The 576,716-nt window shown below is 37.8% G+C and overlaps 4 protein-coding genes across 16 annotated transcripts; 2 read left to right on the forward strand and 2 right to left on the reverse strand.

Annotated features, from left to right (window-relative positions):
• Window positions 1-1,046: 1,046 nt before the first annotated feature.
• LOC120531361 (vascular endothelial zinc finger 1-like) lies at window positions 1,047-62,981 on the reverse strand. Of its 2 annotated transcripts, XM_039756688.1 has the most exons (6): window positions 62,655-62,981; window positions 10,100-10,818; window positions 5,877-5,946; window positions 5,270-5,435; window positions 3,423-3,464; window positions 1,047-2,033 (listed from the first exon to the last, which is right to left on the reverse strand). In XM_039756688.1, the coding sequence occupies exons 1-6, from the start codon at window positions 62,685-62,687 to the stop codon at window positions 1,660-1,662; spliced, it is 1,404 nt and encodes a 467-aa protein (XP_039612622.1). In that variant the 5' UTR covers window positions 62,688-62,981; the 3' UTR covers window positions 1,047-1,659. The 2 variants fall into 2 exon arrangements, with proteins under 2 accessions (XP_039612622.1, XP_039612623.1); XM_039756689.1 differs by lacking the exon at window positions 3,423-3,464.
• A 60,735-nt stretch (window positions 62,982-123,716) lies between these two features.
• Window positions 123,717-124,775, forward strand: LOC120530580 (gap junction delta-2 protein). The gene has a single exon (XM_039755002.1). The coding sequence runs from the start codon at window positions 123,717-123,719 to the stop codon at window positions 124,773-124,775; it is 1,059 nt and encodes a 352-aa protein (XP_039610936.1).
• A 16,025-nt stretch (window positions 124,776-140,800) lies between these two features.
• LOC120531362 (unconventional myosin-XVIIIa-like) lies at window positions 140,801-436,311 on the forward strand. 12 transcript variants are annotated; one of them, XM_039756690.1, is made up of 49 exons: window positions 225,456-225,655; window positions 227,586-227,803; window positions 242,531-242,581; window positions 248,270-249,115; window positions 255,940-256,038; window positions 258,615-258,677; window positions 262,109-262,147; window positions 266,455-266,520; window positions 269,003-269,090; window positions 270,228-270,334; window positions 277,143-277,319; window positions 281,695-281,905; window positions 287,681-287,823; window positions 294,425-294,525; window positions 295,927-295,990; window positions 296,652-296,796; window positions 304,664-304,675; window positions 305,589-305,762; window positions 319,368-319,458; window positions 319,773-319,965; window positions 323,779-323,865; window positions 324,677-324,818; window positions 327,748-327,907; window positions 328,725-328,911; window positions 329,286-329,511; window positions 329,617-329,726; window positions 337,958-338,023; window positions 340,303-340,431; window positions 358,841-358,984; window positions 359,771-359,860; window positions 359,987-360,106; window positions 362,813-362,924; window positions 363,146-363,273; window positions 363,673-363,827; window positions 365,722-365,845; window positions 366,999-367,199; window positions 367,796-367,906; window positions 368,676-368,780; window positions 368,969-369,115; window positions 372,049-372,162; window positions 392,853-392,969; window positions 398,431-398,514; window positions 407,471-407,608; window positions 408,710-408,895; window positions 410,338-410,477; window positions 412,719-412,763; window positions 424,574-424,696; window positions 425,093-426,574; window positions 435,107-435,196. In XM_039756690.1, exons 2-48 carry the CDS (start codon window positions 227,765-227,767, stop codon window positions 426,564-426,566), a joined length of 7,674 nt encoding a protein of 2,557 aa, XP_039612624.1. In that variant the 5' UTR covers window positions 225,456-225,655; window positions 227,586-227,764; the 3' UTR covers window positions 426,567-426,574; window positions 435,107-435,196. The 12 variants fall into 12 exon arrangements, with proteins under 12 accessions (XP_039612630.1, XP_039612631.1, XP_039612632.1 ...); XM_039756691.1 differs by having other exon boundaries at window positions 262,112-262,147; XM_039756693.1 differs by having other exon boundaries at window positions 255,958-256,038.
• Window positions 436,312-460,784: 24,473 nt separating this feature from the next.
• pipox (pipecolic acid oxidase) lies at window positions 460,785-510,236 on the reverse strand. Its single transcript, XM_039756703.1, has 8 exons — window positions 509,930-510,236; window positions 494,910-495,058; window positions 488,572-488,770; window positions 487,510-487,692; window positions 474,804-474,956; window positions 471,292-471,441; window positions 466,408-466,483; window positions 460,785-463,552 (listed from the first exon to the last, which is right to left on the reverse strand). Exons 1-8 carry the CDS (start codon window positions 510,035-510,037, stop codon window positions 463,446-463,448), a joined length of 1,125 nt encoding a protein of 374 aa, XP_039612637.1. The 5' UTR covers window positions 510,038-510,236; the 3' UTR covers window positions 460,785-463,445.
• Window positions 510,237-576,716: the final 66,480 nt, after the last annotated feature.

Raw genomic sequence — 576,716 nt, forward strand, 5'->3', positions numbered from 1 at the left:
GAAAAAAAAAAATAAGAGTAAACAAGTTACAACATTAGCGTAAATCTTAGTCTTTCTCTCTTTTTCCCCTATGATGGAGTGTTGTAGTGTTTTTAAAGACAAAAAAATTAAACATTTCTCTGTGCAAATGGGCATTTTTTGGGGATGGGCTGTACCAGATTTAACTTGAGTGATAAATGACCTCAATAACTGTCAAAAGGCAACAGCAATAGGAACCTTGGAGGAACTTGCTGAAAAATATGTTGGTTTGAGAAGAAACAGTAAAATATGAACAGAATGGTTTTCAGATTTCAGGAATTTCATGCATTTACAAACCTTTTGTGAAGTGCATGAAGGTCTTTTACACACTGGTTTAGTCTTAAGTCTTTTGACGGTGCAGCCACATGTAATGACAAAAGTCACATTTGATTTTTTTTTTGGTAAATGGACGGTGGCCTTTAAACACAGTTCTTGGATCGCACCTCAGTGAAAGGTGTGTTTTTAGTTTAGTTCAACCATGTATATGGTCTAATATATATTTACAAAGTAATGTTAAAATCTGAGATAATATTACAAAGTTAGACATGAACTCTAACAATTCAGAATTATTGGACTTTCTCTGCAAACTTCCTGAGTGCATGGTCACCCTATAAATTCTACTCCCCCATTTCTCCGATATCCCGTCCAAAACAAAAACAGGGTATAAACAAAAACAAAACATAAAATGTTACACTGCATGCTAGCATAACATTGCTGTGGCCATCAGGATCACTCGCTTAAGTCAGTTATCCCCGCCGAGACACTCGATGGCACTTTGAACTCTGCGCCACCAACCTGCCAAATGGCAGACTAGTGTACAATCTGATGTTTACTGTTAATACTGTTTTAAAATTAATAATGGGGTATGAAGCCAGAGCAGGTTTTCTTCTTCTTTCATTTGAAACATTGTAAGAGGAATGAAATTTGCCTCATATCTGAGTGAAAGAAAACAACTCCAATGCAGAAACATATCTCAGCATTCATCGTAAGAAAGCCATTTTACTGTATAGCCATGCGTCTTTAAAAAAAAAAAAAAAAAAACCTACTGTTTAAGAAATACACAAAAAAGTTGTTGTACTTGTGGTGACATGATTGGCAGGTTTCAAACAAACTTATCCAATCTAAAAGTATGATACTGCTTCCGTACCTCATAAAAATAAAAAGAGCAGCACATCCCTGCTTTGACTTATACATTTCAGATAAAATAAATCTTTGCCCTCCCACCAAAAGTCTTTTTTTCCTTTCCAATCCCTTTGTCATAAAAAAAAAACTTTTAAAACAATATTAAATACTGATTTGCAGGCTAAAAAACAGACTGATGCACTGTGTCATAAAGTCCTTTGCACTTCCCTGTGCATTTACTTTTTATTTCACTCACCACACTCCATTTTGCAAAGTCTGCAACACAGACGAGCAAGATGCACAAGTTCATCTTGGAAGCAATGCATCCTTACGAATATGTTTTGTAACATACAGTTTATTCGGGAAATAACAACTCTGCATTTTGGATGTGTGATGCTTCGGAAAGCTCTAATACTACATCCGACCATCTCCTCCTCTTTTATTCCCCGTAGCCATACTACAGCCAAGCAGAGGGAGAGATTCTCACCATGCCTTCTCCATTCTCGTGCCAGAAGAGCTTTACCAAGGCGGTGAAGATGGCAGCACCTGGGACAGGAAAGGCATGCTCTCCATTGGCCTCATTGCAATATTTAAAGGGCCTGTGATATTCATAGCAGTGGAGATTGGCATTGGTGTAGTTATGGCCACAGGGTGTGCAATATTCATGGGTGCTGTTGCTGGAATATTGACAGAGGTGATATTGACAGGTGCAGTTATTGTCACCGGATGTGGGATGTTGACTGGAGAAGTTATGTTCACTGTATTGGTTGTAATATTCATCTGTGCTGCGATGGTAACAGGACTGCTGATGTTGCCACGATTCATAGTAGTGGTGACCGGTGCTGAAGCTGTTACAGGAGTGGCTGATGCAGAGTTACACACCTCACTAGTGTCTATAGAAGAAACAAAAAAAAATCAAAAAGAATATTAGACAGTGGACCCTGATCAAGCTGATGTGGCATCAACCACTCTAGTACTAGAAAGCAATATAAAATGCTCAAATCAATCTAAAGTCTGCAACCATTACTGTGGCCAAAAGCAATGTTTAACATAAAGGCAAACAAATCATAAACATTTTCTCCTTCAACTTTTAATAAGTTATTCAACTACTTTAACATGAGGAGAACACACAATATTTACAAAGTGCTCAGGTTGCGACTCAAACCCAGGAGTCAGGAGCTGTGAGGTGGCAGTGCTAACCACTGTGCTGTCCTAAATTTTGAAAAAGATGGGCCAAAATCCTAAAACACAGCTGGCAGATAAGTAAAGCCTTAAATTTAAAACTGACAAAATAAACAAATAACAATACAATATACAATGAATTAATATACTTCAGATGTTGTACTGTTTAAACATCATTTAGCCTTGTATGCAAAGTAAATTGTCTGTCTGTGTACATGTCTCACATAACTGGTTTTAAATAAGCACTTACAGTGTCTATAAAAAAGTATTCATCCCTTTGAAAGTTTTCATTGTTTATTGTTATACAACACTGATTGAAAGTGGATCGAATTTGGCTTTTTTGATACCGATCAGCAGAAAATTAATCTTCAATGACAAAGTGAAAACAGTTCTTTGCCAAGTGGTCTAAATAACAATTTGTGAAAACTTCCAAAGGGTGAATATTTTGTGCAGACAGTGTATAATACAATGAAGAGATGATTGCATGTTGTTTATTCATCTTAAGTAATAATGTCCAATTTAAGATAAACAAAGTTCCTTGCAAATTACAAAACAGCTCAAATATGTCTATTCAGTAAGCAAACAATCAGCTGTACTACACTTTTTATTTATTAGTGAATAGTCATGAGGTTTTGGGCTTTGTTCTAACTTTAACTAAAGAGGTCTGTTTACTCAGGACACACCTTTTTACAGAGTGGCTCAACAAATAAGCCAAAAAGCCAAAAATGCTTGTAACTAATCACCATCAAAATCTTCTCCTGATACATGCCTTTGAAAGACTGCTATCTGGTGCTATTCAGCATATCATGTGAAAAGAATATTTAATAATCCATATCAGCATGGCTACAGTATACTAGCTTACTCCAGCTTTCACCACCTGCCATGTGTCTTTCAAAACGCATTATCTTATGGTATCCATCACCTATAATAAGAATGATGCCTGTTCAAAGCAAACAGAAGCAGACAAATCACAGAAGAAATGAAAAATCTCCTCATCTGAAACTCAGAGTCGGACAAAATCAAAATCAAAGGCTGCAAATCCATTCTAGTGTTTGGCCTCATATGAGCCATAAGACTTTCATATTAAGGTGATTTATTACCTTTGCTTTCACCCACTGAGTTCCATATCCAGTCACCTAAGCCTATTCAGAAATAGATATACAGTATTATGAAAGACTATTCAGAACAGACAGCAGCACATTGTCAGACGGCAGCCAGAGACTCCCTGTTCTGTGCCACCACTGCATTTCACATGAAAAATAAAAAAGATGTAGTTAGGACAGGACATGACCTGAAACAGAAGTTTATTACTATGATGGCCTATTACTACATGTATTACATCTTCGCTGCATTACAAATTAAAAAAAAACTAAAAAACAAAACAAAAACAGTGAAGATGACAGAGTATCCCATGAGAATGTTTACTTTAGTCACTAGTTAAAATATTCATACCCTTTCAAAATGACTTACAACTATAGACAAACATTGTAACTACTCAATAAATAATTCTGTCAAATTATCTAATAATCTTTTGTCCTTTAGTTTCAGACAATGACTTTCCATATCCTCTGAGAATAGGACATACCTTTTAGTTTGGGAGCATGCTTTGCTCCCATGTCATTGGGCAGATTCTATTGTAGCTAATGTATAGTAGTTTATATAATGTTGTGATGAGTATTGCACACTAAAATTTTAGTAGCTCTTTCAAATTGCTGCTGTACAATTTGATACATTTTTGTTTATGATGGTGCCAGAAAGTGACAACATGTTGTATGTTTACAAGACAAAAAAGAAAGAAATTGACTGCACTTTGTACATACAACAATACTACGAGTGCTAACAGTCGGTCAACAGGTATGCTGCTGACTCAACTGAGCTACAGTTCTTCTATTATCTCTCAAATTCAGAAAAGAGAAAAACAAGCTGAATAATGGTGTATCATTTGTGCAAACTGATTAAAATCAACTGACTTTAAATCTAAATTTTCACACAGAATACATACAATATACAGTTAAAACCAACTGTGTAAGTGAAAACTTCTAGCTTTCTGCATTACAAGTAAAGGTTTATTTTTAGAGCTACTAATCAAAATTAGTCCTGTGGAAACTTAATGTTAATGTACAAGGATAAAGAGTAATGCTATGACATGTAATTTGTCATATTGTTTATGTGTGTGAAATGCACAGCAAATAGCTTTATATAAATGAAAGTACCATTACTGAAGAAAAAACAAATTTTGCCGTGTGACCATAGCAAACTTTGGACAAGCTGCTTGAGCATATTTTGGAGTTCAACAAGCTTAAAAGCACTATGTCTGATAACTGATACAAAACTGTAACAAAAAGTAAAGGCTATAGCAAGTTAACTCCTCCCTCATTTCACTAGTTTTTATAAAAACACTCCATAATTACCTACTATAGTTTGCAGCACTAAATATTCTTAAAATCTTTACATTTTAAGTTGGATTAATTTTATAACAGTAGACAAAAAGTCATTTTTTAAAGCAATACAAGGCAGCTAAGACAAAAGCATCCTGTGCAGAAGGCTATTATCCTTCACAAACTATTTATCTGATCTGAGGAAATGGAGAACAAACCATTTATCTTACAGAAAAGCTGTTGTTTCCAGCTGCAAGATGTTATGTCAAAAGTACAAAAGAGTATTGCAAAATAACATTTTAAATGTGGTAAATAAAAGTAAGTACAATTCTTGCAGCTTAAGCTGTAGAGTAAAAATGCCTGCAAATGTGATGCTGGCTGTTAGTCTGGTGTTTATAAACTTTTGATAAGCTGCCAGACATAATGTGTCCTTTTTTAATCATATTGCCACCTACAAAATTGCTATTAGCAGGAGCCATATATGATTTTATACTAAACTGCCTTTTTATCTAAATAGAATTGTGCATACACATCTTCTATAATCAAGTATTACACTGCACAATATGTACCTTTGTTACATGGAGCTGTGAAGTTGCTCTGACCGTGCGTTTTCAAATGGCTGGTGATGTAGGCTGCACTGAGCATCTTCCCACAGATAGTGCACGTGACCTTTCCTTCGTGCCGGATCATGTGTGAACGAAGCCTGTCTTTGGTAGCAAAAGCAGCAGTGCAAGCCTGAGGAGTGGAGCAGAACACAGTTCATTTAAAGCCAAATGTATTTAAATCCCTCTCTGGATTAAAAGAAAAAATTACCTAAAAAAAAAAAAAACTACTATTTTTAAAAATGCAAATAAATTCACCAATTTGGCATTAAAATAACTAAATGTTGACAAATCATGAAGAATAAATACACAGTGTTTATATATAGATAAAAAGTAAACATAAAGGCTTTTACTGACAATATTACTACCTGATTAACTGTTAGGACAACACACACTTACTATAGCAAAATCACTAAGAAGCAGCACCCCTACTCAAATCCCAGGGTTTCATTTTTTTCTGGGACAATAATAGCTTTTATTATAACAGAAGATGTTTTGAGACATACATAAAAGCAGTTATATTTTGCTGAAGTACAGAAAAATGTTATTTTCTACAAAATACATATGCATTTACCGTTACTTGGCATTTGAAGGGTCTTTCTGTAGAATGAACATGCTTCACATGACAGCTTAAATGGTCCGGTCTGAAATATAAACAAAGAAAAAAAAATGCATAAAACAAAAATCCCCTTATAGAGCAAGTCAGTGTGGTATAAGGCAGCTTGCAGAATTTGGCAGAGAGGCATGGTGTCTTTAGGTGTTCCTCACCTACTCCTGTAATAGTAGTTTCATTGCAAACTAATTTACATGCATGCACCTCTGGCTGAGCCAAACTGTAGTAGCCTTTAAACCTACTGTTCTCAAGCCATCAAACAAGCATTCTTCTTATCTTTTATGACATGATGCATGTGTAACATTGCTGGATACAACCAACAGTCTGAAAGACCAACACAGGCTGAATACTCAAAAAAAAAAAAAAATCAGTAACATTCATATGTAACAAAACATTAGAGAAGGCAAAGTGCTGAGAGCTTAACACTTAGCCTGTAATCACAAAAACTTTACAAACATTATTGAAAGCATCCAGTGTTCTTGAAGATAACATTAGCATTCTTTCAAAACATTTATCAATGTGCTTACATAATAAAATGTGTCTCATCATTCAAAATTAACTTTTTTATGAAAACAAGCCGTTAAATATAAGTACAATCCTGTATTCTAAAAACTAATATTACTTCACAGATGAATGTTCATGATGGAAGATTCCCTTAAACATACGTACGTTTTACACAACGTAGATATCTGTGGTATTTTTATTTTACAGCACTAAAACTAAAAGTGATCTTAAGAAGAAATGTAATCGGCTTTTCACATAAGTATTAATGTGTTGTGGAGGCTTGAAGTTTACACAAATGAGGCCACATGTGCCTTACAACTGGGCTCCACTAGTGAAGTATTAATGAAGTTGCCATATTTCCTGGTTTAAAAAGCACAGTTAAGAGATCAGTATTCAGTCTAAACATCTAAAGTGCTGTTGTGAAAGGAAATAAAACAGCATTCCAAAAAAGTTAAGAGATAAAATACTACAAATGCATAAATTAGGAAAAGGTTACAAAATAATAACCAAGTGCTTAGAAATCCCAGTGGGTACTGTTGGGTCAATTATCAGAAAGTGGAAACTAAATTAAGCAACCCAGACACTGCTGAGTTAAGTTAATCGCTTAAAATCTACACAAACAAGAAGATGGTTTGTGAGACAGGCTAACAATGACTTTGAAAGGAGTACAATGTTCAGTAGCTGAGACTGGAGTAAAACAGCACATATTCAACCATATCAGTAGCTAAGCATAACACTGGCCTATATGGCAGGGTGGAACAGAAGAAGCCATCACTCAAAAAGAACCACTGGAGTTAGCCAATAAGGTGTGAAGAGTAACCCAGCTGCAAAAAGGGGAAGACAAGACTGAGACTTCTGGCAAACAGACATGTGGTACAAGGTAACACTATCCACATTTCTAAAACCACCATTGCTACAATGAAATAGGTCAGTGGTAGCATTGAGTGTCTGGAGCTGGTATCCATTAACAGAAAAATATAAGGAAATACTGAAAGAGAATTAGTTTTAGTCTGCTAAAACAAGTGAAAGGCGGGCAAAAGTTAATCTTCAGCAAGACAAGAATTCCAAACAAAGAGCCAAAGTAATCAATACAATCCAGAATCTGTGGCACTGTTGGAAAACTGCTGAGAGTAAGCCTCCTCTAAATAACTTAAAACAACCTGGAGCAAATCTGATGGGAAACAAGGGTAAACATCACTATCTAAAAGTCTGTAAATAGAAGATATACTTACCCTAAAAGACTTAAAGGTGCTATTGCTGTAAAAGATGACTCTACAAAATTACACTGTGGGTGAGTAAATCGTTCTGCAAAGAGCAAATTTCCTTTTTTTTCTAGCATATTAACTACTTTTGAGTGTTAAGTTTGAAATTAAAAAAAATCCACAGAAAACAAAATTACAGTGCACGATATGCTGTTCAGAAAAAGTATGGAACTGAATAATTTACAAGTGTCTGAATAATTTACAAGATAATAGCTGTAGACTAACAATTGAATAACTATATTCTAGAACAGATTTGACTTATAATAGTAATAATGAAAATAAGAGCGTTTCAAATATCCAGTGGAGCTAAGTGCATTTATTAAAATCATGATATTCAAATTTCTTTTGCAATACATTTTTTCAAGTCAATATAATTAATTTAAATTAGATCCCAGTTCTAGAGGGTTAAAGCAACTGACTGTTTTTGTTAATTATTGTCCAATTTTAATCCTTAAATAAAACCTTGTTTAAGACATTACTTTATTTTAAATAATTTGACTTGTTATTTTCTTTGATTTTCTAGTTCAAAGATGCTTTGGTATTGGGATCCTGGGAATATTTTAAATTTATTTTCTACAGTTTAAGGCAGATCACTTAAATTTTCCTACTAAGTACTATTTTACCTAAAGCACTTACAATTTAATTGAATTGTGAATTAAACAGTATCAGAACAACAATATTGATCATCTCGCGTTTCATTACTAGAAAATAAAAATCATTTTGGGAAATCATGCCTTTAAGGATTAATATAATCCGGTAATCTAAAAACTCTTTTAAACAAGAAATTTCATGATAGGAGTTACTTTCACACATAACTGATAAATATGAACTACAACCAAGGAAAGCTTCTTTCCACAGGTGAAAATTATTCAATTTTGCAGTTCAGACTGAGCAAATGTAGGGCTTGTTTATTCCACCTTCATGGGACCTCACATGGTAGGTCATCCTGTCTTTTCACTTAAAGCGTTGTTGGCAGATTGGGGACTCAAATGGCTTTTCATCAGAGTGCGACAGTTTCAGTTTAGATGGTAGACATCACAAAATGCCTTATCACACATTTTGGAGTTTGCTGCAATGAATTACTGAAACTACTATGGCTATCCTCGACCATGTTTGTCCATCTGTGTTTTACAAAATATTGTTCCATTTAAGCATAGCTGAACGTCATTTATGAAAAACTCTTGCATGACAAAAATAAAATGAAACGGTACGGTTGGCATGTTTACAGCAAATGTATATTTCCAGTAACTTTATTTAGGTTTGCCCAAGTTTTTGATTGACCTGGTAACACATTGTTAATCCTCAGGTTGAACTGATTTGCAACAATATCATAAATACATTTTCTTCATTTTAAGGCAGATCGTATAGAAAAATATATCATAAAACTATATATTTTAATATAATGAAAGGATAAGTTAAAACAAATTAATCAAAAAATAATTCCAAAATTCTGAAGTGCTTTTTCCATATTTAGTTAAGTTTCTTGCCAAAATGTGTCACATTTTGCCAGAATGTTGCTTTTAGGATGCTCAGGTAACACCAAGGCACTTGCTTTTGTTTAAACATCTAGTGCAGGTGCCCTTTTAAAGTGTTCAAAAAAGACCAACTGAAAACCACAACACTGAGGTGGGTAAAGGAGTTTTGCTACCACATTCACAACATTAGTAACATTTTATTAATTTTGCTGCTCTAAAACACCAGTAAAACTTTCTTTACTTGCAAAATGAATTACATCTTTCACAAATATTATACGGATCTAATGCCATGGCTTGCTATCAGCATTACACATATCTCACGGAGAACGCCAGAGACATATAAACCTTATCTAACTTTAGAACTAGCTCTTTTTTTAAGCATTTAACTGCTTCAACATCATAGGCATTTTAAAAGGAATGGGGAACCAAACTGTAGCAAATGTGTTTATTTATTCTCCTCTCTTGTCTAATTTGAATAAGCCCTGTATATTGAAATTAATCAAATATAAGCCATTTATTATTTGAATTCAGTACTTTTTCCCTATGGTTACAACTGCTTAGTGATCTGACACAGAATCTTTGCCTCCTCTCTACCTGTGTGGAGACTGCACATCCATAAACGTTTTTGTGTGGGTGTTAGTTGTAAGAGCAACTTTGCAAAGGAGCATATGCCTTTGTATGCCATGTCATGGTTGCACTGCATCAAGGTTTCAATTTTAGCTTGCACTCAGTGCTGCAAAAACAGGCTTTGGCATCCTGGAAGCTGTAACAGGAAAAAGCAAATTCTGATAAACAGAGTTTTCTACACCTCCTGTATTACAAAACACACTACATAAAATTTCAAAGTAAACCCTGTTCTCCTACTGCTTGAATAACTATATAACTAAATAACAGGAGTGCTCTTATGAGACTGAATATGAGGAGAAATAAGAAGAAAAATTACCGTGAAAAACCTTTTCCACAGACTGAGCAAATGTAGGGCTTGTTTATTCCACCTTCATGGGACCTCACGTGATAGGTCATCCGGTCTTTTCGCTTAAAGCGCTGTTGGCAGATAGGGCACTCAAATGGCTTTTCATCAGAGTGCGACAGCTTGTGTCGGTTTAGATGGTAGACATCACGAAATGCCTTACCACACATTTCACATCCATGGTTTTTCTTCACTGGCTTTGGTGGTTTTTTGGGGGCAGGCGGCTGTGTGTTGGGGAGAACACTGGCTGACATAATGCTGGCACCTGTAGAAACTGAGGTTGTGGCAGTAGTCAGAATGCCTGCTATCGTGGAGACATAGGAAGGTGTGCTGCTGTTCTCTCGTGAGACTGTAGAAAGTAGTGGCACCATAGTGGGGGCTGTCTGGGCGGTCTTCTTTGGTCGTGACACCATCTTGACTCCTGTGTGGCAGGATTCATGCCGCCGCAAATGGTAGCTGTCCCTGAAAGCCTTGCTGCAGTACCCACAGACAAAGGTTGTTTTGGTTTTCTGCTCCTTTTTGATAGTGCCCACAGGTGGGGCATTGTCTTTCATCAGTTCAGGCGCAACTGGTTTCTGCTCCAAGGGAATAGGAAGAACAGGCTTCTGGTCTGTCTGATCTGAAGAAGAATTCAGTAGAGGAAGCAGACTATTCTGTGCCACCTGGTGCTGGTGATGTAATGCTTCATTTGTCTAAGGAAAATTAAAACAAATAAGTATAAAATTCAATTGACAATTCTCTACACAAACCACTTTTTCTTCTATAAAACACAGCCTTGAAACCAATGTAAAATGCATTTACTAGTCTTACTACCAAATCACTTAATTGAAGTCCTAGGTGCATCAAAATGCATTTAAAGACTGTCATACTTCATTACTCAGAAAAAGTAAGGAAGAAAAGAACACGGTCTAGACACAAGTAAATACATAATTTGTAAAAGGGTAACGGTAGTTTTTACAAAGGCAAAGTTTATCCATCCAAATAACCACCCATCATCCTCTTTCTAACTAACTTACCCATTTCAGCGTCACAGCTACTGCCTATCAAGGCAGCAAAGCAGAAACAAACCCTGAATTGGTCAACAAGCCATTACAGGGCACACTCACGGGCAGACCCACACTCACTCAAACAGGATCAATTTTGAGTTGTCAGTAAAATTAACATGCAGTTTTTTGGAATGTGAGAAGAAGGCAGGAACACCTAATGAAAAAACCCAGTTAGACAAACTGGGCAGGTAAAAAACAATATATAATTGAGGTGGGAATGTAATAAATGTTAAACTATGTATAAGGTGCTTCTCTACCTGATATAACATCTTACTGCTTCTGGTTGAATAAAGAAGCACTGAAATGGTAGGTCTTAAGTTGGTTTTTGCACTGAAACTATCTTTAGCTCCAGCATGCTGTTAAGGCCCATGCCCCCCAAACTCCTAACAAAGGATGGCTCTTTCTTCTTCCCTGTGCTGCTATCATAGATTACAGCTTTCAGTGGTCCACTGTAACCAGGATGTATACTTAACATAATCAGGTAAGATATAATGAGAATGAATGTTGAAGTAGTAAGTAATGTAAATCATGTGTGCACATTTAGGGTTAGAATAATTAAAGTCTTCAGAGGGTAGGGACAGGACTGGGTATGGCTTCAGCACCTAAGAGTGGGTTTGAGAACCATTTTTCAAGGCCACTGAAAGCTCGGCTTAAATTCAAAAACTAAGTAGTAGAGTCTGAAGGAGTGTTTCTTACAATCCATTCATCCATAAATACTTTACTGAATGTTCTTAATCTAACTTAAGGCACACCAATGTCAAATGGGGGTGTCAGTTCACTTTGGTCTTAAAAATCCCATAAACAAATTAATAAAGAATAAACTTTAGACTGTTACCATTTTCTTATTTTTTTGTTCTGAAAATCCTAAAAAGTACTACAGATATCCATTGTATAGAGACATTAGTTTTCACTTAAAGCTATGCTTACTTTCACAGTAAACTTAGCCTGTCTATTCACTTGTGGACTTGGAAAAAAAACTGTCCAAAATAGTTTAAGTTTTAGATTATCATTTGCTTTGGAATTCCTAAAAACTGTCCTGTTAGTAAAAAAGTAGCACTAATTAAAATAGAAAAGGAGTGCAATTAAGCAGTTATGAAAGGGTAGCATAACACACAGTATAATAAATAGTAAAATTCCAAAGACCGCCTACAGCAAATACCAAAACATATGTAAGCTACCATATAACACAGACTTCGCAAAAATTAGCACTGCTACTTTACAGCTACAGAGAACAGAGTTTGAATCCTGGCCTAGTCATTGGCCATGTAGAGTTCAGCCATCTTCAGTTTCCTCTTACAAACTGAGTGTAAAAATCAAGTTTACAATATTTGCACTAAGATTTGTATGTATGTAGTCTGTTTAGAAATTATTTTTATACACGGGGTGGCATGGCAGCAGAGTACCACTTCTATTTCACACAAAAAGATGACTAAGTTGAAATCCCACTGTGGTCACCATCTGTTAAGATTTTGCATTATCTCCCCATTTCTCATTAATTTTTCTCCAGGTACACCAATCAAGCTAGTTATGTTGATCAACAAGTGGGTGTCGTGTGACCAAATTCAAGACTGATTCCTGCCTGGCAGTCAAAGCTATCAGAACAGACCTCTGTGCCCCACAGTCCTAAATTATATTAAGCAGGTCCACTAATGGAAGGATACTTTACTTGAGGTGTTGCTATCTTTTTTTTTTTTTTAATGGCCGAATCTGAAAGCCAATATCTTTTATAAAAATATGTCAAATCTGTTTGCAAATTTTACGACACTACTTTTAATTAGTGTTATTTCTGCATTTCAACAACAACAAAAAAAAAAGTTTTTATCCATTTTATTAATAGTTAAATTGCAAATGGCAAACTTTATAAAATACCAGTAACGGCTCACTGCATGATAACATGCAGTAAATACACTTGACTTGAGCATTCCTAGTTTTCGTACTCTCTCTGTACATTTAGCATTCATTTGCTCAGGGGTTGATGCACTTACTGCTTCCTGATCAGCTCTTCTTTTCTCCACCCTAGCGGCCCACTGCTTCTCTTCTTTCGTCGGCATCTTTTCATGTTAAAACTGATTAAGTCAGTGTTTGTGTTGCAATTACTTAGTATGTTTTCCTTAATTTTTCACTTAAGTCTTCAATCTGCCTCAAGAATGATTTAAGATATCAAGAGGTAGGGGAAGTGACAGCAGAAGTGGTAGGGAATGAGAACACCCTTCTGCCTGCTGTTGAGAGCTGATTCTACAATAAAATAAAATAAAAATAAAAAAAGGAATAACCTTGGAGGTCAATCACCAACCCAAAAGTGGACAGTAGACATCACATAGTATACGTGTGTACCAAATTTCAGGTCAATAGGTCAAACAGTTTGTGAGCTACAGGTGATTTAAAATCCTGGACAGACAAACGAACAGCCACGGTAGCATATTATATACTGTATAAAGAATTTAGGGTTAAGTGGCTGTTAGACACATTTTTAAATTTCCACTGTATTCACAGTGATTTCATGCTTCTATACATTAATTTTCTCAACTATGTGGATTTATTTTTTTTTAAAACCAAATTTTCCTCTTATTGCAGTCTCTTATGGCCACAGCAAATGTTTCCTTCAGGGTGTGAAATGCCATTATTTTGTACAGAAATAAACATGTGGTGATGTAACAGAAACCCAGCTGGATACTTATTACAGCACACTGTGTTTATTGGTGATCTGCTACTCTACAATATAGGAGCAATTTAAAGCAAAAAACTACTTAAATTAAACTTCATTAAAACCCCATTAAACTAGATATAGGATTTTGTGAGTAGGAAGTTCCCCATTACAATTCAAGTTTTAAAATGTAAATGCTATCAATTAGTAGCAAGGGGAAATACATAGCAATCTATGCAAACCATCCACTTATTCTTTCATGTTAGTAAATACATAGCAACCTCTCAGATATCACAACAAAATGAATAAGTAAAATGAATGGCTAGTTTAAAAGTAAATGAAACATTTGAAGGAGAAAAGAAAAAAAAAAAAAAAACTAAAACCAGTGTTAAATTACACAACTTCTAGTCAGAGGAGATGTCAGACTTGAAAACTGCAGTAGATCTAGTTGTGTGAGGATATCAGATTAAACAAGCACATATCACCGAGGATGACTAAACTACAAGACAATATGATGGCTTTCCAGCTTAGCTTCACATTTCCAAAATATCGCAAACTTGTTTCTTCTTTGATAGGCAATAGGGAGCTGCCCGATTGTGTCAGTGCTGTAAACAATGCTTTCCAGCCACGCCTAGTTCAGGCAGGGGAGTATCGCTTCTTTTAACAAGGTCTAAAGCATGCTCTTCCCCAGTTTACTGGCTGATACATGGTATGCATTATACTTTTAGGTGAACTCTCATTGGTCATCAGGTTGTGCTAGACTGAGTTGCTGAGGATGTCACTGTAGCACACCACAACTGTCCCTGACTTGCTAAGAATATGTAAATAAAGTTGGCAAATGAAATTTGCTGGAAAAAATCAAGTAGTGTGACAGGGCCTTAAAAAGGAATTGACAAAATACAAATTTTCTTTATTTAAAAGTTTAAACCAGTAAATCCCAACACAGGATGCTTTATAGCCAGCCACTGATAATACAAAATCAGCACTTTGGCTCACAAGCTACCATAAATTGTTGGACTCAGATACATTAACAGTCATTCTTCATGTTTTCTTCTTGTTCAGTTGAGACAGACAATGAATAATGGCTTATATACATTCACAGTTTATTGGAAAACAAGTGCATATATCTAATTTGTCATTGAATTCAGTAAACAGCCAACTAAAAATGAAAAATTTACATCAATTCAGATTTACAAACTCTCAGTGTAAAAAAAAAAAAAAAAAACTATTTCTAGATTGAGTGATTAATTTGCACTCTAAAAGGAAATAAATGTAAAAAATATAAAAACTTTAACCTAAATACATTTTTGATAGATTATTATAAGGCAGAGTGATTTTTTTCCCCCCTAAGAAATCATTTAATTTGATTTAATGATTTAAAACAAAATTCAAACATAAAAAAACATTTTTTTTTTTAAATGGTAGACCCAAACAACTTTTTTTTTATATAAATCGACTGGTCATGTGTGTACAGTCAAAACATATTGTAACAATCTGGTCAAAAACAGGGACAGGGAATGAAAAGGCAGAGCTGTCCATCATACTTCTTGCCTAGCAATGGTGACTAACTATGATGGGGAGTAGAATGAGCAGGCTGTCTGTAAAGGATGGTTGGAAAGATTAAGAGAGCACACTTGGATGAAGAAACTCCTTTACTGGAAGATCATGCCGGAGACCATTTGTTATAGTAGAAAAGAAAAGTCACCTGTGGTAAAGGTGTGTCCTAGGTATAGTTAAATGCAGTCAGGGCTGCAAAAAAAAATAAATAAATAAGAAAAAGCTGTACAGAAAACTACAGAACATTTTAAGTGAATTTCCCCCTGTGATTAATGATGTTTATCTAAAGGTCTCTGTAAATGATGTTAAAGGAATGTGTAAAGCACAGGGAAGAATAATGAAGGCTGCAAACAAACACAAAAAAAGTTTCCTTATTTTGCACCTTTTGTCATTTACAACAAAAATACAAAAATCTTTGTATTTCAACGAAGGATACAGTTGTACTTTCAGTTTTCACAATGAGGACAACTTTCTCTGTGTTAAAATAGTTAAATCATAAACTGTCCATTAACATAAAAAAATTAAGATTGTATTTTTTGCCATATCTTCCAGACCTATAATATTATAGTGCCATCTACTTTAATAGTGGGTTATAGCAAGTCAAATCAGTGAAGGTCTGATGTGTACAAAGTTCAATGTCATACTGTCATCCTCAGATATTGTATATAATTTAAATATTTATAGCAACTGAAATGGTTAAATCACAAATTACCTATATCAGGTAATTTTAAGTTTTTGTAGGGTTTCCTGGTCTGATGTGTACATAGTTTAATGTCTTACTGTCATCCTGAGGTACTGATATTGTATCATTTAAATATTTACAGCAACTAAAATGTTTAATTCACAAAATATTTGTATTGGGCAATGCAAGTTTATGCAGTTTTTTCTGGTAAGTATTTTAGTTAAATCAGAGACACAAATATACAGCTTCCTACTGCTTCTCATTCCAAGCATTCCACTTAAAGCTGGCCATGAGAAAAATAGCTCAAGCGTAATTCAATGTGTACTATTGTCAAATTCTGGCAATGCACCTTATTTACAGTCATGGTGAGGCAGATGCTGAAAGCAACTTGATTAGAAAATCAGATAGCATTACGGGAATTCATGGCATGAATAACACTTCCTTTTTACAAGCATTCTGTCACCATTAAAATTGTCATCGGAACCACATATTGGTGGAAGTTTTAAACCTGAAGCACAAGTTTAGAGGGCTTAAATGCATACAGTATTGCTGCTCCAGTTTTAGGCCAATAAACAATCTTTATTTTCATACCAGTAACAGCAAACTGCACAATAATGTGCAGTGAATACATTTGATTTGAGCATTCATAGTTTTCATCCTTTTTTTCTGTACATTTAGCATGGAGGTTGATGTCCTTGCTGCTTCCTGTGTGGCTCTTCTTTTCTCCACCCTAGCGGCCCGCTGCTTCTCTTCTTTCATCAGCATCTTTTCTTGTTAAAACTGATTAAGTTAGTTTTTATGTTGCAATTACTTAGTACATTTTTCTTAATTTTTCACTTAAGCACCACAATCTGCCTCAAGAATGATTAAAGATATGAAGAAGAGGTAGGGGAAGTGACCGCGAAGGTGGTAGGGAATGAGAACAATGCACGCACGCACCGCATGGCCACCCGGCCGCACGCTGCCGAGAGTTGATTCTACAATAAAAATAAAAAGGGTAATAAAAATCATCACCCAGAAAATAGATAGCAGACGTCACATAGTATATGTGTACCAAATTTCAGGTCAATAGGTGAAATGGTTTGTGAGCTACAGGTGATTTAAAATCCTGGACAGACAAACGAACAGCCACGGTAGCGTATTATATAAGAAGATAGTTCCTTTCCTTATTTTTTATTTTTTTATTTTTTTCTCCAGCCGTCTGGAGTTTTTTTGTTTTTTCTGTCCCCCCTGGCCATTGAACCTTACTCTTATTCGATATTAATGTTGATTTTTTTGTTTTATAATTGTGTTTTTCATTTTTCTATTCTTTAATATGTAAAGCACTTTGAGCTACTGTTTGTATGAAAATGTGCTATATAAATAAATGTTGTTGTTGTTGTCAATGTGCTTTATATAAGAAAAGAGTTGCAGTAAAATGGTTTGCATGTCCTTTGAACAATTTGAGCACAGGCAGGTTAAGGGACTGCTTAGGGTCACACGGTGAGTCAGAGACAGGGGATTTCTAACATCTTAACTATAAGACCACATTACCAACACCCAGAACTAACTCCCAATGGTCTTAATCTTTCCCCTTAGCTAAATGGTTTTAATTTAAATATATCAATATATGCCTACTAATAAAGTGATTGCCAGTTTGATTTTTTACATTGTGAATCTTTTTGAATGCATGCTCTCCACACACACAAAAAAGTTTGTAACCTGTGCTCTAAGTTGGTCTATCCTAAAAATACCCATCACGTCAAAGAAATCCACAGTCATTTTTGCATGATATGGATAAAAGCAGACAAACGGTTATAGCTTTATCTACATGTGCAAAATGATTTATGTTCAAATGTGCAAAATTAAATTAATTAATGCACATATCTGTACAATGTAAAATTTGTTTTTTTTTTAATGAGACTAACAAACTGATGCAAACATTTACAAGCTGAAAACCAAAGATAATGAATTACTAAATCACAGGTTAACTAAATAGCATGGACTGAAATTAAAATACAACAATACTTTTTATTTGGATTGCTCAGAGAACCCTTCTAAATTAACAGATGACAAGAGATATGACTATTAAATACTATATACTGTAGATGAGTAACTTATCCAACATAAAATAAGAGTAAATCTCCATGTAAAATGTCTACCTACTATAAAGGTAGGATGGATTTTATGAGTTTTCTTAATAGTAAACTAGACATTACACAGTCAATGAGAAAGAAAAAAAACTCACTATATTATATTTCCTAGTGCACATCATCTTTGTAATTTTAACTTAAGAACAGAGCAGGAAATTCCACCGACTGCTAAAATTAAATCAAACACCTGACATTTAAATCTATTCCCCAAACTCATTAATTAAAAAAATCAGAATTATAGTACTGATTTTCAATGAAGGAATGTTCCCGATGCCTTAAAGTGTAAATAACATTTACCTAAATATACTAGTTTACTATACTTTTCTCTCTATAGTCTTTGAAAATTTAGAAAACTTGCAGGTACTTTTCTTTGCATTTCTTTGTAAATGAAAAACTTAAGAAAAATGGCTTCCTATGCAGTATTCTTTAAGCTCACCTGCATTATTTTTCAGTGTGAGTTGTGAATGACCAGATGTGCATTATGAGACTGTTAGTAAACTAATAACGGCAAGAATGGAGGTATAACTTCACGGTTAAGTTGTCTGTAAATGCTCTGTGGCAAGTTGTATATATGGGAGAATTTAATTTGTAATACAGTGAATGTTTTTGCAATTTATTTCCTTAGGTAATCAAGACTGATACTTTACTTTTTAAAAACTGAGCTTGTTGATCAATGTAGAAGTTTCTTATCATTGTATCGGATTCACTGTCATCAAAAGAACACCAATGTGAACCACTGCAGTATGCATCCTACTTCTGCCAATTCTGTGTGTGTGTGTACACTGTGTGCACAATTATTAGGCAAGTGAGTATTTTGACCATATCATCATTTTTAATGCGTATATTCCAACTCCAAGCTGTATTAACTTGAATGCTTATTGGATTTAAGCACGTCAGGTGATGTGTATTTGTGTAATGAGGGAGGGTGTGGCCTAAGGAGATCAACACCCTATATCAAGGTGTGCAGAATTATTAGGCAGCTAGTTTTCCTCAGGCAAAATGGGCCAAAAAAAGAGATTTAACTGACTCTGAAAAGTCAAAAATTGTAAAAAGTCTTTCAGAGGGATGCAGCACTTTTGGAATTGCTAAGATATTGGTGTGTGATCACAGAACCATCAAACATTTTGTTGCAAATAGTCAACAGGGTCGCAAGAAACGTGTTGAGAACAAAAGACGCAAATCAGCTGCCAAAGATTTGAGAAGAATCAAACGTGAAGCTACCAGGAACGCATTATCCTCCAGTACTTTCATATTCCAGAGCTGCAACCTACCTGGAGTGCCCAGAAGTACAAGGTGTTCAGTGCTCAAAGACATGGCCAAGGTAAGGAGGGCTGAAACCCAACCACCACTGAACAAGAAACATAAGTTGAAACGTCAAAACTGGGCCAAGAAATATCTGAAGACAGATTTTTTTCAAAGGTTTGATGGACCGATGAGATGAGAGTGACTCTTGATGGACCAGATGGATGGACCTGTGGATCAGTAATGGGCACAGAGCTCCACTCCAACGTGGAGGTGGGGTACTGGTATGAGCTGGTATTTTTAAAGATGAGCTAGTTGGACCTTTTGCATTGAAGATGAACTCAAAATCAACTCCCAAACCTACTGCTAGTTTTTCGAAGACACTTTCTTCAAACAGTGATACAGGAAAAAGACCATGATTTTTATGCAGGCCAATGCTCCATCACTTGCATCGAAGTTCTCCACTGCGTGGCCAGCCAGTAAAGGCCTTAAAGATGAAGGAATAATGACATGGCCCCCCTTCCTCATCTGACCTAAACCCTATCGAGAACTTGTGGGCACTTCTTAAACGCTAGATTTACGGGGGAGAAAAAAATACACCTCTCTGAAGAGTGTCTGGGAGGCTGTAGTCACTGCTCCACAAAAAGCTGATCGTCAACAGATCAAGAAACTGACAGACTCCATGAATGGAAAGGCTTATGACTGTTATTGGAAAGAAGGGTGGCTATATTGGTCATTGATTGATTGATTTATTTTTTTTGAAATGTCAGAGATGTTTATTTGTAAATTTTGAGGTGTTTGTTTATTATTCTCACTATAACAGATGAAAATAAACAAGTGAGATGGGAAAATTTTCATTTTTCCTTTAGTTGCATAATAAATTTGCACACTAATAGTTGCCTAATAATTGTGCGCACATATGTATTCCCCTGATGATGTTCACACTCACATTTCCGTTGTGAAACATTCAGGTTTCAGGTTTATTAACATTTTGGATTGACTGATAGCACTGTGTTTGTTCCATATTAAAATTAATCCTCAAAAATACAACTTGCCTAATAATTGTGCACACAGTGTATATACAATATCATAATGAAATCACAATATCATATAGAAACACATATGCATCCAAATGGCCAATGACAAAAGCATCTTAGAAAATCTTTAATGGAAGAACCCTAAATAAACAGAAAAATAAATTGCATAAACAATATACCTCAAATTCACTCTGTAAAATGTCCAGTTATGCATTTTATTTTCTATGTACTTTCAGATCACAAAATTCAGGAACAAAGCTATTTTCTTTGTTGATTTTTTGAGAAGCCTGTGGCCATCATATATTATTTTGCATGGGCCAATCTGTCAATCAGCGCCATGTACACATATAGTCTGAGCACTCACGTTGTGACAAGTCAGTTGGACCAAACATGTTCATACAGTCCGAGCACATATATGACTAGCAACTCTCGTGCATTGTGAGTAATCCCACTGCTCAAGATTTCTAAAAAACGAAAAATACAGTACCAGTACAGTTTTAATCCAGCTATTTGCTACAGATATTTTAAAACAAAGTCATCTGGTGGCATTGAGGCTACTGTTCACACTGTGAATCTTTGTGGGGTTGTGTTTGAGGATGGAAAAAGGAGATGAATGTTATTTACTGTACAGTTTTTACTAAACATATTTATAAAACTCAAAATTATCAGATTTGCTATTTTTCTGGACAGTTTCATCAAAGTTCCTATATGGGCTTAGGATTCAGTAACAAATGCTTACCACTGAAATGTTCAGTTTTTCAAACAAAAGAAGAAACATTAATGCACTGTGTGGTGACTATTAGGGATCCCAGACTCAATTACACCAAGTACAGTCCTGGATTCAATATGACTTTTTTTATTAAACAAAGTATGTTTTACAGGTCTCACAAGCACCAATCTTTCCTTTCCTGTCTTCTGCTCTCCATGCACTCTTGGGAGGCAGTCTTCCCCTGTCAGGTAAGAGTATGTAGTTTATTCATGCTAAGAAAATCAGACAACCACTGCCTCTGTCAAAACAGTTTGTAACATATTATATTTTATAAGAAATAACTATAACATATTTACTTTTTTGGTAAGTAATGAGTAATATAACTGAGTCTGCTGGCACGGCATGCTTCAATAATGCAATGACATGGCTATGAACTACCTTTTATGCAGTGGTATGCCAGTGAGACAGGGCAGATAGGTGGCAGTGTTAACTGTCTATATAAATGAGAACCGCCAGCAGGAGCAATGAGAGAATGGAGAATGAGCAGCCGGCATGACTGAATGGGCGAAGGAATGGGGGTTCCGGATAAGGATAAGAAATGGAGAGCGGAGGTGAACATGAAGTAGGAGCATGGTAACTTTGTTGAGTATCATTTCACCAGAAAGTTGCTAAAACTGAGAAACAGCAAGGATAAGCTGTGTCTTCTGGATCAGAGAAATGGCTTAGAGAAATTCTGTGAGAGAGTGGATGAGGAATGAGACTCTGTTTCATCTTTTGTGCAGTAACTCACCTTCTAACAGGAACTAGCAGCAGCTACTGCAGTTCACTGGAGGCGTTCCCCATGGCCACAACAGTGGGGAAGACTGTACATAGTTCAATACACTATTTCTTTAGAATATGTTCTGACCAACACTACCCTTGCTCTTTCCATCCTTTTTAACCTTCCACTCTAATAAAACTGTTCTGTTCTTTTCTTGTCTCGTGCTTCTTTCCTCTATCCATGAAGAAGTCACAACAATACTTTGAGTGTGATCAAAGTACCCTTACTCAAACCAAGCGTCTACTTCAACAGTTTGAACTTTATGTAAAGTATACCTGTACTTATACTTGTTCCATGTTAGTTCCAAAATTGTTTATTAAGAATCATTTACGAATTGAGTCTCTAGTATCTTTGCAGTGTTTATAAACTTTTCCAATTTCTGTGAACTTTCCATTACCCAATATACAGAATGAAAAAGTTTGGGTCAGCAGCAGTGTGCGATGAGCTGGGGATTATCTTGTGCTTATCTGGTTCTTGGTGCATATGTATTTATGGTAACAAGACAGACATCCTCATGAGCAGGTTTATTGGACTTAGTACACTCGGTAATGTCACAAAAAGAAATTCCACACGCATCAGACACACTGTTACGAACATGAAAATGTTGTTATATGTCATTTAAAAAATATGGTAACCATATTTTAGATTTATATTAGGACTGAAGTATAGCATGATACAGAATCAAATATACTCACCTCAACGCCATAGAAAAAGACAAGTGGTGCATTGAAATATTAATGTTGTGTAATGTATGAAACAGAAAAATATTGACATACCAACTTTTAACCAGTAATCTTCAATAGTGTCTAAAGTGGAAACATACAAGTGCCAGTACTGTTGGCTTCTTGGTCCTCCTACCGATGCATTGAAATTTTACATGATTTCATAATCAAGTGCTTGGGTCCCGACTGGAGTTTTGATAACTATGATATATGTACATTAGATAAGAGAGCTTGGAAGTTGGGGGGGTCCCCTTCAAGGTCACAGTGGGAGATGCTAGTATGTCATGGCAATAAATAGAATACAGCTGGTACACCCTACCATTGCATAACAGCCTACTTCAAGCCATGGGTTCTCACTGTTAAAACTTTGTATGAAGTGTGAAAATATGCACACAAAAAAAAAACAGTAAAATGCATTCCCCAAAAAAAAAAAAAAAAAACATTTATAAAATCTGGTGTGAATCTTATTTGTCCTTGTAAATGTGCATACTTGAATGCACCTCCAACATCGCCTTGAAACATCCACATATGAAGCATCTTAATCAACTTCAAACATATGCAACATAATGTTGTAGAACTCATTGGCCTTATAGGAGCCTTCCTTTTGTTGCATCAATCCACCACCACCTGCATTCAAGAGTACCTGGCTATGATCTACAACTGAGAGTGCAGGATCATGCATAGCATTACAGTCCCTCTCCTCTGCGTTCTAGAGGGTCAGTCTGAGCAGATAGCCGCAATTACCTGCCACCTGCAATGTGAATAGTACAGGCCATATATAAGACTCAGGGGTTCCGCCAGTTACCTCTCCAATAAGCCAGCCACAGCATAAAGTACAATCACATCTGTCAAAGCTACTTTGTCTCAAAATAAATGAATCACAGGTTGAGCCAGGCCAATAAGCCGCAATGCTCGTCAGTCTCATCTTGGCATCATAGATGACTTGTATATTAATGGAATGTCACCGCAGCTTCATTTTTGCTAGAAGCCTTTATTGCAATAGGAGTGCAGCAAATCGCTCCTATTACATTAGGAGAACCAGAAAATGCCGCAAATTGCTTTCTGTGTTGGCAAAAACAGTTTATGTTTAATGTATGTGCACCCACAATATAAGAAAACTAGATGTTGCGCGTCACCAGTCGGTTAAAGACAGCCGGGCTAAAGTATTCCAGCTCTGTTGGCCAATTCCCTGAGAAGAGACAGCAGATAGTGCAGCACTGTCCCTCTTAAAAGGGAAATAAGACAGTCTGTACATCATATTCATCACATTTGTGATGTAATATGCTTGTCATGTCAACGCATTCATAACAACAGCTTGGTAACTTGTATTATTATGTGTGTAAACTGTCATTTAGCGGGTCTGGCTCTATTTCTTTGCTTGATAAAGGGTGTTGTCATTTCCCAGTTTCTTCAGAATGTAGCATATGCTTGGGTCAGAGTTATAGTTATATAGTATAGTACCATCGGTTACAGCATGTAAGTAAATATCAACTTTCCACTCAATTCAAATCCAACCTTCCCCCACCTCCCTATAGGTGTGGAATAATATATGTATATTAAGTAAAAAAAACACTTGTTTACTTTAATAAACATTAAAAAGATAAAGTCATGAAGAAATGTCACTTCCTGTGAATGTATCCGACACGGCTGATGGAGCAGAAGAGCCCTTCTGCAAAGAAACCTATTACAAAGAGTAAAGCATTTAAAATACACATATCTATTTTACACCTAAAAACAAAACTGTCAGTCTGTTTCCTTAATACCAGCCAATATCTCACTGTGCTATTGTAGGATTGCGTGCTTAAATTTCAGTAACAGGTCCAAGAGAAAATAGTTTTAAAAGTTCAATTAATATCTTGAAGGATAACTGGCATCAAACATTTACAGTACTGTAACTCTATCCGACAAAAATGATTTTATCAACAAGCTAAAGAAAAAGATTATTCTTTGAATCTGTTAAAACTTTAGCAGTGTGAAAAATGCTCAAAGATCTAGAGATTAACTAGAACTAGATAGCATGAAGATACACATCCCAAGGGTAATACATATTATCACAGAGAGAACTTCGAATAAGGCCAAATTGAAAGAGATAGATGAAAAAGGATATAGATGGCAATAACTATATAAAAATAATGATGAGATATATGCTATTATACTTTAATTGCCGTAAATGCCAATAAAATAAGGTTTAAGGATTTTTATTCAGTCATGTTTACAAATTGTGCCTTTTGTTTTGTGTATCTAGTTGGAAAAAACAAAAAAGCACATCGAGAGTACAGGTTAAAATCTCACTAAAATCAAAAACAGTCATATCATGAAGTATGGAGATGTTCTTCAGTGCAATCAAAATATTAGTGAACTAAACATCTATTTTTGTAAAGGATAACCCACCAGGGAGCAGTCAAGCAGTGGCAGTTCTCAGGGATCAAATTTTGATATGTGTAATATGATCATTTCATGTGACTTAAAAGATCCCTGTTAAGGAGCTGCTGGCCAAGAAAGCAAGAGCTCAACACAAACTGCAAGATGTGGTCATGAAACAAGCACTGTAACAGAGTACGAATTTGACCTCTTGAGACTCTTGTTAACGAATATTAGTAGGCTAGTTAAACAGTTTATCCTTATCAACCACCAAATTCTCCTTCTTGCACTCCTACTGTCAGCATTACATATAATTCCATTTCAGAAATTAAAAAGCAATACCTTTTTTTAAAGTATTATTTTAAATTGATGTTTGTATATCTGATAAGAAATCTGACAAATGAGAGGAGACCATTCAGTCCATCAAGCTCACTTGTTTAAGTTAATAGCTAAACTGTGGTGATATCTCATCTAGATACTTCTTAAAGGGTGTCAAGTGCTTTCTGGATTCAGTCCTAAATGCATATCCCTTTAATTTCCACTGCTGTCCTTGAGTACATTATTCACCCTTAGGTTGAAAGAATTGCACTGGATCTGCTTTATCATTGCCTTTGAAAATCCGAAGACCTGGATTAGGTCCCCACGTAGTCTCCTCTACTTGTGACTAAATAGGGTTTAACTATCCGAGTCTGTCAGAATAGGACTTCTTTAGGTCCTGGGATGCAATTGGTTGCTCTTGTCTGAATAGCTTCAAGTGCTGCCAAGTCTGTCTTGTAGAATGATGACTGAATTGCACACACTACTCCAGATGCTCAGACCGTATAACGCACAGTGAGCAGCATAATGTCCCTTAATTTATATTCAACAATTTTTATGATATTTAACATAATATTTCATTTTCTTTTTTAATAGCTTCTGCACATTGCTTAGATGAAGAAAATGTGTGAAAATCCTACATCCTTTTCAGAGGTTGCTTCCTTTAGGTCAATGTTTCACATCTTGTATTTTCAATTTGGCACCTTTCCCCAAGTCTACCACATGTTTCTTACTTCAGACATATTAAACTGCAATTATTTAGAAATATTTACATTACTTTTGCTAATTCAAAATAAAGTGTGGTACTTGAACAAATCCATCAGTGAATAATTTTAAAATTATCAAATATTAAGCAAATGCTGAAAAGGTACAACTAGTGGCTCAAGTATTTTATTTCAGCCATCAATCTGCTGCTGTCTGAATTCAATGAACACCAGTTAATAGTGTAATTGTTTTAGAAATGACACCTGTGTGTTTTTTTCAGTTCATTCACATATAGAGCCCTTAAATGAAGGAAAAATAAAAAGTTGCTTAGACAATTTGTAAATACAAAGCTGCAACAGAAAAGTACATTATTTAATATTTACACACATAAGCATATGTATCTACATACATATGAGGTAAAATGAACTACAAACTACAGCAACAGAAAATTCAGCTAATAAAACGTATGGCTGTTTGATAACAGCAGAGAGGATAACAAAAAATTACAGATTATATTCTTTGTGAATATTAAAAAAATCTGACAGATCTAGGGTCTATGGAAGTTAGGAGTTCTGCTTACAACTTTAAGGGCAACTTACAATATCAAGTACTACATACTGGAATCTAAAACTGTGCTATATAATGATGTTTACTGTTGTGTCTATCTTCACTTAACAAATTAATAAATCACTATTAAAGCAGACTATAAGATAATTCAACCATAAGACAAATCACAGAAAAGATTGTGGATGTGAAAGTTTTATAGGAGTAACTCTGAATAAAACATTTAACAAATTTATATAGAAACTAAGAAGAAAGCAGATTTCAGACAAAATAGAATGATCAGCGAAAGTATGGGTGCAGAGGAGGACAAAGTATTATTTTAGCAGAGAAAACAAAAATCTCAGGAATACAGTAAGTGCTGGAGACAATGTTAATAAGGAGGCAAAACAAACACTAACTTTCAAACATGGCTAGTAACTACAGGTGTGTAGCATTTAGTAAAAGAAAACAGTGAGGGGGCATTTAAATGATTACATTTTTTCCAACTGCCAATAAATCTCAAAATAATATTTATGTGGTTTTGTTAGGTTTACGAATATAATATTATAGTGATGTGTGAAGACAGAAACAGTCTCGTGTATTTTATTCAAAGGGAAGCTGTCACATCAGTACAGTACACATAAACACAGCAAGCAAGCCGTGTTACTGTCAGCTGTCCTGCACTCTCAACATATGTCAGATTAAAGGAACAGATGGCATCCTTCATCAAGCAGGTTCATTCTGGAGGGGAGACGACAAAAAGTGAGCACATAGCCAGGTCAGCGGTCAGTTTTAAGTTTCCCACATCAACAATCAGGAGACAGACACGTTACACGTTGAGCCTGCAAACTTGCAGTTGAACTCGGAGTGGACAACCAATTCTTGCCTGTTGCAGCACACAGCACAGTTGTGGGGTTATATATAATGTTTTAATGGGCAACTAAAAATGCCCAACTTCTTACTAAACATTGAAAATTAAAAAAAGCACAGCATTCTGCCTGACCCTTGAATCCCATGTTATATCTACAGTCAAAACCATTTTACCATTTACAAAACATAGGCTGTTTCCGACCCTGATGCATTTAATTCTGAAATACCATCATGAACGCTGTTTTCAGTGCTATGAATGTTCTTCCTATACGAAGTATCAACAGGTTACTGAACTTTCAGGATGTTTGCAGGCAGTCTATTAAACAAACACCAAATGCTACAAGGACATTACCTCTCTCAGTTTATCTACATTTGCTTCCTGCCAAATACCAAAGAATTATCACAACTCAGCTTTAGGTAGACTTTATTATCCCAGAGGGAAATTTGTTTTGAGACTTAATAAACCTTACCATATTAACTTAGAATACAGATAAGGACCATTCACACTATATTGCAAATCCAAAATATATAAACCTTGGAAAACACTTAGCTTTATGGCTCCTATCATCTAGAACTTTCTTCCTGGGCTTATCTGCAAGCATCTGTCTTTCTTGACAGTTGCATTAAATCTTGATGACTCATTGATCTTTTTGACATTTTAATTGCTGCTTCTTCTTTTACAAGGTTTATATCCTGTTGTCCACAATTATAGCACTGTCACTACAGCACCATAAACTAATGATGCATTGATGAACCAGCCAGGGATATGTTTCAGCTAGTTTTTTGCTCTTCAAACGCAATCAACAATAAGACTTATAATTAGCTGATATTTTGCCTAATTCAGGAGACAAATAATTAAAGCGTCTAGCATGTTCAAGTTCCTGCTCTTTGCAAGCAGTGCTGGGTACATATAAGGGAGTGGAACATTGTGGGAAGAAAGTTTCAGTTTCGTTTTGACAGCTGACCCGAATAATGCAGTTTACTAAATTCAAATGCATTTGAACAAGCTATCTTCTATTTACTTCTATTCTCAGTGGAATCAGCCATTAGAACGGAAATGTTCTATCAGAAATATTTTAACATACCTAGCCGATTTGGACACATTACAGTTGTGGCCAAAAGTTTTGAGAATGACACAAGCATTGGTTTTCACAAAGTTTGCTGCTTCAGTGTTTTTAGATCTTTTTGTCAGATGTTTCTATTGTATACTGAAGTATATTTACAAGCATTTCATAAGTTTCAAATGTTTTCATTGACAATTACATTAAGTTTATGCAAAGAGTCAATAATTACAGTGTTGGCCTTTCTTTTTCAAGACCTCTGCAATTCGCCCTGGCATTCTGTAAATCAACCTCTGGGCTGAGAACTTGCGGTCAATCCTCAAGAAGTTGGTGGACAAACAAAAACCAACTAATTCTGACAAACTCCAAGCACTAAGTATGCAAGAATTGGCTGCCATCAGTCAGGATTTGGCCCAGAAGTTGATTGACAGCATGAAGTACAATGAAGTTCATTAACTTATATAATATTATACATACAAATAATGTAGTGTAAAGTGAACAGGAATCTGAATGAAGAAAACTTAAAATTTCTTCTGATACTAAACACACTGTGTCAAGTGAAATAAGCAAGCAGCATAGATTGATTGTAACAGGGGTGGCTTAATGCCTCTGTGCATACCGACCTTTACAGATCTATTGAGGTGTGTATGTGTTTGTGTGTTCACTTCTTTCTTTTCATCATCCATCATGTGTACTGGTAGGGCAAACAGCCAGAGTGTGTGAGTGCAAGCTTCAGTGTGTGTACATACATGTATATTGAAATTAATTATCTGAGAAACTACTCATGCAAAGATTTTGCAAAATCAATAAGGTCTGGTCCTTTGACTAAACAAAAACAAAAAAAAATCCTGGTTAAATTAAACAAATTCTATGGTAGTTAGTGCTGGACTTAGGTCAAATTGTACTTGAAGAATATGGGGAAACATACATGATCAAACTGGACCAAAAACAATAAGCCTATAACAAGACAAACACAATGTAAGTTGTTTAAAAATACTAGTCAGTTTTTTGGGATGTTATCATTGTACATAGGTTTCTACATACACAGACATCCACACATTGATATACATACAGACACTATGCTAAAGTGAACTTTTCTCAACATTTTGAGCATCAAAATCAGAATCCACCACCAAACATGCATTTACATGGGAGTAAAAGTTTGTTATATATGGATTTCATACCTTATTAGAAGATGGTTTCCACTTGAAAACATTTTCTGACTAGTGTAACTTTAAACACGGTTCATTTGGATAATCATCTTCTTTTGGCTGCTCCAGTTAGGAGTTGCCACAGCAGATATAGAGTGAACAAAAAATTAAATGAACAATTTAAAATATTTAATTTTAAACTAAACACACAATTTCCTCTGAGCACACTGACCTTTACAGATCTCTCTTGGTGTGTTTATATTTCTTTGTCTTTTATCACCCAGTGCGTGCTCTGACAGGGCGAACAAACTGTCAACTATCTTCAGTGATAAATTTCTTTAATAGTGCATGTGTGCGCGTATGTGCCTTTCATGAGTGGGTATATGTATATTTAAATAATGTATCTTGAAAACTACTCATTGTGAAAATTTTGCAACTCAATGGGCCTGGTCATATAACTAATCAATCCTGGCTAAATTTTAAAAAATTCTAACACGTTTACCACCAGACACCGAATAAACAATTTTTAAAGAATATGGAGATAAGTACTGGACTAAAAACAATAAGCCTAGAGCCTGTAACAAGGCAAACATGATACTATTTGTTTGAAAAAGATTGTTCAATTGTTTCTAAAGTTATCATTGTGCATAGGTTTCCACAGACACATATAGACAACTTAATAATCTTTTCTTGATGTTTTGAACATTACAGAATCAGAATCTAAAGTTGACTTTATGGCAAATTTTTGACCCCACCACCCAACTTTCCTTTGCAATGACAGTGGGGACAGCTTACATTTATGCACAGAATGCTATCGATAATAACCAATATACATATATTTTACAAAGCATGACACATCTTTGTACTATATTACTGATGGTATGTGAGGCATGTGCCAGCAAGTGCTCACTTGCTCTTTATTTTAAAGTAAGGACTTCTGTCTTACACAACACATTAAATTGGCCATAACTGTTAGATTCAAAATAAGGTAGTCAAACTGGGTGTGAAAGAAGATGTTGTTTTCTTTAAGCTTGCAGTTCAAAAAGGAAAAAGCATGATTTTGTAAACAGCTGGAAGTGAATTTAGGAAACAGAACACCTTAACTTTGAACAACAGCATGGTTGGCAGTAATCCCACCTCGGAGATCCAGTATCTTGGATTCAAATTCCCCATATTTCTGTCAGCTTTCCTCCAGGCCTAAGGTTTTCCTCCCACATTCCCAAACACAGCAATTAGGGTTGATTAATGGAGAAATTCAAATTTAGCCATGTGCCAGTCTGACTGTGGGTGTTTGCGTAAGTTTGCTCTGTAATGGATTATATGTGATTGTTGCAAAAATGTTTCAATGTAATAATAAATCCATCCATCCATCCATCCATCTTCTAACCCGCTGAATCCGAACACAGGGTCACGGGGGTCTGCTGGAGCCAATCCCAGCCAACACAGGGCACAAGGCAGGAACCAATCCTGGGTAGGGTGCCAACCCACTGCAGGACACACACACAAACACACCCACACACCAAGCACACACTAGGGACAATTTAGAATCACCAATCCACCTAACCAGCATGTCTTTGGACTGAGGGAGGAAACCGGAGCGCCCGGAGGAAACCCACGCAGACACGGGGAGAACATGCAAACTCCACGCAGGGAGAACCCAGGAAGCGAACCCGGGTCTCCTAACTGCGAGGCAGCAGCGCTACCACTGCGCCACCGTGCCGCCCATGTAATAATAAATGCAGAAAAAATAATTTTTTATGAATGCTACCTTGAAAGCCCCGTTAGGGAATCATGGTGACAAAAAGCTAAGCCCTACTAGATTACAGACCCCAAAGTTCTGAGCTGGTCCCAGTCTAAGGACTGAATGTGTTATCCTTGCATTGTGGGGGTTCTCCTTTCACAGCCCAAATATATGTGTGTTACATTAATTGAACTGGTCCCATGTGAGTGCAAGAGGATGTCCAGAAGTAGAATTGAGCCCCATGGGTAACTGCTTTGCATTTAATGTTAAAAGATAACAATAATTAAATGGTTTTGAGATAAAGGCACTGATAACATTTGGAACTATATAGGTTTGTCAATTTACTTCTTCTTTCATAACATTTGTGTACATTGAAAAAAATAAATCTTATGCCTTAAAATTGAAGAAATTATGATACAGGGTCAAAGAATACTGAAAGCTTTTAATTTTTTTGTGTTTTGTTTAATACTAATGGCATTAATACTAATATGGCACGTGCACAATGGTAGCGCTGCTGCCTCTTAGCAAGGAGACCAGGGTTAGGTCCTTCCTGTATGGAGTGGACTAGGTGGACTGCCATTACTAAATTGGCGCTGGGGTATGCGTTCACCCTGTGATGGACTAGTGCCTTCTCCAGGGATTATTCCTCCCTTGCACTTTATGGTTGCTTTAATATGCTCTAGCACCCCAAAGCTTAGAAAATGGTACGGTACCATTACTACATTTCTTAATTCCAACAAAATTCCAGAAATAATATCAAGTACTACATAAAATTTTCTATCATTTCTTAAGTTTATATTTAGGAGGAACAATACATTAATGACTGAAAAATACCATTCCTGTGGATCTAAACATATGATGCTGTAAAGTTGCATTAATTTTTTACTACTAGTTAAATAAAAATCTAAAAAATTGTTTAATCCTAATAACATTTTAAAAACAATGCAATATGTCATACTAAATTTAATTTCTGACTCTTTTTTTTTTTTTTAACTATATTGGGCGGAGTAGTGGTCCTGAGGATAGGGATCTGCGCTAGCAACCGGAAGGTTGGCAGTTTGAATCCCATAAATACAAGACACGACTCTACACCTTTGGGCCCTAGAGTAAGGCCCTTAACCTGCAGTTGCTTCATCCTTGGTATGATATTAATCTGCATCCAGCCCTGCAAGCAGATCCTCCAACTTGCAGGGAAAACTTGGGGGGTTGTGGCAGAATTTGCACTCTAGCCACTGGGGAAAAAAAAAAAAAAAAGGTGAGGTGTCATCCATTGAATGGCTGTACTTGGGTCCCAACCCAGGCAGTTCGTTGTGTGGTGGGTGAAGCAACATGCTGTATCAGCACGTGTTCACAAGTTCTCTCTCTCTCTCTCGCTAGATTTCATATTTCTACATTTATTTTTGTATGAGTAATATTAAAAATATTTCAAAATGTCTTTCAATTATTTGTTTTTAATTGTATTATTTCTAAACTTCTCATTTTTCCATAATGTATCTCCCAGGCATAGTCAAAATTCACATCTATAAATGTGGCGGTTGAGCTCCTCCCACCCTGGAAAAAAAATAATTATTTGTTTTAATCCTGCCTGCTTCTTTGCAGAAGTCAGAAACTATTCAAACTTTTTTTCCCCATAAACCTTTCTGGCCAGTTTAGTTTGCATAATTTTGAATTTGTGTTTAAAGGAGATTCTACGAGCAACCATTTCTTTAATCAAAACACAAAAATGAAAAGCCACAAGCATGACTGGCATTGAGCACTAGGAGAGTGGTGTGGATCCTACATATCCAACATTCAAGTATTGTGTAAGATAGATGATGTAGTATTCTGAACATACTTTCTGGGTTCTTCCCAAGTCTGTGTGGATTTTCTTTCCACATTATAAAGGTTAGGTGATTTGGCAATTCCAAAAGTGGAGTAAAATAACAGTTGTTGGTATTTCACTGAGAAAAATAAACTTGTGAGTTTGCTTAGCAGTCACGTGTGATACATACTATATGTTGACTTGCTTTGGAATTGCCAGTTTTTTTTTAGTTGCTAAAATTGTGCTGCTAAAATTTAGTTTCATGTATTTTTGCAATTGCAAGATACACTACAGTATTCAATCTGCAGTTTGTAAGAAAAGCATTTGTACATAAACAAGCACTTATATGTTTGCATTCTATGTATTATCTATAAAGATGTTCAGTCATAAGAGAGACTTGAAGTAGCACCTGTTCAAGATGTTGCATTTCAGGTGAAGTGTAATTTTCACAATTTTTTTTATTTGCAAGCATGTGAAAATTTCCAACCATTAATAAAATATTTGCATAACGGGTATCTGCAAAAACAAGGAAATTTTGCATTAGTAATATCTGCAACAATAACTTGTAAAGATGAAATTAAAATCAATGATCAATTAGGCAATATGGTTGAATGTAACTGTTGCAAAGCTGTATGACGCATGTTCTCAGTTTTGCATATTAGGACATCTTACATTTGGGGGTGTGACTGAACATATGTACAGCATCATATTAAATTATTTACAGCTGGTATTTAAAGCATCCAGTGTTACTCAGTGGTGCATACAATTAAGTTCATAAACAGTTTAGAAACCAAGTGCCAGCTTTAACATTAATACCACTGGGAATTGAAGATTGCATCTGTCAAAACCATCACGATGCAATCTTGTTACAGATCAACTGGTTCACACAAATTAAACACGATCAATATAAAATTGCTTTATAGGTTGTTCTGCAATTTAAAGAGATTTAAAATTATGCACTGCAGGATACATGATCTTGCATTTTAAGATGCCATATGAAACAGGATGTCATTGTATTTTAGAACCAAAAAATTTTTCATGTAGGTTCTACAGCCAATCCAACGCATTAAACTTTAATATTTATATTACTTGTGATACTGGCAGCACTACAATGTTTACTATCCATCCACTGTAAAAAATTTTTCTAATGAGATATTTACATGAAATATCCTTCGTTCCCATCTTTATTCTGCACTGTAGTAGACATAAAAATAAATAGTTTTGCCATGTTTAGATATCATCTATGACTGCACTATACATGTAGTAAATCTATTGTATATATGTTTGTTAGACATTTATATATGTATTATATTTTAAACATTTAAAGCTGAATTGTATTACTTTTTTCCCCCAATTAGTATTCTTACTCAGGATGTCACTCTTACATGGTAGAATTTATCAGATAAGCATTGTGCATTAGACACACTTTGTGTGGATCAGCCTATTCATGTTTTTGATTTTGTTTTGTTTTTTTTTCTGTTGTATCAAGGGACAGCCTTCCTACCAGTAGGAGAGACAAGTTTCTTTGTGAAATGCAAGTTGCTTTGTAGAAGTAGGCTAATATGGTTCTTTAGTCTCTAAATACTAGATACCAAGGACGGAGGCACTTGATGGCAAATTTATTCTTCAAGCGTAGATGCATTTTGAATAGTCTGTATGTAAAAACTAATGTGAAGATGCTTTCACACATATACTTATACTTGTATTGCTTTGTTTCAATTTCCAGTTAGCTCAGTTGCATTTCATACTGTCAACTTTCAAGCAAACTAAACATACAAAAATATTTTGTGGCCATGTGATGGACTTCATTCATTGGGTAGAAACATTTTATCCCCAGAAAAAAATATCATGACAGGTTTTTGCGTATCACTGCATTTTCCACAATTATTAACTGAAAGACTACTTGAAAATTATAATCTACTAAGTTTATGCACTAAATGAAACATTTTAATACCCGAATGTACAATAGAAGACAAGCGCTCCTAATGGCCTACACTGATGTGCTTCAGTTAATGACAGTAAAGTTACATGATTTTACATGATTTAAATGTTGAGCATTTACTCTCCTGGAGCCACAATATTAATGTAACCTCAATTTAGTTTATTTTAAATCATGTCTACTGTCTTAACTCTTGTGCATATTTGTTATTAATGCTTATTTCGGAATGCTTTATTAACATTGACTAACAGGTCAATGTTACTGTGCACACTGAGCATAAACCCCATCTGCAAACATGGTGTATTCATGGTGTAAGATTAGGACGTTTGATCAGCGGTTTCACAGATCACAGTTGTTCATTTCTTGCAGCCTCTGTATGTGTTCCGATTGACCCGAACACAAGTAAATTTACACCAATTTTATTTATTTAATTTTTTAAACAACATGGTCAACTGTTATCTAATCGTATACACAAGAGGCTCTGAGATTAAATCAAGTGCTGATCTGATTAAGCAAGTACATGTACAGGTCACTTTATGTGAATTGTGTGATATTTGTACGTGTGTGTGTGTATTTAACATCTTTATTGTTTTTATTACCCCATGTTAATCCTCAATTCATTACGCTGTGAATGAGATCCCCTCAATTACCAAGAGTAGAGGCACAGAGTGACAACCACATCAAACTAAATTTCAAGCATAATGAACAGTATTTCACATAGTTAAATCAGGCCTGTTTTTTGTTGCTTGCAGCTTCTCTTTTAATGCTGCAATCTCACTGCTAGTCTTTCTTTTATACAAATTTGGACACTGCTTGCCCTTGGGAACTACTGAAAGTACTAAAAATTTTCTTTTTTCTTGATTAGGAGGGGTTCATCATATTATTAATTTAGCAAATGATTCTATTAAAGGGTCTTACAAAACACAAAATGAAAACTGCAAAATAATTAACAGGGAATTGATTAATAACCAATACAGAACTAAAATAAGTAGATTACACAAAACTTAGCAGCTATAAATCAAGGAAAGAGAAAGAGAACAGAGGGATAGAAAACCTGAGGAGACCCAAAATATTTCATAAAGGGGCATATCATATCTTTCAGAGTGCTGCAATTCTCACAAATGCATGTACATCCTTGAAGTGGTTGCATGTGAACTATAAGCACTTCATTCTTTCTATGAGTTGCTTTCATCCCCTTCCTATCCAGCCACTGTGTCTGTGAGAAGTACATACATGGCCAAGAGTTGCAACAAAACAACATGACCAAAATAAAAAAGAGAAATACAAACAAAATAAGTTCCTTTAAAAGAAGTAGAGTATGCAGAGTTAAATGGCCTACATTTTGCTTCAAGAGAGCTAAGCATACAAAGCTTAATCAGAAGCACCACATGATCACAGGGTCCAACTTGCTTATGGAAGACAAAATTTGACTGGCCAAAAGCCCAGATCAACTGAACGATTCATTTTCTAAAGATGATCCAGTGATTAAAATCTGTGCAGTTAACATGACAAGAATAGGGGAGGTTACCAAGTCCACTTTTCAGAATGGCTACACTTGAAGAAAGTAGTGGCTTTGCTCCTCAAGTTTAAAGACATACTGCTGCACTTAAAAAACTAAAGAAAAACATTTCAACTAGAAGTCAGTCAATCTAAAAGTAATCTAGAAGAACAACAAATCACTTATAACAGAGCACATGAAAAGGTACAAACTGACTTTAAAACCAAGCTTGATTTCTCCAGAAGACTTGGCTAAAGCTGAAACAAAGCTTATCCACCTCTGTTAACTGCAAGAATTAAAGGCTTTAAAGAAAAATGCTTATGTTAAAAAAAAGAAAAAAAAAGTCAAATATCCAAACTTGACCCAGTCATACAAGATGGAATATTGAAAGCTGGAAGACTCAACAAAGCTGCAAAGCTAGAAGAAGCTAAACATCCTGCGATTCTTCACAAGCATTCACATATTTTTTTCCCTTATATTGCAGCACATCCATAAAGAAATTGGTCATTGGGGGTGCAATTATATGCTTGCACAGCTACGTCAGAAATATTGGATACCTCAAGCAAACTCAACTATCAGAAAAATCATTTCAAAGTGTCCAACATGCAGAAGATACATGCGATGCAGAGCAAAAAATTTCAGATTTGCCGGAAGATCGTTTGGTATCTGACCAACCACCTTTCTCCATTGTTGGAGTTGATTATTTTGGCCCCTTTCAAGTCAAAAGAAGACAAAGTCTGGTCAAGCGGTATGGAATAATTTTCACTTGCCTAACAATCACAGCAGTGCTCATAGAAGACTGCACACAGCTTAGACACCGATTCTTGTATCAATTCCATACATCAATTAATTTGCAGAAAAAGACGAGTTAAAATCATGCGCTCCGATAATGGAGCAAACATTGTTGGAGCTGAAAAAGAGCTACGTGAAACAATTAAAAATCTTGACCGAAAAAAAAAAATAAAATAAAAAAAATCAGCTATTCTATGATGAAGAAAGAAATTAAATGGATCTTCAAACTACCATTGACCTCATCAAGGTGGAGTATGGGAAAGACAAATCAGAAGCATAAGAAAAATTCTAAACTCAATACTTAGCCAGCACACTGGACAGAAATGTGAATAAACTGTGCCTGCTTCAAGAAACAGCCAATGTTTGAAATTTTTAAATGCGTGTTTGCAGTTTATTTGCAGTGATCTGAACACAAAAGTTAAGAGTTAAAGTAAAGTCTGTGGCTCTTGTTGAAATAAAATATAGTAATTGTCTCTGCTTCTGCATAAACAATTACAGGCCAGAAATGTAAGAGGCAATCTTAGAAAGTTAATGCTTTACGTTAAATTCATATTAGTGTTTGCTTAATTTGAACAGAATATAATTTTCTCTCAGAGCTACAGATTATGATATGACCACCACCCACCCCCCCCCGCCAAACCCACCGTAAGTTAATATGAGATAGAACTTTCTTAGCTATGTCTGCAATACAGTGTGTTAATTAGGTCAGTGTGTTTTGGAATAGGCTCTTGGCCTAGCATGGACTGAAAGATCCACTTGCAGTTTGTAATAGGTTTGGGGTATGCATACAGTTTTCTGATCGTTAAGAAGTGGTTCTACTATATTAGAAATTTAAAGAATGAAACAAGATAGACAAGCTTTAAACAGTACTTTTCCTTTCTTTTCTCTATCAATTTTTTCTCTATTTTAGTGTGAACTGTTCTACTTTGCATTTTTGCTAAAGATTTTAAAACCCAAGATATTTTGTCTGTGGAATCATTTCAATGCGTTAAACTATTGCCAGAATCCCATGACGCAAACTAAACCTGCAGAACTTTGGTAATTTTGGGTAAACACTGCTACATTTAAAATCGGTACTATAATGTGAAAAACTGTAAAAACAGCACATTGGTCTCCTTGCAAGTTGTGATTACCTCATACAGTAACTTTTTGCATTTCCACTAAATTTTCATCTAAACTAAAATACATTTAAATGGGCTTGACTTAGGTGGCCGCCTGCTGACAGGATATTCTTTATTTTTGTCACAGGTATGATGTTGTACATATAACGTGCGTCATGTGCATGCACAATATGGGACAGTTGAAGGGCTCTAGTAACTGTAATTCCACTGCCACACCAGGGGTTGGCACTGTGTCTTAACATCTTTTTCTCCCTCTGTAGACCAGATGATTGACAGCTAGAAAACCTCTGACGTCACTTCTGGTGTCTGTCCACTTGGACCTGCCTCTTCCTGCCGAGAGAACTGAAAGTTGGAAGCTATGCCATCTTAGGCACTTCTGTTTGAACTCACATCTGCAAAGACGACTCCACAATAAAGGTGTTTTTTTTTAAATAGCTTTTGCTGAATCCAATTACATGGGCTGGCCATCTTGGCATCCCAACTGTTTATCATTGTCCTGATGTCCTCTCTTTCTTTTCATTTCTTTTCATCCATTTCCTAAACTGCAGGGGTGTTGGAGTTTAACAAAGCAACATTGGGCACAAGGCAGGAACAACACCCAGAACAAGGCACCAGTCCATCATAGGGCAAACACACACGCACACCCACCCCAGGATCATTTGGCAATGCCAATTTACCTAATTTGCATTGTCTTTGGGCTGTGGGAGGAAATCAGAAAACCTGGTGGAAAGCCATGTGAACATGTGGAAGACTTGCAACTACGCAGGGAACACCAGGGGTGTGACCACAGGTCTCCTTGCTGCAAGACAGCAGTTGTTCTACTGCACCATCGTTACGCCCAAAGTAGTAAATCATGGACTCAAGTACTATTATTCAAATAATAAAAACAGTAAATGAATATTTGAGTAGATGCTTGCACATGTCCTTTGTTAATCTTACAGATTAGGAAAAACAGATTTAAACACTTCTGTAATTCGTCTGAAGATATCCTTAGACAGGAATTGTGTAGTAGTTTTAAAGAAATTTTCAAATAGACAGGAAGTGATTTATAAAATACCTGTACATTTTTTTTTTTAAACACATTACAGAAAACATTTAAATATAGTGCTAAATAACATATTTTGAAATTATTTATTTACGGATAACTTTAAACGCTATTAACTGACCTTTAAATGATTTAAAGTAGTATGTAATTAAAATACAGATATCATTTAATGATAATTAGGCTTTCTCTAGGCCCCGAGGTAAACCTTATTAAAATAACGCAGAAGACTTAAAATGCTAACATATTTGAATAAATACTTTGGCCAGTTTTAGGCTATTTTTAGGCTGTTTTCTGTAGTGTGAAAATACTAAACTAACTAACTAAGATAACTTTATTTATATTAGCAAACCCTGCTCTTTTACATTCATAAATTGTTTATAAACTTCCAGAGACTCTCTCGTCCATTTAAGTTTCCCTTTTTTGCTATTTTGGACAAACGGTAATGATTCACATAATTGCCCAGTCAGTTGAAAATGTGGCACTGCATAACCAAAGCAGCTATAAAAAGAGTGACAAAAACTTAATATAGATATTACAAGATAAACCACACAATGCAGGACAATATCACAGAGTGAAAACACGGAAATGAACAAAAAAGTAACTTACACTTTTTGGGTGGATACTATATTTCTAAAATAATCTGCTAAAAATATTCATTACACTCCAGTGAAAGGAAAAACTTTCAGTAGTCTGTCTCTGGAAATGTAAACAGACCTTTGAATCTGTTTTGTTTTTTTAATCACTTAAAATGGTTTTGTTCTTTGAATTTTTATCCTAAACCAAAAAAGCATAATTTACCACAGCATAGTAGCTCATGATCTGCTTTGTTGAGAAATTGTATTATATTTTCTTATACCAATAGTATTACCTCTGATTTGCAGAACAACTTGTTTATAATTTAGCTAATTGTACTTAAGTGTTAGTTTTCCCAAACTAACAAAAGTTTGCAATGATAATGATATATGCCTGTCTGTTGAACATGCATCTTGATAGTCGTCACATGGAAGTCAACTACATTACAGTGGTGCCCGAGGCCTTGGAATGGAAAAGCAGATTGGAAAAAGGATGAATTAACAGATGGACTTTGATGCCTTTAGTATACTATAATATACCAAATATCCACCTATTTTCAACTCAGGTTCTAACTATATTAATAATTTATTTATGTACATTTATAAAAACAATTGAAAACCAGAAGCACTTCACTCAAACCAAAGTTCATAGCGAAAACATTCACGATCCATCCAATAAAACATTTATTCATACAATGGGTGCACCAAAAGTAATGAACAAGTTACATTAATGATTCAATAAACAAATGGGGAAATGTGCTTAGAAATTTTGCCTACTCTGTTAACTTTGTATAAAATAACCTTGATTATCTGTTAAACCCCTCCTTTTAGGTTCATGAAACATGCTTTTTTTTGTTTTAATACACAAGATATGTAGTCTTTTTATTTTAAAATGAAAAATAGACAAATATTTTGTTCAAAAATTGCTATTAATAACAAAAACAATGATAATGAACAGTTCAAATGCATTTGCTGATACAGGCAAAAAGCCATTTAATAAATCTACAAAAGTCACATATTAAATTATTATAATCTGGGGATAATGCTGCCATGAGGTTATATCATCATGTATGCTTATTCACTGTATACATAAACGCTTACAGAGTCACATGCCAGAACTCATTTTATTTGCAGTTAGTTTCTAGATAAGTTACATTACTTAGGCATTACTTTACTTTTTTTTACTTTCCTTACTAGAATTTGTTTAGTCATGTCAGGTAACTGCACACTTTCAAGTAATACAAAATGGATATGTGGCAGAGGTTTGCACAACCAGCTTGACTGCATGTTCCTTACCATATATGCCAGTCAGCCTACTTTTTAAAATCATGAATTGCAAATTATTTTAGCTTTCAGGAACAGATATGATATAGGATGAGTGAGAGAGAAAAATATACAAATTGGTATAACCTCTCTGAAGATAAATTCTCAAAATCTCAATAAAAACGGAACTTTACTGAAACCGTTCTTTTATGAATAAGTGTACCATGTTTTAATTAAATCAGTCTGGTGGGAACTAAGTTGTTTCATGCAGCCAGACAGACAGGCAGGCATGATGATGACATTAGATGCTTTTCACATTTTATACAGTTTTGTTTTGTTTATTTACAGTCACAGCGGCATAACACTACAGATACTTGTTTAACTAACACAGTACTTGTAAGAATAAGAAATAAATGTGTCAAAAAAAAAAAAAATTCCCCAACATTACTGATGAATCAGCGGCACGGTGGCACAATGGTAGGCTGCTGCCTCACAGTAAGGAGACCTGGGTTCACTTCCCAGCTCCTCCCTGCGTCGAGTTTGCATGTTCTCCCTGTGTCTGCATGGGTTTTCTCCAGATGCTCCGGTTTCCTCCCACAGTCCCAGGACACAACTCCATATGGAGTTTGAAGATGGGTGTAATTGTCAGCCTTAGGAATATCCTCCTTCACAAAAAAAAAATATATTCACCAAACATCGCCAAAAAAATTTCCTATCGTTATTTTCTTTTACTTAAGTATTAGAACACATCTGGGGAAGGTGACCCTGGCTTTTTATTTATTCACATGGAACTACTGATTATTGATAATATTGTGAGGCATACCTTGGAAATTCTGTTATGTTTATTTTTTTTGGTAATGCCCTTACATTGGAGATATTGAATCGGTCTGAGGCTGTACCACCTTACTCTTGTTGTGAAAATAAATTGTGTAATATCCATATAGCAATGACAATTATCATATTTTGACTATTAAAAATATACTGTTATGTTATCTCTAATATAACTAACATGTGAATTAACACTGTCGGGTTTGAATAAACCAGAATACCACAGTATATACAGTGGTGTGAAAAACTATTTGCCCCCTTCCTGATTTCTTATTCTTTTGCATGTTTGTCACACAAAATGTTTCTGATCATCAAACACATTTAACCATTAGTCAAATATAACACAAGTAAACACAAAATGCAGTTTTTAAATGATGGTTTTTATTATTTAGGGAGAAAAAAATCCAAACCTGTGTGAAAAAGTAATTGCCCCCTTGTTAAAAAATAACCTAACTGTGGTGTATCACACCCGAGTTCAATTTCTGTAGCCACCCCCAGGCCCGATTACTGCCACACCTGTTTCAATCAAGAAATCACTTAAATAGGAGCTGCCGGACACAGAGAAGTAGACCAAAAGCACCTCAAAAGCTAGACATCATGCCAAGATCCAAAGAAATTCAGGAACAAATGAGAACAGAAGTAATTGAGATCTATCAGTCTGGTAAAGGTTATAAAGCCATTTCTAAAGCTTTGGGACTCCAGCAAACCACAGTGAGAGCCATTATCCACAAATGGCAAAAACATGGAACAGTGGTGAACCTTCCCAGGAGTGGCCGGCCAACCAAAATTACCCCAAGAGCGCAGAGACGACTCATCCGAGAGGTCACAAAGACCCCAGGAAAAAGTCTAAAGAACTGCAGGCCTCACTTGCCTCAATTAAGGTCAGTGTTCACGACTCCACCATAAGAAAGAGACTGGGCAAAAACGGCCTGCATGGCAGATTTCAAGACGCAAACCACTGTTAAGCTAAAAGAACATTAGGGCTCGTCTCAATTTTGCTAAGAAACATCTCAATGATTGCCAAGACTTTTGGGAAAATACCTTGTGGACTGATGAGACAAAAGTTGAACTTTTTGGAAGGCAAATGTCCCGTTACATCTGGCGTAAAATGAAACACAGCATTTCAGAAAAAGAACATCATACCAACAGTAAAATATGGTGGTGGTCGTGTGATGGTCTGGGGTTGTTTTGCTGCTTCAGGACCTGGAAGGCTTGCTGTGATAGATGGAACCATGAATTCTACTGTCTACCAAAAAATCCTGAAGGAGAATGTCTAGCCATCTGTTCGTCAACTCAAGCTGAAGCGATCTTGGGTGCTGCAACAGGACAATGACCCAAAACACACCAGCAAATCCACCTCTGAATGGCTGAAGAAAAACAAAATGAAGACTTTGGAGTGGCCTAGTCAAAGTCCTGACCTGAATCCAATTGAGATGCTATGGCATGACCTTAAAAAGGCGGTTCATGCTAGAAAACCCTCAAATAAAGCTGAATTACAACAATTCTGCAAAGATGAGTGGGCCAAAATTCCTCCAGAGCGCTGTAAAAGACTCATTGCATGTTATCGCAAACGCTTGATTGCAGTTATTGCTGCTAAGGATGGCCCAACCAGTTATTAGGTTCAGGGGGCAATTACTTTTTCACACAGGGCCATGTAGGTTTGGATTTTTTTCTCGCTAAATAATAAAAACCATCATTTAAAAACTGCATTTTGTGTTTACTTGTGTTATATTTGACTAATGGTTAAATGTGTTTGATGATCAGAAACATTTTGTGTGACAAAAATGCAAAAGAATAAAAAATCAGGAAGGGGGCAAATAGTTTTTCACACAACTGTATGCAATTAACAACCTTTCAAAATGTGTGACATTTTAGCATGTAACTGGATACCTACTTCAATCCAGAAAGCAGGAAGTAGAGGTTTGGATGAAGAGAGCAACGTTTCTGCCATTACTGATCAGTTTTGTGAGAACTGCAAAAATGTACACTTCTGAACCAAGCACTGCATCTTCCTAGCTGTTAATACCCACTATATAGCCATGGGATCAACTCATCTCGATGTTTGCAGCTAATTACAAACAGTGATGCTTAGGGTTTAATTGCATTTCTCTCCATTCTCAGCAGCAGCATGACTAGAAGTATGACCTCAGCAGTCAAAAAAAATGTACTTCATAGCCACCACCTTTAACTACTCAACATACAATTACGATTAATTATAAAACTTGCAGCAATTCCACTTTACTCACTATGTTAATACTCCCTTTGAGATGCAACACTCTTATCCCTGTGCTTTTTTAATTCTTGGAAATATTTCCTGTGCTCATCTTTTGTTACAGTATCTAGAGCAATCCTCTTGCATTTTTATTTAACTTAATTTCTTCCCTTCAGTCTCAAAAAGTAGTCATAGGGAACAAGATCTGGTGAATTATGTGGGTGGTGAGGAAACTGCAAAGCAACAGCCACATTGCTTTTGGTAAAAAAAACTGACTGACAACACAGTGAGTGCATGTGTACTGTCACAGTGTAAAATTCGGTATTGCTAGCATCACTGCCTCAACAGTTCATTGTAATGTTGCTTCTTAACAGCTTGTTCATGGGGAAAACCTTTATTACCAAATCCGTCAATGATGAAAAACATGGTAATTTTTGCATTGATGTTCAATATGACGTAAAGTGCTTTTATTGGCATGGAGAAAGAAATTCACAGAAATTATGTGCACGATTGTAGAATATATATATATATATCAAAAATACACACTCAATCAAATCAGCCCGATGCCACTCTCTGGACTGATTAACAAGACTGCAGACATACGATACCTAGCAGCAGAGTCAATAACTACATCCATCTCACGTGCTATTGACCGATTTCTGGAATTTTAGGGTCTTCCCTCAAATATACAGTAATCAAAAAAAATGTTCATATCTGCAATAGCCAATGTTAAATATATAGACTATACAAAGGGGGCATGAGAATTTACTCTCAATGTACTGAACAAATGTACTGACTGTTAACAATGCACTTGTTTTGCAATTTGCTATATAGTTTGCACACTACCCAAGAGTCTTGGATTTCATTCTGTTAAAGAAAATAATGTTCGAAAAATCATACAACTCAGTTGAGTGTTCAATTTAGCAGTCATTGTGAGAACTGAACGAGAATAGTATACCTCAATCACAGGTCTAATTTAGTTTGAAAATAAAGTGAAGGAGAATTGTGCAAATCATTCTTGGGTAGTAATTCAGTTTCCAAACAGAGTATCATCAGTGCGCTGTAAAAAAAAAAAAACCTGAGGGTCTATTTAAACAACATAAAGTTGACAATTGTTACAAATTACAGTAAAAGGTTTATAAGGTTCACTTTTACTGTTGTTAAATTTACTAAATGTATACAAGTGAAATGCATGTATTGGTTTTATAATACACTTATATATCCTACTAGCAAAATACCCGCGCTTCGCAGTGGAGAAGTAGTGTGTTAAAGAAGTTATGAAAAAGAAAAGGAAACATTTTAAAAATAACATAACATGATTGTCAATCTAATTGTTTTGTCACTGTTATGAGTGTTGCTGTCATCAAGGATTTGATTATCATTTCTTTCAATCAGGTTCGTATTTGGAGGATGTGTTGTGTTCAAGTTACATTCAGTGTTTGTCAACCGTTGTAAAGATAACAGGTTTCATTCATCAAAGTGTTCACTACCCAAATCGGTACTCGTAAATCTAAGATGTTTAACAGGCATTCCCGGTATTAAGTTGTGGATTTGCCTGCGAATATTTAGCGGCAGCATGTCTATGAACTTGTGGATTTTTCTGAGAGTATTTGGCGGCAGCTTCACAAAGTTGTTTCCGTCTAGCTGCATCAGAAAATGTACCACAACGTCTGACACGCCTCCTTTTTACTGTTTTCTCACAGCTTGGATTGCTGCTGTCATAACTGGTTTGAGTTTCATGGTTTGTTTCAATTACGTTAGTATTTGCAGGACTTGTGTTGAAGTGACATTCGGCATCTGTCAAGTGATGTAAGCATACAACCAGTTTTATCGATAACTTCGCATCCCGCTTTTGAGAGTTGAAACATTCATAAACATCAAAGTGTCCACTAATCAAATCGTCACGTGTGAATCTAAGATGTTTAAGAGGCATTGGCAATTCTCCCAAGGTGTAAAATATTTGGCCATTTTAATACAGTTGAAAGCGACAACCGAACAATTCAGCGGCAGCCGTCAACTCACATGTAGAAGCATAAGTGAAGGGCTTAAGCATTTCACTCTTATAGTACCCCTGTGTAGTATAATTATTTCCTGTACCATCATCAATCCACACCTTGAACCTGTCCCAGTCATTCAATACATAAGACACAATGTTCCTCTGGATATGTAACACAGAGAATGGAAAAGGCAGGGGGCATCTTCGGGCATGGAAACCACTCGGTAAGTGACAGTTCTTTCATCGATGGTGATCACCTCGATAGACATCTCACCACCCAAATCGCTACTCGTGAATCTAAGATGTTTAACAGGCATTCCCGGTATAAACTTGTGGATTTTCCTGCGAATATTTAGCGGCATCGTGTCTATGAACTTGTGGATTTTTCTGAGAGTATTTGGCGGCAGCGTCATGAAGTTGTTTCCGTCTAGCTACATCAGAAAATGTAGCACGACGTCTGACACGCATCCTTTTTACTGTTTTCTCACAGCTTGGAATTCTGCTGACAGACGGCCTTATATGGGCAGGCAGTCAATTACATGGGAGGCGTGGGGATGGGGGACGCAATATAGGCAGGCACCCAACTATGTGGGAGGCGTGGTGATGGGGGACACAACTCCGCCTCACACGGCGACCGAGCTGCAGGCTATGGACGTATATATGTATGCAAGTAGGATTCTGTTATGACCATTACGTGTAGAATTTCGAAATTAAACCTGCTTAACTTTTGTAAGTAAGCTGTAAGGAATGAGTCTGCCAAATTTCAGCCTTCTACCTACATGGGAAGTTGGAGAATTAGTGATGACTGAGTCAGTCAGTCAGTGAGGGCTTTGCCTTTTATTAGCATAGATTTAAAACAAAATATATCCATTGTCAGTGTGTTGCTACTGCACTGTAATTTCACAATGAAAAAGAGAATTACCAGTGAGTAAATTCTTGTTCACTAGTAATGATTAAGTTTGAACCCGAAACAATCATAAGCTAACAAGAATCATGAGAATTGTGAATTAGACCTTAAGCTCTTGCACATCGACTTTTAAACATTTACCTAGAATCTACCGATAACATCATGCATGGACCTCAGCACTAGTGTTGCACACTACTCAAATGCTTATGTCCATGAATTAAGTTGTACAACTCACAGTTGTTCAAAAAGAATGAATCTCATTAAGGAGTACAATTGAGCTGGAGGAAACACCACTGTTAATACTTCCAAGGATACAGGCTGAACCATGTTTGCTTGAACATACACATGGTATAGAAATGCTTAGCACATGTTGGGAGCATAAGATATTAATAAATATTTATTGCTATTGGTTACTTAAACTGGTGGCTTTAAAAACTAAGTCTGGTGGCACCCTACACGACTGAGTTAGGAAGCATGTTAAACTAAATGAGTACATTTGCCGAACCTTATCACCTTGAGGATGGCAGATTATATAGCAAGGAACCACATGGGATAACAGACTACATGACTCACTCATGACCTCTTAGCACAGTTTGAAATTCCCAAAGTATTGAGAGCTTAATACATTTGAAGTCCAATTAACATGCTGCCTAACAGCAACAGTGGCTGTACAAATGTGTTTCTGGTATAGAGAGTTCAGCACCATTCTTGCCTTCAATCATTTAGTCATGGTACAATAAACATGACATATCATACCCTCTCTTCTGTCTATGCAGTTTAAAACACATACTTTACTTTTTTCCTTTGTAGCCACATTGTATGTACTGTGCTTCCAACTCAGTGCATTTGTTGTCAACACTCACATATACAGAACACCACTACTGTGACTTAAGACCAAATCAAATCAGTTTACATTTTGTTGTGGCAAGTCACTAACCACTGTATCCAAGTTGGATGGGATGACACACTACCTGACTGATAGTCAGGAATACACACTGCAACTCAACATAATTATGTATTATGTAATTATGAGATTATGTAAATGAAAGTTAAAACTGAAAATTACTGAAAAAGTTGTTTAGTCCGACACCGCCTTTACACACATCTTAGTGTGGCACATTTAACACGTGTTAATGTGTAATAGATTTAATTTTATTTAATGAACAATCCATGTTGGCTGCTGAAAATTAAATATAGTGTAATTAAGTTAAATACATGGAAAATATTTATTTTCAGCTGTGGCACAGAGGAATTGAATCATTATGCATATCCAAATCTGTTCCTCGGAGAGTCACAGTCAGGGCAGGTGATGGAACGGTCCTTATGGATGGTGCTGCAATTGTGACTCATTGAGCTGTCTACTTTGAGCACCTGTTTAAAGATGATCCTCTGGCTAGGACTCTGGATATCTCTGGGTCAACAGTTCTTGAGGCTGATCCCCCAATTAGCTGTAAACCACCCAGTCTCACTGAGATTGCACAAGTGGTGAACCAACTGAAGGTAGGGGAGGCTGCAGGGACCGGGTGGTATTCAGGGTGAACTTCTCCAGGCAGGTAGTAAGGCTGTCCTCCTGGCATTGCAAGCAATCTTTGCTGCAATTTGAAAGGCATACAGTATATTATCCCAAATAACTAGAAAACAGGACTCGTCGTTCCTATCTGGAAAGGTGATCACCTGGCTTGTGGTAACTACAGGAGGATAGCACTGCTCTTGGTGCCAGGTAAGGTTCTTGCTAGGGTCATCCTTAATAAAGTCCATGATCACTTGCTCACCTACCAGCAATTGGAGCAGTCTGATTTTACTCCTAAGAAATCAAATCTACTTTTGACCACATTCTGGCACTGATGGTTCTCATGGATCATAAACTCGAGTATCGGCAGAGTTTCTTTGCAGCCTTTGTTGATTTTCATAAACCATTCGATCAAGCTGCCCCGAGGGACATCCTGAGACTTCATGCAATCCCCGCGAAATTGCTAGATATCATGGTCAGCCTGTATACTGGTACTGCGAGTACTGTGCAGAGTGAAGGCAGAACCTTTGCATTTTTCCCAGTTGACTCTGGGGTTTGTCAGGGGTGTGTTCTTGCTACTACACTGTTAAATGCTTGCATGCACTGGGTGTTAGGCAGGGTAGTGGGGTCCTGCAGCTATGGGGCATCTAGGCAGCAACATTCATATCTCTGGTGATTCTTCCTGTAAGTCAATATACTTATTGGGACAGCGTGGGGGCAGGGAAAGGGGTCATCAGGTCTCTGGAAAGGACATCCGGAAAGGGTGTGTGTGGCACTCCTGATATCTTTGCCAAAGTACGAGGTCCAAGTCTATAGAGTCCTGGTGCTTTCCATTTTGCTATATGGCTGTGAGATATGGACACTATCCAATGACCTGAGGCAAAGACTGGACTCCTTCAGTACTGTGTCTCTTCAGAGAATCCTTGGGTGCTGCTGGTTTGACTTTGTGTTGAATGACTGGTTGCTCACAGAGTTCCAAATAAGGCACATTACCTGCATTGTTAGGATGCTTCCGTTACTGCACTACAGCCATGTGGCGTAATTTCCCCGAGCATGATCCCGCTTACTGGATCCTCATTGTTAAGGAGCCAAGTGGCTGAACCAGGCCAAGAGGATTCCAATGTAACAACTGTTTTGGGGGGGTTTGGGACTGGATTGCATGTCTGCCTTGGGGGTTGCCAACCAGGATCCCAAGCTGTTTCGTCCTGTTATGGGTGCAGCAACACGCTGTTACCAGTGCATGCTCCCCAACCTGACCTGAACTATGGCACAACTCAGTATAATGATGTGTCATTTCTTTAAAAATGGCGATCAGACAATTATAAACTGTGGCTAAACTATTACAGCACCACTGGGCCTACATTTTGAATACATCCTACAAATTAAATGTAGAACTTTTTTTGGAATTACAACTTGTCTAATGTGCACATTGACTGTCACTGACTGAGATAACATGACCTAATAAAACTATAAATTTTAATAATTATTATTACACATACAACTTATTCTGACATGCATTCTAATCAAGAAGCATTCACACCAACTGTCATTGGATATTTACTTGTTTCTAAAAAAAAATCCTTTTGCAAAAAAGAAAAAAGTGCTAGTGCTCCAACTAAACACCTGTGAACATAATGCCTCCAAGAACAAAGGCCAAACTGAACAAGTAATTTTTAATCTGTGAGCCCAAGAGCTCAGACAATGCTCTTACTAAACATTTTAGGAAATTACTTATAATGTATTTACTGATGACCTGTAGTTGCTGCTGCTTTCAATTAAAATTGCTTTTACTAAGAGGTAAATTCATCATTTAAACTGAAATATTTGCTTTTAATAAGATATCTTGCTCACAAAAATGATTAAAGTGCCTTGCATGCCAAAGAAATGTTTTCTGTTGATCTAACCATAAATCTTAAGAAAGCAGCAAGTCACCAACAAACCAACGAGATTCGGCATTTTTCCTTCTGCCACTACAACTCACTTTGTAACCCATTTTTTTTATCAACTTATACAGGTACAGGGTTAAAATAAAACACAAGCCCTAAGTACTGGTTAACCCAGGCAGATAATTAAAGTGTAGTCTGTTATGTTTCAGACTCTTTGTTACATATTTAAGTAATTGTAACCTAAAAATTAGAGATCCCGACTAATTCATGGTACAACAGAGATAACAGTGTGATGAAGTCAAAAATTACCTGTAGTATAGACAATATAGGTCCCCAAAGGCTCAAGTGTACCCTGTCAGCCTATGCATGAAAATTACAAACAGGAGAGAAGACTAAACACTCCCATGGTGTGGTCTCTTACTGACCTTAAATTGAATTAATGCCAAGAATGCAGCTACAGTGATCCCTCGCTATATCACGCTTCAACTTTTCACTCTATCGCGATTTTTTTCTCATACACGCTTACGTCACTACGCATGCGCTTTCTGAGAAATTTTATCTAAGCCCTACGATGGCTCCTAAACGTGCTGCTTTTTCTAAGCCTTCTGACAATAAAACTAAGCGCCGGAGGAAGATGCTTACTATCCAGGAGAAGGTGAAACTCTTGGATATGATTAAAGATGGCAATACCCTACAAAAGCCTCCTCACGCATATGAAAAGACAGCACCAGCAACTGCCTATCAAGATGTTCTTCAGCCGCGCACCCAGACACCCACTGCCTACTCCTAGTACTTCTTCACTGAAGACAACAACGCACCTGCTGAAGATACTGCACCACCTCTGAAGACTCTCCTACTGAGGTTGTGCATTCATAGGTTAGTGGTTGTGTGCAATTAAATGTACAGTACAATAATCTACTATATAAAAGCGTTTCCCCGTTTTCCTTCCGTCCCGTGAGTGCAAAGCGTAGTGGTATTCCGCTTATTACAGACTTACTACTTGCGGCTTGAGGTACGAAGCGACGTGATGTGAGCAGAGTTCTGATGCCGTCATCGTTCACTTGCTTTTGTGCGCGATGCGCTGGAAAAATAGACCAAATTATGTCTCTGGAAATAATTAATGTTGAAGGAGTACAAATGCCTCACCGCGTAGTAAATATCAGGGTAGATGGTGCTTGCTTATTCTCATCTATAGCTTATTTAGTGCATGAAACTCCGTCTTTAGCAGTACAGATTCGGGCTGACATTGTACGACTTTGGACAGGCACTTGAGGGGATAAAAAAAAAACCTTAGGTTTTAGGGAGATGTTATGAATGGGCACTTTGATGTTCTCATTCTCTACACTTACATGCCTGATGTACACATGGAGCGCACACAAATTGAGGATAAAAGTCGGTCACCTTAAAAGGCGAGTGTGCCTAGTAATATGATATTTGTATCGTCTAATATGTCTTATTTTCTCTTATTTTGTCTAATATATTGGGTAATACGAGTGTAATGGTGACTAAAGGGTGTTATTTCATGTCTAGAGGGTTCTAATAATGTTAAAAAATGTATTTAGGAGGTCGTAAACAGGTTTTCTATACTCTAACTGTGAAAATATTCGATTTATAAATAAAGAATCCTACTTCGCGAAAATTCATCTATCACGGTAGAGTCTGGAACGGATTAACTGTGATAAACGAGGGTTCACTGTATAGGTTTCCTTTTACTGACACAGAGACAAAATGGTACACAACAGCACCCCCATACCTCTGTAGTGACATCTACTACATACCTCAAAGACAAAGGTCAACACCCTTCTCCAGGTCCACTAATATACACAAATACAGAGTGGTGTTAAAAAGTATTTGCCTTCTTATTGATTTCTTCTACTTCTGCTAATTCATAACATGTTTCTGATCTCCAAAAAAAATTATCTATACTAATAAAAGGCAAAGCCCTCACTCACTCACTCACTCACTCACTCACTCATCACTAATTCTCCAACTTCCCGTGTGGGTGGAAGGCTGAAATTTGGCAGGTTCATTCCTTACAGCTTCCTTACAAAAGTTGGGCAGGTTTTATATCGAAATTCTACGCGTAATGGTCATAACTGGAAGCTGTTTTTCTCCATTTACTGTAATGGAGATGAGCTTGAACGCCGTGGGGAGGAGTTTCGTGTGACATCATCACGCATCCCACGTAATCACGCAGTACATAGAAAACCAGGAAGACCTCGAAAAAGCGCTGAAGAAAACATGCATTATATAATTGAGAAGGCAGCGAAACAATAAGAAGCGAGCGAGTGACATATACAACCATATTGATGAGTTCTGCTACTTCGGAAACAAAGCACGATGTAAACCTACACTTTAAATTAAGTTCATAGACAGGCTGCTGCTGGCGTTTGTAATTTAGTGCCTGCCCATATAAGGCCGTCCGTCAGCGGCAATCCAATAGCAAACTCCACTAAATATTCACGGGTGAAGGACTGTGCTTATGGAGAGGAAGATGAGATGGTCAGGGTGGTGTTTGACACAAACTCAGCGAAACTGCGAGAGAAAGTTTTAAGTGCCAGGACTAAGGTAACATTAAATACAGCCATGGACATAGCGAGATGGCACCAGCACAGCTGGGAACCTTCGATGCATGTACACGGCGGCTCCGTGAACTGGCGCGTGCACAGATAAAAGCAACAGTTCCAAAGAGCTGAACAAAACCGAATTACACAATTGAAAAGGCAGCAAAAATATGAAGGCGTCTGATAAGCATATTCATAAATCCAGCTACTGCGGAAACAAAGCACACGGTGGAAAAAGTCAATGTCCGCTAAAGGAAGACAGTGTAAAAAACCCGTGCATGCAGTGTGTCAGGTCTCAGATAAAGAAGAAGGCGAGCTGTTTATTGATGCAGTAAGAAGCGAATCGATGAATGAAACCTGTCATCTTTACAGCGATTGACAAACACGGAATGTAACTTGAACACAACACATCCTACAAATACGAACCTGATTGAAAGAAATAATGATAATCAAATCCTTGATGACAGCAACACTCAGTAACACTCACAAAACAAATACTGTATATTGACAGTCATGTTACGTTATTTTTAAAATGTTCCCTTTTCTTTTTTAGCTTTTTAACACACTACTTCTCGCTGCGATGCGGGTATATCTATATATATATATATATATATATATATATATATATATATATATATATATATATATATATATGCCGATCTACATACTCGAATAATGGATACTTTATTCACCATCAATGATTGTTTTGGTAAAGCCATACTCAGTGTATTCATTAGATGAGCGGTAAAAAGTAAGAGCGAGGGAGGATGGATGCAGGCTGTAGTCTTGCGTCAACTCTATTTGAATTGCGATCACATTTGAAAAAATATATCTTTTCAAGTTCTATTTAGTCCATATGTGTCAAACTCAAGGGCAGCGGGCCACATCCGGCCGGCGTGTAATTATATCCGCCCCGAGATCATTTTATATACTGTATTATTGTTATTAAAGCCGGGTATATGAAGCGCTGGTAACACAATAAACTACAGATCCCATAATGCAGCGCTTCAGCTGCCTTGCCGAACAAGTTATTGCGAAGCTAGCTCACACGATGCTGAAGAGAAAAGTTGATTCTGAAAATAGAGCCTTTAAAAACCGATGGGAGGCTGAGTATATGTTTACTGAACCCGTGTGTCTCATTTGTGGAGCTAATGTGGCTGTAATTACAGAATTTAATCTAAGGCGGCACTATGAGATAAAACATCAGGGTAACCTGAATGCAATGCAGAAGATACAGAAAGCAGCATAATTAAATAAGAATCTGACACTTCAGCGGACGTTTTAACCCGTGCACAATCACAAAGTGATTTCAAGTGAAGCTGCTTTTATGGGAGACACAAATGCACCAGTGCACCTTGCCCCACTTTCCCTGTTGCCAAGTAATGTTAAACCAAGTCGTCACTACGGTGTTCCCAAATCGCACTTTGCTGATAAACTGGCGCACTGCACTGAGTTTGCGGCGCTTTGGTGACTTTGAAGAACAAAAAAAGTCCGTCTACATGCGGCTCGAACCTTGTGCATGTTTGGTAGCACATATCTGTGTGAGAAGCTCTTCTCAGTGATAAAGACTAACAAAACAGCACACAGGAGTCGCCTCACTGATGAGCACCTGCAATCCATCCTGAGAATCTCCACAACACAGAACCTCACACCAAACAGAAACGAACTTGTGGCCAAAAAAAGATGCCAGGCGTCCAGCTCTAAAATGACATATGAGCAAAGACAACTGAATGATTTGATTTGTTATTGCTGAAAGGAACACATTTTATTTATATTTCCAGGTTTTGTTATGCAGCATGTTCATATTTGAATTTGTATAATTTTGACAGGATATATTTTTATGGAGAGCAAAATCTTTTGGGATATTTAAAATCTAAGTTTATTTTTTATATAAAATTACATAAGAGTAAAGAAATTTGAATGTTTGTTCTTTTAACGTTTACTTTATTTCTAACTTGTATAATTTAGACAGGATATATTTTTATGGAGAGCAAAATATTATAAGTTGTTTAAGGTTTGAGTTGATTTATTCACGAATAATATTCCTGTCTGTTTTACCATTCCTACCAAAGATATTTCTGTCGACTAAATAAAAATTCCTTCTATTTAAAATTTAAATAGAACTTGAACAAATCGATAGTTCATAATATCCACGCAGACTTGCGTAAGGCGGGAGTCATCCGTTTTAACAAATGCAGCGTATTGCACTGATACGAAATAGCTGTGTGTGTATATATGTAGATATGTATGTATATGTATATATGTTTATATATGTGTGTGTGTATGTATGTATATATGTATTTGTGTGTATATATATGTATGTATATATGTATATATGTATAGATATGTATATATATATATGTTTATGTGTGTGTGTGTAAATATATATATATATATATATATATATATATATATATATATATATATATATATATATATATGACAACAACACTCATCACTCACAACAGTGACAAAACAATTACATTGACAATCATGTTACGTTATTTTCAAAATGTTTCCTTTTCTTTTTCATAACTTCTTTAACTCACTACTTCTCCGCTGCGAAGCGCGGGTATTTTGCTAGTTTTAATATAAAAGACAACCCGAGTAATCACAATACACAGTTTTAAAATGATTAAATTTATAGAAGGGGGGAAAAGTTTATAAACACCTATGCCCTTCTAAACTTAATACTTAGTTGTGCCATCTTTAGCAAGTACAACTGCAATCAACGGTTTCTAGTAACAGGTTAGTCTTTGGCATCACTTTGGAAAAATTTTGACCCACTCTTCTTTATAGATTTTTTTTTTTTTTTTTAAAACTCAGCCACACTGGAGGGTTTTCGGATACGAATAGCACATAAGGCCCTGCCACAACATCTCGAGAAGGTTCTAGACAGGACATTGACTAGGCCACTCCAAAACCTTCATTTTGTTTTTGTGTGTGTGTGTGTGTGTGTGTGTTTTTTTTTTTCTTTCAGCTATTCAGAGGTGAACTTGGTTTTGGGTTTTTGTTTGTGTTCTGCTGCTTAACCCCATGTGTGCATCAGCACACCGATAACTGTACATTCTCCTACAGTACTTTCTGCTAGACAGCTGAATTCACGTTTCCCTCAATTATGGCAAGTCGCTCAAGCTTTCAAGCTGCAGAGCATCCCCACACAATGATACTACCACTGCCATGTTTAACTGTGGGCATGATTTTATTGTGAAAAGCTGTGTTAGCTTTAAGCCATATGTAACGAGATCCACATCTTCAAAAAAGTACACCTTTGACTCATCATTCCATATGCTATTAAATGTTTTAAGGATAATCAAAGTGTTTTCTGACAAGTGTTATATGCGCCTTTCAATCCTTCCTGTTCAGCAGTGTTTTGTTTCATTTTTTGCCTTGCAACTCTCCCATGGATACCATATTTGCCCATTGCCTTCCTAAGGGTGTAATGTAGTTCCTTAAATGTTTGCCCTAGTTCTTCTATGACTTCGCAGAAGTGCATTCTTAGGAGTAAAATTGCTAGACTGGCCACTCCTAGGCAGATTTACAACTGTTCGAAGTTTTGTTCATTTGGTGGTGATGGTTCTTACAGTGGTTCGCTGCAGTCCCAGGTTTTTAAAGATTATTTTGTAACCCTTTCCCATATTTCAGTAACTTTCACAAATTTTCAGGAATTTCTTTTGGTACAGGCAAGTGTGTTACTTGTTGAGACCTTTTAGCCAACTTCACATTGGTGAAAAGGTTCAATTAAAGTGATGTTTATTTTCAATAAGGCTGACAGCAATCAAAACAGGGCGTTTATACTCTAACAAGTTTTTTAAATTTGGTTCACTGGATGATAGACTGACTGAAGGGACAATTAATTTTCAATGGATAATACAGGTGATGGTGAACTTTCTTCCCTCAGTGCATCAAAAGATCACTAAAAAAAACTGTGTACTGTGTTTACTCGGGTTGTTTCCTGTATTCATAATTGTTTCTAATCTTCAAACAAATTTTGTATTATGAATAAAAAAAAAAACAAAAACAGAAGGGGTAAATACTTTTTCACAACACTGTAACTTTTAAAAACTCAAACTTATAACCCCTCAAATATTATTGTAAGAAAATAGAGTTGGTGTACTGTTCCATACTTAAGACATAATCCACATTGTCTTAATTTTTTCCTATTAAAATTCATGCTGCGAAAACTTATTTCAGACTGTATTAAAAGAATCACCCTTAACATGTTTAACAGGTTCTTACTATCCAATGCACCATTTGGTCAAACAAAAACATATAAAAGTAACTTGGACCGTAATTTTATGTGCCACTTGCCAGAGCCGTGATGCAAATGTATCTTGAATAAAGAAAACAATGATAATTTGTTTTAAAAGAAAAATGTACCATATTTACAGAAAACTGGTTGGACATCTACTTTCTAATACTATTCTCTTGAAATATGTAAAATTGCGCATGGCTCTGCTTCATACCTGAGTTTGTATTAGTGGGATCCAACCTGACATGGAGTGCTACTGTGTAAAGAAATGCAGGTGCACATTTAGCCAGTGTTAAAGTTCAGTAAACCTCTGTCTATGCTCATTGTAAGATATTATCTTCCAAGAACTATTTTTGGCATACTAAATGCAACTCATATTGGAAAACAGAAGAAACTGAGCACTTTATATGTATGAGCACTGAATCCCAATCATCACAAATCTGTACTGAAAAAGCAAATTACAAAATGGTTGGATGGATACCAGCATGCAGAAATCTACAAATCAGTATGTTTGATTAATGGCGTGAAACAGCCTAACTCTCAACAAAAAGAGTTTGACACTCTTGATCTGGAACCTTTTGTCCAAAAAAAATAAGCGAAATTCCTTTAGTCTAAAGTCATAATCCAGAACTGCCTCCGCATCCCTGTATTGGATAAAGCTGGTTAGAAAATGGATGGTGGGATAAACAAGCTGACACTTATTTCTAAAAATTCTCCCAAACAGATAATTGCCAAAATATGATACTAGAAAAAGAATTAAAAAAAAATAATCTTACATATACATGAAATAAAATGCATCAAAATAAAATGCAATTTGCAAATGTTTTTAATACTGCATTGAAAATCAAACACTTCAGAAACTATGAATATGAAATATACAAATAAGGCCACTTGATGAACCCTCTACTAATAAATAGTCTAATTTAGCTGAGTTTGCCATGCGTTCTAAATAATTCTTAACTATTACTGGATTTAAATTTTACTTGACTTTTATTGAGCCTTTTAACTTCCACACCAAATCAAACTCAGTTTCAATATATTCTTTCAAACAATAATAGTACTCCAAATATGGTATGTGTAACAAAAAGATTACAAGATTAGGAACTAAATAAATTAAAATCCAAGTTAGAGGTACACAAAACAGCAAACTAGAGTAACAGGCTGGCACGATGTCATGTTATGTTTGAGTAGGTATGAGTATGAACTGAAGCAAAAAATCTGCCTTTTATTTTCCCTCAAAAGTCTGTATTTTGAATTTTAAACCTGGTTATGCCTATTATTTTAGAAAATATTTTTTTTTAGAAACATATAACCTAGTATGGCAAGATGATGTCATATAGATAAGGAGGAAACAATCCAAAACAGAAAACAAAAAGAATTTTTTGGTTAAATTGAAAAAAATTCTTCAGTAAAACCTTTGAGGCGACCGAGTTTAACCATGTATAAACAGAAAAAACGAATTCAACACTACCACATCACTGAGAATAAAAAAAGAAACACAGAATCAAGCACTTGGTTTGCCTAATTTAAGCATATATTAAACTTAAGACTTTCAAGAGAAACCAGAATGTTGAAAATTCCAATTGGAAGATACACCAGCACGAAATTCAAACATGGAAAACATGTGCTTTGATTAAGAATAATTAAGGTTTCCACAATGCAGGAACAAATTAAGTGGAGGTGCATTCAAGACAAAATACAGGAAGCATTTCTTCACTTGCAGAACCATGGAAATCTACAACCCCATTTTAAAAAAAAAAACAAAACTGTAAAATGTAAATAAAAACAGAATGCAATGATGTGCAAATCATGCAAAACCTATACTTAACTGAAAAGAGTAAAAAGACACCATGGCAAATGTTGGAAGTGAGAATTTTGAATTTGATGCCAGAAGCCCATTTCAAAAAAGTTAGGACAAGGGCAGGTTTACCACTGTGTTGCATGACCTTTTCTTTAGGCATCACTCTATAAAGTTTGGAAACTGAGAGACCAATTGCTGTTTTGAAATTAAAATGTTTTCCCATTCTTGCCCGATATTGGATTACAGCTGCTCAACAGTTCAGGGTCTCCTTTGTCATATGTTTCACTGAGAGACAGGTCTGGACTATAGGCAGGCCAATTTAGTACCTGGACACTTTTACTACGGAGTCATGCTATTGTAATTTGTAAAGAATATGGTTTGTCTTTGCCTTGCTGAAATAAAAAAGGTCTTCCCTGAAAAAGATTTCTGAATGTCAGAATACGTTGCTCCAAAACCTGTACTGTATATAGCATTCAGCATTAACGGTGACGTTTGTGATGTGAAAGTTACCCGTGCCATGTCCACTAATGCACCCCCCATACCATCACAGATGATGGCTTTTGAACTGTATACTGATAACAAGCTGGAAGGTCCCTCTTGTCTTTAACCCGGAGGACGTGTCATTCAGGATTTCCAAAGATAAATACAAATTTTGATTCATCAGACCAAGGGACAGTTTTCTACTTCGCATCAGGCCATCTTAAATAAGCCATGTTTATATACAGTTTGTTTTTTGCATGGTAGAGTTCTAACTTGCATTTGTGGATGCAGCAATGAACTATGCTCAATGACACTGGGTTTCAGAAGTATTCCTGAGTACATGCAGAGCTTTTCACAGCAGAGTCATGTTGGTTTTTAATGAAGTGCCACATGGAAGCCTAAAGATCACGGCCATCCAATATCTTTCACGGAATAATCAACTTTCTGTTTCAACATCTGATATGTTGTCTTTTTTCTATTTTCTATTAAATATTTATTTAAATAAATTTTAAAAAATCACGTTCTGGTTTTATTCTATATTTTACAGTGTCCCAACTTTTTTGGGAATGAGGTTATACAGCAAACAGCAGTCAAAGCAGATAACTTGTGGTGTGGTCAATGCTGATGACCAAACTGCGCTCTTTAATCGCCTTAACAGGTCTAACTGTTACGTATGTCTTCCTTTATAAGAAAAGTTTCAGGAAATTTTCATGTGTTTAATAATACATTTAAATTAACTTATGATACAGTTTGTTATTTGGGTGCTTTTAACTATATTGCTTTGTGAAAGTTTGCCATGTAAATGAAATCTCTATCCAACCATTAAACACCTGCAGGCAGTGTTGTTTAGTGGTGAACAAACTAAACTCTTAAACAGCTGCCAACTCAATTCCTGCCTCTGGCCCATTGTATGACCCTATGCAAGTTACTTAACTGTCTGAGATGCAATTCTAAAAATACATCAACATATGTACTGTACAATGCATCAACCCTGTAAAAGACATTAGAATTGAGTTCACTACATAGACAGACATTATATAAAAAAACAAAGCTGCTGAACTCAAATAACTTAGAGAAAAGTTACAGGGACAGAAGCCTATCCTGGGTATCCTGGAAAGCAAAGTAATCAAAGTGAGACAGAGGACAAGTGACATATCAACATGCGACAAGTGGTCATCTCCTGCCACTAGCACAAGTAATGGCAAGTACATAAAAAATTGCTGCTTAGAAAAGGTTACATCATTTCAAATGATTTGCTGTCTAGTCTACATTAAATTGCACCTTCTGTCAAATGTGCAAAAAGGGAGTCATATTATAAAGGAATGACACATTTAATATTAGATCTGCAGGACTGGGTCCTATATTGCAGCACAAGTTAAAAGCACACCATGCCTCAGGAATGATCAAAGTAAATCTAATTTCCGTTAACGTCTTTTTAAATCGCTAGGACAATATTAAAGAAGCCTACATTACTGTTATGGCACTTTACATACATCTTTCGAACCACACGCATTAACCTTACTTTAAAATGTGATCATATCATCTCAATTTAGATGTTTTAAGAAAAAATGTATTTTGTTGGATCAAACTGCAATAACGTCGCACAAAGCACAAAACCAGGTGAGTATACGATTAAGAAAAAAGGATCTACATCTTTTAAGTACACATGTAACATTTCATCTTTCAGAAAAAAAATATTGAGATGAAGACTTTGGCAGCGTGCGTAGATGTTCACTAATTTCAAGTTTATATGAACTAAATTCGGTAGGGTTCTCCGAAGAATGGGGACTCGCGGCCTCGGTGGTCAGACACTGAGATGGGGCCGCAGAAGTCCGCACTCACCAGATGTGAATCAGGGGCGGGAGTAAAAGAATAGGCCGGACCGCAAGCAGCAGCCAATCGCACGCAGTTATATCACCAGAAGCCCGCATCTCAAATCAACGGGCCGCTTTCATCCCCCTAGTTCATTAACTAAAGGCTGCGCGTCTTACAAATCACAGCGCCTTAACAAATCTGTGACGGGGCAGCTTAGCTGGGGGGAAAACGGAGCTGTAAGATGAAGCCCAACCGCTACAGTAATCAGAGAGCTAATTATTTTAAAATACAGCACGGGCCTATTCACATTTTTTCACGTCGGGCGACTCCCCTACCACTTCATTTTTTAAATTAATAGTATTAAAAACAGTCGCTTGGAGAACACGTTCTCCATGTACAAATAAATCATTATTTATCTCTACATCGATTCAAAAATAAACAACTGGCTCACAGTACGTTTCCGGCAGCAATCGCTTGCTACTCAAGCTTCAGCTTGCTATCTGGTAGGCGGATGCACTCGCAGGCAAAACCGGGGACTGACAGACGCTTCAGATAAACCCTACCGAAACGAGCCAGGCGGCAAATCGCAACAAGAAAATACCGCTCATCCCAAAGAGGACAGAAACAGTTATCCCCTCCCGTTATTTTGCAGTTTACCTACTGTAGAAAGACACACTTCGCATCGCGACGATGGAGTAAAACGGGTAAATAAATTAGTGGACAGAGAGCGGGCCGGCTGCAGAAAAGACTTCGCTCTGCACAGCTGGAAGCCCCGGGTTTATGCACTATTGTTGTCCCCGGCTACCTCATTTCGCCCCGCCAAACCCGGGAGAGGTGCCTCCAGCCGGTGACCGCCCTGCTCCCCACCTCCGTGGCGGGCCGCCCTCGCCCCGGGCCACGCTCTTTACCTGGAATAAGAACGTGCTCCAGCTCGGCTCCATCGCGACCGCCACTCAGATCAGGGACCCACAGGAACTCGAGCAGCGCCGACAACAAAGCAGCCCAACATGGCAGCCGCTACAACTTCCTGTAACCCGGACTGCACCATTAAGCGGCCCGCGGGGAGAGCAAAACATAGGCGAAGCGTCGCTAATAGTACACCACCGTATCAGCGAATGACACCGTGCCGAACCCCGGGTAAACTTTGTGCAGTGAAATCGAAGCCACTGAGACTGACATTTCTTGGCACACTGGCCGGACACTGTGGACGTTCGGCAAGACGGCAGTTTCCCCTATTTGCCTCGGATCCGGAGGTCCGTAGCTTGGAAGATGGTCGCTAGTCCTCCTCGCGCCGCTGCGCGCCTCTTACTGTGTGGCAGATTTTGGTTTAACGTATTTAGCTTGTTTTCGGGGTCGCCCGGGTCATTTTATATTTTTGGATGCAAACAAATATCAATTCATAAGGCCTTGTTTTGGAATGTGCTGTAATGAATCAATTTAATGATGGATCTTTATATATAAGATTTTTTTTGTTTGTTTTTAGCTTCAGGGGACAAAAATTGTATGTATCACTGAATCGAGATTTTTTTTTTTCTGCAGAAGCAGCATATGTGAAGTGCCTCTTTGATATTATGGAATAATGGCTATCCGGAACATTTTTTTTTTAGCTCAACGTCAAGGCGATTCAGCACCCTAGTGTTTGTTCTGGTATGCCTGGTTCCTTTTGATTCCGGTGAACCCCTTTGGTCAAGGCACAGTCCCTTAGAATCAAATGTGAATTTGTTTTGAAGGGCTAAGGGGGGAATCCAGGACAACAGTTGTCTCTCATTTTATTGACTGACGTTTTAGGTTAGTGCAGATGACCTCAAGACTGACCTCAAAGACCTTTTCTGGTGGTGCATGAATCCCGCCCCCTGCAGAATTCCATGACATTTGCACCCTATCATTCCCCCCCTCGCCCCCCAAGTAGAAAGCCTGCGTAGTGGTTTTTAAGGTTTCAAGAAAACTGAAATTTTCCAGGTGTCTCTGTGAGAAGTCAATGTCCGGTTGCATAACTGGCTAGACCTGCTTCCTCTGTCATGTCCCTTGGCAGATGGCCAGTTTGGCCTCTTTTAAATGGGGTTTAATACGAATATCTTTTTTTTTTTGGTGGGTGTAGTAAATTGCACTATTCCTGACGCCTTTCTCAGTGTTTTCTAAGTTCTCTCTCATCTGGCTTGTCAAGTGTTAAAACACTAAAATCGCTGATCAGACTTCTCATCATCCCCCTCCTTTGACATTTGTATTTTTGCCCTTTTGTCATCCAAACAATTATGCCAGGACAGGGCATAAGCATTCTTTTTGTGTACCATATATTCTTTAACTTGGTACCGCACTTAAAATTATCTGCCCATATATAGTTTGTCAGTCTGTGACATTTTGAGGTAAGACACAAGATTTGTTTAACATATTGCCATTCTTCAGGTGCAGATTTGAATGCACTTATTGCTTACCTGATGACCCAATATGCTCAAGCAGAATGCCTTTCTCAATATAAAGCCTCATTGCTGTTATAGTTGTCCTCCAGAACAGTGGTCTTATTGTCTCCAAAGATATTCCTGTAAGTTAGGCAGTAGCCGAACAATTTGTTTCCAGCTTACCAACTGAAATGTTGACAGTAAAGTTTATGGGGCATTTCAAATCCCTAACGTCATTTCTTAGCACTTCTTCACACCATAGATCAGGTGTGCCCAGCTCCAATCCTGGAGGGTCATAGTGACTACAGGCTTTCATTCTAACCATTTACTTAATTAGTTACAGGTTTTTGCTGCCAATTAACTTCTTTTAATTGAATCGCTGTTTAAGATTCAGACCCTTTAAATCAGAGGTGAGTGACCTCAGTACTGGGTGGGCACAGAGGCAGCAGGTTTTTGTTCCAACTCAATTGCTGCATAATAAGTCGTTTATTGCTGATGATGCACTTATTGCTTAAGTGACATTTTTCTTCTTCACTTTAGTTGTCTTGCTTGTTATTTTAGTCTTAAACAGCTGCATTCACTATTTTTAATTGCTCATTATTAGCAATAAGGTATAAACGACAGTTCTCCATCTTGCTTGTTTCTGTTTACATCTGTGTATTCATCGTGCACTTAATAAAGTACTCACAAGGAAACTGAGAAAGTGAAGAACCTAAAATTTTGATATCATATGAAAGGAAAAAAAAATCGATGATTTAAGAATGACCTGGCATTGCAGTGCTAAAACACTAACAAGCCATGATATTAAATAAGACCTGTTATTGGCAAGAATTGTTTTCCAATTAAGCAACTGGGATGAAACAAAAACCTGCAGCCACTGTGGCCCTCTAGAGCAATAGATGTTGTAAAAAAAAAAAAAAAACATTTGAAAGAGGGGGCAGCTGCTGCCTCACAGTTAGGAGACCTGGGTTCGCTTCCTGGGTCCTCCCTGTGTGGAGTTTGCATGTTCTCCCCATGTCTGCGTGGGTTTCCTCCGACTGTCCAAACACATGCAGGTTAGGTGCATTGGTGATCCTAAATTGTCCCTAGTGTGTGCTTGTTGTGTGTGTGTGTGTGTGTGTGTGTGTGTGTGTGCCCTGTGGTTGGCTAGCGCTCTGCCCAGGTTTGTTCCTGTCTTGCGCTTTGTGCTGGCTCCAGCAGACCCCCGTGACCCTGTGTTAGCATGTAGCGGGCTGGAATATGACTGACTGACATTTGAATGAGCATTTGGAGTAAAGGACACCTTCTAGTACCAGCTCTGTAAATTCAGTAATGACAGCTAGGTTGCTTTGCTTTGATTACACATTACTAAGGAGGGGTGTAATGTACATGTGTGCATGCATGTCCCATCACAGGAGATGTGGTCAGTGTGTGCTGTGCGCAGTGTGCGCAGGAAGGTCCTTTGTGTTTCTGTTTTTCTGGTTTGATTTTGAAGTGAATTATTTCATCTGTTATGTTGCTTTTATTTGTTTTATTGAATAATATGCCATTGCAATGTTCTGCTTTTCAAAAATAAAAATAAAGTGTCTGCATGACTTGATCTGGCTGCTTAACATTTTTACATGAAGGAAAAACTTTATCATGACAAATTGTTTCTAAAGCAATTCCTTTCTAAAGGTTTCTCCTTTTGGGTTTGACTCAATTTTTTATCTTAACTTCAATTATCATAAGGCTGTTTTTGATTTGGTGATGTTTCGATGATTATCCCCACCTGACTTTGATTTTCTCAGTCTTTACCTTTTGTAAGAATCAATAGATTTTTTGGTATGAAGATTCTGTTGGACCCTCACAGACCAAGGGCATAACCCACGTGTGGGTGTGAGTGACTGATTGAATGACAGTAAGAGAGAGAGAGAGATAGATAGATAGAGATGACAAAGCACATAAAGAACAGAACTCAGAAGACCCATTCCACTGCTTAAATCACTGGTCTGGGTGTGCAGCTACCAGCGAGCCTTGGGAAGAAAGTCAAAGATTGTAGTGGTGGTAATAGGGTTGGAAGGTGACCAATGGAGTAGAGAACCTCCAGTAAGCCTCACATAAGTGAACAAGAGAGAATGCATTTCACATTGTAATAAGCTACTAGGTCCAGTGATGATAAAATGCCAGTCAAACAATAGTATAAAAAAATCACACAAAAAGATCTATCAATATATTGTCACATTGTACAACCACCAAAGAACAGTATTAAAATACAATATATCTCATTATCAGTTATTCAAGACAGAAAGCAGAAACACAAATAAATATTCCTAAATTTCCAATTTCTGTTCAATGGGCAAAGTGCTTAATTGTATTGTACATAAGTGATAGTGTGATTCATGGTAAAATACCAAGAGGCACAAATGCATGCACCATTTAAATTGCTTCGCAAAAAATCAGCTAGTGGGCCACTTAATAAGGGCTCTAGCTTTAAGATCCCAAAGTGGAAATGAAGAGCTTAAGATGCACATGTGCCCACATGAGCAAACATATAAAAAAAAAATCAAATATTCGAAAAACAGTTTTTTTTATTCTAAATAAGAAATGACATTAAGCATATCATGAAAAAGAATGATTTGGCTATACAGTAAATGTTTTAACAGTGTGTTGAATTATTTGATAATTTCTCTAGATATTTTCTTTTTTTTTTTTTGGATTCTATTAAAATCAAATAACATTCCATACAAATAAGTCAAGTTTTACAATACTAGTTTAGAAACAAATCAACCCCTACCCATGAGAAAGAGAGCTAGGCCAGCAGATTAAAACTTTAAACTAGTAAAAATAACTAAATAGATACATTAATTAATGAATAAAAATAAATAGAGTAAAAAAAAATAAAAAAAGACGTGAGAGAATCTGCTTCTGCAATTAAAATGCTTATTCTAAAATGGTATTAATAAGATCCTGCCAGGTTTTGAAAAAAATTTGTACAGATCCTCTATGTGCGAATTTGATTTTTTCCAATTTCAGATAATATATACAGTAACACTAGCAAAATACCCACACTTCGCAGCGTAGACGTAGTGTGTTAAAGAAGTTATGAAAAAGAAAAGGAAACATTTTAAAAATAACGTAACATGATTGTCAATGTAATTGTTTTGTGACTGTTATGAGTGTTGCTGTCATCAAGGATTTGATTATCATTATTTCTTTCAATCAGGTTCGTATTTGGAGGATGTGTTGTGTTAAAGGTACATTCCGTGTTTGTCAACCATTGTAAAGATAACAGGTTTTATTCATCGAAGTGTTCACTACCCAAACTGGTAACCTTTTGATTTGCCTACGAATATTTATTGGCAGCGTGTCTATTGGATTGCTGCTGACGGAAGGCCTTTTATGGTCAGGCACTGAATTACGTGAGAGGCGTGGGTATGGGGGACATAATATAGGCAGGCAGCCAACTACGTGGGAGGCATGATGATGGGAGACGCAACTCCGCCTCACACGGCGACCGAGCTGCAGGCTATGGCCGTATATATGTACGTAAGTAGGATTCAGTTATGACCATTACACATAGAATTTTGAAATTAAACCTGCTTAACGTTTGTAAGTAAGCTGTAAGGAATGAGCCTGCCAAATTTCAGCCTTCTACCTACACGGGAAGTTGGTGAATTAGTGATGAGTGAGTGAGAGAGTCAGTCAGTCAGTCAGTGAGGGCTTTGCCTTTTATTAGTATAGATCAGTTATCCAGTGACTTAGAATAGGAGAGTGAGGATTCTTCCAGTTGAGCAAGATATTTTCTTTTTGCAAAACAGCTCCATCTAGGAGATGGGGACAGGGTGCAATGTCACACTTGCCTTGAATGTGGAGATGCCACTGGAAAGAATACTCTGCCTTACTCACTCTTAACAACATCTGAATTTTTATTCCTTCGTTTACGGACATATCGAAGTGACCAGGAAAGATAATCTTATATATATTTTGGTACCTGCAATTTTTGTTTATATGTGTCTGCCAGGTCAAAAGATTACAAGTAAAGAAATGTAATATTTTCTATATTTAATATATATTTAATAAATTGGGTTACGCATAGTCAACATACTCCACAGTGTGTCCACCGTTGGAGTGAAGAATCTAAAAACTTGTTTAGACAGGGAAAGGATAAGACACAGGATTTAGGATAAAAAATGGAAAAAAACAGAAGGCTTAGTTAAGGCTTTGCACTGTAGCATTATGCATTCTTCCTATGTAAAGGCCTCTAGGCAAGTGCTTTTAAGCTGTCTGATTTAGGAGTTGTAAGAAAAAAGACAGGAACAGATATTTCCAGCAGGAAGAGGTGGGTGCAGGTGGACAAACACCAGAAGCGATGTTAATGGTGTTAAGGACGTCAATTTTCCGGTATGCAGAGGGAGGACAAGAAAAGGTGTTAGTACACAGCGCCAACCCCTGGAGTGGCAGGAAATTATCATCACCTGAGCCTTTAAGCTGTCCCTTATGCGCACGTGCATGACAAGAGCTCAATGTCAACATTTAAAAAAGTGTGCACTATTTTTGTGTTCATTAGAAGTACTTATGAATGTTTTGAAATCACTTTTAGTTGTTTTTGTCTCGCACCTCCTGACTTACTGGTACAAGAAAACCCTCGCATATGGCATAACGTTTGACTCCCCACTATTTCTGTAACTCTAGACCACCCATCCATCCATTTTCCAACCCAATGAATCTGAACACAGGGTCACAGGAGTCTGCAGGAGCCAATCCCATCCAACACAGGGCACAAACCAATCCCGGGAAGGGTGCCAACCCACCGCAGGGAACTCTAGACCTCAAAAAAAAAATATATATATATTTTTGGACCTTATTTTGTGCAGGTAATTAAACTCTTATGATAAAGAATAAACCAATAGGTGTCTTTAACAAAAATGTTTAGAAGGACTTTAAGTTTGCATGTCACATCAACTGACCCCAGGGATACATGCCTTAATGGGACATGAGGAGCTAAAGTTATTCATTTTCACAAAACTCAAAAAAAAAAAAATAGGGAACAGTAAATAGGTATGAGGAGTGTTGTTTTATGCTATTTTGAGGTTGCTGATCACAAACATGTAAATATATTTTATATTTGATTTGTTTACTGACGGTCCTAGCCCTGTTAGAGTCACTCCCAGAAGGTTCAAAATTTCAAACATAAGCATGTAGCGTATCATTTTAGGCTATTTCAAAGCCAGTGATTATGAATATGATATTATTTTTTACCAGGAATCTAGCCTTCTAAGGACCTCTATCAGAAGGTTTAAAACAACAAATTTCTGTTGTAATCAAGAATATTTAAACTTACACATTTACGTGTAAATATTTCAAATAACTGACACAACTGTTCTTGTTTATTATGTACTTCTACCTCATGATGTAAATTATTACATTTCTTATGAACACCCTGAATTACGGTGATTTATGCTTATTCAGATTTTTTACATTTTTATTACACTTTTATTCATTTATCCTGTTTGCAATTAAATAATTTTGTGAAGTCCACAGTTGTGATAGTGGTTTGATGTCACAACAGCCATGCTACTGAGGATCAGCTTGTGGATCATTTGGCATCAGCTCTTTAATTTATTTTCTTTTGCACAATTCATATTCTTGCTAGTTTAGTTGTTTCTAAACATTTTGCTTGTAAAACAACTCCACACTTGAATTGTCCTTTCGTTGTGTAATTTGCTCTTTAGTGAAATAGACTCTGTCAATTGTCCTTTTTGGATTACCCACAAGCAGAAACAAGAAAGCCTTTCATACTGATGCCCTCATTCTTACAATAATAAACTTCTGTTTAGAGCATGTCATGAATATGTATTTTATTGTTTCTTAGAACATTATTCATTTTGAATATTATTGTGTTTCACATTTTTACCACCATTTTTTCGTTTCTATGTGGGAGACACAATTTTGTGACTTTCTGTTGTTAGTTATAAACTCTGGTGTCCACGGTCTGGTTTCCACCGTCTGCTTTCCCACATGTACAATATGTGACATCATGGTGCAAAATATAACAAAGCCCTCTCTACCATGTCTAAGTTTCTTTGTGCAAGTCTTTTAAATCTTATTAGAGTCTTCTAAATCTTATTAAAGAGCTAAGATTCTTGTATTTGTTTTTAGATACAATTTTGATTTTGCATTGGGCTTTTGGTACTTTGATTCTGACTCCTAGCTTTGATTTTAGCCCACTTTTGATTTTGATCTCTCTCATCTTCTGTTCATGCTATTTTTATGTCAGCCACTTTATTGTGACAGAATTAAGCATTATATTGAATGACCCTTACCTTTGTTTCATTCTGATATTTTGGTTTGCACTTTTATGTGTTTTTGCATGTGGCTGCTGTTCTGTCTTGTAAGGGATAGTAAAAGAAAAATAAAAAATGACCAAGAGAATCATAGTCTGAGAACGAGCAAAAGGTCAAAACCGTAAGTCAAAACAATTGAACATCAAAAATGGAAAAAGAACCATAAATCATAGTGAAACAAGGGTTTATCTATTGTGGAACATGGCCTGGACACAGACAGACGGACAATGGTTTGTCACCCAGCACACACATATTTATTATATACAATATTTACAAGTTTATAAGTCCGTGCACAAACCCAGTGCCTTCAGCACCAATTCCCCAAAGTCCAGGCCTTACAGTCCAGTGCCTGTCTTCTGGCCGCCTCCACTCCTCTCTCACCAGACTCCCATCTACTTCCACCCAACTCTTGGCTCCGAATGAAGGGAGGCAGCCCCTTTTATAGCAGCCCGGATGGGCTCCAGCTGTTCCCCGACACTCCTCCACAGACACTCCCCTGTGTGGCGGAAGTGCTGGCTGCGCACCCAGAAGCCCTCCAGGTGTCCCCAGTCTTCTTCCCCCCAGCACTTCCTGGTGTGGCGGAAGTGCTGAGGTCCAGGGATCTTCAGGCACCGGGGCGCCCCCTGGCGGTGACCACAGGCCCCTACAGGGTTGAGCTTCCAAGCTCTGTACCCGTGGTCCCCAGTGCAACCAGGGTGGTCGCCTCCTCGTGGTCTGGAGGAGGCGCAAGCCCTCCTCCGGTCCTCCTGGGCGTCCCGGCTGGGTACCACCCCCAGCCATCCGCCACACTATCAAACTTGGATACCCCAGTTCATGGAACTTTAGACTGTCACTCTGAAGACATGTCCAACAAGCAGTGAGCAGTGAATTCCAGGAACTGTTACCAAGAAAATGAAAAATGCAAAAGGCTCTAAAATCTTCTTCTTCTTTCGGCTGCTCTCGATAGGGGTCGCCACAGCGGATCATCTTCTTTCATATGGCTTTGATGTACATTAGAACTGATTCCTGTTTTTGACCCTTGCTTCATTTCTTGATTATTGTGTGTCTCCTGACCTTTTCTTCCTCTGCTCACTTCACTAGAGCAGTGTACATATAGTATTGGTCTGATGGCATAATTAGCCCAATCATAAAATGTGAACAAAAATGCAAAAGTAATTAATTTCCATAAGCTAATAAATTAAGCATAATGTAAATGCAGATTAAAAGCACATAATTATGGTTAAACATGACCAAATTCCAACAACTGGCAATGCAAAATGCTGAAAAACAGTAACAGAAAGAACACCAAACAGCGTAGAAAGAATAAATTAAGGGCTCTTTGCACACTAGCGTTTGGGGTGGGTCACACTGTTCTGCAGCCTCTACAAAAATGACTGCTTCTGAAGTGGATGCGTACTTATAAACATTTGAACCAGCAGTCTGTGACATGTACCAAGATGAGCTGGGCAAGTAAGGACACACACTTAACAGTAATGGTAGGTGCAAAAGTGTTCAGTGCTTTTATTGAAAATCAAATCAAAAACCAAACCATGTTCAAACAGTGCCATGTATTCAAAACATCTTCAATAAATAATCCAATAAAAATTATGGAGGTTAAAAAATACTCTTCTTCTTTGTGCTGCTCCCATTAGGGGTTGCCACAGTGGATCATCGTTTTCCATAAAATACAGAGAGACTATTCTTTTAAAACTCACATAAGCCCAATGTCTCCTTCTAAAATTTGGCATCCCTTCACATTATCCTGTTCAGACTATGCAGAAGGAAGAAACTATCCTGGCTCAGGTCCCCATTGCCAGGCCTTGGGTAACTCTGGAGCACTAAATCAAGCCACATACATCTCCCACTGCCATTTCCTCAGCGCCTGTAGGAGACATTGCATATCGGGTCACTCCTACTCCAAGAAACATGCACAGGAGGAGCCTTTTTCCCAGCCCCAGGCTCCATGCCCTGAGGCTCACTCCCAACCACCTGCCTTTGTTCCCTTAGCATGGCTCTATCTATCCTGTCTCTGTCTTTCTTTTCCTTTTAACCTCCATTTCCTCCTTTCCATTCTCTCTCTGTCCACTGTTTTTTTTACTTTCTGCCCCTTCTGCCGTTCAAGCTCCCCTTATCTCAACTTGTCTAATTGGGTGCAGGTTTGACCTCCAAGGTGCAAATCGGGTACCTGACTGACCATCATATTTTCACACTTCTGCTCAGAAGAAGGCAAGAATTGTGGAGGAATCCCAGGGCAAAAATCTTACTGCTTTCTGCAAAGAAAAGAAGTTGGATATCCGAATGCACTATGAGCAGGCAAAATGGACAAGAGGTGCTCATTTAAGGAAAGCTCTATTGCTAGGCATGAGAAATTGGGGTCAATTGTTCTAAAGGAAATGAAGTCGCAAGAAATTCATAATAGAATTCGGGGTTTGGAGAGTTATGATGATGTTCCAGAAGATGATTACATGACTGTATTTGAATAAATGTAGACTTCTGTTCCAGAATACTAGGGGTTGTGCCCCTGGCTCACTTCACTTGCCCACCCCTCTGGGCACACTGCACGGCAGCCACTTCGCGTCTCGGCCGCACACATTGTGAAGGGGTGGCTGAACACACGCTAAGGAGACATGGTCAGATCAGCAGCTGTCTTACTGCTGTCGTGCTTCGTGTTGATCATTTAAAAGCCAGTGCAGCAACTGTCCTTTTGTCTCACTGCCTTGTCTTGTGGGTCGTTAAAGTGTCTCCAAGAGAATCACATATCGTCACCTTCCAAGCCTTCCAAGATTTTTTTTTTATAATAGAGAAAAATGTAGATTTTTGTTCATGGAAAAACAAGCTATCCCCTGAAAATAAGCCCTAGAGCATCTTGTGAAGGAAAAATTAATATAAGGCCCTGTCTTATTTTCGGGGAAACACAGTACTCAGACTGTATAATGCACATGGGTTTAAGATTTTAAATTAAAGATCCGTCTCTCCCTGTCATTCATTGGTCAAGAGTCCTGTCTTCAATTAAAAAGCTCAACACTGTTTGAACATGATGCCTGTTTGTGTACTGCTCTGATTTTCTAAAATATTTACTTAACAACATTTTAGTACAACATGCATGTGCTTTGCAAATTGTGAACATACATTTAAAAACTGACAAAAGCATTATCCAACATCAGTTATCTGAGTTTTTTTATGGACATTTTTAATATTGTTTGCTGTGGTGCAGCATTGGTTTCCACAGACTCCAGTTCTATTAGAAACTTATTATTTCCATTTTCCAGGAAAACATGAAGTTACTGTAATTTTTTTTCTCAGACATCACTGCAAACAACATAGTGTAAGTTGCCTATAAAAATATATCATTTTTGGTTGGAGTATTTGTTTAATAAGCTATCTGAAATTCCACATTTTCATGTCTACACAATTCCCTATGCAGAAAAATTAATAAAATGGCTGTGATGTGCACATTATTTTATTATCCTTTACCTTCTGTGAGAGACAGTCCTTGTCCTTACCCAGCTGGAATGCCCTCGGGATGGAAAGACCTGGGGAGAAAGTGTGCACAGGGCATTTACTATTTACTCCTCAGGAGCACTAGATGGCAGCTCCCCTGGGTTATAGTGATGCCTCGAATTCCCACAGGGCAGCATGAGGCATGGAGTTTTTTGACTTAGCCCTGTTGAGTTCTGTGAGTGAGGCAGGGACAGGGAAACCCTACTTCATGGGGGTTCTGTCTCAAAAGGAAGTACTTTCAAACCATGTCTATTGAACCAAAACTGCATGTCTTTGGAATGTGCAAGGAAAACAAGGGAAATAAGGTAGCAAATCGACATATGGCTTAACATTCGGGGAATCTAGTTAACGGTTTTGAAAGTTGTAGCATTTTTAATGTTTATTTATTAAAACAATCAAAGAAACACATCACATTTTTGTTTACTAAATATTTTGGTAACAATGAGTCATATTCACATATTTTCTTTGCACAGACACTTTCATAGAAGTAATGATGCAAGCACTACATTAAATTTTGGGACACATAAAATTTGGAAAAACCTCTTTCAATGTAAAGCTGAGACAGTAAATGAGTTGGTAATTAAGGTTACATAGAATGTTTCTCTGTTTTAATGTTTTAAGATAGACTATTTTTTACTTTCACAGTTATGAAGATTATTCAACTTGACTGGTACAACATGCAGGACAAGTAAGTTTGGTTCTTTGATGTCTGCAGAAGCTGCTGTTATGACAGTGAGTTTCCACCCGTGATACTCTGCTGTCAATATACAAGTTCAAAGGTAAATTCGAAAGGGAAAATATTTAGTAGCTGAAGTCACACAGAATGTTTCTCTGTTTTATGCTACAGTAAGCAATTCTGAAAACTTACTGAATCTTTAAAAATGAAAAGTTTTTAGATTTCAAAACTTTGTGCAGCACACTGTATTCCAGCGTTTCTCAACCTTTAAGTATTTGCGATCCAAGTTTTCATAACAGTTTTAATCGTGCCCCCCTAACATTTTTTTGAAAAATAGAAGCATATGTTATTATACCTACTTAACTTTTATCGACATTTATCTAACTCTATATTTATTGTTCTAGTATCAGAATGTAGTTTAAGTTAATTTATTTTGGTTTCAACAGATTTTTTTTTTTTCATATTTTTGATTCTTGTTTTCTTTTTTCACATCTTCGCGCTCCCCTTTTTGTTACTTCGCGCCCCCCTAGAGGGGCCCGCCCCACAGGTTGAGAACCACTGCTGTATTCATCAAAGATTAAACTTTCATGACAAACTTCCTTTCAAAATAAGTGTCCCAGTTTTCCTAAAATAGAGTTTTATTATTGGAAATATGCATTAGACTGGAATATTTGTAATGCAACAATTATACACATTGCTATATCCAAAGCTCAATGAATACAGTAAATCATAGAAAAAGTTAAGATGAATTCATCCTAAAAGCAAATCAATCCACCAGGAGCCGAATTACTTTATGCAGATATTCGGACATGCAGAAATGACAACGACAATAAGTGCTTTTCACATTTTATATGAATGCATCTAAAAACAGGTAATGCGTTCTAGTGGGGAAACATTGTGATTTAGATTCCTAGGCCACCAGTTCATTTTCCACCTCTGACTCACTGAATGATTCATTTAAATCACCTCTTATCTTCTGGCTGCTTCCACTAAGGATTGCCACAGCAGATCATCCATCCATCCATTTTCCAACCTGCTGAATCCAAACACAGGGGTCTGCTGGAGCCAATCCCAGCCAACACAGGAACCAATCCCAGGCAGGGTGCCAACCCACCGCAGGACACACACAAACACACCAAGCACACACTAGGGCCAATTTAGAATTGCCAATCCACCTAACCTGCATGTCTTTGGACTGTGGGAGGAAACCGGAGCAAACCCACACAGAGAACATACAAACTCCACGCAGGGAGGACCTGGGAAGCGAACCCAGGTCTCCTAACTGCGAGGCAGCAGCGCTACCACTGCGCCACCAGCAGATCATCTAATTATAATAAATACTGTATATATAAACAATGTAACAATATCTCTGTATAGTACTAGTTAAGTGCCAATGGATGATATCCATCATGAAAAGTATGTTTTATAATAATAAAATAATAATAATTGATTTAAATAGCGTTTTTCTCGTCACTTCAGCTAACACGAATGTACAGAAGTCCACCTGGATGATGCAACGGCAGACATTTTTACACCGGTGTACTCACCACACATTAGCTGTTAGATGGTGAAGTGGTGAGAGGAATACCCAACTAGAGACAGGAGATGATTAGGGAGCCAGAATGATTTTGCCATGAAGGGCAATTTAGCCTGGACATTGGGATACACTCTACTCTTTATGAAGGATTCCCAAGGATCTTTTATGACCACAGAGAGTTAGGACCTTGGGTTGCATCTCATCTAAAGGATGGCACCTTTTTTCTGCACAGTGTCCTTGTCACTGTACTGCCACATTGGAATCCACTTTCAGACCTCAGGGTAAGTGCCCCCTGCTGGCTTCACCATCACCTCCTTCCAGGAACAACTCAAGCGAGAAGTACTGTATGCACTTGCAGAGCCACAGCACCATACGTCACCGCAGTTTCAGACCCGAAGTTGTAGACCCGGAAGTGACGTTACCATTTCTAGGCAAGAAGTCGAAAACAACGCCTCCTTTTATCAAACACAACAAGTCTCAGTTTTTAGCACGAGCGCAGCATTTTCGAGCACAAACAAAATATGACAGAAAACAGCACGGCATTGTTATTATTATTACTGTTATTCTTATTTATAATTATAAAACTGTACATTTTGCAAAACGTTTTTCAAAACAGTTTGAAAAGTTAACGTTACGTTTACATGTATGTAATCTTTGGCTGGCGAGCTAATTGTTAATGACTGCAACACTGGTTACGGTGGTTTGCCTCGTTAAAAACTGGGGAAATCGACACTTAATGTTGCATTGTCAGCAAAATACGATAAAAATGCATTTTGCCCAAAGTTCAGTCTATGTTCTCGATGAACGGAAAATTCCCAGTACTTTAAGACGATATTTAACTTAAATTAAGATCTTTTAAGTTCAGTTTTATTGTTTGTTATATATTTTATAAATTGTATTCATCCAGCCATCCATCCATTCATTTCCTAACGAATGTTAACGTAGTGTTTATTTAACTTTTAATTATTTTCTTTTTTCAGTGGTGGGCGCGACTTTTTAATGAAAATGAAACAATACTGTAAACATATTCCTGTTCGGTTGAGAAGTGAATATTAAGTCTTTAAATGAGAAAGTAATCTAGGGATAAGCTTCAAAATTCTACACCACTTTATAATAAATTATGTTTTCTTATTTAGCTGGTGAAGTAGTGTCAATGATGTTGCTTTTAAGAAAGCTGAGAAATTAAAATTCTTTGCCCAAATTGAATGTTCAGAATTTGGTGCATTAGTTAACAAGTCTAAATCTTCCTTCATTTTCTTACTACATTTGTGAAAGATCTTTTACTTTCTCTTTAGTAAGCCACATTTAAGTATTATAAATTAGTTTTTAAATCTTGGATATGTACCTACATTATTTATACTGGCTAATAACCTCTTAAGGTAAAAAAGTAAAATCTGTGATCTATCAAATTATAGACCAATTTTCTAATCTTTCTTGTATTTCTAAAATTTAGAGAAAGGTGTAGGTAAGCGGTTCTCTATGTTTTTGCAAATAAAAGTAATCTCCTGTAACATTGTTACCCAGGTACTGCTTTAGTCAAAGTGTACAATGATTTGCACTCCACTGACCAAGGTTGCATTTTTAGGCCCATAGCATTATATCTACAGTAAGTGCCATATTTGATAATGTAGACCATGATATTCATCTGATCAACTACATGAACCATCTCAGTGTTCTAAAATAGAGGTTTACCTAGTAGAAAGTAGATTCCTTGAAATTTTCATTTGTTGAATTCTAACAAAACAGAAGTGCTAGTCATTGTTTCAAAAGCTGTTAAAAATGTCAATCTGAATGTAACATATCTGTAGATGGCACCCCTATCACTCACAATACACTAATTCTAAACTTGGGTATATCTACAGTGAATACACATACTCATTTGATACACATAGTAAACATGTATCTAGAGTAGCCTTCATTTTACTTAAGAAATATTGCAAAACTTAGATTATGTTAGCATATATGCTAAATAACTTATCAGTGCTTTTATTACTTCTACATGGATCACCATAAGGCGTTGTGGCTGATAACAGACTTAATTTAATTCAAAATGCAGTACAACAGCCAGGAAATATGAACAGTATATATCATCTCTGTTTTGCTTTCTTTACATTTTCTTTCTGCAAATTTTGTGTTATTTCGTATTGAATTATTAGGTACTGGTGATCATCTGTATCACTTTGCATAGTTAAGGATCTCAATATTTGAGTTACCTTTTAATTCCTTACAGTCACTCTTACAGGAAGTGGGATATCTTGTTGTCTCTAGAATAAAAAAAGCTCCAGCTGGAAATAAAACAGTAGCTTGTAAAGCACACTATTTTTGGAGCAACCCTCCCAAAGTGGTATGGGATTCCGACAGTCTGTCAGCCTTCAAATCTAGGATAAAAATATATTTGTTTAGTCAGTCCAATAAGTACAATTTACAATGAAACTACATTCCTATTTGTCCTTTGTCTTTTCTTTTTAAACTTGCTATATTATTTTTAATTTGTGTAAAACCAAAACAGACCATTTTTTATTTTGTTCAATAATAATCTGGTACTGACACCAAGATTTTTGTCTCCAGGTTTATGGCCTGGAAATATTTAAAGCTAAATTTGATTGCTTGATTAAAACAGTTATTTAGTATTGTGAGTGATTACTGTAGATACAGAATTTAAACTTGCTAAAGCCATCCTCCTTTTTTGTCATTTTTATAGAAACACATAACTATTCAATTGGGAGAGTCAGTACCACTGCTGACTCAATGAGACAGATGTTGCACCTTGTTCCATTGTCCTTTTTGTAGTGGTAATGTTTTTAAGCTCTTCAAACTGGAAAAATTAAAAAAAAAACATTTGAAGAGTCATTTCAAGAAGGCAGTTCTCCATGAAGGTAAGTTCATTTTTGAGTTTATTTTTAATGGATGTGCAGTACTGGTACATATACTTTTAACTCGGTATTCTACATTATAACAATTTATACTGTTACACATTTAAGGTTTCGCCATCCACAGATGTGGTTTAGACTGCAGGCCATCACAGCATTATCACTGCCCCTACTGCCAGACTACAATATTTAGAAGAAGTGACTTTGAAAATCACAAACAGAATGCTTTTTCAACCACCAAAGAACCACTATAAATAAATTGCAATAAGTAGAGTGTGCACTGTACTGTATGCAAATAGATTAAATATTAATTTGAAATGATTCTTTTGTGTGCTCCACAGTATGCTCTGCACCTTGCCTTGAATGCGCCATTTGACTTCACAGCTGTAAGCTTTCACTTATGTCTCTGATTATTTGTTAATATCTGTTACTAGTTTAAATGTTCTTTGTTTTTACCCTCTGCATGGCAGTGTGATTTACCTGTGATCAGGAGGTGGTGGTGCTTTATTCTATTGGAGAATTTTGCTGTTGGAAGGTATCTCTCTCTCTCTCTCTCTCTCTCTCTCTCTTTCTCTCTCTCTCTCTCTGTGTGGCTAACATGTGAATATTTCTTACAGGACAAAGGCGTTCACTAAAAGGGCACTGGAGAGTGCCCAGAGCAGTGAGGAGGTATATATGTTATATCTAATATTAATTAAAAAAGCATGTTCAAGTATTTGTTTTGTTTAATTCTCTTCGTGGTCTTTATCTAAAGGAACCACTAATAAAAAAGGACCTCCACACTGCAGTAAAATGGTTGCGCCAACATAGACAGTTGTTCAGCGGTGCCGTGTCTGAGCCCCATTTTCTGGAGATGGAGGAGGAGGAGGACCAAAGCCAAGCTCTCCAGGACATCATCGATGCAGTCAAAACTGAAGATTTAATTTTGGCAAAAGAACCCTTTTTATTTATTTTTCAGTTTAGGGATGATATGGAACTTTTCACTCAGGAATGTCGGGATAAAATGAAACTTAAAGTAAACTGCATATATAATTATTCAGTATAATTATTGTCTGTTGCTACATTGATTGTTACTTGTTACTTAATACTAAGATTTTTCTGTTTTCCTTTGATGGTGGGAAGTTTTTGAAAATAAATAATTAAACTGCAAGTCTTTTTTAGGGTCTGCTGCACATTTTGAAATATTGGTATTCATTCTTTTTACTTATGTTAGTATTTCTAAAGCCCATTTAGTGCTATCTAAAGGCTGTTTTAAAATAATTAAAAAAAATATTTAATCACAGAACAAACACAAAAATTAGTAAAAATGTCTCCTTTTGGAAATAATGTAGTGTTTTTTGAGGGTTTCCTTGGAGGACAGAACCTTATTTTGGTACAGCAGTGAAAGATTTGAGGTCTTGGACATTATAAAGATGCTGCTGTGCAATAATGTAATATTGTGGTTTTCTAAGTCACTACACACATTACTGAAGTACACTCAATGATAGTGCTTCAGTCCTTCACAAATACAGTAGTTTACAAACATCATATTTTAATTTCTCTTTGAGAAGCTTGAAAGATAATTGTGGTGAATCTCAATTTATGATTACATTTTTTCTATGTATGTACTATTGAGGGACTTTTTTTTTTAATCAGATGGTCACTTTATTTTAACAAGCAATGTAAATAACCTGTTTACTCTTTACCCTCAGATCACATTCTGTGTGATTATCGAGTAGAACTGAATATTTTCATTTTCTACACAATACTGTAATAACTGTACAGTTCACACAGTGAGACACACAAACACACTTACTATGCATACACACTACAGGTACCGTCATTGGTTCCTCTGTGGATTGGACTGTTGAATCAACACAATGGCTGTATACGCTGGGGTCTTTGGCACATGTCATCCCAGTAGCATGTGATGTGTCACCAGTGGTTTACCCTGCTCCTCAAGATGGCTCTGTTTCCTTCTCCCTGTTCCAGTCTCGGTTCAAGGTTGTCCAGATGACAAAAGTATTTTTTTATGAGATGTTCAATATGTTGAAAATGTTGCCTGTGGCCAGCATCCAGCATAATGTTTTGTCTTAATTCTCCACTCCTCATTTTGTAGCATTAGCGTCCATTATCATTTCTGGCCATGGAATCTCCTATCTCTGTGCAGATCACATTGTGCACCAAGGATGTGTCATTTGTTTAGACAAACGTGAAGGTCTTCACTGGCCTATTCTGTGTGCCCAGCAGTTGAGATGGGAGCTCTGGTTTATTTTTCCTTATTGTGCTAAGCATTGTTACCTTCATCTTGAGGAGCTCCTGTTCCAGTTTGTGTAAAAGAAAAAGTTATTGCATATGGCATTGTGGCCATGCAGCTTATGTCATGTCCAGGGTGACCCTCACGCCTTAATTTCTCACAGGATTTCCTCCATCTGACTTCCCTTTGTTAAAGAAATGACATCATCTGCTCTTCTGTATCTCTGTGCTTCCCCTTGAACAAGTTATTCATAGCTTTGGACTGGGTTATCATTTTTATGCAGATGATGGTTAGATCTGTTTCAATGTTAAAAGTGACACTTCATCACAGCCTTCTCAGCTCACAACTTACCTCAGTGAAATTAAATTAAAATTAAAACCTGAACAGAGCAAAACTCTTTAAAATTAAATTGCAACATAACTGTAGTCCTGCAAAATGGCACTAAAGTGCAACTTAAGAAAACAAGCTCCTCTTCAACCATTCTGGGTGATGATCTCATCAGACGTCCTTTTACTGCAAAGAATCTCGGTGTCACTTTGATTCCTCCTTTTCTTATTTCACCCATGTAAGCCATGTTAAGAAACTTCCACCTGTGTCACCTTTCTTATGTTTGCTCATTCCTGTCTTTTTCTAATGCTGAGAATCTTGTCCCTGCTGTTATCACATCCAGCATTAATTATTGTAAGTCACTGCTGGCAGGTGCCACTTCTAATCATATATCATAGCTCCAGCTGATTCAAAACTCAACTGTAAGAGTCCTGGCACAAACCACCGACAGCGAGCACATCCCAGCCATACTGAGAAAAGCGCTATATAAATGTAATGAATTATTATTATTATTATCCTGCTGCACCTTCACTGCTCCCTGTGTCTTACAGGATTGAATAATAAATTCTGTTATTGACCTGCCCAGTAAGGTCCTCTCATTCTGTGCCCCTCACTAACCTGCACTCTGTAGGTGACAGCAGGGCCTTCAACTGTATATAGCGCCCTGACTGTGGAATGACCTCCCAAAATTAATGACATCAGCTGACTCCATTCATTTGTTTTTAACTCATTTGTTTAAGAAGACATTGAACAGACCTGACATTCTGCCCCTTCTTTCAGTTTACCCCTTCTATTTGTCCAGGTACTCGGGAATTGCATTATCATAAATTATGTTATTTATTCAAAAATTTGTTGTAGTATTTTATATGTTGTATTCCAGTCTGGATTATTGTCTTTTATTCTATTTGAATGTTTTGTATATCCTGTATTTATCTTTATTTAGTGAAGATATTTGTAGTCAATGTTATATAGGTCTTGTTCTTTCTGAATTTTGGGCATAGAAAGGGTGGTATATAAATAAATGAGGGTTATTAATAGTATTTTTTTTTGGTGGCTTATAATAATAAGTGACAAAAACTAGAGCAGTTCTATGTAAGGCAATATATAGCATAATTCGGTGTATAACATGTATTGCCATTTACTTCACATACATGTTTAAAAAATATTAGATTGGATAAAATGTTTATTCTAAATTGGTTTACAACAATATTGCACGCATGCATAGTACATTTTAAAAAATGTAATCACTTTTATTATTACAGTAACGTTTTACTAAAATCTAACGTGGTGAAAACATTGTAATTATATTGTATATTTCGTTTCATGAATGTAAACGAAAAACTATTTTCAAATAACACAAATCTTAACAATTTTAATTTTGTCAATATGTTAAATGGTTCCCACAGACCCGAACACAACATAAATGTTAATAGTGTATTTCACAGAAACAATCCGTATTGTTTAGTTTGATGTATGACACGACGTGATGGCAGAAACCCTCCGAACTTCACAATGATGTGTATCATTTAGTTTGTTGTACTGTTTTCCCTTCTCAGTTTTATCTTTTAATTTCTGAATGGGTCCTTGACCTGACGTTACTTTCCAGGCTTTGCCGAGACCTGCCGAAACCTTCCGAAAGTTATCTTCCAATTCTCCGTCCTCAAACTGCGGTGACGTCAGTTCTGACTTGGAGAAGATTTACTTGCTGAGACTGACCAAAACCTTCCGAAAGTAATGTTACAAAGTCAGTCCTGTAACGTCACTTCCGGGTCTACAACTGCGGGTCTGAAACTGTGATGACATATGGTGCTGTGGCTCTGCAAGTGGATAGTATTGACTCAAGCTTTTCCATGTTGTTCTCCCATCCAAGTACTTCGCCAGGCCTGAACATGGTTAGTTTCAGGTGTATGACCTGCTCTGAAGCGCATGTGGTATATAAAAAATGATTGTTTGCTTAAAGTATTGCAGACACAAAGGGAATATGAAAACTTGGGACTGTATTTAGACGCAAAATCTGGTTCTATGACATGATAATGCTTGAACCAGTGAACCATAAGCTCATGCCAGATTCAATGCAGTTTGGTCCAACACAGTGAAATGCATTGCAGTGCATTGTGCGGTTCAGTGCACATTCAATTTTTGTACAATTCAATTAATTCCTATACAGAATAGCACTGTTGTCTGAAGGCAGATCAAGAGCATTTACACAAATTTAAAAGTACAAAGCAATAACAGAAATATAACTATTTATCAGCACACCTATCTGTTTAAATTATAAGGTGTGCCCCAGGTTTTTACTTCATAAGCAGCTATTTTGTCCATTACATTAAAAATGTGTCTGCTGGAGGATTATATTGTCATGGTGCTTAGGACATTATATTACTCTTAAAAGCTGTAGATATTGATAAACAGCAGCAATCCACATGAAAGGAAACATGAAGACACACAGTAATGAAACAATAAAGGAACTCAGAATGGTCACATAATTGGCCTTGTCTGAAGATGTTCTTTCATCCATCTATTATCTATACTCCTTTCCCCAGATCAGGGTCACGGGGGCAGGAGTTTACCCCACAATTATTAGGCTCAGGGCAGAAATCATCCCATTTTTGAAGTCTACCAAGTGGTAACTAAAAGCAAAGTTTTCTTTATTTTGTTAAAAGGCATTCTAGGTTCTTTAGAACAGTGTTTCTTAAACTTTTTTTCCTTGCATCCCAATCTTGCCCTTCTTGGTGTCTTCAAAACCCAGTCTATGATGACTGTCATATTGGGAAAGGGATCCCCTTGGAAGATCTCTGCCAAAAGTCATTCCCCGCTTGGAGAATATCCTTCGACATTTATAAAGGTAGGGCACTCCTTTGAAAATCTCCACCACTAATGATAGCTCTATAATGTAGATTACTTAAACTGCATGCAGCAACCCATCGCAAGACCCTTTCCCGTTGAATACAACTGTGAGTCACAACTTGTGACCCAAAACATGGTAACCTACGAGCCATAATTTAAGTAACTATGCTTGAGACTACAAGTTCAACAAGTTGTTGAAAGTGCTGCAATAGGATGCTGGCACAATTTAGATAGATAGATAGATAGATAGATAGATAGATAGATAGATAGATAGATAGATAGATAGATAGATAGATAGATAGATAGATAGATAGATAGATAGATAGATAGATAGATAGATAGATAGATAGATAGATACTTTATTAATCCCAAGGGGAAATTCACATACTCCAGCAGCAGCATACTGATAAAAAACAATATTAAATTAAAGAGTGATAAAAATGCAGGTATAACAGACAATAACTTTGAATGATGTTAGCATTTACTCCCCCGGGTGGAATTGAAGAGTCACATAGTATGGGGGAGGAATGATCTCCTCAGTCTGTCAGTGGAGCAAGGCGGTGACAGCAGTCTGTCGCTGAAACTGCCCCTCTGTCTGAAGATGATCTTGTTCAGCGGATGCAGTGGATTCTCCATGATTGACAGAAGCCTGTTCAGTGCCTGTCGCTCTGCCACGGATGTCAAGCTGTCCAGCTCCATGCCTACAATAGAGCCTGCCTTCCTCACCAGTTTGTCCAGGCGTGTGGCGTCCTTCTTTTTTATGCTGCCTCCCCAGCACACCAATGCGTAGAAGAGGGCACTCACCACAACCATCTGATAGAAAATCTGCAGCATCTTATTTCAGATGTTGAAAGATGCCAGCCTTCTAAGGAAGTATAGTTTGCTCTGTCCTCTCTTGTACAGAACATCAGTGTTGGCAGTCCAGTCCAATTTATCATCCAGCTGCACTCCCAGGTACTTATAGGTCTGCGCTCTCTGCACACAGTCACCTCTGATGATCACGGGGTCCATGAGGGGCCTGGGCCTCCTAAAATCCACCACCAGCTCCTTGGTTTTGCTAGTGTTCAGTTGTAGGTAGTTTGAGTCACACCATTTAACAAAGCCCTTAATTAGCTTCCTATACTCCTCCTCCTGCCCACTCCTGATGCAGCCTACGATAGAAGTGTTGTCAGTTTATTTTTGCACGTGATAGGACTCTGAGTTGTATTGGAAGTCCGATGTATATAGGCTGAACAGTACCGGAGAAAGTACAGTCCCCTGCGGCGCTCCTGTGTTGCTGACCAGAATGTCAGACCTGCAGTGTGTCTTGTAATGTCTGCTTATTATCTCACAAAGGCTCAAATGAACTGAGATTTGAGATGTGGGATGGTCACTACATTTAGCTGAATTTACAGCCATATTTCTGGAGTCAAAATGACCAAATGCAGATCATTTCATTACTGTCACAATGGGATGCATGATCACATTCATATTTGTTATGGTACTCAAACAGGGTTCCCTGTCATACATTGAATTTGTTTATTTTGTTTCTTTTTGGTGATTACTTTTTGGTTATTTTTCTATAGTAATGATTTTGCTAAATCCTGTTATTTGTTATTTTCATATAATGTGTTTCGGAATTCTAGCAATTATATTTGAGTCATTTGTTATTTCTGCTAGGCTTTTGTTAGGTGTTTTGTGTTTTTTATCTGACATTTTTGATCAATTGTTTTTTTTTTTGATGCCAGGTATTGTTCTCCTGTTTAGCAGGAATTCTATCTTGTCCCATCATTTTGACCACACTTTTTATCTTCCCCGTATTCTCTTTTATCTTGTTATCATTTTAAAACTTTAAACTTATTCTTTCTTTTATTACAATCATTATATTCTATGTATTTCATGTAAACACTCTCCATACTAGCCTGTATTGTTGGCACCCAGCAGGAGAGCTCAATGGACAATTGAGGTATTTGAGTAATCCTGACCTCCTGTCACCACCCACCAGGAGGTACCTTATTATCTCCATTTTCCAGGAAAACATGAAGTAAATTTTTTTTCTCAGACATCACTACAAACAACATGGTGTAAGTTGCCTATAAAAATATATTATATATATATATATATTTTACCTAGTTTAAGTGTTTTGACTATGACTATACCTTGTTGGTTTTCATATTGAGACTCATTTGGGACAATGGCTGTCATATATCATCAATTAAATGACTGTTATGAATTCCAGTTACAAAATATAACAGAAAAGGTGTAGGCCTCAAAAAACCCACACAAACAGGTGAGACCTACCCTTATTGGAGATCTGGGCTTACTGGATTTGATCCCACCCCAATTTCCTAGCACAAACTCAAAAGTCAGGTTATAGGCCTTGTCGCGGATGGCCAGGGCCCATACCTGGCAGGGATGTTTTTGTAATGGAAGGACAGGGGGAAGAGAATGTGCACAGGGTCTTATCTCCCCCGGATCACTAGATAGCAGCTCCCTGGGTTGCTACAGTGCCATTTATTCCCGCAGGGCTTCATGGGAGTTGGAGTTCGGGACAGCCCTGGAAGGGCTGTGGAGCTCTTCATTATTGGGCTTCCGCCTTAGCTGGAAGTGTTTCTGGACCATGCTGTTAGAACAGCCTTGTTTGAAAATAAATCTTTTATTTATAAAGATTCTACATTGCCCTCTGTTATATTAGCTTGTGTTTTTGACAGGATTTCCCCCTCTAATGGACATTTTTGTAACTGTCCGTGACTTTTGTGCTTTGGGACTTTCAAGATTCATTACAGACTTTAATGAAAATGTATTAATAACTCAAAACAAGAACAAGCACAGTGCAGTTTCTTGCAGGGCAAGAAACAAATAATATAAAATTGGCAAAAGCGGTTTGCATAAAAGGCAATCCAAAGCAGCCAGTCAAAAATACAAATACTAATCCATGAAATCAGCAAAAACCACGAAAAACAGAAAAATCCAAATAATACTGACAATAATGAAGTGAACTCCATAGCTCTGAAACTGTTCTGAATCACTGAACTTAAAATTAGACCTCAAAAATAAAATAAAACCCTAAACCAGACCAGGGCCTTCCCTCTCCTGTCTACTGTAGAATAGGCTTAGGCCTAAACAGGCTCAAAATGGAGAAAAGGCTTTTAATGTTATCCTAAATGTCTCAAATACATCAAAGTATTCTTTAAGGGATAGGGGAAAAATGTAAAAACAAGCACAAAATGGCAAGAATATGAAAAATAAGGTAAATGGATTTGTCTATGGAGGTAATCCAGTGCAAAAAAGTCCAGATATGGTTTGTTTTTATTGTTGAAACATTTTTTGGCTGTGTTTCTGAAATCAAACATTTACTTAAGTGATTTTTTGTGGCTCCTAATTATGATTATCATATATTTTTGTAAAATCCAATTGTGCAAAAAGTTATTATCTAACTTTTTGGATCATTTTGTACTATTGCCGCAATGTTTTTTACCTGTTATCAGGACCACTTTACACGTTGCTAGGGCCATGTCCTCTGGGGTCGTGGCCTTCAGTAACAACACTAAGGGATAAAAGGTCATCTAGGAAATGGCTTCCTTATCTAAGCTTTGGATAAAAAACACTTGTTCTCTTTCTAAAAGTTTTCGATATATTTTTTTCTAGGTTCTGAACTTTATGCCCTGTACTTTTGATCATGTTTTTTGTCTCTCATTTTGACTTTGATGCTTGTGTCTTTGATCTCCCAGTTTTTTTTCCGTTTTCTCCCAGTCAGTTCTCTGACATAACACACTCCTGGGCCTCACGGTGGTTACAATTGCTGTTCACCATCATTTCAAGAATGAATTAAGCTATGTTTTTGAATTTGTATTTGGTGTTTTTTAAATCTTTTTGATCTTTTTATTGCTTTTCTGTTTCCGGATTGTGATTTGGGACTTGTTTGCCTTTTTGGACAGCACCTTTATTCTCTTTTGGGTTTTGATTTGTTATTTCATTGTTCATAAATATTTTTTTAATTTATAAAGAAGTTATCATTTCCTTATTGTGAAGGCATTTTGGAACATGTAAGCTTATTTTTGGACTTTAATCCAGTTCTTCCATTTTTGCTTGAAGCCTCCTGTTGGGAGTTTGCAGTAAGCTGGCCTGTGTGAGTCTCTTCTGGGCTGGCCAGTGAAGGTTCTAGTCAGCTTTGCACTCTTTTGTAGAGGCCTTCCACCCTTTTTCACCATGTTTACGTCGCCTTCACATAATAGTAATCCAATAATCAAAACCATCTTTGAGAGGAAGTTCAATTTTGTTATGTTTTGTACATTCCGCAATGCCATTTTGTTTTTCTATGGGAAATGACTTGTCAGTTCTTAGGTTGCAGGTCATAGTCACTAGACCATGCCCCCGGAAGATGTAGTTAGAGTTCTTGTTTAAGATTATTCACAGCTTTTTCTTTCTTATTTTTAAAATTTTGGTAAGTAACTCTCTACTTTGCATTCTGAAAATGAGTTAAGCCCAGTGATTTGATTTTGGCTGCCCATTTTTGAATTCTGACTTTGGCTTGTGTATAATCTACATTTCATTTCTAATCCACTGCATTTTCTATCATAGGCAGGACAAAGGCTGAGTGGCACGTTGAACTTTAACCACTGCTTACGAGGATTGCCTGAAGATGGTAAAGTTTGAAAAAGCCACCGTTGAAGCTGTATGTGTGCTCCTTCTACTTTGAGAAAAATAATCCAGCAGTATGATACCCCTATTTGAAAGACGCTCACAGCCGTGGTACAGAAAGATCACGTATTCTTACTAGCCTTGCAATTTCCAGTTAACACCAAGCTGCATGGTGGTTACTACTGCTACCAGTCACCTCCAGAGACTTATGTTCGAGTTGTACAGTATGTGTGTGTGGTCTGGTGTTCCTTCCTTGTTATTGTGGCTTGTCTTATTTCACCTCAAAGTAGTAAAGTTCTAAACTTGAGGTTTTGCTGTTTCAGTTAAGTGGATCATAGCCAAAATATTCTCCTGGGAACTGGATGGTTGCAAGGCTCTCAGTTTGTTTAATGTTTAAACCTACTGTATATTGTTGCATTTTGTCAGATCATGACAATGTCAGGGGGCATTGCAGTGATCTGATGTCAATCAAGACAGACCTGGCAGAAGTATCCCATCGTTCAGTTTGTTTGTGACACAAATGATGTGTGAACTTTCATGTCTCATTAGCCAATGACAAAAAGGGATGGGTATTTTTAGCTAGGTAAGTGTTTTGTCTTGGTAGAGTGATATATTACTCTACTTTCCCCTTTTGTATTATTAATATGTAGCCTTTGTCAGAATGCCTCAAATCTCCCAGACTTACCACTGTTTATAAAGTACTGTACCATATAACTTCACCCCACCTTCCCTTCTACATTTATAACCTCAAGCAATTAGGTGTAGTAAAATACAAGCAGGAGTTAAGTTACCATTTAAATAATGTATTATTGATAATATTCATAAATAATAACAATAAGCAAAGTACATTTGAATATTGGCAACCATACAACCTGATAAATGGTGATGTGTAGTTTCAGGCGGCACACAGACTTGTAAGTTACTTAAAATGTCTCTAGTTAAGGTATCATTTTTGGTCAACTTTCTTCAGAACAGGCCGCATGCCTGTCTCAATATGGCTGCCGAGATGTGCTCTTCATTGTGTTGTCCTTTTCAGTTCGTGATGTGAGATGGTCTTTCATCAGTTTGGTAAGAGAGAGAGAGAATGAGTGTGAGGTAAAGCAAGCAAATGTATAGGTTTTCTGTCCAACCCCTACAGTCAATAGGAAGTCATAGCAATTAAAAGCTTCTGATACAAGACATTTCCAAACAGCCATACTTCAGACCAATGGAGGGAGAGAATACCCTCACACCTGCCCCCAAAACCATTTGTTATGGCATAACTTGCCAGCTAGGCAGTCTGGCTTTCCAGTGGGAGATGACTGAGAGTCCTACAGAGAATCACTTGCCAAACTTGTTTTAGCCACTTTCCCAAACCCTGTTGTAAAATTCAATTTCCTGACATAGTCAGTAAACATGAATGCTTCTCACGGATGTAACACTAATATTACATTGCTTTGCCTAAGTTACAAGTAAAGACATACAAAATATTTATCAACTTGTATGCAAAATTTCACACCACAACAGTAAGGTAACATTAGAGAGGCATAACATGCCACCAGAATTTTCATGCCAGAAATGCCACTACACAGTGATTCCAAGAAGTAGGCAGAAGTAGCAATTTAATATGTTAAAGTCCACTGCCTTAGCCACTGTGTCATACTTTTTTGTTGCAAACATTTTTTGAACATTAATGGTCACTTGATTTTGGCAAACATTTATCCTTATATTAATGGCATCACATTTTCAGCATTATTTACATAGTGGCACCCACATTGTTGTTGGTTATGGCACCTGTTTCTCATCATGTGACCATCAGTGCCACAATGCGTGACAACATTGCACCTTTACTGAAAGAGGTATCTGAGCTTGGGATATTTAAAATAGAAATAACTTAATTTCTGAAAATTACACTGGGAAAATACTTTAGTTAGTGATGGTACCTTTATAATTTCATTTTTGACCACAAATTATGTTTTTAATTTTGTACTTTGATGCTAGATTTTCTTCATACCTCTCTGGTTTTTGACCCTTGGCGGAACTCAGACAACTGCTTAGATTTTTTCTTTTAGAAGACTTTCATCTCCTGGTCCCTTCTAAATCAAACTTTTCTCCTCTGGTTCAAAGATACACTGTTATGCTAAACAGTTGTGTCTGTTGCTCTCTAGGAGCAGACTTCCATCTAGGGTTTGCTCCTGCCTTGTGCATGATTCATGCTCTGTCTCCCTCTCAAAGTGTAATACTGAAGAAAAAATGTGTTCAAGAAATGAATGGATGTATTATAACCACAATGTGTGTGTGCGTCTGAACAGAGCAAAGTCTAAGGGAACCCAAGTGTCTACAGAAGTTTCCAAGTGTCTGACACAGTTTAATTATACAAAATGATATATTTCTTACAGTGGAAAGGCACACTCCCCATGGTTATATAAGCACCAGTCTCTTCAGTATCAGTGGCCAAGGAACTGTGAGCTGACAAGCAAATCCTACTGACTGCTTTTGCAGTTTAATCTTGAAAAAACAAAATATTCAAAATGAAATGACTGACAAAAGTGAACATAAAACTGAAACTCTGTATGCCATTCAATACCTTTGGAAATCAAAGTCATTAAAAAATTGTGCCTGGGTGAAGGTGATAGGATAACTACGGTGCGAAAGTCCAGAGTTAGATCTTCTATACAGAACAGGAGGAAAGCAGTCTAAGTGAGGTGTACCAGGTGGCCTTTTGACAATGCAGATTGGGGAAATAACACAATTACAGGGGCACAGCCAACCTCCCGTTTGGGATGGGTCTTTTTTGTTTAAATTATCTTACCATTTTGTAATTTTCAATATATGTTATGTATTTCTTGGCCTTAAGGCTCTCGTGAAAAGGTACAAATAAACTAAGATCTAAGATTGACCTTTTGAAACAGTGGCATTTGTTATTCAATGCATCTCTTTGTCTCATTCTAATTCTTAAAACAGCATCAAATTACTGTTAATTTCAAGGCAAAATTCAGTGATATAACTGAGCTACTAAATGAATAAATATTGTAAAATAACTGTAAAATAGAATATAATATTTGATAACCTGCGGTGGGTTGGCACCCTGCCCAGGATTGGTTCCTGCCTTGTGCCCTGTGTTGGCTGGGATTGGCTCCAGCAGACCCCCGTGACCCTGTATTCGGATTCAGCGGGTTAGGTAATGGATGGATGGATATTTGATAACAAAATGTTTCTAATGAAATGTTACAACACCATTTTATTCGGTTTCAATAATGTACTTTTAATTTGACTTTTACAGGTTGCCTTATTTTTAAAGGCTATTTACATTTCATAGCAGGACTCTTTCAGATGGCACATTTCAAAATAACTTATCATTAGTTTCAAAAGGTCTCTTTTATCCTGGTTTTCGCATCTTATCAATTCATCTTTTACTTGAATTTTTGCAATTTTTTCGAAATGCAATAATTCATTTATATATAACATTGCCCTTTTTCACATGATTATTTATTTCTTAACTACATTTTTATTTATTTCATTTTGGCACAAATGGCGCTCCTTACATTCCTGACAATCCAGATTGCCAGCCTAGTTTAATTCCCCTGACACTAATAGTCGAAAGTTCTTTCTGAATCATGTGAGACACACGGCCAAATTTTCTCAAATGACAAAGTCACAACAGTAGCGAGCTCATGTTATCTAGCAAAATATTGGCAGATGTTAGATAATGGCTTCCTCGACTCTTTGCAACCCATGGAGCTGGCTAATTAGATGACAATTTAGCTACATTAATAATGTATTGTAGAACCCAAAAAGTCAAGATGAAAAGGCTTGAAAAGTCAAGCCTTACCTTCTGCTCTTGATTTTTGGAATAGCTGTTCTATAGTCTGGGACAATTGGTTCCTTTTTTTTTTCTTGCTTCTTTTGCTCCATTTCGAAAAACTACCAGTTGGTTGAAAGGCACCACCATGAATAAAAAAAGCTGATTCATGTAGGATATGCATGTTTTCAGCACGTATTCATAGCGATTTTAATTCAAATCTTTAATTTGTATGTCTTATACTTTTCAATGAAACCTAAAGGGTATTTTACAAACACTACATACTTATTATATTTTATTTTTTGGAATGCTAGCAGTTTTTGGTACGATTCCACACCTTTGGATTAATCTCAGCCTAATTTTTACACACTTGTCTCACTTCATAAGGAAAGATTACTTTGGAACCCAAAACGTTGACCCTGGGCATACCTTCAAGATTTTTTTTATCCTTTTCAGTGGGTTTAAGGACAATGTCACCTGGTCACTCACAGCAAGTGAAACACCAGAACAGACTGAAGGTACGCTAGCTGACAAAAGGACCAGTACTTAAAATGACTTACCTGGGCCATGTGCTTTGGTAAGGTGATGCTGCCTGTAGGTATATAAATGAGACATTTCAGTTTTAGATTTTTAATACATTTTTAGACCTTTCTGAAAACATGTTTTCACTTTGTCATTATGGGTTATTGACTGTAGATTGATGGGCAAAAAATGGCAAAGTTATCAATTTAAAATTAAATCTACAGTGTGCAGAAAGTGAAGGGGCCTGGAATCCACTATATGTCACATTTTAATCAACACAATCAGGAGGAAGTTGAGGGTCTACCTCCCCCTTTTCTCTCCGGTACCAGCAGGAATATTAAAGGAGGCATTGCATCCACATTGGTTACATCAAATGTAATTTATGGATATATGAATACTTTAGAGGGTAAAATAGATAATTTGCTAATTTTCCCTAATTTTGCCTTTAATTTATTTTTTCCAGGTTTTTAATATCTAGCCATGCTGTTTACTTTCTCATTATTGATGGAAGTTTTTAAAACACAATGAAAGTTGCCGTTATTGTAAAATGCAATAAGCATATCTGTCATCCAGTGCACTACTGACTCCATTTTACACCAAACAAAATCAATCCAAACAAGAAAAACCCGTTCCTGGCAGTATTGTCCAGAATAAGAATGACATTTCGTACAAATGAAAATGCGACTGATAACTAGCCAATGATTATGACAGCACCAAAGCTTTGTTGAAGGCATCCACAACTGCAGAGACTGTAAATGCATAACAGAAATCAAGCAGATGAAGACATTTTGTAAGTTATTCCAGGAACCGTAAGAACAATAATAGCTGAAATGAAACTGAAGTTGTGGTAAAAAATGGGCAATATATACAGCATGTGCCAGGAAATTTGAAACTTATGCATGTAGATACCTTGTAGTCCTGATATGGATGGCTGTATTTTTAAGAGTTGAGAATGATATTCCATTCAGAACATTTCCTTTTCATAGAAATCTGATGTCTCCAAAATTACAACTAGTGCAGCTTTTACAAACCATTACAAAATAATGTTATTGCAGTTATTACAGTCAGGCTGTGGTCTTTTTTCTGTATTTTATTTCATCACCTTCTTAAGCTTATTTGCCTTTCTATTCTGCTGTCAGTTAAAAATAATTATAGCGTCATGCTAAATATATACAATTTAAACTTATGAGTTATGGGGATACATTGAAGAAGATGATTATTTTTAGTTTAAACAAATGGAGCTTCAAAATTAATTCTTCAACAAGAACACTAGGAAATGGCTGGAAACTTGTTAAAGGTAAATTTCATGGAGAGTTTTGAAAGTTTCTCATCATTCACAGATCTACAGACATAAAACTTGCTGTCATTTTGTAGAGATTGATTGATTACAATTGGCAAGGTTGCGATGGGCTGGCGTCCTGCCCGGGGTTTGTTTCCTGCCTTGGGCCCTGTGATAGCTGGGATTGGCTCCAGCAGACCCCCATGACCCTGTAGATGGGATATAGCGGGTTGGATAATGGATGGATGGACAATTGGCAAGGCCTTTGGACTAAATGGCCTGTTCCTGTCAAAACTATTCTAATTCTTCTGTGTATGCTTCTAAAATAGTGCTATACAATATTTAGGAATAGATAGATAGATAGATAGATAGATAGATAGATAGATAGATAGATAGATAGATAGATAGATAGATAGATAGATAGATAGATAGATAGATAGATAGATAGATAGATAGATACTTTATTAATCCCAAAGGGAAATTCACACAGTAATCCCTCGCTACTTCACGGTTCACTTTTCGCAGATTCACAACTTTCCCGCGATAAACGAGGGATTACTGTATTCATGCATCCATCCACTTTCAAACTGACGTTACCCTAAGCAGTGTTACGTTACAGCTGGAGCCTATCCCAACAAGCACAGGCTGCTACAGGGCACCAGTCCATTACATGGTCAGTACACTCACACACACACATACACTAGACCAGTTCAGCATCACCAATTCATCTAATCTGTGTGTCTTTGGACAGTGGGAGGAAACTGGAGAATCCAGAGGAAGCTAACACAGATATGTGGAAAGCATGCAATTTTAATGCAAGGATATTTAGAAACAATTAAAGATAAGTATTTGAATATTCATTTTTAAGGATCAATGCCTATTTTTGCAATTTAAAAGCTATTGAATATCTGAAATTCTGCTTATATGAAAACAACAATAATTTATTTCTTGTATACCCCAAAATCACACAAGGAATGCCTCAATGGGTTTTATCAGGCCCTGCTTTTTGACAGCCCACCAGCCTTGATTTTCTAAGAAGACAAGAAAAAACTCCAATGAACGAAATCTTGGGAAGGGCAATTCAGGTAGACCACCCCTGCCCAAAAAGGCAGGTTGGGCATGCAATGGGTGTCAAAAAATACTGTCTATGTATCACTCTATTAGGTGACTCACAATCTTGTTTGTTCCTTCCAGCAAAAAATACAATTTAGAAGAAACAAACCATGGCATACATTTGCTTTGTTTAAGTTTGTTAATTACAATTGACGTGATACATAAGTTTATGTACTTTGAGGTCCAGATGAAATGGTCTCTCTCTCTCTCTCTCTCTCTCTCTGTCTCTTTTTCTGACATGTCTTGATCTCTCATGTTGCTTCCTGTGTCATTTTTGTTTAGGACCCTCAGACAAGCCATATTTATGTTAAATCCATATTTGGGCACTCTAGAACATGTGAATTTCGCCAGAGTGTTATTTGCAGGTAAATTGCTGCATTCTCATTCGACCTTGTTCATCAAATTATTTACTGATAATACGACCAGTTTAGGAGAACTTTGTTTTTCAGCGTCCCATAATGCTTTGCAATGCCAATTCAATATCTCCCGGAGCTGTAACAGCCAATATTGAATGGTACCACACCAGATATTCAATACTGATCATTTGCATTACAAGCTTGCACATCTCTCACTACATTCCTCCTTCTTTGATGTCATGGTGGCACGGTCAAGCAGTGGTTGGCACTATGAAGATCACATAATCATGCTCACAGATAGTATTGCTAGTCTACTGGCTGACACACTGCAGATTTCAACACTAGGAGAAACTCGTGGGTAGCAGAGAAAACTCATCAGACTTCATGGAAATGAAAAATGCTAAGGATGCTGGTGAACTATTACAGCATCAATATTCATGCCTGTTTATTTACATTTTTCCATAAAAACAAATGCTATGAAATGTAAAGCCATAAAGACACATTAATACTGCTTATAGTAGGTGAATTCAATTTAAGGAGCTTAACAGATAAGTAAATTATGCAGGTTCTCAAATTTTATTTTGAAACATACACAGCATAAATAACAAGTTATCTCTGCTTGTCGCCAAATCTGCAGCTCGATCTTTGAGTTCCACATCAATATAAGAGAAGGAGTTGCGTGCCCTATGATTGCATAATAATTAGTGATGTGCAAATACAACACAAACCTTGAAAGAGCATGACACCCCCCCAAACACAGGAGAGTTCATGAAATAATAATAATAATAATAATGAAAGATTTATTACTATTTACAAGATGTTTTTATCTTTTTGATAGAAGAAAAAGTGCAAAGCATCAGCACAGACAGTTTGGAGAGCCTTTAGCACAGCTTCCAAAAACAGAACGAGCCAGTGGCTTCAGTCATGACAGGCCACTTTGAATTTTCTGCCTTTAACTCTTTTAGGGCTGCTTTTTTCTCCCAGGGATGAATATTTTTTTCAATAAACTGATTTTTCTGAAATCAATAGTTCCTCACATAAATCAACACAAAATGTCTGTTGCTGTTTGCAGTTCCTATGTGATGCTGCAGCTGCTGCAATGCAGGGGTGGCAAGTGGCAAGCTGCTGCTGGGCTATTTTCTGAAAAGCACACAAAGCAAAAATTTCTGACATAAATCAACATGAAATGGCCTACACATTTTTTCTGACTGTTGACTACAATTTTTAGGCCACAATAATTGGTCCAGCATAGTTGGCAGGTATTTCTCTAGGCTTCAGGGACAATTTAAAGATGGCTGCACCATTATAATCTAATCAAATCTAGTTCAGTTAGTCCATCCCCTTCAAAGCATTTTGCAGAGTTCAGCAATATTCGCAAACACCTCCTTGATTTCTCTGAAGTCAAGAGGAACCGAACACTGTAGAGTTTGCCCATCACTTTTCAGCACAATACAGCCAAATAAGCACAATGAAGCACAACAATGGCATTTTCTTCTTCTTCTTTTCCTTTCTCTCTCTCTTGGTCTCTCCTCTTCTGCCTCCACTCCTCCTCCAGCAAACCTCATCCCTTTTTCTCCTAACTCTGGCTCCTGGAGCAGTGGCAATGGGCTTCTTTTATCCTGCACCCGGGAGTGGTGGAATGGTCCAGAAGCACTTTCAGGTGAGGCAGAAGTCCAACAAAGTAGGGTTTCAAAGTCCCTGCAGTACCCCTTGGCGGCACCCACAGAACTCAACAGGGCCTTGCCAAACTCCAACTCCCATGAAGGTCTATGGGAATCCAAGGCACAGCTGCAACCCAAGGATGCTGCCATCTAGTGCTCCGGGGAAAATAATGCCCTGTGCAAGCCTTCTCCCCCGGATCTTCCATAACACAGGCATCCCTGCTAGGTAAGAGCTCTGGTTGTCCGCCACAGATGTTACACCTATATGACTGACTAGTTATCTTGGTGATGGATGACTCTACCCAAAAACTTTGATCCTGTAGAACTTTGTGCAATCTCTTACTATCTCCATTCTTTTTACCAATAAGTAATAAAACTTGTCTGATTTTTTTAACTTAAAGCAACATAAATTCCTTAGGTAACAAAACAGATGTGTTAAACTTATAAATTACTGATACAATACAAAAAGAATGTACAAATGTATTTAGGTCATAAATTATAGTCCACAAGAGTGGATCCTTTCAATATGAGTTGCCTTTGTACAGTCTTTAATGTAGTTGCATGTCCAAAGTCTTTTTAATACTTTTTTTTGTAACACACCGATTAAGCCAGAGGTTCTCAATCTTTAACTGCAGCTCTAGTACCTAACAAGCTACACAATGAGAAATTAGCATATTTCATCAAAATTAACACTCAATTTTACACTTTCAAATAAAATATTTACTAAATGTAGTATTAATATTTGTTTAATAATTTTTAATCAAATCAACACAGAAAACACCAATAAACAAAGCACAGAACAATGAGAAACTAGAACACCTTTTTATATTAAGAACAAAACCAACACCCCCAATTTAAAATATCCTCTACAATTTACAACTTTCTAAATGAAACTTGTTAACTTTTTATTCATAACAAATACTTATATTAGTAAGCTGCCTGATGCCATCTAGAATATTAATTCTTAATAGTCAGGAACCAAGTGAAATACAGCATAACAGACTGGTGATTACAGATTACTGTTTGTTAAACATCCCCAAAAACATGACTTTATTCACCAAGCTCCTGTTTTCTAATTGATAAAAACTGAATGAGTCAATGATTGGTTACTGTGCTTAACGACTGGGCTGAAGATGGACAGCTGAGCAACTGCAGTACACATTCGCAAATGTGCACGGTTTGAAATTTTTTGTACCAATGTCATTTGAAATGTTTGCTTGATGCAAAGCATTCATGATGCATTGTAAAATGTTCTAATAAAATGGTTTGACAGGCATACGAGGTGTGGCAGAAAAGTAATGAGACTGGCAACACTGCAAGCGATCTGGCAATGCTGCGCTGTTGTCCTTGATAGAGCACGTGTATCAGTACCCTCCCATAGCACAGTGCGAGTTTCAACTCCTTCCGTTAACTACGTGATTTTTGTGACTGCTATTAGCGAAGTCGTGTTTTGGGTTGTGCGTCACGCAAAATGGAACAGCGGAATTTGGAGCAACGTTGTGCCATTAAACGGCAAGTGTGACATTTGACAAGTTAAAACAGGCCTATGGGGAACATTCTTTATCCCAAGCTCAAGTTTTTCGCTGGCACAAATCATTTTTGGAAGGCAGAAAACATGTTGAAGATGAACACCGTTCAGGGAGGACTTCAACTTCGAAAACCAATGAAAACATCGAACGTGTGAACACTCTTGTGAGATCAGACCGTCGTTTAACATTAAGAATGTTGAGTGAACAATTAAATTTGAACAGATTTACCGTTCATCAAATTTTGACTGAACATTTGCACATGCGAAAGGTCTCTGCCAAAATGGTGCCGAAAAACTGCCCTCTCCATAACAGAATTTTTTACCTCAAAAGGCATTCCTGTGGTTCCCCAGCCCCCTTATTCATCTGACCTCAGTCCGTGTGACTTTTTCCTAAACTGAAAAATGTCCTCAAAGGACGTCATTTCGGGACTTTAGAAAACATCCAAAACAGTGTAACGGACATGCTGAAGACCATACCGGTTGAAGACTTCCAGCGCTGCTACCAACAGTGGGAACAACGTCTCCATCGGTGTGTATCTGCCTAAGGGAACTACTTTGAAGGGGATAACATTGGTGTTTGAAAAAAATAAAAACTTTGGTAAATAAAAAATCAGTCTCATTACTTTTCTGCCACAACTCGTACAGATTGCGTGACGATTTTCCACATTTACATATAATGGTCTGTTAAACATTTGCTAAACATAAACATGTCATGGAATGTGCAAAGCAAATGATTTGGAATTGCATGTCAGTAACATAAAGGAACTATGCAGGCCACATTCTTAGTTTAGCTGGGCGGCTTACGGCCCTTAGGAGGTTGAGTATCCCTTCACTATGACGACCATAGAGTACATTCTATTAACCTTCTTGGAATTAATCCTGAGCATCTGTTAGGTTCAGAATTTTATGTTAAAACAGTCAACCCTGAATGCCTTTTGGGTTAAGATGTTTTGATGCTTAATCCGAATAGCCTGAATAATGTTCCTGAATGTTATTCTGCTGTTATCATGTGAATTAAATAACATCATAATGCAAAAGAACATGATTTTTTCAAAGTGTTCTACCACTCTATAGGAACTCACCAATATTCATGAATGGAGCAGAGCCTTCAACAAGCACACACAATGACATGTAGACAACAAGCTGTAAAGCCAGTTTTAGAACAAACTGAAACCAAACCATTATAATAGTGAAGTGAAAGCGATGACAATTTGAATTGGTTCTCAGACAGACATTGACACAGACAGTGAAACTGGTGCAAACGGCACTGTACAACCAAACCACTGTGATATGGTTGGTGAATTTGGTGAAAATTCACCGTGGTGCAAGTAGGTGTGTGTCAAAGGGACAAAATGATTGCAATCAAGTTGAAAAGCAAGAAAGATGTTAGCCTCCTAAGTACTGTTCAAAATGCAGCAACTGTCAATGTCTGTGTTGGTGAAAATGTGTAAGTCATTAAGCCTTGCACTGTGGTAGTCTACAATAAAACAATGGTCGGTGTCCATTGTGTTAATCAGGTACTCACATTCTACCTTCTCATGCACAAGCGATAGAAAAAATATTATTAAAAGAAATGTATGTAAAGAAACAAGCTCCTGCTGCCCTGATTGTAACATGTGTTTGTTTTAAAACATATCACACAAATGACATATCCATCTTTCACGTGACCACATTAATTTCTAAAAAACATTTTTTTTAATCTGGCTTTCCAGTAATTATATCGTAGTACAGTGTTCTGATTATAAATTTAGCTCCTTGATGCATTAATAAGTACCCAGCATTAATCCATCGCTTTTATGTTTTTTGTCTCCCATCCTGTGTGGTAGGCACCACCCATACAAGCTCAAATTGCTCTATTCTGCAGTCATTTGGGGTACTGGAGGAAATAAGGAGGACTTGGAAACCTGTCCCGTAAGGGGCGGGTCCACCTGCCCAGCACCACTAGGAACGGCCCTCAATCCTTGTTTAAGGGAGGGCCTCCCCACAATTTCTCTCAATTCATTGAACGCACTGGAGTGTAGAGTATTTTGGTGAGTTTCTGTGCTATTGCTTTGCTCCGTCTTGACTTTGATTTCTGGATTCCGTATTGGGACTGTGTTATTTGATATTTTTGAACCTCTGCTCTGTTTCAACCACTTTGAATTCTGTGTTGGGACTTTGCTGTGTCTGCCTTGACTCTTCAGGCATCTCCTTGTGCTCTTCAGAGCTTTTTGCTTGCACAATAGTTTTTGTGAAAATAAATCTGTTATTTTATCAAGATTTGTCTTGGCCCTTTGAGTTTCTAGATGGGGTATTTTGATGGTGGTTTTCCCCTCAAGTCAGCAATTTTGTCTGTCCTGGAACTGTACTTTTGAACCAAGCAACTTCATGACACCTGCAAGACATAATGGGAATTGTAGTCCCATGGGGAAGCCATGTTGAGTCTCATGGGGGCTGCCAGAGGGAGCTATTGGGATTAGTAATCCCTATTGTATAAGACTTCGATCGACCCAGAAGTGCTATGCCCTGGCATAGTAAGTACTCCTGGGTTCAAGATAAAAGGAGCTGCTCTGAGACTTCCAGGCAAGTTGGAGCCGGGAGAGAAGAGAGGCAACAGTCTCCTGGGAGGATTGGAGAAGAAGTAAGAGGGAGAAGAAGAAAAGTTTATAATTGTGGTTGTTTATTTGGATAAAAAAGCCATTTGTAAGGTAATGGTGAATAGTAAACCTTACATTTTCACTGAGGACTTGTGTCTGTGCAATTGTGTTTGGGGTTTGGAACTCTCTGGTGCCTCCTTGTGGTTCACAACTTCTAATACACTATGCATGCATAGAATCAGCATATTCTACAATGATTTACAATCATTTTTAACCTCTACTTTTCCCTGTTTTCTTTCCCATTTTTTTCTGTGGTGGTGATGTGCACCACCAGTGCCACCTGATCAAGGCACATTACTGTACAGCCGCCTGCGATGCTCAAATGAAGACGGGTGCCTCAGCTGTCCACAAGACCCACTGCATCAAATCCTCTGGGACAAAGACTAAAAAACAATGAGGAGTGACTTAAGAATATTTATGTTAGGTAGAAAACCTCTCAGTTTCACTGAATTCTATATAAGTCCCCCTGTCATCTAATCTTATCATTGGCATAGGTGGGTAGTAATGAGTTACATTTACTCCATTACATTTACTTGAGTAACTTTTTCAAAAAAATGTACTTCTAAGAGTAGTTGTATTGCACCATTCTTTTTACTTTTACTTGAGTACATTTGTGAAGAAGAAACGCTACTCTTATTCTGCTACATTAGGCAACCCTCGAATCGTTACTTTTTTTCCATTAGATGCGCTATATTTTTGCCAGTGGATCTACTGCATGACTGTTTCACCAATCAGACGTAGCAACAATAATTACAAGACTCCATTTCACAAATTGGATGTAGCCATGTAGTCACATAACCACACACAAACTGTGGTGGCATAGCGGCACAAACTCCTCACAGACAGCGGACAGGGAAAGAAACAATACGAGTGGAACCTCGGTTTGTGAGCATAATTTGTTCCGGAAACGTGCTCGCAATTTAAAGCACTTGTATATCAAAGTGAATTTCCCCATAAGAAATACTGGAAACTCAGATGATTCGTTCCACAACCCAAAACTATTCATATAAAAATGATTAATACAAAACATAAAGTAAAAATACATAAAACAAATTAACCTGCACTTTACCTTTGAAAAGAATAATGGCTGGTGTGAGTGAGTTTCTAAACTCTTGTGGGATTCCACCCAATGGGACGACATGCGGAAGAGGGTCCCGAAGCAACCGCAGGCACCCAGCCCTGTAGCAGTTCACCATAAAAGCGAATCCAAAAAGATCGCGGTCATGCTATAAGCACCTGCCATTGATGGGTGATACAAGGAACAAGAAACATTATAAATGCACAGGGCACAGTATTACTTGGCCACTAACTTGGCCATGATGCTGCCTAACTGCTGTGTCTGTGTATAGGAGAGTGGCAGATTCCGCTACAATAAATAACCACACTGTTTCTGTTTCAAGCTGAATTAAGATGGTGTCACTAAAGTATTGAGACTCAATTTTGTGTTTTGGGGTGCAAGACGGGGACTTACATGTCACAGCACTCACATGTGGTCACAATGCTGTAGTAAACAGTATACGCTCGTACACATGTTGACTATATGAGTGAGGCACGCTGACTGATGATTGCCCACAATCCCACAGTGGAGAGAGAAGAACCATCAGCTCAGTTGTGATCACATGACGCTTGGCAGACAAAGCTTATACGGACTACTCGTATTGCAAGACCTTGCTCGTTTATCAAGTCAAAATTTATTACAAATTTTATCCCGTCTTGCAAAACACTCGCAAACCAAGTTACTCACAATCCAAGGTTCCACTGTACATGAAAAATGAGAGCCAACTCCTGCTTAGCATCACTTCACTGAGTGAAGAACAAGCACATTTTAACCAAACATGCACAGACACAGACAGTCAAAGTAAAGTGAGACTTCTTGTACGTGCACAAGCTGTCTTGTTCTTATGTTATTTTCTATCAGCTGTGCTATTTGGTGGGCAAGTGCATATGCAGTATTATACTGTCAGTGTACAGTATATCTTGTCACTGTAAGTAGTTTGCACTTTTCAAACATACATGTTACCTGCTGTAGGTATTGGCTTTAAAAGCTTTGTTGTGAAAAACTGAGATTTGGAACTTTGTGTTATTTGTGCATCTTTATTTTGTAAAGATGTTATTTATTTTTACTCATTTTTTATTTTATTATTTGGAAATAGCAGAATTTGCACATTATTTTATATTTTTGTCTGTCTCATGACAACATTTCTAAAAAGTTTTATGATCAAACAGTTACTCAGTACTTGAGTAGTCTTTTCACCAAATACTTCTTTACTCTTACTTGAGTTATTTTTTGGATGACTACTTTTTACTTCTACTTGAGTAATATTATTTTGAAGTAACGGTACTCTTACTTGAGTACAATTTTTGACTACTCTACCCACCTCTGATCATTAGACTCATCTGTAGAGAATTAGAATACTATGCTATATATAAGGACTCTGCATTATCAGTATCTAGAGTATCAATTTTATGTAAGCCCGTACTGATTCATTTGTTCTTATTTTGTCATTATTCCTTTCATCTAATTTAATTTGTTTTCTTTTCCTGCTCCTATTCCTTTAACATCTAGTATAGCACTTTAAGCTACATCTTATATTATGACAATGTGCTGTAGAAATAAATGTTATTGCTGTTGTTACAGGCAAGTTTGACCCTAAGCAATTGAGAGGCTAAATCAGGATCAGGACAGAGAGTTCAAAATCAATCCAAACCAAACAAGCAAATTTGGAGGCGAAAAAGGAAACCCAAATTTAGAAACCAGAAAATACAGTACTTACAGATATTTCATTCAAAGAGGAGATACAAAGAAAAGAACTTGAGTAGAAAGGTGAATATGAGGTTTGAGATGCATTAGCCAGAGATGCGTTTTTTGAAAAGGGAGTGGTGATACAGGGAGATCAGCAGAGATGAGGGAACAGTCATAGATTGTTAAGTCATTGGGAGATTAATTGGAACTTGAGGTACAAAGTTTGTACAGAAGTGTGAAGAGAAGAAGGATAACACTGAAGCAAAGGAATTAAGGAGCATGAGAACATCTGATGTCAGAAGAGAAACAACGCAGTCAAAGACAAAACACAATAGCATAAGTCAAATTCAGGGTTGCAAAGGTAGAAATTAACCCTGGATATGGCAACAGTCCATCTAAACGTCCTCTCATAAATAAGTTCACTCAAACAGGGACAACATAGCCTAATATATGGGAGAAAGAAAATACACAGACATAGAGGGAATGGGCAAACTTCACTCTGACCACGCCTGGATGCAGAGACATTGGTTCCCAGTGAGGTAGCAATGCTAACCATGGTCCTACCGATGAAAAAAAATGTAATACAATTTTAAAGTTTTGATTGAAATGCTTAGTTTGCCAGTGAGACCCTGGATACTAGCTTGAAGTCAAATGAACCGAAATGCCAGAATTTAAATGAAGAACATCTACAAAATGAGAAATAGATTTTTCAAATGCCTCATGAATAATATCTGAGATACATCAGATGCTCTTCTCAAACACAGTAAATCCAGTTCAAGGTTGCAAAGGATTGAACGTTACCCTGGAAGTACTGAGGGCAATGCAAGAAACAACACTGGACAAGATGTCAGTCCACTTCAGGGCCATTTTGAATGTACACACTAGAACATTAGAACATTAGAACATTAGAACAATCTAGACGAGAACAGGCCATTCAGCCCAACAAAGCTCGCCAGTCCTATCCACTTGTTTCCTCCAAGAAAACATCAAGTCGAGTTTTGAAAGTCCCTAACGTCTTACTGTCTACCACACTACTTGGTAGCTTATTCCAAGTGTCTATCGTTCTTTGTGTAAAGAAAAACTTCCTAATGTTTGTGTGAAATTTACCCTTAACAAGTTTCCAACTGTGTCCCCGTGTTCTTGATGAACTCATTTTAAAATACAAGTCTCGATCCACTGTACTGATTCCCTTCATAATTTTAAACACTTCAATCATGTCACCTATTAATCTTCTTTTGCTTAAACTGTAAAGGCTCAGCTCTTTTAATCTTTCCTCATAATTCAACCCCTGTAGACCTGGAATCAGCCTAGTCGCTCTTCTCTGGACCTTTTCTAGTGCTGCTATGTCCTTTTTGTAGCCTGGAGACCAAAACTGCACACAGTACTCAAGATGAGGCCTCACCAGTGCATTATAAAGGTTGACAGCATAACCTCCTTGGACTTGTACTAACATGCACTAATTTGATATTGCCAATCAATTCAATCTTTTATGAAAGTGTGTTTAACATAAATATTCATCAGGTCAGAAAATTAATGTTTTCTTTTTTCAAAGTAACAAAATGTTCTCTTTTGTAACCTGATCTACAATAACCAAGACAGTGAGATACCAGACCATTGTCTATTCAGAGGATATACTGTATAGGCCGCAAAGAGACCAGCAGGAAAGCAACTGGGGTCTCACAGGCACTTGAATATTCAGCTATTATTCATCCACTGTGATAACAGAGGGCTCTCCTGAGCCATTTCTTTGCACCCACAATAATGCAGCAAAAGTCCTAATGAGCAGTTATTCTCTAATAATAAGCCATTTGTGCTCTTCTCTCTAACATGGAATATGTCTTTCACCAACTAACTCTTGAGAATTTTTGAAACATGGGAAAATTGCCTCTTGCATGAAAAACAGACACTGGCATTGTCCTGTTCCCCAAACAGGTCTGGTTCTTGTTTTGTGTGCAAAGTAGTTAAGAAGATCTCCTATTCCTTGGGAGTCTGAAAATGTATTAATCAAGTTCTGTAAGTGGGCTAATGGATAAAAAGCAAAGAGCCCTCCAAAGCAAATGGATCAAGTGATTTTTACATTTTTGGTGTCGCAGTATAAGATGCCAGCAGCCAGAAGAAGTCAACAAATGCTAAAGGTCAGACCTGTAGAAGTATACCTCATTAAGCCAAAAGACTATATTTCATGCAAAGAAGAAGTATAATTAGGGGAGATGGGGGGGTTGCGGTGTTCATGTCCTCTACATTTGTGAAAGATAAGTGTTTGTTCCCTTCACATTTGACAAAGAGTTAAACCATATTAAGAGGACCGTTTTAGAACAAATTGTAATTTGCTTCCAAAAAGGAGAATAAAGAATGCCTATCTAACATCCTCAGTGAAATGTCTCTCAAAACAGGACAAGATAAAAGAAGGTCAGGACAAGATCACAATAAAATAAATCTAAGGGTCTTTTTACTGGCTCCTTCGAGGTATATACTAACCCACTGAGCCAAGTGGGGATGTTACCACTAACACTGTCTGCTCTTCTTCCCCTTTCTCTCTGCAGCACTGAAAAACGACTCAATAAGGGCACCTTATTCTGCCCCTTCCTGTCCTCCGATCACCAGATTCCCAGAAGGAGGTATCATTTGCTAAAAGAATAGATGGAACTTCCTTTAAAAGTGAACCAGAGAAAGGATATCTGCTTTCTATTTTGTGGACTTGAGAACTGGGCAATTTAATGCCATGACAAGCATTATTTTAGTTTACTTGACAATCACATTAAACGGGACGACCCAGTTGGCTACACAGATTTTGACATGCCACTCTGTCATTTCTTCACCTGGTCACAGAGTATACGTCCTTCAAGAATGCAAGCCTATTTTCATTCCAGAATATTACACACATTGCCTCAACCCGTAAAATACATCCATGGAGGTTAAAAGACAATCCCCACCAAAATCAAAACCCACATTGATGCCACTACACTGGATATTTGCAGTGCAAAGTCTCTTGTATCTGTGAAAACTAAGTTTCCCTAATGATGCAAACTAACCCTAACTTGACTTTAAAAACCAGGATATGACAAATGAGAACTGCGCTCTGGTCCATGATTACCATATCCAATCCGTCCCTTTAAACATCAAACATGATAGGCTTTAGAGCTTACTTTTAAACAAAATCCCTCCGAGTCAGAAAGAGTATTGTTGTGAACTTTTCCAGATCATTCTTTTCACTTTGCACCCAACAGCACATAGCAGTTCCGAAAAGGTGGCCTCATTGTACATTGAAATCTTTGTCCGAGTGTACATTGAGAGCCTTTGTTCCCATACAGTACAAAGCATTTCAGATAAACAGAGGCAGCATGTGTGCTCAGTCTGATTTCACGTTTCACTGTCACTGAATTCATACCTAGCCTGAAAAGCTTGTTTGAAATATAGTTATGAGGATTTGCTTTTTGGATTCTTTTCAGATTTGGCTCAGGAAGAACCTCATTTTCCACAGGTGAGCATCTTTGCATGCTGAGTATTCTATTGGCTTTGCTTTATTTTGTGGTCATTTGTTTCTTACGAGATATCAAAATCAGCAGAGATGCTGATCCTTAATTAGAACTACCCATCGTTTTGCTGAAATTTGATTTTGAATACTAATGTCTTGTGCTACTTAGGTGGACTGAGGCACTTTTCAAAATGTGCCTGCTTGTGGGACCTCAAAATTCAGGAATGTACTTAAAATCCAATGCCTGACAAAGTATTTTTTAGTTTGTAAATCTTCTTATGATCACTTCCAACTGCTTTTTTGAATTAGTGAAAAGTTACCTAAACAAATATACTATATATTTATCCTGAATACCCATTTGAACTCTTGATGTACGCATGTCTTCTAAATGCATTGTTGCATCACCCTGAGTGATTAGTTCAGGTAGAATGTGACTATGGCAGGCACTAGAAGCGGAAAGATATGCTTCAATGTTAATGCCCTTAATAGCTGTAATTTGTGAGGAAATTACTAGCATTCTTGTATAAGAAAATAACACTCACTTTTAAAACAATGCAAAGATGCCCACACTAGTGCATGGACCAGGTCTGTACATAAAGTCTGAAGCATTAACTTGTTTACAAAAATGTCTCATAAAATTTTTAGAGCAAATGCTGGGCTGGTTTCCATCACAGGGTACATGCTGATACCAAGCCAGTTTCAGGTTACTCTCTTAACATAGCACACATGCATTTGAGATAAAGGAGGAAGACCAGTGTAACCAGAAAATAAAAACCCTGTAGACAAAGAAAGAATGTGCAAACTCCAAACACACAGTGATCAAGCTGGGATTTGAATCCAGTACTGGAGAGCTAAGTGACAGAAACTCCAGTCACAGTATTTACCAGTTTTGTTTTTTTAAATACTTTTCACAGTCTGTGCTTGAACAAAGAATAAATGACACAAAGAAAGGTTTTTCATTCGTGTTGGATACCAGTTAAGGGACCAGAATTGATTACGTTATTTTAAACTTGTTTTGTATGCATGTACTGTATGTATACGGTATAGGCAGAGTCATGGCTCCGATGTTAAGGATCTACACTGGTATCTGGAAGGTTGCCATTTCAAATCTCATTACTGCCAGAAGGGATTCTAATCCATTAGGCACTTGAGCACGGCCCTTAACTTGAAAATTGCTCCAGGGGTGTTGTACAATGCAAAAAGACAATTTCCCTTCGGGAATTAATAAATTGTACCAAATACCAAATGATGCAATATATTCAAAAATAGATAGCCCTTCTACGCTGAAATTAGTGTCACCTTGTATCTCTTCTCTTTTGAACAAAGATGCCTTAGCCTTAACCTGGTGAAATATGGTCATGAAAGCAATGGCGTGTGATTGTGTTATTTACACCTGTGATGGCTTTGGTAAACTTAGGGAATGCAAAAATTACTAGAGAGATGTGGCTGTAGGACAGGAATTGCTTTTGAGCCAAGGTACAGATGGCAGATATATGAGTTCATCTGAGAATGGCTAGACCAGGATTTTCATTTACATTGCGCAACAGCCATGGGCAATGCACTCCCAGATTATCAAGAACTCATTCAGTAATAATATTTTTTGACATGTTATTATTTTTTTTTGTCTCTATGATCCCATCATGCTACTCTTCTGAAAGGCACTTTCTGAAAGGGCTCCACAGTTTTCAGTATTATTTTCAAGGGATATGCCATTTTCTTATTAACAAGAGCATCCATAACCATTATAGATAGATAGATAGATAGATAGATAGATAGATAGATAGATAGATAGATAGATAGATAGATAGAACTTTATTATTAGATGGGTGATATCATCATGATGCCATTAAAAAGACCCCAGCACACATTGAATAAAGTATAACATATTTAAGAAAATAATGTGCTTTTGTTTGCATTAAATCTTCAAGTCTGGATTTCATTTTGATCTTGAATGTCTCATTTCTTTTAATAATGTGCTCAATCTCGGCAAATCCTCTGACTATTTTTTTGAAATCCCTATTGAAAGACTTTGTTACTGAAAATTAAAGAAATACTCCACTCCAAAAATAATTATTTTGGTGTCTGTTACAAACCCCATGTTAATTGTAGAGATGGCTGAGTAAAATTTTCAATGTTTTCATGGAGAATGGCGTTAACAAAATTCCTGATACAATGGCTTCAGTAACGACCCACACTTAACAACAGCAAACAATATCAAATCGTTGATAAAATAAATTTCATAATTCATGTTAGGTATCCAGTCTACTCTCACAACTGACATTTGAATTAAGCAACACAAGTAATGACTAATGGCATTTTTTGCTGATATTTTGATATTGTTTACTGTTGTTAAAATCAGGTTACTATTAAAGTTGACATATCAGGTATTTTGCTATTTCTGTTCTCCATAAAAACATGAGAATGAAAACTTTTCTTTTTGTCTTTTAGACTTTCAATATTTTTTTAACTTTCACCATGTCAAATGACTATTCACAACACACATACTGTATAAAAAGCAGAATCAACCTTATGAAATAAGTTGTCCAGTTTCAACTGACATAATGGTGAAATTTTAGAGCTGAGCAACTCTAGCATTTAGAGCACGAAGTCTTGGGTGAAGAATTTGCATAAAATAACATTCTCAAAGCTGCTCAATCTATTTTAGGGTAACAGGTGTGCTGGAAGAAAGAAACGGAGCCAGACAGGACACCAGTTCATCTCAGAGCCCACATACACTGGTTTATTTTGGGATTTCTAGTCAACACAACACACATGACTTTGTGGCGTTTCTTCTGTACCTGGAAGAAAATCTGCACAGATGTGCAGAACTGTGTGTGTAGAAATAGTGAAGAAAGTGACAGCTTGAAGAGATTTGCACCATAAATCAGGTGATTTGCTTAGAATTAGTGTAAATACAATAAAATGTGTTCTAAACCGTTATGTTAGCCTTTTACTGCAGTCATTCTGACCTCTGCTTTGCTTCATGTTTATGTCCTTCATCCCCTGGTCCATTTCCCTTGTTCTTGTCGCATGTCAGTTTGTTACACAATCAAGCCAAAAGACATCTCCCTCATCTCTAGTGACTACTTAGACTTCTGGCTGTCTCTTCTTCACAGCAGACTTGTTTCAGTACTGTTAAAATAGGTCAGGGTCAGAGTATATGAAGGAGACACACGTGGAAATTAAACACTGGGGAGCTCAATATGGCAGCTGCTTGCAATGGCATTCGGCTGCTCAATGTTACAATAAAACAGATCTCTGACTTTTATTTCCCCTGTCCCTCCTATCATGTGACTACTATATAATAAGCGTGGGCCAGGATTGAACATAGACAGGAGTTTCCAGGGGCAAATGGTGAGCAAGAAGAGGGGCTAGAGGTGGAGTCTTAGCCAACTCTTCACGTTAGTGAGAAAAAAGGTGAATTTAGTTTAGTTTTCGAGCAAATAGTATAGTAAATACAGTTCTAATGAGAACAAAAGAAAGAAGAAAAGATCAAATGACACAGAGTCCTGAAAAAGTTTAGAAGACAGCATGATGGGTTGCCACCATTCAAACAAAGCTTTGTATTCCTAAACCTCTGATTAATTTTTCAGCATGAAAAGAGGTACTGTCTCATAAAATATTATAAACAACATTATCTGACATAAAATAGGATTCTGCAAATATTCACATCACAACAAAGATATTGTGGCTAAGGGGAATACCATGGCAGAAAAATAAAAATGGAATAAAGACCAGAGACTGAAAACAACCCCAGAAAATCCATGCAAAGAATGGTGAGAGTAGAGGTAAGTAGCAGGGAGAAGAACAGGGAAGGACAAGGATCAGTCAGAAATACTTGACAAAAATCAAAATCTTAAAGTAAATTAAGCAAAAGTCCTAATTGTCATTAAACTAACCTTACTGTACCCAAACTAGAACCAGAAAGGTTTGTCTGGAAAGGTTTTATTTATTAATCCAAAAACTCAGATGTCAAAACAATGTGCATCGCCATCATTTATAAATCACGCTGGATGCTACCATCTTGAAGAATCCACGCCATGGGAACAGGCATAGAGTAATTTTTAAAGTGTGAAAGATTTTTATTCATATTAGTAGTAACAAGATTTTTTAATGAACATTGCCGGCAACTTGTCATCCCATATTTGTCCTGTGATATCAATTCTGACTGCCTATTCCCTCGAATAAAAGATCTTGCTGTTATATTTCAGCCAGGGTTTCTCCTCTGACTGTGGTTCAAAGTTTTGTTTTATGCCTTTTTTTCACTTTTGAATCATTGATATATGTTAATGTTACTTTTGTTTATTATCGGCTTTTGTTTTATGCCTGTGCTATGTCTCATGTGTTTTGTGGATGATCACCCAAGAGAAGCGGCCTCCAGCCCATCACTGCAAGGAGTTGGCCTTAGCCTTACAAAAGGAGGGCAGCCTACAGTTCCTGGCAGATCTTTGGAGGGTGCTGGGGACTGGTGAGTTTCTTGTGTCTTATGAGTAACTTGTACTTTGTGATTATTGGATTGCTCCATTTTGACCTTGCTTCTCAAATCTATATTAGGAGTTTGTTCGTGTGGATTGCCTTGTATTTCATACAACTCCAATTTGCCTTTATATACACCATGGAGCTTACTTTTTGTCCAGCTTTAGCATTTTTGTATTAAAGTTCCTTTAGGGTCCTGTGTGACTAGCTGGAGTTTTTGATAGGGTTTTTTTTTTGCTCTGTGGTTGGCATTTTTGGGAGCTCTTGGGACTCCTAATTATAAAACTTGCATTTGCAACTTTTATACTGCATCCCTGCAGGTTCCTTGGAATCAAAATCCTGTTGCACACCTTTAGAAGAAAACACTAGAGAAAAACTCCAAATCAGCAGCTCTAGCACTAAAAATAAGCCTTCAAAAACAGCAATACACCAGCTGTAAAACAAAGATGAATTCAATATAGAAAAGACCAATTTCCTTGTTTTTTACTCTAAGTCATCTTTTTATGATTTATAAACAAAATGAACCATTTCTAGAAATATGTCTTTATAGAGAATATATTTAAAGGCATTTTCAATAACCTAGTCTTGAATGTTTTATTCCACAAATACTGTAGCTGAGTAAAAACAAACACTTTAAATTAGGGTGAACATGAGAAACCAAGGAGGATTACATTAAAAAGGCTAGTTTTACATGTTTATACTCAAAGAAAACAAAAACACAATTTTGTAGCTGCCAAGAAAATTACAAAATTAAGAAAGAAAAAGTCAGTAATTACTAACATCTTTAATTTTAATTAAGGTTAAGTAGCACATCTGAGTGATACAGACTTTTTTGAGTGGACACACATATGTTGCAATACAACACTAAAAACCAAATGTAACATCTTGAAAAGACCGTGCTGAAACATGCCTTGTCCTACAATTAATCAGATGCCAGGAAAGATAAGCTGGAGGGTGTGTTACCAGGTAACAAGACAAATCTAGTGTTACAATTACTTAATTAATTAAATAAAAGAATTCTCAACAGAACATCCAACTCCAGAGCAAAGAAAAGTTCCTGAGAGAAGACCCAAGTTGTTCATAGAAGGTCCATCCTGCAAAAAATGAAATAGTCTAACGAATGGCTCTGTCTTGAAGATGAAGTTAAAGATAAATAACACATTTTTCCAAGATATGTTGAAATCCCTTTCTTCAGAAAAAAAGGTAAATCCTCTGGAGATAAAACATGTTATTCCAGGATATCCCATATAGCCCAGCATGTCACATTATGGAAATAGCCAAACAGCCACCAAAATGTCACGGCCAGTACAACAGTAACAATGAAATAAACATCCCCGAAAAATAAATTAGTTGCTGATTCCATGATAAAGTTGTTGCTATGAATGAGTTTATCATTACCCTTTATTTCTAAATTAACATTGTGTTTTTAGTCTTTTTCATTTCTATGGGTTTTTACGCACCATGAAAACAAATGTGATAAGGGTTATTTAAATTAGTTAAAATATTTTTGTGTCTTTTTTGCCGTCACTTTCTTCACAGTTGCCATGAGATTTCTAAGGCAATGACCCTGAATTGTACCGCCTGTGACATCATCACCGTGATAGTATAAAAGTCCAGCACATGACATTTTCTAGTCATCCGAGATTGAATATAGACTAGATTTGTGGGCTCTGTTTTATGTTGGTAATATTTAAGACTAACCTCTTGGTTACAAATTTTATGTTTTATATTCTAGAGATGAGCGACTAGGCGGATTCCAGGGCTACAAGGGATTAATTATGAGGAAAGATTAAAAGAGCTGAGGTGTTTCAGTTTAAGAAAAACAAGGTTAAAGAGGAGACATGATTAAAGGTTTTAAAATTATGAAGGGAATTAGTACAGCAGATCAATTTAAAAATGAGTTCAACAAGAACACAGGTGCACAGATGGAAACTTGTTAACGGTAAATTCCACACAAACATTAAGAAGTTTTTCTTTACACGGGGAACCACAGACATATTGAATAAGGTATCAAACAGTGTGGTGGACAATAGGACTTTAGAGATTTTCAAAACTAGACTTGATGTTATTTTGGAAAAATTAAACGGATAAGACTGGCAAGCTTTGTTGGGCTGAATGGCCTGTTCTTATCTAGATTGTTCAAATGTTCTGATCTATTTTCATTAAAATACTGCCTCACCTGTGCAGCACGGTGGCCCAGTGGCAGTTCTTCTGCCTTGCAGTAACGAGACAAGGGTTTGCATCCTAGGTCCTCACTGCATGGAGTTTGCATGTTCTCCATGTGTCTGTATGGGATTCCTCTGGGTGCTCCGGTTTCCTCCCATAGTCTAAAGACATGCTGGTTAAGTGAACTGGTCATACTAAATTGGCTCTGTTGTGTGGTTAGGATGTGTGTGTGTGTGTGTGTGTGTGTGTGTGTTCACCAGGCGATGGTCTTACACCCTGGTGTTCCTTCCTTGCGCTCTACGCTGGCTGAAATGGGCTCCAGAGCCCCCTGTGACCCTGTTCAGGACAAAGCAGGTTAGAAAATGACTGATTACTGTCTCACATTCTGAGTCAGCACTGATATGACCCAAAAAGGAATTTTAAGAATGTGTAAAAAAAGTCATGTAGTTATCTGGTCTTCAAACGTTTGGAAAAACACTAGCTTAGCCTACAGAGTAATGACATACAGTATGAACAATGTACAATTTTAGCTGAATTATAGTATGCATTGCCCAATTTGAGGAGGAATAGTTATTTGCTTTATTTCCAATTAAAATATCCTTTCCCAATTTCCTGTAAGGTCATAAAAATGTGCTTGTAGAATCTAGAAATATTGCCTGCATCTTCATCAGAACTAACTAGAATCTCTTCAGTGATAGATATTAATGGAAAAAAATAAAAATAAACTTTAAATAAAACTCCTAACTTTCATACAGATAAAATAGTGTGTTGCTGGAAGATTAAATGTATGAGATACTGTAGCTGTTCAAAGGACTCATACAGATTGCCTGTATAGAAATATTTAAAGGAATGGCCATATAGTGACTTAATAAGGTAAATAATGAATAGATTAAAAATGGTTGTAATTTACTGTATGGTTGTTATACACAAAGGTAGCTAGCAAGAGCCTAAAAGTGGTAACACATTAGATGACTCAGCCTAGACTTTAGTGCAGAATGGTCATAGTTGGCTAATGTCTTCAGGTCTGTGACTGTCTCTGACTTTGCCTTTGCCTCTTACAACTGACCATGGATCCTGCAGCAGTTTATTATTTCCAGGGACACTGATGACTGAAGTTTTTGATATCTTCTCCCCCACTGTCAACTAGTCATATGTAATCAGCCAAAGGATGTATGGAGTCCACAGTAATTATTGGGGAGTGAGCCAGTCAACCCTGTTTAATTTTACAAACATAAAATTTAGTCTCAATAAGCAAAAATTGAACCAATCCAGCCTTTATCAATAACTTTAAAGCAAAAAAGAAAAAATAGTAGCTTCAGGTAACTCGGCAGCTCCCTTTGCTTGGGCTCTGCAGGTCCAAATGAGACAACAAGAGTGAATTTACAGCCCAAGAGGTAGTACATTGGCTGCTGTGTGGCCCATTCAATCATTGGGCTTTCCCCTTCTAAAGCAGTATAAATTGTTTCCTCGTCCAATAGTTTCCAGCTCAGTTACATAATCAGGTGTTCAGCACCATCAATGCTTTGGCTCATGATGACACCAAGACCTATGACTGAAGCATCAGTCTGGAGAATAAAAGGGAGAGAAAAGTTAGGGGCCATCAAAATAGGTGCTGATATGAGGGCCTGCTTCTTTATCCTCCCATGCCACAGTGTTCAGAAACCATTTTTTTCTTAAATTAATCAAGGATGCAGCTCTTTTCGGAGATGTAGGGGACAAACTGGCAGTAGTACCCAACTAACCCCCAAGAAGGCTTGAACTTAGTCATTTAATTTGCATATGGGGGCAAATAGCATGAACTTTGGAACATTGTGGAGAAACTATCCATCCACCCACCATGTAGTCCAAATATTTGGCCTGATTAAATCTGAAAAGGAATTTTATTGGATTTATCTGAAAACCGGCCTCATACAGCACTAGATGTACAGCTTGACGACGATGTCATCCAGATAAGCGGCACTATTGGTATTGTGGGGTTATAGCACTTTATCCTTGTAAAAAAAAGTATTTTTTATGTAAACAACAGAAAAATAAAATCATGGCAAAAAAGGTAAAATGACTGGCCTAAAAGTAGAACAAGTCCAAATCCATAAAACAAGAGCAAAATCCAAGAATGGAACAATAATCCAAGAACAAAGAAAAATCAATACTCACAAGAAACAAAGCACATTTGAAGCTTCAAAGAACCATTGAGGCATTTGCTTCCAGCCTCAGAATAAAAGGGCCGAGGGCAATCTTCAGCAATTACATCAGGGTGGTCAGACCTCTTGTGGTTTTACATAAAAGAACAGAGAAACACAATACATACTAAATAATAAAATTAGTACTTTATAATAAAGGAAAGAAGACATAGAAAAAGAAAATAAGTATAAATCCTGACTGCAACATAACAAGTTTTCCAAGAGAGGAAACTGAACAGGCCATGATCTAGCCACTACAGAACATTGCTTCAGGTCATGTTACTTTCGGCAGTGCTGAAAACTGGAACATTTGGGTAATTAGTAAAAATGAAACAGCTTCAGTCAGTTCTCTGTTCATGGCAATGGGAAGGCACCAGTGAGGATATTTATATTTTACAACAAATATGCCTGCATTAAACTCATTGCATTGAATAACAAAGTGGTGTAGTGGACTCACTGTTGTTTCATAACTCCAGAGACCTGTAATCAAATTTTGGCCTACTTACTATGTGTGTAGAGAATTGCACATGAGTAGATTTTCTTAGGTTTCTTCCGACATCAAAAAGAGATGCATATTAGTTTAAATATTAGCTATAAATTTACTTGGTGTGGGTGTGTGTGTGCATGTGTCCTTCTGTGATCTTTTGCTTTGACCAGTGTTGCTTTCTGTTTACCTCCAAGTTCTGACAGAATTTGCTACAGATACCCATGCCTTTGTATTGGAATAAGCATGTTCACAAGATAAGGAATGAGCTAAACTCAGCCTACTATGTTTTTCTTGCAATCAAAAGGGAGAGTTCAAACTTTGGCAGCTACCTTAGCAACTCCCCCACCTATCATTGAAGCCCAAACCTCCTGCAGACTCATTGCAAATGTTACCTCACTGGTTGAGATAAAATAGACGTTCTTTATCCCACGCAGCTTTGAAACCAGTTGTCTGTGGTGGAAGTGGTCAGAACAGTTATACCGCAGAGATACCACAGTTATAAAAGAGATAGTTATCAGATTATGCACTGCAAGTTCACTGATGAAGGCTTACGATTTGATGCACACCATTGACAGTGATTGTCAGGAAACTCTGCAAACACCAACTAGAAACACAATGCCATCATATGCAGATGGTAAAATGGATAGGGTTTGCAGTAAGATGCTGTTCTTACACTACCGTTAATACAGCGGAAGTTCATCAGCGCCATCTTCTTAATAAAGTCCATTTTACTTATTATATTATTGGTGGACTATTGATTAGGCATCTAGTCTTTCTCACTGCTGTTTTCATGTGTTTAGACTCCTGTGTTTTGAATTTTCACTTTATGTTTTATTTTGTCTTATGGTATGAGAGCCTTACTTGTGTTTTTCTCTATCTTACCTATTATCTAGAGCTGTTTCTGGAGGGACACAACCTGATTATTCCCTTTGCCAGGCATAGGAATGAGAAATCCAGAGGCTTACTGTGCAGTTTCACACTTCTGAGCCTACCACCTTGTAAAATGGAGTTTAAAAAGTCTGGTTACCAGTTGTAGCTCTGAAGTTACTGTTTTCTTCCCTAACCCTTGTTTAATCTTCAACAAAACTCTTAGGTAGACCTCACACCTCCCCACCTGAACCTGTGAGACCAGTAAATTAAAAATCTGTTGCAAATTAGTGTCTTGTTTATTTAGGAACATAGTAAAATAGAGTACAAGAATTTTGAAGAAGGGTACAGATGAAATTTAACAAGTTATTTCTTATCTATCAACCTTAATAAAAGGAAGTGTGTCAGTGTGTGTGTGTCTGTGTATCTATGGGATTCCTAAAAGTAATGCTCAGGTTTATAATGTACTATTTTTTGGAATGAAAAATGCAGTGCATTTTATTACTAAGGATATTATTAAATTCAATTCCAACAGATGGTGGCCTGTAAACTTAGATTTCAACCTATTTGCCTTTTTCTTTTTTCAGTTTTTGCTAAACTGGCAGTTTACAGCTTATCTTATTACCATTTTAGGTCATTTGTTGTATTTTAACCTATTAAACCTGAGCTTGATGTTCTAAAACATTTGACCAGTAGTGAGCATGAAGCTCAAAGAGCTGGCAAGTTGGCCCCAAGTTAACAAGTCGGAAAAATAAAGAAGTACGAGGCTATAGCATGAAGCTGAAAGAAAGCGACTCCGTCACCAAAGTGAAACTGCTGAGAAAAGACAAACGAGAGAGAAACTTGCTTTGCCACTGATAGACACAGACGATTTCAATAGTTTCTAGGAGCCTGGGCTTTTTACAACACGGGCTTACACAGCTAGTACAGTATATATCTTCTATACATACTGTATAAAAGGCAAAGCCCTCACTGACTCATCACTAATTCTCCCACTGGAAATCTGAAATTTTGCATGCTCATTCCTTGCAGTGTACTTGCAAAAGTTAGGTATGTTTCATGTCCTATTGCAACACCCAAGGGGGGAAACAGGTGTACCCCCTAAACTGTATATATAGATAAGGGAAACCCCCTCCTAACTATTTCTGTGACTTCCAATATACGTAAGAAGCCCAAATTTCCCATGCTCATCCTTTACACTGTACTCATAAACATTAAGTATCAATGCACATCCTTTAAACATTAAGTATCAATGCTCATCCTTTACACTGTATTTACAAACGCTAAGTATGTTTCATTTCGCACCATGCCCTGTAGCGAACTTTTGAAAATAATGTCTTCTTTTTGGCAGTTCTCACCATTATGCCATAAGGAACTTTCGGAACTGACCTCTCCTTTTGGTGGTTTCATTCCTTATTTACGTTAACAGACAATTTATTTCACGGCAGAGACGCACAAGGACCGCCTCAGTCCCCATTCCTTTTTCTGCACAGCCTCTGTCCAAGCACCTCCCACATGGTTGGCTCCCTACCTGTATACATTAATTTCCTCAGCTGTTGGTCGTGCTCACCATTCCCTTCTTCTTTACTCCACCACTTCAAGCCTGTTATTGTTTGCCTTGCTTCACGTCTTCCTGCTGGTGACTCCTGCCTTTTCATTTAGTTTCTTCACACTCTTAATACTCCGCATACTGTACTTTTGATGGTCGGCGCACCAGTTATGTTACTACAAAACTTACAACCACCAAAACTTTGTAACGGCACCAGGCTTCAGATCGGATCTCTGCACAATAACCTCATTGAGGCAACTGTCTTCACTGGAACTGACTCAGGGGAGACTGTATTTATTCCTTGCATCCCTTTCATACCCTCTGACCTCCCATTCCAATTCAAACACCTCCAATTTCACAATGACAGTAAATGAGTCACAAGGCCAGACTCTAAAAAAGGTCCCATTGACTTGATACAAGATTGTTGCTCACATGGCCTACTGTACGTTGCATGCTCAAGAGTAAGCTCAGCAGACAGCTTGGTCATTTTACAGCTTGAGGGCAGAACTGCAAACGTCATTTACAAAGAGATCCTTACATCCTAAAAATGTGCATTTTCATACACAACATTTTCAATCATAAATTAAACTCTTTACAATCATCAGATTCACTCTCAATACTAAAATAAGCCTACGACAATTACATTGACAATCATGTTATTTTTAAAATGTTTTCTTTTCATATCTTCTTTAACACACTACTTGTCCACTGCGAAGTGTGGGTATTTTGCTAGTATATATATATAAAATAAGAACACAAACCAAATCATAAAGGATTGGAGCACTGCAAGATGATTCCCATATTATTAAAAGGCTGATTGGAGAAAAAAAACAAAGAATTTAGCAGTCTTTCATTGTAATGCTATAATGTCTGTCCAAACATGAGGCCAAATAATATCTGAGGTTAATGTGATGATGGAGATGGTTATATGTTTGCCGGAAAATTGTAGGTTCAAATGACGAAGCAGGAAGAGATGTCTTGCTTCTTCACACCTTTGATCTTCAGGTCATCCAGACTAAAGAGGAGCAGAGACATTAAGCGACAGTGGAATTGCCATTATATATATATATATATATATATATATATATATATATATATATATATATATATATATATATATATATATACTGCTCAAAAGAATTAAAGGAACACTTTTAATCAGAGTATAGCATAAAGTCAATGAAACTTATGGGATATTAATCTGGTCAGTTAAGTAGCAGAGAGGGTTGTTAATCAGTTTCAGCTGCTGTGGTGTTAATGAAATTAACAACAGATGCACTAGAGGGGCAACAATGAGATGACCCCCAAAACAGGAATGGTTTAACAGGTGGAGGCCACTGACATTTTTCCCTCCTCATCTTTTCTGACTGTTTCTTCACTAGTTTTGCATTTGGCTACAGTCAGTGTCAGTGTCACTACTGGCAGCATGGATACCTGGACCCTACAGAGGTTGCACAGGTAGTCCAACTTCTCCAGGATGGCACATCAATACGTGTCATTGCCAGAAGGTTTGCTGTGTCTCCCTGCACAGTCTCAAGGGCATGGAGGAGATTCTAGGAGACAAGCAGTTACTCTAGGAGAGCTGGAGAGGGCCATAGAAGGTCCATAACCCATCAGCAGGACCAGTATCTGCTCCTTTGGGCAAGGAGGAACAGGATGAGCACTGCCAGAACACTACAAAATGACCTCCAGCAGGCCACTGGTGTGAATGTCTCTGACCAAACAACCAGAAAGACTTCCTGGGGGTGACCCAAGGGCCCCATGTCCTCTAATGGGCCCTGAGCTCACTGCCCAGCAGCATGCAGCTCGATTGGCATTCGCCATAGAATACCAGAATTGGCAGATGCACCACTGGTGCCCTGTGCTTTTACAGATGAGAGCAGGTTCACCCTGAGCACGTGACAGAAGTGAAAGGGTCTGGAGAAGCCATGGAGAACATTATGCTGCCTGTAACATCATTCAGCAGGAGCAGTTTGGTGGTGGGTTAATGATTGTCTGGGGAGGCATATCCATGGAGGGTCACACAAGCTGCTACAGGCTTGACAAAGGCACCTTGGCTGCCATTAGGTATCAGGATGAAATCCTTGGACCCATTGTCAGACCCTATGCTGGTACAGTGGCTCCTGGTGCACAACAATTCCTGGCCTCATGTGGTGAGAGTATGCAGGCAGTTCCTGGAGGATGAAGGAATTGATACCATTGACTGGCCACCACACTTTCCTGACCTAAATCCAATAGAACACCTCTGGGACATTATGTTTTGGTCCATCCAATGCCACCAGGTTGCACCTCAGACTGTCCAGGAGCTCAGTGATGCCCTGGTCCAGATCTGGGAGGAGATCCCCCACAACACCATCTGTCATCTCATTAGAAGCATGCACCGATATTGTCAGGCATGTATACAAGAACACAGGGGCCATACAAAGTGCTGCGTACAATTTTGAGTTGCTGCAATTAAATTTTGGCAAAATGGACTAGCCTGCCACATAATTTTTTCACTCTGATTTTTGGGGCGTCTTTGAATTCAGGGCTCTGTAGGTTGATCATTTTCATTTCCATCAAACAATGTGGCATCCTTTCGTTCCTAACACATTACCCAGTCTATATCAGTATAGATATCCAGGAGGATTTCTTTTTCCCATTGAGATCTGATGTGTTTTCAAAATGTTCCTTTAATTTTTTTGAGCAGTTTATATATATATATACTGTATATATACAGTTAAAGCAGTAAAAATATGTGTCACATTCCTGACACAGATATTCTGCCCATCTCTTGTGTTTTTTCAGGTGGAATTTATCTATTCAAGAATCCTCCAGTTTTTTATGAGCCAAACTGTAATTGTTGTATAGTATGAGAGAAAATTCATTATCTTCATCCATCCATTGTTATATTTGATCCCTCTCTGGGATACAGAATCTGTCATGGGTACAGCAATAAAAGAAAAGCAGGATCCATCCTTGGACATAACTCATTTATGGCATGTTCTCTCATGAAGAAGGGGTAATGCTACTCAAAGAATTTGAAATATGACAGGAGCTAGGGATATATTACCAATGGTGACTTTTTAAACAATAAGGATAAATATATTAAGCCACCATTGGTTCTCAAATTTTTTTCAGTAATTGAAGCCCCTTTGGGAATGTTCTAATATCAAATCTTCCATCTAGGCAGCGGCAGAATGTATTTGTGTAGGGGGGTATTTCCACATTGTGATTTCTGTGTGAAAGTGCTATATATTTATATAGTTGTACAGAACACAATGCTTGTTTTCAACATAGTTTAAAAGTTGGTGGTGCTGTGGAAGGTGCTGCTGTCTCTTTAATCTAGTCCCGTGGATTTCACAGTCCATGCCAGGCAGTTGTCTGGATGGAGTCTGCACATTCTCCCTGTGTCAGCATTGATTTTTTTTCCAAAGGTTATGTTTTTTTTTTTCTTCTTACACTTCTAAAAAGTTGCAAGTTAGACTAACTAAGTGTTTCTATATTAATCCTGTGCTAGTGTATGAGTCAAATGGGTCCTGCTGCAGACTGGTGCTCTGCCCAGAGTTTGGTTCTTATCTTACACTCAGTGCTGCCAAGTAAGGTTCTAAAACCCTGTAACATTTAATAAGAAGGTTTAAGAATTTGGTATAGTTTAAAACGAAAAACAAATTTGCTGAGAGAAAAATATATCAGATTTCTAAAACTAAGATCTTCAAGGCACATCATTTTTGTAATTTTGTGCAGATGATGTGGAAACAGGTTACTGGCTTAAAGCTACATAATAAAATTAAATATTTACTTTTGATGGATTGTTGACATAAATATTTTGTTTAACATTTATTTTTGATTTTTTTTTTTTACAACCAGGTTAAAAAATGGGTGATTGGTCCATTCTTGGCCGCTTCTTAACTGAGGTGCAGAACCATTCAACTGTAATTGGGAAGATATGGTTAACCATGTTGCTTATTTTCCGAATACTTTTGGTCACATTGGTGGGAGATGCAGTGTACAGTGATGAGCAGTCCAAATTCACCTGCAACACTTTACAGCCTGGCTGCAACAACGTGTGCTATGACGCATTTGCCCCCGTATCCCACCTGCGTTTCTGGGTCTTCCAGATTGTCCTGGTCTCCACACCATCCATCTTCTACATTGTGTATGTCTTGCATAAGATCGCAAAAGATGAGAAAATGGAGATGGAGAAGGCACAAGTTCGTGAGTTGCTTAATCATCCCTCTCTTGTGGTGGAGCCCCATGGGAGTGAGAGCTTCAGCCCTCATTCTACCTGTGAGACTGAATGGAGCTGTGTAGAACAGACTCTGACTGGAGATGAAATTAAGAAGGTCAATAAAGATCCCACAAAGTTGCCCAGTACAGTTTTGTTAATATACATCATCCATGTAGTGTTAAGGTCGCTGATGGAAATTGTTTTTTTAATAGGCCAGTATTATCTGTTTGGGTTTGCAGTGCCCCACTTGTTCCGATGTGAGACCTATCCCTGCCCCACCACTACTGACTGCTTTGTTTCTAGAGCCACTGAGAAAACCATTTTCCTCAACTTCATGTTTGCTGTTAGTTTGGGTTGCTTCATTCTCAATGTAGCAGAGTTACACTACCTGGGATGGATTTATATTTTCCAAATGCTCTGTTCGGCCTGCTCGAAGTGCTTCAAAAATGAGCAAGTAGATCATTACTCACAGGAGAATCCACTTCTTCAACAGGTCAGAGAAACTCTCCTGGAAAAGCTAGACCTGAAGACCTCTTGTGGCCTATCTCCAGAGAAGCCTATCTATGCACTCTCACTGCCTACCACCATCTCCTTTGAGAGTGATTCCACAGCCGAGTGTACCACCAAGAAGAGTCCAGATGAAAAGGAACGGGACAAATCAAAGCTTGTGAATGTGGCCAAGAAAATCAGAAAATCCTGGCTGTAAGACTCCATGTCTTCTTCAATTCCATTTTACCATTTATGTCCTAACATGGATGAAGTAGAATAGTAGCAAAACATGCCTTTAAAATGTGAAAAAATATTGTCTGGGAAACAAGGATAACCCTGTAAAGTGACGGTGACATTTCAGGATACTACATTGGAAATGTGAACATAACTATTGTCTAGGAATCAACAATATCCCTGTAACACAATTATATAATTTTATGACTTTACACCTCAAATGTGAAGGTACTTATTGTATATATTTGATCTAAAAGAATTTTAAGGTATGATGTGTGTCACAATTGTTTAGAATCTCAGACTATTACCTAAATAAATTTTTGTGTCCCAAGATCAATAAGAGCTTGTTAACACCCAATGTCACTTATTTAAAGTTTTCAAGTTACAATATTATAAGTTAATTTCTAGCTATCTAGACAAGCATATAAAGAAACTGCAGATTCCATAATCTTTATCTACTGTACATTTCAGGCATGAAAACAATATAGTTCAGTAATTTTATAATAAATATGAATCACTGAAACCATCACCACCACCTGCTTTAGATAAGCACAAAATGTTGGATTCACTAGTTGAGAATACTAAGTCATAAAAAACAATGTCCTTTCCTACATCTGCTGATATATATGATGTAGATTCCAATAACTGTGATCATTAACCTTAAAAACAAATAGCCTATTTAACATATGAAGTGAAAAGTAACCAAAAACTCACTCATTTAAGCTAACAGTTGTTATTACATAATGAAAGCAGATAATTTATTTATCCCCGCTGACAAGGGGTTGTATGAACCATTCACACCAACCCTTCACCTCCATGTCACAAACTCTTCATTGCTAGTGACCAGATGGAGTCATGAAACACAGCTCTGGAGCTAAGTGAAGATTTTTATCTTCTTTGTTCTGAATTATGTGCAGTTTTTTGAAAAAAAAATCACATTCAGCTATTTATCACCTCACCTTCTCCTAGACCAACATGTTTGTCTGAAAAGACTCTCATGTCATTTGTATTAGATGTTATAAAGCAAATTGGTTAAAAACAGTATGGAGAGTATTGAGCTTGAAAATGTGTTAGCAGAAATGATATAAAGTATTTTAAAATGTTGTCTTTCTCCTTCTTGATTACATGAAATTAAAAACCCCCAATAAGGTAATATTTCTCAGGCACTGCCAGGGCAAATTGTCAACAACGGGATTGCATTCTCAATGTGAACTGCTTACTGCTATGAACTGATTCTGGTCTAGCAGTAAATCTGAGCCTATTCCTTGGCTGCAATATTCTATTTTTATTACGCTCTCTTGACAAATTAAAATCTCCCCCTGAGGGTTGTGGTTTTTCATTCTGGGTATATTTGTTTTCTTGCATGTTTAATTGAATTACATATTTTCTATTTTGCTACACTAAATTCAAAGCCTCCAATATGCCCACTAAGTATTTTTTTTTTACAAAGCATGTATACAACAACCTATTGACCCAAGACTTATAGTAGCTAATTTCTTAAACAGCTAATAATACAAAAAAATATTTTATGTGTTTATTTTATAGAAATGTTTATGGAACAGTTCATGGACTGTTTAGTATATTTAGCACTACTACAGAGACAAAAGATGCATATTGTTATGATGCATTTAGAATACTGTATATCAATGGCAATGTTTATTTATATAACACATTTCAAAAGAACGGGCGGCATGGTGGCACGGTGGGTAGCACTGCTGCCTTGCAGTTAGGAGACCTGGGTTCGCTTCTCGGGTCCTCCCTGCATGGAGTTTGCATGTTCTCCCCATGTCTGCAAGGGTTTCCTCCCACAGTCCAAAGGCATGCAGTTTAGGTGCATTGACGATTCTATATGGTGCCTGGTGCCGTGGGTGTGTGTGCCTTGTAGTGGGCTGGCACCCTGTCCAGGATTTGTTTCCTGCCTTGCACCCTGTTTTGGCTGGGATTGGCTCCAGCAGACCCCCATGACCCTGTAGTTAGGATATAGTGGGTTGGATAATGAATGGATGGATGGATTTCAAAACAACTGTTGTTGAGCCAAAGTGCTGTACAATAAAATGCAAATATAATAAAATACATATATACAATCACACAATAGAACTATCCAGGAAATGCTATGGAATAAAAATTAGTTTTTGAACACAGTCAGAGATGATGATGTCCTTATACTAAGAGGTTCCATAACTTCAGAGCAACATAGGCAAAAGATCAATCACCCCTCAGCTTTAACCTAGTACACGGAGTGGCAAGCAAGAGCTGATCGCCAGATCCATTGGCACAGGTGGGAGTACAGCGTACTAAAAGTTAACTATGTAGGCAGGAGCACGTCCATTAACAGCCTTAAAAACTAATATTAAAATTAAAAAAATCAATGCAATAGCGGATGGGAAGCCAATATGAGGCAGGTGATACTGGTGAAGTGTGCTCACGTTTGTGAGTACCAGTGAGAAACTTAGCAGCAGCATTCTGGACCAGCTGAAGTGGAGAACGGGCTCTATGACAAAGTCTATAATACGAGGAGTTGCAGTAATCAAATCTTGAAGAAATTAAATTTTGAATGACTGTTTCCAAATCACTATGGGATAAAAAAGGTTTAACCCTAGCCAAAGATTGCAACTGATAAAAACTTGTGCGAACAATGGCATTTGCTTCTTCACAAAATGAAAACACTCATCTGTTAAAATCCCCAGGATTTTAATAAAATGTCTACAGTAGACAGAGAAAGAATGAAGCATTGCGTCAATAGTGTTGAGAAAATTAGGAGGCTGAAAGACAACGATATCAGTCTTATCTTCATTCATTGTGAGAAAATTTAAAGCTAGCCAGGTTTTAACATCATCTAAACGGTTCATAAATGATTGATCAGTCCCTTGCTTGAAAGGAAAGTAAATCTGTGTGTCAACAGATGAAATGAAATATTATGCTTCCTAAAAACATAACCCAGCGATAATATGTATAAATTAAAAAGAACAGACCCAAGAATAGACCCTTACAGTAAACCACAGGTAAGAGGGACAGAGCTAAAGACACACTCACCTATACTCACGGAGAACATTCTACCAGACAGATAAGATTTAAACCAATCAAGTGCAACACCCCAAATCCCAACATACTCTTCTAAACTAGAAATAAGAATTTAATGATCTACCGTGTCAAATGTCACAGAGACGTCAAGCAGAAATAAAAGTGTACATTGGCCTGTACCTGTTATAAGGAAAAGGTCATTTAAAACTTTTAAAAGTGCTGTTTTGGTGCTGTGATAAATTTTATAGCCTATTCTTTATAACTTTTAACTTTATAGAATATGACACAGAAATGGCTGGATTATTATTAAATGCCTGTATGAAACATGGCATTACAAATATTAGTTAAGAATTACACATTTTTATGCATGAATGAATACTGTTCAACAGAACAACTGTACACAAAACAGATTATGGTGCAACTTTCAGCAAAGGCTACTTCAAAGCTGTTACTTTCTGTTCTTTTCAGGCCTTAATATTATTAGCAAAACTAAACGTTAGGTGTGTAAGCAACTATTGTTTGTGTGTATGCTCACTACTGAACACGTAAGTGACAAGATTTAACTTCTGAAAAATCCAAATACAACATTTACTGTATATTGAGTGATTGAGGCAACACTGCCAGTAGTCAGGAGTGTTGACAAATGTGGGAAATAATGACATACATTCTGTAAATTCTTTGATTTACAAAATTCATGCAACTGTATATGTTTTTGGTTTAACTACATGTCATCACTTCACTTAGAGATTGGTAGTTAGTAGTCTTCTGTTGGAATATCAAAAGCTGTTAATTATGTGATAGAAGTAAAAAAGCAACTGGGACATAAAACTCATTTTGGGGTGCTATTTCTGCTCAAAGAGCATCTGGGACAAGTGAAGAAGTGAAATGAACACCATCAAAGAAAGGAAAGTAACCCTAGCTGAGAATATAAAAGAGAAAAACTAAGACATGGGGTTGTCCACTAATGTAGGCCCTTATAATAGAGCAAGAACAAGTGCACAATCTAAACACAATGGAACATATCACATAGTTTGAGAGCTAACAAGACCTAAATAAAATTAATTTCTAAGTGAAAGCAGAAGAACACTTATGCAGAAATATTTTAAGCATGCTCCAAGTCTGACAAATAAAAAAAAAAAACTGACTTTCAGTTCAGGCTGTCTAACAAATCCATCATCATCCATGCCATGTCCAGTTGTTGTCCATATGGAGTTTGAATATTCTTCCTCGTAGCCCTGAAGAGGTGATGCTTAGATTGTATGTGAGTGTGAACTGTAATGGACTGGCACCCTTTCAAGGACTGTTTCCTGATTTATGCCTAGTGGTGATAGCATAGTCTCTGACCCAACCTCAATGTTGAATTGAATAAATGCTAAGTTAGAGAGAATGCTAAGTTAGTTAACTTTCTCATTGAATGCACTTCTGTGAGCCAAACATTTCCAGACATTACAAATCTCAGTTAGAGTTCATGAGATAAAATGGAACAAGCCTGCTTATTAAATGTGTAAAGCTTTAGCTTTAAGGCCACAAATCAGTTTTAGTGGATAGCGTGCTTGGAATGAAAACCAAGACATGTTTTGGCTTCGCTGAAGCTTTGTTAAATACCTGCTGTTTATTTTTTGTAAATTCAAAACAGATGAGTAAAGTGCAGTAATCATTGAAAAAAAAAGTTGTCTGTTCCTTCGAAAGTCAAGCCCTGTGTTTTACAAATCTGGCTTTCCCCATCTCAAGTAATTCAAATGATTTTATTAACATTTGTTAATCTAACCCATCCTGTTACATCTGCTATGGAGGTAGCTGGTTGAACATACATCTTATTGTATTCTCTTGGAAAGAAAGAAGTAATATAGGTTATCTATGTGTTTTTGTTACATGTGGAGGAATACAGGAGTGCTGGATGAGGACACAAACTGATGATGATTTTGCCCTTTTAAAGTATTCCAGGACAGAGCATCTATTTCACATGTGAAGGATCTCCAGACAGTACCAGTTGTTTCATATTGTACTCCATACACATTAAGGTATCTAATTCAGAAGCACATCTATGGGACTGGGTGCAATGTCTGCACAGTCCATAAATCAGCTCTGAAGAAAGCATTGGACTGTTTTAGGGGAAACCTCTAACACCTAAAACATAGAATAACATTCACAAACCTGTTTAGTTTTACTGGGGTGCTGGAACATATCTAGGCCAGGGCAACACTGGAAAGGCATCAAGAAAGTCCAACACAGACAGTAACCAAGCACATACTGTGTTCGAACCCATACTGAATCTAAGAAGCAGCAGTGCTAACACCCACTCTCTTATGCAGCTCTTGAAAAATCATGACACTTTTAAAATGCTCTAAGGCAAGAGTTCCCAAAGTGGTCGATTTGAACTTTCTAGGGGTCGATAGTTTCAATAAAAAAATTAGGGGGTTGACGACAGCAAAAATAGACCCCCTTGCTACTGCTATTTGCTTGTAACTTCAAAATATCTATGATTCCAATAGAAGTAAAATAATTTAAAAAAAAAACACTTTTTTGATAAAAACACATTACATACCAAACTTGCGAATGAAAAAGAAAAATGTGTCATTAAAAGTCACACGTAAGAATGCATGAAAATACATGTAGCACAAACATGTCTGTGCATTGTCTTATCGAACGTGCGGACATGAAAAACTGTTGCATGTGACTAGGGGGTCGACGGTTTTAAAAGTTTTTGGTAAAGGGGTCTGATGCCGAAAAAACTTTGGGAACTCTTGCTCTAGGGCATGGGATTAGCTCTGTGGATGCTTTTCACTGTCACAGGAGAAACTATGACCATTCCAAAACATGATAATACAGGACATGACCTGTTTTTTCTAAAGTGAGGTTTATTAATTTTATTTTGTTTGATGAATATTATTGTTTTAAAGTATACTAGAATACTAACTGTAGTGGACGGCTGGGGCCCTTTCCATAGAGCATGTACAGGGCATTACCTCCCCAAGAGCACTAGCTGGCAGTCCCCTTGGGTTGCAGTGGTGAATCGGATTCAAACAGGGCTTGATGGGAGTTGGAGTTCAGCACAGCTCTGTTGGGTTTCATGGGTCCTGCCAAGGGGTGCTGCAGGGAATGCAGAGTCCTACTTTGCTGGGCTTCCACCTCACCCAGAAATGCTTCCAGACCACACTTATAGGTCATTGGAAGTACTTCTGGGTGCTGGATAGAAGAAGCCTGCGCCACTGTTCTGGGAGCCATAGTCGGGAGGAAGGTGACCAAGCTTGCTGGAGAAGGAGTGGAGGTGGAAGATAAAGAAGGACAGAGAGAGAGAGAGAGAGAAAGGGAAGACAAACTGCAGTTGCTATGTGCATTATTGTGTTTATTTGTTCTGTGTTAGCTGTGCAGAAGTGAAACAAAGAAAATAGTTTCCCACAGTAGAATAAAAGCCTGTGTTGTGCTTGTGAGCTTGTGTCTGCATCTGTCTGTGTCAGGTTTGGGGAGCTGAGCGCCTCCTGCAGGCCAAATGGCATTATCAGCCAATAAACTACTTACAGTTTACATATTACATATGCTATCTAAAAGATATCTTCAAAATTCCCTTTATCACCAATGGAAAATAGAAGTAATCAATTGGAAGTACTAAGAAGAGGAAACATTTAATAATTAGGTAAAAAATTGAATTAATAAATAAATCTGGCCAGAGGGATTGCAGCAATTAAGAATGGTCAATTATTCTGATCACTTCAGGAAGATGCTATCTGAAGATGGCATTAGTGGAAAGCTGCCATAAACAAAAAAATGTTCATAGACTGAATTTCATTTTCTGTCACTTTAAATAAGAACAGCATTACTATGGCATAGAAGGTGGGTTAAGCTTCCTCCTATTAAAAAGAATGAGACAGACAGCTAGCACTTCTGTGAAGTATTCATTAGGCATTGACAATCCAACTAGTGTAACCCCAAACAGGGATATCAGGCTTTATCATTTATGTTAGGTAGAATGCCCAGAGGGGACTGGGTGGTATCATGGTCTGGAATCCCTACAGATTTTATTTTTTCTCCAGCCGTCTGGAGTTTTTTTGTGTTTTCTGTCCCCCCTGGCCATTGAACCTTACTCTTATTCGATGTTAATGTTGATTTATTTTTTATAATTATGTCTTTCATTTTTCTATTCTTTAATATGTAAAGCACTTTGAGCTACTGTTTGTATGAAAATGTGCTATATAAATAAATGTTGTTGTTGTTGTTGTTGTTGTTATCATGAAATCAGGGCTGTTTAATAAGTAACTGAAGATTGCTTTTCAGAAAGGTTACTCAGAGTGCATATATAATGAACAGTTTTGATCTGAAATAAAGCCATGTCTGTCACAGGTTAAGCCAGACTGTATTTCATCAATTGTTGAATTCCAATTGTCATCTGAAAAATGATAAAATCCTTTCCCCAGGGCCATCTAAGATTACCTTTTTTATTTCAACATTATATGTATTTTAAATATTCAACAAGGTCCAACACAAAAAGAACCTGAGAATACGTGTGAGAACAATAAATAATAATCACTTTTCTGCCCTCTATGAGCTTGAATAGGTGATGCTATGATGTTTCACATTGTGGAAATATAATAGTATTATATCAGTGAAAATCTTTCCCGTGAAAAATTGTTCATCTTTTTCACAACTTCATTCTTTATTTGCAAAACACAAAACTGTTTACATTTCTTCTTTCAAATCTATGGTCACTGAAAGGGCAGGGTGTGCTTCCTTTGATGCCATTAAATGGAATGTTGCTCATCTGAAAGATGCTTCAAAATGGCCTGTTAAAGTTTAAAACCAAGCACACTCTTTTAAAAGCAATAATAATAATACATTTTATTTATATAGCGAAAGAACGGCAGGGTATACAGTATATAGCATTGTACTAAACCAAAATAAAGAAGAGTAATATACTCAGGTTATTGTCTTCCCATATATGCTAGGTGGCAACATCCCTGGGCCACAATACCCCTGCAGATACCCACAGGGCATCGTGGGACTTGTAGTACTTTGGGTCAACCCTGTTGGGTCCCGTGGGTGCCACTAGGGGGCACCAAAGGGGCTGGAGAACCCTACTTCGTTGGACTTCAACCAGACCCTGTAGTATTCCCAAGCTGTAATAATAGGATAAAAATCTCCCCTTAGCACAAATCCTATTCTATAAAGAATTATATAATTAGACTTTCTATAAGCTTAGTAAAAAAAAATTATAATTCGTCCACAAATATGATATAATTATCTCCATCCTGATAAAGGTTATTTTATAAAGTGTTCCTTATACTAACAGTCATTGAGTTGTGTCTCATTTGCCCACAAGTATTTAGCATTCTTTTTTAGCTTGAATATACAGATTTTCAAAATCTGCTATGCAGCAATCAGTCTGATTGTCTTGGCTCATCATGTTAAGACACTCAACAATATGAGCTACATTAAAAAAACAGAAACTGCTGATAGAAGGGGAAATCTTACCTGTCCAATGGAGTGCTACAATATGGCATGCTAACCATTTTTATATCCAGGAGAGGGCACACTTAGCGTAGGGAAATACAGCATTTACCTACCTTGTTAAAGGTCACTCTTCTCTAGCCCTGCTGATAGCATCTGTGACACAACTATTTTACATATGTCAAGGAAAAAAAGAGTTTCATTGCTGTTGCTGGCAGAATCATGTGCTAATTCTAACCTCTCATGCAAACTTCCTAATATATGAATATATACCTCATTGTTTCTAAAAACAGTTTTAAATACAATGTCATTCCTCCCCTCATTTTTCAAGGGAGATCAATACCAGTCTCAAATACAACCTCTAATTCTTTTGCAAAGATAAATCTGTCTAAGAACACTTAATATCTCTGTTCTGGTGCAACACTCTGAAAATATTGCACAATATTTATTTTCCTCAGCAGACCATTATTCTTGTTTCTATGTTTATGTAGGGCAGTAGTGGGGTACAGTGGTTAACTCTGTTATCTCACAGTTCCACCAATATGGTTTCAATTCTTGACTGGGTCATCATTTGAGTGGAGTTTGCACATCCGGCCTTGTCCATGTGGGTTTTGTCTGAAATACTGGTTTCCTCCCACACCCCTAACATGTGCATATTAGATTAATTTACAGCTTTAAAACTGTCCTGCATATATAGGTGGGGGTCTGTGCTGGAATGTGCCCTGGATTCAACCCAGGGCTAGTTGCTACTATGTGCCCATCCGACCGGCAAAGACTCCAGCTTCTTATAATATTGTAATGGAAAAAATGAGCTCAGAAAATGTATAAAGTTAATAAGTTTAAGGAGGTTACTCTCATTTGTGTGCTATTTACCCTTTAAGTGATTTATTCTCTTATTTTAAGTACTTCTCAAGCCTCTAGATTTATGTCATGTTTTTGATCATTTGCTTTTGTTGTAGAGATGATTTTTTTGTATTGTTTTCTCGAGATTTGTGCATGGTCACTGGGCCTTGATCTATCCATGCCTGCTTATTTTACTACTGTTTAGCCTGATTTGTGCTTACATTGACTAACATTCTTCATCAATTTTTATGAATCCTCTAACTACTTCTCTTACTAAACAGAATTCTTTGTTACAAAATGCCACTGTCACGCTCTGATTTGCATTATTTTGTCTAGCAGTGACTGATTTGCTTGTAATATTTAGCTGATTCATTTATTTTGCTATTTAAAAGTGCATTCAAGGCAGGCATTGGTTAATTTTTACCCCTTTTTAAGCTTATAATTGCAAATCCTGGATTACCAGTTTTGTTATCCAATGCACTCATTTGGGTAGCCCTTCACAATATGTGTTTGCAGCCATCAGTGTTTGTGAACCTGCTTTGAAGTGCTATTGAGTCTGAATATGCGTTCCAAGGGTGAAAATTACCAATAGGGCACAGGATGGAGAAAGGCCATGCATTAGTCCAAAGAGGGAGAATAAATTTCTCACTGGCAATGTAAGTGCAGATTTAGATACTATTGTGGGAATAAGAAAGGTGTTAATGTATAATGATTACTCTGGAAATAATGTTTGTTTTATGAGCACCATAGAAAAAGGCTGAAGCCTGTGGATGCCTTGTGTTTCCCAGCCCATATTTGCTGCACAAGGAATGCTATAGGGAAGATTAACCTGGTGTTCCTATCACCAAAGTAACACTGTGATGATGTTTAAACCCACATAAAATGAGAGGATGAATGAGATGTTTGGGTGCAAAACTAATTGAAGGGGCCAGGGTTCTGAGTGCGGTGGAAAGCAAAAAAGTAAAGCAATTTTGGTGGTACTTGGGAAATGGGTAAGGGGGTACACCTCTCCTGACAACATGTAGGAGGAAACCAGAGTTTATAAAGGAAATATATGAGAATATAAAGTGTGCTGGAATTTCAATCTTCAAACAATGTGAACCCCATCACAAGAGTGAATGTGGTGCCAAAGGACTGTAAGACATCCATTCTAACCAATGCACCACTATGATGATTTGTATCCTACATCACCTAATATTTAACCTTGAATGATTATGCATAATATAAAATGTAACTTTTTTTATGTTGATCTTGTAAAATTCAGTTGTTGAACCTCTGTATGTCCCTTACAACTGACGGTTAATATTTTAAAAATACCAAAAAAAAACCATTTCATATTACCTATTTAGCATAACAAAGCCATTTTAACATTCTTGAGTGAAGACACTGGCAGACGAGAATGTCACAGAATTTGCTTAATATCAAACCTTTCTTCTTTTAACAATGAAAGTGCAATAAATGTTTTGAAACACTTGTGAAATTATTCACTGTTGTTTTTCCAGCTGTTGGGAACTTAGTGACAGATAATTGTTTGCTAAGTCCTCAAAGACCATTTAGTAAAAGGATTTGATCTGTAAAATCTGGTCAATGCTTTTAATTTTATTTAAACAATACAACAAAGAAAAAATAAACAAAAATAATATCATGAATTTCCTCTCTTTTAATCCTTTTTGCTGAGAGAAATGTTTAAAAAATGTGGCAAACTGTTTTGATTTATCGTACCGTCATAGTCATGGTCTATAGCAAGTTGACATCTGTTTAACACATTTCACAAACACATAAACTGGTTGGATCAGACAGAAGCCACTTCTGTTCTTGTAAAGCCTGAAAAAAGTACTAAGCAAAAGCACTAAACTTCTGTTCCATCCACCTGGACCGCTACAAATCACTAATTCAGTACTCAGGCAAGCTAATGGTACTTTCCTCAGGCAACTAGAAATATCTTTATGCCTAATATTATTCTCTATGTATGAAACGTTCATAAACTTTACACCACTATAGACAACTAATACCAGACTGTAATACTGGCTCTGCAGATGAACTAATTGTTTGATGGCAAAAAAAGTATGCTTACATGCTAAGTATTCTGGTTCATTACATAATACAAATCTTTCTCTCTTTCACCACACACTCTGAATTTAGTCCACCTACAGGCTGATTTTGATTTTGCACAGCATGTCACAGAAGCTAGTGGTTTATTTTCTTTGTGTATAGTTCAATTCACCTAATAAAACCACCAACCCTATTATGTTTTAAATGGCTATTTTGTTTCATAGATATCTATGCAACAACAAACTGCTATAGGAACACACTGTACATTATCTATGCTTTTTATGCAAGAGTTTTACAGAGTTAGTAAATAAGTATGTCTGGTACCTCTGTAAGAATCAAATGTTACAAGTGTCAGTTCTATGTGCTAACATCACTTATTCACATTGCATTGCCTAATATAAAGCAAGCTTTGTATGGGTGATTTCTTTAATACACATGTAATGAAGTGAACATCAGCACTGAAATGAAGATAATTCATAACAGTCAGGCAGAAATCAAGAGTATTTATTCAGTTAGCTGGCGCCTCTTCAACATATGACACTAGAAGCAATACCCATTACAATAAGATAATAATAAAAATAAATCATGAAGATGAATGTGGTTCCATGATTTCATTTTTTCTGCTCAATGACTCTTTTCTCACCCACTACAGATTACTGGCCTAATGTCAGATCTTGTCTATCAAGGTTTATTTGGAACGGTAAAAAATCATGATTAAAACATAACTTCATTGTAGAACATTATCACTGGACATTTGTGATATGCCAATCGAATTCTGCCGTGATATCCACCTCCAGCTCTCTTGGCTTATCAACTCTACTCATCAATAGCTCCTGATGACCCTGATTCTATTGATTCACTAACAGAATGTCTGACTTGTATCTCAGAATGGATGAATAGTAATTTTCTCAAGTTAAATAAAGAGAAAACTGAAATCTTAGTCATCCGCAATAATGGATACAATGAGGCTATTAGAAATAAACTGGATACATTAGGATTAAAAGTCAAGACGGAGGTAAAACGCTTAGGGGTGATTGTTGACTGTAATCTGAATTTTAAATCACATATTAATCAGATCATTAGGAAAGCATTTTTTCACTTAAGAAACATAAGTAAAGTTAGACAGCTTATATCACTGAAAGATGCTGAAAAATTAGTTCACACGTTTGTTTTCAGTCGACTAGATTACTGTAACGCACTCCTCTCAGGACTACCCAAAAAAGACATAAATCGTTTGCAACTAGTGCAGAATGCAGCTGCTAGAATCTTAACTAGGAAAAGAACACATTTCTCCAGTTTTAATGTCACTACACTGGTTACCTGTGTCATTCAGAATTGACTTTAAAATTCTGCTTATGGTTTATAAAGCCTTAAATAATCTCGCTCCATCTTATATATCGGAATGTCTGACACCCTATATTCCAAATCGTAACCTCAGATCCTCAAATGAGTGTCTCCTTAGAATTCCAAGAACAAAACTTAAAAGAAGTGGTGAGGCGGCCTTCTGCTACTATGCACCTAAAATCTGGAGTAGCCTGCCAATAGGAATTCGCCAGGCTGATACAGTAGAGCACTTTAAAACACTGCTGAAAACACATTACTTTAACATGGCCTTTTTATAACTTCATTTTAATCTTAATTTAACTTAATCCTGATACTCTATATGTTCAATTTCCTCAAAATAACTATTCATGGTGGCTCTAAAATCGGTACTGACCCCTACTCTCTTTTCTGTTTCTTTTTCCGGTTTCTTTGTGGTGGTGGCCTGCGCCACCACCACCTACTCAAAGCTTCATGATGCTCCAACAATGATGGACAGATTAAAAGGCAGAAGTCTACGTGACCATCATCATCATCAAGCCCTTCCGTGAGAACCCTAAATACAAAGAGGACTGTTTCATTTATGTTAGGTAGAATGCCCAGAGGGGACTGGGCGGTCTCATGGTCTGGAATCCCTACAGATTTTATTTTTTCTCCAGCCGTCTGGAGTTTTTGTTTTTCTGTCCCCCCTGGCCATTGAACCTTACTCTTATTCGATGTTAATGTTGATTTATTTTGTTTTATAATTGTGTCTTTCATTTTTCTATTCTTTAATATGTAAAGCACTTTGAGCTACTGTTTGTATGAAAATGTGCTATATAAATAAATGTTGTTGTTGTTGGCTAGTTAAGGAGATGTCTCTCCTTCTCTTTTCCATGAGTAACTTTATTTTAAAATGAATTTAAAAAATAGTTAAATTCTCTTGGCTCCTGTTTTATCATGTACTCTGCAGATATGGTATGCTGTAGAATGAAAGATTGACTGTAACTGGAAATGGCATACTTTTACTCCAATTTACAAACTCATTTTTACTGATATTTTACAGTGATATTCGTAAACACGCTGATCTGTTCCATGAGGGTGCTGGACTGTGCATATTACAGGAGATAAAACTTGTATAATATCCCTGCTTCTTGTTTTTTTCTGCAATTATGATCTGGCCTAAAATCGTGTGGTATATCATTTAATTTCCCACTATCCCTTTTTGTGATTTTTCCATTTCATGGCTAGTTTCCTTTCTATATTCAATGCTTTGTTACTCTTTCTGTAAAGATTTATGTATTCCTCATATTTTGTCCATTGATCTTGAAATTTAAAATATTTGTCACAATATCTACAGGAATGCTAGAGAGTAAAGGGAGAGAGTTAGCTGATATGATGGCGAGAAGGAAGGTTAATATATTATGTGTTCAAGAGACTAAATGGAAGGGGAGTAAGGCCAGGTGGATCGGAGGTGGATTCAAATAGTTCTATCATGGTGTGGAAGGGAGGAGAAATGGGGTAGGGGTTATTCTGAAGGAACAGTATGTCAAGAGTGTTTTGGAAGTGAAAAGACTGTCAGACAGAGTAATGATTATGAAGCTGGAAATTGGAGATGTGATGATGAATGTTGTTAGTACATATGCCCCGCAAGTTGGATGTGCGATGGATGAGAAAGAAGATTTCTGGAGTGAGTTGGATGAAGTAATGGACAGTGTATCCAAGGGACAGAAAGTGGTTATTGGAGCGGATTTCAATGGACATGTTGGTTAAGGGAACAGAGGAGACGAGGAGGTGATGGGTAGGTATGATGTCAAGGAGAGGAACAAAGAAGGTCAGATGATAGTGGATTTATGGATGTGGTGAGAGAGGACAGGCAGGTGATGGGTGTAACAGAGCAAGATGCAGATGACAGGAAGATAAAGAAAAAGTTCATCCGCTGAGGAAAACCCTAATGGGAGCAGCTGAAAGAAGAAGAGGATTATCCAGATTCTCACTAATATAATTAATCATAATCTTCCTTGCACTCCTCACATTCTTATTTTGCTATACACTTCAGCACTAGCTCTTGACACCCTCCAAATGCAGATATTTTTGCTAGGTAATGCTGCTGCCAAACTTTGCATTTCTTTTTGATGGAAATCCCCAGATAGTCTGTTCATCAGACAGTGGTATGCCTGATTTTATGAGCTGGTTCATTTAGAGCTAACCTTAACTAGGATTAATCCTGCTTCCATGAGTTGTCCTGAAAAGTGGCTTTCAGTGAAAAGCTTTCTGAAAGCAGACACTGAAAACATTTAACGTTTAACCTTCCTCTTACTTTTTTTCCCTTGGACTCCAGGATTGGGTGGAGAGAGATTTTAACCCTACCTGACATAACTTTCTTTCATATGACGGGGCTGTTTTAACAATAAAATAAAAAATAATGTTCATTATCTATTTGTAATGTTATTTACTTGCAATAAAAATTGATCACAAAAACATAATTATAATAAAAATTACATGTACATGCCGCTTTTTTAACCTACTCATAGCACTTTATTTAGACAATTGGGAACCACTTAAACACCATCAGTGTGTAGCAGCCACCTGGGTGATGTGATGGTAGCCATTCTTCTGCCAGTAGGCTCACCACACATAAATTATCAGGTGGAAAAAGGAAGAGAGACATAGTCAGCCAAAAAGGGACAAGGGATAATTAGGAAGCCAGAATGACTAGGCTGTGGTAGGCATTGTAGCCAAGACATTGGGAAACACTCTACTCATTTTCTAAGGTTGCCCAGGCATCTTTTATGACTACATAGTCAGAACATCGGTTGAACATATCATCTGAAATACGGTGATAATATTTTACAACAGACTGTCCCCATCACTACACTGGGTTACACACATAGACAAAAGGGTATGCACCCATTTTTAGCCTCACAAACATTTCTTCCTGCATTAACCCTGTTTTTCCCTAGATGGTCTCCAATTCAAGTACTGGCTGGCCCCAAATTAGCACTACACATCATAGAGACTTGATTAGTCCTATTTCATGAGATGGTGTACACCGGCCTGGTTGTATTGTTAAGTCAAATACTGAATTAGCTCTCTCTTCTCACAGATGCATGACTCGATAGACTATGTGCCGACAACCAAACCAGAAGCGCCCCTCCTCCAGCGAAGTCGCCGGTGTGACAAGATATGTCGCCGCGAACACACACGTTTTCAGGGTAGCGCGCAAGACTTCGCTAGTGTCGGGAGCCAGCACGTTTTTACAATCGCCGGCTTCCATACACGCCGTGCACGTGCCCGAGACAAGAGAGGCACGCACGCGTTTCCAGGGACACAGCGCCGCTCGTTGCTGGATTGACAGGCTTGGGAAGGCGGGTTGTACCGAGGTACGCTGTACTCCACAGCTGCTTTTGCGGCTGCTGCTGCCGCCGTTCTCCGGGTATTGTAACTCTTGTCCCTCCCGACAGGATAGAGCTGCGCATCCCGTCGGCTTTTTCCTGGACTGTCGCGCACACGCATACAGTGACCCACCCGGCTACTCTGAGTCCATCCTCACGGGAACGTAAGTATGCGAAAGGCACTCTAGGGTTCGGGAGGAGGAAGAGGAGGGCCGGGAGGAGCCGCTCTTTGTGCCGAGGGAGTCGGTGATAAGAAAGGCCGGTGCGGGCTGCGGCGCGCTGTAGCATGCAGAGGCTGTGTTTGCGACATTCCTTGTATTTAGAAGGATTCCGGAACCTCTCATATGTAGGTCACTGGGACGGCCCATGCGTTACCTTCTTTACCCGTCTTTGCTGTCGCCCATATTAGTCGAATTCCTTGTCACCAGGCCCGGACACCTGGGCAGGTGAAGGATCCTCTGGCAATTCCCGGCGGCAAAATGACCTGCTGTTTTTCTTAAACAGCGTCCAACTTCAACAAATTATCGTGGGTAGGGCTGCTAGAAAGGGTCGCCGAGACAGGAGTGGCTCAGTTGTTGTTCTGAGGGGAGGCAGAGAGATGACAAGAGCACAGGTCAGGTCAGGTATGGCCTTAAGGCTGTCGGATGAGCAGTTGTGTGACTCATGGATTGTGTTGTGGGTTGATGGGGAAAGATGGGTGGGGTTTGCATGTACATGTGTGACATTTAGTTCTGGGTTTGCGAAGTGGTTCTGTCTGGACTAAATTGTACTGCATTACATAACGTGAAACCAGTTTTTATTTTACTACTAAACGTACTGTGTTGGGTATACTGTATATTAATAATAATTTATTTTTACACTGCCATTACAAATCCATGTATCTTGCATGCAAAATTTGGCAAAGGGCACACAACATAAATCAAACTAAATCAAACATATTTAATGGAATTTAAGTTTATATTGGCCTTATTTGTTCTGGGAATTCTAGAGGAATTGCCAGTGAGGTCCACTACTTTTTCTTATCAGTTGTGTGCTAATATAAGTTTAGTATGTTGTGTAAAAATGGCAATTACAGTGAACAGGTGTTAAACACATTTTTAATTTGGCACAATCCTTACACCTTACATTTTAATACAGAACGTGAAACATTGTATTATAAACATCATAGTAGTAGGGACTTAAGGGTATTGGCTTCTTCTTAGGGCTGTGGCTGTTTATTTTGAGCATACACAATTGATCCGGTGGAGCCAGATGAGCTTCCTGCCTTGTGTTGCTGGTCAACAAGGCACATAATGTACCTTAGTAGCAAAAGTTAAGAAGATTAACACACATAGAAAATCAGTACTAAAGGAGGATTTGTTTTTAGAATTCCCATAATCAAGCTTTAAACCCCCTAAACTAAGAAGAAGCAAGAAGATTGGCAGCAGGGGTACGATATAATACTTTTGTCATTTAAACTCTAAAAAAAAAAATTCTGTTGCAGTTTATCTCTTATTAGTAAAAGTATGTCTCCCAGCTCATTGCTATTCATATATAATTATTGCCTATTACTTTCCCAAATCATGGTTTTAATTTGCATGTATTGATTTTTTTTCCAAGTTTAGGTTTTTATTTTATTTTGCAATATAAGAGTATGGTTTGATTTCTAATGTAACTGTGTCATATTTCTCAGTGCCTTTGGCTGCAATCTTCTTTAAAAAATAGTTATTGAAACAAATGTTTGGAATGTCAGATATTTGACCAGTTATGAGTATTTGTTGGACCTATAACTCATTTTATAGTAATTTCTTTTCTTTGTAAAGCTCAGTCCTGAATAACTTTGCAAAAAATAATTGATTGTCAATACTGTCATTATATGGTGATGTTTGTGGTGTTCTGCTATGATGATATAAAATTGTGAAAAGTAATGTGATGTAAACAAGACATAATTTAGTGATTAAGTTGAATCATATAAATGAATATAAAATAAAACATGTAGTATGTGTAAGTTGAATGCTCAAAGTAATAACAGACACACACTTAAACCAAGTGTTGTTATTTACTTTCCAGCAAAAGTGGTAGCAAAAAGAATAAAAGCCTGAACACCACAACCTAACTTTATGCCACCAGTATGGTCTGGAGGAAATTTGTAATTGTTTTGTGCATATTTTAAATTTATAAAATCTCTTATTTTACAAATTCTATTATGTAAGTTTAACACTCCTTTTGACTATGCACAGTTATTTTTCAAATATAGAGTACAATTAAATACAATCAAATCAATGAATAAATTAAAATAATCATGTTAAAATGGTAGTGAAGGTAGTCTGCTTAGCATTAGCTTAGTAGACACCCCCTGCTGCAACTCCAGGAATTTTGACATTTTCAGTCTTCATCCCTTCTTCTTTGCCTTCTCTGGGCAGGAGTATGCCTGCCATAACAGCAGTACTGGGCAGCACTGCACACACACAGCTGTTCCAGCTGTATGCATTCACTCGTTAACAGTGTAGAGGGTACAGAAAATGTAAACTTTTCTCCAGTGATAGTGATGGATGTTACTGGAGACAAGGAAAAACAATTGCATTTCAATTGAGTTCAATTCAAGTATAATATCTGCAGACAATGTGAATAATTCATTGAAAGTTTTTTCTTTCCCTGAACTAACATAAACCAATGTATTGCTTTTGTCCTGCTGTGTGTAAAGTCTTCCTTCTAGCAGCTGGTAACATTTGTTAATATGATTAGCATTTTTTAATGTAAACAGGCACTGTATAATATTAATCTGTTCATTTTTTGTACTGCATGTTTTTTGAAAGATTTTACTTTTATGGTTATTTTGGTGAGGTTGTGCAGAAATTGCTTGGTCTTTAAAGAATTTTCTCACTTTCATTGCTGATTATTTGAATAATTTAATTTATTATACACAATTCTGAGTAGCTACTATTAGAACAATAGCTACTGTAAGTGCAAGGTTTCCATGCATTGTGAAAAATTGAGCTGCTTGACTGGCCAGTCAGGTCTATAGGCTAAATAAGCAGAAAAGGCTGTTTTATTGTTGATTGCTCACAGAGAAAAAATATCCTTGACACAATATATGCAGCCTCCATATTAAATTAAACAAAGCCAATGTTGTATTTTGATACCAGATACACAGGCATTTACAAAGGATTGCTATCTTTTAACTATACACAGTGACAACAGCTGAATTGTAAGTTATGACCTGCTGTTATTAAAAATTAAATGACATTTGGACTGAGTTGTGAATTGTGTTTACAATGACTTGCATTATGGTTCTTTAACTTGTGATAATGTATATAGGACAGATTGTGTTTCGTATCCCTACCCTCCAAGGACTCACTTTGCCTTTTGTTTATGTTTGCTACCTCCATATTATGTTCACAAGAAATGATTTTGCTAAGGTGAATAAAACAAATTTATTAGTTAACTGAAAATGAAACCACAATCATTTGAGAACATAGTGTGGAGGCAAATGAAGCTTCTCACACATTTTTCACTGTTAGGCTGTTTTCACTTTAAAAGCTTGTATTTTATTGGTATGAAAGTTTCTTTGTACATCTTTATAAATTATATTACTGTTTATTTTCATACTTGAAACATTCAAAAACTGCAAAATCTAAAAATATTTAAAATATATGTATACATTTTTTTCCAGGTCTATTTATCTTTATGTGACCATCTACATGTTGAGGAGAGAGGAGACATTTTTTAACTTCTTAGTTTGTAGTCGGGTACCATTTGATGTGAATATCACATATAATTCGAACAAAAAAGAAGAAATTTAAATTTCATCATGTTCAATCTTATTAAAAAAGACAAAGACAAAGGTGGTGGTCAGAGGGATAAAAAGGAGAAGAGGGAAAAGAAGGAAAGGATGTCTGCTGCTGAGCTGAAGAGCCTGGAGGAGATAAGTTTGAGAAGGGGATTTTTTAACCTTAATCGTAGTTCCAAGAGGGATTCCAAGGCAAAAATTGAGATTTCAAACCCAATTCCAATCAAAGTAGCAAGCAGCTCTGAGCTTAATTTGACTGACATTGATTCCGACAGCTTCAGTAACAGGGGTAGTGTTATATTGGACTCTGGACAGCTTAGCACCGCAAGTTCCAGTGATGACCTTAAGGTGGACCAAGATGTTATCCGAGGCTCAGTGCTTCAGAGAGCAGCCAAATTTGGCTCACTTGCAAAGCAGAATTCCCAGGTGGGTCAAATCATTAAACGGTTTTCCTTTTCTCAGAAAAGCAAAGATGAAAGCCCATCAGAAACCTCTACTCCATCAGAACATAATTCTACAACTCCATCGCCTCAGGTGGAAGTCAAGAATTTTGATGGTCAGTTGAAGCAAAATATCCAAGCTCTGCAAACTCCTTCACCTACTATAAAGTCAAAACAAACCAGAGTGCAGATACCAGAGGTAGTTGACAAAATGTTTCCAGCTGATCTGAAATTGCCAGCTGTTATTACACCTCAGCCACCAGAACCACGTGAATTGGAGCTGCAAAGAAGAAACACTGGGGATTTTGGATTTTCACTGCGTCGGACAACAATGCTGGATAGAGGTCAGGATGGACAAGTTTACCGCAAAGTAGTTCATTTTGCTGAGCCAGGAGCAGGTACAAAAGATCTGGCTTTAGGTTTGGTCCCTGGAGACCGTCTTGTGGAGATTAATGGAAGGAATGTGGAAAATAAGACGCGTGATGAGATTGTGGAGATGATTCGACAATCTGGAGACACTGTCCGCCTGAAGGTTCAACCCATTTTGGAACTCAGTGAATTGAGCTGCTGCTGGCTGAGGAACAGTGAAGGCCTACGTAGAGAGGCCTTTGATGTAAGTATAATTAATTTGTTTTTATTAAATCAGGTGACATTTCTGATTATGAATTTAGTTATTGTTTAGTTATTTATGTTCTTCATTATCAATGTTAATTTCTTTTTTTATGGGTAATGGTACTTCTTGAAAATTGGCTGCTACATTGTGTTGCTTGTCTTAGATAAAGGTATGGTGTTTGTGCAATATGGTTTATTTAGAGGAGTGAATCAAGTAAGATAACATCTAGAATGCAAGTAAAAAAAAAAAACACTTTCATTAAAGTCTCTGTACCATTACTTCAAATCAGGTACTGTGTCTTTTTGCTATAAGTTCAGACTGCTACATGCTCTTATTTCTTCATATAAATTCTCATTGGATTCACCAATTTTTATTATGATTCTTAACAGGTATAATGTCTACTTGGTTTACTATACAATATATAACAGTTTTACAGTGTTTTATAGCTATTGCTGTGCACTGGTCTACTGTTTCTTAATCTGCCACTCTTATTTCATGGCTTTGTGCTTCTGTTGTCTTTTGAAGCAGCTGAATTTTATTTCCAGTATCCTTTAGCTTTAACGAAGCTTGTGTATGTCTAATGTGTTTCATTCATTTCTACATGGCAAAATACTGTAGAATATTAACACTGATAACTGAGTTCATGTTCAAAGTTTTTTTTCCATTTTAGCTTCTGCTTTACAATTATCATTTTCTTTCGTTTTCTCAGCATTGAATAAACTGGGAATCAAATATAAAGCTAGAGAAGATTATTTGAGCACAGTAAATCATATAAAGTATATTATGAATGTAGTTTGCTGACATTTGCAGTTTTTAATTTAACATTCAGCAGTCATAAAAAGTATTAATTGGCTAGTATGGTGCTTTCAGCTCTTCATAATATTTACTAATTCTGAATATAAAAAAAATCATAGCTTTGATGCTGCAGTACTCCCTAAATTACCAGAGCTGAGAATGTTCTGTTAGGAGGTGGTTACCATTCTGTATTATGTCACAGACTTTATCACCTCATCATTTTTGCTGTATGTCTGTTCAGTTGGAATTAAATTAAGAGATGTACACTTTCTTTACATTTTCACAATCTTCTAAATCATATGTTTAGCCTGTGTTTTTAAATTATCATACTGCGTGATAATGTCACCAGTTAGTATGTTATCTACAGTAGAACTTTAAAAGTTAAATGAATCCCTGTGTTGCTATGGCATTAAAATTGTTGTGAATACGGTTTTGCTGTGCATCTGTACCACTTATTGTCTGTTTGTTTGGGATTCCAGTCTGCAATTTATAATCAATTTAGGCCCAATCAGGCTCAGGTAGGTACAAAGTTATTTGAAAGTTTCTAACCATTTGACACACCTTTAACATAACAAATATATCCTAGCGCAGTATTGTTTCTCTTCGGAGAGCTGATTTAAAAAAAAACACCTTTGAAAGATTCATTTTTTGCTTAGTTGATATTTCATTTAGAAACAGTCTTAAAAAATCTTAGCAGGTAGAGATGTATTGCTTGGTAAAGTGCTGATTCAGAAGGTGTCTGCTGTCTGTCTTCTGCTGATTTAATATGAGCGTACCATGTGATATGCTTTATTTTTTTCTTTGCTTGTTGAACCTTGTTTTGGTTTATAGTAGGTTTGTGTTTTATGTTACAATCACAGTGATCTGGTTTTATTTAAAATAAAATAGTTAACATTTTATAGGTAGTATATATTTTTTCAAGTATCAGTATTTTTTGAGTTTAAATATTTAAATTATGGCATTTTCTGCTCATGCAAAAATAATCCATTAATATTCTTAATCTATACCATTCAGGCTTCTTTTAGTTTTATAAAATAGACTGGTGTATTTGTATAATCCATGCTTGATCTGAAGTATGCATCTACTAAGCTAGTTGCTGAAATGTCAATCTGGATAACAAAAATTGAAACAAGAAATCTTGCATGTGTATTGCATGTCTATTTCAGTTTTGAAATTTATAATTGTAAATAAAGCTTTGCTTCAGCTACATTGATACATTATTTTAATCCTATCTGTTACTACTCTGTCTTGCACAAAAATAATTTTCTTATTAAGCTATTGGATTTGCAATATTTAATTAGAGCTCTTTTACCCATCACACAGTTTATAGAAATTGTAACTAAATGCTATTATCATTACAAAACTGTAAAATAAAAAAGGATACACAAAAACTTGCACATGATCTTTATTTAAGGTTTAACAAGTTATAGAAGAACAGGTGACTAGCAATCTTCTGTATGCTTAGAGCCCAAACGTTCTTTACAGGATTAGGCAATACTGTACTACATTTGTTGATCTATGTAAGCTGTTATTCACTTATGTGATCTATGTACTTGTGTTTAATACAGAAGACAACTAAAGCTGCATTGTGTAGATGGTGAGTTGTAGCTGGGGAGATTGGAAAACAAAATATTACGTAATTTAATTACAGCTGTGGAGATGCCCATCCATTTGTATTGTACCAAGACTTGCAGTTCTGGACAGTGAGTAAATGGGCACATCAGAATATGACAATGGGTTGCCCCAGCATAGCATCTCACATTTCTCTTCTCATTATACTAAGCTGAAGGCTCCAATAATTTTAGCTGTTTTGAAGTGTGAACAAGATTAAAAAATATATTATGGTTTTACTCTCTTTTTGAAAGACTTCATTGCATGACTTACTCACTTTAAGTCCGGATGTGATTAATTTCTTGTCTTGAGATGCAGCAAAGATAAAAGTTTATGTACTGTTGTAATTATTTTGAAATAGCCTTTAGCATAGCACTTTTACCTTTTTATAGATAAGGTTTATGTAGTTTGCAGTCCACTGCTTCAAAGGTGGAAAACTGCTTGTTTAATTGTTTTCCTGTTTGTCTGCATTGTCTTGTGCACAACCTCTGCTTAATGTAGGAGAATGTTGTGTACATTTTTTAATTATTAATAGGAAACTGCATGGAGCTGATAAAAGGCAATGCAGACAAGTGGTCTGGGGCCTGGGCATCCTGCTGTTAACTTTTTTCTCATTCATAAACAGATTAATTTTGTCTAACTGCTTTATAAAGCCTGCAGGAGTAAGGCAAGATCATTTACATTTTTTACAATTAAATCAGATTATCCTTAACTGGCTTGGTATTAAAACTCTTATATATGAAATATTTGCAAGCCACCATGTACTGAAATAGATGTTATTCAGAGTTTTATCCATAGCTTCTATTTCCATTTTCTTTAGTAATGCAAAGTGAGTAATTGTTCAATGGGGATTTGAACCTTGGCCTATAATCCCTAAGCAGCTGTTTTATACAGAATCTACAAAAAAGTAGCACACAAATAAGAGGAGCAAGTAGTTAAAGTGCTATATGATAGGCAGGTGTTTAAATGGAATTTGAGCTAGTTTTACTGTAAAAGTGTTTATGATCAGTGTCCTTTAAATGTGCATATGCATGTACTGACAAGAATCTATGTCAGAATATTTCCAAAGGGACTAAAAAAAGAACTAGTTTATGTTAAAAATTTAATTTTCATCCTCCCCCTCTTAACAATGGCACCAAATCTAAGTAACTCAGATTGAACATGTATTCATTTAGGAATGGCAGTTAAACTGGAAGTTATCTTCTTATGAATTCTGCTTACGGTATACAAAATTGTGTTTACCAGAACTCAAGGTTTGTGGTGCAAAATGTTTGGAAGATCACAAATCACTTTGTTATTAAATTTATTGTGCAAATAAAATTGAGTAACAAAAATTGAATTTCATGTTTAAATTTATTATCATTGTTTTAGGTAATGGAAAAAATAAATCTGAGTTCAAATTTCATAATATTATTGCCATGGTATTCAACACACCAATAAATATCCATAAAACTATTATTTGCAACATCTTATTTCAAACAACTCTTTAAAGCTTCTTTTATAACAAGTACTTACAGCTCAATCTTACTAACAAGTGACATACTGTATTTGTCATTTACTGTTGTAAAATGTGTTTTCTTTAGTACCTACCAGAAACATTAGTAGATTGTTAACACTTAATGGAAAATAAACTTTAAAATGTTAGACTCATGCAGAATTGTCCCTATAAAAGATTTGGCTTTAACTACAGTAAATCTGCATCTGTAGCAGTGCAGTTCTGATTAAACTTTCTCTTGCAAATGAAAATTAGCAATCTGACAACTGCCTCTTTTGTGGGGTTCAACCTGATGGCTGTGCCAGAGTTTTGTTTGCTTTATACATTTTAACTTATAAATAAAACTCACGAAAGTAGCCTTCTGCAACATACAGTATTATTAAGTGAAGACAAGAGAGGTAGAGGATATTTTGTGAATGCTCTAGCCAAAGCCCCAAGTCTGCTGTGGTCAGTCTGAATGTGTGAATGGAGTTGAGACTTTTAGGATAAAATCCTGCTTTTATTATTCAATGACCATGATTGGTTATCAAGTCTCTGTATGCACTGCCTCACAGTTTTCTACAGGACTGTGAAAGGTTACAACCTCTTCTGAGAAGGAAAGATGTGATGTTTAAAATGTATTCCTTTTGAAAAGCATTTTGCAGCTGCATAATGGCATCTTGACACTGGTGATTGCTTTAACACATTACTCTGTCTTTTTTCGAATTAGAAAACCATCTATAAGCCAGTGTTCTGTGATCTGCTCTGCAGGAGACATATATCAGTCACCCACAAGGGAAGCAGCTCTATACAATTGTTGTTGGCTTTGAAAGGAGATGGGGGTTTTCAGTGCAGCAGTGCAATCAATAGATCACATATTCCCATTTCTGCCCTAAAAGAATTTGATACAGATTATTACAACCAAAACGGTTATTACTAAATATCACTCCTGGCTAAAACTCATCATCACCTGCACCAGTTAAGTTTGTTGTTTCGGATGAGTTGAAGGCTTTTGTGAATAAAATATCTATGGTATGTTATAATAATTAGTACCTTGTGAGACAAGCCTTTAGCCCTTGTGCTCGTAGCATTGAGTAAACATGGTGGATAGTGTATGTGCAAATGATGATGCAAGTTATTTTCTTAATGAAGAAATACCTTTGGTTAATCTTTTGTTTAACTATATGCTATTTGCTTTGACTGCAAAGAATTGGCATAGTGACAAGATTTCTTCTTAGTCACCAATTTGTCCGTTATACTTTTGTATATTAAACAAAGTACTTCTAATACCTTCTGACAGTACAAAGCTATTAATAATGAGAACACAATGTGGCCAAATTAAAAATTACAGGAAATACAGAATGCCAATATTGATTTACTTATACTGTGCTTCATTTGAATTGGGAGTTTATCTGTCTTATTTTGATTATGACGTCAGATCCAAAATGGTGACATACACAATGAAATCTGAAAACCTTCATCTGTGGACATGTTACTACAGTGTTTGGATGCACAAAATACCACTTAATGTGTTGTTTAGTAGTTTTCTGTATTCTGGAAGAGAAAGTACAAAAAAGGTTTCCCTGAAGGTGTCTGTATTGCTTTTCTGAATGTTTTACTGGAATGCGGTCAAGTCAGGTGTGACATCATTCCCATCGCCAACATCCGGTTTCTGAGGCTAATGGAATGCAGCATTAGTTAAAATGGTGGTGCCCCACTGACAGTGATAACATCATCAACCAGCAAATTTAATGGTAAATTGATTGACCTGACGCTTTTAAACATTGCCTAATCCTAGTTGAAAGGGTGAAAAACTAGATATATACACTATACAACCTGTACCATTCCATTCTCCAAACTCTCCCCCCACATCCCACGTAGTCTAGCAGCAAACTCAAAATGAACAAAAGGTGTAGATGAAGTGGAGGAAAATAATCAAGCACCCCTTGCAACCTACGAGAGAACGGAAATGTCAGTGGGCCCCAAATAATAGTTTTAATTTTTGAAGTGTACCAATTCTCAATGGATTCTAAAGATTCTGCATTAATCCAAGAGCTAGACAGTTCCAAAGGAATTAGAAGGAAGATCTATGGGAGATTTTCATTGTGAGATAATAAATAATTTATCTGCAGCAGTGCCATGGCAAAGCAGTTCACATTGATGAGAAGTGAAAGAAGGCTTTTTAACAGAACAGAAGTTTTTTTTTTATTTTGTTGTCTCATTTTATTTTTTGTTCAGATAGAATCTCCATTGTCTTGAAAAATCCAGTGAACACCACAGATTTAGCACTTGTTAGTTTGGTTTTCACTTTGAGACACTAAATTGCAGCCAGTACATTACATGTAGTGTCATAAGTCTGGTGTGCTTTGAATTTCTGTTTGAAAGATGCACTGCTTAGCAATTGCAGGGCCAAATTTAATCAGTTTTGGTGGGGCCTCCTAGATTTCAGATTTGTTCAGATTAGGTTTAAGCAATATTTGTTATTTTATTAAAAGCAAAGCAATTTTGATATTCTGTTATATTTTGACATAAGTGGTAAAATGGTAAAACAAAATTATACATGCAAAGAAATCTGTCATGCTTTTTAAACTCTTTTAAAATGTCAAAATGTAAGGCTTTTCCCTTCATCACATTTTGTGAGTAACACTGTAAGCTGTTATTTCTGTCTTGGAACATGTTCACTTTAAAATTAGAAAGCTCCTTTACCCTGAGACTCATGTGATTTGTATTGTTTGAAATGTGCAACAGTAATAAAAAAAAAAATGGAAATTTATTTGCTCTCAAATTTAAAGTAAGGAATTCCAGGATGTACAAAAGGCACAGGATTTCCAGAGTATGAAGAAGGATCTACTAGCTTCATAGTCTTGACAAGTTCGTTTTTCTGACTTGACTTGATGTTTTTTAGCACAGTTCCCAAATATCAGTTTTTATAATTTTTTCCTTTGGAATTGTACTAGTGGTCTGATATTATAGATAGTGTCAGTGACAACCATTTATTAATTATTGATGACTTGACCCTGATATTAACGTTTGGGGCTGGGTGGTTAATAATTGCCCCAAATGAGGCAAATTACCTGCATTGTGAGGGAGCGTCAGTTACAGCACTACGGCAGAGGGTGATCCATCTCGTACGATCCTCATTGTTGGGGACCCGAGTGGTTGGACCAGGCCAAGGGGTCGCCCACATAACACCTGGCTGCGGCAGATAGAGGGTCATTTCCGAAACGTGGGACTGGTCTGCCTAGGGGGTTGCCAACCTGGATCCCGAGTTGTTTCATCGTGTGGTGGGTGCGTCAAAGCACTGTACCAGTGCGTGCTCCCCGACTTGTGTTTGTGGATTTCACTTTCACCAAACAACAAATCTTTTAATTCTCGCGGATACGCCTCTTCATTGGGAGGCAACACTACTTTTCCCTGATGGCAACACAAATTTGATGATGTACAAGTCTCCGACTTAAACTTTAAAGCCTTACAATATCTACAAAGTTCTGACATATGACCTATGTCCATATATGCTATTTTGCTGTTCCATCTTTTCACCGAGTAATAATTTCCTTTTATTTGTGCTAATGTGATATTTACCTTCTTTTTTTTTTTTTGATACTTTTGAATTTTACTACTTTCATATTCTTTAACTTGTTCTGCATGTGTATCACGTCAACCTTTTTTTTTTGTTTTTGAGATTTTCAAATTCCACTGCTTTCATAATCTCTAACCTACTCTGCATGTGTATCGCATCAGCGTTTTTTTTGAACGTCTTTATGAAGTCTTTCATTTCTGACCCCGATTGGACCTACGAGGTTTTCAATTCCACTTGGTCTGGGCAATTTTACTTAGTCATTGACGTGCCATCTAGAACATTTAAAATTTTTAAGAACTGGGAGCACATGAAGTTTATCTTCCAAAAGCTTTCCAACAGCTGAGAGGTTAGATGTCCATGATCTTGTTTTCAGTTGTTTGTAAGTAGGGCGTGACGTGCAAAAGTCACCGTCTCATGGGTCTTACTCCCAAAGGTTGTAAAGTCTAGTTTCGCGGATGTCAAAGTATCTTTCTGAGAAGATCACATTTCGATCCAAGATTTTTTTTATTATAATAGAGAGACAATTTGCACAGGTGTCCGTTTCTGTTGATTACTTAACTTTCTGTCTTAAAGCCGAGCTTGGACAAACTGTGTTACTACACCTTCTGAAGTATTACTTGGACAGTATTTCATCATGGAAAGTTGTAAATTCTCGTGATAATGGCAGGAAAACTCCAGTTAACAAATGAAATGAGACAAGGCATTATTACTCTTAGAATTGTAGGCCTTTCATTTAGAGAAATTGTAAAAAAAAAATTTAATTGTCTGTGAGTATGGTGACCTACACAGTCTAAAGGCAGTTGGACTGGCAGATGGGTCCTACACAGACCATGCAAGTTGGCAGCAGTTATTTGTGATGAAAGTGAAATTCTGGCATAAAATCAGGGCTATGGAGTAGGTGTCAGAAGCAACTATTTGGTTATTGGAGTCAGAGTCTGTAAAAATGTTCAGACTAAATGTAAAGTAAAAATCAGTAATTTCAAGCAGTAATGATCATTACATCCTCTAGTAATACCTTGGATATGTTTGTAAATCAATTTAATAATATCCTGATTAAAAAAAGGTATCAATTTCTTATTAAAAACATTAAAATTTCTTGGTGACTCCAAACCTTTGACTGGTACTGTATATTGATGTAAATTACAGGGACATCAGGTAAAAATAAGGTATAATTATAACAATAAAAATAGGATTCTGCTCAGCAGAATCGTAGTTTTGAAAATTTTACTTTGACTTTTAACATATTTTGGTTGTTAAATTACTCCATGTAACTGATGGATGCCTGCCCGATATTTCTCTGTTTGTCCTGTCATATGGTACAAATGTTTGAACTCAAATTGTGTGACGCTGTTTATTTCATTTTTTTTGTATTACAACAATCAGATTCCAGCCACCTTGAGTAACCAGAAGATGTAATACACTATATTGCCAGAAGTATTGTGATACCCCTCCAAATCAATGCATTCAGGTGTTCCAATCACTTCCATGGTCACTGGTGTATAAAATCAAGCAGCTAGGCATGCAGACTTCTACGAAAATTTGTGGTACTGTGGTAGGAGGCCACCTGTGCAGTAAGTCCATTTGTGAAATTTCCTCACTACTAAATATTCCACGGTCAACTGTTAGTGGTATTATAACAAAGTAGAAGCAATTGGGAACAACATCAACTCAGCCACGAAGTGATAGGCCACATAAAATTACAAAGCGGGGACAGAACATGCTGAGGCGCACAGTGTGCAGAAGTCACCAACTTTCTGCAGAGCCAATAGCTACAGACCTCCAAAAGCTCAAGAGCAGCGCGTAGAGAGCTTCATTAAATGGGTTTCCATGGCCGACCAGCTGCATCCAAGACTTGCATCACCAAGTGCAATGCAAAGCGTCAGATGCAGTGGGTGGAAACACACTGCCAGTGGACTCTAGAGCAGTAGAGACGTGTCCTCTGGAGTGAAGAATTATGCTTCTTTGTCTGGCAATCCAATGGACGAGTCTGGGTTTGGCGGTTGCCAGGAGAACGGTACATGTCTGACTGCATTGTGCCAAGTATAAAATTTGGTGGAGGGGAGATTATGGTTTGGGGTTGTTTCTCAGTGGTTGGGCTTGGGCCCTTAGTTTCAGTGAAAGGAACTCTTAATGCTTCAGCATACAAAGCCATTTTGAACAATTTCATGCTTCCAACTTTGTTGGAAAAGTTTGTGGATGGCCCCTTCCTGTTCCAACATGATGGCACACCCGTGCACAAAGCAAGGTCTATAAAGAAATGAATGATCGAGGTTGATGTGGAGGAATTTGACTGGCCTGCACAGAGCCCTGACCTCAACCTGAACATCAGTGACTGACCTCGCAAATGTTCTCCTGGAAAAATGGTCAAAAATTCCCATAAACACACACCTAAACCTTGCGGAAAACCTTACTAGAAGAGTTGAAGATGTTATAGCTGCAAAGGGTGGGCCAACTCTATATTAAAGTCTATGTATTAAGAAAGGGATTTCATTAAAGTTCATGTGTGTGTAAAGGCAGGCGTCCTAATACTTTTGGCAATATAGTGTATGTCTTTAGTGGTCTACAGGAAGTGGAAAAATATTTTAGAGGTGTGCAAACATCAGTGAGCTTTCAGTAACTTCAGAAGTTAGCTTTAGTGATCCATGCTGTGCAGCATCAAATGCAAACATCAGTTGCATTGCAGTCTCATGGGGATTATTGCCAGTTACAACGAAACCCAAAAAAGTAAAATAATTTTGCTGTTCTTTTAGATCATGCTTCCTTGGTTACAAATGAAGAGGCACAATGTTTCAAGCACTTCATCCTCCTACTCGAAAGTATAGTACATAACCCAGGTTTCTGTGTAAGCTAGTTCTCATCTGTTAAAATCTCTTTTCTCTGTCCTTCTGCATTTCATATTACAGTGCATTATATTTGAAGAGGGTCAAGAGTTTAAACAAAAGCATGCATGAATTATGAACATCATTGCTCTATTGAGTGAGTTACAAACTATATGTTTGGAAATGTGACATTATTATTCAAAGTTCTTTATCAGAATAGCAGAATCGTGTTTGTATTTATTATGCATTTTTCATATTACTGGACTGAATTAAACTTAATACATTTATTATTGATTTAAATGATCTTAAAATACATGGCAATGGTTATTTTTGTTTGTAGTTGTTTTAGTTTGCATTGTCTTTTACTTTTATGTTCTGACATAAATATATAAATAAGGAAGGTGAAAGTGTCTGTCATCAATTATTTATCTATATTTATTGCATTTATTAATGTTGAGAATATTATAATCCCGTATATGATTGCAAATTTGTAAAATAATATTTTAATGCAAATCACCATATGTAGTATATTTTATTAAGTACTCTTTCAGAATATATAGTTGTCTTTACTCAAAATGTGACCGCTTTGTAGTTGCTGATGTTTTGTCTGGTATTTTAAATGAATGTGCCACATTAGACTACATAGTGAACAGAATTTATTTAAACTATGTGAGGAATTTTTAAAAAGCCAATGTTCCTGTCAGATATGGCAGCAAACGTTTTTAAGTCTGAAATATTTTATACATCTGTCTTTAATTGTTTCTGCTATTTAAGGAATATGTTCTGTGTTTTTAAAGTGAATGTTACTTTTTCGCAATAATGGACTAAATTTATTTTCCACGAAACGTTTTGTTTTTAAGTAAAACATTGTTTATAATGTATGGAATCTGAAGTTTGAGTCATTACTCAGGAACATTCATGCTTTAGAGTGTAAAGATTTGATAAGCTTTAAGTCTTTTATTTCACTGATAGCCATTTTACCCACTGGGGAAGAAGCTTTTTTTGTGTAAATTTATAAATACTCAATAAACAACACTGGTTTCCTAGGCAAATAAGTGTATGCCACAATTTAAAAAAATAATGCTTAATGTGTCCTCAGACACACTGCATATATAATACATTTTTTTGTACGTCTTCTATTTCTTCATCTCTGTCTGAATTGATTTTTATTTATTTTATTGTTATCTTTGTTATAATTGTACTTTTGTGTACTCTTTTTGAGGTTAGTTGTTCTTTGAACATGTGCCTAATATAGAGCAATTTAGTAAGTCCAGTAAACAAATTGTATATCTGAAGGTGGAAGCCATAGCACAGAGTCATTTAGCAATGCAAACACAAAATGAAGTGAACATAAGCTTGAATCTGAACTGAACAGCAAATGTTGTGGAGTCAAAACAAAGTATAATGCCACAGTTCTGTTGTTCTATAAAAAGATGATCTGTAGTGCAATGGTGCATCATGTTGCATTTAGTAGGGAACAATGAACGTATATGTACTTGGAGGTATTTTCTGTGAAAAGATTAGAATGCTGCATGTCTTGTTGGTAGGGTTAGACTGGTTTCATTTTAAATGCAACATACCAATTGTGACAAAACAAAGATGATATTTGCCCTATGCTGGTAGAGCTTGTTCTTTTTTTTCTGATTATTTTTTTAAATTGCACTGTTCAGTTTAGTTTGTTTCTGGTTACTATATAGAATGGGTAAGAACATAAAAATTTTAATTCAGATATACAGTACAGATGGTGATATCTGTCTGTATACGAGGACCCTGTAGGTCATTGCATGTACTGTAATATGAAAATATAAGCTTTCCCCAAGAACTGAGTTTTTGACAGATACAAGTCAGGTAAGGCATATGAAAATGATTTCAGATGCACCATGAATCCCAAGGGGCATGATTAAATTAATTATCAGGAAATTTAGTATAAATAAAACCACCCAGAATCTGTAAAGAAGTTATCCTCCAAAACACTTCAGCTTGGAAAGAAGAAATTTAGTCAGAAAAGCATTCAAGACCCCTAAAACAGCATGTCACAGATGAGGTCTAGGAAGCTATGAGTTAGTCGATAATAGCTTGGGTATTCATCTGCATACGAGTGTTGAGGAGGAATACATATTTGGAGGAAAAAAGAGTCTGTCTCATCTTGAATTTGCAGAAGAAGCATGTTGGAACCATTGAAAAATGTGGAAAAGAGTACTAAACTTTGATAGGACAGAAATCGGCTCATTTAGTCTTCATGGCGAACATAATGTATTGTAGAAAAAGAGCAGTCAATCAATTGAATCAAAACAGTATATACTGTATATTGTGTAACATTCAGGTTTGTTTAGATACCCTTGAATATTGGGTAAAATGATACAAATTCCTGTTCTTGATGTTGCTTTAAGGCCTTGTTCACATGGGCGAACTTGCTCTGAACGTCCTAGACGTTTATGTTGCATTTTGTGGTGGCGATCGATTGACTTCTACACCGGCGTTCGTTTGTCTCTGTCTAACGCCAGCCTGCAGCCCAAATTGTAGTGTGTGTGTTAACCTGTGGAGGCAGTGTCGGGAACTAATATGAAAGCCCTTGTCATTTTATTTGAGGTGCCTCCTTTCAATATGGACCATTTTGCTATGTTAGATATTAATCTTCTTGTTTTAAAAATACTCGTAATACGGCGACGTAGGGAGAGAAAAAATCGCCGCTGCTACTGGGTTCATCCTCTGACTGCACAACGTCGGGTTAAAGGAAGTTTTTTTGTGCTTTATGAAGAAATGCGAAAATTTCTGCGCAAGTTTTTTAATTACTGTCGGATGTCGGTTACCACTTTTGATTGTCTGCTGCAGCTGGTGCAATGCCACATTGCACGCCGATCAACCAATATGCGACTTGGTGTTAGCCCCGAAGAGAGACTACTTGTCACTTTGAGGTAAGGAAAGTAGTCGAGTGTGTGCTTACACCGGTGTTATGCACTGAAATGCCCCCCCCCGCCATGGATTGCCCCCTACATAATCGTTATCAAATATTATATTAGAACATAAATTAATAGGTTCATGGTTTACAAATTACATGAGACAATAAAATAAAATAAGCAATATGAAAATATATATGTTGTATATGAAAACATAAAAATATTAATATCATGGGATATATCCGGTCCTCCGAAGCGTAAAATAAACGCGCAGAAAACGAACTAGAAGCGTTTCCTTGCGTCGTTGAGTTTTGAACGCCAAGAAAAGCTGCATGCAACGTTTTTTTGATGCCGTATAAACGCGCTGCCGGACAAACGCACGTCACCAAAGCCCGTGTGAACAGTCTCATTGACTCCTACGTGTAGAAAACACTCGGCGCTTGATCCGCGCTCACCGGATGCTACGAACGCAAAAAAACGCTCAATTTTAACGCCCGTGTGAACAAGGCCTAAGTGTGGCATGAATACTGAATGCATTCTTAATCACTCTATGCATAATGGCATAACCACGCATGGGGAGCATCTTGTTCCATTCATTTCTTGAAAAATTAAGTTGGTGATGTTCAAGCCTGTAGCCTGTGGCTACAGTTTTTGTTCCAGCCAACTTGCTCCTGCTGCCAGTTTCCTGCTGCTTATGTGGGAGATGTGGTAGCTTCCTCTCATTCCCCACCTTTTTAAGCCCATCCATACCAGGATTGAGACCAATTGGGGAAACTTGCACCATGTCCAATGAATTTTTGTAAAGGAGAGAGTCTTTAGAGGCAAGTACTCTCTTCCTCACGCCTTCATTGCAGCATATCTCTTTCTCCTGCTCTCTCTTAGGCCCAGTCCACCAACAGTACAGTATTTTTAGTTTTGGTAAACTATTTTTTTGGTCATTCATTCCATGTCAAATCAACTGATTTTTCCAGAACTCCCATGCATTTTGGTCTGAAAAAATACCAGGTGTGCTTATGTTATCCAGGAGACATCCTGTAAAATTATGTTGTTGTAAGAGCAATACTTTGCAAGATACAGCCAATTCTGTGAGGAGAGAAGGGTGTGAAGTTTGGCACACTTTTTTTCCATCAGTTTTATAAAACCATATCTGAAGAACTAAACCACCTAGCAGATCCAAATTTTGAATTGTTACCTTAATAGGTATAGTACGTAACAAAATCAAAATGTTTGGTCCAGATGACACCACTTGGTAAGAGCAGACCTTCAAATATGGGGAAAAAAATAAGTTTTGACCAGCAGACATCTCAAATGTGAAAAAAACATTTTGGGTCTAGTTTTCAGACCAGCTTAATGCACTGTGGGACTGTCCAGACATTTTTAAAACTATTTGTCTTGTCTCCTATGTGGTCCATTATTTCTCAAAAAGTAAGTCTTATTTTTCTTATGTGAATCTTTCATTTTTATTTTTCATTCTAATCATGGGTTAAATTTACCATTTGTCAATAATGATAATCATCAAGGTCTTTATCGCTAACTTGGGTATAGGAATAATGGAAAAAAAATAAATCACCAAAAGGCACATTAAGCATAACATATGAATAACAGCTGCTTGATTTATTATTAAATACAACACTTGTTATAATTAAATGTTAACATTTTGGTATTGCAGCAGCAGGAATGTGACCCATTTCGTTTTTGTTTCAATCGAAGTGCAGAGTGTAGGGCATCTTTGTTTTTGAGATAAAGATGGTATTGCCTCCCACTGACTGTTGCAAGTGCTCTAAGCTATGCTATGACACACTATAATGGCATGCAACAAATATCGTCTGTAGATGGCCAATGGAAAGACAGCGCAGGATGGTTTGAATGCATGAAATGTATCAGGGTGTCTGATAAAACTGGTTTAATAAGAGGGATGCATCTGATCCATCAGGAGTGTGATCGTGAGAGGGCAGGATCTCAGCTGGTGCTTCTGTGGAGAATTTTCAGGCAGCCAATTGACAGTCTTCAGCAGACACTCGGATGACTTTGAGTTTGCCATTTTCTGTAAGGATGTAACATTAGTATTCTCGAGTACCAGGTACTCTTTTGGACATGGAGAATCGTACTCTGTGTACAGCAACATATAATAAGACACAGTCATTTGATATAAAAAAGTTTGACATTTTCGATAACTTACTGATTGAAAACTCAATACAGTATTACCATTATTGACACATGGCACATTCAGCCTTATTGTTAGGTTGGAATATAAACATGAAAGATTTATAAGAAAAGTAATGTTTTTGTTCTGTGAAAGAATGGACAATGTAGAATAAATTTAAAATATTTTTAAAATTATCTGCACGTTCCCACATGATGTTACAGTACTCTGAAAAAGAAATCCAAAATGATTTTTTGGATTTGAGAGGCCTGCTGTTCAAACTCTGATACAGTTACTTTTGGGTTTATTGCTTTTTCATAAAGTCCATATTATTATCTGAATAAAGAAAAAAAAATCAAAAGTCTCTGGTGGTTATAAATATGCATTTCTGAGGCCTAAACATAGCTAATCCAAAAACTCAAATTAAATTTTGGTCAATTTTAAGGGGCTGCTTTGACCATGGAGTGTCATCTAGAACAAATGTTTTAATTTCTTCACATACTATACCAATTATTTACAAGCATGCAAAGTCTGAGTCGTCTTGGTGGTTTAGTTCTTCAGTTGAAATTTGATGAAAAAATGAGGCCATATAAAATCAAGACCCCCTCTCCTTGCTATACTGGCTAGTCTTGCATCAAAAAATATTTTACAGAGTGTCTCCAGACTAACATTGGTACACCTAGTAATTTTTCTGGAATTTATTGCGTGGGCATTGGTTGATTTGACATGAAATGACTCTTTTTCAGAGAGACTTTGAAATTTTCAGATTGATACAGAAGAATTTGTTGTGTAATAAAGAACAATTATTAATTATAAAATAAATATATTTTTTGTGTTTATTAATATTAGTAATGTTTTAGCATCTTTTGTCATTTCTTAAAATATAAGTACTGTATATACTTGTGTTTAGGTTCTCCCTTGGATAAGTAAGGGCTTGCTTTTACTGTATAATTTACAGTATTTTATAATGTCGGTCGTATAAGTCGAATGTGGAAAATTCACGCTATTTCTTGAAAATGCAAAAATCACCTGGGAAAAGTCTAGCCACAGCAAAGAGGCCCAAACAAATTTCTTGTGACAATTTAAGCCTCATAGGAAAACATGCAGTTCTTTTTTGCTTGCTTTTTTTCAACATGAAGCAGTTGTAAACAATATCAAGATTCAGGGTACAAGCTGCTGCAATACTGGACTTTTGAGCTTTTCTGGGTCTTTATGCAAAGTTACCAGACTTGCACACAGCCAATTCTGTTTTTTGTGTTTTTGATTAGATTCCTGAGGTCAGATTAATTGTGAAAGCTCGAATTATAATGTGGTAGAAGGCAGATTAAAGTTGGTCTTTACCTTGTTTCATCTATGAACAAGGGCTGTCAGTTTTTTTTTTTTTTTTTTTTAAAAAGGCACAGCACTTAATCATGGCGCTAGTTAAAATGTATCTTTCTTATACTTTAATACTATCTAGTAAACAATTCCTATTGTTGTCCACTTTTTTCTGGAGGAAATAGGGTGCTGACATTTTTATTTTGGGATTGCTTTTCTGATCTGAGCTTTTGCAAGCCTATATAATTAGCTGTAAAATATCTTGCACTATTTTCTCTGTTAGTGATTGGCACAATAGCTTGAAAAAGAAGGCATATCTTGTGTCAGAAGTGTTTGACCACAATACTTTATGCTTTTCAGAAGGGTCTTCAAGGTACCTGCTCATCTTCCCCATTGAAACGGGGTTGGTAAAATTACTGTCTTTGGATAAAGACACTAAACTAATGAAAGCTACTAAAGAAGCCAGTGGAGGGTTATCGGGGCGGGTTCGTAGGGCTGTTTTATACACAATATAAATTATATTTTTATTATTGTTAAGTTATAATATCGTAATAGAAATTATACAACTTACCATAATGCAGAATCAGTGGGAGCCCTGAGCTTGTTTTCCTGCAACCAGACAATCCCATCTGGGGACGATGGAAGACAGTGACACGCAAAGTGTGTTGCTTATGTTCAGTCTACTCCGTAATCTCGTTTTGGTTGCTGTCACTGCAGAAAATGCTGCCTCACAAAGATAGGATGTTGGAAATGGAAGCAGACTTTTCAGTGCTTTCGTGGCAACTTCAGGATATTCTGCCTTGACTTTAATCCAAAACATATGGAGGTTTGAAGTTGTCTCAAACATACTTTTAAGGCCACCATCATTTACAACCTCAAGCAGTTGATCCTCTTCAAGCACAGACAAAGTTGATTCACCTGGCTTATTCACAAATGAGTCACGGATCCATTCCTTCCCATTTGGGGGTCTTTTGTGGTTGGGAAATATTGCTTAAACTCTATCTTCTCCTGTCTACAAGTTATGCTGATGAGAATTTTTCTCCCCATTTCCTTGCGATAATTCTTTTTTCACCAGACCCACTTTGTGTGTTTATTGCCAAAAAGTTCAATTCTTGTTTCATCTGACCATAGAACACGGTTCCAGTCAAAGTTGTAACGTTTTATAAACTCCAGGTGCTTAGGTTTCTGGACAACTGACAGAAAACACTTCTTTTAGGCATATCTTCCAAATCTTTTGGCATGGAGAAGCCGTCTGATGGTGGTTCTGGATACCCTAGGATTATGCTTTTTCTTGCAGTTCGCCAACAGTGATCCTTGGAGATATTATTGCCTCTCTAACCATCCTTCTCACTGTACGTGGGGGTAAAATAAACTTGGGTCCTCTTCAAAGCAAGTTTGTTGCAGTTCCAGTTGATGACTATTTTTTTTATTATTGCCTAACTGTAGAAATGAGCATTTTCAGGCGAGTAGCTATTTTTTTTATAACCATTCTCTGTTTTATAAAGGGCAACCCACTTCTCCCTCATTTGGATTGAGTGGTCTCTTTTCTTTGCCATGATGTGGTTGGTTAAAACTATTTGGTTCTGTGTCTCCTCACATTTGTATCCCAATTAATAAGGAAGTCATTGATTTCAGCTGGAAAGTTCCTATACACTCCAATTAACTCAACAATGTCCACTTTATATGGGCAACATGCTTCAGTTACACTGTTTCACATTCATTTCCAAGAGTGCCAACAATTGCAGCACGTGTTTTTGCTAAAAAATTATTTTTTTTTGATGAGGGCTTTGTTTTTCTTTGAATTGTTGAATGTTTCTCATTTTTTCAGTGCAGGATGACGGTTCTTCAGCAAAAAGTTATTTGTTTCCTAAACCACCTAATTTTTACAAGGGGTGCCATATATATAAATCTTATATAAAATTGGACTCAGTCAATCAAGTAACATGAAATTGGTGACTGGTATTGGCCTTGTCTTGTTTGTATTTGTGAAAGTTAAAGCTAATTTTCCTCCAGATTGCCACAGTGCAACATTTGTTTTATTCCTTCCCACTGCTTTTGCTTGTGCTGAACTGAGACTGTGAAGCATATGGTTAATAATTTATTTTTTGGGTTTGAATGATAGTATTTCTCTTATTTTAGAATTAATTTATTGTATGTATGTATGTATGTATGTGTATGTATGCATGTGTGTGTGTGTGTGTGTATATATATATATATATATATATATATATATATATATATATATATATATATATATATATATATATATATATATATATATATATATATATATATATATATAAATGGGGTGCAACGATACACAAAATTTACGGTTCGGTTCGGTACTTTGGTGTCACGGTTCGATATTTTTTCGATACAAAAAAATTTTCATGCCTTTTTTAATTTGTAATTTATTAAAATTATATATATTTCTTTTAACTCAAAAATACAGTTTTTAAATTAAATGTTGCTGAAAAAACAAAATAATAAAAAAATAAAAGAGTTTGGAAACGAGTTTATTACAGAGAAAGGTCCCTTTCCAAAATAAAAGCTATGCTATACCCTTCTTCTGGGGTATATTCTCAGGAGCATATTGAACATATCATGTCCCCATAAAATGAACCATTCTCTGATGGACCTCCCCTTACACTCATCTTCTGGAGTGCTAGCACTTAGCTGCATATACAACAAAAACAACTTAAATAAAAATATGTATTGCACAGAAATGCCTTCCTAAATATATTTTGAAACATTTGAAATGTTCTAAAATAAGGTATCAACCACATACAGTTCTGCATTATTTGGGGATCCCTGACTGTATTTTCTATACTTGGTAGAATATAAAACAAACACACCCAATCCCTGACATGAAAACAATTTTAGAACCATTGTTCTATGGTGTACAGAAAACACATGAAAACTTAAATCTGGTAAAGCTATACTTCACATATTTTCTGTTGTGCATACTTAGCACCATGTAAAACCAAAAAACCACCATGTAAAGAATAAAAAATAAATAAAAATAAAAGCTATTCTATACCCTTCTTCTGGGGTATAGTCTCAGCAGCATATTAAACAAATCAGGTACCCATAAAATGAACCACTCTTTAATGGACCTCCCCTAACACATCTTCTGGAGTGCTAGCACTTAGCTGCATATACAACATAAACAACTTAAATAAAAGGTCCACTTAAATACAAACCAAAACATAGTTTACTCAATTTCCATGTTCTTCTTCAGAAAAATTAGGATGTCCACATGTTCTGCTGACAGTACAGATCTGCTTGCTGTGACAATGTCACCTGCTGTGGAAAACGCCCTCTCACTTGGGACAGAGGTTCCAGGTACAACCAAGTAACACTGTGCCAACTTGGAAAGATGAGGGTACAAGCTCTGATGTTTCTTCCACCATCTCAGTGGGTTATCATCTGTGGGAATGCAGTCTGCTAACCTGTACAAGTTAATTTCCTCCTCTGCCACTTCGCTGCAGACCTGGTCCTTGGCTCCTGTGCCATGAACAGTTCTCCAAACAACTCCTTCATGGCCGACTTTTTCTCTGGTGGAGATGCTGATGGTGAATCTGAAGAGTTTGCTGTTTGAGTCTCTGCGGAGGTCGCAGTTTCTGTGGTGCCTGCGGCTTGGTCCTGAGGAAATATAAACAACCAAACCGTTAACAGTAAATCAAGCAGTAGTAAAATAAAATTTGAAAAATGAAAAAAACCCCTACTTGTTCAATGCTCAGGACAAGCTCTGTGGTGAGTGCTCCATAGACTCTCAGCTGAGTGACATCATCCAAGTGTCGCAGGGACTTGAATCGAGGATCTAAAGCTGTGCACTTGTGTAGGTAATTCTGAAGGGCAGGATCAGCGTATCTCTGCTCCAGGTCCTCCCTGATGTTTTTTTTTACATCTCTCACTGCTGGGCTGTCATCATCAGACTGTGCCATAGAGTTCAGGATGTTCATTTTAAGTGGCAGGATCATGGATGCCGTTGGAGATGATGCTTCACACATCATGACTGTCACAGTTTTTAGGGTTTTCATGAGTGTAATGAGATTTTCAGCCAGTGCATGTTCTTCCTGAGTTAGATTCTGAATGTTCTTCAAATGTTCTTCTTCACAGTGTTGTCGGCTATAGCAGCATACACCGCAGCTTGCTGTTCAAGGTATCTTTCCATCATATCATGAGAGGAGTTCCACCTAGTTGGAACATCTTGAATGAGTTTTTTTTCACTAAGCTGCAGCAATTGCTGTTTTTTCTTAAACACATTACATCCTGTTGTGCTTCTGTGAAAGAAGGAGACAATTCTTCTCATCTTTGCCAGGAGATGGGAAACCTTCTGCACTGCCATTCCTTTCTGAGCAGCTATATTAATAGTATGCGCAAAACATCCGATTTGTGGCCCCAGCACAGCAGCTGTGACAGCATTAACTATGTTCTTAGCATTGTCAGTAGTTACAGGTATTGTCACATTTGGTCGCACTAACTTCCAATCTTCCACAGCTTCTGACGTCAGTGGTGTGACTTTCGACCAGGCGTGTCTGCAAAACACAGTTTTTCATCTGCCATTCCGGATCAATGTAATGTGTGGTGACAGTCAGGTAGCTCTGTGTAGCTCTTGACGTCCAGCCGTCTGAGGTCAGAGCAACAGCGGTGCTGCTGACACTGCAGTCTCTAATTTAGCTTTTGTCTCCTTGTACAAAGCAGGAACTGCGGTGTCGGTGAAATAAGTTCGTGAAGGAATACTGTAACGGGGCTCAAGTACTCTCAGCATTTCCTGAAACCCGGTGTTTTCTACAACAGAAAACGGTCCATGTCGACAGCAATAAAAGTTGCAATTGCCCTGTCAATTTCTTTTGCCCTCTTAGAATCATGTGCTAACGGCTGTCTAAATGACTCGGGTAAAGTTTGTAGCATGCGTGCTTGTTGTTGTTTTTGTCTGCTTCCACTTGTCTTTGCACTAGGGTGATGTCGGCGTAAATGCACAGTCATATTTGTTGTGTTCCCACCAATGTAATTAAGCATTGCGTGGCACATCCGACATACTGTTGTAGTTTTGTCCACAACACGCTTACCATCAGGGTCATACTTCACATGAAAGCCAAAATAGTTCCAAACGCCAGATTTCAATGACGGTGGAGGAGGTTCAACTTCGGGTGGCGTTGAGGCAGTTGCCATGCTGCATCGAGCTTAACTTCTGTCTTGCTAGCTTGAGTGAATACATGTGGGCGGCGCTCAGTGGATCTGCGCTCGACAATGCAGCCTAGGCGGAATAGTCGAACGCAGATCCACTGAGCTCTTAACACAGACGGCATCGTCAGAAGAAAAGCTGATCAAATAAATATATAATTTTGTATCGTTCAATACATATGCGTACCGAACCGAAAGCACTGTATTGAACGGTTCAATATCGATACATGTATCGTTGCACCCTTAATATATATAAATATATATATGTACTAGCCATGTGCGCCCAACTACGTTGCGCGTTTTAAAGTTGGCTGTGAAGGGCTCCCTGTTTAAATGCGGCTGCCAGTCGTGAACTGGGCCCTTCGTCGCACAGCATTATTATATTTTATAAGGGAAACAAAATAAAAAAAAAACACCCTTGGATATTGATTTGATAGGAACGGCCCACTCGGAATCACTATCCGAATCGTAATTATGTGGTGGTGCACGAGCATTTCTGTTTCTGTCTGTTCACAGTCCATCTCGTTTTCACGACACTATCGTTTCCTCTCATGATGTCTTCTCAACCTTTCTCCAATCTCGCAGGTCGCTTTGTGCCAATCCAAAGAGTAAGGCAATATACACGGAGCAATGGTTATTAAAGGGGGACACATAGGTATCCAGGCTCTTTAAAGCATAAATAGAGATCACTTCACTGACATGTGAGCATGTACAACTGTGAGACACGCAGCACTCGCCGGCTACAACGTAACAATAATAATTTCCGGAACGTGCTGTTACGTTGTCATTCATTTTACCCACTGTCTTTCTTTCATTCATATGTTACGTAGGCACGTACCTTTTATCTTCGGTAATTTCATTCTCTAACCAGGCCTCAGGAGCTAATCGGCGTAACACTGTCCACCACCCCTTTCGTTATTCTGGCACATTGTTGACATCCGTGAGTAACATCAACGTACTAAACTGGAAGGTGGTCTACGCATGCATGGAATTCGCGGACAAACAAAGATCAAGATCTAAATGAAGATCTCTTTATTTAATTTAAAGCACAACAATTTGTTTAGTTGGAATGTCTGCGTTTTGAGTTGTGACTGGAGTACTACAGTCTTCAGTAGTATAAGCCTGGAGCAGATTCGTAATACAATGCCTATGTTTTAGCTGTCTCTCTACTGCCATCTAGTGCTTCTTCTAATTCATTCGCGGACAAACAAAGATCAAGACCCAAATGAAGATTATATATAGAGTTTATACACTCACCTAAAGGATTATTAGGAACACCATACTAATACGGTGTTTGACCCCCTTTCGCCTTCAGAACTGCCTTAATTCTACGTGGCATTGATTCAACAAGGTGCTGAAAGCATTCTTTAGAAATGTTGGCCCATATTGATAGGATAGAATCTTGCAGTTGATGGAGATTTGTGGGATGCACATCCAGGGCACGAAGCTCCCGTTCCACCACATCCCAAAGATGCTCTATTGGGTTGAGATCTGGTGACTGTGGGGGCCATTTTAGTATAGTGAACTCATTGTCATGTTCAAGAAACCAATTTGAAATGATTCGAGCTTTGTGACATGGTGCATTATCCTGCTGGAAGTAGCCATCAGAAGATGGTGGTCATGAAGGGATGGACATGGTCAGAAACAATGCTCAGGTAACCCGTGGCATTTAAACGATGCCCAATTGGCACTAAGGGGCCTAAAGTGTGCCAAGAAAACATCCCCCACACCATTACACCACCACCACCACCAGCCTGCACAGTGGTAACAAGGCATGAAGGATCCATGTTCTCATTCTGTTTACGCCAAATTCTGACCCTACCATTTGAATGTCTCAACAGAAATCGAGACTAATCAGACCAGGCAACATTTTTCCAGTCTTCAACTGTCCAATTTTGGTGAGCTTGCGCAAATTGTAGCCTCTTTTTCCTATTTGTAGTGGAGATGAGTGGTACCCGGTGGGGTCTTCTGCTGTTGTAGCCCATCCGCCTCAAGGTTGTGCGTGTTGGTGGCTTCACAAATGCTTTGTTGCATACCTCGGTTGTAACGAGTGGTTATTTCAATCAAAGTTGCTCTTCTATCAGCTTGAATCAGTCAGCCCATTCTCCTCTGACCTCTAGCATTAACAAGGCATTTTCGCCCACAGGACTGCCGCATACTGGATGTTTTTCCCTTTTCACACCATTCTTTGTAAACCCTAGAAATTGTTGTGCGTGAAAATCCCAGTAACTGAGCAGATTGTGAAATACTCAGACCGGCCCGTCTGGCACCAACAACCATGCCTCGCTCAAAATTGCTTAAATCACCTTTCTTTCCCATTCTGACATTCGGTTTGGAGTTCAGGACATTGTCTTGACCAGGACCACACCCCTAAATGCATTGAAGCAACTGCCATGTGATTGGTTGATTAGATAATTGCATTAATGAGAAATTGAACAGGTGTTCCTAATAATCCTTTAGGTGAGTGTGTGTGTGTATATATATATATATATATATATATATATATATATATATATATATATATATATATATATATATATATATACTGCTCACAAAATTAAAGGAACACTTTAAAGAAACACATTAGATACATCAGATCTCAATATGAAGTTGGATATCTGTACAAATAACGACAGGGCAATGTCTTAGGAACAAAAGGATGCCAAGTCTTTTAATGGAAATAAAAGTTTTCTGCCTACAGAGGGCTCAATTGTGTAGACACCCTAAAATCAGAGTGAAATGAAGATGTGGCAGGCTAGTCCATTTTTTCAAAAACTTAATTTCTGCTACTCAAAATGCTTTTCAGTATCTTGTGTGGCCAACACGAGCTTGTATGCATGCTTGACAACGTCGGGGCATGCTCCTAATGAGACGATGGATGGTGTCTTGTGGCATTTCCTCCCAGATCTGTATGAGGGCGTCCCTGAGCTGTTGTACAGTCTGAGGAGCAACCTGGCGGCGCCTAATGGACCGAAACATAATGTCCCACAGATGTTCTATTGGGTTTAAGTCAGGGGATCGCGAAGGCCATTCAATTTTTTCAATTCCTTCATCCTCCAGGTACTGCCTGCATACTCTTGCCACATGAGGCCGGGCATTGTCATGCATTAGGAGGAAACCAGGACCTACTGCACCAGCGTAGGGTCTGACAATGGGTCCAAGGATTTCATCCTGATACCTAATGGCAGTCAAGATGCCGTTGTCCAGCCTGTCGAGGTCTGTGAGTCGCTCCATGGATATGCCTCCAAGATCATCACTGACCCACCACCAAACCAGTCATGCTAAACGATGTTACAGGCAGCATAATATTCTCCACGGCTTCTCCTGACCCTTTCACGTCTTTCACATATACTCAGGGTAAACCTGCTCTCATCTGTGAAAAGCACAGGACGCCAGTGGTGGACCTGCCAATTCTGGCATTCTATGGCAAATGCCAATTGAGCTCCCGGTGCTGTGCAGTGAGCACAGGGCGCAGTAGACATTTGGGCCCTCAGGCAACCCTCATGAAGTCTGTTTCTGATTGTTTGGTCAGAGTCATTCACACCAGTGGCCTGCTGGAGGTCATTTTGTAGGGCTCTGGCAGTGCTCATCCTGTTCCTCCTTGCCCAAAGGAGCAGATACTGGTCCTGCTGATGGGTTATGGACCTTCTATGGCCCTCTCCAGCTCTCCTAGAGTAACTGCTTGTCTCCTAGAATCTCCTCCATGCCCTTGAGACTGTGCAGGGAGACACAGCAAACCTTCTGGCAATGACACGTATTGATGTGCCATCCTGGAGAAGTTGGACTACCTGTGCAACCTCTGTAGGGTCCAGGTATCACCTCGTGCTACCAGTAGTGACACTGACTGTAGCCAAATGCAAAACTAGTGAAGAAACAGTCAGAAAAGATGAGGAGGGAAAAATGTCAGTGGCCTCCACCTGTTAAACTATTCCTGTTTTGGGGGTCCATCTCATTGTTGTCCCTCTAGTGCATCTGTTGTTAATTTCATTAACACCACAGCGGCTGAAACTGATTAACAACCCCCTCTGCTACTTAACTGTGACCAGATTAATATCCCATAAATTTCACTGACTTTATGCTATACTCTGATTAAAAAGTGTTCCTGTAATTCTTTTGAGCAGTATATATATCTATACTAATAAAAGGCAAAGCACTCACTGACTCATCACTAATTCTCCAACTTCCCGTGTGGGTGGAAGGCTGAAATTTGGCAGGTTCATTCCTTACAGCTTCCTTACAAAAGTTGGGCAGGTTTTATATCGAAATTCTACGCGTAATGGTCATAACTGGAAGCAGTTTTTCTCCATTTACTGTAATGGAGATGAGCTTCAACGCCGTGGGAGTTTCATGTGACATCATCACGCCTCCCACGTAATCACGCAGTACATAGAAAACCAGGAAGACCTCAAAAAAGCGCTGAAGAAAACATGCATTATATAATTGAGAAGGCAGCGAAACAATAAGAAGCGAGCAAGTGACATATACAACCATATTCATAAGTTCTGCTACTTCGGAAACAAAGCACGATGTAAACCTACACTTTAAATTAAGTTCATAGACAGGCTGCCGCTGGCGTTTGTAATTTAGTGCCTGCCCATATAAGGCCGTCCGTCAGCGGCAATCCAATAGCAAACTGCCACGGGTAAATATTCACGGGTGAAGGACTGTGCTTATGGAGAGGAAGATGAGATGGTCAGGGTGGTGTTTGACACAAACTCAGCGAAACTGCGAGAGAAAGTTTTAAGTGCCAGGACTAAGGTAACATTAAATACAGCCATGGACATAGCACGAGATGGCACCAGCACAGCTGGGAACCTTCGATGCATGTACACCGAGTGGCTCACGTGAACTGGCGAGTGCACAGATAAAAGCAACAGTTCCAAAGAGCGCTGAACAAAACCGAATTACACAATTGAAAAGGCAGCAAAAATATGAAGCGTCTGATACATACAAGCATATTCATAAATCCAGCTACTGTGGAAACAAAGCACACGTGGAAAAGTCAATGTCCGCTAAAGGAAGACAGTGTAAAAAACCCGTGCATGCAGTGTGTCAGGTCTCAGATAAAGAAGAAGACGAGCTGTTTATTGATGCAGTAAGAAACAAATCGATGAATGAAACCTGTCATCTTTACAGCGATTGACAAACACGGAATGTAACTTGAACACAACACATCCTACAAATACAACCTGATTGAAAGAAATAATGATAATCAAATCCTTGATGACAGCAACACTCAGTAACACTCACAAAACAAATACTGTATATTGACAGTCATGTTACGTTATTTTTAAAATGTTCCCTTTTCTTTTCTAGCTTTTTAACACACTACTTCTCGCTGCGATACGCGGGTATATATATATCCCGATCTACATACTCGAATAATGGATACTTTATTCGCCATCAATGATTGTTTTGGTAAAGCCATACTCAGTGTATTCATTAGATGAGCGGTAAAAAGTAAGAGCGAGGGAGGATGACTTATTGAGGCATGCAGGCTGTAGTGCGTCAACTCTATCTGAATTGCGATCACATTTGAAAAATATATCTTTTCAAGTTCTATTTAGTCCATATGTGTCAAACTCAAGGGCCGGGCCACATCCGGCCCGTGTGTAATTATATCCGCCCGAGATCATTTTATATACTGTATTATTGTTATTAAAGCCGGGTATATGAAGCGCTGGTAACACAATAAACTACAGATCCCATAATGCAGCGCTTCAGCTGCCTTGCCGAACACTTACGCGTTAATCAAGTCTACCTTATGATGCTGCAAGTTATTGCGAAGCTAGCTCACACGATGCTGAAGAGAAAAGTTGATTCTGAAAATAGAGCCTTTAAAACCGATGGGAGGCTGAGTATATGTTTACTGAACCCGTGTGTCTCATTTGTGGAGCTAATGTGGCTGGTAATTACAGAATTTAATTTAAGACGGCACTATGAGACAAAACATCAGGGTAACCTGAATGCAATGCAGAAGATACAGAAAGCAGATAATTAAATAAGAATCTGACACTTCAGCGGACGTTTTACCCGTGCACAATCACAAAGTGATTTCAAGTGAAGCTGCTTTTATGGGAGACACAAATGCACCAGTGCACCTTGCCCCACTTTCCCTGTTGCCAAGTAATGTTAAACCAAGTCGTCACTACGGTGTTCCCAAATCGCACTTTGCTGATAAACTGGCGCACTGACTGAGTTTGCACGGCGCTTTGGTGACTTTGAAGAACAAAAAGTCCGTCTACATGCGGCTCGAACCTTGTGCATGTTTGGTAGCACATATCTGTGTGAGAAGCTCTTCTCAGTGATAAAGACTAACAAAACAGCACACAGGAGTCGCCTCACTGATGAGCACCTGCAATCCATCCTGAGAATCTCCACAACACAGAACCTCACACAAACAGAAACGAACTTGTGGCCAAAAAAAGATGCCAGGCGTCCAGCTCTAAAATGACATATGAGCAAAGACAACTGAATGATTTGATTTGTTATTGCTGAAAGGAACACATTTTATTTATATTTCCAGGTTTTGTTATGCAGCATGTTCATATTTGAATTTGTATAATTTTGACAGGATATATTTTTATGGAGAGCAAAATCTTTTGGGATATTTAAAATCTAAGTTTATTTTTATATAAAATTACATAAGAGTAAAGAAATTTGAATGTTTGTTCTTTTAACGTTTACTTTATTTCTAACTTGTATAATTTAGACAGGATATATTTTTATGGAGAGCAAAATATTATAAGTTGTTTAAGGTTTGAGTTGATTTATTCAGAATAATATTCCTGTCTGTTTTACCATTCCTACCAAAGATATTTCTGTCGACTAAATAAAAATTCCTTCTATTTAAAATTTAAATAGAACTTGAACAAATCGATAGTTCATAATATCCACGCAGACTTGCACGTAAGAGCGGGAGTCATCCGTTTTAACAAGCAGCGTATTGCACTGATACGAAATAGCTGTGTGTATATATATGTATATATGTATGTATTTGTGTGTATATATGTGTATGTATGTGTGTGTGTATATGTATGTGTATATATGTAGATATATATATGTGTATATGTATAGATATGTATATATGTATATGTTTGTGTGTGTGTGTAAATATATATATATATATATATATGACAACAACACTCATCACTCACAACAGTGACAAAACAATTACATTGACAATCATGTTACGTTATTTTCAAAATGTTTCCTTTTCTTTTCATTGCTTCTTTAACACACTACTTCTCGCTGCAAAGCGCTGGTATTTTGCTAGTATATATATATATATATATATATATATATATATATATATATATATATATATATACATACATACAGTGGGTACGGAATGTATTCAGACCCCTTCAATTTTTCACTCTGTTATATTGCAGCCATTTGCTAAAATCATTTAAATTATTTTTTTCCTCATTAATGTACACACAGCACCCCATATTGACAGACAAAAAAAAGAATTTTTGAAATTGTTGCAGATTTATTAAAAAGAAAACTGAAATATCACATGGTCCTAAGTATTCAGACCCTTTGCTCAGTATTTAGTAGAAGCACCCTTTGAGCTAATACAGCCATGAGTCTTCTTGGGAAAGATGCAACAAGTTTTTCACACCTGGATTTGGGGATCCTCTGCCATTCCTCCTTGCAGATCCTCTCCAGTTCTGTCAGGTTGGATGGTAAACGCGTTGGTGGACAGCCATTTTAGGTTTCTCCAGAGATGCTCAATTGGGTTTAAGTCAGGGCTCTGGCTGGGCCATTCAAGAACAGTCACAGAGTTGTTGTGAAGCCACTCCTTCATTATTTTAGCTGTGTGCTTAGGGTCATTGTCTTGTTGGAAGGTAAACCTTCGGCCCAGTCTGAGGTCCTTAGCACTCTGGAGAAGGTTTTTGTCCAGGATATCCCTGTACTTGGCCGCATTCATCTTTCCCTCGATTGCAACCAGTCGTCCTGTCCCTGCAGCTGAAAAACACCCCCACAGCATGATGCTGCCACCGCCATGCTTCACTGTGGGGACTGTATTGGACAAGTGATGAGCAGTGCCTGGTTGTCTCCACACATACCGCTTAGAATTAAGGCCAAAAAGTTCTATCTTGGTCTCATCAGACCAGAGAATCTTATTTCTCACCATCTCAGAGTCCTTCAGGTGTCTTTTAGCAAACTCCATGCGGGCTGTCATGTGTCTTGCCTCTCCTTAGTGTGTGGAGACAACCAGGCACTACTCATCACTTGTCCAATACAGTCCCCACAGTTATGTTATGTAGCACATTAAATGCTTTGTGTTAAGTGTTCCCAGAGCCATGTTAATTGTTACGTGCTTCTTAAACTGTCTTCCTCTTGCACTAAGAGGAGGCGCAGCCAGCACACAGAATACATTAATTTCATGATATTCCTGCTCCCTGAACATTTAGAATGCTAAGATAAATACTTGATGTAATTTTCATGATGAAATGCATTAAAGCTTGTTTTAATCATGTGGGGCATGGTGGCGTGGAGGTTGAACTGCTGCCTTGCAGCAATGGGGTCCCGGGTGTTCTCTGCTTTGAATTTGCATGTTTTTCTGGTGGGTTTACTCTGCGTGCTTCAGTTTCCTTTCAGAGTCATGTAGGATGTGGGGTTTTGTTATGCTATATTGACCCTGCTAGTGTATGTATTGCTCGTATTCACCCTGCGATGTGCTGGTGCCCCGTTCAGGATTTCCTTCTGCCTCGCACACAATGTTTGCTGGGATGGGTGCAGCCCTGAATGGATGGCATAATTAAACATGTATAACGAAGATTTTTTTTTTTTTTTAAGTTCTGAACACTCCGTTGTCTAAGTTTATAACTAGTTTTAATTTCACAAAGATGTTTATCATGTGGTGATTGGTTATGTGGAGAAACAAAAAGGAAGGATAGGAACTGGGGGTTTGGTACGTCAGACAGAGACAGCATGTATGCATGCAATAAAGAAAGCCCGCTTGGAAGAACATCCATTGAATTCTGTGTTCATGTCTCCTAACACCAGATCACGAACCCAACATTTACACAATATTTCAGTTAAACCTGTGTGATACCCATTCATACATCCAGTTTTTTGGAGCCTCGTCACACCTGCCATAACGTTCTCTACACTGAACATACACCTGGGGACCCCTTACTGCGAGGGAGCAGCAATACTACCACACTACCGTGCATGTTTAATACATGCTTTAATGCATTTCATACTGAAAATGATATCAAGTATTTATCTTGGCATTCTAAATTTTCAGAGAGCAGGAATATCCTGAAGTGAATGTATTCTGTGCGGCGATTGCTGCCTGCGCCTCCTTGTAGTGTAGAGGAATTCAGTTTAAGAAGCACATAGCGATTAACAACTGGGTCGGGGAACACTTAACACAAAGCATTTAATGTGCTACATTAACTTATGATGGGGTTTGAGAAAATCTTGTAAATTAAACATTGATTTTAGGATGAAGTTTAGTTTATGACATTCTACTTTAATTACAAAATAAACTATGAGAATAAAGTGGAAATGTTGACTTTAATCTCGACATAAGCTTCAAGATTAAAGTGGAAAGTCGAGAATAAAGTCAACATGTCGACTTTATTCTTGACATATAGTTTTGTTTTTTTTTTCTTCCCTGTGTCCGTAATTTTTTTTCTTCACCGTGGCTCTAATATGTTTCCATAGGGCTATACCACAAATAGCATTATAAATGCAAGTTACAGTTTTATTATTTATGTATATAGCTTAGCTTGAAGCAAGGTCCATATTAATGCAATTTGCCTTAATGATGGTTCAGTTGGTAAAGATGTCATCACCAAGTTGCACTTGTTTTATTTTAGCTTATTTTTATTTGGTAAATACTGTGTAGCCCTTTTCCTAAACAGTGACCAGTTTTCACTGCTAATTAACTTTTTCCCCATCACTTTAATAGCCCTGTTAGAAGAGTTCAGCCCTCTGAATTGATTTTCTTTCTTCATTAAATGACAGCCAAGCAGAAATGAGATGTGAAACAAACAGATGACCACCTAAACTGGGGCTTCAAACGCCAACCAATTTCACTCCAATCACTTTCTTAATGAGAAGCCAATTCTTGGTGTTGATTAAACCCTTTATTTAATTTCATGGCTTGTTGCTGTTCTCATTCTGCCACAGCACACGTATCGAAAACTGTTGTTTTTCTGTTTTTTCTAAGAGCACCTTCAAAATGTTTTGGTGACCTGAGAGATCAACCTTACCAAGACCATCACCTCTCTTTAATTTCAGATATTGTTTAATGGGCACAGGGGAGCTGGTCATGTGGTGGCTTGTTTTGTGTCTCATTATTGTTTGGCTGCTAATTAAAGAAAAAGAAACAACTATGGGGCCTGAGTCAAGTCAATTAAAAGAAGTAATCAACAGCAAAAAACTGGTCACTAATTAAGAAGATGGTTAGAATGAAAACCTGCAGCAACTGTGGCACTCTAGGCCTGGAGTTCACCACCCCTGGCCTAAGTGATAGTTTCCCACATAATCCAAATAGGAGACTAGTTACTGGGGAGGGCAAGTGAAGATCCTCTGGTTATAGTTCACATTGGAACAAATGATATTGATAAAACAAGTGTATATTTCTGTTAGAAAAACATTTTTAACTTAAGGTCCAATGGCCAGGGAGGACAGAAAAAGCAAAAAAAACAACTCCAGATGGCTGGAGAAAAAAAAAAAAAACCTCTGCAGGGGTTCCAGGCCACGAGACTGCCCAGCCCACTTTAGGCATTCTACCAAACATAAATGACCTCAAGCAGTCCTCATTGTATTTAGGGTTCATATGGAAGAATTTGATGATGATGGTCATGTGGACTTATGGCCTTTAATCCATCAATGTAGGGACATCATGGTGCTTTGATTAGGTAGTGGTGGCGCAGATCGCCACCACAGAAATCCATAAAAAGAAGAAGAGAAAGTAGGGATTGGTATAGATTTTGGGGCCACCATGAATAATAATGATGATCAATTGAATATACAGAGCATCAGGATTTAACTAAGATGATGCTATGAGAAAGCCATGTTAAAGTAATGAGTTTTCAGCAGTGTTTTAAAGTGCTCCACTGTATTAGCCTGTATTGGCAAGCTATTCCAGATTTTAGGTGCATAACAGCAGAAGGCTGCCTCACCACTTCTTTTAAGTTTAGCTCTTGGAATTCTAAGTAGACACTAATTTGAAGATCTAAGGCTACAATTTTACAAGAGGAGAAGAGAACGTGTCAGAATTGCTGTAGGTTAAGATAGTAAGGAAAAAAGCCAGAGATTTGGTTATCAGAGTTTGCAGACCACCAGCTTTGTACATTTCAGGCAATAGCATATAGTGATCATGGGTGATTAACTTTCCAGAAATTGATCAGAAGTACAAAAGAGGGCAATGTAGTGGTGCTAATGGCAAATTACTGTTTTCTCATTTAGTTTAAGACCAATATGTGATGACATCTAGACAGGGCTGTGGAGTCGGAGACAATTTTGGGTACCTGGAGTTAAAAGTTAACCGACTCCGACTCCTACTAAATTTAAATGGTAATTAAAAAGTAAGTTGAAATGTCCCAATTCACAAACAGTCATAATGAACTACTTCTCTGCTGTAAGAATAAAGCCCAATGCATGCAGTGCATAATGTTACCACAAAACGAATATGTCAAGGAACCATGAAGCATGCTTTTCATTGACTGTATGCGTCACTATATGGGATGTAATGCACAGGTAAGGTGCGGCCGCCAGTCAATTGCCGCGATTGTACACGCACATCGGTCGGTGGCAAAATCGGCCACGGATCGCTGGGTATTTGGGGGCCTTAACTCTCACTGATAATTAGGTAAATGTTTTTTGCAGGACTAGAGACACTTGTATAAGTGAAGGGAATAAACTTAAACTTTAAACCTGACTATGGGATTCAAACATGATTCATGATTTCCTTTAACTATAACTGTATTCCAAGTTTAATATAGATTTTTCAGATATTGTTTTTTAGTTCATATAGTTAAGCTTTTTTTTTTTGTTTTAAAAGTTAAAACTACCAAAGAATGTAGTTTGTATTTTTGAACCGATACATTTCCTGTTCCTGATTTTTATGCCTGTTATTACTATCCAGACACTTGTTTAAAAAAAAATAAATAAACAAAACCTTGTTTTCATTGTGTTTGTCTTTAATCTGGCATTATAGTAGAGTGTTGACTTCCTAGCCAGTAGTTCTGTGGTGAAATGACATGTATGTTGCCTTCCTTTCCTTCAATGGATGTAGAAAATACATTAGCATAGTATATACATACAGAGGAGTTGGAGTCGGAAGATTTAGAAACTGAGGCGTCGGAGCATTTATCTACCGACTCCACAGCCCTGCATCTAGATCTCAATATGGTAAAATCTGAGATTGTCTTTGTAAACACTCAAATTTATACCAATATTAAGACTTGAATTTGAATAAAGCAGACATTATGGGGATGAGGAAGTAACTAATGAACACAGAATGGAGAAGTAAAAACTCTGCAACTATAAATGATAGATGGTGTCACTTCAGAGAAATTCTGATCCAGACTCAAAATAAGTTTATTAATAAAACCAATGAAATAAAATGACAATTTGTCCAAAATAGATAAACAAAGGCATTATGAGACAAGCAAAACTGAAGAGATTATTGTAGAAGAAAATTAAATTGCCCAAATTATGCTGACCAGATCCATTCCCTTCCTCTGCCACTTCCACCTCTTCCTACTGCATAGCTGACTCCAACCCAGACCCAAGCACCCGCCCCCGAAGCTATGCTATGGAGCTGCAGGCGATGTGTCTGGGTGAGAGGAGCCATACTGGGCCTGCTATCCTGTTCCAGCCAGGCATTGTGGGGTCAGACAACGTGATCAACCTCCTGGTTGCCCTGTGACTTGGCAAATTGACCCACGTGCCATGTTTTGCTCACATGCTCAGTCTCGTGGTGCAGAGGTTTCTCCAAACTTACCCATGGTTGGGCAAGCTTCTGAGCGAGGTAAGGCGGGTCTGCAGCCATTTTCTCCACTTCCCACTGCCAGTACATTGGTTGCAAAAATGGAACTCCACCCTATACATGGTGGAGCAGCTGTGGGAACCACACACAGCAGTTATACACTGCCTGGTGGACCAGGGTAGCAGGGGCCAAGCACTGCCAATGGGATATTTTACTGGGGACCAGTGGCAGCAGATATGGCAGCTCTTCTAGGTGCTGGCTCCTTTCAAGCAGGCAACAAATTTGTCAGTCTGGAGAACGATGGCTGGAATAATGTGCTTCCACTAGTGTTCCTGCTGGAAAGGACACTAGGTGGCCTGCTCTAGATGGGAGAGGGTGCTGAGGAGGAGGACATGTCCAGTAGACATCCTGGCAGGGCATTGGCAATTTAGGAGGAAGAGGAGGAGGAGGTGGCATGAGGCTCACAGCAGGAGGATGAATAGGCCCAGAGAGCAGTGCCTATTGTTGAGGGTGGGGAGACACTGAGCAGCAGCAGCAGGAGGAGGAGGAAGAAAATAGTTAGGAAGTGGTGGGCAGGGAGCACCTCTACAACATGGCTGCACATATTCTGCAATCCCTTTAGAGGGATCCCCCAGATTAAAGCTGTAAAACATGGACGATTACTGTATGGCCACCCTACTAGACACCTGGTAAAAATCCAAGAATGGAAGAGTTTATGGAGCCCAGCCAGCAAGAATGGAGTCACCTCCATTCTGCCCTTACCATCAAGCTGCTTGAAGCGTACCTCCACCCTCTCCACAAGTCCATCAGAGAGCTGTCAGTAGCAGCAACAGCTGTGGTGGTGGCGGCAGTCTGATGGATGTGAATTCATGCTACCTACTCCTGTTGCCACTGCCTACAAGAAATTTTACAGTTCTGATATTTAATTCAATTCAATTAATTTTATTTCATAGAGGCATGGTGGTACAGTGGTTGGCACTGATATTTCACAGCTCAGAGCACCTTTTTGGCCAAAATAATTGGTCCAGCATAGTTGAGAGATATTTCCCTTGCCCTTTGGGACACATGGAAAAACCCAGTGAGATTTGATTAAAAAAAGTATTATTTTTGGTGTTCATTTTCTTTGAATGTCCTGGTCTTAAAGATCTCATCATTTCTGACTTTAGACTCCAATTCAGTATTTTCTCTTTGTTTACATGAAACAAAGGATAGCTTTCAGGTTACGAAGCTTACTCATCTCTCACTGCATTCTTTCTCCTTTGATCTTTCAGGGGCACAGTCGCACAGCAGTTTGCGTAATGAAGAGCACACGATTAAGCTTACAGTTAGTATCACTAGTCTACTGGCTAACACTGCAGGTTTGAACACTGGGAGAAACTTGGGGTTAATAGTGAAAACTCATACAGATAGAAACAGAACATGCAGACTTCATGGAAACCAAAGTGCTAAGGCAGGTGGTAAATTACTACAGCATTAGTATTCATGCCTGTTTTTTTATTTTCCATAATAACAAATGCTTTAAAATGAAAAGCCATAAAGGCACATTAATACTGTGTATAGAAGGTGAACTCGGTTTAAGGAGTTTAACAGATAAGTAAATAATGCAGGTTCTCAAATTTTATTTTTATGAAACACATGCACCATAAATAATGTGTTATTTTTGGTTGTCACACTGACCAAATGTGCAGGTCATTCTTCGAGTTCCATGTCAATATAAGAGACTGAGGTGCGTGCCCTATGCATACATAATTAGCTACGTGCAAAATTAAAAAAAAAAAAAGCTTAAGGGAACCTGAGGAAAAAACAGGAGACTCTATGAATTAATAATAATGATAAAGAAAGATGTATGACTATTTACAAGACATTTTTATCTTTTTGATAGAAGAAAAATTCCAAAGCATCAGTACAGACAGTCTGGAGAGCCTTCAGCATGACTTCAGAAAATAGAAAAAGTCAATGGCTTCAATCATGACAGGCCACTTTGAATTTTCTGCCTTTAGCTCTTTTAGGGCTGTGTCCTGTGATTGTTAGGATAGGTTCCAGTTTCCTTGCAGACCTGTTTAGAATAAAGCAGGTTTAAAAAATGAACTGATAGATTATTATTGGTATTATTATGTGTTAATGATTTTCATATGTTTACATTGTTCGTTGAACCTTTTTGTGTTTTTAGTCATTTTTATGTTCAGACTTTAATTTTTATTTTATTTTGTTGCCAAGGCAATAGCCAGGCAATAAAGTTATAATACTGAATCATATTTTACTTTAACTTACTACTTAAGACAATGACGTTTAAATATTGCATATATACTAAAACACATACTCGGCATGCTGAAATACATCCCCTCGCACCTCCTTTAGCCAGGGTGCCAGAAATTGGATCAAGTGGTTTTAAAAATAGAATTACATGTAAATAATAAATGTAAATCTATGCTTAATGGAATTTAACAGTCTAATCAGTAAATGTCTATATATAGTTTATGAAACAAAATATCAACATACATTGTAAGTATTGTAATCTGTGGAAGAAAACTCTGGCAAAGTGAATTAAACTCATTGGATATTTATTAACACAGCAGATAGCGTATTTGTTTCAGTATTTATTTCACTTTTTTTTTTCTTCAAGATTTTGGCATGTTTAGTTTTTCTATTGGGGGTGATTGCATATTAATATATCAAAATGTTTTTTCTCAGCAGATACCTAGCACTCTAGATGTGCCATCCTGCCAAATTTCAGCATTTTAATTAAGCAGGAAATGGTGTTTTTGTTGATGATTGAGTGAATGAATGAGTCAGTGAACTTTGCATTATATATACTGTATATAGATACAGATAATAACCAGCAGTGTTTTATGAGAGGAAGATCCTGTCAAGCAAATCTTTTAACTTGCTTTTTGAGCAGGCAAACTGGGGTAGTTGACAAAAACAAAACATATTATTGTGACCTTCAATAAGCCTTTGATACATTCGAACACTGATTCATTTTTAAACAAGAAGCTTTAGGCATCAAAGGTAACCTACAAAACTGGATCTCAAGTTGGTTAACCAACAGGAGGCAAAGAGATGGGTCCTGCCTTGTGGACAGTGTTGCCAGGAAGGCTTCAATTCTAGGTGACAGTGAACAGGATAAATTGATCAGAAATGAATAGATTTTGATTTTTTTTATAAATTAATATTAACTTTTTTCTTGCTTGTGGTGCTTTTTCTAAAGCATGTTTTCCTTGACTTTTGATTTTTGTTCTTGCCTATCTATACAGTAGATAGTACATGGAATGAGTTAAACCAGTGTTACTGAGCAGTGGATCATACGCGCAAAGGGTTTTATTTGGCAGCATTTTGTTCTGAAAGCAAGTAGGAGACTTTCAGGAAATAATCGTGGTTTCTTTGGCTCTTACTTTATTTAAATATTCTAAACATTTTTGATTGCTGAACTTTAACCTTTCCTGTTGCTTCGCAATATTTTTGCAGATTATGCTGGAATATACACATTGTTAAGAGACACTGATTATTTCCTGTTGTTCTGTTTTCTATTTTAACACGTTGTAGTTTAATCAAGTCATGTCTTGATTTGCGCATTATGGGTTTATGATTTAAACATTTTAAACGTAAAATGTAGACCACGTTTCGGTATTTTCCTTATCTTTAATAACCATTTTGGTGGGACCATGAGATATTCTCAATTTGGAAGGCAAACTTTAAGATCCATGCAGTGTCCCACCCATTCTGCATAAAGTCAGAAAAGTGATAATTTTTAGAGTGAAGGCAGGGATCTGTCCAACCTTTTCTTTTTTGTATTTTGAGTACTCAGTTCCTTATGTTACTCAGGTATTTATCTTGGCAGAGCACTGACATATAATTGAAACCAAATTGTTTCCTTTACTCCAACCTTACCTAATTTGTTTTCTTTAGAATAAGTGCATTTAATAGATGCACAAGTAAAATATTCATTAGTAAAATGGAAAGCTGTAGTAATTCTATGAAAGTATTAGACATTTGCTTCTCTACTAAAACCAAAGGTTTTTTGCCTTAAAATCAAGATTAAACATCTTGATTTGTTAATTATACTGAGTATACTAGGGTTATTTTTCATCTTTATGGTAAAGGTGTAGAAAGTGAGATTTAATTAATTGAAGTGTTTGCCTTTATAGTTTGATTTTGAGAGATAAGAGAATTAATTTGACTGTAAGGAAACTTAGGGAAGTGTTGCTCTTTTAGTAGACAAATTGGTATCTCATTATCTGCCATTAGTGTCCTTTGCTATTGACATAGACTCCAGCTTTCTGCAGGTATTACATAAAGTATAGGTCTGCACAGGACATATTTTTTTTTTAAACCTGCACCTGCTTGGCCCCATAATACACCATCGTACACCCATTCACTCTCTCATACACTTAGCCTCATTTGTCCCACCTGCAGAAACACATTGTCTCTCTATTGTATAAAAAAAAAAAATTCAAGATGAGACGTGACCTTCTCAAAAAGACACTTTCATGTCCCGCGAGACTAGACTTTGTGCCAAGAGATTTAACTACGCCTGGTGCCGGAAAAAGACAAAGAGTAGATGATAAAGTAGAACATCATAAAGAATTCAAAAACATTGGCGCAATACACATGCAGAGCAGGTTAGAGATAATGGAAGTAGGAATATTCGAAAGTCTCAACAAAATGATAGTAAAGATCGCATTAGCGCAAACAAATAGAAATTATTACTCGGTGAAATAACGGAACAGCAAAAAGAGATCAAATAGTGTTTGAAGATGTCTGGGGGAGAAGAGAGACAAGGCAGTGAGACAAAAGGACAGCTGCTGTATAGGCTTTTAAACATTTGTAGCGCTGCACAAGATGCAGATCACGCGGCATGGCAGCAGCAGCAAGCCAGCAGGTGATTGAGCAAAGAGGAGGTTAAAAAAAAAAACTGTATTTGTTTCCCATTGTATCACCATTTAAGAGGGGTTTCGGAAGAGCGACTGCGTCTCCTTGGGGTGCGTTCAGCCCCGCTCTTCACAATAGTGCAGGTGGTGTTGGCAAGCGAAGCCCTATAGTTTCCATTAAGGAAAAAAGTAATGTGTGGTTGATAAGCCTTTTTAAAATGATTGTGTACAAAGAGGTGATTGAAGCTTCCCCTCTTTGGCTCACTTGTCCTTTTCAACTTTTTTGCTATGATTCTGCTTCATTAGTATTTAATACAGATCTTCTAATGAGACTTAAATAATAATTTTTCAGCCCAAGTCTGCACGTCTTTTTCACAGAAAGCAGCAAAAAAGAGCAGCATGAGCAATGTGTCTTATTAAAGCTTTGTAAATAGGTAACTGCTTACTGTTCAGTATTGACATAAAGTGTGATCTATGTTAATTTCTATTCATTACACAAAAATGTGGAGTGGACATGGAAGGTAGGTACGATCTATGTACAAGTTGCACATATAAGTTTTGCTTTAAACATAAGCTTTTCTAGTTGGCATATTGCTGTTAACAAACACTCCCCACTTTCAAAAAGTATTGGAGATTTTATAAAATAATATTTTATTTAATGAACAGCTTACAGTATTTTTTGCTTACAAACACAGTAACCAAGCAAAGTACTGTGAATGTGCGTTTCCTTGTCTGCTCGATAGTTCTGAGAGGAAAGAGGGCATTACTAACAGCTGTCCAGTGAACTTCACTGTACTATTTGATTTAGTGCAATTGCATTAAAGCAAGATTATTTCAAATTATTGCAAATATCTTCTTGTTCCTGCGCCTTTCACATGGAGGCTTTGGGCTGAGAAACGTTGTCATGTGGATAGGAATTGGTGCTGAACGGTTTGTTGAGAAGTTTTTTCAGACATCATAATATCTGATTCTAAATCAATGTTTGAATCTTTGAATGGTTTCAGAAAGAGACCACTGTGTTTTTATTGATGCGACAATCATCAAATTTCTGCAACACTTAATCCAGCATATTAAAATTAGAGTTCCTTCTACCAAGCATGTTTCCCTTTATCCGGACTAGACTCCCAGTTCCTGCCGCTAAAAAACAACCCCACAGCATGATGCTGCCACCATCATGCTTCACTGTAGGGATGGTATTGGCCTGGTTATGAGCGGTGCCTGGTTTCCTCCAAACGTGACGCCTGGCATTCACACCAAAGAGTTCAATCTTTGCCTCATCAGACCAGAGAATTTTGTTTCTCATGGTCTGAGAGTCCTTCAGGTGCCTGTTGGCAAACTCCAGATGGGCTGCCATGTGCCTTTTACTAAGGAATGGCTTCTGTCTGGCCACTCTATCATACAGGCCTGATGGGTGGATTGGTGCAGAGATGGTTGTCCTTCTGGAAGGTTCTCCTCTCTCCACAGAGGACCTCTGGAGCTCTGACAGAGTGAGTGGTCACCTCCCTGACTAAGGCCCTTCTCCCCTGATCGCTCAGTTTAGATGGCCGGCCAGCTCTAGGAAGAGTCCTGGTGGTTTTGAACTTCTTCCACTTACGGATGATGGAGGCCACTGTGCTCATTGGGATCTTCAAAGCAGCAGAAATTTTTCTGTAACCTTCCCCAGATTTGTGCCTTGAGACAATCCTATCTCGGAGGTCTACAGACAATTCCTTTGACTTTATGCTTGGTTTGTGCTCTGACATGAACTGTCAACTGTGGGACCTTATATAGACAGGTGTGTGCCTTTCCAAATCATGTCCAATCAACTGAATTTACCACAGGTGGACTCCAATTAAGCTGCAGAAACATCTCAAGGATGATCAGGGGAAACAGGATGCACCTGAGCTCATTTTTGAGCTTCATGGTAAAGGCTGTGAATACTTATGTACACATGCTTTCTCAATTTTTTTATTTTTAATAAATTTGCAAAAATCTTAAGTAAACTTTTTTTGACGTTGTCATTATAGGGTGTTGTGTGTAGTATTCTGAGGAAAAAAATGAATTTTATCCATTTTCGAATAAGGCTGTAAAATAACAAATTGTGGAAAAAGTGATGCGCTGTGAATACTTTCCGGATGCACTGTAACAAAGAAACAATCTAAAGAAAGATAGATTAATTTGCTTAGCACAGTTAAGAAACATATAAGCTTGCACCTTTCCTCATACAGAGAAATGGTATCTCTCAATATTATCTAAAGGTGTCCAAAAGGTTAAATGGTCTGAGTCTTTGACCCACAATTATATATAAAGAAAGATCTTGAAAACAAAAATAATTACAGTATTATATCATCTTTCCTTTGGTAATGTTCTGGACACAATTATTTTAAAATGTCTTTAGTTAAATTGTCAGGCACAATTTCAGGCACTTTACAAATTCATACGGAAGATTTTTACTACAGGGCAGCACTGCTAGCACTGTGCCACCATGCCTCAATGATGAGCCGAAAAGAAGTACCACATTTCAAACGTTTATTCTACAAAAATGGTACAAGATAAAATAAATTTCATTATGACACAAGAAAAGGTTATACAAAGTACATTTTTTTCACTAAGTTTTAAAAATGATGTCTTCAAGTTGGGTGGGCATCATTCGCGATACACTCTTCCAGATTTCTGAACGCTTGCATGACTCACTCAACCATTTCAAGGGGAATAATGGTGTTTCTTTGGTGAATAGATAGATCGATAGATAGATAGATAGATAGATACTTTATTAATCCCAAGGGGAAATTCACAAATAGCGACATTGAGGGCTTCAAGGCTTTGTGGTTGGTGTGTGTACACCTTCGACTTGAAGAAATGGCAGTGAGTGAGATCAGGTGAACGTGAAGGCCATCTGACATCGCCACGCAGGGAGATCAGCTTCATCAGAAACATATCCCACAAAACATGCGTAGATCTCCACTCTGTATGAGCTGTTGCTCCATTCTGTTGAAACCAGGCATTCACCACATCCATTTCTTCCAGTCGGGGCAGCAAAAAGTTCTCTAGCATTTTAATGTAACATTCTGTAGCGACGGTGACCGTTGCTGCCTCTCCTGTAAAAAGTAAAGGCCTACAATGCCAAATTCTGCAACGGTGCACCAAACTGTAACAAGCTAACTGTGCAAGGGTCTCTGATGAAGTTCGAAGTTTCAGCCCAGTAGCAAACATTTTGCTTATTTTCAAATAGAAATGTCCCTCGTCGCTGCCCATGATCATGGCATCTCGATGAATGGTTTTCAGAATGTTTGTGCACAACTCTCTATGGCTCTCCCAGTCTTTCTCAGTGAGTTCCTGCACTACCATCATTCTGTATGGATGGCAATCAAGGTTCTCATACAAAATCCTCCTCGGGGACGTGTTGGAAATGCCTAAGGTAGAAGCATGTTTGCGTGCTGAACGTTTAGGAGACTACAAAATTGATGATCTTACAGCTTGGATGTTTTCAGGTGATCGTACAGTCTGAGAATGGCCTGGAGGTTTTTGGTTCAATGTTCTGCCCGTCTGTCTAAATTTAGCCACCCACTGAAGAATTGCTGTCCGATTTGCGATGTCACTGTTGGGAGGAATGCTGAAATGCATTCTTTGTTTTTGAAGAACGCTTCGACACCGAAAGCATGGTGCACACCGGACCAAGGCGTGTTGCTGACTGAAAATTACAAGGGATCGCCTATAAAAGAAATCCCACACCAACCCACTCAGCTGCCTGTACCTCGCACAATGACCATGAGAAATGTGTTACTTCATTTTGGCTCATCCTGTATTACCAGAGTGGCCCCAACTGCCTTTAGATCATTAATAATCTCCTCCCGTGTAGTTTTTGGCCAATCCCTCACCTTTCTCATGATCATCCTCACACCATGAGGCAACATCTTGCATGGAGTGCTAGACGGAGGGCGATTAATGGTCATTTTATATTTCTTCCATTTCCGAATAATCACACCAACAGTTGTCACCTTCTCACCAAGCTTTTTGCTGAAGCTCTTGTAGCCCATTCCAGTCTTGTGCAGGTCTACATTCTTGTCCCTGAAGTCCTTTGACAGCTCTTTGGTCTTGCCCATGGTGGTGGAGAGGTTGGAATAGAAGAAATTCATTCTGTGGGCAGGTGTGCTTTGTATGCATAACGAGTTGAGGTCAGGAGTATCTGTATTTGATTGATCGATTGATTGTAATCTGTGTGCCACGTGGGCACACAGCTAATCTGTGGGAGCTAGAATTCTGGCTGGGTTGTAGGGAATACTTATTTCTCACAATGATATGCAAATCAATTTATAACTTTATATAATTTTTTTTTTTTTTTAATGTTTGGTTGATATTGTCTCTCTCCATTAAAATGAAACTACCATAAAATTAGAGACTGTTCATTTCTTTGTAAGTGAGCAAATACTTACTTCCCCCACTGTATGTGAAAGTATGCAAGATTGTGAAAATTTTCATATGCAACAGGGATATAGTAAAACACATTTCTAATTGACTAATTAATCATCAACTAATCATTGCATTGTAGGTCAGATATTTGACATTTGCCATTGTTTTTGGTATCTAAACTAGGAGTTACTTTGGTGTTGAAAAGCAAACCACATTCTCTGTTTTTGGTGGATTTTCCAGTGGCATCAGCAATTTTACTATATGTCGAAAATGTCAAAAGTTTAAGATTTTTTTTTTTTTAATGCTTGATTTTATTGCGGACATTAGACCCTATCCCTCTGTACTCTGCAATTTGTTTTATGCAGTTTTGAAGGATGCGTTCAGTATTTTTTGTGAGTTTCTTCACAAACATGGTATAAATGCATTTTTCAATGCAATATTGTGTTCTAAAGTTATAAATTAAAAACAAAATATATTTCCCACACTGGTGCTTTACATGGAGCACCACCACTGAAAAATAAAATCCTGACAATTTATGGATTAAAATTTTGATATACGTAAGAAAATATACCTTCATTGTTTCCAATGGATGTTTGTACCATCAAAAACAATCTTGGAACAATAATTGCCTATTCCTGGCCCTATTTTTCTTGAGGTAAGAATAGGTTTTCTATTTGATTGTGTTGGTTCTCACACTAATAAGGATGTAAATTGAATCAAAGTCAACCACATGGCGTGAGAAGTTTACTATGATTTTTGTCTTTCATGATGGGACCACATCCGGGTGGGGTGAAAGGTTATTGTGGAAAAAGACAAACGCTGACATCATATGCACAGCTGGTTTTATTTTAAAGTGGCTGAATCTCATAATATTGGTGGTGTTTGCTGAAAAATGACCTGTATAATCTACATTAAAATGGGTGTGTAATTGCAAGACATGGATCAATACTCAACAATTGTCTTGGGTGTATTTGGTAAATATTTAAGCATTTTGTGTTTTGGTAGTGTCCCATTGCATCCTTTGAAAAATAAAGATCTTTTTCTTTAATGGTTATTATTGGTGCTACTAAATTACAAGTTATTTACATAACTAATACGTATATTTCTATTTATGTACTTTCACATGGGCACATGGGGTTATATGTGATTCCATATACTAGAATTATATAAACTTTTGTGCACAGTTTGCTTTTATGAACTATAAATGATTATTATTTTTGTCTCTTATTAATTTATCTTATTTATTGAAAATGCTGTTTTTTCAGAGTTTTAATCCCTTTCTTAATATACATTTTCACAAATAAAATGAACATTTAATAATAATAACATTTATAGAATTTCCTGTTTGTTGTTCCCTGGTGTATCCTGCCCAGATGTTTCCAGATATTTTGAATGACGTTCATATAGTATCTTTGTTTTGTCTCTTGATTGCACTGGGTAGAAAGTTGATTTTTATAATTATGTGATAGCAGATGTATAGCAGGAGGCTCTTCGGCATTGTATAGCAAATGGACATTTTCTTTATTCATTTAATTGTAGTTGCAGTTTGTTGATTCATGTACTACATTTGTGGTACCCTGAGAGCAAAATACTAATGGACTATCTTATTTAAAAATTGTTAATGGACATGTTCAATGTGAATATATTGAAAAAAATGAGTAATTTTTAATATTAAACTGTTACTTGATTTGTTCATTCTTTTTTAGGCATGATTTTGGTGGATTATAAAACTGTTTTTTATACTAGTATCTGTGGCCGCAAGTGATGCTGTCTGGATGCAGTAAATGTTAATAAATACTTGGACCTCACTGCTAGGAAGTAGGAAACTTCTAGTCTCAAACACATCAGCAGAAGTGGTCTCAAGTGTTAACGTTGAACAAAATGCTTCAGACAGAGCAATAAGATGTTTTTAGAACACAGGTATTGGCATTTCATATAGATATTAGTATACTTTTTAAACAAAAGCAGTCCTGTTTTTTACTCTAGTAATTAGGGGAATAATTATTTAATCTTGGTTAATTTATAAAGCTTCTTGTTCAATCTAATTTAAAGCAGAAATATTAAGTAAATTATTACTTCCTTGAGCAGGTGTTTCCTACACTCGCTTTGTGATGATACAGCAATAATATTGTTTAAGGGAAATCTAGCTGATATGAGGGAAAGGACAATTTTTTGAAAGATGCTTTTTATTTTTCTATCAGTATCTATTTAACACTCTTGTTCTCAAGAGTTTTAATTATCATTAAAATAATTGTGATAATGTAAAGGTTCGAACTGGATTGTGAGATTTAAAATAAATTGTATAATCATATAATACAGTATGCATATTTTCATAGGAAGAACTGCATTTATGTTATTATTTTAACTTGTTTACAGTTTGTTTTTGTAAAAACCAATAGAGGGGTGAATGACAAATAATTACTTCAGTAGTTTGAGTAGATATATTTCATGCAGTAATATTCATTTGATAAATAATCAGCTTCTCTTCATTTGTACAGTTTTGAATAATATAATTTACAGAATATATAACTATTCTTTATCATAAGCTATTTATAGCATAATATGTAATGAAGTTACAAATGTGTGAAAATGTTGTTTACAAATTCTTTACAGTATTACTGTCAGTCTGAAACCAAGATGATTAATTGACATTGTTTTAAACTCTTGGAAAGCTGTAATTTTGTAAAAATCTTCTTGAGTACTTGTTATTAAAATTATAGAAAAAATCAATTTTTGAAAAGTTTAAAGCTTAAATGTCTTTAAGTTATTCTTAAGTTAAATAATTTTTTGAAAAGAAACAACTGGCAGTAAACTTAAAATGTCCAGGAAATTGTTTGTGCGATTGGTCCAGTCTTTCCTGATAAACAGGCAAGCAGTGATCCGGTTCTTGAAATAAAATTATCTTTATTGTCAAGCGGTGTAGAGAAATAAAGGTTGTAGCCTTTGTGGCTTCACCTGTTAAGAGACAATACCAGCATCCTGTGTATAATTTTGGCACCGGTGTGACAAAATAGTCTTACTGTTTTTTGACAGTGGTTTATTAACATATTGAGAAAGGTTAGCTATTATATTACTGATTTCTTCCCTCTCAGCTACTGATTCTGATGTCATTTTGGTTTATTAGTTTTGCATGTATCTTGTTTTCTTCTTTGTTTTGAGTTGTAGCTTACATTGAATGAAATGTTGATTTTATCTAACATATCTCTCTCAGTTGGGAAGTTAATTGTTAAACAATTGGTCAACTGCTGAATTCTTCACAAAATACTTGAAAATGCTAGATCCAAGTTTTATAATCAAGGGTCCCATGTTAATCACAGGAATACAGTTTAAAATTGGGAAAGGACATTTTTTCAAATTTAAAAATTAGCTCTTAACATTTCATTAATGTTTGTTGTATAGTATGCTAGAATTTTAAAAAATGCAATGTGCTTAATAATAATACATTGAATATACACATTGTTTATAGCATTCAAATCAAAATGTTTAAAAGTTGCCAAAAAGAAATGGGTAAACTTCTAATCCCAGATTCTATTAGCCACCTTCCCAGCCTCTCAGTGGGCATCATACTGAACAGTACAACACCAAAAAATGGTGAGCGTGCAGATGCAGTACTGAAACAGTCTAAGACTAAGTTTGTCTTTAATGATAGCACATGCACTATTAAGTTCCACTACTATATCAGGAGGAATAACTTGAATTACCCACATAAGTCTAAGAAGAGATAGAATGGAGAAGACATAGTCAATCACGGCGATTTGCTAAAATTATTAAAATGCAGTATCAACAACTTTATAGATCCTATAGAAGATATAGCAAGAATATACTATACTGAAGTACTTGGTCTTCACCCTTAAATACTAATATCAAATGGTCAACTTTTTTATTGTCGGGTAGATCATGACTATCCTTGAAAGCTTTGACTTCTAAAGCAGTTTTATTAATCCATAGAATTTAAGCAGCCTTGTATCCTATGATTGATGTACAATATATGGTCAGGAATAATAGTTTTTGCTTTGTTAGTGTGAGTGATGTTAATTTGTTTATTGCTTTACATATTCTGCAACTCTGTGTTGGCTAATGTGATTTTTCTATGCTGTAGTATGCTGTACTGGTAGCATTCATTTCAAGAGAGGCCCACTTAATTAACAAGCTAATTAAAAAAGCAGGCTTTGTTAAGCTTATGTCTTCTAGTTGTTGTGTATGTCAGACTTATCAAATGCAGTTGCTGATCTTGTCGCTAAACCATATCAATTTACATGAGTGAATATATTGCTAGACATATCAAATTTAGCAGTTCGTCATCCTCAACCTTTTTCTGACAGTCAGAAACCTGCTGCCTGGTGGAGCCACTGTGATATGAAGGATTAATAAGTATGGCGAGTTCCGGTTCAGTCTCTGACTTTTTCTTTTTCCCATTCTGTTATGGTATGTAATAAATAAGAAATCTGACAGATGAGCTTCTCTTGTATTTGTGAGGTCCAGAACACCTGTACTCCTTATTCCTCATTATACACATTGTACTATTAGATGTGTGTTCATTGGTTGCCTGCTCTCTTGCCCACAAAGCCCACCACTACTACTTAAGTCAAACTCAAACATGTTTGATTCTTTTGTGGGACTCACTCTCTGGAGGAAGTAGTGAAGGAGACAATGGATACCAAACTGACAGCCATTATGAACAAGGCTGCACATTCTCTCTCTGGCACACTAACAATAGTGCCTTTAGCCAATGAATTATTAAGCAGAAATGTGTCAAAAATGCTACGGAGCCTCCTTCATACCAGCTGTCTTATGCCTTTAGAATGCCTTACAATGACTGTGACTGTTTTTTTATATTTAGCCAAGTATGAAGTTTTCTTACTTTTTAGTAATTATTATATTATAATATTTATGCATTTATTTATTTATTTACATACACTTTGAGCTTATGAAAAATCACCTATGGGACAAATAGATAGACAAAAAGAACTTTATCTATATCTCTGTCTGAGTTCCTGTTAGATTTTGTTTTAAACCAACTCAAAAGGGCACAGAAACCAACCCTAGTTGAGTAACCAAGTCATCATGCCGGGCCCAGTCATGTAAATATGGAATTGCCAATTAAACTTAATCTACTGTACTTGGAGATATGGGAGGAATCTAGAATTCCTGGAAGAACAATGCAGATATGAGTGAGAATATGTATACTTCACACAGACAAAGACTGGACTTGGAGTTCAAACCAATAATTCCCTCTATCAGTGAGTAGAGCTAACCACCGCACCACAATACCACCCATTATTTTAGTCTTCCAAAATCTAGATATGATTGTCTTTGCCTCTCTTAACAGAAAAAAATAATTTCATTGTTTATATAATCTGATAGATTCAGTTAATAATCATAGTCCTAGTATGTGTAAGATCTTTTGCATCTCTGAATTTGTCTTACTGAGTTTATGCTCGGTTTAGGGAAGGGGTTAAAATTAGTAGCTGGATAAAGGAATTAGTGGCAAATCTTCTCAGTATGAATAATCTTTTAAAAAAAACAGCTTGGAAGATAACACATAAGAGAGAAGGAAAGCTGGGGAAGATTTCTGGTGAAAAACACTTGACTTTTCACACCAGATATGAGATTCAGTTATTTGCTCTCAATATTAATTAATTCAGCATGTATTTATCTTCTGGAGTGCTTTATCGAAAAGTGCATTTTTAACAACTAAAAACCAGTATGGGTCCAATTATTAATCTCTGTTTGCTTTATGGATTGTAATTAGTGATGCACCAGGCTAATTTGCTGAATAAACCTAGTCTTTAAATGAGGATCATTATTGTGCAAAATACCATGATAGTCTAGCAAAAGGACAATATTGTCTCAATATAGTTGAGACAATATAGTACAGTATAGTATAGTTGTTAGTGTGCTTGTTTTTTTGGTTTGTTTATTAATTAGTAAAAGCTTCATTGGATTTTGTTTAGGTTTGGGAATTTTACAGACTAAAAATTTTTATGTAACTTTGTTTGTTCAACCATTTCATCTTTATAATAAGAAATTGATTGCAAAAAATAAGTTTCCTATGCAAACATTTAAAATAGCTTCAAAAGCAACATTTAAATATTGGAGTTTCCTTTATCATTTTTTTCTCGTGCTGTTTTTGTAAAATTTACTTGATATTGTCTTGTAGAATTTTAAAAGCATTTTGTCTTTGTTTTTTTTTAATGATAGCCTAGTAGTGAATTAAAATTTAAGTGTACATAGTAGGATTCTCTTTAATGGCCATTTTTCCAGTGCTTTTATTACTTTTGTTTGCCACTCAGTAATATCCCTGTGATATTAAATTAAAGAAAGCTTTGGAGTTGACAGTTCATTTTCTTGCCTTGGCAATTCAGTTTTATAAAGAAAGCATGTTACAAAAGTATTCTTGCTTTCGTAATGCATGTCCTGTATCTGTAGCTATTAAACAGCTTGTGTTTAAGTTTGCTAGGTACTGAAGTGGCAGTTAAGAAGAAGGGTCATGCAAACATTTGGAAGAGTTTGTACAGATGCATATATCCTGAACTGAGTTAGAGTTCACTTCCAAAGCTGCATTTTAACCTTCAAAAATTAAAACACCAGTTTGCCCTTAATTAAGTTAAATGCAAGCGAACAAATGAAGGTAGAATGAGGTTTGGATTCCATAATATTTCACCTGGGGGGTTAATGAATAATAACAAAGGTTTTAGTGACACTTAATTGTACCAACTCAGTGCTAGTATTGCCACACTACCGGTAAATGTTATAATATCAGAGAAGTAATAATTGCGGTTATAAATATTAAAGAACACTAGAAAAAAAAAGATCACTGAACAAGACATCAGAAAATATTTTACTCTTTTGAAAGCAAAAATTAAATTGTCAAGGTTTTCACAGGTTGTGTGTATTAGACGCAGTTGTACATTTTAGATATCATTTGCTACAAGTCCTTATGTCTAAGCCTTGTGGTTCTGACATTGTTTTTGGCTCAGTTTATGTGTGCTCTTTTTAAATATATACAAGCACAAATGTTACACCTTATGAGGTGGATCCAGTTTCAGCCTATATCTTTAGGACAGATAGATCTGTTGGTGTCTTAAGCTGTGTAAAACATATTCCTGGTACTGTATTTGTAGTGTCTGTTTTCTCTTGCATCCGTTTTTGCTGCACTAGTGTTTTAAAGGTAATCCTGCCCTTGCTGTAATAGAGCAACGCACATTGTTCTAGCAGGCTAAGAACAATGTGGAAGTTGCTAATAGAAATGGAATTTTAATAATGTGGATTACTCCATTATGTACCACATGTGAGTGCTGCAAGTGCTACTCATGCATAATCAGTGTGAATCATACATTCTCCATGCTGATAGCTAGTTGTTTGACAACTCATGGAACTGAGCTACAGAATGTTGAATGAAGCTGGTGTCTTTTGATGCAATTCCTCTAGAATTTACAAAGAAACACATTTGCTTTCAGTTTACTTTGAGATTTCTCTTAATAATGTTTGACATTGTTAGCTTTGTATTTATTGAACGTGTCACTCTTATGTAAATACCAAAATGAAAATGGCCAGAAACTGAACCGAGCTGTAACTTGCTTTAAGCAAAGTAACATCTACATAGTACCTCTTGGAGGTTCCAGCTCAGTTCTTCAATATATTTAAGCACTATCTCTCTATTTCCATTCATAACTCTTTCCTGTCAGGAGCAGCATTTGCTCAGACTTACAAAAATGAAGCAAGTATACTGATTTGTACTTTGGGAAATCTCTTACTGTTTAAACTATTAATAATAGGCTGTGTTTTTTTAATTAGTATGTGGTGAGCAGTTGCTAGGTACTAGAGTTACTACTAAGATGGCTCGGAGCAGAGGAACATCCTGTGATAGACCTTCAATAGAGAGAGAGTGCAATAAACTAGACTTGCCAATTTGGGTAGGCAAGGCCATTTGGAAAATATTGGTGCATTGAAGGGTGATTGGAATTTTAAGGGAAAGAGTGTTGGTCTAGGTGGTAAAAGAGAAAGGTTGACTTATTTTACTGAAGCAGAAACATCCCACTTTGCACACTCCAGATTCCCATGAGTTTACATGCTGAAGGTGCTTCATAAACAAACATTTGTGCCTTCATATTTCCTTTAACTATTGCTTGTTTAACTGTAAATGAAACTGTTATAAACTGTAAACCCATATTTCATCAAAAAGTTGCAATTGTGCTGGAAGACTCAGCTTCAGTTTACTACTTGAAAACCCATAGGGATTTTTTTTTGTCACCAGCTTGGTTGTATCATGTTACTACGTGGGTTGACTTCAGCTCTGGTAGGTTCTTGCATCTTGGATAGAAAAATGGTGGGTTACAGCTTGAGCTGGAGTGTTGATGTAGTAATATCTTGTTATAGGGGCCAGTTGACTATAAGCAGTGCACCTGCGGTTTTTGGGCCTGTTTCTTTGCATGACTATACTATAAGTGGTAGCATGTTTTGTTATTGCATTTTTTCCTCAGCATGATTTTCCTAATGCTACTTATTTGTATTATTTGTACAGTTTATAGTAACAATGAAATTGATTTGATTATACTTTTTCCTTCTTCTGGGTTTTAAATAAATAGCTATTTACTGTAAATGTTGTATTTTGATGACTTGACTATGCTGATCCATTTTAGCCTGCTGGGGCCTCATGTATAAACGGTGCGGGCGCACAGAAATGTTGAGTAAGAATGTTTCCACGATCAAATCGCGATGTATAAAACCTAAACTTGGCGTAAAGCCACGCACATTTCCACGGTACCTCATACCCTGTTGTATGCAAGTTCTGCGCTCGGTTTTGCAGACTGGCGGCACCCAGCATCCTATGTGATTTATGTTTCTTTTTTAGATCAACATCCCTGACGCGGCTTTATAAATACACTGAAATTAACCTGCATATTGTTCAGTGTTCTCCCTAGCATCTTTTAGCCGGGTGCTCTGCACGGCTAATTTAGTTGAGCGCCTGGCAGCCATCTCGCATTGTGAGACAGCCGCAGATCTGCAGGCACAGGTAGATCTAATGATCTACAGAGATGGCAAGGGACGAGCGGGCGGGTGGGCAAATATTGCTAAAGCTAATAGCTTGGGGAGGTGGGGTTTCGAGAGCGGGCTGTACATGGTAATAGCGGGGGTGTAGCAGCTTAATACAGTAGCAAGGAGTATGAAGAGGTGGGCAGGCTAGAGGGGGCTGTACATGCTAATAGCGCGAGTGGAGCGGCAGTTCACAAGCAAAGAGGATGTGGAGGTGGCTGGGCAAGAGGAGGACAAAATTTTAAAAAAGTCTAGTGAAACTAGCCTGTCAGATATCAGAAAAAAGGCATCAGGAAGTGACATCTCTTCTTGTACAGTATATAGCATACAGTGATCCCTCGCTATATCGCGCTTCGACTTTCGCGGCTTCGCTCCATCGCGGATTTTAAATGTAAGCATATCTAAATATATATGGTTCGCGGATTTCTGCGGACAATGGGTCTTTTAATTTAAAGTACATGCTTCCTCAGTTTGTTTGCCCAGTTGATTTCATACAAGGGACGCTATTGGTGGATGGCTTAGAAGCTACCCAATCAGAGCATGTATTACGTATTAAATAAAACTCCTCAATGATATATGATGTGCTTCCCGAACGGTACTTGATTGTTTGCTTTTCTCGTTCTCTCTCACTCTCTCCGACTTTATCTGCGCCTGACGGAGGGGGTGTGAGCAGAGGGGCTGTTTGCCTAGAAGATACGGACGCTACTCTAAAAAATGCTGAAAGACTACCGTCACATTTCTCCCTTATTTGCAGCTGCTTTATCGCGGTGCGCATACTTAAAAGCCCAATAGCACATATTGATTTTTTGATTGTTTGCTGTTCTGTCACACGCTCTCTCTCTCTCTCTCTCTCTCTCTCTCTCTCTCACTGACATTCTCTGCTCCTGACGGCGCTCCTTTGAAGAGAAGATATGTTTGCATTCTTTTAATTGTGAGAAAGAACTGTCATCTCTGTCTTGTCTTGGAGCATAGTTTAAACTTTTGACTAAAGGGTGTTATTTCATGTCTAGAGGACTCTAATAATGTTAACAGTGTGGGAGAGTTTATAAGGGCTTAAAATATATAAAAATAACCATACAAACATATGGTTTCTACTTTGCGGATTTTCACCTATCGCGGGGGGGTTCTGGAACGCAACCCCTGCGATCGAGGAGAGATTACTGTATGTGTGTGTGTGTATGTATGTATATATGTATATATATATATATATATATATATATATATATATATATATATACAGTTGTTTAAGCATTAGGTATATTCTGTGTGCAAAAATACTTTTAACACTCACTGTGGTTCCTGTTTAAAGTGACCCCATGTGCCGTTCTTAAGTTTGCTGATATTTGGACCTGCGTCCATATTGCAAAAAGTGTGCAGAAACCCTTGCAGCACACACTGTGTCCTGAGCAAAAGTTTTGTCTCTGAATTGCTGTGGGCTTTGTATGGAAGCTTATTAGTTCCACGCTGAAGAAAAAAAAAATACGGACAAAGTGAAGAAAACGTACTATATGTTAAGAATAAAGTCGAGATGTTGACTTTATTCTCAACATTTCCACTTTAATCTTGATGCTTATGACGAGAATAAAGTCGACATGTTGCTACATAACTTATGACGGGGTTTGAGAAAATCTAGTAAATTAAACATTCATTTTAAGATGAAGTTTAGTTTACAATGTTCTGCTTTAATGACAAACGACGAGAATAAAGTCAACATGTCGAATTTAATCTGGAGATAAACGGCGAGAATAAAGTGGAAATGTTGAGAATGCGTACCTGCCGTAGTGCAAGTGTGAATTGAATATTCAACAGGCTCTCCCTTTCCCACTCAAAAGTCTTATTCATAGGTACTTTACATTTTTTTCAAACATTTTACCAACATGAACAAAAGAAGTGTTCAGAAAACAACACTGCTCAGTTATTTCAGACAAGAGACGTCACAAACTCCTCATGTGGCAATTTCAGACAAAGACATTGCAGAGGCTGGTCCATCAGAGGAAATCTCTTCAGCACACACTCTGCCAATTGATAAATCTAAGCATCGCTTATCCGGCATAAACAAACAATGGTTTAAAGATTTTGATTGGCTAATGGTCAAAGAAAATGTTATGTGGTGCTCATTGTGCATGAAATACTCAAACAAATACCCCCCAAGGAGGGGTTACTTTGGGTATACGTGCCATACACAAGAATTCGAAAAGAAAGCTTGCTGGGCCATGAAAAAAATAAAACGCACATTGAGTCTTTTGCTGACCTTTTAGGAAAGCATGTAATAGAGCAAACTGAAATCGGTCAAATTGAAAGATCTGTATCTGTGTTAAATAACTTACAGAGAGATGCCTTTGTGGGAGCTTTAAGATCCATGCATTGTTTGGCAAAAAATGAGTTGCCACATACGTTGTTTGAAAAGCTGTTGGAACACTGTAAACAAGTGGGTTGTTCCTTTTTACCACATCTCAATATTGGTAAAAATGCACATTACACCTCTGAACGAATAATGCAAGAGCTGCTGGATGTCTTAGTATCAGAAATAAAATCTAACATACTGAAAAACTTTTTTGTGTATATATTTTTCAGTATTCTGTGTGATGAAACCACAGATATCTCAGATGTAAAACAATTAATTATGTACATTAAATGTTTGCCAGGTCACCAAAGAGGTCAGAATTAGTTTTGTATCAACCCACAACATGATTGATGGCAAAGCAGAGACTATAACCAACACACTGAGTGAGACTATGGACACTGTAGGCTTGAAAACTGCTAATCTGGTGGGACTAGGGTCAGATGGAGAGGCTGTTATGATTGGGAAACAGAAAGGTGTGGCAAAATTGCTTAGAGATAAAACATCTGGACTCTTGGTCAACTGCCGATTAGCCCTTGCAAGTGCCCAAGCAGCAGCTGCTGTACCGTATTCAACAAAACTGAACATCTTAAGGCAGCTATTCTATTTCTTCCAAAATTCTTCATTTAGGTTGGCTGGTTTAATGGAAATTCAAAATAATCTTTTGCCTCTTGGTTTATGTCATAACAATTGTTGTTATTTTAAATTTTTGTTAGGGTTGCAGGATCCTGAATTGGATACTTCATAAATTTAATAAAAATATTCTGGCACAAGTGTCAAACCTTAAAGAAGGAAGTCATATTGAGCTTTGGAAAATAATTAATAATTATTAACTAATAAAAATAGTGCACATTTAATTTTCCCCACCACCAGATTTCCCCGTTCTGCCCCACCCGGCTACTTTTTCTTGCCACCCGGCTGGAAAAAAATTCTGGGGAGAACACTGTTGTTTATTAGTTTAATGCATCTGATTGTAATTAACCTGTAACAATATAATGGTCCATGGAGTGGTCAAACTATTCCAAATACCATAACTGCTTTAGCGTTGTTACTCTCACTGCGCCATCTTCTTCTTTCAGCTGCTCCCGTTAAGGGTTGCTAAAGTGGATCATCTTTTTCCATATTACTCTCACTGCACCACTTGGAGTATTTATATCACTGTATCTGAGTTGGGAATCACAGCAGCAGCTGATCAGAAAGAGAATTATCAGTATACAGCATCAAGCACATGCTGCCTCAGCCACGACAAAACATTTCAAAGCCTTTCCTGTACAAACCTCGCGGTTCAGAAACGGTTTCATCCAAAGAGCTATAAACACACTCAATCAATTGTTCCTTGTAGAACTGTTTGTACTTATAAGTACAGTTACCCCACTGTAAACTTGCACTACAGTTATAATATTGTACAACCTGTGCCACTTTATAAAGCGTGTATTTACATATGATGATATCATTTTTAAGATGAAATGCAGCAAAATATGTTGATTATATTATACAGATAAAACTAACTTCATTTCAATAATCTGTATTGTTAATAATTAAACATGTGAGGACACGGTGCCGCAGCACTAGCAAGTTCACGTATTGTTCCTGCCTCGTGCTGTATATTTACTGAGGCTGGAGCGACACTGGAAGGATAGACGGATAGAATAATTAAACACGGGACTATGAAGATATTTCAATGTTCCTTAAATGTTTTGAAGAATCGTCGTTGTAAGCTTACAGATGGCTTAACGTCTATTACAGAGCTGATTGTGTGGTGATTGGGTATTTGGGGAAAGAAAAGTAAGAACAGGAATTGCAGGTTAGTACGTTTGAAAGACACAGTACTGATACAATAAATTATTTCATTGAAGGTCACGCATGGCGCAGCAGCATCTTGTATGAGACATGAACAATCACTGCGCCATCATGTTCCCATGTTTAATAACATGCTTTCATTCCATTCATCATGAAAATATCACGTATACATCTCAGTATTTTAATTATTCAGAGAGCTGTAATATCACGAATGTAATGGGTTCTGTGTCTTGTTGGAGAAAGAGAAAAAATGGAAGCACATAGTGATTCACACACATTCACATCAAATACAAAAAAAAGCAATTAACATGTTACTTTAGTTACGATGGGATTTGAGAAACTAGTAAATTAAATGATTTTAAGATGAAGTTTATGATGTACTACTTTAATGACAAAATAAACTACGTGATTCAAGTGGAAATTTCAAGATTAAAGTTGACATTTTGTGCTTTCCACACTGTGTGCCTATTTTTTTTTTTTTGTCTGTACCCTAATAAGCTTTCATATGACACTGACGGAGGGCTACAACTCGCCTTTTTCGGCGACTTTGTGACTTCTTTTTTATTTTGGCACTTTGTGACTTTGTGAACTTGACCTTTCGAGTTTCTCCGACATGCTATGTCACTCGATCAACTTCCTTTTGTTGATTATACCACTATTTAAATCAACAATAGTATGTTTTTCCTTTGCCTCCACTTGGTATTCGCTAAAATTCTTATGTTTTCCCCCCCGTGCTTTTCCCATTGTCTTTTCACAGAACTAGCTTAAGGGCTATTTATATTGATTTGCATATTCAAAGAAGCGTAATTCTGGGAGTAATTGGGGCAGAACATCAGGTGTGTGCACGTGCATTACTTTTCACGCTGACCGGGATTTATGTAGCGGAAGAACGTGGAAGTTGGAGTACGCACAGATTCCTGCATCAGGATTTTTCTGTGCGTAAGCACATTTCGGCTTTTGTGCTTATGTCATGTTATAGTGCGAATTCTACGCATGGTGTTATGCATGAGGCCCCTGGTCTCTCATCTTTACATGTCAGGACTTCAAGTCTTGTTGTTAAGTTGTGTTAGGAACAGAGAACTGAATAGAAAAATGAATAGACAAGAGGTCTTCAAGAACAGACAAGAAGATATTTACTGAAAGCAGACTCCCTAGGGCCATATTGCTTCAACCTCTGAATCCTGCATCAACATGCATGACCGTACATTGTTTAATTTTTCATTTCAGTCTTCTTAAGTCATTGTTTCTTGATGGGGTCTCGTGCCATTTAAACCTAGAAGCTGATAGTGCTTAACTCTAAATTTTCCAAAACACTTTCAGAACTGTTGTATAGATCTCTGTAGTTTCAAAGTTTCATATAAATAAACTGAACAGGGACATGCAGATAAGCATTCTGTAGTATTCATAGGAGCTCCACAGTATAAAAAAATCTAACCTATGGGGACACATCATAACCTCCAGTATCATTATTTCATTATGGTTTGCCTTATTTAATGTCTCTTAACAGTATGCTAAGCCTGTGCTGTTACATTGCATCCTCTTTGAAACCTTTCCTTTATCACTGGCCTGACTTTCTTATGGGACACATTTACTTTGTTTCTCCCCCACCTGATCTCCATCACATGGATTTCCATTCAATTTTTCTGGATCCCACAATCCTGCTGCTAATATATGAAATTTATCTTTTTACACTGGTTGGTTCCCTTTTTGCTTTTACCATTTACATTGCCAGCTTCTTATATTTTCCCTGCCAGTCATCAACTTTATGAACATATGTTTTTTCAGGTTTATCTTTTATAAAGTACTTTTTTTTTTCAAATCTCCCTTTAATTTACCTGTGCTTGTGAACAGCATCCAACCAATCTGAAGCATCTGAACTGCTTTTTTCACTTTTTTTTTTTTTTTTTCTTACAATCTAATTTCAGATTCTGAACTACCTGTTCTGTTTTAGGGGGAAAGTTCAGCTGCATTAGAGACCCTTTTTATTGAATGAAAAGGACTGGTGTGGAAGAGTTCCAAAACCTGTTTTTCCTCAGCCTGTCGCAGATTGATTTGTAATAATACTTGATTTAATTCAGTTGTGCAAATTTGATTTTATCAATTATTTATTAAGAGTAAGACATGATTCATAGCAATATAAAACAGGAAAATATAAAACCAATCTTTAATTTGACAAGGTTATGTTAAAAACTTGTTTTTCTTGTAAAGTGCATTGTGATTGGGGGTAGGAGGGGGATAGTGGTAACCATTTTTAGGTGTATTCCCATATAATACGAGTACCACTTATTGCGATAGCCCATGTTAGTCTGCCCATCTGTCAGTGAGCATGACACAACTCGGCCCTCTGTGGATCAGTTTTGTTGAAATGTGGCAGACTTGCTCTTCAAGGAAATTTGTTGAGCAGTTCATTTTGTGTTGAGATATTTCTAACAGATTGCACTATGCACATTTCATAAATTTCTTATTTTTTTACATTTCTCCCATTGAAAAGCATTGGTGAATTTGCCAGCTTGTCAGTCTTAACCCAGAGAAATGTTCCTGTGACTTTAACTTCAGATTAGTTTACCGTTTCAATTTTTCTTGACATCAGTTACATCAGCTTGTTTAATTTGTATATATTCCTGTTTTTCACCTCCAGTTGCTGCTACTGATGGCTAACAGATCCCCAATACAAGTTAATGAAACATCAGCAGATTGTGTGTGTGGGTAGGAAATTGCTATAAATGCATACAAATGGTTATCTATATATAAAGGAAGTACCCTGTAGTGTGAAAGCCTCTGTGCACGGAGTAAACAAATTTTTAGTGAGTATTTACCTAACACTAAACCAACTTCACATCTACATTATCTGCAGTTTATAATGATTCACTATGTTACTGACTATAATTTACTAGGGTGACCATATGTCCAGTGACAGCAATATTCCCAATTTCAGGTTATGTATCCCGATAAATAACTGAAGAATATCAAACTGTCTCGGTTTTAACAGGCTGCCCATGTAATAAACAATACTGTATATTTACAACTGTGCATACAAAACTCGTGGGCACAAAAGCCCTTAACCACCCCCCCGATGTAATATACAGTGATCCCTCGCTATATCACTCTTCGACTTTCGCGGCTTCACTCTATAGCGATTTTTTTCTCATACACGCTTACGTCACTACACATGCTCTTTCTGAGAACTTTTATCTAAGCCCTATGATGGCTCCTAAACGTGCTGCTTTTTCTAAGCCTTCTGACAATAAAACTAAGCGCCAGAGGAAGATGCTTACTATCCAGGAGAAGGTGAAACTCTTGGATATGATTAAAGATGGCAATACCCTACAAAAGCCTCCTCACGCATATGAAAAGACAGCACCAGCAACTGCTTATCAAGGTGTTCTTCAGCCGTGTACCCAGACACCCACTGCCTACTCCTAGTACTCCTTCAGCGGAAGAAAACAACAACGCACCTGCTGAAGATACTGCACCACCTCTGAAGACTCTCCTACTGAGGTCGTGCCTTCATAGGTTAGTGGTTGTGTGTAATTAAATGTACAGTACAATAATCTACTATATAAAAGCGTTCGGGATTGTCCTTCCGTCCCGTGAGTGCAAAGCGTAGCGGTATTCCGCTTATTACAGACTTACTACTTGCCGCTTGAGGTACGAAGAGACGCGATGTGAGCAGAGTTTTGGTGCTCTCATCGTTCCCTTGCTTTTGTGCGCGATGCGCTGGAAAAATAGACAAAATTATGTCTCTGGAAATAATTAATGTTGATGGAGTACAAATGCCTCACTGCGTAGTAAATATCAGGGGAGATGGTGCTTGCTTATTCTCATCTATAGCTTATTTAGTGCATGAAACTCCGTCTTTAGCGGTACAGATTCGGGCTGACATTGTACGACTTTGGACAGGCACTTGAGGGGATAAAAAACTTAGGTTTTTGGGAGATGTTATGAATGGGCACTTTGATGTTCTCATTCCCTACACTTACATGCCTGATGTACACATGGAGCGCAGAAAAATTGAGGATAAAAGTCGGTCACCTTAAAAGGCGAGTGCGCCTAGTAATATGATATTTGTAACGTCTAATATGTCTTATTTTCTCTTATTTTGTCTAATATATTGGGTAATACGAGTGTAATGGTGACTAAAGGGTGTTATTTCATGTCTAGAGGGCTCTAATAATGTTAAAAAATGTATTTAGAAGGTCGTAAACAGGTTTTCTATACTCTAACTGCGAAAATATTCCATTTATAAATAAAGAATCCTACTTTGCGAAAATTCATTTATCGCGGTAGAGTCTGGAACGGATTAACCGTGATAAACGAGGGTTCACTGTACAAATAATAACATGATTAGATTTGGAGGGGGAATGCTTCATTAAGAACTTGTGTTAACTTATACTCCAAGCAATGTGTGGAATCCTATGTGTTCATTTGTTAAAGTGTTTTCTTTTTCCAGTACCCTGATCCCTCTCTGATGATAATGTGATAAAGCAGACATTAAACAAATGAGTAACTTACATGTGCATGCATAAAACTCATCCTCAAGTGTCCAGTTTGGGACTTTGAAGATATGGTCACCCTATAATTTATCTTTAAAGTGCCTCATTCATCTGATATCTGTAATAAAGTTTGCCTTCCACTTCTGTTATTCCCTAACGTTTGTCATAACCGAACAGCTTCGCAAGTTCCATTTTATGAAAATTACAACAGCCGTACATGCTCAAGCCCAGGAGGTATTAATTGTTAGTTTTTTTTTTCTCCAATGCTCTATTAATTGCCACTTGCAAATTGATACTGAGTGTGAATATTGAGATCTGTGTGTACATGTGTTAATATGTATATATGAGTGAGGGTGGTCCTTGTGATGAGCTAGTCTCCTGTACAGGCCTGTTTTTGTCCTTTTCTCAATCCTGGGATGATAGACTTTGGCATCTACAACCTTTAAATGAACTGAAAAAGTTCTAGAACCGACATACTGAACTCAGTCTGTTGAGGCCTACAGTACCTGCACCTGAATGTATAGCATGCATACATTTTCTAACTTCTTTTTATTTCCCACGTTTTTTAATTTCAAATTCACAAAATGTTTAGTTTTTTTGGTACAACAGTTTAATTTTGATTTTTTTTACTAATGTGGCACAGCATGATTACTATTAAATTCAAGACTGATGATTACTGTCCTTGATATTGTAATTGCAATAACATCTGTGGCAGAGCGACGGGCGCTAAGCAAGCTCCTGTCAATCATGGAGAATCCACTGCATCCACTGAACAGTGTCATCTCCAGGCAGAGGAGTAGCTTCAGTGACAGACAGCTGTCACTGTCCTGCTCCACTGACAGACTGAGGAGATCGTTCCTCCCCCACACTATGCGACTCTTCAATTCCACCCGGGGGGGTAAACACTAACATTATTCAAAGTTATTGTCTGTTTTTACATGCATTTTTATTACTCTTTAATGTTGTTTTTTGTATTGGTATACTGCTGTTGGATTATGTGAGTTTCCCCTTGGAATTAATAAAGTATCTGTCTGTCTGTCTGTCTGTCTGTCTGTCTGATTTTGATAGCATGGCAATGAAATGTGTGTTGTGTTGCTGTGTATTCTGTATACTTGGGAGTACAGTAAGGCTTCCATTTTGCACTTTTCTACGGAACTGCTTGAAAATTTAACATGAAATTGTTAAATGTTGGATTTGTTGAAAAATAAAAATTTAGTGTTTAAAACAATAGTTTCTTTTTTAATATTTACAGTAAAGATACAGGACACTTAATAAGTATTATGTTAAAAAAATGTAAAATTTGCCAAAAAATTAAACACTGGAACAGTAAATTGGACTTCTGCAGTATTAAGGAAACAAAAGTTGCATGAAAGTATATGATCAATACTCAGAATAAAATCTTAAATTACAGTAATGTTAATGTAATGTTAAGTTAATGTAACACATCTCAGTATTTGTACATTAGCAGGCAATTAACTGTGACCTTTGTAGGATATGGCAGCATTGCAATTGCATAGATACCATGCTACGCACAGTGCTTATGTAGAGCATAAATGTCACAGGATGCTTAACCAATCACATTGCACCAATGCTGTGACTAGCACTCAGGTGCATGGTCCTCATTGATGGCAACAGCCTTCAAAAGTTTGTTCTGTAATCATGCAAATGTACTGATTGTACTTAAAGCTCCATCTGCTTTGCAGTGTAAATCCCTCATCAATGTAATGAACCGTTAAGCTCAGGTATGCTTCCATAGTTGTATCAAATCACACATTAGTCGTGGTTCCATAAAGCACATTACTGGAACTTGAAACTTCTTTTGTAGCTTTATGTATCCTTGTGGACTATTTTGTTGAATTTTAGATTGGTGTATGTAAGTATCTGAGTGTAGTGCTCCAGCAGTTTGCATAGAATGCCTTTTTTGGTCAACGTTATAGCTATTGAAAACAAAATTAATCCATATTACCAGCGATTCTATTCGTTTTGATACTGAAACATTTAAACAAGTGACAGGTGATCTAAGTTCATCATTACACTTATTCTTTTGAAGAATGCTACAAACACAACAGAAAAAAATAATACATTTTATAAGGTATTTGTAGGGCTCAGACTCCTAACATTGCATTCAGCACTTCGCTTCTATAGTCATATAATGCGAGTCCTATGATGCACTCACACTTAGTGAATTTTAGTGTTGATTGGTTACAACTCTCATTTACTGTTTAGCGCAGTCTGCAACAGCTTTATCTCTAACAGAATGAGAGAACTAAATTGAATCAATTGTCACTTTTAGTGATTAATATTGCTGCAAATGCAATTGTGATTTTCATTAACATTCAATAAATTGTGGAACGCTATGACAAAGATTCAGTCTATTTAGGGAAAAGTAAAAAAAAAATTGAATAAAACAAAATAACTGTTAGATTCTCAGTTCATCCATCTGTGGTCAATGTCTTCATGTTTTCTGAAATGAAGCCCTCATAAGCTTGTATTTTTGAAAGAATTTTGCAGGCAGATTTTCACATAAGTAACTGAATCTCACCCTTGATTTTCTGAAATTGTCAAACTGCTGTTTTTCATCAAACCCCTTCACATCTCGTCTCCATCAGTCTTGGCTGCTTTTTTCATGTCTACCTTGCACCCAATATAGTAGCGATAAACTCGGATCCCTCAAACTCCTGATTGGATTAAGCAGTGTGGGATTGTTCAGTGCTGAATGTGTGCTTGTGTGTGTGTGTTTTAAGTAACTCCAATACCCTGTATACTGTAAGGGTTGGGGTGGAGTTTTAGGTTGTTGTGAGGGGAGGTCTAGACATATTATATTCACTTCAGTGTGTTATTTAATAAGACATCACAGGTCACAGATGAAGTGGGGAGTAACCTGTGCTTCAACTGTTTGGGCTCTACCTGACTATACTGAGGAAACCACAGAAACAAGAATACTGTATATACTGCCAGTTTAGTAATAGCCTGGTCTTGAGTAACCAATGCATAAGAACAACAAGTAGTCCCCTAGTAGAGAGTGTGAGTACATAATAGGTGAAAGCATAAGTGATTCATCAGTAAGCAACATTCTGTTCAGGTGCTCAAACTATAGAAAATCTTCTGTTAGTACTTGAAGTACTAGGGTGTTGTACTGTGTTAGCCATTATGAATGTAGTGAGAAGTCAAGCAAAATGACACCTTTTATTGGCTAACTAAAAGGATTATAATATGCAAGCTTTGGAGGCAACTCAGGCCCCTTATTCAGGCAATATGTAATCAATTATTGATTATCAATTATCAATTAGTGATTACATCTTGCCTGAAGAAGGGACCTGAGTTGCCTGGAAAGCTTGCATATTGTAATCTGTTTAGTTAACCAATAAAAGGTGTCATTTTGCTTTAGTCTCACTACGTCAGTACCTGAAGGAACAGTTGTATTTTCAAAAAACAAACTGCAAAGTGGTATGTAAGTTATTGTTAAAAATACAAACATACAAAAATATTTTGACTAATGATCTGTTGTCCTTGAGGTTTTACAAGTGAAGACTTTAACCTAGTGCATTTCAACTTTGGGCTTCAGAATTATGTACAACATTATATACCAGCATCAGACCACATATAGAACCTGAAATTTGCTTGCAGTGTGTACTACTGCATCAGATGCTGTGCATGTCTGTTTTGCTTACTCACAATTATATCTGTATATCATTATGTCACATATGAATATATGTGTACTGTAATTTGATAGATATTCTGTATCTGATAAACCTGGCTTGTAACTTTGAGACAAGGTTAAAAATACAGGGGAGGCCTGGGATCTTGTAATAAATCCCATGGACCCTAAAAGCTTAAAAAAATCAAAACTAAATGGGGGTTCCTGAAAAAGTTTTAAACATGTTATAGTGTACAGAGGGACTTTCACAGACTTGAGCTTGTATGGAGTTAGATAAATGTGTGTGGCAAAGATTTGGCATGCAAACCACATATAGGCAAGTATGCAAGAAACAGAACAAAAGGTTATGCTTTTTACAATCTTTGAAGTACCTGGGTGCAATGCAGTATATTAGACTCTTAGATATTACCATTAAAAGGGCAATAAAGATCATAAAAAAGAAATAATGTCAAAATGTTTTCAGAACAACTACTTCTGATTTAGTTAACTGGTTAAATGCATGATTTTATATCAATGCTGACCATGAAAAACAGGTAATAGAATAATTTATAATTTATAATTTATCTCTTGTCATATGTGTAATTTTAGCACCTCTCCTCTGTATTCATCTGTGTCTGAACACCTTCACAGGCACTCCTTTTTTTGAGTGTGTTCCGGTAAAGCCTGCTTTTCAGACTCATTATTTTATAGGCGCCTTACTCATCTCCTGTCCGGTTTTGTACTTTCCATCTTTGAATCCGGTTCTGTTAGTGTGTGCCTTTAGTCTTACTTGTGCTTCTCAAACTCACATTTCCTGTTTCGTTGCATCACCAAACCAAGCCATACTGACCATTTAGATATCTCTGAGGGAATGGGCACACAGACCTTAGTGATTTATTATATAGTAGACTACTATTAAGTAGAATTAATCAGTGCATTTTTATCCAATAATGGCAAGTGATATACTTAATACTTATTGGAATGTATTATTAGAAAATACTGAAACACTGTATAGTAACATTTTATCATTTTTTGAAGCATAGAATGTAAACAGTAAAATATCAAATCAAGCATATTAATTATATTTGACTGTTCTCCAAGTCAATGGGTTAAAGATTTCAGCCTTTCAACTGCTTCTTTTGGTGTTTTTTTCAAGCTAGTACAGTCATGTTCCTGAAAATTTCTGAAACCTTACAGTTACGCAAAATGTAGTATTCCTCACTTATTCTGAATGACTGCATCTGAATAACTTCAAATAATTCCATTTAGATTCATACTGCTGTATACTTCCTGTTAAAATATTTTTGTATCTTCTTTTAGGGGTAATTTACTTATTCACTCCCATTCAATTTGTTAGATGTCATGTATTCCAGAAATGTATATGGTGATTTACAGATGGATATAGCAGGGATATATTTTTTGTTATTGTTGTAAACTGGTCATAGTTTATTTTGTATTTGTCATATTTGTCTAACTACTGAGAGTACCAGCTTTGTGTCATTCATGGACCTATAACTTTAAGAACTGCTGACAAAACAGCCTTGTTTTATTGAAGTGAATGTTGTCCTGGTCTGGCGAGAACTTTGTCTGCTGGCTGCTATTTGAAAGCAAAACCTTTTTTACCCTACTGCTGTGCTGTAAAAAGGCATTGCTGGAATTTCCTGTTTGCATTTTACTAAAAGAAAAAAAATGCATCCTCTTGTAAACTATTTTTAAATTGAATGACTGGAAAATATTGAACTTAGTAAGCAGCTTGACCTAGTATTTTATCATCAAGAGATATTTTGTTTTCTTATTTAAAACACATTTATAGTTGTAAATTGCTGTCTAGCATAGCCCCTAAATAATTCTTTTATGTTTCAAATCTTTGTCAGTTATATTTCTGTCACACTACTTTAAGACAGATATTAACTACTTTAGAGTGTTACAGTGATCAAATAGTGTTACTTTTTCCCCATTAAACTCAAATTGTATTTAATACTTTATTATCACCTGTTAATTAAGATGTGAAAATAAAACCCTAATTTTGTCTGTCAGTCACACTGTAGAGTTGCTGCATTCCAGCAGGAGGACAGAAAGTCTCCTATTGTATTTAAAAACAAATGTTTGAGATTGGGAAGCTGAGCGTTACATTTCACTGCCATAGCTTCTTACATCAAGCAAGTGCATTCATTTTTCTAAGGTTCAATGCCACTACTATTGCACATTCAACCAATACTTGCAAAGGTAGCCATCTCTGAAGAGTCTACTGCTGGTTAGCGTTCTCAATGCAGCTTGCAAGTGTAAGAGTGAAGCAATACATTTTCCATGATAACTACAAAAACTTTGCTCCATATTACTGCATGTTAACAATAATATTTGTATAACACAAATGTATATGTTTCTGTCCTTAAAAGTTAAAGGACTTTGGCATATATTGAAGGCTTTCAATGACATGCTCACTGCCTGTTATATGATGTGCTACGAGTTATACAACACTCCTTCATTCATTTACTTAAAAACAATCACAATAACTATAATTGGCCTTCTTGTCTCATTCAGTAAACATGCTTAAATCTGGTGTCATTTAATTTGTGAAGCAAACAGTAACGATGTTGTGCATATAGAAAATAACCCCCCCAACATCAAAATATTCTAGTTTTGTTCCTTTGCAGCCTGAAATAAATACACACAAAAATATATATCTCTTTACAATGTCAAATTTCACTTCCATCGTGATGGCTTTCCTCTTCTTTGAAGCTCTACTATCTGAAGACTTTGACTTTCGTTTAGGAACCATGATCAAGGCTAAAAAGTCGCCAAACAAAGCAACACAAACGAAACACTTGTGCTTTTAACAGTCTGAAATGGCATAGTTAAATGTACTGGGTGATAGCAGCTCCTTCACTCATATGCCGCATTACTGCGTATTCTTCCACTGCACGTAACCTAACTAGTTTGCCCACATAGTCTGTAAGTACGATGCTAATGGCATAAACCAAAACACTCCCGTCTCAATTTTTTTTTTTTTTTAAGTTTTTGTGGGAGTGAGCATCGTAAACTCGAAACGTTGTATGTTGAGACGTTGTAACCCGAGCACCCCCTGTATATTTCTTCAGCTGTATTTACTCAATGCACCCTATAATAGCTACAGTAGGTGCATAAAAAAAGTTGTGTTGTGAATCCTTTTGAACAGAATCTTATCCACTGTAATACAATGAATAATAAAAAGAATGAAAGACTTTTGTCTTTTCCATCTTTTCACATCAGCTACCCCAAGATGTTTATCAAAGAATGTTTACATAGGAGGCACCACAGACCTCAACAAACAACCGAGTCAAACCTGATCTCACCCTTTCCTATTACAGTGGTGTATCGGAAAGTGCAGCGTGCATCCTCTCCAAATCAGGCATCAAAATAGCACATAAACCTGCAAACACTTTGCAGACTGTTATTTGTAATGCCAAAAGCAACGAAACACAGTATGCCATGCAATGCGTGACCAGCTGTGTACGTGGGACAAACATCTAAAACACTGGCAAAACGTATACTAGAACATTGCAATGCTGTCAGAAGGAAGGACGCACAATCTGTGATATATGCACATACAACTTCAACCTGACACACCTTTAACTGGGACATGGTGCAAGTAAAATTCAGGACTAATACTAAAAATGCCAGTGAGCTGACTGAATCATGGCTCACAAAATGAAAGCACCATTATTAGACATTTGGACATGGACCCAGCATTTGCTGGCTTAAAAAGAAGGACACCTAAATAATAAAAAAAAGACTTTATGACCAACACCCTCCAAACCACACCTTATTGAAAATATGCACCCCAGCCTCTCATGCTATATATTGTCTTTGATTCCTGTATGTCTAATTATCTTCTTCTGAAGATGGCACCTGATAGGTTGTGAAAAGCTTAGAAAAAAATATTTTAAGATATGTGATTCATTTTCTCTGTTTGTAGATTACTAGTTACAGATATATATATATATATATATATATATATATATATACTTTGTACCTCTAAAACTTTCAGCTCCTCTTAATGCTGATAGTTTATAACTGCCATATTCTGAGGTCTCAGACTTTAAGAAAAGGGGGTTAAGCCTCCAGAAAGAGTCACAAAGCAGGCCATGGCCTTCACAAGCCTGTCCATAAGAAGCTCAACCAAATCATCTACCCAAGTCATCAAATGTTTATTTCAGCTAATTTGACAATTGGTAGTGAGATTCTACCTACAACAGAAGGTATTGCCTTAATTGGTTTCCTTTTTGTTTGTGAGTTTTGTTTTGTTTTACACTTTTAACAAATAACCAAACTGTGCTTTTGTTAAGATCACAGAATGCTTCCAATCTCTACAGTTTAATTTCAGCCACTTCTTTTTTTTATAGGTTCCTGTAAAGTAGGAAAAGGGTAGAAGGACATCACAGGAGATTGAGAGTGGAGTCAAAGTGCATCAGTCAGCTATAATTAGGAGTTCTGGATAGCACCATCCTGTACAGAATGGAGGCAGGAAAGAAAGAGTTACTCCAAAAGAATTATAAGGTGTTGGCAAGATTTTGCCAGAATACAGAAGTGAAACTGTTATTTAAACAATTACGTAGTCATATGAGGCCAAGATTAAGCTGTTTGTGACACACACAACATTTTGTTTTTTTCCCCAAAGAAATACCAACATGAGCTAGACAAATGTTTATCCATTCAATTTATGGTGGTGGCAATATTATGCTGTGTAAATACTTTTAATCAGTAAGGACAACTTGTAAAAGATGGAGGAAAAAGGGATGCAACACAATATTTGAACTACAATATTGCAAGAAAGCTTATTTCATTATAATTAAAAGCTGAAGCTTGTTAAGGGTTCTTATTTACCATGACAGTGATCATAAGCACATGTAAAGAAGTCACATTGTGATTCAACAGTAGAAATATTAATGTCTATAAATAGCCAAATCAGAGCATTTTTCCTTGCATTAATGGATACTTTATGTATTATAGTTTCAGTTTGACATGTACTGTAAATACAGTGCTTGATTTCCATTTAACAGGTATCAATAAGGTATTCTGGTTTGTGCAGTTTTCTAATGTTGATTTATAAATATTTAGTTTGATTACTTGGTTTATAGTAATCATCCCCATAACTGATTGTTTAGGTGAACACTTTCTCAATAAATGCTAATTTAAAGTAACATAATGTCCAGATTTTAAACACAGTAAAAGTAAGATTTCCAGAAAAGGTCACTTTCAGAAATAAACTAAGAATATATACACCTAGGACAACATGTTCTTCTTCAACCATTTTCCTTTTGCATGTATTACACTCTTTGCCATATATTGATTTTTTCCCGTGTCAATTTCATTATTTTGTGAGTATGTTAATATTAAAGAGACATCAGACTGAGTTAATGACACATAGGGGCATATTGAAAATATTGTTAAAACAACTGCACCCTCTGGTGCCTAATTTCAGGTACTGCATGTTGCTGTTTTTCTCTTTAGCAGCTAAAGGCTGGTGGTCTATAGCAAAATTAAAGGTTTCAAGTATAATATATGATTTGGCAATATATTTAGTAGTGAGCTAAATCAGATGATTTTTGTTGTCCGACTCATTGGCTTAGAAGTGGATATTTTTTGTTTTGAGCTAAATTTATCTAAATTTAAAGATTAGCTGCTTAGAAAGTAAATTCGACTTTAGGCTATGATAGGGTGCGTGGTATGGCCAAATATTTATATCATGGTATAATTAAAAATGGTAATGCTGTATATCACAGTATCCTCTATGTGCAATTACTTCTCATGTTGAATCCTGTTTAGGCGCTGAGGTTAGCAATTATATGTAATAATGTCTCAATTTACTAATCGTGGAAAATGTTGATTACTGCATTCCATTTAGTACTTCTATTCAATCAGAGTTCAAGCTTTACTTACTACAGAGTGCTGGTTGTAATCATGCACAGACATTATATTCACTAAATATGAGTATGCTGGCGACGGGACCAACAAGTTAAATGCTAAACACATTATAAGGAAACTAATCCAGAAAAACAGAGAAGTATAATTAATGTTCAACGTAGGTTACTTGACATTTAAGAACCAAAATGAAGAAAATCCTTTGGATTATGTTCTTGTGATTTGGAAATATTTTATTTTTAAAAGCGTACTGTGGAAATTGTAAAAAAAAAAAATAAAAAAAATAAATAAAACTGCACACAAACATTTATACAGCCATTTAAAATTCATCCACATTGTCCAGTAGGGACCTCTTGCTTCAATATTATGCCTATTTTTGCCTGGTAATTCGATATACACTGTGATTTTTAAAGTATTGCATCACAGTTGTATTTCTGTTGTGGTTTGATATTGAGATTTATTGCTGATTTTTTTTTTTTAAACGAGAAGACAATTTTTCTCCAACTTGATATTTTCAAGTCATTGTGACAAGTACAATTAAATACAGTATGCACTACAGTATCCAGTTATATAGTGTTATGTTACTGTAACATAACACTGTGTAGCTCTAAGTCAATGAATGACATGGCAGGGCATCTCTTCTTTGCAAAGAAATTGTTTTAATTATGATTTAGCCTTGTCGTATATGATAGGAACTGCTGTATGTGAGAAAATGTGTTGTGATGGAATAACATGTCTTGGCTCAAGAGTGTGAATATAGTTGCAGACTCTTGCATTCTTAACTACAGTGTATGCACAGAGGTCCTTGTAAATAAAATATGCAATACACCTTGTAACCCGTTTTGTCATATTACAGCTATTTGGGAATTTATGTAAAGTTATGTAGTGTTTATTGGATTAGTAGTGGGCTTGGCTCCATTGCAGTTTATCTCCAAGTGGTGTTGAGTGAGATGCACATGAATATTAGTGGTATTACCACAGTACTTGACTTTACCATGGCAAATTTTTAATATGGTTGTAGTCAACTCAAGTTCTCCATTTACTTTGTGAAATCCAAATTGATTCCGCGCTTTAGATTTTCATTGTGGTGGCATTGCATAAAACTGACAAAACCGTGATCAATCATGTTCTTGTTTTGCTGTGTTTTCAGAGTGCTTTTTGTGTCAGCAAAACGTGTCCTTGTGCCAGAACCACATATGGACATTATTGCAGCAGTATAAGTAAACATATGTACTATGTATTCTAATTATAATAACTACATTAGTAAACTGCTATCATAGCAGTATCAAATGCTTGATTGCATGCAACTCATATTTAACTGTCTATAGTAAGTTATGACATACTGTAGTATGGTTTAAGTGTGGTTGTACACAGTTAACAGTTTGTTGATTGCAATGTCATCTTTTTTTTTGCATTTAAAAATCAATTTTTTAAATAGGTTTGGCAATCCGATAATCACCATACTTCAGAATTGTGATTTGTAAATTAATTGATTTTTTCCCCTCCACCCCTATAGTCCAGGATAAAGAGTGCATAAAAAATGAGGAAGCAGCACAAAGTAATGTTGAGTCCGCAACACAGATATACATTTTCTGTTTATGCTAGTGCATGTCCATACCTAGTAGGCTATTGAAAGGAAAATCAGATAAAACCAGTTATTGTGTTTTAATTATCGAACAGATTAAAGATTACAGATTATGGATTAAAATTCCATCACCTCTAGTGTTATAATTGTTAGAATTAAAAATCTAACCTTTATTCTTTTCTTTCCCCCTCTAAACTGAAGCTGGCCCATACTTATTTAGTATTGTCTCCTGCAAGCATACTATCTAAAACTAGAACTACCTTGCAGTTTCTCAGTACTAAACAACTAAGGCTTTGCCAAGTGGTATCTGAATCCTTTTTTCTTACTATTGGTCCATTAGCTCTGCATTCTGATGATGCATCACTATTCCCCACCCCAAAAGCCACAGATAGCCTAATACAGCTTGAGTGAGTGTAAAAATAAAGAATTTTTTGGCCCCTTTTGTGTATTGTTTTATATATATTTTTAAATGAAATGTTAGCATATGTATTCAATAAAAAAAAACACTATACTATTACACAGTTGCAAGGCAAAAAATTGCTTTAGTGTTTGTTAGTGAAAAGCAAAACACCACATTTCAATAGGCTATTGCACATTCTTTTCCAGATTCCGTGTCCACCAACTGCTGCATTTGTGGTACTGATATCAAAACGGACTGACTATGGCATTTTTCACCCAATTGCTTCAAGACGTGCCCAGACTTATGATAAACGTCGCAAGTTGCATTATTCAAATATTGTTCCAAACGTCAGGGGCTAAAAAGGAGAAAGTTTAAACTATATGTTTCAGACTACATCCACAATTTACGAAGGTAAAATCCAGACATGTGTTTACTGTGAACTTAAATGGGGCAAATATATGTGATTACTAGTGATAAGCTAACTCTGCGGTGTTCAGTTCGCCTCAAGTTTGGAAAAATCATGGAAGTATTTGCGAATATCGCTGAATTCTGCGAAATGCATTGAAGTTATTGGGGACGGATTAACTGAACTAGATTTGACTGGATTATAATGATGCGATCATCTTTAAAGTGTCCCTGCGGGCTAGGGAAATGTCTGCCAACTATACTGGACTGATTATTGTGGTCAAAAAGGTAACCTGTGCTGTGCAGCAGTAGTGCCAAACAGTGCACCACCATGCCCTCCCTGAGATTAAAGAAGAAAGAACACAGTCAGAAATGCGCAAATGTAGTATTTCATCAAAATAATGCGGAAATGCTGAAATCGTAGTCCAAAGTCAGAAAAAATACATAAGTCATTTTATGTTGATTTATGTAAGAAACTGTTGCTTTGTATGCTTTTCAAAAAACAGCCCACCAACAGCAGCTTGCTGCACCAACCCCGTAGCGCACTGGGCACTGCACAAAGCAACATTTTATGTTGATTTATGTGAGAACCTTTTGTTTTGTGTGCTTTTCAAAAAACTCAGTTTATTGGAAAAATATTCAGCACTGGGAGAAAAGGGAAAAAAAAAATCAACCCTAAAAGAGTTAAAAGCAGAAAATTCAAAGTGGCCTGTCATGATTGAAGCCACTGGCTTGTTCTGTTTTTTGAAGCTTTGCTGAAGGCTCTCCAAACTGCCTGTGCTGATTTTTACTTTTCCTTCTATGAAAAAGACAAAAACATCTTTTAAATAGCAATAAATCTTTTGTTATTATTATTATTACATGGAGTCTCCTGTGTTTGGCAGGGCAGGGGCATCGGGCTCTTTCAAGTTTAGTTTTCATTCTCCATGTGGCTAATTGTGCATGCATAGGGCATGTGCCTCCTTCTCTTATATTGTCGTGGAACTCGAAGATCGATCCACACATTTGGCGACAAGCAGAGATAGCTTGTTATTTATGCTGTATATGTTTTAGAAAAATTGAAATTAGAAAACCTGAATTATTTACTTATCTTTAAGCTCCTTAAATTGAGTTCATCTAGTATATACCATATTAATGTACCTTTATGCTTTACATTTTATAGCATTTGTTTTTAAGGAAAAATGTAAAAAACTGGTATGAATATTGATGCTGTAATAATTCACCAGCTGCCTTTGCACCTTTTGGTTTCCATGAAGTCTGCATGTTCTGTATATATCTGCATGAGTTTTCTCTACTAACCCTGAGCTTCACCCAGTGTTCAAATCTGTAGGGTGTCAGCCAGTAGATAGAGATACTAACTGTGAGCGTGGTCGTGTGCCCTTTATAGTGCCAACCACTTGCACAACTGTTCCTACGTGAGATTAAAGAAGAAAGAATCTGAGAAATGCACAAGCTTCGTAACCAGTCTGTAGTGCAAATGATCAGGATTACAGCTCCAGGGAATGTCATGTTAGCTTTGTATAGCATTATAAGACGCTGAAAAATAAATTTCTCCTAAACCGGCTGAATTATCAGTAAATAATTCAACAAACAAGAGTGAACGCAGCAAATTCAGTACCAATAAAGGTTTGATAAAATTCAGTCATCAACACTAGCGATTACATTAGGCTTCTTTAAAAAAAAAATATTAAACTTTCTTCTGGGTCAGGTGAGTATGTATGTTATGTAAGCTTAATACTGCAACAGCATTGGACAAGTTATATCTGCATGGGATGAATTACCAAAAGAATGAGCAGGCTTTACATTATCTATGGCAGGAGCGGCTATAAAAATGGGAACTCTGCAGTCGCAAGTAGCCCTTTTAAGGATAACGAGCCTCCCTAAAGAGCAGAGAATCCATCCATTGTGCTTGGCACCAATGCTACAATACATAATAACATGAATCTGCTGGACATCATACCTTGTAAAAAGGCAAATGTCTTTGTCTGGGCCAGCAAAACAGTGAATGCCAGAAACTGTTGCTTCATTGTGAGGGCCTCAATTTGTTTCCTCAGCTGGAGGATCTCCTCACTGAGAGACCTGTTTTCATCGAGCGCTAGGTTGAGAACTGCTGAATCCGGATTTGAAGCGTAATCATAGTCCTCAAGGATTTTATCCTCCACTTCTCGCCAGGTGTGTCATTCTCCATCGGTCATTTTCACCTTTCTCAAACCCCCAGTCTTGAAAGTAGAATGGAGAAATTGTTCCACTCAAACAGTGTAGGAATCGCTCCCTTCTTCAACCGTCACCGTCCTGTCTCAGACCCTGGCTCATGAAAATCCTATTTTTTAAAATCCCAGCTACAAACTTGAGTATGGAGACTAACTGTAAAGCTATATGTTTTCTATATATTTCACTGATTATATAGGAAAATGTCAAGCAGCATGATGGACTGAGTGTAATACTGTACACATCATCAATCTGCTATCATTTTTGAAGTCTGAGTGGCTTAAGCACTAAAAAGGGGTGCACTCTATTCACTTTGTGTGTTCTGCAGTGTCTCAGTACTTTATTGCTATGTGTTTGTCTTCTTGACCATCTTTTATGTCCATTCACATTGTGTTGGCAGCTATCGTCATATTTTGTGTACATTTTCATAAAGAGCAGGCACTGTCTTTTGCCATTCAAAGTCTGTACTTGAAGAACAATAAACTAACCATCTCTGCTCCCTATTGTTTTAGCTTCTTCTTCCTCTTCCTTTGTATGTAATTGGGGACAGATCCATGTGACATGAAATTATGAAAGCTCTTTGAAAGTAAATCAATACCTTATGACAGTGCCCATTTCAAGCACTGGAAAGTGATGTGAACACACTGTGTTTCCATGGTAGTCGAATGTAATCTTTCTCCATATCACCGGTCCCCCACCTGTACCCAAGCATGTTCTGGCCTAGCCAATACTTGGATGTGAGATCATCTAGGAAAAGCTGTGGTTGCTGCTGGAAGAGGTGTTGTTGAGGCCAGAAGAGGACACTTACCCTGTTGTCCGAATGTGAATCCCAATGCCACAGTGCAGTGATGGGGGCAGTGTGCTGTAAAAATGGTGCCGTCCTTCATATGAGTTGTAAAACTGAGGTCCTCACTGTCGTTATGAGAGATTCCGGGGCATCCTTTGTAAGGAGCAGTTTGTATCTAGGCTAAATCGCCCTCCATGGCTAGTCATTCTATGGATGGATGGATGGATGGATGGTCATGGCCGAAATTATCGGCACCCCTGGAATTTTCCCAGAAAATGCCCCATTTCTCCCAGAAAATTGTTGCAATTACAAATGTTTTGGTATACACATGTTTATTTCCTTTATGTGCATTGGAACAACACAAAAAACAGAGAAAAAAAGCCAAATCTGACATCATTTAACACAAAACTCAAAAACCAGGCTGGAGAAAATTATTGGCACACTCATCTTCATACAGTATTTGGTTGCACGCCCTTTGAAAAAAATAACTGAAATCAAGCGCTTCCTATAACCATCAACAAGCTTGTTACGCCACTCAACTGGAATTTCCGACCACTCTTCTTTTGCAAACTGCTCAAGGTCTCTCAGATTTGAAGGGCTCCTTCTCTCAACAGTAATTTTGAGATCACTACATAAATGTTCAATCAGATTTAGATCTGGACTCATTGCTGGCGACTTTAGAACTCTCTAGCGCTTTGTCTTCAACCATTTCTGGGTGCTTTTAGAGGTACAGTATGTTTGAGGTCATTGTCCTGCTGGAACACCCATGACCTCTGACGCAGACTCCGCTTTCTGACACAGGGCCCTACGTTGGGCCCCAATATCTTTTGGTAGTCTTCAGATTTCATGAGGCCTTGCACACAGTCAAGGCATCCAGTGCCAGAGGTAGCAAAACATCTTAAACCCTCCACCATGTTTGACTTGTAGGTACTGTGTTCTTTTCTTCGTAGGCCTCATTTCTTTTTCTGTAAACAGTAGAATGATGAGCTTTACCAAAAATCTCTACCTTGGTCTCATCAGTCCACAAGACGTTCGCCCAGAAGGATTTTGGTTTCCTCAAGTACATTTTGGCAAACTCAAGTCTGGCTTTTTTATGTTTCTGTGTCAGCAGTGGGGTCCTCCTCCCTCTCCTGCCATAGCGTTTCATTTCGTTCAGATGTCGACAGATAGTTCGAGCTGACACTGTTGTACCCTGAGTCTGCAGAACAGCTTGACTATGTTTTGAAGTTGATTGGGGCTGTTTATCCACCATTCATGCATCCTTTGTTGCAGTCTTTCATCAATTTTTCTCTTCCATTCACGTCCAGGGAGTTTAGCTACAGTGCCATGTGTTGTGAACTTCTTTATTATGTTGCGCATGGTGGACAAAAGAACATGAAAATCTCTGAAGATGGACTTGTAGCCTTGAGATTGTTGATATTTTTCCACAGTTTTTGTTCTGAAGTCCTCAGACAATTCTCTGCTCTTCTTTCTGTTCTCCATGCTTAGTGTGGCACACTCAGACACACAACAGAAAGGTTGAGTCAACGTTTCTCCATTTTAACTGGCTTCAGGTGTAATTTGCTATATTGCCAGCACCTGTTTCTTGCCACAGGTGAGTGCAACGAGTATCATATGCTTGAAATAACACGATTTACCCACAATTTTGAAAGGTGCCAATAATTTTGTTCTGCCCATTTTTGGAGTTGTGACATGATGTAAGATTTGGCTTTTTTTCACAGTGCTTTTGTGTTGTTCCAATGCACATAAAGGAAATAAACATGTGTATACCAAAACATTTGTAATTGCAACAATTTTCTGGAAAAATTCCAGGGGTGCCATGACTGTATATATGTATATATATGTATATGTATATATAGATATAGGGACATATATATATAATATATATATATATATAATATATATATATATACTGTATATATATATATATATATATATATATATATATATATATATATATATACTGTATATATATATATATATATATATATATATATATACTGTATATATACACATACATACTGTACACAAGGTGATTCAAAAAGATTCATCTGAATTCAAAGTGCCTAGGAACCAATCACGTACCAATTGACTGTCACCGGAAGAATGCTCCCTTCAGTCTGCAAGGAAATGGCGATGCCAGAGCAGAAAGCATTTTGCATTCTCCACTTCAGTAAGAGTGAGTCCTACTTCTACTTACGAGTCCAACATGTTATATATTAATTACTAATACTGTAGATTATGGCTAGAAGAGCAAAAACGTGTTATTAATTCAATTTGTATGTTTCAGGTATCATTCTGAGCATATGTTGCTCTTGAGAGAGATGGTCAAACAAAATTAGTTTCTTAACAATATGGGATGTGAAACATTTCAAAGCAGATCCAGCAAAACTCATTGTCGCTAGATGTATTATTCTTGAGTTTTGCAAGTATCACATAAACAATAAAAATATATTTAAAACATCTGATAATCTGTGTTGTAAATTCTGATGCTTATGTAGTGGCCATAACATTAATATCTGCCACCTTTGAAAAGCAAATTTTAAGTTTGCTCCACCTTGGAAAAAGCTGTCCTATAACTGAATCTGTTCTCCGCCTTTAAGACAGCCACATTAATTCTTATAAAACTATGATGCCATCTTGAAGCACTGTTGCAGTATAAATTGTTGCATCACAGATAAACTAGTATTATTAGTACACCAAACTGTTAACTGATTACCCAAGTATAAGTGTTAAGCAAATCATTAACAGAGATGTCTTAAGTATTTTGAAGACTCATTTCAGGAAGAACACTGAAGAGGTCAGAGATTAAAAGTAACACAAAGAAGTAATTTATCTAGTCCTCTTTAATCCATAAACATTTCATTAAAAATATTTCTCTTATCTAAACTATGTTTACATTACTTTCTTGTTTTTGGTATCTGTTTTTCCTTTGCTTACTTTAATTGTGGAGGAAACTGTTTAACTGAGAAACTAATTTCTGCCACTCATCTACGTCACTTCCTTATTTTTTAACCTGCCTTTTTGTGGCTTTTCTGTTTCTGGTAGTAAAACAAAAAAAAAACAATCAAGCAGAGTTATTCTGAAGGAAGGAGGCAACTGTGACCAGTGTTGAGTAGTCCTAGCAGGATTCTTTTAGGGCTATTTTTAACTAGCCTATATCTTCGCAGCTGTCCCTTAGTCTGTGACTGCAGTGTCAGGAATAACGGCACTTGGCAGTTGACTGAAATACTCAGTTTCATTTCAGACAGACCTGTACTGGTGGTGGCTGCCTCTCCAGCTCCTCTGTCTCTCTATGTTTCTGAATCTTTCACTCTTTGGGTTACTGTGGTAAACCAGAAAACATCTGCAGGTATTGGCTTTTACATGCTAACAGATCTTTATGGGTATTTTGCAGGTACTGGTCATATGACTTACATACTCTGAAATCTGTAGGTTAAGTGCTTTGTTGTGTTCATCAAGCCTTGTCTGTTTAGCATTCACACAGTTCTATTTTTAGTCTGCTAACCAAAGCTGCACGGGGCCATTTTGTACATATGCTTTAGTAACTTTTAAATGCTTTTATGTTATTACAGATTTTTTTTTTCTGGCTCAATGGATGTTAGATGTACTAGGACAAAGTAATTGATAGTTTTTTTGATCACTTGGGTACACTGACACCAGTTCTAAATACTTTTTGCATCTAAATTTGCAGGCTAATCTTGAAGGTAAAGTGTCTGATCTGATTCCTTTGTTGTTAACTTTTTGTGAAACTTTAGGTGAAATATGAAAACAGATTAATAGTTTAACTTTTAATTCTTTATTACTTTTATAGAGAAGTTTATTTTCTAAAATGCTCAAATTTTACCTTTTTTTACTGAATAGCCCTGCTCAACTATTAAAACTTTTTTTTTTCTTAAACATCAGATAGCTTCAGTTTGCCAGACAGATAGTAATGATTGATGGAGCAAAAATAACTAACTCCCCAGGGACAACAAAATGGGGAGTGCTTCTGAGGCCCACTAATACATTTAAATATGGCCTAAGTGTGAGACCATGTAAATGAGCAGTCAGGCTGTGACTCATTGTATAATTGTGTCTGTCTGTGTTGCTCTGTTTAATGTTGTTGTGGTTCTTTATGTGCTTAAAGATGCTGTGAGGCAAACTTTGTGTCCTGCATTGGTGAAGATGCTGTTCCTGGTACTTGTGATCTTAGTTGCTGCTTTCATTATTGTTTTTTGATAAGACCTGTGAAATTTTCTTGTGCAGTTATTTTACAGTGTATTTCTTTTATTGTCCTTACTTTTTTTTTTATGTCACTTGAAATTGTAATGTTTGTTTAATATAATGTATCACTCTGCCTGGTTAGTTTTATATGCTGGCTATATGTTTTTATACTCAATGCAATAAATCATCTTCACTAGCATTCAGAATGTCTGTGGTATGTAGAGGGAATTTTGGGAATGGTATACACTATGACTCATGTAAAACTTACTCTACAAGTAACTGAAATCAAAAATAATGTATACAAATCTGGAAGGTATTTCTTAATTCTCCCATAATTTCCTCTGGCTGGATAATTTGCCATTTATTTTCCTTTAATGTTGCCTAAATAATAATGCACGTGAAAGTGTCTTGTTGCAATACTACAAATATTTCCACCATTTCTGTGGTAAATACTTTTATTGTCTTTGTGGATTCACTCATCACATAGTTCCAAGCAAGAAGAGCTCGATTTGTTAAATGGTTGTAAATCTTGTTGACATCTTGTGTTATGTAGCAATCAGTTTGTACCAAGGTACAAATCTGTGGGTTATTCATTATTAAACATTTTTGAAACTTGGTATTAAATATTCTAAGCTTTCACAAGCCTACACTAGGTATTTAAAAGGAAAGCAGAACAAGATTGATGTTACACCCTCGCCTAACCTACAGTTTCAGTGTGTAGGACTAATTAAAAAAAGAACAAAACATTGTGTATTTTTGTATTAATTTTAGACTAGTTGGCTGTGACAGCACACTTTGTGTTTTAATTTTAACATAAAACATTTTTTACATTTTTTACTTTTATCATTTCTTAATGTTATTTAAATAAATTTTTAAAAAGCTGTGTAGTTTATTGTCACTGCTTTTGAAGTTATGCAAGAAATGGCATTTTACTTGTTTAATTTTAAGACAGTAAATTCTTTGAGGCTCTAAAATAAAAATAATAACTTCCCACCCAAGCATGTAAATTGTTTTTCTTTGAGAAAAAAACTGATATGATTTTGATCTTGTCCTTTCCACTTTTCTCTGTATCATAGAGCTGTCCATTCCACTGAGTTTCCAGGCCTCTTTAAACAGTAGGGCCATTGATTCAAGCCTAGCAGTAGCTGGGTGCAATATATTGAAGATCCAGGCCCCTGAAGTCCCCAAAAGGCTGTTAGAATTTTCTACGTTGTAATCATCCCCTGCCCTGGCTCATGACTACTGCATCATCATCATGGCATTTTCATCACGCTTTGCATTCTGGGAGCAAAAGGGAAGTCTTGTTTAATTGTAGTATTGTATTAGGGTTTTTTTTTTTTTTTTTACACATATAACTTTCTTGTGTTGTAAGCTGACAATATTAGGGTAGAAGTCTATGTTATTTGCTGTAGAACCCATGCATCTGGGATAAATTTGCCTATCAAACATAGCAGCACATTCTTACTGACTTTTGTTCTGCATTTCTGTTGCCTTTTAAATTCTCAGAAACAGCTGGCAGCATTGACTGATTGATTAACTGTCAGTCCTGTATATTTCAGCATAAGTAATGAACGCCAGAATCATCCTTTTTTAATTTTAGCTGGGAATGTTCTTTACTGACATTCAAGGAATACTTAGATGAAAATGTAATTTAATTTTCTTCCTACCTTGAGAAATATCTGCAGGGAAAATGAACAAGCAGCTTTCAGTTTGGTTTAATTGAGGATGTATTTGCAGTCAATGTAAACAGTATGTGAACCCATTGAAATTATCTGGTATACTGCATTAATTGGTCATGAAAAGTGATCCGATCTTCATCTGAGTCACAGGTACTGATGTATACAATGAGCTTAAGCCAATGACGCACAAAAAAATCTACTCTTTCATGTCTTTGTTTTACAAATGCATTCAATGTTCACAGTGCTAGTGGAAAAAGTAAGTGAACCTTGGGATTTAATAACTGAATGACCCCAACCAGGCGCTTCCTGAAAATGCAGATCAAACCTGCACATTGTGTGGGGGAAATTTTAGCCCTTTCTTCCCCGCAGAACTGCCTAACTCTTCCATATTCTTTGGATGTCTTCGGTGTATGGCTCTCTTCATGTCAATCCACAGCATCTCAATATGATTGAGATCTGGGCTCTGACTGGGCCACTCCAAAAGGCGGAGTTTGTTCTTCTGAAGCCATTGTGCTGTGGATTTGCTGCGATGTTTGGGGTCATTGTCCTGTTGCATCATCCAGCCTCTTCTGAGCTTAAGTTGATGGACAGACACCCTTACATTATCCTGGATAATTTGTTGCTAATCTTGTGAATTCATTTTCCCCTCAAAGATGGCAAGCTGTCCAGGCCCTGATGCAGCAAAGCAGGCCCAGATCATGATGTTCCCTCCACCATACTTTACTGTAGGGATGATGTTTTGATGTTGATATGCGGTGCCCTTTTTTACGGCAAATGAAGTTCTGCTTGTTCCTCCCAAAATGGTTCAATTTTGGTTTCATCACTCCACAAAACATTTTCCCAGTACTGTTGTGGAGTGTCCCAAGTGCTCTTTCGCAAACTTCAGATGTTCAGAAATTTTCATTTTTGATTGCAGTGGCTTCTGTCTTGGTGACCTGCCATGGACTCCTTTCTTGTTCAATGTTTTTTGTATAGTTGACTCATGAACAGAGATTGTAGCCAGTTCTAATGACTTCTTCAAGTTCTTTGCTGTCACTGTAGGGCTCTTCTTTACCACATTGCTGACTTTACGTTGTGCTCTTGGGGTCATCTTGGCAGGGCGTCGATTTCTAGGCAGAGTAGCCACAATACCAAATTGTCTCCACTTATAGAAAACTTGCCTTACGGTAGACTGATGAATATCTAAAATCTTTGAGGTGACTTTGTAACCCTTTCCAGCCTTCTGTAGATTAACAATTCTCGATTGTAGCTCTTCAGACAGCTCTTCTGTGCGAGGCATGATTTCTATTTGGGTATGCTTCTGGTCAAAAGCTCAAACTCAAACTTTATTGTGTTTTTTTATCAATCAAAGTAATTCTAGGTCACACCTCTGAACTTGTTTCATTAAATGGATTCCAGGTATGCTAAATTCTGACTGCAATGAGCTTTTTAAAAAGTCATTAGCTTAGGGTTCACTTACTTTTTCCAACCTTCACAGAAAGTTTTCACTGAAAATCTGTGTATCTTTAGTTATAGGAGATTGTGTTTGTGACTGACATGAAGATACAACCATGTTTTATATGGGAATTAGACATAAATATATATAATTCCTAGGGGTTCACATATTTTTTACTTTGACTGTATAAAAATATTGGAAAAATAAACCTCAGCCAGACTCCACAGTCTGTATTAGTACACCCTGAGTCAGCATTCAATCTATAAATGTGCTTGGTATTCCTATACTAATAATGTATATGTGGTTATTTTAATTAATTGTCTGCTCTTTACATACCTGTATAGTACAGTAGTGAACTCACTGCAGTCAACTTATTTTGTGTTACAAGTATTACTACACAAAACTTTCATCATACACAGTGCTAACTACATCACTTGTTAACAAGACTCTTATGAAGGGATATAAATGCCCCTGACTACTGTATAATTGCAGTTAAATCAACTGTCTAAAACGGTTAAAAAATGAATGTCTTCTTGATGAATCTGAGAACTGCATGTCATCTTTAGGAAGCTCGCTTAATATGGCAGAGTTGGTCATGCATTATCAGGCAAATTTAATACAGTGAGTCAGCCGCTCTGTACTGCTGCTAGTTCTGTTCATTTATGCTGAAGAGCTATAAACAATTTCTATAATAAAAGCGTTACAAAACATTTTTGTAAGCTATTAAAACATTGTGAATTGTTAGTCACGCAACAATTTGAAAACAATTAATGTGTTACGCTTAAAATTTGCCTTATCAATTCTTATTTTACATAGCATCTTGCATAACGTATACATAAGAGTCTTTTTTGTTTGTTAGTCCCACTAAGAAATATGTTGTTAATTAATTTCATCCATACAATGAACTGTAAAGCTTATTTAAAAATGCATTTGGTATTTTGAATTAATGTTGATATTATGTTATTTTTCACAATCATGACATACAAAAGTATTTAAAACTACTGAATTTACTTACCTTTGAAGCCAAGTATTTTCTAGTGTATTCATTCATGCCTTGAGATTACACACATATAGGAATCTGTGCATCTGTGTATACTACAACAGACTTATGATTGTGGATTTCTTATATTCACAGTACTTCTCAAAGTAAGAACACAACAGTGAAATTTTTTAATTTGTTTACATTGCATATTCAAAGGTTCTGTCGTATAACCTTTAACTAATAAAATGAGCTTTATTTAGGAATCGTCATTTTTGTGTTAAGTATTTACAGCTCCATTTATGCTCAAAAAAAAATTTGTCATTTTTTTTTTGTACAATATTTTAAGGTTAGCTCTGCAACATTTGACTGGACATACGGTATTGAATGAGAGTGACAGATCTTTTGGTTACCACCAATATCTTAAATGGAATAATTAGATAAGCCAAATGCAAAATGGTTACTGAAGCAAAGCTAAGCAAGTGGTTTATATGTGGCAAACATTGAAAACTGTTTAGTAGGCAACATGAAGTTTTTTTTTTTAATGAAATTTTGTTACAGAATATAATAGTTATGTTGCATTTCTTAATAGTATAGGTGCATGGTAATTGTAATAGTTTATTATTCATAAGACAGTGAGCATGTCAAGGTTCTAGTATATTATATGGGGTGTGTTCCACAGCAGTGAAAAGAACTGTTGTGCTCATAACTTTACATACCCTGGCAGAGTTTATATGATGTGTACCATACTTTAAAGAAAAATGACTGATCAGGCAAAAGACATTTAATTTACTTTTAATGGAATCCAAGTTAAACTCGTAAGGCATTACAGATGAGCACAACTATTAAGCAAAACATAGTAATAAGGAAAATAATGAGATAGTCCCTGTTGCACAGAATTGGTTTGCATGTTGTCCTGAAAAACTAAAAACCAAATTTTTTGGAGATGGTTATGATATTATAAGCCAGCTTAAATAAAATAATTGACCAGTTTTAAAATGTTTTTTGCTATTCAGTTATTAATACTATAATCTCTCATAAAATGGTAATTTTTCATTTTGGGGATAGTACAATATTTATGCAAAATATAGAGCTGGAAAAGACCTTTAAAACTATATGAGAACCAATTCTGTGCAACTTATATTTAAGGAGATCTAGCCAGTCAATCATAATCCCCCAAAAAAGTTCAAACTTAATTACCTTAAGTCTCCCTTAATATTGATCCACGACAGCCTGCAATTTCAATTGCATTTTCAATTTACTCAAATTGGCATGCCAAGTTTCGTTAAAATCTGTGATAATGAGGTCCAAAGTGTGATGATTTGACATGGAATTTCCCATGTCTGAAGATCCAAGTGTGTCCCATGTGTCCTGTAACATACAACATTAATCTTGTCATCAATTTTCACTAAGTTCCCTGTTCTGCAGTAGCTCACACACCACTAGAACATCAGAGATCCACCTCTATGCTTCATAGTAGGGATGGTGTACTTTTCGTCATGAGCTTTGTTGCATCCACTCCAAACACAGTGTTTATGGTTATGAGCATAAAGTTTAATTTTGGTCTCATCATTCCAAACGACTTTGTTCCAGAAGTTTTGAGGCTTGTCTAGAATCTATTTGACATATTATAAGTGGGCTGTTCGCCACAGTAAAGGCTTTTTTTCTTTGATTTCGACTGTGCAGCCCATTTTGTTTAAGTACATCTTCGTACATCTTGAAACAGGAACACCAGTTGTTTGCATAGAAACGTGTATCTTTGCTGAAGTGGCTTGTGGGTTATTCTCAATGGCGTGACAAATGAACCTGGCAATTGTAGCTGAAATCTCAGTTGGGGTACCTGACTGTGGCATGTTAACATTAGAACCCCTAACTTTACACTTTTTTTTTTTATCATAGTTTTAACAGGCATTTCATATCTCCTGATATCTTTTTATATCCTTTTACTGAATTATACAAATCATAAAACATTTCTCGCAGGTTCCTTTTGCTTTCCCCATGGCTTGGTATCCAGCAAAGTCAGTGCAACTCAGCATGAGTTTAAATTGACTATTTATACACAGACACTAATTATAACCAACTAGCCACCCCCTACAGCTCCACCCTTGTAGTAGTGAAACAGGACAAACATTAAAAATCGATAAATAAAAATGTATCACTAGCTAAGTGGATGCAAAGTACACTCCAAAACGCAGAAGTAGACCGACTACCTATTCCTGATGTCACGCTTCCCTCTCCCCTCGACCCGCAGCCTCTGTCTCGGATTAGCAAGAATATATTGCTTCTGCTAGCAAACTGTGGTTCTTAGCACGATTAGAGAAGTTGCAAAATCAACCAGATTTTCAAGCAAATTCTACAATAAAACACGATCTAAATCCATACAGTGGAACCTCGGTTCACGACCATAATTCGTTCCAGAACTTTGGTCGTGAACCGAAGCAGTTTCCCCCATAGGATTGTATGTAAATACAATTAATCCGTTCCAGACCGTACAAACTGTATGTAAATATGTAAAAATATGTAAAGATTAAGTACAAATATAGTTAATTACACCATAGAATCCACAGTGTAATAGTAAACTAATGTAAAAACATTGAATAACACTGATACAAAACACCCAGGCTCCCTGATCAGCTACAGGAGCTGGCTCGCTCACGCGCTCTCTCTCTGTAGCACACACACCACCAAAGCCCCTCCCTACCTCAGCTACAGGAGCAGGCTGGCTCACGAGCTCTCTCTCTGTGTAGCGCGAGCGCACAAACACACACACACACCTGGTGAGGGGACGCTGGCGCACGCAAGTTGCTGCCGCTCCTCCCTGTTAACAACACTTTTCGCAAAATTCGCCTTTATTCTACACTTTCTCACGCTTGTTTTATTTCTTTTACTGTACGTATAGTTCGTGGATACAGCCGACCTGAATTGCATGGATTTGGCTTAATATTTACAGATTTTATGGACTCTACTTTGACTGGGAACAGCTGAGTCTGTGGATCGCGGGACGAGACCTACGAACATTTCTTTGTACCTGGCGATCTATGACCTCGGGATAATCTTTCTCCGTGATTATATTCGCTATGCTGATCTGCTCCCGATTCATTTTACAGTACTGTACGACTGGGATCTGATCTGATGCTCATATTAACCTGGCTTATGGCTCCGGGCGATCACGCATGAAATTACCAAGCGTTACTGTTTGTGGCTGTGTATTGGAACCTGCAAATCCTGCTACCTCCTCCTGCTATGCTTTCTGCTGCTTTGCTATCGCCGTTCATCTCATCTAATCCAAATGGTTCCGCTATGCTGTGCTGCTTCTCCACTGCTTTTCAGATAAGTATTGCCAAGTATCATGCTAAAATACTCTCATGACAAACTCCTTCTTATTAAACAGTTTGTCCAGAGCAAATGGTCTGATTGGAACATCCTAAAAGACGCCGGTATTTTACAGCGCCGAAATATATACATCGCGGGTCAGGTCGCGCCACCGCCGGGTGCGAATGAAAAGACAACCGGCAGCATTTGCTCAGGAATAAGCATTCCTTCTCATGGCCTGGAAATACAAGTGTCAGTGTGCCAAATTTACATTCTGTGGAAATAAACCCTGATCACAGCTCTGTGCAAAAGATGCCTCATTGACTAACATTGCTCTGTTTAACTCAAGATCTCTTAATGGCAAAGCATTGGTGCTGTCAGAACTCATCACTGACACCAAACTTGATATACTGTGTTTAACGGAGACTTGGCAAAACCAAACGAATTGACGTCTCTCACGGAGGCGACTCCACCTGGTTTCACTTTCCATACAGAACCTCGCAGCTCTAGACAAGGAGGGGGCTAGCGTAATTATCAGAGCAGACTTAAATATCAAACGAATCCCAATTGACTGTCCACTGTCTTTTGAGTGCCTGGCTCTTAAACTAATAACGGAAACAGGTCCTGTCTCACTCATTGTTCTTTATCGTCCCCCAAAATACAATGCATCCTTCTTATCTGATCTGATTGAACTTTTAACCCACCTAAGCTCTTACTCTCAGAGAATTATCCTTCTTGGTGATTTCAACATCCATATTGACATTACTACATCTAAACTGAGAAATGAATTCCTATCCTTACTGGACTGTTTTGACTTGACACAACATGTTGATTTTCCCACCCACTCTGGTGGTCATATATTGGATCTGATCTGCACTTCTGGACTATCTGTTGCCAATATTTACAGCACTGATTTGGGACTCTCTGACCATAAAGCAGTATTTTTACTGTCTCACTGCCTTTACCTCCTCTTACCTGTAAACGACAAATTTCTTACAGAAACCTTAAAATATCTGTCCCTCTATCCTTTCTGGATCCATTTCTGATCTTTTACTGTCTGCACCTATTCCGTCAACACTAGATAGTCTTGTTGACCACTATAACTCAGCCCTTCATTCAGCATTAGATAAAACAGCTCCTTTAAAACATAAGGAGGTTTTTTAAACGTTCAGCTCCTTGGTATAACTCAGAATTGCGATCTATGAAAGCAGCTGGCGACGCCTTGAGAGAATGTCACGTAAGACTGGCCTCACTGTGCACATCCAGGCTTTCTCTGACCACCAAAGAGCTTACAGAGAAGCACTAACTGCTGCTAAGAACACCCACTATGGCAGAATAATAGAAAGTGGCCACGATAACCCAAGGGTTTTGTTTTCTGTAGTTAATAAACTACTCGAACCTGCATCTGGCCCAACTACCTCTTCTACTGAAGTCTGTGAGGATTTCCTCCACTTTTCCGTAACAAAATTAAAGATCTCAATAATTCAACTAACATAAATACATCATCTGTTTATATCTCTCCCTGTTTTCCCACTCCATCCAGCTCCTTCTCTAAGTTCTCACCAGTCACATCTGCTTTGTTAATGACCTGCTTTGTAAGATGAGGCCAACTACTTGTATACTGGACCCCATCCCCAGCACACTACTTAAATCCTGCCTTCATGCCATAATCCCGACTGTTACAACAATAATAAACTCATCCCTTGACACTGGCTCTGTGCGCTCACTTTTAAAATCGCTTCTGTAACCCCAATGTTAAAAAGTCTGGTCTTGATGCTGACAATCTTAACAATTTCCGCCTATTTCCCACTTACCTTTCCTGTCAAAAGCTCTTGAGCGTGTTGTAGCTTCCCAGCTCACCAATTACTTAACTCTAATAATTTGATGGAACCCTTTCAGTCTGGTTTCAGGGTGCAGCACAGCTGTGAAACTGCTCTGCTACGGGTAACCAATGATTGCTTATGGCAGCAGACTCTGGACAAACCAGCATATTAATTCTGTTAGACCTCAGTGCAGCATTTGACACTGTCAGACATGACATTCTACTGTCAGAATGGAGAACATGCTGGGTATCTCTGGCACTGCCCTCCAGTGGTTCAAGTCCTATCTGACTGATAGGCAAGAGTTTGTTAGTCTTGGCAACAGCAGATCCAGCTCGGCCCAGTCACACAAGGAGTTCCTCAGGGCTCTGTCCTGGCCCTCTTCTCTTCTGTATTTATATGCTTCCCTTGGCCATATTATTCGTAGCTATGGACTGGGCTATCATTTTATGCAGATGATACTCAACTCTACTTCAATGTTAAAAGTGGAACTTCATCAGAGCTTTCTCAGCTCACAACCTGCCTTAGTGAAATTAAAACCTGGATGGAGCAGAACTCTTTAAAATTAAACTGCAACAAAACTGAACTCCTGCAAATTGGGACTAAAATGCAACTTAATAAAATGAGCTCCTTCCCAGTCCATCTTGGTGGTGATCTCATCAGACCTGCCTCTACTGCAAAGAATCTTGGTGTCATTTTTGATTCCTCCCTTTCTTACTCCACCACATAAATCACATTAAGAAACTTTCTTACTTTCACCTCCGTAACATATCCGTGTTGCTCCTTCCTTCCTTTTCTAATGCTGAGAAACTTGTCCATGCTTTTATCACATCCGCATAGATTATTGTAACTCGCTGCTGGCAGGTGCCCCTTCTAATCTTATATCACAGCTCCAGCTTATTCAAAACTCAGCTGCAAGAGTCCTTACTCGAACCAGCAGCAGCGAGCACATCACACCCATCCTGCTCCGTCTTCACTGGCTCCCTGTGTCTTACAGAATCGAATATAAAATCCTACTAATAACCTACAAAGCCTTAAATAACCTCACCAAACTACATCAGTGACCTTCTCCATCACTATGTGCCTGCCGCCCACTAAGGTCCTCTGATTCTGGCAATCTTGTTGTGCCCCACACTAATCTTCACTCCATGGGTGACAGGGCCTTCAGCTGTATAGCGCCCAGACTCTGGAATGACCTACGAAATTAATCAGGTCAGCTGACTCCATGAATTCTTTTAAAAAACAACTTAAAACTCATCTGTTCAGGAAGGCTTTTAGCTCTATTTGACTTCATTCCCTTCTCTCAGTTTACCTCTCTGTCAAGATGCTCATGTAACCTGTGTGTGTGTGTGTGTGTGAGACCATCAATTCTGTTGTCTGTTAGGCTTTCTCTGAATTTACTGTCTTAATCTTCTTATTTATTTATTTGCTTTGTACTATGCTATATACTGTATACCCTGCCGTTCTTTCTTATGTTCTGTAAGTGCCTTGAGCATGGGAAAGGCGCTATATAAATAAAATGTATTATTATTATTATTTATTATTATCTGTCCCCCCAATCCCTTCCCTGTCAGCTGCCCGGCTCTCTAATCTCTCTGTAGCACGTGCTCGCGCAGCATTTTTTTAAAATGACTTTTAAGCACAGCAGAAAAAATCCAAGCGTTTGCAAAAACCAACTCACAAGCAAACAAAAAGTAAGATTGCAGGAGATCACGCTATTAAACCTAAAGCCTGATCGCTGTAAACAATGTTTTTAAAATGAGTTTTAAGCACAGCAGAAAAAACATTGCACAAATCCAACTTCATTTAAAACCAACTCGCAAGCAACCAAAAAAGTAACATTGCAACAAATCACACGATGAAGTCCTCCATGTAAACAATTTTTAATGAGTTTTAAGCACAAGGAAAAAAGCGAACATTTGAAAAGAGAAATGTAACATCGCACCTAATCGCTATGAAAACTCCATCTGTAAACCTTTCATGAGTTTTAAGCACAAGGAAAAAGTGAACATTTGAAAAAGAGAAAATAACATTGCAACAAATCGCATTATGAACTAAAAAAATTACTTTTGAAAAATCCGTAATACAAAAACCACCAAGAAAACTAACCTTGCATGAAACGAGTTCTGGCATGAAGTGTTTTCCTTCAGGTGTTTTCTCTCTTGTGATTTCTTGGGTTTCTGGTGCTTTTAGCTGTTTAGCTGGTGGGAGTGAAAGCCTCATGCAGCCATTCCAAAAAGAACATTCTTGTGACCCTCCACATTACTGGCAGTCTGGCTTTGTTTACATTATGCTGCTTGAAAGCACGAGGGTTCTCCGATTGTTAAATGAGTAAACTGGTAAACAGTTATTCCACCTTTTGTAATTTCTTTCTTTACTTCGATTTCAATTTTCTTCATAACTTTCTTCTGACCATTCTCCACTTGCATAGAAGCCACAGTTATCTGCAAAAGCACACGAAATACTGTAGAGCACAAAGAGAGTGCAAATTCTTATTGAAAACAATGAACAAGGAGCGGCTTTGCTTAAATGAAAAAGCATGGCAGCTCTCTTTCTCTCTGGCTGCCTTTGGGGAGGGGATGGTTTCGCTTGCACTACAGCCTACAGATAGGCAGGCAAACACGTGCAGCAATCTCCTCCTCCCCCTTCCCAGCAGGCACGTGCTCGCTTGCTCTTGCTCTCTCTCTCTCTCTCTCTCTCAACTGAGGACGCAAGGGAAACTGGCTTGTTCAGCAAACATGTGAAGCAATCTCCTCCTCTCACTCCCTAGCAGGCACGTGCTCGCTCGCTCTTTCTCTCTCTCTCTTTCAGCTCAGCTTGCAGGCAGGCAAGGGAACCTGGCTTGTTCGTATACCGAGTGTGTGGTTGTAACCCGAGGCAAAAGTTTGGCGATCTTTTTGGTCATGAACCGAGTTGTACATGAACCGGGACGTTCGTGAACCGAGATTCCACTGTATTTCTCTTGTTCGCTAGCTAAGCAGATATAAGGTACACCCTGAGGCTGGCAGTTGAGTGAGGAGTGAGAAGCCCCTGTCCCCTTGGCCAGCTGCGTCTCTCTCAGAATCGCGCAAATAAATCGGTACCGCAAACAATATATATATATATATATTACAGTGGAACCTCGGTTTGTGGGCATAATTTGTTCCGGAAACGTGCTCGCAATCCAAAGCACTCGTATATCAAAGCGAATTTCCCCATAAGAAATAATGGAAACTCAGATGATTCGTTCCACAACCCAAAACTATTCATATAAAAATGATTAATACAAAATATAAAGTAAAATACATAATACAAATTAACTTGCACTTTACCGTTAAAAAGAATCATGGCTGGTGTGAGTTTCTAAACTCATGTGGGATTCCACCCAACAAGACAACACGAGGAAGAGCGTCCCAAAGCAATCGCAATCTCCCAGCGATGTAGTAGTTCGCCGTATAAGCGCATCCAAAAAGATTGCAGACATGCTATAAGCGCCTGTTGTCAATGGGTCATACAAGGAACATTATAAAGATCCCGGTACAATAAATAACATCGCTGTTGCTGTTTCAAGCTGAATAAAGCTGGTGTTAAAGTACTGAGACTCCGTTTCGTGTTTTGGGTAGCAAGATGGGGACTCGCACTTCACAGCGCACACAACAGTCACAATGCTGTAGTAAACAGATGTTGACTATATGAGTGAGGCACACAGACTCAGACGGAGAATAGGAGACGATTGCCAGAGAGAGAGAGAGACGCTGGGCGAGCGAGATAAGGAGAGAGAGAGAGAGAGACGCTGGGCGAGCGAGCAAGCGAGCGAGATAAGGAGAGAGAGAGAGACGCGCTGGGCAAGCGAGCGAGATAAGGAGAGAGAGAGAGAGGCGCTGGGCGAGATAAGGAGAGAGAGAGAAGAACCATCAGCTCAGTTGTGTTTACACGACGCTCAGCAGACAAAGTGTATCCATACTACTTGTATTGCAAGACATCGCTCATTTATCAAGTCAAAATTTATGAAAAATTTTTGCTCGTCTTGCAAAACACTTGTAAACCAAGTTACTCGTAAATCGAGGTTCCACTGTGTGTATGTGTGTGTATATATATATATATATATATATATATATATATATTTACTAGCAAAATACCCGCGCTTCTCAGCGGAGAAGTAGTGTGTTAAAGAAGTGATGAAAAAGAAAAGGGACCATTTTAAAAAGAACGTAACATGATTGTCAATGTAATTGTTTTGTAATTGTTATGAGTGTTGCTGTCATCAAGGATTTGATTATCATTATTTGTTTCGATCAGGTTCGTATTTGGAGGATGTTTTGTGTTCAAGTTACATTCCGTGTTTGTCTAGTCTATCCCTGACCATCTCATCTTCGTTGTCAACCGTTGTAAGGATAACAGGTTTCATTCATCGAATTGATCACTACCCAAATCGGTACTCGTGAATCTAAGATGTTCAACAGGCATTCCTGGTATTAAGTTGTGGATTTGCCTGCAAATATTTAGCGGCAGCGTGTCTATGAACGTAAAAAAGTTTCTCTCGCACTTTTGGTGAGTTTGTGCCAAACACTATCCCTGACCATCTCATCTTCGTTTGCATAAGTACAGTCCTTTACCAGCAATTTTTACTCCGTTACAAAGTGATCAAAAGTCTCGTTTATACCCTGCGCCCTCTCATTAAACTTGTATCTCGCAAATATCGTATTCGTCTTAGGCATGACAAACGCCAGCGGCAGCGTGTCTATGAACTTAATTTAAAGTTAAGCTTTACACCTTGCTTTCCTATTCGTTTGCATAAGCACAGTCCTTTACCAGCAATTATTTAATGTTAGCTCAGACCAGGCACTTAAAAGTTTCTCTCGCACTTTTGCTGAGTTTGTGCCAAACACTATTCTATCCCTGACCATCTCATCTTCGTTTGAATAAGCACAGTCCTTCACCAGCAATTTTAACTCTGTTACAGCAATTTTAACTTCGTTACAAAGTGATCAAAAGTCTCGTTTATACCCTGCGTCTTCTCATTAAACTTGTATCTCGCGAATATCGTATTTGTTGTAGGCATGACTAACGCCAGCGGCAGCGTGTCTGTGAACTTAATTTAAACTTAAGATTTACACCGTGCTTTGTTTCCGCAGTAGCTGCACTTATGAATTTACTTGTATGCGTCACTCGCTTCATATTCTTTTGCTGCCTTCTCAATTGTGTAATGCGTTTTTGTTCAGTGCTCTTTGGAGCTCTTGCTTGTTCTCTGCGTACTGCGTTAACAGTCAGTTCATCGAAGGTTCTCAGCTATGCTTGTGCTATCTCGTGCGATCTTGCGATGTCCATGGCTTTATTTAATGTTAGCTAAAACCCGGTACTTAAAAGTTTATCTCGCACTTTCGCTGAGTTTGTCCCAAACACTAGTCTATCCCTGACCATCTCATCTTCGTATGCATAAGCACAGTCCTTCACCTGTGAATATTTAGCGGCAGCGTGTCTATTGGATTGCTGCTGACGGACGGCCTTATATGGGCAGGCACTCAATTACGTGGGAGGCGCGATGATGGGGGACGCAACTCCGCCTCACATGGCGACCGAGCTGCAGGCTATGGCCGTATATATGTACGTAAGAAGGTTCCAGTTATGACCGTTATGCGTAGAATTTCGAAATGAAACCTGCTCAACTTTTGTAAGTAAGCTGTAAGGAATGAGCCTACCAAATTTCAGCCTTCTACCTACATGGGAAGTTGGGGAATTAGTGAGTGAGTCAGTCAGTGAGGGCTTTTGACTTTTATTAGTATTATATTAATTATAATTATATATTATATTATAGAGAGAGAGAAGTGTGGACACCTCCCTTAATTACCTTTAATATGAACCTGTGTCTGTCAACGTGTGTATTTTATCAGCCCCAAAATTCAAGGTTATGTAAGCGGTTGATCAGGTCCATTTGGGTGATTTCAGTTATCTTTATGATTTAAAAAGGACACACACAATGAAGTGGTAAACGACAACATCATTTATTTATATAGCACATTTTCATACAAAAAAATGTAGCTCAAAGTGCTTTACAAAATGAAGAATAGAAAAATAAAAGACACAATAAAAAATAAAAATAAGTCAACATTAATTAACATAGAATAAGTAAGGTCCGATGTCCAGGGTGGACAGAAAAAACAAAAAAAAAACTCCAGAGGCTGGAGAAAAAAAAAAAAAATCTGTAGGGATTCCCAGTCAATTAAAGTATTGTCTCAACTAACTCCCTAATTAATGCTTGATGACTTATATTTTCCAAATGATGGGCAATATTTCACGAATTCTGCCAGAATATGTAAACGTACGAGCATGACTGTGTATATTTGTGTGTGTGTATAATATATATATGTATGCATATATATATGTATATATATATATATTTATATATATATATGTATACAGTATATATATGTATATTTATTTATATATATATGTATTTTATATATATATATATATATATATATATATATATATATATATAATTAGAGAGAGCGAGAGAAGTTTGGTACTACATAGTAGAATAATAAGTTCCTGCAAAGATGTAGTAAAGTTCTTCAGGATGTCCTTGAATAAGTCTACAGTGGTAGGGTCATGAGTCTACAGCATTTCATCTTAGTAAAAATGTGTTTTATCATTGATTGTAGGTTAAAGTCATATATAAAACCATTTTTCATTCTCTGTATCTAAAGTGTCAATAAACAGGAATCAAGCTGAACATGATTACTGTCGCTACCGATTAAGATGCTTATATTGTACTTTCCGGTCACAACTTTTCTTTTGCATTACATTGAACCTCCAGGTTAAAGAGGAAGACAAACCAGGTGCGAAGAATAAGAAAGAGCAGGAAAGTGTAAGTGTTATCATTTAGATGCTGGTGGCTAAACCACACTGGGTGGAAAAAAGATTTTAAGTTGCAAATTGTATTTGTACTACATATGCAATAAAAAAAAATTTAAATCTACATTAAAAAGTGTGTGTATGTTAGTGTGAGAAGAAAATTAATGCAAATAAAGTATTTGCTTATTATTTATCACTATTATGATTGATAACTAATACGGTGCAGTAAAGTCCATTTTATTTTTCATTAAAAAAAAGATTTTTGAGTGACTGTATTAGGAACACTGTTGAAAGAAAGTGCAAGGTTTGCAGCTCAATCTTCCTCTGAGTAATGCTATTTGTTAAAGCATGTAAATGTCACACAGTTAATAACTGGAAAAGGGATTTGTGTCTAGTGTCCTGAAATGGTGAGGCAGTAATATGCATTCCATGCTGCCATTTTTTGAGGCTAGTAAAACTGATAGGAATATAAAGTTTCATGATTTGTATCTGTTATTTTGCTATCTTCAAACATACTTTCCAACCAGCTTAGCCATAATGCCAAAAAAAAAGAATTCTGATCTGTTACAGAAAATTACAATCATGTTATTTTCTTACCTAATGCCATAACATACTGCTTTTGCCGTGTAATATTTACTTCAAATAATGTCTACATGCTTCCATTATTATTATGGACATACAGTATACAGCTTCATGGCAAGAACAATAAAAAATAATTATGGGTGACTGTGGTAAATTGTGTGCCCACACTAATATCAGTGTACTGCCTATAATTACACTGCAGACTTCCTCCCTTGATACAAGTTCTGTATGAGTAGTACATTTTTTTTAATCTGTTTCACACAGTAGATGGTGGGATAGTATACAGTGCAATATTGTTAAACAGATGTTCAAGTACCGTAACTGATCATTGAACTTGTTGTTTGAATGCTTTAGGGCTTCTAGGTTCTTGAATAGACTTGTTTCAAAGTCTTGAGAACCTTTGCTAAACCTTCCATTTAATTACTTTCCAAAGACAATTGCTCTCATTTCTCAATATTAAACACCAAGTATGCATTAAATCTATACAGTATAATTTAGTTTTATGTTGCTGTGTTTTTCATAATTTTATGCTATTCCTATAATTGTTTCAACTATAATTACACAATGTTAGCAGCCCATGTGAAATTTAAACTGGAAATAATATAATGCATAACCTACTGTATATACTTGCGTATAAGTCATGTCTTGAAACCCGAAAAATCGATCATAAAATCAGACCCCGACTTATAAGCCTGTTCAAAAATGCGACACTTATTTATTTTTTTTTTTAAATATATCTTGATTCCCCCAATCTCGCACCAGTTTCTCAGACACATCCAATTTTGTTGCAGCAACTCAGTTACCAATTTCTTTCGCCACTTCAATGACTTTTAATTTAAACCATCTTATATTTTCTTCTGATCGAACGCTCCATCGTAGATAAGGGATGCTCTTACAATAAAAACACAAAACAGTGCAAACGTCACTTCGGAATAGTTTGTATATTACCGCTTGGTCACATAGGCACAATACATTGGGGGGAAAAAAAGGCAGTGTGCTCTGTGGTTACTCTCTAAGGTGGGCGTTAGCATATCATAATCTGTTTTACCAATAGCGTGAGTTTTCCACAAGTTATACGACCGACATTATGAAATAGTGGAAATTATACGGTAAAATCAAGTCCATGGGAGAATTTAAACGTAATTATATATGGTAATTTAAAGAATGTATGTGTTTAATACCTAAAATTGATAGTCCTTTACATTATAAAATGTAAGCTTTTACATTCTTAGATTGTATTGGAAATGTAATGTAATATCTGGCAAATTATTTAAACTAATATCTCTCATTATGGTTGTTAACAAAAACCAACCCAGTATGCTATGCAATGATTACAAATAATAGTACAGGTAAATAATTTGTACAGATAAACATTATGCATGCTTTTACAAAAAAATATTTGTATGCATGCCTATATACAGGGTGCTTTTTAAAGTCCAAATTCCAAAAAGACATTTGAAAATTGTTGCTGATGATATTTCCATTTAAGGAAGACCAAGTGCCATTATAGACACTAAACAGCAAAGGGAAATTGGAAAGACTTAGTAGCAGCTAATCAAAAAAAATACTCCAGTTAATTAAAATGCATTTTAAGATGGCAATATTATATGAGCTGCCTTATCAGCAGCTCTAATAAGAGTATGCTATGCTGAAATAATTAGTTTTGAGCTGTGATCTAAGTGCTAAAAACAATGGGCATTCTCTGTTATTAATTGATGGATGTATGTAGCAATTAAACGTTTTGTTTCCTTCACTAGTTTTATTCATCCTTAAAATTATAAGCAGATCTATATCTTGAGATTGCACAGTGTTTGATTATAGGTAATTCTAGAAGTTGGAGTTGCTAAACCACTCATAACATTTCATTTAAGTTTTTTTTAATCTGCTTCTTCCCTATTTTGAAGCCAATTACGTCATTTAGAAGATACATTTTCAATTATAGTCAGCTATTTTTAATTGTGTAAGTGAATTTGCCAGGGAGATTTTTGTTTTTAGATGGGTCAAGTTAAAAACCGGATCTAAATGGTTAAAGTACTTGGTTCTAGTTTTAGTCTAGATGCAGTAGTAAGTGAACTATTTGGCTAATCTGACAGAAAAACATTACAATTTTCAATTTACCTTGGAGAAAATAATGAACAAGCATTTCAAGATACCTGTATGATATGTTATTGAAGATATGGGATGACATAATATAGAAGTGATTCCAAGTTAAGGTATGTTACCTAAAGTATATGCAAATGTGTTAGGTCAAGAATGGGTTTGAGCTGTTGCTGTGAAGCAGTGGTGCTTATGCATTAGTTTTTCATAGTAGGAGCAGGAGGCAGCAGCATGGCATTTAGAGGTGTAACTTTCATAAGGAATTAATAAAGTGTTATTTTTGATTATGTCATTTGAATGCAAGGAAGGAGAAAGCTTGCCACAAAGTGAAGCACTCTCTGAAATTACAAAAACACACTTAATGCCCTATTCATTTCCCTGTATGAACTTGTGCATGTGGCTTTCTGAAACATAGGTAATGTCAGAAATTCACATTAGCACAGTAGAATGTAAAATTTGAAATAATGAATACAGATGATGAAAACAAAGTTACAACAAGGATGTCACTAAAAAGGAGAGAGTATTAGCTGCTACTATGTTTTAAATCAGCTTTTTGGGATGAAATGGGTATAAATGGTGTCAGTATGGTTAGGATAGATAACTGTAATTTTTAAAAACTTAATTCTTATACCAGAGAGGATCAGAAATAATCAGGACTCAATTCCTGATCCACATGATCTAAGCCACTCATCCGTCTATTGTAGACAAGACAAGGCTTATATTTATGGTTTCCGCAGCCCGAGTAAGGGTTATATAACCAGCTTGTTGCCTTTTGCCAGTACAGTGACTGTAGCTGCATTATGTACAGTGCTAAGAAGACAAATACCTTTCTTGTCTTTACATTTTACTGCAAGCACTTTACCCTTTTGCCAAGCTACTAGCACCTTGCTGTAATTTAGCTCTGCCAAAGTCTTCAGGTATGCCATGACATTTAGGACACACTGTTCCATATGCATCAGTCTTTCTTTGCCGCAAGATGTCAAATAGCTCTGGCAAAATATAAAATTGTCCATGGTTACACAGTAACCTTGATCCAGCAGAGCATCTATCATAGTCGGCACCGATGACGTAGCAATGGTGTACTGATTGTATTTCGAATCAAACATTGTCCCTTTCCCTGTGTACAGAACCAAATTCCAAATGTATCTTGTTTTAGAGTCACAAAGCTCGTAAAGCTTTATGTCAAATGTTGCTTTTTTTGCATTGTACTGTATCCTCTTAGGGCTTATTTATACTACATGCTCAGGACGTGTATGTGCCCACCCACAGTGTGCTCCGGTTTCTTTCCAAAGATATGGCTACCACGTGTTCCCAGCGTTCATTTGACGTGTCCTCTGAGCAGGTCCTCAGAAATTAACGTGACGATTGCGTGAGTTGCAGTACCAGCAAAAAGTCGGAGGGCGCAGTGTGATAAAGTTGGAACGTCACATCAGAGTCCTTGTGACAGAAAGCCTCTATGCAGATCCTAGTAGTTTCGATAGGCGCTCTTTGATGTTTGATAAATGGTTCGATGTGGTGAAGCAAAATGCCGATATACGGATGCATTTATGGTGCTTTTATATTCAAGCGTTGCATATTCCCGATCATAATGACACGATACATTTTAAAAGTCTCACATACCATCTTTTGTGCCGTCTTTTTTTTCTGGGGCTTCCTCCTTACCTGACAGCAGCGGCAAACAGAAATAGATCGCCACACTGAACACATTAAATGTATGCTATTCCAACTCTCTGCACATTTAGAATCCTTAGATTTATACTTGATATCACTTTCATGATGAAATGCATCAAAGTATGTATGTTACATTTTACAGATAAATCGCTATTTTTCCTCTTCTTTTGGCTGCTCCCGTTAGGGGTTGCCACAGTGGATCATTTTCTTCCATAATTTTACAGATAAATCGTTTATTTTGTTTAAATAATGAACACTGTTAATAATTACACACAAGGGGGTGACACGGTGGTGGAGCGTTAGCACTGCTGTGTTGCAGGGAGTCATGTCGCTGATATTCCCTGCCTGGAGTTTACATGTTTTCCTGCTGGGTTTCCTCAGTGTGCTCCGTTTCCTTCCAAAGATATGCAGATTTGGTGACACTAAAATGACGCTAGTGTATGTGAGTGCTTGTATTCACCTTGTGTTGAGCTGATGCCTCATCCAGGGATTGTTTCTGCCTCGTGCCCAATGCTTGCTGGAATTGACACATTTCTGGATTGATGAATTTAATTAAACATCCTTTTCAGAGATATTGCGGTAAGGTGTCATCGGAATTTAATGAGTGTTCCAGGCAATTCACAACACAGCGAAGCTGATCCTGTTCTCACCATGATAATAACTTGTACTGCCACCTGGTGGATTCATCCAGATTTATGCAAAGTACGTGCGCAAGCATAAACAGTACCATGCTTGCATAGCAGGAGCGTCCGCTGCAGCATGCGTCGTGTCGCGTGAAGTATAAGCCGTGAGACTTTCATCAGTACTGACACTGTGTTCCAGAAGGTAAACGCTCAGAAATTAAACTACAGTTGCCTTGTATATCTCCCCTATTTTTGCCAGATTGGGTGCTGGATAGTTATTCTCATCAAAGTCTTCATTGTTGGTAAAGTGCAGATATTTCAAATTTAGTGAAAACCTACTCTTTGGCATATTTCTCCAAAGAATGGCATCACTGACAGCACTTTTACAGCCCGAGTACAGTTGCTATTAGCATGGTTTCCACAGCCTGAGGAACGCTTGGGCCTAATGCTAAGGAGGATAAAGTTGCTTGAATAGTTTTTTATGTGCTTACTGAACATCATTATGCCTTGGTCAAAATATACAATAGACGAGAGCAAAATTTACTTTGGCAGTGGAAGACGTGTTTTGGATTCTTGAGTGTTTGTGTTATATCTGATCAAACTAATTAGTAAAATTCAAAGATAGATTAACATTTGTGACCTTTTGATTTGTGACTTTGAGTGATTTATTTTGACAATGTTCACATTTTCTTTTTTTACTTTCTTTCTTGAATTAACAATCATTCCAGTCTGACAGTAAAAATGGTATGACTGACCGCTCTTCTGCACTTAAAAGCCCTGAGCCACCTAAAATACCATTCCGTGTTAAAAGTCCAGAACTGCAGAGGGAGAATCTGAAAAGTCCTGAGCCCTCAAGGTTTCAGGGCTCCTTTACGAATTCTGAGGATTTGTCTTCCTTCAATAATTCTGATCCATCTGATATATGTTCTAAATCAGTGCAGAGGGCAGAAGCGACTTTTTTGAATGGTGAAAGCAAATTGTCACTTGAGAAAGCTAACACCCCAGTAAATGGCTCTGAGAAAGCATTCAGCAGCAAACAGGACATGTCCGAGGACCAAAGCTCAACCAGAAAAAAGGTGGTCAAGGTGGTCCGCAATGTGGTCCGCAAAGTGATTCCTGTAGAGGAGCCAACATCTGCCTTAAATAATTGTGTTAAGGGGCAAGACTCTATCCAGAGATCAGACAGTAGTCCCTTAAGTGAAGTGAAAGTGGCACAAGAACTACCTAAGCCAAAACCCAGACAAGGCCGACCATCCTCCTTCATTTTCAAGCATGACACAATTAAGAAGGAACCATTAAAAGATGATCTTGCAACTGGCCTTTCTAGTTTGATGGCTCGGGGAAGAACAAAAGAACACCGAACACGATTCAGGAGATCTGAGAAGAAAGAGGAGCTGGGACTTGCCTCTCCAGAGCCACAGGACCATGAACAACAAATAGTACTTGATGAAAAACCTGAATTGTCCCCTGCTGCAGAGCAAGATGAGCCTTCAAGCATGGATCCAGCTGAGACAGAGGATATGTCTCTGTCAGAACCAATGCCATTGCCTCCAGAAACTGATTTGAAGCTAAAGGTACATGCTTTTGTGAAAGTAGTTGCATGTATGACTTACTAACTTTGCAAGGTCCAGCATGGTGATATCCCAGCAATCTTCAAAGATTTTTATACACTACACATTGAATTTTATTTATTTTTTTTCCCTGTTTCTTTGGTTGTTGTTTACTGCAGTGCATGTTCAATTGTAGTCTGTTTGATTCCCACCGCACAACTAACTTGCATTATTACACCTACAGTATGCCATCATCTTTGTTTTGTTCTGCCTCTCTTGTAGTGTTTTAAGTTAAAACATTTATATTGAAATGTTCATATTGGGATTCCAGTTGCAGATTTCTATTATATAAATATTATAATCAGAATTCATTTGACAATATTGCACAGTGCCATTCACACGTCACATGCATGTTTTAAAGTTTGTTGTCATACATATTAATTTAACTTCTTAATTAGAAATTGAATTGTCATTGTCACCCTGTGCTGACAGATGGGCTGTGGACTTCCACAACCCTGTAATTTTATTCTTTTTTTTTAGTGTCATGGTGTTGTCCTGATATTCACTAACTTCAATTCTGTTCATTTTGGCTTCCATATTTCTGAACAATTTATCATCCAGCATAGGATTGTAGGGTTGATTTGTCTAAATCCACCTGTAGACTGTTGATTTCAATTGACTTTTTAAATGAAACCCCTCTGTACTATACAACAACAAAAGAAAGTTTCAGCAGTTTGTCTGCTTTGTTTATGCTCCTTAGTTAGTAAACAGTTAAAAAAAGTTGCTTCAAGTTTCATTCTTTATTAACACGGTAATGTAAGTGAAAGAATAAAAGCACTATCTGGTGGAGAAGAAAAGATTGGAAAAGCAGTTTTGAATAAGCTACTCTAATTCAGGTTGTCTGAGAAAAAGCACTCCTGTGTCAGTATTCTAGTGCACACTATCGGACATCTGGTCATGCTGATTTTAGCTGATTAACTTTTCTTTTTTCCTTATCTGACCTGTTCATTAGCTCCTTCTATCCAGTTTCATTTTTTTAATTTATGGTGTAATCCATACAAATTCCTTTATGACAACATTAGGAGTATTGCAGAGAAAATATCCAGTATTCATGGCATGGAAATATCTACAACATGTGTCATTTATATAATTAATTGCAATTTCAAAAGAAAGGACTCAGCAGACCAGTTCTGTGTTTTTGTGATAGCTTTGTTAGCATTATTTGAATAATGAATCACTAATGAGACCCAACTGTAAATCTAGCATTTAAATTTTCTAAGCTAATTTATACTTACAATATTTGTTAACTTGGGCGGCACGGTGGCACAGTGGTAGTGCTGCTGCCTCGCAGTTAGGAGACCCGGGTCCTCTTCCCGGGTCCTCCCTGCGTGGAGTTTGCATGTTCTCCCCGTGTTTGCGTGGGTTTCCTCCGGGCACTCCGGTTTCCTCCCACAGTCCAAAGACATGCTGGTTAGGTGGATTGGCGATTCTGAATTGGCCCTAGTGTGTGCTTGGTGTGTTTGTGTTTGTCCTGCGGTGGGTTGGCACCCTGCTCAGAATTGGTTACTGCCTTGTGCCCTGTGTTGGCTGGGAATGGCTCCAGCAGACCCCCGTGACCCTGTAGTTAGGATTCAGCGGGTTGGAAAATGGATGGATGGATGGATATTTGTTAACTTTATTTAATTATAAATCTGGGGGAGCTATAATGTATTGGTTCTTGCGTCTGTTTCATGGATCAGTTATATGCTAAGTTATTCCTTATGTGATGTGTTCACCCATTCTACACATATGTGCATGTGCCCTTCTCTCCCTGACAAACCCAGAAAGCGATTGTTAGGTTGTTTTTTTTTTCAGATTCATTGTGTGTGTGTGTGTGCGTGTGTGTGTGCACTTGTTGGTGTGGATTTTGTGTGACAGTGTGTGTGCATGTATGCTTGTGGGTGGGTATGTGTGCATGAATGGGCCCAATGCTGGGCTTGCACCCCATATAGATCTGAGCCCTGCATTGTGACCATTGTCTCCTGGATAGACGTATCAACCCTGAGTTGAGTTAAGTAGGTTTGAGAATGTTAAAATAATCACAATCTGGCTTATAATTATTATTATTTATTTTTGTTTTTGAACCATGCAATATGATTAGGTTGTGTGTGAAGTATATTTTCAGTTTGCATTTTAGATGCAGTTTGCATCTATTTTGCTTTTATTTGGACACACATGGACTGGAAAGTGTGAATTCCTACACATTCAATTTAATATTGTGTAAACTGTTTCACTAGTAAAAAACTGGAACTATGTTTCCTAGACATTGTTATAGAGTTGAATTCTGTGTGCTAACACAGTTGTGTCTTCAATACACAATCGAATGTGCAGTACTCTGTTAAGCAAGAACAGCTTTGTAAAGTAAATTAGCTATTCTTGTTTGTCTTGGCAGATGGTCTTTGTTTATTAAAATGTCTTCCACTGTTGAAATAACAAGTGGTAATGTATTGACTTGGAAAAAAACTTGGAAAGATTAAAAGGCGAAAAACTTGCTGTTATAAATTGTTGTTACTCCCATTAATTTTGCAGTTATAATGGTTAAAAAAATAGGTAATCCTACTACTTCAGTTGAGCACATTGAGCAAATCGTCTATGAGATTATGTACTGCACATTCTCAGCATTTTCATATTTCTAAATATTATTAATATTCCTAAACGGTAGTTACCATATATATTAAATAATTCAATTATATTTCTTGAATGTACTGTATGTTGCCATTTACTTGCACCTGCATGTCTCATGGCGAGTGTGAGTTGTGTGCGCTTTGTGATTAACTTTGTAGCTCAGATCATGTTTAGATAGGTGAACAAAAAACAGATAAATAGATTAATGATGTAATGCCAAGTAATTCCCCCTAATTTTTCCTTATTTGAAATATACAGTGTTAACCGGTTAAAGTGACAGTAATACAGTAACACCTAGAGACACACACAGAAAAAACATTAATGATATATAAAGTTAAATGTGCGTTTGGCTGGCATGCAAATCCACACTGTTCACCCTACTGCATCTTTGCCAAATTTTGCACAAATTCGCAGTTTGTACAGAAGAACATAGACTATATTTTGTTTCTAAAGTTTCTCCCCAGGGAACTTTATTTAGTTACCGCACCTCCACTTTATTAGGAAAATGCCCCTTGGGTGTATTTTTGGTATCTAGCACATTTTTGTAATTTCTAACCCGCTTAATCCAGACTAGGGGCACATTGGGTTGGAGCCTATATCAGCTAGCATAGAGAGAACAAGGCAGGAACAAACACTGGACAATGTATTTTGAGACTCTTTTCCCATTGGGAATTTAGTGACACCACATGCACTTTATTCCACGGCAACTCTGGGTACCTCTGATAGTCATTTACAAGCACTGTGCCTAATATGATAAATATTTGTAATTATGAACGGCTGTTCAGTAACTATACAACCTGTGGAGAGAAATCGTACCCAAATCTACTGGTGCGAGTGCCAGTGGTCCTGCTTTTGTTCCTTCACTTAATCTAGTATTTGGCTCTTGATGACAAATTTTTTTAGCATTATCTGTATAAAGTTTTGCTGTATTTTCTCCTGGGAAAATATTTATATTCACACATACCTACATTTAGTAAAAGCATTTTCCAGAGCTTGCCACAATTTAAGTACTGGATAATCAACCTGCAAAAAGAAACCGTATATTAAAATGATTTTTGCAATTTTTTTTTTTTTTTAAACTGGGCTTTTTTTTTTTTTGGACTTGCTTACCTGCATATTGAAGCAGATGAACTTACCATGCACTCTCCAGTTATTATTTGTTTGCTTACATTTTTTGTATTGTGCTTCTATTGAACCTGTTGCAGCTTAGTGAGAATAAACCATAAAAATTCTACAGTTTTATATGTTATAAAGTAGCAACTTTTACATTAATGATATTTTTGTAGTCACAAAGCTAGTACTGAGTAAATCTTCAGCATTAGATGTTCCTATTGGTTTTATAGTGAGGCATGAAATATTTTTTTGAAGTAATTTTTATTACAGGTAAACTTCCGTTATAACGAACTGCCAGGGACCTAGAAAATATTTTGTTGTAATGAAAATTTCGTAGTACAGTGATCCCTCGCTATATTGCGCTTCGACCTTCGCGGCTTCACTCCATCGCGGATTTTAAATGTAAGCATATCTAAATATATATCACAGATTTGTCGCTGGTTCGCCGATTTCTGCGGACAGTGGGTCTTTTAATTTATGGTACATGCTTCCTCAGCTTGTTTGCCCAGTTGATTTCATACCAGGGACTCTATTGGTGGATGGCTTAGAAGCTACCCAATCACAGCATGTATTATGTATTAAATAAAACTTCTCAATGATATACTTCCCGCGCGGTGCTTGATTGTTTGCTTTTCTCTGTCTCTTTCACTCTCTCTGACATTCTCTGCGCCTGACGGAGGGGGTGTGAGCACAGAGGCTGTTTGCCTAGAGGGTACGGACACTCCTCTAAAAAATGCCGCTTTATCGCAGTGCTTCGGCATACTTAAAATCCCAAAAGCACTTATTGACTTTTTGATTGTTTGCTTTTCTCTCGCTCTCTCTCTCTCTCTGACATTCTCAGCTCCTGACACGCATTCTTTGAAGAGCAAGATATGTTTGCATTCTTTTAATTGTGAGAAAGAACTGTCATCTCTGTCTTGTCATGGAGCACAGTTTAAACGTTTGACTAAAGGGTGTTATTTCATGTCTAGGGGGCTCTAATAATGTTAACAGTGTGGGAGAGTTTATAAGGGCTTAAAATACTGTAAAAATAACCATACAAACGTATGGTTTCTACTTCGCGGATTTTCATCCGCAACCCCCGCGATTGAGGAGGGATTACTGTAATGAGATTCTGCATTTGTCACTACAGTGCTTTCTTTAATTTGTGTCCAGGCGTTTGCAATCATTTGAATAACTTCTTTTGCGTTAATTTTAATCTCCTCCTCTCTACAAGTTATGCTGACAAGAATTTTTCTCAGCATTTCCTCGCGATAATATACTTTCAGGGTGCGAATGATGTCCAAACCCAGTGGCTGAAGCACTGCTGTGCAATTGGGTGGGAGGAATTCAATGAAAATATTATCTAAATGTGGAAGCATGTTGTGGGCAGCTCAGGTATCAATCAGAAGCTAAATCATCCTTTTCTTCTTCATATTATGAGGTTTCTGAACTCTTTTGGGATCCCCCCAAAACCCCCTAACCCCCCAAAAACGGGAATGACATGCTGAAGTGCGTCCCGAAGCGTGATTGCTGTGTCTGTGGAAGATTTGTCCGTTGCCGGGGCAAGGCAGCAGCAGGCTCACAGCAGTGCAGCGAGGCGCCAAAGAAGAAAATCCTAAAAGATCGGGGTCGCGCTATAAGTCTCTTTCTTACACCCCAAAACACGAAGCTGAGTCTCAGTACTTTACCAACACGTTTTATTCAGCTTGAATTAGGAACATTTGCGTTATTAATTGTAGCGTGATCTGCCACTCTCCTATACACAGACACAGCTGTCAGGCGGGGTTAGTGGCCAAGTAATACTGTACTGTGCGCATTTATAATGTTCCTTGCATCAACCATTGAGATCTTTTCTGTTTTCTTTGTGGCGAGCCGTGCTGTTGCTCTGGCAAACGATAAACTGTCTTCCACAGACGTGGTGATCGCATTACGAGATGCTTTTCAGAGTGTTGTCCCTTTTAGGGTAGGTCCCAAGAGAGTTTTGAAAGCTCACCTTTTTTAAATGAGTAGTGCATTAATAGGAATGTTTCTTGAACAAGCATCACTGAACCACATAAAAACGGCTTTTTCGACGTCTTCAAATGCAGCAGTTTGCATACATTTGCAACCCGAGATTTTTCTTCTTTTTTTGCTCGGTCTTTCAAAAAAAGTTGACAGTGTCGATGGCGAATTTCCATATTCACTTGCAACGTCTTTTTTATTTTATTTATTTTTATTTTCCAATATGAACTGTTATCGTTTTTTTGTGTCTGCCGTTTCTATAGGAGGGTGACATTGAGTTAAATTCCAATGGATGTTTTTCAAATGTTGACGAGCAATAAGCAAAAGGTATCACTGAAAACCACAGAAAACAAAAACAGCAAAAAACAATAAAGTTCGAAGAAGGAAAAAAAATTGCAGTGTTTCTGTTTGGGGATCATTGTGCACAACTGACTAACTGCTCTGTGGATGATTTACTCAGTCATTTCAAGGTCTTTTGGGCAGTTCATTGTAATGAAAGTATTTGCTGAATGTACTTTGTAGTAAGGATATTTCTATAGACTCGTGTCATATGGGGAAACTGTCGGGACATTTCGTTGTAAAGATATTCATTGCACTGGAATTTTACCTGTATTTTGAATCATTTAGTGCATTCATTGAAGCTCTCCTAAAAGTAAAAAGTTGCAGTAAAAGTGCAACAGTGATGTACAAAAGATTGATAAAGGTCAACTCATAGTGTAAATTCTTTTCTGACTCAGTACCACATAATGTGTCAGCGTTTTGTATGAATCTAACATATGCAATCATGCCATATGTCCTAATCTTATTTGAATCATGATTAGGAACCTTTCAAATATGTGTGAATAAGGTGGTAAAAAAACAAAAAACAGGGTAGCCTGGTAGTGCATGGGATTGTTTCAATTTATAAAGTGCCTGAGATTATTTTAATTCTTAATTTTGACTGACTTACTATGTGACCATAATATCTCGGAGTTTATGCTCTGTAATGTGGCTGGTCTTTCATGTGTTACACACAAGCATGTTTGGGGCAATGCAGTGTGGTGAAGATGTATTTCTGTCCAACTCTTGGTAATATGGTCTGTTTGAAGGAGAATAACCTTCCCCAGGAGTCTGTGGCCCCAGATCTAGGCACGAAGCAGCTGATCTTGAACAAGTCTGATGAGAGGCCCATTCCTTCTGTGCTTCAGGTGTGTATCGCCAAAGTGCCAGGTTGTCCTTTGGTGTTACTAGTGCTTATATTCATGTTTGCATTTTTCTGCAACTATTCATTTGTGTGTCTTGAAGTAACCAATCATAAAAGACTATTTTATTTAGCAGGTGGGGAGGATCTGATTCATAACTGAACTACAAATGCCTTAACAAGTTTATTTAGAAAGGTGTCCTTCTAAATATCAACAAATGTTGTAACACAAAAAGCTGCAGGTGACTGAAATTGTAATGATGTTTTCTCTCTTGGAACATGGATACGTTTTCCTTATTCTTAAAGAATAAATATTTTATTGTTGAGAAAGCGGAAATATTTTATTTTTAAAATCTTTTAAGTGCTTTTGAGGAAAACTGTGAAACTGATTATTTGAAATGAATAATGCATAGCTTCAGAATTCATGTATGGGTTACTAGAACGGAAAAAGAGTTGTTTTGGTAGTTAATATTCAGTTCACACATCCGAAAATAAATTGTTACACTTTAAAGAGTCTTCAGGTTACAGTAATAAACTTTTAATAATCTGGTCGTCATTTTAATATACAATAAGTATATACACTGATGAAAACTAAATTTATATACACGACTGATCACACCAGTATTGTGTTGATTGAGAAAATCTGATAAATGTAGTAACCTGGGGTCTCATTTATAAAACGTTATGTGAATTTGAGCTTGAAAGTATGTATAGGAGAAAAAAACAGTAAAATACGTACTCCAAAAAACTGATTTATAAAACACACATTTGTGTACAATTCACCTTTAAAGTTCATAATCATTTTGTAAATGTGTGTATGTGGACTTGCCTTGAACACTGCCTATTTGGCAACCTGAGCCAAACATATGGAGCATGCTAATCATCCTCATACATATGAAGTCAGACTGCTTCAAACAGTTCATTGGCTGGTAGAGCAGCCTCTCCACCGATGCATTGCAAGTAGTGAGATAGAAAATCTGTCCTTTAAGTTATAGGCAAGCAAATGACCTTAATTTTGTATCCTAAGTGCAGGTGTCACCAACAAACCATCATCTGCTGCCGTGAATGTGGTAAGCTGTGCCTGAAATAATAATAAAATAAAAAAGTCAGATCTCAAGCAATGAAATAGATTTCTCATGACTGGCAGACTGTACATTAAGCAGGAGGAGGAAAAAGCACATCTATGCTCTATAATTTCTGATGAAAATGTAATCTGTAATCTGAGATGCCTTATTATGCCACAGCAGTCCTGATGTTTCTCATTCTCATTTTAGCATCACAGGTGACTTATGCATTAATGGATTGTGACTGCTTACAGTTAACAAAAACAGCTTCATTCTCTTTAGGTACCCTTATTGCAATATGTAATAGTACGTTCGGAAAACCAGGCACTGGTGCAAAGGAAACTGAAAGAAGTGCCTCATAAGCTGATGTATGGTTTCCAGCATAGCAGGTGTGATGCTGAAGTTTGGCTGAAAAATTCCTGACCTTTCAGCCAGATCCCTCTCATAGGTGCCTGTTTCCAGAAACCTCACCATTGCTAAAACCTGCATATGAATAGATAAAGCCTGATTTCAATTCTAAGAGTATGGCTCTTGGAAGCCCAAATTGGCTCATGTCATCATCATGGTCCAAAAAAAAAAATCTTTAAATGCTTATTCTCTTCATATGTGACCATTTTTGTACTCTTCAAATAGCACCAAACAAGCTATGTTAAGTCAAACTATTAGACTATGAATAGGCTATAGAGCATCAGATTTATGGCTTTCTGTATAAAGGGTGTGAATCGCACCTGTATTTCAGTGCAATTACTGACAAAAACTGATTGCTTTGGTTTCTAATCTTGATAAGTGACAACAGGCTCCTGATATATAATGAAAGGAGTAAGTGGTTCAGTGTAAGCATGCAGCATTAGCCCTTTTAAAATGCAACTACAAAACATTCCAAACATCATATTCATCACTTCTGAAGTTTAATGTTTGTCACTGCAATACACATTATAATAACGGCTCAGTGATATGGATAAATATATGTGTGATTCATCATTCAGCTGATTAGGATGCATCTCCCTACTTCATCAAGGGTCTCAACATTTCACAGTTTCTCTAAAATGTTGCCTACAGATTAGTCAGTGTTGCTGTAAATGTACACAAAATTTCCTGTCAAGTTTTCTTTTACTAATACCAACTTTGGTGTGGAAAGTATGCCTATGCATATTTGTGACTTTTTTTTACATACACAAGCTTTAAAGTTTTGACATTTGATCTGTCAAATTGCTAGGTCTTTTTATTTTTTGCAGATGCAAATAATTTATTCATTTTTAGTTATTCCCTGTTATAGTGTAATTTCAGTACCAGGTAGAAAAACTTCCATGTTATTCATTTATAGTGAAAAGACTGATTGGTATATTTTTTTATTTGGAGCAGGGTTCTGTGTCATGTCTGTCATTAGTATATGTTCTTTCTCTAGGTCCTAGTTCATATTTATAAATTTGCATCAAATGTTATTTAGCTCAAAGTTGGTGAAAGGCTCTTGATCTTTCTATTTCTTGCACGCTGAATCTATTGGTAATCTGACCTCTAGGTTGCCCAGCTCACCCCAGGAGAGGAGGCTGAGAGACGACTTGAGAGGATCTTCACAAGTTCTGTAATTCAATTCTTTTCATTTTCATTTTATTTTCTGACAGACTATTGGTGCCTAAAAATCACCTAACAAGCATTTATTTTAGTATTGAAATATTCTGAATCTCACTGCTATAAATCTGTGTAATTTGCTATGCAAGTTCTTAGGAGTTCCTTGTGTGAGCCACTATGTTATGCAGACAAATAATTTTCTTTTTATAACTATTATTTAATGTATGCAACAGCTTATTAGCTGACTGGCAAAAGACACTTCAAACAATACTAGAACCACTACATTCACATTTTTAAACACTTACATTCCCTTTTTCTAAGAGAAGTGGATTGTCTATGCTTCTCTTTTTAACACTGTTTATTTGCATTTTGTACTAGGAACTTAATCCAAATTTCACATTGGAAAGCATTTGGCCCTTTGGGTTACCTGTTGCGTTTTTTGTTATAGTGCAAAAGAAACATAACTGGGTTTCAAGAAGAAATATGAGTATCTTAATGATCTTGATTATGATTATTAATAAATAGACACTGCATGTCTAGGGCTAAAATAAGAAACATAGTGTTCATGAATTTAAGGTTGACTATGACCTTGGTTTGTCATCTGGGGACTCATAAGTGCTTGCAGAGTCCTGGTTTCAGGGCACTTTATATTAACACATTGCATTAATAACTGCTTCTGCTGTACTTGTCACTTTACAAATATTTGTTTAACTCATTACTTTCCATGTTCTTTTTTTAGTTTTACATATGTCCAGTTAAATGGTTATTTCTAAGCAGGTCACATTGTTTTCATTGCTGTTTTGCAAAGGAAAGTAAAATAAGAGCTTTTATATTCAATAATATTTTTTGTGAGTAAAAATTATATAATGTTGATTTTTATGAAAGAATCAATTTACCTTTTTTAACTTTATATTATCTTTATCCTCCTCTAGACAATTTTTAAAATTATATTTGGCATAGTATGTTCAAAATTTGCAAGGTCTAGTTCAGTCTGTATTAGTAGGATTTGTTGGTTTCCTGCAGTTTAAACTACTTCCTGAATTTGATTATTAGGTGTCAAAGCCGAATACTGTGAACAATAAAGAAATTCTAGGTGTAAATACTAATTTAATTCTTCTGAATGCATTAAATACTTTATGACGTACTTCCATGTATGGCCAACTGAAGGTTGATCTGGTGTGTTTTTTTTTTTAAATATACATTTGAAAACATAATTTAAAAAAAAAAATTATCTGTTGTATAAGCTGGGAAAGGTGTTTATTTCCTGTTGTAGCCTTAAACTAAATTAACTTCCTGGGATGAAATATGGATTCTTCTACAAAACAATCAAATAGTTGATGCAAAATATGTTTAATGGTGCTTATTGAGAATTTCAGATCTCTTAGGGTATGTTTACATTGCAGTGCTGAAAATTGAATTCTTATTTTGCATTTTGGACTGTTTAAACTTATATTAACATCTGAAATGCCTGTGTTTATTTCACCTTATACAATTTCTCGTATTAAGAATTTGTTAGTTTTCACATACCCTTTGGGTTCAGTGTGCAGGGTCAGTTATTGTACAGTGTTCCTGGAGCAATTACAGTTTAAGGTCCTTGCTCAAGGGCCCAGCAGAGTGGAGTCTCTTTTGGTAGTAGTTGGGATTCAATCCTACCTGGATACCAGCACAGATCCTTAGCTTCAGAGGCACCTCTTCACCGTTTTTTTTTTGTATAAGAATCAAATAAAGTATGAGTTTGTTGATTATTGCACCATTTCAAATGCAGTTAAATTTGTGCTTGGTTTAGAGTAAATGTTACTGCAAACAGAGACACTACCTGTATTTAAAGGCTGAATTGGCCCCAGCATTTTTGTTTTATTCTCTATTTATGGACTCCTCCTTTTCGTTTCTTCTCAATATTTGGTAGTATTTCTTTGAAGGATAGTTTTGGATTTGTTTTTTGAAAATTTTGCATTTGTATTGCTTAGCCTTCAAGCTTTGTTTGGCATATTTTTTATCTTTGCTTTTTTGTATTTCTTTGTCCTTTAAGCTTTGTTTGGCATTTAAGAGTATTTTAACCTATTATATATTTTGGCCTTTTGTATTTTTTGATGTTTAATTCCACCTAATTGTATGTTTTGTTTGGGCTTTCATATTGCCTGGTGTTTGCTTTCTTATCTTTAATTGACTTGTTTCAGCACATGGAAATTAATCCAATTAAGCTATTATCATTGTTTTGTGCTAACGGTTTTCTTTTTACATCTGTACCCTGAATTGCAACATGACTGAACTTTTCTTTCAACGTTCAGATATGTATAGACCACTATTTTTCCTCCAAACCCTTTATATCTCGCTCCTGTCTTATGTCCACAAGTTGCTTTGTACAGATAATGCAGTGACAATTTTGCCAAAGCAGCAGCTACAATGTTAACTTTTTTCTTGCTGAAAAATTTGTTTTACATTGAAAATAATATTAAGTAGCAAAGCAGACAGTTTGTTTTTGCGGTTTGTAGTTTATTGTGTTGCATCTGTCGGACAAATTTGTTTTTTTTATTAATTCTGTACATGTGAGGCACATTCCGGAAGGATATTTTTATATTGGATTTGGATTGATTATAACATTAACAGTCATACCAAAAAATCAGATGTAAGCCAAAAATCAGAATTCAGAGTCACTTTTAGCTATCGTTCTGAGTTACTTTTTCATATTTTGTATTATCGTTGAAACTGATATAAAGATGTTTTTCATAATTATTGGATTTGATGTTGTTTTCTTGTTGTTTACCTTGCAAAATCTGAAAAAGATTGGATCTACAAAGATCATTTGAATTGTATTTTTACTCCTGCAGTGTAAATACCTAATACCAAAATAAAGTTTTTTAAATATATACCAAGAAATGAACATGCATGTACTGTAATACCACATTGCAGTACTACTAGCTGTGCTACCCGCCTAAGAAGGGTTGAAATTCAAGTAACAGATGTAGACCTCAGCGTAAACATTTGCAGTGTACCATCTATTAGAATGCATATGTCTCTGTTATATACCAACTGGAATGGGATTTATAAAATCAGTGTTAATGTTTGTGATGTGCCATCTATTGAAATAACTGCAATGTATTTTATTAGTAAAAATGTTTGTGATGGTCTGTCTTTTTGGAATGACAGAGACATAGCAACTGGATGGACACACAGACACATTCTTTTTTTAAGGGGGATCATTTCCCAGCCTTTGAACAAAGCTGTTGACTATTATTTTTAGAAAAAGTAATAAACAGTCGTATTATTATTTTTTTTCCAGCTTGTTTGTAAGTCAGATCTTTCATAACATCTGGATGCCTGGAATTGTTCAGGATCATCCATTGACAGCAGTTATTCTCTGCCCTTTCTACATTTCTTTTTCTTTAACTCAACTGTTTCTTTCTCTCTTTCATTGCTTTTCTGCCTCCCATGGCTGTCCACTAGCAGCTGGCGTCAGTGTCCTATGCCTCTTCCAAGAATCAGGTACTGTACTCCTCCTCTGAGTTTTCAGCTCCATCCGGTGAGCTCCCTTCTCAAGGCGTCTGTGTGCTGGCTGGTGTCTGTACGCGTGTATCATGTTGGAGTGTAAGACTGCCTTACTCGATTATCTCCTTATTCTTTATGTAAATTAAGTGGGCTGTATTGGCTTCTGTTTTCATCTTTGTTTAAAAAACTTTGAGTAATACTTGGAGACCATTTTTTGTAAAGATTTTGGTAATTTTCTGCAAAATTTCATGATTATCCCAGTGGTCCCAATTGACATAATACTGTCATTCTCTTTCCTTTTATTTAATGCCAACCTTATGTATCCTGTCTAAAAAAAACTTTTGAAACTTAATAATAATAATAATCAACTGCACGCAAGGCTGGTTTCTTTGAGTTTTAGAACATTTTTTGGCAGAATGTGAATTAGATATAAGAAAATATACCAATCAAATGGCTATTTTAAACATCACTCCTAGTATTAACTGATTTGAATTTTTTAAGTTAGTTGATTGTGCTAATGATAGGAATTTTTGGTATTTTAGTGTTTGTTCATTTCTCCATAAAACAAAAATACATAATAACAAAATCTGATCTGTATTTGAAAAAAAGATAAATATTTATTATATGTAGCCTCCAACCATTTGTAAACATTACAAAAAAGAAAGCCAGATAACAGCACTGCTGTGCAGCTAAAGACAACTAAAACAAAACTGTTAAATATATTCTTTTTTTAATTGATCTAAAAAGCTATAAACTGACAAGTACTGTATATCTCTGAATTATATAGTATTATTATTTTATGTTTGTTACCGAACAATACTTGGCTGCCACTAAATTATTAAGTAACGGCAGTAACAAAAAACAAAGCCCAGGCTAGAAATGATAGTCTCACAGATTTTCTGTTATTGTTCCGTAAATCTTTTGTTTAAACTGGTAATGTCTATGTATTAAACTGGTGTAACTATAAGAATCATACTCCTGGTATTGTAGGATGTTTTTGTGGTATCTTAGAACAAGTTTTCATGGTGATTCTTGTTTGGTATCATGTGGAGCTTTTATACTTTTACCGTGCAGCAGGCTATTAGACCAGAATTGTTGTGTTGACATTGAGTATGTTTCATAGTGATACATCTATGACAAGTGGCACAGTATGTGCTCTTTATCTTAAACTGCAGGGAACTCATTAGGTAAGCAACCCACTCCAACTTGAACTAAGGTTAGTTAATAATGAGTGACAAGTGTCCAGCACATCCCTATGGCAAATGATTTGCTGTTTGAACCTGCAATATGTGATCTAATCTGCCTGATTTATGGGAAGTATTAAATATGCTAAATGAATATGCATTCACCATTATTCAGTAATTCATGTTAACTTGTTGTACTGAATTTATGCTGTCTTTCAATCTTTTTAAAATATGAAAAAAATACTCAGTGTTAAGGCTAAATTAACACACATGCACTATTGATATTAATGCTGTTCCATTTTTGTGAGCAAAAGAAAACTTAAGACATGATTGAAAGATTACATATTGCAAAGAAAGTATTAAGTTTATGTTCTACCAGATGAAATTCTGAAACATCTGCAGTCAGTCGCCTTTTTTTCAGGGCAGGTGAAAAGAGGGCTTCATTTAATCTTTCTAAAGTATAATAGTGAATAAGACTAAACTAATTTACTGGCTAGATTAATGCAAAATATTTTATTGCTTTGAACTTGTGATGTTACAGTTTTGCTTATGCAATATTGTTTACATTTTTCTAAAATATCTTAATTTGGTTGGTAATTTATGGTACATACTGGATACTTAAAATAATCTTTGAGTTATAATACTTAAGGGTTTTACCATGTGCCCGTATTGCATAGCACAAATTTCTATGCCTCTTTCCTACCCCATTTTATTGACTAATTTCTGTATGCCGCTATAAAACTATTGACACATGACATATATCTGCAGCTTGTGGGCAGAAAACTAAGTATATGTTTGTTGAATTTTTTTTTAACGCTGCAATTAAAATTTTTTTAGAATCAGTTAATATCTTCCTATTAAGCTTAATCAACTTGAATCTTGCACATTCATGCCTCATGAGGCCCTTGAAAAATCATGATGCGTTATAATTTCAGTATATTATTAAATTTTACTTTCCAGATTTCATTAGCTGTAGGATGGAGTTACATGCATTCATACACATAACTATAATTTGTTTTGTAAAAACCTAGATATTATTTACTCAAGCTCTGCCTTTCCTTTGATTGCAGTATTTAGCATAACCTCAGTTTATTCATGCTATTTTGTGGGTTTTTTTTTTTTGTGTGCATGGTTTTCATTTTGCAGATGCATGTTTATACCAGGGTTTTGGAGTCGGCACACAAACCGTATGACTCAGATTCTAACTCCTCAATTTATGGTAGCACAGACTCTGACTCCAATTCCTATATTTGTAATTTAAACCAATATACAGTAGTGGTCAAAATTTTAGGTTATCCACAAATTTACATGGTTTTCATGGTAGAAATTAATATCTTTTGTATCACAATATCATTACATTTATTTAAAAATATATTCAAGGCATTAATGATGTGTATAATATCTATTACTGCTTGAAGTGATTGATTTTTAATTTATTATTCACATATGGCTGCAAACCTCCATTTTCAGCAGCAATTCTTTTAGTGTCCTATTGGTAAACTCCTATAGCTTATCCTTAATTAGTCATTTGTTAATGCTAATAGGTAATTAGAGAAACCTTTGTAACTGCATTAGCACCAATGAAACATGTTTTCCTGTACGCTTGTGTAACAAGGTACTGGTATTCCTAAAGTTCATTTTTGGGTTCAAAAATGACCAAAATGAATCAGCTTTATCAGGAAATGTCCGATTTTTTTTTTTTTTTTTTGTAAAATGAAGGTTATTCCATGTGATAGATAACCAAGAAAATGAAAATATCATATAAGGTGTCTGTTTCTGTCTTAAGAAAAAATGGTGAACTGATCTAAACAGGATAGACAAAGAAGGGGAAGGCCCAAATGGGCAATTGCATAAGAGGATAAGAACATACTGTGTAGTTTGAGAAACAGGTTCCTTACTGGTCTAATTGCTAATAAGAAAGGTTTTCTAATTACCAATTGGCTTGTAAACATGACTAATTCAGGATACATTAAGGAAGTTTACCATTAGGACACTGAAGGAATGGCTGCTGAAAATGTGACTTTGCATTCATATGAGTAAAAAAGAAAAAAACCCAGTCATTTCAAAAAGTAAATGGCCATTATAAACACTAGTAATGCCTTAACTATATTTGTTATATTCATTTAATGGCATCTAAATAAAAAGGTATTAATTTCTTTCAAAATATGAACATTTTTGGTGATCCTAATCTTTAAGCAGTAGTGTATTTACTATGTTGCACATAACATACAAGAAACAAAGCATTTCATTACTACCAACGTGAATCATTACTGTTACTTAAAGTTAGGGTTTAAGGGCTGTTAATACTTAGAGTTAGAGTTTGAGTGGGGACATTTTTACCGACTCCAGTAACCCAATAATTGCTTCCAAATCCACAACTCTGCGTCCAACTCCACAGCCCTGGTTAACACATCCTTTCTGTTACTCCTCTAGTTTCACCTGTTTTATTAGAAAATATTGTTAATACTATTGATTACCAAATGAAAATAAAAAGCCATTCCTTTTCTTCTGTAGGGAGAGCTGATATCCTTTCAAAAAGCAAGATCTGAACAGATAATTAACTGCATTTGTGTTTTCCATTGTTTACTGTAAATCAAATCTCTAAGTCATATTGATGTCTTCAAAAAGACTGACTTTTGCAGCATAAATTCATATAAAGTACAGATACAGTGTGCTGAATAATTAAAAAGAAAGGAATGAAAAATTTAATTTTTAAAATCATTGGTGTCTGTTGCTTTCACGTGCTTCAAAATCAGCCGTCTTTCATATTGTTTTTGCTGACATGTACACATACATAGATGCAGAAAATCACTTAAAAAATTGTCTAAACATTGTATTTAAATGCTCATTTATTTAAGGATCTATCATGTGAGTGTGTGGCTTTTGAAACTGATATTCAAGTTTATGTTGTATATATTTAATTTTTTTTTTTTTAAAGAGTTAAATGTGTATAACTAGTGAATATTTTTTCCTTATATTTAGTCATAGTTCGTCACATCACTGGTTAAGTACTACAGAATAGCCTTGTTAGTCTAGCTCTGTAAATAGCACTGGAGATAGTCTACAAAATTGAATCATACTCTTTCTTTAAATCTTACTCTGCTTCCTGCCTGCATCCAGGGTAAGGTCGATGAGGTCCCGGCAACCATCCTGCAGACCTTGCCAGCCACAACTGCTTCACATCAGGTTTGCATGAGATCTTCACTTAGTTTCTCGTGCTCATACAGTGCATCCGGAAAGTATTCAAAACGTATCACTTTTTCCACATTTTATTATGTTACATCCTTATTCCAAAATGGATTAAATTAATTTTTTTCCTCAGAATTCTATACACAACACCCAATAATGACAACATGAAAAAAATGTACTTGAGGTTTTTGCAAATTTATTAAAAATAAAAAAAAAAACTGAGAAATCACATGTACATAAGTATTCACAGTCTTTGCTCAATACTTTGTCTATGCACCTTTGGCAGAAATTACAGCTTCAAGTCTTTTTGAATATGATGCCACAAGCTTGGCACACCTATCCTTGGCCAGTTTCGCACATTCCTCTTTGCAGCACCTCTCAAGCTCCATCAGGTTGGATGGGAAACGTCGGTGCACAACCATTTTAAGATCTCTCCAGAGATGTTCAATCGGATTCAGGTCATTGGCTGTGGCTGGACCACTCAAGGACATTCACAGAGTTGTCCTGAAGCCACTCCTTTGATATCTTGTGCTTAGGATTGTTGTCCTACTGAAAGATGAACTGTCACCCCAGTCTGAGGTCAAGAGCACTCTGGAGCAGGTTTTCATCCTGGATGCCTCTGTACATTGCTGCAGTCATCTTTCCTTTTATCCCGACTAGTCTCCCAGTTCCTGCTGCTGAAAAACATCCCCACAGCATGATGCTGCCACCACCATGCTTCAATGTAGGGATGGTATTGGCCTGGTGACGAGTGGTGCCTGGTTTCCTCCAAAACGTGATGCATGGCATTCACACCAAAGAGTTCAATCTTTGTCTCATCAGATCAGAGAACGTTGTTTCTCATGGTCTGAGAGTCCAGGTGCCTTTTGGCAAACTCCAGGCGGGCTGCCATGTGTATTTTACTAAGGAGTGGCTTCCGTCTGGCCACTCTACCATACAGGCCTGATTGGTGGATTGCTGCAGAGATGGTTGTCCTTCTCGAAGGTTCTCCTCTCTCCACAGAGGACCTCTGGAGCTCTGACAGAGTGACCATCGGGTTCTTGGTCACCTCCCTGACTAAGGCCCTTCTCCCTCGATCGCTCAGTTTGGATGGCCGGCCAGCTCTAGGAAGAGTCCTCGTGGTTTCGAATTTCTTCCACTTACAGATGATGGAGGCCACCGTGCTCATTGGGACCTTCAAAACAGCAGTAATTTTTCTGTAACCTTCCCCAGATTTGTGCCTTGAGACAATCCTGTCTCGGAGGTCCGCAGACAATTCCTTTGACTTCATGCTTGGTTTGTGCTCTGACATGAACTGTCAACTGTGGGACCTTATATAGACAGGTGTGTGTCTTTCCAAATCATGTCTAATCAACTGAATTTGCCACAGGTGGACTCCAGTTAAGCTGCAGAAACATCTCAAGGATGATCGGGGAAACAGGATGCATCTGAGCTCAATTTTGAGCTTCATGGCAATGGCTGTAAATACTTATGTACATGTGCTTTCTCAATTTTTTTATTGTTAATAAATTTGCAAAAATCTCTTGTAAACTCTTTTTACATTGTCATTATGGGGTGTTGTGTGTAGAATTCTGAGGAAAAAAAATGAATTTAATCCATTTTGGAATAAGGCTGTAACATAACAAAATTAAATGTGGAAAAAGTGATGCGCTTTGAATACTTTCCACATGCACTATATTTCTTTGTGTGTCATGCTTGTGCTTTGTACAATATTGTCTTCTGTGAACTGTAATTTTTTATTATTGAATCAAAAAAAAGAGGAAATTTTACGTAGTAGTTTGGTGTTTGTTATAATTTTGATTTCTTAGGTTTAATTATAACCTATTTATACTTTTGGAAATTTTATTTACGTGAGTGGACATGCTAATGTATGACTACAGTTCACAGCAATCAAAAGTTCAAAGTTAATTTCTGCATGCTGCTTCCTCATTTACGGTGTAGTCATTTTTTTAGTACAGATTAGGCTATGATTTATTTCAAGTTGAAATGTATTCTTAAATACTCACTTGAAGCAGGCTGAGTATATTCTGAGTATATATAGGGTCGTCCAGATCTAATTATGGAATTTTCATTACGCTATAACTTATTAAGTTTATTACATAGAAAATCCCCCGAACATTCCCGGACTGTCGAGAAGTGTGCGAACTGACAACATGAAGAATCGTCTTTGCACCAAACTGGAATCGTCTCCTCAAAAATCAAAAGTCATCCAGACGATCTGGATCTGCATAATTAGATCTGGACCGCCCTGTACTTCAACATAGTCAATCTTTTGTCAAGTAAAATATCAAGATTTTTTTTTATCTAACAGAAGGATAGTTAAAAATTAACTGATTGCAGTCTGCTCTTTATTGTTCTGTATATTTTACTTTTGATTGCTGTTCTAGCTTGATTTATTCAGTACAGTTTGCTAGTCTTCCTTGGTGTAGTTTACTCTTTATCTAAATAGTAAAATAATTGCTCTTTTCTTTGGTTGTAGGTAAAAACAGAGGAGCAGATTGCTGCTGAACAAGCTTGGTATGGAACAGACAAAGTGTGGCTGGTCCACAAAGAAGGATTCTCTCTAGGTAAGTGGCACTGGAAAATAAAAATAAGAATATACTAAATTAATTACCCAGCAAATAATAGTTTTCATATCCATTATTTGTCTTATACTGATTTGGAACCCACATTTAATATTGTTTTAATATTGTATTTTTTTTCATTAGAATCAAGTGTGAGAAAGATTGGTTATATATTTTAGACTTCTGAATATGTTGACAATGTTTGCTGTTCTTTGCGTTATTAATTTAAAAAAATCTACTGAGAGAATGAGAATAATCACATATATATATATATATACACACAAAGCTTGGCTCATAAAGCTTGTAGGCAGACGCTACAAAGAATAATGGATATTCAGCACCAATACAATTTTTTGACAGCTGATACAAGTACCTTCATTGGATACTGTGTGCTGATAGAGACTACTGAAAGACTACTTTTGATTGAAAATGCTACATTTTAAAAAAAACATACATGAGAACACTGCAATTTTGCTTAATACGTAATAGCAAATGAAACTTGTGCTTTTCTTTTTTTTATACACAAAAAAGCTTTGCTGCAGCTCAAACCTGGTTATGCATTGCATCTACGTGCACAAGGTGGTATTCCAGCAAATCACACAGGTTGTAGACTGTGGTAAGTCAGGGCTGAGTGGAAAGAATAGAAACTTGGAGTTTTGTGTCAGATATCAAACAGGTGTATAAAATAAGGATTCATACTTTTCCTTGTAACTAGTATGTGTCAACTCTAGTGGAAATAAAAATGTTCATGAGCACAAAAACAATTAAGAAAATGTGTCTGGTATGTGATGGCCATATATTTAATATTGAGATAGTTTTGCACAGCCATTATACTCCTTTCTCAAATGAAAAACAATCACCTTAAGCTTTTCCTTTACTGCATACATCTCCCATCTTTTGTATTCCAGTTAGTCACACTTTTACTTTCAGCCATCTGACATCATAAGTGAAAACCTTAAGTCTTTTATGTAGTTAACTAATTTTGATTTGCAACTGATTGTTAAAACACATTATTTGACAGTAAATAGGTGATAAAATGTTAAAAATACTAATACATATTTTGTCTGTTATTTGGGATTTGAATTTAAAAGTAATTTAACTCAATGTTTAGTTAGTCAACAACACACTCTTTTCTTCTAGCAACTCTTTTGAAGGCAGATAATTATAGTCTTCCTGAAGGTAAAGTGAAAATAAAACTGGAACATGATGGAACAATACTGGATGTTGATGAAGATGATGTTGAAAAGGTATGAGTGATTACCTCTAATTTAATGTTATAAAAACAGTCAATTATGTATTTTGAATGCCTTATTTCTCCAATATTACTACTGTAATAGTGTACTAAAAAATGCATTTTGTGCGGAATTGACACTTAAGTCTGTAGACAATTGTAGCCTAATCTATACTAATAAAAGGCAAAGCCCTCACTGACTCACTCACTCACTCACTCACTGATTCACTGATTCATCACTAATTCTCCAACTTCCCATGTAGGTAGAAGGCTGATATTTGGCAGGCTCATTCCTTACAGCTTACTTAAAACAGTTGGGCAGGTTTCATTTCGAAATTGTACGCGTAATGGTCATAACTGGAACCTATTTTTTCGTCCATATACTATAATAGACTTCTGCTCGATGCCTGTGGGAGGCGGAGTTACGGCCGTCCGTCAGCGGCAATCCAATAGAAACACTGGCGCTAAATATTCATTGGTGAAGGACTGTGCTTATGCAGAGGAAGATGAGATGGTCAGGGTGGTGTTTGGCACAAACTCAGCGAAACTGTGAGAGAAACATTTAAGTGCCGGGTCTTAGCTAACATTTAAATACAGCCATGGGGTGGTAAAAGTCAATGTCCCGCTAAAGGAAGACAGTGTAAAAAAAAAAACCCATGCATGCAGTGTGTCACGTCTCAGATAAAGAGGAAGACGAGCTGTTTATTGATGCAGCAAGAAACGAATTGATGAATGAAACCTGTTATCTTTACAACGATTGACAAACACCGAATGTAACTTGAACACAACATATCCTACAGATACGAACCTGATTGAAAGAAATAATGATAATCAAATCCTTGATGACAGCAACAGTCATAACACTCACAAAACAATTACTGTATATTGACAATCATGTTATGTTATTTTTAAAGTATTCCCTTTTCTTTTTCATAACTTCTTTGACACACTACTTCTCGCTCTGAAGCTGGATATATATATATATATATATATATATATGTATATATATACCCCAATCTACATACTCTCAAATAGACAAACCACACACCGTGGCGCAATGGTAGAGGCTTTGCCTCTAGCGCCGACGTCCGAGGTTCGATTCCCAAGAGGGGGTGCACTGAGTATGTACGTGCGCTTCCCAATTTATTTTACCCTCGCATCCCCTTGGTTTGAGATGTATGAAAAAATATGAGGTTAACGCAGAAAGACAGATCACCAATTGAAGCTTTATGAATAATGAATACTTTATTCGCCATCAATGATTGTTTTGGTAAAGCCATACTCGGTGTATTCATTAGATGAACGGCAAAAAAGTAAGAGCGAGGGGAGGGTGACTTATTGAGGCACGCAGGCGAAACCACAATAGCACGCGGGCTCGATGCGTCAGTGCCCTTCAACTCGATGCGCGATCACATTCGAAAAAATATTTAATATAATAATATTAATATATAATTCTTTTCAAGTTCTATTTAGTCGACACAAATATCTTTGTTTGGAATGTAAGGCGAATTTACTCTTTACATTTGTATGGTGAAGAAAAATTTATGCAATGATGCCTACATTTAACTTACATTCCTACCAAAGTTTTTTCTGTTGACTAAATAAAAATTCCTTCTATTTAAAATTTAAATAGATCTTGAACAGATACGATAGTTCATAATATCCACGCGGACTTGCACGTAAGAGCAGGAGTCATCCGTTTTAACAAACAGAGTATTGCACTGATATGAAATAGCCTACCCATTTAATTATTTAGGAATGGATAAATAATTTAAGATTTTGCACAAATAATGTTTTTCTTCCTTGATGGATTCTGGCACCCCCAGCAACAGTTGCTTGCACCCCAAAGAGTGTATGTATATGTGTATATATATATATATATGTGTGTGTATATGTATATATACAGTGGGTACAGAAGTATTCAGACCCCCTTCAATTTTTCACTCTTTGTTATATTGCAGCCATTTGCTAAAATCATTTAAATTAATTTTTTCCCTCATTAATGTACACACAGCACCCCATATTGACAGACAAAAAAATAATTTTTGAAATTGTTGCAAACTTATTAAAAAAGAAAAACTGAAATATCACATGGTCCTAAGTATTCAGACCCTTTGCTCAGTATTTAGTAGAAGCGCCCTTTTGAGCTAATACAGCCATGAGTCTTCTTGGGAAAGATGCAACAAGTTTTTCACACCTGGATTTGGGGATCCTCTGCCATTCCTCCTTGCAGATCCTCTCCGGTTCTGTCAGGTTGGATGGTAAACGTTGGTGGACAGCCATTTTTAGGTCTCTCCAGAGATGCTCAATTGGGTTTAAGTCAGGGCTCTGGCTGGGCCATTCAAGAACAGTCACAGAGTTGTTGTGAAGCCACTCCTTCGTTATTTTAGCTGTGTGCTTAGGGTCATTGTCTTGTTGGAAGGTAAACCTTTGGCCCAGTCTGAGGTCCTTAGCACTCTGGAGAAGGTTTTTGTCCAGGATATCCCTGTACTTGGCTGCATTCATCTTTCCCTCGATTGCAACCAGTCGTCCTGTCCCTGCAGCTGAAAAACACACCCACAGCATGATTCTGCCACCGCCATGCTTCACTGTGGGGACTGTATTGGACAAGTGATGAGCAGTGCCTGGTTGTTTCCACACACAGAACTTTTTGGCCTTAATTCTAAGCCGTATCTTGGTCTCATCAGACCACAAATCTTATTTCTCACCGTCTCAGAGTCCTTCAGGTGTCTTTTACCAAACTCCAAGATAGAACTAATATTACTAGATATTCTAGTCCAGCATTGTCACCATTAGCAAACCCATTGTATTTGAGCTACAACGATGTGCTCAGAAAGCATGCTACAGTGCAGGAACAACATGTATGTGATATATTTCCTGGTGATGTCAGCTGTCTGCCCAAAGCACCAACTTTTTTGTTTGCAGCATCAGTAAATTTCTACACTATACCTTAAGTCACTTGTTTAGCACATGCACAAACCCCCCATATTGTCAGCATAAAATCACTAAATACACTTGCTATAGCTACAGTTTCACTAGCTGCTTCCAGTGTTCTTTTTATATGATGTAAGTTAGCTCCCACTATCAAATAAACCAACCCTTTTGTAAATTGCACTGTTAAGTGGAATTACTTTTTTCCATGCAGGTTTACTTTAAGTCAGTGAGGTATTCTAGTCTTCACTTGAGCCAAATACTGGCTGAATTAAAGTTCAATAAATTCTGAAAAGAATGATACCAAACATATATATGTAGGTTTTAAAATAAGCCCGATTTAAAGCATGACAAAAAAGTCACATAAAATAGTTGCACAAAATTTGTTGCACTTTTAGGCTTAGGATTTTATATATATATATATATATACACATGTATGTGTATATATGTGTATATATATATATATATGTATATATATGTATATATATGTGTATATATATATGTATATGTATATATATGTATATATATGTGTGTATATATATATGTGTATATGTATATATATGTGTGTATATATGTATATATATGTGTGTATATATATATATATATATATGTGTATATATATATATATGTGTATATATGTATATATATATGTATATATGTGTATGTATATATGTATATATGTAGAGATTGTCTCAGGACAGTCTCGCGGGGACGTGGAACATGAGATTCTTGCAAGACATGCCCTACTTACAAACAATATGAAATAAGACCATGGGCAGCAAAACACTCAGTCATGTGAGTGTATGGATTTGAGCACACACAGATCCAGGGCTCTCAGCGCATATAAAACATATAAGGACAATACTTTCTAGATGATACGTCAACGACTAAGGAAAGAAGTAAGAGCAGTGTGGAGAAAAGAGACCCAATAACGTTGGACAGAAAAAAATGCAGATAAGAGATTATGAAAGCAGTGGAGTTCGAAAGGCTCAAATAAACGATGGAGATGCAGATGCAGAGAAGGTAAAGAATATGAAAGCAGTAAAATTCTAAAGTATTGTTGTGTCCCAGAAAGGTTGAAGTCTTTTTTTGTTTTTTTTAAAGTAACTGTTAGATCTGAATGAGGGAGGGCGGAGGACTGACAGCGGGGTATTGATTGATGTGGTGGGGGGTGAGACCCAGTAGAGGAGGGGTTAGAGGGGGTGCTAGGAGGTTGTGTTTGGGGTTACCAAGTCGGTGATTGTTCAAGTAAAACTTTTGTGAGACTTTACTATGTCATTGTTTTTTTTTAGTTCTTCTCTTTTCGAGCCGGACGCGGAGGTCGCTACAGCATTAAAAAATAAAGATAGTAAAGATCGCATTAGCACAAACAAAAGGAAATTAATCACCAGGAACAGGTGTAATTGAAAAAGTAGCAGGACAAAGTGGGGTCAGAAATAAAAGGCAAAGAGTAGAAAACAAAGTAAAAGGTCATAAAGAGGTTCAAAAACGAGTTGCGAAACACATGCAGAGCAGGTTACAGATAATTGAAACAGTGGAATTCAAAAGACACAAAACATGTAGGCATGATATACATACAGAGTAAGTTACAGAATATAAAAGCAGAAAAATTTGAAAATATTAAAAAAGATAAGGATCGCATTAGTGCTAAAAAAGAGAATTTATTACTCGGTGAAATAACGAAAAGGCAAATAGAGATTGAATATATGGACATAGGTGATATGTCAGAAATGTGGAAATATTGTTAAGGTTTGAAGTTTAAGTCAGAGACTTGTAGATCATTTAATTCCTGTTGCCATCAGGGAAAAATAGTGTTTCTACACAATGAGGAGGTGTATCCAAGAGAATTAAAGGATTTGATGTTTGTGGAAAGTGAAATCCACAATCAGTCAGTCAGTCATTTCCCAACCCGCTATATCCGAAAACAGGGTCACAGGGGTCTGCTGCAGCCAGTCCCTGCCAGCACAGGGCGCAAGTCAGGAATAAACCCCGGGCAGGGCGTCAGCCCACCACAAAATCCACAAACACTACAGGCAAAATATACAAGTCTACAATAATCTTTTCGCCTTTGCATCATTCAATGTACAAAACCTAGACTTACACAATAGTGGACCAATACACTATGAGAATATGTTGTCCCGCAACAGTTAAAGCAACGACAAGTTTAATTTCAAAGAAAACACAATTCGGTCAGGTGTATATTTATGATCAGGAAGAAGCGATGCAAATTTTAACTGACGACAAGAAAGGTAATGTATATATTCCGTGAATAACATTATACACCAAAGGAGATCTTGATATGCCATTCATATTAAAATGTTTACAGTTTCCTGTGAGAATAGGTTTTGCTATGACAATTAACAAATCACAGGGACGAACATTAGAAGAACTCGGATTATTTATTAGAGAAAAAGAAACGATATTCACTCAAGAGCAATTATACGTTGCGTTGTCACAATGTATCTCCAAAAACGGAATCAAAATTCAGTGCGATCTTGAAGAAAAGGTAATTCTAAATATTGTTTTTACTGAAGCTTTAAAGTAAAAATGCAAACAATGAAATTAAAACAATTCCAAAGAAAAAAAATGCTTTTAAAATTGTATATCCGATTAACCAAACACAGGGGTTGGCGAGTGAAGCGAGCAGGGGGCAAAGCCCCCTAGTGTATATGTATATAAATACAATATTTGGAATCTTTGGAGTCCCAATATGCTGAATCTTTTAAATGAGATCAGTGAGAAATGTATTTAATAACTTTGTACCATAATTCAGGATAGGTATCTCTGTTTGGAATTTTAGCACAGACAAAACAATCTACATCATCAGCAGTTAATCTTTTGTTTTTGCAAAGTAACCAATAAATGCATGTGAGGTAAGCCACGTTTTTGGAATTCTCTGACTTAAACTTCAAAGCCTTACAATATTTACATACTTCTGACATATCACCTATGTCCATATATTCGATCTCAATTTACCTTCACGTTATTTCTCAGAGTAATAATTTCTCTTTTTTGAGCTAATGCGATGTTTACTTTCTTTGTTTTGACACGCTGTCGTATTTTTCTGCTTTCATATTCTGCATCTTGGTCTGCATGTGTTTCGCGCCTACGTTTTTTTTTTGAGTCTTTTGTATTCCAGTTTTCATTATCTGTAACCCGCTCTGCATGTGTTTGGCCCCCTTGTTTTTTAAGCTCTTTATGACGTTTTACTTTGTTTTCTACTCTGTCTTTTATTTCTGACCTCGCTTTATCCTGCTTTTTTTTCCAATGACACCTGGTCTGTGGTGATTATTTTCCCTTTTTCAAGTAATATTTTCCGTTTGCGCTACTGTGATTTTTACTTTCTTGTTTTAATACTTTCTAATTTTCCTACTTTCATATTCTTTAACTTTCTCCACATGTGTATCACACCAAGGTTTTCTTTCTTTTTTTTTTTTTTTTATATAAAACCATTTGAATTCCACTGTTTTCGTAATCTCTAACCTGCACTCATTTTCAACATAATCTGTTTCTTTTATTCATCCAGGTATTTCCATTCTTTTGTTATTTAACTGAAAGAGTGTAGTGGAAAATAACTCCTTGAGTTCCTTTCAGTTTCTTCTAAGTGTTATTTTGAAAATGTAATGTTAATAGGAATTGATAAGCCAAGATAGACTGGACGACTTGTTCTCCTCAGAACTTTCTTGTATATCTGTGACTTAGTAATTACTCAAGGTTTGACATCTTAAGTGTTGTTAGTGGCATCAAGTGCACATTTGTCTCATATTTCTGACCCTCTTCTGTCAGTGTATTAGATGTAGGCTTAGCTTAATCTGTACTGATTTCTGATAATCATGTTGACCTGTATTTGGGTAGCTGTTTTCAGAATACTTTCTTGTTTACTTCTTCTCAAGGCTAATCCTCCATCTTTTGACCGTGTGGAAGATCTGGCTTCTTTGTTGTATCTCAATGAATCCAGTGTCCTGCATACCCTTCGTCAACGCTATGGCGGAAACCTGATCCATAATTATGCTGGTCCTAACATGGTCATCATCAACCCTCTGAGTTCTCCTTCTATGTATTCAGAAAAGGTATTGAAATTCTACATTCATTTAAAGAGAAGGTGATGAGAACCTTTCTTTTTAAAATGTGGTAATAGTATTTTCTGCTTTATTAAAGAATCATTGTTTGCTCAATGTAAGCAGAGTGATAGATATAACCATCTTTGAAGATGAATAGATGAATCTTTACATATACAGTATTTTGATAGAGTTATGTCAATAAGGAATATCTCTCTATTTCTGCATTTTTATTTACATGTGTTTGTTATTCTTTGCTTTTGTTACTGTTTACACATTTATATATCTATACCTGTCCAATTGTGAATTTTCTTTGACATTAATTGTTATATGGGACAGATTTATCCTTATAGATGTAAAGAATGGGATAAGTAGGCTGTAGTCATGGAATAGCTGAAAACCAGGCGAAATGCTGGAAGGCACTCAATCAAAAAACTGATTTAAAAGTGGAAAAAAGTCTGCAGATCCTACTAGGTTTATTGTTAGAATAGACACCATTAGTGTTGTTATACTGTTTATTCTTTAACGTGACCTAAGACAGACAATTTGGCTTCGAATTAATTTTCATTAGAGCAGTGTACAAAAGAATTTAATAACACTGTAACTACGTTTTTGAGGTGTCAACCAGCAAACCTCTGTGGAAAAGTAAGACATACAATAATGCTGTGGTGGTCACAAAAAGTACAGTGCATAGACCGAGGATTTTTCAGGCCTGCCACAACATACCACACAACATATCTTATAGTTGGAGAACATGTGAAATTTAATGACTGCAGTTGCTGAGTCTCTTTGCCTCAGTGTTAAACTTTTATATCCAGGAATAACAGAGGGAGACAGATTTCATCATGATTCTTCACCACATTTCCAAGTCTTCTTAAACTACAAAAGTTTAATGAGCTCACCACTTCTTGGCTTCTAAATAATGTGACATTCCATATTAAACCTAGTAACTAAACAAGTGCTTACCCTAAGGTGTTGAGTTGAGTCTAAATGACAATCCTTCTATTATTGAATTAGGAGATATCTGTTCTAGCTCCAAAGTTCAATAAACCCTTCCTCATTTCAAAACATGTTTTTCTTCTGTTCATTCAACTGTTCTTACACATTTACACATATTTTGTGTGTATTATGTATATTGCACATCTGGATGAGTGCTCATTAGGTGAACTCTCACACTCACTACCCTGGACTTGTGATTTTCATAGGGTTATAAAAATGAATTCTGGATCTGAAAACTGTTGAAAAAGTTGTACAGTGTGATGCCCAGTATATGCCAGTGTTCATGAAAGATACCTGGGAAAAGGCCTCAGTTTTGCTTTATTCTAGTTAAGTGTTAGTAAAACCTCCAAAATCATGATAATATCCCCTTTTTCAGGTAGAGGACAATCCTTTAAAACATAGCTTTAGCTACATTATTTAATTGGATATTGTTAAATAAATTTCTTGGTATAAAGTAGAGCTATAAGATATACAGTTGAAGTTGTAAATTAACATGCACTTAGGGTGAATTCTTTAAAACTCACTTTATAACCCCTCCAAAGATCTTACACTAACAAATTATAAAATTGGCACATCATTTAATACATGTACTTTGTGCAGAGTAAAAATAATTTTTCCACCAATGTTCACAGGCAGAGCATTTCTCTTTTTCTTTTGACTATATCACACAATTCCATTGGGTTTACATACACTTTGTTGATATGTGGAGTATTGCCTTTAAATTGTTTAACTTGAGCCAAACATTTTGATAGCCTTCCATGAGCTTCTTATAATAAGATGCTGGAATTTTGGCCCATTCCTCTAGACAGAACTGATGTAACTGGAACAGGTTTTTAGGCCTTCTTGCTCGCAGGGCTTTGTGATGGCCTCTCCAATACCTTGACTTTGTTGTCCTTAAGCCATTTTTCCATAACTTTGGAGATATACTTGGGGTCTTTGTCCATTTGGAAGAGCCACTTGCGACTGAGCTCTGGAGACGTTGCTACAGGCATATCTACCTAATTTTCCTTTTTCATGATGCAGTTTATTCTGTGAAGTGCACCAGTACCTCCTGCAGCAAAGCACAAACACAACATGATGCTCCCATCCCATGTTTGACTTTTGGGATGGTGTTTTTTTGGCTTGCAATCCTCACCCTTTTTGCTCCAAACATAGTGATGGTCATTATGGCCATACAGTTCAATCTTGGATTCATCAGACCAGAGGACATTTCTCCAGAAAGTAAGATCTTTATCCCCATGTGCCATTGCAAACTGCAGTGTGGCTTTTATTATGATGGCTTTGGAGCAGTGGCATCTTCCTTGCTGACCAGCCTTTACATTATGTCAATATAGGACTTATTTTATTATGGATATATATATTTGTTTCCTCCAGCATCTTCACAAGGTCCTTTACTGTTTTTCTGGTATTGTACGTTCTTCTCTAGATGACATAATACATCTCCTTCATGAGCGGTATCACGAATGTGTGGTCTCAATGTGTTTATACTTATTGTACAGATGAATGCTGAATCTTCAGCCGTTTCGAAATTGTTCCCAAGGATAAACCAGATTTCAGTGGGTTTGATGGTGGGCCTTAACATAAATGTACATGTTGACTCTGATTAGACTAATTGGCTATCAGAACCTAATTGTCTAATTGCCTAAAGGCTTGACATTTTCTGGAATTTTCCAAGCTGTTTAACCATTAACAATGTGTATGTAAGTATGTGGCCCACTGGATTTGTGATATAGTCAATAAAATGTGAAATTATCTAAAGTGGGTTTCTAAAGTGATTTTAAATAAATCTCCCTAAGTGTATGTAAACTTCTGACATCCGCTGTAATATCACATATAAATAAAATTTGAAAGTATTTACAAAATTCTTATTTAAAGGTAAAAACCTTGATATCCAAGTGTAAAAGAACGATTGCTTGTTTGCTTTGTACAGCTTTTTGAAATCATATTCCCCAGACTCATTATGGAGTAGCATTTTATGTTTTTGCACATCTCATTTGGGATCAGTCTTCTCATATTTTCAATTAATTAACTTGTGTCATCATTAGTTAAACATATCACTTTTTGCTTCTTAAAAACCCTCCTTCCTAACATATTTAATGGATTTATAGTTGCGTTAAAAACTGATTTTTAAATATTTCGCTGACATTCTATCCGCATCATTCTGTTCCTGGTCTAATTCTGGTTCAGTCTTAAACTTGAGATCTTTGAAATCTAGCTGTTGAAGTTGAGGTTGCAACAAGCAAAAGATGGCCTCTGTTTCCTTTAAAGGCAATGAATGGTGACTACCGTTTTTTTTCTGATTTTTTCCTTTTGTTGTTATAGTACCCTTAAACTCGCAACTTTAAAGAGTATGTTCAATGATACCGATTTTTATTTTAGCTACAAAGTCTGGGCTTAGTTGCCTGCTGACATACACACTGCCTAAAACAAAGGAGCATAGTGAGAAAATAAATATTCAGGTCATCTTCATTATATTTTTGATGCAGCTGTAAAGGAACAAGCTTTAGGTATAGTCTGCATGATTTTTTTTCTGGTTTTGAATACATTTGTCTTCTAAAAGAAATAATTATAATGGTAGGATGTACTTAAGATTCATCCCAATGCAACATTTATTAATTTGATATATTTCATTTGTAAAATATTTGAAGACTTAAATTGCATCAATGTATAAAATTGAAATAGAGTACGAAAATGACATCTTTTAGCTGTGTATAATATGTTTGAAAAACCATATGTGATTTTGTGTGGGTTTCTTAAGTTCATTAGAAACGGAAAAAGGCAATGCACTCTTAATAGGCCACTTTCTCTTTAATTATGTCAGTTTGTGTTCTGAATGCAGTTTTTGTAAAGGTCTATGTTTTCAACTGTCAGATTTTGTTTGAAAGCAATATAGATTGTTCATGATTGTTTTAAGTAGCAGTACACTAATCATAAGCATTTCTTGTTTTATAGATGCACCACAAGGAGACATATAAAACTTACCAACTAGATTTTGTAACCTATGTTTAAATATACTTGAATATTCATATGAAAAATTTGTATATATTAAATATCTAAGTTTTAGCCTACAGTAAAGTCAACAAGATTAATTAGTATTGTTGCACAAAGTATATGAAATATTGCCTAAATGGAAGGGAATCATCTACTAACATAACTGTGTAAAGAAAGCTATATACTCTCATACTGTGATCAACATTACAAGATTTATTTTGAAGATATGTAAAAAAAAAAAAGAATAAATAGAAATACCATATTATGTATCTAATAAATAAGCATACTTATCTGAAGGATTATGTTTCTGCAGATTACCAAATTTAATTTTGTGCTAAGAATTGAGGTATTATGAAGTTAATGTTTGGTGTTTTTGTTGTTGTTTGTTCATTTTTAGGTGATGCATATGTTCAAAGGGTGTCGTCGGGAAGATTCTTCTCCACACATTTATGCTGTTGCACAGGCTGCATACCGTAATGTCCTGACAACCCGGCAAGATCAGTCCATCTTACTTCTGGGAAAAAGTGGTAGTGGGAAGACTACAAACTGCCAGCATTTACTACAGTATTTGGTATCCATTGCAGGCAGCACTGGCAAGATCTTCTCAGGTAAGTGACACCTGCATAATCTCAGGTTTATTGTAAAATAGTGGGATGACATGTACCCCTGATATTTTTTATCAGATATTTTTATTATTTATATATTTATATAAATATTATTTATTTATTATCTGATATACACAACGTCTTCTGTTGTTGCAGGTGAGGTGTTCTTCAGGTTAAGTGATTTGTGAAAAAGTAAAATAGATGAGATTGCCTAAGGCCAGATAACTTGTGGTTTTCACATACATATCAAATAGAACTGACAAGATTGCTTAAGGCAAGAACATATTTGAGATCAGGTTGTATTAAATGAAGCTTTTTTAACTTAGGGTTTTTCCATAGTGAATAGAAAATATCTCAAGTGAGATTTTTTCCAAGGTTTAATATTTATTACTAAAGTAATAGGCAAGATAGTCTTCATTTAAGCACATCCATCATAACATGGGATTCATTATACTGCAATCACAAAAATTTACAATTAATGAACATAGTGAAATACAAAACACGGACAAATTCCCTGACACATTTTAATGCGATTTAGTTCAATTTGGTTTATTCTTGTGTAGAGCTATTCACCGTGTGTGGAGTTAGAATGCATACTCAGATTTACAAGTATAATACAGTGAAATAAAATACAGAAGCTTACAACATTTACTTACATAATCTCACTATACAAGGAAAATAAAAACTAAACAGAATCAATGTAAAAATTTCTGTTTTCCTTGTTTGGATAAATTACCAATTCAATTAAGCTTGTCAATTTGCTCCAAAAGAATCGTGCTTTAAATTTCATGTTGTTGAGTTTCATAAACAAAAGTGTTGATGTATATCTGTTGTCGTCAGTATATGAACATAAACTATGAAAATGAAAGAAGTCTGGAAAACTTCAAAATTTAGAATGGTCAGCAAGATTAGGTGGTTTTTTGACATAATCATCCTGGCAACATATTGTTCCCACTCTCACACCCCAGTAATAAAATTAAGTAAAAATCATTTGATAGGTTTGCATCTCATATCAAGTTGTTTCTTGCCCTGCACAATTCTGCTGTTGTAAACTCTTGATCCACACATCTGTGCAGCTGCATTTTTACTGTTTAGGAAATGTGTTTAACCCTCCTAGATATGTGCATTGTTTACTACAGCTTAACTTCTCGCTTATGCATTAACTCCTAGTAAAATGGATATGTCGACTTAAGGTGTTCTCACAATACATAAGCAGTAGGATTCGGAAGTATCAGTTCTGATGGCCAATGGCAACTTGCCACCTAGTACTTTGGGCATTCTACCTTATTCTAATTATGTGCTATTTTAATATGAAGATTAACTCTTTTCATCCTTGGATTCCAAATTTCCTCTGTGTTTCTGGTGTCTCCTCCTATAGTTATGAGGAGGAGTAGCAGCTTGTCAATATAGAAAGTAGCAGCAACTGCAGGATATTGAGAAGCAAAACAAAAGAGAGTTAATAACAGTTTATTGTTGTGATTGTCACATTTGCATTTTTTTGCAAATGACTAACAAGCACAGTTGCCATGTGAACAGCATCTTTAATTAGTCAATTTTTGACTTACATAATGAGTTTTAATTGTATATTTAAATGCTTAGAGGAATGGGCCACCTCCTATAGAAGTAGACAGATTTCCCATTTTGTAGCACTGCTGCAGTTAGAGAAATGAGAAAGTAGACAACAGACAAGAAATCAGACAACAGTGAACTTGATGGCCAGCTAGTCAAGATGGAGCATACATGATAAAAGTTTTGTGCTTGTGCTTTCTGGGTGGTGCATTTTGTAACAAAATATTGTAATTTGTTCTTAACTCTAAACCAGTTATAATCTTAGCTTGTTTGGAAGAGATGGCTCATTTGTTTAAGAGTGGCAAAGAGTAGATAGAGATCATTAGAGTTTGTGTATGAAATCTGTGGTGGATGTACAGTGCATCCGGAAAGTATTCACAGCGCATCACTTTTTCCACATTTTGTTTTGTTACAGCTTTATTCCAAAATGGATTAAATTCATTTTTTTCCTCAGAAATCTACACACACCACTCTATAATGACAACGTGAAAAAAGTTTACTTGAGATTTTTGCAAATTTATTAAAAATAAAAAAATCGAGAAACCTCATGTACATAAGTATTCACAGCCTTTGCCATGCAGCTCAAATTGAGCTCAGATGCATCCTGTTTCCCCTGATCATCCTTGAGATGTTTCTGCAGCTTAATTGGTCCACCTGTGGTAAATTCAGTTGATTGGAAGTGATTTGGAAAGGCACACACCTGTCTATATAAGGTCCCACAGCTGACAGTTCATGTCAGAGCACAAACCAAGCATTATGTCAAAGGAATTGTCTGTAGACCTCCGAGACAGGATTGTCTCGAGGCACAAATCTGGAGAAGGTTACAGAAAAGTTTCTGCTGCTTTGAAGGTCCCAATGAGCACAGTGGCCTACATCATCCGTAAGTGGAAGAAGTTCAAAACCACCAGGACTCTTCCTAGAGATGGTCACTCTGTCAGAACTCCAGTGGTCCTCTGTGAAGAGAGGAGAACCTTCCAGAAGGACAACCATCTCTGAAGCAATCCACCAATCAGGCCTGTATCGTAGAATGGCTAGGCGGAAGCAATTCCTTAGTAAAAGGCACATGGCAGCCCGCCTGGAGTTTGCCAAAAAGCACCTGAAGGACTCTCAGACCATGAGAAACAAAATTCTCTGGTCTGATGAGACAAAGATTGAACTCTTTGGTGTGAATGTCAGGCGTCACGTTTGGAGGAAACCAGGCACCGCTCATCACCAGGCCAATACCATCCCTACAGTGCAGCATGGTGGTGGCAGCATCATGCTGTGGGGATGTTTTTCAGCGGCAGGAACTGGGAGACTAGTCAGGATAAAGGGAAAGATGACTGCAGCAATGTACAGAGACATCCTGGATGAAAACCTGCTCCAGAGCTCTCTTGACCTCAGACTGGGGCGACGATTCATCTTTCAGCAGGACAACGACCCTAAGCACACAGCCAAGATATCAAAGGAGTGGCTTCAGGACGACTCCGTGAATGTCCTTGAGTAGCACAGCCAGAACCCAGACTTGAATCCGATTGAACATCTCTGGAGAGATCTTAAAATGGCTGTGCACCTTTGCTTCCCATCCAACCTAATGGAGCTTGAGAGGTGCTGCAAAGAGGAATGGGCGAAACTGTCCAAGGATAGGTGTGCCAAGCTTGTGGCATCATATTTAGAAAGACTTGAGGCTCTTAATTGCTGCCAAAGGTGCATCGGCAAAGTATTGAGCAAAGGCTGTGAATACTTATGTACATGTGATTTCTCCGTTTTTTTATTTTTAATAAATTTGCAAAAACCTCAACTTAACTTTTTTCACGTTGTCATTATGGGGTGTTGTGTGTAGAATTCTGAGGAAAAAAATTAATCCATTTTGGAATAAGGCTGTAACATAACAAAATGTGGATAAAGTGATGCGCTGTGAGTACTTTCCGGATGCACTGTATTATCACTTACATTTACTGTTACTGTGGCAGAAATCTTCTCAATGAAGTGCAGTCTATACATTCATCCATTCTTCATTCCTTCCTTCCTACCTAGTGTAAGAGCCATTTTCCTAGTTCTACAGTATAAGAGTCATGAATATTTTACTAGATGACAATGCATAATCTATTAGAGGTTCCTATAACCCCGTGAATAGAATTGTATTGGTATTTTCCTGTCATTTTCTAACAGCTTTGAGTGAACAATGTTCTCCCGTTAGTGTCTAGCCTTGCCTTGTTTAAGGTATAGAGGCATAAAGTTTTTAACCATGTTCATGCTCGTAATCGTGCCTGGGCACATGTGTATGTGCCAACTGGCCTACGGGCCTTTTGAGTGTGAAGTAACTCATAAAACAGCACCTTTGTTTAAGTGTTGAACCGTATGCTTAAGGCATACAGAAGAAGAAATTAAGAACCTTTAAGTATAGAAAGAAATAAAGAACGTTTGAGTATAGAAATAACTAAAGTTTCTCAAGAAAAGCTAAGTTTATAGAAGATACATTTTTTTCTCTTTTTCTTTGCCTTTATTCTACGTATGTAACTATTTTTCCTTTTATTCTTGTGTGGATTATTTGCATTTAATTTTCACTAAATATTTTAAAACAAACTTTTGGACTATGAGATTTCTTTGACACGCGTTTTACCTGTGCCTGATTTCGCCTTATGCTTCGGCGGCTACACCTAGCTTTCTAGAAAACCAGAAAGGTTTAGGGTACCAACAACGTTTCCTATTTAAGCGTTTCCTACAGAAGTCTGATACTGTAGGATATCTTGTGAATGACAAGGGCTGGGTGGTGTTCCTAGAAAATTTAACTGATGACTATTAAAAATAAAATAAAAGAACGCTTCATTTTAATACCTGATCTCCTTAATTTTTCAACCTGAATTTCACCACTAAGGCTGCTGATTAATACATTTACTGTATATAGAATTATATAACGAATTTCATTGTACAGACTGCTACAAGGGTAGGATGATGTAGCATGTGCCAGTCACATTGCATCATGTCTCTCTCACTCTTATTCCTGCACTCATTCTAACTTGTTGCTTGTGGCTCAACAGTGCTCCACGGAGAGAGACAGCAGCAGGGTTAGTCCCGTTAGTCCTAGTGGGCCGTCCAGCCATGCCGATATTATAAGATACATCTGTTAAGTAATGATAGTTTCATTTTCCTAAGTAGCTATAGATGTGGCATTAAAAAATGAATTTGATTTTTACTTTTTGGTTTTTCTTCCCTAAGGCAGGGTCCTGCACTCAGTCCAGGCCCCTAGGATAGCCTAATCACTAATCCGCCCCATTTGGGCAGACTTATAGAAAAGAAGGTGTCTTGTGTCTTTCGAGTCACTATTGCAGCAATATGGGCAATGCAAAAAAGTTAACGCAACTTATCAAATAACTGATACTGTATGCATAGATTTATTCAGGCTAACAGAACTTCAACCTGAATTAATTTTTTTGTAAATCTTCTGAAAAAAGTAATTTCTTTTCATAATTTGTAACAAACAAAACAAACCACATTTTCTGTATGTGGTATTTTGTTTATCAACCACCCTTCCAAGGCAGTATATAAATGCAGATAAATTGTGTAACTCTATATGTTTATAGTTTGTGCACATGCAAATTGTAAAGTGATTTGCACATTGTCACACCTGTAATGTGATAATGATGTTTATGATCACATACTGAAAATGGAAAAACAATTGACTTTTCAAGATGAGTTACCTGTAAATGAATATTTTCATAGCCCAGGAAACTGAGTATTCATTAGTTCAGAGTCATGACAAACTTTCTTGCTTAATATAAAAAATTCAAACCTTACTTTTTAGACCGCGTAACAGTTTTTAATGAATTTGTGTACTAGAAAGAAGTGCATTTTCCGTTAATTAGTTGGCCACTACTGTTCCAGAGATGTTTTTCCTTTTAACAGATAACATGTCCTGTGATCACTACATGCTGACAGCTCATCTGATCGACTAGATCCTGTATGAACAGGGGCCTTCATTGTTCCTATTAAATTTAATCAATTTCCTTTAGTAGCTAGACTTGCATAGCATTTTTATCAACCACATAGAGCTTTCACCAATAAAAACACGCACCCTTGGTTCCAGCTTTACACCCACTTTTTGCATATTAATTGCATATAGCAGATACATTGATTGTGGTTAATTAAACTTTATATTTTAAAGGAAATTTCACTGATACATACTGTGCCCCCACTCCAGATAATTACTTTTTAAAATTTTTGTTGTAGCAGAGAAATGGCAGGCTGTCTACACAATCTTGGAGGCTTTTGGAAACTGTTGTACAATGATGAACTCAAATGCTAGCCGCTTTTCTCAGATTGTTTCGCTGGACTTTGACCAAGCTGGTCAGATAGCTTCAGCTTCTGTACAGGTATGTATTAGATTTTACTCTTATTCTGATTCTTACAAGATGTTTTATAAGTTTGAATGGCTTCCTTAAAATTGTTTTATCCTTTAATAAAAAGGCATTACCACATTATTCTCTTGTATGGTTACCCTTTAGTCTGTTTGTATGTTTTTTTCTACTTTATTTTGTCTTTAAGATTTTGATGAATGTTGGTGAAATATGCTAAAGAGTGTTGTTTTCCCATCAATTATCATTATTTTTTTATTTATAAAATGCCATTATCTAAGCTGGATTACAAAAAAAAAAACCAACTTTAGTACTATGGTTAGTTCAAAGGCCAATTAGCACTAAAAACAAAAACAGACAAAGGCCAATTAGCACTAAAAACAAAACCAGACTTTTTTAATGGTTAATTGGGTCAATGTAATTGTAGATATCCAGGATGAAAACAGAGAGGTAGAAAGCTTAAGCAGTAACTAAATCTAAAGATGTTTGTCTTAAAAGATATAGCTCAACATTAGTGATGAGTGAACCATATTTATTTACTTCACCTCAAGTTCTGAAAAAACTTGTAAATGTTCAGAAATTTCTGAAAACTTGGCAAAACACATTAAAGTCATTGGAGAAGGAGAAACTTAACTTGTTTTGAGTGGATTCTAATAGTGTCTTGGTATTTTATGTGTCCCAGTGAGCTAGGGAAGTGTCTGCCAACTATGCTGCATCGGTTATTATGGCCAAAAATATGACAGAAACTGTGAGGCAGCAGGGTCAATCAATGCTCCACTGTGTGCCCCAACATAAAATTATGCAACTTAGCAAACTGTTGTTGTTACTTTCTAAAGCCAGAAGTCAGAGAAAGCTGGAACAACTGTGGTCACGTACAATTCTCATACCCTGAAGTGGTAAAAACTTTTACCAGTTATGGATTGCTTGATGCAATTGAGTTAATCCATCTGAAATCCTTGCCTCATGCGTCCTGTAGCCCTATGCCTCAGTAGATCAATAGCTCTCTACAGAATGCTTTTCAATTTTTATAATTGCAGGAAGACACAAATGTCCCTGAACTCCTTTGACAATTAAGTTTTTTTTTCTTTGTTAAGATTAAAAATAAGAAATGTTGTTTATGGAAAAACACTTTTAGCTGTACTTATGCAAGTCTGGATTTGATGTACAACAGTTTATGTAATTAAATACGAGAACAGTAAACTTTCTTGCAAAAAGTGGGAACAGAAGGAGGAGCCAGAGGTGAGAGCATTAGAGATGGAATCGGCAGTAGGGGGCTGGAGATCTCCTCTTGTCTGTGAACACCCTGTATGTGGCACTGAAAGCCTGCTCAGACAGTAAATTGGGAGCCATTGAACAATACAGCACTTTCAGGGTGCACTGAGCTAGCTCACGATTTGTGAGACAGCTTTGTGACCCATAATTCCATGGGGTTGTCTGTGTATATAATGTCACATGCACCAATGCACCCCAGGTAATCACTTACCATGTAGTCCAGCTGTTGGATGTGACTACTGATACTGCCATCCTGTGTTTCACTGGGTCGTTGAGGCTGGAAAAAGTCTCTCCACATATCCATCAGATTGCCACCATCACCACTACTGCTGGTGCTACTACTGACAGCTCATTGACGGATATGTGGAATGTTGAGGGAGGGGTATAGTCCTCAACCAGCTTGTGTTATTTTAGAATTATAGTCATACTTAACACTAGAATTACCAGAGCCTACAAAAAAAACTTGTAAATCCAGCCCACCTAAATCCGTTCACACCTCTCCGTCAGTGTCTTTTGTCCTGTAAATGTGCCGATAAAGACAAGCAGCCTGCTATTCCACCCCCACTGCCACAGAATGTGCACAAAGTTCTTGTAGCTCATGCCTTGATTATCTGGGAGTGAAGTGCTGGAGTTTTAGAGTGGAAAAAATAGATTGTTATTTGGAACACATGCATTTCATGTGTGTTCCGTTTGCACAATAATCTGTGTAAATACATTGTTAAAACAGAAATGTTTTTCATATTTTAGTAATGAATGACAAAATGCAGGTGTAAACTATATAATGTGTGAAGCCTGAAGTCCAAAGATTAAATAAACACTTTAACAAAAGGTTCAAGGCCGTACAACAGCTTCCGTGGCGTAGTGGTAAGATTTGCCGACTTGTAATCAAGAGTCCCTAGTTCGATCCTGACTCCCTCCTATATTTACTGTTTTCAGTAGTGAGCTGCTCTTATTGTTAATATTATACAGTAAACACATACATTTGGTTTGCGTCTGTAACAGCCGGTGTACATTTATAGTACTTGTAAAAGTTACAGTCACAATCGCGATACATACTAAATCCCACCCAGGGATCTGACGCAGTTACTTTTTATCTGAAACTGGGAATAACTGTAGATGTGAGTGGGGTTTTGAGGCAATGGAACTGGACATTCTCTGATCTGGATAGATAAAAGCTGGCACACAAATGCTGGTAAATCTGCCTTCTTCGTATGTCACCGTCACTTGATTTTTTATTTTTTTTTTTATTCAGTGTTATTGAGTGTTCCTGCTCACGCTGAATTAGTATGCACCTTATGGTCCATGATGTCAAAGCCACACTGACAAAAAAAAAACCAAACAGAGACATAGGTATATACAGTACAGGCCAAAAGTTTGGACACACCTCCTCATTCAATGTGTTTTCTTTATTTTCATGACCATTTACAGCACTCCATCACTCTCCTTCTTGGTCAAATAGCCCTTACACAGCCTGGAGGTGTGTTTGGGGTCATTGTCCTGTTGAAAAATTAATGATCGTCCAACTAACCTGACTTCTGCACAACACAACTGCTGGTCCCAACCCCAATGATAAAGCAAGAAATTCCACTAAATAACCCTGATAAGGCACACCTGAAGCGTCAGTGCACAGCAATTTTAAGATCTCTCCAGAGATGTTCAATCGGATTCAAGTCTGGGCTCTGGCTGGGCCACTCAAGGACATTCACAGAGTTGTCCTGAAGCCACTCCTTTGATATCTTGGCTATGTCGTTGGGTCGTTGTCCTGCTGAAAGATGGACCGTCTCCCCAGTCTAAGGTCAAGAGCGCTCTGGAGCAGGGTTTCATCCAGGATGTCTCTGTACATTGCTGCAGTCATCTTTCCTTTTATCCTGACTAGTCTCCCAGTTCCTGCCGCTGAAAAACATCCCCACAGCATTATGCTTCCACCATCATGCTTCACTGTAGAGATGGCATTGGCCTGGTGATGAGCGGTGCCTGGTTTTCTCCAAATGTGATGCCTGACATTCACACCAAAGAGTTCAATCTTTGTCTCATCAGACCAGAGAATTTTGTTTCTCATGGTCTGAGAGTCCTTCAGGTGCCTTTTTGCAAACTCCAGGCAGCCTGCCATGTGCCTTTTACTAAGGAGTGGCTTCCGTCTGGCCACTCTACCATACAGGCCTGATTGGTGGATTGCTACAGAGATGGTTGTCCTTCTGGAAGGTTCTCCTCTCTCCACAGAGAACCTCTGGAGCACTGACAGAGTGACCATCGGGTTCTTGGTCACCTCCCTGACTAAGGCCCTACTCCCCTGATCGCTCAGTTTAGATGGCCGGCCAGCTCTAGAAAGAGTCCTGGTGGTTTTGAACTTCTTCCACTTACAGATGAAGGAGGCCACTGTGCTCATTGGGACCTTCAAAGCAGCAGACATTTTTCTGTAACCTTCCCCAGAATTGACAATCCTGTCTCGGAGGTCTACAGACAATTCCTTTGACCTAATGCTTGGTTTGTGCTCTGACATGAACTGTCAGCTGTGGGACCTTATACAGACAGGTGTGTGCCTTTCCAAATCATGTCCAATCAACTGAATTTACTACAGGTGCACTCTAATTAAGCTGCAGAAACATCTCAAAGATGATCAGGGGAAACAGGATGCACCTGAGCTCAATTTTGAGCTTCATGGCAAAGGCTGTGAATACTTACGTACATGTGCTTTCTCAATTTTTTTATTTTTAATAAATTTGCAAAAATCTCAAGTGAACTTTTTTCATGATGTCATTATGGGGAGTTGTGTGTAGAATTCTGAGGAAAAAAATGAATTTAATCCATTTTGGAACAAGGCTGTAACATAACAAAATGTGGAAAAAGTGATGCGCTGTGAATGCTTTCCGGATGCACTGTATTAATAAAATCAGTTATTGCACTTTTAAAGGTCCCTCATACAATCTCCTTTTCACTAGTTTTGGCCTCAGTTAGTAGGACTTTAAGTTTTAAAGGACAAATTAGGTATTATTCAAGTTGAAGTTATTTCCTATTAATTATTTAGTACTTTGCTATATGAGATTGTCTTCTAAAGTGAAGTGTGTGTTGTTGTTTTTTTTTAACTTAAATTTAAAAACATCTTGGTTGCTCCTGTGTTTGACAACTGAGTTAAAAGGCCAGGATTCCAAACAAGAATACAAAAGCCTTAAAACAGAATATGTCCACTTTGTGACATCAAAAGTAACCTTGAAGTAATAAATATTGGTGCAGATTTTTGGTACTATTTTCTTGAGGTTAGGATATTATTCCTATTCATATTTCTGCTCACAGTGACCATCATGGGTAAGGTTTTTTATATTTTCCATACATGCGTTAGCAATTGGCATGTTTTCTGTAGCTTTAAGTTGCATAATGTATTTTCCCACTTTTGTGTTATCAGTTCTTATTCATCAACACTTATATCTAGCCATAGCTTACAAGAAATGTAGTGTAGTGTAAAAAAAAAAACATAAATAAAAGTGGAAGTTCAATTCTGAGTAAATAATTTCCATGATAAATATCCATTAAAACAAGGTTAAAATTCTTTTTAGAATTTAGGTTTCTTTTTCTAAAACAGGCACAAGCTGCAAAGCCTTCTTTCTAAAATCTGGCATCTCCTCAGCAGGACCTTGCAGCATGGAGTCATCCAATAAATTACAAGTTTGGGTTCCTACTGCCAGTGCTTCGGCGTCCATAGGACTTCCTGCTGAACCCCACTCATTTCTCCCTCAGCCAGTCCATTGGCATCCAAAAGGCAAACTTCTTACAACAGGGCCAGTCCTACTCCTCTACATTTCTTTAAGGAGTACCCTTTCGCCAGCCCCACACTCGAGTGTACGCCTGTCTCTTGCTTCTCTGGGGCATACTCCTGACCACCTGGCTCCACTTTTTACTGCATGTGCTCTCCCGATCCTGAATTTTCAGGTGCAGGCTGTGTACTGCATACTTAGTTATGTGAAAAACATTTAATATGAAATCACTGAGAATAGTATTGTAACTTTAATGAAGGAAAATTGCGAACTGCAGAACCCAAATGGCAGGGTGATTGTTACAGGGTGTGTTTTTTTGTTTTACATTCTGCGTTAAATTGTATGGAGTAATGGTCAAAGTGAACATGTGCTTCAAGTTCATCCACTTTATTTTGGAGAGACTGAACATTTCCCTAATATTCAGTAAAAGATTTTGCACCCTAAATTGACTGTTATATGTTAGAGACTGTGTATTGGTTTTTGCTATGTGTTAAGTGCATAATGTGCATGTTTGGTGCAATTGATGAAAGGTGTGATATAACATAGTTTGAATTTGGAAAATCAATAAATAATTAATTACTCATGCATAGTTTTCTGTTTATTATGACTTATTTTTTGAATATAATGTATTTCTGAAATTTTAGAAAAACTGCTGTTTTGATTATCAGTTTTCCAAAGTTTTCTATATTTATAACTTGTGTTAATTGAAATTTTACTGATAGTAAAGAATAAACTGAGTTAGTCTCAAAACATATCTCGAAGCAACTAAACGTAAATCAATTGAACATATTGAAAGAAATGATTAGTCATTGTTTGAATTGATTGTTTATCTCCACAGGTAATGCGAATACATACAATGTAGGAGATATGTGTGTGTATACACTAGTATGCGTCACTGTCCAGACATGACAGGATTTTGTTCCATCTCCATCCATCCATCCATTTTCTAACCCGCTGAATCCGAATACAGGGTCACGGGGGTCTGCTGGAGCCAATCCCAGCCAACACAGGGCACAAGGCAGGAACCAATCCTGGGCAGGGTGCCAACCCACCGCAGGACACACACAAACACCAAGCACACACTAGGGCCAATTTAGAATCGCCAATCCACCTAACCTGCATGTCTTTGGATTGTGGGAGGAAACCGGAGCGCCCGAAGGAAACCCACGCAGACACGGGGAGAACATGCAAACTCCACGCAGGTAGGACCCGGGAAGCGAACCCGGGTCTCCTAACTGCGAGGCAGCAGCGCTACCACTGTGCCACCGTGCCGCCTTGTTCCATCTCTTTTCTGATATTTAAGTATTTTATCATTATGCTGCTGAATTTCCCAGGACCCAAGTATAGCTGGCTAATCATAAATTAATCCCACAGTATGTTGTACATAAAAGGTCTGCCATTTTGCCAAAAGCTGTCTTATTACGTACAATTGTATTTAATTCAGTGGGCTCATCAGTGTTTGGCCATTTCCATGTAAAAAGAAATAGATTTGAGAGCCTTACGTTTGAAATGTATTGCACTTTTAGCCAAACCATGCTTTATTTGTTCTTTGTAAAGTGGTTGAATCATCTTTAGTATACTGTATTTTCTTCTCTTAGACAATGTTGCTAGAAAAATTACGAGTAACAAGGCGTCCTGAAATGGAAACAACTTTCAATGTTTTCTACTACTTAATGGCTGGAGCAGATAGTTCTCTCAGGTAAATTTCTGCCAGACCTTTTCATTTTTCCTCCAAGATAAATAATTTGAGTACATTAAATGTATGTATATAGATGTATTTATGTGTATGTATATATTTATGTATATTCATATGCACATTTCAGTAGTTCTTCAGTGAACTGTAACTTTTTACAAAATGTACCTTCTTATAATAAGTTTGAGTGTATATTTATGGTAATAAACAACAAAAATTATTAATATTATAGATTCAAAACAAATCCAACAAAACAATAAACACAGCATGGTCCAGTTTCGCAGATGCAGATAATGGTGTAGTTATGAAATGAAATCACCTGTAAACACACTCTTGAAAGTTGTGTAAAGTTTTGTCCTACTGTAAAGACAATATATGTGAAGATTTGTAGAAGATGAAGATGTTTTCCAATCCTGATGAAATCATATAAAGTAGCGGGCAAAGGACAAGGACATAAATCCAGAGAAAACTATAATCTGGGTACACTTATAATCCACTTGTGCAGTGAAGCATTGAAACAAATAAGAAAGAAAAATCGATTATTGTGATTCTGTCAGCTTCTAATGGCTCATTTTTAAAACTACTGCCCTCAGTTTTCACACAGCAATCCTCGCGTCAACCATCAAAGGTGCCCAATGACACAGTACTCCAGGGGTTTCAGGGATTTGCAGTCCATTTAAGTAGCAGTGCTAAAGCGTGTTATGCATTTTTACACAGCAGACTGCAAAACTTGCAGAATAATTTCCATTTATTTATTGATGACAGACATGTGAATTGCAAAGGCTAACCTGTAATTTTCTTTGCATATTTGACATCTTTCTGAAATGTTTTATTAATGCTATTTACTTTTGTAGACTCAGTTTAATTTTGATTTTCTTTTCTTAACAAATACTGATTTCAAATTATATACAAACCCAGTAAAGTTAAGCATATATTTCAGTTGTATAATTGTTTTTTATATACATAAATATGAAAACATAAACAAGGTGTCTATGTGTTGAAAACTTTTAAATTGAAAAGTTTGAGTTTTACAAGAAATTGAAAAAATTCTCTTTAAAGAGCCTAATAATATCTTTACATAAAGTTATGGCACATCAAATAGAATCTTTTTTGGAAAATATGAAAAAGTTATGTTAGAGAAGGAGTCAAAAACCCCACCACAATTTTCATTATTTGGGTCTGTTGAAAATATTTGAGTTTAGCACTTTTCACTTTACAGTGTAAAGGTGGTATGAATTATTTCTGATCTTCTGAAGGAACCTTATGTGAATTGTGATTAATAATAAATATAAAATAAACTATTTTGTTCTACACTAAGGAAAAGCAACTTTCTAGAATACAATACATAATGACATGACAGATGCTAAATATTTCTTTGCTGACTTTTTTATTTTAATATCATCTCAGGACTGAATTGCACTTTAGCCATTTTGCAGAGAACAACTCTTTTGGCATAAATCCATTGTCTAAGGTACTGTATTTCTTCCCATTTGCAATTGATCATAGCTGTCCATTCTGCATCCTTCTAGGATTAAACAGTATGCTTATGTAAACCATGTGTACAGTCAAAAGCTTGCTGCACAAGTTTAAGTCATTTATCTTTTTTAGAGTTAAATTTTTGCATTTAATGCAACGGAATAATTGTTACTTGGTTTGGGTGTTTATCAAAAAAAAAATTCTGACTGTGCATTTCATTTTTCTGACTTCTCAACATAAAAATGTCAAATATTGTTAACAGTACAAATTTACTATTGTATTGTTTAATATGAACAGAAACGTGACACAAATTAAATTTTGAAATTGTAATAATTTGTCAGTTTTACTTGTGTTATCCATCAAGCATGTGGCAGATATGCTTTTCTTGATAGTCTTTTTTATTTCTTAATTTTGGAATCCTTGATGAAGATTTCAGAAATATATTGCTTGTTCTTCGAAAGTTTTTTTATAACATGGACCCTTTTTCAATGGAAGAAGTAGTTCAAGCTATTCACAGCATTTTATAGAATCTCCTATGCATGAATATCCAAGGATTAGAAGGGTTACAAATCATATTTCAGTATTTGTTCCATAAGTTCTTTTGGAATAGAAGAAAGTATGTAGAATAAAGTGATTAATGCTGAATTTATTTCTAGGCTGAAGATAAACAAAAAGCTTCCCAGCAGTTCACTAAACTACAGGCTGCTATGAAGGTACTAGGAATTTCATTAGAGGAGCAGAAAGCCTTTTGGCTGATCCTTGCAGCCATTTGCCACTTGGGTGCTGCTGGAGCGACTAAAGGTAACTGAATGGATTTTCATATAGATGAATACACTGAAGTAAGTACTGTGACTTTATCCCATATAATAAAAAAGATGCTACGTCTATGGGTTTTAATGTCTTTGGAAATTAAATTAATTAACTTGGAAGAAAATAAATCTGAGTTAGCATAAGCCACCCTAACTCAGGGTTTTCATAAGAAGTGCAATGATTCACTTAGGTATTAGATATTTAAAATATTAAAATTTGTGCTTCAAGTTAAATGTTTAAATATTCTCGATTATAATAGAAATTTGTAATTTATCTCCCTCTTATAGAGGTCCCTGGAGGGCTTAGACCCCTAGTAAAGGATCAAAAGTAACATCATATTCATAATCACTGACCTTGTAATAGTCTAAAATGATGCATAACTAGACATCAAGATGAGTCAAATGGTATATTATATGTGGGGGTTTTGTGGATCTCGTACTGGTGAATCAGAAGACACCAGACAAAAAAAAACCAAAGTGATTTCAGAACATCATAAATAATTCTTATGAACACAAAAATGTTGTTTAAAATAAAATTACAATAATTTACATGAAGTATGTTGAAGTACCACACCCTCATTCATTTTCCCACATTTAAAAGTGTCATTTTAATATATTTGGAAATTTTATTTTTGAATTGCACATTCTTTTTACAGAATATGCTTACAAAAGAAAAAATGAAATTACAGCGACATGCTACTAATTTAAAAATTCAAATGTTATCAATAACTCAGTACTTTACTGGTATATATGATATCCAGTAATTTTAATGAATGAGGGTTTATTCATTTTGCAAACATTGCCCTAGCAGTGTCAGATTAGTATTGGAGTGGTGATGGAAAGCAATTTTTAGGTTTTGCCACACAGTTTTAATCAGATTGAGTTTAGATATGGAGGAATATTTCAGGCAAAATTAAATAAATAAAAGCACAAATAAAAGTACTTTGAAATGTGAGCAAAAATAAATGAAATGTGAGATTAATAAATGTCACAAATGTTTTTGTTGCTTATTTACCGGTATTGATTTATTTATTTAATTTGTCCATAATATTCCTCCAAACGCATCATGAAATATGGCTTGAAATAAAACTCACTTTCAGTTGTCAAAGAGAGTGATCCTGTATTGATTGGTGAATCATGTTTTGTAGATTGCTTATGCCTAATTCAATACGTCAGAACATGACATGGAGGTAAATGAAATAGCGCAAAAATTAATTAGACAGATGCTTACTATTGCTGATGAAATGGGTTCTGACGAAGTTATCACATATTTCCGAGAGAACATTGAAGATTTATTAGAAGAAATTACGATGTTGGCAGCCCTTTCGATGAAACCGTTTTTGAAAACATCAAAAACTGATGCAATGGACTAGGCTACACGCTAGTTCAGGTGACAGAGATCCCTGCCCTAGACGGCCCAACCTTTGACATTCCAACTGAGTCAATAGAACACTTTCTTTTATGCAGTTTAAAAGTACGACAGTTTACAGATCTATATGGTGTATCAGAGAAGATGACCAGAAGGCGAATGAGCCACTGTGAAATACGGCGAGCTGCATCTGTATCAGATTAGACATTTTGACACAGAAAGCCAAACGCAGCACCAATTAAAATTTTGCTCTAAATATTTCACCCATGGTTTACGAGTCTAAAGTCAGTGCATTTTTGCAGCTACATTTTCAAACAACTTTACTGCTGTTATCAGCGGCAAACATGATACTTTCTCATCTATAACACTGATCTGTGATATTTAACAGGTACTTTAAAAGATCTTAATCTCATTTGGCCATCAGACGTTTATTTTTATGATAATGAACACCCCAATTGAACTCTAACTCAACTGCAGTTTAACCAAAGTGTGCTTCTTGTCAGAAAACTGTCACAAGTTAGATAAACCAATGAAACCCTGTTCAGGGCTAAGTGGGTTAGAAAATGGCTGACTGACTTTTTAAGGTTTCTATTACTACATCTCAGATGACGAGTTAGATACCATTATCTCAAACATTCAAAGACACCACCCAAGATTGGGATGTAAGGTAATAAACATTCATCTAACACTAGAATCCTTCAAGCCTGTGAAAATATTCATAATGCCAGGCCACTTTAATTTTACTCGCAGCTCCTCATAACTGCACCAATTGGCCACTAATAAGCAAATTTCTTTTGTAGATGTCAATCAGCCCCACAGAAGTAGCTAAAGTAGGACACAAAATTCTCGCAGCTGTAGTATTTTTATCTGGGAGGGAGATAAAATAATATATAGTTATTTGAAATGCATACATTTCATGTGTGTTCTGTGTCTACAAAGATCTGTGTAAAAGTATGACGACAGGAAATGTGAGGCAAGAAAACATAACTAAAACAGAAAAGTTTTTTTTATATAATGACAAAATGTTGTGAAGTGTATAATGTGTGAAGACTGAAGTCCAAATATCAAATAAACACTTAAACAAAAGGTATAGCAAAACAAGTGTGCTTTTTTCTTTGAATAAAATCGAAGAAAAAAAAAAAACATTCAATTTGTTGCTGTTGATGTGTGAAAACTGAATCCCAAATATCAATTGATCTGAAGTAAAGATATTTGCATGTTTTACAGTGAAAATGGAGCTGTCTCACAGATACCTGCTTGGCTGGTGCAGCGTTGAGAACTGCTGCTTCATAATTAAGAAGTTGCTGGTTCGATCCTGGGTCCTCCCTGCAATTAGTGCTTTGCCTGGGGCCGATTCACACATTTGCAAAACAAAGGCGCTTATCAGTGGGCAGTTGGCTCAGTGATGAGGAGCTGTGAGTAAAATTAAGATGGCCCGGCATAAGAAATATTTTTGCAGGCTTCAGGGATTCTAGTGATAAAATCAGAAAGGGTACAAGTCCCAGCCAGGTATTTGGTAGATAAAAAAGTGTCTTCTTTGTCACTGGTAATAGCTGTAAAGTTGTTTGAAAAAGTAGTTGTGAATATGCCCCTGTCTCGTGAATTGTAAAACAAGGGTGAAATATTCAGTTCAAAGTATTAGTTGGCACTGCTGCAGGCTTTCCATGTCAAAATGTCTAAACTGATACAGGTGCAGCTCATTGTATCTCGCACTGGCTAATTCACTTTTTGATTGTCTTCTCTGACACACCATAAAGCTCTGCAATCTGTCGTACTTTTAAACTTCATAAAATGTTCCATTGAGTCTGCTGGAATGTCAAAGAATGGGTGTCCAGGGCAGCTTACTTTGTCATCTGAGCTGGCATGTAACCTAGTTTGTTGCACCAGTTCTTCAAAGTTTTCAAAAATAGTTTAATCAATACCATAGCCTAAAAGGGCCTAAAACATTATAATTTCTTCTGATAAATCTTCAATTGTCTCTCAGAAATAAGTGATAACTTTGGCAGAATCCACTTCATCTGCAGTAGTAAGCAATTTTCTAATTAATTCTTATGCTGTTTCATTAACTTCTATCTCCCAAACAGAGATATTATATTGAATTAAGGATGAGCAATCTACAGAAGACAATTCACCAATCATAACAAAGTATGTGCTAGAGCCCACACTCTCAACTTTGATGGGTAAAGTCTACAGTTTTATTTCAAACTGTATTTCATGATGCATTTGGAGCCAAATTAGATAAATAAGCAACAAAAAACATTTTGTGACACGTTTATTTATTCTCACATTTCAGGACACATTTATTTAGTTATGCTCACATTTCATGACACATTTATTTATACTCGCATTTCACAGTTCTTTTATTTATTTGCACTTTTATTTATTTACTGGATTTGGTCTGATATACTCTTCCATATTCAGAAGTCAGCCAGTCATTTAAAGGTATCTGTTTTCTAATATTTAAACCATTGTAGTATCTATCTGATGGTGTGCTTTGATTATTGTCCTGTTTGAAACATTACCTTTTCCCTTATGTTAGTTTTCTGTCAGAGAGGTGAAGGTTTTTATGAAGTTTTCCTAATAACTGCATCCCATTTTTTCATTATTTACAAGACCAATAGTATGATGCCACCATTATATATCAGCATGAGCTTGGTGTGACCTGAGTGGTATGCAGTGTTAGATTTGCACCACATTTGCTGTTTAGTTTATTCATATCAAAACATACCACTATGATGTCATCATTAAACAAAACTTTCTGATGTATGTATGTAATGTAAAAAAGGTTTTCACTATGCTTAAGGTTTTTCTATTAAAATGCCTTGGAGATTTGTTGGTCCATCAACATATTTAAGTTTTAACTATAGCTACTCAATTCTGTATCATATTCAGAGTTATGGCAATTTTCTGAACCAGAAACTGAGATTCAAATATATTTTTCATGAATTTTCACTGCTTTTGTAACATTTCTACTTCTATACAATGGGCTGTTTTAATCTCTGAGGAATCTTTAGTGCCTTTTTAATGGTTGTCTACTTTTCTCAAAATTGCATTTCTGTGTAAGTAATAGGTATGTGCAGCTTGCCTAGAAGGCCACTTTTTCATCTGTATCAAATGATTTATTATTATGTGGGATGCTATGAAGAGGAAGAGTGATAGTTATTTTTAAAAAGTTAACTTAATTAGATGATCCACAAATTTCTTACACAAATTAGCGCTAGAGAAAAGCTTTTAATTTCTTGAGTTAATACTAATTATAGATATAGTGTGATATAGACTAGATTACAATAGGGATAGACATCTTTTTAACTTTTAAATTTTTGGTTTTGTATGAAATGGTTAGATTGTATGCAAAACTTTGAAATCATTGAGGAAAATCCTAATATAATCTATTGCAGTTTTAAATTGTGACAAAACAAATGTAAAAATTGCCCTAAATTAAGATAATACATTTAATACATTTTAAATATAACATGCAAAATAAACTGCAATTTGTAAGTTATGTGACATTTCTTAAGTTCTAAAGTAATTAAGAAATGTTGGTAACTGAAGTTGCAAAATTATTTTCTTGCATTCTTTAGAGAAAATATTTTTAGTGAAATGTATGGTGTGGACGCTAGGGGTCACTGTTGCTCCTTAAACCCAACAGACAGACATACAGGACACAAGGTAAAAGCACTGAGAACGTTTTTATTCCTTGTTCTTTCTTACACAGTGCTCCCTTAGCACAACAGACACAGTAAACAGGCAAATAAACAAGCAGAAACCCAAATCTTCTCTCTCTTTTTCTCCGCCGCACCTCCCAGCAAGCTTCATCCATCTCCACCCGACTCTGGCTCGCCTGCTGGGTTCACAGCAGTCCTTTATATAGTGTCTGAACCGGAAGTGCTTCTGCTCTTCCGTGCACGTGACTTGTCAGCACTTCAGGGTCAGATGGAGAATTCAAGTTTCTAGGCAGCCCGAAAGTACTTTGGGGCTTCCATCCTCATGATATACTAGTACTTCCTGGCTAGGTGAGAACCTGTTCTCCCACCATCTTCTCACAGCTTCCCCTGGTAGCACCCAGGGTACCCAGCAGGGCTGTTATGCCGACTCCATATCCTATTGTACCCTGCAGGAATCCGGGGCACCACTACACTTTAGGGAAGCTGCCACCTACAGTCTTGGGGGAGGCAGTGTCCCAAAATAGTGCCCCAAACCCCCCGCCTTTCCAGTTTATGATTGTCCCAGCCGGGTTCAGCTGTCTGACGTCTATCACAATCGTTTTATATTCTGCACAAACCCACAACCTGGTTCCATTATTTTTTGCTGCAAACTAAAGGCCCTGTCAAACAACATGATTTTTCTAATGGTTTTCAGTTACATATTTCTTTTGCATAATCTTACTTAGTTAAGGACAGTCTTGATATGCTCTCAAAGACCACAGGCATTTAGTTTATCATTCCCAGAGATTTAGTCAGACTGTTATACAACTTGTCCTGTCAAAATCAAACAAGTTCTTGTCCTTAAGGCACTCATCTGGAGATATAAAGCATGCAGTGCAGCCACAAGGAAACAGGAAATGTGTGTTTTTATCCATACAATGTCTTCATTTTTACGTTCTTTTGAATAATAAAATTCTGAAATAATAAACTTTGAGAATTTAGATTTGTTCAACTGACTCTAGGTAATAATTGCTGCTGAAATGCACAACCTGCCAGTATTCACTTAAGATTACCTGTGTTTGATCACATGCAAATTATTTGAAATAGATAGTTTGGGCTTTAAACTAATCTAAATTACATTTCAGCGAAACCACTTTCCAGCCATGGTGAACTTAAAATACAGTAAAACACAGCAAACTGGCTATTTTGACTGATAACAATGGCTGAACATTAGTAATCATAGTCTTAGTTTAAAGCAGCATGATCATAAAAAATGACGGGTCAGTAGCAATTCAAAGGGAGTCTATGCAAACAGCAATATTAATATTAAGAGATTTGTGATGGTGCCTATGTTCATAGTAGTTAATAAACCACAGACTTACACATTAAAACATAACAGAAAAAAATAGCAGACAATATTTTATACAATACTGATCAGACATTCCTCTTAAAATTGTGCGAAATTATCATTTAATTTTTCATGAGCCAATCATAGCTCACAGTCTCAATCAGGGGCAGTTATATAATGCTCCAAGATTCACAACAGTGTACCTCTCCATAAGATGATGCTCTAGCACAATATGTGGTATAGACAAGAATACATGACTTTACAAAGCTTCTCCATTTCATACCCTCTTCTATTGATGATTGTGCAACTTTGAAAAGACTGTAGCACTGATGATGTGGAGGGTCGACCAGGTTACTGCACCAGATTTAAGAGGACTTTTACAATTTTTAAATTGCCAAGAATCTCCTCTTTATCTTTAAAATCTAATACTTCAGCTGAATACTCAGAGTGCCTAGCAAAGTAAATCTTGGATCAGACTATCTCTGTTAAGAACAAAATGTCTTTCTCATTTATTTTTAAATCATTGATCATAAAACTTGATGTGACATGTAAATGGTGCTCCTAATCCTATTTTGAAGAATCAGCAGTTTATGTAGTAGTTTTTGTACTGAGCAGTTTTGTGAAAGATTGAAACAGATTCTATGAGTTGTGAATAAAATAATGCAATGATAGTAGTACATTTGTTTTAGCATTAATTATATATTAGGTTCTTGAAGGGTGCAATAAATAAGTTCAGATTTTATATATTTATTTGATTATTCTTTTTATTTATTTTAAACTGGTGTGTATATCTACAGATTAAAACTAATTAATATCAAAAGTCTGTTTTCTTCATTAGTTACAGTTTCTTAGTGAAACTGTCCTAAAATAGAATTTTTGTTTACATTGTGATTTTTTTATATATCTTTTTTAGATATAAGTTGTAAAATATTTATTTGCATTTGTAATCATTTACGTGGTTCTCTTAATTGTAGAGTTATTAGTATTATTTTATATTTTGGTGTGTTTACTTTATGGAAAGTGAAATTTTGTCAATCTACATGAAAGTATTTTGCAGTGCTGTTAGGCAAGAGAAGAACACAAGGTGGCAGCAATAACTCATATTATAGGGGGAAAAGCAGAGCTTAAGTATAAACATACTTGACAAAGTGTGAAAGATTTCTGTTTTTTTTTTTTTTTGTACGCTTTTCAGCTATTGCCTTTAACACTTCCTGTCCCCATATTTTAAATTTTCTAGTCTACAACTTGTACTTTTCTTGTTTAAAAAAATTATATATATATGTATGTATATATATATATATATATATATATATATATATATATATATATATATATATATATATATATATATATATAAATAACTGCATGTAGTATATCAATTAACTTTGGTAAGAATTGATGTTTTATTGTAGATAACATATCTAGGTTATAGAGTTATGTTTTTATTCTAACAAATTTTTTTTGCTTGCATGTTGCATGCTGGTTCGTTACACTACAGAAGCAGATGAAGGTAATTTCTTAGTTTTTTTTTTTTTCATGGTAAACAAACATTTTTCATTTGCATTTTTATTGTTTTCATTTATCTTCTTCAGAAGCATTCTAAAGACTTTCAGAGCAAGAATTACTCCAAATTTTATTCATATCCAAATCTGTCAGCTTGTCTATCTTTTGTCTTCAATGTTTGCCACACTTATGCCTTAAGTAGCATTTGTGCTGACAAACATTTATGTGATGTACACCCCCTACGAGTACCAAGTAACCAACATTTCCTTTGCTTTTGTGCTTTTCTGTACTCCATCATTCTGACATTGAATTTGGCAATTACATCATGATGCAATATTGAGGAAACACACTTTGCATTATTAAATGTGCTAATAGTCAAATGACAGAAATGTCATATGTAGAATTATCTTAAATTCCAAAAATGTGTGAATGTGAATGCCTCATTTTGTTCAAAGCTGTCATTTGGGAAAGCTTTCCCTTTTACTTCCACTTAGCCTGTGTAATATATTTGGTGCTAGTTCCTTTGCTGAAACTGTCCTAAATGACAGCCATCACTGACAGCATTGAAAAATCTTGTTATCTGCATTGTTATACATTTTGCAACCATAGCTCTTGCTTACTCTGTGAAGGTATGACTTTTCAGTCCTTTTGATCCATGTCTCTTATCTGCTAAAGAGAAAGGCTCTCTTTCATCCTTATTTAGCTGAGTTCTTGGTTTAACTAGAATGTTTTTGTAATGCAAATTTTAAGATTTAGTAGTCATTTTTTTAAACTGAAATAAGACATATTACTTTCATTGCAACCAGTGTTATTTTTTTAAATTGCTTTGTTGGTACTGTACATTTTAATTATTTTCTATTGGACTGTTCTTGAATTTCTTTGACCTTGTTTAGACATTTTTTGTTTTGTTTTAATTTAAGCTGGTAGGAGGCAATTTGCACGTCACGAATGGGCTCAAAAGGCTGCATATCTTCTTGGCTGCACTCTTGAGGAACTGTCTTCAGCCATCTTCAAACTCCAGCTTAAAGGAACCATGCAACGGTCCACCTCTTTTCGCCAGGGACCAGATGACATTGGGCAAGGAGATGGCTCAGGTATGAAAGCAGGCTGTGGTGATAAGAAAACTACAGTAGCGTTTAATACTATTTAGCTGGTAAATAATGAAATGTGTAAGAGGACTTCATGTTCTTATGTTATGTGCTCTCCCAAAATCATTTTAATCTTTTCCTCTTCTAGGGTCTTGTGGTGGCTTTAAGCAAGGTCACTTTGGGGCTTTGTGCTCATTTCCAAAGAAATGCAATTGTCCAATTGTAATATATGCTCTTTATGACTATATGTTTTTTGATTGCATTTCAATTTGGTTTGAAACATGTTTAAAAGGCCCAAAAAGTGTTACTCTTGCATCTTAGATAATGTTAGGTAGAAAACAAGAATATGAATCCAGCTTTGGATGCTACATACAAATATATTAAAAAAAAATCTTATGCAGTTTTAAGGCCCAAGAGTGACTGTATAAACTGAGATAGCATTTATTAATGTAAACATTAACTGGACTTCAGCCTTGGACCACCAGTGGAAGTAACAAACTGGATTCTGGATTTGGTAGACCAGTAGCAGTGGTTTTCTCTTCACTTCTTAGCAATGAAGGAAGGCCTACTTGAATTAATGTATTTATATGTTTGTGGAATATTCTGATTTGGTTGTGTACAGCATTGTACTTATTCAATAAACAAGTCACATCTTACAAGTGTCAGACATAAGAAATTGCATTGAGCATATGGTGGAAAGTCAAAAAAATTATATTGATTGTGAAGATTAAGTTGCATTTGCTATAAATTATATGAAATTATTGACTGAAGCTTACTATTAATATAATTTTTGCACAACACCGTAATCAGCTGTGCCCCTCTTGCCCTAAATGCATTAATGCCAGTATGGTTGGAGAGTGTATTTGTCAATCTAATTCTACAATATGGAAAGTAGTTTTATTTTTCAATGTAATTGACTAGTCTTGGCTAACAAATGGGCATTTCCCATCACATCCCATTGCTACTGCTCTCAAGCCATATGAATGGGCCTAGGAGTGTGGCTGACATATATCTGCTTTCATGCCTGACGATAGTATAACAGTACAGGTGGACTGTTAGTGCATTGTGTTAAAACCAGGGTAGCTTTTCTATAGCTTTCGTTACTATTTAGAAAACTTCATCACATGTTTAATAGCGATTTTCAGATTTTACCAAAGCCCCCCTCTGGCTTTCATACCCTCCACCTCCATCATGGGGCACCTCTTCACAAAATTAACCTCTGCTTTTTGCTCCATATGCTCAAAGCACCATAGTCTTTGTCTCCTGAACACAACTCCTATTTCCTCCACTTTTTTATAACTCAGCATTTGTCTTCCTATCACTCAATGAACTCCACACATTTCGTTTCTTTTCAGCTTTGCTTCATTCTTTGCCTTCAATTGGCATATGTCAGTCTCCTCATGCAGCTTTCGTAAATGTTTCCCTTCAATAACAATGAGAAGTTCCTTTGGAAGTCAGAATCGGGGATAGCTTGAGGAATTTCTTCCACACATCTCTCACCCTCACTGTCACTGCTGTGCCCTCACCTCTATTGCTACTTATTGCTTCACCTAAGTATCAGAACTTCCCTGTAAATTCAAAATAACTCCATTGCCTGTATCTAAATTTACACTTGATACGGTATTCTGCACCACCTCAGACGCTTTCTAAAAATAAAAGTCTCACTCTCTCTGCAGGTTACCTTTTACACCACTACATATTTTATACACCCACTGCTGACAATATGTGCATTGAACTAGTACTTCCAACACATTTACCAGACACTTTGCACAGCAATGCAACCACCTGTTTCACACCTCCTTGCTCCTACATCTCCAACCATCAACTTGGTCTTTTCCACATTTATGTCAAGGCCTTTCTATTTTACTATCTTCTCCTTCAATTCTGCTTCACTTTTTGCCATCAATATGAAATCATTGGTATACAAGTGTTCCTGTGGCAATCATTCAGAAACTTCTCTGGTTACTACATCCATCATTATCATGAAAAACAACACACTTTGACCTAGTCTCTGGTGCAGTATCATGTTAACCTCAAAACTCTTAACTACAATGCAGAGTGCAGGTTCTTTTTCTTTGCCTAAAGCTTTCCCTGAATTTGCCTGACAACAAATATTGCATCACTTTTTCCCATCACAGCTTGAAACCAAACTGCATTTTACTACCTTTCTTTTCCCTACCATCCTCTCAACCACCTTTATTTTCTACCCCCAGATCTCCATCCATCCATTTTCTAACCCGCTGAATCCGAATACAGGGTCACGGGGGTCTGCTGGAGCCAATCCCAGCCAACACAGGGCACAAGGCAGGAACCAATCCTGGGCAGGGTGCCAACCCACCGCAGGACACACACAAACACACCAAGCACACACCCGGGCCAATTTAGTAACGGCAATCCACCTAACCTGCATGTCTTTGGATTGCGGGAGGAAACCGGAGTGCCCGGAGGAAACCCACGCAGACACGGGGAGAACATGCAAACTCCACGCAGGGAGGACCCGGGAAGCGAACCCGGGTCTCCTAACTGCGAGGCAGCAGCGCTACCACTGCACCACCGTGCCGCCCACCCCCAGATCTTCATTGCTCAATATGAGTCACACTCCAATTGTTCATCCCTTCTTTTATATTCTGGATCAAGTACCCTTCTTTTAGTCTTCAGGAATAATTTCTTCACACATGATGATGTTACTTACATAGGTTTGTCAACCTTCCACTTCCCTCCGCTTTTGTGTTACTACTTTAGTTGGGCCCACTACTTTACCCGTCTTCACCTTTTTCAGTGTTCTTGTGATCTCTTCTGTTGAAAACGTGCAGCTTCAACCTTATAAATTTTCACACAGAACATCATTATCCCAGTAATTTTCATTCAGCAAATTCTCTGTGTACTTTTCCAGGTATCATTAATCCCATTACTGTCAATTACAATGTTCTTTTCACCATTTTTTAGTAGTACACACATTGTTTCATTACTTTCTTTTGCCATTTACTCGTGATCCTGAGCATATATTTCTTTCCTCCCTTATTCTGCAGCTCCCTTGCAAACTCTGGTTTCTTGTATCTTTGCAACTGCCATTCTGGAATTCTGCTTTGCTTCCTTAATCACCCTATGACCTTCTGCCTTTATTTTGTGGAATTCCTTATAGCATTCTCCTCTTTTTCTCCATTGCCATCTTTATCTCAGCGTTCTGTTTCCGTTAGGAATGCTTGGATATCACAGTTTTTATGGCCAATACAGACCATCGATACCATGTTACTATACCAGCCGATTCCGATACTGACCCAGATATTATACAGTAATCCCTCGCTATATCACGCTTCGACTTTCACGGCTTCACTCTATCGCGGATTTTAAATGTAAGCATATCTAAATCTATACAGTATCACGAATTTTTCGCTGGTTCGTGGATTTCTGCGGACAATGGGTCTTTTAATTTATGGTACATGCTTCCTCAGTTTGTTTGCCCAGTTGATTTCATACAAGGGACGCTATTGGCAGATGGCTTAGAAGCTACCCAATCAGAGCATGTATTACATATTAACTAAAACTCCTCAATGTTATAAGATATGCTTCCCGCGCGGTGCTTGATTGTTTACGTTTCTCTCTCTCTCACCCTCTCTGACATTCTCTGCGCCTGACGGAGGGGGTGTGAGCAGAGGGGCTGTTTGCACAGAAGCTGTTTGCTTAGAAGATACGGACGCTCCTCTAAAAAATGCCGCTTTATCGCAGTGCTTCGGTATACTTAAAAAAGCACGTATTGATTTTTTGATTGTTTGCTTTTCTGTCGTGCGCTCTCTCTCTCTGACATTCTCTGCTCCTGACACGCATTCTTTGAAGAGGAAGATATGTTTGCATTCTTTTAATCGTGAGAAAGAACTGTCATCTCTGTCTTGTCATGGAGCACAGTTTAAACTTTTGACTAAAGGGTGTTATTTCATGTCTAGAGGGCTCTAATAATGTTAACAGTGTGAGAGAGTTTATAAGGGCTTAAAATATATAAAAATAACCATACAAACATATGGTTTCTTCTTCTCGGATTTTCATCTATTGCGGGGGGTTCTGGAACGCAACCCCCGCGATCAAGGAGGGATTACTGTATATCTTTAAAAAAAACTTTTAAACTAAGCTGTCATAACCAAACGCAGAGAATCCTTATATTAAAGTAACTTTGTTTTTTATAAGTAAACTATAGACTACAGGCACTACCTGTTTGTTTTTTATAAACAAAATAATCTGTAGGCTTATTGTTCAGTGACATACTTTAATTAATAAAAGACATAAAATATTCACTACTTCATAAGACATAAAAGAAAAGAAAATACTTCTAATAATTACAAGTTTCATATTATTTAATTTCTTCTGTAATGTACTTGGCTGAAACAAAGCCTAATTTAAAAAAAAAAAGTAGTTTTTGCCATTTGTCTAATAAAACAAAATATACTCTCACACATTGATTCAGTCAATTGATATTGTCAGTTAAACTGCTTAAATGTAAATATACATGTAATTATAGGTTTTAATTATTGTTAATCATTAATTATACTGCAGCTTCTTTGCTGTTAAAATATACATTTACTCTGTTTATACCAGTGTTCTCTTTAGCATTTTTATATTTTTTTCCCCAGTGTTCCAGCTAGACATTCCTAATCCTTGAGGTGTAATTTTAAATCTGGAATCCCATTTTAATTATACAGTATTTGTTTCTTATCAAATCTTATACTGCATGACACACACAAATACGGTAAATAATAAACATAGTACAATCCCTTAAAAATGCAAATTTATTAAATGTTCATAAGATATTTATCAAGAAGACTAGGGGGCTTCTCCACCTGCTCGCTTTGTTCACCCACCCCCGTGTTTGGTTTTCCGGATACACAATTTTTTTTTTCTTTGAATTGTTTGATATTTTATTAGTTTCACTTTTATTTCAGAAGTACTGTAAAACCAATATTTTGAATCTTTTGTGTCCCTATATGCTGAATCTTTTAAATGAAGTCTGTGAGACTTGTGTTTAATGACTTTGTACCATAATTTAGGATAGGTTTCTCTGTTTGGAATTTCAGCACAGACAAAACGATCCACATCATCAGCAGTTAATAATTTTTTTGCAAAGTAACCAATAGATGCATTTGAGTTAAACCCCGTTTTTGAAATTCTCTGACTTAAACTAATTTCCTTTTGTTTTTTGTCATTGCGATCTATGCTATCTTTTTTGATACTGTAGTGACTGACATAATAAAGTGTCACAAAAGTTCTACTTTAACAATCGCCGACTGCACAACCCCAAACACGACTTTCTAGTACCCTCTCCAACCCCTCCTCCCACGGGTGTCGCCTCCCCCTTACCGCATCAATCAGCACCCAGCTATCAGTATGCCGTGCTGTAATCTGACCTCCCTCGAGCGGACCTAACAGTCACTTAAAATAAAAAAGGCTTCATCTTGGCTGTGACGCTACAATACTTTCACCAGTTACTGCTTTCATATTCTGTACCGTTCTCTGTATATGTATTGCGCCTTGGGTGTCTTTTCTCCGCTCTGCTATTTCTTCTTTGCTAAAGGCACATGACTGAATGTTTTGCTGGCTGTCCGTGGTCTTATTTGATAAGAAGGGAGTGTCTTGCAAGAATCTTATGTTCCACGGCCCCGCGAGATGCTCCGTTGTGGGTCTTTAAAATGTCTTTCTTGAACTTCCGAGAAGATCACGTCTCGTCGCCTGGCTTTTACGTTCCAGGATTTTCTTTTATATATAGAGAGCTACAAGGCTAACATGCCTAACATGTTTATAAGTAAAATAGACACATTTTGCTTTTAAGCTAACAAGCCTATTGTTTACTAAGCATCAATTTCAAATTCCTCTTTATCTGTTCTTTTTCTAATTGAAAATTTGAGCTGCTGCACTAAAGACAAGCAATCCAAACTCAGACAAGTGGTGTCCATTTTAATTAACACTAGAATTACCAGAGCCTACGAAAAAACTCGTAATTCCGTCCCACCTTAAATTGCTTCTTAAATCTCTTCACACCTCTCCGCCAGCGTCCTTTGTCCTCCAAATGTGCTGATAAAGAGAAGCTAGGAGCATCCGGCTATTCCATCCCCCCACCAATTTAGAACGTGCACGAACTTCTCCCAGCTCATGCCTTGATTGAGTATTTGGGAGTGAAGTGGAGTTTTAGAGTGGAAATAATAGATCGTTATTTGGAACACACGCATTTCATGTCTGTTCCGTTTCTACAGTAATCTGTGTCAACACATTGTTAAAACAGAAACGTTTTTTATATTCTAGTAGTAGATGACAAAATGTAGGCATAAACTATATAATGTATGAAACCTGAAGTCCAAATATTAAAGAAACATTTTCACAAAAGATACAAATATAACACAATTGCGCTTCTTTTCAAAAATATAACTGCAGAAACAAAAAGCCGCCTTAACATGCGACATTGACAATCGTTTATTGTAACTGCCTCCGTGGTGCAATAGAATCAGTTCTCTCCTTGGAATCAAAAGGTCGCGAGTTCGATCCTGCACCACTCCGTTTTGAGAAGTAAACTGCGCTTAGTCTTACTATTTTAGAATAAAAGCATACATTTGATTTCAGTCTGTAACAGCCGGTGCAATTTATGATCCTTGTAAAGGTTAGCTTTTTTTTTTTATACACTTTTCATTTTCTCAGTTGCGTTCAGAATCAACCCATACAACCCCATCTGACACGGCTGTTTTCACATAAAGACGCGCTATAGCTCTGCAGTGTACCACGATGCATACTAACGCCCTATCAAAATCGGGTTCTGACACACAAACGCTGGCGAAGCTGCCTTCTTCATATCTCACCGTCACTTGATTTTCTTTTTATTCAGTTTTATTGAGTGTTCCTGCCAGTCCCCGCATGTTGCTGTACGTTGTTTCTTTTGTACTCCAGGACATGCAGAGGAGAGAATGGTAAAATGCAGTAACTTTGGCGCTATATGCAATCATCAGACACTCCCCATCTCGCCCGTGTCGTTCAAACACAGGAACATATATTGGTGTAAAAGTATAACAAAAGTGCACTTTTTCCAACGCCTTTTGTTGTAAGAAGCAATGTATACACTTCTGTATATGCTGTGGTTTCTATTACACACCTGAAAGAAAGAGACAATATATGTGAAAATATCATCGCACTAATACAGGTAGTCTTGAATAAAAGTGCACTTGTTTTGTTTGCGAAATGAAGTGTCTGCGTGCACTTTTCGTGGCATTACACGTGTATTTTTTGAGCATGCTCAAACACAGGAACATATGTTGGTGTAAAAGTATAACAAAACAACGGGCAGATGGGGAGTGTCTGATGCTTGCATATAGCGCCGAAGTTACTGCTCTTTACCATTCTCTCCTCTGCATGCCCTGGAATACAAAAGAAACAGCATACAGCAACATGCGGGGGCTGGCAGGAACACTCAATAAAACTGAATAAAAAGAAAATCAAGTGACGGTGAGATACGAAGAAGGCAGCTTCGCCAGCGTTTGTGTGTCAGAACCCTTTGGGGGGGGTTCATTAGTATGCATTGTGGTACAACGCAGAGCTATAGCGCGTCTGTATGCTGTTTCTTTTGTACTCCAGGGCATGCAGAGGAGAGAATGGTAAAGAGCAGTAACTTCGGCGCTATATGCAATCATCAGACACTCCCCATCTGCCCGTTGTTTTGTTATACTTTTACACCAACATATGTTCCTGTGTTTGAGCATGCTCAAAAAATACACGTGTAATGCCATGAAAAGTGCACGCAGACACTTCATTTCGCAAACAAAACAAGTGCACTTTTATTCAAGACTACCTGTATTAGTGCGATGATATTTTCACATATATTGTGTCTTTCTTTCAGGTGTGTAATAGAAACCACAGCATAGAGAGGAGTGTGTACATTGCTTCATACAGGAAAAGGCGATGGAAAAAGTGCACTTTTGTTATACTTTTACACCAATATATGTTCCTGTGTTTGAACGACACGGGCAGATGGGGAGTGTCTGATGATTGTATATAGCGCCAAAGTTACTGCATTTTACCATTCTCTCCTCTGCATGTCCTGGAGTACAAAAGAAACAGCGTACAGCAACATGCGGGGACTGGCAGGAACACTCAATAAAACTGAATAAAAAGAAAATCAAGTGACGGTGAGATATGAAGAAGGCAGCTTCGCCAGCATTTGTGTGTCAGAACCCGATTTTGATAGGGCGTTAGTATGCATCGTGGTACACTGCAGAGCTATAGCACGTCTTTATGTGAAAACAGCCGTGTCAGATGGGGTTGTATGGATTGATTCTGAACGCGACTGAGAAAATGAAAAGTGAATAAAAAAAAAAAAGCTAACCTTTACAAGGGTCATAAATTGCACCGGCTGTTACAGACTGAAATCAAATGTATGCTTTTATTCTAAAATAGTAAGACTAAGAGCAGTTTACTTCTCAAAACGGAGTGGTGCAGGATCGAACTCGTGACCTTTTGATTCCAAAGCGGGAACTGATTCTATTGCACCACGGAGGCAGTTATAATAAACGACTGTCAATGTCGCATGTTACGAGTTTTTTCGTAGGCTCTGGTAATTCTAGTGTTAAAGAAAAAGGTCTGAATTCACACAATTTCACAATTTTATTTCACATAATTCTTCTCTTCCAACGTCCAGACCTTCAGCCTTGGTAAATACTGCATCTTATATTTCTTCATAATGCTTATACATCTCTTGTGATACACAACCTTCTCTGGGTATCACCATAATATTTTTCACAATGCCTTGATCAACTGATTTCACCTACAAATAATTGATTTTACTTCTTACACAATCAGACTTGTATGTCAGTAGCTTATTTTTCTCTCTTTCTTAACCATGGAGTTTCACAATCATTTACATTGCATCATCTACCATCAGAATCAACTCACCTTCAATATTTCTGGCACTGAAATTAAGTATTTCATGAACTCTTTCATAACCATCAGAATTTTCTCTTTAAGTTGCTACCCATTACAATTGTCTCTCCATGAGGCACTTCAGATGTCACCTCCATCAACCTATTCCAAAATCATTTTTTTTTTACCTCTTCTCCTAATCTGTGGGGCATATGCGAAGACTATGTTCATCAGTTGTTTATCAACAATCTTAACAGCTACATCATGCTCACTCAACTACTTCACCTCTACTAGTTTGTCTGCGCATCCTTACCATCAGTTCTCCCTTGCCAGATAAACTTGTACCTACTTTACCACTATTCCCACTAAGATTTCTCATACATTTACCTTTCTGTTGTGTCTCCTGTATGCAGCACAATTGTACTCTTCTCCTGTTTTGTACTTCCAACACTTTGCTTGTTTTTTTCCAGTCATACTCCCAATATTCCAAGTCGCAATCATTAAATACTCTCTCATTCACACATCTTATTCACAGCCTGTCCTCCTTCTCTATTGCCATTAAACTGACCTACCCAGAGTGTATCATAGATTTTTTTTTCCTCCTATGCTTCGGTTGGGTTCCCCAGCATTCTATGTGACTGTGACTTAGGTAGGTAGGGATGGTCTCAGGGCACTGTGCTTTGTAATTCATATCTTGGTCTATAGTTATGGACGTACTGGAGAAAACAATATAAGGCTGTATGTCTTTCCTGATGCCAGCCTCATTTAGTCACTTTCTATGACATACACCATGGACAGTAAACTACTTGTAACCCTGTGTCACAATGTTATAAGAATTCCTGTGTATAAACTACTTTAAGAAATTTAACATAAGAATTAATCCAAAGTTATGCAAAATTTCATATGTTTTAATTTTAAGACTACTTTCTTATTTCTATTAGCCTTCAGTAGCTAAGACTTATGATGACAGTGTTTTGCTTGGACCGTATTTTCCTGGCAACTATGATACTGTACTTGGAAATTGTTGTTAGCATACGTGTGAGGAGAAGGATTTCACTTGCTTTTTAAAATGTTAAATTATCTCAGTATACAAAGATGTATCCTTCAAGTGGGAAATCTAAAATGTGCTTCAACAAGTAAATTAAAATTTTTTTTTAACTGATAAGTAAGAGCATGTAACTTAGCAATGTTGTCTTAATACATTTTTTTTTGAAGTTTTATTAATTTTATTGCACTCATTCCATACAAATCAATCAATCAGTTTTTACAAAAAGTAAAATTGAGTTAAGAACAAGTCGACCCCCACCCCTGAGAGAGAGAGCAAGGCAAACAGCGTAAAATTTATGGCTTGTAAACATACTTAAATTAACAAGTTTGATAAGCCAATAGAGATGAATGCAGAAGACAAAGAAATACAGAAATAATTGCTTCCTCTGTGCTTTAAATTACTGATTAGATCCTGCCATGTTTTGAAAAAAGTCTGTACAGATCCTCTAACCAAGTATTTGATTTTTTCCAATTTCAAATAGTATAAAACATCAGTTTCCCACTGACTTAAAAGAGGAGAGTTTGGGTTCTTCCAGTTTATCAGAATAAGTCTGCGTGCCAAAAGTGTAGTGAATGCAATCACAGTTTGTTTGTCTTTCTCCACTTTAAACCCATCTGGAAGAACCCCAAACACAGCTGTTAATGGGTTAGGAGGGATTGTGAGACCAAGGCTGTCTGAAAGGTAATTAAAATTTTGATCCAGAATGATGTTAATTTGGTGCAGGCCCAGAACATGTGACCCAGTGAGGCTGGGACTTGATTGCAGCGCTCACAGTTTGGATAATGCCCTGGAAACATTTTGGAGAGTTTTAGATGAGACAAATGTGCTTGAACTATAATTTTGAGTTGTATAATTGTATGCTTTGCGCATATGGAGCTCGAGTGAATTCTCTGCATTGCTACTTTCCACTCCTTTTCTGATATATTAATTGAGAGATCTTTTTCCCAGTGTCCTCTTGGATCTTTGAAAGGAGGGACTGTAAAATGATTTTATATATTGCAGAGATGGTGTCTGAGTCCTTGAGATTGAGCAATATTTTTTCCAGCATGGATGAGGGTGCGAGATGAGGAAAATCGGGAAGGTTCTGTTTAACAAAGTTCCTGATTTGAAGATAGTGAAAGAAATGTGTAGCTGGAATGTTAAATTTGGAATGTAATTGTTCATAGGATGCAAAGACGTTGTCTATATAAAGATCTCTAAGCAAGTTAATCCCAAATTTTTCCAGATATTAAAACTGCATATGTTTGTGAAGGTTGAAAGAGGTGGTTCTCTTGCAGAGGTGCCACAGATAAAACTTCTCTTAAAATGCTTTCTACATTGGTTCCATATTCTAAGTGAGTGAAGCACAATTGGGTTATTAGTATATTGCCGATAACTTGTGTTTATTGGGCACAGAGCAGGAATATAAAGAAGTACTGCAGGATTTTACTTCTATTGCGGACCAAGCCTGTGTATGTTCTTCTATTTGTGTCCAGGTTTTATCGCTGTATATTTGCTGCCCAGTAATAAAACTGGAAGTTAGGTAGAGCCATGCCGCCTTCTGCCTTTTGTCTTTGTAGGGTCGCTCTTTAGATGCGTGGATGTTTTGAGTTCCAAATAAATGAGGTTATTGTTGAATCTAATTGCTTAAAAATGATTTATTAATGTATATTGGATGTTTTGAAATAAAAAGGAGCTTAGGAAGAATATTCATCTTAACAGTGTTAATTCTTCCAGCTAGAGTGAGATGAAGGGTTGACCATCTATGCAAGTCTTGCTTAATTTTTTCCATGCAGACGGCGAAATTTTGTTGATAAAGAGCTTTATGTTTACTTGTGATGTTTACCCTAGGTATTTAAACTGTTCTGCAATGATAAAAGGTAGGGTACCTAATCTAATATTATATGCTTGAGAATTTACTGGAAAGAGTACACTTATTCAGATTAATTCTGAGACCAGAGATCTTTTGAAATTCTGTGAGTGCTGTTAGACTGCAGGCAAAGAATTTTCTGGGTCCTGATATATACAGTACCATATCATCTGCATATAATGAAATTTTCTGTTCCAGTCCTTCTCTGATAATCCCCTTTATCTGATCAGTATTTCGACAATGTATTGCCAGTGGTTCAATGGCAATTGCAAACAGTAGCAGTGACAAAGGGCATCCTTGTCTAGTACCATGTTCTAGTTTAAAGTAGTCTGAACAAATGTTGTTGATACAAACTGAAGCTTCTGGATTGGTATACAGTAATTTGATCCATGCACAAATGTTGGGCCAAACCCAAATTTCTCCAATGTAGTAAAAGGTATTTCCATTCAATCATGTCAATGCTTTTCTGCATCCAATGATAATAATATTTCTGGGGTGTTTGATTTAGTTGGTGAGTATATTACATTAAACAGGCGTGAAGATTTGAAGATAAGTGTGGCCCTGATAAATCCAGTTTGATCTTGTGATATTACGAGGGAGCACTTTCTCCATCCTTCTAGCTATGATTTTGAGAGTATTTTAACGTCATTATTCAAAGTGAAATTGGTCTGAATGATGCACATTGTAATAAGTCCTTATTTTGTTTTGGAAAAACAGTGATTATTGCTTGGCGAACAATTTGAGGAAGAGTTTGGTTGTCTCTGGCTTCTGTAAATGTTGCTAATAGGAGGGGAGCTAGCTGAGCAGAGAATTTCTTATAAAATTCTGCAGGGTAGCCATCAGGGCCTGCTGCTTTCCCCTTGAAGTGACTTTATAGCATCTAGTAATTCTGATAACACCAGAGGTTTATCAAGTTCCTCCGCACTAAAAGTGTCTATTTGTGGTATCTGTAATGTGTCCAGAAATGCATTAGATTGTGTATTGTCTTCTTTAAACTCAGTAGTATATAGGGATTTATAGTAGTCTCTGAAAGTGTGCATTATATTGTTGTGGTCGATGATTTTATCTCCGTTCGTGTTGGTGATTACTGAGATTGCATTGCGCACTTCTTGCTTGTGAATTTGTTGAGCTAAAAGCTTATTAGCTTTCTCTCCATGTTCATAGTAATGATGTCTGGATTTATAAATTAGTTGTTCAGTTTCTTTAGTTGTCAAGAGGTTTAGTTCTGAATGCAGAGCCTGCCTTTTCCTATGTAGAGCCTCGCTTGGTAGTCTGGCATGTTCTTCATCTATTCTAGTAATTTCGCTTTTTATCTCTGCTACTTTCTTGGTTTCTAATTTATTTCTGTGGGAAAGATATGAGATAATCTGTCCTCTTAAGAAGGCCTTAAGAGTTTCCCAGAGTATTCCTGCAGAAATCTCTGAGGATGTATTTGTCTCTAGGAAGAAACTGATTTGTTTGGATATAAATTCTGTACAATTTTCGTCTGCTAATAGAAGCGAGTTGAGACGCCATCTGTGAGGTCAGTGTGTGGGGCGTAGTAACATTAGCTCCAAGATCAGAGGAGCAGTGTTGTATTAATAAATTAATGAAAATGTTTTTAAAGTTTGTACCTTCTGTTCTGTGTAGTTACCTTGCTCTAAGAAAAAATCACACTTCACACGGTGAAGTATATATTATTTTCAGTTTTAAATTGTCTTTGTGCTCTGTTTGGTCTGCTTACAATTGGTAACTGTTTTAGAGTATATAACACATTTAAATAAATAAGCAGATTTTAGTAGAGCCTAGAATGATATGTTTTGATGCCACTCTTTTGTGTTTTTTCGTTCAGGACCAAAAATAACAGCTATAGAGTGTCTGGAGGCAATGGCATCAAGCTTATATTCTGAGCTATTCACTATACTTATTGCACTCATTAACAGGTAAGGCTTCCATATGCTTGCTTGCTTTGTATTCGTTGCATTGAATGGCTTGCAGTATTTTTGTTGCCTGGCAACATGATAGGCTGGTTTTTAAACCCTGTGGAGTGTATATTTTTATGGAAACCTTTTGGGGTTTATATAATCTTGGAGTGGTAGAGCAAATTTATACTGCCTTTTTCCGCAGTACTTTTTAACAATTTTTGTGTATTGATTTTTTTTTTGTTTTGTTTTTTAAAATAATAATAATTCTTTCATGTATAGAGCACTTTTCTCACTACACAAATGCCTGTTGTTTTTCCTGTCTTATCTCTTAGGTCTCTTAAGTCCAATCAGCATTCACTGTGCTCCATCATGGTAGTAGATACCCCTGGTTTTCAAAATCCTAGGAATGCAAAAGCAAACCGGGGAGCAACATTTGAAGAGTTGTGCCACAACTATGCACAAGAACGCCTACAGGCTTTATTTCATGATCGTACCTTTGTTCAAGAGCTAGAACGATACAAAGAGGTATCTGCTTTAATCAACTTGGACAGTGTAACACAGAAGAGGGGGCATGTATGCTAAAGTAATATGCTTTGTTTGTTTATGAAAATATTATTTGAACTCCAGTTTTCTTTTTCATTTTCCTTAATTAATATTACAACAATTTCATGAAATATGGATCAAAATAGCACTGAAGGTTCTGGTGATCTTATAAGTATCCCTTGCTCCATATTTCACCCCTGAAACATACAAAATAAACACAACTTCTCTTTTAAGTTTCTTATATATTTCCATTTGTCTCTGTATTTGCTGTGTCTGAAAGCAAATAATAATTTCCATAACATTTCCTCTGCTTGCTGCTAATTATAATTTGTGATACTAATACAAATGTGTATCTCTCATTATTTGATTTTAGCGTTCTTTTTCTTTAGTTAAAAAAATGTGAATTTAGTGACTAAATTTGCAAAACATAGTTTAAGCTATTTTAATTTTGTTTTGCTGTCTCTGTGAGGACACATACACCAAAATATACAATTGATGTACACGTATTGATGTTCTGTCTTAGGAATGTAAATGATTCGTTAATTGTCGCTTTAACTGTAAAATAAGGAAAATCAAATTATTTAAATTTTTCTTAGATTTAAGTAAGATTCAGTAATCTAGCCTTAAATCTTTCGGAGGTTTTGGGCATGTCAGAGCAGGTATGGTTCTTGGCAGTTAAACCTCTGAAAATTATATTCTGAATATACTAAAGAAAATGCATTTTCTTTGCATTAAATTATTTAATTCTGTGCACCTTTCAGGAGTACTTGGTCAAGCTATTCTCTTTTACTTCCGATTTATTTTTATGTTTACATTACAGTAGAATAGCAGGACTTTGGACCAAATAGGCAGCAAGGTAGATCCCCATGTAGTTAAAAATCGGAAATGCCAAGTAGAGGAACAGACTATTTGTGCTTAAGGTCAAAAATGTTTTTTGCTTTATATAGTTTAAACATATTTCCTGATATTGAGGACATACAGTCAAAACCCAAATGATTTTTCTTAGCTATTGTATTATTAATATTGTTGAATAAACTGGCATTGGTTTCATAAATGACTGCTTCTAAATTATAGCAGAGTTCTGGAGACTTAGGGCTCATTTATACTTCACGCTCAGAACGCATACGCGTCCGCATCATGGCTGCCACGCGTTCCCAGCGTTCATTTCACGCGTCCTCTGAGCAGGTCCTCAGAAATTAACGGACCCGTGCGCGAGTTGCAGTACCAGCAAAAAGTCAGGGGGCGCAGTGTGCTAAAAGTCGGAACGTGACGTCAGAGTCTCTGTTTACTATCTACATGTGACAGCAAGCCTCTATGGAGATCCTTCGGGGATCGATGTGCGCGCTTTGCTGTTTGATGAATGGTTCAAAGTGCTGAAGCAAAATGCCGACATACAGATGCATTCGTGGTGCTTTTATATTCAAGCGTCGCATATTCCCGATCGTAATGACACGATACATTTTAAAAGTCTCACATACCATCTTTTGTGCCGTCTATTTTTCATTTTTTTACTTTACCTGCTGTCAGGTCCAAGAAGCTCGTAGCGATTAAAAACTGGGATGACGTTTACGATGGTCTGCTTTAATAATAAAGTAAACTACGAGGTTAAAGTGGACATTTCGAGATTAAAGCCGAAATTTCCACTTTAATCACAAAATACACATAATGTCGGCATTTTGCTTCACCACATCGAAGCATCCATCCCGTAGGATCGGCATAGAGGCTTTCTGTCACATGTAGATAGTTCCCGAATGTAATGACACGATACATTTTAAAAGTCTCACATACCATCTTTTGTGTCGTCTTTTTAATTTTTTTATTTTTGCAACTTAACAACAGCAACATAATGTATAGCGTTATATTTGAACCACTGAGAAAAAAATAAAGGACACGGTGAAAACGTGTATTTTGTGATTAAAGTGGAAATTTCGCTTTAATCTCAATTGTCCACTTTAACCTCGTATTTTACTTTATCATTAAAGCAGACGATCGTAAACGTCATCCCAGTTTTTAATCGCTACGAGCTTCTTGGACCTGACAGCTGCGGCAAGCAGCAAAAGATCACCACACAGAACAAATTAAATGTATGATATTCCAACTCTCTGCACATTTAGAATCTTTAGATTCATACTTGATATCACTTTCATGATGAAATGCATTAAAGTGTGTATGTTACATTTTACATATAATTTCATTTAAATAATGAATACTGTTAATAATTACACACATGGGGGTGACGCGGTGGCGGAGCAATAGCACTGCTTTCTCGCAGGGAGTTGCGTTGCAGGTATTTCCTGCTTGTATTCCACACTTTGCTCCGGTTTCCTTCCAAAGATAAGCAGATTTGGGGATTTGGTGCCGCTAAAATGACGCTAGTGTATGTGTGCTTGTATTCACCTTGCGATGAGCGGAGACCTCGTCCAGGGATTGTTTCTCAGTCGTGCCCAATGCTTGTTGGAATGGACACATCCCTGGATTGATGGATTTAATCAATAAACATCCTTTTCACAGATATTGCGGTAAGGTGTTATCGGAATTTATATAGGTGTTTTAGGCAATTCACAACACCGAGAAGCCAAACATGTTCTCACCGTGATAATATCTCACACTGCCACCTGGTGGACTCCTCCAGATTTACGTAAAGTACGCGCGCAAGTATAAACACTTCAACGCTTGCGTAGCAGGAGCGTCCGCTGCAGCATGCGTCGCGTCGCGTGAAGTATAAATGAGCCCTTAGCTGAACAGGCTGTAAGAACATGAGTGCCGAATGCTGCCAATGCCAAATGCTGCTGGTAAAATTATATAAAGTTCACATTTGGTTTATGCATGTGCTTGTGGATATATAGGGCCATATTCACAATTGTTATAATGGTATAGTGCTGTGTTTCTAAACCACTGGGTCAGTTGCAGGGTGCCACCGGTGGGTCACAAATTGCATTTATTTATAATGGTAATGTTCAATCACACTTGATTTAACAAGGGTGACCCCCTTCACATTGCTCTGATGTTCATGCGCAGTTCACCAAGGGAAACTAAACCTGTTCTGAAGATTGCACTCGATTCAAAAAGGGGAGCCCTCCATCACATACCACAATCCCAATGTACTGGTTCGTGAAACCTGGAAGGTTGAGAAACACAGGTATAGTGTGTTCTCCAGAATTTTAAAGGGATTTTAAATTAAAAAATTCATAGGAAGAGTTCAGCAGTGACGAGAGTAAACTTTATAGTAGCATTTGTCACCAGTTTTAAAAATGACTGACCCAACCCTTGACTGCAGTCACCCATAAGGAAAATTTATTCCCAACCAACCAACCACAGTTACCCTTTTAAAGAGAATATAAAATGTGAGCACCATGATAGAAATTAGCAAGTGAAAGCTAGTGCAATTATGTATTTTAATCTCAAAAAACCTTAACACCCAAAACGAAATGAGAATCATTAACATCCCTAGTGCTGTCAACATCATGGATTAAATGATCCCTTTAGTATGGAATGCTGATTAAAATAAATCTGTATTCCTTTACTTTATATATCTTTATATTCTTATTACTGCAATTTCTTTATATTCTTATTATTAAAATGTCTGCACAATGATAGCAACAACTAGGAACCATCTGTATGTCTGTCTTTTAAAAACACTGATCATTTATTGTTGTCTCTTCAGAATAATTTAATCAATTATATTACTGTTTGTGATTTAGCATCAGTTAAGTAACTAATCAATTTCAATGGATACCATAACTTCAAATCATTATGTGAACTGTAGACACTAATCAAGCCTCTGTCCCCATCTAGGAAAATATAGAGCTTTCATTAGATGACATAGAATCCACTGCATCTGTATCTGTAGCAGCTGTAGACAAGGCCTCGCATCAGGCTCTGGTAAGAAGCCAGTGTATGTCTGTCAGTGTGTCTTATAAGCTTCTTTACATGGACAGTTGATATGTGGATAAAAATGAATCTGTATATGCAGCTTTTATTCACTGTGTGTAAAGAGTTACCATTTCACATTGAAATGTTACCATACTTTAGATTCAATGTTTTTTTTTATTTACTTTTCTCTACAGTATATACTGTATGTTTATGCACTCTTGGAAGTTGACTCATAAAGTGAGCAGTCTATAGACCTAGCCCTGGAATTTTGTTTTTGTTAAAACTGTTTAAGATCACAAATTTAATAGTCTGGATGTCCACTTCTTTTGTGTTGGTTTTTGCTACATAGCACAAAATGGGAGGTATTCTTCTAGTTCAGGGTAGTCAGTTGACATACATTAAAAGTTAGGTAATGTTAGACAATCTTATGTTGAAGTGTATTAGTCATGGCCAAGTGGCAGGATGCTTTGTATTAGACCCAAGACTTTCTGAAGATATGCATCAGCTTGTTTTGGAATTTCTGAGAATACACCAGATAAATTTGCGAAAAGCAAAGTATAAGCCATGGATTCTGTTTATTGGCAACATGTCCATTACCAAGATAATCAGTATTAGGAGATGGTAAACAATGGCTGTGCAAACCAAAACAAAAATATGAATCTTCCTTTTTAGGATTTTTGAAGCTTGTTTCAATGTTAATATAACATTAATTCTTAATAAATTAATCTGAATTATATCATAGTCTGAAATTATAATCTACATAAGAAAGTGCTATTGAGTGCTGTCTTTCCTGAACCTAAAGGTGTTCTTTGTATAACAGGTAAGGACTCTTTCAAGAACTGATGAAGCCCGTGGACTCCTTTGGCTTATGGAAGAAGAAGTCTTACAGCCTGGAGGAAATGAGGAAACACTGCTAGAGAAGCTGTTTACCTACTATGCACCACAAGGGGGCGATAATAAAGGTTGGGAATGTAAATCTAACAAGTCAACTGGATCCTAAATACAAAGCACTTAAGATTAATTTGCCTGGCTGCAGTTTTCATGGAAAGATAACTTATTTATTAATTAAAAATTATTAAAATACTAGTTACAATATACTGTAGATCATTTCTTAGTATTTTTTCTACTTCTCCAATACAATAGCAATAATGGTGACATTACTTTTGAAAAATTGAATCCTATTCTCTGTATCAAAGTTTGTAGTGCTCTAATGACCTCTGCCAGGGGTGAAAAAATAGTAATTATTTTTTACCATTGCCAAATGCCAAGCTGATTGCATGCCCAAAGTTTAGAAAATATATGTGTGAAAGCATGCTCTTTTAACATTTTTAACGATTTTCTTTGATTCATAAATGTCTCTGTGAACAGTATTTTCTGCTTACTGAGATTCAATGTGAAATCAGGCTTTCACATTTTTTCTGTCAGTGCAGCATCTTGTTGGAATAAATACTGTGGTGACAGTAAAATATACGTTTACTGCATTACAATTGAACAATTTTTAGCCATACTGTATCAGAGATGGAAATGAGGGTTTTCAATGCACTTAAATCCTGTGATAATTTATCATGTTGCTTAAGATCATTGTGCCTTTGGTAACACTGAAATTCCAATGATCCTGACCTAAAAATGAATGACAATATCTCGTATCTCAGATTTCCAAAAAAGCGATCCAAGTTTAATAAGTGTTAAAAATCATTTAGCCATGCCACCTGAGTACAGTAAGTTGTCTTTTAAAATTTTCTTGACTTATGGTCGCAATATAGGCAGAATTAATTTGGATGCATTAACCTCTAGACCACAAAACTCCCTCTCAACCCAGCCTTGTAAGTAGATTGTGCTGCTTTCTTTAATGACTTGTTACTTTGACCACCCTGCCTCCTCCCTCTAAGTTAGGAGAGAGTTCAATAGGGGAACAGGCAAGTTAGGTAAATTGTTGAAGTTATAGCGGTAACACTTTAGTTTAAGCACTGCAAAAATTTATCTATTACTCATTTACTCTTATGTAACAAGATCTTAACAAAGGCTTCTTTTGGTATTTATTTGGCATTACTGACACAAAACATCTCTGTGCAGTGTGGCATTTGATATGCTGGTAAAATTTGTGTGAATTGTATGAATGATTCACAAGCCATATATTAAAGAATGCAATATCAAGGTAAATCTGCCTCGCATAAGACATTTTGGACTGTTCCAAAGGGTAATTATTTTAGTAGGCCACATTGGAAAGATGAATAATCACTTTACTGATGCTTTGTAAGTGTTACTGCATTAGCACTGTTAGTGTTACTAACATTATCAATAGATTGTTTTGGGGTGTGACTAATATATATATCTAATATATAAAGCAGAGTCTGTATGTATGTGTGTATATATGTATGTTTGTTCGCCATACAAGCTGCACTGGGCGTCCGATCGCCACCAAACTGGGCATGGGGCTCCTTTGTGACCAGGAGGAGGTCATGAAGTATGTTTGGTTGGGAAAAATGTTCGTGATGATGGGCAGGGCACCTTTTCACTGACACAACATTTGCCACATGTCCCGTACTTATCATCGACAAGATGACCGCACGTTGTAAAAGGCGTTCACGGCGGCACCATCTAGTGCCACGTTTGGTTCTGTCTGTCACTCTTTACCCATGTTTCTTTTAAATTTCCAAGAGATCGTGGGAGTGTCCAAGTATGAGAAGGCCGACTGCTTTGATCGGGTGAAGGGGAACTGCCATATGGATATAAAATGTCAACGACCCAGTACGCATGACTGGCTCACACATCCACATTTCCGTGGGTCACACTCCCACACGCACTGATAGTGTTGTATTTCATTCGCCAACATCCATTATATCGCAGCACGTTTGAACACAAACTCGCCTTAAAAAGACAGCAACCTTCCCCCACCATTTTCCCCACACGTACCAGCAGTTGTATGTCGCTTCTCTCTGTAGTTACCATCGCCAACGTCCATTATTTTAGCTCCCAAGAATGAAAGTGTGAACAAAATAAATATTCACATCCACCAGATGATTCCAGGCAGCCCTACAAATTACAAATCTTATCTACACTGTCATAGACCCTGCTGAAGCTGTGTTGTTTCCAACAGAGTTTCTGAATTCTTTGGAGCCAGCACCAGTTCCCCCGCACAATTTCTGCCTTAAAGCTAGATCACCTGTTATGCTACTTCGTAATCTTGATCCTCCAAAACTGTGTAATATGACTCGCCTTTGTGTCAAGACTCTCTATCCAAATATTATTAAAGCAACTATCATGACAGGTTCCGCAAGACGTGAAGATGTTTTCATACCAAGAATACAACTGATTCTGAATGATTTACCCTTTCATTTCAAACGACTACAATTTCCTGTTCGTTTGGCTTTTGCTATGTCAATTAATAAAGCTCAAGTGCAATCACTGCAAGTTCCAGGCATCAATTTGGAAAATCCATGCTTTTCACACAGACACCTCTACGTAGCATGTTCTACAATGGGCAATCCTCAGAATTTGTTCATTTTTGCACCACAAGTGAAAACAAAAAATATAGTGTATCCAGAGGCTCTAGAATGACCCACTTATATTACCTATTACAATAAAATGTGAATCAGAAAACTGTTTGTTCTATTTCTATGTTCTGTTTCTTTCATTTATGAAATTCACCGGTTATAGATTCCCGGGCAACGCCAGGTACTCCTGCTAGTGTGTGTGTATGTATATGTATATATATATATATATATATATATATATATATACTGTGTATATATATACTGTATATACACACACAGTACAGTGACTATGTGATAATGAATTTGCTTGTAGTTGTCTACCAGTTAACTGCAGCTGACGTTTACTAGGACAAAATACGGTGTTAATAAATTTTTTTTTTTTTTTTTGGTCTTGTAGGTCAGACTGCACTCCTCAAGAGTGACCAGCCTTTCCACTTCATCCTGGGACACAGTTATGGCACAGACTGGGTGGAGTATGATGCCAAAGGATGGCTTAACTATGCCAAACAAATCCCAGTCTCTCAAAATGCAGCTGCCCTGCTGCAAGACTCTCAGAAGTAAGTGAGCAAACCAAGTTGTTTAAGTGCATGACCTAGGTAATCTGTAGTTACCTTGCAACAATGTTTATCAGTAGAGAACTATAATGATATAAAAAGCCACCTGTCCAAATATATTTGTACAAATATTAAAACTTTACTATCTTAAGTTACATTGGACAGAATTCTCTACATATTCAGATGCTATAAACTGATCTCTGGCTGAAATCTACAAAGAGTTTTAAAGTTCAATCACAGTATGCATGTATGCATGTAGGAGAGAGAACTGTTCTTTAATTACAAACTTTTGGATATTTTTTATTGAGAGAGAGAAAGATGGCTTCTGCTTCAGGGACTATTGTTCACTAGATAGATAGATAGATAGATAGATACTTTATTAATCCCAAGGGGAAATTCACACTATATAATTCGCACTATATAAGCTTTCGTAGGGGTACATACTTTCATCACATACAAACATATCCTGTGATATAATACAAGTAGCACCTTATAGTTTTAATTAAATTAGGGAAAAATGCAAGAACACATAAGAAACAAGTCTTCCAGCCTCAGGATATAATATACAGATAAGCACAGAGTACCCCTGTGATAATCAAATGCAACATTAACATATCCCAGTGCTCCTTTAGTACTCTTTATTGTAATATTTACACACATATGTTAGATCAACTTACATAGTGAGAATGTTACCTATAGCAGTTTTGCCAGCTGCATTTTAATTTTAGCTTGTAGATGTCAATGCTGATGCATATACCTCAAAGATTATAATCAACCAAAGCTTAAATTGTATTCCAATAACTGCATTTTTGTTTTGTAGGAAGAACATCAGTAGCTTGTTTATGGGCCGTACAGGAGCAGCCACTGTTCTTTCTGGATCCATTGCAGGTTTAGAAGGTGGCTCTCAGCTGGCTTTGAGAAGAGCAACAAGTATGAGAAAAACTTTCACCACTGGTGTTGCTGCTGTCAAGAAGAAATCACTGTGCATTCAGATAAAATTGCAAGTGGTGAGTTAATACACTAAGATACTAACAGTATGTCTGCAGAAATAGCTTTGAGCAGAATTTCAGTGATTCATCTTATTTTGCCAATTTTGGCTGTTCAAGACTGTAAATTCTACAGTGTAACCAAGTACAGTTTCAGAGAATAGTGTATGGTGTAGTAGACTAAAAGCTGTAATCGTTTTGCTCATTTTCTTAGTTTGCTATGGAATAATTAATTTAATCACATTCTCCCCACTCAGTACTACAGATTAAATCATATCATTCATTAGAGTTTAACTCCGCACTCATAGTTCTAGGGTATCAGTTTGGTCTTCAATGTATTTTTTACATTTTAATTACTATTAATCTTATTAAAGATATGTTTTTGACTCCTGCAGGATGCATTAATAGACACTGTGAAGAAGTCTAGGCTGCACTTTGTGCACTGTTTACTTCCCAAGTCTGATGCCCTTAATGCAGATATTAGAGTGCCTACTGGCCCATCTCCAAAAGGTGGAGAGGGGGAGGCATGTGATTCTGGACTAATGCAACTGGATGTGCCTCTGCTCAGAGCGCAACTGAGAGGATCGAAACTTCTTGATGCTCTCCGCATATATCGTCAAGGTTGGGTATATTTTAAAGTATCCAAACAAAACAGAACATTCTAAATTAGTAGAAAAATATTTGATGATAAGAAAGTATATCCATTTATTTATCTTGTCTGACTAGGTTATCCTGATAACATGGTATTCTCTGAGTTCCGCCGTAGATTTGATGTTTTGACTCCACATTTGACCAAAAAGCATGGTCGCAACTACATTGTAACAGATGAAAAGCGGGTAAGTCATTGTATATAGTTAAAAGAACCCTAAAACAAAAGAGCCAGCTTGTTAAAATCTTAATAAATAAAGATATATTGTTGGCGTAATTCTAGAGAGCCAATGAAATCAGTTACCATGATGACGTGTTGAAAATCTATAAGTAAATGAGGGTTTATATGAACAACAGACTGGACTTTGTAAACAATGCAGACCTGATTTTGTGTTTTTTAAGGTGCTTTATTATATGTAACAGTCTGCATGCATGTCCTACCAACCCACAGCTGGACTGCCACTCTGCACTTTGGTCTTCTTGAACAGCAGCTCAAGGGATGCAAACAGATACTTAAGTAAACTGAAGGCCTACCACATTACATGAGATTTCAGAGAGACAGTGGAAGAAAAGAGGATGATGGCAAAATTAGAGGCCATCGTGATTACCGCTATCCCTAACATAGTAGGATGTAGATGTATGAAATGCTATACTGAAACATGTTTAGCCTCTGGCTCCTTTTCCCATGATTTAAAGACACTCCTGGTGCTAAAAGAAACTACCTGAGCTTTTAATGCATACATGTATTAGACTGTATAATGCATAATGCCATTATGCCCATCTACACCATTGCAAGTTACAACATCCATCCATCCATTTTCTAACCCGCTGAATCCGAATACAGGGTCACGGGGGTCTGCTGGAGCCAATCCTAGCCAACACAGGGCACAAGGCAGGAACCAACAAGTTACAACATACTGTACAAAATTTTATATATTTTTTTTTTTTAGAGACACTTAACGTTAAATATACACTGGGTATTTTGAAGGAATAAACACATAGAAACTCCGGTTAAGAGTTGCGGATTCTCCCCGTATACTGGGTGTAGTGTCAGGTTCAAAGAAAAACATTTAACAAAATAAAGGTCTCTCTCCGGATCTTTTATATAAAAAAACAAAGGAAGTGCAATTAACGGGGAAGAGGTGCAGGGGAGGCTGAAGCTGACGTCAAACGTAGTGGCCGGAGATGACGTCAGGAGTGAGGTTAATGAACTGTAGTCATCGGGGACGTCCGGAAACATGGCGACCCCATGGAGCCAGCCATGGGTCTTTTATCGGAATGGGACGTGATGACCGGTATACCGTTTTACTGTGGAGTTAAGGAAAGAAAAGCATTAGTACCTCATCTTTTCCTCATGTCTTTCGATCTTTGATGCATGATCAAGCCTTTTGACTGTCCCGAAAGTGTGCGCGTGTGTGACATGAAACTTCAGCCCAGACGTGTTGGGTCGGGCGGCCCGAACCGAGAGGTCGTAAATCCAGAACAATGCATTGGCGTTAGCTTGGAGAGTACCTCGACGATAAACGACCGTGAACCTCTCGGGCTGTAGGTCCAAAAACCACCTAGTGACACAAAGGTTCGATTCTCTATGCACGGCCATCCATTGCAGGGCAGCATAGTCCGTCACCATGGTGAACTCTCGTCCTAGTAAATAGTACCTCAGTTTGGTTACAGCCCATTTGATTGCCAAGGCCTCTCGTTCTGCCGGCGCAAATCTTGTCTCCCGATCCTGCAGTTTCCGGCTCAGGTACCTCTTCTTTGTTCAATTAGTCAAGGGTGCAGCTGTCTCGGAGAAACGAGGTACAAACTGGCAGTAGTAGCTCGCTAAACCCAAAAAAGACTATCTGCCGCTTGGTTATCGGTCAGGGCCAGTTCAGAATGGCAGCAACTTTGGAGCACTGTGGTCGAACTGTTCCCCCCACCCACTAGATACCCCAAGTATTTGGCCTCGTTCAACCCGAAAGAAGCACTTCTTAGAAATGATCCGCAGCCTGGCTCCAGCTAGCGTTAGCAAAACTGTATAGACCTGCAACACATGCTTCTCCCAGGTGCCGGAATAGATGACTACGTCATCCAAGTAGGCGGCACAGTAGGAATTGTGGGGCTTAAGCACTTTATCTGCCAGATGCTGGAAGGTCGCTGGAGCCCTGTGCAATCTAAATGGGAGGACCCGGTACTGCCAGTGTCCACTCGGGGTGCTAAAGGCCATCTTTTCTTTTGCAGAGTTCATTAAGGGAATTTGCCAGTACCCTTTCGTCATGTCAAGAGTAGTTATGAATTGGGCATTCCCTACCCTCTCGAGACGTTCGTCTATTTGGGGCATGAGGTATGCATCAAATTTGGAGGCCTGATTGAGCTGTCCGAAGTCATTACAGAACTTCCAACTCCCATCAGGCTTAAAGACCAATACGATTGGACTGGACCAGGGGCTATGGCTTTCTTCAATCACCCCCCAGTTCCAACATTCATTTGGTCTCCAGTTCTACTTAGTTCTGTTTTGCCTCCAGGAGGTGATATGGGCGTTCCTTGACAACAACCCTGGGTTCCGTAACACTTCACTGATTAAGCATGATATTATGTCCTGTTAACTCACTAACCACTTCAGGGACAGACAGGATAGCTGTTTCCAGCTCCTGTTTTTGTTGGGAGGTCAAATTATTACCGAGATAAGATGTTGGTTTAGACGAGACGATGGAGCGGGGTTAAGCGGAGGAGGGATCGGCGTCCCTTTCCTTTCATGTTTTAAAAATAAATTGACATGATAAATCCGCTCTCTCGGCTGATTATTTGGTTGTTTAACCAAATAATTGAGATCTTTTCTCTCCTTAATCTCATAAGGGCCTAGCCAATGGGCCAATAGTTTTGAATGCGAAGTGGTAATGAGGACCATTACTCGCTGTCCCGGGAGAAATTCTCTTAGAGCTGAGGTTTTGTTATAACACCGGGCTTGTACTGATTGAGCCTTATCCATATGTTCTTTTATTATAAGCCTAATTTGCACCAATCTATCGCTTAACTACTCAATATATTCCACTGTATTTGTGGATGGGATTGCATGTCCTTTGCATCCTTTTAGTATATCTAATATACCTCCGGGCTGGCGCCCGTACAGTAACTCAAATGGGGGAAAACCCAGTAGTGACTTGTGGCACCTCCCAATAGGCAAAAAGGATGAGGGGGAGTAGTCTGATCCCAGTTCCTCCCATCCTCGCTAACTACCTTGTGCAACATCTGTTTCTGGGTCTGATTGAATCTTTCTACCAACCCGTCTGTTTGGGGATTACAGACAGTGGTTTTCAGATGCTTAATGTGAAGTAACCTTGCAACCTCCGTGAACGTCACCCAAGAGAAGGGACTTCCCTGGTCCGTAAGGACTTCTTTTGGGATTCCCACTCTTGCAAATACCCAGACAAGTTCCAGAGTGATGTTTTTTGAAGTAGCCGCGCGCAGGGGAACGGCCTCTGGATAGCGAGTAGCATAATATACTATGACCTGGATTTATTTATGTCCTTTAGCCGAGGGTTCTAAGGGGCCAACGAGATCGATCCCAATCCGTTCAAAGGGGATGTCTATTAAGGGAAGATGAATAAGAGGAGCTTGGTCTCTTCGGGGAATCTGTCGAAGCTGGCACTCAGGGCAGGAAGTAAAGAATCGACGGACCTGCTCATTGATTCCAGGCCAAAAGAACCGGAGTTTAATTTTCTCCAGTGTTTTTTTTGGCCCCTAGGTGGGCGCCAAGGAGGTGGGTTTGTGCCAGTTCACACACCTCCCGTTTGTAGGTACGTGGCACTAACAATAGGGACCTTACCTCTCCCTCGTGTTCTGCTATCCAGTATACCAGATCGTTTTTCAAAACAAAGTGGGGTCCCTGTGGAATGGGATCTTGAAGGGGTTGCCCTTCTACTGATACAATCGCATTTCTCCCGAACTTTAAGGAATCATCATTCCATTGTTCTCTTTTAAAGGAGGACAGAGTTCGCCTATACTGATAATGTAAGGTCGACAGAGGATCATTGCCAACCTCAAGGGGCGAGGTTTCCGCCCCCTTGACCTACCTGTTAGGTGTTTCCTCCTCCGGCTCAACCTTCATGCTGGGGGTCACCTTGCCTGCTGGGCCTGCGGCGTCGCTCCATCCCCGTCCACTATAAGGCCCAACCTTTCTTTAGGAGTGGAAAAATCATGACTGCATTTTCTTTATGACCAGTCTCGCCCGAGAATCACCGGAAAAGTAGGGTTAGGCAACACATCCACCAGTAAAGTTTTGGGTGTGCCTTCCCATGTGATGACACAGTGGGTGGATCTGTAATGCCTGGTCTCCCCATGTTGTGGTAGGATGAAACAGCGAGCAACAACAGACATGTTACTCCCGATATCAAACATAGCAATTACCTGGTGTCCTTTCACTAATACCACTCCTGTGGTAGGAAGAGACAGGGGGCTCGACAAAGCACAATACCTTTGTTTCCTCTCCCAGGTGCAGTCCATTGGCTCCGTAGAAAGGGGGCAGGCGGTTATGATGTGTACCAGTTCTCCGCACTTGAAGAAGTGGGCGGGCTCTGGATTAGCAACACATCCCTTTCAGGCTTAGCGAACAGACTGCTCAGACTTCTCTGTCCGAGATGCCGCCTGGTGCCACTATATAACTTCTATCAGGGTGTCCATGTTGGAATAGGACTCTCTACGAACCCGCTGGGCAAGATGGTCGGGTAGCGCAGTTACTATGGCCTCACATGAGATCTGCTCTACAATCTGTCGTGCACTATTAATGTTGGGGCATAGCCACCTACCTATTTTGTCCCAAATTTCAAAGGCTTGTCCCCTGGCGGGATGATCAGAGTCAAATCTCCACTGCCTCCATTCTCTTGCCTGCTGGTTCGAGGTGACGCCATAGCATCGTAGTATTTCCAGCTCCAGGCTGTCATATATAGTGGCATCCCTTTCGGGTAGGTAGGTCATGATAAGCCCGCTGCGCCTCGCCTTTGAGGTACAGCGTGAGTATGTTTGCCCACTCCGACCTCGGACAAAGGTTACACAGAATGGTGCACTCAAATACCAGCAAAAAGGATTCACTAGTGGAAGAGGTGGAGGTCAAGCGGCCTCCGGCTTCATCGCCTCTGCAGCAGCGACTCAAGCTCCTATTTCCGCCAACTGTGTCCGGGTCTTTCCAAGCTGCAGTTTTAGCGTCTGCAGTTCCGTCAGGATAGTTCCAAGCACGGCATTGAGGTCCTGTTCTTCAGACATTGTTCGAACAGTCAATCCTGCAGATTACGCCAGTCTGTGAAGGAATAAACACATAGAAACTAAGGTTAAGAGTTGGGGATCCTCACCGTATACTGGGTGTAGCGTCCAGTACAAAATAAGAGTCAAGTTCGAAGCAAAACATTTGACAAAATAAAGGTCTCTCTGGTTATTTTATACAAAAAACACAGGAAGTGCTATTAACGGGGAAGAGGTGCAGGGGAGGCTGAAGCTGACGTCAAATTTAGTGGCCGAAGATGACGTCAGGAGTGAAGTTGATGGACTGTAGTCATCGTGGCCATGCAAAAACATGGCAATCCCATAGAGTCTTTTATCGGAGAGGGACGTGATGACTGGTATGGCCGTTTTACTCTGTCATTTTTCTGTGGAGTTAAGGAAAGGAAAGCATTAGTACCTCGTCTTATGCCCCTGTCTTTCGATCTTTTGATTGTCCCCTGAGTGCACGTGTGTGACAGTATACAAAGCATTATGCTCATTCTTTGCCTATCTCTAATCATTTAACAATTAATATTCATTCATTGAGTCTAGGCATGTAATTGTCTGTTATTTTATAGGTGTTTGTGAATCTTTTTTTTATTTTTTATTCTGGGAATTGGATGAGTGACATTGTGTGACCGTATACTTTCAAAACTGACTGCTAGCAATATACACAGCATCATGCAGTCTATTTAATATGATCACCTTTCTGTCTGTCTGGCAGTAACATTCTGTTTGTAAATTCAGTGTTATTTGTAATGTGTCATGTATTAGAATGTATTATGTAATGCATGTAGTAGTAAATCATTCCAATAGATGGCATAACAAAAACATTACCACTGATGTTGAGAATCCTATGCCAAATGCAGCATGAGACAGCAAACTGACACTATAGCTTAAAGTAAATTTTAAATATTAAAGAACGGGAAATAAAAAAGAATTATAGATGAGGTACTTGTCTCATTTGAGAACAATGAATATTCTCCTGATCTTCCTTCATTAATACAGCAAAATGAGAGCAGGATTAAAATATGTAAATAATAGCAAATTCCATTAACAGCTCTCAAGAGAATAGTCTGGCTACTCAGGAACTAACTTTATGACCCCAGTGCTTATACCATCAGCTGCTTTCCTCTGTGTGACAGTCATTGGGCTCCTGAGCTATTAGTACTTTGCCTATAAGCCTTGTTTATTTCCTCTCATTTTTTCTATTTAAACTATCCTTTATTATGTTATAGTGCTCTTTATATATGCCTTCTGTTGGAATGAAAAATTATATGCATTTTATTAGTAAATCTGACAAATCACCTTTGAATGGTTGTGCCGTGAGTAATTCCTTTTGATGATAATGTGGCAAAAGATGTAGCAAATTTTACAAAGTGCTGTTACACTCTTTGGAAGGCATTTAAATTAGATGATGGTTTGGCAATTCAATTTTAATGCTAGACCAATAATCCACAATTTAGTTAAGAATGTTTGTCCCACAAAATGGTGGATCTATAGTAATGTCAGAAGAACAAAAGGGCTACAATGATTAGTCCTGCAATGGTCTGTCCTTATTTTGTAACTTTACATAATTATAAATTCACCATTTTTATTGTCTGAGACAGAAGTCACATTTTTGAACATCTCTGTAATAGCCCTTTCCGTAATCTTCTTAAAATCCTGTTGTCATCCCTGCAGCCCACAAAAGTGCCCCCATAAAGTTATTGAGTGACGCTGAATCCATGATTGTAAAAAGTGTTAAATATGAAAAAGTTGCTTTTTTTACAATCTACAGTCATGTTCAGTCATATTTTCTTTTAATTCAATATATTCTTGTCAAGATCACTTCTGCTTAACAGTCCAGCATACTATTCAATAATTAAAGATATAGTATGGCAAAAAAGTAACAGACAAATAAAAATGTCTTTAAAATGCATATAAAGGATCAAAAGAAATAAAAATTATTTTTAAGGTTGCAACAATTGCCATCACTAGCCTCTGTCTCTTACCCTCAGAAGCTAATGATAGTCTGCTGGGCCACAGCCACTCTGGTAATACAGGATGAACAAAAATGAAGTACCACATGCGCCGTTGCAGAATTGGGCATTGTAGGCCCTATGTTTTTGAGGAGGGGGAGCAATGGTCACCGTCACTTCAGAATGTTACACTGAAATGCTGGAGAACTTTTTGCAGCCCCAACTGAAAGAAATGGATGTGGTGAATACCTGGTTTCAACAGGATGGAGCAACAGCTCATACAACGTGGAAATTTATGAAAGTTTTGCAGGAGATGTTTCTGGGGAAGCTTATCTCCCTGCGCGGCGATGTTGGATGGTCTTCACGTTTGCCTGATCTCACTCTGTGTGATTTCTTCTTGTGGGGTTATGTCAAGTCAAAGGTATACACACACCAACCTCAAAACCTTGAAGCCCTCAAGGACGCTTTTTGCCTTGAAATGGCCAAAAGACTCATGCGAGCATTCAGAAATCATCTAGAAGAGTGTATGGCTAATGATGGCCAACCCACTTGACAACATCATTTTTCAAATACAGTGAAAAAATCTATATTGTATACCCTTTCTTGAGTTGTAATGAAATTTATTTTATTTTGTGCTTTTGTAGAATAAATGTTTGAAATGTGGTACTTCATTTTGGCTCACTCTGTATATTGCTGGTAATGTTTTGTATGCTTTACTACATAGCTAGCTTCTTTATTACATGAAGCAGGAAGACTCAATATTTTCATTTTCAGATTTTTGTTGAATATTTTTTTAATTAGAGAAAATGGAAAGCACACAAGTGTATTGATAGGTATTAGTTGAAAACATGCAAGTATGGCATTGAAAACATGATTTATTGAAACAACAATTTCATATGTTATTTTTTGGAAAGTGTCCCTTTTTTAAACAATGACTTTGGGCTATTCAAGTATGTATAACTACCTGTGTATTTATTATTTATTTAACAAAGTTTGATCCATCTAGACACATTTATTTTTACCAGTTTAGAAAGAGTATCTCCATGTTTTCTTCTAAGATGAAAAAAGTAAGGCTAAGGTAATCTCTGACATCATAATAGAGGCACATACTGGAAATGTGTGCTGATTATGAGTTTGACTTGCATAACAGCAAATTCACCAAAATGATCTATTGCCCTTTATTTTTCCTAATATTGCTTTTCCATTTTTTTCTGTTTTTGTAGGCTGTGGAGGAGCTGTTGGAGTCTTTGGATTTAGAAAGTAGCAGCTACCACATGGGAGTGAGTAGGGTAAGTACAAATATTAATCTTATTCCTTTCAAATGGACTTCATTGTGGAAAGTGGACACCTTTTAAAATATTAGTGAATCTGCTATAGCTCTTTAGCCTTCTCAAATAGGGGTGCAAAAATGTATACAAAGTACATACATAGTACACTAAAGTACTTCATGACTTCAATAAATTAAAACTCAGAATTTTAAAATGGTTTAGTGGTATCTTGTTTTTCTTTTTTTTCGTTATGCAAAACAAACAGCTTACCTGCAATTTGTTGAAACTTCACCTTCAAAGCCTTGCTCAACACTGATCTGTTAGATAACATTTTGAACAGACAATCAAATTGTATTGTAGATTTAGTGCTTTAGGGGCAAGGAGTACAGTGGAAAGTATTGCTGAGGAGATCTAGCAGCAAATCCTTTAAAACCTTCACTTTTACCTTTTCACAGTTTAAGCAGACCTCATGCAGTACATAGCTTTACCAGCAATAACTTTGTTTTGTACAGTGAATGATTTCATTTTACACATCCATAAAAAGCTACACACATTTATCAGACTCACATTCAACTATTAAGTGAAAATGCTGAAATATTAGTCATCTTTGATAGTTAAGAATATATTGAAAGAACTTACAGCAGGGAGGCTTGCTGAAAGGTAATGTGAAATAGCAAGGTTTAAGTTGTCATTTTAGAAGTAACTAGTATTTTCTGTAGAAAAAAAATTAATTTCTAGCATTATTTGTCACTGTCAAAGATCTCCTTGATGGTGGCCATTTTGTTCGTCTTCAACTCTTTTGTGTTTTACTAAGTTAAAGTACCAGAGAATAATCACCCACATGCACCTACGTATATGTGACTAAACTAAACTAAGTGAACTTTCCTCTTCAGTTGCACTTCCCTTTTCTAACCTTCTCACTCAATTACTGTGTTGTGGTGAGATGATGCCTTCACTTAAACTGTTAAACAGTCACTAAAGAATGCCGTCCTGTTTGCTGGCTGTGCTCTCTGCTAGAGGAGGCAGTTTCTTTTTTTATCATGAAGTTGTGAACTGTTTCAGGCTGTCCTTTGCAGAATGCAAAGTGATGTAAGTGGCTTAAAATGTCAGGCATTTTTGAGCTTCTCTCAACTGCTAAAGAAAGGACAATGCTTTTATTTCTTTCGCCTCAATTGAATATGACCTTGGCAGTATTCAACAACACAAATGTCTTTTTTGCTCTTGTCGCCTACACTAATAATTTGTATGCACAATGACAGAGGGAGGAAAGTTTTATTTTCTCTAGCAATTGTTGAATTTTTTTTTGTTTTATTCAGTACTTTTTTGTTATGTTTGTATTTTTTGAGATTTCTCATAAAAAGAGCTAAGAGCATCACAAATTATGAAAAATTTATCATGTTGATTCTTAGTTGGGTTTTAGAGAGACCTTATGGTTTGAACATAGTAGACCTATAGGCTATGTTTTGTATAGATTTCATATATAGTCTTGGCTTGTATAGGATCGTTTCTTCAGAAAGAAAACAATATTCAGCTGTGGAGATTGGGAGGTAGGTAATTCTGTAAAGTTTGTTTTTGTAATCGAAATACATTTCCCTTCCTATCTTGACTGTTTTCCATTACATACAGTAATGCTGTGGGACATGATGTGAAGTGGGATGAGTGTTAATACTGCAAAAGCCATTATCAGTCGACTGTGTTTTGTTTGTAAAATGGATAGTGAGCAATAGTCAATAGTTTTATTCGTAATATCTTAGACAATGTGTTTAATTGGAGCTAGTCTCCTTTTTGTTTGGTTTAAAAAGTTTATATGTATAATAATATATATATATATATATTTATAATATATATATATATAATATATATTATATATATATACTGTACATATATATATATATATATATATATATATATATATATATATATATATATATATATATAAACACTTATTTTTGGCTGACAACTTGATGATAAATACAATTGGATGAAAAGCTGGAATTAACTGTAAGGAAGAGGATATATTTACAATGCTATCCTGTCTCTGCCTTTTCATACTCGAGCCCCAGAAAAATGTGAGCTGGACTGTCTTCTTAATAGGCTAGTGATTGGCTGTTATCTGATGCTATGTATATCATCTCTTGTATTGTTATTTTGGTTTAGCCCTTTGCAGTTATTTCTGTCAATCTTGTTGGTGTGTTCTTACTATTTTATTATAATTCATTTTTGTTTATAAATTTGTACATTTCTTTGAACATGAGCATTGGTAATTAATAATAACAAAAACAGTTTCTGTCTATGTTTAGGTCTTTTTTAGGGGTGGCACCTTAGCTAAATTGGAAGAACAGAGAGACAATCAAACTAGAAGGAATATCAGTCTTTTTCAGGCTGCATGCAGGGGTTATCTTGCCCGACAGGCCTTCAAGAAGCGAAAGGTAAGATGAAGAATTTTTGTGTGATATGTGCAATATACAGCATAACTGTATATGTTTTTAGATGTCTCAGAAAATATTTTCTGCAAAAAAAGTATGCATTGAACAAAGGTATAATTCATTAACTTAACAGTTCATTTGTTACCTGCTTTTAGACATCTGCCCTTAAAAAAGAAAAATTAAGCCTTTTATTAAAGGTATTTATGAAATTCAACATGGGTTATGACGTAACCCATAGAAAATTACATAGAAAAGGCTGTACATTAATTTCAGTACAAACTTTATAGTGAAGTACTATTGATTACTTGACTATAATTGTATCAAGATGTTGCATGGTTAAAATAAAAAATACACAAGTACATTTTTCTGTCTTGCTTTTGTTTCAAGAAGTTCCTGATGTCTCTTTTTTTTCTCTACTTTTTTAAAATATTCTTGGGCTATTTGCCCAATACATTCATTATTTTAGAATGTAATCATTCATCTTGAAAATATTGTGCTCATTCTTGCCTGTATCAACATATGCCCTTTTTTTCAACAATTATAAAAAGTATATTTGTACAGTTTGCAGTTTGCCTGTATGTTTGTATAGATTTCTTTTGTGTATTCTGGATTCCTTATAGTGATATGCAGTTAGGATGTCAGCTAAGTTTTAAATTTTTATGGTTTGAGTATGTTCACAACTTTAGTCTATTGGTTTGGTTCCAATCTTTTTCCTGTAGCTACTGGAGTAGACTAAGGCTTCCCCACAGTTTGCACAAGTTAAGAAAATCTATAGATGGCTGGATAAAGTTTAAGAGGTGGCCTTTTCATTCTGGCATGATTGAGTAGGCGACGTAAATTAATTTTTTTAATATGGTCATACTGGTTTGAGTACTTTAGCCTGTAAAGGTGCTGTGTTTAGGAGCATTTTGTATGTGTTTCCATTGCTTGCTAAGGCTTTTCAGTTTACTGGGGTGTTAAACCCAAAACAATAAGCACAGTAGCAGAAGGTATTTTAAATATATTCTCACATCCTTAATTGTCTACTGTTAGGGTTAATTAGCAGTTTGAGTTTTAATGATTCCAAACTGCTTTTTGCCCGCTCTTAATGATTGCGGGCATTTTCACAGAAAGAATTTTAGTCTTTTGTATCTACAACATTTTGCAAATTATAAGGCAGCTTTAATATCCTTTAATCATTATTTAATTAAGGGTTAACTTTAATGTTCAGATTTAACCAATAATATGCAACTTTCATCATTATAGCATGTTTGCATCTCCAGTTAATAAAGAGTCAAGTCTTCTGTACATTCATGGATTTAAACACTGCAGGTGGCACCTTCAGAAATACAAAGCTACAAAATAATTAAAGTTAAACAAAACAGTTTCTGTACCATGATTTGATCTATAGCCTGACAGATATTTACCCTGAGAATAGTATTTTTAAGTAATTATTTAACTGCTGAAAAAATACTTTTCATAGAATTTTATTTAAATAGGCAGGTTACAGATAGGTCTAAAATAATATTTAATGTCTTGTCTTGGATAATCTTTCTTGAATAGAGCTATTAAAGTCTTTAACAGATCTATATTATGAACAATTTACTATTTATAGTACACTGTCAATTAGCCCACCAGAAACTTTTCTTGTTGGAACTGAATCAAGGACAAAAGTGGACTGTTTTAGATGATTAATTATTCCACAAAACACAGCTACCTATTTTTAAATAAGTTTAATTCACTGTATTGATGCATGCTGGTATTCAACAAGATTTGCTTTTGAGGGCTCTGTGATAATAGATGTTATGTTATTCATTTTGTTCTTTAAAGAATGCTAGAAAAGACTGCTTATCTGCTAAAGCTTTCAAAATCCATTTCATCAGTCATTACTATGTCAGCTGTGGGCCCCAGTTAGCATTAAAATGTTCCACTTCACATTAGGACAAATGACACAGCTGATTTAGGGAAAGGAGGGAGGACTTATTCCAGTTGATTTTGTAACTTTGCATGAAATCCTGGTGCTTCATATCCTAGAGTTAAAAACAGGACGTTGCCTGCCTCCTAAGGAAATACATTTATCTTATGTTTGACATTTCCTCTTGAAAGGGCCACATTGCATAATGGGCAAGAATCAGCTTAGTAAGAGTACAGATAAAATACAGTGTGAAACAAAAGTCATATAGGCAGAACTAGAAGGCAGTACAGTAATCCCTCCTCGATCGCGGGGGTTGCGTTCCAGACCCCTCTACGATAGGTGAAAATCCGCGAAGTAGAATCCATATGTTTGTATGGTTATCTATACTAATAAAAGGAAAAGCCCTCACTGACTCACTCACTCACTCACTGACACATCACTAATTTTCCAACTCCTGTGTAGGTAGAAGGCTGAAATTTGGCAGGCTTATTCCTTACAGCTTACTTACAAAAGTTAAGCAGGTTTCATTTCAAAATTCTACACATAACGGTCAACAACGTCCGCCATGTTGAACTTTCTTATTTATGGCCCCATCTTCACGAAATTTGGTAGGTGGCTTCCCTGCGCTAACCGAAACCGATGTACGTACTTATTTCGGTGGTATGATGCCACTGTCGGCCGCCATATTGAATTTTCCAAACATCACTAATTCTCCAACTTCCCGTGTAGGTAGAAGGCTGAAATTTGGCAGGCTCATTCCTTACAGCTTACTTACAAAAGTTAAGCAGGTTTCATTTTGAAATTCTACGCATAACGGTCATAACGGTCAACAACGTCCGCCATGTTGAACTTTCTTATTCATGGCCCCATCTTCATGAAATTTGGTAGGCGGCTTCCCTGCGCTAACCAAAACCAATGTACATACTTATTTCGGTGGTATGATGCCACTGTCAGCCGCCATATTGAACTTTCCAACGTCACTAATTCTCCAACTTCCTGTGTAGGTAGAAGGCTGAAATTTCATACTTATTTCGGTGGTATGATGCCACTGTCGGCCGCCATATTGAACTTTTCAACTGTCTTTGTTACTTATGGGCCCATCTTCAAGAAATTTGGTACGCAGGTTCCCAATGCTAACTGAATCCTACTTACTTACATATATACGTCCATAGCCTGCAGCTCAGTCACCGTGTGAGGCGCATTGGGTCCCCCATCCCAACGCCTCTCACGTTGTTGGCTGCCTGCCTATATAAGGCCGTCCGTCGCTCCAGTCTCTACATTCCCTTCCTTTCTTCGCCACGGGATTCACGTCTCCATGCTGATAACTACAGCCTTTTTATTTAATCCACGGCGTCTCCGCTGTTTTATTGTTCATTTATTACGATTATAGTTATTGTGTAGGTATTTTAGACTTACTTTACATTGTTCAGGTACCCATTTCTTTTATCATTCCAACCGTACCCACATTAACATGTCTGTCAAGGTGATCACCATCGATCAAAGAACTGTCACTTACTGAGTGGTTTCCATGCCCGGAGATGGCACCTATCTTTTCCATTCTCTTTGTTACATATTGCACGGCCATATCAGGCTCACTCTTGATATCTGGAGAAACATTGTGTCTTATGTATTAAATGACTGGGACAGGTTCAAGGTGTGGACTGATGACAGTACAGGAGATAATTATACTACACAGGAGCACTATAAGAGTGAAATGCTTAAGCCCTTCACCTATGCATCTGCATCTGAGTTGGTGGCTGCTGCTGAATTGTTCAGTTGTCACTTTCAAGTGTACTGAAATGGCCAAATATTTTACACCTTTGGACAACCGCCAATGCCTCTTAAACATCTTAGATTCACAGGTGACGATTTCAGTAGTGGACACTTTGATGTTTATGAATGTTTAAACTCTCAAAAGCTGGATGTGAAGTTATCGATGAAACTGGTTGTATACTTACAACGCTTGACAGATGCCGAATGTCACTTCAATACAAATCCTACAAATACTGTCGTAATTGAAACAAACCATGAAACTCAAACCAATTATGACAGCAGCAATCCAAGCAATGAGATTTGAAACAAGATTACTGTTCACATGGCCAACTGTACTTGCATGCTGAAGAGTAAGCTCAGTGCACAGCTTGGTCATATTACAACCCAACCGGAGGGCCGAACTCACAATGTGGTATACAAAGAGATCCTTAACAAATAATTATTGGTATATTTTCCCTCAGTTTAAAAAGGTTTAATTTTCTTCTTAATAAAACTTTTAAGGCAGTACTTCGCCGCTGCGAAGTGAGGGTATTTTGCTATATATATATATATATATATATATATATATATATATATATATATATATATATATATATATATATATATATATATATATATATATATATATATATATATACTTCCCATGGGTTCACCACCTATGGGAGGGGCCAAGGAGGTCAGGTGCAGTGTGAGTTGGGTGGTGGCCGGAGGCGGGACCTTGGCGGTCTGATCCTCGGCTACAGAAACTGGCTCTTGGGACGTGGAATGTCACCTCTCTGAAGGGGAAGGAGCCTGAGCTAGTGGCGAGGTCGAGAGGTTCGGCTAGATATAGTCGGACTCACCTCGACGCACAGCTTGGACTCTGGAACCAATCTCCTTGAGAGGGGCTGGACTCTCTACCACTCTGGAGTTGCCCCCAGTGAGAGGCGGCAAGCAAGTGTGGGCATACTTATTGCCCCCCGACTTGGCGCCTGTGCGTTGGGGTTTACCCAGGTGGACGAGAGGGTGGCCTCCCTCCGCCTTCGGGGGGAAGGGTCCTGACTGTTGTTTGTGCGTATGCGCCGAACAGCAGTTTGGAGTATCCACCCTTTTTGGAGTCTCTGGAGGGAGTGCTAGAGGGCATACCTTCTGGGGATTCCCTGATTTTGCTGGGAGACTTCAATGCCCATGTGGGCAATGACAGTGAGACCTGGAAGGGAGTGATTGGGAGGAATAGCCCCCCCGATCTGAACCCGAGCGGTGTTTTGTTATTGGACTTCTGTGCTCGCCACGGATTGTCCATAACGAACACCATGTTCAAGCATAAGGGTGTTCATATGTGCACTTGGCACCAGGACACCCTAGGCCTCAGTTCGATGATCGACTTTGTGGTTGTGCCGTCGGACTTGCGGCCATATGTCTTGGACACTCAGGTGAAGAGAGGGACGGAGCTGTCAACTAATCACCAACTGGTGGTGAGTTGGCTTCGATGGTGGGGGAAGATGCCGGTCAGACCTGGTAGGCCCAAACGTGTTGTGAGGGTCTGCTGGGAACCGCTGGCAGAGTCCCCTGTCAGAAGTAGCTTCAACTCCCACCTTCGGCAGAACTTCGATCACTGGCGGTGAGGGATGCCGTCAAGCTGAAGAAGGAGTCCTATAGGACTTTTTTGTCCTGTGGGTCTCTGGAGGCAGCTGATAGGTACCGGTAGGCCAAGTGGAATGCGGCTTCGGTTGTTGCTGAGGCAAAAACTTGGGCATGGGAGGAGTTTGGGGAGGCCATGGAGGACAGCTTTCAGGAGATTCTGGTCCACCGTCCGGCGTCTCAGGAAGCGGAAGCAGTGCAGTGTCAACACCATATATGGTGCGGATGGTGTGCTGCTGACCTCGACTCGGGACGTTGTGGGTCGGTGGGGGGAGTACTTCGAAGACCTCTTCAATCCCACTAACATGCCTTTCAATGAGGAAGCAGAGCCTGGGGACTCTGAGGTGGGCTCTCCCATCTCTGGGACTGAAGTCACCGAGGTGGTCAAAAAACTCCTTGGTGGCAGGGCCCGGGGGTGGATGAGATACGCCCGGAGTTCCTTAAGGCTCTGGATGTTGTAAGACTGACTTGGTCGACACGTCTCTGCAACATCGCAATGACATCGGGGACAGTGCCTCTGGATTCGCAGACCGGGGTGGTGATCCTCCCCTTTAAAAAGGGGGACCGGAGGGTGTATTCCAATTATAGAGGGATCACACTCCTCAGCCTCCCTGGAAAAGTCTATTCGGGGGTTCTGGAGAGAGGGTCCGTCGGATAGTCGAACCTCGGATTCAGGAGGAACAGTGTGGAACAGTGCCCAACCAATCTACATGTGCTTTGTGGACTTGGAAAAGGCTTTCGACCATGTCCCTCGGGGAAACCTGTGGGGTTGCTCCGGGAGTATGGGGTACCGGACCCCCTGATAAGAGCTGTTCGGTCCCTGTACAACCGGTGTCAGAGCTTGGTCCGCATTGCCGGCAGTAAGTCGAGCCCGTTTCCAGTGAGAGTTGGACTCCGCCAGGGCTGCCCTTTGTCACCGATTCTGTTCATAACTTTTATGGACAGAATTTCTAGGCGCAGCCGGGTGTTGAAGGGGTCGGTTTGGTGGACTCAGGATTGGGTCACTGCTTTTGCAGATGATGTTGTCCTGTTTGCTTCATCAGGCCGTGATCTTCAGCTCTCTCTGGATCGGTTCTCAGCTGAGTGTGAAGCGGCTGGGATGAGAATCCAAATCCGAGAGCATGGTCCTCAGCCGGAAAAGGGTGGAGTGCCCTCTCAGGGTTGGGGGCGAGATCCTGCCCCAAGTGGAGGAGTTTAAGTATCTTGGAGTCTTGTTCACGAGTGAGGGAAGAATGGATCGTGAGATTGACAGGCGGATCGGTGCGGCATCCGCAGTGATGCGGGCTCTGCATCTGTCTGTCGTGGTGAAAAAAGAGCTGAGCCGTAAGGCAAAGCTCTCAATTTACCAGTCGATCTGCGTTCCTACCCTCACCTATGGTCATGAGCTATGGGTAGTGACCGAAAGAACGAGATCGCGAATACAAGCGGCTGAAATGAGTTTCCTCCGCAGGGTGTCTGGGCTTTCCCTTAAAGATAGGGTGAGGAGCTTAGTCATCCGGAAGGGGCTCAGAGTAGAGCTGCTGCTCCTCCGCATCGAGAGGAGTCAGATGAGGTGGCTCGGGCATCTGATCAGGATGCCTCCTGGACGCCTCCCTGGTGAGGTGTTCCGGGCACGTCCAACCGGGAGGAGGCCCCGGGGAAGACCCAGGACATGCTGGAGGGACTATATCTCCTGGCTGGCCTGGGAATGCCTTGGGATTCTCCCGGAAGAGCTGGAAGAAGTGGCCGGGGAGAGGGAAGTCTGGGCTTCTCTGCTTAAGCTGCTACCCCCGCAACCCGACCTCAGATGAGGATGGATGGATATATATATATAGATATATATAGATTATATATATATATATATATATATATATATTATATACAGATAGATATAGATATATATATAATGTGTGTGTATGTATGTACAGTATATATATATATATATATATATATATATATATATATATATATAGAGAGAGAGAGAGAGAGAGAGAGAGAGAGAGAGAGAGAGAGAGAGAGAGAGATATATAGATATTATATATATATAGATATATATATACTGTATATATAATGTGTGTGGTGTGTATATATATATATATATATATATATATATATATTTATATATATATATATGACAGCAACACTCATAACAGTGACAAAACAATTACATTGACGATCATGTTACGTTATTTTCAAGATGTTTCCTTTTCTTTTTCATTACTTCTTTAACACACTACTTCTCCGCTGCGAAGCGTGGGTATTTTGCTAGTTTTTATATATTTTAAGCCCTTATAAACTCTCCCACACTGTTTATAAATATTCCCCGCACAGTTATACTGCATAAACCCTTTGTATTCTCTTAGATATTAGGTAAGATTCATTGAAATTATGTATGTAAACACACTGTTTATATACAGTAAAACCTAAATATTATTTTAAAGATACAGCCATTACGATAGACAGGCCACCAGCAATAAATATGTACAATGCAAGAAAAATTGTATACAGTAAATGTGTGTAAAGTGACACTAAATGTACGTACATGTACATTTACATACAAGTACTGTAAGTAGAAAATTAATTATAGTTACTCACCAGCAATAACACGATGACTTGTCCGATAACGAGGAGTTTAGTTTTACTGCACAACAAAGGAGAGCGTTACAGCCCTTCTAAAGGAGCCTCTTCAGGCAACTGTATAGCACCGCCGTTGTTCTTCTTCCAGCAGACTTCAATCTAAATACCTAAAGCAGATTCCATCCAGACTACTGCCTTATTACATCCACTTACAACTCGTTTTGCACCCTGTTTAAAAGGACACTGTGGCTGTAGATCTTATATTCCTTTCCTACTTTTTAAATAAAAAAATCGTAGCCTCATTGATGCCGTAATGGCGTCTTACAGTGGTGTAGCTTTTCCTTTCCTTCAAAATATCCGAAACGTTTACCTTTTTGGCAATCATTAACATCTTCCGGTGGCGCTTGGGCACGGCCCCTGAAGCAGTAGCAGGAGCAGATCATTTTGGAGCCATAATAAAGGGCTTGACTATGCACAAAGATAAACATAAAAGAGCACAAAAGTTAACTTTTTACACAGCCAAACACGTTGATCCTGAATGAGCGAGACAAGACTTCCTGGTTAACGCCGCGGAATCGAATTCGGCGCTCCGTCGCTGAGCCATTCAGCACACAGGAACTTAACTGCGTTCTCTGATTGGTTAGCTTCTCAGCCATCTGCCAATAGCGTCCCTTGTATGAAATCGACTGGGCAAACCAACTAAGGAAGCATGTACAGGAAGTAAAAAGACCCATTGTCCGCAGAACCCACGAAGCAGCAAAAAAGCTGCGTTATATATTTAGATATGCTTACATATAAAATCTGCGATAGAGTGAAGGATTACTGTAAAGCAAAATTAATAAAATATTCATATTGATAAGCATAATAAATTCCACAATATGTATCGGGGAGCATAAAGACATATAAGGGTAGATTAGAAGGTGCATTTCCCAACTAGAACATCATATGCATGTAAATAATATATTTGTATGAGTGAAATTTTCAATTTCATACAAAAGCAGCAAGAGGCATAAGTGAGATTGAAAAAAGAAAGGAAGAGCATAGCCTCTGTCTGGTCCTCATTAAAGAATGACTTGGGGGAAATTTCTGAATTAGTGAACAAAATAGAAGATGGAGATGAATAGAGGGTTTTTAATTAAGTTGATAAAGGTTTACCCAAAGCTTTCTATCAGAAGCTTTATCTAAAATTTAAAGTAGGTAGCAATGGTGTCCATTAAAGAGTTGGGGGCAGCATGGATGATATGAAGAAAATGGTGTATGCATACTATCATTTGCACATTGGATCTTCGTAAAGCTTGTTTGGTTAGCTTGAATTGATTTATGCATCACTGACTATAGGCAATAAGCTAGTACTTTAGCCAACAGCTTGACTACTGATTTCATTAACAAAATTGTTCAATCATTTTGCACATTCTGTCAGGCCTTTACTTATTTGGGCAGAGAAGAGATAATGGCCATAGTAATAGGTGGGTTAAAGTGGGAAGTGGAGATGGAAGACAGAGGCAGACAGCTGCTTCCAAAAAGCATTTTTGGGGAAAACTCATCAGGCTTGGAGATTTCATAGAGTCCAAAATCTGGCCTGTCAAGAGTGAAGGTTTCTTCAGTGATACCTGTCAGTGGAAGGTCCTTTCTGAAGCAGTTGATACCTGTGGAGTGAGAAATGTAAACTGATGTATAAAAATTAGAATAAAACTTGATAAAAAAAACAATTATTTATGTCACAATGGTTATTAGTAAGGAGACCTACAGTAATCCCTCCTCGATCGCGGGGGTTGCGTTCCAGAACCCCCCGCGATAGATGAAAATCCGCGAAGTAGAAACCATATGTTTGTGTAGTTATTTTTATATATTTTAAGCCCTTATAAACTCTCCCACACTGTTAACATTATTAGAGCCCTCTAGACATGAAATAACACCCTTTAGTCAAAAGTTTAAACTGTGCTCCATGACAAGACAGAGATGACAGTTCTTTCCCACAATTAAAAGAATGCAAATAGATCTCTTCAGGAGCAGAGAATTTCAGAGAGACAGAGAGAGCGCGGCTCGCAAAGAAAAGCAAACAATCAAAAAATCAATACGTGTGCTTTTAAGTATTCCAAAGCACCGCAATAAAGCGGCATTTCTTAGAGGAGCGTCAGTATCTTCTAAGCAAACATCATCTGTGCAAACAGCCCCTCTGCTCACATCTCCTCTGTCAGGTGCAGAGAACGTCAGAGAGAGAGAGAGAGCGAGATTAAAGCAAACCATCAAAAAATCAATAAGTGTGCTTTTGGAAGCAACGTAATAAAGCGGCATTTCTTAGAGGAGCGTCAGTATCTTTTAAGCAAACAGCTTCGTGCAAACAGCACCTCTGTTCACAGCCCCTCCGTCAGGAGCAGAGAATGTCAGAGATGGTGAGATAGAGGCAGAGACAAGCAAACAATCAAGCTCCGCGCGGGATGCATATCTTATAGCATTGAGGAGTTTTAGTTAATATGTAATACATGCTCTGATTGGGTAGCTTCTAAGCCATCCGCCAATAGCATCCCTTGTATGAAATCAACTGGGCAAACAAACTGAGGAAGCGTGTATCATAAATTAAAAGACCCATTGTCCGAAATCCATGAACCAGCGAAAAATCCGTGATATATATTTAGATATGCTTACATTTAAAATCCGCGATAGAGTGAAGCCGCGAAAGTCGAAGCGCGATATAGCGAGGGATTACTGTATTCTAGTTTCGATGAAAGTGTATATTTTCGGGTTATGGTCCAAAAATTTACTTGACTTAGAAATACAAGTAAAATTCCATTATAACGAACTCCCAGGGACCTAAAAAAATATTTCGTTTTAACGAAAATGACGTCGTAATGAGATTCTGTATTTGTTACTATAGTGCTTTCTTTAACTTGTGCTCAGGCGTTTGCAATCATTTCAGTAGCTTCTTTCGCGTTAATTTTAATCTCTCCTGCCTACAAATTATGCTGATGAGAATTTTTCTCAGTATTTTCTTGCAATAATACACTTCTTCAGGGTGCGAATGATGCCCAAATCCAATGGCTGAAGCACTGCCGTGCAATTGGGTGGGAGGAATTCAACACGAATATTATCTAAATGTGGAAGCATGTTGTGGGCAGCACAGTTATCAGTCAGGAGCCGAATCATCCTTCTTCATATTGTGAGGTTTATGAACTCTTTTGAGACCCCCCCACCCCCTACCAAATGGGAATGACACGATGAAGTGCGTCCCAAAGCACGATTGCAGCATCTGTGGAAGATTGTTTGTCAATTGCTGGGGCAGGGCAAAAACAGGCTCATAGTGGTGCAGTGAAGCGATACAGCAAATCATAAAAGATCAGGGTCACGCTATAAGTCCCTGTCTTGCATCCCAAAACATGAGGCTGAGTCTCAGTACTTTAGCAAAACCAGGTTTATTCAGCTTGAAACAGGAATGGCACACTTATTTATTGTAGCGTGATCTGCCACTCTGCTATACACAGACACAGCAGTCAGGCAGGATCGTGGCCAGATCAGTGATCAAGTAATCCTTTTACAATGTTCCTTGCATCACCCATTAATATCTTTTCTGTTTGCTTTGGCAGAGAGATGCAGCATAGCTTTGAGCCCGCTGTTGCCCTGGTAACAGATAAACAGCCTTCCATAGACACGGAGATCGGACTTCTGGACGATCTTCAGCGTGCTCTCTAGTTGGGCGAGGTCCCAAGAGAGTTTACAAACCTCACCTTTTCTTGAATGAGTGCCGCATTAATAGGAATGTTTCTTTCAAAAGGTATCACTGAAAAGCACAGAAAATAAAAAAGGCAAAAAAAAAAAACATTACAAGGAAGGTTCGAAGAAAGAAAAAAAAAATTACAATGTTTCTGTTTGGGGATCGTTGTGCACAACTGAGCTGCGGCCACAGAACTAGCTGCTCTGTGGATGATTCATTCAGGCATTTCAAGGTCTTTTGGTCACTTCGTTGTAATGAAAGTATCTGCTGAATGTACTTCGTAGTAACTAGATTTCTATAGGCTTACATCATATGGGGAAACTGTCGGGACCATAAAAACACTTCGTTGTAATGAAAATTTCGTTGTAAAGATATTCGTTGTAACGGGATTTTACCTGTATAATGATGTGCCCAGGTGTGATGTATCATAAACACTGCATTGCATAACAGCAAAGAATTCAGTTCTGCTCTAGTATTAGCAATGAGATGGTTATGTCACTGATTAACCACAATAGTGTGAGAACTCTCTAAAAACGAAAGACATGTTTCTAAATTCAAAATAAGTTAACAGGAGTTGAACACCAGGTCACTAGTAAAAGCAATTGTGGCATTGTGAAGTCAACCCTTAATGGTAAGCCAGACAAATGCCAGGTCCTAGGTACTTCCAGTATTAATTTAGATAAACTCCTCTTATGTAAGCTCAGAGAGTTCATGAAACTGAGAACCATGTTCAGTGTAGCACAGAGAAAATGGAAACGTCAAAGAGAAGAAACAAGTAACAGAGAAAACGAGAAACTAACATCCCTCCCCTTTTAACTGTAATCTGTGACCCCTTCTGACTGAAACTGTCTTCTCTCTCCTACACTCATCCTGGAAAACAAAATAAAAATAATAACCCTGTGTTAGTAACAAAATGCTCCACTAAAATTAAAACTACAAAATCAACATTCAAAAGGTTCATCTGCAACTGAAACGGTCACACCTGCTGCCCATGCCTCACCAAGCTGTGATGATTTAATAGCACAGGGATATCTGGGAAATGTAGTCCAGAAGCCTACAGAAACTTAAATACATGTTTTTAGAGGGATCACTTTTTTATGAGGCAAATTGGATTGATTTCTATCATTAAGGTTTTGGCTAAATTTTACAGCTGGATACCCTTCCTGGCACTTAACCTCTCTATTTATCTGGGGTTGGGACCAGCACAAAGATGGGCTGGTTTTCCTCCCAGTGGCTAGAATCAGAAGAAGATGGGTATAGAAAGAAAATGGTAAGTTAAAGATGAGAGTGGGCTCCCTGAATGGACAATGACTGGGAAGGAAGAGAGTTGATGAAAAGGAGGAAAGTGGGAATACTGTGCTTGAAGCTAAATGGAAGAGTTATAAAGCAAAAGAGAAAGGAGACTTTAAGTTGTATAATGAAGCAAATGATCAAGGAAGAAATAGTGTAGGTATGCACAAAGATCTTAAAGAGAGTCTTGTCAGTAGGAGTTGTGATAGGGTTGTGAGTGTCAAGTTGGGCCTTGGTAAAACTGTAGTTATTATAATTTGTGCATATGCTTCTCAAGTGGGCTGTGAGAAAAGAAGGAGGACATTATCTGGTGCACAACTGGATGAAGTGTAGAGCAGGGCAATAGGGAGAAGAGGTGATTGTTGGTGGTGATCTAAATGGTTATTTGGGAAAGAGTAGAGAGAGGATAGAGAGGGTACATACAGGTTGGGGAGTAGGGGAGGGAAAAGGGAGATAATAATAAAATTTGCCATGGAATCTGAATTGATAATACTTAAATATTTTGAAAAAATTTAAATCAGCTTGTGACATAGAGCAGTGGAGAAAGAAAAGCCAAATAGACTTTCTAATGTGTTGAAGATCATATTTGAAAGAGTTAGGGCATGGTAAGGCCATAAATGAGTTGTCATTGAGTGTGATATTACAGCATCAAGTGGTGGAGATGGACTGGGAGATCAGAAGCAGCAGGAGAATTAAACCAGAGCAAGCAGCACCAAGGATAAACTGGTGGAGAGTTAAAAGGGGAAGGCCTTTAAAATAGGTTTAGGGAGAAAGTTTAAATGAAGTGCAGTCATTTGAGAGTGTGGAGGAAAGGTGGGAGAAAAAGTGAAGTTGTATTAAGAGTAGGAGAAGAGGTGTTGGAAGGGATGGCTGGATGAGCCTACTTGGGGGCAAAGAGACATGGTGTTGGAAGTAAAAAGGTGCAGGATGTGATTAAAAGGGGCAATGAAGAAATGGTACTGATCAGGGACAGAAGAGAGAGTGAAATGTATAGGCATACAAACAAGGAGACAAAGAAGGCAGTGGCAAAAGCCAAGGTACAAGCTGTGGAGGAGGTGTATGAAAAGTGGGAGTCAAAATAGTGAGAGTGAAGGATTTTTAGAATAGCAAAGGCTAGGAACAAGGCTGAAAAGGATTACAGTCAGATAAAGCAGATTAAAGGTGAGCAAGATGTGGTCTTTAGTGTGCATAATAGGATGAAACATAGACGGCAGAGGTACTTTGTAAAGCTGTTACAAATGAAAGTATTATTAAGTAATACTTAATACTTAAGTAAACTTATTAAGTATTTTCCACAATTATGAAATCCTTTCACACACAAAAGTAGAGGAAGTGTAAGTGATGGATGGGGCATTTAGAAGAAAAAACATAGTAGTACTTTCTTACCGTAACTCCTTATACAAATATACCTACTATAAGTAATGCTGGGATCATTGTCTAGTTTTATCTAAACAACCTAAGTACAACATAAAAGTAGCAACTGCCTAGTATGCAGTTGCCAAGCATTGGCATATTGTATTAATAATGGAATGAATTCTAAGTTTGTAACTTGGATGAAATATAGTTTATCCTTTTTTAAGGTACAGTTGCAGTTTGGGATACCCACTGTGTGACTAATTTAAAGATTCACTTAAAAGGTGGTTCCAAAAGACTGCTTATAGAGCTGTGCAATTAATCCTTGTGGATTGGGAATCTGTAGTTTCCCATGGAGTTTTATCTCTTTCATCTAATTGGCAGTGGAGTGGAAGGTTTATCCCTGCATGATTGCAAATTTACACGAGTAGCTTTGTCATCTGCACTTGTTTGTATCATACTGGGAAGATTTGTATAAAAGTCAAGGTCCCCAAGTGATCATGTAGCTCCGAATGCATTCTTAGCAAGTTTTCAACTTGTTCATGTAAATTTGATTGTAAAGCCCTTCCGATGTACTGGAAAGTAGTTCTCAGTTTGTGCTACAGGTAAAACTGATAAAAAGATATTAAGCTTAGAATAAGAAATCTTTCTAGGGATTCTGAAGCACAGTTTTTTGTCTCTATAGCATTCTGATACACTGATATCTTAATAATGATAAAGGGAAGAAAGCAAGTAGGCAGGGAATCAAGAAAATAAAGTTATGTGACCCAATTACATGCAGTAGTTGTTGAAGTTACATGCCCAGTCCCCAGTACTGATTTAGTCTCACTTTAAGCAAGTTAACTTAACCTACCAGTTCTGTAATTTCAGAAATGTGCAAGCAGTTGAACTATTGTGGCATGTCATCTGCTTTGGGTACATATATCCATCAAATAAATACATATATATGAAGGTGACAACATGCTTCAAATTAGAACTGCAATGATCTTTTAAGGTTATTGTATTTCACCACTCTGCTATTACTGAAATTTGAGAAACATGATGAGCTTTGCACAGGTATCTTTAAGATTTAAAGCAGAAAGTTACATTGTACTTTAAATTGCTTGATCATTGGCTTAAAATTAATTATGAAATTTTAAGTGGAGGCAACATTTGCACCTGTGTTCTTTTTTGTTAATTAAACATATATTTATTGCCAAAGCATCAGGTACCCTAATGGAAATGCAGAATTATTTTTGCTCTGAATCCAAAATAGCTGCAGAATGTTCACTACAATGCTTTATGAATATAATACTGTTTTAATTGAGGTATTAGCTATTCTCTTCTTATTGGATGCAGCAGCATGAAAATCTTACATGTGTTGTTTGGCTGCTAACAAAACAACAAGCATCCATAATGACTTTCTGAAATATGCTGCTTTAGTGGATCCCTTTCCCTGCTTCTTTGTCCACATTATCTGTAGTTATGTTTCCCATATTTGGTCACATTTTCACCTAATTTTAATCACTAGGCAATGATATAATATCAGTGGTGCTTGTCTTGGAACTATAAAAATCTTCATTCCTTTTACTAAAATTGTTTGTATTAAAGTCATGGAACATATTCTTCATGAATACACTCTAAATAGCTAAATTTGTGTTAGTTTTTATTAACCAGTTGTCATCTATTAGTAATAGTTAAAGTATTAATCAGACTTTATGGTACCGGCAAATACTTCATGAAGGTTATGCCTGATTGCTTATGGGTACTTTTTTAAAATGAGATACTTGCAGTATTGATGTAAGTCATGGTAAATGATTTGTCCTTTTTGCAAAATGTAACACTTTTTCCTCAGATGATCTTAACTTTGGTGTTGAGAATCGCTGAACTTAACACTAAATTTGCACTGATTTATATTCAGTAATGAATCTACTTTCAATTGGGTGGCTTAAGTCCATATGGAGTCTAATAAAAAAAGGCCACTATATCATTAATGCCTGGTTCATGATTTGGGAAGTTATATAATGTGATGGTTTTGGTTATGATCAAGGGCATTATGATTACTCATTAGCGCAGTATGTTCATAGGATGATCAACCCTGAGTGGTGTAATGTGTCACCACTCGGGACTGCCACTGATACGGAAGGTGGACTCTGACCTAAATCCAGTTGAACATTGTTTGAAGGCACATAGATTCTGCTTATTAGTACAGCTATGTCTCAGCTGGCCAGTGACATCAGACAGGCTTTGAATGATGTCTCACAACAAAATATCTACGCTAGTATTTCCCAACCTGTGGTACATGATGGAACATAATAAACTGAGCACACTGCAAAGTGAACTAAGATAAACTGAGAGAGAGAGAGAACACCACTACTTAAGAGAGAAAAATAAAATGTCACAGTTCTAGTTACAGTTGAAGGAGAATACAATTATCCTGAATTTTTAGTCTAAAAAAGCTTTTATTGGTAGAACTTTTATACATTTATGGAATTGGTTCAGAAATAAAAAATACCTGATTTGTGCTTAATTTTGAGGGCACAGTGATGTGACCAAAAATCTGTCAGTTACAGTCATTTAAACTTGTATTGAGGGAGCAGAAGTGATGGTCATAGAGGCTTTGCAGTCATCCTGGTTGTATTGAACATGGCTACAGTTGTGGATTCTAGCACCCACATCACTTGATATGTACTAAATCTGAATCAGTACAACAGTGGGTACTAGACATGCCCTTCCTTCTGTATTTATGTTGACGTTTTAGCATTAAAAATGATATTGTGGTATTGATAATCACCTTAGAATATCACCTTTAGATTTCCCTAATAAGAATTCAGTGCATAATTTAAGGCCAAAAAAATTGGTACTTTGAAACATTTCAGTTCCTGAGGGAGGTACACCATAATAAAAAGGTTGAGGACCCACAATCCAAATCATCATTCACTAAATGTCACATTCACATTTCATGTCATTTTGGTAATGTTGAGCATGCCGTTTATTATTTTATTTGGAGTAACCAATTTAAGGAATTCTTCTAGAGACTTGTTTATGTAATCATTTGTTTTGTGTATTATTTTCATTGTACTTGCACAATTTAGTGAAAATGTGACATGATGTTCATGGTGTTCACAGTTTATTTCTATGCAAATATAAAGGTAAGTGACTTTACATGTAGTGATGCAGTAGTGCTGATGTAGAAGGGTTTTTTCGCATCTTGTTGGATAGAATACTATCAACTTTATTTTTTACTATTGACATTCAGTTTAGTTAGCTATGTGAGGGACTGATGTTCTACTAAAACTTTGTGTTGTACCTGATGATGTTAAAAAAGACGTTGACTTCATCAGCACTAATGTTGGTTTAAAAGGACTGTGTACATGGACCCATAGAGGAATGCTTTTTGATCACATTACTTAAAAATAAAAGAAGCTACATGTTCATACAATACAACTGAAGCGCTAGCAGAGTGATGAGTAAGCAATGTAGCTTACTCAAGGTCTAAAGACAAGTTGCCTTTAATGTTTATAATACTTCAAACATATTCTTAATACTTAAACTTCTATTAGGACTGTAGTAAGACTGCCACTCCTGAAGAAGCCTGACAAACTGAAGGAACTGAAAATATTTTCATCTGATAAGTGATTACTATTATAAATATTACTATGCAGCAGAAAAATTGTTCATGTCTAGACACCTCCAAACTGTCCAGCTTATAATTTTGGAGAATATAAAAATTAATTTGTTAAAGCCATTGAATATTCTTATTTAAATTCTTGTAAAAATTGTTGGTAGTATTCTCTCAGTACAACTTTCAGTTCTTTTGTGTACAACACCCATTCTGGTATTAGAAGGACAATCGGGCTTTTAGAATACTGAGTGGTAGATCCCAGAAAGTCTTAATTTTGTTTGTTACTAGAGCAGCCGGGTTTGCTTATTAGTGGTAAAGTGCAGTCTTCCTTTACTGCTCAGAGAACATATTTTATTTTGAAGATGTAAGTTGTTTTGGATTTAAAGATCTCCTTAAATGGTGCCAGTAATTTCTTAAGGAAACTGAATTGTCAGGAAGTCTCCCATCCTATTTTTATGTTATTTTGAATTTCAGGTCACTAACTTTCTATATACAGTAGTGTTCTTGAGTGGTTGCTATAATAGCAAGGTCTTATTTTTGAATGCTCACTCCTGCTCTCTGCATTTTATGGACTTTTTGCTAAAGCTGTGATTACCTGCTTTTTTCCTTTCAGATACAAGATCTTGCTATACGCTGCATCCAGAAGAACATTAAGAAAAATAAAGGAGTTAAGGATTGGCCTTGGTGGAAGCTGTTTACTACTGTAAGGCCACTTATTGAGGTCCAGCTCACTGAGGAACAGATTAAAGAAAAAGATGTAAGCATTGACCTGCCCTTTATTCTTTAACCTTTACAGAAATTGTTCAGCATCACTCACAAATGTTAGCATCAATTGCATTTTTGCCCTAAGCTTTTGGACCTGCCACTCTTTCCTTTGATAAATGTTATTCATTTATAGTGTGTATGCGTTCTTATTAATTTCTTTGGTAAATAATAACTACATTACACTCACACCATTCCTATTGAACAATATGGCAGTATATTGATTTAGGTTTTATAGGTCAAATATTAGTGTTCCCTATTTATGGTTGAGTTGTGCACAAAATCATTGTAGACTTAATTTTTCAAAATGTTTTTCAAGTTTTACTTAATTGTAACTCTGAATTGAATTCCTTCTCCCTTTGGCCTAAAAACACATAGCAGCCACAGCATGGATCAAACAATAGTGCAATTTAGAGCTGGAAACAACATTTGCATGTAGATAGAGTCCTTTGATCACTTTCTTTGTGGGCACAACGCGGGACTGTCAGCACCAAAAGATTTGAAGTTCCAGGTTAGAAACAGACAAAAACTCAACAAATCAGTGGAAAGGGGCAACTTTCTGATTTCTTTGCTCTTTTCTTTCCTTTCCACCTCAAATTTTAATTGAAGTAGAAATGCAATATTTTTTCATCTGTATTCTGAACATGAGAATGGAAGGTCACTGTGGTGTTAAACAGGTTTTTGTGAAAGCAATGATGTTGTACCAAAATATGGTGCTGCAAATCTGAGATAAAAGTTTGTTTTTGCAATATGTTTTTTTCTCTCTTTAAACTTCTCATAGGAAGAAATTCTGCAGCTGCGCACCAAGTTAGAAAAAGTAGAAAAGGACAGGAATGAGCTACGCTTGAGCAATGATCGGCTAGAGAGTAAGGTATGCCTTGAACATAAAGACATAAGCCTTGCCACACTGGATAAAGTTGCATCTGTTTCAGTTTCTGTATTTTAACACAATGCAAAATGATATTGCATGCTATTTCTATTCATCATAATCCTACAGATCACAGAGCTCTCTTCTGAACTTGCTGATGAGAGGAATGCAGGTGAAGCAGCATCACAACTCCTAGAGTCTGAAACATCAGAGAGACTGCGGCTTGAGAAAGAAATGAAAGAACTCCAGGTAACATGTCTCTTCTTGTTGTGCTATTGGCATGTTACTGGATAAATATGTTTTTTACTGTTTTTTCTTGATGTAAAATTACTAAATTTTACAGGAATTCTGTAATTTAAAGTAAGATATTATGCTTATGAACAAGAAATTAGAAACTAATAAAATATAAAATGCAGGTTTTCATACAGTATTTGCAGCTATTGCTAAAATGGTCTCTAAATCTTCCAATGGGAAGTTATTTTGAATGAGCCAGGCTCTAGTATCTTAGTTTGTGTGGAAGTGTTTTCAATAATTAGCCAAAGGATGCAAAAGTATTATTAAGTATTATTAAGTAGGAAACTGATGTCACTTGGCATCCTTTGTATTTACACTGTCCCAAAGAACTTTACACAAACATTTGTGCATATAGTGCAATAGTTTGCATATTTTTGCCCAGTGTACAAATATATTAAATAACCTATAATGATTAAGCAATGAGTCAGCAGTGGCAATTGACCTTGCATTACATACTGCTTACAGTTGTAATATATATCTTAATTGTGTATTCTTTCACCCGGATTGCTTACTTGCTTTTTTTTGTATATTTGTGGTTTAGAGCAAACTAACTTCTAGGTAATGATATACAGTGCATCCGGAAAGTATTCACAGCGCATCACTTGTTCCACATTTTGTTATGTTACAGCCTTATTCCAAAATGAATTAAATTCATTTTTTCCCTCAGAATTCTACACACAACACCCCATAATGACAACGTGAAAAAAGTTTACTTGAGATTTTTGCAAATTTATTAAAAAATATAAAAATTGTGAAAGCACATGTACATAAGTATTCACAGCCTTTGCCATGAAGCTCACAATTGAGCTCAGGTGCATCCTGTTTCCCCTGATCATCCTTGAGATGTTTCTGAAGCTTAATTGGAGTCCACCGGTGGTAAATTCAGTTGATTGGACATGATTTGGAAAGGCACACTCCTGTCTATATAAGGTCCCACAGTTGATAGTTCATGTCAGAGCACAAACCAAGCATGAAGTCAAAGGAATTGTCTGTAGACCTCTGAGACAGGATTGTCTCGAGGCACAAATCTGTTGAAGGTTACAGAAAAATTTCTGCTGCTTTGAAGGTCCCAATGTGCACAGTGGCCTCCATCATCTGTAAGTGGAAGAAGTTCGAAACCACCAGGACTCTTCCTAGAGCTTGCCGGCCATCTAAACTGAGCGATCGGGGGAGAAGGGCCTTAGTCAAGGAGGTGACGAAGAACCTGATGGTCACTCTGTCAGAGCTCCAGAGGTCCTCTGTGTAGAGAGGAGATCCTTCCAGAAGGACAACCATCTCTGCAGCAATCCACCAATCAGGCCTGTATGGTAGAGTGGCCAGACGGAAGCCACTCCTTAGTTAAAGGCACATGGCAGCCCGCCTGGAGTTTGCCAAAAGGCACCTTAAGGACTCTCAGACCATGAGAAACAAAATTCTCTGGTCTGATGAGACAAAGATTGGAATCTTTGGAGTGAATGCCAGACGTCATGTTTGGAGGAAACCAGGCACTGCTCATCACCAGGCCAATACCATCCCTACAGTGAAGCATGGTGATGGCAACATCATGCTGTGGGGATGTTTTTCAGTGGCAGGAACTGGGAGACTAGTCAGGATAAAGGGAAAGATGACTGCAGCAATGTACAGTGACATCCTGGATGAAAACCTGCTCCAGAGCGCTCTTGACCTCAGACTTGAGCGACGGTTCATCTTTCAGCAGGACAACGACTCTAAGCACACAGCCAAGATATCAAAGGAGTGGCTTCCGGACAACTGTGTGAATGTCCTTGAGTGGCCCAGCCAGAGCCCATACTTGAAACCAATTGAACATCTCTGGAGAGATCTTAAAATGGCTGTGCACCGACGCTTCCCATCCAACCTGATGGAGCTTGAGAAGTGCTGCAAAGAGGAATGGGTGGCACTGGCCAAGGATAGGTGTGCCAAGCTTGTGGCATCATATTCAAAAAGACTTGAGGCTGTAATTGCTGCCAAAGGTGCATCGACAAAGTATTGAGCAAAGGCTGTGAATACTTATGTACATGTGATTTCTCAGTTTTTATTTTTAATAAATTTGCAAAACCTCAAGTAAACTTTTTTCACGTCGTTATTATGGGATGTTGTGTGTAGAATTCTGAGGAAAAAAAAGAATTTAATCCATTTCGGAATAAGGCTGTAACATAACAAAATGTGGAAAAAGTAATGCGCTGTGAATACTTTCCAGATGCACTGTAGAAATTATATAGAAAAGAAAAATATAAACTTTGTTTGGTAGTTTTCAGTCTTTGTTGTTGTGTTTTAGTACCGGATATCACAGATGAATTTTTCAGTAAACCAATTTGAAGGAGTTTTGGAGGGTTTAGCACAGTACTACAAGTTTTAACTGGCCACTAAAACAACTTTACTATTGTACTTAAGGTCATAGATTGAGGATACATCTATCATTTGACACATTTTACAATGGACATATAATGCCTATTTATGCTGTGCTAACACATATGATTCATTGGTGCAACACAGAGTTGTTGGCGTTCTGCTTCAGTGTGGTGTTGATTAATATCTAAATCAGCCAGAGGTGGTCTCATACTTACTCTCATAATTACTGAGACTTGGTTTATTGGTAATATAAGGATTTCTTTTAGAGGTGGCCCATGTTTGTAAAGATTTGAAACTTCTGTTTGATTTCAGATGAAGTTTGATAGCATGAAGAAGCAGATGGACTCTATGGAAATGGAAGTAATGGAATCAAGACTGATTAGAGCTGCAGATCTCAATGGTGAACTGGATGATGACGACTCTGGTGTGTTTATGCAAGATTGGTCTACTTGTAATCTATCCTTTTTTTTTAAACTGTTCTTTGTTTATGTCCTGTTTAAACAGTGCAGTGCCTTGTAATCATAAACTTAATTAGAAAGGAACATTAAGAGTAAGAATATCAATGTTTAGCTGGACAAAGTGCAATAGAATTGCACAGTGATTGTTGTGTTATGTTTCTAATGGCTGTGGCCACTCTATTCTCAGGTGGAGAATGGAAGCTGAAATATGACAGGGCAATGCGAGAGATTGACTTCACAAAGAAGAGACTACAGCAGGAGTTTGAGGATAAGATGGAAGTAGAACAGCAGACTAAGAGACAGCTTGAAAGGAGGGTATGTGCACAAGAATTGGTTGTGCTCTGCAGAACAGCTGGAAATCATGATTGAATGTAACAGGAGTGCATTTGTGCCTTAATCTGCTGAAATGTTTGCATTGTACTACCATCTGAAAAGAAATAGTAATGGCACAATTTGTGAATATCCTCATTATAATAATAGTATGATGGTGGCATAATTAATGTCATGACTTCTCTTTAAGAAGTAACTTGTGAGACTATAACTTAACACAAAAGCAAGATTCCAGGTAGACTGCATGGCATAGCAGAGAAGGAAAGTTATAATTTTCTCCTTGGCTGGGAATAGAAAGAGGTTTTTCCTTTGTGATCCTCAAAACACATTGTGCTGGAGTTTCACCATTATTTGGATTTTTTCTCACATTTATGTCATGTGTAGCTGACTGATTTGCAAGCAGACAATGAGGAGAATCAACGATTGGTGCAACAGTTAAAGAAAAAATGCCAGAGACTGACATCTGAACTTCAAGATACTAAACTGCACCTAGAAGGTCAACAGGGTCGAAACCATGAACTTGAAAAGAAGCAAAGAAAGTAAGTTTTTTTTTTCCTGGTTACAGTATAAATTGTTGGCAAGAAATATTGTCTGGTCTTATTTGCTTTGTTATTCTTTTATATACTTCAGGAATCTAGGAAACACTGTAGTGATAAAATGTTTAGATTCAAGCATGATTAATGCAGTGTATACTGTGACCAAGGTAAAATGTTACCACTCCGGTTCACAAAGCCTTGGGTGGACTTTGGAGGGGAGTGTTGGGAGAAGGGGCCTGAGTGCACATTTCATGCACCAACTATAAATACTTCCTCCTTAAATTTTAATTCTTGAGGTATTTAAGTTTTAGAACAACCTTTCCCTCTTCTTTGTGTTCAATACATACAGTATAGCTTATCTGTATTATTGGATGCTTTTAGCAGGGAAAAATGCTATAAATAGAATATTGAGAAAAGTTCCTATGAATGCATAACTAAATAACCTTCAATCTTTTCTTACTTTTCTTTAACTCAGTAAGGATAAAAAAAAAAAGATTTGAATAATATCAAAGTTTCATATCCACAATCAGCCTTGCATTACTAGAGGATTCCCAATGTGTATTGTAGAGTGTCTCATAATTATAATCCAAATAATTATGCAAACTTTATCATTTTTAATAGGCATAAGTGAGAGAACTTGTCAATGTAGCTCTTGTCTAATTTAAAAAATATTAAGCGATTTTGACAACCTCTTGATCCTACAGCATGTAGAGAACAGCATAGCAGAGCTAAAACATGTCACGTATACAATAATAAGAAGAGTATGTAGCTATGGTTTCCTTCCTCTGCCCTTCTGTTAAGATTGGTTTTTCTTCCCAACTTTCCCAACCCATAATAAACTGCTCAAAAAATTAAAGGAGCACTTTGAAAACACATCAGATCTCAATTGGAAGAAAATCATGCTGGATATCTATACTGATATGGACTTGGTAATGTGCAGCAACTCAAAATTGTACTCAGTAGATTGTATTGCCCATATTTGCTTGTATGCTTGCTTGACAACATCGGGGCATGCTCCTAATGAGACGGATGGTGTCCTGGAGGATCTCCTCCCAGATCTGGACCAGGGCATCACCGAGCTCTTGGTTAGTTTGAGGCGCAACCTGGTGGCGTCAGATGGACCGAAACATAATGTCCCAGAGGTGTTCTATTGGATTTAGGTCAGGCGAACATAAGGGCCAGTCAATGGTATCAATTCCTTCTTCCTCCATTAACTGCCTGCATACTCTCGCCACATGAGGCTGGTCATTGTCGTGCACCAGGATGAACCCAGGACCCACTGCACCAGCATAGGGTCTGACAATGGGTCCAAGGATTTCATCCCGATACCTAATGGTAGTCAAGATGCCATTGTCTAGCCTGTAGAGGTCTGTGTGTCCCATCATGGATATGCCTCCCCAGACCATCGATGACCTAACACCAAACCGGTCATACTGAACAATATTACAGGGGAAGCATAACGTTTTCCACGGATTCTCCAGACTCTTTCACATTTGTCACATGTGCTCAAGGTGAACCTCCTTTCATTTTGCGCCAGTGGTGGACCTGCCAATTCTGGTAATCTGTGGTAAATACCAATCGAACTCCATGGTGCCAGGCAGTTAAGCACAGGGCCCACTAGAGGACGTCAGGCCTTCAGGCCACCCTTATGAAGTCTGTTATTTAACTGTTGCAAACAAAGAGAAAAAAAAACTGCTGGACTAAATAATGATTTGTTTCCATTTTTGTAGCTTTGGACTTTACATCTCAGCTGTAGTATATGCATTTACTTTGTCTTACAAGTCGCATTTAGGATCACCATATAGGTTTATTTGACCAATGTGGCTGCCATAATTAGTATTTTTGTAAAGAAAATATGTTCTCTGCTTTCTTAAAGGTCTTTTCTCTGTCACTTTAGGTTTGATACTGAACTGTCTCAGGCTCAGACAGAAGCTCAACGAGAGAAACTCCAAAGAGAGAAGTTAAACAGAGAGAAGGATGCACTTACTGGGGACGTGTTTAGCTTGAAGCAGCTTCTAGAGGTAATAATTGCGTTCTTTGGAAGAATGGTTATATATTAAGTAACTGAATCTAAATGCGCTTATTAGGCAGCAGAAGGCAACAGGTCAGCTTTGTCGTATTAAGTAACATATTTTAAAGAAGCAGAGGTATTTTCTGTAATTATTTTTGTTTTGTGTGATATGTTTCTGTTATCTATAACACTGGTTTTGAAGAATAAGTTGAATATTTTCAAGTTCTACTAATCTACTATTGCCATTTAATTAAAAATTTATGTCCATACGAACTGCTCAAGAAGAATTTGAAGTTTTTGACATACAGTATTCTTTTTCCATGCAACTTTTTTTTAGGTATATTTATTAGGAGTGAAGTATTCATTGTTAGCACTTTGTCTCTTGGGAAGAAACGGCTTCTTCCTAAATGGACAGTAATAATGTACACAGAGTGTTTGAGTTTGTTGGATCTCCCTTGGTACTTTACTGTCCTGAAAGATTCCTTTTCCTAGCAGATGCTGATGTGATAGCAATCTATACTCAGCGGGAGGGAGGTGAAATTGCTCAGAGAGATTATTAGACCATAGAGATGTGTGGGAGGATTATTTGTATCAATTTACCCTAAACAGCCTCTTTGGGACCACTGGCCTCCAGCTCTAGGACACAAAGCAGTTTTAAGAATCTTATTTTACTACATTGCATTGCTTTTATTACCTTCTGTGTAAAACCCACTAAAGCATTAATAAAAGCCTGCATGACTTTCTGACTGTACTTTCTCCCATTTAAGTTGGGTATTCCTCCATCCCCACATTGTGACTTCCCAGTTCATCAGCATTTAACATTTGTATTGTGTGTACCTAAAGTCTCATTCTAATGAATTGAAATCTTCTCTTAGCTCCTTTATAATTTTTCAAATGTTAGTTTTTGGAGCATTGTTAATGATTTATATCTATGTACACCAATATCATACTTGTGTAGTACCTTCCCTTTCAACATTGCTTCATAATGCTTTAGCTGCTTCTCTGCCTTCAAAAATGTGAAGAGCAGCAGTTAAAAAATAAAGGTGCCTAAAATATAACATCTGTTAATCTTTCATTCAATTAATCAGATTTTGTCATTAGTGAACTTTGCATCAGTGGAAAAGTTTACCATGTTCTATTTGCCTCCCTTTTTATCTGCCTAGGATAAAGATTCAGAGATTAATGCTCTTAATCAGAAAGTGGAGCAGCTTGATGCAGAGCTTCAAGACCTCTCTTCTCAGGAGTCCAAAGATGAAGCATCCCTTGCCAAAGTCAAAAAACAGCTACGTGACCTTGAAGCTAAGGTTAAAGATCAAGAGGAAGAGCTTGATGAGCAGGCAGGAACCATCCAGATGCTAGAGCAGGTATGCCCAAGAAATTGGGATTAGGAAAGTATCATTTAAAATGTTTCAAACATATTTAATTGTTGCAAATGTTTTTTGTGAATAATTAAACTTGCTCTATTTTTTTAATCATGATTATAAATTCATGTAAATGGTCTGCTTTCCCAGTTTTCGTGTTAAATACTTATTAAAGCTAATTGTTTCAGATACCTAATATATTTGATACATAAGGCATAACTTTTGGCACTCATTTGAAAAGAATGCATTTATATATTTTTTTTAATTGCAATTAAGTACTAGTGCATTAAATTATATATTAGTAATTACAACATACAAAGCAGTGAATTAAGGCAAAACTAAAAGAATTAAACCTCTTGAAAAGCACTGCAGGAATATGTTTGTATACTTCCGTGTGGTGATAATCAAAACTCTATATTGTTAATGCAATCTTTAAAAGTTCTGTTCCCACTTTCTAAAGCTCTTAAATACTTTAATTTGTGAAACATGGAAATTAATTTGCACGTGTGCACCTTTGCAGCTGCAGAGCATGAGTGAAGTTCAAAGTTCAGTAGAAGGAAAAAAAACATTTCATACTTCATTTTTTACACTTTACAAAGGCAAAGCTGCGGTTAGAAATGGAGATGGAGCGGTTGAGACAAACTCACTCCAAGGAGATAGAGAGCAAGGATGAGGAGGTTGAAGAGGTCCGTCAATCATGCCAGAAGAAGGTATGCTTTATCTACAGACTACTGGTAGGTGGCTGCAGTTTAGACTTGAGATCTCGGGTGCTTTCAGTAGTTAACTTTGCTGGAAGGAAGTGAAAGAAAACCAGTCCTTTTAAAAGAAATATTTAAAACTCTGAGTGTAGTCATATGTATTCAAACTTGATTCAACATTCCTTTTAGTCTAGTAATGGGAAATGCACTGTGGATAATGTGGTTCATATTTTCTTCTAAAATTGTAAATGGTACATTTGTACCATTGTAGGAAACACATTAAGTTCTAATATCAATGTATTTCTAAATAATGACCGCTGTTCACTTTGGTAATATCTGTGTACTATGTACACACCGGTTAACAGTGTTCTGTGAAATATCCAGGCAAATGACTTATAGCCCAGTTACTGTCTTCTATGGAGTTTTGCACATTTTCTGTGAAAACCTACATGTTCATGCCACATTACAAAATATTTGAAAATTAGTATTATTGTTTTCCACTGCAGGAAGTATGTGGCCTGCAATAAATGCCTACAATGAATAATGGCCTCATCCAGGTTTGGTCCAACCTTGTGCTGCAAATATAGATGGCACCTACATACAATTTTTATTTTTAATATGTACCTGCACGTGAATATATTTGTTTCTACTCAAAGAAATGTGACTTCATTTGACTTCATTATAACAGCTCAGTAGTCTGGTGATTATAGAAAATTCCCTTCTGTATCTGTTAATGTCTTTTTTAAAGTGCTTTGGTATTTTTTGTCTGTTCTCCTATTAGTTGAAACAAATGGAAGTTCAGCTTGAGGAAGAATATGAAGATAAACAGAAGGTCCTTCGTGAAAAGAGAGAGTTGGAAAACAAGTTGTCAGCTGTTAGTGACCAGGTAAGATCTGAAAAAGAGAAGGCATTTATTTGTACAAAAACATTGGCCTTCTCCAAAAGTCTGGTGAGCGTCTCATTTTTACCATTAAATATCTGAATTGTTTTATTTTTATACCTGATGTTTGTATAGGAAAATCATAGCAAATTAAGCACAGTACAGTGGTCTCAATTTATTTATATTTTTAAAAGGTCACACACCATGACTTGGAGACAGAGAAACGATTGCGAAAGGATCTGAAGCGTACCAAAGCACTGCTGGCTGATGCTCAAATAATGCTTGATCACCTGAAGAACAATGCACCCAGCAAACGGGAAATTGCACAACTTAAAAATCAGGTTTGAAGTCCAAATATTTGAGGCACTTTAAAGAAATATAACAAAATAATGTTTTGATAGCTTAACTGTTGTACAGAATCATAGAAATGATAGCACCCTGCTATATTCACACCTCAACTCTATCATAACAACAGTGCAGGAAATTAACAACAACAATAATTAACAACACACAATCAAACTTAGCACCTTTGTAGGAGCATAAGAAAATTATTCTGAAAATATCTAAAAGCGGCTGCCCAAGCTGTCATGGGAGGATCTACTGAGTAGCCACTCTAGGCTGCAGATTGCTTGCTTAACTTAAATTAAACTTAAATTGCCAGAGCCTACGAAAAAACTCGTAAATCCGTCCCACCTTAAATCGCTTCTTAAAATCGTTCACAGCTCTCCACCAGCGTCTTTTGTCATCTAAATGTGCTGATAAAAATTAGGCTACAAAGCAGCCGGCTATTCCATCCCCCCACCGACTTAGAACGTGCACGAACTTCTCCCAGCTCATGCCTTGATTGAGTATTTGGGAGTGAAGTGGAGTTTTAGAGTGGAAATAATAGATCGTTGTTTGGAACACACGCATTTCATGTCTGTTCCGTTTGTACAGTAATCTGTGTAAACACATTGTTAAAACAGAAACGTTTTTTATATTCTAGTAGTAGATGACAAAATGTAGGCATAAACTATATAATGTATGAAGCCTGAAGTCCAAATATCAAAAGAAATATTTTCACAGAAGGTACAAATCTAACACAACAATTGTGCTTTTATTCAAAAAATATAACTACAGAAACAAAATGCTGCCTTAACAAGCGACTTTGACAATGGTTTGTTATGACTTCTTCCGTGGCACAATTGACTCAGCTACCGACTGGGAATCAAAAGGTCGTGAGTTCGATTCTGCACCTCTCCGTTTTGAGAAGTAAACTGTCTTACTATTTTGGAATAAAAACATACATTTGATTTCAGTCTGTAACAGCTAGTGTAATTTATGATACTTGTAAAGGGTAGCTTTGGTTTTTTTTAGTCAGTTTTATTATCTCGGCCGCATTCACGAGCCCAAATACACCCCACCCCCGCATCTGATACTGCTGTTTTCACATAGACACGCTGTAACAGAGGTAAACTCAGCTCCCTTCTACATCGGAGCAAGAATGCACATACCATTGCTTGCATACTAAAGTGTCAGCAGGCACTTTTCGTGGCATTACACACAGTTTTGAGCATGCCCTCTGCACACTACTTGTGACTTTAGGCTTTAGGAAGTAAGTAAATAAATAAAGGTAAATCGTGTCATAAAATGATTTCTTCAAAACGTCGAATGTTATTTATTTGGCACGGACATGTCTGCATGCACTTTTTGTGGCATTACACATGTATTTTTTGAGCATGTCCATGCCAAATAATTAACGCTGTTCGTTTTCAAATAATATTGCATTTCTCTCTATGCTGTGGTTTCTATTACACACCTAAAAGAAAGAGACAATATATGTGAAAACATCATCGCACAAATGCAATATTATTTGAAAACAAACAGCGTCCGATCAGCTGTAAAATTATGGTATTTCTAAATGTTTGCTTTTTTCAGTCTGATTCTCTCAGTCAGACTGTATATTTGACTCTTATTCAGTGCACACAAGAACATGCAGGTAGCCAGATGCCGTATGCTACAACATGCTGGTGGTGATCAACGCACATTTTAAAAAAAGAAAGAGACAAATATATGTGACGTTTTGAAGAATTCATTTTATGACACGATTTACCTTTATTTATTTACTTACTTCCTAAAGCCTAAAGTCACAAGTAGTGTGCAGAGGGCATGCGCAAAACTGTGTGTAATGCCACGAAAAGTGCCTGCTGACACTTTAGTATGCAAGCAATGGTATGTGCATTCTTGTTCCGATGTAGAAGGGAGCTGAGTTTACCTGTGTTACAGCGCATCTATGTGAAAACAGCAGTATCAGATGCGGGGTGGGGTGTATTTGGGCTTGTGAGTGCGGGCCGAGATAATAACTGACTAAAAAAAAAAAAAAGCAAAAACAAAGCTAACCTTTACAAGTATCATAAATTACTCTAGCTGTTACAGACTGAAATCAAATGTATGTTTTTATTCCAAAATAGTAAGACTAAGAGCAGTTTACTTCTCAAAATGGAGAGGTGCAGGATCGAACTCGCGACCTTTTGATTCCCAGTCGGTAGCTGAGTCAATTGCGCCATGGAAGAAGTCAAAACAAACGATTGTCAAAGTCTCTTGTTAAGGCAGCTTTTTGTTTCTGTAGTTATATTTTTTGAATAAAAGTGCAATTGTTGTGTTAGATTTGTACCTTCTGCGAAAATATTTCTTTTAATATTTGGACTTCAGGCTTCATACATTATATAGTTTATGCCTGCATTTTGTCATCTACTACTAGAATATAAAAATCGTTTCTGTTTTAACAATGTGTTTACACAGATTACTGTAGAAACGGAACAGACATGAAATGCGTGTGTTCCAAATAATGATCTATTATTTCCACTCTAAAACTCCGCTTCACTCCCAGAAAATCAATCAAGGCATGAGCTGGGAGAAGTTTGTGCATGTTCTAATTCAGTGTGGGGATGGAATAGCCGGCTACTTGCAGCTTTTCTTTTAACAGCACATTTAGATTAACAAAAGACGCTGGTGGAGAGGTGAGAACGGTTTTAAGAAGCGATTTAAGGTGGGACGGATTTACGAGTTTTTTCGTAGGCTCTGGTAATTCTATTGTTAAGCATCAATGCAGTAATGCAGCAGTGAAGTTGTTGTCCCAACATCTTTACAGTTGTAATTAATTCAAAGTCCTGTGAAACTGCTGTTCACCCAAGTGACAATGAGTATGTTCTAGTCCATGCATAATTTGATTTTAAAGATTAACGACCTGTCCAAATTTTGGATTTGTTTTTGATGCTTTGTTTAATTTGGACAGTTGGAAGAATCGGAATTCACATGTGCTGCAGCAGTCAAAGCTCGAAAATCCATGGAAGTAGAAATTGAAGACCTTCACATACAAATGGATGACATCTTGAAGAGCAAGTCTGCAGTGAGTATTTGCTTCTAGTTTTCTTTTTTTATTGCCTTGTTGCCAAGTCTAAATATTTACCATAAGGAGCTTTGTCACAGAGGACTATGGGTATTGGTAATAATAGGGTAACATGTTATTTTTCTTTTGCATATCTGCTCATTTTTCAGTCATGCTACCTGAGCCCAGTATTAATGCTAAAGTTGAACGTTGTAAAAACTATACAAGTATACACATGCAGTACTTTTAACAGTATCTTGCTTTTTTATGTTGTGGATTGTAAGCTTTTAACAAATACCTTCTTTAACTCTACCTGCAGCATAGCCGCTCTGCTTCCTGCCAGAGGCAAAGGCCATGAGTTCAATTATTGTAGTGGCTGCTGGGAAATGGTTTTGTGTGTAATGGTATGTTTTGAAATCCATTTCCAATTTGAACAAGACATATAACTGCAAAATGCATTGGGATTTAATAACACTGTCTTGAGCAGATTATTATCTGTGTACCACGGAAAAAAGTAATTGAGTTCGCATAATGGCAAGGGAATAGCTAAACTATTTTTTTTGGTTTTATTTATTGCACTGACTGCTTATACCTAAAAGGGTTTCATATTCTCTAGATGGTTATGAGCACCTTTTATTTGTTGTCCTCATTTTAAGTAAAAATAAATAAACAAATCTGTTTAAGTTGAACACTTCAGCTGTTATGCATTTCAACAACATATGGTACATAACCTAACAACATTAGTGAAACCTACAGATTTTGATGCCGTGCAGCAATGTAAAAGGCAGTTAGCCATTCCTTTCAAAAGGGAGTCATATTCAGTTATTAATAAGGGTCTGCAATGGCATTTGACTTTGGGTCAAGACCAAACATTTAAAAAAAACTGGTTTGTTTTGCTCCCTTTTGTCTTCATAGGCTGTACCAAAATCATCCACAGCAGTGTCTGTTATTTTTTGTGTATTTGGTTGTTGATTAATGCAGCATAGGGCATAGAAATGCCTACAACATGATCAAATAAAATATACCTGCGGACATTGAAGTAGGTTGTTAATTGAAAAAGAGTAGCAGGGTGTTTATTCAGTCAGAATCACTTTTAGAAATACTGTTGTGGCTATATTGAGTATTCCTGACTGATCGTGTTCACAGACCCCTTTTGCACATAGAACTAGGACATTACTACGTTAACCATCCCAGGAGGTAACTGGGATTTACTTGGTTCACAGTGAATTTATCTGTTTGACTACCTGGCTCAGATAAATAGCAGTCTTATATAACAATATTAACTAATAGAGGGAAATCTTGAACATGTATAAAAGTTATGCCATGATTGACCCTACAATAGTATTTGTTTCTGTCTAGAGGAAAATAGGTAATAGCAGATCTATTATTAATATTGCCAGGCAAATGACTTTCTAGATCAGCATATTTCATTCCCACAGACATATTCACGCTTAAAAAAAGCAGAAAGTAATGAATAGAACAGCCAGATATAAAGCAGTAAATATCTGGGGTACTGCCTTGTTTACTTCAATTTAAGATTGCAGTTCAGTGTTCATTTTACTGCCTCACTCAAGTGAGTACATATCAGTGTTTGTCATCAACAAGGAAGCTCCTGACATTAGTACTTCTGTTGCTTAAGGAAAATGCTTCTGTTTACTAACACAGGGTAGGCAGTGCCTTGCAGGACTCGTATGTAGTAACTGGCCAAAAGAATTTTCTCCTTGGCTGAAATTAATAGCAGTGCACATATTTTAGATCCTGTCTAATTTCTGAACATTGTAAGTAGCTAACCTTGGAAAACACACACATATCCACATTTTTGTTTTTAAAGGGCTTCCATGCTTGATTTTCAAAATACATTGTTAACATGACAATTTTATACAGACGTATAAAATAGGTTGTCAGGAATGACAGGTCAATTATTTAGGTAATCTTAGAATTCATTCGGAGGAGGGTTGAAATTATGTCCGGAAGTGGAATCTGTTTAAGAACCGGATGTGGAGTTGTAGCGGCTTGCCTTATGGGGATCTGTAGGGGAAGGACAAAGAGCATTAGGGCACCCAGTCAACCCTTCTCTCTGCATACAACATTCAGTTAAGCCCATTGACTTCCCCCCATATGCACGTGTATGACAAGTGTTATTTTGAAAGTGGACTGTATCCTTATCAAAGATTATAATATCTAAAAGATATGACCTGTCGAAAGTAGATAGATTAGTTTAAATATATCTGTAGTAAGAACTCACTTCTGTAAATGTTTCTGATTATATAAATAAGACATTGTCATTGTTGTTTATATTAAAAGTAGATGAATTTTGGTACTAATTGCCTTGATTATTGCAAAGAAAACATTCTGCTTTTAATATTGAAATAATGCGTTATTGTGGTAAAGAACCAGTTTAACTGTAACTCTCAGTGATTTCTATATTGCAAAGAAAATGGATTGAATTTCCCCTATACCGTCTTCCCTGTGGTGCTGATGTGCACTTATGCCTGTAGCAGCATGTCAGTTTGATAAGACTGACACCTGCGGCACACATCCTGTAGCCTACTGTATATAGCAACAGCACAGCTCCTATTTTCTGCTTACACTCTTCGCAGAATTGGCGATTTTGCTGTATGTTACTAAAGTGAAAAGGGTTTTTTTGTGGATATTTGAAAGGAGACTCTGACTTAGTTTGGTAATCATTTCAATGAGCAATTACCTTTTTTAAATTGCATTCTATTTAAATAAAATTTAATAAATTTTGTCCATTATAAATTTCCCAGTCTGTTGCTGCAACATGTTAATAAGATAGATGTCATTGTGTCAGCATGTTTTAGAAGTCATTTCATTTCTCACTTATGAGCTAATGGATTCATTAGCTCCGTGAAGCCAACATATTTCACTCTTTATTAATATTTCCCATCATAGAATCGTTGCCACCGTTTCTGTACAATTTTAGTATGATTACAGAAATAACATTACCAATATTTTTTTACCAGCAGTATAAATGTTTTAAACTTCTAATACACCAGTTTATCTCTGTTTGCTACTTTTAAATGACAGGTAATGCTTACTAAGTAGTTATTTATATATTTACACAATATGTCTTTGTTTTATTTTGCATTTTTGTACTAACAGACATACCATTGGCTACAAGCTTGAATTACAAATCAAATAAAACAAGATAACTTCAGTCTGTGCAAATGCATGTGCAGTCTACATTTTGTTATTAATGTTAATGTAAAGGTTTATATTCTCTCTCTCTCTCTCTCTCTCTCTCTCTATATATATATATATATATATATATATATATATATATATATATATATATATATATATATATATATATATATAGTATATATAGTAGTGTGTGTGTGTGTGTGTGTATCTATATATATATATATATATATATACAATAATCCCTCCTCGATCGCAGGGGTTGCGTTCCAGAACCCCCCGCGATAGATGAAAATCCGCGAAGTAGAAACCATGTGTTTGTATGGTTATTTTTATATATTTTAAGCCCTTATAAACTCTCCCACACTGTTAACATTATTAGAGCCCTCTAGAAATGAAATAACACCCTTTAGTCAAAAGTTTAAACTGTGCTCAATGACAAGACAGAGATGACAGTTCTTTCTCACAATTAAAAAAATGCAAACATATCTTCCTATTTAAAGAATGCGTGTCAGGAGCAGAGAATGTCAGAGAGAGAGAACGAGATAAAAGCAAACAATCAAAAAATCAATACGTACTTTTGGGCTTTTAAGTATGCCGAAGCACTGCGATAAAGCGCCATTTTAAAGCGGCATCTTTTATAGGAACGTCCGTATCCTCTAGGCAAACAGCCCCTCTGCTCACAACCCATCCGTCAGGTGCAGAGAATGTCAGAGAGACAGAGAAAAGCAAACAATCAAGCACCGCGCGGGTTAGCATATTGTATATCATTGAGGAGTTTTATTTAATATGTAATACATGCTGTGATTGGGTAGCTTCTAAACCATCCACCAATAGCATCCCTTGTATGAAATCAACTGGGCAAACAAACTGAGGAAGCATGTACCATAAATTAAAAGACCCATTGTCCGCAGAAATCCGCGAACCAGCGAAAAATCTGTGATATATATTTAGATATGCTTACATTTAAAATCCGCGATGGAGTGAAGCCGCGAAAGTCGAAGCGTGATATAGCGAGGGAATCACTATATATATATATAGATAGATTAAATACTGTAAACCTGCATTATTAAAACAAGCCATATTATTTGAACACTTGCATAATAACAACAACAACATTTATTTATATAGCACATTTTCATACAAAAAATGTAGCTCAAAGTGCTTTACAAAATGAAGAATAGAAAAATAGAAGACACAACAATAAAAAATAAACATAAGTCAATATTAATTAACATAGAATAAGTAAGGTCCGATGGCCAGGGTGGACAGAAAAAACAAAAAAAAAAAAACTCCAAAGGCTGGAGAAAAAAAAATAAAATCTGTAGGGATTCCAGACCAAGAGACCGCCCAGTCCCCTCTGAATACTCACCGTATTCTTAATTTTCACATTTCAAGCATGGTGCATTTTCTTATCTGTCAAGATATCAAATAAGTTTTTTTTTTTTTACAGCTAGTGTACCAAGATTCTAGGGTATGAGAAAGACAAATATAGCCTTTATTATATGTATAAAAGGGATTAGATTGAGGTGAACCTGATAAATGTGATATAGTATTTGTCTGAAAAAGTTGGAAGGGCAAGTGCAGGTCGTATTTCTACCTAAACCTTTTTACTCTTTCTTGTGCCATATGAGATGTGTCTGTAAATTTGGAATCTACAGTAATTATATATTTATTAGGCATTCATCATATTTACTTCCAAACTAATACAGTAAGACATTATTAGTTCAAAATGAATAACTGCATTGAAATTTGACTTTTCTTATCTCATCATATTTTAATGAAATCTTGTTGCAGACTTGGTGGTGTCTTCATAAAGAACACATCCTAACATACAGTACTCTTTTTACACTATTACTATTCAGAAAATGCTTTGATCATTGTATTGTACAAATGTTGCTATAGCAGGGGTGGGCAATGTGAGTCCTGGAGGTCCACAGTGGCTGAAGGTTTTCGTTCAAACCCAATTACTTAATTAGAAACCAGTTGCATAATTTAAAAAAACAATCCTTTCCAATCTCAGACGTTATTTAATTTTACAGCTTGTTAGTCTGCAATATTATGTTCTTGTATCATAGATTTTGTTTTTCCTTTCCAAGGATATTATCCAAATGATTTGAAGCCTAAAACGGGCTATTTTCAGCTGTCACATTTTTCTGTTAAGTGTTTTACTGAAATAAATAGTGCATGATGAATCCACACAGGTATAAATGGAAACAATTAAGATGGAGAACCACTGGTTTCCTTGTCATTTGCATCTTATTGCTAATAAGGAGCCATTAAAAACAGTGAATGCAGCTGTTTAAGACTGAAATGAGCAATTAAGGGTAGGGAACCATAACAAATTGGACCACTAAAATGAAGCATCAAATGTCACTTGAGTAATAAGTGCTTTATCAGCAATAATTGACTTCTCATTAAGAAAATTTTTGGAACAAATACCTGCATCCACTGTGGCCCTCCAGGAACGACTTTGCCTACCCCTGTACTATTGGTACATTGCAGGCATATCACATAGTTGTTTGCCAAACAGGTCCATGCATTTATTCTTATATTTCACAACTGTTTAAGTTGGCTGTTTTGCGGAGTAAACCTCGAGTGTTTGTGTATACATGTATGTATGCCTGTACTCTGTGTGTGTGTGTGTGTGTGTGTGTATGTATATTTAGACATATGTGTGTGTGTATGTGTGTATAGTTACACGTGTGTGTGTGTATGTACTGGAATACTTCAAATAGACATGGGCAGTGGACACAGAAAATGACAACGGGGGTTATAGAGACAGGAATGGGGTCTTACAGCATGACTACTGTGAGACTGAGTGATACCAACAATAACATTTATTTATATAGCACATTTTCATACAAATAATGTAGCTCAAAGTGCTTTACAAGATGTCAAAATGAAAGTTCCAAGAAAAGAAAACAGATTAGGTAAGAATAATCTATACTAATAAAAGGCAAAGCCCTCACTCACTCACTAATTCTCCAACTTCCCGTGTAGGTAGAAGGCTAAAATTTGGCAGGTTTATTCCTTACAGCTTACTTACAAAAGTTTAGCATGTTTCATTTCGAAAAATTCTACACGTAACGGTCTACAACGTCCGCCATGTTGAACTTTCTTATTCATGGCCCCATCTTCACGAAATTTGGTAGGCGGCTTCCCTGCGCTAACCGAAACACATTTACATACCTATTTCGATGGCATGACGCCACTGTCGGCCGCCATATTGAACTTTCCAACGTCACTAATTTTCCAACTTCCCTTGTAGGTAGAAGGCTGACCCCATCTTCACGAAATTGGGTAGGTGGCTTCCCTGCGCTGACCAAAACCGATGTACATACTTATTTCGGTGGTATGACGCCACTGTCGGCCGCCATATTGAACTTTTCAACGGTCTTTGTTATTTATGGGCCCATCTTCAAGAAATTTGGTATGCGGGTTCCCAACGCTAACTGAATCCTACTTACGTACATATATACGTCCATAGCCTGCAGTTCGCTCACCGTGTGAGGCGGCGTTGGGTCCCCCATCCCAACGCCTCCCACGTTGTTGGCTGCCTGCCTATATAAGGCCGTCCGTCGCTGCAGTCTCTACATTCCCTTCCTTGCTTCACCACGGGATTCACGTCTCCCTGCTGATAACTACAGCCTTTTTATTTAATCCACGGCTTCTCTGCTGTTTTATTGTTCATTTATTACGATTATAGTTATTGTGTAGGTATTTTAGACTTACTTTACATTGTTCAGGTACCCATTTCTTTTATCATTCCAACCGTACCCCCATTAACATGTCTATCGAGGTGATCGCCATCGATCAAAGAACTGTCACTTACCGAGTGGTTTCCATGCCCGGAGATGGCATCTACCTTTTCCATTCTCTTTGTTACATATTGCATGGCCATATCAGGCTCACTCTTGATATCCGGAGGAACATTGTGTCTTATGTATTAAATGACTGGGGCAGGTTCAAGGTGTGGACTGGTGACGGTACAGGAGATAATTATACTACACAGGAGCACTATAAGAGTGAAATGCTTAAGCCCTTCACCTATGCATCTGCATGTGAGTTGATGGCTGCCGCTGAATTGTTCGGTTGTCGCTTTCAAGTGTACCGAAATGGCCAAATATTTTACACCTTCCAATGCCTCTTAACCATCTTAGATCAACAGGTGACGATTTCAGTAGTGGACACTTTGATGTTTATGAATGTTTAAATTCTCAAAAGCTGGATGTAAAGTTATCGATGAAACTGGTTGTATACTTACAACGCTTGACAGATGCCGAATGTCTCTTCAACACAAGTCCTACAAATACTGTCCTAATTGAAACAAACCATGAATCTCAAACCAATTATGACAGCAGCAATCCAAGCTGTGAGATTTGAAACAAGATTACTGTTCACATGGCCAACTGTACGTTGCATGCTCAAGCGTAAGCTCAGTGCACAGCTTGGTCATATTACAACCTGAGGGCCGAACTCACAACGTGGTATACAAAGAGATCCTTAACAAATAATTATTGGTATATTTTCCCTCAGTTTAAAAGGTTTAATTTTCTTCTTAATAAAAATTTTAAGGCAGTACTTCGCCACTACGAAGCACGGGTATTTTGCTAGTAATGAATAAATAAAAAAACAAATTCATACAATCTTATAAATCATAGATATATAATTGTTAGATGAACAGCATCCCTTTTGATAATATCATATTGCAAATTTCTAATGATGAGTCTGATGATAATGTCAGATAGCCAAGAGGACAAAAAAAACAAACACACACAAAATAAAAAAAAAAAAAAAACACTCCAGTTAACACTAGAATTACCAAAGCCTACGGAAAAACTTGTAAATCCGGCCCACCTTAAATCCCTTCGCACCTCTCTGTCAGCGTCTGTTGTCCTATAAATGTGCCGATAAAGGCAAGCAGCCTACTATTCCATCCCCCCACCCCCGCAGAACGTGCACAAAGTTCTCCCAGCTCATGCCTTGATTATCTGGGAGTGAAGTGCTGGAGCTTTAGAGTGGAAATAATAGATTGTTATTTGTAACACATGCATTTCATGTGTGTTCCGTTTCTACAATAATCTGTATAAACACATTGTTAAAACAGAAACGTTTTTCATATTTTAGTAATAAATAACAAAATGTAGGCATAAACTATATAATGTATGAAGCCTGAAGTCCAAAGATCAAATAAACACTTTCACAAATGGTTCAAGGACGCTACAACAGCTTCCATGGCGTAGCAGTAAAATTTGCTGACTTGTAATCAAGAGTCCCCAGTTCGATCCCGACTTCCTACTATATTTGCCGTTTTCAGTAGTGAGCTGCTCTTATTGTAAATATTTTACAGTAAACACATACATTTGGTTTGCGTCTGTAACAGCCGATATACATTTATAGTACTTGTAAAAGTTACCTTTTTTTTTCACTTTTATTCTCTCAGTCACGATCACGATACATACCACCTCCCCAGCCAGTGATCTGACGCTCTTACTTTTTATCTGAAACTGGGAATAACTGTTGATGGGAGTTGTGTTTCGAGGCAATGGAACTGGACATTCTCTGATCTGGATGAATAAAAGGTGACACAAACGCTGGTGAATCTGCCTTCTTCGTATATCACCGTCACTTGATTTCTTTTTTTTAATTCAGTTTTATTGAGTGTTCCTGCTCACGCTGAATTAGTATGCACTTTATGGTCCATGATGTCAAAGTCGCACTGACCAAAAAAAAAAAGCAGAGACATAGGTATATATGATATTTGGAATTATTCATTTTATGACTTGTGTAGTACATTTCGGAAAAAACTGTGGCATGGATGCAACATTATTCATATTATATGTCATTCATTTGTCATTCACATAACATCTTGCGGTTGTAAACAGTGACTGTGTGTTTTTTTCTTTCCCCGATCTTGCCAATCTCTATTTTGCTGTATGGTGGTGTTTCTTTTGTACTCCAGGACATGCAGAGGAAAGAATTGTACAGAAAGGTCAGTTCAGAGCTATATGCATTCATGAAATTCAAATGTTAACAGTTCACACACACACACAAGGACTGTTCTTCCTACATTTACGACGTGTATCTTTTGTAATGTACATACTTCTCTCTATATATGCATATAGTGCTGAACTGACTTCTCTGTGCTATTCTTTCCTCTGGTGGGGGGGGGTGGCATAGCAGGCTGCTTGCTGATTGTCTTTATCTGCACATTTACGGGACGAAAGACGCTGACGGAGAGGTGTGATGGGATTTACGGTGGGCCAGATTTACGAGTTTTTTCGTAGACTCTGGTAATTCTAGTGTTAAGCTGGAGGAAAAAAAACTAAATCTGTAGAGGTTCCACCCAGCCACCACTGGGCAGTCTGCCCAACATACAGTAAATGTTCTTAAATTATTCCTCATTGTTTCCAGGCTTCATCCTAGAGGATTTGATGCATTCGGTTTCATGGGCAGCTGGAATCCCTACATTTATTCTGACATCATAGGTGATGGAACTGAAGAACAACTGGGCATCAAGACTTGGGTTTGGCTGCTGTGTAGCCAACAGTCTTTTTAACCACAACATTATTTATTGTCATAGCATGTTTTCATACAAATGATGTAGCTCAAAATCCTTTACAAGATGAAGAAAGAAAAAAGAAAGAATGTAAAAATTAGACAATACTAATTAACAAAGAATAAAGTAAGGTCTGATGGCCAGGGAGGACAGAATAAACAAAAAAAAAACTCCAGAGAGTTGGAGAAAAAAACAATCAGCAAGGGTTCCAGGGCCATGAGACTGCCCAGCCCCCACTAGGCATTCTATCTAACATAAATTATCTGAATCAGCCCTCATGGTTTCCAGGCTTCACGTGGAAGAATTAGACGATGATGGTCATACGGACCTCTGGCCTTCAATGCATCAATGTAGGGACTGCACGGTGCTTTGATCAGGTGTTGGTGGCGCAGATCACCGTTTTCACCTGGCGAATTTCTATCAGTAAACTAATCCAGATTTTAGGTGCATAACAACAGACGGCTGCCTCACCACTTCCTTTAAGTTTAGCTCTTGGAATTATAAGCAGGCACTCTTTTGAAGATCTAAGGTTAGTATTTGGAATGTAAGGTGAAAGGCATTCCAAGGTATAGGATGGAGCGAGATTATTTAATGCTTTGTAAATCATAAGCAGTATTTTAAAGTCAATTCTAAATGACATGGGTAACCAATGTAGTGACATCAAAACTGGAGAGATGTGTTCAGATTTTCTTTTCCTATTTAAGATTCTGGCAGCTGTATTCTGCACTAGTTGCAATCGATTTATGTCTTTTTTGGGTAGTCCTGAGAGGAGTGCGTTACAGTAATCTAGTTGACTTAAAACAAAAGCATGAACTAATTTTTCAGCATCTTGCAAAGGTATAAGGCATCTAATTTTTGCTATATTTCTTAAGTGAAAAAATGCTGTCCTAGTAATCTGATTAATATGTGATTTAAAATTTAGGTCAGAGTTAGTAATTACCCCAGAATTCTTTACCTCTGTCTTAACTTTCAAATCTATTGGATAAAGTTTATTTCTAATACCCTCATTATATCCATTTTTGCCAACTACTACTCATCCATTCAGAAACACAAGTAAGACATTATGTCAGTGAGACAAGAGAGTTGTTGTCATCAGGTACTATTGATAAATACAGTTGTGTGTCATCAGCATATCTGTCATAGCTTACGTTATGCCTTGAGATAGTCTGACCTAATGGAAGCTATATATAGATACAAAAGAGCAGTGGGCCTAGGATTGATCCTTTTGGAACACCATATAGAATATCATGTGTCTTTGAAGTATAATTACCACAACTAACAAAGAATTTTCTACCTGTCAAGTAAGACTCAAACCAATTTAACACACTGCCAGAGAGGCCTACTCATTGACTAAGGCGATTTATAAGAATATTGTAATCAATGGTATCAAATGTGGCACTCCGATCTAAGAGGATGAGAACAGATAAACTGCCTATGTCTTCATTTACCCGCAGGTCATTTACTACTTTAACAAGTGCAGTTTCTGTACTGTGGTTTTTATTCAAGTGATCATTTAGTTGCATAATGACTGCCTTTTCTAGGATTTTACTTAAGAAAGGCAGGTTAGAAATAGGTCTGAAATTTTCAAAAACAGAGGAGTCAAGATTATTTTTCTTGAGAAGGGGTTTAACAACAGCATTCATATTGTTACTATTATACAATAAAAACATACATTTGATTTGATTCTGCAACGGCCTGTGTAAATTTATGGTACTTATCAAGGTTAGCTTTTTTTTTTAAAATTCATTTTTATTCTCACAGTCACATTCATGCTGACAGTGTATGTGCCCAAAAACAGAAGTCTGACTGCATTCTTGTACCATTGCTCACGTACTGAAGTGTCAGCACTTTGGTGGCACCAGCATGGCCACCAAAGCGGTATAATAGTAACATTAAGATTAGCTCACTACTCAAAATGCTAATTATGGGAAGCGGCCAAGATCGAGCCTGCAACCTCTTGATTATGAGTCAGCAATTCATACCGTTGTCCCACCAAAGCGGTCATATCAGCGTCATAACCTAACCCGATTTCTTTTTCTTTGGTTAAATTCTTTAATAAAAGCGCACTTTGTTTAGTTATATGTGTGTACCTTTTGTGAAAGTGTTTATATGATATTTGGACTTCAGTCTTCATACATTATACAGTGGTGTGAAAAACTATTTGCCCCCTTCCTGATTTCTTATTCTTTTGCATGTTTGTCACACAAAATGTTTTTGATCATCAAACACATTTAACCATTAGTCAAATATAACACAAGTAAACACCAAATGCAGTTTTTAAATGATGGATTTTATTATTTAGGGAGAAAAAAAAATTCAAACCTACATGGCCCTGTGTGAAAAAGTAATTGCCCCCTGAACCTAATAACTGGTTGGGACACCCTTAGCAGCAATAACTGCAATCAAGCGTTTGCGATAACTTGCAATGAGTCTTTTACAGCGCTCTGAAGGAATTTTGGCCCACTCATCTTTGCAGAGTTGTTGTAATTCAGCTTTATTTGAGGGTTTTCTAGCATGAACCACCTTTTTAAGGTCATGCCATAGCATCTCAATTGGATTCAGGTCAGGACATTCTCCTTCAGGATTTTTGGTAGACAGTAGAATTCATTGTTCCATCTATCACAGCAAGCCTTCCAGGTCCTGAAGCAGCAAAACAACCCCAGACCATCACACTACCACCACCATATTTTACTGTTGGTATGATGTTCTTTTTCTGAAATGCTGTGTTCCTTTTACGCCAGATGTAACGGGACATTTGCCTTCCAAAAAGTTCAACTTTTGTCTCATCAGTCCACAAGGTATTTTCCCAAAAGTCTTGGCAATCATTGAGATGTTTCTTAGCAAAATTTACACGAGCCCTAATGTTCTTTTTGCTTAACAGTGGTTTGTGTCTTGGAAATCTGCCATGCAGGCCGTTTTTGCCCAGTCTCTTTCTTATGGTGGAGTCGTGAACACTGATCTTAATTGAGGCAAGTGAGGCCTGCAGTTCTTTAGACGTTGTCCTGGGGTCTTTTGTGCCCTCTCGGATGAGTTGTCTCTGCGCTCTTGGGGTAATTTTGGTCGGCCGGCCACTCCTGGAAAGGTTCACCACTGTTCCATGTTTTTGCCATTTGTGGATAATGGCTCTCACTGTGGTTCGCTGGAGTCCCAAAGCTTTAGAAATGGCTTTATAACCTTTACCAGACTGATAGATCTCAATTACTTCTGTTCTCATTTGTTCCTGAATTTCTTTGGATCTTGGCATGATGTCTAGCTTTTGAGGTGCTTTTGGTCTACTTCTCTGTGTCAGGCAGCTCCTATTTAAGTGATTTCTTGATTGAAACAGGTGTGGTAGTAATCAGGCCTGGGGATGGCTACAGAAATTGAACTCAGGTGTGATACACCACAGTTAGGTTATTTTTTAACAAGGGGGCAATTACTTTTTCACACAGGGCCATGTAGGTTTGGATTTTTTTCTCCCTAAATAATAAAAACCATCATTTAAAAACTGCATTTTGTGTTTACTTGTGTTATATTTGACTAATGGTTAAATGTGTTTGATGATCAGAAACATTTTGTGTGACAAACATGCAAAAGAATAAGAAATCAGGAAGGGGGCAAATAGTTTTTCACACCACTGTACACTTCATGTCAAAATTTTGTCATTAGTACTTAAAACATGAAAAATGTTTGTCTTTTAAGTATGTGTTCAACATTTCTTGCATTTCTCGCATATCCTGTCATCCTACACTTACCTAGATCGTTGTGGACACAGAAACACATGAATTGCATGTGTTCCAAATAACAATATATTGTTTACCCTATACAGCTCCCGGCACCTAACACCAAGATAAATGAGGTTTGAGCTGGGAGAACGTTTTTCTCGAGTTGAGCTCTGTCAGTAGGGGGAATGGGACAGCAGGCTGCTTGCTGGTTGTGCTAAGTGGCACATTTACAAAACAAAAGACACTGATGGAGAGGTGTGAGTAATTTAAGATGTCCTGGGATTACTAGTTTTTTCATAGGCTTTAGGTGTTCAAAAGTGCACTGCATCAATTCTTTAAGAAGAGTTTGCTACAAAGTTGTCATGTCCTAGCAAGACATTATGGAAAGAATTACAATTAAAAGTACGTAGTCAAGAGAGCCAAATTATGTTAGAGATGTTTTCTGAGAGGACCCAGGTGTCGAATTGGTTAGGATGCAGAACATCCTGCCTGAAGAAACGTGGCCTCTCCCAGAAAAGATCCCAGTTGTCCATGAACCAGATGTTTTGTCCCTCACAGAAGCCTTTCAGCCAGATGTTTAATGCCAGCAGATGACTGTAGTACTCATTTGATCTACTAACCAGAGGTAAGGGACCCGAGATAGATTCTCGCAACTTGGGTCCTCTCCTTCACAGCTTTAATAAGTGCTGCAAAGTCCGCCTTAAGAATTTCCAACTGTTGGTATCTGATATTGTTATTACGATGGATCTCACTGCACTGTTCTTGTGCCTCTTGAAGACTGTCGGTGCTCTTCTCATAACATCTCAAACACGAGCACCATGATTTCTGTTTAGGTAGAATAGAATCTCCAATCACAAATACATCACCCGGGGTTGCTGGCACAGTAGGGGAGCGAAGAGGGTTAAACTGGTTCTGGGTGGAGATGTTTGCTTGGACCGATGGAGGTGATCTAGCCTTTAATACCCGCCTGCATAGCTGAAATAGGCTGATTCCCTCATCATTGGTGTCGTTGCTCTGACGAGGTGCGGAGGTAAAACTCACTTGGAAGTGAGCAACATGGCGTTGAGTCGAGATTGCTGAATTGTGATTTTCTGCAACGATCTCAGAAGTCAGGGAGGACTCTTACAGTAGGTGAGCCTTCGGTTCCCTCAGGTGTCTCCGTCTGGACAGGAGTTTCTGGATCTGGTTGTCGAGAGACTGGAGTTCTTCAACAACGTGCTCCATCTCTCCGTCGGCTATTGCCTGCTTCCACTTCCGCTTTGTGTCCTAGGAAAGGAAGAAAGAGAAAAGTCCCAGTTTTTACCTTTGTTGCTTCTTTGCATACCACCTAACAGTTAAGTGTGTACCATATAGGCTGAGGACCGCTGCTCTCATGTATAACTACATTGATATACAGCTAGTTTTATGACATAACAATTAAAGAACATTTTCGGTAACCTTTATATTTATTTAAAAACTAGTCAATTTAAAAACAATGTTTAAAATTGGAATTGATTTTTTTTATCATATAATGTCAACCTCACCAGGAACATGTCCTCCAGTTTAGCTTATATAGCGAAGTTTGTTGAGCAACACATTGTAAATGCAATTTAGGGAAAAAAAATAACGTTATTTCTTTGAAGTTAATTGTATACTGTATGTTAATACTTTAAATTTGAAAGCCATATATATATTTATATTTATACATATATTTATTTTTATATATATATATATTTATATACAGTGGTATACATAGGACAAACATCAAAAAGAATCGCAACACATATACAGGAACATTGCAACACCGTCAGAAGAAGGGACTCACGATCATTGATCTATACGCTCACTAAATAAACAGGACATACATTTAACTGGGACAATGTACAAGTAAAATTTAAATCCAGTACTAAAAGTGCCAGAGAGCTGGCTGAATCTTGGCTATCAAATGAGAACGCCATCAACAGACACTTCGACTTAAATCCAGCATATGCAAACTTAAGAAGAACATGTTCATCAATACTAATAAAAGGCAAAGCCCTGACTCACTGACTCATCACTAATTCTCCAACTTCCCGTGTAGGTAGAAGGCTGAAATTTGGCAGGCTCATTCCTTACAGCTTACTTACAATAGTTAAGCAGGTTTTATTTTCGAAATTCTATGCGTAACGGTCATAATTGAATCCTACTTGCATACATATATACAGCCATAGCCTGCAGCTTGGTCGCTGTGTGAGGCGGAGTTGCGTCCCCCATCACCACGCCTCCCACGTAGTTGGCTGCCTGCCTATATTGCGTCACCCAATACCCACACCTCCCACATAATTTAGTGCCTGCCCATATAAGGCCGTCCGTCACCAGCAATCCAAGCTGTGAGAAAACAGTAAAAAGGAGGCGTGTCAGACATCGTGCTACATTTTCTGATGCAGCTAGACGAAAACAACTTTGTGACACTGGCGTCAAATACTCACACAAAAATCTACAAGTTAAAAGACACGCTGCCGCTAAATACTCGCAGGCTAATCCACAAGTTCATAGAGACTCTGCCACTAAATATTCGCAGGCAAATCAAAAAGTTAATACCGGGAATGCCTGTTAAACATCTTAGATTCACGAGTAATGATTTGGGTCGTGAGATGTCTATCGAGGTGATCACTGTAATATTTATATGTCATTGAAATGTATTATCAGGCATTGTTTAGGCACCTATGTCATCAGGAAGGCACCAGAAAAAGGGACCTCAAGGTTACCATTATGGAAGTTAATTTAGAGCACAGATGCCGTGAATGTAACAGCTGTAATAAATAAAGTTCCCTTGCACATTTTAAAAGAAAGTATCGCCGTCATTTCATTTTTCACAATTTGTGAAAACAAGATATGGTGTCAGAATAGAGGACAGTCATGGATTTTGTTGGAGTTTCCTCGCCATGAATTGACTGGGATTCTCTTAACCTGCTGGGAGAATGGAAAAAGTTCCGACAGCACGTGGAGCTGATGTTTTCTGGCCCACTAAAAGGCAAAGACTGGGGAAAAAGGAAGAGACATTTTTAACACATGAACTCTCACCCAGGAGGAAGCCAAGGTACTGAAAACTTTTATTATGACCGTTTAGACCGTATTCGTTTTGAATACGATATTCGCGAGATACAAGTTTAATGAAAACACGCAGGGCATAAACGACACTTTTGATCACTTTGTAACAGAGTTAAAATTGCTGGTGAAGGACTGTGCTTATGCAAACGAAGATGAGATAGTCAGGGATAGAATAGTGTTTGGCACAAACTCAGTGAAAGTGTGAGAGAAGCTTTTAAGTGCCGGGACTGACCTAACATTAAATAAAGCCGTGGACATTGCAAGATCGCACGAGAAGGAAGACAGTGTAAAAAATGTGGTAAATTGAACCACTTCACTAAAGTTTGCAGGACACTGAAAGGTAAACCTGTGCATGCAGTGTGTGATGTCTCAGATAAAGAAGAAGATGATGCAGTAAGAAATGAACAACCCTCTGAAGCTCAACAAGCCTTTGTAGACATATCAATAGGAAAGCAAGGTGTAAAGCTTAAGTTTAAATTAAGTTAATAGACACGCTGCCGCTAAATATTCGCAGGCAAATCCACAACTTAATACCGGGAATGCCTGTTAAACATCTTAGATTCACAAGTACCGATTTGGGTATAGAACACTTCGATGAATGAAACCTGTTATCTTTACAACGGTTGACAAACACGGAATGTAACTTGAACATAACACATCCTCCAAATACGAACCTGATTGAAAGAAATAATGATAATCAAATCCTTGATGACAGCAACACTCATAACAGTCACAAAACAATTATATTGACAATCATGTTACGTTATTTTTAAAATGTTCACTTTTCTTTTTCATAACGTCTTTAACACACTACTTCTCCGCTGCAAAGCTGCGGAGTATTTTGCTAGTAATAAATAAAACTTTACAACCAATACCCCACCCCCCTTCCTGATCACACTGACTTAGCCACCTCCCCACCCCCACGTCATTTTTTGCTATATTTTGCTTTTGATTCTTGTAAGTCTAAGCATTATCCTCTGATGAAGACCCCTGGCAGAGGTTGAAAGCTCAGGAATAATATCAACTTTATGATACGTGATTCATTTTCTTCCTTTGTGGATCTCCAGCTACAAATATATATATATATATGTGTGTGTATGTACAGTAGGTACGGAAAGTATTCAGACCCCCTTCAATTTTTCACTCTTTGTTATATTGCAGCCATTTGCTAAATCATTTAAATTATTTTTTTCCCTCATTAATGAACACACAGCACCCCATATTGACAGACAAAAAAAAGAATTTTTGAAATTGTTGCAAATTTATTAAAAAAGAAAAACTGAAATATCACATGGTCCTAAGTATTCAGACACTTTGCTCAGTATTTGTTGTCTCCACACATACTGCTTAGAATTAAGGCCAAAAAGTTCTATCTTGGTCTCATCAGACCAGAGAATCTTATTTCTCACCATCTCAGAGTCCTTCAGGTGTCTTTTAGCAAACTCCAAGATAGAACTTTTTGGCCTTAATTCTAAGCGGTATGTGTGGAGACAACCAGGCACTGCTCATCACTTGTCCAATACAGTCCCCACAGTGAAGCATGGCGGTGGCAGCATCATGCTGTGGGGGTGTTTTCAGCTGCAGGGACAGGACGACTGGTTGCAATCGAGGGAATGATGAATGCGGCCAAGTACATGGATATCCTGGACAAAAACCTTCTCCAGAATGCTAAGGACCTCAGACTGGGCCGAAGGTTTACCTTCCAACAAGACAATGACCCTAAGCACACAGCTAGAATAACGAAGGAGTGGCTTCACAACAACTCTGTGACTGTTCTTGAATGGCCCAGCCAGAGCCCTGACTTAAACCCAATTGAGCATCTCTGGAGAGACCTAAAAATGGCTGCCCACCAACGTTTACCATCCAACCTGATAGAACTGCAGAGGATCCCCAAATTCAGGTGTGAAAAACTTGTTGCATCTTTCCCAAGAAGACTCATGGCTGTATTAGCTCAAAAGGGTGCTTCTACTAAATACTGAGCAAAGGGTCTGAATACTTAGGACCATGTGATATTTCAGTTTTTCTTTTTAATAAATCTGCAACAATTTCAAAAATTCTTTTTTGTCTGTCAATATGGGGTGCTGTGTGTACATTAATGAGGGAAAAAATTAATTTAAATGATTTTAGCAAATGGCTGCAATATAACAGAGAGTGAAAAATTGAAGGGGGTCTGAATACTTTCCGTACCCAATGTATGTATGTATATATACATACATACATATACATTTACAGTGCATCCGGAAAGTATTCACAGCTCATCACTTTTTCCACATTTTGTTATGTTACAGTCTTATTCCAAAATGGTTTAAATTCATTTTTTTCCTCTGAATTCTACACACAACACCCCATAATGACAATGTGAAAAAAGTTTACTTGAGGTTTTTGAAAATTTATTAAAAGTAAAAAAACTGAGAAATCACATGTACATAAGTATTCACAGCCTTTGCCATGAAGCTCAAAATTGAGCTCAGGTGCATCCTGTTTCTCCCTGATCATCTCTGAGGTGTTCCTGCAGCTTAGAATTTCGAAATGAAACCTGCTTAACTTTTGTAAGTAAGCTGTAAGGAATGAGCCTGCCAAATTTCAGCCATATACCTACACGGGAAGTTGGTGAATTAGTGATGAGTGAGTCGGTGAGGGCAGCAAAGACCGTTGGAAAGTTCAATATGGCGGCCAGCAGTGGCATCATACCACCAAAATAAGTACGTACATCAGTTTCGGTTAGTGCAGGGAAGCCGCCTACCAAATTTCGTGAAGATAGGGCCATAAATAAGAAAGTTTAACATGGTGGACGTTGTCAACAGTTATGACCGTTACGCGTAGAATTTCGAAATGAAACCTGCTTAACTTTTGTAAGAAACCTGTAAGGAATGAGCCTGCCAAATTTCAGCCTTCTACCTACACGGGAAGTTGGAGAATTAGTGATGAGTGAGTGAGTCAGAGAGTCAGTGAGGGCTTTGCCTTTTATTAGTATAGATTATATATACACACAATGCATCCGGAAAGTATTCACAGCACATCACTTTTTCCACATTTTGTTATGGTACAGCCTTATTCCAAAATGGATTAAATTAAGTTTTTTTCCTCAGAATTCTACACTCAAAATTCTACGGCTTCTCCGCTGTTTTATTGTTCGTTTATTACGATTATAGTTATTGTATAGGTATTTTAGACTTTACATTAGTTTACATTGTTCAGGTACCCATTTCCTTTATCATCCCAACCGTACCCCCATTAACATGTCTATCTAGGTGATCCCCATCGATCAAAGAACTGTCACTTACCGAGTGGTTTCCATGCCATTGTGTCTTATGCATTGAATGACTGGGACAGGTTCAAGGTGTGGACTGATGACGGTACAGGAGATAATTATACTACACAGGAGTAATATAAGATTGAAATGCTTAAGCCCTTCACCTATGGTTCTGCATGTGAGTTGATGGCTGTTCCTGAATTGTTCGGTTGTCGCTTTCAAATGTACCGAAATGGCCAAATATTTTACACCTTAGGACAACCGCTAATGCCTCTTAAACATCTTAAATTCACAGGTGACGATTTGAGGAGTGGACACTTTGATGTTTATGAATGTTTAAACTCTTAAAAGCTGGATGTGAAGTTATCGATGAAACAGTTGTATCCTTACAACGCTTGACAGATGCCGAATGTCACTTCAACACAAGTCCTGCAAATACTAACGTAATTAAAACAAACCATGAAACTCAAACCGATTATGACAGCAGTAATCCAAGCTGTGAGATTTGAGTCAAGATTGCTTTTCACATGGCCAACTGTACGTTGCATGCTCAAGAGTAAGCTCAGCGCACAGCTTGGTCGTATTACAACCGGAGGGCCGAACTGACAACGTGGCATACAAAGAGATCCGTAACAAATAATTATTGGTATATTTTCCCTCAGTTTAAAAAGGTTTACTTTTCTTCTTAATAAAAATTTTAATGTAGTACTTCGCTGCTGTGTAGCTCGGGTTTTTGCCATTGATATATATATATATATATATATATATATACATGATTTTTAGAGGGCAAGGAAAAGCTGTAAAATATAAAGTCCAGATTATGACAGTTGACTTTCAGTTTATTCTGCATATTTCCTATTTATGACTTGAAACTAAAGCATCTCTAGAAAAAGAAAGCATACCTTTCTCTAACACATCTGTGTATATAAAGATTTTTTTTTTTTTTTTTGCTTTTGTTAAGCTGGAAGAACAGGTCAGTCGTCTTCAGCGTGAGAAGAACGAACTTCAGTCTCGTCTTGAGGAAGACCAAGAAGACATGAATGAGCTTATGAAGAAGCATAAGGCCAGTGTTGCACAGGTGAGATCAACAGATTACTCTTGACAGTCAGTGTCTCATTTTAGTTAGTACCATTCACCATGTCTTTAAAACTGTAGATTTTAATTAATGACATTCAGGCCTTTGTGCTATATCCTAAACATAGAAATCACTTTGAAAACCTTGCTTGTACAGTGTTTATAACTGTATTTGAACCGTTTTGGCATTTAAGCGCACATCCATAAAACATAAATGTGCTAGAAGGTGTACTTACAAAGTCTGAATTTTAGTGGAGACTGTTACAGTGCAAATGTTTTTAGCTACCCGCTACCCAATATATTTAAAGCTACTTATCTAGGTTTGACGCATCAAACAGACTACATGACTTTATAGTATATTTAAATAAGATTTGTTACAGTAAAAATGTAAAGGGTATTAAGATGTTAGTTGTTTCAGTTTATTAAATAATAATATTTAACTAGTTTTTATTTTAGGATAATTTAGATACGATGTAAACTGGGAGATCAAGACCTTGACTATAGTGTAAGGCTCATAAGGAAAAAATTAGAATTACTTGTGATTGTGTGTATTTAAACAAAAGTTTAGCAACAAAGTTTAGAAAAAAACAAATGTAGGAAAGTAGGCCTTACTGTCAGGCGATGACATTATGGTGTTGGGAGTAGATGCAAAGGCTACATGAGACAGAAAGGATGGACTTACAAAAGTTTTAGAGGTAAAGGTTTTAGAAGACATTATGGATCAAGCCTGAGACCACTTTAGAAAAGAAGTCCATTAGATCAGTTCTTCTTTTGATCCATCTGCTAAACTAATTGATGGGAATAACAAATGTGATTGAACAGACCGTTGAATGCTGGGAGGCATGCAAATACATGAGGTGTGGGAAAAATGTAAAGCAAACATTAAAAACAAATGTTAATATCTGTTAGAATGTATATGTTTAAGCTCAGGTAAACTAACCAGAGTGTACATTATTGTAAGAAGTTGTGAAATAGGGGCTTTTTGGATCTTTGTTTAATTTGAGTCTCATAATTATCTTAAACTAGCCAACCCACGGTGTACCATAAGCCGCATAATCAGGCCGGTTTTTTAATGAATTTTAAGCACAGTGAGAAAATTAACATTTGAAAAATCGGTAATGTAATAAATCGGCAAGAAAAGCAACATTGTAACAATGCACGGAACGAACCATCACACAATCGTCCGTAACTGAAAACCGGTGGATCGTCCTCGCGCCTTCTGCTGCCAGACGGAGGGATGGGGGTTCACGGCGCGGAGAGTGGAACGGGAGGAGAGAAGGACGTCCATTCAGCTCCGTCCGTCATGCTAGTCTGCTGATTTCTCGTTCAGTATGTACTGCCCGGTCATGTGCCCACCTCCAACTTGTCACTTGAGTCGTCTCCTTTACACAGTCCAGATGTACATGTGACTGACGTGGACTTTTCATTGCTCTGTGCGGTTTTGGCCGCTTTTCTATATATAATCCACCAAGACACCTGACCACGGTAGTAGCGAGGTGGGAAGGGGGTGTGTACAAAGTGCAGGAGCATCTAAGAAGACGCATGTTTGTCGCGACGCAACCAGTGGGAGCGTCAGGGCCGATCCTGGGTAGATGGCCGCCTTTGTGCGAATATGGTTTCGCCGTCCTACGTACCTATTTTCTATTATGATATGACGGATATTACTATTACATGTACTACTTCAAACAGGATTAAGACAGTGTTAGGGTTAGAGTCGGGATGTATAAATAAAATTTAATTTCAAACAATTAATTTCAAACCAAACCAGCCTAGATTAGAAAGCCGGTTTATTTAATCGTTCTAGCGACAGGCAGCTCTGCACACAGTGACAGTCAATTCAGAGATCGCCGCAGCCCGCTGTCTTTGCCGCTTCTCTTGACTCGCAATCCCGTTGAGGAACGTATGCGTCTCACATGAAATCTATCGCCTTCGCGACGCAACTATGAAACATGCAAGTTGAACGTTGACAAAGGGAGTACACACATTTAGAGAGCGTGTCGTAAACACATGGTAAGCAATGGAACCGTTCAGACAGAGCGTGCGATGAGCCGGCGACCATCAAAGGCTTTTGCGCCCGCTTGCGCGAGCAAATCGCTATGTATGTGGAGTCCCTAATAGGCATCGACTACAATACACGGCACACGCAACTTTGTCAAACTTTGCTCACTGGAAACGCCGCCGCTGCTATAGTCGTCGGCCGCCCTCAGACTTTAAAATTCAAAGGCGGACAGCCGCCGTCGCAGCGTCGCCGGCTGCTGCACGCCTCAACGCCGCTTTGAGTTTGGCGCCGTTGCGGGGCACATTTTTGCCAGGATCGGCCCTGGGGAGCGTATGAGTCGCACTTAGTGGGAATTCCATGGTTTGCAGCTCGAATGGGGCTCAACGGCTTACCCACGCCGGGTAGACACACGGTCAATGTCATGCATAATTATTTATTGAATGCTAAACACTTCTGGAAAGACACAGTTGTCTAAAAAGGGAGGGTTTGAGGATACAACAGAAAGTGAATGAAAAGATGGAACTGTAGACTTTTCATTGCTCTGTGCAGTTCCGGCTGCCTTTCTATATATAATCCACCAAGACACCTGACCACGGTAGTAGCGAGGTGGGAGGGGGGTGTGAACAAAGTGCAGGAGCATCTAAGAAGACACATGTTTGTCGCGGATTCGAATTGCTGTATGTAGTGTGTAAAACAGTTTGCTATTGTGCAAGCGGTCATGCGTTGTAACCGAAAACTCAGTTTTTAAAGACTGCTTACTTCATTGTGTTTTAACCTCAGTTGTAAAGGATTGTTTTAAAGATCCCATGAGATACCCCTCACATGCTGCATATGGCGATTCACCCCCGCGAGAAACATGCCTCTATGAACAGTCAACGTAGCTCGGAGGTGCATGACATGAACATGACATTAACCTGTCCTGCACCGCATGTGGCCTCCACGACAGACGAATATAAATGATGCCACTTTTTCTGTGTCCTCGCGTCCGACATGGTGGGCGTGGCCCTGCGAGTTGTCGTCGTATCCAATGGAGTTGGTGGGCGTGGCTCCTTCCTTCGTGCGCCATAGGTGTCTCACTTGTTGGCGGCTTAGTGAATCCACGCCCCTTCCGGCATGCTTTTCATGGTTGTCTTGCCTTAGTGAATTATATATATAGATTAACTTTGACAGACCATGGGGAGTTTTCAGTTCTCCAATTTTTGACTGATATCACGTGCTAAAAATAGCAGTCAACAACCCCTAGGGTAGAAGAAACCACCTCTGTTGGCATGATGCAGACACTGTATTGCTTTTGTAAGAGGCTGATGGTATGTAGCTTTTAATATAAGGAGATGACGTACTTTTAATATGAGAAAAATAAAATGCAGTGTGTGGTAGGAAAAAGAACAAGGGTGTATTCAATTCTGGAGACACACTGAAATATCATTCTGTCAGTAGACGAAAGTATAATGTCCCAAAAATGAAGAAAAAGACAAAGGAATATTTTTTTAAAGATTGCCTTTTTTTTTTTAGAATTTTTAGATTGCCTTATATTTAGAAGAATAGACAGACTCGGTTATATTGAAGCAAATCTTGTTATATGGACATTGATTTGAACTGTTCAGGTTGTACAGTATGTTTTCTTCTACTTTTAACTCCTAGTATTTGATGCCTGGTTTCTCTGCAAATAAGCATAAGTAATGATTAAAGCTTGAATATTATCTAACTGAAACTTGCCTTGTTTAGTGATATTATCAGCCCGAGTGATGAATGTATTAGCAAGCTGTGCTTAATTGAGTGATTTTGTAGCAATCAGGAAACTGAAAGATAAAGTTAACCTGGCAGGACAGCCTCCTGGCCTGTGTCAGAGTAATTATGCAGCTCCTTCCACAGTAACGATGAAGGATATCGGTGTCCCACTGGCCTCTTCTAAGGTATTGAAACTGAGGTAGCCAGCCTTGGCCACAGCTAATGTGATTTGTGTAGCCCTTTTAAAGGAAACTATTTGGTAGCAGAGCCCCACACCTTCAAATCCTGGCAACATGCAACTCTTGAAATCATTAAGTTTGAAAATACCTTTTCTGGGGAAACAAGTCAGATGCTGAGCTGTATAGTCATGCTGATAGGAGTGTGGCTAATGAGCAGGGTAACTTCTTACTCTTGCTATGGTATTGAAGCAGAGGTAGCCGGATTTGGCCATTGTTGTCTATGATGAGAATGAGTGATGAGTGAATGTCAAACAGGTAAGTATTGCAGGATGTACATGTAAATCAAGGCTAATAATGTAGGTATTTCCTGTATTAACTTGTCCACCAATATAAAAAGAACCTTAGAGGTTCCGTTCACTTTCATGAACATTTTTACGTGATAAAACAAAAAGTAACAAGAATTTGTTGTGTTTTCATAAATCTATTGATATTTTGTGAGAGAGAAACATACGTTTGGGTTCTGAATGTTTTCTCAATACAACCCCAACCAATGCAGATATTTGTTAAATTGCATCCAAAACACTCTTTTATTTGTTACCAGTAGCACCTGAATTAAATAAAAGAGGAAACTAATTATTAGAAACAGGTACACTAGTGGTTTGAAATGGCTATTGTAACACAATTTTTGCCAGACCTTGAAATCAGATTGTGCAGAGACATCTTGAAAGAAATGACCTTGTATATAGTGTGTTTTAGCCAAGAAACTATTTATATAGAAGGACAGCAAGCAAAACAAATGTCAGTGTGTGAAAGACCATAAAGTATAGATGGACAATCACTCTCAGAAAGTCTTATGGAGCAACAAATCCAAAAACTGGATTGTTGGGTTCACAAAGATGCCAGTATGTGAAAAGAAGAATTGACATGCAATACTGTGATGTCTGCCAGTAAGTAGCCTTCCACGAATCCTGAGGTAAAATATAAAGGAGATAGTCCAACATCATGGAATGATTCACTATGCAATAATTTGTGAAAATGACTTACTGGCAAAAAAATTTTTTTATTGTTTTTCAGAACAATAATATCCCAAACATACTGTAAATATAATTAAGATCTACTTGAAGTAGAAATCTGTTGCCTCACGGCCCTGGCTGCAACATAATTGAAACCTGAAATCAAGGAGACATGGCAATAGTCTAGGAAGAATTTATCACAGGACTACTCAAACAAAATCATGCAACCATGTACAAAAGCAAACTGCTTCAGTTTTGCATTATAAGGAAGCCACACAAAATAAAGATTTGTTGTTTTTCATTGTGTCAATGATTATTTATGGTTTTCTAATATGACAGTGTTTTCCCAGGCAAAAAACACTTCCTAGATAAGTAACTTTAAAAATAATATTTCTGACTTTTGCACAGTACTGTATCAGTTGCCTTTTTGTATTTTTCCATTATTTCATGGGTACTCTTAATCTGTTCTCTACAGTTGATGGAAACTGAAATATAGAGTTGTATATTCTTTTATTAATATTTATTAATGTTTTTCTTTTGTAACAGTCTTCAAGAGACCTGGCACAAATTAGTGACTTGCAAGGTCAACTGGAAGAACTCAACAAAGAAAAACAGGAGATGCAAGAAAAGGTGAGATCATACCCAGAAGTAATGCATTTATGCTATGGAATTAGATGGGTTAACTTTTGAGACACAGCTTTTTGCCAAAGTATTTGACATTATATGACATCATCATTTTGTAGTGTTTTTTTTCTTTCCCAGTTCCTTTGTTTCTTATTAGGTTGGTATTGTTTCTGGCCTCAATTGTCAGAAACTGATTTCTGCTATTTCTTAAAATTCTGAATACTGAATAGTATTGGGTATTTAACAAATATTGTATCTGTTAGCAACACTCTCAGGACTGATTTGGTCCTGTCACAATACAAAGCAGTGCTTTTTAAAGCCTCAATGCCTCTTCCTGTCTTTAACTATAAATGTAATATTTCCTTAAAAAATCTGAAAAATGTTTATTCCTTTAATTTTTCTCATTCCATTTCAGATCTTTGTCTGCCCCCCTTATCAACAACATTAGATAATCTTGTTTACCACTTTTAACTACGCACTCCACTCAGGTTTTGACAAAATAGCTACTTTGAAACACAACAAGAAGTCTTTTTCACATTGGGCCTGGTGGTATAATTTGGCACTATGATCTATGAAAGCAGTTGATTGACACTTGGATAACTGGTCATGTATGACTGCCCCTACTGTGCATGTCATCAAAGGGGTTACAAAGATGCAATAACAACAGCCAGGGATGTATACTATGGCAAAAAGATTGAATGTTGTCTTGATAACCCAAGAAATGTGTTCTTTGTTGTTAATATCATACTTCATTCCTCTATCAGTTTCTCCACTGCAAATATATCACTTTTTACATTATAAAATTAAAAACTTGAATGGTTCAACTAGGACTAGTTCATCGTCCCCTTATAACACCCACCTTCCCCTGTCCATCCCACTGAACTCACACAATGAAATCCTTAAAGCTCTGTCGCTGGCTGTCAGCTTCTGTATCTACAGTATGTGCTTAACCTTGACCATACTAGTCATAGCTTTGCACTGGGTTATTATTTTTATGTGCATTGTGCTCAGGTTATTTCAGAGTTTAGAGCGGATCTACAATAGATATTCACACATTGAATTGAAAAAATTAAATGTTCATTTTAGTACAACTCTTGAGGGTTTTTTGCCCTCATATTTTCATTGTCTGCATGGGCTGTTGGTGTTATGAAAGGTAGGAAGAAAGAATATTTAGCTCACATAAACCATATTAAGAAGAGTTCTTACATATTCTTCCACCACATATTCTATGTTCTCTAGTTTCTCCCCTTTTTCTGATAAGCGAGGCTTTTCCATGCTTTCATCACATCCGTGCCATCTAATCTGTTATCTCGGCTCCAGCTGGTTCAGAACCATGGTACAAGAGTCTCCACTAAGGCCCATAGAAGTAAGTGCATACTTCTAGCTCTGTTGAGTCTTCACTGGCTCCCTGTGCCTTATGGGATTAAATAAAAAATTCTGTTACTAACTGATAAAACTTTAAATGGCTTTATGCCAGACTATATTAATACCAACGGGCAGTACCACAGTCCTGTTTGCTTCCTCCTGTCATCCCCAAACAAGTGTGTGAAAAAGTAATAGTGCACCAGTTAATCAACCATATTGAAGAGAGTTTAAATCAACTGATTAAACACTACCAGACTTGACGACGACGACGACGACTACTACTACTACTACTACTAGAAGTAGTCCTGCCCAGTATAAACTTTTGTTCTGAGCTTCCAGCCCAAAGCATAACAATACATAAAAATTTCAAGTATGAGTATCCTCTAAATGGAGCCTCAGACTTTAGTACCCGTAGAACCCAAAAACAAAATGACTTAATTAGGCATTGCCTTCTAAATCTAGCCTCTGTGCCCTAATCTACAAAGTAAGATTTTCCCCAAGCCAGAAGACACAAAAGGACACAAGCAGAATGGATAAATGAGACAAAAGTGGTAGATGGCATTCGTCCTATTATGCCTGGCATAAATCAAACCCCATACTCTACAATAAGAATGCTATACCTAGGGTAACTATAGTTTTGCCTTTTTAGCTTAGTTTTTATCTCTATATTATCTCTGATCTTACTTGGAAATTCAGTTTAGTTTTAGTTTTCCTTCATCGTGTATTTCTAGTTATTAATTATTTATTTCACAGAGACATTTCTGTTTTATTTTTATATATATATTAGTTTTAGTTTTAGTAATTATGCTATTGTTAAATAGCTACTATGGAGTTTAGTTTTGTGTCACAATCAGACAGATTGATGGGTTTGTACATATATTAGTTTAAAGTTAGTGGAAGCTTACTACACTACATGGTTTACTTTTTGGTATTTTTTTGTCTGATAAAAGCAAGCATAATCAAAACCAGATATCGAATATTAACAATTTTATAATTTTTTAAAATATTTTTTATGTCATTTGTTCTGAACAAATGTTGGCACTGTTCATCTTTTCTTGCCTAAATGGGCCAATTTGTGGTGAAATGTAGGTGAATTTTAAGGTTTGAGGGGTTTATACTCTAAATGTCTACAGCACACAACATATCCCGCTCCAAGATAATTTGCTTACAATGAATGCCTTTAATATTGTATTCAGAAATCTCCCATACTGGGCTTTGTTATTTTCTACCAGCCATATTGATCTTTGATTCCATCTCAGGCACATGCAAATTATAGACAGAATTTTGCCACCTGCAGACACAAGAGAAATGAACTGAAATGTTACTCATGATTTTTCTGTCCATATGGTAAAGGTTTTGTTGACAAGCACATTCCGATTTCAGGCATTTGTATTACATCTTCATATTCACAAAGCACAAAGAAATGTGTCCGCTCGTTATAACGGACATCAGACTCATGCAGCTTGGAATTTGGCTTAGTGTGTACTGCTGCAATAATTGCTGTGTACATATTGTATCTTGGGCTCAGTCAGAATTACAGCTAACATGCCGCCATTTATGAACAGACTGAAATTCTGTAAGAGATTATCTGTATCTAATACTTCTCTCTTAATCCCCAGAGCTCTAGTGAATGGCAGCTTTGAAATCTACGGAACACATTCAAAGCAAAATCAGCACCTTGGTATTCTTCACTAACGCACAAACTGTATCATTCTCACAGTCAGCTCCTGCAGAACTATCATTATTGTCACAAAGTAAATCACTTTCTGTTTCACACACTTTATGCCCCCTATTTAGCTTGCTCTGTTACTGCAAATGCTGTGTCAACACCCGTCCTCTGTCACCAGCAGCCATTCACTGGATGAATATATGCGGGCGGCTTGTGGTGGATGACTTCCTGTTTTAGAGTTAAAAATTACAAGGGTTAAAGACTAATGGCAGGAATCTTTATTCAAAAACCAATATGAAATTTTTATTAATATATTTTGATTAATTTCAGGGGCCCTGCAGCTCAGTTTAGCCCTTACGTAAAGTCTGGTTGTTACAAAAGCAAAAAATATTTTTAGTAAATTATTATTTTATTTCAGTTAGTCTTCAGCTACTTTAATAGTTTAATTTAGTTTTAGTTTTTCAGTTATGTTATTTCAGATTAGCATTTTTTTATTAGCAGTTTCATTTTTGAGTTTAGTTTTGATTAACTGTGGTATAATAACTGTGGTTATACCAAGGGTCAGACACAGTTGTAATACTGTAATGGTGTGGGGATGATTTACTGCCTCAGGACTTGAAAGACTTCCCATAATTGAAGGCACCATAAATTTCCTTTGTCTCAGAAGATTTTTAAGTAGAATATCCAATTACCTTTTCATTAGCTGAAGCTGAAGTTTGCTTGGTTTATACAGACAGTAATCCAAAACACAAAAGCAAGCCAACATCAGAATTACTCAAAAGAAGAAAGTATTAAAATATTTGACTGACTTCAAAATTCAAAAACTTCAAATTCAGACTTAAGCTCTTTAGATACACTGTTTCAAGGCTTGTATTGAGCAGTTTGTATTTGAAAAACTATCAGTGTTTCTGCATAAAAGGAGCTCTGGAAGGAATAGTGGACTGAAGTTACTCCACAACAATATGAATGACTGATATTGAATTATATGTTCTGTTGCAGTAATTGTAGCTAAAATTGTCGAGACTTATTATTTAGTATAATGGGACCATAAGTTTTTTCTCACAGGTCCCAGTTGATGCAGGATAATAAGTACAAAAAAGTCTTATTTATTCACTTAGTTTGTTCCGTTTATCTAATACTAGCAAAATACCAAGCCAGGAGAAGTGTGTTAAAGAAGTTATGAAAAAGAAAAGCAAACATTTTAAAAATAACGTAAGATGATTGTTAATGTAATTGTTTTGTCATTGATATTGAGTGTTGTTGTCATATCTATCTATTTATATATATATATATATTTATATATATATATATCTGTATATATTTATATATATATCTATATATATATATACATATATATATATATATATATATATATATATACAGTGGAGGAAATAATTATTTGACCCCTCACTGATTTTGTAAGTTTGTCCAATGACAAAGAAATGAAAAGTCTCAGAACAGTATCATTTCAATGGCAGGTTTATTTCAACAGTGGCAGATTACACATCAAAAGGAAAATCGAAAAAATAACTTTAAATAAAAGATAGAAATTGATTTGCATTTCATTGAGGGAAATAAGTTTTGAACCCCTACCAACCATTAAGAGTTCTGGCTCCCACAGAGTGGTTAGACACTTCTACTCAATTAGTCACCCTCATTAAGGACACCTGTCTTAACTAGTCACCTGTATAAAAGACACCTGTCCACAGAATCAATCAATCAAGCAGACTCCAGACTCTACAACATGGGAAAGACCAAAGAGCTGTCCAAGGATGTCAGAGACAAAATTGTAGACCTGCACAAGGCTGGAATGGGCTACAAAACCATTAGCAAGAAGCTGGGAGAGAAGGTGACAACTGTTGGTGCGATTGTTCGAAAATGGAAAGAGCACAAAATGACCATCAATCGACCTCGCTCTGGGGCTCCACGCAAGATCTCACCTCGTGGGTGTCAATGGTTCTGAGAAAGGTGAAAAGAATCCTAGAACTACACGGGAGGAGTTAGTTAATGACCTCAAATTAGCAGGGACCACAGTCACCAAGAAAGCCATTGGAAACACATTACACCGCAATGGATTAAAATCCTGCAGGGCTCGCAAGGTCCCCCTGCTCAAGAAGGCACATGTGCAGGCCCGTCTGAAGTTTGCCAATGAACACCTGAATGATTCAGAGAGTGACTGGGAGAAGGTGCTGTGGTCTGATGAGACCAAAATAGAGCTCTTTGGCATTAACTCAACTCGCTGTGTTTGGAGGAAGAAAAATGCTGCCTATGACCCCCAAAACACCGTCAAGCATGGGGGTGGAAACATTTTGCTTTGGGGGTGTTTTTCTGCTAAGGGCACAGGACAACTTAATCGTATTAACGGGAAAATGGACGGAGCCATGTATCGTGAAATCCTGAGCGACAATCTCCTTCCCTCTGCCAGGAAACTGAAAATGGGTCGTGGATGGGTGTTCCAGCACGACAATGACCCAAAACATACAGCAAAGGCAACAAAGGAGTGTCTCAAGAAGAAGCACATTAAGGTCATGGAGTGGCCTAGTCAGTCTCCGGACCTTAATCCAATAGAAAACCTATGGAGGGAGCTCAAGCTCAGAGTAGCACTGAGACAGCCTCGAAACCTTAGGGATTTAGAGATGATCTGCAAAGAGGAGTGGACCAACATTCCTGCTAAAATGTGCGCAAACTTGGTCATCAATTACAAGAAACGTTTGACCTCTGTGCTTGCAAACAAGGGTTTTTCCACTAAGTATTAAGTCTTTTTTTGTTAGAGGGTTCAAAACTTATTTCCCTCAATGAAATGCAAATCAATTTCTATCTTTTATTTAAAGTTATTTTTTCGATTTCCCTTTTGATGTGCAATCTGCCACTGTTGAAATAAACCTACCATTGAAATGATACTGTTCTGAGACTTTTCATTTCTTTGTCATTGGACAAACTTACAAAATCAGTGAGGGGTCAAATAATTATTTCCTCCACTGTATATATATATATATATATATATATATAGCAAAATACCTGTGATTGGCAGCGAGAAGTAAAAGAAAAGGAAACATTTTAATAATAACGTAACATGATTGACAATGTAATTGTTTTGTCATTGTCATGAGTGTTGCTGGCATATATATATATATATATATATATATATATATATATATACACACTGACACATATACAAACATATATATATGTATAAATATATATATATATATATACATCTATACACATATATATACACAGTTATATATATATATATATATATATATATACACATATACATACATATATATACATACTGTATATACACATATACAAATCTACATATATATATATATCCACATATATATATATTAGGGGTGGGACTCGATTAAAAAAATTAATCCAATTAATTAGAGGATTAATCGTATGTAATCGCACACGTAAATTTGCCCCAAATCGCAAATGTTTTTTTTTTTTTAATTTAAAAGGGTTTTAGTGGGCTTACAGAATCAAATAATAGACATGTACATGAATATTGTAAACTGAAGCTGTTTTAATTTCTGAAAAAAAGCCTTTAAACTGCATTTGAATTCAAAACAGAAACAAAAATATCATCCCTGGTTAAAATTGGGCAGACTTAAAAATAAAGTGGTAGTTTAAGTACTTTAAGTAGATTTTCAGAATAGTATTGTCTTTAAATAATAATAACCAAAATTTCAACATAAAGTACAGTTTTTCTTCTTAAAAAAATAAGTCAGAAACATAAAAGGTAATTTGACCAGCTTACTCTTTAAACTCTGAGTAACATTAGCCAAAATTATTTTGTACATTAGGCTAAAACAGTGTGATCATTGAACATTTTGTAATTAGATGTATTTAGAATTACTAACGGTCACGGAAGTCCAATGATCCCCAGTAAGAGCCACAAAGTCTGCTTTCTGTAATGCATCTAATTTTGCTTGCTTTTCAGTGTGCACAAAACCATGCTTTTATCAAGGCTTCGGGGAAGTCGAAATGATCAGTCGTAGGAGCGCTTTATTCCGACTCTAACATTTTTGTAGCTGTGATGTGTGCATCAGTGTAATGGATGTACCAGGAAATCATGCATTGACAAAAGTTCCCGTTTGCTTGGAATTGAAAGTGTGATTAAATGCGTTATTTTTTTAACGCGTTATGGAGGACATGCATCGAAGCTTCTCAGCTGTGCTTGTGCTAATAAAGGGAAATATTTTAAAAATAACGTAACATGATTCTGGTTAACCTAATATTTTTCATACGTCCCAAACCAAGAAGATGCGAAGGTAAAATGAATCGGATAGCGCGTACATACTCAGTGCATCCCTCTCGAATCGAACCTCGAATGTCGCATTAGAGGCTTAAGACTCTACAATTGCCCACAGCGAGTGGCTTGTCTATGCGAGTATGTACTGTAGATCGGGATATATATACATTTAAATATATACCAGCGTATCGCAGTGGAGAAGTAGAAGTTATGAAAAGAAAAGGGAACATTTTAAAAATAACGTAACATGACTGTCAATATACAGTATTTGTTTTGTGAGTGTTACTGAGTGTTGCTGTCATCAAGGATTTGATTATCATTATTTCTTTCAATCAGGTTTGTATCTGTAGGATGTGTTGTGTTCAAGTTACATTCCGTGTTTGTCAATCGTTGTAAAGATGACAGGTTTCATTCATCGATTAGTTTCTTACTGCATCAATAAACAGCTCGTCTTCTTCTTTATCCGAGACCTGACACACTGCATGCACGGGTTTTTTTTTTACACTGTCTTCCTTTAGCGGGACATTGACTTTTTCCACCGTGTGCTTTGTTTCACAGTAGCAGCATTTATGAATATGCCTGTATGTATCAGACGCTTCATATTTTTTGCTGCCTTTTCAATTGTGTAATTTGGTTTTTGTTCAGCACTCTTTGGAACTGTTGCCTTTTATCTGTGCACTGCGTCAGTTCACGTGAGCCACTCGGTGTACATGCAGCGAAGTTCCCAGTTGTGCTGGTGCCATCTCGTGCTATGTCCATGGCTGTATTTAATGTTACCTTAGTCCTGACACTTAAAACTTTCTCTCGCAGTTTCGCTGAGTTTGTGTCAAACACCACCCTGACCATCTCATCTTCCTCTCCATAAGCACAGTCCTTAACCCGTGAATATTTAGTGGGAGTTTGCTATTGGATTGCCGCTGACGGACGGCCTTATATGGGCAGGCACTAAATTACAAACGCCAGCGGCAGCTTGTCTATGAACTTAATTTAAAGTGTAGGTTTACATCGTGCTTTGTTTCCGAAGTAGCAGAACTCATCAATATAGTTGTATATGTCACTCGCTCGCTTCTTATTGTTTCGCTGCCTTCTCAATTATATAATGCATGTTTTCTTCAGCGCTTTTTGGAGGTCTTCCTGATTTTCTACGTACTGCGTGATTACGTGGGAGGCGTGATGATGTCACACGAAACTCCGCCCCCACGGCGTTCAAGCTCATCTCCATTACAGTAAATGGAGAAAAACAGCTTCCAGTTATGACCATTACGCGTAGAATTTCGATATAAAACCTGCCCAACTTTTGTAAGGAAGCTGTAAGGAATGAACCTGCCAAATTTCAGCCTTCCACCCACACGGGAAGTTGGAGAATTAGTGAGTGAGTGAGTGAGGGCTTTGCCTTTTATTATTATAGATCAGATTTTGTTTAAAAAATCTGAAATCATTCAGTATTACAATTTTGAATTTAAAGAGGAAATTAGGAAGGGGCAAATACATTTTTATAGCACTGTATCCTGAATCAATTTTTTTTATTGTTTTAAAAATAAATTTTAATCTCCTTGTCTCCATTTTGTTATGTGGTTTACAAATAAAGAATCTCAGCTGGTAGAAAACCTTTTTTTTTCTTTTTGTGTACATCTTGACCCCAAGTAACTTTCCTGGTGTTCTTGTAGTTGCAAGCCATTCAGAGTCAACTTGAGTTTATGCAGCAGTCTATGGTGGAAAAGACTGTTGTTAGTCGCCAGGAGGCCAAGAATCGAGAGCTGGAAACCAAATTGGAATTTGAAAGGACGCAGATTAAACGCCTTGAGGTGGGTTTGTATAGATTATTTAAGAGACATGCAGTTTAATGAGCTTCATGGTGCAGATGTGGCCATGGTTTTAATGCATTACTAACTAGTGTACTGAGTGTAGAAAATATTTCCAGGATTAAAGTAGCCTTCAAGTAAAGAAAGATTTTTGCAAATAAAACTAGTAATCTGCTGAAATTATCACAATGCATTCAGACTTACCTCTGTTTTTGTCAATGCCTGTATCTTGCCTGTGGTACTGCATATTTTAGAGGATTTAAATTTTTTTACCACTTAGTTGTCAGAGGTTTGTGTGACTTGCTTTTGTAGCTGCTTTCTGGGTCCAAATAGTTTATCAGAAAGAAACAAGTGAAATATGTTGCTTTAACATAGAAAAAAATTGTAATAAATATTAATCTCAGGACAATAGTGAAAATTAAATGTTTTGTATATATGTATCTAAGTTTATGAAGAAACAATGTACATATATCTAAATCTCATTATGTGGTGCCTCAAACCTCTATAGGGTAATTCAAAGATCTCAATTATAGAGACAACCATTGTGCTTATCAGAAATGTTTTTAAGCAACTTCATGTTTTTACTACATGTTATGAATTTTATGAAAAAATTTTGCTGTGCAAGGTGTGATTAAAAGTAAGCCACATCAGAGGCATTATTTGTTTTTCGGTGGAAAAGTACTTAAAATGGAAATATTAATGGCATATATATATATATATATATATATATATATATATATATATATATATATATATATATATATATACGTGTGTATATATACGGTAATCGGGAGCCTGGGAATGGATTCCCTAGAACCAACATTTTGTAAGTAAATTATGCTAACTTTAGAAAAGGAGTGTTTCCATAAAAAGTTAAGTATCTGGTTAATTACTTTAGGCAATTTAAAGCAAATATAATGGCTAGGGGATTAGGATATGGCTACATTTTCCTCTTGGGATAAGTAAAATACTCTCTCTTGCTTTGTCTGTTTGACTTCATTGAGTTCGTAACAATGCAGCTTTCCTTACATAAATTAACTGACATGTCCAGATTGTGAGGATTAGTTGTTATAATCAATGCTTGTGGACTCTTAACATCATCAGAGTCTAGTGAGTCGCCTGAAGGAGACAATAGAAAAGCTGACAGAAGAGCGAGACCAACATGTTGCTGCCGAAACTCGAGAGAAGGAGCAGAACAAGCGACTTCAAAGGCAGATCCGTGACATCAAAGAGGAGACTGGAGAGCTTGCCAAAAAAGAAGCTGAGGCTAGCCGCAAGAAACATGAGTTGGTGAGTGCCATAATGTGATCAATGATACTGAGACTAGATTCAGTGGGCAGATAAATGTTGCTTTTGTTAAAAATAAATAAATAAAATAAAAATAATAGTAAATTATTTATTCCTATTACAGAGTAGACAGCTCTTAAGGTGACTATGTAAAGACATGCATCTCTCAGCTTGTGAGCAAGTGCTGTTTTGAAATCCATTTGTCCTGTTCAGTTGTTTACCAGACAGGAGGAGAGTTAATTTAGAGTTGGGGATGCATTTATGAAGCATTTCAGGATTAGGGGCCAATTCAGTACATTTTTGCATTTCATAGAGAAAGAAACAAACCACTTGTGAGATTTATAAATGGATAAAGGGCCTTTAAACATTTTCCAAATAATGTAAACCTTTTAAGTGGTGATGTGTTAATTTTTTACAAGATAACTTTTTTCTTTTTTTAAAAAAATTCTTGTTTCTGTAAAGTTATTTCAGAGCTCATATGCTTCTGCCATCAGAATTGGCAGGCTGTTTAGAGGCATGCTTGTGTAACTTAGAAATGGGGTTTAGAAGAAACTCTCTTGTGCTTCATCCAAAATTCATAAAACTAAAATCATGTTTTCAAAATCAGCTGCTTTAGCTCAGGCTTCTGACAACATAGTTGGGAGTCAATAGCACAGCACATTTGTATTAACTTATTAACAGCTTTTGAAACCGTATGTGCATTATGGTAGCAGTTCTGTATTATACATTTGATTTAAACCAATTCTTATCTCCTGTCATCAAAAACATGCATAACCAAGTAATTCCTCAAACTCCCAGTACAGCAGAGCTTATTACACTTTATACTTAAACTAATTATCATCATATTCAGGTAAGTTTTACCCAAACAGCGAAGCATTAATAGACAAGGTACATTTTGCAGTAGCCCAGTAACATAATCAGCTGTTTTAACTGATTCAGCATTAAAATAAAGCATCTTTGTAAATGTCCACTTTTAAAATATTACAATAATAGTTCTGCTCCTTCCTGTAACATTTGTTAATTATGTTTTAAATTTAATTTAGCAGGTTAAATTATTGGCTATAAAATCTGAATGTAGGAATGAGTCAGCCATTTTTGCAATATGGGTCACTTAATTACCATAAAATAAACAAAACAATATATTCAGTTTAAAAAATAATTCATCTTCCAACTTTGTATAAAAAAGACTAAGCACTAACATATTAGGAGCACTCAGTAACCGAGAATAGTGTTTTATTATTCAGTCCTACCACACCTAAATTCACTTCATAACTAATGTTACTTTTTGGTAATGCTTCACTGCATATTCCAATAGTTAGTTTGTTTTGTTGTTTTTTTTGTAACTTCGGTTTTAAAAGATGCATTTTTTGGTTTTTTTTTTGACATATAGCTCCATCTCAAATCTATGAAATGAACACAATGGTTTTTTTTTAAATGTCTAACAGGAAATGGATATTGAGAGTTTAGAAGCAGCCAATCAGAGCCTGCAGGCAGACTTGAAACTTGCCTTTAAAAGAATTGGGGACCTGCAAGCAGCAATTGAAGATGAAATGGAAAGTGATGACAATGATGATCTTATTAACAGGTACAATATAGTTCATGTTAATGTCATTTTTTATGAGTCTATCCTAATTCGTAACATTATTTAAATCATTGTAGAACTCTAGGTTCTTAAGCAACTGTTGCTGTAGGATTATGTGGTAGTAGAAAAGACATATCAGCTCAAGAAGGTGTACAGAGTAGAATAATCAAAGGCATCCCAGGACTGAAGGAACAGCATGTTCTGCTTGGACAGACTTAAAATTGATTCTGTTTAGTTTTGAGGAAAAAAGCTATATGATAACCTAATCGAGGTCTTCAGAATTCTCAAAGGCATCATTACATTTCTTGATGCAAAAAAATACATTTCGATAAACAGTGATTCATATAATTAAGGAAACCAGTACCAATCGATAGGACATGCATTTAAGATTGAATGCCGGAAGCACTTTTACAGTCTAGACCAGGGGTGAGCAATGTCGGTCCTGGAGAGCCACAATTGCTATAGGTTTTCATTCCAACCCAATTGCTTAATTATAAACCAATCCTTTCCAATCTCAGACCTTTTTTAATTTTATGGTTTGTTAGTCTGCAATGTAAAGTTCTTATATTGTAGATTTTTTCCTTTCCAAGGATACCATCAAAATGATTTGAAGCCTGTCACATTTTCTATTAAGTGTTTTAATAAATTAAACAGTGCATGACGAACATACAGAGATGTAAACCTAAACAAGCTAGATGGTGAACTGCTGACTGCTTTGTCATTTACATCTTATTGCTAATAAGGAGACAGTAAAATAGTGAATGTATTTGTTTAGGATTGAAATAAGCAATTAAGGGTGGGGAACCTTAGCAAATAACAGTACTAAAATGAAGCATCAAAGTGTCACTTAAGCAATAAGTGCTTCATCAGCAGTAATTGACTTCTCATTAAGAAACTGGGTTGGAACAAAAACCTGCAGCCACTGCAGCTCTCCAGGACCAACATTGCCCACCCCTGGTCTAGACTGTATGTAATCTGTTTTCAGGATTTTGCTTAATGAAACACATTTTGGTAAAGTAATTCGGAGACTGTTTATGTAGCATTTAGATGTTAGTGTGCTTATCAGTGGCACAGCTTATGTAATGTGCTTTATTTTCATTTTTTGAGAGCCACAGAGATATCTCAATGAAAACTGAATTTTCCTAACAAATTTCCTTGAAGATGTAAAGACTAAAGCAGATGGCACACTAACAGATGGCACACTAACAGATATGCAAACTCAACAACTGCATTTCCTGATCTCGTTGCCTGAGGATGCCAGGTTACATGACCAGGATATCACAGGGCATGACAGACTATATGACTCCATGATGACTTTCAATTGCTGGTTTACAATTTAAAAATATCCGTTTTTCTGATAGCCAGTAATCTGCTGCCTGACACGACTCGTGCTGTAAAACTGCTTTCTAGGTACTACACATTCAGTTGTTTGGACCTTTTTCTTTTTTTTTTTCATTCTGTTATGGTAAAACATAGGATAACAGACAGACAAGCCCCTTTGGTGTTTACCAGGTCCAGAACACCCATGTTTCCCATTCTTTATAGCTGCATTATGTGCACTAAACTGATAGATGAGCTACTTCCCTTTGACTTAAGACAAAATCAAACTTGTTTGACATTGTTGGAGCAAGTCACATGACTGTTTGACTGTGTCACTGGAAATTTTAGATTACACAACAGTCAGTAAATGGTTTGAGCGACACACTCACTAAGATAATATAAATGAAGTTTGAAAATCGCTGGAAAAGACATTTAATGTGAAGGGAGCCTTTCATGTAAAATAATTCTGTCACATTGTTAGTTCCCCTTCAGGGTGCATCTTTTAAATGTCAGATACCATATGTTATTTGAGGTAGTAAAGTTACGTTTTCACAAAAAAAGTTATGTTTGCCATGGAATAACTGGTTTTCTGTCTGGATTTGACTGTGGCTTTGGACTCAATACTGTGGGATATGCTCTGAAATCTCAAGACTGTTTGTTATGAATGCAGAAATAAAATTTCATGGATTGAGTTTGTATCCATTTCAGTTTAACATATAAAATTGATTAATATCAAATATCTGTATGAACTAATTTTTGCATTTTAGCTGATAGTGTCATTATTTTTGTATTTGTTCAGGTTAGTCTTGCTTTCTTTCACTGTTACATGTTACAGTTGCCTTTCAGCATTTTTTTCTTTAACCATTAGTGCATTCTTTCATATTTTACTTTCTTCTGTTGTGTTTCACCCATTTTCATTTCCAGTTTACAAGACATGGTGACAAAGTATCAGAAAAGAAAGAATAAAACGTGAGAAACCATTCAAGCAAATTCCCTTCCCCAATACCCATTGTCTTTTGGAAAGATGTAGCATCTCCTAAACTGTAGCTTTTATTGTGTTCTTGTTCCAGGTATCAATTGATAAGGACCACTAGAATGAACTAAAAAGTGCTCTATACAGTTTCTAAATCTCCTGTAAGGCCTTTTATTCTGTGGCTCATTTTGCATTGCAGTAAGTTCAAAAACAAATCCAAAAGTACAGGAGAAATTGGTTTATTATGATAGTAGCACAGTAGCTGCTTTTCATAGCAGTTACTATTTCTGTAAAACTGTTAACCAAGTGGTAATATTGATTTGAATTTAGATATTGGCCTTAATCTGAAACTCTTTATGTCATTAAGGTTATAAATATTTATCTTTGTCAAAATATTAAATGAGTGTTGATCAGCAGCTCTTTTAATTATTATCAATAAAATGTTTATTAGTCTCTTTAAATATAATATTCACATTTATTTTTAAAATAATGGAAATATAGGAGATGCTGCATCTTTTTCCTTAGCATTGAACATTATTAACCTGATATGTTTTTATTCGTTGTTTTAATACTTTTGCATGAAATTTGACATGTTCCTTTTTAGGAGTAATTTCTTAACATATCATTTAACTTTTTACTTGTCACTTTAACGGTAATTGCAAGAAATAAAACTTCGAAACTTGCTCAACTGAGTTGGTGAGACCAAAATAAATTTGCACATCAGAGTACATATATTACAATTTAAAATTTATTTTTTATAATGCTTTTATCAACATATGTTGTACTATATTCTGAAACACAATAGTTGCAATTCAAAATATTGTACATTCATATTGTATTATACCATAATGTAACACATAAATGTTTTAAAAAAGATCCATGTTGCAAGTGTACTCAGGCAATAATACTCGTACATCTGTAAAAAAAAAAAAAAAGAAAAATGACATTCCAGGTTTGATTCTTTTGATATCCATTTAATTTATTTTTACTAATTGTACTGCTGTCGCAGTACATCAAGTTTTAGGTTACAGTCACATGCAATCTGTTAATATTACATGACAAGTTAGAAATTGTACACTTGGTATTCAGGTGTATTTAAGGACTTGATTAATCTCTTTGAAAGTGGAAGCATTTATTATTTTTGTTTATTTACTTTGAGACAAATCACATTTTTATTAAATAATTTACAACAATGAGTTATATCCAAAAATAACAGTGACAACAGAATATAATTACACTAGTAGTAGCGTTCGTTTACATACGTGTGTTTAATATCATTCAACAATATTATGTACAGTAATTCAAAACTGAGCCCAAATAGGCTTATGGTAGCTGAAACAGCTTTCGTACACACTACATTCCAGCTCAAGTGTTGCTGAAGTTGCATTTTTATTACTATTGTTAGTCACGGAGAGCCTGTTACTAGTAGTAGTTCATATATCTTAAAACATTATATTTTTGAAAGATAGACTATGCAGCCTTAAAATCAAACTCTCAAGTGGAAATTGTAGGCTGCAACAGACCAGTTGTTATCGTTTACTGATACTGTAGCTTATAATGTCAAAGAAATATTGAAGTATTATAATCTACTAGTGATTCAGCTGTAAGGATGTATATTCACTTTTTGCATACTGGCTTACATAGTCCATTTTCTGTTCATTTCTAAATATGTTAAGTGACTTTTAGCTTTCCTTCCTTGCATTTTTTTCTTTTATGGTTCCATAGATCATTTAACTGACCTGGTGTGACTACTGACTTGATGTGGCAGATGTTCACACAAGCATCAAATTCTTTTAAATGGGATTCTTTCTGATTTAAATAATTTATAAAGCATGCTTTGTTTGAATAATCTCAAAGAAAAGTGAATTTTCCCACATTTCTTTAAAGAATAAGTTTACCAAATTTCAACAAAATCTGTCCACTGAGAGTGGGGTGTTTCAAGCAGACTGACATAACAACAAGAAAAAAGGCTGAGATCTTTTAATTACTATGAAATTATGTGACAGATTTCTTTGTTCTTTAATCTGGAAGAATTAAATCATTCAGTGGATTGCACTAAGATATGTTACAATCACACAGCATGGCATGCCTGTCTGTCATACCTTCCTGACTGACTCAGAAAACTAATCATAAACAAAAAGTACATATTCAGCGGTGGGTTGGCGCCCTGCCAAGGGTTAGTTTCCTGCCTTGCGCCATGTGTTGGCTTGGATTGGCTCCAGCAGACCCCCATGACCCTGTAGTTAGGATATAGCAGGTTGGATAATGGATGGAAAAAGTACATATTAGAGTGATTTATTTATTTATTTGTAGAGTTTTAGCATTTTATTTAACTATAGTGGTATTTAACTTTGCTTCATTACATGTTTAAAAAAACAAAGATTGCTGTATATGTAAGATATCATGATGTACAGTGATATATTTAAATTGAACATGACTAATGTAATTTTTGTGTAAAGGGCTAACCTCTGAATATTTTATCAATATTTGGCCAACAAACCTTGGTGCTCTAATTAAATCTATTCATGGCTTTTTTCCTGCAATTATGGGTGACATTGAATAGAAGCTGATCACTTAGTCTCTATCTTTTCACTGATAAGTAATAAAACCTTCTGAACTTTTTTAGTAAGAACAGTCTATTCAGTCTCACTTAGGTCAAACAGTTTCTATTCATTTAACTTGGAAACAACATACTACTCAAATTTGAAGGTTCTTTAAGAATTAATACGTACTACATTGTCAGGTAACTTTAGTTTCTTAGGTGTTTCTTTGGGTCTTTGCATTATATAATTTGTACTGTTTATGCTAAAGTGCGTGCTCTTTTTAAAGATACCATTTTAAATTAAAATCTAGCATATACCATTGTTACTGTCTTTCTTATACTTACTGTATTTCTTTAAATAAACCGATCAACCTTTATTTTCATAAATTTAAAAGATTTGACTCTTTGGATCTTTCCTTGTAACTCATAGTCTACAGCCCTATAAAAGAGCTGATCTTTCTCTAGCACTGTTGGCTAAATACATGTTGTATTCCAGGCGAGGGATCGCAAGTGCATTATATAATTTAAACGTAACCTTCCTTTACTTGTATTCAACACAAGACATTGTGTAACAAACCATCCTGTGAATCGATTTAGTTGCTTACAGTAAGTACACTGTATGTTTGTGGGTGGTGAACAGTCTGCTATAAACCCCCAAGTCCTCCTCATAAGAACACATGCTCCCTTGTAATATCTAATACTTTCACCTCCGATTAAGTTTATATCTGCTCAAGACTGAATACTCTACGGGTGTATCTGTCATGATTTTGGTAACTCTTGTAGAGACTGGCCCAGACAAAGACAGGCAGACACGTTCATGTCACCCACAAACACGTTTATTTACAATGTTATTTACAGTTCAGTGCCACACAAACCCCCAAAGTCCTGGCCACAATGCCTTACTTCCTTCTTCAGGCCACCTCCTTGCCTCCTCCAGTAGGCTCAGTCCACTCCGCTCCCGACTCTCGCCTTGAATGAAGGGAGGCGGCCCCTTTTATCCGCACCTGGATGTGCTCCAGGTGCTCCCCGGCAATCTCCTGCTGACACGCCCCAGTGTGGCGGAAGTGCTGGCTGTTCTCCCGGAAGCTCTCCTGCTGTCCCTGCTTCTCTTCCTCCCAGCACTTCCTGGTGTGGTGGAATTGCTGAGGTCCAGGGTTCCCAAGGCATTGGGGCGCCCCCTGGCGGTGACCACGGGCCCCTACAGGGTTGGGCTTCCAAGCCCTCTAGCTGTGGCCCCCAAAGCAACCAGGGTGGTGGCCCCCACGTGATCCAGGGTGGGCGTAGACCCTTTTCCGGTCCTTTAAGGCGTCCCGGCCGGGTCGTCGCCCCTGGCATCCCAGACACTCTTCAATCACTTTAGTTTAGTGTCTTTTGCAAAAAATACCCAGCTTTTTATTCTCATGTATCTATTTAATTTACATTTTAAAAAGCATTTACTCCAAAACTGATTCTTAAGGAACCCCACTACCAACTGTTTTTCTAGTTTCAATATATTTTTTTTGTTTTTATTTAGTTTTTTTTTTTTCTGTTTTTTTTTTTTTTAAATTTTTCAGCTTTTCGTCATTTTCTAGTTTTAGTTTTACTTAGTTTTTCATTTTGTGTTTTAGTTTTTACTTATAATGGATGGATGAATTAATTTAGTTCAACAAAAATATCTCCACAGACACTGCATTGCAAGTCTAAAAGCACAATTTTCTTTTAAGTTGTTTAATTCTATATCATTAATTTTGTATACCTGTCAACTTATCTTAGATTTCTCTTGATAGAGCTACATTTCAAGGCTTCCAGTATAATACAAAATGTAGCAATCAAATAGGTAGTATGCTGTGATGTCATTAGTTAGTTTGCCTGCGTTTAAGCAAATGTTTATTTAATTTCATAAACACTTTCATTTTTATTTGTGTGAATCCCTTTATGAGCAGTGACATCACCGCACGCATATATACTCTTTTTATATATATTCTTTTTGATATTTGCTGTTGCTGTCTATATCCTTTTCTACACTTTGAAAGTACATTTTATTATCCGCTAATTCTTACTTGGCTTATTTTTTTTTTAAATACTAAGTCACCACTTGAATTGTATTAATGAAAATAAAAGAAATATAGGTGAACTTTTTTCCATGTGTATATAGAGCATTTCTACAACCATAATTACTTAAAATAATGAACGTCAGCTATACCAACATCCAAAACTTGGGTAGGTCTCTATAAGCCTAAACTTGTCAGAGCTTATTTACACCACAACACGGGTAGATATAAACATATTTTGTCAAATGAGAATGCTTAATGACACATTTTGTATATCCATCTGTAAACCAGGCAATCTTTTCATTTAGAAGAACATGCAAACTTCTTGCAGATCCTAACCATGCTAGCAGTCAAACCTGGGCTCATTGTTCTGTGCGACAGGAACACTGGCTGTGCACTGCCACTTTGCCTATGTTAAAACATCAGGACTAAATAACCTGATTAAAACTAAATGTACACTTGTGATGTTGGCTCAGTGAAAACATTAAATGTATTCTATACGTCTGCTCACTCAGTTACTCCAATAAAACCTTCAGCAAGCAAGCATTTTTTGCTAAATAAGGCAATTCTGTTTTCTCTTCTCCAAGTGATATGAATTTAACCTCCATAGCTAACTACTGCGCTCTCATCCATACACTAAGAAATTCAGGGATTTCTTTATTCTTTCATTTTACATTGATTTGATCACTATATATTATTATGTAATATTATAATTATGAATTTAGGACATCAAAATATGACTTAAATTTTTATTTTCTTGCAAATAGAATTGGGAGTACTTGCAGCCATCAATTTTCATAACTTGGAAGTTCAGGCCATTGATGCTGCTTACTGAACTTCCTACCTTTTTTGGCATTCAAAGATTACACTGTTAATTTTTTCCCCTCTCCAGTTTTACTACTGATCAGATTTGAAGCCATGGGTGGTCACTTGCACTTGACAATTCTGCCAGAGGAACAGGGTTGCATGTTTTAATCTCCTTCTTCATGACATTTAGTTAAAGCTGCCACCTACTAACAAGTAGCGGGACATCTGTGACTAACAGTCTGTTATGGTACATGAAATCCTCAGAAGTGGTCTCCGACTTTGGTTTTCACTCCCAGTCCTGACTGATAGCTCAGAATGACCAACAAAATCCACAGAATAGACCAGCTGTTCACAAAACTCCAAAGAACTGCAGAAGGAGTACTTGTACACATGCACAAATGAATGTCTTTTTTAAACAAAATTAATGCAGTTGTAATCAGTATGTCGACAACTGCACACAAAAATCAAAACTACAAAAATATTTGTTTTTGTTTACCTTTTTTATTTTCTAATTTCCTTTTTGTTACAAATTTCAGACAATTTTTAATTTTTATTTTCATATTCATATTTTTTGTTAACGAGAAAAACACTGTTTCTAACTTCACCTCTTTCTGGAAAAAAATCTTTGCAACATAATGTTTTTCTTTCTGTATTTATGGCGGTGTTGCAGTTTATTTTTTAGAGATTGACCATTTATCAAAGCATTTTGAAAATGAAAGTGAAAATTTTTATTTGTCCCACTAGGGTCAAATGTGTTTGATGCCTCCTCATGGAAATTCTACCATATTAGTGAAAAATGATTTCCTCTCAGGCTTCCCTGCTTAGGCTGCTGCCCCCGCGACCTGACCTAGGATAAGCGGTGGACAATGGATGGATGAATGGATTTCCTCTCTCTAAGTCCAAATTTACTGCTTTCTTATAACACTGACTTGCTTTAAACATTTACCATAATATTCTATGGCATGTTTAATCCAAGGCAGGAGTGCAGGGATAAACAGCTTGTCCTTGCAGGAAAGAGCCATAGACAAGAGTACTAGACCACTGAAGGGCTCATTTACAAACACATCCACTCTTACTCAGGGACAGTTAACCTAACATGCACACCTTTATGGATATAAGGGAAAAACTAGAATGTGTGGATGAAAACCAACACAAACATTCGGTGAACATTTAAACTCACACAGACACAAACCAGGCCTGAGATTCAGTCTGTATAGCATCAGTAATAACCACTTTCCAGCCCATTTAATATTTGATTCTATTAATTTACTTGCAGTGAATTTTTACTTAACGTGTCTATAGTTACTAGCGTTGACCTATCCACCTGTTCTGTCTAATGGAATCATATTTGCTAGGTTGCAGCCTTTAGTAATATCCCCATTATGCAAAGAGTTCTGAAGAATACATGGCAAGGATTAATATATAGTTGTGAGTAAAAAAGGTTTGCGAGCCCTTATGAATTTCTTGCATTTCTGCAGATCTAATCTTTCTGTAAGTCATTGTACTGAATAAAGAAAGTATGATTTAAAAAAAAAAAAAAAGTGCATGCAAAATTGCGCAATCATACATCTTATATTGAATATATTGTTTAATATTCAAGGAAAGAGGCAATTGGAGTCAGGTTTTCCTGCCAACCATATAAAATGGATGTGTTTTTAAGGTATTCTACTGTGTGAAAAAAAAAAAAAAATGTTTCATGATTTTTAAAAAATAGGGGCTCCAGTGGCCGAGAATGGCAAAAGTAAAAACTCAGATATGGAAGGAGTTTGGTGAGGTCATGGACAATTTCTTTTAGTTAGCTTCAAAGTGATTCTGGCAATCTGTCAGGTAAATGAAGAGGGAGAAGGTGTCCTTTGTTCGTCCAGTTTATAGCAGGAATGAAGTGGGGACATAGAAGGAACACTTCAAGGACCTTCTAAACCCCACTGACACACCTTCCTTTTAGGATGCAGTATTAGGGCATTTGGAGGAGAACTTGCCCATCACTTGAGCTGAAGTCATTAAAGTAGTTAAGAAAAAGAGAAAATGTCCTTGGTGTTAGGGCTCTGGGAGTGGATGATATTCGTCCTGAAGTCTTAAAGACTCTAGATTTTGTTAGGCTCTAATGGCTGACACACCTTTTCAGAATTGCATGGAGGTCAGGGACATTGCCTCTGGATTAGCAAACTAGGGTGGTGCTCCTCTTTCGTAAAGATCCAGCTTTAGTGGCTCATTCTTCTTAGCCTTCTTGGGATGGCCTATGCCAGGGTTCTGAAAAGGAGGATCTAGTCATTGTAAAGCCTTGGATTCAGGAGGAACAATATAGATGTGGAACACTGGACTAGCTTTTTATCCTTACAAGGATTCTGGAGGGTTCATGGGAGTATGCCCAGCCAGTCAACATGTATTTTGTGGGCTTGAAAGAGGCATCTGACCATGTCTTTTAGGGTGTCCTCTGGGGGGTTGCTTTGTATTAAGAGTATTGGATAACAGGCTAGCAATCTTGGGCTCTTCTGTCAATGTACAACCAGAGCAAAAGCCTGGTTCACATTGCCAGCAGTAAATCAGACTCGTATCCAATGGGTGTGAGACTACGGTAGTGCTGCCCTTTGTCACCAATTCTGTTTGTGATTGTTATGGGTAGAATTTATAGCCACAGCCAATGAGTGGGGGATTTCCAGTTAAGTGACCTCGGGATTTCGTCTCTACGTTTTGCAGATGATGATGTCCTGCTGGCTTCATTAGAGTATGATCTTAGATGTGCACTGGGGCCAAGTGTTAAGTGGCCAAGTCTGAGGTCATGAAAAAAAGGGTGGAGTGCCCTCTCTGGGTTGGAGGTGAGGTGCTGCCTTGAACTGAAGAGTTTGAGTATCTTGGGAACTTGTTCATGAGTGAAGGAAGAAGGGATAAGGAAATTGAGAGGTGGTTCTGAGCAGGATTCTGCAATCATGCAGGAATTGTAGCAGCCAGTGGTGGTGAAGAAGGTGCTCAAATTAGAGCCAGTGCTCCACCATATATTGAAAGGAACCAGTTGAGTTTGTTTGGATATCTCAATGGGATGCCTCTCTGTGGAGGTGTTTTGGGCATGTGCAGCCAAGAGGAGACCTGGGGCAGACCCAGGACACAATAAAGAGATTATTTATCTCATCTGGCCTGGGAATACCTTGTTATTCCAAGGGAGGAGTTGGAGGAGGTGATGGGAGGAAGGAATATCTCGACATCAGTGCTTAAACTGCTGCCCCTGCCACCCAGACGCAGATAAGCAGGAGAAAATGATTGGATGAATAGACAGATTTTTTACAATAGAGAAGCACAGCACACCTTGCTAAAAAAAATTAAGATGAGTTTGGAGGAAGGGTTGTTAAATTTCCTAAAGCTGGAAAGGGCTGCAAAAATATTTCTGAAGTTCTGGGCCTGCATCAGTCTGTAGTCAGTACTCAAATATTGGAAATTCAGTACTGTAGTTGATAATACCTGTTGCCAGTCAGTCGATTATTAAAAAAAAAAAAGAATGAACTTTAGAAAAATGTCTTCTCTCCATTTGCTGAGTGGTCCACAATATTACAGGAACAATGTTCTATGAACAAATAAGAAATGAGGTGTTTTTTTTGATAAAAGAAAATGGAATTTAAAAAAAAAACAAAAAAAAAAACAGAATGTTGCAAGCCAACACCAAAACCTTTTTCCAACTCTAAATAATGGTGGAAAAACCATCTTATTGTGTACCTGCTTTTCTCACGGAAGACCTGGATGGCTTGTACAACAATGAGAAGTCTTATGGAATGTTTAAAAAAACTTGAAAGGTTTCATTGTCACAATTACCAAGTTTTGCATCTGCGTCTTGGGCAGCTTCAGTGTCACACCCAAATGATATAATGCAAGACCATATTGAAAATGCAGTACCTCTTTCTGTTGACAAATGTGTAGAGAGCAAAATGGTCTCTAGGAATAAGCTCAAACTTGTATGAAAATAACATAAGGCAATATGTCATTTATTTATGTTTTGAATCATCAGTAAGAGGCAAATGAAATTTACTGCAACTTTTTTTCTTTTGATACTGTATATTACATTTAAAAAGGGCACTGCTTGCTTGCATGCAGAACACTAGGGAGTGCCTGGGCTACTGAACCTTTACTGTGTAGATTTGGACTGCAGTGCTGCAAAAAATACAGACAACTGAATTTAATAAAAACACACACTGTTTGTTCTTACCTTTGTCCAGACGTCACTGTACTTAGACTTTTATCCTATGGTCCACCTCAGTTTTCCATTTGTATAGTTTTGAAGGAATAATTTACCAGTGACTTCTTACTAAAGGCCACTGTGAAATCTGTGAGATGGTTACAGAAAACAGGAATCCATAGCAGCTAATGATAAATGTAATAGTGTGTAACAGAGATATGCAGCCACTGGAGTCCAATTGTCACATACAATTAATGTCTTCTACTGCACATTCTCTGTTTGTTTGCTCCCTTGGGCTTCAGAACCAGTTAACTAATAGTATGCAGCCGAGAACAGAAATTGTGTGTGACATAATGTGTAATGCAGTCGATTACAAATCTCAACCAGGCCACAGTTTTGCTTACATGTTTGTTCAAAGGAGGCCTCCTCACATTAAGTGCTGTTTTAAGAAAATCGCCAAGGTATAGCCTCAAGCCAGTGGTTTGTGCTGATGCCTGCATGACTCAGACAGAAATTGCCTTGGCACGGGGTTTGTAGTTGACTGGGGGTTTTCTAGAGGTGTGAGCCTCTGTGAGAAATGTAGCTCACTCTGACCCATTCTACTATTATTTCAGTATTTTTGTCCCTCCGAGTTGTGAACTCCTAAGCAGAAAATGATATCAATAAACTTGAATTTTGGTAAAGCATTCTGAGCGACACAAAGGTTGGTTCAGGCAGAAGCATCTTTCTTTGTACAAATTAGCAAGGAATATTTGCAAGCATATGTAGATGTACAATGGCATTATTCTCTTTATACATCCAAGGAAATTTCCTAGCTGGAACTACCATTTGTATAGTTGAATTCTGCAAATTAAGCACCACAATACAAAATCATCTGGTAGGTTTAAGGATTGGTATTATTTTGAGCCTTTTTCCTTAGAATGTTAAATATGTTTTGAATGTCTTTTTTCTAGTTTGATTATAATGACAGTACTATGCAGAAAGACTGTCATAATTAGGGGTATGCAAACTATGTGGCAGACGGGCACAACCTGGCCTTTTTTAAAACCTATAATAATTGTTGCTTGCAGTATCTGTAAACATTCCACTCTTGCAACCAAGCAGTTCTTAGGCATTAGTGTCTGTCACAGTCAATAATGACTCTTCTGTTGATTTCTAAGAGAAGCTAATATCATCAGATTTTTAGTATTTTTACATTAATGAATATTATGAATATTAATCTTCTGTAATTTGGATGGCTAATGTATCGTGAGAGAACTGAATGACTTCTCATGCATCAAAAGTGATATTTTTTTGTATCAGGAAAAAATGTCTGCATTTTTTAAGAGTACATTTGACTCCTTTCTCTTCCAGGTCAAGCACCTGATAATTTATCACAGATTCCTATATGTTCTCCTTATAGTCAGTATGTCAAAAATGTTTCCTTCTCCCATGGGCCGTGATTCTCCTATTCATTAATGCATTTTGAGTTCCTCAATGAGGAGCTAGGCTTCCATTTTTCCATAAAAATATGTAGCAACAATTGTGGCACTTTAATATATTTAATTTGGTTTGCACAGTTAATTATAGCTACAAAGGAAAGATTTGCAACCCACGCAGCATTAAGACACAAAGAGCTTTAGCTTGGACAATTTGAAATAATTATGTACTTTTAAAAAAAAAAATTACACTAAGTGCATATTTTTATTTAGAAGTGGTCCATTAACTAATAGCTATTTTCCCCTGGTAAGATTGGTTTGTTTATGTAACAGGAACAAATGCATCCGTTCAGGGTGTGAAAGGTTATAGTTCACTTATATTGATAGTGTTAGAGTTAGAGCATTTCAGTGCTGCTATTTGACTTGTATTGATGTACATTTACCAGATCCATTCTACTTTGCCTACAATATTCGTTTCCTCTACTATATTGTGCGTTATATCTATTTTAATTTTGAAGGAATTTAGGAAAAGAATTAAGACAATTTAGAAAAATGCATGCCTAAAGCCTTTTTCTGTTATGCAAGCTTAATCTGCTGAAGTTGTCAGATTCATGGGAAATAAGGATGGAGGAAAACTTAAAAAAAAAAATGTTTGCTTTACTAACAAAGTACAGTAGTAAAGAGGTTTGGAAAATGCGCACTGGCCATTGTTTTTGTGCACCTGATGCTGCATGCTATTCTGTTACTAATCCTTTACTCCTGATGTACAGCATTATTGCCATACTTTTGTGACATCACATTAGATTTTCTTATTTAACTACATTTTAACACTACATCTTATCCGCAGTGAGGATGATTCAGAGACAGATTCTGAAGTGGAGGACCGTGTTGATGGAGTCAAGTCCTGGCTGTCAAAAAACAAAGGCTCTTCAAAAACTCTTTCTGATGATGGCAGTTTGAAAGGTTCAAGGTTAGTAAAATACTTGAGCAATAGTGGTGCCAGTAATTATATTCTCTGTTAGGGAAAAAGAAAACCTATTCCTGAATCTCACCAGAAAGTGTAGCTTTTACATTGGGATTAACAGGACTCTACAATTCATCAGGTTAAGAATTCTTAAAAGATTAGCACCTTCAATTTATGCACTTACTGCCACTGTTTCAATGTCTACCTTTCTCGAAGTATAGAAGAATATTTCTTATAATGTTTAATCACTTTATTTTCACATTTATTTATTCTTTTAATGAATGGTGTTTGAATAATTTAAAGAAATGCCCATTCAGCATTGTGATTATATTAATATTAATGTGCTCTTCCTACTTTTTTCTTCCCTTTATATATTTTTGTTCTGTCTTCCACCCCAAAAAGATTTGCTGCAAATACTGATGCAAAAGATGCAAAAGAGTGGAAGATTGGTAAAGAAGTAAAAGAGAGCTGTAAGGATGGTAAAGAGGTGGAGGACTCCAGGCCTGTTTCAGTCATGAGTTCTCTAAGTTATAGGAAGCGCTCAAATCTTAAAGATTCTATTGGTGGCACAGGAGATGAAAACTCCCTGTTTACTACTTTGAAAGAGAGATCAGATTCACCTGATAGGTCTTTCCGAAAAACAAAGAGAAATTCCGATAACCCAGAAGACACGTACTCAAATAACTGGAAAAAGTGCCAACCTAGTGATGACCTAGATGATTCTGGATCCATTATATCTCAGGCTTACTCTGAAGCCACTAGCAGAGCTCGAAAAGGTTTAGATCGTAGATGGTCTATTGTTAGCCCTGATTTTGATAAAGAGTCTACACTTTCTGTTCCAGTCAGTCGTGCTTCTACTAGAAGAGGATTGGATATTGAAGATGATGTTAAGTCCACAACCAGTTTTGCACTTTCTGGTTCTGTTAGTTTGAGACAAAGTCTTTCCCGACTGGATGACGGTCGTAGTGAGACCATTGGATCATCCAGTCCTGCCCTTAGTCGTAGATCAGAGTGGAGTCCTCCTGCTGGAGGACGAAGTGACTCAAAATTTTCCCTTTCAAGGAGCAGAGTAAATGAATTTGATAATGATGCAGCAAGTGTAGCATTCAGTGAAACTAGATCCACATCCTATAGCCCTCATTCTCTAGGCCGTAGTTTTTCAGTACCTCCAAGATCCAGAATCTCACCTTCTGATGAGACTTACACTGACATTAAAGATATCAAGCCTGTTGTACATAAGAACTATCTAGATGCAGATCTGGAAGCTGCAATTAATGAGGTCCTCAGCTACAAACCTATCAAATTCAAAAGGAAGAGCTTGGAAGCAGATTCTCAAGAGGATAATGATGATGAAGATGATAAAAAAAGTGTACACAGTATGAAGAATGTACTTGTAGATGATGAGGGACGTTGCTCCACAAATCTAAGAAGGTCTGCTTCTGCCATGGACTTCTCAAGGCCAATTAGTAGCTGTAGCAACAGAAGTAGCCGGAGCAGCAGGAAGTCCAAAAAGAAGAGAAGCAAAAGTTCTGAGTCTGAAAATTCATCCGAGGATAACCACAAGAATAAAAAGAAGGGCTCCAAAAAAAAGTCAAAGAAGAAGTCACGAAGAAAAGATGTTTGTTCTGATTCGTCCTCTGAGTCTTCCTCCTCTTCTTCCTCTTCATCATCTTCTGGAGGATCTACCATTTCATATAGAAGTTCAAGTAGCATTAAAAAAGGTCCTCGAAAGCAAGCCATGGTCTCGGAGGAGGACAGCCTCCAGCCTAGCAGAACAACAGAAGAAGGTCACAAGTCTAAAAAGGAGGAGAAGAAACGTAAAAAGGAAGTGGACAGCCTGATGATGAAATACCTGTATAGGCCTGAGAGTGATTAGAGGATGCAGTAGGTCCTATAAAAAACTACCTCATGTTGGCATGGTGTGAAACTAACTATTCTGCCTGGAGTGTTTTGGGATGTTTATTTCTACTAAAAGATGCTTGCCATCTGACTTCAGTATGACCATAAAACTCTTAAAACATCACTGTTTCCCTTGCTTATTTACACAGTGATTTGGCGAGACAGTATTTTCCCAGAAAGCCAAAGAAAAATTATGATCTTATCTTAGCCTTATGTTTCAGTGAAGAAATATTACAATTTTCATCATGTAGAACATTTTACCTTATGGTCACAGATTAGTGGTCCTTTACTGGAGTTGCATCACAATCATTATATATACTAATTTGCTGCATAAAATTGTTTTCAAAAGTGAAGTGTCTTTTTAAAAATTTTAAGAATGACTCATCTGTTCTTGCTGCTTACAATGGACCTGAAGGGTACAGGTATCCGTAGGTAAATGAAAAAGCCTTAAAACTTAAGAAATATGTCCACTTTCAAACGGCAAAGATTTCAAATTAAGAAAATGTTTCTTCTGCGTTTATTAGGCATCCTTATGATAATGAAAGGAAACTATGAACAATTATTTTATGTATTCTTGAAACTATTTTTCTTGAGTTGGAATATATTTCCTGTTCACTTGTCTGCTCACAGCCTCTGTTGTGGGTGGATCTATGACAACAACAAGCTGCGAGAACCAAGGTATATTCTGCCTATAATCCTACTTTTGCTTCTGCAATTCTAATTTTTCAAAAGTTATTTTTTTGCCATGGCTTGAGTAACAGACAGATGCAAACTTATATGATTATTTTTCCTAAAAGACACTGCCTTTTCACCCATTACATTCTGTGTTATTTTACATAGCCTACAGATAAGATTCAGGCCAAGTGGCAGCACAGTGAAAGAACACAAGACTTTTATTATACTTTGCACAAATAACAATAAATCGAAAGTGAACCAATTATCCTGCATTGTATTTTTAATAAAAGCCTTATATTTTTGAAAGAGCCAAGCCACCTGCACATTACATGTTTTGTAGTGTGTCCAGCACATACACGATAAAGATGAAAAAGGCAAAGTGCATATTAGATCAGACTGAAGCAACACAAACCAATTATCGACTTTATTAACGTGTGATGAGTCACTCTTACTGAGCGAAGTGCTGTCCATGAACAAACCAAGGGATCAAAGGAACTGGTAGCATGTGTCATTGTGTAGTGGGTGGCAATCACTGCTGAAACAAGAAAATAATTTTTAGAGCATGTCACCATGAGAAGAGATAATGTGGCTACCACCAACCACAACCAATACCCCCCCACCTCCAATACCCAGAACCGAGTTATTACAGTATTCACTCTCACTGAAGCACATGCGTACTTTACTGATCTAGTAGTAGCAGGATATATCTTTGCAAAATAGTGAAATTAGTTTCCATATAGTGAAAGAATATAAGCAATCGTAAGTATAACGTTTTCAGTTATTATTACATAGTATTCTACAGAACAGAAACAGCTCTTCACATCTGCACTTGCAATATCTGTGCTTGGCCAAGAGTGTTCGAGGTGAATCCACACCCCTGGTTCTGAAAGATGTCACAGAGGAAGACAAGTAGTACTGTAAATAATAATAATAAAACATTTTATTTATTTGTAGGCACCTTTCTAAGCACTCAAGTACACCGAACATGGATAAAACACAGATTATAAACAAAACTAAAATACAAAAATTAAAATCAGACCGAGCAAATTGTAATCAAAGAGAAAAACCAGTCTTAAACAAATGAGTTTAGATTTGAAAAAAGTGAAAATGATTCAATATTTCTAAGCTCAGATGACAGTGAGTTCCAGAGCTGGGGAGCAGAGCAACTGAATGCTCCGCTCCCCATAGTGGTACAATTGACGAGGAGGACAGTCAAGTGAATGGAGGAATAGGATCTGAGGGCACGGGAGTGAATGGCAACAGATATGGAGGAGCAAGGTTGTTGATAGCCTTAAAAGTTAACAGAAGAATTTTGAATTGAACATGGAACTTAACTGGAAGCCAGTGAAGCTGCTGCAAGACAGGAGTGATATGGTGAATAGAGGGGGTTCTAGTAATGATATGGGCAGCTGAAAATCTGGACCAGTTGAAGCTTATAAAGAAATTTGCAAGAAAGACCAAAGAAAAGGGAATTGCAATAATCCAGACGAGAAGTGACAAGGCTATGAACAAGGATAGCAGTGGTGTGGTGAGTGAGGGAGGGGCGAATACAATTAATGTTACGCAAGTGGAAATATGCAGACCGGGAGATGTTATTGATGTGGTTCTGAAAGGATAAAGTACTGTCAAGGATGACACCCAGTTTTTTAACCTGTGAGAAAGGGGAGACGGAGGAATTATCAGTAACAAATGAAAAATTATCAGTTTTGGATCATGTTGATTTTTTTTTACCAATGTGGAGAACCTCAGTTTTGTCACTGTTTAATTTAAGAAAATTTGAAGAAAACCAGGATTTGATTTCTGCTATGCAATCAATAAGTGAGGAGGGTGGAAAGGAAATAGGTTTGCTAGTGAGATAGAGCTGGGTGTCATCAACATAATAGTGGAAGCTAATGTTATATTTATGAAAGATATTTCCAAGGGGAAGGAGGTAAATAATGAAAAGGTGGGGTCCCAGGACAGAGCCCTGGGGCACACCTGAAGTAACAGCGGTGGATTGGGATGTGAACCTTTTAAGCTGAACAAACTGAGTAGGATCTGAACCAATCTAGTGGAGTGTGGGTAATGCCAATCGAAGATAATCTGTTGAGAAGAGTAGTGTAACAAATAGTGTCAAAGGCTGCACTCAGATCAAGGAGGATGAATATAGTAATTAAACCACAATCAGCTGCCATAAGGAGGTCATTAGTAATTTTTATAAGTGCCATTTCTGTACTGTGGAGTCGACGAAAACCAGACTGTAAAGTGCACAGTCCCCTATAAACATGGTTGTATTTTTAAAAAAATGTTGTGATTTGTTATTTTTATACCTCCTTAAACTACATGGATACGCTGTTTGGCAATATGTATGTAATCTTTAGATTCAGATCAACACTCTTAATATTTCTGGCTTGAAAAATTGACGTTTGGTTAAGTTTCACCTGTGGACCCATGTATCCTTCAGCCTCATTGTAAGCTACAAGAACAGAGAAGATATTTTTTACATTTATAAAACACTTCACTTTAGAATACAGTTTGGCAGATTAATATATCCCATGGTTGTGAAAAAATGGCTTTTTTAAATAAAAAATACCAAACTTACCCTTTAAGGATTCATTACATTTCTGACAATTAATACCAATGCATGTAAAATGATTGTCTGCAGGTCACTCTTTTGTATTCACAGTCAAGGTGATAAACTAAAAGCACAGTTCACACCATTATGCTTGTCGGTTTAAGTATTGCTGTTTTATTTGGAAAAATAAATATCTTTCCCAGTATGCTTTTGTGTTTATTTAAAAAACACAAAATTTTTCAATTCAAACATTTGCCCCAGGCAGTATATTGCAAGCCACTGGAAGAATCATATGAAGTATAAGCCACTAGCAAGCTTAGCCAAAAAAGAAAGGAAAACTTTATTTCAGGGAACAACATTTAACATTTAGTTGTGTACTGCCCATAAAATGGCATTGGCTGCAGATACTTCAGGGATTGTGCAAAGCTTATCTAATGTACTTCAGTTTGTGGTGCTTGTTAAATTACTCTGCTGCTTTCCTTTTTGGAAAGTAAAGAGCAATCAATGTTTACTGTTCGTATAGTTTGCCTTTCCAGTTCTGATAGAAGTGCAGTATTCTGAACTCCTATCGTACTATCTACATAATCTAAATATCCATCCATCCATCCTCTTCCGCTTATCCGAGGTCGGGTCGCGGGGGCAGCAGCTTAAGCAGAGAGGCCCAGACTTCCCTCTCCCGGCCACTTCTTCCAGCTCTTCGGGAGAATCCCAAAGGCGTTCCCAGGCCAGCCGGAGACATAGTCCCTCCATCGTGTCCTGGGTCTTCCCCGGGGCCTCCTCCCGGTTGGACGTGCCCGGAACACCTCACCAGGGAGGCGCCCAGGAGGCATCCTGATCAGATGCCGAGCCACCTCATCTGACTCCTCTCGATGCGGAGGAGCAGCGGCTCTACTCTGAGCCCCTCCCGGATGACTGAGCTTTTCACCCTATCTTTAAGGGAAAGCCCAGACACCCTGTGGAGGAAACTCATTTTAGCCGCTTGTATTCGCGATCTCGTTCTTTCGGTCACTACCCATAGCTCATGACCATAGGTTAGGGTAGGAGCGTAGATCGACTGTTAAATTGAGAGTTTTGCCTTACGGCTCAGCTCCTTTTTCACCACGACAGACCGATGCAGAGCCCGCATCACTGCGGATGCCGCACCGATCCGCCTGTCGATCTCACGCTCCATTCTTCCCTCACTCGTGAACAAGACCCCAAGATACTTGAACTCCTCCACTTGGGGCAGGATCTCTCCCCCAATCCTGAGAGGGCACTCCACCCTTTTCCGGCTGAGGACCATGCTCTCGGATTTGGAGGTGCTGATTCTCATCCCAGCCGCTTCACACTCAGCTGCGAACCGATCCAGAGAGCTGAAGATCACGGCCTGATGAAGCAAACAGGACAACATCATCTGCAAAAGCAGTGACCCAATCCTGAGTCCACCAAACCGGACCCCTTCAACACCCTGGCTGCGCCTAGAAATTCTGTCCATAAAAGTTATGAACAGAATCGGTGACAAAGGGCAGCCCTGGCAGAGTCCAACTCTCACTGGAAACGGGCTCGACTTACTGCGGCAATGCGGACCAAGCTCTGACACGGTTGTACAGAGACCGAACAGCTCTTATCAGGGGTCCGGTACCCCATACTCCCGAGCACCCCCACAGGATTCCCGAGGGACACGGTCGAACCCTTTTCCAAGTCCACAAAACACATGTAGACCGGTCGGGCAAACTCCCATGCACCCTCCAGGACTCTGCTAAGGGTGAAGAGCTGGTCCACTGTTCCGACCAGGGCCGAAAACCACACTGTTCCTCCTGAATCCGAGGTTCACTATCCGGCGGACCCTCCTCTCCAGAACCCCGAATAGACTTTTCCAGGGAGGCTGAGGAGTGTGATCCCTCTATAGTTGGAACACACCCTCCGGTCCCCCTTTTTAAAGAGGGGGACCACCACCCCGGTCTGCCAATCCAGAGGCACTGTCCCGATGTCCATGCGATGTTGCAGAGGCGTGTCAACCAAGACAGTCCTACAACATCCAGAGCCTTAAGGAACTCGGTATCTCATCCACCCCGGGGCCCTGCCACCAAGGAGTTTTTTGACCACCTCGGTGACTTCAGTCCCAGAGATGGGAGAGCCCACCTCAGAGTCCCCAGGCTCTGCTTCCTCATTGGAAGGCATGTTAGTGGGATTGAGGAGGTCTTTGAAGTACTCCTCCCACCGACCCTAGCGTCCGAGTGAGGTCAGCAGCGCACCATCCCCACCATATACGGTGTTGACACTGCACTGCTTCCCCTCCTGAGGCGCGGACGGTGGACCAGAATCTCCTTGAAGCCGTCCGAAAGTCGTTCTCCGTGGCCTCTCCAAACTCCTCCCATGCCCGAGCTTTTGCCTCATCAACAACCAAGCCGCGTTCGCTTGGCCTGCGGTACCTATCAGCTGCCTCCAGAGACCCACAGGACAAAAAGTCCTATAGGACTCCTTCTTCAGCTTGACGGCATCCCTCACGCGGTGTCCACCAACGGGTTGGGGATTGCCGCCACGACAGGCACCGACCACCTTGCGGCCACAGCTCCGGTCAGCCCCCTCAACAATAGAGGCACGGAACATGGCCCATTCGGACTCAATGTCCCCACCTCCCTCGGGGCGTGGTTGAAGTTCTGCCGGAGGTGGGAGTTGAAGCTACTTCTGACAGGGGACTCTGCCAGCCGTTCCCAGCAGACCCTCACAACACGTTTGGGCCTACCAGGTCTGACCGGCATCTTCCCCACCATCGAAGCCAACTCACCACCAGGTGGTGATCAGTTGACAGCTCTGCCCCTCTCTTCACCCGTGTCTCCAAGACATATGGCGCAAGTCCGGCGACCCGACCACAAAGTCGATCATCGACCTGAGTCCTAGGGTGTCCTGGTGCCAAGTGCACATATGAACACCCTTATGGTTGAACATGGTGTTCGTTATGGACAATCCGTGACGAGCACAGAAGTCCAATATCAAAACACCGCTCGGGTTCAGATCAGGGGGGCCATTCCTCCCAATCACGCCCTTCCAGGTCTCACTGTCATTGCCCACGTGAGCATTGAAGTCTCCCAGCAAAACGAGGGAATCCCAGAAGGTATGCCCTCTAGCACCCCCTCCAGAGACTCCAAAAAGGGTGGATACTCCAAACTGCTGTTCGGTGCATACGCACAAACAACAGTCGGGACCCTTCCCCCCCACCCAAAGGCGGAGGGAGGCCACCCTCTCGTCCACCGGGGTAAACCCCAATGCACAGGCTCCGAGTCGGGGGGCAATAAGTAATCTGAATATCCAGCCTAAAATGAGACTATTTCTATTTGTACTCTTGTGTACACCAATCAAAATTTAAATGAGACCAATTCAAATTAAATTTTATACCCTACTTTACAAACATAACAGACCAATCAGTTATAGATTTTTATAATTTTTAAAGATTGTAAGCATTTAGTGCCTTGGACATTTTCACATTTTATTGTTATACAACATTGAATCACAGCGGATTTAATTGGGCTTGTTGACATCTTTAATGGCAAAGTGAAAGCAGATCTCTGCAAAGTGGTCTAAATTAATTACAAATATAAAACACAAAACAATGGATGGCATAACCATTCACCCCCTTTAAATTGTGATATGTATAAATTCTCACAGGTTCAAACAAATGGTTTTAGAAGTCCCGTAATTCAGTGAAGATCACCTGTCTGTAGTTAGTTTGGGGGGTTCAGTTGATTGTAGTATAAATGCACCTTGTCTGGAAGGTCCAGCCTGTGATGTTATGGCCTAACATACAAAATGAAGATGAAGGAAAACTCTTAATAACTTAATCAAAAGGTGATTGGAAAGCACAAGTCAGGGGATGGAGACGAGTGAATATTCAAGTCAATGAAAAATTCCTTGTCGTAATCTGCCTAGAGCAGGTTGTCCACAAATAGTGAGTGATCATGCAAGAGGACTAGTGAGGTAGACCACTAAAGAGACCTCTGGTAATTCTGAAGGAGTTACAAGCAACAGGTGAAAAGATTGGAGAGACTGTACAGACAACAACTGTTGCCTGAGGTACTTCTTCCGTTGAAGCTTTATGGGAGAGTGTCAAAGAGAAAGCCACTGTTTATTAAAATAATAATAATAATAAAGGAAACGCACATGACATCTCATCTAAAGTTTGCCAGAAGTTACATGGGAGACTGGAAGAAGGTTATGTGGCCTGAGGAGACTAAAATTGAGCTTTTGGCCATCAGACTAAACGTCATGTTTCAATATTAAACATTATCAAAAACACACCATTACCGCTGTGAAGGATGGTGTGGGCAAGCTTTGCTGCGGCAGGCCATGGAAGGCTTGTGGTGGGAGAGGTTAAAATGAATGCAGCAAAATAAAGGGAAATCCTGGTAGAAGACTTCTGCCTAAAGCGAAGATTTGTTTTCCAACAAGACAAAAATCTCAAGCATAAAGCCAAAGTTACACAGGAATGGCTTCAAAACAACAATGTTGATGTTAAGCAGTGGCAGAGTCAAAGTCCAAATCTCAGTCCAAATGAGAATTTGTGGCTAGACTTGAAAAAGGCTTTTCACTCAAAATCCTTAAGCAACCTGCTAGAGCTTGAGCAGGTTTGCAAAGAAGAATATGGGGGGAGGGGGGAACTGCAGTTTTTAGATGTGAAAAGCTGATGAAAAAAGAGACCTGTCCACACAGACTCAAAGCTGTCATGGCTGTCTAAGGTGCATCTAATGAGTACTGACTTGAAGAGAGTGAATACTTTTGAGATCAATGATTTTTGTTTAAAATTAAGATAAACCACTTTGAAGAGATCCATTTTCACTTTGACAATATAGTCTTTTTCTGTTGTTCAATGTCAGAAAAGCCAAATTAAATTCTATGTATTTCAATGATGTATAACAATAAAATGTGAAAACTTGGAAGTGGGCGAATACTTCTTTATAGGCATGGTATTTGTTTCTTCAGTTCTATTTGGTACTGTTTATTCCTTATTGCTGTATAGTTTAAAAAGTTCTAAGCATTTCACCTTTTTTGATCAAATGTGCATCCCAGTATGCCTCAGTGCTCTTCTAAATATATTTTCTATTATTCCAGACCTAAGATCCAAGAAAGATCAGTATCGGTGGCATGGAGTTCGTGGAGTTGCTATGTTTTTTTTTCCCCTGTACTACGCATGATTTAAAAATTTAATCACAGAAATAAAATATTTACTGCTATCTTGTGCCAGTTGTCTTATTGTTCAGTAAGTGGTGTTTATTTCATTTATTAACCTGCCTGTTCTCTTTTTTTTTCCCCAGCCCCCCATCATATCGCAGACATTTTTCCATTGACAAATCAGATGATGATGATGCTGAGAATGATGCACCCCACAGCACCTACAAGTTCAAATTTTCCCAGAGGAGCTACCTCAGTGACAGTGATGGAGATACCAAGCCTTCAGAAACCACAGCGTAGCTGGCCTTAATGATGCTCTTCTTGTGGCCTGCCAAGAAGCTGCAGTCAAGGAACACCTCACAAATATAACTCCACTATAACAACACCATTGATCTTTCATGCTTGAGCTGAAATAGCAGGAGACATCTTTTTTTAATAAACATCTCAAGTCTGTACACAGACATGCAATAGAGACTTTACATAAGGCTGTTTTTATACTATTGCAGGGAACTCAGCCTGGGGCAATAGGGCAGCTGTTGCTTGGCCTAATAAATGCTATTGCCTTTGAGGCGATGAGGCTTTTGACAGGTGCTGCTGTGAATGACTGCTTGGAGTCTACACTCCCAGTTGTATCAGCTTGTTTAATTTGAGTTGTATTGCCTGTGTCTTGTGTTTGGTGTGCATTTCCTTCTGCAGCATGCTGCCATCTACAAAAAATCCTGCCCTGTACAGTGTTGAAGAGCCAAAGATTTATTTCAGTTTTCATGCATAGCTTTTCAGTTCAGTATGGCACAACTCTTAAACTCATCAGATTTATCATGGTAATTTCTGCATCAATTGTATGTTTTATATCATCAGGAACTGAGCAACAGGTACTTTGCTATGGGTGTTTGCAGTGTTGCCAATTTTCTACTTTATACCCCGTTCTGCTGCTTTGTTATATTTTATTCACTTTTTAAATTATGACACCTGCAGATTGTCTATTACTCACTAAATAGTATAAATCCCTTGCTAAAAATACAAACTGGTAAGAAACAGAGAAGGGATGAAATGATGAAATGGAACCCAAGAAGCTTTTAGTATATCTGTGTTTCCCTGCACTGCACCCAGAAATGTCTGATCATTCGGTACAAACCTAAATATTTCAATGAAGACCATGTATGTTGATCATGTATAACATGCATTTTTTTCATGTACGTCCCCAGCAAGATGCCATTAAGCAGTATGTTGTTGCCTAGTAAGGCACCTAGCATTCATTCATGTTAATCAAAAGAAATTAAGTAACAAAATGAGTTACATTGGCAGTTGAAAATACTGTAAATAAAAAGCTGGTGGCTTTTTTCTTTGACTATTTGAATAATTTCTTGGTTTCTCAAAAAAGAAAACTGTTCGAGTAATATATGAAAGTATAGAAAATTTCAGTCTAATTTTTATTTTCTGTGAATGATTTCATGACCTATAAATTTGCTAATACTGTTTTGGGCTTTACTTGGTTGTTTTTTTTTTTTGTTTTTTTTTAAGCAGTATTATGGCCTACTGTTTAATTGTTCATTATTATTAGATAGTAAAATCTAAAGAGATCTCTCATGGAGTTCTAACATGGCCTCTTTTACATAGCCAACAGACCACTTATCGTCATTCCTTAAAGAACAAGGGTGCATAATTGGATTGCATTGAAATGATTGCTTTTTTCAGGTTGTAAAGAGTGGGTCAAAAGTTGCTGAAATTATTTCTTCCGATTCTGTAGCTGATATTCACACGCTGATCGCAAATACGGTTAAGACTTTTCAACTGCACAGACATCTTATCTATTTATATTTTTATAGTTAGTATAGTTATATAGTTATCTGAATGGATCATAACTAGAAAAGTATAGAGTAGGGTAAGGCTTGCAACACATAGAATTTAACTTTGCAAGTAAACCACCCAAAGTCCCTGAAAATGCAGTGTGTGCAGAACAATTTGAATGAGTTCATATTAATAAATAAATCCTGTATTTTGTTCATTGTGTCTTTCTGCCCGTGCATGTCCTTTTTGTTTGTTCTAGCGGACATGTGTTCAAAAAGGCATAGTATGAGAAAGCCAAGCAGGCACTGCTACTGGAAGGAAATAAGGACTCCGCAGATCCCAGATGACTAAGAGGTATACAGAACAAGTCTACAGCACCATTGAGGTAACACATCTCAAAGAAAAAGGGATTTGGCAATCCAGACATCAGAAAGGCAACTGGAAATCTGATGGGTACATGAAGAATGATCAATATTTAATCCTGCCCAGAAGTGTACTGCCATTGTAAATGGTACTGTAGGTTTTACTGTTCATTTAACTCTCTTAATGTGATCACTATTGTACAAACTCCCACTGATCAAATGCATATTTCTGGTAAGAAGAAAAAAAAAAGAATTAACTCGGATTTCAAATTATACATACATTTTTCAGTTTTATAGATTATATACAAGTTTGCATTTGTAATATATAAATAATGGAAGTTATATAAAGCAAAACAGTGGTGATGAAAAAGAAAAACCTTATGAATTTATACCACCCTTTAAAGATAAATGTTAAAGCATTAAGGAAGTGGGACACTTTCAGTTTCACTTCTTTATTGCAAAAGCTGATTTATTTCTGTTAAAAAGAAACAACACTTTAGATTTCTGTATTTATTGTAGAGTTAAATTCTAGGAAATTGGGCTCCGAAATTTTACTGAAGACTTACTGTATAGGCCTATGCATTATTGAACTGTCGGGCAGACATGTAAAACTGCAGTAAGGGCCGAATCAGTAAAATCAAAAGAGATCCATTAGAGGTTCAAGTTGAATAATTACATTCTGTATAATGGTTTATTGTGCTCCAGAAACACTTGGACCACAAAATGACTAAAGAGCATTCCAACAAGCACCTTTTTAAAGTGTTTCTTTAGCTTTTTCTTTGAGAGTTGTTCTGTTTGAGATGGCTCAAAAATGCACAAGCTTGCCCTTTTACACCATCACCATTGCTACTTGGCTCTTTCTTCCCTTGGCAGGTGTGTGAATTTTAAGACTAAAGCAACAACATGCTACATTACAAAAAAACTGGGTGCTCTTTATTAGTGTAATGTATGCAGCTTTCAGTCTAGTGCAGAGGTCACCACTATGGGCTCCCTGTGCCATCGTGAGCCCCAGAGCAGCTCTGCAGTGAGCAAGTGGTTTGAACCTTGAACAAATAGACTTCAAGCATTTAATAATAATTCTTTGAAAAACCTATCAGATTAGAAGCAGGGCAATGAAGCAGGGCCTTCAACTGCTGTGTAGCATTAATTATTTACTTGGTTGGCTGATCCTTACATTACAGAGTTTCTAGTTTCCAGTTAATTGTGATTCATAGAGTGTTTTAAAATCAGCCAGCCAGTCAGATCACATCAGCCGCATTTGACCCCATGTGCTAAGCTTTAGGAGGGTCCCTCTCCCAGTTGCAGCTGATGATTTGATTTTAGATGTTTTACTATTTGCTGGCTATTTTTTCTCACCCATTTACAATATATTTTTAGCTATTAATAATGAAGTACTGTTGCTGGATGGCCTCCAGGTACTCATTTGTTACATCAGCAGGAATATTTAACCTGCCCTTGTAACATCTCAGATATTTAAATGCTGTTATTTACTCATGGAAACCTTTAACACAAAGCTTGAAGTCGAGTGAGAACTGTCTGGTTTTTGGCCCTCTAAGGATGCCTACCTTCACTTTAAGGTTTGCGTTTTCCATCTCTTCCCTTCATTCCTTTCTGCCATAGTTCTCTAATGCTTTGCTCCTATGTGTATCAAGCTGCAGTCTCTTGTGCTCTGTCTTAGGTTTACAAGAAACATTGTGCTTAGGCATTAGCTTCTTATCCATTAGTGAGCAAGAACTACATACAAATTTTGCATTTTCTCTCTCTCTGCTTGCAGCATCATGAATATTAAATAGGTTCATATTGCGTTTTCTAACAATGATCTGGAAAGCGCCCTGTCAGTGCCCATTTCTTTCTCTGCCATTGGGCTTGACTGCTTCATTAAAGTCTGCCAAATGCCGTTTGCAGTCACAATTTCGGACATCTTCATTTCCTGTAAACAGTCACTCACTGTAAAGATTTTATCTGGTTTGCCTACTTGGACAGTGTGCCCACTGGTCTTCCCCCTCCAGGTCTCATGTCAGATGATAGACAACTATACTTTGCCATCATGTGGCACGGCGTATTATGCTCTTGACAGTTGATTTAACCAGAGGTTGCACTGACTTAAACAGGCTATAATGGGGTTCTGCCATTGGTTCAGACCAAGCTGGCTTTCACCATATCACTGTTTTCCCCTCCCAGTTGTCCTCTGTTGGTGTTCATTGTGCTGAAACCACAGCAGCCTGTGTGTGGCATCACCTTCTCGGACAATGTGATGTCTTGGGAATTTTTGTCATCCAGGCTGCTCTCAGTTTACCCCATGAAAGCAGCCACTTATAGGTTTACAGACTTGCATTATTACAATTAATATTATTGAAATTATCTTTGTCCAACATCTTTAATCAAAACAATGCACAGCATCGAGGGCTGCATTATAAAGTTCTATTTTTAACCTGCAGCTCATCGATTGTTAACACGACCCGCTCTGAATCATGACATAATCTGTTGATTGACATTTTTTATCACCCATACCCAAACTCAAATTGAACAGCTGGAAGATGTGAGGATGTCTGGGTGTCGTTCAGTCTCCTGGATGAGCTTACCTGACAGCGACACTCAATGTGAAGTGAGGGAGGAAGCACCTGCCTAGCAGATGGGCCCCACAGTTCAGATCAGGGCGTTTGTGCGTTCAGCATTGGTCTATGAGTATAAATGGTTTCATTCATCATTTTAGCCAGTGAGGATGGAAGCTTAGCCTGCTATGTCAAGACCATTGCAGCTCCTTCTGGACTTTCTGCTGTAAGAAGCCTCCTCTTCTTTTTTGTTCATTCATGCATTTCTTTCCCCAAGACTGAAATCTTAAACATGTCATTTGTAGATGTTTCCAATTTCTTCCTATCAATAATTCATTGTGTGACAACGAATCTGTTTCAACAGCATACCTGGGCATCCATCTTGTGTATTGACTTGGCCTGAGCCATCACTGCCTTTGCACTTTGACATTTTAATTCTAGTATTTGTTCAATAATTTGTCAAGTAAGGAATAATGTTTTCCAGATGACTCTGATGAACTGACCTGACCTGAGCCTTGTGCCCAGTGCTGCTGGTATAAGCAGATTACAGTATCAATGTGCTGCTGCCTTAGAGTGAACTTTGCACATTGGAAGATGACAAGCAGTGTGCTGTAGTGATCAAGGCTTTGAACTTCAAACCCTGAAGTTGTGCATTTAAATTGCGCTGTTAACACTGTGTGACAATATACAAGTCACTTCACAGGCCTGTGCTATGTTTGGATGAAACAAAAGAAATGAAACCAATTGTATCTTAGATGTTGCAGGTCATCTTGGATAAAGGCATCGGTCAAACAGTAACATTCTTCAGGTCCACCTGTGCCCTCCTGCCTCCTAAAGATATCTGACAAGCCTGCCCTGTGTGTGTATGTGTATGTGTGTGTGAGAGAGAGAGAGAGAGCCCGCATTCAGTGTGTCCTATGCTCGGTGGCCACATTTTTAAGATGTACTCATGAATGTCACCCCTCAGCCCAGCTTGTACCAGAAGCGAGCTCGATCTTATTGCCTAATTTTAAAATGCTCATAATGGTGTCTTGTGAATAGAACTTTAAAATCCTCACTTTGCTGCTTGCGCATTTCAAGTGTTCTTTGGTGCAAATGAAAACCTGGGATTCATTTGCACTGGATGCTGATATATTACCAATTACATGGCAGTGGCAGGAGGACGTGCGAGCAATTTTTAGACGAACAAAAGGAATCCTCGATGGAGAATGAAGCATGTGCCCCTGGCTAACACCCATGAGCGCCACTGAAAATGTTCTTATTTTTATTTTGTTATGTATCTTTCAAGTTTTCAGCCTCGTGTTATGCGATTCAATAATGGTTATTATTTTATTACAGCAGCCTGTCAGTATTCATAAAAGTATACAAGCGCACTACACGTGAAAGGAATAGGAGAGAAGAGCAATCTCTCTCATGGTGAAGACATCTTGGTTTCAATTATTAGACGTGTTTGCCTTTCAGGAATTCTTGTTTGAAGTTTGTACCTGAGAATTTTGAAGAGGCCTAGATAATAACAAATTGAGGGGAACAGCCAAAGAAATGTTGTGTGGTCAAAGCAAAGGGTACAAGGTGACAAAGACCATTGTCGCATTTCTGGCAGCCTGGTTCACTCTGTTTTGTAAACCGGCAACGTTTTCATCTAGCAATGTTTCATTAGACTTTTTTCCAGGGTACAAAAGGCTTGTGCTTGAATTGCTTGTTTTAGGGAATACTTTTACAGCAACCTACACTTCATGACAAAATCTAAGATACGGGCAGGACACCACTGGAGCTTTACTTTTATCACATGTGTGGTAGCACACTGGTCCAGGGACTTGGGTGCAGTTTCTGCGCTGGGATTTTGCATGTGAAGATCTGCCATTACTGACTCATAACTGACCTGTGATGGACTGGCAGCCTAGGCTTGTGCCAACTGTGATTTGAAAACAATGGCTTTAAAGGCCCCTCTTTAATTCTCTGTTATTTTACAGTAGGTGGTAGATCATCTAGGATGACAGGAAGTTTTAGTGATGTGAGTATGATAGACCCCAGCCCACAGACACACTTGAGAGCCCTTGGCAGTCAGGTGGAGGCAACTGGAAGAAGTGTCAAATGAAAAATATGACGTACAGGAATGGTGCTCAGCCTGTTGTGGTGCAATTTGCACACCTCTCCAACACAGAAATTGGTCTTTATTCCCATTTTGAGTACCGTATCGTTATTTGAAAGAGATTATTCATTCTTTCCACTTGCGTTTGTTTTTTCTTTCAGCGTCTAAATTAAAGATGGCCTACCTTCAGGCGCACCACTGATTTTATGTGAGCCGGCATTCAGCTAAATCCTGGCTGCAGGCACTGAGCTTTTCCAAAGCCTAATGAATGTGGCTTATTCCATTTTAATTGGCCTGTTAAGTGTCTTTCAGCCCACTCATATAACAAATGCATTAAACATTTATATTTCTCTGAAAACCTGCCCTTCAATAGTAAAATCTGATTTACGAACTGCCTGTCATAAGCAAACAAGAGTGTTCCCTCCTAAACCAGTAATTGTCATCTAATATGTCAAAGTCACATAGAGACAAAAGTAGAAGGAAAACTTGCCGTCTCAATTAATGAGATTGTGGCTCATATCTGGCATGCAGCGCCTGCTTTGATTGGCTGCTGATGGCACTTGGGTAGGTTGGCATTGTGGCCTGGTGGCCAAGGTGCAGCCTGCGGCTATTTAAGACTTCAAAACAGTAAATTGGAAAAAAAAATGTTGCCTGACCAGATCAAATGTTCATTGGTTTGGTTAAAAGGAAAAAGAAATTAGACTATACAAAACCACCTCTGGCTATTGAACAAGAGCTTATTTAGGAGACCAGAGAAGGAAAATCCTTGAGCCTTAGAGCTGTGGTCTAGAGGACAAGGTGCTGGAATACACCTGCCTAGTGCTACTGGTGCTCTCTCATTTATAAACTGGGTTTGATTAGAGGTAAGCAAGACAGAAGGTCCCAATCATGGCACTGGAGAGGGGTGACATGCTAACATGATGATTAGCACAGTACTCTGAACAAGTCATACACACTTATACAAGTCATTGACTATACTGGGCATGTATGACTTATCTGATTTTTTTTTTTGTGAATCATTACCCAAGAACAAGTAGCATGACTCTCATTCATTTGATTTGTGAACTGAATCTTTACTCACAAATAAGTCACATGATTTTTGTTCACTTGCAAGACATAACAGCTTATTATAAGTAATCATCTTAAATGTGTTGTCATGGATTTTGCATTGTAACCGGAAATTGTCAAATGAATCAGCATGTAAAATAATATACGCACACATATACAGTATACACTGTGAATACAGTGGTGTGAAAAACTATTTGCCCCCTTCCTGATTTCTTATTCTTTTGCATGTTTGTCACACAAAATGTTTCTGATCATCAAACACATTTAACCATTAGTCAAATATAACACAAGTAAACACAAAATGCAGTTTTTAAATGATGGTTTTATTATTTAGGGAGAAAAAATCCAAACCTACATGGCCCTGTGTGAAAAAGTAATTGCCCTCTGAACCTAATAACTGGTTGGGCCACCCTTAGCAGCAATAACTGCAATCAAGCGTTTGTGATAACTTGCAATGAGTCTTTTACAGCGCTCTGGAGGAATTTTGGCCCACTCATCTTTGCAGAATTGTTGTAATTCAGCTTTATTTGAGGGTTTTCTAGCATGAACCGCCTTTTTAAGGTCATGCCATAGCATCTCAATTGGATTCAGGTCAGGACTTTGACTAGGCCACTCCAAAGTCTTCATTTTGTTTTTCTTCAGCCATTTAGAGGTGGATTTGCTGGTGTGTTTTGGGTCATTGTCCTGTTGCAGCACCCAAGATCGCTTCAGCTTGATTTGACGAACAGATGGCCGGACATTCTCCTTCAGGATTTTTGGTAGACAGTAGAATTCATGGTTCCATCTATCACAGCAAGCCTTCCAGGTCCTGAAGCAGCAAAACAACCCCAGACCATCACACTACCACCACCATATTTTACTGTTGGTATGATGTTCTTTTTCTGAAATGCTGTGTTCCTTTTACGCCAGATGTAACGAGACATTTGCCTTCCAAAAAGTTCAACTTTTGTCTCATCAGTCCACAAGGTATTTTCCCAAAAGTCTTGGCAATCATTGAGATGTTTCTTAGCAAAATTGAGACGAGCCCTAATGTTCTTTTTGCTTAACAGTGGTTTGTGTCTTGGAATCTGCCATGCAGGCCGTTTTTGCCCAGTCTCTTTCTTATGGTGGAGTCGTGAACACTGACCTTAATTGAGGCAAGTGAGGCCTGCAGTTCTTTAGATGTTGACCTGGGGTGTTTTGTGACCTCTCGGATGAGTCGTCTCTGCGCTCTTGGGGTAATTTTGGTCGGCCGCCACTCCTGGGAAGGTTCACCACTGTTCCATGTTTTGCCATTTGTGGATAATGGCTCTCACTGTGTGTTCGCTGGAGTCCCAAAGCTTTAGAAATGGCTTTATAACCTTTACCAGACTGATAGATCTCAATTACTTCTGTTCTCATTTGTTCCTGAATTTCTTTGGATCTTGGCATGATGTCTAGCTTTTGAGGTGCTTTTGGTCTACTTCTCTTTGTCAGGCAGCTCCTATTTAAGTGATATCTTGATTGAAACAGGTGAGGCAGTAATCAGGCCTGGGGGTGGCTACGGAAATTGAACTCAGGTGTGATACACCACAATTAGGTTATTTTTTAACAAGGGGCAATTACTTTTTCACACAGGGCCATGTAGGTTTGGATTTTTTCTCCTAAATAATAAAACCATCATTTAAAAACTGCATTTTGTGTTTACTTGTGTTATATTTGACTAATGGTTAAATGTGTTTGATGATCAGAAACATTTTGTGTGACAAACATGCAAAAGAATAAGAAATCAGGAAGGGGGCAAATAGTTTTTCACACCACTGTATGTACAGTGCATCCGAAAAGTATTCACAGCGCATCACTTTTTCCACATTTTGTTATGTTACAGCCTTATTGCAAAATGGATTAAATTCATTTTTTTCCTCAGAATTCCACACACAACAGCCCATAATGACAACATGAAAACGTTTACTTGAGGTTTTTGCAAATTTGTTAAAAATAAAAAAACTGAGAAATCACATGTACATAAGTATTCACAGCCTTTGCTCAATACTTTTGTCGATGCACCTTTGGCAGCAATTACAGCCTCAAGTCTTTTTGAATATGATGCCACAAGCTTGGCACACCTATCCTTGGCCAGTTTCGTCCATTCCTCTTTGCAGCACCTCTCAAGCTCCATCAGGTTGAATGGGAAGCATCGGTGCACAGCCATTTTAAGATCTCTCCAGAGATGTTCAATTGGTTTCAAGTCTGGGCTCTGGCTGGGCCACTCAAGGACATTCACAGAGTTGTCCTGAAGCCACTCCTTTGATATCTTGGCTGTGTGCTTAGGGTCGTTGTCCTGCTGAAAGATGAACCGTCGCCCCAGTCTGAGGTCAAGAGCGCTCTGGAGCAGGTTTTCATCCAGGATGTCTCTGTACATTGCTGCAGTCATCTTTCCCTTTATCCTGACTAGTCTCCCAGTTCCTGCCGCTGAAAAACATCCCCACAGCATGATGCTGCCACCACCATGCTTCACTGTAGGGATGGTATTGGCCTGGTGATGAGCGATGCCTGGTTTACTCCAAACATGACGCCTGGCATTCGCTCTAAAGAGTTCAATCTTTGTCTCATCAGTCCTTCAGGTGCCTTTTGGCAAACTCCAGACGGGCTGCCATGTGCCTTTTACTAAGGAGTGGCTTCCGTCTGGCCACTCTACCATACAGGCCAGATTGGTGGATTGCTACAGAGATGGTTGTCCTTCTAGAAGGTTCTCCTCTCTCCACAGAGGACCTCTGGAGCTCTGACAGAGTGACCATCGGGTTCTTGGTCACCTCCCTGACTAAGGCCCTTCTCCCCCGATCGCTCAGTTTAGATGGCCGGCCAGCTCTAGGAAGAGTCCTGGTGGTTTTGAACTTCTTCCACTTACGGATAAATGAGGCCACTGTGCTCATTGGGACCTTCAAAGCAGCAGTAATTTTTCTGTAAGATTCTTCAGATTTGTGCCTCAAGACAATCCTGTCTCGGAGGTCAACAGACAATTCCTTTGACTTCATGCTTGGTTTGTGCTCTGACATGAACTGCCAACTGTGGGACCTTATGTAGACAGGTGTGTGCCTCTCCAAATCATGTCCAATTAAGTGAATTTACCACAGGTGGACTCCAATTAAGCTGCAGAAACATCTCAAGGATGATCAGGGGAAACAGGATGCACCTGAGCTCAATTGTGAGCTTCATGGCAAAGGCTATGAATATTTATGTACATGTGCTTTCTCAATTTTTTTTATCTTTAATAAATTTTCAAAAATCTCAAGTAAACTTTTTACACGTTGTCATTATGAGGGGGTGTTTGTAGAATTCTGAGGGAAAAAATGAATTTAATCCATTTTGGAATAAGGCTGTAAAATAACAAAATGTGGAAAAAGTGATGCGCTGTGAATACTTTCTGGATGCACTGTATATGCTGCTGCTTCAGTCTGGACATTTCATCAATGATGTTCCTGGTATCATCAAGTGTTTTCGAGTCTTTCAACATCATACACTCTCCCCCAAGTGACCCCACTGGGGCTGATCAGCCTGTGTCCATAGAGCTAGCTACTCTACTCACTCATTTTCCTTTTTTTCAGCTTCATACTTTGCAGAAATCCCAGATCTTGTCTGTAAGTCTAAGCCATCAACCTGTCAACTGGGCCCCCTCCCTACAGTTCTGGTCAAAGCCTGCCTCCCCTCTCAGGTCCCTCTTATTTCTTCTATTATACACTCTTCTCTTTACTACTGGTACTGGCCGATCCGACCAATTTTAGTAATTTTCGCCCTATTTCTAATCTACCCTTCATTTCCAAAATTCTTGAAAAAATAGTGGCTATCCAACTTCATTCTCATTTATCTCAAAATATTCTGCACAAACAGTTCCAGTCTGGTTTTCCTTCCCTCCATAGTACAGAAATGGCACTTACCAAAATTACTAATGACCTTCTTATGGCAGCTGATTCTGGTTTAATCACTATTCTCATCCTTCTTGATCTGAGCGCAGCCTTTGACACTATTTGTCACACTAATCTTCTCAATAGATTATCTTTGATTAGCATTACCCACACTCCACTAGATTGGTTCAGATCCTACCTCTCAGGCTGCACTCCATTTGTTCACCTTAAGACTTTCACATCCCAACCCACTGCTGTTACTTCAGGTGTGACCCTGGGACCCCTACTTTTCATTATTTACATTTTTCATAAATATAACGTTAGCTTCCATTATTATGTTGATGACACCCAGCTCTATCTCACTAGAAAACCTACTGTTTCCTTTCCAAACTCCTCGCTTATTGATTGCATAGCAGAAATCAAATCCTGGTTTTCTTCAGATTTTCTTAAATGGTGTCAAAACTCAGGTTCTCCTCATTGGTACAAAATCAACATTATCCAAAACTGATAATTTTTCATTTGTTATTGACAATTCCTCCGTCTCCCCTTTCTCACAGGTTAAAAAACTGGGTGTCATTCTTGATAGTACTTTATCCTTTCAGAACCACATCAATAACATCTCCCGGTCTGCATATTTCCACTTGCGTAACATTAATTGTATTCGCCCCTCCCTCACTCACCACACCACTGCTATCCTTGTTCATAGCCTTGTCACTTCTCGTCTGGATTATTGCAATTCCCTTTTCTTTGGTCTTTCTTGCAAATTTCTTTATAAGCTTCAAGTGGTCCAGAATTCAGCTGCCCATATCATTACTAGAACCCCCTCTATTCACCATATCACTCCTGTCTTGCAGCAGATTCACTGGCTTCCAGTTAAGTTCCATGTTCAATTCAAAATTCTTCTGTTAACTTTTAAGGCTATCCACAACCTTGCCCCTCCATATCTGTCCGATCTCCTTCATGTTGCCATTCCCTCCCGCACCCTCATCCACTTGACTGTCCCCTTCGTCTGTCTTACCACTGTGAGCAGCAGAGCATTCAATTGTGCATTCAAGGTGGTGCTTTTTCTTCCCTCTGGTGGTAGCTGATCAGGGAGTTGAAAAGGATCCTAATCCGGCTAAGCCTCAAGTGAACACTCCAACCAGCCTCCTGTGACACCGCCTTGCCTCTGCTTTCTGAACCACATCCTCTGCTCTCCACTTCCTGCCAGTCCTCACTTGCATCCCGGCGTTAGCCACTATTGGATCTCTTGAATTTCTATAGTGTGTCACATCTCTGGAGTAGATACATCATCTACTATTGGGCAAGGAGGTAGCATGGATTCTTTGGTTGACTCTTCTCATTGAACTCCTTGCCTCTTGCCTCAAACCCTTTACAAATACATAAGTTATGTGTATTTTGGGTACTAGTACTCCGGTGGCTGCCTTGCCGCCACTCCAGCAAGGTTAGACTTTTCCCACAACAACTCGTCTGTGAGAGAGAAGCAGGTCCAGATGATGGATGGATGCCATGATAGAGCTTATAGCACTGTAGAGCCATGTGGCAGGCTGTGAAGGTCAAAGTCAAGGCTGACAGTTGATTCACACAAAAGTTAAATGTTTTGTGATAATACCCCCACTACTCTTTATTATAAGTCAGGTAATTGCATGCGGATTTGCAAACAAGTTAAAGAGTATGAACTTTTGTAAAAAAAAAAAATGCCTTTAATGTCACTGGTGTGATTCTGGTGTCCCAGTTTCAGATAAGCAAGCCTCCCTCAGAAGTTTCCTCATAGGATGAAGCAATGGGGAGATCAAAGGCAGGGCACACCAACACACACGAAGTGATCCCACAGAAATGATCTATGCTGGTCTTTCTCGTCCTTCTTCTGAACCTGCCAAATGCAGTAAAGCATCAGGGAGACAATCCTTGCAGATATGGAGGTCAAGGCAGGAATCACTCTGGCTGGGGAACATTTTCAAATTCAGAGGTGCTGCTGATCAGCCCAACATGTCTCTTGGATGGGACAGAACTGACCCTAACTCCAGACCAAAATGTCAAGGATTTTTTTGGTTTTTTTTTTAAATGGGCATCATAAACTGTTGTGGGGTACCACTACCTCCAAATATATAAAAACCTCCACAGAGATGAATTACGTAATGTGAAATAATCATCAAATAAATGGGTTTATTTGCACTACGCTCAGCGCACCTCAACATCCGTTAAAAATTGGTTCTGACTTGTATTTGTTTAAATGCTGTGGGAATAATAAAAAAATCTGTGTGAATGCCTATTGTATTGTAGGATTGCATTTTCATTGGTGTTTTATTGGATTCGCTATCCTGAAAATTACTCGCTTACAAGACGTGAGTAGAGTAGGCAAAAATTGTACTCAGGTAAGAGTAGCATTACTTCAAAATAATATTACTCAAGTAGAAGTAAAAAGTAGTCATCCAAAAAATTACTCAAGTAAGAGTAAAGAAGTATTTGGTGAAAAGCCTACTCAAGTACTGAGTAACTGTTTGATCATAATAAATTATTTATTTTTTAGAAATGTTGTAATAAGGCATACAAAAATATAAAATAATGTGCAAATTCTGCTATTTCCAAATAATAAAAAAATGAGTAAAAATAAATAACATCTTTACAAAATAAAGATGCACAAATAACAAAGTTCCAAATCTCCATTTTTCACAACAAAGCTTTTGAAGCCAATACCTACAGCAGGTAACATGTATGTTTGAAAAGTGCAAACTACTTACAGTGAGAAGATACAGTGGTGTGAAAAACTATTTGCCCCCTTCCTGATTTCTTATTCTTTTGCATGTTTGTCACACAAAATGTTTCTGATCATCAAACACATTTAACCATTAGTCAAATATAACACAAGTAAACACAAAATGCAGTTTTTAAATGATGGTTATTATTATTTAGGGAGAAAAAATATCTAAACCTACATGGCCCTGTGTGAAAAAGTAATTGCCCCCTTGTTAAAAAATAACCTAACTGTGGTGTATCACACCTGAGTTTAATTTCCATAGCCACCCCCAGGCCTGATTACTACCACACCTGTTTCAATCAAGAAATCACTTCAATAGGAGCTGCCTGACACAGAGAAGTAGACCAAAAGCACCTCAAAAGCTAGACATCATGCCAAGATCCAAAGAAACTCAGGAACAAATGAGAACAGAAGTAATTGAGATCTATCAGTCTGGTAAAGGTTATAAAGCCATCTCTAAAGCTTTGGGACTCCAGTGAACCACAGTGAGAGCCATTATCCACAAATGGCAAAAACTTGGAACAGTGGTGAACCTTCCCAGGAGTGGCCGGCCGACCAAAATTACCCCAAGAGCGCAGAGACGACTCATCCGAATAGGTCACAAAAGACCCCAGGACAACGTCTAAAGAACTGCAGGCCTCACTTGCCTCAATTAAGGTCAGTGTTCACGACTCCACCATAAGAAAGAGACTGGGCAAAAACGGCCTGCAAGGCAGATTTCCAAGACACAAACCACTGTTAAGCAAAAAGAACATTAGGGCTCGTGTAAATTTTGCTAAGAAACATCTCAATGATTGCCAAGACTTTTGGGAAAATACCTTGTGGACTGATGAGACAAAAGTTGAACTTTTTGGAAGGCAAATGTCCCGTTACATCTGGCGTAAAAGGAGCACAGCATTTCAGAAAAAGAACATCATACCAACAGTAAAATATGGTGGTGGTAGTGTGATGGTCTGGGGTTGTTTTGCTGCTTCAGGACCTGGAAGGCTTGCTGTGATAGATGGAACCATGAATTCTACTGTCTACCAAAAAATCCTGAAGGAGAATGTCTAGCCATCTGTTCGTCAACTCAAGCTGAAGCGATCTTGGGTGCTGCAACAGGACAATGACCCAAAACACACCAGCAAATCCACCTCTGAATGGCTGAAGGAAAACAAAATGAAGCCTTTGGAGTAGCCTAGTCAAAGTCCTGACCTGAATCAAACTGAGATGCTATGGTATGATCTTAAAAAGGCGGTTCATGCTAGAAAACCCTCAAATAAAGCTGAATTACAACAATTCTGCAAAGATGAGTGGGCCAAAATTCCTCCAGAGCTGTAAAAGACTCATTGCAAGTTATCGCAAACGCTTGATTGCAGTTATTACTGCTAAGGGTGGCCCAACCAGTTATTAGGTTCAGGGGGCAATTACTTTTTCACACAGGGCCATGTAGGTTTGGATTTTTTTTTCTCCCTAAATAATAAAAACCATCATTTAAAAACTGCATTTTGTGTTTACTTGTGTTATATTTGACTAATGGTTAAATGTGTTTGATGATCAGAAACATTTTGTGTGACAAACATGCAAAAGAATAAGAAATCAGGAAGGGGGCAAATAGTTTTTCACACCACTGTATACTGTACACTGACAGTATAATACTGCAGATGCAATTGCCCTCCAAATAGCACAGCTGATAGAAAATAATATTAGGACAGCTTGTGCACGTACAAAAAGTCTCACTTTACTTTGACTGTCTGTGTCTGTGCATGTCTGGTTAAAACGTGCTTGTTCTTCACTCAGTGAAGTGATGGTTAAGCTTCAGCAGGAGTTGGCCCTCAAGGTTCCTGGCAGTGAAGCTGTGAGCGTTTAGCTGTGATCTGGAGCCCTGTATAACTAAAAAAGTCTCTCACAGGCTGCAGACGTAGGAAGTTTGTCTGTGGTCATATGACTGCATGGCTACGTCTGATTAGTGAAACGGAATCATGTGATTATTGTTGCTAAATCTGTTTGGTGAAACGGAGTCATGTGATTATTGTTGCTTTGTCTGATTGGTGAAACAGTCATTCAGTAGATCCTCTGGCGACTTCTCTCCGACTAAAATATAGCGTATATGAATGTGTAAATGGAAAAAAGTAACGAGTCGAGTGTTGCCCAATTTAGCGGAGTAAGAGTAGTGTTTCCGCTTCATAAATGTACACAAGTAAAAGTAAAAAATATGGTGCAGTAAAACTACTCGTGGAAGTACAATTTTTTTTAAAAAGTTACCCAAGTAAATGTAACGGAGTAAGTGTAACTCGTTACTACCCAGCTGTCAGTGCGAGACCCCTGTGCTGATGTTGCCCTTTTATAGGGTGCTTCTGTGCGAGCCAACATTCGCCGGATTACAGCTATGAGTTTTCCCGCTCGGATGGTACTGCATTTGTGCTCTCACAACATATTTCCGCAGTGAAGGACGCTGGCTAAATGACAGTCTCTATAAGTCACTGGTACTTTGGCGAGCAGGTTACCTGAGGCTCCCTTAGAATTGGTTGCTTTCAGACTTTTCCCCCATATTTATTGCCAGCGAATAGTATTGCTTTAAGTTTTTTGTTTTTTTTTTAAATGTAATGTGATTGGAGAAACTTAGACGTACTATCTCAAGTTCACAGTTCACACCCGCCTTTAACTGAACTACAGATGAACGAGTGCGACTTTAAGGAGATGGCAAATTTAAACAGAGCTTCAGAAATCAAAGAATCTTTGGTGAACCCTTTAATGAAACACCCCTTCGTAAATCGTGATTGAGAACGAGCATACACAGCTCTTGTTTGGACAAACGGAGTTGGCTGACTGGGTGCAGTGTAAGTAATGTTTTTTTTTGCTTTCTCTGTTTGCTGTTTCATAGTGTTGGTACCGAAGCGTTATTGACAATTACGGGGATACGAAATCTTAAACCTCTTTCTGAAAAATGCAATTTCTGTGTGGTAGTTTCAGAATCAAGAGGCAGCAATGGTCAGGCCGAGGTCTCCCACGTCAAGATTAGCAGGAGCTGTAAGCTACCTGGTAGATTAGGTGTTCAGAGTGGAGGAGGCTAGCAGCCCCACAATGGCTCCACAAACTGGGAGGCAGCAGGTAGCGTGTATGGCCGAATGTTGTAGAAGGGCAAGGACAGGATAAGAGAGTCAGAAGTCTGAGATTGTGCCGTGGGCTTTATATGGTGTCTTGCACACTAATGAGACCCCCTCTAAGAATGCAATGTGACGTCTTCTTGTTTAGCATGATGGGGCAGGGAAGGGCTAACAGAAATGGCCACAGTGCTATCTCACAGTTCAGAAAGCCCCCTGAAGCTCCCTGTGTGGAGTTTCCTAATTCTTGCCAAGCCTGGGTAGTTACCTCCTCCCACATCTCAAGGACGCCATTTTAGTTTGAGAGAGAATATGATGATGGATTTGAACATCCGAGAGAAAGCCTGAAACTCCGCACTGGCCATAACAGAACACCCATGGCCAGCTCCATCTGCACCCCTAACTTAATTCAGTTCATTGTTAATAAAGGGACTATTTTTTTTTTTGTTACTAGGGGACTTTGCCCCCCTGCTCGCTTCGCTTACCGACCCAACACTCTCACCCTCCGACCTGCACTACACGCCAGCCGCTTTGCATCCCTGCCGCTCGCACATGTGGATTTAACGTTCACCAAACAACACATCTTTTAATTCTTGTGAATACGCCTCTTCACTGGGAATAAACACTACTTTTCTCTGATGACAACACAAATTAGACGATCTATAAGTCTCCAACTTAAAGTTTCAATCCAAACAATATATTTGATCTCTTTTCGCTGTTCCATTATTGCGCCGAGTAATAATTTTCTGCTTGTTTGCACCAATGCGATCTTTGCTATCATTTTTTTTAGACTTTTGAATTTTAGCACTTTCATTATCTCTAACCTGCTCTCCATGTGTATCGTGCCAACGTTTTTGAATTCTTTACTACACTGTCATCTTCCCTTTGTCTTTTATTTCCAGCCCCAGGCGCCATTAAATCTCTTGGCACAAAGTCTCGTCTCGTGGGACGCGAAAGTATCTCTCTGAAAAAGACTTGTCTCATCCCAGGATTTTTTTATTATAATAATGAGACTAACTACATCACCTATCAAAGACAGGTAACAGAATACATTTTTTAAAATATTTGATCTCTCTTGCCTTATTTGTACCCTCAACTTTCCTCCTATCCCTTTGTTCAGTATCGACGTGTGTCTTAACCTGTCTTGGCTGCCACTTACTCTCTCTCTCACATTCTCGATTATTTCAAGGTGCATTGCTCACCTCCTGTCCGCTTTTTGACTACCACTTATGGTAGATGGGCCACCATTACTTGATGTAAAAACATCAATTGTATTTAGAGGCGACTCTTCGTTTTCCTTCAATGCCTTTTCTCAGTATCTTTGAGTGTGTTACCCTGCCTTGCCTGGCACTTCCTTTCTCAGTCACATTTGATTGAGCAACCACAGCGAAGCTGACCAATCTGATTGTAGGAGGGACCAGACACACACACACACACACACACAGTAAAGGCGGGAATTTTATTCTGCAGGTACATTTTTTAAATTAATCGGCATCTGTGTATGGTTTAGGAATCAGTATTGTGTCTTTTTCCACTTTTCACATGACGATGGGCACACAGGTGTAAATGAAAGAAAATGAGCGGCTGCTTCTTGTGTGTATGGTGCTCTGTCATTTACTGTACACCAATGAATTCTGGTGACTGATTTGCCATTTAGAAACAATTAAGGGAGGGAACACCTGCACAGAATGTGAATTATTAACGTGACTAAAAGTTCAAAAAGACAACACTTGCCTGCCGTTGTCTTAAAACTGCAGAACACAATCCAGCAAAGGTACCAGCATGGCTCACTGGTGATGGCTGCAGCTTTACAGCTCTAAGGATCTGAGTTCACCTACTTGCTCATTTTTCTCGAACTAATACCCAATATCGTAAACACACGCACAACATTTGGGCTAACTGGTGAATTCTAAACCAGCTCAGTGCCACAGACTAACATCCCGTTGAGGGTGGCACCCCACCACACTTCTCTTGGAAAATCAAATCCACCAAATGGATCAATGGATGGATGGATGGCATGTTTGTGAAGCAGGTGGGGAAAAAAAGTCATCAGACTAAAAACGATTTAAAGGCAGGAATTGGCATCAGTTTAAATGATACTGGGAACACAGAGAGAACAGGCCCAGGTTTTTAACAACCACTTCTTTTGATACAGTTGTGTTTGAAAGTTTGTGAACCCTTTAGAATTTTCTATATTTCTGCATAAATATAACCTAAGACATCATCAGATTTTCACTCAAGTCCTAAAAGTAGATAAAGAGAAACTAGTTAAACAAAGGAGACAAAAATATTTACTTGGTTATTTATTTATTGAGGAAAATGGTCGAATATTACATATTTGTGAGTGGCAAAAGTATGTGAACCTCTTGGATTAGCAGTTAGTTTAAAGGTGAAATTAGAGTCAGGTGTTTTCAATCAATGGGATGACAATCAGGTTTGAGTTGGCACCCCGTGTTATTTAAAGAACAGAGATCTATCAAAGTCTGCTCTTCACAACACGTTTGTGGAAGTGTATCATGGCACGAACAAAGGAGATTTCTGAGGACCTCAGAAAAAGAGTTGTTGATGCTCATCAGGCTGGAAAAGGTTACAAAACCATCCCTAAAGAGTTTGGACTCCACCAACCCACAGTCAGACAGATTGTGTACAAATGGAGGAAATTCAAGACCATTGTTACCCTCCCCAAGAGTGGTCGACCAACAAAGATCACTCCAAGAGCAAGGCGTGTAATAGTTGGCGAGGTCACAAAGGACCCCAGGGTAACTTCTAAGCAACTGAAGGCCTCTCTCACATTGGCTAATGTTCATGTTCATGAGTCCACCATCAGGAGAACGCTGAACAACAATGGTGTGCATGGCAGGGTTGCAAGGAGAAAGCCACTGCTCTCAAAAAAAAACATTGCTGCTCGTCTGCAGTTTGCTAAAGATCACGTGGACAAACCAGAAGGCTATTGGAAGAATGTTTTGTGGATGGATGAGACCAAAATAGAACCTTTTTGATTTAAATGAAAAGCGTTATGTTTGGAGAAAGGAAAAAACTGCATTCCAGCATAAGAACCTTATCCCATCTGTGAAACATGGTGGTGGTAGTATCATAGTTTGGGCCTGTTTTGCTCCATCTGGGCCAGGACGGCTTGCCGTCATTGATAGAACAATGAATTCTGAATTATATCAGAGAATTTTAAAGGAAAATGTCAGGACATCTGTCCATGAACTGAATCTCAAGAGAAGGTGGGTCATGCAGCAAGACAACGACCCTAAGCACGCAAGTCGTTCTACCAAAGAATGGTTAAAGAAGAATAAAGTTAATGTTTTGGAATGGCCAACTCAACGTCCTGACCTTAATCCAATTGAAATGTTGTGGAAGGACCTGAAGTGAGCAGTTAATGTGAGGAAACCCACCAACATCCCAGAGTTGAAGCTGTTCTGTACGGAGGAATGGGCTAAAATTCCTCCAAGCCGGTGTGCAGGAATGATCAGAAGTTACCGGAAACGTTTAGTTACAGTTATTGCTACAAAGGGGGTTCACACCAGATACTGAAAGCAAAGGTTCATATACTTTTGCCACTCACAAATATGGAATATTCGATCATTTTCCTTAATAAATAAATGACCAAGTATAATATTTTTGTCTCATTTGTTTAACTGGTTTCTCTTTATCTACTTTTATGACTCGAGTGAAAATCTGATGATGTTTTAGGTCATATTTATGCAGAAATATAGAAAATTCTAATGGGTTCACAAACTTTCAAGCACCACTGTAAATATTGAATCTCTTTATGAAGTCTGCCAGCAAGGTTAGCACCACATCCTCTTCCTCACATTTCTACCAATGTGTTGAATGTTGGATTTGGACATCTGCCTGTGGGATGCACATCACTAAAAGTTTGGTTGGAGTTTATTCTATTAGCTTGAATGCCAGACTGGATGTGTGTGTGTGTGTGTGTGTGTGTGTGTGTGTGTGACCAAGAAACAAAACATCATACTGCAGGCCCCCCGCTGCTCATTTGAAAATGCACCCCTTATCCGTTCCTTGCATTGGCAAAAAAACTCCCATAATGCTTTGAAACTTACAGCCTGTTTCCATGGCTACTTGGCAAAGCTACCTGGCAGTGCCACCAGCCTTGCACAATGCCATGCAGATGCACGCTTACTTTGTACCAGCTTCAACAATATATGTAGTTAAAGCTCAGGTACAGAAGCTAAACAAACCCACCCGATTTGTGCAGGGTGGAAATTCAGGACTGTTTGACTCAGGAGCGAGCCTGCAGAGGAAAGATGTCAAACTCCGTGAAGACACTTCTCGCTCGGTACAGTGTCACCTTGAGGAATGCAGCATGTCACAAGAATGGAGTCACTGAAAAAATGAGTGCCATCATGTATCTCTGACCAAGATTGGAGAATGTGCCACATCCCTTCATTAAAATGAATTTTTACAATGGCAGACAAGGAGTATTTTTTTAGGTTTATAGATTTAAATTTCATTCTTGCATGTGCTAATCAACATGTCATCATTTTTGATACCAAGATTAGTGAGTAGAACTATCCTACTTCAAAAATTTTGTGTTTCTTATCTGAAGAAAAAAACAAAAAACAAATGAGGAATAGTGTGTTCTGTCCAGAGGTGGTGGGTGGAAGTGATAAGGAAAGAGAAATACTTTTAGGCAGATCAGAGAGGTGTGAATGCACAAAATTATGACTTTAGAGAGACAGAAGATCATTCTGTAGTTCTATTAAGATACTAGGTGGAATGGCAGATGATGAAGAACCATCCGGACAGCATACAGGCTTGGGCAAATTTGTGGCAGATGAAATTTAATGTAAGTAAATGTAAAGTATTACACAAAGGAAGTAAAAATGTTAGATTTAAATACACAATGGGAGGTCTGACACTTGCAAGTATACCTTATGAGAAGGACCTAGAAGTCACAGTGTACTCCTCATGATCTACATCAAAGGCAGTGGACAGAAGTGATAAGATGTTGGGCTATATATCCTGAAGTGTGGAGTACAAGTTAAGGGACATTATGCTTAAGTTGTCTAATGCAGTGGTCCCCAACCTTTTTGATACCAAGGACCGCTTTTATAGAAGCAAATTTTGTAAGGGAGGAGGGTTAAATTCAGGGTGGGTTTGTAGGGCAGTTTTATACACAAATGACATTACATTTCCATTATTATTAAGTTATAATATCGTAATAGAAATTATATAACTTATCATAATGCAGAATCAGTGTGAGCCCTGAGCTTGTTTTCCTGCAACCAGACGATCCCATCTAATGAGGATGGAAGACAGTGACACGCAAAGTGTGTTGCTTATGTTCAGTCTACTCCGTAATCTCGTTTTGGTTGCTGTCACTGCAGAAAACGCTGCCTCACAAAGATAGGATGTTGGAAATGGAAGCAGACTTTTCAGTGCTTTTGTGGCAACCTCAGGATATTCCGCCTTGACTTTACTGCAAAACGTATGGAGATCTGAAGTTGTCTCAAACATACTTTTAAGGCCACCATCATTTGCTTGGCCTTGAATGCAGCCACTTTATCTGCCAGCTTGAACAACGGGCATCTTCTGCCTCTGCCCCATGTGCTGCTGCTCCACCGTTGCCTCAGATTTTCCTCCTCGGGCTCCTCCAGCTCTCCTCCAGCCTGGCTGGATACGGAGTCTGCAGAGTGAGTAAAGGTGGGGTGCCCAATAGTGCCTGTATGCCTGGAGTGCAGATACAGATAAAATTCTGTTAAAATGAACTGCCGTGGACCTAAAAATATTTTGTTGTAATGAAAATTTCGTAGTAATGAGATTCTGTATTTGTTACTATACTGCTTTCTTTAACTTTTGTCCAGGTGTTTGCATTCATTTCAATAGCTTCTTTCGTGTTAATTTTAATCTCCTGTCTATAAATTATGCTAACGAGAATTTTTCTCAGCATTTCCTTGCGATAATACACTTTCAGGGTGCGAATGATGCCCAAACCCAATGGCTGAAGCACTGCTGTGCAATTGGGTGGGAGGAATTCAATGCAAACGTTCTCTAAATGTGGAAGCATGTTGTGAGCAGCACAGTTATCAATGGGAAGCCAAATCATCCTTTTCTTCGTCATATTGTGAGGTTTCTGAACTCTTTTGGGAACACCCAACGTCACGCCGATGCACGATTGTTGCTTCTGTGGAAGATTGTTTGTCCGTTGCTGGGGCAGAGCAACCGCAGGCTCAAAGCGCTGCAGTGAAGCGCCAGCAAGCAAATCATAAAAGATCGGGGTCATGCCATAAGTCTGTCTTGCACCCCAAAACATGAGGCTTAGTCTCAGTACTTTAGCAACTCCAGCTTCATTCAGCTTGAAACAGGAACAGCAGGATGCAGCAGTTCACATACGTTTGCAACCCGTGATTTTTCTTCTTTTTTTTTTGCTCGGTCTTTCAGAAAGTTGAAAGCGTCGATGGCGAAATTCCGAATTCACTGGCAACGTCTTTTTTTCTTTTTGCCGCAATTGACAGCTGCAAAAGTTCAAAGTTGTTTTTTTTTTTTACTAATATGAACTGTTATCGTTTTTTAATGTCAGCCTTTTCTATAGGATGGTGACGAGTTAAATTCCAGTGGATGTTTTTCAAATGTTGATGAGCAATAAGCAAAAGGTATCACTGAAAAGTGCAGGAAACAAAAACCCAAAACACAGTACGAGGAAAGTTTGAAGAAAGAAAATTTTTTTACAATGTTTCTGTTTGGGGATCATTGTGCAAGCTGCGACTACAGAACTAACTGCTCTGTGGATGATTCATTCAAGCATTTCAAGGTCACTTCGTTGTAATGAAAGTATCTGCTGAATGTACTTCGTAGTAGATAGATAGATAGATAGATACTTTATTAATCCCAAGTGGAAATTCACATAATCCAGCAGCAGTATACTGATACAAAGAAACAATATTAAATTAAATAGTAATAAAAATTAAAATAAAATTAATGTTCGCATTTACTCCCCCGGGTGGAATTGAAGAGTCGCATAGTGTAGAGGAGGAACGATCTCCTCAGTCTGTCAGTGGAACAGGACAGTGACAAAAGTCTGTTACTGAAGCTACTCCTCTGTCTGGAGATGACACTGTTCAGTGGATGCAGTGGATTCTTCATGATTGACAGGAGTTTGCTTAGTGCCCGTCGCTCTGCCACAGATGTTAAACTGTCCAACTTTAATCCTGCAATAGAGCCTGCCTTCTTAACAAGTTTGTCCAGGCGTGAGGCGTCTTTCATCTTTATGCTGCCACCCCAGCACACCACCGCGTAGAAGAGGGCACTCGCCACAACCGTCTGGTAGAACATCTGCAGCATCTTACTGCAGATGTTGAAGGATGCCAACCTTCTCAGAAAGTATAGTCTGCTCTGAGCTTTCTTACATAGAGCATCAGTATTGGCAGTCCAGTCCAATTTGTCATCCAGCTGCACTCCCAGATATTTATAGGTATGTAACGAGATTTCTATAGACTCGTGTCATATGTGGAAACTGTCGGGACAATAAAAATACTTCATTGTAATGAACATTTTGTTGTAAAGATATTCGTTGTAACGGAATTTTACCTGCAGTATGTGCTCGTATCTCTCCTCAGCTCGGCCTCTCTCCTCTCTCTGCGCCGCTGCAAAGCCTCGCCCGCCTAGCATTCTGAAAAGAGTCCTCGGTGAAGGGGGCAGCCATTTTGCTGTAGCCCTTCACTGAGCGAGTCTTCGCTCCGTTGCCGGCAGTTCTCTCGCGGCCCAGCTGTCATACAGCGGACCGGTGGTTGGGGACCCCTGGTCTAATGCACTAATAAGAACTCACCTGCAGGACTGTGTTCAGTTTTGGTCTCCATATTACAAAAAAAGACACAGCAGCAACAGAGAATGTCCGGAGGAGAACTTTGTTGGACTGAAAGGCCTGTTGTCACCCAACTTTTTCAAATGTTGTAAAGAGATGAATGTAAATTGTTCAGCAGTAAGCTCTTGTAGAAAATGGACACACACTATTCAGAAGTAATTTGCTGATATATGAAAGAATGATTTTAAACTTCCTTAGCGTTTTGTTCACCCCTAGAGAAACAAGTCAAAAACGTTGAATTTCTTTCAAGAAAAAATGTTAGGTGTAACAAAGATGTAAATATCAACGTAAATACAGTAGGAAAGGTACGTCTAGTGTCTACTGCTGCACTGATGCAGAGTAGTACACATGCTTATTGCGATTATGTTTTGAAACAGTCACCAATGTGCAGCCCAATGTCGCAATCGCAACAGCAGAAGTGTGTTTCCTTGCACAGCTTTCTTATAATATTTTTTAGTTGCTTGCACATGAGGGGTTAGGATGACAGTGCACATTCAATGCCCCCCTTGTGTTATTGTAGGGGATCACAGTGCAAGACTTTGTGACTTCCACATTTCCCCAACACAAACAGCAGTTGATTCATTATAAATGAGGGCCTTTCTTGTCTTTCTACTTGATTGCAGTCATTTTACATTGTTGTCATACAGCTACGTGGCCCACAGTGTACCTTCAGATGACCAGATTCACCAGGCGTATCATGGCGATTCAGGCATACAGTGCTGTAAGCATCAGCTTCACTATCTGTGTCAATGGCTGATGACCATTTCACTTTGTAATACTATCACTTGACTCAACTAATGGTTCAGTTCCAGTTTATTCTCAGACTGGCTTTACAGCTTCTCCTTTACATGTCTTTGTATTTTGGTTGAAAGCTTTGCTCCATGAATATTGCTGAGTTACCTTAGAGTGGCAGAAAGCATAGAAATATTCATGACTTTTTGCAGCATAGTTTTATTTTATCCAATAGATGGCATCAGAATATTGTCCTAAGAGTTAATCGGACTTTACACTGTAAAGAGATTCATTAAATATCACCCAGAGTCTGGCTAAGGCTTAACCATAATTACACAGAATTCCAAGTCAGAGCTGCACTCAGGCTTAATGCCAAGGAGGTTAAAGAAGATGGATTTGTCAAAAATGATCTAAGATACATGGTGGCAGAATGATTAAGCACTGCTTCATCACAAATCCTGGTCATTACAGTTCTTCCCATGTTGCTATGGGTTTTCCTCTTGTGTTCCCAAAAATTAAATTGTTCACATAATTGGTCACTCCAGTCTTGTCGTATGTGAGTCTGGGTGAGACATCCTTGCTCTGTTCAGGGTTGGCTACTTCCTTGTACCTATTGTCGCCAAGATAGGTCCTCCACCACACCCTCTCCCTGCAACCTGGCAAACACATACCCTGAATTAAATTCAACAAAGTGGGTTTGAAAATGTCATCTCAGATACTTAAGGAGTGATCTAAATGGGGTGGAATTATTAATATCAAGATGATTGAAGATTATCAAGAAGTGATGTTTTTGTATATGAATGCCACTTGTTCAGAAACTACCTTAAAAGTAAAATTTATTGTATAGGAATAAAATTGTTCTAAGAAGATCTTTGGCCTGATTGTGGCAGGTAAATTGTTCAGATATTTTTTGTTAGGACGTGGAGGACAATCATTTGGATGACCCCTTGTTGAGATAATAAGTAAACAAACTGTTTGACAATGATTTTAGGAATATTGAAATTAAATATTTATAAGAGAGCAGAGAGAGAAGCAAAATGTACGGAAGTAAGCTTCAAAAAGGTGGAGGAGACTTATTTTGGAAATGATCTCAGTGAGATGGAAGTGGGATGACTTCTTGAAAGAGAGAAGATCATTTAAAGTTAGTCTCTTGGGAAAGTTGAACATTGTTAGAGAAAGATACTTGGAAGATGAAATCTTACTTTTGACTTGGGATAGACATAAGTTTACACGTCTGACAGTAATGAACTACTTCTTGATGGAGACGACAAGGTTTGTATGCAGAGCAAACTCGGTCCTCCACTTTGTGTTTCAACATTTTTGTGCTAGACTAAAAGAGGACATTCCAGCATGATATCTCAAGTACTAGTTGTTTATTATTATATGCCTTGAAATGATGGGAATTGTTATGTTAAAATGATTTTTTAGGAAACACAGCCAACCCTGCACCCACTGCTTAGACTCCATCAGGATGTTGCACAGCTCCTTTGAAGGATGGTAACTTATTGTTTCAGGTGCCACTTTAAGATGGTGTTTGCTGTGTTTTGTATGCTACTTGTCATTTATTCTCATCTCCTTTCTTTTGGGTGGTAATGCTGTTTTCTGGTATGTCAGCATCATGCGGCAAGTGACACTGTGATATTCCACACACCGATATTTGTGCGGCTTCATGTTATAATGCAGGTATACCACTAATGATGAAGTGAACCACATTGACGTCAGGACCTCTGCCTAATATGGAAGGATAGGAAGGACAAAGTCCAAATTATTCCTTTAACTTGTCCTGCTTCTTTTTGTACACTTGCTGCCTTTGGGCATAATTGGTCTAATCTCTCACACTTCAGTAATTTTTTTCCAGTTTTGTGGTGTCTAGTTTTGTTACTTATAGGGGCCATTTATTCCAGAAGAACTTAAACATCCAGAATTCGAAATACTGGTTGCGTGAAGCAGCCTTTGCAGGCTCATCACTAAAGCTTCATTTTATCATTTATGGCAATGGTAAACACAACGAAAATAGACTTTACTTTGCTACTGTGCCCTTCTCTCTCACTCACCTCAGTGACATTAACTGCACTCTGCTGCTGAATCACGACAGGATCACTCATTCCTCAGGCAAGCTGCATCACAACTAGGAGCGAGTATGTTGTAGGATGACCAAGTTCAGTGACAACCATAACAAGCATTCGGTTTAGTCCCTTTACTTAAAAGACAGGGTCATTAAACCTAAAAAAAAAGATTATATCATCATGTTAACAAAGATTGTAATTTGTAGCTGAGCTATGTGCCACACCTGGCACTAGTAGGACAAAGCCTGACAGCACAGTGAATTGGTTCAAAGAGTGGACTTCACAAAGGATTAGAATCTTGATATCTTGAAAGATGAAATGTCATACGACGGCTGAGATCCTAGGCTCAGCTCTGACAGGATTTTCCCAATGACTGGTGCAAATTTAAAGCCATGACCTAGGGACAAAAAGGACAAAAAAAAGTCTAAGCACCACTAGCTGCACACCTGTATACTGTACAAGTCTATTCCTGGGTTGCAATTTTCATTCTTATTCCTGTTAAGCATTTCTCTGTACCTGTAAAAGAGTGATCAGCCTCAACATAATGTTCATCCGCTCTTTGGGGAAGAAATGCCAAGTTAATGTAGCTAGTCTTTATATAGGATGAGGCCTTACTTGTGTGTGCACGGTGGCCTTTTACTGGTATCAGAGGTAATGTACTTAAGTACGTTGTGGAAACACTGGAAAGGGTACCTAGAAGCAATATAAATGAATCGGAGAGCTAGGAAGCGACACTCTTTATTAGAAATCATAGTACTCTCCTGGGTACCACTCATGTGAGCCTGGGGAAAAAAAAATACATTGTAGGTGTCTTGCTTCTGCAATTAATAAAAATGCAATCATGGTGCTGTAAGTTACCACCAACAGTGAAATGGGAGTGCACGATCATCCTGTCATGAGTCTGATCAACATCCCCAACCTCTTGTGTTTGAGTAAAAGGCAACACTCGCCTATCCATTACAATGAGGAGGAATAAACTTGTGTATTAATTAAGCAGAAGTTTAGAGTAATTTCATACATTAAGGTTTGTTGTTGACTCTGTCTGGTTAGTCACTCAGCTGGGGAGGGTTATATGAAAAGCAAGTCTTATGGTTATTCGTTTTTTTTTTTTTTTTTCTCCTCTTCACTTTCTAATCCAGTCGCCTAAACGTGTTCCCAGACTTCATCTACTGGTCCAGTTCCTCCTAGCAAGGAAGCCTTGCTGACAGTTACTAAGCCTTGTCCTGCTGACTCATTAGTCAGTGAAAAGGATTTGACTTTGCTTGCAATTAGATGCCCTTTTGGGAATAAAAGTCCTCTGCTACAGAAGAAATAGACAGTCAATCAATCTCATTTACCACAGCAAAGTTTCCATGTGTCAGTGAAAGCCTGGATGAGAGAGAGGGCTAAATTACCTGAGTCGAGACAAGGTGAAACACAAATGCTGTGCCGACACAAACACATTAACTTTGAGAACAGCTGTGGCTCCTCAAAACACCGTTTTACCCACTGGTGACTATTGTAACCATAGCAACTTAAAAAAAAAAATCATTGGGAGGAGTGGAATACCAGCCTCCAGCTTTGATCCCTAAGAGAGTGGCGGGGGGTGGGCAGAGTGAAGGGAGGGTCATTTTTTTATTTAATCGCTTTATATGGCAATCAGCATCTGACAACAGCCAGAAACAAACCAATGACCCGTCCTGTATGTAAGAAAGGGCAGAAGCTGGGATTTTGACTCTGTAGTTCAATCCACATAGGACTTCGTACTTATAGTGTAGCCTCTTGTTTCATAATTATTTTCTATTTTATGGAAATTTTAACATTTTCTCTGTGAGAAAACTGACAGCTTGAAAATACAACACTATCCACAAATTGTTTCCTAGCTGAAACATTACCACTTTTCAATTCCTCACCATGACATATTTTCAGGAAAATGCAAAGCATTAATTGAACCAGTGAAGGTGGACAGAAGATTTTTCTATACACCAAAAAACAATTCTTTCCAAAGATAATGAGGGAAAATGTTAGAATTTAAGATCCAATACATAAAGAAAACCAAACCAATTAGTTAGAAGAAACCGTGTTCAGATGATTCTTCAAGCTATCTTTGATGAGGTAGACTTGTACTCACTAACGGAAGTTTGAAGTAAATTTGTGATATTAAAAAGTACCTCAACTTGAAGTTCGCAAAGCAAGCGAGTGTGTGTGATCTGGCATTATCAAGTGTCAATGTCAACTTTATTTATATAGCACATTTAAAACAACATAGGAATGCTGTGGCCAAAGTGCTTTAGAATAATAGAATTAAAGAAAAACATACAATTAACATGAATAACATAAATAGAAATAAAATAAATGAACATATTTAAAATAAATAATAAATAGAAATAATGTTACCTAATCACAGTGAGGAAACCATCAGTATTACTGAAGGTCACGGAATGCAAGTGAATAGAGTTGTAGACGACTCCTTTATGTGATGAGGTAAAGAGATCCACAGGCGAGGAGCAGCAGCTGCAAAAGCCCTGTCCCCCTTAGTTTTACACTTGGTACAAGGGACAACAAGAGACAACTGACCAGAAGATCTAAGCACTAAGGATTTGGATAAACAGGCAGGAGCAAGCCCATGTAAAGATTTAAAAACTAGCAGCAAGATTTTAAAATCAGTTCGAAAACTGACAGGCTGCCAGTGTAAAGAAGCTAATATTGGAGAAACAGAGTCATACTTCCTTGCCCTAACCAGAAAGTGAGCGGCAGAATTCTGGACCAACTGTAACCTGCGTATCAGGAATTTACTAATCCCAGAATGCAGCGAGTTGCAGTAATCAAGGTGAGAAAAAATAAAAGCATGAGTATCTTGTGAATTTCCCCTTTGGATTAATAAAGTATCTATCTATCTATCTATCTATCTAGCTAGCTAGCTAGCTAGCTTTCTCAAGATCCCTAGAAGATAAAATGGCTTGATCTTACCTAATAGACAAAGCTGGAAAAAGCAACTCCTTACTACAGAATTAACTTGTTTCTCAAAAAAGAGAGGTTGCTGTAAAGATAACACCTAGATTGTGGACTTGAGGTTTGCAAAAGACAGAGAAAGAGCCGAGAAGTCCAAGACCAATTTGGGCTTTAGCTGATGAACCCCCTATAAGCACCTCCATTTTATTTTGATTCAGATCAAGAAAATTATTAGCCACCCAGGATCTTAGTTCAGAAAGACAGTTGTGCAGTTGATTTATTGCAGAGTTGCTGACAGGAATATAAGTGGTGTGTATTTACCTGAAAATCCAGCTCCAATGACAATGTTACTGTGGCTGGGGTGATGGTCCAATATGAAATCCTTGTCTGGAGTAACCTGTGAAAAAACACCACCTGAATGACACACCAGCATTAGTTACTCACCCTAAAATGTACACTTAAATGAAAAATAGAAATTCTCACTGATGAATAGCACTATAAAAACTGGGTCCTGAGAGATTCTCTTGAATATTGGCCACTCATTCAATCAACCCACCTTCTTGTGGACATGATATTATGCTGTGATAAAGTATGTAGCATTTTGTTCAAAATAAATTATCGATCTGATTTTCTGTGTATTGCAGGACATTGAATATTGATAATTCAAATGGTCACACAGAACTTTAGACATATTGCAATTAACCAGCCTATTTAGTTTAATCATTTTGCTGTAAGGAAAAAAAGAAGAGGCGGTGAGCTATCAAAAAAGGATTTTTGTATTTTTGCTTCATCACTTCCACTCCAATATCAGATTACGAGTACAGTAACCTGAGAATTCCAGATTTCTGGATTTGTGTTTGTGTCCTGTGCCTGTTCGTGTGGTCTGGTCTGGGTTGGTAAACGACTATGTCTGTGGGGCGCTTCCAACCCCTGCAATTCTTCACATACCTTGCATCAAGGTAGGACAAAATTTTACACTGTATACAGAAAACTGTTCACTTGAGAATTCCATTTATTTGTCACCTGCATCTGCATGTAGACTTTGTTTTGTTGTATTTATCACTGATCTTTTTTAGCTGGTTTTGTTAGTTTCTTTATTAAGTAATTATTGTCATCTAATTTGGGTGGGATTTTGGACTTGTGTTGTTAGTTAATTGTTTCATGACTGGACCTAAATCACTACTGAAGACTGAAATCAAATCACCAGGACAAGATACTGTAATATTTACCCTCGAGTCCTTAAGAAGGATAGCAAGTATAAAACCAAGTATAAAACCCTGACACATTTTTAGGAAGTTACTGTGCACTGGGGAAATTCCAAAGGACTGGAAAATGGCAGATATTATCCCGTTATATAAAAAGGGTGACAGGGCAGATCCATGCAACTATAGGCCACTAAGCTTAACGTGCATCACAGGAAAATTAATGGAAGGAATTATTAAGGATAAGATTGAGAAACATGTGGCAAGGACAGGAGTTATTCTGAACAGTCAGCATGGCTTCAGAAGAGGGAGGTCATGTTTTACTAACATGCTGGAATTCTACGAGGAGGCAACAAAAAGGATACGATCAAAGTGGAGCTTATGATATTATTTATCTGGACTTTCAGAAAGCATTTGATAAGGTGCCACATGAGAGGTTGGACATCAAACTGAAAGAAGTTGGAGTTCAGGGTGATGTTTTTAGATGGGTGCAGAATTGGCTCAGACACAGGAAGCAGAGGGTGATGGTGCGAGGAACCTCATCAGAACTGGCCGATGTTATGAGTGGTGTTCCACAGGGGTCAGTGCTAGGGCCGCTGCTATTTTTAATATATATAAATGATTTAGATAGGAATATAAGTAACAAGCTGGTTAAGTTTGCAGATGATACCAAGATAGGTGGATTGGCAGATAATTTGGAATCAATTAAATCATTACAGAAGGACTTGGACAACAGATTTGTGCCAGATGAAATTTAAAGTCAGTAAATGTAAAGTATTATACATAGGAAGTAAAAATATTAGGTTTGAATACACAATGGGCAGTCGGAAAATCGAGAGTACACCCTATGAGAAGGATTTAGGAGTCATTGTGGACTCTAAGCTATCGACTTCCCGACAGTGTTCAGAAGCCATTAAAAAGGCTAACAGAATGTTAGGATATATAGCATAATGTGTGGAGTACAAGTCACAGGAGGTTAGGCTCAACCTTTATAATGCACTGGGGAGGCCTCATCTTGAGTACTGTGTGCAGTTTTGGTCGCCAGGCTACAAAAAGAACATAGCAGCGCTAGAAAAGGTCCAGAGAAGAGCAACTAGACTCATTCCAGGGCTGCAGGGGATGAATTATTAAGAAAGATTTAAAGAGCTGAGCCTTTTTAGTCTAAGCAAATGAAGATTAAGAGGAGACATGATTGAAGTAGGGCGGCAGGGTGGTGCAGTGGGTAGCGCTGCTGCCTCGCAGTTAGGAGACCCGGGTTTGCATGTTCTCCCCATGTCTGCGTGGGTTTCCTCCCATAGTTCAAAGACATGCAGGTTAGGTGCATTGGCAATTCTAAATTGTCCCTAGTGTGTGGGCGTGCCCTGAGGTGGGCTGGCACCCTGCCTTGGGTTTATTTCCTGCCTTGCACCCTGTGTTGGCTGGGATTGACTCCAGCAGACCCCTGTGACCGTGTTGTTATGATATAGCGGGTTGAATAATAGATGGATGATTAAAGTATTTAAAATTATGAAAGGAATTAGTACAGAGAATGAAGACTGTTATTTTAAAATGAGTTCTTAAAGAACACAAGGACACAGTTGGAAAAACACAAATATTTACAAGTTTTTCTTTATACAGAGATCCACAGACGCATGGAATAAGTTAACAAGTAGTGTGGTAGACAGTAAGACATTAAGGACTTTCAAAACTAGACGGGATGTTTTTTTTTAGAAGAATTAAGTGGATAGGAGTGTCAAGTTTTGTTGGGCTGAATTGAATGGCCTGTTCTCATCTAAATTATTCTAATGATCTAAATTTACATACCCAAAAATAAATGGCTATTATTCTACTTCTGTAATAAAGCTGCAAATGAGTTAACAGCAGTGAGTACAGTACTTCAAAATTTTAAAAGAAAGTATTCATATTATTGAAAATCTATTTTTACACCAATATCAAATAAATAAAATACACACAAAATGGGAGCTTCAGGGATTTCTCTCCAAAATATTAGATTTTACAGTACATAACCAACATATTTTATGATGCACAACCCTGGAATCAATATTCTTTTGTGCTTCAATCTGTCAGCTATCATTGTGCAAAGTTTACATGTTATATCCCAAAGCGTTGCAAAGTTTCACTGTTTGGCACAAGGAAAAGGTGGTGAAGGCAGAACAGAATATTACCTGCACCAAGCTGCCTTATTATGTTCAGGACATATATGACACTTGCCACCTTAGAAGGGCAAATAGTATAATTAAAGACCTCAGCCATTCTGTGTGGTCACTTTTCTTTCTCTTTCCTGCTGGCAAATGGTACAGGGCCATTGTCACTTGCCCAAGTAGGGTTAGGGACAAGTTAAGTAAGGTTAGTGCATCACCAATCATAACAAATATTAGAACATAAAAAACACTGTGATATTTTGTCATACATGTGCATCAAAGGGGCACGTTCAGGTCTCGTCTAAGGTATGTAATATCCTACCAGGATGCTGCTAACAGGGTTGTCTTTTTTTTTTTTTTTTCCACAGCAGCAAGAAGATGCCCATTGAGGACAACTAACACTGTCCCTTCCAGCCTGAGACCTATAAGGATCTGACGCCCCTGTATGTCAGTGTCTCATCTGGATTGCATTTATGATGGCTCTCCGATGCTGAGACTTGCTCATAAAAGCCACTAATTATAAATAGCCCTTTTTGGCTTTATCTAAAGTGCTTGAGGGTGCAAAATCTATTTAGTTTATTTTTGCCACTGCAATTAGAAGAGGTAACCTTACTGGCAACCCAATACTTCATACGGTCATCCTGTGTTCCTTCCACATGTCCTGGATATATATTGTGTATATATATATGTCTCTTCTGTCACCCACAAAAGTGAGAAAATGCTCACTGAGGGCAATTGACTCAGCCCGTAAAGGCCGGAGGACTATAAAAGAATGAATGCCTCAGAGAATGGTGTCTCATATTGGGCTCTACTTTCAACAGCATGGAGCTCCCGCAGATGGCCCAGTTGATTGCTGTTAAAGACGTCAAGAAGACTCCTTCTTAGTTTATTTCAGTTGGCTTCTGTATATGACAAGAGCATCCTTTTTGTTTGAATTATTTACGTTTGGGTTAAAAGATGGTGACCTGGCTGGTACCCCAACATTTCTTTGACGTTACGAGTGTCCTTCCAGTTGTCCACAACATATATAATGCCTAATACCTACTGACAGCAACACATATTCTACACTTTTGAACCCCAGCTGCAAGCAACTCAGGAATTTACAGGAGTAGAAATTACCACCTGAATAACTGTTAATAGGGTTCACCGACAAAAGCGCGATAGACATATGCTCCCCGACAAAACCGTGAAGGACAAATGCGCGCAGACAAAATCGCGAGACAGGCCAAGACAGTGGGACGCCTTTGCTGCAATTCTTCCTACATATGCAGGGCGTGATCTTAAGGTCTATCTGCGTGCCGTGCTGAAGGCATGCCGCGTCTCATAATATTGACTTCTAAAATAAACATTATTATATATACTTTAAACTAGTAATTCATATTTAATGAAACTTGATTTTGTTGGGGCAGTTTTGTCGGCGCGCATATGTCTATTGCGCAAATGTCGGGTCACAGTTAATAGTTCATACATGCAACCTGACACCTCTGCTACGCTGCTACACGTAACAGATTAGTATGTACAAGGGAAAGATGCATGATTTAACATCTCTGGAACTGTACCAAGTATTTTGCAGAAGGTGTGCTGAAACCTTTAGTGGGATGTGTATGAAAGGAGTAAAGAATAAATGGAGGGTTGATAAGAAAGACATTCTGAAAATGAAGACATGTAACTACATCTATTTGCGGAGGTTAGTTTTGACACCTGTAACGCTAGAAGTTTCACTCGATGTTTCATTCTTTTAGTATTAATGCCCTTAATGGCCAGGCAAACAGCAATGTTAAACACAGAAGCATTTTCAGTCTTTCTCAGTTCAGAAATTCGGTTTTAGTTTTATTGAGCTCCACAAGGCTCTTGAAACTCACCGTGTACATGCAGTGCTCCATCACTGCTGGGACAGGCACTAGACCAGGAAAATATTTGGAGACAAAGTCAGAAACCATCTTGATGTCCTCATCTGAGGGATTCTTGTCTCTTTCATCTGGCTGACTTGGTGTTCCACTATGAAGGCAAATCTGACAATTTGTTTGTTAACAAAGCAATTGAAATGAGTGATGACATGAGAGAAAATAAATTTAAAAACTTATGTAGTGTATCAAAATAAATAAGATTTCATATTAAGGCAGCCTGAAAATTAAACTAGGATCACCTTATAAAGTAATGTGGGTTACTGAGGTTATAAGACCCAGCAACAGATTAATAAACAGACATGATATCCATGGTTTCACGTTTTATTAACAACAAATGGTGTGTTTCTTCGCGCCGGTCCCAAGCCCGGATAAATGGAACATCAGTCCTTTCCAGGGCACATTTACAAACACCTAAATTCAGTCATACTAGGCCATCACCAATTAACTGAACATGCACACCTAACATTACCAGGGAGAATGTGCAGACTATACATAGACGCTACTTGGGTTGAAAATTAACCTCAATTCTGTGAAAGCTGTGCTGCTGTAGAGTTAAACACTTTCTCCCCAGCCAAGTGAATTAGCATAATATGTGATGAAGAATGGGGAACTGATTTATCGTAACTGTCAAAAATCTGGGTACGTTTACTGATCACTCTGAGAAACTGAATCAACATAACATTCTAAAGCAGTGTGAGTTATTGAGGTAATCTGAAATACTGAAGAAGCCTGGAAAAGACATGCTTTCTGAGAAACCGAATTCTTAAAGAATTCTGAAGAAGCTTGAGATGCAAAAGCAGATGATGGCAATAAATTAGCATAACACTGTGATATAGTATGGCAAACATAATTATTATGTGATCCCGAAGAAGCTTAGGACAAAGGAAAAAGCATGACATGCTAAAAAGTGTGAAGTGATGTAAGTAAATCAGCATATAAAACCACGGAGCTACTGAAGTGCTTGGCATATGTTTCACACAGCTCCTTATGCAGGGAGCAGGTTATACTTTACAAACACAACTAATTGCAAGTGACATATGATTCAAATGTCAATTTAAAGACCTGAAAATAACATGTAAATTAATGGACAGTGGGTATTATGTGTGAATATATTTCCAGGGAGCACGTAAATATCGCTAGATTTAGCTTCCACTTCATTAAGGCTTGGCTCCAAGGTGAGGTTCATTAAGTCAGCCAAAGAATGTGAATTAAAGCCTGACTTAACAGAAGCCCTTGCAGACGAGCAGTACTGTCTGATCAGCACACATGGAGGCTACTGTGGAGATGCCAGAGTATGACAGAATGATCTTATGATAAAACATCTTAATGTACACTGCAGGGGGCTGGCGCCCTGCCAAGGGTTTGTTTCCTGCCTTGCTCCCTGTGTTGGCTGGGATTGGCTCCAGCAGACCCCCGTGACCCTATAGTTAGGATATAGTGGGTTGGATAATGGATGGAGCGTGGTGCAGTGGTAGTGCTGCTACCTCGCAGTTAGGAGACCCGGGTTCGCTTCCCGGGTCCTCCCTGCGTGGAGTTTGCATGTTCTCCCCGTGTCTGCGTGGGTTTCCTCCGGGCGCTCCGGTTTCCTCCCACAATCCAAAGACATGCAGGTTAGGTGGATTGGCGATTCTAAATTGGCCCTAATGTGTGCTTGGTGTGTGGGTGTGTTTGTGTGTGTGTCCTGCGGTGGGTTGACACCCTGCCCAGGATTGGTTCCTGCCTTGTGCCCTGTGTTGGCTGGGATTGGCTCCAGCAGACCCCCGTGACCCTGTATTCGGATTCACCAGGTTAGAAAATGGATGGATGGATGGATAATGGATGGATCTTAATGTACAACTGATTGAATAAAAATGCATTTGCCATCAATCTCTGCTACTGTAAAATTGTGGCATCATCAAAAATGTGCCAGTGTTTCACTCTCTCTACCACACTTTTAACCTGCAATTGCTGAGCGCTTTGAGTAGTGAGAAAAACGCTAAATAAATGCAAAGAGTTTTCCATCCATTATTCAGCCCGCTATATCCTAACTACAGGGTCACGGGGGGTCTGCTGGAGCCAATCCCAGCCAGCACAGGGCGCAAGGCAGGAAACAAACCCCAGGTAGGGCGCCAGCCCACTGCATGGCACACATACACACAAAGCACACACTAGGGACAATTTAGAATCGCCAATGCACCTAACCTGCATGTCTTTGGACCGTGGGTGGAAACCCACGCAGACATGGGGAGAACATACAAACTCCACGCAGGGAGGACCTAATTGCGAGGTAGCAGCGCTACCCACTGTGCCACCGCAAAGAGTTATTATTATTATTGCAAGAAGAACCTCCAAAAAAAGCAGCACACCCTCTTAGGGTTTCATGCAGGCTTGTTCATCCAGACAATATTTTCTCTTTCTTATCATCACACAGGAAAGTTTGGACAAGCCTTCTTCCCTAAAGCACCCTGTCATGCTATACTGTATTTTTTAAGCTTAACAAAAAAAAAAGTTCTATAAACTTAAAAAAAAGGAAACAAACATTGTCACTTTGTGTTATCTATGGCTAGGCACTGCACTGTTTTTTCACACTGTCGTAGACCTACAGGAACACCCCCGCCTCCCAAATACCCCCCACCCATCAATACCTAATGACAATTTTAGAAATTGGGTGCAGCATGTGAAGAAACCTATAGAGTACCCACTTTTAAAATTACTGGCCATGTTTCAGTTTAAACCTCCTTAGCACATTCAGAAGTTTACTACATTGAAGCAGTTAACCAGAGTGCAGCCTTTGTGCTTTTTTCCCCTGAAAAATGTAAAGTCTGTGCCTCTTAGTAGGCACTAAAATGTACAGTGTAACAAATATATATGATTTTATTTAGCTAAAGCATATAAGGGTAATGAGAGAAGGGTAACAGGAAAATACAAAACATAACATTAATCAGAAGCCTGCTGCTCCACTGTGTCTGACTACACTTCTAACACCCCCAAAATCACTGGTTGCATTTCCTATACAGTATTCTGTTTGAATTCTACACTTAATTCCTCTGTGTTAAGGAACTGGAGTTGGCTTCTGGATCAAGTAAATGGTGCGTGGGTAAATGGTGGGTCTAAGAGCATGCCAGCCTTGGGCTATGCCCTGCATTCCTGCCTGCTCACTGTAGTGAGTTTCAGGGTCCTACCAGTCTCAATCATGATGCCATTTATGCTGCATGTCAGTTTGTCTGGTCCAGCACCAGTCTTCGAAAACCTCTCTTTACTGTAATTCTAATACCCTTGAATTATTTTTTTTTCCCAAGATACCATTTGCATAGAAGAGGTATACTTGTCTTTGTCAGGTCCAGCATTGACAAGTAGAAGTGCTGCATGCCTGTAAGTCTCTGTCTCTCTCTGGCTCCTTTTAGGACATTACTCTGACCCTAAGCCACCCAGGTGCTATCTTTGCACTTAGCAGCAAACAACTCATGTTTTCTCTTGAAACTACTTACCTTCATCAGCCCAGGGTACTCATTAGAAGGCAGACCATACACATCATCCTGGCTGCCCAGAGCTCTGAGATCTATGAAACATGGGAAATTCTTCTGTATTCCATATGTGCCAGGGATTTTTTCCTTCCAGTAGCATACATTAATTCTTAGAGTCTAGTAGAATAAAAAAATATATATATATTAAAAATATACACAACCCATGCTTTTTTTCCTGCATATTCAGCTAAGGTTTGCCAGCACAGATCTAGTTGGGATATGTCTACTGGCTTATCTTTAGGGGTGGGTTCAACAGTTTGGATTTCATCCAGTTTTGTTTTGTGAACGGACTGAAAATTGTTGGTTACTGGACAGGGTTACAAAATACAAAAATCACAAAGAGTGTGGAGCTCAGAACAAAACTCAAGGCGCAGTCTATTTGAACTTCTCTGATCCGGCAAACACTTCAGAGCCTTTCCTGCACAGACCTCGAGGCTCAGAAACAGTTTCACCCCAGAGCTATAAACGCACTAGGTCAGTCCATCAAGTGCTTCTTGTAGAACTGTTTGTACTTATAATTACCTCACTGTAAACTTGTACTACAACTGTAATATTGCATAACCTGAGCCACTTTTTCAACCATTTGCACTATCAGCACTGTTTGTATATGTTTACTGTACTTATGCTTTCAGATTTTATATTTTTCATTATTTTTTTTTACCATATTATTACTATTATTTTATCATTTTATAGAAAAATACGTTTATGGAGGATTTGCATATTGAATCTCATTGTACCATACAGTAACAATAAAGGAATTCAGCTAAATTTAATAGTTGATTTAGATTTTCAAGACCTATGCTCTTGGAGCTATGTGCTGTTCGAATACTGGGATTTATACTTGATATCATTTTTATGATGAAATCCATTAAAGTATGCTTTTTACATTTTACAGGTAAATCATTAACTTCCTTTAAATAATGTATACTGTTGATAATTAAAGAAGTGCGGGCGCAGTGGTAGCTATGAGCTGACGCCCTGTCCAGGGATTGTTCCTGCCTCACGCTTTATGCTTGCTAGGACTAGCGTGACCCTGAATGGATGGAATAATTAAACATGTATAATGAAGAGTTTTCAATGATCCATAAAAATTTTAAAGAATTGACAGCTGGTTTAACATTAATTACAGAACTCATTGTGTGGCTATTGGTTATGTGGAGAAAGAAAACAAAAGGGCAGGAATTGGAGGTTGGTATGTTTGACAGAGACCGTACTGCTGCATTTAATTAATCCATTCAAGGGTGCACGAGTCCCAGCAAGCATCTTGCAGGAGGCAGGAACAATCCCACTGTGCCCCCACATGTTTAATACATGCTTTACTACATTACGTCATGAAAATGATATCAGGTATACATGTTAGTGTTCTAAAATGTTCAGAGAGCTATAATATCAAAAATGTAATGTATTCTGTATGGCGATCAATGCCTGCGTGCTCCTGTCTACAAAAAGCAAGCCCCTTTAAGAAGAAATGACTGGGTCGGAAAACACATAGAACATGAAGCATTTAACGTGCTACTTTAGTAGGGATTTAAGAAACTCTAGTAAATTAAACATCAATTTTAAGATGAAGTTTATGACGTTCTACTTTAATGACAGAAGAAACAATGAGATTCAAGTGGAAATTTTGAGATTCAAGTCTATATTTGAAACTTTTTTTGTGTCCCTAATTTTCTTTTCTTTGTTCTGTACCCTAATACACTTCTGTATGACACTCTAATGGTGCGCTACGACTTGCCTTTTCACCTCGACTTTAACATCTGACCAGTTCTTTTTTATTTTGGGCATTGCGCGACTTTCTGAACTTGAACTTTTGAGTGCCACTCCATCAATTTGCTTTTGTTGTTCATACCACTGCCTCAGACACCAAAAAATATGTTTTTCCTTGCCTCCACTTCTCTGAGTAGGACCTCCACTTTGCAAAACGAAAACTTAAGGGGCTATTTATATTGATTTGCATATTCAAAGGGGAATAATTCTGGGAGGAGCTGGGATGGGGCAGCAGTCACGTGTGTGTTTGTTACATTTCATGCTGACTGGGATTTATGGAACGGAAATGCATGGAAGTTGGCTTACCCACAGTTTTGTGCATCTGAATTTTTCTGTGCATATGCACATTTCCACTTTTCTCCGTAAGCCATGTTTTACTGTCAATTCTATGCACGCAGTTGTATGTGAGACCCCCTAGTCATTTTTCAAAATAAAACACACTGCAGGCTCTGATAGGCAATGAAATGGAAATAAAAATGAAAACAAAAACATTTTTATTCTTTCCGTGCCGCTTGGTACTGGTCCACGGCCCGGGGGTTGGGGACTGCTGTTCTTGGGTATTGAGTACTGCTTGATGTGGGTAAAAAATTCATTTGTGATTTTAGCACACGGCTATAACATAGCAAAATCTGAAAAGGCAAAGTGTTCTGAATACTTTCTGAAATCACTGTACATGCTATACTATACGGGTGATTTAATAGTGTTTTAATTAATAGGAATAAAATAGAGAAGCAATCCTTTTTACAGTTTTTAGTTAAAATAATTAAAAAGAATATGGAGATATCAGTTAAACTGAGATGAACATGTCATTACTAAATTAGAAAAACTGCGTTTACTAATTTCATATTTTAAATGTTATGTACAATAAAACTGGACTTGAATGTTTTCACTATCTTTACTATCTTAAGCAATGTTATAACGGAATGTTATAATGCATTCATTTGCCACCTTCTCTTGTGTTCACATTCAGACCTCTGTAGCCATCAGCTGAGGCAGACTAAAGAGGCATTGGATAATTGTCTATGGGGGGGACAAACAACAAATACAAAGGTTTACCAGTGACAGCCCCCTTCTGCGGCTGTTTGACGTGTACTTACCAGCTACCACTGTTCTCTCCACCCAGTGATGTCCCCAAATTAAGTACATCCTCAGTTCTTACAAATATTTACATAATTATGAAGCCACAAACACCTATTTTCTTTATTCAGTAGGCAGTCTGAACTAGTGCTCTGTCAGCGCCGCTATAAATATTTGCTAAAGCTATATTTGCAGCAAATTATTATTCAAAATAATTAGTGAGTACAGCTCTACTGCTAGGCTCCTGACATCTCAAGTCAATGTAAAAAAAAACTCATTTGTATTATACACTAACTCAATAACAACAATTATCTTATTCAGTAAGGAAAACGTGATTATAGAAAGCAAACCTGAAACGAAGCTTCCTGAAAACAGAGCAGCAATCGCAACCATAGACATACAGTAGAATTACTAGACGGCGCATGACCAGCAGCATCATACGTCAAAGTCGTCGCCATATTGTGAGTGGCACTGCTGTGGGGTGAAGTAATGGATAAAGATGCCTCATCCATGTGCTACTTGGAATTGTACAAACCGCTGTACGCTTTAAACCAGATCCTGGGGATTACATTTCATAGGTAAGGCTGACCAATTATTTTGGTTATATTTGGCCATTAGAAAATCCCGTTTTATAATCTTAACTTTAGTTACGCCAGGCTAAGCAGGCAAAACTATCCATTTATGTGCTCAAGTGAGCTTCCAAACAACGTTTTGGCTAAACGTATTTAGTCACTAACTATGTAGATTGTTGTTAGCGGTTAACATTTCTTAAATTCTGAAGGTTTCCCAAAGAAATCCACCTCAGGAAGCAGTGGGAGGTAGCCCTTAAACGGGATTTTGAGAAAGCTGTCCTGTGATGTGTGCCATGCTAGTTTGGTAACAGATGCTGTACCGGCATCATGTGATAAAAGCTACCACTTGCTCACATTAAAAAACAAAGGAGGTTTGATGATTCCTTTTGAGGGTACAGTCAAGGTGGTCAAAGTAGCTGAGCGTGTTATCTGACAGTGGACATTAGGGCAAGCTGTCAGTGTATCTTTGATCAATCAGTTTGTTCGGGCTGAGATTGGTTCTGGCACCATATTGCCAGACTGAATACTCTCAAATTACAGGATCTGAGTGACCGAGAGGGAGTGTCAGTCTGTAGGAGATCAGTGAGGAAGGGAGGAGTAAGACTGTGGAAAGCTTTAAATGTTGAGAGTGGTATTTTGTATTGTATTCAGTAGTGAACAGGGAGCCAGTGAAGTTGAGAGAGAATAGGTGTAATATGTTCAGTGGATTTAAAACAGCGGGTTATTATCCTGGCAGCAGAATTTTGAATAAGTTGCAAGCGATGGATAAGTTTTTGTGGGATTCCAGATAGAATAGCATTAAAATAATCTATACGTTAGGTGACTAAGGCATTAACCGTCCTGTTCTTACGCAACACAGTACTGAAGTACCGAAGTCTAGAAATGTTTCGGAGATGGAAGAAGGTAGTCACTGATCTTCTACAGACTTGCACTCCTCTCGCTCACTCAGATCCCCATCTTTTTTTTTTTTATAATAATAATTCTTTATTTATTGTCACATATATAGTTATACAGGACAACACGCAGTGAAATGCATCTTCTGCAGCTCTACTTTCTGTACCACACATCAGACTCAGTGCTGTGGGAGCCCGAGCAACTCTCATAGTGCTCCTCAACTCGGGTATTCTTTTCTCTCTCATATACTGTACATCAGCTCAATTCAGTAACATATTTTAAAACTGCCCTCAAAACTTATCTTTTCAAACTGGCATACTAATTGTGAATTTTGCACGTTACTGCCAGTTATCTTTGTTTGTTTGATAATTATTGCTTTTTGATTTATCATTCTCTTGTTTTAATTTTACTAATGATGTTTAATCTTATTATAAGGTGACCTGTAGTGCTAATTTTCTAATGGCCAAATATAACCAAAACAATTGTTCAGCCTTACCTATGAAACGTAATCCCCCGGGATCTGGTTGAAAGCGTACAGCGGTTTGTACAATCCCAAGCAGCACATGCGTGAAGCATCTTTATCCATTACTTCACTTCACAGCAGTGCCACTCGCAATATGGCGGCGACTTTGACGTACGATGCTGCTGGTCATGCGGCGTGTGGTAATTCTATGTCTATGAGTACAGCGGCTCTGCACTTCACGGCCAACTTAAGGAGGTGTGGCCACATTCGTCGATTTCCCGCCCTGCCGTTATTTAGAACCCTCATTATAACAAACAATGTAAATGGATTCACTGAAGTATTTCTTGTTGTGCAAAGTAGTTGGTATAGTTAGCTTTTTTCAAAATGATATTCCAGTAATTTGTGAGAATTTGGACGTCGGTCAAGGGCAAGGCTGCTTGAACCTCGACTAATGTGATAGTCGCTACAGGTATCAAGTTGGGTTCGAGAGGATGCCGAGAATATCACAAAACGGCAGTCGGACTTCTTACCTGGGGTGTTCATCGTTATTATCCTAGACGACAACGTGCAACGTCGAGAAGGTTAGTGTGGGAAGTTTTAAAACAAGTAACTGTTTTACCATCACTGGAAACCAGTAGTTCAGGTTAAATTGGCGGCTGTATATACTGTTTGTATGAAAATGTGCTATATAAATAAATGTTGTTGTTGTTGTATAATATTTTAGGACAGGGTCGTAGTACTAGGATGTGGTACCGTATTAGCCATTATGGATGTAGTGACAAGTTAAGCAAAATGACAACTTTTATTGGCTAACTAGAAAGATTACAATATTTCGAGGCAACTCGGGCCCCATCTTCAGGCAAGATCTTGCATATTGCATATGTAATATGCTTGCATATTGCAGTCTTTCCAGTTAGCCGATAAAATGTGACATTTTGCTTAACTTCTCAGTACAGGGTCGATAGCACTAGGCATGCGCGCTCACAAGAGGCCGCGTTCTTTGCGGGAACGCGCGTAATTTATGCAGCAGGACTTGGAGGCAAAAGGCCACTATTAACCTCGAGAATAAAAGCAGAAAAAGCTTGCTCCTATACACCCTCAAACGTGAGTTACCTTTCAAGGTCTGTCGAGTCTAGTCTGCAGTCTCTGGTCAGGATTTATGGGGGATCATGCAGTCAGGGTCGTTGCCGCCGTGAAACCCTTAAATCTGGTGGTCTCAGCAGAATAAATCAATCACTTTTATTTCGTTACGGCTGGAAAGGCAGTTCCGCGCGGCGGAGTTCCTTCTGTTTTTTTTTTCGCTCCTGAGATTTTTCAGTTAAGCGTCTTAAGACTTAAAAATACAGCAGTCTCTTCCAAGAGATGAAAAGATTAATCAACTCGGCCATGCTAGAAAGTTTCGGAACTCTGCCTTCTCTCCATCGTTTAATAACTGCGCATGTGAATTAGACAGGTTTTAGTGACACTCAAGTAGCCGACAAGTCAGAAAGAAATGATTATTAAATTAATTACAATAACGTGAGACTGAACGCGTGCCATGGAGCATTTCAGTTATTCAACTGCTTGGTGTTATTATCTAATCTCAACTAATGTCCAAATGAATTAATGACGGTATAGAAACTACTTGATCATTTCTCAAACCTTTTTCATTCTGAAATATTAGTCTACAGGTACTTCATTTTAAATGCATTGAGGATTCATGAAAAGGAGAAGGAGACTCCACACCACCTTAATTTGTGACACTATCAATAAAACTTACATCCACTTTCTTGTTTTGTAGATAGCTTTCAGTGACAAATGTACAATAACATTTTTAATACATGAAAAGTCTTATTTTTAAGCACAAAAAATACTTTACAGATAGGCTGACACAATGCTTGAAGTGGAACCAAATTATTGGCAGTAATCAATTTGTGGTGATATAGTGACTTTCGATCAAATTTGGCAGGGGAGGCTGTTCCCTGTGAAGAGGTGCTGGTACTCATTGATACACTAAGAAAAGCTGCTGGCGCAGTGAAACTTGCATTATGTGACAATGACAGCCGATCTAAAAGCAGCCCTTTAGGAAAATTAACAAAGAGGTGCTAGTACTCAATGTTGAAACTGGAAGAGGTGCCGGTACTGCATAACAGTGAGTACCAGCCCACTTCAAGCACTGATTTGATATGAGTATTTCTGGAGAAGACTTGCGTCTAACATTGTGAGAAATTCAAGGCACGGTGCATTTTGTATACATACTTCACAGCACCTGGTTCAGTTCCTGGTAGGGTACCTATTTATAATGTGTGTGTTTTTTTGTGTTAGCATGACTTTGAGAATATGGTATTCCTACCATCTAAAGACATACTGTTAAGTTAACATAATATTCCCAACCCACGTAATTCAATTCAGAATTGAGGGTCGAGAGACTGTACTGCAGGGACCTAGAGAGGCCAGCAGACCTCTGCAAGCACCCATCACAAACAAAACAAGCATTTGTAATTTTATATCATGTCTTTCAATTGAACACAATCCCATGACACTTTAAAAGTTCATCTGCTTCAACATAACTATTTTCATACTGGTTTACAGTTGGAGCACTGATAGGTTAAGTGATTTGCAATAGATTGCAAGGTAGTTCAGACCAGAAACTGATCTTTCAAACCTTAGATAGATAGATACTTTATTAATCCCAAGGGGAAATTCACCTTTGCTTTAGTGTCTAGTTCCTAGTAATTTTATAAACTTTTCTTTCTTCATCTTTTATAGCACTTGGAGCTACATCATTTGTATGAAAATGTGCTACATAAATACATGTTGTTGCAATAACACTCATGCTCACATGGGTCAAATTAGAAGCTCCAGTTAGCACAGGGGTGGGCAAAGTCATTCCTGGAGGGCCGCAGTGACTGCAGGTTTTTGTTCTAACCCGATTGCTTAATAAGAAGCACTTATTGCTCTAGAAACACTTCTGCTTCACTTTAGTTATCTCCCTCGTTAAGATTTTGAACCCTTATTGCTTATTTAAGTCTTAAACAGCTGCATTGTCGGTTTTTAATTGCTCCGTATTAGCAATAAGATGCAAATGACAAAAGAAACCAGCAGTTATCCATTTTGCTTATTACCCTTTACACCTGCGTGTATTTATCGTGCACTATTTGGTTTAATTAAATACTTGGAAGGAAAGAGAAGTGAAAAAAGTGAAGGATTGAGAATTACCCATCCGTTTTACACTTCAAAGTATTTGGATGATATCCATAGAATGGAAAAAAAATCTAGGATATGAGAATGACTTGACATGGCAGAGTTAAAGCACCAACAAGCCATGAAATGTAATTATTGGCAAGGATTGTTTTCTAATTAAGCAACTGGGTTGGAACAAAAACCTGCAGCCACTGCGGCCCTCCAGGAATGACTTTGCCCACCCCTGAGTTAGCATAACCGATATACAAACCGGATTCCAAAAAAGTTGGGACACTATACAAATCGTGAATAAAAACTGAATGTAATGATGTGGAGGTGCCAACTTCTAATATTTTATTCAGAATAGAACATAAATCACGGAACAAAAGTTTAAACTGAGAAAATGTATCATTTTAAGGGAAAAATATGTTGATTCAGAATTTCATGGTGTCAATAAATCCCAAAAAAGTTGGGACAAGGCCATTTTCACCACTGTGTGGCATCTCCCCTTCTTCTTACAACACTCAACAGACGTCTGGGGACCGAGGAGACCAGTTTCTCAAGTTTAGAAATAGGAATGCTCTCCCATTCTTGTCTAATACAGGCCTCTAACTGTTCAATCGTCTTGGGCCTTCTTTGTCGCACCTTCCTCTTTATGATGCGCCAAATGTTCTCTATAGGTGAAAGATCTGGGGTCTCATGTATAAACGGTGCGTACGCACAGAAATGTTGCGTAAGAACTTTTCCACGTTCAAATCGCGATGTATAAAACTTACACTTGGCGTAAAGCCACGCACTTTTCCACGGTACCTCATGCCTTGTCGTACGCAAGTTCTCTGCTCGGTTTTGCAAACTGGCGGCACCCAGCGTCAAAGCAATGGTACTGTTCTTGTGTGATTACTCATTATTTTCATGACGCGGCTTTATAAATACACAGAAACTAACCGCATATTGTTTATTAGTGTAATGCATCTGATTGTAATTAACTCGTAACAATATAATGGTCCAGGGAACAGCCATAGTATTCCAAATACCATAACTGCTTTAGCGTTGTTACTCTCACTTCTCCTTCTTCTCCTTCTTCTTCTTCTTTCAGCTCCTCCTGTTAGGAATTGCCGCAGTGGATCATCTTTTTCCATATTACTCTCACTGCACGACTCGGAGTATTTATATCACTGTATCTGAGTGTGAATCACAGCAGCAGCTGATCGGAAAGAGAATTATCGGTATACAGCTTTAAGGACACGCTGTCTCAGCCACTGCAAAACGTTTTAAAGCCTTTCCTGTACGGACCTCGCGGTTCAGAAACAGTTTCATCCCAAGAACTTTAAATGCACTCAATCAATTGCTCCTTGTAGAACGGTTTGTACTTATAAGTACAATCACCCCACTGTAAACTTGCACTAAGTTATAATATCTCACAACCTGAGCCACTTTATAAAGCGCGTATTTACATATGATGACGATATCATTTTTAAGGTGAAATGCAGCAAAATATGTTTGTTAAATTATACACATAAAACTTTAACTTCATTTAAATAATCTATATTCTTCACTGGGAGTGTCGTGAAGGATAGAATAATTAAACATGTACTACGAAGATATTTCAATGTTCTTTAAACGTTTTGAAGAATCGGCTAAGCTTACAGATGGCTTAACGTCTATTACAGAGCTGATTGTATGGCGATCGGTTACTTGGGGGAAAGAAAAGCACTGACTGCAGTGACGGCTACCAATATATATTGAATATAAAACAGAAAGATAAAATAACAACACAGCTAAAAACGCAGCGACAAATTTCGACAATAAATTATTTCATCGAAGTGAAACACGTTTAATAATGTGCTTTAACTCCTATCATCATGAAAATGACATCACGTATACATCTCAGTATTCTAGTTATTCAGAGAGCTGTAATATCACGAATGTAATGGACTCTGTGTCCAGTTGGAGGAAGAGAGCCAGTTTAAGAAGCAAGTAGTGATTCACACACACAGAGCACATACGAGTAGAAGATCAAATACAAAACAAAGCATTTAACGTGCTACTTTAATTACGATGTGATTTGAGAAACTGGTTAATTAAACGATTTTAAGATGAAGTTTATAATGTTCTACTAAATGACAAAATAAACTACGTGATTAAAGTGGAAATGTCAAGATTGAAGTTGACATTTCATGCTTTTTCCCCACCGTGCCTTTTTCTCTGTACCCTAATAAACTTTCATATGACACTCAGACAGTGGGCTTACAACTCTTCTTTTCACGGCAACTTTGATATGTGACTTCTTTTTTATTTCCGCCACTGTGCGATTTTGTGAATGTGAGCTTTCAAGTTTCTCCAACACGCTATATCACTCGATCAACTTCCTTTTGTTGATTATACCATGGCTTATTTGAACAAATAGTATGTTTTTCCTTTGCCTCCACTTGGTATTCGCTGAAATTCTTATATTTTCCCCGTGCTTTTCCCATTGTCTTTTCACAGAAGGCTGCGCTTAAGGGCGATTTATATTGATTTGCATATTCAAAGAGGCGTAATTCTGGGAGGATTTGGGGCGTTACATAATGCGCGTGCACGAGGGTTAGTTTTCACGCTGATCGGGATTTATGTAACGGAAGAACGTGGAAGTTGGAGTATGCACAGATTCCTGCATCTGGATTTTTCTGTGCGTAAGCACATTTCGGCTTTTGTGCTTACGCCATGTTATAGTGCGAGTTCTACGCACGGCGTTATACATGAGGCCCCTGGACTGCAGACTAGCCATTTCAGTACCCGGATCCTTCTCCTACGCAGCCATGATGTTGTGATTGATGCAGAATGTGGTCTGGCATTATCTTGTTGAAAAATGCAGGGTCTTCCCTGAAAGAGATGACGTCTGGATGGGAGCATATGTTGTTCTAGAACCTGAATATATTTTTCTGCATTGATGGTGCCTTTCCAGACATGCAAGCTGCCCATGCCACACACACTCATGCAACCCCATACCATCAGAGATGCAGGCTTCTGAACTGAGCGTTGATAACAACTTGGGTTGTCCTTGTCCTCTTTGGTCCGGATGACATGGCGTCCCAGATTTCCAAAAGAACTTCGAATCGTGACTCGTCTGACCACAGAACAGTCTTCCATTTTGCCACACTCCATTTTAAATGCTCACTGGCCCAGTGACAACGCCTGAGCTTGTGGATCTTGCTTAGAAATGGCTTCTTCTTTGCACTGTAGACTTTCAGCTGGCAACGGCGGATGGCACGGTGGATTGTGTTCACTGACAATGGTTTCTGGAAGTATTCCTGAGCCCATTCTGTGATTTCCTTTACAGTAGCATTCCTGGTTGTGTTGCAGTGTCGTTTAAGGGCCCGAAGATCACAGGCATCCAGTATGGTTTTACGGCCTTGACCCTTACGCACACAGATTGTTCCAGATTCTCTGAATCTTCGGATTATGTTATGCACAGTTGATGATGATAGATGCAAAGTCTTTGCAATTTTTCGCTGGGTAACACCTTTCTGATATTGCTCCACTATCTTTCTGCAACATTGTGGGAATTGGTGATCCTCTACCCATCTTGGCTTCTGAGAGACACTGCCACTCTGAGAAGCTCTTTTTATACCCAATCATGTTGCCAATTGACCTAATTAGTGTTAATTGGTCTTCCAGCTCTTCGTTATGCTCAAATTTACTTTTTCCAGCCTCTTATTGCTACTTGTCCCAACTTTTTTGGGATTTGTTGACACCGTGAAATTTTGAATCAACATATTTTTCCTTTAAAATGATACATTTACTTGGATTAAACGTTTGATCTGTCATCTACGTTCTATTACAAATAAAATATTGACATTTGCCATCTCCACATCATTGCATTCAGTTTTTATTCACAATTTGTTTAGTGTCCCAACTTTTTTGGAATCCGGTTTGTATTTGCAGAGTTTGTGTAAAAGTGGTTTTGTGCCTGACGGTGCCCTTCAGTAGACTGGTATCTCATTCAAGACTGTGCCATGCTTTACACATGACTGTGTTATAGATAAACGTATCTGTTGAGTGCATTCATTTTACATGGCTGCTGGTAATACCTGTTTGTGTACAGTTATGGAGTGGGTAACAAAGTTAAATTAGAAAACACAATTAAATGGGGCTTTCTTTTATAAATAAGCAGAAAGGCTATGAGTATTTTTGAAGCTGACTAATTTGCTAATTGATACAGGTAAAAAAAATTTTTTGCATGTACAAACGCTAGCATTGTTATAGCTCCTTTTATACTAGTGACATGATGCAAGCTACCTTTCCACTTTCCGTTCCCATCACTATGTGATACCCTTCAAGACATACATCTTAAAAATGTATATTTTTGCACAAACAATAGCTGTTTTATTAGGATTATATTGTGTATGCTTTGAGTTCTTTAATGTGGTAAAATACTGTATGTCCATGAAGGACCACTTAGATATTTCGGTAATATTGCATGTCAGCTACCATGCAGATTAAAAAAGCATAGGTTGTAAAAGTACCAATGGTACACCATGCTTTTAGATTTTGATACCTTAACATAATTTAATTTTGTTCCTTTGAATAAAATAGGCAAAACTACTGACAGGCTTTTCTAGGAAATTCTAGGAAATTTTTTTCCTAGTGAAGGAACAATAAAATGTGTCAAACATAAATATACTCTATTCCATCAAAAAGAATTACTGCTACTTAAAATGAGAGATGAAGCCAGTTAGGTATTAATGACACAGACCTGTAGAGGCAGTTCAATCCCAATGCTGGTTAGCAGGCTTTGGGCCCAGGGTCCTGCGGTGATCACTACACTTCTGGCTTGGTACTTGCCATTGCTGGTTGTTAAAGTAATAGTTGAACCAGGTATAATTTCCATGACTCTCTCACCATCATGAATTACACCACCAAATCTCTGAAACAGAGCCTAAGAGAAAGAGAATTCATTATCTTACCATACTATGCCAAAGATTTGCCATCTCCTTATTCTCCTTCCCACCCACAATGACATTCGTGATCAACAAGTGCATGCCATTTTAGTAAATTAATATAACTGGGTCCATAGCTGAAGTGAGTGATAGGGACTCACAAGAAAAGCACAGTGCAACAAGTCTGAAGCCCTTAATCCTGCTACACTGGTTCATGCAGAGAGAACTTCATGATGAAATTCGGTGAGAAATGTGAAATTGGGTTTACTATTTTAAGAACACTGCAGAGTTAAAAAAAAAAAAGATTTTTGGCTATCAGGGAGCCAGAATATGATTACTACCTTTTACACCAAAAACAAGACATTCCAAAGGGTACTCTGCAGAGAGATAATTACAAATATCTATATAAGGGATTCCTATCCAGCTGGTCACTTAGGAGAAAGGTTTGCATCACACTGCTCTGCCTTTCCCTACTTTCTGTTGTGCGCCATTTCCAATATACTCCCTGTAAACCTTTACTCTGTGATCTGACATGTAAAGGATCATTCACAGCAGGATATGTATGAGACAAGCAGAAAATCCCATGGATATATATTACATGATTTAAAAAGCGCACGTTGGGAAACTGAGAATTGGCAGAAAGCTGTGATGACAGATTGCAAGTTGGAGGGTAGGTGCTAGCACTTGAAAAATGCAGCTGATTTTAAAGAACAAGATTTGAAAAGCTGATCCTTGTGAAATGTTTCAAGATTACATGCGAGGGTTTTAATAATTTATATCTGATTTTACCAAAAAGAGTTGGTATTAAAGGCTTTGCTTAATCTAGTAGTATTTAAGCTTCAGAAGGAACCCATGGTATGTAGCAGTGGTTAACGTACCTGCACAGATTTGAGTCCTCTGTCAGCAAACAGTACCCCAGCATTCTCATCAACTACTACAGATTTTCCCGCTGGTAACTGGACAGATGAAAAGCGCTTAGCAAACTGTTCACGTGTCAAGTTTTCCTGTTGCAGTACTCTTCTGATGCCTTGGAAGTCCCTGTCCTCTTCAGCACCAATGACTAACAGTCCAGTTTTTCTATTTATAGGATAGAAAACTGGTAACTTTAAGATGTTTAGTGATTTATCATGTAAAAAGTCACATTTTCAAAGTTTAGTGCCTGTCAAGGCTTGGCTTGCTATTACTTTCAGTATCTCAGGAATGAGATGACATACCAGATAGTTTCAGTTCTCCAAAATCACTCACAATTAGCTTCAAGTACAATATTAACTGTTTCGACATGACAACACAATAAAGATACCTGCTTATCATCTTTGGGCTAGGCCTCAACCAATTCTGCCAAACTTTAAATGTTTAGAGTTGAATTTGTTTATAAACAAATTTATTCAATGATATTGTTTAATAAATAATTGTGGAGAGGTATTAGAATGAACAAAAAACATCACTACTCAGAAGTCTCTGAAATCTCATTGAATCCGTCAGATAGATGACGAAGTTGCCAGGTGACCAAGCAAGGGCTATAAAATCTGACAGTTTTAGTGTCAAACAATATGAAGCACAGATTTGGTGTAATAAGATGTAATACAACGTAAGCATTTAGACCTCTCTCACTGTTTCTTTTTTCTGTTGAATGGCACAAGTTGCTGAATTTACTCACACTAATACACTTTGTAATTCTCACATTGCAGTATCATGTAAACATACAAGCAAGTAGTAGAAGAAAGGAAACATTTGTTCACACAAATGTTTTAGCTTTTCCGTTCTGAATATTCCAGATGTTATCTCAGTCTGAAGAAGTCTGTTTCGGTGTGTATTTGTGATTTTTTCAAAGAGTATTTCTTATAGCGGCAACCAATTCCTTCTCTCTTACCCTATGCCTATTAGAAAATAGGATTCATGCAGTTGCCGTCAGGCTAGATCAGGTAACCACCATTTGCCTTGAGAATGATTACAGTTTCCTCTCCTATCGTTCCAATGAGGTTTTCTCAGTCAGTGTTTGGAAATTTGAAATGATGCATGATTACCACGTCTTAACTACATTACATACAGTACATGTCTCATTTCTTTAAACAACATACTATTGTTTGAATGATTATAATTCAGTGGCCTGTAACCAAATTACAATCACTAAATTGCTGGACCTCATTCTTAGCGTTACCTACTATGAATTCAGACAACTTTCCTTGTTCTGTATTGATCAAAAAATTCTTAATATTGTTTACACCCACATCGCCACACCTCATTTGATTATCATTTTGTCATTCCAGTAATATCAAAATCCTAAGGAAATATTGTTGCTGCTAGAGCTTATGCTATGCTTTTATGATCCTTGAGATTAGAAGTATACATTTAATAGACATACAGTATGTATAGAGTATAATATACACAGTATTTTTTTTCTCCTATATTGTCATTCATTAATGTTTTTCTTGTTTGATGTTTTTCTGTTTGCCCTTTATGCAGTCTGTATTAAATGTTTGGACACTTTTCTCAAGATCCCCAAACAGAAAATGGTTTTCTTTTAGATGCTGTCTAACTAATGGACTTTTTTTTTTTGCAGAAAAACTTTCTAAGTGGCTAAGAAAACGTAAACCCACCACTTCAAGCCTTGTCCTGTAGGGCCGTATTGACAGAGGTACTATATATACATTGACATTTTTTGATGTTGGGTCTTCAAGACAATCTCCTTTAAACTAATAGTATCCATGGAGTTATTCCATAATTTTATTACTGAGCTATTATCCACAAAGGTAATCCTTAAGCCTTCAACAGATTTGTGTCTAAATGTGATAATCTCAAAATAGGAAGGGTGGCCATGTTAAGCAATGGCACTAGTAAATTGCAAGTGATGGCAGTATTATACAAATGTAAAACAATAAAAAAAATACTTATTTGTAAAAGGATTTGTTAATCACTCCATTTCTGCGTAAGATGAGTTTTTACATTGAAGGTACGTTACGTATGTTACAAACAATGCTTACGGTAAGTACTATTAAGTGTGTTGCACACCTTATTTTCAAATAGTGTCTGGATGTTATGCAGTGGCCAGTGCTAAAAACACTTTCAGGGAGACAGGACGATTTCATTTATTTATTTGACTTTTGGTTTAGCATACTGGACTTTGGTGACTTATCTCCTTCTAGTAATTTTGACTTTAGTCTATTTTTGATTAGGGTTTTTGTCTTGTGTCTCCTTGTCTTTGCAACCTTTTTTTCCTTTGCAGAAACCTTTCTTATAGTGTCCGTACACTCAAAGTCAAGAGCCCAAATAAGTAACTGAATAAACTGATTTACCTTTGGCTTGGTTGGCTGAGGAGGTTGTTTGTAACTGTTCATGCTAAGAACAGGAATTGAGTTTGTGTTTGATAGGATTGACTGGAATTCACAACTAGGACACTGGCCATATGAGACAGTCCTTGATACACACACTTAGTAAGATTAATCTGTGTGGAGTTGGCTTGTGACTCTTGTGTTCATGTTGGTTTACTTGGATCCTCATTTCCATGGGACATAACTCAAAGGTTTGCGGGGCAGGACTAAAATTTCAGGTTTGTGAGCAGAAGCTAGAATTTAATCATGTGGTTGGGAGTGGGCAGTCAGAACAAAGATAAACCTCTGAGAAAATACTTGGAAAGTAAACTGTATATACGTATTATATATTTGATAAAATATGGTTATTTTTCTTATAGCCATTTATCATGAATGTTGTAATTGATATTGTTTCACCATAAAAGCTCATACAGTCAGAAAATTTAATGTGAGTGTGTCTCTTTGATGCAGTGGTGTCTTTTTCTTTTTTCCTAAATGAATCATTCCAGTCATTGCGATGCATAGGTACAGCAGCTTGTAAGACTGATGCACAATAATGATTTGAGTATTGTGTTTTCATATATTTGACAACTTTTGGACAGGGTTAGTGACCAGTTAGCTGCCAACTTGTAAATTGCCTGGTGTGTGTGTGTGAATAACATGTATTTTAAATGCATTTTTTAACGGCACACCCCGTTACCATTGTCAAAGAAAAGGACCAGGAGGAGGGATATAGTAAAAACATGATACGTGGCTTCATGTAAAATTAATGATTATTTTTCTAGTCAAACAATTCAATCAATATAAACATCTTAATTTATATTCAACTTCTGAGTACAATTTTTAAACAAATTCTGGGTTATTTGTCTTCCATAATAGCAAAAAAGAAAAAAAACATAAAAATACGGATCTATTATTATTATTTTTTTTAAGCAGGGCAGGAGTCTTGTCTGGTCACTCTACTTGATATATCTATCGATTGAAAATGATAGGAATAGGCCCACTCTGATTGTATTGTGAAAAAAAAAAACATTCAGAATCAGATTAGCACACATCTGTGATTTTTTTTTTTCCTTGTGTATTCTGTTCTTTAAGAATGAAACCATGAAACGACCTTTTATGGGAGCTGGAGATAACACATAGAAACTGGATTAAATTTTATTGGGAGTGGCTATGAGTTGAATAAAATTTTTTTTGGAGCGTTCAGGAGCAGGATCGAAAAATAAATTCCTTCCCGAATTTCAAAATTTTGCTTTGTGAATATAAATTGGTCGGGTGTCTCTGCTGAGGAATTGGTCTGGCTGGCTCTCCCTCTCACAGCAGCTATCCTCCCTGAGATATCTCATGATGTCACATGAACTTTGGATGTTTGCAATTACAAGCAATGAGTTCTACTCTTGAGCTTAAAGGAGACCTCTGTCAGCCAGTAATTGAATCAGACTGCATAGCGCCGTCTTCACTCCACTGCACTGCATATATTTCTGGTTACACTTGATGTAAGTATATTTAAAAGTGTGCAATAGTGTAAACACATAAGTTTGATTCCTCCTCACTCTCTTAAATCAAACAAATAGATACAGACACAAATGTTCTTGTTATTGTTAATTTATCTTTATTGTTCAGCGATATATGACAATAGGGAGCCTGAATCTGTCCTGGTGTACGTGCCTACAGTGAATATCTGTCTGTCTGTCAATCAAATATAATGCCTGTATTATTTGGCAGGTAATCTATATCATGTCTATGATCTGCTTCTTGCAAATGAGAGGGTGTGGTGGATGTCTGCTGACTGGCTGTGAACAGACCTATACATGTATATATAAAATTGTATTTAGCTACAAAAAGGCCAAATCTAGAATTAATATTCTTCTGTGTTAACAGTATACTATGGTAAACATCAAAACAGTTTTCCACAAAAGCCACATAATGTGTTCAAACTTTCATTGTTTTTCCTATATAAATCTGAGTTACACATATAATAGACTTATTATAGAAAATAATCCTAATTTATACACCCCCCAATCTCTGTATGTCACTTTATTGACAAAGTTTCACTCTGAATTTATTAAGAATTCTTTCTACCATATTGTTTTTAAACATTTGTATATAACTTTTCTGTACACTCTGATTTGCAACTACCATTTATATTTTTTGTGTGCATCACTTCTTAATACTACCTCCCATCCTATTATGCAAGGTCCAAATTCTCCATGACTGCACATCAGTGCCAACATAATTCTTTTGATGATGCTACCTTACTGCAAAGCACTCAGAAAAGGTGGGTGGAGACATTGAGCCTAAATTAGAACAATCCAAATCCTAGTGACACTCATTTTCTAATGACCGACAAATATAAACTGAAAACATGTTGAATTACAGATCCAGTACTGTGGTAGTTTTAGTATTGTGCATACTTATTCTGGCTGGATGTTAACATTTAAAAATGTAGATTCTTGACTGGTACAAGAAACATCTCAGAAAAAAGTACCAGTAAATAATTTGGTTTTAGGACCTAAGTTTATTTTGAAGTTCCTTGAATTTGTTTTTCAAGACACATGATGCAATATCATTAATTTCCATATATACTATAATAATACATGTCTTCACCTGCCCCATACAGTAGCGATGCTGTGCTCTGTGTAATGTGAAAAGTTCTAGCTTCTGGTAGCATATTGCCAATACATTCAAACTTCTGATGCATATAGAGATGGTTGTGATGACGAGGAAGGTATTTTGAACAACTAATACTTTTCATTTTTGGGCCTTATTTTGATTTTGACCACGTTATCTTCAGTGGATTTGTTAAAGGATTTTGCAGTATGGGATGTCTGTGCATTAGGTTTTTTTGGTGATGCAATGCTATATTTCTTGTTTTGAGTACATTCTACAAATTGTATTTGTTTCAAATGACAGGATTTCGAATCATACTTGTAAATTCTTTTTGACTATCTTTTCTTTAATTTTTACATTTAGTAACATCCAGTCCTCAAATGTATAGGTTCTCCTTTTGGTTTCATTGGTAATTTTTTTTTTTTTAGTTTTTCTTTGATTTTTTTGTAGATAATAAGCAGCACAGCCTTTTCTGTAAAGGTCTTTGAATATGTTTCTCGCCCTCTAATGCTACCTACCTGCAATTACCTGCCAATCAGCTTCGACTGGCAGCTACAACCTTTCATGTCCCTTGAATTAACATTTAACTAATTCAGTAGAAGCAGCTATGAAATCCCAACCTAAATATTTCTGCAAACTGAAAAAGGCAAAACTATCTCCTATATTTTTTCACCTATTCCTGCATTTTCATCATTTAAACTTTTATTTTTAGGCATTCTTAAATTTGTTTCTATATTTGTAATGCTAAATGCATTTATTTACCAGCCAAATAATTTTTCCTGGCAGCTAAAGCAGTAACAGAGAACCTTTGATGTACACAGAATTGACCCTTTCATCATTATGTGTAGTAGTCAACTGAAAAGTCAGTGCTGCACTCTGTATGTAAATCTCATTGGGATGATGACTGGGTATAATATTAGATCAATATTCACAGTTTCAGAGTATACAGGATGTGAAAGTAAGAAAGAGTTACAAGTTTAGGTGGATAAAAATAAGTGAGATGAATCTGATTAAATATCTGTATAATATAGCGAGGTCTGGTCCTTCTCTAAAATGGTATTTTACATGTATTCTATGTATGTATTTTGCATGTGTGTTTTTTTTTTTTATTTTTTATAATGTGCACTCTGATTTGCTTGGTGTATACAATGTATTGTCTGTGGTTTTTGCTTTTGATGTCTTAAAGCTTATACTGTAAGGTATAATTAAATGACTAGTAATGGCCAAATACTAGTTACCCTAATTATTAAGAATTGCATTAGTTATAAAAAAAGAGAAGAAATCAAAAAAGTATGAACCTGAATATGTTAATACTGGCTTCAGCTTCTACTTCAGCCCAGAGCCGATAACATTCAGGAATCATGCATGTATAGTAGTCTTCATGGTATGCTTCTCTGATGATGCGTGATTGTCCATGAGAGCTCCCACGAGAGTGAGGGAGAATGAACTAGGTAAAAGCAAACAACAAAATAACGTGGCAGTTCTGAAAAATACTTCATATTAATACCAATAATACAGGGTTTGAAATGTTTTTATCATATTTTCAACTTTATACATGCAAAAAATAGGCTTTAACATGTTTATTTATAAAGATTGCTTCCACAGTAATTGTTCGAGGTACTTTATGGGATAAACCTGTGACTGGAGTTTTTTTTCAGTATGAAAGAACTTGTTGTAGAAGGATTGTCATTTTTACCCAAAATTATTAGGATTCAAAGTTAGAAGAATCAGCTGTAATCCACCCCACTGACTAGATTTTTTTTTTATTCAGATTTCAATTTGCCTTTCCAGCAATGAACGGTAAGCATAGGTCAGCCTGTTTAGTGTAAACCAAAAAAAGCAACATCTTAATGACATTTAGTGTATAGGGAAATATCCCTTGTAAGAATCCTATTAAAACACACACTTTTAATAAACAAGCTGTACAGTGTAATAACATAATAGTTTCAACTTCAGTATCTGGATGCTGACTGTGTGGAGTTTTCATGTTCTCACCATGTCTGTATGGGTTTTCTTCTGAGTACTTCAGCCTACCCCATCTCCAAAAGACGTGGCAATTAGTTGAACTGGCAACTCTAAATTTGGCTCATGTGAGTGCCGGTCTGTGCGTGATTGGACTCGGCAATGGATGGCACCCTGCTTGTGCTCAGTCTTACCAGAACCAACCCTGATCAATACTTACATTAAGGAGGTTTGAGAATGATATGTTACTTCTAATAAGCTGTTCTGCCACTAAATTCATTTTAAACTGTATACAGATCATAATTCAACAGTGCCATCTTTTAAGTTAAAATAGGTCCCAGTGACCTGTGTGAGTGCCATTCATTCACTCATCAAGTATTTTCTTTTGCATTTGAAGTCTATCCTCGCCATCAGTTTTCTAATCTGTTTTTTCAGTTGAGGGTCACAAGAAGCCAACCCTGGACATGTTGCCAGTCCTGAGTCAATGTGAATTGAATGAAATATCCATGTCAGTGACCATACTGAGCATAAAATCTGGTAAATTATATCGCTTTACAATGTTTTAAGTGCATGTAACTGCTAATTTCTAAATACTTTCAGTCAAGAAATGCATATTGGTACACGGAAAAAAATGTTCTTTAATCTGACAAGCAAGGTTGCCATAAATTGATAAATTAGGATAAAAAATATGCACATTCACTTCACATTTCCTATCACATACATAGAATATATTGTCTATATTATTAGGGTAAAAATATTGTGTGTTAATTTTTTTTTACATTTGCAATGTATTCTTGTATAAAATGCTGAATTTATGAAATACAGAATTTTTTGTGCTGTAGTTGTTAAAGGAAATTGAACAGTGGTTTCCAGTCTTAGTCCTGGTAGACCCCTGTGGCTGCAGGTTTTTGTTCCAAGCAGTTTCACAATCAATCATTTTACCCTAATTGATTTAATTGTTTAGTTAGCTGGCCTTTTTTCCCTCTGTTTTGCATTTTGAGCAATAGTTAGAAATAATCATATTTTGGCAGTTTTAAGTTTATAACTCTTACAAATTACAATTTACAATTCCTCCTTTTTTCTATGGAGTTTGCATCTTTAACTGTTTCGTAATGATAGTGAATGGGATAGACACCAGGACAAATGGCACTTTATTTCAGCTTGCTTTCTTGAAGAAGGGTCTGTAAATAATATTTTAAATCAACTGCAACAATTTATAATACTCATTTATTTAAATGATTATTAAACCTGTATTGATGCTAAATCTATTGATTAAATAATATTGTTGATTGATATTAAAATCTTGGTTTAAAGTAGCCTTTTTTGCAATGGTCTTTTAGCAGATGTGTTGCATTCAAATTGTCTAAGCTTTACAACATCCCAGCACTTGGTATATACTGTATTGTAGTTCTAGGATGGCAACTCAAGGAAAAATGAGTGTGCAGTAGTATGTTATCTTTCTTGTACAGCTGGAAACCTTTGAGTATTTATCTTAAGGAATTAAGTTTACACAAGATGCATGCACGAGTATACTGTGTGTATCCCTGGAAAATCTAGTGTGGTCAATATTGCCTTTTGAGATATGGAAGGTGATGGCACAAGCAATTAATTTACTTCTGCCAGTGAGAGCTTTTTCTTTATGGTTTTGCTCTTGCAAAGTGATGCTTGCTTTAGATGGGTCTGGGATTTTTTCTTCTTCTTTAAAATAGCTCCTTCATCAAGCATTCATCATGTATTTAATTCTGTCTTAAATTGTGGAGTAAAATGTACTTGTTTACGCCATTTTGTAGCCACAACAGTGTAACAAGCCCTGTAAATTACCAGCATCTGATCAAAACTCTGTGCCCTTCAGACTAAATAACCCCATTTTATTCATGCAGAAGTATCTTTCTGTCCCAAATTTTCATTTCTTGTCACCCTTTCCCCATTTATATTCCTCTGACATCATATACTTATAATATAGATGCTTCATTCCCAGAATTGCTCAGTGAATGCAGACCCTTGTGACTGACTGACTGGCAGGCATCCTCCATGTATACATAATGTACAGTACATATCGGGAGTCAAACACTGCAGCTGACATGCTAAATTAATGTGTAGTAAAATGAGCATCCAAAACCCCAGCCTGTGCAATTGTGACCTTTTAAATATTTGTTTTTATTTTTCTTCTGGCAATTAATGCATTCAAGCTGTATTACCACATGAGGCAGAACTTCTGTGCAGTGCTGATAAAAATGACAATGTGTTTCTTTCAGCAACCAAAAAATAAGTATGTTATGCATTCAGTCCTAAAAATTTTAAATTTTGATGGTTACTATTTGTGAACACTTTCACTGAAAAACATGATTATGATGATTTTAATAGCTTACCATGGACTTTAACTAGGGTGTTTCAAGGGCTAAATATTGAGAAAGGGTTAATCTTTAAAGATGGTGAAAAGAAAATATACGTAATTAAAACAAATCTGAATACATATAAATAGTTGTGTCAGAAGCAAACATTCACATCTCATATGTGCCTTTACCTTGTAGTGCAAGAACAGCTGTAATGCTCATGGGACAGCTAGTAACATTAAAGTGAAATCCTAATGGATGTCTGCGTTTACCGTAGTTCTTCAGAGCAAAGACTTTAAGACTGAAGTGTTACACAAAGCATCACAAACTTATTGCATGAATGGCACAGGCATCAAAATGAGGAGGTTGCTTGTTCCCAATCTGCCAATTTTAGCAGTCCTTCACAAAGTGAATCAATTACTGTAATTGCAATATGTGCTTAATGTGCTGATGGGCAGGACTACTGAAAGATTGAAGTGTATTTACTACGATTTTCACCCCAGTCTCTCAGCTTATTATATGTCGCTTAAACAACTTGTATGCAGCTTTCTTAGTACATGCCTCCTTCTTACTCTTATGACAGGATATAAAGGTTTATTATATAAATGTGGTGTGCCCAATTGACGTTCTTCTATTCTTCTCATTTTCGAGGCCACTTACAGGTATTAAATGATTGATATGATTTTATTTCAGATAATACAAATGCTATCTTTTCCTATACTTTTTACTATGATAATAATATTACAATAACATTATCACAATTTTACTTGTGAAAATCCTTTCACTTTTTCAGACACAGAATTTTTCCTTAAGTTGAATCATTTTCACTAGGTGTCTCACTGGAACTCCCACAGAGCTAAAGGATGGCCATACAGTAACATGTGTGAAGATTTTGTGCATCCTAAATTTTGCAGGTAATCAGTGAGCGAATGAGAGAACTGAATTGAAAGAAAACAGTTAAATAAAACAGATGATTTGAGTATAATAAGCCACCACCTCTGATATGTTATTGTATTGAGGGCCTGTTTCTTGTCATCACTTATTTTCAGATTTGAGAATGGGTTTACTTTGTGCCTTAATTTATCAAGGTTTATGTAAAGACTATGAAGGCTTGTGGGGTTTTACTTTATTTCACTTATAAAGTGAATCAAAACCCTGCCTCTTCAGATCCTTTTAGGTCCAACATAAGCCTTTATTTTAATGCAGTTGATCTTGATTATGCATTTTTTTAAAGTTTTAATAGACACTTGGCTTATTAAAAATATTGATTGTGTATATTTCTTAATCACATTGCTATGCAAAATGTAAACATTTATTCAAATTATTTTTCTAAAAAGATGAGAAGAAATTTCATTTCCCATTCTGGTTTATCATTTTTTTTCAGTATTTTGTGTTTGCACCCCTACCTTTTTATATTTGTATTGGCGCTTTAATTTACTTTGCAATGTTTTATCCATCCATCCATCCATTTTCTAACCCGCTGAATCCGAATACAGGGTCACGGGGGTCTGCTGGAGCCAATCCCAGCCAACACAGGGCACAAGGCAGGAACCAATCCTGGGCAGGGTGCCAACCCACCGCAGGCAATGTTTTATAATGTTACTTACTCCATGCAGATTGTAGTGATTGCCAGAAAAAAATAATAATCTTGTGTTTTCGTGGAGAATGGAGATAACAGTTTCTAATAGATTGGCGACCAATGCTAAACAAAATAAAAAAATATAAAAATCTCTGGAACAAAAAATCCCACATTACTTGTTGCATAATCCACATGTCTAGTCACCCAGTTGTATGCTCATAATTTAAAAAATGCATGTTTTTTTTGTGAAAATATTGTTAAATAAATAATTTCCAAAATATCAGAGAGGCATGAACAGAAAGCATGTTCACATGAGACTGAGATATTGAATTGAAGATCTGCCTCTTCCTTTCCTTTATTTGTCAACAGTCCTGACTTCAGTTCAAAAGCTTGATCCAATTTTAATTTTCTTCTTGTTCATGCACTGCTCTAAAAATTCACTTGGCTATTTTTGTTATACAAAGTAGTATTAAGATGTAGACATGCATGCATTTACGAAAGAAACAAAATGCAAAGTGAATTTCATCCTAAAAAATAAAAACAAACTTATTCTATGAGCTGTTCTGCTTCCTTTGCTGTTATTTCAGGGTTGAGTACTATTCTGAGGATTTCATACATTCTTTAAAGGATAAGTGTGGTATTTTTCATGTTGAAGTTATTTCTTCACAAACATGATATATATGAATTTGCCATGTGGCATTTTGTTCTAAAGTTAAGTATATTCTATAAAACTTTAAAAGTATCTTGCCCGTCCGGTATTAATAGAAGCTAAGGGGCATGGTGCACTTACAGCAAAAAATGCATTTTCTGCCTTTTGTTGGCATTGCATTAGCTGTCACTCTTCTTAAAAGACCTACAAGGAGGAAATTCAATGCACTCTGTACTCAAAAGGAAATGTTATCCTAACTACTGGAAGCACTTAAAATGGTTATTGCAGCATTCACAAGTTGCAGAAACTTGCATCTTAAAAAAATAAATAAATAAAATAAGCAGGATTTTAGATTTGACTAGGAGAGGACTGTAAACGTTAGATATTGGCTCATATTCTGGTTTTGGTGTATATATAGTGCTTTGTGAAATGACTTCTGCTTGCTTTTTTTCACTGCCCCTTCCAATTAGCCCCTTGAAAACCGTAAATTTCACAGTTGCAATTTAACTTCAGATTTGCAGGAAAATCATCTCAAGTAGGCTACTGATACTGTCAAATGTCTTACTGTTTTTCATAGATAAAACTTTACTCCAAGCTGTTACTCCTGGCCAAGAAGCAACACATCATAATGACCGGGTACCTTTAACATGAACAGGAGCAGCACAAAATCATTACATTACACAACAGTCTTTAAGTCCAGTATGTACTTGGGGTGACTGTTGGCCTAGGTGAAGCAAATGTTTACTGCAAAGGCCAGTGTATATTTTTTTTCCAGGACTGATGTCTATTGCAGTTTTTGTTTTTCTCTATTCTGTTGTCAGTTTGCCTGCAGTCCACACTAAAATTCTAATGATGTACTAAACCTTCTTTTCTGTTCTCCCCACTACAGTATATGCATGTTGACACCTGTATAAAACCAAATTAAAATACAAACTAGATGCTTATGCATCTAAAGTTATGACAGCATCGTTTTAACACTACAGACAGGTGAATTTTAATTGTAAAATCTGCCTTTACTTTGTAAATGTCCAGACACTGACATGTCACCTGCACCACAGTTTTGAAATACTCTGTTAATCATGGATATTTGACTTAATCGTATTTTAAGTGAATAAATACAATAAACTCCTCCTTGAACCATCACCTTATCGTGGTGGAGGGGTTTGCGTGTCCCAATGATCCTAGGAGCTATGTTGTCCGGGGCTTTATGCCCCTGGTAGGGCCACCCAAGGCAAACTGGTCCTGGGTGAGGGATGAGACAAAGAGCGGTTCAATAAACCTCCAATGAAAATAAAACTTGGACGACGCTTTCCCTTGCCCGACGCTGGTCACCGGGCCCCCCCTCTGGAGCCAGGCCTGGAGGTGGGGCTCGATGGCGGCGCCTGGTGGCCGGGCCTGCACCCATGGGGCTCGGCCGGGCACAGCCCGAAGAGGTAATGTGGGTCCTCCTCCCCATGGGCTCACCACCTATGGGAGGGGCCAAGGAGGTTGGGTGCAGTGTGAGTTGGGTGGTGGCCGAAGGCGGGGGACCTTGGCGGTCTGATCCTCGGCTACAGAAACTGGCTCTTGGGACGTGGAATGTCACCTCTCTGAAGGGGAAGGAGCCTGAGCTAGTGCGCGGTGAGAGGTTCCGGCTAGATATAGTCGGACTCACCTTGACGCACAGCTTGGACTCTGGAACCAATCTCCTTGAGAGGGGCTGGACTCTCTACCACTCTGGAGTTGCCCCGGTGAGAGTCGCCGAGCAGGTGTGGGCATACTTATTGCCCCCCGACTCGGAGCCTGTGCATTGGGGTTTACCCCGGTGGACGAGGGTGGCCTCCCTCCGCCTTCGGGTGGGGAAGGGTCCTGACTGTTGTTTGTGCGTATGCCAACAGCAGTTTGGAGTATCCACCCTTTTGGAGTCTCTGAGGGGTTGCTAGAGGGCATACCTTCTGGGATTCCCTCGTTTTGCTGGGAGACTTCAATGCTCACGTGGGCAATGACAGTGAGACCTGGAAGGGCGTGATTGGGAGGAATGGCCCCCCCGATCTGAACCCGAGCGGTGTTTTGTTATTGGACTTCTGTGCTCGCCACGGATTGTCCATAACAACACCATGTTCAAGCATAAGGGTGTTCATATGTGCACTTGGCACCAGGACACCCTAGGCCTCAGGTCGATGATCGACTTTGTGGTCGTGTCGCCGGACTTGCGCCATATGTCTTGGACACTCGGGTGAAGAGAGGGGCGGAGCTGTCAACTGATCACCACCTGGTGGTGAGTTGGCTTCGATGGTGGGGGAAGATGCCGGTCAGACCTGGTAGGCCCAAACGTGTTGTTAGGGTCTGCTGGGAACGGCTGGCAGAGTCCCCTGTCAGAAGTAGCTTCAACTCCCACCTCCGCAGAACTTCAACCACGCCCCGAGGGAGGTGGGGACATTGAGTCCAATGGGCCATGTTCCGTGCCTCTATTGTTGAGGCGGCTGACCGGAGCTGTGGCCGCAAGGTGGTCGGTGCCTGTCGTGGCGGCAATCCCCAACCCGCTGGTGGACACCGCGTGAGGGATGCCGTCAAGCTGAAGAAGGAGTCCTATAGGACTTTTTGTCCTGTGGGTCTCTGGAGGCAGCTGATAGGTACCGCAGGCCAAGCGAACGCTGCTTCGGTTGTTGCTGAGGCAAAACTCGGGCATGGGAGGAGTTTGGAGAGGCCATGGAGAACACTTTCGACGGCTTCGAGGAGATTCTGGTCCACCGTCCGCGCCTCAGGAGGGGAAGCAGTGCAGTGTCAACACCGTATATAGTGGGGATGGTGCGCTGCTGACCTCACTGACGCTAGGGTCGGTGGGAGGAGTACTTCAAGACCTCCTCAATCCCACTAACATGCCTTCCACGAGGAAGCAGAGCCTGGGGACTCTGAGGTGGGCTCTCCCATCTCTGGGACTGAAGTCACCGAGGTGGTCAAAAACTCCTTGGTGGCAGGGCCCCGGGTGGATGAGATACCCGAGTTCCTTAAGGCTCTGGATGTTGTAGGACTGTCTTGGTTGACACGCCTCTGCAACATCGCATGGACATCGGGACAGTGCCTCTGGATTGGCAGACCGGGGTGGTGGTCCCCTCTTTAAAAGGGGACCGGAGGGTGTGTTCCAACTATAGAGGGATCACACTCCTCAGCCTCCCTGGAAAAGTCTATTCGGGGTTCTGGAGAGGAGGGTCCGTCGGATAGTCGAACCTCGGATTCAGGAGGAACAGTGTGGTTTTCGCCCTGGTCGCGAACAGTGGACCAGCTCTTCACCCTTAGCAGAGTCCTGAGGGTGCATGGGAGTTTGCCCGACCGGTCTACATGTGTTTTGTGGACTTGGAAAAGGCATTCGACCGTGTCCCTCGGGAATCCTGTGGGGGTGCTCCGGGAGTATGGGGTACCGGACCCCTGATAAGAGCTGTTCGGTCTCTGTACAACCGTGTCAGAGCTTGGTCCGCATTGCCGCAGTAAGTCGAGCCCGTTTCCAGTGAGAGTTGGACTCCGCCAGGGCTGCCCTTTGTCACCGATTCTGTTCATAACTTTTATGGACAGAATTTCTAGGCGCAGCCAGGGTGTTGAAGGGGTCCGGTTTGGTGGACTCAGGATTGGGTCACTGCTTTTGCAGATGATGTTGTCCTGTTTGCTTCATCAGGCCGTGATCTTCAGCTCTCTGGATCGGTTCGCAGCTGAGTGTGAAGCGGCTGGGATGAGAATCAGCACCTCCAAATCCGAGAGCATGGTCCTCAGCCGGAAAAGGGTGGAGTGCCCTCTCAGGGTTGGGGGAGAGATCCTGCCCCAAGTGGAGGAGTTCAAGTATCTCGGGTCTTGTTCACGAGTGAGGGAAGAATGGAGCGTGAGATCGACAGGCGGATCGGTGCGGCATCCGCAGTGATGCGGCTCTGCATCGGTCTGTCGTGGTGAAAAAGGAGCTGAGCCGTAAGGCAAAGCTCTCAATTTACCAGTCGATCTACGCTCCTACCCTCACCTATGGTCATGAGCTATGGGTAGTGACCGAAAGAACGAGATCGCAATACAAGCGGCTGAAATGAGTTTCCTCCGCAGGGTGTCTGGGCTTTCCCTTAAAGATAGGGTGAGAAGCTCAGTCATCCGGGAGGGGCTCAGAGTAGAGCCGCTGCTCCTCCGCATTGAGAGGAGTCAGATGAGGTGGCTCGGGCATCTGATCAGGATGCCTCCTGGACGCCTCCCTGGTGAGGTGTTCCGGCACGCCCAACCGGGAGGAGGCCCGGGAAGACCCAGGACACGCTGGAGGGACTATGTCTCCGGCTGGCCTGGGAACGCCTTTGGGATTCTCCCGAAGAGCTGGAAGAAGTGGCCGGGAGAGGGAAGTCTGGGCCTCTCTGCTTGCTGCTGCCCGCGACCCGACCTCGGATAAGCGGAAGAGAATGGATGGATGGATGGATAAATACAATAAAAAGCCAATTGTTACTGCATGAAACTTTTACTGTACACTGCGCTCTGATGCATTCAGCATTTCAAAGTGGATTTAGTAGCTGTGTCAAGTTCTGTGTGTACATAGAGATCCCTGAAATCCTGGCTGCAAGTACTTTATGACCTGAAATCATTATAACCACAGTGCTAAAATAACTTTACGATTAAACATAAAATCAGAGATATTGACAGCATATGGATCCCCACACTTAGTTAACATTTTGCAGTTTACACCAGTGTTAATTTAGGTGGTGTTTACTCACTCCATTGTTAGTAAAATGATTACCCTGTGATGTGTATGTGAAGGCTTGCTGATTCTCCCAATTTAGGTTTCATTCTTGATCCTTTCCTGTGGATCCTAAAAGAATGCTGTGTTTCCTTTAACAGAACAGTATAGTTGCTGATGCTGTATATGTAGAAATAACTGAAAAAAACTCCCAAGGGAGTGCACCCAGCATCACTAAAATTCTGACATATGTGTTAGGATAAAAACTTAGGTCCTTGTCCTACCATTCCTGCTTCGTACAGCTTAATCTGGACCCATTTCAACCCTATTTGTTACTAAGCGTCACTAACTGAACTGCAGTCATATGAGAGAAGTGACAAGGCAATAATAGGAGGAAGGCTATTTGATCTATCATTGTGTTTAGTGCCTGTGCAAAAGTCTTAAGCCGAGTCTCTAGTTTTGAATTCAGCTGTTGCCTTTTTGATAAATGATGCTTGTTATGTTTGTCTGCCTGTGTTTAACCTATTGCCTGATTTTTTTTTTAACATGGATTTGAATAATAAAACAGCATTTCTTTTACCTACTCCAGTCATCTCCTATAGATCTGAATTCTCACCATGACATCTCAACATTGCCTGCTGAGCAGTAAGACACCATGGTTTGGTACATGATCTCCTGGCCCAGCTTTCTCACCTAAGAAACTAGTGTCAGGAGCTTGTCTCCGATAGCATGATCGAGTGACATGCTGCTGTATATCTTAAGGTTGCATATTGATTTACTGTCCTTGCATTGGACAGAACTGATAATGTGAGGGTAGTTTTGTTTCAGTAAATTCCCTGCTTTTATATTTTTGGGTCTGCAATAAAGGCCTTATGTTTCCCTGTTAGAGTTTTAGGCTTTACATTTATAATTTTAAATTTATTCACCTATTTACTTTTTAGGAAATGGATCAATACATTTTACTGAAAAATATATGGATGTATTTTAGGTGTATATATATATTGTGACAATAGGTGGCCCCTGTGGCAGCTCTCCAAAACTCAGCTAAACACCGAAGTGGGGAAAGAGAAAAAGAAATGGGACCTTTATTAATAACATGAAGATTAACAACTCGACTGACGCCAAATATTTAGCCATGTTGCGGGACAGGGACAGTTCAGACTGGCCCAGCCTGTGAACCAAAAGGCAAGTAACATGCTTCCCTGGAACTCACTGGGTATAATTGATGCTTTGTTCCCAGATTCTTAAAAAGGGCGGAGCCTTTGATGGAGCTAACTCAGAAGTGCGCCTTCAACATGGTAGTGTGAGGCTCCTAAGCTGATTCAGTATTCCGTAACTTGGAGATGGCTCTGATGTTGGCTGCTGTTCAAATTGCCTCAAACTTCATCCATCCATCCATCCATCCTCTTCCGCTTATCTGAGATCGGGTCGCGGGGGCAGCAGCTTGAGCAGAGATACCCAGACTTATCCTCTGCCTGGCCACTTCTTCTAGCTCTTCCGGGAGAATCCCGAGGCGTTCTCAGGCCAGCCAAGAGACATAGTCCTTAGATGTGCCCGGAACACCTCATCCGGAAGCCATCCAGGAGGCATCCTGATCAGATGCCTGAATCATCTCATCTGACTCCTCTCGATGCGGAGGAGCAGCGGCTCCTCCCGGGTGACTGAGCTTCTCACCCTATCTATCTTTAAGGGAAAGCCAAGACACCCTGTGGAGGGAACTCATTTCAGCCACTTGTATTCGCAATCTCGTTCTTTTGGTCACTACCCAGAGCTCATGACCATAGGTGATGGTAGGAACGTTGATTGACCGGTAAATTGAGAGGTTTGCCTTATGGCTCAGCTCCTTTTTTACCATGACAGATCAATGCAGAGCCTACCCCTAACTTCTCTTTACCTTTTCTCCTCCAGACCGACACCTCTGACATTGGCCTCATGGCAATGTTGAGTTGTTGATGGAGCTGAATGCCCCATTATGAACCTCAGCCAGAAACTGTTAGACAGGGAGAGGAAGTATGCAGTGTGTCGCAGTAGGGGGCAGTAGTACTCCCTTGAACCCTCAGGTACCACGCCAAACACCTGGTAAAATTGCCACAATGATTATATTTATTATAATAATGTGCACCAAGCACCCTCCACTCCACTATATTCATAAATCACAATTACAATAACCAATCAATAATAATCACAATCCTCCACTCCCAGACGCGTTGCCCTCCTACCACCCAGCTCAGCTCGTTGTCTGGGAGTTCCCAGAGTCCTTATTCCCCTGACCCGGAAGTCTTTCTGCCCAACAGTTCCACAAGTCCTTATTCCTTCCGGGTCAGGGTAAACAGTACTTTTCTTCACCCCGGAAGCCCGACGAACTTCCGGGTCATGATGTCCAAATGAGTCTATTGGCCTCCCGACAGCGACTCCCAGTGGCCCCCAAGGTATCCAGCAGGGCTGTGTATAAAAACTACATAGTCCATGAGGCCCTGCTGGAATTCGGGGCCGTATATGCTCGGGAGAGCTCCTCCTAGCGGCCAGGGGGTGAGGGCCGGAGTAAAATGCCGGCAATCCACCACAAGTGATTGAGCCGAAGGCTGTCTCCATTAAATGGACTATCACCCAGTTCCTTTATTACCTGCTGGGGCAAGAGTTTATTTTGGTGACTAAACATGCTCTTCTACAGTGGTTCTCCACCAACAAAGAAATCAACCCTTGGATCACTTGCTAGTTCCTTTACTTGTAAGGACTCCATCCATGCTAATGCTGATGCCCTCTCTCAGGCTTATGAACATGTGAATGGAGTTGTGTGTCCTGGGGATTAGGGACCATGTCACACGTGCGCTAAGGGGACACAATAAGGAATATACGACATTAAGCAATTCCACCCCTGGCTGAGAAAGGGCACAGCGACTTACAACTTTTTCCTGTTTGCCCTGTGATCAGAGGCACATACAGCAGACTACGCTTAGCCCCGCCTCCATTCCCAAACTAAGCTCTGTCGCTTCCATGTGCAAAGTTATATAGTCTGACTGATGGTCAGAAGAATGTCATCATTTGGACCACAAAGCACAAATCTCTATAGTAAGTATTTTCCTTATTGATAGCATTTGTATAAAGCTTTTTATAGCAGAAAGAGGCAATGCTGAAAAATAATCACAAGGATTTAATCTTCAATAAATGTAAATCAATGATGTAAAATATGGTGTAAAGGAACATTCCTATTTGGAAGATAAATAAATACTGACCTTAAAAATGGACAAATACATGACTTAAATTTAAAAATGAAAACTATACCATACTGTATTGCTTCTGTTGCCAGGCTTTTGTATTTGCAGTTACAGTGGCATGCAAAAGTATTCAGTCCCATTGAAATTCATCATAATTTCCAGCATGACAAAAGATTTGTACACATTTATCCATTCAGTATTTTAATGTGAACTTTTATGTTGTAACAATACATTTCCAAAGTCAAAATAAACCAGTAGATTTTTAAATGAAGAAGAAAAACTCAAAAGTGTTTGTTTGTACAAGCGACCAAACACATTAATACTTTGCCGGGAACCCTTTTGCTGCAGTAACAGCCTTAATTCTTTTGGGGGTAAGTATGAATCTAATATAGATTCATATTTTTATCCATTAATGTAGGCCAGAGTGGAAACTGATCAGTCCAAGGTGTTACTGTTTTTTTTTTTTAAATTTATTTAAAAGAAGGGTGTGCCATAGTCTGCTAGAAGCTTCAAATACAGTATATAACCTTAATTTGATTACATTTTAGAGTCTGCTTTTAACAACAATTTCATATGCACTTTGGCCAAGAGCTTTTTGTTCTCATTATTTGTAGTGTCATAAAGGTGACAATGTGACAAAGCACATTGCTTTTTACAAGTCACTGTGGCCTTGTACGCATAGTCGTCGGACTGTATGATCCTCGGCAAGTCTTAAAAAAAAAAAACCTAAAATATATGCATGTGATTTGCAAGCGCATACTTTTTTGTTCCTTTTCTAAACTTCTTTTTAATTCCAAGAAAACAGGGAGTTGAAGCTTGTTGTAGCAGATTCAAATGCAAGGCATGAATCCACCCTGGACAAGGGCATTCATGTCCACACATCCATAGTCGCTGGACTACAACTTAAACTCCGCAGTTAATCTATAACGTGAGCATGCTAAGATGTTGGAGGAATTCAGAGGATCCACAGAAAACTTGAAGGATGAACTTGCACAATCAGTGATGAGGGCAGGCTTCAAAGCCAGGTCCCTGGAGCCAATATTCATCATTAGATAAAAACGTGAAGTAAGTGATAAGAGAAATGTGCATTGGCTAGAAAAGCTGCATTTATGTATTACAAATTGTCTAACCTGGAAAAAAGTAATCAAGGTTAGTGTAAAATATTAACCAATAAGTTAAAATAGGAGTTTAATCCTGTGAACTTAGTACTATGATAACAGTGTAGTGTAATACATTATGAAATTTCACAGTCTTGATTTCAAAAACCAAAATTTCTGTCTAAACCAAGAGTGCACAAAATCATACAAACGTGCCTCTGTTTAAAGGACATTTTTAAAAGAAACAGTTAATCGCTGATGAAAAACATACACACAAAGCAGTGTGTCAGTGCAAGTCTTGCTAAATCTTAGAGAGTCCATGGTGCAAACAGAAACGAGCAATGTCTGTACATTCCAACAACAGTCTCAATGGGACAAAATTCAGCATATGTTTCAGAAAAGGTCTGATTATTAAGACATTTCATTTAGTTTCAGCTATTTAAGTTATAATGGCATTCCAGAAATAGCTGTTTTTCATATTTCACGTTACGATTTATAATGGAAAAAAACAAATTTAAACAAAAACCCATTTTCTAGGACACTTGCAGCAATATAATTTGAAGATTCTAAGAAGAAAGCACCTTATTTTTTCACCATAAAATATGTCTAGAATGGAAATAAATCGGAGTAGAAAGCTGCACTGAAATGATTTTCTTAGTAGTACAATCTCCGGGTTTACTTTATAATTTGCACAGTTAGGGTGATTCCTGACAGAATTTGACCAACATTTCTACTTCACCCCCTATTCTCGCAAAACTAAGTCGTCCTAAATCAGCGAGAATTTTCCATCGAAGATGTCAATCAGACCAACCTGCTCAAGCAGAAGGGTTTTCTGTTTGTTTTTGGCGAGGTGATAGGCTGTAAAGGACCCTTGGATTCCTGCTCCAATCACAATGTGGTCGAAATTCTGAGATCCCATGAGTGCGGCGTGTCAGGAATGTACGGCAGCGAGAGCTCCTGTTGCTTACATGCAGCGCCCAACAGAGCTCAAAGTTCAGGCTGCACGGAGGAAGTGAGCTGCGCTCGGAGGAAATACTTGATCTTCTCTGGTTACAACTTTATTGAAATCGCGTCGTAAGAAGAGAATCGCAACATTGATTTTGTGGCAAACCATATTCTGTTTCATACAAAGGCTTATTTAAATTGCGAAGTCCTTTCCGTTTTTATTTACAATCATTTCAGATTGCACGTTTCTTTTATGTTTGTTGGTATTCAATGGTGGCGCTGTACTGTTCTTTTCGCCATGGCTGCGTGTTTGTTTCTCTGAGACCTCCGGCTTTTGACAAGGTCGTTTTAGGTTATGACTCTATACTAGTCTGGGATGAGAGAATGGGCATATGTAGGCTAAAGTGTCTGTTGTTCAGCTGGCACCGTGTGTAGGGTTTACTTTTACCGTATGCCGCGTATTGCTAAAATAATCTCCGACCATGAAATTAACTTTGCGAATCAAAAATGTATTGCTAAATTGTTAAGCAAAATAAACGGAGGTGTACAGTAAAAGCCAGCTGTTACACGCAGTGCCATTTGTTTTGAAAACTTTTGTTTATTCAGTATTACGTAAAATGAAATGAGTGTTATTTGTTTACTCAGTTGCTCCTTCCTAATACTGTATATGATCATTACTAAAGACTTGGTAAAATGCAGTGAAGTTTTGCACCTAAAGCTTTTTAGTTGTTTTTACAGTTTATCAGCAAGCTAATAAAGGCCTGTATGTACTTATTTTTTTAATAACTAAATGTTTATTTATTACTGCATGCTTTCTGTCGCCATCTGTAACTTGTATATGTATTTTACATTTACATATATTTGCTTAGAAGACACTCGTTTATAAGGAGCAACTTACAAAAGAGGTCAACATAATCAAGTAAACATCAGCCTGAGGGGCTGCTTTGGGACTAGTGTGACATGATCATCACAACTCGCAACAAAAATACAAGCTTGTTACAATTCCTAGATAATAAAAACCAAACTACTACTATCAGTTAGACAGAAATTCACCAGAAAAGACACATTGTGGGAGATTGAGTTCCCAGTGGCGGTGGGCAGCTTATTCCAGCAGCTAGGAGCAACACATGAACAAAGTCTGGACTGAGATTTGATAACACACAGAGGTGGCAGCACCCAGATGCCATACAATGGCAGACCAAAGTGGTCAAGAAGAAGCATAGTTTCTCACAAGTGTCTGCGTATATACTGTGTAGGTGCTGATCCATTGAACACTGTGTAGTCGGGCTTCAAGGATGTGAACTCCATGGCCAGACCTGTAGAGAGTACTGAGTGTGTTTGTCTGACATACTAGGTTCAGTCCCGGATGAGGGGTGCAGTGGAGTTTGTATGCCTGATGAGCTCAAAATAGGGCGAAACGCGTGTAGCATACTCTTTGCATTACTTGACAGTTAACTAACATTCTATGATCTGTTTCTCGCACCTGTGAGGGCAACCGTGGTGGATGTTTGCCGACTTGCACACCAACCACACGCGTTACCTGATAGGTAACCACCCATACAATCAAATTGTGATTCAGACTTCGAATGCTAAGTGTGTGTGTGTGTATATTATATATATATATATATATATATATATATATATATATATATAATATACACACACACACTTAGCATTCGAAGTATATATGGCAGCGAGAGCTCCTGCTGCTTACATGCAGCGCCCAACAGAGTTCAAAGTTCAGGTTGCACGGAGGAAGTAAGTTGCGTATACATATATATAATCTATATATATAATTCACTAAGGCAAGACACCCATGGAAAGCACGGCGGAAGGGGCGTGGATTCACTAAGCCGCCGACAAGTAAGACACCTATGGCGCACGCAGGAAGGAGTCACCACCAACTCCAAGAAGTAAGCAGTCTTTAAAAACCGAAGTTTTCGGTTACAACGCACGACCGCGTGCACCACAGCAAACTGTTTTACACACTACATACAGCAATTCGCATCCGCGACAAACATGCGTCTTTTTAGATGCTCCTGCAGGGACACGGAAAGTCCACGTGAGTCACAGGTGCATCTGGACTGTGCAAAGACGACAACGACTCAAGTGACGAGTTGGAGGTGGGCACATGAGCGATGGCGGTCCGCCAGTTTTCAGTCACGGACAATTGTGTGTTGGTTCATTCCGTGCATTGTTCCAATGTTGCTTTTCTTGCTGATTTATTACATTACTGATTTTTCAAATATTAATTTTCTCCCTGTGCTTAAAAATCATTAAAAAAAACAGCCTGATTATGCGGCGTATGATATGCCGCGGGTTGGCTAGTGTGTGTAAATATATATATACTAGCAGAATACCCGCGCTTCGCAGCGGAGAAGTAGTGTGTTAAAGAAGTCATGAAAAAGAAAAGGAAACATTTTGAAAATAATGTAATGAATGTAATTTTTTGTCACTTATATCTATTATCTATCTATAGATATAGATATACTGTGTATATATATATATATATATATATATATATATATATTTCTATATCTCCTTTGGGGTGCGAGCAGCTGTTGCTGGGGGTGCCAGAATCCATCAAGGAAGAAAAATGAAAAACATTATTTGTACAAAATCTTAATTTATTTATCCATTCCTAAATAATTTAAATGGGCAGGCTATTTCGTATCAGTGCAATATGCTGCTTGTTAAAACGGACGACTCCTGCTCTTACGTTCACTTACTGAAGTTCTGCGTGGGTATTATGAAGTATCGTATTTGTTCAAGTTCTATTTAAATTTTAAATATAAGTAATTTTTATTTAGTCGACAGAAATATGTTTGGTAGGAATGAAAGTTAAATTTAGTCAGCATTGCATAAATTTTTCTTCACCATAGAAATTTAAAGAGTAAATTCAACTTACCTTCCTACCAAAGATATTTCTGTCGACTAAATAGAACCTACTTATATCCAAATTCGAGCTATTGAGCTGTTGCCTGCCTGCCTGGATAAGTCACCCTCACTTAGCTCTTACTTTTTTACCGTTCATTTAATCACGGCTAGTTGCGAAAAAATCAGAACATGGAAGGAGGATTACACCGAGTATGGCTTTACCAAAATTATTATTGATGGCGAATAAAGTATCCATTATTCATAAAGTTTCAATTGGTGATCTTTTTTTCTGCGTTAATCTCATATTTTTTCATACTTCTTCTCAAACCAAGGGGGTGCGAGGGTAAAATGAATCGGGAAGCGCTGATTTATATATATTAAATATACTGAAATAGTTTTACTGTCAAATAATGCAAACAATACGCGGCACGTGTTTCGCCCTAATTCTGGGCTCACTCACTGCACCCCCTCTCGGGAATCGAACCTTGGATGTCAGCGCTAGAGGCGAAGCCTCTTGTGTTGCGCCACGGCGTGTGTTTTGTTTATTTGACAGTATGTACTGTAGATCGGGTGTGTGTATATATATATATATATATATATATATATATATATATCTGTGCACACATCAGTTAAAAAAAAAAAGGCAGCACTTTAACAGAAATATTTTTTACTAGTAATAATAATAATAAATATCGACAGCAGAAAGGCCCCATGTGAACATGTGTGGATGTGTACATGAGTAGTTCCTGTGATGGTTTGGTATTCCATTCAAGTTGTGGTTTTTGCTTTGTACCCATTGTTGTTGGGATAGACTTTAATCCCACATGACCCTCAAATGCTTTAAATGCATTTGAGGATGTCATGTTGTTATAATAATAAAATAATGTTAATGTTGTGGAAACCGTACCCCCAAACACAGACAGACTGACACCAAGATGTCCAAAACACGCTCCTTTATTTATCCTTGAGCACCACAATGCCTTCTCTCACCAACTCTCTTGCTTTCTTCCTCTTTCTCTTCTTTCTTTCTTTCTCTTTGACCTCCTTCCTCCTCCTCACAAGCTTCGTCTCCTTCCTTCCAACTCTGGCTCAATGTCTGGAAGGAGGCGGCCCCTTTTATCATGACCCAGATGAGCCCCAGGTGCTCCCCTTGACGTCACTTCCTGGTGTGGCGGAAGTGTCAGGAAAGCACCAGGAAGCACTCCGGGCCTTCTTGGAATTATTTCCGGCAGCACTTCCTGGTGTGGCGGAAGTGCTGCCATCCAGGATTCTCCAACTGTTCGGGCACCCCCTGGCGGTGGTCACGTCCTCTCACGGGCATCCCAGCTCCGTCTTTGTGGCTCCCAAACAGACCCGGACGGCTGCCCTCTCGTGGCCGAGGAGAAGTATTGTCCTAGTTGGGGACTGTCCAGGCGTCCCGGCCGGGCAGTGTCCCCGTACATCAGTGACAGTGTTAATAATAATAATAGTAGTGCTTATCTCTGCTACCTCCTAGAACCTGGGTTTGATTCTTAGGACAGTTGCTGGGGAAATTTGTGTAATGTGGTAAACTGGTTCCAACTCCATCCCAACAAGCTGTCATGCTGGTTAAGGACTCTGAACTGGTCAGTTTGAGAATGGGTGGCATTCCAACCACAGCCTATTTCTGCCTTCTACTCTATGACACTTAGTTAAATTCCACTTCCTTCAACCTTGTAATGGAAAAGAGTATGTTTAGAAAATGGGTTGATGTACTGTATAATAACAATAGTAAGACAGCAGCAAGCAAGCCATTGTCCTGTACATGCTTGAAGTTAATGATATTGTACAAAGATTATTTAGCAAAGATGTGTATATAATACAATGTGTTCAAACCAGAATGTGGTAATAATAATTATAATACATTTTATTTATATAGCGCCTTACCCACACCCACAGTAAGTAAACAGTAGATTAGTAGGACAATCTAATATGAACTGTACCTTACTTTAACCTTAATGTTTGCTCTCTATTTTATGACCATACTACTGAATTTTAGGGTCACAGGGAGCTAGAGTCTATCCCAATGCAGTGAAGGAGGAGAACCAACAAGAACCCTGGATATGGTAATGATTGACAAGCTCCACACAAATCTATATTCACTTTCTCTCCAGTTAACCTAAAATACATGTCTAGGATGTTGAATAAAATTTGGAGTACCCAAATGGAGGAAAAGAAAACACTGAAAATGTATCAACACTACAGACAGTGAGCTGGCAGGATTCAGTTCTAGTCTGTTACAACTTCCTTAAATTAGTATACAGTGGTACCTCGGTATACATCCTTAATCCGTTCCAGATCCTTTGACTTATACCAAACATAAGAAAAAAAAGGGAAATGATAAATCCGTTCCCATGAAAAAAAAAATCCTATTGTTATTGGCATATTCTACATTGATGGGATTGTATAAAATAATTTAAACACTGCTTAATACTAAAATACATACAAAAGCAATTAGATGAAATAAATGAAAATTTAACCTCACTTTACTTTTTAATAACATCTTTGTTTTTCACAATCGTAGATACCGTCGTTCTCGGCATACGGTATGCAGCAGCCAAGTCCCAGATACGCATGCCACCTTCATACTTTTCAACAATCAATTCAAATTTAAGTGAAAAAACACAAAATCACGTGAAAATTCACAGAGTTATAGCGCATACTGACGCTTGTGGGCAGTCATGACTGTCTTGAGAGAGGTAAACAAGGGTAGCGCACAGTGTTCTAGCATGTGAGTACAAAGGTCGTATACCAAGGAAAATTTTTCATGTTCAAACAGAATGTATACCAAGTTGGACTTATTCCAAAGCGGACGTATACCAAAGTACCACTGTATATGTACCTAAATAGGAACTTCTGCATAATTAAAAAGATATAAATCTGAATTTCTGTTCATGCCTTGTTTCAATTTTGTACCTGTGAATGTATTAAATAAAAATGTAAAGGTGCTACACACTTCTAGTTTTTGTTTAGTGAATAAGTTAGCATTGTAAGTACTTTTCTTTATTACCTAATTTATCAATATGTCTAATCCTACCTCTTATGTTCATCTAAGATCCGCTTTGCACCTTTTATGTAGCAAGGGAAGAAGGTATTTTGGTTTTACACCACATTCAAAATGTTGTCTGATAGGAGTGACTGAAATGATTATAAATTCATTTAGGACTTTTCTACCCTGTACCTAAGTTTGGAATTTAGTTTTGGTCCAGACAAGGCAATTTACATAAAGAGAGCAGTGTTAAGCAGAATAATAAAAAGACCACTGAGTTCCATGTGTTGCCACAATTCAACCAGACTATATAATTCAGGGTTTAGCTGCACTTGCGTTTTTTGTCTAGTATGACCAAATGTAATCCAGCAAGCACACAGGCACGCAGCTGAATCAAAAATTTAACAACCTTTAAAAAGTATAATGGGACAAAATAGCTACTAGCTAATCAAGTGAGCTTGATAGATTGAATAGTCTGCAATTATTTGTCCAATATCTTATGCTGTTGTATGGGGTTGGCCACCACTTTTACAAAGCTAAGTGGAAGGTGCATTGCCGGTATCAATCTTTTTGCTCTTGAGGGAAGATAATGTATTTTATAATAACATTTGATGGATTGCATATTGTTTTCAGGGGCAACTCAAAATCCATTTTATAGGCCCTTCAGCCTTAGCGAATACAATCTTCTGTTCTAACATTACCCCCTGCTTAATGAAAGAACCTGCTCTCAATAGCTGTGAATGCATTCATATACTGTATGCACAACTCACAGCTTAATTTTCTACAATAAATCTACATTTTTGTACTTTATTGATATCATTATCAAATTTAAATCTCACGTTATAGCAAAATAATGCTTTTCTGTAAACCTCACCATTGCTAACAGATGACACGGTAAAATAAGAGAAAATGTCAGAACACCACTCAGTGTACAGCTGTTAAATCTGCAAATTAAACATCTTTCAAAGTATATACAGGGTATGTGTTAATCTGAATGTGTGCATCGGTCCCTTCCTGACACTTAAGGGCTACCCAAGCACCCCTACACCATGGTTGTGCTGTATAGCAGTAGCTGAGACTGAGAACTCTGTTTTGTTTTAACCAGTTTCTACATCCCAGACAGTCAATTTATCTGTCCATCGTTATCAAACTTGCTTAATCCACGTCAGAGCCATGGCATGGATCTTCATTCCTAAATAGAACAGCTAACTTTTGCTACTTGACCACAGAGTCAGAAAAGGTCTGAGCTATAATTATCAATCTTTGAATTGTAATATATGGTATTGATATATTTTTGAGATGTCTGTTGAGTGTCTGTCATCCATCCATCCTCTTCTGCTTATCCGAGGTCGGGTTGCGGGGGCAGCAGCTTGAGCAGAGATGCCCAGACCCCTCTCCCTGGCCACTACTTCTAGCTCTTCCTGGGTGAATCCCGAGGCATTCCCAGGCCAGCCGGGAGACATAGTCCCTCCAGCGTGTCCTGGGTCTTCCCCAGGGCCTCCTCCCGGTTAGACATGCCTGGAACACCTCGCCAGGAAGGCATCCTGATCAGATGCCGAGCCACCTCATCTGACTCCTCTCGATGCGGAGGAACATCGGCTCTACTCTGAGCCCCTCCCGAAGACTGAGCCTTTCAACCTTTTTTTAAGGGAAAGCCCAGACACCCTGCGGAGGAAACTCATTTCAGCCGCTTGTATTCGCGATCTCGTTCTTTCGGTCACTACCCATAGCTCATGACCATAGGTGAGGGTAGGAACGTAGATTGGCTGGTAAACTGAGAGCTTTGCCTTACGGCTCAGCCCCTTTTTCACCACTAAAGACCGATGCAGAGCCCGCATGACTGCGAATGCCGCACTGATTCGCCTGTCAATCTCGCACTCCATTCTTCCCTCACTCGTGAACAAGACCCTGAGATACTCCTCCACTTGGGGCAGGAACTCGCTCCCAGCCCTGAGAGGTCTCTCCACCCTTTTCCAGCTGAAGACCATGGTCTCGGATTTGGAGGTGCTGATTCCCATCCTAGCCGCTTCACATTTAGCTGCGAACCGATCCAGAGAGAGCTGAAGATCACAGCCTGATGAAGCAAACAGGACAACATCATCTGCAAAAAGCAGTGATCCAATCCTGAGTCCACCAAACCGGACCCCCTCAACACCCTGGCTGCGCCTAGAAATTTTGTCCATAAAAGTTATGAACAGAATCGGTGACAAAGGGCAGCCCTGGCGCAGTCCAACTCTCACTGGAAACGGGTTCGACTTACTGCCGGCAATGCGGATCAAGCATTGGGTCCGGAGTGTCTGTTCATCAGTATTTTACTGGAGAAATTATTTGTTCTCATTGTTTCAACAGTTTTACAAATGTAGCAATTGTTACTGACCAAGCACACACAATTGTAATCCAATGGCTGTTTTAAACATATAAACAATAAAAAAATGACCTAATTATATGAATAGTTATAAATAATTGCGGATAAAAATCTCAAGACACAAATACTACATAATAAACATTTTAGTGGAAAGTAAAGACCCCTAAAGTACCGTTTTTTACTTGAAGTATATTAAGTTGCACACTGCAGTAACCTTTTTTGGCTGATTTTTGAGTGCAATTCTTACAAACTTTGATTCCTGAGTAAAGTTTAATTTAACTCTGTGCCTTCAGCTGTTAAGGGCTTTGAGCTTTCTGGGAATGGGATTGAAATTGATGGATCTGTTTTTTGGGGACCAGTATTCCCCCTTCCTTTTTAGTTCTATTGATTTGCCCAGGTAAAGATGTGCTCCTACCAGTCAAATATTTCAATGGTTTTCTTGCAAATAACCCAGAAACCCATGGCCAACTTCTTATCCACCATCTGGTGTCTATGTATCTTAGTCTTGATCTTTATTTTATTTAAGACAAAAGCTTAGTGCTGCTGAATCAGCTTGGGTGCAGAATCCTTAGTAGAATTCAAGCTCACAATCTGTGCTGTTTGCAGCATAGCTTCTTTTTTTTTTTTTGACTGTGTCACAAATAGCAACTTCAGCATCTGGTTTTTGAGACTTAATTGCTTTTTCTTGTCCATGTATGAAAGGTGCACTGGCTATGAGATGAATCCAGTCTTCTGGAAACTTTGCGGCTGTAAGGGTGGGTGTTTTAGAGGCAAAATCAGAGGAAATCTGCAAATCATTTTCAATAAATATATTGTTAATGTGTTTGGTTTATTGCATTGCTGGGAGAGGGATGGTATGGACTATAATACAAATATAATTTAAAAAAATCTATTTATTCTGATTTAGTGGTAATTTGATTGGTCTGCTACTAAGAAAGTTAGTGAAGCACCAGAAATCAGGTGTTTCCATAAACTTGCAACTCGTTTATCACAAGATAATTGTCTTATTTCTGAACAGAATATATTGCATAGCAATTTCAAGGGGTGCAATCCTGTGTGTAGTAATGCCCTTCTGATGAGAAATTATAATCCCCTGGTGTTACTGGATTTGGCCAGGTGCAGTGCAGAATAACACATCTAAACAGATGTTAACCAAGGTTACATTATATTAAGCCTTGTGGCAGTCGGTGGGGATTTGATTAATTTCCACACATTCATTTTCTCAACCCCATTGATGTCATTACAGGATTGAAGGAATGGGAATAGTGAGGCATCTGCTGTAACCACTGTACTGCCCATTTTTTGGCACAAATATTTTAAAAACTAACCAGAAATACTGTGCATGCTGTGTTGTACAAAAACAAAGGTCTAGATTTCTTTATATAATATGAAAATAAATAAATGACTATTAGCTCTGTCACTATATTCCTTCTTAAAGTGACATCCTCCAAAATAGTTTTTTGGGGACTGAAATCATAACAAGTAGTCTTTCTTCAGTTTTAACCACTTATTGACATAAACATATCCTCCTGTGTGGTCTAGCAGATAAGATGTTGCAGTGAAACCTGTCAGTTTTCAATCTTACCTAACTAAGAGCATGTCATTTACCCAGCTTCCAGTATTATATACAGTACAAGTGGGCTGGTGCCCTGCCTGGGGTTTGTTTCCTGCCTTGCGCCCTGTGTTAGCTGGGATTGGCTCCAGCAGACCCCCGTGACCCTGTAGTTAGGATATAGCGGGTTGGATAATGGATGGATTTAGTTGTATGTCTTCATGTTGTACTATATATTTATGTAGTGTGTTGGCATTACCTGGAAAGTGTTACAAGAATGTGAAGAAGCGAGGTCAAAAAAAAAATACGATCTGGTAAAAGGTACTGACAAGGAATAAGCAGGACCATGATCAGTGACAGGTAAATGATCTAATATTAGAGAGTCGAGAGAAAATTTGAACCTTAAATCCAAAACACTCAAGCATAACGTTATAGCAAAAGGAAAAAGTCAGTGGACCTCACATTAATTTCTTCCTGGAAGCACCTTTTAGCGTCATCTACTCTAAAGACAGACAGAGAGAAATGTTAGAATTTGATCTAGTAGTCACTGGCTGAAACTATGCACTGATATCTTTTATGACAGGAAGGAAATTACCTATTATATCATGTAAATGGCCATGGTTGCAGCAAACTTCAAAGAATATGGCTGTGGCCATGCAAAAATAAGCACAAAATGGCTTTGCTAAAATACTAATAAAAATATGAGTGATACAGAAATAAGTCCAAAGATAACAGAAACAAACATTAAAAAAATCTCAGACTCGGTACAGAGAGGCGTCAAATCAGGAACAGCCTGAGTAGGATAGATTATTATTTTTTTTATTGAGCAAACATTTAGGCATACTCATCTGAGACTAGTTTGAAACTTGCAAATGTTTTTTTGCTGCAGCAATCTCTTCAGTATGATTATACCTGTTCCAGCAGTGTCAAAAATAAGTCCAGAAAAGGCAACTCCGAGTAAAAGGCAAAAAAGTATTTGGTATTAGTTGTGCCAGTAAGGAACTCATGGAATTACGTGAATAAAATATTTAATTGAACATGAAACAAATATTGAAAGCAAATTTACAGAAAAAAAACTTCATTATTTGATGAGGGCTTATATGTTTTCTTTTAGTTTTATGAAAATCATGTACTAAAGCCTTTGATTGAACAAAATCTTTAAGAGAGCACATAAGGTTGCCTATGTGAGACCAGAGCGATACACTGTGCTTTTAGGCTTTGTCCTACTAGGGCCAGGACTGACACATAGCCCGGCTAATGTGGTGTTACAATTTTTTATTAACATGATGATATAAACTTTTTTTATGTTTAATGACCTTGCCTTTTAAATAAAGAGACTAGACCTTATGTTTTGTTATTGTTATCACTGAACTGTATCATGCTACAACATACTCACTCCTAGTTATGATGCAGCTTGCCTGAGGAATGAGTGATCCTGTCGTGATTCAGCAGCAGAGTGCAGTTAATGTCACTGAGGTGAGTGAGAGAGAAGGGCACAGTAGCAAAGTAAAGTCTATTTTCGTTGTGTTTACCATTGCCATAAATGATAAAATGAAGCCTTAGTGATGAGCCTGCAATGGCTGCTTCACACAACCAGAATTTCAATGCTGGAAGTGTAGGTTAGTCTGGAATAATCAGCTCCTGCAACAAAACTTGACACCACAAAACAGAAAAAATAACTCTGATAAGTGTGAGAGATTAGACCAATTATGCCCAAAGGTAGCAGGTGTACAAAGAGAAGGAGGGCAAATAAAGGAAAACCTTTAGACTTTGTACTTGAAGTAATGTTGAAAATATCCTTCCATATTAGGCAGAGGTCCTGACGATGCCCTGATGTCCACGTGGTTCACTCCATCATTAGTGATGTTCCTGCACCAATGTGTCAAAATGGGTTCACAAACACTTTTATTTATTTATTTTTTTTAAACTATGCTCTTTGTATACCCAGTGCTGTGGCTTTTATGACTGGTTTAACTACACTGTTTGCACCTGAATCCTCTTGACTTTTATTATAATTTTGCAAATGGAAAGTGAGAAGATTGAAAAGTGTCATAATGTTGAGTGAGGGGTTAGATCTAGTGGCTAAAAATGTTGTATCTTACAGGAACGTCTTGTACATTTTTCTTGCCTTTAATAAAACTGCAGTATAGGCTGTTGCTTTAAACCACAGCCTTTTGTGTTGGTATTGAAATCTCTGACCCCGATAAGGTTAATGTCTGCTGTAATCCCTGAATTTGTACGGACACACAGTTCAAAACGGGATTCTTCCCAGTATAAAGAGGGAACAGTGGCAGAAAGTAAACTGAAATCAAGGACGTTATTGCATAGTTTGAAAATTAGAGAGCTAGCAGAACACATTAAAACATGGCAGATTCCTATACAGTACATATTGAAAGCCTCTCTAGGTAATTGAAATTAATATTATAGTTGCAAGCATTTTTCCCAATTTGCATGGTCTATAGTACTTCATTTTATGTGGCTCCATTTAGAATATTTTTATTGCTTAATATTATCCATGGTTGCCTTTATTTCAAATTACCCTGGACTTCTTTCACTATATTTTGTTTTCTTTTTGAGGTTTTTGTCTCACTCATCATTTATAGACACACTGATGACCTGTTTCTTTTATTTTGCACAACATCTGTTTTTATCGATTCTGACTTCAACGGTGCCTTCTCCTTTGGTTGTTTTGGAGTTTCTCTTAATATTAACGCTGTTACAAGTGGTTAAAGTGCATTTAACTTTTGCTACTCTCTACAGTTAACGAGTTTAGTCGTCTTTGTCATGATCTACTGTATATGTAAATACAGCTTACCAGTAGTATGTAATGTGTTAATTGACTTTTGTAGTTCTTTGCCGCTGTGGCTTAATTATCCGTGAATTCTCCATGTTTTAGTAACCGCTGCTTCAACATTCCCAATAGCCTTGAACATTATCATTTTTGAGAGTAATATCTAGAGGCACACACCCTTTTCAACCACAACAACCTCTGAGTCAGTCAAAACCACTGCCATTTGTTATCAGCTTCTTAGAGTAACAGATCATTGTTGTTTATTCTGCTCATAACTACTTCCATTATACTCCATCAAAGACTGTCCAAAAATCTGTAAAACAAATGAACAGTTGTCCATTGCAGGTTTTTCTGTCACAAATCCCCCATAATAACATCTTCCTTTTTAGTTCTAAAAGTGTTTTTGAATTAAATGTCTCTGTAAAGGTTGTAACTGTTCGACTGTATAACCTTTTAAGTGTAATATTTCATGTGTGTAAAATCAAACTGATCATTCTTTCATCTAGTTTTGTTTTTAGGAGTTGATTTAGTAGTATTTGGATAATTATATAACCTGTCCCATTTTTTCACGGCCTTTTCTGTGTAATCTGAAAAACCTATATATTTTTTTTTCCTCAGCATTCTTAATAAATTCTGTGCGAATACCATGTCCGCCTTGCACCATTATTACATTTTATTATTGCCAGCTCCACCTCAGCTTTCTAGAATTTAAAATCATTTCCTTTTTCTCTAGTTTATACATCCAAAGTTTTGATCTTTAATGTGTTCCTTCAGTGTTAATATCTAACATACATTAGCAGCACTCCATTTTTATCTTTTATACACCTGCACTTTTCCCCATCTATTTTTCTCTTTAATGTCAGTTCTTTTATATACGCATACATCACATTGTGTCTGTTTTGCCTTGCTTGATTAATGACTCAAGATGGGTCCTTCTTGCTTCTCAACAACTCTAATTTCAATTCTCTTATTCATCTCTGTTCAGTATTCAATGAGCAGTACTTTCTTCTTCTTTCTGAAAAGTGTCATCTTTTTGCTTCTCATCTCTCTTCTGTCATCAGGATCACCTCTTCTATTATCCATAGCTATTGTTGTGTTTTTTTTTGTGAGCCTTTTCCCATATTCTGAGTTTTGTGCATGCCAATAAATAAATGGTATTACTCAGCAAACAAAATATTTATTTACTGACAATAGACACTTGATTGTTCCATCTCAAATTAATCTTGGATTTCCACATTTTGTTCACATAAGTTTCATGATGTCAGATTTTGCTCTTCTCTGTCATAACTAAGAAAGCTTCCAATTCAAGCATTTTAAAAGATTTCGTCATCACTTTGGCTTAAGCTGGTTCAGTTTTTGGCACCTTACAAATTTGATTCTGGAGTGTAGTTATTATTATTATTTGTATTTTTTTTACACTATTTCAGTACTTCTGTTGTAGTAACATTACCTCATCCTGTTCTCATACTAATGTCATATCAAACTAAAGCCACCCTGTGCCAGATTCTCAGATAAAGACATAGTCAATATTTCTTGAAAAGACCAACAGAGAAATGAAGATGGTGACAAAGAAAATGTGACGTCAGGAATTAAAAATGTGATAAAAAAAATACTGCTACTAGTTAGATTTGCGTTTGTGGGTTTTTGTAAGTACGATTAACCTGATTAAAATGTTTTAATCAAGCATGAAGAGTCTTGGGTGACTGCAGTGTCATCATTGTTGCTAGGTAACTTAATTTATGGCTGTGAGAGACAGGGCAAAATAAAAATATGGTGAAAATAAGATAGACCCTTATGCTACTTCCAAAGATCTCTTCTACGCTTTCGCTGATTAATTAAGTTTTTCATTGACTAAAATAGATTGCAACTGTAGATGTTCGCCAAGTCTTCCACCTGTTATTTCCTCTCCCTAGATGTTTACTTTCAGTCTTTCTGCTATGGTTTTCATTTGCTAGTTGCTGTGTTCCTTAATCACCTCTGAACTCTCATTTAAGTTTTTTTTTAAATGACTAACATTTTGCAGTTAATTTTCTTTACTCCAGGTTTCTTGGTAGCAATGGTAAAAGTATGACAGATACATTTACCTACATTTTAATTGTTTTTGTGACACAGTGACATCTATAATGTTCTTTGTTCAAATCCCAGTTCAGACAATGGGATTGGCTTTTGTTTTTTTTTTTCCCCAAATATTCAGATTTTCCACACACATCCCAGAAAATATGACTGTTTGGGTAATTGGTCCCATATGAATGACTGTCATTGTGTTTTCAGCCCAGTGCAGGACACCACCATAGGGTAATTGCCAGTTCTACATTGTTTCCCTACATATCAGTAAGTGTGGGTGTGTAAATGTGCACACTGTGTAGGAAAAGTGAATTTTAAGTTGCCCACCCAGGGACAGTCAAAATAGGCTGTTTTGCATTTGGAAATGCCGGTAATCTCTTATATATATTTCTCTTCTGGTTCGTCCTGTTTCCACTTCAAAACCGGTCCTGCCCACACGCAGCTGACACGGCATTTTTCGATTCCTATTTGTCCTCTTCCAAACCCTTTCCCACGCTGCCTATGGCCTTCCATACACCTCCACGCCGCTTTTCTCGATTCCTATTCCTCCTTTGGACTACCGCATTCCTTCCTCTTCAAAACTGGCCCCGCCCACACGCAGCCAACACGGCATTTCTTGATTCCTATTCGTCCTCTTCCAAACCCTTCCCCACGCTGCCTGTGGCCTCCCATACACCTTGCTATTTTCGTTATACTGCGAAGGTTGTTTCCTAAGCCTTTGTTATAAAATGAACGACAGTATCTTCTCTGTCGACGGGTTTGTGTACAATGTCATCTGTATTCCAGGATCTAGCAACTGCCTGTTCCTATCAGTGGGTTATTTCTTGACACAAATGGTTGACGAAGGCAATGCACTCTCACTACGACATAGGACAGTAGATTTTTGTTGCATCACATTGGGACAGATTTGGAGACATTCTTCCTGTTATTCTTTCCAACACAAGTCGAGTTATCACAAGAAGTCACGAGTACTATCAATATATGGCAACATCTACAGTTTATGGTGGTGAAGCTGAAAGTTGATTAAATAATTCAGCAAGGCTCCTCCTCTATTTACTTTATCTTTCTCTGTTGTAGGAGGCAGGTCTCTTTTCGTTAGACTTATATTAGGGTAACTGAAGGACACTTGTTTCAAGAAACAGAATAATGCAATTTATTGATAAACACAAGAATTGTAGAACTACATACAGTATATGTTGACATCCATCCATCCATCCATTATCCAACCCGCTGAATCCGAACACAGGGTCACGGGGGTCTGCTGGAGCCAATCCAAGCCAACACAGGGCACAAGGCAGGAACCAATCCTGGGCAGGGTGCCAATCCACCGCAGGACACACACAAACACACCCACACACCAAGCACACACTAGGGTCAATTTAGAATCGCCAGTCCACCTAACCTGCATGTATTTGGACTGTGGGAGGAAACCTACGCAGACATGGGGAGAGCATGCAAACTCCACGAAGCGAACCCGGGTCTCCTAACTGCGAGGCAGCAGCACTACCACTGCGCCTCCGTGCCGTCCCTATATGTTGACATATAAGACACCATTTAGATTCTGATTTATCTTGGCACAGATAATTAGTTTTAGGACACCAAGTCTTTAAAGGTGATGTCCGATGTTGTGTGGAGTTGTTGTTTTGTTGCTGTTCCAGGTTCAAGTGAAGGATTTTGTCTTGTGATAGAGTACACTCTTTCTCTTTTCTGCATGATCCTTTATTTGTAGTGTGCAGTGCTTCTTTTTGTTAAGCCCTTTGTGATGTCATCTGCAACTTCATAAGGAAAAACATTTACTGTTTCTGGTATGAATTTAGAAGTATGAAGTTCCTTTCTTTAAGTGATACCTGCTTCTTAGGCCTTTTGAGACTGGGCTTAGTGTGAGGCTTGGCAGAATGGATCTCAGCTTTCAACTTCTTAAAGAGGCAGTGGCTCAACGTCATTCTGGTTGCAGAGAGAGACAGGTTTCAGAGATTTTGTAGTCATTTTATGGAGAGTGTGCTCAGGAGTGACCGTGAGCAGAGTGCCCCAGGGAATCCTCTGAGAGTTTCCTTGAGAGAGCCAGGGAGTGTCCAGAATTCCCCAGATAAAGAGGAGTGTACCTAGTTTATGAAGAAAGGTGGAATATCTCCTGATTTTGTGCCTTCTGGCTCAAGAAGTCTCTGCCAAGAGGGCTCTGCAAAGATGTCAGTGTAACTCTGATTTACACCTTTATATACAGGCTGGTCCTGGTATGATGACTTTAGTCACTTACTTTGGAGTAAAAGGTTGGGGAAGATGAAGCTGGATTTCTGCATCCTGGTTAAATCTGCTTTTTTAACAGGCCTGGCATACATGCCTCTACAGTCTAGAAGAATGGTCAATGGCCACTTTGTCTTACAATTGCAATGTATTGGCACCTTGTCCAAGTTTTGCTACTACCTTATGCCTAATGCTGCCCAGATAGGAACTTGCTTCTCAACCCTAAAATTTGTTAAGGCTGTTTAAAAGTGAGTGAATAAATGTAACCATGTTGGTTCAAGAAATGTTCTAAATGAACAAATTCATTTATTTTTTTTATACTATCTTAATATGAACTTTTAAATTTTATACTGCATATTACATAAGCCAGACAGAAAACAGTAAACACATGAAATGCTTTCCATATTGTAGTCTGAACTTTTTTATATATCCATTTAGAAAAAAGGACGAGCTTAATTTACATTTTTAGAAGGTTCAAGTACACTCTTAATACTTGGATTGTAAAAGTTATTTAAGTAAAAACTTTGACCAGTTTTTTTTTTTGTTATGTGAATAAAGGAATATTTTTTCCTGCATGTTTTTTATGTTTCACAATTTGCAACATTCATTTCAATCAAGTGTGTGTGTGCGCGCAAGTGTGTGTATTTTTGTATATACTATATGCGTGTATTTATGTATATACTAGCAGGAGTACCCGGCGTTGCCCAGGAATCTATAACCGGTGAATTTCCTAAATGAAAGAAACAGAACATAGAAATAGAACAAACAGTTTTCTGATTCACATTTTATTGTAACTTCGTCCACTCTGGATTCTGTCTGTTGTGGCGTTTCAGATACCTTTGAAATAGACTTTGTTGTGGCATCTGAAGTGGACCTTCCAATTTTACATCTTTTTTTTGGTGGCATGGGTATACAGGGGGTCCTTGGGTTACAACGTCTCAACATACGACGTTTCGAGTTTACAACACTCACTATATGTATATATGTATATATATGTGTGTGTATGTGTATATATATATATATATATATATGTATATGTATATATATGTATATGTATATATATGTATATATATATGTATATGTATATATATGTATATGTGTATATATATGTATATGTATATATATATGTATATGTGTATATATATATATATATGTGTATATATATATATATATATATATATATGTGTATATATATGTGTATATATATATATATATGTGTATATATACACTAGCCATGCTGCTGGTAATAAAATAATTAAAAAATATTTGCTATCTCTTGCCCTACATGTACCTTCAGCACCTTTCCTTGGTATCCCTGTGTGTTTGAACCATTCTTGACTAATGCTCTCGCTCTTGCTCTCTCTCCATAGCCAAACTGAGTAATCAGATTGCTTTGAAGTACTGGACACATACACAGACCATAGTATTTTATTATGTAGTGGATATATGTAATTGCATTCCAGTCATATTAGATTTGTATAATTGACACAACCAAGTAATTTAACTAATGTAATAAAGTTAACTAATTAAGTTAAATTTTAATTTGAATAATATGGTTTTTTGCAATAATCCTAGTAGACATGACATATTACCTGCAAACATATCATACCTCCCATGCCTTGCCCCTGTCAGTTATTGTATGTTCTTTATTTGTTTTGTTCCCTTTAGTATGCCAGTCAACTCACATCGGAAGACTAGGCATTATTATACACATGCACTTTATGATAATGCTGTTTGTCAACATAATGATAGACGGAACTTAATTTCAAGCCAAGGTAGTCCTGTTGTTTTTTTAAAGAGGCTATGACTGTGCTTTTTATCTGGAAAGAAGCCCCACTGGGCACAGAATGAGCTACAAGTGTATTGATTTGTCATAAGAGCTCTGTACTATAGACTATAACAAAAAACACCTGCTAAGTTTGAACTACTGAGGAAGTTAGACATAATTATTTAATATCAAGCCCTTATTAAGTCTACAAAAAGCACAGATATTTTTACCTATTATGTTTAGCAAGATAAATCTATTAATCATTTGGAAAAATGAATGTGTCATATTTTAAATTGCTTAAGGATACGGAGGTGGTAAGGGCAGTTTTAGGTTTATTGGTGAATGTCATAGGTACAATGAGACATTTATTCCAGCTTGGACACTGATATATCAGGACATTTTCACAACAACTTACCCATTTCTAGAGTTACAAGGAACCACAGCCTAACCCAGCTGCATCTGCGTCCAAGAAAGAACATTCCTTGATTTAGGCAGTAGTTCATCATTGGGCCCATTCAAGCACACCCCACACTCGCTTATAAAAGACCAATAAAGGTTACATGACCAACTTTGGAATTTGGGAGGTATCTAGAGTTATTGGGAGAATGTACCAGATTGGGACTCAAACTCAGTCTCTTGGACCTGTGAAACTGCAGTTTTGATTATTATTCCATCCTAACCCCAACACTGACATTAATTTATTATTAATTAATTTAACACTGGAATCTAGCAGGAAAATTCATCTAAGGGACTGCAGGGTCAAATTATCTAATTTCTCTGACTCAACAATAACTTTATGTTCCTTCTTTGTGACACGAGCAAGGAAGTTAGTGTGATGTCATTGTCCTATAGCAGTGGTTCTCAAACTAAGTCCAGAAGACTCCATGTGGCTACATGTGTGGTTTTTTTATTTGTATTTTTTTTAACATTCATTAGACAGTTAGAGATGTTTTTTCATTTGCTATTGTTTTGAATTTTAACTCACTTTTGGAGTTATTTTTCCACAATCTCTTTGCGTATATTTATTTTACTCCAGGATTGTGTTTTAAGTAAACTGTAACCTATAAGTAAAAAATGTTTCCCCCAAGCATCTTTCAATAATAGTCAATGGGATACAAGAAGAAATGGTTATATTTTAAGCATTTTATTTCACTTTTAAAGCAAAAAGGTGACTTCTGGGTTTTGGAAATATGTTTATAAGAACCGAGTTTTAAAGTTTTTGTTGTAGTTCCAGTCATCTGTCTTTTTAGGAGGAAGAGAAACTCTTCTCTTATCTAACATACATCTGGCCCAGTTGCCTCCTCTACCAAAGTGTGGGTGAAAAATTCCTCCATTTTTTCCGTAATAAAATTAGAAATCTAAATAATTCAAATAACACAAATCCATCATCCGTTTATATCTTTCCTGTCTTCCCACTCCATCCTGCTCCTTTTCTAAATTTTCAGCAGTCACATCTGCATTTGTTGATGACCTGCTTTGTAAGATAAGGCTGACTACCTGTGTATCGGACCCCATCCCCAGCACATGTCTTAAATCCTGCCTTCATGCTGTAATCCCAACTGTTAATGACTATAATAAATACAATCCCTTGACACTGGCTTTGTGCCAGCCACTTTAAAAATCGCTTCTGTAACCCTAATGTTAAAGTCTGGTCTTGATGTTCTCAATCTCTCACTTAGCTTTTCTGTCAAAACTTCTTGAGCATGTTGTAGCCTCCCAGTTCCCTAATTACTCAAGTAATTTGATGGAATTGTTTCTGTCTGAATTCAGAGTGCAGCAGAGCTGTGAAACTGCCCTGCCTCGGTAACTAATGATTTACTTATGGCAGGAGACTCAGGACAAACCAGCACATTAATTCTGTTAGACCTCAGAGTAGCATTCAATGCTGTCAGACATGACATTCTACTGTCCAGAATGGAGAACATTCTGGGGATCTCTGATACTGCCCTCCAGTGGTTTAAGTCCTATCTGACTGACAGGCAAGAGATTGTTAGACTTGTCGACAGGAGATCCAACTGAGTGCCAGTCACACATGGGGTTCCTCAGGGCTCTGTCCTTGGCCCTCTGCTCTTCTGTGTCTATATGCTGACTCTTGGCCATACTACCCGTAGCTATGGACTGGGTTATCATTTTTATACAGATGATACTCAACTCTATTTCAAGGTTAAAAGTGAAACTTCATCAGGGCTTTCTCAGCTCACAACTTAACTCAGTGAAGTTAATACCTGGATGGAGCAGAACTCTTAAAGTTAAATTGCAACAAAACGGATCTTCTGCAAATTGGCACTAAAGCACAACTAAGAAAATGAGCTCCTTCTCAGTCACTCTTGACGGTGATCTCATCAGACCTTCTTCTAATGCAAGGAATCCTGATGTCATTTTTGATTCCTCCCTTTCTTACTCCATCCACATAAACCACATTAAGAAACTTTCTTGCTTCCACCTCTGTAACATATCCTATGTTCACTAATTCCTTTTCTTTTCTAATGCTGAGGAACTTGTCCATGGTTTTATCACATCCTTCGTTGATTATTGTAACTCCCTACTGACAGGTGTCACTTCTAATCTAACATCACAGCTCCAGTTGATTCAGAACTCTGCTGCAAGAGTCCTAACACAAACCAGCAACAACAAGCACATCACACCCATGCTACTTCGCCTCCACTGACTCCCTGTGTCTTACAGGATTGAATATAAAATTCTGTTATTCACCTACAAAGCTTTAAATGGCCTTGCACCAGACTACATAAGTGACCTTCTCCATTGTTATGCTACGGTTTGCCCAGTAAGGTCCTCTGATTCTGGCAATCTTGTTGTGCCCCACATTAAGATGCACTCTGTGGTTGACAGGGTCTTCAGCTGTATAGCACCCAGACTTTGGAATGACCTCCCAAAAATAATTAGATCAACTGACTCCATTCATTCTTTAAAAAAAAATGAAAACTCATCAGTTAAGGAAGGCGTTTAACTTAACTTGACATTCTGCCCCCTCTTTCAGTTAACATCTCTGTCCTGATGCTCCAGATAATTTATGTGTGTGTTTATATCACAAATGATATTATCTGCAAGGCTCTTCTTTTAGTATTGAATTTAGTATTGTATTTTGGTTTATTGTCTTTTATACTATTTAATACTTTTGTATATCCTGTATCTATCTGTTTTAGTGCTCTATTCAGGAAACATTTGTATCCAATGTTACATATACCTGCTGTTTCTTTCTGAGACTCTGTGAAGTGCCTTCAAAATGAGCAAAGCGTGTTTATATAAATAAAATGTATTATTATTATTCTTCAAAGCAACGGGCATGACTGAGTGGAGGTTTCATGTAAGCAGCAGCCATTGTAATGGAAGATACTGAGCCAGTTGGAAGTGACAGAGTAAAGTATGGGTCTGTATTTACTTAGCATGACACTGTCTTTCAGCAAAAGCAGTTTGAAATCTCTAGTTTATGTCTATTCCATTTTTGTAACCATTAAAGCTGTGGCTTCTAACTCTTAAATGGGAGTGGTGAGGCATCAGTACTAAGCATTGTACGACTGTCACTAAGGTTTATTTGCATTCTTTTCTTATGAAAGCTATCTGCTTGGTCCTCCCAGATTCCATCACTTTTTCCAGTTTAATTGTAAAAATATTTCTCTAGAACCCTATGAATGATTAGGGATGGAAAATTGCTCCTATTAGTAACATAAATAGGATGAGAAAGCAAGCTTATTATAAGATATTTCCAAGTTTTCCAGTGTCCACAGAAGTAAGTCCCATTTTTGGCAGTACAGAGATTAGCCCTTGGTAGGCAATTATTTTAAATTTTCACTGGTGGACTGCCAATCGACAGGTGTCCTAAGCCTCATTATCTAGCTATTGTGGACACTAGATGACACTGCTGCTCCTCAAACCCAACACAACAGACACAGGGTACAAGTTAAAAGCACAAAAGATCTTATTTATTTTGAGGAAAACTCTTCACAAAGAGTTTCCCACCACCACAGCCACAAGTAAATACATGGCACAGCACACAGTTGTTCCCTTTCGCCTCTGCTCCTCTTAGCAAGCGTTGTGCACCTTCCACCCGACTCAGGGTCGTCCCTGTGAGGTCCACAAGTCCTTTTATATTGGCCAACCTGGAAGTGCTTCTGCTCTTCCAACCACGTGATCTATAAGAACTTCCAGGTTAGGCGGAAACCTCATACCGTATGGCACCTCCATTTTCATAGCACCCCCTGGTGGCACCCACAGTACCTAATAGGGCTGAGATCTAGAACTCTAATTTCCATGGTGCCCTGTGGGAATCTGGGACACCGTTGCAATCCAGGGGAGCTGCAATCTAGCGTTCTGGGGGAGGCAGTGCCCTAAAGAAGCTGCCTTCCCCAATCCTTCCATTTCTTGAGTGTCCTGGCCGTGTTGGCCTTATACTATGTATTGTAAATTATCCACTCCCCACTTTTTCTCTTTAAGCTTTGATTCTCCACAATTTGGTATTTTAGCAAGTATAGAGAAACATTTCCACAAAGAAAAAGCACTACATGATATGGCAAAAAACAGGCCAAAAGCCTTCCAACATCTCCCAAATCCAAGAAACATTCTGATTTTAGTGTCTTACAATAGGTACATTGGAAAAAGAAAGAAACTGCAGCCAACTTTACTCTGACTCTTCACTATCAAACACTTCAAAACACATCTTAAATATTACCTGAATAATAAAAACATCTTTAATATTGCCTTCTTTCCGTTTTTTCTCCAAAGTCTCACACAAGGCACTGCAACTTCTAAAAATATAAGTGAGCAATACTATATACTTTTCTTCCGTCGTAAAAAAAGTTAATCAGATTAGTCGGATAGAAGGAAGTATTGCTATCTGTGTCCAGTACCTTTCAAAGTGGTAATGTCACATTATCTGACCTTAAAAGGTGTGTGACCTCAGCCTTCTTGAAAATATGGATACCATTTCCTTTTTCCCAGTCTCTGTTAACTAATAGTTTTTAAAATTGATCTATTATACAAATATTATGCCAGAGGAGAGATTATACAGTATATTATCTAGTGGCCTAAAAGACCCAAGACCATCAATCAGGTCCTTGTTGATTTATTCCCCTTATCTTATTGGATTCCCCCTCTCTTTTGTCAACTGGGGAGCAATGAAGTATTTTACTAAATGCCCTCGTAAAGCTTTTATTAAAACTCTCAATATGTCTACACTCCTCCACCTCATGCTTCTTTCTCATCTTCCTGCTTTTTTTGTTGTCTTTCTATTTTAATATTAAAGATAGACTTTGTTTAATATTCCTAGCTGATGCCTTTTCTTCCTTTTCTTTTTCAGATCATATTTCCTCTTTAACCTTTCTGTCTTTGCTTGAACAGAGGCAATACTCTGGATTTCCCGTCTTTTTCTCTAATTAATTTTATTTTTGGTGAATAAAGGCACTTAAGGGCTAAGTCATTGACCACGGTGATGATCTTCTAAATTTCACCTGTATATTCATTGTGTTTTATTGTTATACTGCAGAGTGTTCATTTAATCTATTTATGATTTATTTTTCAGTCTTCCCACTTTACCCCTCCTGTTTCCTCTCCCATTATAGAGTTGCTAGCCCTCATTCATTACTGTTAAAAACTTGCCCTTTGAAATAAATAAACAGTCTTTTTCCTTCTCTTGTTTAATTTTGAGTCTTGCAGTGGTATGTTCAGTGTTTCTGCCTTTCTCTGTTGCATTCTCTCTTTAGAGTCTTGAAGAGTAATAGATCCAGACAGACCTTGCCTCTACTGGGAACGTTAACTAGACGATTTAATAGGGAGTGATTTGGCAGTCCAGCCAGCTCGTTTTCCTTTCCTCCTACTTGTGTCAGGCTTCTCCAGTCTAATTTTGGCAAATTAAAGTCTTCTATCAGTATAACCGCTTTTACTGCATGCATTTGCCTAATGAAATCATAAAGCCTTTTATCATCATTTTTTCTGCTACTTAGAAGCTTGTAACACACCTGAAGTGTTTATTATCTTTTATGACAATTCATCACTTTCAGCTAAAGTATTTCACTACCATACAATTGCTTGTTTTAAAAGGCTTTCTTTATATTTCTGACAAATATGATGCCACCCTTTCCTGCTTTCCAGTTTGGCCTGTCTTTACTCTATAAATGATGCTTTTATTTATTTCCACCCTGTACAATCCATTCATTTATTGGTCTTTCTTATTCAACAATGGGGGCACAGTCAAACTGGGACCTATTTTTCTGACAGAAATGATCACAAAGCAGGGACCAATTCTTGGGGTAGTGCCAGTCCGCTGCAGTGCAGACTTGTGCACTCTTGGCCATTTTACAGTCACCAGCTCAGCTAACATGTGAGCCTTTGGGATGCAGGAATAAAACTGTCAGTACAGGAGAAAAACATTAACTTTACACCAAGTGACCTGGCTGGAATTTGAAGACAATCTCCTAGAATTGTGAAAGAGAAGTTTTAACACCTGCACCACTGCCATCATTGCTAAGAGAGGCTGTAAAAATTATCAAATTTTATTAGCCATTTCTGATAATTCATGCATTTAGGTAGTGAAACTGTTATTATTATTGGCGCCATTTTTTAGTCCCAAACTGCTTTCATTGGTAGCATTTTGTTAATTTTTTTTCTAACCTCCTCCTCCTCTTCCTAATATTATACATAATATGCCTTAATGGAGGAGCAAAATCGTAATCGCCAGTGCTGTTGTCTAATAGCTTCAGGGTACAGTTGCTGAGTTTATTTATTTTCCCATTGTCCTCATGGCAGTCGTCCCTTCGCACTAACGCCCATAGAAATTTCAAGAGGCTAGTCAAAAATTACACATGCTCTTTTTTGCCAAAACAACTAGATCCATTACAGTATGCATTTTTCTCTAGCAGATCCATAGAGGATACCATCACCTTGCTCCTTCATACAGTACTGGCCCACCTGGGCAACAAGAGAGGATAAATTATGTGTGAATGTTATTTATAAACAATAGTTCTTCATTTAACACCATAATCCCCTCTAATCCCAGCACCTAGCTCAGGGACCTGTGTCTGAGCACTTCATTGTTCAACTGGATTTTTAACGTCCTGACAGGCAGACCCAGGGTGGTTTGAGCGAATGGCTACACTTCATCTGACACTCTTAACACAATTGCTTCACAAGGTTAGGTTTAGGGTTATGGCTGCACATGACTGTAACATCATTGTCAAGTTTGCTGATGACCCAGCTGTGATAGGCCTATTATCTAACAACAATGAGCAGGCTTACCTGAATGAAGTGCAGAGTCTGTCTCACTGGTGTCAGGACAGCAGTCTTCACCTGAATGTCAGCAAGTCAAAGCAGCTGATTGTGGACTTTGAGAGAAAACAGCAGAGTTATTAACACTACCTCAGTTTTACCAGTACTGTGGTGGAGAGGATGGATGAACAGTTTCAAATGCCTTGGCTTCCACCTCACAGAGGACCTACCCTGGTCCAAACAGACGAACACCTTGGTAAGGCATGATAACATCCTTATCACCTCAGTTGCCTCTGGTATTTCATGTTGCCTTCCCAATTATTAAGACCTTCTACACAACCACCATTGAAAGTATTTTGAAAGAAAGGTTATTAACTGGTTTGAGAACAGCATGCAACAGGACAGCAAGGATCAATAGAAAGTGATGTGATCCTCTGAATGCTTTGCAGGGTGTGCATTCCCCAGTTTCAAGGACATTACAGAAAGTGATCTTGGACCACCCATCCATTATCCAACCCGCTGTATCCTAACTACAGGGTCACGGGGGGTCTGCTGGAGCCAACCCCAGCCCACACAGGGCGCAAGGCAGGAAACAAACCCCAGGCAGGGTGCCAGCCCACCACAGGGCACACACCCCCACACCAAGCACACACTAGGGACAATTTCGGATTGCCAATTCACCTAACCTGCATGTCTTTGGACGGTGGGAGGGAACCGGAGCACCAGGAGGAAATCCACACAGACACGGGAAGAACATGCAAACTCCATGCAGGGAGGACCCGAGAAGCGAACCCAGGTCTCCTAACTGCGAGGCAGCAGCACTACCACTGCCCCACCGTGCCAACTGATCTTGGACCAAGGCAAAGAAATTTATTGATGATGCCAGCCACCCCCTACATCCTCTTTTCTGTACTGCGGTCAGGTAAGTTCAGCTTGGAGAGACTGGGAAGAAGCTTTTTTCCACAGTCATTTTCTTGCTGAATTAAGAAAGTGTCTAGGGCTACATGATGCTCTGTTGTTAACACTCTTACATTAAATTATTTTTTTGTTAATTATTTATCACATATTTAAAATTCTATTAATGACTTTTGATATTTACAGTATGTCATCTACTATTGTTATTCTCCTTTTATATTTTTCTTTAAGACACAACCATTGGAGTAGCGTAGAGCAACTAAGCATTTTTCTACATATTATACTGCGTTTATAATTTGTATGTGATAAAATTTTCGTTGATTTTAATAAAAGAAATATATATATCACAATCCTATTTGTCAGAATTTGAACTTGTGTTACCCCCTTTTGCATTCTGTCACCTTGCCAAGGGATACACATATTTCTTATAGGATCCTGAGGGAATATGGCAAGTTGCATTCCTCTCTGACTCATTGCAGTGTCCCTTCCTATTGTCTTATGGGGCATGCAGCACACATACAGGGCATACTGCCTCCTAGCAGCCCTGGCATTCTCACAATGACATGTGCAGTATCTTGTTTTGCTGCCAGTGTTGTGCTCTCTCCTTCTCTGCTCTGAAGGTGTTCTGTAGGACTTTTATCAGCCCTTTGCAAACTTCTTAACCCTGGAAGCCATGCATTCCTTTGCTATCTATATTCATAAGTTACTTTTACACTACAGCAGACTTCTTTTATAAGACATTTTTTGGATAGAAAATGTTTTCACATAAGAAGAGAAGATGTTAATCTTGTACAGTAGAGTCTCCCTTATCCAGTATTATCCGACGTCCCACCGCAAAACAAAAAAACGCAACAATCGGCGACAAGAACTGTGTGAGTGTAGTCTATTTTTTGTTGCTCCCGACTCTACTGCAGCTAATTACATTGGAACCTCGGTTTTGCATAATTCATTCTGGAAATGTGCACGCAATCCAAAGCACTCGTACAGTATATCAATGCGAATTTCCCAATAAGAAATAATGATAACTCAGATGATTAATTCCACAACCCAAAACTATTCATATAAAAATGATTAATACAAAATATAAAGTAAAAATAAATAAAGCAAATTAACCTGCACTTTACCTTTGAAAAAAATCATGGCTGGTGTGAGTGAGTTTCTAAACTCTTGTGGGATTCCACCCAATGGGATGACACGCGGAAGAGCGTCCCAAAGCTATCGTAGTCTCCCAACACTGTAGCAGTTCGCCATAAAAGTGAATCTGAAAAGATCACGGGCATGCTATAAGCGCCTGCCGTCGATGGGTGATACAAGGAACATTATAAATACGCAGGGCACAGTATTACTTTCCCCCGACCCTGCCTGACTGCTGTGTCTGTGTATAGGAGAATGGCAGATCCCGCTACGATAAATAACCGCGCTGTTGCTGTTTCAAGCTTAATAAAGCTGATGTTGCTAAAGTACTGAGACTCAGCTTCGTGTTTTCGGGTGCAAGACGGGGACTCGCACGTCACAGCACAAACACACACACACAGTCACAATGCTGTAGTAAACAGTACATGCTCGTACGGATGTTGACTATATGAGTGACTGAGTTAAGCCTGTAGAAACTGCAATTAATTACATTGAGTAACAAGATGAAGCTACAGGAATGGACATAATGATGCTGCAAAGATGGCGGGACTGACAGCGAAGAAACATCACTCGTCAGGAAAGCAGACTACGATCAAAAATGTCTTTAAATCATCACAGGAATGAACTTTTTAAGTACAGTACATGCTGTATTTAACTTCAGACAATTCTGTAACTGTAAGTTAATTTTTTCAGTTATTTTATTCTGTTTTGTTGTAAAACATGATTATTAGGTTTGTAATGTGTTAAATTATAACATAGTTTGACGTTTAATAGGCTTTTTCTTAACACCTGCCATTATCCAACATTTTCACTTATCCGACGTTCTGCCGGCCCGTTTATGTCGGATAAGCGAGACTCTACTGTATTTGTAAATAAAGGGTGTTACTAAAAAAACACTTGTTAAAGCAATGTATTGCTCAAATTATGTATATTCAGCCACTGTTGTGGAGAAGTCTTTAGTAAAAAATGAGCCTTCAGAAAGGCACTCTCAATTTATACTTTATTGCATAGCATAGGAAATAATTGCAGAACACATAAAGCCATCTCAGTTCATGAAATGAGCCTGGTGTTTAGGGCGCGGTTTGTTTTCATTTCAGTTCTAATCACAAAACATCTCCATTTCATACATATTTCTCATTATCCACTTTACATGTTATCTTCATAATAATGACCTCGTGCTCTACCTGTTTTCATAACAATTACCTCACCTTGTAATCTCCTTTCCCCTAATAATCATTGATCTTTTCATAACAATCATTAGCACTCGAAGGTCGTGCTTGCCGCCTGGCCCGGAGATGAGATGACCATCATCCGATCATGTTTTATATTGCTCACATTTTCACATTCCTAATCTTGATCTAATAAAAATTGGAGGCCTTTTTATTGATCAGTCCTTATCATTAAGTTGGATCCAGGGTAACCCAAATATGAGAAACTGAATTGTTCAATTAATAATTGCTTGTTGCACCAGCATCAAGTAAGACTAAAATCATAGGCAGCTGCGCTGGTAAGCGCAGCACTCCGCTTCACTGATAAAGGCTGAGCTACTGGAGCTGAATGCAAACGGCTATTTTGATAATCAACTCTTAAACTCCTGAATAGCTCAATCTTAGCTAACACACTGCAGCTTGCTTTCAACATGATCATTTAGAATATTCATGAAAATATTAAATTAAACATATAAACATTTTGAAAATGGAATTTAAAGTGTTTACACGCTGGAATGTAAGTTGACTTCGTTTTGTTTAAGTATAAGGGCCTTCAATGTTTGCAGACACATGTTTGGTCTTCAGTCAGCCAGAAGGCCCAGCAGAGCCGCCATTGCGTAAAAAACACAACGTCCTCAGTTCAAAGAAAGCTAGGTAAGTGAAAAGCAAACGGGCTACATTAAAAACAAAAGCAGTGGCCTGTAAAATAATAGTGCCTGTCTAAGCCACTTAAAAAGATGTCAAGCAACTCCTTTTCATAGTCAATAGTTCTAAAACCAATAACATACTGATCCTTGATTTAAACCTCAACATCACTTCTCCTGAAGGTGAATCATGCGAGTTACAGTGAAAGTCTAAATAAACTTAAAAAACACAAACCACTTTTCTCAGAAAACCGTGCCTTCCGTAATTTAAGAACACACAAAATATTAGTGTCTTTTTTTCTCTGCTGGTTTTTCTCTCTTAAATGCACTAGCCCACATTTTGAGTGGAAACCTTTTGTGAGGCAGAGCAGTTGTAAGTGCCCTTTACCTGGTCCTCGAAATATCTTTAAAGAGAGTTTTTGAAGCACCAGTGTTCCTCAGGAGCTTATAAGCCCATCTTTTGATGTTCTGTGTGTCCTGCACTTGGGTTAAATCTGGTATTGATGGGGCATCTGTGTTAACTGGATTCTTCAAGCATGGGCGATTATAAAACACTCTTTAATCGGTATTTACACATTTCTCTAGGCTACCATCATGTTGTCATGGAAACTGGTGTGTTCTTTTGTTATTTTTTTATGCTTTGACAAAAAGAGATTTCATCTTCAGAAAGCTTTCTCTATTTTGTAACCTGAAGGAATAAAAACTTAAATGTTTTATGAAATCATTTTTTTAAAGAAAATCCCAATTACTTTTTGACAAAAAAGAAGCTACAGCAGTCCTTAAAACATAAATCAATAATTGGTCCTGCACTGCTGGAAATCCCTTAGTTAATATTTTAAGTCCTGTATAACTATGCATGTGACAAATAAAGAATCTTGAAAGTTGTAAACAACATAAAAGGATAATTGCATGGTCCATCTTTCATACACAGTTTTATTAATAATAATATATTTTATTTATATAGCGCATTTCCCATGCGCCAAGGCACTTACAGAATATAAGAAAGAACAGCAGGGTATACAGTATATAGCATTGTACAAACCAAATAAATAAATAAAGAAGATTAAGACAGTCAATTCAGAGAAAGCCTAACAGAGAACATAATTGATGGTCTAGCACACACACATACATGTTACATGAGCATTTTGACAGAGAGGTAAACTGAGAGAAGGGTAATAAAGTCAAGTAGAACTAAAAGCCTTCCTGAACAGATGAGTTTTGAGTTGTTTTTTAAAAGAATTCATGGAGTCAGCTGATCTGATTAATTTTGGTAGGTCATTCCAGAGTCTGGGCGCTATACAGCTGAAGGCCCTGTCACCCATGGAGTGAAGATTACCAGAATCAGAGGACCTTAGTGGGTGGGCAGGCACATAGTGATGGAGAAGGTCACTGATGTAGTTTTGTGCGAGGTTATTTAAGGCTTTGTAGGTTATTCATAGAATTTTATATTCGATTCTATAAGACATGGGGAGCCAGTGAAGGCGGAGCAGGATGGGTGTGATGTGCTCGCTGCTGCTGGTTCGAGTAAGGACTCTTGCAGCTGAGTTTTGAATAAGCTGGAGCTGTGATATAAGATTGGAAGGGGCACCTGCCAGTAGGGAATTAGAATAATCGATGTGGGATGTGATAAAAGCATGGACAAGTTTCTCAGCATTAGAAAAAAGAGGAAGGAGTGAACACAGGATATGTTACGGAGATGAAAATAAAGTTTCTTAATGTGATTTATGTGGGTGGAATAAGAGAGGGAGGAATAAAAAATGACACCAAGATTCTTTGCAGTAGAGGCAGGTCTGATGAGATCACCGCCAAGATGGACTGGGAAAGAGCTAATTTTATTAAGTTGCACTTTAGTCCCAATTTGCAGGAGTTCAGGTTTGTTGCACTTTAATTTTAAAGAGTTCTGCTCCATCTAGGTATTAATTTCACTGAGGCAGGTTGTGAGCTGAGAAAGCTCTGATGAAGTTCCACTTTTAACATTGAAGTAGAGTTGAGTATCATCTGCATAAAAATGATAGCCCAGTCCATACCTACGAATAATATGGCCATGGGGAAGCATATAAATACAGAAGAGAAGAGGGCCGAGGACAGAGCCCTGAGGAACTCCTTGTGTGACTGGCGCCGAGCTGGATCTGCTGTTGCCAAGACTAACATACTCTTGCCTATCAGTGATAGGAATTGAACCACTGGAGGGCAGTGCCAGAGATACCCAGCATGTTCTCCATTCTGGACAGTAGAATGTCATGTCTGACACTGTCAAATGCTGCACTCAGGTCTAACAGAATTAATATGCTGGTTTGTCCAGAGTCTGCTGCCATAAGCAAATCATTGGTTACCCGTAGCAGAGCACTTTCACAGCTGTGATGTGCCCTGAAACCAGACTGAAAGGGTTCCATCAAATTATTAGAGGTTAAGTAATTGGTGAGTTGGGAGGCTACAACATGCTCAAGAACTTTTGACAGGAAAGGTAAGTGGGAAATAGGCCGGAAATTGTTAAGATTGTCAGTTTTGAATCTCAGTGCTCCGTTTCACAGGCTGCTGTAGTATTAAAGATTGTCTGTAGAGCAGATTATGTTCCTGGCTTTTATAAAGTTATAATATTTACTAAAGTTGGAAACTGACACTCTCCAATTAGCCCTCTAATTTCAAAGCAGCTTAATTTCATGGCTTCAGGGGCTGGAGCCTGTCTTGAAAGAATTGCACATAAGGCAGGAACAAACCTGCAGTCTCAGCCTATAGTTCTGATATAATAAGGTGCTATTAATGTGGGGAGTTTGGACTTGTTACCTCCTCATTCCCTCAGTTAAACAAACTCAGTTTTACAAATGTTAGTTTATCAATATTGTGTTTTTTTTTCACTAATATTAGGCATAATTGTATCTTTTTTTTTAATTATTATTGGTATTTTTGACGACTCAACACAATTTTGTTTGTTGTCTTATAGTTGTGGCTATGTTTTTGATATTTACTTGGTGGGTTGCCTTCATGTGGCCAGATGTTGATGCAGTAGATGATGTCACTGTTCCACAATTATTAAAAATGATGACATTCTTGGGTCAAAAAATGACTAATAAATCTTCTTTCAGTCAAAGTTTTGTTAGGGAACCACTGCTAGTTTCGTAATAAGCTTCTTTTCTGATTATTTCAACTTCAGTTTTTAAACCCCTTTTGTCATAGCAAACACTCATTGACCCTGAATTGCCCGCTGAGTATTGTTCCTTGCCCTTTCAACTCCAGATCATTTCCTGGTCCTCTTATTTGTCTAAGGCTGACAAAAGCAAAATAGTATAGTGTGCTTACTGTGTGTTCTCTTACATCCTGGTGAGAAGTGGTGGTAGTGAATAGGACTGTCTTAGACCTCCATTGTTGCTGCCTATCTAAATCCCTTTAATAAGTAAATCAAAGGCCACTGTGGTGGATGGCCGGGCCCTTGCTGGAAGGACCAGGGGAGGAAGTGTGGCCAGAACATTACCTCCCCCGGAGTGCTAAGTGGCAGCCGCCCGGGGTTGCAGTGGTGCCAAGGACTCCAGCAGGTCTCCATGGGAATTGGAGTTGGATACAGCCCTGTTGGGATCCGTGGGTGCCGCCAGGGGGTGCTGCAGCTCTTTCGCCACACCCAGAAGGGTTGCCAGAAATGCGTCAATGAGCACCTGGAGAACTTACAGATGCAATATAAAAAAGGCCAGCAGAAACTACTCAAAAAGCCAAAGTCAGGAGGAGGGAGACGAAGCTTGCCTGGAGGAGTGGAGGAGAAAAGAGACGGAAGAAGAAAAAAAAAATTTTGTGCTGTGCTTAGGAACTGTGTCCGTTTCCCACAAGAAAAAGAAAATGCAAAATCCCTGTGTGCGTTGAGTTGTGCCTCTTGCGTCTGTCTTTGATGGGTTGGGATGGCTGGAGCGCCCTCTAGAGGACACACCACAAAACTAAGATATTACAGAAAAGACTAGAGGTAGCAGTAAAGCAGGTGTTGACAGTTACCCCTAGAGATCACATCATGATGATGTAATTGAAAAGAAGGAAGTTCAGCACAGAGAGAAGCACAACACCTTAAGGGAGAAGACAGTTGAATACAGCTTTAGCAACAGGGACCTACGGAAGCGTATATTTAGGGTCACGGGTGAAAAAAAAATACGGAAACTGAAGAAAAAAAAATCTAAATGTCGAGATTAAAGTCGACATGTTGACTTTATTCTCGACATTTCCACTTTATTCTCGCCATTTACGTCGAGATTAAAGTCGACATGTTGACTTTATTCTCGACATTTCCACTTTATTCTTGCCATTTATGTCGAGATTAAAGTCGACATTTATACTTTATTCTATTGTTTATTTATTTATGTCGCAAACTAAACATCTTAAAATGAATGTTCAATTTACTAGATTTTCTCAAACCCCTTCATTAATTAATGTAGCACATTAAATGCTTTATATTAAGTGTTCCCCGACCCAATTTTTAAATGTCGAGAATAAAGTGGAAATGTCGAGAATAAAGTCAGCATGTCGACTTTAATCTTTAGGAGCATGACATACTCAGTGGTGTGGTGTCCAAAGAGAATCACAGGAGACAGTGCTTTACTATCAGCAGTATGATGTCCTGTGGAACAGGTGTGTGATTTATAGAGCTGGTTCATGAACTTTAGACACCAGTAAAATCTTTTTTTTTTTATCCCTTTTATTGGAAAACAAAACATTATAACAGAACACAACTCAATCAAATTAACAAAAATAGCATAGCAAATACAATAATAGAGTATGCTTTGAAGGAAATCTGTGAAACTTTTCATTCTGCCTCCTTAGGATAAAAAAGCAAGTAAAATGAAAAGGTTGAACACAGGCCCAGCATGTATACTTTTGGATTACATTAATGAATTTTTCCCAAGTTTGGAAAAATGTTCTGAACAGATCCTTGTCATTTGTTTCCCCAATATTTTCCACTTTTTCCCTAGGTTGTAAATGTTGGTTAGGGATTTTTTCACTTCATCTTTATAAGTATTCATGCAAGTAGTGGGTTGTCAGATATTACAACTGATTATTCATGCTACACCACTCACTTTTACTACAAATATTGCTGTTAAGGGTATTAGGGATCATTTTAAATACAAGGCTTTCGGTAATGCAGAATGTGGAAACATTTTTACCCAAAATAGTTTAAATGAAAGACATTTTCCAAACATGTGACCTAGCAATACAGATGCTCCTATTTTAATCCTAGCCCTGAGTACATTTTTAGACAATATTAGATGAGATATGTATGATCAATTTAACAATTTTATTTGGCTTAGAAGGTGGCACATCTGACTTTCATTCCTTTTCTACACTTTTAATTGAGAGATTCCTCTTGCGTCATTTCCTGTGATCATCCATCCATTATCCTAACTACAGGGTAACGGGGGGTCTGTTGAAGCCAATCACACTGATCATTAATAAGTAAATTCCTTAATATTTTATAATAAATATAGACACTGCCTTTATATCTACACTAGCCAGGGTAATCTTGGGAACAAATATAGATGGAAGATGATTTAAGTTGTTTTTTATGAAGTTTTTAATTTGGATATGGAAGAAAAATGGCTCCCTGGAAGATTAAATGTGGGATTCAGAAGTTCAGAAGATGCCAAAACATTATCAGTAAAAAGAGTCACAAACCCTAGCATTCTTCCATGGATTGAATAGGCATCAATTGAAGAAGGCTGGAATAGGTGAATATCCTGTATAGTAGGTAGCAATAGATAGGAGCTTCTCTGCCTTAAAATGTGTCCCATGTATTTATGGGAACCACCACTAAATTTATGTTTGTTTTTTGGATAGAGCACACAGCAGAGTGAATCATGAAGATTTAGAAGTCTTCTTTTACATGGACTAAGATTTCAATATATACCGACAGCCTGCCCTGCTTGACTGTGGATGAAATCCCCATGATGGAGGAGGCTACCAAATATTGACAGTGACAGTATTACATGACTTTTCTGATGAAGTTCAACTATGCTTGTGAAAAGAGATTTGTGCTGCTATTCACTACTGGTCACATGATAAAAATCTGTACTCTCAAATAGTATTTTTACCATGCTTTCTTATGAGCACCCTTTTATTTGAATAATACACACTCAGTTGTGGAAGCCTTCAGTCCAAGCATTTGGCTGCTCAGATAATCACAAAGCAGCTGAGACTGTGTTGTCATTAAATATTGGCTTGTAGGTTTCACTTGTTCAACATTTGCTCATTAATAAACTTCATTCATGCCAGAGGAAATCTCAGCTGTGCTTCACACCCAGGGTCCCACGTGTGGCCTTCCAATGGTCCTGTGGATTGCTGAGAAATACTTGGTGGTTAAATTACAGACAACAGCTGCGGCCTATTAATCTACACAACAGATTCGTTTCACACACTATTTTTAAAAATTAGCAAAGAGAGAACAGAAAATGTTGCCTTAATTAGAGCATGCCATTTGCGTACGTATCACAACCAGCCATTACACCTGTAAAGTTGTTCAGCTGCACTTCAGCTTCACATGTTGATGGGTATTAGAGAAAGGAGTGCTGCCAAAACCGATGAGAATGAGCAGATTTAAAAATAGAGAAAAGCACACTGTAAATTATGCTGCCTCCTCATATTAATACAATTGACCTTAATTTTAGAGGTATCAGTGCCATCACTGGCAAGCTCCTTTATTAGAATGAGGCCTGTGCTGTCAAAATAGTGGTTTTTAACAAACGAAATCTCCTAACCTGGTTCTTCTGTAATTTTAAAGTAATTTGCTCAAAAATGGAACTGATCTTGACAGTCATAACAGGAATATGAATAATGCTATTTAATAAAGGAGCTGACCCTGACAGGCATCACCACAATCTGAATAACACTAACAAGGGAGACAACCTTGCCGGATATTTTACCAATGTGAAGTTAATTTTCTGCTAGTGAGGGCTAACCTTGATAGGTATTAAAGTGAATATCATAGCATTGTTTGATATAGTGGTGGTACGGTGGTTAGGTACTGCTGCATTATAGTTCCAGAGACCTGGGTTCAATGTGTGTTGTATTTGTAAGCCACCTATATGTCTACACGAATTATCTCAGTGTGCTGTACTTTCTTACTATATCTATATCCCCATTCTTTGATTATAAACCTCACAGAAAGGAGTCAATCTTGACAGGTGTGACAAGGCTTGAGACTGCGCTATTTGACTAGAGAGGTGACTTTAGTAGGTACTCCTGTGGATTGATTGGCGCTCTGTCAAATAGCAGTTGATTCTGACAAGTATGTCTGGAATGAAAAGTGAGTCACTCAAATGGAGGCTGATCTTGACAGGCACTACTGTTATATTTGTGATGCATTTCTGACCATGAATTCCAAGTATGTCCACCTTTTCTGAACATAACTCAGTCTTGTTGAGAGATTATCTTGACATATACTAAAGTGAATTAAGTAGCCCGTTTTGACATAAAGGTGATACAGTGATGCAGTGGTTAGCCTTGCTACCTCAAAACCTCAGAGTCTTGGGTTTGAATCCTGACCGAGGAACCTGCTGTTTAGAGTCTGCATCTTCTCCATGTGCCTGTGGGGGAATTCCAGTGTGTTTCTCAAATCTTTGTTAGGCCGATTGCATGCGTGTGAGGGTATGTGCATGAATGTGTCCTGCGATCGATTGGTGTCCCATTTAAGGTTGGTTCTAGTTAGCTTCTCTCACTGCTTAATGTGCTCTGGCTTGTGCTGAACTAAATTAAGTGGGTTGAATGTTTTATAGTATGAGAATATTTTATAGATAGGCGAGTGACACACTGCTTAGCGCTGCTACCTAAAGCTCCAGAGACCTGGATTCAATGAAGAGCTTGCTAGTTTTCCCAGCACCTTGATTGACTTCCACCTGTAATCCAAAAGCAATAAACAAGTTTTGTTAACTGGTGACTACTTAGCTAAATGTGCCCTGTAATGACTGGAGCCTAATTAAAGTTTGGTTCCTTCTTGATCCACATACTGCCATAATAGGTGCTTAACTTCTAAGATGTATGCATGTTTGATGGAGAGGGCTGACCTTGGCAGGTATTTGTGTGGTTTGACCTAATTTTTCTCCCAGAGGAGCGGATCTTGACAGGTACAAACAGTGAATCTGAATAGCACTACTTGACAAGAAAGTTGACCTTGACTGTCATGTGCTCTTTCATTACAAATCCCACAGAAGGGAGTCGATCTTGACAAGGCTCTGAACTGAGCTGTTCGACTAGAGGGCTGACCTCAGTAGATACTCCTGTGGTTTGATTGCAGCTCCCTCGGAGAGGAGTCGATTTTGACAGGTACTTCTGGAATCATTTGTGACTTACTCAGATGGGAGTTGATGTTAACAGGCACCACTGTAATATCTGTAATGCTGTTTATCAAAGGTGCTAACCTTGCCAGGTATTCTTAAGATCTCAACGTAACTTTGTCTGCTTGTGAGATGACCTTGGCAGGTATTGAGGCAGTATTTAAACGCAGTTTGAGAAAGGAGCTGACCTTGATTTGCCAAACTAATTTAGACTGGTGTTACAGTGATGTGAATTGGGGGAGCTGATGTCGGTGGGTATTTCAGTGAGAAATGTTGATATTGACAGGTATTGCAGAGCTTGGGATAACTGTGTTAGACAAGTGGTGAGCATGGAGAATTCTGGCATTTGCTCACGGAGTTCTTAGCTGATGATTCCTGACTGTGCAGCCATTATATTCTTCCATGATAGAGATTTGTAAAAAAAATTAAATGAGCTTAAAACCGACTCTTTGTGTCTGTGCAGGGCAGGGAACTCGGAGCTAAACAACAAGACTTTGTTGGACGCAGTTCCAGTTCTAATGAATTAAACATGAATTATCGATGGACTTGGCTTGTTTTTAAGTGAAGTCTTCACTTATGAGAGAGTCTGTCACATTTAATCGTATATTATTATATTAAAGCGTTCAGTGAATCTTTAATGATCTGTTGCTCTGAATTTTAACTCGTAATAGAGCCCTAATTAGTTTTTTCAATGTGTCACTGAAGGTGATGCACATTTCAAATTTTAATCAAGGACAAGGCCTCCTGGGTCACTTCTTTTATGCTTTTTGAAAATTTTGACTTTTAATTAAACACACTAAAGCGCAAGTCAATTGTGGTCATACACAATTACATTACAAGGTGGATCAACAGCAGGCTGACAGCACTAGATACACTGACAACACTGTCTGAAATCTGTGCTTTTCACTGGAACCAGCTCTGTATAAGTGCACAAGAGATGGGAAAATGTCTCCTTCCCTGACATTGTCACCAGCTGCAGAAAAACAATATCTGGTTTCATCTGTATAGAGTACAGGAACTATTTTTTGAATTACAGAAAAAAGATAAGAAGGTTTGGGATACAGTACCTCCCTTCAATGCAATAAACTAAACCATGACTGTGGACACCGGACACAATTCTACCATATAAAACAAAATGCAGCACATGGTAGGCATCATTGCTGAATACCTGTACGTAAGACTGAATTCTTCAGATCTGAAGGGATGAAATCTGTATGAACTTATTCTCTTTAATGTACAAATACATATAGAGTATCTATATCAATTCAGGTATTATGTTTGGGATGACACGCTGCCTTACAGCTCCAGGAATATCTTTTAAATCTCAGCCCAATCATTCTTGTTGCATGTTCTCCCTGTGTATGATTTTTTTTTCTGATTTACTGTATCATCACATCAAAAAACTGCAAGGTAAAATAGTTGGCCATTCAAAAATGACCTGGTGTGAGCGTACCCAAAGATGGAATGGCACCTCATGGAGGGCTAGTTCCTGCCTTGCAGTTGATGCAGCCTAGGCTTCAGGCCCCCAAGACCACAAATTGAAATAAGCAGATCTGAGAATATTACATTAGTTATGTTTTTAGTTACAATGTAACACTGTATTAATGAGCCTGTAATTGGAGTAACTGTGTGGTACCCCAGCCACAGATAAGAGCAAATGGATGCACCTCTGGACTAAAGAGCGTGTTAAACACTGACAGAGGAATGCAGCCTCATAAGAATTTGACAGATAAGGCTTTGTGAAGACCTAATGTATGTCTTCTAAACTGCATTAGATATAGATAAAGTTTAAGCAGCAGAAATCTGTTATCTGAATATTGAAACACAAACTTGAGGGCAAGAGAGAAATGAGAAGTGCATTCATAACTAAAACCAGGAAGCATATACTCACATAAGGTGTCTTGAGAATGTCAGCCCAACTATCTTGTAATTTGAAAGAGACACTGACAGCATTTCAAAAGAAGACAGATGAGATCTGAGGCAAATGAGCTGTTAATTGACCGAGTGTTATTGAAGGAGTGAAGTCACTTATCATTTGTAAAATGACATGTGTTTCTTATGTGAGGTAACTACTGCTTGGAATTCTATACGTAGTCTTTTTTAAATACATTTTATGTAAAAGTAATTTTTAATTTGGATTTGATTTCATGTCCTCTTGGAGTCGCCATTTTGTTTAATGTTTTCCTGTGGATGCTGCTGTTTTTTTGAGTGATTTTCATTTGAGTGCATTATTGTTTATAGAAATGTGGAGCTAATTAGCAAATCCAAGGTTGATCACAACAGTTAATTTTTATTCAGAAATTTATACAGTGGTGTGAAAAACTATTTGCCCCCTTCCTGATTTCTTATTCTTTTGCATGTTTGTCACACAAAATGTTTCTGATCATCAAACACATTTAAACCATCCATCCATCCATTTTCTAACCCGCTGAATCCGAATACAGGGTCACGGGGGTCTGCTGGAGCCAATCCCAGCCAACACAGGGCACAAGGCAGGAACCAATCCTGGGCAGGGTGCCAACCCACCGCAGGACACACACAAACACACCCACACACCAAGCACACACTAGGGCCAATTTAGAATTGCCAATTCACCTAACCTGCATGTCTTTGGATCGTGGGAGGAAACCGGAGTGCCCGGAGGAAACCCACACAGACACGGGGAGAACATGCAAACTCCACGCAGGGAGGACCCAGGAAGCGAACCTGGGTCTCCTAACTGAGAGGCAGCAGCGCTACCACTGCGCCACCGTGCCGCCCACATTTAAACCATTAGTCAAATATAACACAAGTAAACACAAAATGCAGTTTTTAAATGATGGTTTTTATTATTTAGGGAGAAAAAAAATCCAAACCTACATGGCCCTGTGTGAAAAAGTAATTTTTCATTTTGTGTTTTGTTGTCGGGAACAGTCATGTGTCCATCATACAGTGACCCGAAGTTGTGGCAAGTTACATCGCTAAGTGTTCTGGTATTTAATGCAATGTTATGGTTCAGTTTGTGTCCAGAGTTTTGGATACATAAAAACAATTCTTGGCACATGTTAGTGAGTTCCTTTTGTTACAGGGTCACTGATTTCTGCGTGAGTTTCTTTAATATGAATTACTGTTAAATACTGAGATCATAGGTACCAGATTGTTCAGTTTCACACCCAGTTAGGCTATTTTTTAATCTATTGTGAGTGGAAAAATAGCTTGGGTGCAACTTCTGATTCTGTGCTTTTTTTTTAAATTGAAATTGTGCAAGATTTTATAAAGCCTAAAAATTGTCATAAGTGGCTGGGGGAGCGATCCGGCTGGGAGGCACCGAAAAAAGGCTTATGCCTCCCCCAGACCACGTGTGGGAGACCGCTCTGGTGGCTATGGGGTACAGAGCTTTGAAGCTTATCCCTGTAGGGGCCCGTGGTCAACGCCAGGGGGTGCCCCAATGCCTATGGAGCCATGGACTTCCGCCACACCCGGAAGTGCTGGGGGGAAGACGATCGGGGACACCCAGAGTGCTTCCGGGTGTGCAGCAGGAACTTCTGCCACACTGGGGAGTGCCGGTGGAAGATTGTCAGGAGGCAACTGCAGCACATCCGATTGATTATGAGAGGGGCCGTCTCCCTCCGTTCGGGGGCTGGAGTTGGGTGAGGAGAAAGACAAGGTCTTAAAGAGACAAGGAGGCGGCCTGAAGAAAGTGAGGCATTGGACTGTTGGCCTGGACTTTTGGGGTCTTGGGGTTGTGTGGCATTTGTAAATATGTATAATAAACATGTTGTGGGTGACTTAAACGTGTCCGCCTGTCTGTGTCCAGGCCGAGCTCCACTATATATATATATATATATATATATATATATATATATATATATATATATATAATTTATTGTGGACGTTGCCCGGACACAGACAGGCAGACATGTTGAAAGTCACCACCACACGTTTATTTTACAAACTATTTACAAATGTCTAGTGCACACAACCCCTTCAGTCCCTAAAGTCCTGGCCAAGCAACACCTTGCCTTTCTTCGGGCTGCATCCACTCTCGCTCTTTCTGCCTTGTCCTGCTTCCACCCGACTCCAGCTTCGAATGAAGGGAGGCGGCCCCTTTTATCCGCACCTGGATGTGCTCCAGGTGCTCCCCGGCAATCTCCCGCTGACATGCCCCAGTGTGGCGGAAGTGCCGGCTGTTCTCCGAAGCTCTCGGGTGTCCCTGCTTCTCTTCCCCCCCAGCACTTCCTGGTGTGGCAGAAGTGCTGAGGTCTAGGGTTCCCAAGGCATTGGGGCACCCCCTGGCGGTGACCACGGGCCCCTACAGGGTTGGGCTTCCAAGCCCTCTACCTGTGGCCCCCAAAGCAACCAGGGTGGCGGCCCCCACGTGATCCAGGGCGGGCATAGACCCTCTTCCGGTCCTTTAGGGTGTCCCAGCCGGTCGTCGCCCCTGGCATCCCTGACAATATCTCTCTCTCTCTCTCTCTCTCTCTCTCTCTCTCTCTCTCTCTCTCTCTCTCTCTCTCTATATATATATATATATATATATATATATATATATATATATATATATATATATATATATATATATATATATATATATATATATATATATGTACACACACACACAGTGGTGTGAAAAACTCACACAAAATGTTTCTGATCATCAAACACATTTAACCATTAGTCAAATATAACACAAGTAAATGATGGTTTTTATTATTTAGGGAGAAAAAAAATCCAAACCTACATGGCCCTGTGTGAAAAAGTAATTGCCCCCTGAACCTAATAACTGGTTGGGCCACCCTTAGCAGCAATAACTGCAATCAAGCGTTTGCGATAACTTGCAATGAGTCTTTTACAGCGCTCTGAAGGAATTTTGGCCCACTCATCTTTGCAGAATTGTTGTAATTCAGCTTTATTTGAGGGTTTTCTAGCATGAACCGCCTTTTTAAGGTCATGCCATAGCATCTTAATTGGATTCAGGTCAGGACTTTGACTAGGCCACTCCAAACTCTTCATTTTGTTTTTCTTCAGCAATTCAGAGGTGGATTTGCTGGTGTGTTTTGGGTCATTGTCCTGTTGCAGCACCCAAGATCGCTTCAGCTTGAGTTGACGAACAGATGGCCGGACATTCTCCTTCAGGATTTTTTGGTAGACAGTAGAATTCATGGTTCCATCTATCACAGCAAGCCTTCCAGGTCCTGAAGCAGCAAAACAACCCCAGACCATCACACTACCACCACCATATTTTACGGGTGGTATGATGTTCTTTTTCTGAAATGCTGTGTTCCTTTTACGCCAGATGTAACAGGACATTTGCCTTCCAAAAAGTTCAACTTCTGTTTAATCAGTTCACAAGGTATTTTCCCAAAAGTCTTGGCAATCATTGAGATATTTCTTAGCAAAATTGAGACGAGCCCTAATGTTCTTTTTGTTAAACAGTGGATTGCGTCCTGGAAATCTGCCATGCAGGCCGTTTTTGCCAGTCTCTTTCTTATGGTGGAGTCGTGAACACTGACCTTAATTGAGGCAAGTGAGGCCTGCAGTTCTTTAGACGTTGTCCTGGGGTCTTTGTGACGTCTCGGATGAGTCGCTCTGCGCTCTTGGGGTAATTTTGGTCGGCCGGCCACTCCTGGGAAGGTTCACCACTGTTCCATGTTTTTGCCATTTGTGGATAATGGCTCTCACTGTGTGTTCGCTGGAGTCCCAAAGCTTTAGAAATGGCTTTATAACCTTTACCAGACTGATAGATCTCAATTACTTCTGTTCTCATTTGTTCCTGAATTTCTTTGGATCTTAAGAATGATGTCTAGCTTTTGAGGTGCTTTTGGTCTACTTCTCTGTGTCAGGCAGCTCCTATTTAAGTGATTTCTTGATTGAAACAGGTGTGGCAGTAATCAGGCCTGGGAGTGGCTACGGAAATTGAACTCAGGTGTGATACACCACAGTTAGGTTATTTTTAACAAGGGGCAATTACTTTTTCACACAGGGCCATGTAGGTTTGGATTTTTTCTCCCTAAATAATAAAAACCATCATTTAAAAACTGCATTTTGTGTTTACTTGTTATATTTGACTAATGGTTAAATGTGTTTGATGATCAGAAACATTTTGTGTGACAAACATGCAAAAGAATAAGAAATCAGGAAGGGGGCAAATTTTTACACCACTGTATCTATATATATATATATATATATATATATATATATATATATATATATATATATATATATATATATATAAACTGCTCAAAAAAATTAAAGGAACACTTTGAAAACACATCAGATCTCAATGGGAAAAGAAATCCTGCTGGGTATCTATACTGATATGGACTAGATAATGTGTTAGGAATGAAAGGATGCCACATTGTTTGATGGAAATGAAAACAACCAACCTACAGGGGGCTGAATTCAAACACACCCTGAAAATCAAAGTGAAAAAATTGTCAGGTTAGTCCAATTTGCTGAAATTTCATTGCAACAACTCAAAATTGAACTCAGTAGTTTGTATGGCCCCCATGTGCTTGTATGCATGCCGGACAACGTCAGGGCATGCTCCTAATAAGACAATGGATGGTGTCCTGGGGGATCTCCTCCCAGATCTGGACCAGGGCATCACTGAGCTCCTGGACAGTCTGAGGTGCAACCTGGCACTGTTGGATGGACCAAAACATAATGTCCCAGAGGTGTTCTATTGAATTTAGGTCAGGTGAGTGTAAGGGGCCAGTCAATTAAATCAATTCCTTCATCCTCCAGGAACTGCTTGCATACTCTTGTCACATGAGGCCGGCCATTGTAGTGTATCAGGAGGATCTAGGACCCACTGCATCAGTACAGGTTCTGACAATGGGTCCAAGGATTTCATTGTGATACCTAATTGCAGTCAAGGTGCCATTGTCTAGCCTATAGAGGTCTATACCTCCCTACACCATCACTGACCCACCACCAAACTGGTCATGCTGAACGATATTACAGGCAGCATAACAGCTTTTCCAGACCCTGTCTGGGTGAACGTGCTCTCATCGGTGAAAAGCACAGGGTGCCAGTGGTGAACCTGCTAATTCAGGTATTCTATGGGAAATGCCAGTCAAGCTCAATGGTGCCGGGCAGTGAGCACAGGGCCCACTAGAGGACATTGGGGCCTCAGGCCACCCTCATGAAGTCTGTTTCTGATTGTTTGGTCAGAGACATTCACATCAGTGGCCTGCTGGAGGTGGCAGTGCTCATCCTGTTCCTCCTTGCCCAAAGAAGCAGGTACCAGTCCTGCTGATGGGTTAGGACTTTCTACTGCCCTGTCCAGCTCTCCTAGAGTAACTGCTTGTCTCCTGGAATCTCCTCCATGCCCTTGAGACTGTGCTGGGATACACAGCAAATCTGCTGGTAATGGCACGTATTGATGTGCCATCCTGGAGAAGTTGGACTACCTGTGCAGCCTCTGTAGGGTCCAGGTATCGCCTCATGCTACCAGTAGTGACACTGACTGTAGCCAAATGCAAAACTAGTGAAGAAACAGTCAGAAAAGATGAGGAGGGAAAAATGTCTGTGGCCTCCACCTGTTAAACCATTCCTGTTTTGGGGGTCATCTCATTGTTGCCCCTCTAGTGCATCTGTTGTTAATTTCATTAACACCACAGCAGCTGAAACTGATTAACAACCCCCTCTGCTACTTAACTAACCAGATTAATATCCCAGAAGTTTCATTGACTTGATACTATACTCTGATTAAAAAGTGTTCCTTTAATTTTTTTGAGCAGTATATATGTATGCTCAAAAGAATTAAAGGAACACTTTTTAATCAGAGTATAGCATAAAGGGGACACTGCAGGAAGGCTCAAAGACTTATATTTGCCCTATAACCTGGAGGTACATCCTAGTCACATGAACAAGAGGAATGACGTGCTTCTGGGGTGAAGAAAAGGATGTTTTATCTGACCCGGAAGTGATAGGAGATCACATGGACTGGGGGATTGGAAACACTTCCGGGTCAGGGACTATAAAAGACTGTATGGTACACCAGAGCGTTGAGCTGAGCTGGGTGGAAGGGTGGCAACGCGTCTGGGAGTGTGGAGGATTGGTTTATTGTGTATTTTGTATTGTTTAATGAGTATTGTGTAGAGGAGGGTGCTTTGTGCATTATTAATAAAGTCAACATTTGGACTTTTACCTGGTGTCTGGAGTCAAGTCTGAGGGTTCAAGAGAATGAGAGCGCCCTCTATCTGTCACAAGATATATAGATATACAGTGGGTACGGAAAGTATTCAGACCCCCTTCAATTTTTCACTCTTTGTTATATTGCAGCCATTTGCTAAAATCATTTAAATTAATTTTTTCCCTCATTTAATGTACACACAGCACCCCATATTGACAGACAAAAAAAAGAATTTTTGAAATTGTTGCAGATTTATTAAAAAAGAAAAACTGAATTATCAAATGGTCTTAAGTATTCAGACCCTTTGCTCAGTATTTAGTAGAAGCACTCTTTTGAGCTAATACAGCCATGAGTCTTCTTGGGAAAGATGCAACAAGTTTTTCACACCTGGATTTGGGGATCCTCTGCCATTCCTCCTTGCAGATCCTCTCCAGTTCTGTCAGGTTGGATGGTAAACGTTGGTGGACAGCCATTTTAGGTCTCTCCAGAGATGCTCAATTGGGTTTAAGTCAGGGCTCTGGCTGGGCCATTCAAGAACAGTCACAGAGTTGTTGTGAAGCCACTCCTTCGTTATTTTAGCTGTGTGCTTAGGGTCATTGTCTTGTTGGAAGGTAAACCTTCGGCCCAGTCTGAGGTCCTTAGCACTCTGGAGAAGGTTTTTGTCCAGGATATCCCTGTACTTGGCCGCATTCATCTTTCCCTCGATTGCAACCAGTCGTCCTGTCCCTGCAGCTGAAAAACACCCCACAGCATGATGCTGCCACCGCCATGCTTCACTGTGGGGACTGTATTGGACAAGTGATGAGCAGTGCCTGGTTGTCTCCACACATACCGCTTAGAATTAAGGCCAAAAAATTCTATCTTGGTCTCATCAGACCAGAGAATCTTATTTCTCACCCTCTCAGAGTCCTTCAGGTGTCTTTTAGCAAACTCCATGCGGGCTGTCATGCGTCTTGCACTGAGGAGAGGCTTTTGACAGGCCACTCTGCCATAAAGCCCTGACTGGTGGAGTGCTGCAGTGATGGTTGACTTTCTACAACTTTCTCCCATCTCCTGACTGCATCTCTGGAGCTCAGCCAAAGTGATCTTTGGGTTCTTCTTCACCTCTCGCACCAAGACTCTTCTCCCCCGGTAGCTCAGCTTGGCTGGACGGCCAGCTCTAGGAAGGGTTCTGGTCGTCCCAAACGTCTTCCATTTAAGGATTATGGAGGCCACTGTGCTCTTGGGAACCTTAAGTGCAGCAGAAATTTTTTTGTAACCTTGGCCAGATCTGTGCCTTGCCACAATTCTGTCTCTGAGCTCTTCAGGCAGTTCCTTTGACCTCATGATTCTCATTTGCTCTGACATGCATTGTGAGCTGTAAGGCCTTATATAGACAGGTGTGTGGCTTTCCTAATCAAGTCCAATCAGTATAATCAAACACAGCTGGACTCAAATGAAGGTGATCTCAAGGATGATCAGAAGAAATGGAAAGCACCTGAGTTAAATATGAGTGTCACAGCAAAGGGTCTGAATACTTAGGACCATGTGATATTTCAGTTTTTCTTTTTTAATAAATCTGCAACAATTTCAAAAATTCTTTTTTGTCTGTCAATATGGGGTGCTGTGTGTACATTAATGAGGAAAAAAATTAATTTAAATGATTTTAGCAAATGGCTGCAATATAACAAAGAGTGAAAAATTGAAGGGGGTCTGAATACTTTCACTGTATATATAGATATAGATAGATAGATATATATAGTATATCATTTGTTTAAAGAAATCCATTTAAAGATTTCTCTCTGTCACTTTTACCCTCAGACTTCCTGGTCCCACACACTTGGCTGAATTAAGGACCAGTTAGCCAAACAGGGGAATGAAGTACACAGATGTTTGTAGCTTGCAAGTATAAAGGTATACTTGGATGGTAATTTGCATGCTTGAAATGGACTAATCTACAGTATATTGGGCTAGGTTTTGTAGGATTAGGTGGGATTTTGACTGTGATTAGGGTATAAAGTACCTGTCAAATCTAGCAACCTTGGCTGGGATTTGGTACTATGTATAATTCTTTTTTTTGTTGCTCGTTTTGCATATAATGCGGAAAACACCAATTGCGATAGCCATTTCTGCTATCAACAACTCGGCTCCCAGTGGACTGATTTTTGTTGAAATTTGGCACACTTCAACTTTTTTTGACATATCTGGACTACAACTTGCTGTATACATTTTTGAGCTTTCTTCAAAACAAAGATTAAAGGATTTAATTTAAAATGATAACAATCAGTGGTGTCATGACCTCACTTTAAAGTATTTTCACTGGGATGGTAAAATAATGTGATAGGACTAACTCATAACAATTGGGCATAAAAAGAAAGAAATATCTAAATTCAGTTATGAGAAATAATCTTTGTGGAAATTAGGCATGCTAGGGATAAAAAGAAAATAAGTAGCAATCTATGCATTGCAGTAACAATGTGGATGGGTGGTCTTCAGTATATACACCATAGTAGTATTGTCATGTGTACAGAGGACAGTGAAATTCTTTCCAACATATCCAATCTACATAAAACATGTTGCCACTCTCCAGGGTCCATGATAAACAAAGAGGTATAGATATTACTTACAGTATTTGCCTAGTAATTGACACAACAACATTGACACCCCTGTTCTAACTCTTTCTTATATTGCTTAAAAAACTATGGCAATCTCTAGGCCTCTGGCTGTAACTTTGTTTACTGGAGGAAAAGTTCCACTTTGTGAGTCTGTTAGTGAAATTCTGAGGCAGAGTTTGGTTTAAAGGAGATATGTAGAAAACAGAAATAAGTGAGAAAAAGGATACTACATCAAAGAGGTTTGTGCTTCCTCTCTAATCTGTTTTTATTTATTTATTTTTTTCCTTACGTGAGGCAAGATGCTGTAGGCAGATAAAGATATTCACTCTGACGTTTGGCAAGTAGAACAATGCAAAGAACTATAGTGGTCAAACCTATTAAAGAAGGGAAAATATTTTTCCCAGATGAACATTATAGGAAGAGACTCAGCAGAAAATCAATGAAATTGTTCTATTTTATAACCTTTTGAAAAGATGTGCGTCACTGAAGAGTAAAGAAAATGAAAGGGAGAGAGGATGATTAAAGCAGTGAAGTAAATGTTGAAGCATCTAGTGCAGATAAATATTGCTGAAATAAGGAGGCAAATGTGCTGAGGTGATTTCCAAGCAAAAGTGAAATTATATAAACTAGGAAACTGGTCAAAAGCTGTCATTTTAGTTTGAGCAGCTGTTGATTTTGCTATGTACCAGGCAGAGCAAATCACGATAGAACGATTGGTATCTTTGGGTGAAATTTGAGAAAGCTGCCTTAAGGATGTGGAGAGCATCTTTTTTGGTTATAAGGTCATTTTTGGTGGATGTAGATGGAAATAACAGCAGCAGTAAAGACAGGACAAAGTGGAGACTAGCAAACCTCATGTTAAACTCTGCTCAGATTCCATCCTGTACCTAGTGGATCAGAGGACTATGCCTTCTTTAAGCAAAACCATTTTTAACTTGGGTTGTATAGCTGTGTCCAGTTTGGGCCTGCAGAAACACTTGCTAAGGTGTGATTTTTTCTGAAATTGCAGCAAAATTATGTGAACAGTTTACAAACTTTTAAAGTCCATTGTTCCATTTAAAACAGATGCTATGCTGATACTGGCAAGTGCATTCCTTGCATTCATTAATTTATTGTTTCATTGATACATTCTCCAATCCTGTTTTTCTTCCAATACTGCTTACCTATCCTTCCAGAATTTAGCAAAAGGTAGAAAACAGCCTTGGTTAGAATTACAGGGATCACTCATACCCACACTCAAACAGCAGTTCATTTATCAAAAACATTTAGTCTTACTGTTACACTGCAGGGAGCTAGGATGTGTTCAACCAACATCTTGTACAAGGCAGAAGCCAATCCTGAACTTGGGTGCCCAATGGAAGATCTCAATCATATCTGAGCAATTTAGATCAAGACACACACTTGTTTGGGATGTAAAATAAAATTGGAATACCTGGAGGAACACAAACACACCTTGGAGATGCAAGCACACAGTCAGTGCTTGGGTAGCAGCATTTGAAGCCAAGTTCCTAAAGCTGTAAGGTAGCATTACTAACCACTTTGTCACCTTGTTAATCCTGTTACAGACCACGTAATTTGTGTTACGGGTAAATCAATGAAAATGATTAAAATAAAAAGGATGAACGGGTTGGTTCAGTAAATTAATAGATGGATATAGTGGGCTGTTACATAATTTGCCCAGTTTATTTATTTAAACTGGACTTATACACAAAAGCTACACTGGAAGACAGTGGTCAATTCAAAAATGAAATCACAAAAATTAGGACAATCTTCTTTTTTTGAACTATAGGAAAAGAGACAAGTTTCACTACTCATATGCACTGTTAAAAAGATTGAAAACTGCAGCACAACATAGATAACAGGGGCATATCTCTAAAACCTACAATACAAAGTAAACAATGGGTCCTTACAATATATTTAATAATGATAATAGAGATTCCCTCAAAATTAAAAAGATAAGAGGGAACCAACCTTCATAATTTATCTCTTTAAAGACATAGCTGCAGGAGTTATGGTGAATAGAATGTACTTATTACATACTGTTTTACTGTTGGAGACCTCAGACTGCCTGTTTGTGATCTTGGTGTTGCCATAATATTACTCATCATGGAATTGTGTCATGACTGTAATCCTGTCCCTCATTTGCTGATTAATGCATTTGCTTAGCTATCACCAGAATCCATTCTAAGTTATGTAGCCTAACATTTGAAGAAGGTTTCCATCAATTGTCTTGAATTGTGAGAACGTAAACAGTTTGACAAAGTCAATTAAACCAATTTGTACATCAGGCTTGTTTTATCAGCTAAGTTGTCCCAATATCTCCTGTAGCTACTTGTTAAAAGTTAAGGGTTCCAGTTTAACTACATGACTACATGGATTTTGTTTCAGATTCCCATGACTCTTTCTATATTGATTGTTGTTTTGTCTTAGTAGAGTAATATATATAACATATATCTCCTTTTGTATTATTATGCAGCCTTTGTCAGAATGCCTCAAATCTCCCAGATTTACCACTGTTTATAAGGTATTGTACCAATACTTCTCCCCACCTTCCCTTCTTCATGTATAACCTCAGGCAATTAGATGTAATAAAAGACAAGCAGGAGTTAAGTTACAATTTAAACACTACATTTGAATATCGGCAACCATACAACCTGATAAATGGTGATGTATAGTTTCAAGCAGCACACATACTTGTTAGTTACTTAAAATGTCTCTAGTTAAGGCATCATTTGTGGTCCGCTTTCTTCAGAGCAGTCCGCATGCCTGTCTCAATATGGCTGCGGAGCCGTGCTCTTCATTGTGTTGTCCTTTTCAGTTCATGGTGTGAGATAGTCTTTCATCAGTTGGTAAGAGAGAGAGAGCGTGAGGTAAAGCAATCAAATTCATAGGTGTCCTGTCCAACCCCTAGAGCCAATAGGGTGTTGTGGTACTTAAAGCAGCGTTTCTCAACCTTTAAGTATTTGCAACCCGAGTTTTCAAAACAGTTTTAATTGCACCCCACCTAACATTTTTTTGAAATGTAGATGCATATTTTATTATACCTACTTAACTTTTATCAACATTTACCTAACTCTATATTTATTGTTCTAGTATCAGAATGTAGTTTAAGTTAATGTGTTTTGGTTTCAACAGATGTTTTTTTTTTTTTTCTTCATATTTTTGATTCTTGTTTTCTTTTTTTCACACCTTCATGCCCCCCTTTTTGTTACTTCACGCCCCCCTAGGGGGGCCCGCCCCACAGGTTGAGAACCACTGACTTAAAGGCTTTTGATAAAAGCCAGTTCCAAACAGCCATACCTCAGACCAATGGGGGAATAGAACACCTTCACACCTGCCCCCAAAACCAGAGAGAGAGACTTTAGCAGAGAAATACTTGCCAAACTGATTTGAGGCACTTCGCCCCACCCACCAACTCTCTTGTAAAATTACCCAAAACGGGGGGAAGGGGTTCTTAAACCATTGCTGTTATTATCAATAATGTAACACTAATATTACATTGCTTTGTCTAAGTTACAAATAAAGACATACAAAATATTTATCAACTTGTATGCAAAACAATTACAGTACAACAATTGTAAATGCCCAAAATTCTAAAGAGTGTTCTTGAGTTCATCATTACTTTAAAAATTATATAATTATTTTAGATGTCCTTGAGAGTTTTTAATATCTGGATTAGGTCCACCACAGCATCCTCTCTAAATAGGTTTGATTCTTTCAGTCAACCATAGTAATATACTGTACGTTTTTATTTATGGGATATTCTTGGTTGCTATTCTCTACACAGCTTCTAATACGGCTGTATCTTTTAAAAGTGTTGCACACAGTACTCCAGGTGCAGACTCACTTTGGATTGTACAGGCAGAGCATAATATCCATTATTTATATTTAAGCTCACCCTAGATGGTAAGAATAATATGCAAACATCAACTCATAAATTCTTTTCAGAGGTTTTTTCCTCTTTAACAGTGTATTAATAATGAATGTTCATTTTGCCAAAGTGTTGCAAATTGCAGTTCTCTGCTTCAAGCTGCATTTTTCAGGTGTCTGTCCAGTTGTGAAGACTATCCAGGTATTTAAAATTTTGTTTGCTATCTTTGAATGTGTTATTTTACCAATTTTATTAACTATCTCATAATTAATATCATTAATACACTGTATAGTAATTAAAAAAAAATTCTAAGTTACCTCCTGGGCGAAATGCTACTCATTTCAGAATTTATCGTATCAATACGATTTTTGAAAGTCTAAGTAAATTGGTTCTCATAATTGCTTTTGTCAGCCTCTCCAGTTGTCTTTAACGAAAAAGTGTAATAGATTGGATTGACAGGGTCATCATCTCATACAGTATACAGTATATCCACGTTGGCTGTTATCTAGTATATTATTTTCATAGCATTAATAATTTTATGTAGAGGTTAGACTTATTTGTCTGTAGTTAGTAGGATCCATTTTGTTTCCCTTCTGGTTGATTGGAGACACATTTGCAACTTGCCAGTCATCAAGTACTTTTCCTATTTGAAGTGACTGCTAGAATATTTTTAATTAAAGTTTTATTTAAAACCTGTAAGCTCTGACCTTGTTTTTACTTCTGCTAGAGGAATTCCATTAATTTCTTCTTTTATAAATCCTTTGATGATGTATTTATTTAGTTCATTTAGTGTTAGATACTCATTTCTTTACCATTGTGGTCTCTTAAATTCTTCTTTACTCCTATGTGTTTTACTGGATCTGTACTAAAACAAACTGTTTGTTATTTTTCTTAGTTTTAACAGCAGTTTTTTTTTTCATATCTCACTGTGCATTCCCTCATAATTTCTGAAAGGGTGGATTTTTGTCTCCCTTTGACAATTTATGAGGTTTTTTAATGTCTTTATTCATCAGTTTTGGCCAATGCCGAGTCGCTTCATCTCATTTATTTTTGGAATATACTGTATACTGTATATTCTGGCTCTAGAACAGAAAATTTGTTTATAGTTGCATTATTTTTATTTTTCCCATTTTGTGCTTTGTTTCATCAGCCCCAGACAATCTTCTTTCTGTACTATATGTCTTTGTGTTCATTTGTGCACTTTCAAAGACAATTTCAAACTTTACCCTGTTGTAATTGTAATGAATCAATCACTTTTGCATCTTCTATCTTTAGTATTATAAAATATGAGAATGTAGAGGTTTTCAACATATTGTGGTTTGGAAGAACCTGGTAAGGAAACAGTCATTTACTGTGAGCATCGCTTTGATTTCTTTTTCCGTATTTCTAAGACATATAGTATTTTACAATAAACTGAAAGTCGAAGTCCCCGGTGATCACAAAATCTGCTTTATCACATTTTTGTCATATTTTTCTATGAATTTAACTTGAAGGGCTGAGTTGCCACAAGGTGGAACTGAATAAAATGAAAGAAAGTCAAAAACTTCAGTCTACACAGAGAGTTATTACAGCAAAAGCAAAACCAGCACTCAGCTGTAGTTAAAAAAAACAAGTCTTTAAAATTCCTAAAGTTTGAATCATTAATAATCACTTTTTTGCAATCTTCCCCTTAAATTTGGACATAATGCTGAAAGGGCCGTTATCTTTTATAGCTGTAATGTGATGACATCACATCACACCAATTCCACATCATGTGAGTAGCAAAAGACTTCATTGATATTAACAGTATTATGTATTATAATACAACTTTTTAAGCCAGAATGTATAGTGGACATTGATATCCAGATATTAAAGTTAAGCTGTGCACTCTACATGTGACAATGCTACAACTAGTACCTGTGCTGGAACCCACAAAATTCAGTGCTCGCAATGTACCACAATACAAACTGAAGACGTTATGACATCACAAAGCTCTTTTAAAATCAAGAACGTTTATTAACAACTTTGCCGATAAAAAGCATGTGTAAAAGTGATCCTAATGTATTCCTGACATTATTTAACTAAATTGTATGCTATCGGCTGACGTTTTTGAATTATTGAATTATTATAAATTTTGAATTATTATTATCTTTCAAGGTTATCTTGTGGTGTGCTTGTTCTCTTATGTTTTATCTTGTGCTTTGATTCTAAAGAATCACCTATGGTTTCTTAATTTGTGTTTGAAAGCACATTTGTTTTCTCCATAAAAAGTAGTTTGCTATCATTTATGATTATTTCATTTCATGTAATCTTGTTCATTCTAATTAAAACCCACCTCTCACCTTCTCAGTTGTTAGCTCTTGTTTGGCCCTGACGGCACAAGCCTTTCACCCTCGTTGTCTTTGAAGAACCCAAAATGCAGCGCAAGACACAGCACAAAATAATTACACAAGAGCATTGGTGGCTTGACATGAACTGATATAATTTACACAATTAAATGAGGAATAAATTAGGAAGTCCAAAAACCTCTAAAATGAGATGGTTAAAGCAGTGGTGTGACAAATACCATAGCAACTTTGACTTTCTACTGTAGCAGCCATGGCCTTTGGCTATAGAGGGAGCACTAGCTGATTTCAAAGACCGGGCACTGACAGTGAATGCTACTGGCTATGGAACTGTGCCTCTGCTTTACTTTAAATTGGGCTGTTGTGAGATGTATTTAAAGACCACTGGAATACGGCCAGGAAAGATAACCGGACTGGATGCATTTTACCTTGATGTAGCTTATTTTTAATGTCTCTTGACTGGCAATGAGCTGAAATAAATTTAAAAAAAAAACCCACTTAATTATCTATTGCATACAGCAAAAGGAAATACATTTATTTTGATTTATTTAAAGGTTTGAGATCATGTAGCATCATTCCACTTCCATTGGAGAACGTGTTAGAGTCTTAGGACTCTAAGCTGAAATAATAAAGTCAGTGCTGGAAAGCAAAGAGGAGTGGTCCTCATAATGGGAGAAGAGCTCATTTATGTCCAGAAGGAATTCTTCTTATCCCTGTATCTATTACTATGAGGAAAACTGTAAAATACCTGGAAATTATTTAAATTACTAAATCTTTCTGTATGTATTCATATTTCCCTCTGGGGTTTTTCATTCTTTTGCATTTGGAAACCTTTCAGGTTAAACCTTTTTGTTCACAAGAAAGTTATGCAGTACTTTTTAACCAAAATATTTAGTCTTTGGCAAGTTCAAGTCCTCATTTTGATTCCTTTAAACATGCTGCCCTTTTTTGTTATTTGCTGCTTTTTAGGAAATTGTTTATGACCGTATAATTAGTCGTCTTTCAGGTACAAGCTTCGTTCTGATATTAAACCCATGGTGTTTTACATAGATGAGGGGTTGATGAGCTTCACCATTGCCAAGGACCACTTTTATTTAAAAGCTCTTCAGAGAACCCTCATCTCTGTGCATCACTAGAGGGCCACTGTCATACCACATGTTACATATATTTGTTTTCTAAAGTGCTGTGAATAGGTGAATACAACTGTTTTACCTTCCTAAAGGTGTACATAATGTAAGCTGATTTGTGTTTTCTATTTTAAAAAGTTCTATATTTTAATACTTTATTGTTTAGCATAGTGCCAGAGAGTGGCGGCATGTTACATATTGGTCAGACACAAAAGTAAAGAATTTCACAGTGCTCTGTACCTGTAATACTACTACTACTACTACTATTAGTTTTACTGCTGCTGCTTTTAGTGCCACTAAATTTGATATGTATGAATTAGAGATGTTGTTTACCAACGGAAAGGCCTCGGAATTTTAATACAGGAATTGACATATTGTACTCATGTAAATGGTTACATGTTACATTTTGCATTAAGCCATCAGTCCAGCAGATGCACTGCAAAAAGGCAGCATGCAAATGGTTTTTTTTTGATTCAAGGTAACTTTCATGTCAGTTCTGCAAATGAGCTTCATGGTGCCCAAACTTTTGCCTTGTTCTAGCAGCTGGTAACTTTCTGCTGTGCTGCCATATGTCAAGTCATCAACCTGCGATAGAGCTTCATTTCCTTGATTGATGTTCCCATTCCTTTGACTCAGGATAAGCCTTTGGGGGTAAATGGGCAAGAAGGACTCAAAGGTCTTCCTTACGGGTAGCCTGAGAGTTGGTGGAAAAAACACAATTACGTAAAAACTCTTCTGTTGCGCTATTTGTCAAAAAGCAAAAATGGTGACAGTAATCAAATATACAGAATGAGCCAAACGCCTGACAAACCAGGGCAAATCCAAAAAAGTAAAGTATGAGAGCTTGCGCAAAGAAAATTATAGATTTAAATTATTGGTTAACCAAACAGAGGAGCTTTTAATGATATAGAGAACTTTAAAAGATGCAACCAATTGAAGAAAAATAGCCACAGGTGCTTCACTAGATAACAGCAGAAATAAGACATAGTAAGCACATGGATGGTGTGTGTGAATTTTTTATTTTTTAGTAAGCTAAATTATGTTTTTGTGGCATGCAAAGTACAGGTAAAGTCAGGCTGGCTGCTTGTCTGCTTGTAGCCAGTTAAGAGAAAGTAAATGCATTAGATTTATACATGTTTCTTAATATTTTGTTAGGTAATTGGTGAGATTTTGAAACACAGAAGTATTTTATAGTTAGTTATAAAGTAGGGAGCATACCCAGTGAAACTGAAATTTTCATGAGCGTGACATGTATCTAGAAACACATCCCTTCTGCTCCCCTGAAAATAACATAGATGAACAATGGTGAACTTGCAGTGACATAATGCTGCTCTGTGGACTTCCGTCAGCTGTTTGTATTTAGGAGTGTAAACTAGAAAGATTACTCAACACGGACTGAGTCAACACAAAGACTGACGTGAAGGGTGGAGGGATCAGTCTTATAGGAGCTGTGCATGAAGAGGTGGGTTCTTAGGCAGAAGTGAGGTTTGTAGGAGGGCGTAGTCTGGCAATGGAAGTGGTGGTGTTCTAGTTGGGCTTATTTTCTGGTGGTCTGTGGAAGAGGGAGAAAAAGCATTAGTGCAGTTCGTCAACCCCCCGACTCAGGGTCTTATCCCCAGTTAAGCCCTTGGACTGCCTCCCATGCGCATTTGTGTGTGACAGAGGGTATAGCTCAATTTACTTGTTATTTCAAAAAAGTATTTTATTTTTCAGTTTGTAAGGATGAACATGTGATTTGAACCTATGAAACTGGACTTATGAGGCTCCAATGTTGTTTACTATACCACCATGTTGTCCTTTTATGTGGATATAAAATGCATCAATTATTTTAGCTAAATGAGCTAATATAATAGCAACTTTATTTTTATTATAACAAATGTATTTATTTATTTAATTATTTTGTGGATAAATATCAATAAAATATAAAATATTAGCAAAAAAAGTTAAGTGAAATATCTTGGTAAAAAAGGAGTTAAGTAATGTTAATTATCTATTTAAATATTGATATACAAATTTCTGAGTATTATATAAGTACATTATAATAAAAATATTCTCAAGCATGCATACCCCAATTCAGGGTCCCTTCAGCATTAGCTTTCTCAGTATTGGTAGCAGGTGGGTTGGAGTGCGTCTGCATGCACAGTGAGGCGAACACTTTTGGACAACAGCCTTGTGTCAAGAAGGGTAGCAAAGAAACCACTTCCTGAAATTCTTCAGGAATTACAAGGATTGGACAGCAGAAGACTGGAGCAAAGTTATTTTTCCAGATGAATCCTCGTTCCAACTGTTTGGGACATCTGGAAAATCGATTGTCCAGAGAAGGAAAGGGTGAACAATACCACAAGTCCTGTGTCATACCAACAGTGATGGAGCACCATGTCACAAGGCAGAAGTGGTAAGAAAGTGGCACAGAGACCATAACATTGAAAATTTGGACCCATGGCCAGAAAACTCTCCAGATCTTAACCCCATTGAGAACCTGTGGTCAATTCTCAAAAAGCGGGTGGACAAGCAGAAGCCAACAAAATGGATCACCATCAATCAGGATTTGGCCCAGAAGCTCATATCCAGCATGCCAGAGCGAATAGCAGAAGTTATAAAGAAGAAGGGTCAACACTGTAATTATTGACTCTTCACATAAATTTGATGTATTTGCCAATAAAAGCTTTTGAAACTTGTGAAATGTTTATAATTGTTCTTTAGTGTATCACAGAAACATAAAAAAATAATCTGAAAATGCTGAAGCAGCAAAGTTTGCAAAACAACATTTGTGTCCCTGCCAAAACTTTTTGGCCACTACTGTACATCCAAAATATGTGCATGTTAATGTTAAATGAAATCTAGAAAATATTCTGGTAATAGAGACTAAATGTAGGCACATCCACGAGAGTACCTGCAATAGACTAGCATTCTATTCAGGGTTGAATCCTGATGTGCATCTGATGCTGCTTGGATGAGCTGTTACCTCGGCCTGGGCTGGATAACTCCTTAGTTTCCCCTGAAACATCAACATCCTATTGATTTATATCCGGGTGGAATGTTCTCCTTGCTGTGTCCTTCATATACTTGTAGTGAAGAAGCAGGCTTAGAAAGTCGATGGACAGATCAAATTACATATATTTATACCTTTTATTATTGCTAATGGCTCAAGTATCTGGGATCACTGTCTGCATGGAGTTATGTTCTGATTTGCTTCTAACAAAGATATATTTGTAGATTAGTTTGGTACCCAACTCCAAATTGTTCCAGGGTGTTAGTGTTTTCCATGATAAACAAGTACTTCAAACTGTCTCAAGATAGGATTCTACTTCACAAAGCCCTATTGTGGAGTAACCTATTTGGAATACAAATCACTTAACACCAACTGATAAGAAACAACTCCTTCACCCTCGTCGTAGTACTACAACAAGAGAAATTGTGTTCCACCTAAAACTGTCACATGTCTGTGAGTAGCAATTCAACAGTCCTGGCTCTCTCATTTACAATATGCCTGCATGTGCGGCATGTAAAAAATAAGTCTTGGCATACTTGTCCTTAACAAATTCTATATGAAGACTTAAGCTATATGTCACTTTTTACTTAAGCTTGTATTTGGGATCAGCTCCTAGCTTGCTTGATATGTTGCAGGAGTCTTTTGACTCTTGATGCCTATTTTCTATTTTAGCATTCTGTGTTATTTGCTCAGTTTTAGATTCTACCTGGCTTTTGTGACATTTGTCTGCAAGTCTAGGCATAATTATAAAACCATGCTGGTTTTATTATTTTTTATCTTCCAGCATTAAGTAAGTTCGGAAAATGAATGAAGAAATATTGTCTTACAGTCAAGGACTCTGGATGCATTGCTATCTTTCTGCTCTTTGTCTCAGATATTACTGGGCTGCACATTTGAGCCTGGAAAGGACTGGCATTTTGTGTTCTCTATACTATGTGTTTCTTTCTTAAGATTTTTTTTCTAAATAACATATCACTGAAGATCTGTGCTGCTAAATTTGACTAAGAGAGTAAACAAAATATTGGTGAATAGATGCCTGGGTGGAATGAACCTTTCAAGAATCAAACGGGCCTGAGGCTCATTGCTCTCTGTCTTCACTCTGTAAGACATTGTCAGGCTTCTGATACTTATTTGGCATGTGTTCATCTAAGAGGTTCTTTAATACCTTGTTAGCAGTGTCGGTGGCCATCTGCAAATATTGCTTCGGCAGCTTTGCATATTACCTCTGTATTTAAATATTTACTCTGGAAATGCAGAGCTCCTTAAATTTCAAGTGCCTCTTCCATAATAAATAAAATGCTTGATCATTAAACATGTGGGTATATGGCTGCATCTGTCATTTTGCAGGTCCTGTATTTCCGGCTTTAAACTATACAGGTCTGCAACGTGCAAGAGATCAGTCTGTCACCTACTGCTGTCTGTCACAGTGTGTTACATGAGGCAGTGAAGTGTTTCAGACATATATGGCTCCTACTGCATCCCATTCATTAGGCTCTAATCTCCATGTGTGTCTTTTTTCCTTTTTTGGTAGCATTTGTGTTTTGTCTTGGTGGAGCTTTATATTACTCTACTTTCCCCTTTTGTTTTCTTTATTGTGTAGACTTTTATCAGAATTCCATAGACGTACCACTCTCTATAAGGTATTGTACTTTATAAGTTTCCCCCACCTTCCCTTTTACATCTATAATCTCAGGCTAAAACACAGAGTGTAACAACAGGTAGGAGTTAAGTTACAAGTTTAAATAATGTATTATTGATAATATTCATAAAATAATAACAATAAGGAAAGTACATGTGAATATTGGCAACCATACAACCTGATAAATGCTAGATGTGTAGTTTGAGGTGACACATAGACTTGCATGCCTGTCTCAATATGGTGGCCAAGATGTGCTTTCTGCTTGCGTAAAGTTACCAAATTTATAGGTTCTCTGTTCAAATCCTTACACTAGTGCATCATGGTACAGAATTGCCTCTTGACTCAAAACCAGCTAACTTTAGACCAATTGAATTCCAGCATAACTCATCCCCAAGTGGCTTTGTGGATGGCTTTTAGACTCTCAGTTCAAACTCCGTCAGTCTTATCAAGCTAGTCTGATGCTCCATTCGCCACACTGCCTTTTCACAACTGCACAAAGGACCACATATTGAGCTGAAGCTTGTCAGCTGTGGAAGCCAGCCCTGGACACAGACAGACAGACACCTCCATGTCTACAAAAGCACATGTTTATTTACAGTACAGTCCACAGCACACGGTGCCCCTGCACCAATCACCCTTTTTCCTCTGTCTTTCAAGCGGTCCTTCACCGCTCCACTCCTCTTCCCCCTGAATGAAGTGAGGCGGCCCCTTTTATTCAGCCCCGGATGTGCTCCAGGTGCCTGATGACCGACATCCAGCAGCACTCCCCAGTGTGGCGGAAGTGCTGCCTTTGCACCCGGAAGCACTCTGGGCATAAACCATCCCTGGTTTGTCAGCACTTCCTGGCGTCCCGGAAGTGCTCTCCCCCAGGGATTAAGGACCGGCCAGGTACCCAGGGAAAAGAAGTGCCGCTCTCCCGGTTTCTCCTTCCTCCAGGCACCCCGGCGGAGCAGGGCTCCTGGCCGTCTATCACACATCTTTTGTAGGTTTATGGCCTTCATGTGGGGGTTGGTTTATTAAGAACTAGCAAAATACCCGCGCTTCGCAGCGGCGAAGTACTGCCTTAAAATTTTTATTAAGAAGAAAAGTAAACCTTTTTAAACAGGAGGAAAATATACCAATAATTATTTGTTAAGGAGCTCTTTGTATGCCACATTGTCAGTTTGGCCCTCCAGTTGCAATATGACCAAGCTGTGCTCGAAGTTTTCTCTTGAGCATGCAACGTACAGTTGGCCATGTGAAAACTAATCTTGCCTCAAATCGCACAGCTTGGATTGCTGCTGTCATAATCGGTTTGAGTTTCATGGTTTGTTTCAATTACGACAGTATTTGCAGGACTTGTGTTGAAGTGACATTCGGCATCTGTCAAGCATCTGTCAAGTAAGTATACAACCGGTTTCATCGATAACTTTGCATCCAGCATTTGAGAGTAAACATCAAAGTGTCCACTATTGAAATCGTCACCTGTGAATCTAAGATGTTTAAGAGGCATTGGCAGTTGTCGAAAGGTGTAAAATATTTGGCTATTTCGGTACACTTGAAAGAGACAACCGAACAATTCAGCGGCAGCCATCAACTCACATGCAGAACCATAGGTGAAGGGCTTAAGCATTTCACTCTTCTAGTGCTCCTGTGTAGTATAATTATCTCCTGTACCGTCATCAGTCCACACCTTGAACCTGTCCCAGTCATTCAATACATAAGACACAATGTTCCTCCGGATAATAAGAGTGAGCCTGATATGGCCGTGCAATATGTAACATAGAGAATGGAAAAGATAGGTGCCATCTCCGGGCATGGAAACCACTTGGTAAGTGACAGTTCTTTGATCGATGGTGATCACCTCGATAGACATGTTAATGGGGGTACGGTTGGAATGATAAAGGAAATGGGTACCTGAGCAATGTAAAGTAAGTGTAAAATACCTATACAATAACTATAATTGTAATAAACAAACAATAAAAGAGCCGAGAAGCCGTGGATTAAACAAAAAGGCTGTAGTTATCAGTAGGGAGACGTGAATCCCGTGGCGAAGCAAGGAAGGGAATGTAGAGACCGGAGTGACGGACGGTCTTATATAGGCAGGCAGGCAGCCAACAACGTGGGAGGCGTTGGGATGGGGGACCCAACGCCACCTCACACGGTGACCGAGGTGCAGGCTATGGACGTATATATGTACATAAGTAGGATTCAGTTAGCGTTGGGAACCCGTGTACCAAATTTCTTGAAGATGGGCCCATAAGTAACAAAGACTGTTGAAAAGTTCAATATGGCGGCCGACAGTGGCGTCATACCACCGAAATAAGTAAGTACATCGGTTTCGGTTAGCGCAGGGAAGCCACCTACCAAATTTCGTGAAGATGGGGCCATAAATAAGAAAGTTCAACATGGCGGATGTTGTCAACCGTTATTGACCGTTATGACCGTTACGTGTAGAATTTCGAAATGAAACCTGCTTAACTTTTGTAAGTAAGCTGTAAGGAATAAGCCTGCCAAATTTCAGCTTTCTACCTACATGGGAAGTTGGAGAATTAGTGATGAGTCAGTGAGTGAGTGAGTGAGTTAGTGAGTGAGGGCTTTGCCTTTTATTAGTATAGATATCCTTCAGAGAATCCCCCTTGCCAAACTGGTTTTAAGCATCTGCCTCAACCCTGCCATAAAATTCTCACCCTGAGTCAGTCCTGAAGACTCAGGGGGGTTGGTTAGACATGAAAGCATTGCTTTTCTCATCAGTGAAATGAAACCTTTCTCCTGAAGCACTGATATTACATGTGGCTGTCTGACTTACAAATAAAGACAAACAACATATTTATCACCTTGAATATAAAATTTCATGCCACAACAATGTGTAAGCACTAATAATTTATGATTTATTAACATCTAAGCCCAAAGTTTTGAATATGAGCTAATTTCTATGTAGGAGGCTTTCCTTTTAAAATGTATGTTTACCTGGCATTTTAACCTGTGTCCTCCTCTGTTTATTTGTTGGTCTTTTGTAGTTTTAATATTTGTGCCTCCACCGTAAGCTTCGATTGCTGAAGAAATCGCACCCATTTCCAATCTTTGTTTACAGCTGCGCAAATGGCAAGGTGACAAGGTCTCAATCAGCAAACAGGTGCATGGGGACTGATAATGCCACACTAGACTAGCTCTCGTCGCAGCAATATGGATCGAAAGGCAAGGAAATGAAAATGGAAATGGGCTGCTGTCATAGGCATACATTAGATGACCTAGAGACCTTTGCTGGTTTAGCAACAGGAATCCATATCTCCCAACATTCAATAGTCACCTGGATTTTTATCTCATGCCTGTGATGTACAGTATATTGTAACACCATCCCTGATTTGCCTAGGGCTAAATGAAAAGGGGGAGGAAGGGCACCGATTGCAGAGTAAAGGTGTCTTAAGTCTTTTAAATTTTTATTCAAGTAAGGCCACATTCAACTTCTGTGGTCAGTTTAAGGTAAATGGAGACAATGGTTACCCCTATTTTGTGCTTACCCATGCTCAGGCTAAGCAATAAATAAATAAGAAGCTTTGACAGCTGGAGAGCGGCTGGTAGCAATACTGTCCCTACAGCTCTGTTGTGTGCCGCAGCAACATATTCAGTGGAGTATTTAATAGGCCCTGGAACCCTAGATGTGTACAAAGCTTGAAAGAGCCCTGCAAAAGTAGCTAGTCCCTTACAGGGCACAGTCATGTGTACACCTGTTCTTAATACTGCAGATTTACAGTGGTGTGAAAAACTATTTGCCCCCTACCTGATTTCCTTATCTTTTACATGTTTGTCACACAAAATGTTTCTGATCATCAAACACATTTAACCATTAGTCAAATATAACACAAGTAAACACAAAATGCAGTTTTTAAATGATGGTTTTTATTATTTAGGGAGAAAAAAAAATCCAAACCTACATGGCCCTGTTTGAAAAAGTAATTGCCCCCTTGTTAAAAAATAACCTAACTGTGGTGTATCACACCTGAGTTCAATTTCCGTAGCCACCCCCAGGCCTGATTACTGCCATACCTGCTTCAATCAAGAAATCACTTAAATAGGAGCTGCCTGACACAGAGAAGTAGACCAAAAGCACCTCAAAAGCTAGACATCATGCCAAGATCCAAAGAAATTCAGGAACAAATGAGAACAGAAGTAATTGAGATCTATCAGTCTGGTAAAGGTTATAAAGCCATTTCTAAAGCTTTGGGACTCCAGCGAACCACAGTGAGAGCCATTATCCACAAATGGCAAAAACATGGAACAGTGGTGAACCTTCCCAGGAGTGGCTGGCTGACCAAAATTACCCCAAGAGCGCAGAGACGACATCCAAGAGGTCACAAAGACCCCAGGACAACGTCTAAAGAACTGCAGGCCTCACTTGCCTCAATTAAGGTCAGTGTTCACAACTCCACCATAAGAAAGAGACTGGGCAAAAACGGCCTGCATGGCAGATTTCCAAGACACAAACCACTGTTAAGCAAAAAGAACATTAGGGCTTGTTTCAATTTTGCTAAGAAACATCTCAATGATTGCCAAGAAAAATAGGGAAAATACCTTGTGGACTGATGAGACAAAAGTTGAACTTTTTGGAAGGCAAATGTCCCGTTACATCAGGCGTAAAAGGAACACAGCATTTCAGAAAAAGAACATCATACCAACAGTAAAATATGGTGGTGGTAGTGTGATGGTCTGGGGTTGTTTTGCTGCTTCAGGACCTGGAAGGCTTGCTGTGATAGATGGAACCATGAATTCTACTGTCTACCAAAAAATCCTGAAGGAGAATGTCCGCCATCTGTTCATCAACTCAAGCTGAAGCGATCTTGGGTGCTGCAACAGGACAATGACCCAAAACACACCAGCAAATCCACCTCTGAATGGCTGAAGAAAAACAAAATGAAGACTTTGGAGTGGCCTAGTCAAAGTCCTGACCTGAATCCAATTGAGATGCTATGGCATAACCTTAAAAAGGCGGTTCATGCTAGAAAACCCTCAAATAAAGCTGAATTACAACAATTCTGCAAAGATGAGTGGGCCAAAATTCCTCCAGAGCTGTAAAAGGCTTATTGCAAGTTATCGCAAACGCTTCATTGCAGTTATTGCTGCTAAGGGTGGCCCAACCAGTTATTAGGTTCAGGGGCAATTACTTTTCACACAGGGCCATGTAGGTTTGGATTTTTTTTCTCCCTAAATAATAAAAACCATCATTTAAAAACTACATTTTGTGTTTACTTGTGTTATATTTGACTAATGGTTAAATGTGTTTGATGATCAGAAACATTTTGTGTGACAAACATGCAAAAGAATAAGAAATCAGGAAGGGGGCAAATAGTTTTTCACACCACTGTATTTAGGGTAGCTAGTCAAAATTAATGTGTTCAAATAAAGCAAACTTCCATTTATAAGTCAAGCATTTTGTCCACCAAAGGTCCTCTTCAAGATGAGGTGGGATCACATGAATAAGTAACAACCACTCAGAACAACTGTTAATTTGTTAAAAAAAAACCCAATATGAATAATCTCAGCAGCAACTTTGCAGACATAATAGGTCATCAACTAAACTTTAGGTTCTACAATTTGAGTGTTTTGACACTCTATAACTGAAAAGTTTCTTTCTGCTTACACATATTTAGGAATGTCAGGAGAAACTGAGTACTAAGGGGGATTTCACGTGAATGGGTAAAGAAACAAATAGCTCCTGTGACAGATTAAGGGCTTGCTCGCACCCTTGTACCCTCAGACCACACGTCAGACACCAGATAAAAGTCCAATTATTATTTATTATAATAATTATGTGCACAAAGCACGCTCCTCTCCACAATTCTCTAATAAACCAACAATTCTCAAATAAACCAATCCTCCAAACTCCCAGACGCTTAGCCACCCTGCCTCCCTACTCAGCTCGTTGTCTG

The sequence above is a fragment of the Polypterus senegalus genome, chromosome 6, assembly GCF_016835505.1.
Source record: "Polypterus senegalus isolate Bchr_013 chromosome 6, ASM1683550v1, whole genome shotgun sequence".
NCBI classification, from domain to species: Eukaryota; Metazoa; Chordata; class Cladistia; order Polypteriformes; family Polypteridae; genus Polypterus; species Polypterus senegalus.

Bases quoted from the DNA above. Each gene is read 5' to 3' on its own strand.
- pipox (XM_039756703.1), bottom strand. From the start codon at position 510,037: ATGGGATCTCAGAATTTCGACCACATTGTGATTGGAGCAGGAATCCAA. The intron at 495,059-509,929 runs GTTGGTCTGATT...GCTTTTACCTAG, and splicing joins AAACCCTTCTGCTTGAGCAG to TTCATTCTCCCTCACTCTCG. The intron at 487,693-488,571 runs GTACGTTAACCA...TCTTTCTCTTAG, and splicing joins GAGGACTCAAATCTGTGCAG to GCTCTGTTTCAGAGATTTGG.
- LOC120530580 (XM_039755002.1), top strand. From the start codon at position 123,717: ATGGGTGATTGGTCCATTCTTGGCCGCTTCTTAACTGAGGTGCAGAAC.
- LOC120531362 (XM_039756690.1), top strand. From the start codon at position 227,765: ATGGCATTTTCATCACGCTTTGCATTCTGGGAGCAAAAG. The intron at 256,039-258,614 runs GTGTGTATCGCC...TCTGACCTCTAG, and splicing joins CCATTCCTTCTGTGCTTCAG to GTTGCCCAGCTCACCCCAGG. The intron at 269,091-270,227 runs GTAAGTGGCACT...CTTTTCTTCTAG, and splicing joins CAAAGAAGGATTCTCTCTAG to CAACTCTTTTGAAGGCAGAT.
- LOC120531361 (XM_039756688.1), bottom strand. From the start codon at position 62,687: ATGGAGCCGAGCTGGAGCACGTTCTTATTCCAG. The intron at 3,465-5,269 runs GTACATATTGTG...ATTTCTGAATAG, and splicing joins CACAGCTCCATGTAACAAAG to GCTTAGGTGACTGGATATGG. The intron at 2,034-3,422 runs GTAATAAATCAC...TTTCTTCTATAG, and splicing joins CTCAGTGGGTGAAAGCAAAG to ACACTAGTGAGGTGTGTAAC.